The following is a 437,201-nucleotide window of genomic DNA, read 5'->3' as shown; positions in this document are numbered from 1 at the left end:
CTTCTGTGATTTTCCAAGTTAGGCGTCCACACCTCATGAACGCCAGGCAGATAGGTTTCTGTTGAAGATTCTGTATCATTGTGAAGGAAAATCCACCCAGTTTCCCCAGGACCTTTCTTGCTCCCGGATAAATTTGGACATGAAGGACCAGAGTGACAGTACAGGCAGTTAGTCGCTTGTCTTGTATGCGACTGACCCGGATCCCAATTCCTGGCATCCCATGTTGCCCCCTGAGCACAGCTAGGAGTAACCCTTGAGGATAGATGGGTGTAGCAAAAAAGAGATAGGAGTGTGTGTGTGTGTGTGTGTGTGTGTGTGTGTGTGTGTGTAAGAGAGAGAAAGAGAGAGAGAGAGAGAGAGAGAGAGAAAATCTGCTTATGGTCACAGAGGAGCTGAGAGGTACTGGTTAATTAGGGAAAACAGGGTAGTACAGCTTTCAGTTTACAGCCCTCTTCCAAAATTTCCTTGCAGATAATCTTCAGATGGCTTTTCCAGGCTTCCAGGCTTCCAGGCTTGAGTCTATTGAAATTCTGTTTCTATCCACCAGTTGCACCTTTTATTAGACCATTTAGGAAGGTAACCTGATTTTAAAACCTAAATTCAGGGACTGGAGAGATAGCACGACAGACTGGAGTGTATGCTTTGTGTGCAGAAGGTCTGATTAAATCCCAGAATGATCTTGAAGCTCCAAGCCAGGAATGATCCTGAGCACCAACAGATGTGGCTCAAAAACCAAGAGGAAAAATCTGATGAAATTACTTTAATTTTTCTTTTTTTTTTGGGGGGGGGGGCTTACCCAGTGATGCTTAGGACTTACTCCTGGCTCTGCACTCAGGGATCACTACTGGTAGGCTCAGGGGACCATATGAGATGCCAGGGGTCAAACCCATGTCAGCTTTGCACAAGGCAAGCATGCTACACACTATACTATTTTTAATTTTTTTATGGAAATGGAAAACCACCAGTCTCTGAGTAATATCATGACCTGATTTCCATGTTGGCTTTTGCTCTGCCAGGAATCAAACTCAGGACTTCACATGTGCAAGGCAGGCATTCTAACACTTTGCCACATCCCCAGCCTTGATTTCCACATTAATAGGATATCTCTGGCAGCTATGTGGAGAGTAGGCTGAAAGGGAGAAAGGGAGAAGCTGAACAACTGGTTAAAAGATTGTTGCAATAGAACAAAAGGATGATACTTGTACCTGTATGGCTCAGAGAAAATAGTAGATATGAAGAGAGATGAAGAATGTGGAAGAAGCGGTTTTAGTAGTAAGAGTAGAAATTCAGTTTGGGGTAGTTTGGTTTTTTTTTTTATGTGGAGGGGTTTAGGACTAACTTGACAGGGCTAACTCCTGCTCTGTATGTAGGGATTATTCCCAGCAGCCTCAGGCTACCATATGGGTTACCAGGGATTGAACTGGGGTCAGCCACATTCAAGGCAAGTGCCTTACCTGCTAACATATGTAGTTTGGATTTTTAATGCCTAGTATATAAATGAAAGTTTAAATTGGGAATTGGATACATCAGTTAGGGGTCCAAGTCAGGAGTAGAGATTCAAGTCTGGGAGATTTCAGCATATCACTATTACTTGTGAAGCCTATTGGATAAGGTTACCAAGGGAAAGATGGAGTTGGTCTAGATGGAGATCCATCACACACCTGGACACACATCATCACATAAGCCTTACAGAGAAGAGAAACTATGAATTCTTTGGTTGGTTGGTTGGTTGGTTGGTTGGTTGGTTTTGGTTTTGGTTTTGGGGAGACACACAGCAGTGTTCAGGCCTTACTCCTGACTCTACACTCACAGACCACTCCTGGTAGTCCTCGGGGGATCATATGGGGTGCCAAGGATCAAACTGGGTTGGTCGCATGTAAGGCAAGCATCCTATGCACTGTACTATATCACCCTGGCCTATGGATTCTCTGGATTTGTTTTCCAAACCGGGCTCTTATTGATGAGTCTCTCTCTCTCTCTCTGTCTCTCTCTCTCTCTCTCTATCTATCTATCTCTCTTCCCCTCCCTTCCTCCCTCACTCTCCTCCCTCTCTCCCTCTCTCTCATCAGATAATATTTTATTTGGAGGTCAGAAATACAGCAGGAATGGCCCTTGCATTGCATGCAGCCGACTTGGGATTGATCCCCAGCATTCCATATGATCCCCAAGCACTGTTAGAAGTAATCTGAGTGCAAAGCAAGGAGTAACCCCTGACCATTGCCAGATCTAACTCAAAAACAACAAAACAAAACAAACAAACATACAAAAAGATAGTACTTAAGTATAATAAGGTCCCAAGTCACAAAAACATTCATGGTCATTTGCAATACCAATAATTTACTGCATCACTTAGCACAATAGCTAGGATATGGAATCAACCTAGGTGTTCAATGATGAGTGTGTAATGAAGATGTGGAATACTATGTAGCTCTGAAGAATCATGCAGTTCACTAAAACGTGGTTGGTATTGGAGGATATCATGTTAAGTGAAGTCAGGAAAAGGACAAATATCTGATATCTCACTTTTCTGTGGCATATAGAATAACAGGATGAAGGAATGCAAGATATGAAAAGAGGAAATACCTAGATTACACTTGACCCTAGATTATAAAAACGAGAAGCACAAGGAAGAGAAAAAATTGAGTTAATACGAAGAGGAAAATAGGAGGTAACAGGGACAGGTTTTAGGGTCCTCAGGCACATCGGTGATAAGTGATGTAGGGGTGGGGCATATGAATATATCTAAATGAAAATGTCAACAACACTGAAAACAGGAGATCCAAATCACAACAACCAAAATTAAAAGTGTGCCTGTTAAGGAGGCAGGCTGGGGGGTAGGAAGGAACCCCGGTTCATGGGTGGAGGGAGGTTGATACAGTGGTGAGACTGGTGTTGGAACATTGTATCCCTGAAACTCAACTATGAACAACTTTGTAAATAATGGTGCCTTAATTTAAAAAATAATTTAAACAGTTTGCATTTAGGGCCAGAGCAATAGTACAATGAGTGGTATCTTTACCTTGCAAGTGGCCAACCCAGATTTGATCCCCAGCATCCCATATGGCCCACATGGCTAACCCTGGTTTGATCTCCAGCTTCCTATATGGTCCACCAAGCCCATCAAGATGATTCCTGAGTGCAGAGCCAGGAATAATCCCTGAGCACCACCAGGTGTGGCCCAAGACAAAAAAAAATGAAGGCTTTTAATTTAAAAATAAAATTAAATTGGCACATATTGCTGCCTGAGCCCGTGTGCTGCTTGCGCCTGCGTGGCCAAGCACATGTGGTGCCTGAGCACATGTGTCACCCACATCTCCCCTCTTGAGATGTGTACTTTTATGCTTTCCTATCTAATGCTTGGGCTATGTGTAGGGGCTGTCTTCTCCATTGGAGAAGCCTATGTTCTCTCTCTCTCTCTCTCTCTCTCTCTCTCTCTCTCTCTCTCTCTCTCTCTCTTTTCTTTTTGGATCAAACCTGGCCATGCACAGGGGTTACTCCTGGCTCTGCACTCAGAAATTACTCCTGGCGGTACTCGGGGAACCATATGGGATGCTGGGAATTGAACCCGGGTTGGCCGCGTGCAAGTCAAACGCCCTACCCGCTGTGCTATCGCTCCAGCCCCTCGTGTTCTCTCTTGAGCTGTCTCTCTTACTCTCCACTCTCTCCCACTTTCCCTCTCCTTCCCTTCAAAAACCCTCTAAATAAAATCCGTTTACTTAAAAAAGTTAAATTATAATTTTTTTTTAATATAGCAAGAAAGTAATAATTCTTGGGCCAGGGTGTTAGCACAGGATCATGTGCTTATCTTTCATACAGCTGACCGAGTTCAATCCCTGCCACTGTTTTTGGTCCCAACACTTCTGGAGATTCCCCAACCCTCAGAAAAAAAAAGAGGAACTAATTATTTTTTCTTTATGCCCCCCCCCCCTTCCTGGGTGATATTAATTGCAGTCCTTGGGTTAAGAAACAACTTTGAGGACTAGAGCACACACTTTGTCGGCAGGAGCATGGGTTCAATCTTCAGATACATGGTTCCCTGAGTCCTGTGCCGGGAGTAGCTCCCACCATGCTACTCTCTTAACACATATGTGTGGTATTATTCATTTCATTTCATTTCATCATCCTGTTAATCGTCGATTGCCTCGAGCAGGCCCCAGTAACGTCTCTTTCATCCTAGCCCTGAGATTATATTCACAGCTCTTTAGGAGAATGAGACCCATCATTGTTACTGTTATTGTTACTGGTATTGTTACTGGTATTTGGCATATTTGGTAGGCCACGGGGAGTTTGCCAGACTCTGCCCTGTGGGCAGGCTACATTTGTATTATTATAATTCTTTATTTGTATTATTTATTCTTTATTTGTATTATTCTTCATTTGTATTATTATAATTCTTTATCTCCTTTCATCTCCAGAATAACTGATACAGCAGGTAGAACGTTTGTCCTGCACATGGTCAACCTGGGCTCGTTCCCCAGCATCCCATATATTACCCTGTGCACCACCAGGGATAGGTCCTGAGGACAGAGCCAGGTAACCCCTGAGTATCATCAGCTGTGCTCCCACCCAAATAATCTCCACAATAACTATATATATCTCTTTTTATAGTTTAAAGAAATCAATACCTAGAGAGATCAACTTGCCACCAAAGAGGCAGGGGATATCTACCCAGGCTAGCCTTACTCCAGGCCTCTCAGTCAAGTCTACTTTACACTTTTCCTTATGATGACTGTCAAGGATTTTCAGAGAAAATAGCTGAACATTTCTCTTCAAATTATGCGGGCCTGGGGCTGGAGCAATAGCACAGCAGGTAGGGCACTGCCAGGAGCCAGGAGTGATTTGAGTGCAGAGCCAGGAGTAACCCCTATGCATCACCGGGTGTGACCCAAAAAGCCAAAAAAAAAAAAAACAAATTATGCGGGCCTGTAGTTTTTTTCATTGCCTTAGACCAGAAAGTAAGAGCTGTTTAATAGAGCCAAAACACAGTAGAGACCTCAGCTGGAATGGGGATTATAGGAAGGTCTATTTATTTTCAGCTCTTAAATCCTCACTGGCGAAGACCCAGAAAATAGAGAAACATCATTCTGCTTCAGGGGACCATTTGGGATGCCCTGGATGGAACCCGGCTTGGCCACATGCAAAGCAAATGCCCAACCCACTGTACTATTGCTCCAGCCCCAAGGAGGCCATGGCTCTTTAGCACTAAAAGCAAAGATTTTTCTCATGCTTTGCATGCTATGGTCCTGATATTATCCCCAGCACCACCAGGAATGACCCCTCAGCACCACCAGTTGTGGCCCCAAAACCAAAATCCAAACAAAATAAAATAGATTTAGGAGTTAGTGATAGGAATATGGTTCAAATGGTAGAACACATTGTATGTAGGAGGTCCTGGGTTCGATTTCCAATATTGTGCTGCCTCTGCCTGCTAGCACTGGGACCTCACAACAACAACAACAGAGTAGGGATTTGGTCAAAAATAAGAGAAACCCATATCTGGAGCAATAGTACAGGGGCGTAGGGTTTGCCTTGCATGCAGCAGACCTGGGTTCAACCATGGCATCCCATATGGTCTCTAGAGCCTGCCAGGAGTAATCCCTGAATGAAGAGTCAGGAGCCCCACACACTGCCAGGTGAGGCCCCCCCAAAAAAAAGAACAAAAACCAAAAAAAAAAAGAACAAAAACCAAAAAAACACTGGAGCCTGAAGAGATAGTACAACTAGTAAGGTGCCTGTCTTGCACCTGGTCAACCTGAGTTCAATCATGGCATCCCATATGAATCCACCAGGAGAGATTCCTGAGCACAGAGCCAGGAGAAATCCCTGAGCACTGCTGGGTGGGCCCCTAAACAAAAACAAAAACACCACAAATAAAATGAGAGAAACCCAGATGGAAACAAAACAGATGACACAGGACCATAAATGAAAATTTCCAGCTGCCATGGCAGGAGTTATAAATAGTAAACAGAAGAAGAAGAAACTTCAGAATTTCCAATGAAGGAGTGTGGATAGCTCAGCTGGTAATGCGCCGACCACACGGGTAGGAGGCCACAGTTCAATCCCTGGCACTGATCCCTGATCCACACTGCATAAGATCCCGGCAGTCTTCAGTGAACCATGTTGCCACGTGCCACACAGAGGGTAAGATCAGTGCATCCCAATCAAGTATATTTCACCACAGCCACCCAGCATGCTACGCATCCAGTAAGTACCACAACCAAGTATAGAATCCCTGGTCATCACAATAGTAAGAATAGGAAAGGGAAGAGAATGTTTAAAAAAACAAAAAAATAATAATAACAAGTCATTTTCAGGGCTTTGCCTTGTGCACTACTAACCCTGATTCATATCCCCAGCACCACACACGGTCCCCGATCACTGTTAGTTTGACTCCTGAGTACAGAATCAAGAATAGCCCTTAAGCACCGCTGAGTATGGCCCAACCACTCCTCTACCAATAAAAGACAAATTATGGGGTCAGACTGATAGTATGGTGGATAAGACATTTGTCTTGGATTCCTCCACCCTCTCGGAGAGCCCAGAAAGCTACCGAGAGTGTCTCGCCCGCACGGCAAAGCCTGGCAAGCTACCCATGACATATTCGATATGCCAAACACAGTAAAAACAAGTCTCACGATGGAGACATTACTGGGCCCTCTTGAGCAAATCGATGAACAGTGGGAGGACAGTGCTGCAGTGCTGCAGTGACCAACCAGGGTTCCATATGTGGAGCTCTGAGCTTGTCAGGAGTGACTAATTCCTTTTTTTTCTCTTTTTGGGTTCTTTTTGGGTTAATATACTTAACTAGTACACTGTGGGCTCTGGGTTGAACTCAGAATTTCTTTGCTTTGAAGCACATTTGCTTCACAAGATAGCACCAGTTATTTGGAACTATTGCATCTATACAGACAACCAATCATATACTGCAAGTCCTAAAATAAACTTCTTTCACCCAGTGTCAAGAGAGGTTCTTCCCTCATCAGTCTTAGAACAAAATTACTTTGAAAGAAGTAACGTTTGAGAACCATGTGTCTCTGCCCAAGATCTGTGGGTACAATACTTTTACACAACAAATTGTTGTAACTAATTACTGATAAAAACTTTAAGGGGCCAGAGCAATAGTATAGTAGGTAGGGAGTTAGCTTTGCATGTAGCTGACCCACGTTCAATTCCCAGCATCTTGTATGGTCCAGCACCACCAGGAGCAATTCCTGAGTGCAGAGCCAGGAGTAACTCCTGAACATCTTTGGGTATGACCAAAACACAAAAGAATTTTTTTTTCTTTTTGGATCACACCCGGCAATGCACAGAGGTAATTCCTGGCTCTGCACTCAGGAACTACCCCTGTCGGTGCTGAGGGGACCATCTGGGATGCTGGAAATCGAACCCGGGTCGGATGCGTGCAAAGCAAACACCCTACCCGCTGTGCTATCACTCCAGCCCCTCACAAAAGAAATTTTTTAAGATTGTTATTTATAAGTTCATTTTAATCTACCTACTTATATTTTGGGATTTATTTATTTATTTTTTTGCAGTGCCAAGGATAGAACCCAGAGCCTCACACATACAAGGCAAGTGTTCTACCACTGAGAAACATCCAGCCCCAAAACAAGGAAGACATGCTGTGCAGTATTTGTTGTTGGTTTTTTTTTGGGGGGGATGTTTGAGGGGGTGGGCCACAACTGGTTGTATCTTTGAAATACTCTGGCTTATAACTCCCAGGACTGTTCCATTTAATACTCAAGGGACTGTGTGATACTGGAAATAGACCTGAGGCTCCTGTAAGCAAAGCATGCATTTTACCCCTTTGAGCTATCTCCTTGGTCCATGACTTATATTTGAAGTTTTAGGTGACCCAATTCTACAGATCACTTGTTCACAGAATTTCGAAGAAGTAAATCTAGGCTGCTTGGAGTAGCAATGTTAATCCTTTGTTCTCTCCATTGCACTGTATAATTTAACTTCAAACTTTGGGCTTTGCTACAAACAGGCTATAAGCATCTTCTTTTGACCTCTAGGTTAAAAGCTCCTCAAAACCTCAGCTGTCTATTTAATCTTGCCCCCCCCCCCCCCATGGTTTTCACAGACTCAGCACAGTATCTCCACAATGGGCTTGGACCACACCCATCTATGCTCAGGACTCACCCGGTTCTATCTCAGGAATAACTTCTAGTGGGGCTCAAGGAACCAAATACAGTGCCAGGGTTAGCTGCATGCAAGACAAATACTTAACCCCAGTAATATCTCTCTGGGCCCCCCGGTGTCTTTTCTTTAGTTTACCTTTTAGAACCTGAGGTGCTGTGAAGAGATTACGGCCTTAATGACAAGGCCTGATTGTATCCAGAGGCAGGAATCTCTATCCAGTTTATATTCTCTTGTTTATGTGACTCTGAGAAAATTCCTTAATGACTCTTTCAACCTCGGGAATTTTCAATCTCACACAAAGACACACTACCTAATGTGTAATATTCTGAGCTAGTAAGAATAGTCCTTCCCGGGGGCGTTTCGGTCCGCCCTTCACGCCCTACCGAGGCCACCAGTTGCCCCCACGAGCGGCTCTCCAGCATGGCCACGACTCCAGAACACAAAAACCAATTTCTTAACTATCTGACTTTCAGTAGAAATACTTCCAGGGTCAATAGGTAAAATAGCAGAAATCCAAAACCAACATTTAATTCTTGAACCCAGCTGTAGAAAGCAAACCACTTCACAATGCTTTTTCAACATGTCTGATTTGGGGGGGGGGGGTAAACTCTAAATAATAGTGGTGAATCTTTTATTGAAACAATGAATCTAATCAAAGCAGATAGAGTGTTAACTAGAATTCATCTGCCTCACAGGGACGGGGAGGGGTGGGGGGTGGGGTTTTATTGGGGTTCTTCATGGTAAAAAATAAGTATTGGTAAAGGGAAATGTGTTTGATATTTGCATGACTGAGACCTAAACCTGAAAGCTTTGTAACCTTTCCCACAGTGATTCAATAAATAAATAAATTTAAAAAAAAAAAAGAATAGTCCTTCCCTGGAATTTTCCCCCTTCACTCCCCCAGTTTCTGCAATGACCAAAAGTTCCACATTTGGTTGTGGTACTCACACACATTTATTTATTTACTTATTTATTTAGCTTTTTTTTTCTTTTTGGGTCACACCCAGCCATGCACAGGGGTTACTCCTGTTTCATGCACTCAGGAATTACTCCTGTCCATGCTCGGGGGACTATATGGGATGCTGGGAATTGAACCCAGGTCGGGCCGCGTGCAAGGCAAACACCCTACCTGCTGTGCTATCACTCCAGCCCATAATTTTGCTTTTTGGGTCACACCCTGCGATGCTCAGGGGTTACTCCTGGCTTTGCACTCAGGAATTACTCCTGGTGTGCTTGGGGGACCATATGGGATGCTGGGGATTGTACCCAGGTCGGCCACATGCAAGGCAAATGCCCTACCTGCTGTACTATTGCTCCAGCTGCCTCACACACTTTTAGTTGTGACGTTTCCAATAGTCACACACTTTAGTCATGATGTCACACACTTTGGTTGCATTGGTTGCCTAAGGCCATATGCTTAATGCTGTACTAGATTACACTGGGTTGCAGTGTACATGTGATCTCATCAGCAGTGCCATTGATTGAATCACATAGATTGAATTAAGCCTCATTCTGTAAGGTGTCCTACTATTGAGTCACATCCTTGAGTTCAGTGGAATGCAATTTTGGGTTTAATATGAGAACTTTGGAGTTTAAACTCATATATACAGTGGGATTAATGAGAAAAAAAACTAAAGCTGATGGTTGTCAAAAGAAGACCTTTACTCCAAGAAAGGTGAATATTTGCCCAGTTCTCTCCCTAAGCTGTGTATTTCCTTTCTCATACCCTGTGGCCTCTTAGGCTTCCATCTTCCTGAGATGTGTACCTCCTCCCTTTCTTTTTCCTTTTTCCTCTCTGATTTTTGGGCCATACCCGGCTATGTTCAGGATTTACTCCTGGCTCTGTGCTCAGATATAACTCCTGGTGGGGCTCAGGAGACCATTATGTGGTTCCAGGGATCAAACCCAGGTTGCCCACATGGAAGGCACATATCTTACTTATTATACTATCACTCCAGTTCCAAATTTTACTTCTTTAAACTATTCTAAAATAAAATTGTTTGGGAAAGTGTTATTTTTTTTTGAAAATGTTATTTTTTAAATTTTGTTTACTTTGTATCTCTCGGAGAGCCCAGCAAGCTACCAAGAGTATCCTGCCCATATGGCAGAGCCTGGCAAGATCCCCATGTCGTATTCAATATGCCAAAAACAGTAACAACAAGTCTCACAATGGAGACTTACTGGTGCCCGCTTGAGCAAATTGATGAACAACTGGATGACAGTGCTACATTGCTAATTTGTATCTAAGAAATAATAAATGTCCCTAACAGTGCATCCTTGCCCTGGCAAATACTCTGGAAAAGATTTAAGAATACATTTCTGTGCGTCTGGTCTCTGCAGTAGGCTACCGGTGCTGGGCCAACCCAAGTGGGAATAGGTTTCGTGCCTTGGCCTGTTCCCCCTGGTGGCCCAGTGGCCGCCATCCATCTGAGGCCACTGGATAGTCACATTTGGGCCCCCAGTGACGAGACACACAGGGCCTCATGGGATGGGAGTGGAGCCGGGCTTGTCCTCCCCACCCCAATGAGACCCCAAGTCATCGCCCACGAATGGCCTCTCTGGCTCCTGATCAAGCTGCTTAACGGCCATGATCCCAGAGACTCAGAAACAAATCTCAAAACCCAGTGGCTTTTGTGAGAAATGCATCCGGACTCCACAGTACGTTACTGTCGCCGGGCCATCCCAGGGAGGAAAGGGTGTTGTCCCTCCGCCTGCTCCCTCTTGGCGACTTGGTGGCTGTCATCCTCCAGAGGCCATTGGACAGTCAGGCTTGGGCCTGCAGTGACGAAACTTGTTGGGCCTCACGGGATGGGCGGGTGGAGCCGGGCCTGTCCTCCCCACCCCAACGAGACCCCAAGTCATCACCCACGAACGGCCTCTCTGGCTCCTCATCAAGCTGCTTGACGGCCTTGATCCCAGAGACTCAGAAACAAATCTCGAAACCCAGCGGCTTTTGGCAGAAATGTGTCCGGACCCCGCAGTAGGTTACTGTCGCCGGGCCACCCCAGGGGGGGAATGGATGTTGTCCCTCCGCCTGCTCCCTCTTGGCGACTTGGTGGCTGTCATCCTCCAGAGGCCATTGGACAGTCAGGCTTGGGCCCGCAGTGACGAAACTTGTTGGGCCTCACGGGATGGGGGGGTGGAGCCGGGCCTGTCCTCCCCACCCCAACGAGACCCCAAGTCATCGCCCACGAATGCCCTCTCTGGCTCCTCATCAAGCTGCTCAACGGCCATGATCCCAGAGACTCAGGAGCAGATCTCTAAACCCAGTGGCTTTTGGCAGAAATCCCTCCAGATTTAAGTGTTAAAATTTCGGAATTTCAAAACCACATGGCCCTACTGCAGCCACACGATATCATATGTTATTCATAACCAGCAATAGAACACAAATTGTCTATTGTTGCCTTTTCAGCAGATCTGAGTGTTGGGGTAAAATCTCAAATAATGGTGGGTCTGGTGTCGAAATATTGAATGTGATCAAAGTAGAGAGAGAGTAATGTGGAAATCATCTGCCCCACAGGCAGGGGGAGGGTGTGGAATGGGGATATACTGGGATTTTTGGTAGTGGAGAATGGGCACTGGTGAAGGTATGGGTGTTTCATTGTATGACTGAGACTTAGACCCAAAAGCTTTGTAACTGCTCTCACGGGGATGCAATAAATAAAATTATAAAAAATTGGAAAAAAAAGTAAGGTGGAGTTCATGCACAATTCAATCAGCTAATCAAGGGCTGGAGCGATAGCACAAGGGCTGGAGCGATAGCACAGTGGTAGGGCATTCGCCTTAGAAGCGGCCAACATGGCCGACCCGAGTTCGATTCCTCCGCCCCTCTCGGAGAGCCCGGCAAGCTACCGAGAGTATTCGATATGCCAGACACAGTAACAACAAAATCTCCAATGGAGACGTTACTGGGCCCGCTCGAGCAAATCGACGATCAACGGGAGGGCCTTTACCTTTACCTTTACCTAATCAATGGCTGAATAAATAGCAGTACTCCTACCAAGGACTGGAGTGATAGCACAGCGGTAGGGCGTTCGCCTTACAAGCGGCCAACATGGCCGACCCGAGTTCGATTCCTCCGCCCCTCTCGGAGAGCCCGGCAAGCTACCGAGAGTATTCGATATGCCAGACACAGTAACAACAAAGTCTCCAAGGGAGACGTTATTGGGCCCGCTCGAGCAAATCGACGATCAATGGGAGGGCCTTTACCTTTTACCTTTACTCCTACCAAAAAAAAAAAAAGAATACATTTCTGTCTAAGAACTGTTGCAGGCAGTTAGGTAGGGGAGGCCCCTCGTAATGCAGTATTGAGAAATAATAAAAGTCAAGAAGACACTGCTTAGTCCTGAAGTAGCCCAAGGCATGAAGATTTATCCCTTTGAATATAAAATATGAGCACTTTGGAGAGGAGAAACTGAGGCACCACTCATATATAGAAATCCAGGGGCCAGAGTGATAGTATAGAAGGTAGGTCATTTGCCTTGCATGCAGCCAACCCAGGTTTAATCCCTGGCATCTCATATGGTCACCCAACCCCTGCCAGGAGTAATTCCTGAGACAAAAAAAAAAAAAATCCAAGGTCCCACTAAGAGAAGGGTGGATCCCCTCAGGAAAGGATAAGCTGCAGAAGAGTTTTGGTTGTTTATTTGTTTTGAGGTCACACCTGGAAATGCTAAGGCAATGCTTTCCAGTCCACAGAATCTACAAGATTATGAAGAGAGCATCAATAATGTAAGAGATGAGATTATGAGAAGAGCATCAACAGTGCAAGGCTTTCCTGTGACAATGCCCAGATTAACTTCTTTGTGTGCAGAAAAATCTAAGGGAAAAATTTTTTTGAAAAAATTATATAAAACCTCCCAAAAGCATTCAAGGAGGCTAGAAAGATAGTAAAGCAGGTAGGGCACTTGCTTTGTCAGTAGCCAATCTGGATTCAATTCTTGGCATATCATATGGACCCCTGAGCCTGTCAAAGAGTGATTCCTGAATGCAGAGTCAGTAGTAAATCCTGAACACTGCCAGGTGTGGCCCCAAAACCCAAAAACAAAAGGAAAAAGACATTCAGGGCTTGCTCTTCAAACCCATGTTCTCCCTTGGACATGTATCTTGCTTACTCGTCTCTTTCCTTGCTTACTATTTCAAGCTCCTCTTTTCTCTTGAACTCTATTACTTTCCTTCTCTGCCCTACCACTCACATCTTTCTGAGTAAGTTAAAAGCTATCTTGCTTCACTATTTCAACTCCTCCTGAATTTCTGTTCTGCAAGGGAAGATGATAGACCCAGAACACTAGTGACTAGGTTAGGACTAACTTTTCTTTCCTGCAAAGAGCAATTTCTCAGTTCAGCCTGAGTCCACAGTTTCCCAGGAAATCAGGAAGCAGGGAATCATCTCTCACCTTGTAAATAACAACTGGGCTCCAGAACTGCTTGATTCTTGCCTTTTGGGGCTGACAAGACATGACTATCAATGCCATGTAGGTCCACAGTGAACTTTATCAATTCTGACCCAAATCTGCCACCCAGGTGGATTCAGCAAAGACACAGAGACACTTTTCTTTAGTCTACATCCCTCACTCCCCACTTTACCCAGCCACTGGCAACAGACCCCCTCCCTGCCCAATTAAACTAAATTCTCTAGGGGTGGTGTTCACACATGTGTATATGTGTATGTGTGTGTTGATATGTGTTATAAATTCCTCAGGTCAGGGTGGGAGAGATAGTACAGTGGGTAGGGTATTTGCCTTGCATGCAGTCAACTTGGGCTCGATCCCCAGCATCCCATATGGTCCCCTGAGCAATGCCAGGAGTCATTTCTGAGTGCAGAGCCAGGAGTGACCCCTAAGCATCGCCAGGTATGACCCAAGAACAACAAACAAACAAAACTAACAAAAATTCCCCAGGTCATTCATTCCATGACACATCAGCCTTAAGCACTGTTTTTATAGTCATACATAAAATGTGGCTAAAAATATTTTTTAAAGCAACAATGAGTGTAACTTTTGCACTAGCATACATCTTTTACAGTGTGGTCTCGCCTCACTAAAGACATTTATCCAGCCCGCAACCTTGAGCAACCTTCCACAATCAGTGCAGGACACCCGAGTGCGTCTTTCTCTAAACTGAGATAAATCTCTATCTAGTTGGCTCAGACAGAAGGTCTGAAGAATCTGGTCTGGGATCTTCCCTGGCTCTGGGCTCCGGCGGGGTACAGGTCGGAGGCCGCCTGGCCTGGACTGGACAAAGAAGGCTGCGCGGGGCGAGGCTACACCTGGCCGGATCAGGCCCCGCCCCGGCTCTGCCAGAACCAGTTCACCAGCGCCACTGGAGACCGTGCGCTGAGAACTACAGTTCCCATAATGCATCCCGGGCCGGGCCGGGCAGAGCCGCTGGAAGCCGGGCCTCCGCCGCTAGAGGCTGGCGAGGACTGTCTTCCTGGGCCGGCGACAGGGCAAGGGGCGGAGGGAGGGTGCGGTACACCGCGCTGTGGCCATGTCTGCGTCCCCGGGGGGCTGTGACCCCGCCAACCTGTGCCCTCAATCCTGGCCCTGTCGGACACCCGCGCCCTTCTGGGGGTCCGACAGAGGGCAGTGACCGGCAATTTCTGTGCATCCTGGGACCCCCAGAGAAATAGGTAAGTCCGACTCTCAACCCACGTGGCCTGGGGGCGCTAAAAGACTGGAGAGCTGTCATCTTTGGAGGGAGGGGCTTGGAGACTGGGGCCCCTGCCATCTACGCTAGTATTTGCAGTGGGAGGATTGGGTCCGGGGGCCCTTTAGCCTGCTGCCCCCTCCCCCCAGCTGGGGAAGCTGCATGGCCAGGCCTAGAACGCATCCTTTCGCTGGGTGGGTGAAGTCCTGTAGGGGGCAGTGTCCAGGTAGGATGCCAGTTCCTGCCCACTCTCCCTAAAGTACACACAGGTCGCAGAGTCCTTTCAAAGATGGCAGAGGTGATTGTGGAGGCAACTGGGCAGCTCCTGGCAGTGTCTGGAGGCTTGGGACTTTGCTCTCGAGGGTGCCTTTGCTCCAACAAGGGGGCTGCCCCTTGTACTGGGTGAGGCGCCCTCTGTGGGCCCCAGTTTGCACCGGGAGGGTGAGCAGCCTTTGTCATGGAGGGGAGTGGCCGCCAGTGCAGGTTAGTACCTGGCCACACTCTCAGTGTGGAGTAGACTTCTTCCAGCCGCCTCACCTGGGCCTGTTCCTCAGCCACACATCCGCCGTCCTGGCACCACCCTCCCAGGGAGGTCACTCCCCTGACGGGTCAGCCGGATGGAGAGCTAAGCAGGAAGGAGAGTCCTAGGAAGAGAGGAATGCTTGCTAGGACAGATTAACTTGTGGCTTGTTTGGTGAAATTGCCCCTAAGCACAAAAGGGCTCTCCCAGGAAAAGTAGCAAGCCCTGGGGGCTTCTGGAGGCTGACTGAGAAGGTACCTGGGACTGGAGCTTAAGTTTTTCAGCCTTTGTTGTCCAGGAGTTTCAGCCACACAGGTTTAAAACTTCATCAAGCATTGGGGTGGGTTTTGTTGTGAGTCACTCACCCTCTGTCTAGTTTCCAGAGTGAGTGTCCAGAGAGCTATCTGCTTCATCAGGGACTAGTCTTGGATATGCTGAGATGCTGCATGGACTAGAGGCAAGGGAACTGTTGTACAGGTGTCCGGCAGCTCTAGCTGCTGACCCTGCCCCCACTCCATGCAAGCACCATGCTGGCTTCCATTTACCAATGCTGGACTTGGTCACTGAAGCCCACAAGGTGGAAGAGGGATGGGGGTCCTCATGACAGCAGGTAAATTGCTATCTTGATGCTGGACATTCAGGACACAGAGCAGGGGCATGTGGCAAAGAATTTTAACTTAGGGGAGAATTCCAGAAAACCCAATCTGTTTCTGCAATTCCAATGCCAGTGGTGAATAATCAGTCGGCCTGGAGGAATATAGCTAGTTTGAGGCCCACAGACAGCACTTTGGCTCAACATCACAGGTGGATCGCTTTAAGCTAGAGCTACCTGGCCTCATGAGAATAGGTGTGTATTTCCGGGACTGGTTCAGGGTGTGCAAACTCTCAAATTTATCTGGCAGGGGCTGGGAGACTAATCAGAGCTTGGAATACTGGCTATGCATGTGGAGGCCCTGGGTTCCATCCCTTGTATCCTTGTATCCTTATTCCATCCATAGTCTCCCTGAAGACTGCCAGGTGTGGATCTGGTGACCCCTGAGCACTGCCTGGTAGGCCCCTCCATAACAGATTATATACCAGTTCTACATGCTAAGTAAGAATAATCAGGGGCTGGAGCAATAGTACAGTGGGTAGGGTGCTTGCCTTGTATATGGCTGACCTGGGTTCAATCCTTGGCATCCCATATGGTGCCCTGCGCACCGCCAGGAGTAATTCCTGAGTACAGAGCCAGGAGTAAGCATTGCTGGGTATGGCCCAAAAACCATAAAAAAAAAAATTCATGATAGGCTGGGGCTGGAGAGATAAGATAGTACAGAGGGTAGGGTACTTGCCATACACGGGGCAGATCAAGGTTTGATCCCTGGCATCCCCAAGCCTTGCGAGAAATGATACCTGAGTTAAGAGCCAGGAGTAAACCTTGAGAACTGCTGGATGTGGCCCCCAAACAAACAAACAAACAAACAAACAAATCCAGCAACAACAGGATGTGTTAGTGGAGCAGCAGAGTGTGTATACAAGTATACCCACTCTATCCCAGGGTAACCAAATTGGGACTATCCCTTTTCATCCTACAGCTCAATAAATTGGTACTATCATCTTCTTGTTGGTAAGAAAAATTAAGACAAAAAGCCAATCCAGCACTGGAAAGAGAGTGCCGGAGCTAAGGGACTTGCTTGTATGCAGTGGACCCTGGTTTGATCCCTGGTTACTAGAGCATGCATGGAGTGATTTCTGAGCACAGAGCCAGGAATAGTCCCACTATGTGGTATGGCCCCTAATCACCTCCCTAAAAAAATAACTAAAATATTGGTTTTAAAAATCCAAGCCAGGTTTGGGGATGTGACTCAGTGGCAAAGCTCATACCTTACGTGCATGAATGCCTGAGTTCAGTCTCTCATACCACCTGCTGAAATTAACAAATAAATCAGCCTGGCTCTTCCAGCTTCCTCTGACTCCATTGTTCTGGAACACTGTTACCAAGGACAAATCTTCCCCACAGCAGGGATCTCCAAAGACCCAGCTAGGTAGCTAGATATTCTTTAAGGATCTCTTACCTTATCCATTCCGGATTATTTATCTAGGAAATATTGATTACATTTTTCCTGTGTGTGAAGGTGACATTCTACAATTGGGTAAAGTCACCGTTCAACTTTCAATGTAGAAATATCTAGCCAGGGGCAACCCAGGTTGGATTCCCAGCATCCCATATGGTCCCCTGAGCACCGCCAGGGGTAATTCCTGAGCGCAGAGCCAGGAGTAACCCCTGTGCATTGCTGGGTGGACCCAAAAAGCAAAAAAAAAAAAAAAAAAAAAAAAGAAATATAAAGCCAGGGCAGTAGGGAGTTGATAAGAATTAGGATTATTGGGTTGGAGATGTGAATCAGTGGTAGAGCATTTGTGTTAAATTTATGAGATCCTGGGTTTGATCTCTGAAAGTGCAAAAAAGAAAGAAGGAAAGAATCAGGGTTATTGCCTGAAGGGTTCCTAATAAGATACCACTTGAGTAGCTCCCTGAAGGAAGAGAGAGAACTAGACAAGATCTGAAAGACCAGGCCCCCAGGTCATGATTTAGGGGCCTGGAGGGGAGGCAGGGACATGTGGTCCAGAAGAAAGTTCTTCAAGGGGAACCAGAGAGATAGTAGAGGGGTAAGGCATTTGCCTTGCATGTGGCCACACAGGTGTGAGTCCCAAGCACAACTGAATGTGACCCCAAAACCCAATATGCCCCTTATTTTTATTATTATTATTTCTTTTACTTTTTAGGTCATACCCAGCAGTGCTCAGGGGTTACTCCTGGCTTTTAGGAATTACTCATGGTGGTGCTCGAGGAATCATATGGGATGCTGGGGATTGAACCAGGGTTGGTTATGTGCAAGGCAAACACCCTACCAGCTGTACCATCACTCTGGCCCCTCAATCCACCCCTTAAAGTAATAATTTAAAAAAAGCTCTTAGGGATGGGTACTTGATCATTGTATAACTGAAACCCAAGCACAAAAATCTGTAAATCTATAACTGTACCTCATGGTGTTTCACTAATAAAAATAAATAAATAAATAATAAAATAAAATATTAAAAAAAAAAAGCTCTTTAAGGGAAAAGTTCAAAAGAGGAGTGCTCAGAATTTACATTTATTCATGCCTTGCCTTGTTTTACTTTTTTTTTTTAAATTAAAACACCATGATTTGCAAAAGTTATTCATCGATGAGTTTCAGACATATTGTGTCCCAGTACCGATCCCACCACCGTTGTGATCTTCCCTCCACCAGGTACCCAGTTTCCCTCCCACCCTTCCACGGCCCCCATCTGCCGCCTGCCACCTTGGCAAGTACATTTTGAAGTTTGGATCTCCTGTTTTTATTGTCCTTGACTCTCTGGTTTGTGTTTTTGGCTGGTTTGTTTGTTTTCATTTTTGTTTTGGGAACACACCAGGCTGTGCTCAGGGCTCACTTCTTGCTCTGCACTCAGGGATTATTCCTGGCAGTCTTGGGGGACCATAGGGAATGATGGGAATTGAGCTCAGGTTAGCTATGTGCAAGGCAAGTGCCATACCCGCTGTACTGTCACTTTAGCCTGACTCTGGTTTGGATATTTCACTATACCATGACTCCTTTACACCACTGGTGTACTTGGATCCCCTTGCTTCCCATCTATCTCTTATCACCCTCCTGGTTTCTTTCCTCCTCTGCCTTTCTCCTCCCTAGTCTGGGGCCAAGGGTTTTTTACTTATCTTTTTACGTGGGACACCAAGACTCTACCTAGCAGTGCCAGGTGGAAGTGTGCTGTGGCAAGGTCAACTTAGGGTCTCCCACATGCTAGTCATGAGCTCGAACACTTGTGCTATCTTCTTGGCCCAACATTTGCATTATACTTAAGATTAAGTCATAGTGTCAATGTGACTGGACTGAAGCAAAACAAGAAGAGGGGAAGAGTAGATGAGGTAAGAGTAGTGGGGTGAGGATAGATTGGCTTTCTTGTTTTGGGGGGGGAGTCTTGGGCCACACCTTGTGATGATGAGGATTTACTTTTGGCTCTTCTCAGGGATCCTTCTGCTGATGCTTGGGGGACCATATGTGATGCTGGGGATTGAACCCAGGTGGGGCACATGCAAGCCAAGGGCCCTGGCCCTGGTACCACTTCTTCAGCCCTAGATTGACTTTCTTGTTGAGTGGAGTGGAATCATTACAGAACTGTGAGTAGAGGAATTATACAATCTGACTTCTGTTTTGAGGATCACTTTGAGTGAAGGGAAAATAGTGCAGGACAAAGTCAGAAGTAGGGAGATGGTTAGAAGACTTCAGCCAAAGTAGTATTGGGGTAATGGGATGTGGTCAGATTCTAGATAGGAGTATTTCCCACTTAGCATCAGTATTAGGGTGCACAAAAGCTGGATACTCTATGGAATCACTAGATGAGAAAAGTTATAATTCTTCCCTCATAAACCCTAAACCCCAAATTTTCTAAAATGGTACATAAAGAAAATATTGCAGCTGTGCCCAATAAATTAGTGTCGGAATATGAAATGCTTAAAACTTCTACATGGTTACCAAAAACTATTACTTTGTCACAGTATCATGGCTACCTGTAGCTGCCATGGCACTATTAAATTCCTTTTGGTGAACCTCAATTCAATGATCAAATAGTTCTATTTGGAATGTCATTTAAGGTAACTTTTGTTTCATTTTGCTTTGTTTGCTTTTTTTGGAGAGACATCTGGCAGTGCTCAGGGTCCACATCTGGCTCTGTGCCAGGGACTACTCCTGACTCTGTGCTCAAGGACCACACATGCCTATGAAGTGGCTACTGTAGCTGCAAACAAAGCTTAAAAGTTTTACAAGCTACATAGCACAGCGGGTAGGGCGTTTGCCTTACAAGCGGCCAACATGGCCGACCTGAGTTCGATTCCTCCGCCCCTCTCGGAGAGCCCGGCAAGCTACCGAGAGTATTCGATATGCCAGACACAGTAACAACAAAGTCTCCAATGGAGACGTTACTGGGCCCGCTCGAGCAAATCGACGATCAACGGGAGGGCCTTTACCTTTACCTTTATACTCCTTTTAACCTTTGCATTATCTCTTCAGCCCAGGAGATTCTCTCTCTCTCTCTCTTTCTCTCTCTCTCTCTCTCTCTCTCTCTCTCTCTCATGTTTGTTCATTTTTAAGCTAGGGGTTTGGGGTTTTGGGAACACACCTGGCAAAAACAGGGATTACTTTTAGCTTTGTGCTCAGGGATCATTCCTAGCAGTGCTGGTGAACCATATGTGGTACCTGGGATCGAACTGGGGTTGGCCACATCCCAAGTGCTTTAAGCCGTGCACTGTCTCTTGTTTTGTTTTACTTTGTTTTTGTTTGGGGGTGACACCTGGTGGTGCTCAGAGGCTACTCCCTGCTCTGTGCTTGGGGGTCAGTCCTGGCATTGTTCGGGGTGCCATCTGGTGCCAGTGATCAAACTTGGGCCTCTTGACACAAAGCATACACCTTAAGCCTATTGAACTAGCTCTCTGGTACTGTAAATATATATTTTTAAAAATTATATAAATAGGGCTGGAGTGATAGCACAGCGAGTAGGGGGTTTGCATTGCACGTGGTTGACCCCGTTCAATTCCCAGCATCCCATATGGTCTCCCGAGCACCGCTAGGAATAATTCCTGAGTGCATGAACCAGGAGTAACCCCTGTGCAACACTGGTTGTGACCCAAAAAGCAAAATTAAAAAATATATATACATAAATAATCTGAATTAATATAAGTTTGTTATATTGTCTATTGCTATGAGACAAATCATGCCAAAATTTAGCATTAAAATAACAGTAAATATTTATTTCAGACAGGTCAGTCTATTAGCTAGGTGGTCTGGGCTCAGACCTACACTGGAATTGAAGGTTTAACCTGGGCTAGATGATTTTTTCCAAGATAGGTCAGTCATTTGCTGACACATTGGTACTGACTGTTTGCAGGCTTCAGTTTTGGGGCCTGGCAGGAGGGTGTGTGTAGGGTTGGGGGCTATACTAATGGTACTCAGCAGCGACTCCTGATTCTGTGCTTAGGTCACTCCTGGTAGTGGATCATATGTGGTATCAGGGATAAAACTAGGGTAGGCTGCATGCAAGGCCAGTGCCTTAAACCCTACACTGTCTCTCTGACCTTGGCCTCAGTTTTTTGCCATGAGGTTACCTCTGTAGGGTTACATGAGTGTCTTTACACTGTAACTAATGATTGGGGACTAGAGGTTAGCTGAGTGCACACTTGCTTTGCAGGTATGAGGCCCTGAGTTCATATCGGGCGCTACCAACATCCAAACAAACCATGGCTTAGATCCCTCCCTATGGAGTGGTCCAAGAGAACAGAACAGAAGCCACATTATTTGTGACTCAGAAACATACATTATTATTTTCACATCCTGTTGATTATTTAGATCAGCCCTGCACTGTGGGAATGGGAGTACACAGAGGCACAAATACCAAGAGTTTAGGATCACAGGGGACCATCTTGAAGGATGTCTAATACAGTTATTACAAACCAAGGGGCAGGGGCCGGAACGATAGCACAGCGGGTAGGGCGTTTGCCTTGCACGCGGCTGACCTGGGTTCAATCCCTGGCATCCCATATGGTCCCCCAAGCACTGCCAGGAGTGATTCCTGAGTGCAGAGCCAGGAATAACCCCTGAGCATCGCTGGGTGTGACCCAAAAAGCAAAAAAAAAAAAAAAAACCCAAGGGGCATCCTTGGGGGAAGGTATTACTACCAAGAAAGACATTTTGCCGGATGTGCCTTTATTTTGCAGTATGGCTGACTTGATTTGCCAATATTTTTGATAAATGAGATATGGGGGAAAGAGAGGCAAAAAGGTTTAACTCCAGAAGTTTTTTACCAAATAACTAAAAGGATGAAATTGTCTTTAATTGAGATGGAGAAAATTCTGGGAGAAGCAATTTTATAAGGGTATGATCAGGATCTGTTTTGGAGATATAATTGTAAGATACTGTAAAAGATCCATAGCAGAAATTAAGTCGTTTAATGTGTGTCCCAGGGTGAGAGAGAGCTCAGTGGACTGGAGGGCATACTTGTTTTTGTGTTTGTTAGTTTGGTTTTTGGGCTACAACCAGTGGTGGGCTGTAAACAGCCTCCTGGCTCTGTGCTCCAGCAGTGCTTGGGGATCATATCAAGATCAGGCAGGATCAGCTCCAGGCAAGAAAAGTGCCTTAACTCCTGTACTATTTCTTTGGCCCCTGTAATGCACACTTAACATTTCAGACAGAGACCAGAGTTCAATTCCTGGCACCTCATGGTCTCTGCCAGGGGTTACCCTCGGGCATAGAACTGGGAGTAGCACACCTCTCTTTAACACTGCCTGGTGTGGCCCGAAGACCAAAAACAAATAAATAAATCTGTTCCTTTAGGAGTCAGAGAGAGATTAGGGCTAGAAATACACATTCAAATAATGTTTTTTTTCGGGGGGGGGGGTTTGTGTATTTGTTTTGGTGTTATATCCAGCAATAATCCGGAGTTGGGGGATCGCACATAGGGGATCATATTTAGTGCCAGGGGTTAAACCAGTTTGGCTGCATAAAAGACAAGCACTTTACTTCCTGTGCTGTCTTTCTAACCCAGAGAGACTTCTAAATTATTAGAGTAAGTCAGTGTACGACTCCCTTTGTTGCTAGGCTCCTCTAGTCTCCTAGTTCTAGCCAATCTTTGATGTGTTTACAGTTGGTCCATAACCCTCCAGCTCTGTCTTTCACCAGCTGGGGTGGAAAGAATGCCACCTCCTGATACCAACCATATCCTCGGGCTGGAGCTATAGCACAGCAGGTAGGGTGTTTGCCTTGCATGCGGTCGACCTGGCTGACCCAGGTTCTATTCCTCCGCCCCTCTCAGAGAGCCTGGCAAGCTACCGAGAGTATCTCGCCCGCAAAGCCTGGCAAGCTACCCGTGATGTATTCAATCTGCCAAACACAGTAACAATTGTCACAATGGAGACATTACTGGGCCCACTCAAGCAAAGCCTCACTGGGACCTGGGAACCACACTTTTCTTCTGTTTGGCTTGGCTTTGGTTTTGGTTTTGGCACTAGAGATGCCCAGGGGCTACACCTAACTGTGCTCAGGAGTGGGCCCCTGGCAGTGCTTGAAGGAACTATATGTAGTGCTAAAGATTCAAACAGGGGCTGGTTTGCAAAGCAAGCACCTTAAACCCTGTACTACCTCCATCCCCACCCCCTGTTTTTTTTGAGGCCCACACCCCGCAGAGTTTGAGAGCTATTCTTTTCTCTGTGTTGGACAGGGAGGTCCCTTCTGAGAGTGCTTGAGGAATCATGAGGTGCTGAGGATTGGACGAAGGCTTTCCACATGCAGAGACCCTCTCAGGGCCTGAGGGACTGACCCTAATTAACTTGTTCAACTTTGATGCCCCTAGAATCCCCTGGTAGCTACCTCCACCTGACCTTGAGGCTGCAGAAGGACTAGGAGATCAGGCTGAGCCTGTCCTGGCCATCAGATACACACTGCGAACTGGCAGGCTAGGCAAGCCATGGAAACAAATTCAAAGGTACAAAGGTACAAAGTCTACTCAGAAAAGAAAGATTCCAGGGGCTAGAACAATAGTACAATGGTTAGGGCCCTTGCCTTATATGTGGCCAACCTGGGTTCTATCTTCAGCATCTCATATGGTTCCTGGAGCACCTCCAGGAGTAATCTCTGAGTGCAGAGCCAGAAGTAACCTTTCATCATCAGAGGTGTGGCCCAAAATCCAAAAGGAAAAAAAATCAAAAGAAAAGCAAGATTCCAGGCAGAAGGGGCTGGAACGATAGCACAGCAGGTAGGGCGTTTGCCTTGCACATGGTTGACCCGGGTTCGATTCTCAGCATCCCATAGCATCCCCTGAGCACCACCAGAAGTAATTCCTGAGTGCAGAGCCAGGAGTAATTCCCTGTGCATCACCAAGTATGACCCAAAAAGCTTAAAAAAAAAAATTCCAGGCAGAAGACAAGACTGTTTGTTCTGACTCATTTCTTTTGCAAATGCCTAAATATCCTAAGGAACTATTGGTCAAATTCAGTTTTCAATGGTGAAATGTTTGTGGTAGGTTGCGCAGGACACACGAGTCTTTCAGTTCCAGCGCCAGTGCTTGCTTTCTAGAGAGACTTTGGACCAGGCATTTAGCCTCTGTTTCTTTCTCTCGAAATTTAACCTGATAGGAATACCTGCCTCAAAGTAATAATCTGAATTAGATAACCAAATCCAGATAAACTTGATTTCTTCAACCTTTTACACCTGCCCTGCTAACTAGTCCACAGATAGGCAGTTAGAACCAAGGCGGATAGAGTGTGGTTTTTAGCCTTTCCACATCTGCAAGCAAGCACTGGCCCATGGACTGGTGGTTGAACACCACTGGTAGAAACCTCATAGTGTGTTATCTTGACACTCAGTTACTGTTAAGTTTGTTTTAAAAATTATTATAAGTATTGGGGGTGGGGGTTGCAGGGTGGAAACTGGGGTCATTGGTGATGGGAAATGGACACTTGGTGGAGGGATGCGTGTTGGATCATTGTATGACTGAAACCAGATCATGAACAGCTTGGTAACTGTTACTCTCATGGTCACTCTATTAAAAAAAATTATTATTACAAGACTGGGGTGATAGTACAATGGGTAGGGCACTTGCCTGGCACACAGTCAACTGGGTTCAATCCCCTGCATTACATATGGTCTCCAATCCCTGCCAGGAATCTCCCTGAGTGAAGAGCTAGGAGTCAGCCCTGAGCTAGCTTCATGTGGCTACAAAACAAAACAAAAATAATTACATCTGGGGGCCATAAAGTACAGAATGCATCTTTCTTGCATGTAGCTGACCTGGGTTCAATCCCTAGCACCAGACATAATCTTCTGAGCACCACCAGTAGTGACCTATGAGCACAGAGCCAGACGTAAGCCCTGAGCAAGTCTGAGTATACCCCAAAAAATTATTAAATTTCATGTGCCAGAGCAAGAACTCAAAAAAACTGACCAAGCACAGAACACATTCAATGCATGTGGGAGCCCAGGTCAAACTCCCAGTATGGCAAGGTCCCCCAAATGGCACCAGGAGCCCGGGCACCAAGCCAGGAACAACCCCCAAATACTGACAGATGTGACCAAAAATATTATATACTTAAATTTTTTTAACTTTATTCTTCTATTTTTTTTAGTGAAGCAACATAGCTTTTATTTAAAGAAATTCACTTAAGAGAAGTGTGAGAAGAGAGAAAGAGAAATAAATGTTCAAGAGAACATGAGGGGGCCAGAGGATAGTCCAGCTGGTTGCGCATTTGCCTTGCACGCAGCAAACCCAGGTTCGATTCCCAGTATTCAGTGTAATCCCCAGAGCACTATCAGGAGTGATCCCTGAGCACAGAGCCAGGAGTAACACTTGAACATCTCTGGGTGTGGCCCCAAAACAAAAACAAACAAAACCCAAACATAAACAAAAAAAAATTAGAAAACCATGAGCATTTAAGAGTGGCCCAAATTTTTAGACTTTTAAGAAAAATACTGGGCTGGAGCGATAGCACAGCGGGTAGGGCGTTCGCCTTACAAGCGGCCAACATGGCCGACCCGAGTTCGATTCCTCCGCCCCTCTCGGAGAGCCTGGCAAGCTACCAAGAGTATTCGATATGCCAGACACAGTAACAACAAAGTCTCCAATGGAGACGTTACTGGGCCCGCTCGACGATCAACGGGAGGGCCTTTACCTTTACCTTACCTTTAAGAAAAATACTAACATGTGACTTGTGAGGGGATTCTGAGTGGTGGGAAATAATGGACTCCTTTCTTTGTCTTTTTTATAGTTTCCAAGTTTTCTACAGTCAATAGACACAATACCTCCTTTCATAATTGGAAAAAAAGTCCAATATATCTAATTATGTATTTCTTTTTTAAATAGACACATTTTAAATTTTATTACAAATGGGGCAGTAGCTTCTCTAGAGAGTCCTCCGTGTAATAAAAGAAGGGAATTACACACTCCTCTTAATTTTTCAGAGGGGAATTCTCAAAACCCATTCTGCAGGATCTGTAGCAATAGTTCACTTGCCTTGCACATGGCCAACCCAGGTTCAATCCCCAGCACTCCATTAGCGTTCCACAAGCCTCCCAGGAGTAACTCCTGAGTACAGGCCTAGGAGTAAGCACAGAGCACCACCAGGTGTGCCACCAAAAAAAAAAAAACATTCTGCAGATGTATGAGTTAGCTGAGTGCTGGTAAGGAACATAGTCGTGAGTTTCCCACTCTAACTTTTGCCCATGGCCCATGCCAGTAGCACCTTTGCCTTGTCCCTCAGTGATGCCTTTGTTTCCCACAGGAGAGCCCAAGGATGGCAGCCGACATGCAGAGGAAGAGGAGCAGTGAATGCCCTGATGGCACATTGGCTCCTTCTGATGGGCAGAGTGTGGAGAGAGCTGAGAGCCCCACACCAGGACTGGCCCAGGGAATGGAGCCAGGTACGAGCTGGGCGTGTAGCCCCAGGCAGCTGAGGAGCCGCTGGGGTGATGGGGATTCCCCCCACTCTTCCTTCCGCTCTGCTGTGCTTGTTCGGTTCTTCACTGAATATCAGTCAGGTGCTGGGGATACTGCAGGGAAAGGGCTCAGCTTGCCTCTACCCACCTCTCCTACTTGCCCTGTGCTGGCTGGCTGCCAGGGTGCTCCTGCTCTCTGTATCTACAAGGAGGACCCTGGCTCCTTCTCCCCTCCTCGGTTCTTGGCTTAAATGTCACCTCCTTGCAAGTTAGGCCTGCTCTGCCCAGGACACATTATCTGTTGATATATGTAATACCCTCTCTGTCAGATAGATTGGGAGCTTCTGCAGCACGGAGAGGTTAAATCCCTAATACCCAGTACAGTGCTGAACTTGTCATTGGGACTCAAAATATGTCTGTGAACTATTCTGTTAAAAATAACCCCAAAAAAAGATAGAAACTGCCATGGTCCAAGAAGGGACCCATTCCAATGCGGTGACCAGGCTTTATGACTCAGTGGGGCTGGGTGGGCTCTCAGTGGAAGACTCCTGAGCACACACATATCCCAACAACCAGGGGGCCCCCTCAGTGTGTGTGTGTGTGTGTCTGTGTGTGTGTGTGTGTGTGTGGTGGCGGCAGGGACAGGGACTGACATGCCTTCAAGGAGGGTGATATACTAAGTGCTGGGTTGGAGGTCAGGTAAGGAGGTGACTGTCTTTGCTGAAACTGAAGAGTGACAAGGAGCCAGCTATCGGAAAGGTGACTGTGCCTTCCAGGCAGAGGGACCAGCAGCTTCAAAAGCCCTGGGATATGTAGGGGGCTTGTGAGGATGTCCAAAGAGCCAATAGACAAAGGCCAGTGTGTCTGGGATGGGTAAGGGAGAAAACTTGGTGGAGGGGAGGGAGTATGAGAGAGGCAGGTCCCAGCTGCCCCGCCAGGATCCAGCCATGCAGCTTTGGGTCCAGCCATGCAGCGTGATGGTCCGACGCCAGTGGGGCTGCCTGTGACACTCAGGAGGAGGGAAGAGTGGTTTGCCTCGTCGGACAGTCAAGCTAGTGCCATGCTGTGCGCCTCACCGCTGAGGCGTCTGCTGGCAGCCGCTGTTCTAAGCACCAGTGCTTTTGGCCGGCAGGTGCTGGGCAGGAGGGTGCCATGTTTGTCCATGCCCGTTCCTATGAGGATCTGACTGAATCAGAGGACGGGGCGGCTTCTGGGAACAGCCCCAAGCAGGGTGCTGGGGTTCCCTCACCCCTGCCAGCAGACATGCGTCAGATCAGCCAGGACTTCAGTGAGCTGAGCACCCAGCTGACGGGGGTGGCCCGAGACCTGCAGGAGGAGATGCTGCCTGGAAGCTCTGAGGACTGGCCAGAGCCGTCAGGGGCAGCTGGGAGACCAGCCACAGAGTCCCCCCATGAGGGCACAGGTGAGGAGGAGGAGGAGGAGGCTGCCGAGGCCTGGCGTCAGCACCAGAAGCACGTGTTTGTGCTGAGTGAGGCGGGAAAGCCTGTGTACTCCCGCTACGGATCGGAGGAGGCACTTTCCAGCACCATGGGGGTCATGGTGGCATTGGTGTCCTTCCTGGAGGCAGACAAGAACGCCATCCGCTCCATCCATGCAGGTGAGCCACCTGGGAAGGGGTGTGGAGAGGGCTTCCCCCAGCCAGAGCTCATTCTTAGCAGGTTTTGGACCACAGTGGACTAGAAGGCTGGGTTGGCTGTTGTGAACCCCATGGTCCTCATCTGAGCAGGGCTAACAACGCTGATGGCCTCATAGAGACAGCCACATGAGGCTCTGAGATGGGCTTTCCCCCTGAAGAGGCTGGGAAACTGGGGAGGGACCCCAAAACACACCCCAGGGCCTGGCCCCACGTAGATCTTTCCCAGAGCACAAGAATGTGTGTTTTTCTGAAATAACTTCTGCTTCGAAGGGTGCCACTTTTTTGTTTTTTTGGGCCACACCCAGCAATACTCGGGTCACTCCAGACTCTGCACTCAGGAACCACTCCTGGTGGTGCTAGAGGGATCTGAGCCCAGGTTGGCCGCGCGCAAGCAAGCGCCCTACCTGCTGTCACTCTGGCCATGCTGCCACTTTTGCGAAGCAAGTGAAAAGGACCATCCGGCGCCCTGCTGGAAAGGGGGCCAGGGGCTGCCGTTTATTTTTTATCCTCCTCCTCCTTAGCCCCTACTGTGTGTAGAGCTCTGAGGGAGGGAGGGGGAGAGGGTGCAGAAGATAACAAGCTGTGCGAGGAGGACGCTGGGTTGGGGGGGGGGGGCGGCCAGACCAGTTGCAGCTGACACACACACCCCCTCACCGTCCCCACCCTCAGATGGCTACAAAGTAGTATTCGTGCGCCGGAGTCCCCTGGTGCTGGTGGCGGTGGCCCGCACGCGGCAGTCGGCTCAAGAACTGGCGCAGGAGCTGCTCTACATCTACTACCAGATCCTCAGCCTCCTCACGGGCGCGCAGCTGAGCCACATCTTCCAGCAGAAACAGAACTACGACCTGCGGCGCCTGCTCTCGGGCTCCGAGCGCATCACCGACAACCTGCTGCAACTCATGGCGCGAGACCCCAGCTTCCTGATGGGGGCGGCGCGCTGTCTGCCCCTGGCGGCGACCGTGCGCGACGCCGTGAGCTCCAGCTTGCAGCAGGCGCGCGCACGCAGCCTCGTCTTCTCCATCCTGCTGGCGCGCAACCAGCTCGTGGCGCTCGTGCGCCGCAAGGACCAGTTTTTACACCCCATCGACCTCCACCTGCTGTTCAACCTCATCAGTTCCTCGTCATCCTTCCGCGAGGGGGAGGCCTGGACGCCTGTGTGCCTACCCAAATTCAACGCCGCCGGCTTCTTCCACGCCCACATTTCCTATCTGGAGCCCGACACGGATCTCTGCCTGCTGCTGGTCTCCACCGACCGCGAGGACTTCTTTGCGGTCTCCGACTGTCGCCGCCGCTTTCAGGAGCGCCTGCGCAAGCGCGGAACCAACCTGGCGCTGCGGGAGGCGCTGCGCACGCCTTACTACAGTGTGGCCCAAGTGGGCATCCCCGACCTGCGCCACTTCCTCTACAAGTCAAAGAGCTCGGGACTCTTCACCAGGTGAGTGCTGTTGGCAGCATGGGGACGTGATGCTTTCCTGATGTTGATGACCCCTCTGGAATGAACCTGCAGGTTGGATCCTGTTTTATTCTGACACCAGGGGCACCGACGCCCTGTGTCCGTGTTTCTCCCAGGCATATGCCTGTCTGCGGCGTTGCCCAGAAGACCTCTGATGCCCGCTGTATCTAGAGAAGGAAGTTGGAGAGATGTGGGTTGCTTGCTTAGGACCTTCTGGTCACTGTGGCTGCTTCCCCTTTTAGCTCTGTTAGGTCCAAAGGGTCTCCAGCTCACCTCTTCTTCTCTTCAGATCCATCAGCTGTGGACTCCCCAACACACAGTGACTCCTCCAGGGAAGGGTCACTAAAAACGGGGAGAACTTGGGACAAGAACAGGATCCTAGTCTACATGGCCCCCACTCTCTCCAGGGGAGTCTCCTGTGGTGGAAAGAGTCTGTCCTGCAGAGGGTAGGGAGGGCACTGGGATGATGGACACATGGCAGAGTCAGGGCCGGGTTTCTAGGACCCCAGGGGAGGCCACGGAAGGCATGCCTTTCTGAACCCACTTCCCCATCTCCAGCCCTGAGATTGAGGCGCCCTACACCAGTGATGAGGAGCAGGAGCGGCTGCTTGGGCTCTACCAGTACCTGCACAGCCGGGCCCACAATGCCTCCCGCCCACTCAAGACCATCTACTACACGGGTCCCAACGAGAACCTCTTGGCCTGGGTAAGGGGGCCCTGCGACAATGGGGACGGGCTTCATCAGGACCAGGGGCAGGGCCCATGCCCGAATGTCTGACCTGGATCATCACCCTGTGACCCCCCCCCCCCCCTCCAGGTGACTGGTGCCTTTGAGCTCTACATGTGCTACAGCCCTCTGGGGACCAAGGCGTCCGCTGTCAATGCCATCCATAAGTTGATGCGCTGGATCCGCAAAGAAGAAGACCGCCTTTTCATCCTCACACCCCTTACCTACTGAGGAGAATGTGGTGTGCTGCAACTCCCCTTGGCCCACTGGGCCATAGAGCCATGGGAGCCTCCAGGTGGGGCAGCCTTTCTTGCCCAGACAGGGACTGTGGGCCAGTGAGTGCATTAAAGTGCTCCAAGAAGATTCTCTCAGGCCTTGTCACTGATTCCTTTGTGCATACCCTCACACTAACACAAACACTAGATCCTGGCAGGCCTCTCATGTGTGTGATCCTAGCAAAATACAAGACCGGGAAGGTAACCCAAAGGGCTGGTGTGCATGCAAGAGGCCTGGATTCATTCCTCATGATTTCCTGAGCACTGACAAGGAATAGTCCTCAGCAACTCCCGGTGCAGATCAGAAGCCAGAAAGAAAGTTCCTAAAAAACCCAAATTACACACATTCAAAAACAGGGCTGGGGGGACTGGGGCGATAGCACAATGGGTAGGGCGTTTGCCTTGCACGTGGCCGACCTGGGTTCGATTCCCAGCATCCCATATGGTCCCCTGAGCACCGCCAGGAGTAATTCCTGAGTGCAGAGCCAGGACTAACCCCTGTACATCGCCAGGTGTGACCGAAAAAGCAAAAATAAATAAATTTAGAAAAAAAAAAAACAGGGCTGGGTATATAGCCCAGAGGGATGGGGCCCATGCCCAGCATGCACTAGGCCCTGAGTTCAGGCACTGTATGGCCCCTGGAGCATTACTGCATGTCATCCTGCTGGCTCTGGGCCCAACCACAACCATCAGGCCTGCACAACTGAGTCAAATATCACCAAGAGTGCCCCCTAGGACTGCCAAAGCACTGCCTAGATATCCCCCCACCCCAGTTTTTTTTTTAAAGGATAAGAAGATTCCAGTCCTTTTTTCTAGCCCCTGTTGCTCTCCTGCACACAGGGGTACACACACACTTTACCCCTTCTCCTCCATTCCATACACATGAGTCAGACCCTAAACTGGGACTGTCCTCATTCAGCTGAAGGCCTAACAGGTATAAAGACTTTCCCTGTGGGCTGGAAAAATTACACAGGGAATAAGGCACTTGCCCTGTACACAGCCAATCCAGGTTCAAATCTCTGGGACCACCTATACTCCACTGAGCACTCCAGAAGTGATCCCTGAGCACAGACCAGAAGTAAACCCAAGTATGGCTGGGTATAATCCAACACTTCTCAAAATGAAAAAAAAAAAATAAGAGTTCTCTAGAATTCCAGTCTTGACTAACACACAACACACACACGTACGCAAGCACAGTCCCACTCCCATTCTCAGTTGGAGCCCCTGGTGGCCTCCCTTTTAGGTGGGAGTCCTAGCCATGTGCCCAGCTGCTCTGAGAACCCTTACCATGGCTCTGCCAAACAGGAGCCTCGGTCCATGAGCTCATCACTGCTGAGTAAGATGGGGACAGTCCATAGGAGAGACTGAATTCGGATTTGGGCAGGTGGAGCCGTTGGTGCAATGGCCAACTCAAATTCAAGTTTAACTCAAACTCACTCGGCCTTTAGTACCTGGGAAGATTGTCAAAGCTTATGCCTTCCCTCGAACGGCTGGCACCTCAGTGCCCCAGCCAGCACATTCTTAGGAATGACCCACAGGAGGGACCTGAGAGAAGACCCAGAGGTAACAGGCATGCACCTTGTCCTCAGAGGGGTTGACGCCAAGAGGTCAGCTTTGGTGGACCCCTGCTGTCACACCTTCCCTGTTATGCAGAGCCTATATGGATCACTATAAACAGTGAAGACTCAGCCCCTTTCCCTGGGGCCAAAGACCTGATCCTCTTTGGATAAAGTCCAGGCCACAGTTCAGGAAACCCAGTCCTGCTACATTGTAACCATGAGGTCCTCCAAAGATTTAGCCAATCCAGGTTCATGGGAGATATTTAACCATATCTGGTCTTCCGGCTATAAAGTGAATGAATCCCCTCCATGCAGTCTCCGAGCCCGACCAAAGTATTTTGAAGCTAAAAGGAATCCGCGTTGGAAAATGTTGCTGTGTGGGTGGGCAAAGGACATCCTGGAATGGTTCTTACTGTCCCAGGAAATGGCAGCTTCGCCCCTGCTCTTGGCTTCCCGCATCACATTAGAACAGGCACAGCAGCAGGCCACCTTGGTGGCAGGTTGCAGCTGCAGCTTTTCCTGAGCACAGCTCTGTGTCTCGTTTCTGCCTGTTTTCTGCTTCTGTTCCTCTCCTTGCTCCTGGCCAGGGCACCAAACCAATTTCTGGCAGTGCCAGCTCAATTGTTCCTGGATGCTGCTGGTATTCAAGCCAAACGTCAGCCACATGGCCCTCGTGACTGCCTGGTCCCTGTTGGGTTCTTGGCTCCTCTGCAATTCCACACCTATCCTGGATGGGGGTGGGAAGGGCAATCACAATGTGTACCTAGGAGAGCAGGCGCCTTGGCTTGTGAAGTTTATCTGTACAGGGATCTGGGAAGGGTTAAGGGTCAAGGATTAATGGGAAGGTGTCCATGGAGGAGGAACCAGCATGTGCCATGGAGAGTCCCTGGTAACCTGCTCAGACTTTTTCTACTTTTCTCCCCTCCTTTTCCTTTTTGTTGTTAAGTCACTCCTGGCTTTGCGCTCAGGGTTACTTCTGGAAGACTTGGGGGACCATATGGGGTGCTGGGGATTGAATGTGGGTGAGCTGCATGCAAGACAAGTACCTTACCTCTACACACTATCTCTCCAGCCCCTTTCTTTTCCTTTTTGTCTTTGTTGTGATGACAGTTCACCAGTTGTTCATACCTGGGTGTAGTACTTACATACTTTCTTAGTTTCGTTGCACAACTGGAGTCTCCCCTCTATATGTGGTGTACAGAAAAGCAAATGCTTACTGTGGTAGTGCCTCTGGGAGCATCCCAGCAAATGCACTGGGGCCCAGATTGAACTCAAGTCCTCATGCTTCTACCAACACAAGGGCCCCAAGACTAGGGCTGGAGCAATAGCACAGCAGGTAGGGCATTTTCCTTGTACGCGGCCGACCTGGGTTTGAATCCCAGCATCCCATATGGTCCCCTGAGCACCGCCAGGGGTGATTCCTGAGTGCAGAACCAGGAGTAACCTCTGTGCATCGCCAGGTGTGACCCAATAAATAAATAAATAAATAAATAAATAAAAAGTTAAAAAAAAAAGAGCCCCAAGACTGATTTACAGTGAAGTTGGGAGCAAGAGCACTAACTCAGTAGCAGAGTGCATGCTTAAGTGTTGGAGGCCCAGGGCTCAATGCCTGGCACCACACAAAAGTGAAAAACTAAAGGCGATGAAACTTGAATCTTCCAGTCCTAGGTTCTTAAATTCCAGGTATAAAATCTGGCAGGGGTTAAACATTGAATTACTATTATTATTATTATTATTATTATTATTATTATTTTGGAGTCATATCCAGTGGTGGTCAGGGCTTACAACTAGCATTGTGTTCAGGGATCACTCTTGGCAGTTCTAAGGATTGAAAATTATCAGGATTGGTCATGAGCAAAGCAAGTGCTTATCCCCTGTACTATATTTCTGTCCCTAAGCATTGTATATTTTATTTTTATTTTACTTAAAAATTTAATCACCATGAGCTATACTGGTACAAAGTTGTTCATGATTGAGTTTCTAGTCATACATATTCCAACACCCATCTCTTTACTAGTGTGCATTTCCCACCACTAATATCCCCCATTTCCCTCCTGTGCCCCCTCCCCACACACAGCCACACAGCCTGCCTCTCTCTCTCTCTCTCTCTCTCTCTCTCTCTCTCTCTCATTTTCCTTTTAGGCATTGTGCTTTGCAATATTGTTACTGAGAGGTTACATGCATATCTCTATACCTTCTAACATAGAATATTTTAAAGTTATTGAGTGACATGATCCTATTGTGGTTAGAGTGATCCTGCTGCTGCCACCGAGATGATCTCTGGGTTGAAGACAGAGGCTGGTGCTTGTTCTCTGGAACAGTGTTCAGAGGGAAGTGAAAAAGGTGAGGAGACCAGAGAGCTCGGGCTCAGGCCCCGAGTTCTGTCCTTGTACTGCATGACCTTCTGAAACACTGTCAGTTGAAGCCCTGGTGACTCTCAGCATCACTGGGGAGGACCCTCTTCTAATCAATTAACAAACAAAAACAGAGGGGATTGGGACCAACGAGAGCACAGTGGCTAGCTCTGCTTAAGGTCGCACAGCAAGTGTGTGGCTCCTACACTGGGTTTGGGTCAGACCTGAGTTCACCTGTGTACTTGTACGCTGCACTCAGCATTCCACTACTTGACCTCTTCCATTTGGCTTGCCTGACCCCCACCCCACTCTAACCCATCCCACCCCCGCTCCCGCCTGCAGAGCCAGCAGACAAGAAGGAAGGGGTGCTCCTGTAGGCTGCCTGCTAGGAACTCAGGCTGTGGGCAACTATCAGCTTGGTCACGGAGCCGCAGCAGCAAAGGAACCAATTGTTGCAACACCTACTCTCACAGAAGGTGGGTGATTAAGGAGGGCCTCAGAAGTCTCCACCCCCCCCCCCCCCCACACACACACACAGAAAGTTTCTGCAGAGGCAAGTGGGGGGCAGGGCATAAGCTTCCACACTGCCAGGCCAGGCAGAGTGTTTTGTTTCAGTTTTGCCCTATGTGACTATCTAAGGACATGTTGATTGGAACACGGGAAATTTGCCAGAATTTTCTAAGGAGATAGGTGTTTATGGATGGGTGTTTTTTGGGCAATTCCTTTTAGAGAAGGGAGTGCTGTTTACATTGCCTCAGGCCTGGCAGCTTCTGAACTCAGGCGGGGTGGAGCCACCTTCAAGCTGTTTCCTCTCTTTGTCACCAGGTACTCATCCCTCTCCTGGTTTGGGGAGCTGTGGGGAGGTTTGAACCACAAATAGGAGTTAAGGGGAGCCAGTTATCAAGAGAGAACAGTGCTGGGGTGGGTGTGGCACAGAATCTGTGGAACTAGCAAATGAACCTGGTACTGCTTGGATCAGGAGAGCTTCCTGGGGGAGGTGCCCATCTAAGTTCCAAGAAAGAGGTGGGAATAAACAGGTTGCCTCTTAAATGGAGAACAGTATGAACTAGGCTGGAGAGGTAGATCAGCATACAGGAGGTTTGGTGCCAGCACTTCCTGGTAGACCAAGCACTGAGCTGGGTGTCGCTCCTGAGCACCACCAGGTGGCTCCAAAACCAAACGAGAACGCTAAAAAGGAGCAGTGTGAACTGCATTGGAGAGGAGCTAGAGCTCTGTGGCCAGGCTGAATTCTGTTGGTCCCAGGGCTTCTTCCCAGCCCCAACCGCCTCACCACCCAGAGTCCTGGGATCCATTGTTCAAAGATGCCACAGATCAGGTTTCTGAAAAGTTTTCCCACTTGTGACCCTTTTTCATCTGAGAAATGTTTATACAATCCTAAGAGTATAGGTGTTGTAATAACCTACCTAACCTACCACATACTTACATTCTTAGGATACCACACCATGTGTAATAGAGAAATATATATATCTTGGAGAGCCCGGCAAGCTACTGAGAGTATCCCTGGCAAGTATGCCTGGCAAGCTAGCCATGGCATATTCGATATGCCCAAAGCAGTAATAACAACAGGTCTCATTTCCCTGACCCTGAAAGAGCCTCCAATACGTTGGGAAAGACGAGTAAGGATTGCCTGCTAAAATCTCAGGGCTGGGAATGAATGGAGACGTTACTGGTGCCCGCTTGAGTAAATCAAAGAATGATGACAGTGATAAAGTGACAGTGATAGTGATACAGAAGAATATAGGTATATAAGATATACAAATGAGACATTTACTGATATTAATTATAATAAACTTTATTTTAAAACAAAGTTTAAAGATTTTCATAGCTGGTGCTGGAGAGATAGTGTAAGGAGTAGGCTCACGCCTTGCCTGCAGCTGGTCCCAGTTCTATTCCCAGCACCATGGGGTCCCTTCAGCATCACCAGAAGCAGCTGTGTGGGCCCCAGAGCAAATCAGAGTCCAAGCAGTACTGCATCCTCAGGTCCTCATACTGAGCTGCTTTGGTTGGTTGAGAATGTTAGAGAGATTGTACAAAGGTTAAGGTGCTTGCCTTGCATGGTGTCAATCCTGTTAAATCCCTGGTAGCATGTATGGTCCCTAAGCACTGCCAGGAGTGACCCCAGGCAGAGACATAGTAGCCCCTAAGCACAGATGGGTGTGCCCCAAAAACAAAACGAAACAAAACAAAGGCTAGACCTTAGATTTCAGCCCAGGGCCACACTGTGAAGCTTCCCCTCCCTCAAGGGCCCACCTGTTTGGAAGGCTGTTAGGCTGAAGATGTCCCCTATCCCTATCGCCCCTCTCTGGTATTAAGTGGGACTAGTCATCAAGAAGCAGCCACTAAGATCCAGGTGTGAGATGGCAAAAGCAGATCAGAGCTAGAGATCTCTAGCCACCACGAACTCAGAATTAACATCCTCTTTTCACAGCCTGGAGACTGAGGCCTAGCAAAACTTACCTTGCAGGTTGGGGTGCCCTGACAGCCAAAGTCCAAGTTTCTCCGGGCTGTCAAAAGGAAACTGGAGCAGAGCCAGGAAGGAAGGCCTGTATTGTGAGCTTTGTATCTCCAACACACACACACACACACACACACACAGATCTCACATGCTGAGGCAGCAGTGTATAGACCAGACTAGGGTCCCTTCATATAAGGGTCCCTTCATATAAGATGCCTTTTGGGGAGGGGAGAGAGATCAAATGGCTGGAGCACAGCACATGTTTTTCATGTTGGAGACCAGGGTATAATCCCTAGCACCACAAACACCTCTCTGACTGTAGAACTCTCATACCCAGACCAGGGCAGGGTCAAGGGGAGGAGGGGGGAACACTCACCTCTGAGTGATCAGTGACTGTCAACCCAGTGCTGGGGAAAACCCCACCTGTTAAGCGCACCTCGCCGTGCTCCCTCCTGGGGTGCACACAATCATCTACCCTCGGTCCTCCCCACAGCCCTTGGTTCTATGCCCCACGTGGTGGGTTCCCGGGAGGGAACCAGTGTCCCTGGCTGTTGCTGTAAGCCAGGCTAAGGGAAGTGATGAACTGGGGTTCTCGAACCATCCTCACCTGGGCCTCCTCCAGTCTTGTGCGGGGTTGTCGGCGCAGGCCCACTCACCTTCTCCAGACCACTCCACACACATTCGCCCACGTATTACGGAGAAAGTGGTCCCCAAGGAAGGGTGTCAGAATCTGGCTTCCCACCCCGGTCTCCCTCACGGCCGTGCCCAATGCGAGACCCCGCCCGTCTATACCCCGCCCACGGCTCCTCGGACCCCGCCCACCCGCCCACAGCTCCGCCCGCGCCCCGGCCCTGAGGCCGCGCCCGGCGCCCTAAAGCTGACTGCTCCAGGCTCACACTAGGAGCGGCTGCCCGGGCTGCAGGTGAGACGGACACCCATTTCCTTCTGGGGTGTGTGGAGCCGCACGCTTAGACCCGAGGGCAGGGGACGGGGCGTGGGCATCTCAGGTCTCCCGTGGGCTCTCAGGACCACTGCTGGACACCGTCCCAGTCCAGACCTGAGACCGCTAGCAGCCAGGCTCCGGCTGCGGCAGCCCCGCGCGGCCCGGGCTGGACCGCGATGGAATTCCCCCCTCCGCCGTCGCGGCGCTCCCTGTTGATGCTGTTGCCGCTGCTCTGGGCGGTGCCGGTGGCTGGCAGCAACTGGCAGTGCCCGCGCACCCCCTACGCCGCTTCCCGCGATTTTGACGTGGAGTACGTGATGCCCCGCGCCTCGGCCGGTGGTCCCATACAGGCCATGACGACCTATGGCGGCGACGGGAACGGGGGCGCCGTGTTCGTGGCCACACGCAACCGCCTACATGTGTTTGGGCCTGACTTGCAGCCTGTCCAGAGCCTGGTCACTGGCCCTGCCGGGGACCCTGGCTGCCAGATGTGCGCTACCTGTGGCCCGGAGCTCCGTGGCCCGCCGGGAGACACTGATATGCAAGTGCTCGTGCTGGAACCGGCGCTGCCCGCACTTATCAGCTGCGGCACGAGCATGCATGGCCGATGTTTTCTGCATGAGCTAGAGGCCAATGGGACAGCCCTGCACCTGATGTCACCTGCCTGCCTCTTCTCAGCTCCCAACAACCGGCCCGAGGACTGCCCGGACTGCGTGGCCAGTCCACTGGGCACCCTCGTGACCGTGGTTGAGCAGGGCCATGCCTCCTACTTCTATGTGGCTTCCTCACTGGATGCAGTGGTGGCCTCCAGATTCAGTCCACGCTCAGTGTCCATCCGACGCCTCAAGGCTGATGCCTCAGGATTCGAACCCGTCTTTCCCGGGCTGTCGGTGCTGCCCACTTTCGTCACTTCCTACCGCATAGAATACGTGTACAGCTTTCACTCCGGAGATTTCGTCTATTTCCTGACCGTGCAGCCTGTCGTCAATTTGAATTCCTCACCTGTAGCTTGGCACACGCGCGTGGCACGGCTCAGCGCCGAGGCTACGGAAGCGGAGCTGGGCGAGTACCGTGAGCTCAATCTCCACTGTCAATTCGCCCCCAAACGCCGGCGCCGGGGGGTTGCTGCAGGCACTCAGAGCTACCCTGAGCTGCAGGCTGCCCATGTCGCTCCGGTGGGCGGCCGATTGGCAACGGAGCTAAACGTCGCAGAAGGTCAGGAAGTGCTATTTGGGGTTTTTAAGGCTAACAGAGGCAGCAGCCCAGGTGTGATCCCCAGCTCTGTGGTCTGTGCATTTCCCGTCGACCAGATAAACACCCTTATTGACGAGGGTGTGAAACGCTGCTGCGAGCCTCCAGTCCACCCCGAAGTTCCCCGAGGCCTCATCTTCTTCCAGCCGCCCAGTTTGTGCCCTAACCCGGTGAGCAGAAGGGAGCCTTCACCAGAGCAGTCTGGGGTGGAGGGGAGGCGTGTCCCCACTGCTTCCCTTTCACATTTGACAGAAGGGTTGGGAGAAGATTTTCCTTCCACCCAATTTCTTAGTGCAAGGTGGGGTGTCCAGTCAGGGAGTCCAAAACAAAGGCCACATGGGAGTCCCAGCAGTGGAGCCCCTATGGCTGTCCCACTTTGCAGTTGCACCCTTCATGGGTCATGGCTGCTGATAATTTAGGTCCTTTCCCTGGCTATGTGAGTACTGGATTGCACCAGGTCTCTCTTCCCTACGAGACGCACTGCGAAGAATGATGGGCATCCCCTCCACCCTTCAACCACCTGTATTTCTGGGCCACACATACAGCAGAGGTTCAGAGAGACACAGCATCTCACTGCTCACCAGTGGTTTGTTTCCCCCAGGGAATGCTTCTCTCTCTCTCTCTCTCTCTCTCTCTCTCTCTCTCTTGCTTTGAGAGGTTAAGGCGGGTTGTCGGAGAAAGCCCCTGTCCATCCATCCGCATTCCAGAGAATTCCTGGGGCATAGCAGTTTGGCCATTTGTCAGAGAGCCTACATAGCTTGGGCTTCATTGACCCGTTCATCTCTGATTCATTTCGGGAATATTGCAGGAGGACCTGGGACCAAGGGGGAAACATGGCTTGATTAATAGTAAATTTGAGAAGGTTTGTCCAGGATTGTGCAAGCAGCTTTAAACATCTGGGGATGAGTAAAACCTAGGAGGGGCTGGTTGGAAGTGGTTCAGCACACAGGAGTCCAAGATTTTCTTCCATCGTAGCCAGAGCCCCACCCCAGTGACCCCTCTTTATCCATGGCAGGAGGTCTTCTAGGTTGTGCTGAACTGGGGTTCCTTCCAGCAGACCCTACCCAGGTTCTCTTAGTCACTGTGTTAGGGAGCTGGGGTAGATACAAGAAAGAGGAGATTCCTTAAAATGCTTCCCTGAGGACAAAACAAAAGCTGACCCATTCAAAATGTCTCATTCTGGATTACAAGAGATTAAACTAAGGAAATGGGACAAGCACTTTCCCTTTTCAGGGAGTTGACCCACAGATACTGCTCTGTGTTTTGGACTGCCCAGTGGCCATGATCCTGCTGTGCCATTGCCCACCTTTCCAGTTCCTGTTAATGCCTCAGTGATGGAAGAATTTACAGCCAGTGGCGGGGGGGGAGGGGGGGGAGCGCCTGCCTGCCTCCCTCTGGTGGCCTGGGTAACCCAGTCTCTACCCTCCTCCCTTTTCCACCTGGGAGTCCAACCTATTTCCGACCTGATATTGGGTCAATGGGTCAGACATGACTTAGCAGAGCTAGAGTAGAGGAATGATCTCAAACCTTGCCCAGAGGCTAGCCAGGCCTCTGTGAAGTGTGGGAAGTAGTCTGGACGGTGTTTGTCCACCAACTAGGCTGCACCTTTTGCAGCAACATCCATGGTGTGCTACTGGGGGCTGGCCTCAGAGAGTGGCTCCAAGGGACTCCATGCTGCTCTCCTCAGGCTCGGGCAGGGTTCAAGTCTTAGGGGCTCACCTTCTCTTGTGGGTCATTGAACCCTTCCATATTTCAGATAAATCTGGAAATCCAGAGGTAAGCAGTTGGGGTGCGGCCCAAGCTAGGGTAGGGCCTCTTTCCCACTCCACAGCCCCACCTAACCCTGAGTCACTCTGCACACCTGGCTGACTTCCTGCTAGAGAGGACAGAGTCTCTGTCCCCACCCATGCCTGCTACAGACTAGAGGATGGCATTTCTGGGCTCGTCACTCCACATGCTCTTCCCCCAGGGCTCCTGATCACCACTGAGGGCTCAGAATTGAATTAAGCAAGCCTGGGGTGAGGCAGGACCTGGCAAGCTCATTCAACTATGAAGAATGCCCTTGGGGTTGGTGAGGGAGGTTCCCAAGTAGCTAGGGCTCCAAGGTCTCCTGTTTATGTCCTGTTTTGTAGTTTTCCAGAACTTCTGCTATGTCCAGACATCCTCCTATTAAGAGCAGGGTTCAGTGTTTCCTGTCAATGGGCCTTGTCTGGAACTCAGATCTTCAGGCCCTGGTTTATCCCTTTTGGACCCAGAGAGAAGTGCAGGTAGCAGCTGCCAGCAGAAAGGCCTTTAGATGTTACTACTCTTTGCTCTCCAATTTAACCTCAGAGTCCAAACCCATTTGCTGATGGGGAAAGTGAAACCCAAAGTGCAAGAGGGGTGTGTGTGTGTGTGTGTGTGTGTGTGTGTGTGTGCGCGCGCGCGCACGTGCGCGTGCACGCGCCACACTCAACAGTGCTGCAGGGTTACTCCTGGTAGGCTCAGGGGACCATATAAGATGTCAGGGATTGACTTGAGTTAGCCCTGTGCAAGGCAGGCACCCCACCCACTCTACTACAGCTCCAGCCCAAGAGAAGCTTTTTTTTTTTTAATGGAAGAAAAGCAGTTTTTTTCTTTGCTTTTTTTTTCTTTTTGGGTCACACTTGGCGATGCTCAGGGGGTTATTTCTGGTTCTGCACTCAGGAATTACTCCTGGCGGTGCTTGGGGGACCATATGGGATGCCGGGGATCGAAACCAGGTCCGCCGCGTGCAAGGCAAACACCCTACCCGCTGTGTTATGGCTCCAGCCCCTTTCTTTGCTTTCTTGGGTCAAACCCAGTGATTGCTCAGGGGTTCCTCCTGGCTCTGTACTCAGGAGTTACTCCTGGTGGTGCTCGGGTGACCATATGGGATGCCAGGGATTGAACCCGGGTCGGCTGTGAGCAAGGCAAACTCCCTACGCCCTGTACTATCACTCTGACCTGAAAAGCAGTCTTTTTAAGCAAAAAAAAAAGTTTTTTATTGAAAGAAACTTATTTAGATATGAAGGGAGAGATGGAAACATGCTCGACAGAAACCGGCAGACAGGATTTGCTGAAGAGCAAGGCACAACCAGCAGGGGGCAGGAGAGGACTCTGGCTAAACTCTGAGGCGTCCACATAGACTTCTCTCTTGAGTGTCTCTAAGGACTCAGATCAGTGACCACACCTCTCGGTGGAGCTTATTCATTTCCTTTGGTGAAAAGTGTGTGGCCAGATCACCCCCTCCAGAGGATGGTGTGGATAGGATGGGTTTGAGCCTGTAAGATTCTAATTTATTTTCAGAAGGAAAGCAGGGTAGGGCAAGAATAGGGGAGTGCCTTTCCCACCTGGGCCTCTTTCCTGGGCTTGCTACCTCTCAGAGGCCTCTGGAGTTTCCCAACTAACAGGCCTGGAGCCTTCTCCAGCCATGCTAGGAGTTCAGGCAGCTGTGATCATGCAGAGCCCCTGGGAGCTCAGTGTGTGAGGCTGAGCCCTGACTTCCTTCCTGACCCTCCCCAGCCTAGCTCAGCGGCCCACAGCTCCAACAGCAGCTGCTACCACTTTCCCCTCGGGGTCAGCACCGTCTTCTCACGTGTGGACCTGTTCAATGGACTCTTGGGACCTGTGCAGGTGACTGCGCTGTATGTGACACCTCTCGGTAATGTCACAGTGGCCCATATGGGCACAGCTGATGGACGCATCCTGCAGGTATGTCTTTCATCTTCAGAGCCCTTCATTCCTTGATCCCTGTCCCCCTCGTCATTTTTCTGACAGTTGATCTATTCCAGGTGGAACTGGCCAGGTCTCTCAGTTACTTGCTGTTTGTATCCAACTTCTCACTGGGCAACCATGGGCAGCCTTTGGAACGCCATGTCAGTCGCCTTGGAGACCACCTGCTCTTTGCCTCTGGGGACCAGGTGAAGTGGGCCAGGGTTTGGGGACCAAGGAAGTAGAAAGGGGGCTCCCCTCCAATCCAGGGAGGTATTGACATGGGTCTCCCTATGCTGATCTACAATGGGACCAGGAGTCTCAGGGGCCTAGATCCACCCCTGAGCCTCCTGTCCACTACTTTAAGGTCTTCAAGGTACCTATCCGGGGCCCTGGCTGCCGTCACTTCCTCACCTGTTTTCGTTGCCTGAGGGCACAGCGTTTCATGGGCTGTGGTTGGTGTGGGGGCATGTGTGGCCAGCAGAAGGAATGTCCGGACTCCTGGCAACAAGACCATTGCCCACCAGAGCTTACTGAGGTATGTCTAACCTGGCGGGGCCCAGGGAGGAAGGAAGGAGCTAGATAGACCTGGGATGGGATCAGCAGGTCTTTACCACCATCTTCCTCTGGCTCAGGATGTCCTCAGAAGTCCAAGGAGGGATTCTTTTTCTTTTCCTCTTTTCTTTTTTTTTTGGGGGGGGGGTTACACCCAGAAACGCTCAGGGATTACTCCTGGCTCTGCACTCAGGAATTACTCCTGGTGGTACTTGGGGGACCATATGGGATGCTGGAGATTGAACCTTGCTGGGCTGCATGCAAGGCAAATGCCCTAGCTGCTGTCACTCTGGCCCCGGGATTCTTTTCTATGAGAAGGCACATACCTGCTATGCTGGGGGTTATTCCTGACTCTGTGCTTGGGGATTGTTCCCAGTGGGATTCAGGGGACCCTATGGTGCTGGGCATCAAACCTGGGTCTCCAGCAATACCAAGCATGTTTGCCATGTTCTCTGCCTGTTGAGCCACCTCTTCAGCTCAAGGAGGCCATTCTTGGCAGAGGGTAGGGTACATGTAAAGGCTTGGAGGCAGAAGAGTGTTTGAACAGGCAAAATAAAACTGGAATAACTGAAGTGTGGGGTAAGTAAAGGGGTGCGGCAGCTAACTCTGGGAAGAACAAATGGGCTAAGTGCCTGGGCCAACAAGAGGACTCAGGTCTCTGCAACCTTTGCCCACAGTTCTACCCCCGCAGAGGACCCTTGAGAGGCAGTATGAGGCTGACCTTGTGTGGCTCCAACTTCTATCTACGTTCTTCCAATTTGCTGCCTAATGGTACCCATCAAGTCACCGTGGGCCAGAGTCCCTGCCGCCTACTGCCCAGGGGCAGCTCAAACCTCAGGTACAGCCTCTTCCTGCCTTCCCTGTCCCTGATGGTGGCAGTGAGCAGCCCCTTCTCTGGGAGACCCTGCCCTATGCTTGTCGGGGTGGGCTGAGCATCGGTGCTCAGGAGATATTTGTGTCTAGTGGACAGTTCTGTCCATTTCCAAGCCAGCATGTCCCATGTATCAGTGTTATCATGGAGCTGGCAAGGTTAAGCCCTGCCCCATCCCGCCAGCCCTGGAGGAAGGTATGGGTGGAAAGATGTAGCCTCAGGCTCAGAGAAGACCTGTGAATGCCACAGGCAGGCACCCAGCCTGGAAAGACCCTTGCTGACCTTGGGTTCCCCCTAGCCCAGTGCCCCAGAAGGACTTTGGAGAAGAGCTTGAGTGTGAACTGGAGCCCTTGGATGTGCAGGAAGCCGGAGCTGCCAACGTCAGCCTCACCATCACCAACATGACACTGAACAAATACTTTCGGATCGACGGCACCGCTGCACTGCCAGGCTTCTCTTTCCTAGTGAGTCACGTGATTGTCTGTGCCCTCCCAGTCAGCCAGTCTGGAGAGGGAGAGGCTGGCAGGGCGGCTCCCCCACTCCCAGCTTAACCCCCTTCATCCCCTCTTAGGAGCCAGTGCTGACGGCAATCTACCCCCTCTTTGGCCCACAAGCAGGGGGCACTCGCCTCACCCTTGAAGGCCACAGCCTGTCCGTGGGCACCAGCCGGGCTGTGTTGGTCAATGGAACTGAGTGCCTGCTGGAAAAGTAAGTACCAGGAACCTCCCAGAGGGGAGCCCACAGGGGAGTGTGTGGGACACCCCAGCAGGGCACTGTCACGTGTAAAAGCAGGGAGCAGGCCCAGGGAGGAGGGTCTGCTGCTCCCCACCCAGAGGCAATGTGCGGTCGAGCCCATCACAGCATCTGTAGCCTCAGGTGGGGAGCATACTTCTGGTCTGCCTTCTTAGAGATTTTACTGGGGAGTCCCCCACCAGACAGACCCATAGGATATGGGCGGGTGTGAGAATGAGTCACAGAAGAGCTAGGCGGGACTGGTGGAGCCCTCAGGAGATAGGCCTGACTGTACCCTGGAGGACCCCTGATTCCGATCCCTGTTCTTCAGAGTCAGCGAGGGGCAGCTGGTATGTACCATGCCCCCTGGGGCTGCCGTGGCCAGCGTTCCCATTCACCTGCAGGTGGGGGGTGCCACGGTGCCCAGCTCCTGGACCTTCCGCTACCGGGAAGACCCCATCATGCTGGGCATCAGCCCCAACTGTGGCTACACGTGAGTGCTACCACCCGCCTCTGTGCTCTCGGAGGGACCTGGAGCCAGCCCCAGAGAGCACACTGAAGCCACCCCTGACATCCATCCACAGGGGCTCACACGTGACTATCCGGGGCCAACACCTGACCTCGGCTTCACACCTCATGCTGTCATTCGATGATGGGCTGGGGGTCGTGGAGAGCAGGGTAAGAAGGAGTTGCGCAGAAGAGGGGCTGGCTGTCCCATCCTCAGGGTCCCAAGGGCAGACAACAGGCTAACCACTCTCCCACGGGCCCTGGCAGTGTGAGAGGCAGCTCCCTGAGCAGCAGCGGTGCCGCCTGCCTGAATATGTGGTCCGGAGCCCACGAGGGTGGGTGCCTGGGAACCTGAGTGCACAGCTGGATGGAGCTGCTGCCTTCACGCTGCCTGACTTTCGAGTCCTGCCCCAACCTCTCCCACCCACCATTGACCTTGCCTCACTGAAGCCTGAGGAGCACACGGTTAAGTTTGAGGTAGGTAGGTCTGGGAGGAGGTGGGAAGAGAGGTGGCTGGGGTTCAAAGCTGCCTGGAGGATATGGGCATCCCGGCCAGTCCTCATGACAATCTCTGCAGTATATCGGACTGGGCGCTGTGGCCGACTGTATGGATGTAAATGTGACTGTGGATGGCAAGAGCTGCCAATATGAGTTCCGCGGGGATGTGGTCATCTGCCCACTACCCTCCTCCTCCCTGCAACGTGGCCGCTCTGGGGCCCTACTGGAGGTAAGCAGCTCGGCTGGCCTTCCACAGGAGGCATGGGTCAAGGCTCAGAGGCTGGGCCTGAGCTGCCACCCATCCCCAGGTCTGCGTGGATGACCAGTGTCATATCCTGGGCAGGGTGGTGCGGCCAGACCCAGTGGGGGTTCCACAAAGGATGCTCATCTTGGCCTTGTTGGCCTTGCTCCTGCTTATAGCCATACTGGTCACCGTGCTGGTGGTCATGTACCGGCGGAGGAAGAAGCTAGGTGAGCCCTTCAGTCTCATCCTAACTCACCCCCTACCCCAACAATGGCCTCTCCCCATTTCTGTGGCCTCTTTGCCCAGGCTTGCGGGTCTGTTCACACCTCCCGTGTAGGAGCTGGCCTCTAGCAACCTGGAGAAACTGGCCACTAGGGGGTCATCTTTCCACAGTTCTATCTTCCAATCCGAGTGACCTGGACCGGAGCACTGGAGCCGTGTCTCTGCCACTGCTCAGCTCAGGCTTTGACTCCCAAACCGGCCTTGGTGAGAGAGAGAAGGTGCTCGAAGATGAGGCTGGGCAGACCCTCTGCTCTACAAGCCCCTCACTTCCTCTTTTCCACCACAGCTTCTGACAGTCTGGATACCAGCTCTCGGGTCCATAGAGTGTTCTCAGACTCTGGAGATGGGGCTCCTGTCCCGCTGGTGCAGACCATGTCCATCCAGCCCGGGAATCTGGATCCAGCGCTCCTGGCTGAGGTCAAGGACATGCTAATTCCCCAAGAGCGGGTCATCACCCACAGTGACCGCGTCATTGGCAAAGGTGTGCGGGCCAGAACAGGACAGGGATGAAGTTGGGACATGACGTGGGCTCAGGGGATACTTGAGTAGGTCTCTGCTCTTGGTCTTCTCCCCAAAGTTAGGAATGTCTCTGAGCCCCTCTAAGCCTCCATCTGCTCATATGTGATTAGTTAATTCCATCTTTTTTGGGTTCGTGTGCAGACTTAAGGTCATGGGGCAGGGGCTGGACTGATAGTATAGTGGGCATGGTACTTGCCTCACATGGAGCTGACCTGGGTTTGATCCCTCCTCCCCACCCCCCATAGTCCCCTGAACTCTGCCAGGAGTGATACCTGAATAGAGAGCCAGGAGTAAGCTGTGAGCACAGCCAGGTATGACCCCCAAACCAAAATAAAATAAAAGGTCATGGGGGATTTTCAGCTCTGCCATATATGGCCTTTATTTGGGGGGGGGGACTCACAAGCAATGCTCATAGGGCCTTAGGGCCACTCCTGGTGATAATCAGCTAACTGGGATGAATGTTCAATGTTCTGACCCAATGATGCTGAGAATCTCAAGGGCTGCACACAGCAATGCTTGGGGCCATTTGGTCTAGTGACCCTAGGACCTCGTACGTACATTCTGGCCCTTTGAACTTTCTCTCTGGCCCTGTTTCCGTGGTGCAGGATTGAACCCAGGTCTCACACATGGCAGGCATGACACCTCCTCAACCCTAATGTTAGTTTCTTGCTATTTTGGTTTTTAGCACACTCCCCATGGTGCTCAGGGGATCATGTGGTGCAGGGGTCTCAAACCTGGGGTTCCACATGCAAAGCACAGCCTGGTGAGCCACCTCCCAGCCCTATTGCCACTTTTTAAATGTTCTATTGGCCAGTTGATACTTTTTATTACTTTTCAGTGAAGCAAGGAAGATTTTGCTTTTGTTTTTGAGCCACACCTGGTGATGTTCAGTGTCAATTCCTGGCTCTGCACTCAGTGATCAGCCTTGGTAGGCTCAGGGGACGGTATTGAGTGCCAGAGATCGAACCTGGGTCAGACCAGCACAAGGCAAATGTCCTTCCTGCTCTACAATAGCTCTGGCTCCAATAGTTTTTTTTTTTTCAATTGGACAAAATTTACTTAGGAAAATGTGAGGGGAAGGAAAGAGAGGAGAGAACCAGGTACTTCTCCAGAATGGGGGGAAAAAAAGCAGAAAGAGAGAGATGTAGGGGCTGGAGTGATGGTACAGCAGGTGGGGCATTTGCCCTGCACGCGGCCGACCCAGGTTCGATTCCCAGCATCCCGTATAGTCCCCTGAGCACTGCCAGGAGTAATTCCTGAGTGCAGAGCCAAGAGGTACTCCTGTGCATCACTTGGTGTGACCCTAAAAGCGGGGGAAAAAAGAGAGAGAGAGAGATCTGTGTTCAAAGGAGAACACAGGCTTGAGTGAGCTGGCTGGTTGATACTTGAGGTTTGGTTGCCAATGACTGTGTGGTAAGCACTGACTTCTGGGGTTCATCTCTCCATATCCCTCTCACCAGGTCACTTTGGGGTTGTCTACCATGGAGACTACACAGATGAGGCCCAGAATCAAGTGCACTGTGCCATCAAGTCTCTGAGCCGTGAGTCAGGCAGAGGCTGGGAGAGGTCTCATCCCTGTGTGTATCCCCCATCCCGGTGACCCTGAGCAATCCCGAGGTTGTTCCTCCCGTGACTCAGATCTTTCTGCAGGCATCACAGAGGTGCAGGAGGTAGAGGCCTTCCTGCGAGAGGGGCTGCTCATGCGGGGGCTGCACCACCCAAACGTCCTGGCGCTCATCGGCATCGTGCTGCCCACAGAGGGGCTGCCCCTAGTACTGCTGCCCTACATGCACCACGGAGACCTGCTCCACTTCATCCGCTCACCCCAGCGGGTCAGTACTCCGCTGCTCCTGGGCCAGGGGCTGGGTCAGCTGCCAAAGAGAAAACTGCCCTGCCCCTGGCTGACCAGCCCACCTGTATCCCCAGAACCCCACGGTGAAGGACCTTGTCAGCTTTGGCCTGCAGGTTGCCCGTGGCATGGAGTACCTGGCAGAGCAGAAGTTTGTGCACAGAGACTTGGCGGCTCGAAACTGCATGTGAGTTGGGGTGAATCAAGCAGGGAAGGCACCAGGGTGTTGTTCTGCTTCAAAGGGCCACTGAAAAGGGCATTTGCTGTGAAGCTCTGGGCCTGTCCTCAGTTTTCCCGGCCCCCTGTTGCTCTGAAATCCATGAGACCTGGGACATGTGGCGTCAGGGTGTGCAGAGGCCCAATCTGAGAGTCACCCCTGTCCCAGGCTGGATGACTCATTCACGGTCAAGGTGGCTGACTTTGGTCTGGCCCGCTACATCCTGGACAAGGAGTACTACAGCGTCCAACAGCAGCGCCACGCTCGCCTGCCTATCAAATGGATGGCCCTGGAGAGTCTGCAGACCTACAAATTCACCACCAAGTCTGACGTGGTGCGTACCCCAGAGCTGGGAGAACACTGGACCTACCCCCGCCCCTCCCATCTCTGAGCTGTGAACGGTGCCCAGGGGATTCCTAAGGCAGGCAGCCCCCAAGCCCATGGGCCCATGTCTTAGGTAGGAGGAACTGTTTGGCTTCTCACAATCAGGCCCTGCCCAGTCCCAGCTGAGCCCAGACTCAGGTGGTGGGAGGAGACAAGGACTGAGGAATGGGGTCTGTACCCCTGAAGGCTTCAAGGAATGAAGACTCGGGGTGCCCAGCTGCTCCAGATTTGGGATGAGAGTTGAGTCCACTTCTCCCTTCTTCCCACAGTGGTCATTTGGTGTGCTGCTATGGGAGTTGCTTACACGGGGAGCCCCACCTTATCCCCATGTTGATCCTTTTGACCTCACTCACTTCCTGGTGCAGGGCCGGCGCCTGCCCCAGCCCGAGTACTGCCCTGATTCTCTGTGAGTATGTGCAGACCTCAATGGGGAGGAAGGGGAGGGCCTCTGCTCTCAAACCGCTTCTCGGGATGACCTGGAAAGAGACCCTCTCTGGGCCTATTTCCTTATCTGTGGACTGGCTCTGCCCCCATTCAGGGCTGAGTGCTGGGAGGATATCACAGTTGCCATGGTAACAGCATTCCCAACTCAGAGTCTGGGTTGAGGCCAGTGATTTGATTTCCCAGCACTCCTCTGCCCACCCCCGCCAAGGGGGGCTGTTTTCCATCTTTTCCACTCACTTAACCCCAAGGAAAGGTTCTATTAGCTCCCACACTAGCCCCCTCCACATCTCGAGATCAGATATTTTCCCCACTGGATGCGGATCCAGGCTCCCCGTTTCCGGAAGCCTGGCAGCAGCTGTGCTAGCATCAGTGCCTGTGGGGTGGCTTTGGTCCCGAGGTTCGGTTTCATATTCAGCTCACATGTCTCGGCCGTGCCAGGCTCTTTGTGGTCAGAACACGAAGAGCCAGGTCCCAGGTAAAGGTGGCGGATGATTCCTTCAGCTCCCACTGTGCTCCAGAAGCGATGAGTAACCCTTTCTCCCCACTTCTCCCCCCCACCCCCCGCCTTGGGTTTGATCTTTATTAGTCACTTCACTAAAGCATCTGGTCTGAAGTAGGAACATTCACTCATAGCCGATCTGCCTCCTGGGCAGGCTCCCTGAGACAGACTGAGCTGGAGATGACGTGCAGTGGGGTAGTGGTAGGCTGGGGGCTTGGGGAACAGGACCGGGCAGGGGGAGAGGTTGGGCTGGAATACGGATGCATCTGAGGCTGCAGCCCACCCCACGGGAACTCTGGGACTGCAAGGGCCCTTCGACCCAGACATGACTCATATACTGGTCACAGCTGACCCTGAGGAGGAAAGAAGTTATCATTTTGAGGGCGGGGGTGGGCAATTCTCTTCCAAGCAGTGCGTGGCGTGCAGTGCCAGGGATTGAACTGAGGGCTTTCATGCGCCAGGTAAATGCTACAGTCTTTTGTGCCTTCTCTTCAGGGAGGAGATACTTTTCTCTCTTAGATCTCAGTCACAAGTCACCAGCATCCCCTGAGAGAATAAAGGGGCAATCCAGGTGATGTCATATTATCCATGTTACTAGGCAAGTCCCAATTCCCCTCTGAGCCTCAGTTTCCCCATCTTTAAAGTTGGGGTAATAGCATGCCACTCTCAGTGAGCCTAAGAATTAAGAAATTACTGTGTGGGTGACACTGGGAGGGTTATTTAAATCAGGGATGATCATCCCCAAGAATGGGGTAGGATTAGGACTGACCAGATAAATCCAGAGAAACTGACTGGGAACTAACTAGGAACCCTGGGGCTACTGGTGCTCCCACGTGTCCTTGTCTTAGGCCCTTTTCTTCTCCTTTTTTGTTTGGGGGTCAAACTCAGGACTCATAGGTGCTTTTTATGACTGAACTACATCCCCTATCCCAGTATTTTAACCCCCATTTCCCTAGACCTGGGTTTCTTTCCTGGCTGACATCTGATAACCCTGGAGGCCTGGGAGCTGGGCACTAAGTGAAGCACTTCATGGGCACCTTCATACCTTCTGCCCCATGGGTCTGCAATTAGAGGATCCAGAGGCACAGGGAGGTTAAGAAACTTATCTAAGATGACACAGCCGTGATCACAGGACACAGGAATCCCAACCCTTTTTTTTTTTTTTTTTTTTGGCTCTTGGGCCATGCCCTGTGGTGTTCAAGGCTCACTCCTTGTTCTGTGCTCATTGTGCTCAAGGATCACTCCTGGCGGGGCTTGGGAAATTATTTGGGATGCTTCGACTCAAATCCAGGTTGACCACACATAAGGCAAGCAGTCTACCCCCTGTACTACCACTGTTGCCTGCCCTAGCTCTTAACACCAGAGGCCTTTCAAACTTTGCCAGGTCCTCTGCCAGGGTGGACAGGCAGGACTGGGACAGCATCGCAATGACAGAAAAGCAGCCCTGGTGGGTGATGCAGGTCCCTGAACTGGCCATCTGTCCATTCCCCATGTGGCTTGCCAAGTGGTTCACGGAGCTGGGCAGCTGTTTCTCTCTAGGTGTGTGTGGGTAGTGACATTGTCCCCTCTTCGCAGGTACACAGTGATGCAGCGCTGCTGGGTGGCAGACCCTGCAGCACGCCCCACGTTTGGAGTGCTAGCAAGGGAAGTTGAGAGGGTGGTGAGTGTGCTGCGTGGGGACCACTACGTGCAGCTGCCCGCCACCTATGTGAATCTGGGCCCTGGGGCCTCGGCTGAGGAAGACGTGGCGACAGAACAATCACCATCCCCACCTGTGTGCAGGCTCACAGAGCAAGCCCGGCCTCTTTCAGAACCACCTCAGCCTTTGTGACTTCTGCCCTAGCCAGGCCACACAGGGTCAGATATGGACCCCAAACTACCTCTGGGGTGTGTATAGGGGGAATCAAGATGGCCTCTACCCATCCCTGTGCCTTAGCCTGCTGGGGCAATTAGAGAGGAACAGAGTACATTCCCCACCTCCTCCATGTTCCACGGAAGAATCTGGTGAGGGCTATCTTTGATGCATGAGAACTTATGGAACATCTGCTGTCTGCCTGTCCTGCGGGCCACAGGACTCAACAAACTCCTTGTCTAGTACATGAGCAAATGACCACCTAAGTACAAGTTGTGATAAATGCTAAAGGCAGGCTGTCCTGAGGGGATGGACGAGAGCTTTAAGCAGAGAGAGGTGAGGGGAGATTCTCCAGAAAGTAGTTTGTTTATGGCTAATACCCAGTAGTAGCCAGGGGCTACTCTTGGAACAGAGTTCAGAGGTCACTCTCAGGAATGCCCAGGGGAACATGAAGTGCTGGGGATTGAACTTGAGGCCCTTGCACGAGAAGTGTGCTCTAGCCCTCTGAGCTACCTCCTTAGCCCTAAGATTAGATTTTATTTTTTTAGTTGACTTACAATTTTGTGGGACTGGAACGATAGCACAGCGGTAGGGGTGTTTGCCTTGCACACGGCTGACCTGGGTTCGATTCCTCTATTCCTCTTGGAGAGCCTGGCAAGCTACTTAGAGTATCCCGCCCGCACAGCAGAACCTGGCAAGCTCCCTGTGATGTATTCGATATGCCAAAAACAGTAACAAGATTCACAATGGAGACATTACTGGTGCCTGCTCGAGCAAATCAATGAACAGTGGGACAACAGTGCTACAGTGCTACGATTTACAATTTTGGTTTTGTTTTAGGGTCACACTCAGTGGTGCTTAAGGTTATTCCTGGCTCTATATTCAGGAATTATTCCTACTGGGTTTTGGGGACCTTATGGGATGCTGGGAATTGAACCCAGGTTGACTGCATGCAACCCACTGTACTAGTGCTTGGCTCATGTGATTTATTATATTGTTGATGGTGCTTATGTAGACAATTCCAACAACACACCCATCACCACTGTTCCTGTATCCTTCCCCCAAGGACCACAATGGCCCTCCCTTTTAACCCTATCCCTTTTTTTCTACCCCCTTTTTTATGGTGCTAGGGTTCAAACCCAGAGCCTCACACATACAAGTAAATACAATTGGGCTACAGTCCCAGACCAACTTTTTGGGTTTTTTTGTTTTGTTTTGGGGGCACATCCAGCAATACTCAGTACTTACTCCGGGGTCTGTATTCAGGGGTCACTCCTGGCCAGTTCAGGGACCATAAGAGGAGTTGGGGACTGAACCTGGGCTAGTTGTATAGAAGACAAGTGCCCTACCTGCTGTGCTCTCTCTCCAATACCCCAAGCCTAACTTAAAAAAAATTTTTTTACTTTTTTTTTTGTTTTGGGGCCACGCCTAGCAGTGCTCAGTACTTACTACTGGGTCCTCACAGGAATCATTCCTGGTGATGTTTGGGGGACCATATGGGATGTCAGGGGTTGAACCGGGGCTCTCAGTGTACAAGGGAAGCACTCTACCTGTTTTTTTGTGTTGTTTTGTTTTTGGGCCACAGGTGGCAGTCTCAGGTTACTCCTGGCTCTGCACTCAGCAATTACTCCTGGTGGTGCTCAGGGGCCCATATGGGATGCCAGGGATTGAATTCAGGCTAGCTGCGTGCAAGGCAAATCCCTACCTGCTGTACTATCATTCTGGCCCCTACCTGTTGTACTATGGTCTGACTCAAGGATTCTTGGCAGCACCAGGTGTTGCCCTGAGGAACCCACTGGGTCCAGGCAGCATCACATTCCAGTATAGCATTGCAAGGAATGGTCTCATGTCCCCTATGTATTTTACTTGGAAGGTCCCCAAAATGAAAAAATAAAATAACTTTGTCACTCTATTTTATGTACTTTCCTCTTTGCTGTTGTGGTGACACAGTGCTTAGTCATGTGTTCATTGTGACGTGCTTGGGTGTGGTGCTCTTATCTGACTGTGGCACACCTGAGATAGCACACTTCATTGCAATGCTGGGGTCTCCAAAAGCAGAGGCATCTTGCTCAGTGCACATGGGCAGCATCACGGATTGAATTTGCAGCCTCACATTTGGAAAGCAGGTGCCTTTTGCTGCCAAGCCACCCCTGAGGCCCTGAGGGGGGTGACATTTTTGCTGGCACTTGGTCAGGTGTGAAGTGAGCCAGAAAGTGTCGGGGAAAGTTTGGTACAGAGCGGGGCAGCATATCACAGACTTTGAGGCTAGAAAAGGGCTGTGGGTCAGCAAAACAGTGCCAGGGAAGGGTGGACAGGGTTCATATCCCGATGATCGGGACCCAGGGACTTCGGGATGGAGCCCAGAGGCATGGGTTGACTTGCCTTGGTCTGTACCAGCTAGAGGGTTCTCCCACTGCCCAGCCCTAGTCCCTCTGCAAGGCTCCCTGCTCCACCTGCAGCACCTCACTTGCACACACTCACATGCACTCATGTGCAAGTGTACACAAACACAAGTATGCATGCAGACATGCACACACAATCATTCACATACATTCATGCACACGTACAGAGTCAGGGCATAGACTTGCTTCCCTCCTCCTAAGTGCTGCCAGCTCTGAGATGAGCCAGCATCTCAAAGGCCGCTGTTCTACGTTTTCAAGGCACCAGCTTAGAGGTGCCGACTGTGGGGCTATTTATACTCGTCAAGGCCACTGTACAATAGTCCCTGGAGAGGGAGAACAGCTCCTCCTTATGCTCCCCGCCCCTGCACCTTGATGCTGCAGGGCCGCTGGGTCATGGCTGTGTGGATGGTGGGTTTCACGGGATCTAGGCCCAGAATGCACATCAGGATGACTTCTTGCTTAGAAGCCCCATTGCTTCTATCCTGCCAACTGGGAGATCCCCAGGACTCTCCCCAGTAACCAACTCCTTGCTCGGTCACACGCAGCACCTGGGTTTAGGGCCAGCCAAGTGAGGGGCTCCCTGAAGTCAGAGCTGCCCAGTTCTCTCCCAGATTACTGTTCACTGTCACCTCAGGATAGGCCCAACCGGGAGACCCTAAGACTCTCAAGGACAGGGAGGTAAAGTGTGAAAGTGCGTCTCTGGCTCAAGCACAGGATTGTGGGAATGGAGTACTGGTGGGGTGCAGAGACCATTCTGCATTTCCACTTCTTGTACTGTCAACTCAGTGCAGCACAGAGGTGGTGTCACCTGGCATGCTCAGCCAGAGGCCCCTGTTATGTGTGTGGAGGGGGGATGGGGGATGGGGCAGTTGTGTCACCCGGAGGGTAGGAGAGAGGAGGGTAGAATATCCTGGAGGATCTCGCAACTCACCAGTTGAAAGGATTGTTCTCATTCTAATTCAGTCTTTTTGATTTGATTTAATTTTTTTCAGTACTGGCAACTCACCCCAGGGACCTCATGCTGCCAGTTAAGCCACTCCTCAGCCCCAACTTGCAGTCCTTAGTCCCTAACTTCACCCTGGTGATTTCTGGTAACCTCGGGGCTCTAAGGTAGCATGGTGAGTAAGGAGAAAACCTAGTGGCTCCTCTGCAGTTGGACGACTAAGGCTTCTTCCCCAGAGCCGCTGGGGCTCATGGATCACCGGCTCATCAGGAGTCCAGACTGACAAAGCCCTTGTGTCTCAGCTCCAGCCACTAATTTTTGTTTTCTTTGATGGGGGTGGGGGGTTGGGGGGAAACCAGGTGATGCCCAGGGGCTACTCCTGGCTTTGCACTCAGAAATCCTGGCTGTGCTCAGGGGACTGTATGGGATGCCAGGAATCAAACTTGGATTGGTGGCACACAAAGCAAGCACCTTGCCTACTGTACTATGACTCCAGTCACGGCCCCAGACTTTGAGAGAAATAATCAGGGGCCTGGAGGTGGGGCGTTAGCCCATTTCAAATGTTGGGAGCTTCCGGGAACAGTGACCTTGCCTATCACTTCTTTTCTTTTCTTTTTGGGTCACACCCAGTGATGCACAGGGGTTACTCCTGGTTCTGCACTCAGAAATTACTCCTGGCAGTGCTCGGGGGACCATATGGGATGCTGGGAATCGAACCCAGGTTGGCCGCATATAAGGCAAATGCCCTAGCCACTGTGCCATCGCTCCAGCATACCTGTCACTTCTCTAGGTGCTGCCTGTAGCACCCCCAGCCCCCCTCTGGTGCTAGTTCACAAATGAGTCTTTTCCTGAAGAAAGGAGCAGGACTCCTCAGTGCTGGGGTGTGGTGAGGTACAGTGCAGGGGGCGGGGGACGTGGCTGGAGAGTCCATTGCTCACAGAAGCTGGGTCTGCAACCCTGACACATATTCTGCCTGGGAGGGTGGCAGCAGCCTTGAGCCTCCGTCCAGGCAGCTCTGACGAAAACCTCTCATTCCCTGCTGGGCTAGAGAGCTGAGCTGGGAAACTGCAGAGCCACGAACCTCTTCACTCGGAGCCTCCCTGAGCATGTGAGAGTCAGAGGCGGGGCTGCGCGGGCCTGAAGCAATGGGAGTGACTCAGTGAAGCCCCCCTACCGTGCATGCTGGGGGTGAGTTCAGCTGAACCTCTCCTTCCCCCTCCACACTTTCAGGGTTTCTTCCAGTTGTTTTTTGTTTTGTTACTTATGGGGACCATACCCACCATCCCCCCCTCCCCCGGGGTCACCAAGACCACTGCTTTGGGTCATGCCATGATGGCAATGGATCTCAGGGTCTCATACCTGCAGTCATGGATACTACCATTTAAGCCACATTATTGTGGTGTTTTGTTTGGGGCCTGCCCCTGATAGTGCTCAAGGCTTACTCCTGAATCTGCATTTGGAGATCACTCCTGGTGGGCCTCAGTGTCCCCTCCAGGATATTGGCAATAGAACCTGGGTCACCATGTGCAAGGCAAGCACCATTCCCACTGTGCTTTCCCCTAGGGTTTCTGGGGTTTCTGACTCAGTGAGTATAAATGCAGGCTGCCCTGAGCAGCTGTGGCAGCCCCCAGGGCAGGAGGCTTGTTTCAAGTCTCAGGAAGGTGACCTGGAGCCTGGCCTTCACCTGCTCCTCCTGCCCGGCATGTTGTCCTCATTGTAAAGCAGCATGTACCCAGTGGGTTGCAGATCAAAGTCTCTTGACCAGCTCAGTCCAGAGGTGTGTCATCTGGAACCCTCTCCCCCTCAGACACCCTCAGAACCACTCCTCCCGACCTCCATCCTGTGGGTCCAGCCCAACATGTGAGGAAGGTTCTTACTGATGCTCTGCAGGGAGGGCCTCGCTCTCTTCCACTAGCACCCTCTGAGCAACTCTGGCCCTGGATGCAGGACACTGAGGCCCAGGAGAGGCTGTTGAGCTGCCCCTCAGGAGGGCAATACTGTTCTCCTGCTCCAATAAGGGACCAGGACCAGCTCCTCCCTGTGGCTATCTGTTCCCCTAAATAGGTGCTCCAGCCTCTGCTAGCCCTGAGGTTCTCCCTAAAGGCCCTGGTGACCTGCCTGCTGGGCAGTGGCAGGAGCCAACGGTATTTGACCCTCATGGGGTCTCCTGGCTGCTTTGTAGGAGCTCAAGGCCGGGCTCCTGGGAGTTTCTCGGTGATGGGAGCAGGGACACTGCTGACTCTCTGGGTCTCTGCATGGCAGAGGTGGCAGGAGAAGCCGGGGCTGGGGGGAAGGAGTGGCATTCATATACCTTCTCTCCTCTCTGCCCCCTTTAATAATGCTTTAGCTGCCTCCTCTGCACTTGTGCCACTCATGTGGCCAGGCTTGGCTGGGCCCTTGAGATGTGTGACTGATCCGGGAAGGCCGGGAACTCGAAGCAGCTGGTGACCAGGATCATGGGATTCAAGCAGCTTTGAAGCCAGCGCTTTCTCCCTCAGAGCTTGTATCCTACTTGGGAAGTTTCAGCTCAAACCCAGGCACCTTCGGGCCACCAAATAGGTCAGCTCCACTCGGCTCCTGTGCTGTGGTAGCAAGCAGGGCTGCAGCCCAGTGCTGGTCTGAGCACATTTCCTCAACCTGGGAAGTCCCTCTTCAAGGGGGTGCAGTCATCACCCTTCCCTGGTCACTCAAACCCCTAACTATTCTTCCAGTTGTCCCCACTCCACCTGGGCCCAGATCCCTCTCCTCACAACTCTGCAGGGGCTGGAGGTCTCCTGTTGCGGGGCAGAGAGTCATGTATGCTCCCACTTGTGCTTCCTTTGCCCTCCCCTGCATCAGTTCCCAGAATGGGGCTTAGGAGGCTGCTTCCAGGGAAGGTGGGGAGCTCGGGCCAGCCCCTCAGCTGTGGGCAGCAGGCAGGGTGGCTGAGCTGGTGCCCTCTCTCCAGGCTGCTGCGGCTAGCCATCTTTCACGCCGAGTTACGTAAGCTTGAGTCAATTGGAGCTCGGAGCGGTTCATTGTGGGCTATTTTTAAGCTGTAACACATCACAGCAGAGGGGTCACCGCACCAGGCTTGCAGGGAAGGTTGTTTAAACATCTGTTATTTAAATTTCCCTGGGCCTTACAGCTTAAAAACCACATCCCTCGGCAGGCTTGGCTTCTTGTCTTGCACATCCCCTCTGAGGAGAGGAGGGTCCCCCCTCGCACCCTGCACCCTACTCCCCTAGGACTAGCTCCTCTGCCCCAACTGTCTCCCTTTGGAGGCAGGCAGCAGGAGGTGTCAGCTTCTTCAGGACAGGGTGCTACCTTGCTGTAATGGGGGCACCCTGGACGAGAGACTTGAGGAGCAGGAGTTAGGGCTCACTGCTCACGTGACTAGCTCCAGGAAGGGTGGGAAGGGGGCGGGTGGGTGGGTGGTGGTGGTGAATAGAGTGAGACAGAGCTGGGTGAGGTGCAGCGACTTTCCCCCATAGAGGGTCTCAGTTGTCCTTTGGTACCCACCAAAGCTTGGGCCACATGGTTCTGGCAGCATTTCCAGAAGCCACATTGGCTTGCACTAGTCTCTTCCAGAACACAAAGATGCTTCCATCTGCAGCTTCTAGGGCAGACGATGGGCTGGTGCATGAGCCCCTGGGAAGCAGGCAGGGTGAGCCTCTGGGAAAATGGGGTTGATTCCCTCCTAATATTAGCAAGTAAGGTTGACTGTGCTGGGAGCCCTTTCTTCTGAGCCCCCATGTTCGGAGTTGTCTCAAGTCTTGCCAGGACTGGAAACACACAGGACCAGGATACGACAGAGCTGCCGCAAAGAACACTATGTAGTGGGAAATTGGCTTATTTGGGCTGGGGGGAGGAAGCACACCTGGTGATGCTCAGGGGTTACTCCTGACCTGCACTGAGGAATTACTCCTAGTGGTGCTCACGATCCACAGAGGATGTTGGGGATGGAACCTGGGTTATCTGAATGCAAGGCAAAAAGGCCTGTCTGCTGCCAGCCCAGAAATTGGCCTGTGTTGGACAAAGGAACCTTCTGTGTCTTTCCCCTGGATGCCCATCCTACCACCCTCCCCACTATCCTCACGGTCTGCTAGGGGAGGGGTCCAGTCTGACCACACACGACTTTCTAGCACTCTAGGTGTTACTGTCCGTCTCCTGAACTGACCTCCCAGAGGGCTGGGGTCTTCCTCCTGGGCCTGCCCAGAGGGGACTAGGTGAGGTGAGAAGGGAAGCCAGGTCTGGACCAGATCTCCCAGAGGAGATGCCCTATGGCCTCACCCTCAGACTGAACTTCCTGAACCTTCTTGGCCCCTTCATCAGGGATTGCCCTTAGCCTGGGGAATGGGCTCAGACTGGGGGAGGGGGGGATCTCTGGTTGCCATGACAACAAGTTGGCCCTCCTCACTTCCCAGAATCAGAAATAGAATTGGATGCCCTTCTTCCTGGTGAGAAACTATTTAAAAACACGTAGGGGGAGGGGTATAGGGACCATGTCTCTGTCCAATCCCTGGGGCCTGGGAAGAGGGGCTCTTCCTCCTTAGCACCCCTTTCCTCAGCTGAATGAGATGAAATGAGTTTTGACCAGCCGAGAATGTTGAACAAAGGACTCAGATGGGTCCCACAGAGGGTGGTTTGCACTAGGTAACCCCAGGTGTCTGGGAGGGCACTGGTTTAGGAGTCCCAGAAAGAAAATGTGCTCTCCACAGGGCTGAGGCAGCTCTCAGCTCCTGGGAGGAACAAGCGGAGGTACCAGCTTGGGTGGGAGTTGTGGCTGCAGCACACCCAGGAGGCTATTGCCTCCCTCCAGCATGGACCTGGCACCCAGTAGTGGCCCCACGGGCACCTGACAGCCACACTTTAGGTCCCCATGATCAGCTGCATCAGCTGAATTCTCTTGCTTCTCTGCCTCTATTTCCTCATTTGTGATATAAAGCTGACAGTGCCCGCTGCCTCTGATTGCTGAGATGCGGGGTTCTCTGTGCATGGCGCGTTCCCATACAGAAAGGCCCCTTCTGCACAGCGAGCTGGAAGCCACTCCTTCAGGACACTGACTTGGTGGTGTTGGCCTGAGGGTTGTGTGCCCTGGCCCAGGGATGTAGTGATTTGGGGGCCCAAGGGGGAAGGGGACCCCCAGGGCTATACCCAGTGTTGCTCAGGGGGCTATGCAGTGCCAGAAATCTAAGTCAGGGTCTCATGTCTCCTGAGCACTCACTGCTCCAGGGCTGTTTGCTTCTGGGGGTGACCGTGGGGGGTGGGGAGGAGCAGCTGTCTTCTCTGGGCTTCTTCAGGGCTCGTACTTTTCAGTCAGCTCTGTTCTCTCCCAGGATATCACACAAAGGACACTCCCCCCCTGCCCCCCGACTCAAGGAGTCTTACATCTCATTTGTGGGGGAGTAGGGGGATGGCTCAGCAGTCAGACGTAGGGGACTCTGGGGGAGCCCCTCTATGCTTCCCTGTGCTCCCAGAAGCAGTCCCCGTCTAGTGCTGTGCAGGCAGAAGAGATTATGTGCTGCCTCTCTGAGGTAGGGGGAGAAAAAACAAAGCTCAATTTGCTGAGAGATTAATGAAGTTAATAGTGTTCAACTGCGTATGTTGCAAGCACACATGCACAGGCAAGATCTGTGAGCTCTGGGGTGGGGGGAGCAGCTACTCCTTGGTGTCCAGTGCTTTCTGCCCCTATTCTTAACAGAGGGTAGCAGCATCGGGGAGGGGAGGCCCCGGGGGCCTGTGCCAGGGCTGACTCAGGCTTTGCCTAGACCCGACCCAGGAAGGTGCAGACACAGCGCTCGCCTTGGTCCCCGGTCACATCGCTTCACACCCCTTGGCCAACTGTAAGCACTATTTTTAACCTCTGTGAAAACACGCTGTTCCCAAGGATAAGCCTACAGCTGCATTCTCCACAGACCTGTTTACCGGGTGGGAACACTGAGGCCTGAAGGGACACAGTCCTGGAGGACCGAGGGAGAAGGCCCCTCTCTCAGGGTCTGGAGGATGTCCACCTTCAGCCTCCACTCAGGTTCACAACCTCCAGACTCAGTCTTGAGGCTACAGGCAGGTCCCCTCATTGCCACTTGGGCCTGTCCTTGTGCCTAGGGAGCATGTCTGGCTCTGGGCCAGTGGTCCAGACAAGCCCCACTCCTCCCTGCCCTGTTATTTTGGAGCCACACCCGGTGATGCTCAGAGGTTACTCCTGGCTCTGTACTCAGAAATCACTCCTGGCAGTGCTTGGGCTATCATAGGGATGCGGAGGATCAAACTGGGGTCTGCCAAGAGCAAGGCAAGCATCCTAGCCACTGTATCTTTCTGGCCCTTTATTTCTGCCGTTTGCCCATCCGAGAAATGCCCACCAGGTCTCTGAGCTTACATTTTCTATATGCCATCCCTGTAGCCGGTCCTTCATCCTACTTGTCATCAGTCTATACTCAGCTGTGCCCACTGCGTACCCACACGTGTAGCCACCACATCCCTGTCCTGTAGCCAGCTCTGTTTTCACGGGGTGTGAAGCCCTGCTTGTAATGGACACGTGGCTAGCCTAGCCCTATCTCTAGAGCCCTGCCCCCCTTCTGGCCAAGGTGAAGTTAACAGTGTGATAAGAGCTAGAACATTCTGCCTTGAGGATTCTGAACAGTTGCCCCACCCCCCACCTCTGTGGGATACTGGCCCTGGGCTTCAAGGACATGTGGCTCTGAGGAGGGGGCTCTGTGAGGCACAGGCAGAGGAGAACCATCTGGAGCAGCAAAGACTGCCAAGGAGTTGCTGTCCCTAGAGTGGGAGCCGGGAACATGGGGGAGGGGAGCGTGGGTCTGAGCATGGGTCCCTCATCCTTCCAGAACTAAGGAGTAAAGGGACTCTGGCTCCCAAATGCCCTCATGCCACCTACCTGGAACATCATCTGTGGGTCACAGCTTGCTTGAGTCTCAAGCTAACACATGGGAAATGGAAAGAGCCAGGAGATGGGGAGCCCAGAGACTCTCCAAGGATCTTCCCGGCACTGTTCTCCCTTGACCTCACACTGCCCCCACTTCCAAGATGCTGGGTGCTGCCCCCTTCACTCACACCAGCCCCATAATGGTCACCTGGCTGGTAAAGGGTGAGGAGGTTGGTAGATATGACCTGGGTCCCTGGATCTCTCTGTCTCCCAAGATTCCCTGAGTAGGCCCCCATTCCTCAAGGGGGTGGGGCCCCTAGTTTCTCACTCTGTCACCCTCCCCCTAGGTCATTGAGGGCTGTGATGTGTGGGGTCACCATGGCAATTAAGTGGGGGCAGGGCGCCTAGGGCATGGAGCAGGACTATGGAGACCACGAGGAAGGTGGGGGACCCTGATCCATCGTGCCCCCAGGGCTACCCCTCAGTTAGCATCCAGCAGCTGAGGGGTGGCCTTGCAGAGTCTCAGGGACAATGGATAAGCTCAGGATCCAAGTTCTTCAAGCAGAGGTTGCCATTGTTCACCGAAGCTGTCACTGACGGGGCCTATGCCTCAGCTGCCCAGGCCCAAGCTCCTCACTCCACTCAGCAGCCACTCCAGGACTTTGCTGAGGTTAGTTGCCAGGCTGGCTATAAGCAGGACTACCTAGATGCCCTGAGAGTCTTCTCTAGTAGCCAGTTCACAAGCCCCGTCGAGGTCACCCTTGAGCATGGCATCCTGGAGAGAGAGACCCTGACCTTCCCTGTGTACAAGTACAGTGATCCCACCAGTAACATGGCCCAGAAAAGATCATACCGCTCCCGACTCCAGGAGCTTGTTGCAGGACAGAGCAAGACTCCAGCCAAAGTCTTGGTAGGCTGTGGCAGAGCGTCATACAGTGCTGCCCAGACACCCGCCCTGGGCATCAGGAAGAGCCGATGGCCATCTGGTTTCCCTCCAGGGGAGGACTCAGCTGTAGATCAAGCGCCTCTTCCAGCTATAGCCCGAGATGAGGACCAGGGCAAGGGCCCAGACCTGATTCAGCCTCCTTCAACTCTAACCCAGGCAGACACCCCAGCTCCAGAGAAAACCCCACCAGCAGCAGTTAATCCTTATACCTCTAATCTTGACCACGAGACTAATACCATCTCTCAGGCATCACGGTCCCAAGATTGCCAGGTCAATTGTGACAGCCACGGGGCCGACTTCAGGGAATCTTCCAAAGCAGTCACAGCTGGCCAGAACAATTCCTATCCTCAGGAAGAGCCTCCGCCACCACCGCCCGATCAAGGAAAGCAGGATTCACACTTAGACACTGCCCTGGAGCCTGTCAAGGCCAACAGAAGCCAGGAGTTACCCACGCAGCCTGGGAAGCCAGCAGAGAAGGTTGGTCCCTCTACAACCATTAGCCCAATGTCATGGTCAGAACACCCAGGAAGACACGAGACAGAGAGGGATAGCAAGAAGGTTAGCAGCTCTCTGCCAGAGACGCAGCCCCTCACTCCTAGTGATAACACCCGCTCCAGTGTGCAATTGTCCAGCCTCCACCAGCGCCCTGGGCAGCCTCCTGGAACAGCTGTGCACGTTTCTGCTTCCAGAGCCCCCTCCTGCCTGCTCCAGAATGCCGTGGAAGACCAGGTATTGGTGTTTGACATGGCCACTGGCAACACCAGGATGGGGCTGCTGTGCCATGACCCCATGGGCTCACGGGCAGTGCTGGTAGGCTTGGTTCCCAACTACCCAGCCAATGATGCCCCTGAAACTGTGCTGCCTGACCAGCAAATGCCTGTGCCCACCTTCTCCCCTAAAAACTGTCACTCTAACTTCTGGTCCAACTTACCCACAAAGAACCTCAAGTCCTCCGGCCTCTCATCTGGCAGTTACCCAGAGGCGGTCCTGGTTCATAAAGAGTCAACATTACACCTGGAGGAAAAGGATGCCCCCCAACCTGGATCACCCCAGAGGGTGAGGATGTTCAGGGGTCCTGTTCCAATGGAGGTGCCCCTCCAGTTTGGAGAGAGGCTACAAGATCCTGGCTGGTCTAAACCTGATGCTGATAGAAATGAAGCTGATAGCGCCATCTGGATGCTGGATCCCCCCAAGACGCAGAGCCCCCCTGAGGTCCCCACCAAGAGGATGAGCTCAGAGCGGCCCCCTGAGCCTGCTACATCCACCCAAATCGAGGACAGAATCAGCCATGAGCAGAAGGAGGGTGTTACTACCCCGCCTGACAACCCCCAGGCGGAAGGGGCTGGGCCTGCCCCCGTCGATGCTAACCCCCCGCCTGTGGAGCCGCACCCCCAAGCGGAGAAGTCTCTCCTTGCCACACAGCCAAATTACCAGCTTCCTGCTGTGGAGCAGCCTCCCTTCAACAACCAGTCCAGCTTTCTGTCTTTGCACTCTCTTCCTGGAACCCCTCTGGACCAGCAGCAAAAGCTCACTGGGGAGCCTCCCTTACCCCAGGAACCCTCTGCTCCCCAGGAGTCTGTCCTTTCAAAAGCATCCTACATCACTGGGGAGAGTGTCCAGGCCCCTGCTCTGCACCAGGAAAGTGAGATCAAGGAACTATCCGACCATGGGAGCACCCTGAGGGTGTCCCCAAGCTCTGAGGAGGCCGGGGTCCATCTGAACAGAGAAAAGGGGTCTCTCAATGATATTCAAAACTCCAAATCAGACAGGGGCTCCTGGAAACCTGGCAACTCTGCTGTGGTACAGAAGGAAACCCCTTCTCAGTTCACGCTCCCCACACCTAGCCGTAGCTGCAAGGTTTTGCCCATGATGGGCACTAACTCCCAGAATACCCGGTTCAAGCTGACAGCTGAGGACGTCACGCACTCCCCAATGGTGTCACACCTCGGCCTGCTCCGTGGGACCTGCTATGAGGTGGTATCACCCACAACTGTGCTGCCAGTGCACTCTCCAGTGCTCTGCCACCAGTCAGCGAGTCCCTACCAGAACATGGCAGCCGTGGTGATCGACACAGGTTCCGGCTTCACTAAGTGTGGACTGGCTGGAGAGGACCATGTCCTCAGTGTGGTGTCGTCATGCATCCAGCTGCTACAGCAGCCAGCCCAGGGCCAACCCCGGTATGTGGTGCCCGAGAACGGAAAGGGCTCCTACTCGGTGCTGAACCGAGGCGTGGTCTCCGACTGGGATGCCCTGGAGGTGCTGTGGCAGCACCTGTTCTACTGTCGGCTGGGTATGCGGCCCGAGGAGCTGGCTGTGCTTGTGGCTGACTCGCCCATCTCCCCACGCACCAACCGAGAGAAGGTGGCTGAGATCCTCTTTGAGCGTTTCCACGTGCCCGCCATGCAGACTGTGCATCAGGCCCTGCTGGCGCTCTATGCTTATGGGAGAACCACCGGACTGGTACTGGGCAGTGGCCACGGAACCTCCTACGTGGCACCCGTTCTCACTGGAGACCTGGCCCCAATGGATACTTACCGGTTGGATGTGGCTGGTTGTGACCTCACTGACTACCTGGCTCAGCTGTTGTTAGCAAGTGGCCAATCACTGCCTGGGGCAGAGCTGGTCAACCAGATTAAAGAGGCCTGCTGCTATGTAGCCATGGATATGGCAGCTGAGTGGGCTCGCACCGAGGGCCAGGCCCAGGTGAACTTTGTGCTTCCAGATAAGCAGGTCATCAACGTGGGCTCTGAGCGCTTCTCTTGCACCGAGGCCCTCTTCCAGCCCCATCTGCTAGGGCTCAACCAGCCTGGCCTCCCACAATTAGCCCTCTTAAGCATTAGCAGGCTGGAGGCCAAGCAACAGGAGCAGCTGCTGGCCAATGTGGTGCTGGAAGGTGGCACAACGCTGGTGAGAGGCTTTCCTGAGCGTGTGCGGCAGGAGCTGAGCCCCCGTGCCACAGTGCTGGGCTCTCCTCACCGAGCTGTCGCTGCTTGGCTTGGAGGCTCCATCATGGCCTCCCGGGAGGCTTTCCAGAGCCTCTGGCTCAGCCGCCGTGAGTATGAGGAGGAGGGCCCCTGGGCTATCTACAAGTACCAATTGTGAGCACATAAAAGTTCTGGTTCTGCTTGCTTGAGCATCGTGGCTTGTTCGAGACACAGGGTGGTGCAGGGCAGAACGGGGCATGTGGTCAGGGATGGGGGCCCTAGACACTCCTGAGCATAAGACAGCTACCCTTCCCTTCCCAGAGAGCCCCTAATCTCTTGGCTGGCATTGGCTCTAGTCTAACCTGACCTTTACTGCACCCCAAGGGCAACCACAGAGAGTGGCTGCTGTGGGTTTTGCCCCGTTGCCCTGGTGACAAGTGCAATTACCCTTGATTGCCAGCTGGTTGCCATGGTAATTTCAAACATAATGTAATAACCCACACAGCCTAGAATGAGTCATGAAGGGGGAGCAGCCCCCTCCCCTAGCTCCAAAGGAAAAGATTGCTTGCACTCCCCCTTCTTGGGCCCTCTATGGGGGGCTGAGTTCCACAACTTGGGTAATAGCCCAACAATTCCAAAGATGATTGGGGGCCTGAAGGACTTCTTGCCTCCAAGGGAGGATCCCTGTCAGTTTCTAAGGAGAAACGACCTCGTGATGCTGGTACCTCCTAAAGTCTGCCTTGATTGGAGCTCTGGCTTGTTGGACAATGAGGATGTGAGGGTACTGGAGTGAGGGCCTTTGGTTGTCTGGGCAGGGCTTTGGCATGGGTGGGAATAAAATGTGGAACGGGAAGGAAAGAACTGGACTCTGGGTGGGAGGTACCTGTGGTTTCTTTCCCACTTTTTTTGGGTGAGCAAGATGTGGCCTGCTTTGTAGGTGCAGACACAGAGGTGCTCACGTCCTCCTCTCTGACTGTATAGATTTGGTTATAGCCAGAGCTATGACCTTGGCCTCTCTTTTCCTTCTCAGCCTCCTGACCTAGAGAGTCCCTAGCCAGAGGGTGGCGAGGACACAGGCCTTTTCAGGAGATCCTCAAAGACACTAATAGACAGTGTCAATGTCCACTACTCTGGTCTTGTTTCAACTGCCCTGTGCTTAAGGGCCACTGCCATGTGCCATCTGTGGCTAGGTAGGTGACTGGAAGCCATGGCCCTTACTTGACTTCATCTTCCCAGGACAAGCTGAGACTGTGGCGTTCTGTTAGTGTTGTACCTTCCTTCCTGGAAGGCAGCTAGAAGTTGAAGCTGAAACATTAAAATGAACCCCACTCTGACTCCCTGCTGGGGGCTGCAGAACAAGTTGCCCCCGGTTACCGCCACTGAGACTTGAGAGTCAGAGGCTGCCGCAGGTGGAGAGTCTAGAAATAGCCAATGATCTAGGGCCGTCACAGTCTCTGTGTCCTGTTCTCTTTCACCCCTGAACATACACAGTCCAGTCTCCTGCTCTCATACCGCAACTGAGCCTTTACAGTTCTGTGTCAGACATGAAGGGAATCATGGCTTCAGGGAGCAGCCACAGTATCTATGTGTACATGCAAGCAAACACGCCTAGATGCACACAGAACGCAGATGCTGTGCCCCTGGACACCTCTGCACACTCTGCTGTTGTCATCTCCTTCGGCATAAGAGCCCGCACAAGCACGTGCGTGCACACACACACACACACACACACACACGTGCACATGTATCCTGCCACGTGCTCTCTCCCACAGGCACATGGAACGTGCACAGGACCAAGAAGAGGTGCAGCAGCAGCTGCAGGGCTCTGGCAAACCGCCTCTCCCCTGCCACTCGGTCCCCATTCCAGCTCCGCCTCGGCCCTCCAGCCTGGACTGTCATGAACTTCAGTAACGACAGAAAATATGACATGTGTGGGATCAGAGTCTCATCAGTCACTGGCACCATATAATCAGAGAATCATCTTTTCTTTCCCACTTTTTTTGGGGTGTTTTATGCCACACCCTGTGGTGTTCAGAGATAACTCCTGGTTCTGAACTCAAAAATTACTCCTGGCAGTGCTTAGGGGACCATATGGGATGCCAGGGATTGAACTCTGGGTTGGCCATATGTAAGATAAGCATTTTATCTGCTGTACTATTGCTCAAGCCCCAGAGTATCATATTTTTGGGTTATTTTTTTGTTTTTTATTTTTTGTTAGTTTTTTTGCTTTTTGGGTCACAACCAGTGATGCTCAGGGGATACTCCTGGCTCTGCACTCAGTAATTACTCCTGGCGGTACTTCAGGGACTATATGGGATGCTGAGGATCAAACCCCAGTCGGCTGCATGCAAGACAAATGTCCTACGTGCTGTACTATTGCTCTTGTCCCAAATATCATTTTACAGACCACTGAGAGGGCTGAGAGCCACACCATTTATTTTTTTTGCTTTGTTTTGGACCACTCCTGGAATCAGTCCTGGAAAGCTCAGTGGGGTGTCTGGAATCAAACCTGGATCAGCTGCACGCAAAGCAAACACCTTACCCCTGTACTATATCTTAAGTCTCCTCATTTTTCTTTTAACCTCCCAAGCAGTGCCTGATGGTTCAGTGCTCAGGTTCAGTGATGTGGTGCTGCTCAGGTCTCCATTGCTACTTGGGTGCTCAGGGGGCCATGTAGTGCCAGAAACTGAATGCAGGGCTGAGCGCAGGCAAGGTAAGTGTCCCAGCTCTTTGAGCAATCCCCTTGTGCCCATTCAATTGTTCTTTAGACATGAAGTGAACATACTGAGGTGAGACTCAGGCTCTGCTCTGCAGATACTTTGCCTAACAGGAGACCCTGATCCAGCAGTGGGTTTGGGATCATGACTGAGACTACCCAGAGTCCAGGGAGCCCAGAGGTGGCAACAATTTGGCCCGTGAAAGGCAACCCAAAGCCAGGAAAAGAGGGGAAGAACTCCTTGATGGCCCCTCTGGAGGAAGGCATGGAGGGGCCTTGTCTGAACAAGCATTTCCCAGGTGAGTTTGCCAGCTGCAGCGCCAGGCTCCTCACGTGAACAGTCATTCCTGACAGCAGCTGTGGAAGCTTCAGGGCGGTTCTCACCGAAGGAATAACCCTTCCCTTGATGGAAAAGTTTCACTAGGAGGGTCGGGTTGGGTGGGGCCCACATCTGGGCCCTGAGAAGTTGGAGTCGGGCCTTCAGACACTAGCCTCAAGGTGATCCTCAAGACTTGTGACGCAGGTAAGTCTAATACTAGGCCCACAAGCCTCCCTGACAAGAGACAAGGCAGTGACCAATGAGAGCTCTGCTTCAAAGCTTCGTCTTGCCAGTTCTTTGTTACCTAGTCAGGGGATAGGGCAGGTGGGAGGCTTCGAGGCTCTGTTTCTCTCGGACCCCCACAGCCCAGCCCACTGAGGAGGAGGCTGCTCAGAGTGTTTTGAGGACATTAAGCTGGGAAGAGAACAGAGTCCACATCATCCTGGATGACAGTTACAGCCTGGAAACTTCAGTGCCACATGGGGAGTGGGACAGATTGGGTCAGTGGCCGTGGCTGGGACTTGAACATGGGGAAGGCATCCACTCTTCAGGCTGTTAGCTCTGCCACCATGGGGTGCTGGGGGTCTCATCCTCACCACATACCCTTTTCCCCTTGCTGCTGCTGACGGAAAGGGTGAGGGAATGCCAGTCTGTAGTCCAATTTGCTTTGGGGGCTGCCCACTTATTTCTTCTAAGTGGGTTCCAGCATTTGAGTCAGGTTTGGGAAGCTAGACAGAGCCTGGATCCCTGGGAACTACTAGAGACTCCAGTGCAGCCCGGGGATATGCCTTTTCACATTCCTCCTCCTCTCACTCCCTACAGTGGGCATAGACTCCCCGCTTCCCCTCCTCCCACCCCCTCCCCCCCAACACACACACACACACACACACACACACACACACACACACACACACACTGTCCCCGTGTTGCTCTGTCTAGGCCTGGGGGAGGCTGAGAGCCGAGCGTGGGCCAGTGTGGCTCTGGGGGCCCAGCGGACTCGGATTCTAGCCTCAGGCTCCGCGGGGGGTGGGGCGGGGCCGGTTGCGGGAGGCCCCGCCCCCGAACCGCCCCCGGCTCGGGGTGCGAATCCGGTGCTGGCTAGCGGCGGGAGATGCTGGAGGTTCGCGAGCCGGAGCGGCTGCAGCAGGCGCCGCGTCTGCCACGCGTGTGCCCGGAGCGGATTCTGCCCGCTGCCCCTGGAGCCCTCGGCGTCCCCACCGAACCCGCAATCGCTTCCTCCCAGTGACGGACCGGCGCTGCAGGTGCGGATCGTGTCGGGCTAGGGGATGGCCCCAGGACGCACGTTGCAGGGTCTTAGGGGAATTGGGTCTCAGGCTCCAGGTTCTGGGCGCGGAGTGCAAGGGGCACATCGAAAGCTTGGGGTCCTTGTGGGTGCAAAACACGCGGGCTCTGTAGGTCCGGGAGGTCAGTGTGTTGGGTTGGGTTAAAGTTCCCGTCACCGCGATTTTGTGTGTGTGTGGGGGGGGGTCCCAGGGGGAGCCTCTGAGATTCAAGTCCAGGCGAATTTCCTCTCCTTGCACCCATCCCCTGCCTTTTCTCTGGGCTGCTAATTGTGAGAATAGAACCCTCCAATATTCGTGGTGCTTCCCGGGGGGCCGGGGCGGAGGGCTGAGCTGTCCCTTCAGACTCCCGGAGCATCCTCCAGCCCCTCCCAACTGCCCCCAGGGCCCCCCCTCCCCCTAAGCAGTCACTAATTTCCATGACAACGGAGAGTTCTTTATGGGCGACAACCTGAAGGGGGCTGGGCGGGGCTGCTGCGGGATGGGGGAGGAGGCTGGAAGCCCCCAGGGACCTGAAACCCCCTTAGTAGAGAGCGGGCGCTGAACTGTTCCCGCCGCTGTGGCCAGCCGGGGCCCAGGACCCTGACCCCGCGGCGTGCGTTGCGGGTGGGGGCGCACATGTTTCTGCTGGGAGGTGCGGGGCTGGAGGCTCACACGTGTGCCTTCCGCATGTGTGTGCCTGTGCCAGCGGGGGCGAGTCAGCCGCACTGAGGAAGGGGTCAGGGTAGCACCACCGTCCGGAGGGGACCCTGAGCTAGAAATGGGGTTTAGGGTGGACAATGAGCCGGTGAGTTTCTGCCTTCCCCAGTCTTTAGTGTCTCGCTGAGACCCTGGGCGCTCCTTCCCCCCTCCCACCCCTTACCCCCTCGTGGTTCTGCCAAGCTTCTTTTGTCCACCCCCTAGACAGAGCCCTTTCCACCAGGTTCCAGGGAGAGAGCAGGGTCCTCTGCCCCTCTCCCAGAGCTCTGTCTGCAGTAGCTCACCCCCTATCTTGTCACCACCTTCTAGGACCCAGTCTGAATCCCCTAGGATCACCTGCAGAGACCTCCTATACCCACCTACCCAAATGATTCTTACCAGCTTCAGCCACCTGCTGGACCCCAATTTCCTCTGCACAGAAATTAGGAAATTAGTGGGTCCACTCCCCCAGGTCTGATTTTGTGGTGAGGCACAGGTTTCTCTCTGTCTCTGTCTGTCTGTCTGTCTGTCTGTCTGTCTGTCTGTCTCTATCTCTTGTTTACAGCTTTTGGTGAGAACACTCAGGTGGCATAGAGAGACTTCCCAGGTCACAATGGGTCCGCCTGTCCAGACCCTGCCCTGGTGGCATCTCCCTAGCAGGTTGGCAGGCCTTGCCTGGGGAGAGACAGCTACAGGGTTGACCCTTTCCATCCAGGGAAACTGAGGGACGAAGGCCTGTGCTGTTGTGATCCTGTTTCGAGGGTGTATGAGTTGCTGCTTCTGGCCTTCCTGACAGGATCTATTCCCAGGAAGGCAGGTGGTGGCAGGGGATTAGGCTGAGGTGCGAGAGGGGCCACAGGGACCCAGGGCTGGAAAAAGAGAGCAAGCTGGGGGGTGGTGGGTGTGTGTGGTTGGGGAGTCTAGGCAGGGGGAGGGGTGGGAGGACAGGAAGCAGCCAGGTCTCCAAGCTTTATTTCCATCCCCCAGGCTGTGCTTCAACATGCTGGAATTGCCTCACCTAAGCATCGCGACAGCAGGGAAAAGGGGCTGAGGCTGTTTTGGGGGACTGCTACAGCTGGTCCTTTCCCTAGGGCTTTGGCTGTGCCTCCCACACCAATGCAGTGCCTAGCTGGGGGACACAGAAGGTTCTAGTCACCCAGGGAAGCTCTTGGTTCATGTGTCCAGAGCACATGTCCATGGAGGCTTTTGGGCACTGGGCACCCTTCAGAAGCCGGCACACTCTTCCTGCCTGCAGCCTTGCATTGCATCCCTTTTACTCAAGCCTTCTTTTCTCCCTCCATCATAGGTTCTCTTTGTCTTTGGACCCCTAGCCCTCTTTTTGGGGGTCTAAAGTTCTTCCATCTCCTCTGCATTGACGGAGACCAGGGTTATAAAACCTTTGGGGAAGGAACCAGGTCTGGGTCCCAGGGAACTCCCAGATAAGGGGTCTGGACAATATCTCTGCCCCCTTCACCACCACCTTCTTTTAAAACTTCCATCATCACCCTGGCAACCCTTTACTCTGGAGCCTTCCCCTGTATTTCTCCATCCACAGGGATGCAATAAATTCTCCTTCAGGGGTGTAGAGATTGGGACTCTAGTCCCTAGCAGGAGCCAGTTGGCTCTACCTAAATGTTCTGGAGGCAGAACAGGACTGTGCCCACCCCAGAGACTGGAGACACTTATTACTGTCCCTCCTTATTTCCTCTCATTAGAGGGAAGGGTCAGTATTGGCCCAGCCAGTGGAGTCTCCTGTCCTGTTCCCTGAAGCAGTTGTCTGGGTGGCTAGAAGCTTTGCGCTGCATCCTACTTCCAGCCCTTGAGAGTAAGATGTCTCCATCCTCCCATCCTAACCCGTCCTGCAGGTGAGGCCTGAGCTAGACCCAGACCAGGTGAGACTAGGATCGAGACATGTCCATGGAAGCAGGAAGCCTAGTCCCTGAGAGAGAATGGGGTGGCGGTGGGGGGGGGGTTACAGCGCCTCTAGGCTGGTGTTCACAGCTGCCACTAAATCGGGAGGTGTTGCCCACAGTTGTTGGGAGACATCTGGAGGCCTCCTGGGCCCCTGCTGGTCTCCCTAGATTTCCTACAAGCTCTAGAGCCTTCCGAGATGGACATCCAGGGCAGCAGGAAACCCCTGTGCATTATGGCTACAAGATTTGAAGTTTGAATCAGGGTGACCCCCATGGAGGAGGGGACAGGACTCTAAAGTGGACCTCTGATCTTCTGGAGATGGCCTTTATCTTGCCTCAGGATACAGAGGATATCCCCTGGGCCAGACATGCCCAAAGCTGCAGTAGGGTCTTTGGGGCATCCCTATTATCAGGACACCATAGGCAAGACTCCCATAGGGCTACCTGAGCTCAGGGGTCAGCCCTGAGGAGCTGGCAGGAACCAGGCTGGAAGTCAGTGGCAGTGCCCACGCTCTGCACTTCCCCCAGACTTCCTCTGGTAACCCCCCACCTTGGTTGGGGCTGTAAGTGATTCAACAGACAATGGAAGGTAAAGCTGTGAGGCCCCTTGCCTGCTGTGGCCCAGTGTGGGCCTGAGGCATCGCCCTTGTCTTTCCAACTTTCCTCAAACTCCCCTTAGCTGCACCTCCCAATTTTGTTGTTTTTTGTTTGTTTGTTTGGGTTTTTTTTTTTTTGCTTTTTCGACCACACCCCTAGATGCTCAGGGGTTACTCCTGTCTCTGCACTCAGAAATTACTCCTGGTGGTGCTCAGGGGACCATATGGGATGCCGGGGATCAAACCCACGTCAGCTGTGTGCAAGGCAAACGCCCTACCCACGGTACTGTCTTTCCAGCCCCTTAACTCCCAACTTTGGGACCAGGGCCCCCTTTGTTTCCTAGCAGGTGTCACAGGCTTGGTGCACATACCAGGCAGCCTCCAAAGCAGCAGCAGTGGGGAGCAGATGGTGGAGTGGGTGGGAGTAGAGGGGACCATGGCACTAGTCGGAAGCACGCCCCCCACCCCCCTGCTCTCTCCTTTCTTCACCCTGGGGCCAGGCTGGTGAGGGAGGAAGTGAGTGCTGTGAGAGTGGCAAGGGAGGAAAAGCCAGGACTGGTCCAGATCTGGGCATCCAGGTGCCGGGTAGGTCTATCCCGGCCTCAAGCCATGAGGCTTCAGGGCCTGACTCCAAGCAGATGGGACTAGGGACAAAGGCCCAGATTTCTGATTCCACGATGTGACAAACCCCAAGAGAAGTCCTGGGTGCCTGTGGGCATGAGGGCGCTTGAGGGTGTGTGCATGAAGGAAAAGCTGCGACAGGATAAACAAACCCCCCCACCTGGAGGCAGGGCAGGGTGGGTGGGGAGAAGAGAGGGGAGGTTATGTCAGAAGGGCCATTTTGAGCCTGGTTTTGACACCTCGGGATTGTTTTAGACAATCTGTGGTATAAACCACCTTAAAATGTCAGAAATGACAATGAGCAAAGGAATTCAGCCCTGGTCTTGGCACCCTGGACACTCTTCCACATGGGGGCCAAGGCAGCAGTGCCCTTGCCGGTGCTCACGCTTCCTGCCATGGAGTGGACACTGTGGACATGGCGAGTCACCTGTTGTTGGATGTTTAGGTAGTTGCTGATATATTTTTTTTAATGTTATAAATAACTCTGCCGTGACAAATAGGATGCTGATGGGAGGCCCTGGGGGAAGGGCATTCCTGCAGAGGGAATGGTGTGAGCGAAGCAGCAGAGCTGGGGCACAGGTCTCTGCCAGCCCTTCTGGGGGACCTGCCAGCTGAGGGACCACCCTCCCACCGAGGATGAGCCCTAAGATCACAGGCTGGGAAGGGAGGGAACTGCTGCAGACCCCCTCCCCCAGGCTGTCAGGGCGCCGAGTGAGGTGGCCGGCGGTGGTGGGTGGCTGTGCCTCTGCTCTCAGCTGTGAGAGTGGGATTCCAGCCACATGCTCTCCCTAAAAGACACAGGAGCAGGGCTGTGACCATGTGGCAAAGACGCAGTCGGGAAGATCTTCAAAGCATCTCTTGTTTGCCTCTGCAGTGCCTCAAGACAAGATGGCTTAAGCCCTGGCTTAAATCACGCTGATGAAATGTATTTGCATTCCCTCAGCCCCAAAACCCAGATGAGGAAAGAATGGGATTTGTATCTTAATGCTGAGGAGACATGGGGGGAGGGAGCATCCAGGAATGTGACCCCTGGGATGGGCTCCATCTGGGAGGGACGGAGCAACAAGCAGGGCCAGCCAAGGGGCTTGTGTGGGTTCAGGTCACTGTGCTGGGGAGAGAGTTCTTCAACTCAAACTGCTTCTGGGGGTGGCTTTCTCCCTGTGTCTGAGTGGATCTCAGTTTGGGGATGGCTAGTCAAGACCCCAGCACCACAGTCCTAATAAACAGGCAGAGCTGTTATCCCGGTGTGCCGGGGACCAGGCATTCTGGAGACAAACTCCTCATCAGATCTGCAAAGGTCCAGATGTGTCATAAGTTTGCTTCTCGAAGCTCACCTCTAAACAATGGCTGCTAGAAACTTTTTCCTTTTTCCTTTTTAATTTTATTTTTGGGTTTTGGGGCTATACCTGGAGATACTTAGGAATCTTCCCTGGCTGTGTTCTGGAGATGATTCACAGTTCTGGGGATTGAACCAGAGTTGGGGTGATACAAAGCAAGTACCTTAACCCCTGTGTTATCACTCAGCCCTGGGAGTGCTATAGGAGTACCTACACTCAGGAGTATCCACATCCAGGAGTACCTATAACCAGAAGTTCATATTTCTAACACTGAAAGTAAGGGCTGGATGGACATTGTTGCAGACCAGTGAGGCACAGCTCTAGGTACCTGAGTGTGTGGGGCCTCTGCAACCAGCTGCAAGTGGTCATCCTTGTGTCCGGAAGGCCCATTCCTGGCCAGTGACCTCGCCTTTGGACCCGAGTGTCCAGGTCTCCCTAGGATGCTGGCAGTGAGGGCACAAGGCAGGCTTGTCTTGCTTTTCTAGGTCATTTTCCTGTGTGCCTCCTGTCAAATCTTTTCCTTTTAAAGCCAGTCCTTCATCCTTAAAGTCATTCCTTGCCTCTCCACCCAGAGAGGTTTTTCTTCTGAGAAATCTCCCAAAGACTACACCTAAATAATATTTATTTATTTATTTACTTATTTATTTATGGTAGGGCCTCCCAAGCCATGCTCAGGGGACAAGAGGTCAGTGTTCAATGCTAAGGGCCCAAGGATACAGTGTTGCTTGGGGCCTAAAGTTTGGGGACCACCAGATCACACGATTGGTGCTTAGGGGCCATCAGGGCCATACCTGGCAATGCTCAGGAGGTCAAATAGTGTCAGGGATTGAACTGGAGATGGGCTCATGCTATGCAGAGACCACCTAACCTTGGTGATGTCTGTCTTCCCAGCCCTGAATGCAATATTTATTCAACCAAGAAAAGTAACCATAGTAAAAATTCTCTGAAAAAACAATAAACAAAATATAATCTGTTCTTCTGACACCTGATTTTTGTGGCAAAGAGAACTCTTTTTGGTTGATTGTTTTAGTTTTGGTTTTGGGGCCAAAAACCTCAGTAATGCTCTGAGGCTATTTGGGCTCGATGCTCAAAGGGCACTCCTTCTAAGGGAAACATATGCTACCACTATCAAAATGGGTTCCTGCATTCAAAGTATGTGCTCAAGACCATTGTGCTATCTCTCTGGATCCCCTTCTTTTTGGGGGATGGATGCATATCCAACAGCGCTTGGAGGACCATGTGGTGCCAGGAGTTGAACCTGGGTCAGATGCTTGCAAGGCAAAAGCATAAGCTATATTATTGCTCTGACTTGCTCCTTCCTTCCTTCCTTCCTTCCTTCCTTCCTTCCTTCCTTCCTTCCTTCTTTCCTACCTCCTTTCCTTTCTTTCTTTCCTCCCTAAACTGACCTAAATACCAGTACCATTTTTCTTTTCATTGTATTTATAATTTTTTGATATTCGGCCACACCTAGCAATTCTTTGGTGTTACCACTGGCTCTGCACACAGGGATCACTCTTGGCACAGCTTGGGGTATCATACAGGATACCAGAGATCAAACCTGGGTTGGCTGTGTGCAAGGCAAGTGCCTTACCTTCTGGACTATCACTCTGGCCCCAAGTAGCACTCTTTACCCACCACTCTGTCCCTGGCTTTTCCCCTAGCAGCGCATCTCAGAGACAGGTTGACAACAGTATTTTTCTATCTTCTCTTTTATCTTAAGAATGACCAATTAGCGGGCTGGAGTGATAGCACAGCAGGTAGGGCGTTTGCCTTGCACACGGCCGACCCGGGTTCAATTCCCAACATCCCATATGGTCCCCTGAGCTGCTGCCAGGAGTAATTCCTGAGTGCAGAGCCAAGAGTAACCCCTGTGCATCTCCAGATGTGACCAAAAAAGCCAAAAAAAATGACCAATTGTTATTTAGTGTGATGGTAATTTATTTGCTGGTGGTACTTGGGGGACCAGGACCATTCCAGATAGTTCTCAGAGTGCCAATAGAATCACAGCTGACAGTGCAGGGGACCAGTAGACCAGTCATTCTCTGAAGTACTGGGATATGCTGGGGATTTATCACACATGCAAAGACATCATCACTGCCATTCAAGTCACATCTCTGCCTTCCATCATTTTAATATTAATATTGTTATTGTAAAGAATAGCAAAAATATTGCTAAAAGTAGGTTCTTTATTTATTTATTTATTTTTTTGCTTTTTGGGTCACACCCGGCAATGCACAGGAGTTACACCTGGCTCTGCACTCAGGAGTTAACTCCTGGCGGTGCTCATGGGACCATCTGGGATGCTGGGAATCGAACCCGGGTCAGCCGCGTGCAAGGCAAACGCCCTACCCGCTGTGCTATCGCTCCAGCCCAAAGTAGGCTCATTTTAAACAAATTATAAAGCATGGGGGCTGGAGCGATAGCACAGCGGGCAGGGCGTTTGCCTTGCACGCGGCCTACCCGAGTTCGATTCCTCTGCCTTCAATTCCTTCGCTCCTCTCGGAGAGCCTGGCAAGCTACTGAGAGTATCTCACCCGCTTGGCAAAGCCTGGCAAGCTACCCGTGACATATTCAATATGCCAAACACAGTAGCAACAAGTCTCACAATGTTACTGGGCCCGCTCAAGCAAATCAATGAACAACGGGAGGACAGTGATAGTGACAGTGATAAAGCATGGGGCTTGGAGTACTGAGATTAAGGAACTTGCTTTGCATGGGGGCTGACTCAGATTTAATACCTGGTACTTAGGATGGTCCTCCAAGCACCACAAAGAGCGACCCCTGAGCACAGCCAGCAGAAGCCTGCTGAATGTAGACCAAACTCCATCAAAAAGAAAAGAGCAACCCCCTGTAAAGGTATCCTCAGATTGAGAATTGGGCTCTCAGACTGACTCTATCACAGTCTCTCTCTCTTAGGACTCATGATGCTTACTTCCTAGATTTTCTCCATAGTTTCACTTGCACATTTGTGTTCTCAAGCAAGTTAGTTCAGCCTGCTTTGGTTTGGTTTGGGGCCCACACCTGCTGGTGTTTAGGGTTTACTCCTGCCTCTGTGCTCAGGACTCACTCCTGGCATTGCTTGGGGGACCATTATGGTACTGGGGATTGAATCAGTGTAGGTTGCTTGCAGGATGCCTAACCGCCGACTATCTCTAACCCCAGTTCTGCCTGTTTTGAACTTGAAATTAAAAAAATCCATTACATGTGTTCTATTTTGGGGGGTTGCCCCAGGCTACTGCCTGACTCCACAGTCCTGCTTGTTCTGTGCTTGGGCCCAGAGGTACTAGGGACCATCAGACCACATTCATCAATATTGCACAAACTCAAATGCCAAGTGGACACAAGATAGCTTTGTGCCATGGTCCTGGCCTATTCTATGTGTGTTCTATTGTCTCTTTTGTACTCAGCACCGTGTTTGTGAGAGTCACCAGGTAACTGGGTAAAACTACAGTTTCTTCATTTCTATTGCTATGTCACATTCTATTGTTATGTTCCATACCACAATCTAGTCTACTGTGTGTGTTGGGTCGTGTGTGTGTACGTGTGTGTGTGTGTGTGGTCCCAGCCAGGAGTCCTGACATATGTGAGGCATCCCCTCTACCATTGACTCATATCCCCAGAGTCCCCTAACCCACTATTGATATTAAGACTATTTATAGTTTATCTTTTTTTGGGGGGGGGGATGGAGGTGTTTGGGCCACCCCCAGTGATACTCAGGGATCACTCCTGGCAGTGTTCAGGGCATCATATGTGGTGCCAGGATTCATACTGCAGTCAGCCACATAAAAGGCAAGAGCCTTAACCTTTGTACTATACCTTGGGTCCCTGTTTCTGATTATTGACAATTATGAACATTGTCACTGCAAGCATTCTTGTGTGAGTGTCCTGTGGAACATATGTTTAGCAGTGCCATTATTGGTTCAAGGGGTATTTTTGACATTAGTAGTTTTACCACATTGTTTTGTAAACAGGAGAGCTTCCCTCCCCTGGCAATACTCATGTTCTCTACATCTCTGACTTCGAGAGATGCCTATCTTGGTGGTTGGGTGGATATAGCTCCTTTCATCTTTGAAATAGTGGAAATATTTAGGTAGGTATGTAGCTCAGCTACCAAAAACAATAATTTATTTCTTAATGTAATTAAAATTATTTTGTCAGTGCCAGGAATTGAACCTAGGACCTCACACATATAAGTCAACTGTTCTACCACTAAGTCTCATGCCTGGCCCAATTAAAACAAATATTTTTGGCTTTGTTTTGGGGCCACACCTGATGGTGCTTAGGACTTACTCCTGCTCTGTGCTCAGGGATCACTTCTTTTTTTTTGTTTTGTTTTGTTTTGTTTTTGGATCACACCGGGTGATGCACAGGGGTTACTCCTGGCTCTTGCACTCAGGAATCACTCCTGGCAGTGCTCGGGGGGACCATATGGGATGCTGGGAATCAAATCCTGGTCTGCTGTGTGCAAGGCAAATGCCCTACCCCCTGTGCTATCGCTCCAGCCCCCAGGGATCACTTCTTGAAGTGCTCAGGGTACCATATGTGGTGCTGTGAATCAAACCTGGGTTGGCCATATGCAAAGTAAGCACCCTAATTGCTGTACTCTCTCTTGCACCAATAGAAAAATATTTTTGAGTGACAGGAGTAGAAGAACAGTGGGTAGGGCATTTGCCTTGCATGCGACCAACCCAGGTTCAATCCCCAGCATCCCATAAATTCCTCTAAGCCCTACCAAGAATTATTCCTGAGTATAGAGCCAGAAGTAAGTCCTGAGCACCACTAGGTATGACACAAAAACAAAAAAAATTTTTTTTGAATGCATAAAATGCAAAACAGCTACTCAATATTTTGATTTAATATACTTTAGGGGTTTCTTTTTGTTTGTTTTGGGGCAATACCTGGGGTGCCCAGGGACTATACCCAGCTCAGTGCTTGGGGGTTGCTCATGGCAGTGCTTAGGGGACCATGTCGTGCCAGGGATTAAATCTGGTGCTCCTCCTTGCAGGGCATGTGCTCCAGCCCACTGAGCACCCCCATCTCCTCACACTTTTTTTTTTTCATAAGCAGGAGCCGTTCTAGTTCAGGTCATTAAGCTGAGTGGCTAGAGGTATGGCCAGCAAAGTAGGGGTAGAATTCTGATCCTCCTCAAGCCTTTCTGGGGCTGTTGTTGAGCCAGGTTGGGGTCTCTCAGAGGCCTCCTCTCAGATGCTAGGGAGAAGTGGAGAGCATTTTAGTTGAGCCAGATCCTGTTCTGCCTTCTGCCTGCAGCTCAGAGTCCGGCAATGCCGTTTGGGTGTGTGACTCTGGGCGACAAGAAGAACTATAACCAGCCATCGGAGGTGACAGACAGATATGATTTGGGCCAGGTCATCAAGACGTGAGTACTGGGGTTTGGGATGCCAGGGTGTGGGTGAGCAAGTGCTGGGGAAAGGCGAGTGGGAGGCTGGGGGTGCGGGGGTCACTCACTCTGGGGCCAGAGCTGAGTGCATGCCCCACCTACCACAGTGAGGAGTTCTGCGAGATCTTTCGGGCCAAGGACAAGACAACGGGCAAGTTACACACCTGCAAGAAGTTCCAGAAGCGAGATGGCCGCAAAGTGCGGAAGGCAGCCAAGAATGAGATAGGCATCCTAAAGATGTGAGTGTGAGACTTGGGGGTGCAGGGGCCAGCCATCAGGGAGCAGTGAAAGAATGAACAGGCTTGGGGGCAGGAGATCTCAAGCAGTATAGGCCTCTGACCTAATTAGTCTGCTGTGGCCCGCAGTGGCAACCAGAGCCTCTCTTAGGAAGTCACATAATTAAGAGGTCTTAATTAAGGCCCTTTCTCTGCTGCCAGGGTGAAGCACCCTAATATCCTGCAACTGGTGGATGTGTTTGTGACCCGCAAGGAGTACTTCATCTTCCTGGAGCTGTGAGTGTGGGTCTGGGGTCCTAGGATTCCTCGGTCCCTAGGGCCTTTACCCCTTGCAGCCAGGGAAAGACCCCTTTCTGGACCTTTGGGGTCCTGTGTCCCTGTGCCTTACCCAGCCAGCAGCCTGGTGTCAGCAGCCTGCCCAAGTATTCCTGCCCTACCCCCAATCCTGCCACGCCGGGCTCAGGGGCTGGTGTCTCTCAGGGCCACGGGGAGGGAGGTGTTTGACTGGATCCTGGACCAGGGCTACTACTCGGAGCGAGACACGAGCAACGTGGTGCGGCAGGTCCTGGAGGCCGTGGCCTACCTGCACTCACTCAAGATTGTGCATAGAAACCTCAAGGTAAGCTCAGGAGTGGGGCTGAAGGCAGCAGCTGGGCCACTCGGGGTGCAGTCAGGGAGATTCTCACGGAGTCTTTCTCTGCCCATTTACATGCCCTTCCTGGCCGGAGCAGCTGGAGAACTTGGTTTACTACAACCGGCTGAAGAACTCCAAGATCGTTATCAGTGACTTTCACTTGGCTAAGCTAGAGAATGGCCTCATCAAGGAACCCTGTGGAACCCCTGAGTACCTGGGCAAGCATGGGGTGGGCAGGGACTGGGTGGGGTCTGCCTTCCAGGAGTGGCTCTAGGGAATGAAAAAGGGATTTCCCATTCCCAGAAGTGGGTGTCGGGGATAGCCGGTAGTCAGGTTTGGCACTGACCGGCAGATGGACATTTTGTTTGCAGCCCCGGAGGTGGTAGGCCGGCAGCGGTATGGACGCCCTGTGGACTGCTGGGCCATTGGTGTCATCATGTACATCCTGTGAGTGGATGGGCAGACAAACAAGTTGACAACCAGGAGGGGTGGGGGCTTGTGTCTGTGGCCTTCCAGGGTGATCCTGTCTTTTGGTCCCTCTACAGACTTTCAGGAAACCCTCCTTTCTATGAGGAGGTGGAGGAAGATGACTATGAGGACCATGACAAGAATCTCTTCCGCAAGATCCTAGCTGGCGACTATGAGTTCGATTCTCCATATTGGGATGATATTTCACAAGCAGGTGTGGTGGTGCCCAGCATGCTATTGCTCTCAGCTGCCTATTCCCCAGCCCATTCATCACTGCAAGGTGGTGAGAGGGCATCTATGCCTAGCCTCTCCTTGACTTTGTCTCCAGCCAAAGACCTGGTCACAAGGCTGATGGAGGTGGAGCAAGACCAGAGGATAACTGCAGAAGAGGCAATCTCTCATGAATGGTGAGTGGAACATGGGAGAAGAGACCAGTTTCTCTGAGTCTTCATCTTCCTCTTACCCAGGAGCCGCCACTCGTTGAGGCCGAGTGGGGCTTGGGGACACCCAGAACATCTGCCCTGGTGCTTACAAAGAAAGGCTGGGTACAGCCTCCAGGAAGTCTCTTATCCGCTGAGATCCAGATGCATTTGCATCCTTTCCAGGATTTCTGGCAATGCTGCTTCTGATAAGAACATTAAGGATGGTGTCTGTGCCCAGATTGAAAAGAACTTTGCCAGGGCTAAATGGAAGGTAAGGATCCAACTGGCTCCCTTCCCTGAACTGATTCCAAGTGCTCCTTGTGGCATTATTGTTTTGCCTGCAGTCACATACCCCTGCAGTCACACACAGCTCTGCCTGGCCCTCGGGCATAGCCAGAACCCCTGTCACTCCCTTGAGCAGGTGTGTTGCGCAGTTGATGCTCAGATCGGGGTGGGAGGAAGCGCGGGGGGAGTCTGGGCCAGCCAGGGGCATAGCAGAATGGTTTGAGTGTGGACTTTGCCAAAGAGCAGATCCAGCATCTGTGCCTCTTACGCTGAGCCTCTCTAATTGCCCTCTTCCAGAAGGCCGTCCGAGTGACCACCCTCATGAAACGACTGCGGGCGCCAGAGCAGGCCAGCACGGCTGCAGCCACAGACACTGCCGCCGCCGCTGGGGCTACAGGCGGGGCGACAGCCACAAGTGGAGCTGCCCCGGCCCCTGGGAGCAGTGCCACCCCAGCCACGACGGGTGATGGAAAGAGCGATAGTGCAGCCCCCGCAGACCGCAGTGTCACCCCAGCCACAGATGGCAGTACCACCCCAGCTACTGATGGAAGTGTCACCCCAGCCACAGATGGCAGCATCACCCCAGCCACAGATGGGAGCGTCACTCCAGCCACTGACAGGAGTGCCACTCCAGCCACGGATGGGAGAGCCACACCAGCCACAGAAGAGAGCACCATGCCCACCACCCAAAGCAGTGCCACACCGGCCACCACCAAGGCAGCTGCCACCCCTGAGCCGGCTTTGGCCCAGCCGGACAGCACAGCCCCAGGGGGCACAACAGGCCAGGCTCCACCCTCTAGTAAAGGGGATGAGGCTGCTGGCCAGGCCCAGGAGTCTCGGAGGGAGGAGAGCAGCTGAGAGGGCAGGCTGGTGTGGGGGGGGGGGGGGTGGGAGATGGGGCAGGAGGGTGGGAGAGTGGATGAGGGGCTTCTCACTGTACATAGAGTCATTGGCATGATGCCCTCACTCCCCCACCTCTGCCTCCCAATGTGGGGCATGCCTGGGGGCTGCAGGAGAGCTGTGGCTTCTCCTGTGTGTATGTGCGTGCGTGGTGGGCAGGCCAGAGGCAGGGCCAGCCCCAGCCCCTGCATGGATTCCTTGTGGCTTTTCTGTCTTTTGCTAGCTTTACCAGTTACTGTTCCTTGTGGGATGCTGCTCTAGGGATACTCAGGAGGTCCCTACTCCCCTTTCCCTCCCCTTTTTGCCTCATAATTTCCCCAGGCAGGCCCTGCAGGTCCCATCCTCCCCCAGGTCCTAAACTTGGGTGGCCTTGCCCTGAGAGCTGGTCCTCCAGCGAGGCCCTGTCAGTGGTCTTAGGCTCCTGCATTGAAGGTATGTGCCTGGGATGTGTCAGCTCCTCTAGTAGACACTGGCAGGTACAGAGAATGCAAACTAGGACACTGTGCTTCAAGATAAGACTGATTGCATGGCCCTGCTTGGTAGTTCTGGGAGTCCTCAGAAGTATAGGAGAATGGGAAGGGGGTAGAAGCTTTCATCTTGTCCCTGAAAAGTCCTTCCCAAGGATTTAGAGAGAGGTCCTAGAGCTATTTCTCACCCTCCTAGGGCTCCTGCAGTAGGTTGCTCTGTGCCTGGAGCTTGTAATAGGAGGGAAGGAGGAGCAATTAGCATCTGGCAGTGTGAACTGGAAAGGCAGAGAGTAGCCCAATACTTAATGTCCCAGCTTGGCCAACTTCTCGCATGGAAGACAGGGAAAGGCTGACATCCCTTGGTCTTCCCAGCTGGCCCTCCTTAGTCTCAGCCTACAGTTCTCTCGATCCCAGGGCGCCTGCCACATAGCAGTGTTCCATAGTCTAGTTTGGGGGTTTGCCCTACAAAGGGGCAGATCTTCTCTTCTAGTTCAACAAAACGAAGGAAAACTTCTCGTTATTTATGGCCCACTTCCCTTTTCGTCAGGGCATAGAGAGAGGCCCAGGTGCTTCAAAGCCATGCTGAGTTGCTTTTGGTGAGGGAGTAGAATAAGGCTCCTGGTTGCTGATGGAGGCTCCTGGCAGGTGCCCCTTGTCAGACCCCATTACAGCTGGGCAGGCAGCCACGCTGGTCCCAGCCCTTGCTTGGCACTCTGGGCAGTCTTGCCCTTCTTCCTGCATGCCTGTGGGTCTGCTCTGGTGTATGAAGGTCAGTGGGCTGTGTGCCTGCTGAACCTGGCAAATAAATGTCACCCTGCCAAAGCCTCTGACCACCCTCTTGCTGTTGCTTCCTCTGTCTTACTGGGGAGGGGCCCCTGGAAAGTGATGGGGAGGGGAGCCTAGTGAGTTGTTCCAGCTGGGAGTGCAGATCACCTGACTTTAGCGTACACCTTGAAGGTGGTGGGGTTCTCTGGACTCTAGAAACCCAAGTATGTGACAGGTCCTATTCTGGGCTCGCATCAAGAATTAAGCTCTGGGCTACTTTTCTGACAAGACCAAAGGCATTGAGCCCTTGACTTAGAAATGGAAGCCGCTAACACCAGCCACCATAGAAATCCTGCCTGTGGCCAGAGCAGCCTTCCCTGAACTGGGGAGAGGGTGCATGGTGGGCAGTGCCACAAGTTCTCTACTACTGTATTGATTCTTCCTTCCTGTGGTCCATGCCTGTATTTTCTACAACTGGTCCAAAGGATTTTGCCCTGGTTCTACTTCATACTAACTTATATTTGGGGGCTATGAGTAAGGTTTCTTCTGGAGAAAGGTCGAGGGGAGGTAATGCTGCTAAAAATAGTATAAGTGAAAACTCCTAGAAAGACTTTCAGCTCTATCTGCTCAGGTGAGTTCCCTCTTCCTTGGGGAGGATCCCAAAGGTAACTTAGCTGATGTGTGTTTTCTTTATATTTTTTAAAACAAACTTTTCAGGGCAGAGAAAATTTTCTTGATAATGTCTTGTATCTGCTTAATTTATGCTCACTGTTGGTGGACATCTTTTTTCAATGGAATAAATCTAGATATCCATGGGAAAATATTTTTTAATTGTGCAGAAAGGGATTTGGTTACAATAGCAATCGTGTGTGTGTGCATATATATGCACATATATATGCATATATATATATATATATATATATATATATATACATTTTAGCTTGTTTTGGGGCCACTCAGTGGTGTGGTGCTGAGGATGGCTCTCTGCAGTGCTGGGACCATGCAATACGGGGCCTCAAGCCCAGTTATCCTGTATCAAAGTATGCACTCAGTCCCTTGGGCTATTTTTCTCCTCCCCAAGCATTTATCTTTGGGGGGGTTACTGGGCTTTTTTTCCCCCTCCAGGGGTCCACACTGCAGTGGTGTTAAGAGTGACTTTGATTCCCCCACTGGTGTTTGGGGGAGGGGGAAACCATGTGGTGCTGGTGATCAAACTCGGCAAGCATCTAGACCCCATACTCTCTGGCCCCCCCATGTGTATATATTGAAAAAGAAAGAGGAAGAGAAAGGGCTTGTTAGTCACTTTCCTTTGAAGCATGTAGCGCTCACAGATGCCAACCCTACTTCAATCCGGAGGCACAACTGATCTTCCCGGGAACTGAGAAAGTCAGGGCACTGGCCCCGCTGCCTCCAAACTTGGGGAACGACATGCTATAAAGCCAGGGTGAGCTTGGGATGCCCTGAGGGGCTAGGCCCTGAGTCCACCTTTCTAAGACCACTCAGCCATGGTATGAAAGGGTGGAATATCTTCTTGGTCTGTGGGAACCACGGCTGCCAGAACGCAAGCGACCCACTCTCTACTGGGTCACAGTCCCATTGCCCCACTTCCACGGCCTTCTCGCCTCTCCCTGAATTCAGAGAAGGCTGCCCTGAGAGCACGGGGTTAAGGAACCTGGGAACCTCTCAGCAGGGCCGGGACAGCGCAGCTGAAGCTCCAACCCAAAGATACGCGTTGGCGGTACCCGCTGCTGGGGGGGATGGCTACAAGCTCTGATGCGCACTCCGCCCCGGATTCTCCACGGCCCCCGCGGACGTTAGTCCCGCCTGAGATGGTTGTCCAATCCGGAGTCAGCATGCAGGCCCCGCCTCCGTGCTAGTGACGCCACATCCGGTCCGCCGCCGGAAGTCGCGCTTTGTAACCGAATTTGAAGTGAGCCGAGCGGCGAGAGCCGGGTTTCTGGGGCTCTTAGAGCCACAGTCACGATGCCTATCCGTGCGCTCTGCACCATTTGCTCCGATTTCTTCGACCATTCCCGCGATGTGGCCGCCATCCACTGCGGCCACACCTTCCACCTGCAGTGGTGAGTGAAGTGACCGCGCTCCCGGGGCGAGGCGGGACGGCTAAACGACCGCAGGGTGTCGGAGTCTCCAGGAGGCCGGCCCTAGTCCGAGCCCCCTACGGGAAGTTCCAGGCTGGGCAGCGGCGGGTCAGGGCAGGCTTCGCCCAGGGACCTGGACAGCTGAGTTGAATTCAGGGTAAATAAATTCCGCCATTGGCGGCGGCGCAAAGGATGGATTTTCAACTATTAGCCCGGGCGGAAGGTGCTTTTCCCGAGTTCGTGAGCCTTCTCATGGCCTCTGACTGCCAGAGGATCCGTTGTGGTTTGCCGGATGGTTCGGGTGAGTTCTGGATAGACGCTCCGACTCCGCCAAACCCAAGCTGAAAACCTGAAGGGCGAGGAAATACTCCCCGATCAAGCCCTGCTGACCCAGTAAGGTCGTTCGGTTGAGTATTCAGCTGGTGGAGAAAGGAACCAGGTCGCCTGATTAGGTTAATCCTCGCAGGGCTGGCGCGGTTGCCAGGAATCAGGCCCCTAAGTAGGATTCCCCACCCCCATCCCAACACCTGCGGTGTAACGGTCCCCACTCCTCTTCGCCAGAGCTGTCCAGCATCGCGCGCAGACCTATCGTTCACCCGCCTGACGGGCCAGGCCAGTTGAGCCTCGCCGACACCCTAGTGCGGTGCTTGGGAGGCACACAATAGGTGAACACAACATATAAATTTTACCGTTTTAACCAATTTTAAGTATAAAAATAAGCGGAATTATGTATGTTCATAATGTGCAGTCATCCCCTTAATCTGCTTACAGAATTTTTCTAACATTCCAGACATAAACACTGCCCTCGGAATTACCTACCTCCGGTGCTATTGCTCCAGCCCGCTATGTTAACATAGAAAAAAAAATTTAAGTTTTTTGAGAAACCACTTACTGTTTCCCACAGTGTACCCATAATTTTGCATTCCTACCAGCTATGCACAATCCTGCCAACATTTGCTGTGTCATTGTCACTGTATCACTGTCATCCCATTGTTCATCGATTTATTCGAGCAGGCGCCAGCAACGTCTCTATTCGTCCCAGCCCTGAGATTTTAGCAGCCTCTCCTTACTCGTATTTCCCAACGCTGCCAAATTGGAGGCTCTTTCAGGGTCAGGGGAATGAGACCCGCTCATGGGGAACCCAAGTCCTTCTGATCAAGGCCCAGCCCAACATTTGCTATCTTGTATTATTATTTTTCTAATAATAGACATTCCCTAAGTGGTAATTTTTGCTTGCTTTTATTTTGGGGCCACACTCAGCTGTGCTCAGGGCTTACTCCTGGCTCTGCACTCAGGGATCACTCCTGGTGGGGCGACTTGGACTCTATGGGGTGCTGAGGATTAAACCCCTTTGGCTGAGTGCAGGACAAGAGCCCTGTGCTTTGTACTATCCCTGCGGCACTACTGTTTTTCCTTTTGTGTCACAGTGCTTGGAAGCCCTAGGGTGTGAGGGATGACCTCAGCCTCACTCATGAAAGGCCTGTGCTCTACCACTTGAGCCATCGCCCCAAATCTTGTATTTTAACTTTGTTGTAACTAATGTATTTGTATATAAATTTATTTTAAATATTTGAATACTAATGTTTAACTATTGTTTATTTTGGGGTTGGGGGGATCACACACAACATAGCTCAGGAGTTACTCCCAGCTCACTGCTCTGAACAGAACTCAGAGGGTTGTGCAGTGCTTCTATAAGCAAAGCATGTACTCCAGCCCTCTGAGTCATCTCCCAGCCCCTGTGTTTCTTAGTTTAGTTCATCTCAGGGTATTTTCTCATTTTCCTTGGGATTTCTTCTTTGAGTGCTTGGTTAAGAATCAGTTGTTTAATTTCCATGTTTGTCAATTTTCTGCTTTTGTGTGTGCGTGATTAACCTTTAGTTTCACTTATGATTAGATACTTTGCTGATTTTAGTCTTTTACAACTTCTTAAAACTTGCTATGACCAAACTTAGTTGTCTGACTTGGAGAATATCTGAGTACCCTTGAGAAAAATATTTATTCTGCCTTTTGGGGTATAGTAATTGTTAAGTCTGTTAGGATTTTAGTGTTGAGTCATCTGTCTTCTCATCTGACACGTGTCTAGTTGTTGTATTCTTCACTGAAGCTGTGAGGCAGTGATGTCTCCAATTTTTATTGTGGAATGATTTATTTCTCTCTCTCTCTTTTTTTTTTTGGTTTGTTTATAGGCCATACCTTGCTATGCTCCGGGCTTATTCTTGGCTTTGCACTCAGGGACCACTCCTGGTAGGCTTAGGTGCCAGAGATTGAACCTAGGTCTGTGCGTGCAAGGAAAGCACTTTATCTGCTATGCTATTGCTCTGGCCTGTAGAATGATTTCTTCCCTTTAATTCTGACCAGCTTTCTTTTATATATTTTTTGGCTCTTTTGTTGGGTGCATATATTTTTATAATTGTTGTTTCTTGTTGTTTTTGTTTTGTTTTTGTTTTTTGGCCACACCCAGCTATGTTCAGGGCTGACTCCTGACTCTGTGCTCAGGGATCATTCCTGGCAGATTTGGGGAACTATATAAGGTAGCAAGGATTGAACCCAGGTCTGCCTTATGCAAGACAAGCACCCTAACCACATTACTATCTCTCTGCCCCTGTTCTTTCTTTTTGTTTTGTTTTATTTTGAGGGGGGTGGTTCTTACTTGTGGAGGAGCCACACCCAACAATGTTAAGGGTTTTCTTCTGGCTCTGCACTCAGAAATTACTTCTGGCATTTCTTGGGGCACTATGGGATGTCAGGGATTGAATTGACTGCATGCAAAGCAAGTGCCTTATCTGCTGTACTATCTCTCCAGCCCCTGTCCCTGCCCCTGTTATTTTTTTGTTGGTGTGAAGCTTTATAATCAATATATAAAATCCTTTGTGTCTTGTAATCTTTTTACTTAATTTTTTTTTTCCTTTTTGGGTAATACCCAGCAATGCTCAAGGTTGCTCCTGGCTCTGCATTCAGTAATAACTCCTGGTAGTGCTCAGGGGATCATATAGGATGCTGGGGATTGAACCCAGGTTGGCCGTGTGCAAGACAAATGCCCTACCTGCTGTACTGTCGCTCCAGTCCCTACTTAACTGTCACTGTCCTTTTGTTGTTCATCGATTTGCTCGAGCGGGCACCAGTAACATCTCCATTGTGAGACTTATTGTTACTGTTTTTAGCATATTGAATACGTCATGGGTAGCTTGCCAGGCTTTGCAGTGCAGGCGAGATACTCTCGGTAGCTTGCCGGGCTCTTTGAGAGAGGTGAAGGAATCCAACCTGGGTCGGCTGCATGCAAGGCAAACGCCCTATCAGCTGTGCTATCTCTCCAGCCCCCTACTTAACTACTTTTTTTTTTTTTTTTGCTTTTTGGGTCACACCCAGCAATGCACAGGGGTTATTCCTGGCTCTGCACTCAGGAGTTACTCCTGGCGGTGCTCAGGGGACCATATGGGATGCTGGGAATCGAACCTGGGTCAGCCACATGCAAGGCAAATGCCCTACCCGCTGTGCTATTGCTCCAGCCCACTACTTAACTACTTTTATAACAATAATATAGCTACCTCAACTCTTGTTTTGATTTTATTTTTCTTTTTGGTGTTTGGGTCATACTCAACTGTGCTCAGGACTTACTCTTGACTTTTTATTCAGGGATCACTCCTGGCAATGCTTGGGCTACTAGGGATGTACCAGGGTTGACCTCATGCAAGACAAGTGCTTTATCCCCTGTTATTACATCTCTGGCCCTTGACTAACTTTTTTTTTTTTTTAATGTAGGAGTACTGCTATTTGTTCAGCCACTGATTAGCTGATTGAATTGGGCATGAACTTCACTTGACTAACTTCTTGTATTGTTCCTCATTTTACTTTTCCTATGTGGAATTTGCTGGCTTTCTTTAACTTGTAGATTAGTTTTCAGTTCTGGGAAATTGTTCAACCATAATATCTGTAATTACTATTATGGGGGAAGAATTTAGGCCATATCTAGCATATCTAGTAGTGTACAGAACTAATCTGGTTTTGTCCTCAGGAATCACTCCTGGGAGTGTTCAGGGTTGCATATGCACTGCTGAGCATCCAACTCGGGTCAGCCACATGCAAAACAGCACTTTAACCCCCTCAACGACTCTCTGGAGTCATTCACCTATCTCTGTAATTGTCACCTCCAATCCCATTACTTCTTTTTTTTTTCTATATTGATTTCTCTTTTTTGTTACAGCAAATTAACACTAATTTTGGATATTTTGTTTTGTTTTGTTTTGTGTTTTTTGGCTGTTTGGGTCACACCCAGCAATGCTCAGGTGTTATTCCTGGCTCTGCACTCAGGAATTACCCCTGTGGTGCTCAGAGGACCATATGGAATGCCAGGGATCAAATCCGGTCCACTGCATGCAAGGCAAATGCCCTACCCACTGTACTACAGCTTTGGCCCCTATTTTAGATTTAAAACAACACAAATTTACTCTTGTAATTTCAGAGATCCAGAAGTTCAAAATGAGTTAAAATCAAAGGGTGAGTAGTGCTGTACTTTGGTTCCTGGCATCTTTTCCAATCTTGAAAGCCAATTGTTAATTTTCCTTCATGACAGACACCAGGTTCACATACCTTGGGATTATAAGGGACAGCTGAAAAATCTCTCTCTCTCTCTCTCAAGATCCATAGTTTACATCTGCGGAATTATTCTTTTGATATGAGATCATATATTCTCGGGTTTCAGAAAGTAGAGTGTGAATTTTTGTTTGTTTATTTTTGGGCCATACCCAGCAGTGCTCGGCTTACTTCTGATGTTCTCAGGGATAACTCCTTGTGGAGTTTGGGGACCATATGGTGTTACCAGGAACTGAAACCTAGGTGTGCAAAGCAAGTGGCTTACCTGTTATACAATCTCTGAGGCCCAGCTGTGAATTTTTTTTTAGAGGAGGGCATTCTACCTAATTCTTTCCAAAACTCCTAATACAATAATACAGATGTTGGACCTTTCATAAGATCTGTGTCCCTTATTTATGTTTTTGTTTTGGGGCCACACCTTGTGATGCTCAGGGGTTACTCCTGGCTCTGTACTCGGGAATTACTCCCGCCAGTGACCAGGGTACCATAAGAGATACTGGTGATTGAACCTGGGTTAGCCTCATGCAAAGCAAGGGCCCTATCTGCTATCTATCTCTTTGGCCTCATCATTTCATTTATATATATTTGGGGAGAGGCTACACGTTGTGCTCAGAAATTAGCCTTGGCTAAGTGGTCACTCCTGGTGGTTCTTGAGGGGACCAAATGCAGTGCTGGGTTTAGAGAAGGGAACCAGGGTCTTTTGCACGCTAGGCAAATGCCTTACTCCCTGTACTCTCTGACCTCTATATAATTTTCAGTTTCTCTTCTGACTGATATTTCACTTTAGTAATTCTTCAACTATGTCTGAACTGCTATTAAATTCACCAATAAAGGGGCCTGAAAAGATAGTATGCACTCGTCTTGCATGTGGCCAACCCTGGCACCAGGACCAGGTATGGTCCCCTGGATACTGCCAGGACTCCTGAGCATTGCTTGAACCCAAATTCCCTCCACACCCTCCCCCCCCCAAAAAAAAAAACCTCACCCATAGAATTCCTAATTGGACCATCTTTTGTGATTCCCTTTTTTTTTTAAATGCTTTTTGGGTCACACCTGGCGATGCACAGAGGTTACTCCTGGCTCTGCACTCAGGAATTACTCTTGGCAGTGCTCAGGGGACCATATGGGATGCTGGGAATGGAACCCAGTCGGCCGTGTGCAAGGCAAATGCCCTACCCACTATATTATTGCTCCAGCCCCATAGGGCTATGATTCTTTTTGTGATTTTGTTATGTAACCTTTAATTTTCTTATTCTCAACTCATTTTCTCCATTTTGATTTATATTACTTCAGCATAACGTGTTATGAATCTAGATCTGACAGTTCCAGTATCTGCACTGGATATGTCCTTGATTTCATTTTTGCTTTTTTTCCTTGCACAGCTACTTTGTAAACAGTTTTTATTAAAATATATTGCATAAAACTATGTATGTAATAAGTATACAAATTATATAATTAAAATTTTCACACCCATATGTATCATACTCTCAAGAAACAGGATTTTAAGGGCTGGAGGGAGAGCTCAGTAGGCTGACCTACTGAGCTTTACTGCAGGAGGCCCAGGTTTGATGCTAGATCCCACATCCCCAAACACAGATCTGGGAGTAGCTCTGAACACTGGTAAGTGTGTCCCAAAAACCAAAAAAGAAAAAAACGAAAGAGAGATTAGCACTCTAGGAACATCCTCTTAAACTCTGCCTAATGCTCCCACCAATCCCCTTTTCTCCCTGACACATAGGCTCATTAATGTCATAACCTCCCAAACAGTGCTCCGGGGGACATTCCCAGTTATTCTTGGTCTACTAAGCTGGACAGTTCAGTGCTAGTGCCTGGCAATGTGGTGGTTTTGGGGGCCACCAGGTTAGCCTGGTGGTCTTAGTGATTGAGCTGGAGGCCTTGCGCATACAAGATGAGCACCTCCACCCCTGAGCTATCTCCCAAGCCCTTATTTTTGCCTATGTTTTTTTAACACTAATTTTTTAAGAGTTTTTGCAGATGTTTTTTCTTCCTCAATATTATTTATTTATTGAGTTTGGTTTGGGGGCCATACTTGGCTCTGCACTCAGGAATCACTCCTGGCAGTGCTTTAGGGAATCATATGGGGTGCTGGGGATCAAACCCAGGTTGACTGCATGCAAGGCTAGCACTTACTTTCCAATATATATATATATATTTATTATTATTATTATTGTTATTTTGCTTTTTGGGTCACACCCGGTGATGCTCAGGGGTTACTCCTGGCTCTGTACTCAGAAATTACTCTGGCGGTGCTCAGGGGACCATATGGAATACTGGGAATTGAACCCGGGTTGGCCTCGTGCAAGGCAAACACCCTACCTGCTGTGCTATGCTCCAGCCCCTGGCCCTTATTTTTATACTATTGTTTATTTAAAATATTATTCATTCATAGTGAATGTTGACTCTCATTCATTCTCTTGCTTTTTCCATTGTGTTTGCTTTGATTATATGTTAAATATGAGAATGGGGGAAAATTCCTAATTTTCTCATTCTTATCAAATCTTCCTTTTTATCTGTGTTTTGTGGTGTTCCTTTTATCAGTTTCCCACTGGACATCTGATAGTCAGTAAGTGTACCTTTGAGATAAATTTACCTGGGGGATCAGATGATGTGGTATTGAGGATTGGACCCAGGCATCATTCATGCCAAGCAGTGCTCAGCCTATTCCACTATCTCAGGGCCCCTGAGTTTTGTTTTTTTTTTTTTGTTCATGCTGAAAACTTTTATTTATATTAAGTAAATTGCTTCTTTTTTAAATTTATATATATATTTTCCTCTCTCTCTCTCGCTCTCTTTTTCCTCTCTTCTCTCTTCTCTCTCTCTTTTTTTTATTGAATCACTGTGAGATAACCCCTGGGCTTTGACTGTTGCTTGAAGTCAAAGTCTGGAAGGCTGACAAAAAAAGCAGTGCAGGAGGATTGGCTAACTGGTAGAGCACGTGCCGTATGTGTGTACCCTGAAATCAATTCTCTGCCCTTCGAAAGAAAAAAAAGAGTAAAAGAAAAGAGAAAGAAGGTGCAGGGGTCGGGAGGGCCAAATCACAAATCAACAGAGTCTGAAAAAGGACCAGTTAGTTGGTCACGTGCTTATAACAGTCAGACCTTGTGGGCTGTGCTCTGTGGACAGACCAGGACAGACCAACCCTGCATGTTCAGAGGAATGTTTTGGCCAGTATGTGCCCACTCAAGCCAGGACTCACCAGTCTATTTTTCTACTTCTTATTTCAGCCTCTTCCAGTGGTTCGAGACAGCACCAAGTCGGACTTGCCCTCAGTGCCGAATCCAGGTAAGGGTGGTAGAATGGAACCACGTCAGTTGAAAGACACCTGCTTATTGGGAAGCAGGAATGAGAAATGAACTCTGAAAATGGCCTAAATCTTTTTGTGTTTGTTTGTTTTGTTTTGGGGCCACACCTGGTGGTGCTCAGGGTTTACGCCTTGCTCTGTACTTAGGTGTCACTCTTGGTGGTGCTCAAGGGACCATATGGGGTGCTGGGGATTGTACCCGTGTCAGCTGCATGCAAGAGGGGCTGACCTTATGTGCCATACTATCTCTCCGGCCCCGGCCTACGTCTCTGACCTTCTGGGTTCCTCAGGCTTATGGAGCCCACTTATACTTTTGAGTGAATTGAGAGGTCTAGTTATGCCCTGACAGAGGGAACATATTGCCTCAGCTAGTCTTTTATTTCTTTATTTTAATTCTCCTTCCCTTTTGTTTTTTCTTTGTTTTGTTGTTGTTTGGGGGACACACCTGCCTTTGCTCCAGGCTTAGTCCTGGTTCTGCACTCAAGAATCACTCCTGGCAGAACTCAGGGAGCCACATCGGGTGCCAGGAATGCACACGGGTTGGGTGCATGCAAGGCAAATTTTAGCCCCCTTTATTGACATTTTTTGGGGGGCGGTCATACTCGGCGATGCACAGGGGTTACTTCTGGCTCATGCACTCAGGAATTACTCCTGGCAGTGCTTGGGGGACCATATGGGATGCTGGGAATTGAACCTGGGTCAGTTGCGTGCAAGGCAAATGCCCTACCTGCTGTGCTATCGCTCCAGCCCCTATTTTTTCCTCTTTTGCTAACCAGAGGTGTTTACTTGGTAACAGTGCTAGCTAAGGTCCCATAGTTGATTGGGATGCTTCCATATGCCCTTGCTGGGGAAGTCAGAGGTCACATACTTGGTTGCAGTGCCTGCTCACTTATATGGCACACTGTATTGTGGTACCAGAGGTCCCAAAGAGCAGACCGCCAGGGATCGCACTCAAGCAGGTGGGGTGGTGCCAAGGGGTTGAATATGTTGAATATGAAGCCCAACTAACCTTGGGCATGCCAGGGTTGTGGACGCTTTGGTTACAGAGCTAGCCCCAGGCCCCCTGAGTCTGTCTTCACGTGGTAAATTTGACCTCTTTGCTCGCTTTTTCTCTATTCCTCAATGCCCAGCACTTAGACTTAAAGTATCTTTTGAGCAGTCGCCATGTGGGTCTGTGGTGATCTGACTTCAGTAACCATAAAATTACAGATCCAGATCCCAGCTTGGGGTGTTTGCAGGCTGCAGTGGTTGTCTGACTCCAGGGGATAATGGGAGGTTAGAGCTGAGAACAGTCTACTGTTCTCAGCTGCCTATTAGGCAGCACATCAGCCCCTGATCTGCTTGTCCTTGAACCCGGCTATTCATTTACATTCTTTCTTGTTCTCCCATCCAGGTTGGCAAAAAATCTATTATCAACAAACTCTTCTTTGACCTTGCCCAGGAGGAGGAGACTGTCTTAGATGCAGAATTCTTAAAGGTACCTAGAATTTATCTTATTACTGTACCTCTAGCCCCCTGGGATTTCACTTTCTCTCCTCACCCAGAGAGGAAATCTCCAGTATGCAGAAGGACTGCTCCAGGGAATAGAGGTGTAGCTCAGTGAAGCTGTGCCTGTGTGTGTGTGAGGCCCCAGATTCCAACCCCAGAACCAGCAGGAATTTTTCAAGGCATGAACTAGGAGAACACGGAGGACCAGTGATGATAAGGCAGTTATTGGAGAAACATACGATTGAGAAGAAGAAACAGCTCTGCTCTGAGTCCTCTCCGGGCTTCAGTGTACTGTTGTTCATTTTGGATTTGTGTTTAGGTCACACTCAGCAGTGCTCAGAGCTTACTGCTGACTCTGTGCTCAGAGGATCAATCCTCGTGGTGCTGGGGGTGGGGGTGGGGAACCGTATGTGGTGCTGGGGATCCAACAGGAATTGGCCATATGCACAGCAAGTTTCTTAACCCCTGTACTATCTCTCTGGCCCCAGAATACTTCTGACTCATGAGCAGTGTGGTATCTTGGTTTTGTTTTATTTTCTGTTTTTTTGTGCTACATGTGGTGGTGCTTAAGGCTTAGTTACTTGTGATCAGGGATCACTCCTAGTAGGGCAGACTTGGAGGATCATATGGGGTGCAAGGATTTGAATCCTGGTCGACTGCATGCAAAACAATTGCATTACCCACAGGTATCTCTCCATCCCCCAGAGTATCTCTCTCAAGACTCACTCACCTCACAAAAGGATCTACAACCATCTTTCCCAGGCCACTTTTTTGCTGGGGCAGTAAAAAACAGATTAGAAAATTCTTGCCCTCAGCCAGGGAAGATGTGTGGACCGAGTGTTCACAGGACCGAGTGTTCACAGAGCTGGTTCTACCTCAGATATTGCCAGGAAACCTGTTAATGGGCCTGCATCTCCCCCAGGCCAGGATTAGAGGGTGGTGCCTCTGGAATCTGGAGATGTGTAGCTGGGATGGAGCCCCATACTGCAGGGAAGATGAGAGGGTCGCTTCTCCTACACTGCTGCTCCCCACAGCCTGTGATTTCACTCTCTTGGTACACAAGTAGCTGACGTGGCAAAAACCTCCTGAGGAAGTGTTATTGGGGTTCCCAGGGAACCTGGATTCTGAGAGCTCAGTTATCAGGCATGACAAATCAGGGTTCCTTTGGCCCTTGCTCAAGGGTGCAGTGATGTCCTTGGAATCTCGATGCTTCAAAAACGTGGAGCTTTTGTGCTTGGAGCCAACTTGTTCATTGTCATGGTAACTGTTCCCTGTTTAAGCTTGTCTTCCTGGAGACAAAGGCAACAAAAGCAGCTTCATTTCTTTCCTTTCTTCCTTTTCTTTCCCAGCAGTGCTAGGGATCTGAGGGCACCCTGGCATTTCTTGGCTCTGAAGTGTGGGCCTAATGATATTGGTGCTTGAGCCTGTTGGTACTGGAGACCACCAGGGACACACACTTCTGCTGCTTTTGGGGGCCCATGCAGTCCTGGGGATTGAACTAAGTGCCTCAAGTATGCCAGGTATATGCACCAGCCCTTAGAACGTGTCTATTTGATTCGTAATGTGATAGCTTGTATAATTTTTGTTTTGCTTTGTTTTGGGGCCACACCAGCGATGTTCAGGGGTTACTTCTGGTTCTACAGTGAGGAATTACTCCTGGGGATCCATTTGGGATGCCTGGGAATCGAACCTGGGTTAGCTGAGTGCAAGGCAAATGCATACTCACTGTACTATCTCTCTGGCCCCCAATTATAGTTTTTTTGTTTGTTTGCTTCTTTTTTATTCTTTTTTATTCTCTTGCCAGAGACCAAACCAAAACTTCACACAGGCAAGCCAAGTGCTCTACTGCTGATCTACATCCCTAGCCTTCATTTCGTTCCAGCTTTCAAAACCAGATTGGTGGACAGAGTAGGTGGGGACATGGACTTGAAAGGAGCCTGGGCTTGGTGTCTGTTTACAGGAAACCCATGGGTGTCTTTTTTCACCCCTCACCTAGATATTGTGTCTACACTGGCCAACCCAGCCCCCCAAATCTCCTGCCCTCAGAATTCTGGGCAGAGAGTTGCATGGGAGAGGACTTCCTTTTGGTCACATGGGGGATTCTATGTCTGGTAATGACTTGGAAAGATCCTTTTGAAGAAGGATCTGCCTGGATTCCACCCAACTCCCACTGCAGACCCTTGCCCCACCTTCTAGTTCTGCAGAGCCTGTTTTCTCTGCATACTGATGAGGCGCCTCTCTTGTCCACAGGGCTATTGAGGACTCTGGACCCCTGGGTGGGAGATGGGCATAGTTATGGAGTCTCTCAGTTCTGTGAGAGTGATCTAGAATGCATGCTTTGATTTTTCTTTCCAGTGATGCTGGGGACCTCTAGGGCTATCCCTGGTGGTGGTTGAAAAACCATTCAGTGCCAGGGGTTGAACCCAGGGTCCTGTGTATGCCAGGCATGTACTCCAGATCTCAAGGGCTAAGGATGTGATTCAGTAGTAGAGAGCTGGCCTCATATATGAGGCTCTGGGTTTGGTTCCTGGTGACACACACACAAACAAGCATACAGAGGTAAAGCAAGACTTTTTTCCACAGGTGGTTTAACTTGACTTTGAGGTATAACAGAGATGATGCCTCTCTGAATCTACAGTTCTCATTTTCCCCTTGTGAGCCAGCTTGTGAGCCAAGGTTTCCCCAAACCTTATGGGAAGCTATGTGATGCTTGCTATGATGGTTTTTATTATTTATTTATTTATTTGCTGCTTATTGTGGATATTTCCTTACAGAATGAATTGGATAATACCAGAGCCCAGCTTTCCCAAAAAGGTGAGTTAATAAGAGAAAAGGGGCCATGGGAAATTCCTGTCTTGGGTGTTGGAGGGAGAAGCCCTGGGAAGAAAGACCTTCAACCTTCTGACAGCTGGGGACTCTGCTGTGTATGTCCACGAGTTTTGACAGCTCTTGTGATTGACAGAAAAGGAGAGTAAAGGTAACTGAAGATACCCGCCCCCAGCTATGTCAGACTCTTCTCTGTAGCCAAGGCTTCTCTCCCAGGGAGAGAGCTACCTGGTGGGACAGAATGTTCTTGGACAGCTTCTGAGTCTGAAAGGAATCTGTTTGGAACCTGAAATCTGGGATGATGATCTAACTGCAGCCACAGGAGTGGGGAGCAGTGAAATCTTTTGTAGTTCTAAGCAGTAGGAAGAAGGTTTCATCCTCTGAATGAAAAGACTCTGGCTCCGCTTCTCTGACTTGGTGAAGCTGGGAGAGAATCAGGCAACCCACGTTTCTGGCTGAGAGTTGTTCCTTGCATGGCTCAGGATGTCAGAGTGGGTTGAGCGGGGAGGAGGCGTGCCAGCGCCCTAGTGCCTTGGTTCTCATGCTGATGGGGAGATGCAATGGGTCTTGCCTTCCCTCCACCTTCTGCCCCTGCTCCAGAGAAAGAGAAACGAGACTGCCAGGCCATCATTGACACTCTGAGGAACATGCTGGAAGAGCGCAATGCCACCGTGGATTCTCTGCAGCAGGCCTTAGACCAGGCTGAAATGTTGTGCTCCACCCTCAAGGTGGGTCCCCAAGTCCTTTGGGAACAGTTTTGTGGCAAGTGATACCCCACATTCCTGCATTCACCACTCTGGACTTCTGATTCTGCCCAGGTCAATATGTTGGTTTTCAGAATTGTGAGTGAAAGCAGATTTCTTCCCCAGGTCTCCCATGCTATATTCACCAGTTTGTGAGCCAAGGGCCACAGTGAATGCCTTAGGGAATTTGTTGTAGATAGTCTGAGTGGCAAGGCCTTCCCAACACTTGTTGGAGGGGCTGCTCAGCAAGACCTCAGTGAGGTGGGACCATGTTTTCAAGAGTGATTTGTACTCCACTGATGAACCGGCCTAAAGGACCTTTCCTGAGCACTCTATTCCTTAATGGGGTGCTCTCTGGAGCCAGATCAAATAGCATCCCAGGGAGGTGCATGGGGCCTTTGAAGTTGGCGGTGCTGAGCTGACCAGGCAGATCAAAGCCTGCAGAGCTAGCAGCCTGAGACCCAGATTAATTTTGTATTAGCCTGGCATGGTGAGCCTCTTGCTCTCCAAGGATATGAGGTGATTGATCTGAGACCCAGTTGATATTCTGGCCTTGTTGGAAGGACCAGTCATTTCTGATGCCATTTGAAAAGGAAAGAGAGCATCCTCCTGAACTGAAAGAGCCCAGAATGTTTGTTGCCTCTGCTCCTGCCTGGTTTCTGGTCTGGCCATCAGGAGGGAAAGAGCAAGCAAGCCCTTGGCTGCAGGGAAGGCCCTGTGAGGGCCTTTCCAGCTTCAAGCTGAGTGGCTTTTTTTTCCTTTTGGGTCACCCGGCGATGCTCAGGGGTTACTCCTTGCTTTGCACTTAGGAATCACTCCTGGCGGTGCTCGGGGGACCATATGGGAATTGAACCCGGGTCGGCCACATGCAAGGCAAACGCCCTACCCACTGTGCTATTACTCCAGCCCCTGAGTGGCTTTTTTGCTAAGGGTGTCTGCCCAGTCTGGCTTCACTCGCCTCGCCTGGCAATTGCTTGTGGGTCTGGATTTGTGCTCTGAGTATCTTCAAGGTGCTGTACAGCATGTGCTATGGCACTCAGGCCATAGCATAGGAACTTGGCAGCCCCCAGTGGGCCTGTAGATATTGCCAGTGAACTCTGCACATGTTCTCAAAATGAAGTAGGTAGAGGACTAAGGAAGCAGTTGGTCTCAGCCCTCTTAGAAAAATTATGACCCAGGGAGTCACCCTTCTCTCCTAGGTCTTGGGAGTTGTGGTCACCAGCTTTATTAAAAGCGAGCAATTCTAGGGCGAAGCTCTCCTAATGGTTTTTGCAGTGGCCCTGGCTGGGCTGGCTGCAACAGTAGGTGTGGGTGTGTTTGCTCTTCAGAAGCAGATGAAATTCTTAGAGCAGCAGCAGGATGAGACCAAACAAGCACGGGAGGAGGCCCGCCGACTCAGGAGCAAAATGAAGACCATGGAGCGGTGAGCTTGGAAATGGGGCCTGCCCTGTGCTCTTGCACCCAAGGCCTCCAGATTACCCACTTGGACCGCAGCAGAGGTTGGGTTACTTCTGTAGTATCCCCTGTTGTTCGTGTAGCTGGAGTTGGGATACAGCCTCCATTAACTCACTGGGGCCCCTTGCCAAACTCCTCCCTCTCCCTGTTGACTGTGGCCAGAGGACTTGGCGATTCTTTTACACTAAGAACCTCTTTCCTGATCTCCTTGGCCTGAGTCTCTGTCAGCACCCCTACAACCCATAGCATCCCTGCAGCTGTGCTCATCTCTGCTGTGGGGCCTTTCATTGGGCAGGCCCGCCTGCTGAAGCATCCTAGCAGCCAGGCTGTCACCATGGCAACGACAGCAAAGGGAGGCAGAGCTGCACTTGGTACCTACCCGTCAGCCTCCAGATTTTAAATGTCGTGGGCTGGGTGTTTTTCAGGATTGAGCTTCTACTCCAGAGCCAGCGACCTGAGGTGGAGGAAATGATCCGAGACATGGGAGTAGGGCAGTCAGCGGTGGAGCAGCTGGCTGTGTACTGCGTGTCCCTTAAGAAGTGTGTACTGCCCCCCCCCCCCCACCAGCCTAGGAGCTAAGTCATGGCACCCGGCTATGTCTCTTTCTCCTGGCCATCTTGTATGGTAGAGCAAGTGATCTTGAGGGCCAAGATCTGGAGACCTGCTTAGTTTGAACTCATCTTTCACTTTGTGTCCTGGAGCCAGCTCCTCCCTTCTCCTTTTCCCCCTCCTCCCCTCTCTTTTCTCTTCTCTTCCCTCTCTCCTCTCCCCTCCCCTCTTCTCTCCCCTCTGCTCTTCTTTCCCTTCCCCTCTCCTTCATTTTTTTGGGTCACACCAGCTGTGCTCAGGGCTTATTCCTGGCTCTGTGCTCAAGGGTCATTCTTGATAGGACTTAAGGGACCATATGGGGTGCTGGGAATTGAACCTGCGTTGCTGTGTGCAAAACAAGCATCTTACTCATCTCATTGTACTATCTCTTTTGACCCCAGAAGCCAGTTCCTTCTATTTTCCTTTTTTTTTTTTTTGGTTTGTTTTTGGGCCGCACCTGTCTATGTTCTGGGCGTATTCCTATCTCTGCTCAGGGGTTACTCTTGGTGGGGCTCATATGTGGTGCTAGATTGGCTTCATGCAAGGCAAGTGCACTCCCTGCTACACCCTGTCCGCTGTACTATCTCTCCAGCCCTAAGAGCCGGTTTATTATCCTCTCTTACCCCTTGAATTCTGGACTGAAAATAGTAATTAACATGCTTTTTAGGGTTATTGAGAGATTTGAGTGTAAATTCTTAGTGTTTTTTGTTTTTTTCTTTTTTGGAACGATGGGCATCCCTAGTGGTGCTCTGAAGGCCTGGAGACCACTTCCAGTGATAATTCAGCCAACCAGGCTGAGCAGTTCAGTCCTGAATCCCAGTGGTGCTTGGAGGGGAGGGGGGTTGTCACTGAGGCCGTATTTGGTGGTGCTCAGGAGATCATATGATTCCAGGGATTAAACTTATTTCTTTGGCCTCTGCAAGGCATGTGCTCTGGACTACCTCCCTAGCTCCTCTATGTGTAATTTTTGGTGTGTGTGTGTGTGTGTGTGTGTGTGTGTGTGTGTGTTGTGGTGCTGATCATTGAACTCAGGCCCAGCCTTTGAGATACATTCCTGGCCCTCCTGAGTTTTTTTGCTTTCCTTTCCTTTTCCTCTCTTCTCTTCTCTCCCCACCACCCTCCTTTTTCCTTCCTTCCTTCCTTCCTTCCTTCCTTCCTTCCTTCCTTCCTTCCTTCCTTCCTTCCTTCCTTCCTTTTGTTTTTGCGTAACACCCTATGGTGCTCAAGGCTTGCTCTTGGCTCTCTGCTCAGGGATCACTCCTGGTGGTGCCGGGGACCAAACCAGGGTCAGCCATGTGCAAGGCAAATGCCTTACCCCTGTACTGTCTCTGCGCCCCTTAAGTGTTATTTCTAAAGAGATTGGCTCTCTGAGCCATAAGTGTCATCAGATCTGAAGCCTGTTTCCCAGGAGCACTGCCCCTTACTCTGCCTGGCCGGCATTAGAAACTGCTCAGATTTGCAGTACTGTGGTATATGATTTGGGAAAAGAGGACACAACTGACAGACATGTAAGTTTCCAGGTGTCACCTCTCTTGGGTTCTGGGGTGTTGGTGGTCTCCTCAAAGGATCAGGCATTCCTGCATATCCTCAGAAACCCCTAGTTTCTACAGGAAACAGAAGTCCCCGGCTCTTTGTTATGGGAATAGAACCCTTCCCAGTGCCATCTGGTCCCTGTTGGGTTCATGTATATCAGAGAGGAGTGAAAATGACTGAGGGGCTGGCCTGAGGTTTTTGGTCATGGGTTGGTGCCATGACTCAGTCTAGCCTGTTTTTGACATCACTTCCATGGCCCCTTGACAGAGAGTATGAGAATCTTAAAGAATCACGGAAGACCTCGGGAGAGCTAACTGACAAGCTGAAGAAAGACTTGTTTTCCTCTAAAAGCAAGGTAACAGAGAGAAGAGGGAAAAGAGAGATGACTATTTTTTTGTCATGTACAGTTATGTCTCCTAAGCAAGGCCTTAGAAATGGATGGTGCAGCTGCTTCCATGAAGCCGTTGGGTGATTTGGAGAGTCTGGCTACTGGTGCTTACTTACAGGGCATTCACCCAAAACATGCATAGGCTTCCTCTGCTCTGTGCTTCCTTTACTCATCCTCACTAAACCTCTGGCTGGGGAGAGCACAGCTTTCAAATGTGATGACTTTATTTATTTATTTTTTATTTTTATTAGTGAAACACCATGAGGTACAGTTGTAGACTTACAGATTTTTGTGCTTGGATTTCAGTTATACAGTGATCAAATACCCATCCCTCCACCAGTGCCAATTTTCTACCACCACGGGTCCCAGTATCCCTCCCACCCCCCCGTTCCCCCCCCATCCCACCCTGCCTCTGTGGCAGGGCATTCCCTTTTGTTCTCTCTCTCCTTTTGGGTGTTGTGGTTTGCAAAAGAGGCATTGAGTGTCAATCATGTTTGGTCTATAGTCTACTTTCAGCATGCTTCTTCCATCCTGGGAGGATCCTCCCAACACCCTTTATTTGGTGCTCCCTTCTCTGTCTGAGCTCCCTTTTCCCCTAGCATGTGTGGCTAACCTCCAAGCCATGGAGCAAACCTCCTGGTACTAATCTCGGCCACTCTTGGGTATTAGTCTCCCATTTTGTTACTTTATGTTCCCCAGATGAATGCAGTCTTTCTATGTCTATCCCTCTCTTTCTGACTCATTTTGCTTAACATGATACTTTCCATGTAGTACCACTTGTATGTAAATTTCATGACTTTATCTTTTCTAACAGCTACTTAGTACTCCATTGTGTTAGATGTACCAAAGTTTCTTTAACCAGTCATCTGTTCTTGAGCACTCAGGTTTTTTCCAGTTTCTGACTATTGTAAAGAGTGCTGCAATGAACAAACAAGTGCAGATGTCACTTCGACTATACATTTTTGCCTTTCTGGGATATATTCCCAGGAGTGGTATTGCTGGGTCAAATGGGAGCTCAATTTCTAATTTTTTGAGAATCATCCATACTGTTTTCCAAAAGGGCTCAACCAGTTGGCATTCCCACCAGCAGTGAAGGAGAGTCCCTTTCTCACCACATCCGCGCCAGCATCGGTTGCTTTTGTTCTTTTGCATGTGGACCAGTCTCTGTGGTGTGAAATGATATCTCATTGTTGTTTTGATCTGCATCTCCCTGATGATTAATGATGTGGAGCATTTTCTCATGAGCCTTTTAGCCATTCGGATTTCTTCTTTGAGAAAGTTTCTGTTCATTTCGTCGCCCCATTTTTTGATGGGGTTGGATATTTTCTTCTTGTGGAGTTCAACCAGTACTTTGTATACCCTTGGTATCAACCCCTTGTCAGATATGTATTCGGCAAATATCCTTTCCCATTCTGTAGACTATCTTTGTATTTTGTTCACTGTTTCTTTTGAGGTGCAAAGGCTTCTTAGTTTAAGATAGTCCCATTTATCTATCTCTGTTTTCACTTGCTTGGCCAGTGGCATGACATCTTTGAAGATACCTTTAGCTTCAATATCATGGAGGGTTTTGCCAACTTTGTCTTCAATGTACCTTATGGATTCCGGTCTGATGTTGAGGTCTTTAATCCATTTTGATCTTACTTTTGTACATGGCATTAGTCAGAAATCCGAGCCCACTTTTTTGCATGTAGCCGTCCAGTTTTGCCAGCACAATTTGATAAAGAGGCTTTCCTTGTTCCACTTCTCTTGCCCCCTTATCAAAGATTAGATGATCATATGCTTGTGGGGAGATGTCAGTATATTCTACCCTGTTCCATTGGTCTATTGCTCTGCCTTTGTTCCAGTACCATGCTGTTTTAATTATTACTGCTTTGTAGTAGAGTTTGAAGTTAGGGAGGTTGATTCCTCCCATTTTCTTTTTCCCCAGAATTGCTTTAGCTATTCGTGGGGGCTTATTGTTCCATATAAATTTCAGGAGTGTTTGCTCCATTTCTTTGAAGAATGTCATGGGTATTGTAATAGGGATCGCATTGAATTTGTACAGTGCTTTGGGAAGTATTGCCATTTTGACGATGTTAATTCTCCTGATCCATGTACAGGGGATATTTTTCCATTTTCTCGTGTCCTCTTTTATTTCCTGAAGTAGCATTTTGCAGTTTTCTTTGTACAGGTCCTTTACTTCCTTAGTTAAGCTGATTCCTAGGTACTTGATTTTCTGAGGCACAATTGTGAACGGTATTGTTTTCTTCATTTCACTTTCTTCTCTTTCACTATTTGCATATAGGAAAGCCACGAACTTTTGGGTATTTTATAACCTTCCACTTTACTATACAAGGCTATTGTTTCTAGGAGTTTCTTGGTAGAGGTTTTTGGATTCTCTAAGTATAGTATCATATCATCTGTGAATAGTGAGAGCTTGATTTCTTCCTTTTCCACCTGGATGCCCTTAATATCTTTTTCTTGCCTAATCGCTATTGCAAGTACTTCCAGTACTATGTTGAACAGTAGTGGAAAGAGTGGGCATCCTTGTCTCGTTGCTGATCTTAGGGGGAAGGCTCTCAGTTTTTCTCCATTGAGGATGATGCTTGCTGTAGGCTTGTGGTAGATGGCTTTAACTATATTGAGGAAAGTCTCCTCCATCCCCATTTTGCCGAGGGTTTTCATCTTAAACGGGTGCTGGATCTTGTCAAATGCTTTATCTGCATCTATTGATATGATCATATGGTTTTTGTCTTTTCTTTTGTTGATATGATGGATTATGTTGATTGATTTCCGAATGTTAAACCATCCTTGCATCCCCGGGATGAATCCCACTTGGTCATGGTGTATGATCTTTTTGATGAGTTGTTGAATTCTATTTGCTAGTTCAAATGTGATGACTTTAGAAGCCTGTTCTTCTACTAGGTCAGCAAAGGAAGACCCTTGGAACCTGAGTCAGTCATCTACACAGCTGCTTTCATTTCTGGGCATGTGTATCCGTGGGCTTGCTCCTGGGAAGCTCCAGAGGGATACTGCCACATGAGAGCCCTGTCACATAGAGCTAGGCCCCTGAGCTACCTGACTATTGTGGGAGCAGGGCACATGGTGACCTTTAGGCTCATCCTTTAATCCCTCTCCATTTTTGTTGTTTTGTTTTGGGTTATTTTTTTTGGGGGGGGGAGCGTGTGTGTGTGTGGGGGGGGTCACATCCAGCAATGCTCAGGGGTTACTCCTCACTCTGCACTCAGGAATCACTCCTGGTGGTGCTCAGGGGAACATATGGGATGCTGGGCATTGAACCCTGGTCAGCTGTGTGCAAGGCAAGCGCCCTCCCCTGTCTCTCTAGCCCCTTTTGTTGGTTTTTTTTTTTTTTTTTTTGCTTACTCCTGACTCTGCTCTCAGGATTCACTCCTGGCAGGTCTTGGGGGAGTATATGGGGTACCAGGGATCAAACAACTCAGGTCAGTCATGTACAAGGCAAGCACCCTACATGCTGTACTGTTGTTCCGGCCCCCTACCCGTTTTTATAGTTGCAGGCAGCCTACTGTGATCTGGACCAGGCCAAGTTGGAGCTTAAGTCAGCCCAGAAGGACTTACAGAGTGCTGACAAGGAAATCACGGTGAGAGACTTTCTTAGCCAGGTGGGAAATGGATGATTTGGGGGCCTTCATATGGGAGAGCTACTGTGGCCAGAGTGATAGTATGGTGGGCAGGGCACTTGTACTGGGTTTGATCCCCAGCACCCTACATGATGCCCCAAGCCCTCCAGCAGTGGTTTCTGAGCACAGGGCCAGGAGTGAGCCCAGAACACTACTGTTTGTGGCTCAAAAGCATAAACAAGCTTAAAAATGGCAGAACAGGACTCTGCTGGGAACCTGAGCACCAGAGAGTGATGTTCATGTTGAACTTCCTCTGCCCCCTGGATCACGGTAGGTCAGGAGCCCAGTCCTTCGTAACAGAGGGTGGCAGCATCACAGGTCATCCCTGGTTTGTCCTGGCCTTCTGATCCTGCTCTTGGACTTTCAGACCTTGCTCTGTTCCGAGGGGAGGGTGGAGGGGCAGAGTGGCTTGCCCTTTGTGGTACTGCTCATGTCCCTGGTAGTCTCTCTGAACTTGATGGCACCAGCTTTTCTTTTACACTTTTCTTTTAATTCCCCCTAGAGCCTAAAAAAAAAACTAACGATGCTGCAGGAAACACTGAACCTCCCGCCAGCAGATAGAGAGACTGTGGACCGCCTGGTTTTGGAAAGGTTTGTTGGCCCTCTGGAGTAGTAGCAGGGCCACACACTGGACACTGCCTTAACTCCCCCTAGCTTTGGTGGAGGGGCCTGCCCTGGATAATAGCTGAGGTTTAGCAGTAGCAGGAAGCAGTCTGGAGACAAGTATTGGACTCTGACCAGGAAAAGCTAGGGCAGACCAGACAGGCCTGTTGTGAGATAGGTAAGAGCACTGACTGTCTTGGGGCTGCCTGTGGATGCAACGACTTGCTCAATTCATCTGGCTCCCAAATTCTGCACTCTTGTTTCTTTCTTTTTTGCTTTTTGGGTCATACCTGGCGATGCACAGGGTTTACTCCTGGCTCTGCACTCAGGAATTACCCCTGGCAGTGCTCAGGGGACCATATGGGCCATATGGGATGCTGGGAATCGAACCTGGGTCGGCCACGTGCAAGGCAAACTCCCTACCTGCTGTGCTAAAACATTTTTTTTTAATAAATAATCATTATTTATTTATTTATTTACTGCTTTCTGGATCACACCCGGCGATGCACAGGGGTTACTCCTGGAATCTGCACTCAGGAATCACCCCTGGAGGTGCTCAGGGGACCATATGGGATGCTGGGAATCGAACCTGGGTCAGCTGCGTGCAAGACAAACGCTCTACCCACTGTGCTATCTCTCCAGCCCCATGTGCTAAAACATTTTACTTATTTTTTTTTTCTTTTTTGGGTCACACCCGGCAATGCATATGGGTTACTCCTGACTCTGCACTCAGGAATTACTCCCGGCAGTGCTCAGGGAACCATATGGGATGCTGGGAATCAAACCCAGGTCGGCCACGTGCAAGGCAAACACCCTACCCGCTGTGCTATTGCTCCAGCCCCTAAATTCTGAAGCAAAACAAAAACCATCTACACAAGAATCCCCCATTCCTGGAATGTGCAGTCAAGTCGCCAGCAGAGGGAGCCAAGAGGCAGAGGGAAGTGTGTCCCTGCATGGTGAAATGGTGCTGCTATTTCTTTTTTTTTTTTTTTTTTTTTTTTTAGTGAAACACCATGAGGTACAGTTGTAGATTTACAATTTTTTGTGCTTGGGTTTCGATTATACAATGATCAGATACCCATCCCTCCACCAGTGCCCATTTTCCACCACCATGGATAATATCCCCTACCCCCATTCCCCCATCCCCGCCTGCCTCTGTGGCAGGGCAATCCCCTGTGTTCTCTCTCTCCTTTTGGGTGTTGTGGTCTGCAAAAGAGGCATTGAGTGGCAAACATGTTCAGTCCATAGTCTACTTTCGACATGCATCTCCCCTCCTGGGAGGATCCTCCCAACACCCTTTATTTGGTGCTCCCTTCTCTATCTGAGCTGCCGTTTCCCCTAGAATGCCCGGCTGGCCTCTAAACTATGGAGTAATCCTCCTGGTGCTGATCTCAGCTATTCTTGGGTGTTAATCTCATATTTTGTTACTTTATATCCCCCAGATGAATGCAATCTTTCTATGTCTATCCCTCTTTCTACTCATTTCGCTTAGCATGATACTTTCCATGTTGTACCACTTGTATGTAAATTTCATGACTTCATCTTTTCTAACAGCTACATAGTACTCCGAAGTTTCTTTAACCAGTCATCTGTTCTTCGGCACTCAGGTTTCTTCCAGTTTCTGGCTATTGTAAAGAGTGCTGCAATGAACAAACAAGTGCAGATGTCACTTCGACTATACATTTTTGCCTCTCTGGGATATATTCCCAGGAGTGGTATTGCTGGGTCAAATGGGAGCTCAATTTCTAATTTTTTGAGAATCGTCCATACTGTTTTCCAAAAGGGCTGAACCAGTCGACATTCCCACCAACAGTGAAGAAGTGTCCCTTTCTCGCCACATCCGCGCCAGCATTGGTTGCTTTTGTTCTTTTGAATGTGGGCCAGTCTCTGAGGTGTGAGATGGTATCTCATTGTGGTTCTTTTTGGATCTACCTGGTGATGCATAGGGGTTACTCCTGGCTCTGCACTCAGGAATTACCCCTGGTGGTGCTTGGGGGACCATATGGGATACTGGGAATTGAACCCGGGTCGGCCGCGTGCAAGGCAAATGCACTACCGCTGTGCTATTGCTCCAGCCCCCAATGGTGCTGCTTTCTCCCCAAGTGGCTCCCTGCAGCCAGCCAGCTTGGGACTGCGCCTACCCTGCTGTCCAGCAAAAGGCAAGGCCTTTTATTTGAGCGTCTTCAGTATCTATGGAAAGATCATTATGTTCTCTATTTCCCACTTCCAGTTGTTGGTATCTGCCCAGGTAAACTGGGGTGCCTCCTTGTACCACATCCACGTGAGGCTCATGACCCATCTGTCCTACCGCTAATTCCGCTCTGCCCAGATATACAAGCTCCTCAACAGCCTGTTTAGACACCCCAAACTCACACCCTTAGCACTGTACCTAAGGGCTCACGGGCCGTCCTTATGAGCTGCAGTGGCTTTGGGTGCATCATCCTGGCATGCAGGGCACTCCTTGCCTTCCTCTTCTGTGCCTTTTTGTGTTCTTCATGCTGCAGAGTCAGCAGGAATGAGCATCCTCTCCTCTGCGCAGGCATCACTTGTTATCCAGAGATCACAGTGGCACTCTTGCTGGCACCTGGCTCACCCACCAGGTGTGAGCCATGCTGAGACCAGGAATCACATCTGTGGCCCTCTTCCCTAGCTGTTTTTACCGTGCACGCCTTTTCCCATCGTATTGTGCTGGCGTCCTCTCATGTCTATTGTACCTTTTCTTTTTCAGTTCCACTCTTTCTTTCTTGCTCTGCATCCTCCAGCACCTCTTTAGGGAATCAGCAGCCTCCTCGCCTGCCCTGGTTTGGTCTGCACTGGCAGAGGACTACATAACTGATAACTGTGTGACTCTCTGAGATCCAGTGTGTGGTCAATTTTGACAAACTAAGCTTGGTTGTGATCCTTCTTCCCCACCCTCTGGTCACACCAGCCATGCTGCGTTGAGGCCCCAGGAACATGAGGGCTCTGTCAGGCGCTGGACATACAGTGCCCACTCTCAAGGAGCTGGCAGAAGACATGTAGACCTCACCATATCTACACTTGGTCTGAAAGCTTCTAATGGGGGATTAACCCTTTTACCTGAGTCAGTCTGATTTTACCCCATGCAGGGACCTGCATCCCACATGAGGTTGAGAATGGAGCCCTGAAGCTGTGGTGGTGCTGCGGGGGTTGGTGCTGCCCCCCTGGGCACTGGGGCAAGAGGGGGCCATTTCTACAAATCTTTGGAGAAATACCTTACCTGTCCAAGCCTTTTGCTGCTTTTGAATGAGCATTTTGTTGATGTTGTCTTAGAAGTTCTCTATATATTCTGGATATTGGTCCATTACAGATAAATGGTTTGAAAATATTTTCTCCTGTAATTGTCTTAAAAGTCTTTGGATTGTTGCACTTTTGATGCTTATAATTTTACTTTTTTTATTAATTTTTTTAATAGAAGTACTATTTATTTATTTATTTATTTGCTTTTTGGGTCACACCCAGCGATGCACAGGGGTTATTCCTGGCTCTGCACTCAGGAATTACCCCTGGCGGTGCTCTGAGAACCATATGGGATGCTGGGAATCGAACCCAGGTTGGCCACGTGCAAGGCAAATGCCCTACCTGCTGTGCTATTCCCCCAGCCCCTTATTAATCTTTTTAAAAATTTTATATTAAGCAGAAATTCTACAAAAAATAAAGTTTACAAGGTCTGAAGATTGCACAAGGGTTAACATGCCTGCCTTGTATCCTGCCTATCCCAGTTTGTATTCCTGGCACCACATATGGTCCCTTAATACTTCTCAGAGTGACCCCTAAGCACTACCATGCATGGCCCAACCTCCCTCTCCCCAATTAACTACTTAAAATTATGAGCATTTCCGACTTTTCTTTTTCTTTTTTGATACTTGGGCCACACACAGCAATGCTCAGGGCTGTGCTCAGAAGTCTTTCCTGGTGGTGCTTGGGAGACTATAAATGGTGCCAGGATTGAACCATGTTTGGCTGCTTACAAGGCAGACACCTTCACCCCTGTACTGCTTCACCAGCCCAAACACTTTTCTTTCCCACATTAGTGGTTCTCCGGAACCACTAATGTCTGTAGCAGATTCAAACTGTGAAAGTGCCAGTTCTGCCTGGGATCATTTTGGCAGCATCTCAGATTCTGCTGTTTGTCATGACTAGTAGCACTAGAGGGACATTCCTCTACACAAGCCTGTGGTCACCTCTCTGGCTCCTTGTATGGCATTTCTCAGTCTGAGAAATGAGACAATTCGGTCCACAGGTCTTTTGTTCATGCATTTGGACTTGTGTGAGTTCATTTGGACTTGTGTCCTTCTTTCCTCCATGCCTTTCAGACTTTTTCTGGTGCCATGATTGTGTGAAAGACTTAACCAAGTGTTTTGTTTTGTTTTCTTTTTTCCTTTAGAAATAATGGCTTCCTTGTAGGGTTCCCCTAAGCCAGGCTTCTGGTGCTTAGAGGACAGCTGTCCTCGAGGCTGCCTCTGTGGCCCTGAGTAACCAGCCCATCTCTGCCTACAGTCCAGCCCCTCTGGGTATGCTGAACCTGAAGCTTCGCCGACCAATCTTCAATGATGAAATTAACCTCAATGCTACCTTTGATGTGGACACCCCCTCAGACCGATCCTCTGGCATCCACTGTGGTCTTGCCAAGAAGCACTGCTTAGAGAAGGCATAGTAAGTGGTCTGCTCTGAACCTGCCCATAGCCTAGAAGGAGGCTGCCTTAGAGATATCTGCATATAACTCCTTCCCCAAGAGTTCTTTGTGCCTCATAGGGTGCTAAGTATCCCTTGGGCTTAGACAAGACTTTGGTTCCAGCTATTTGAGTACCAACCCGGCTTTGATTCCTCCGCCCCTCTCGGAGAGTATCTTTTTTTTTTTTTTTTTTTTTTTCTTTTTGGGTCACACCTGGCAATGCACAGGGGTTACTCCTGGCTCTGCACTCAGGAGTTACTCCTGGCGGTGCTCAGAGGACCATATGGGATGCTGGGAATCAAACCCGGGTTGGCCGCATGCAAGGCAAACGCCCTACCCGCTGTGCTATCTCTCCAGCCCCATCTCAGAGAGTATCTTGCCCAACCGCAAAGCCTGGCAAGCTACCCGTATTCAGTATGCCAAACATAGTAACAACAAGACTCACAATGGAGACGTTACTGGGCCCGCTCGAGCAAATCAATGAGCAATGGGAGGACAGTGCTACTCTGTGCAAAGCTTATTTTTGCTTGTCTTATTAATCTTTATTATCTTTCAAGTAAAAAGTGATGGAACATAGATTAGAAAGGACACAGAGTGGGCCGGAGCAATAGTACAGCAGGTAGGGCATTTGCCTTGCACGTGGCTGACCCAGGATCGATCCCCAGCGTTCCATATGGTTCCCTGAGCACCACTAGGAGTAATTCCCGAACACAGAGCCAAGAGTAAGCCCCGAGTATCACCAAGTGTGGCCCAAAAACAAAAGGAAAGGATACTATAAGCAGCTCTGGGGGAGGAAGAGTTTTCTTCTAAGTCTCTAAGAAGAACCAGCTCTAACCATGGGTCCCCACTCCCATAGTTAGAGATGGGGTGGCTTGCAGGGGCAGGCATAAGAGCATATGGAACCACACTCAGGGTGCAGGGCTAGAAATGGGGAAGCTGTCTCCATGGCCAGGGTAGCCAAGTATGTTCATTTTTGTGTTTTTGTTTTGGGACTGTACCCTGTGGTGCAGCGGGGTTGTTCCTGGCCCTGTGCTCAGAGCTCATTCCTGGAAGTACTCGAAGGACCATATGCAGTGCTGGGTTTGGATTAGGGTCAGCCACATCAAGACAAGTGCCTTAGTCCTGGTACTGTGTCTCTGGCCCAAGTATGTTCTTCATAGAGAGAAGCATTCCCCTATACACACATAGGTGTCTACTGTTTTGGTAGAGGATTTTAGGGGCTGGGCAGCTTTCCTTTCAGTTAAAGACTTTGCACAGGACAATGAGAAACTGAGATTAGGCAGTAGAGGAAGCCCAAGAAATGGACAAGAGAAGGAGCTCACTGAATTCTTTGTGCCTTCCTGTGCTACTCAAGGCCAGCCCTGTAGAAAAGAAACTGAAGACCTGGGCTATAGTCATGCTGCTGCCGCCTGCTGCATACTCTGGCTTCTCACATTGCCGCCTCTTTAGCTATAAGTATGAATATGAGCTCCTGTGACCTGTTGGCTGCCAGGCTTTTAAAACTTTTCTGCCCTCTTCAGGGGGGAAAGAGGAAACTCAGGATGTCCCCAAATCAGGTCAGCCTCCCCAGGGCCAGACACAAAAGCAGATGGAGGATCTTGTCCTAGTTGTCCAGAGTCAGCAGGCTCTGATCCAGCACCTGTCACATGGCTTGAGGAGCCACCGTGCCAGCATCCTCCCACCTACCTGGGAACTAACAGGAAAGAGTAGCAAGCTGCTGGGGTCCCCAGAAATTGGAAATAGTGTTCAGCTTTGGAGCTGGGAGAGGGAACCCAGAGCCTGTTCTTTTCTGCCCCAGTCCCTGTCTACACAGATGATTTAGGGAGATGACCTTGCCCTGAAGTCCACAAACATTTAATAGACTCTCCAGTTTATAGAGTCCCTTGGACATACCCCTCTCTAGAGAGTTTGGGCCAGGTCTGGGCTGGGGAAAGTGCTCAGAGGGCTAGAGTTCATGCTTTGCATGTGGAGACACAGGTTTGGTTGTAATATTTTTGTTCTGTTTTGTGGCCACACCTGGTGGTGGTCAGGGATCACTCCTGGTGGTGCTCAGGGGACCATATGCAGTGCGAGGGATAGAACATGGATCAGCTGCATGCAAGGCAAATGCCTTACCCACTATACTATCTGATACTCTGGCCCCAGAGATTCACATTTGATCTCCAATACTGTGTGGTTCCTGAAGTACCACCAAATGTGGCCCAAAAACAATCAGACTGGACTAGGATGGCACCTAACTGATTTCTGCTATGGGTTGGGAATCAGCTGGGCTCTTGCCCTACATAGACCCTGGAGCAGGTGTCATAACCATAGCCTTGGGGTCATTCAATGGGTTTGGCCTGAGTAGGAGTCACAAGACAGGGACATGATCCAGAGTTCCCTGCCTTGACCACTCTCGCAGCTGTGGCAGCTGTCCAGCTGTTCATAGACCTGCAGTTGGAATAGGATCACTGAGTGCCTGTCCCAGCACACAGATGTGACAGCAGTCCTGCCACATGGGCTTCCTAACTAGCATGTCCCTGTGTCTGCCTCTGGCCTGCGTGCAAACTCCTCCCTCTTTTGCAGCAATTCAGTTGAGGACATCTCCAAGAAGATGCCCAGCAACGCCATGCAGGTAAGGCTTGCAGAAGAAGCACAGTCACTGTCCAACCCCTGCCAAGTCTGCCTCTGAAGCTGGACTACAGCAGGCAGGGTCCTGCCATCACCCTCTCTCCTGACTCAAGACTGAGGCACTGTGGAGCCACTCTTGGACCCTGATCCTGTTTCATCACCACTTCCCATCTTCCCACCCCCACCCCTTGCCATCTAACTCATCAGATCTGCCCTGGGGGTCTTCCCTGCAGGAGTCCCCACTCCCTCTGAGCAGCCAGCACCGCCTGCAAGAGCCAGATGAGGAGCTGGGTAGTGCCTTCCCTGTCTTCATCCGGAATTCAGTCCTGGGCCGGAAGCAACCCCTGAAGAAGAGAATTGAGTCGAGTCGCAGCACAGATGGGGTGAGTGTGGTTTTTGGCCAGTGACAAGGGCCAGCCCTCACAGTTGGATGGGGTGGCCAACTCCCTAAACCATTAGCCTGGCACTCTTCCTTCTTCCTTCTTCCTTAGATAAGGACAGGCTTCGATGGATTTGGAGGCCGGACAAAATTCATCCAACCTGTATCCTTGTTTGTGAGCAGGGCCATGGAGCTCATACATTCCCTCACCTGAACCCCATCTCTAGCCTGCCAGTGACTGCAGCCTCAGGTGCAGAGGCAGACCTCATTCATGTAGCAGGACTGTCCACCCCGCAGCCAGAGCCTTGCCTGCATCCCAGTTTCTTTTTTTATTTTTTTAATTGCCTCTTCCTTGACACCTTGTTCAGAGTGACAGTCCTGTCATCCGTTCACGTCCACTGCTTGTGAGGCCTAAGGCCAAGGCTAAATCAAGAGTGAGGGCAAAGACAACGCTCCCTGCCTCCCAGGCCAAGCTGGACACGTACCTGTGGTAGCAAGAACACTTGAATCTTATCAGTGGTCAGATAAACCTCCAATGTAGAGGCTGAAGACTGGTCTTGAGGACATGACTCTTCGTGGAGCCACTGTGACCCACGCACTACTCTGCCAGCCAGGCAGGCTAATAGAGGTCCCACTTATAGTCATGATCAGACGTGGGTTGACTGTTTCTCATTCTCCACACCAGAGTCTTGACTGTATAAAGTGTTTGAGGCTTCCTGGGCAACTCCAGCCTGCCTAGGCTTCCATCTGCCCCTGATTTGCTGCTAGGCATTCCCTACCAAACAGAGTAGGGAATAGGGTGTGGTGGGGGAGGGTTTATATGTAAAATAATAAGGAATTTCTTCCTACCTTTGAGTGTCTACGTTTAAAATAATAAAGAATTTCTTCTTCTAGCTCTGAGTGTCTACATTTGTACACAAACTGTGGGAAAGTCTTTGGCATGACTTTCTAAAGCACAACCTAGACTCAGATTCAGAGGTTTCACACAGAGGCATGTGCTCTAATCAGCTTTAAAAACTTATGAAAGATCACTAAAAGTACAAGAAATAAGTATGGATCAAGACTTAGTGACTAAAAGTACCTGCTATGCAAACATGAGGCCATGAGTACAATCCCAGTGCCACCTACATGCAGTGAGTAGTCCTGGCAATTCTGTCTGGGTTACACACACAGCACAACAGTACATAGCCAGGTGTGTGCCCCCACTTCCACTGCAAGCATCATAGCTAAAGGTATGCTAGTAATGGCCATGAGTGTGACCCCAGGAGAGCATGTGTGAGGACCACAGTGACTCTTGGCAGGCATGCTGGTGCCCCACAACTGGCATGAGTGCAACCTTGCCTGCATGTGCAAGTGTACAGCTAGTGTATAACCCCAGTGAGCACACAACCTGATGTGCAAGCCCCAGCAAATGCCACAACTAAGCATGTGTGACTGACCCCTGGTTGGCACCAAAAACAAAGGGAAGTGGGGGGCAAAAGTCCAGTATGATTACACGAAGTGTCTAAAGTGGGCAAAATCAGAGACGGGAGATTAGAGGTTCCTAGACCTGGAATGAGAGGAAAACAGTTTCTGGAGTGACACAAAGGCTTTACATATAGATGGTGATGCTTAGCAAATACTAAATTTATTGTAAGCCTAAATACATGTAACTCTTAAGAGTGATTGTAATCATGGGCTGGAGAGATTACAGTGGGTATGGCGTTTGCCTTGCAGGTGGCCAACCCAGGTTCAATCCTTGGCATTCCATATCATCTCCTGAAATGCCACCAGGAGTAGTTCCTGAGTGCAGAGCCAGGACTAACCCCTGAGTATTGCCAGGTGTGGCCCCAAAACAAGAGTGATTGTGATCAACTATTTCAAAACTTGGAAACTGTGGGCCTGAGCAGTGTACAGTAGTAAAGCATTTGCTTTGCACAATGACCAACCCAGGTTCAATCCCAGCATCCATATGGTCACCAAAACAAGTTAGGAGTCAACCCTAAGTACTGCCATGTCTGTCTGTCCTCTCGTTGTTCATTGATTTGCTCGAGCTGACCCAGTATCGTCTCCATTGTGAGACTTGTTACTGTTTCTGGCATATCAAATATGCCACGGGTAGCTTGCCAGGCTTTGCCATGCGGGCGAGATACTCTCGGTAGTTTGCCAGGCTCTCCGAGAGGGGAGGAGGAATCGAACCTGGGTCGGCTGCTTGCAAGACAAACGCCCTACCCGCTGTGCTATGTGTGGCCTCAAAACAAACTTGGACCTGTTCAGGGAACAAGGAGACTGTTGGATGAAGGGAGAGCCTGTACCTGAAGTAAGTCCTGTCCCCATTTCCTCAGCCGCACTGGTTGCGAATATCAGCTCCGGTTCCCAAAGTAGCTGCCTGGTTCCAGGTTGGCAGTAGGGATCTTGCTTATTAAAACACTTTGATGGGTCTGGCAGGCCTTTGAGGTGTTTGCCTTGGCTTTGGCCCTCTGCAGCAATGGCTCACCTGCTGGAAGCATTTATTAAATGTATAGGGTACCAGCACAATGCCCGGCACCTTTGTATTTGAGGAGGCAGCCTCTCTAGCAGTTATCATGGGGCCTGGGGGGCTCAGTGATAGTCCAGTTGTGCAGGCTGACGGTGCTCAGGGGACTATTGTGCCATGACTTATGCATGCCAGGCATGCGCTCCAGTCCTTTCATCTATCTCCCACGTGGGCCAGACAGCTCAATTCGAGGGCTCAAGGATGCAGAACTAACTAGGCCCTGTGGTGCAAGGGCCCACGAGGAGCACCCTGGAAGTGCTCAGGAGCCTTCAGGGATACACCCACTGATGCTCAAGTGGCCATATGGTTCAGGGTTCTAGCTCAGGTTCCAGCACATGCAAAGCTCCATTCTCAGTTGAGCTATCTCCCAAGCCCCAAAAGATCTGTTTATTTACTTTTTTTTTTTAACTTTTGTGTCATGCCAGGTGGTTCTTAGTGATTTCTCCCAGCTGTGCTCAGAAGAGCTAGAAAAAAGGACTCACCTGCTTTCCTTGCATGTGGAAGCCCCAGGTTTGATTCCAGGCATCACACATGGGCCCCTGAACCTTACCAGGTGTGATCCCTGAAAACAGAGTAAAGAGCCATGAGTACAACTGAGTGTGGCCCCCCAGAACCAAAACCAATAAATCTATAGAATCAGAATAGAACCCAGAAATAGGGCAGCACAAACATTTTGTGTGTGCTTTGTTTTGGGGGCACAACTGGAAGTGCTCAAGGCTCTCGGCTTAATTCTGCCTCTGCACTTAGGGATTACTGCTGACGGAACTCGGGATCATGTGGGGTGCAGGGAATTCAATCTGCACCCCATATGATGGAAGGCAAGCACCCTAGCCCTGCTGTATTATCTATCCAGCCCCATACAAACTAATCTTTGACAGAGGAGTAAAGTAATTCAGTGAAGAAATAATAGAAGAGCTGCACGTGCAAAAAGAAGAAAAATGGGATGCCGGAAGAATAGTGTAGTGGCATAACAAGGCTTCTTCAAGGGCCAGAGGCCAGACAGCAGGTTGGATGCTTGTCTTGCACAAAGCCAATCTGGGGTTCAATCCCTGCACTCCATATAGCGCCCCAAGCCCAGCCAGGAGTGATCCCTGCATGAAAAGCCAGTAGTAAACCATGAACACTGCTGGGTATGGCCCCAACAACAACAAAAGTCGCCTTTAACTTTCCACTCGTGACCCCTTTTGTCCAAAAAGTGCAACAGGGGCAGAAACACCTCAGATTCATGATGTGGTAGATTTTTGAATTAATTTCTGGTCATTACACATTCATAAACTTTGGGCAATTTTTGTCACCCCCCCTCACCATTCAGTTATGTGACCCCATAAGCATGCAGTCAAAGAAGTTAGGACTTAGAACTCCTGTCTTGTAAGCAATATGTTCACAAGTTCAAATTCTCAGTGTCCCATATGGGCCCAGTCTGATTCTGGCAGCTCTGAGCCTGTCAGTTCTGCTGTCTGTGATCCCTGGTGCTTTGAGCAGTTTTCTGCTGTTCTGCACCCAGCTGTGGGTCACCAACCCAGAACATGTGATCCCTGGCAAGTTCTGACCTAGAAAGATGCGTGAACAGACAAGGTCAGGAAATGTGTGAGCACTGTGGTCACCATGGACATGTGCATTCCGGACATCACAACGTCAATAAACAATGAGGGGGAGGGGCAGAGGGAATATGCAAATAAAAATAACTCTTTTTTTTTTAATTGAGTCACCATGAATTACAAACTTACAAATATACTCATGATTGAGTTTCAGGCATTAATTACTTAAAGGTAAAGCTTTCAATAAGACATGTGTTTGTGGCTGTCTCTCCCCCTCAGGTCAGATGGGCAGAGGCCTGCTGCTCACCTTCCTTGAGTCCTTTGAGTCCTGGGACTCATCACAGTGTAGTGCCCTGACTGGCTACCGAGTGCTGCCATGTGTCAGGTCTGGCAATCTAGGGCAGGAAGGAAGGCGTCATCATTCTCTGAGAAGTTGGTGGAAGGCTTCTTTTTTTTTAAGAGACCATTATGATAAGAATGATCACGCTGGACAAGATCTGAGGGTTAAAAGTAGATAAGGGATATTTTCGATATTCTTTCAGTATCAGTATTGCAAACCACAATGCCCAAAAGAGAGAAAAAGAGAGAGACAGAGAGAAAAGAGAAGAGCCTGCCATAGAGGCAGGTGGAGGGTGGATGGCAGGAATGGGGGTGATGGAAGGGAACCTGGGAACATTGGTGCTGGGAAATGTGCACTGGTGGAGGGTTGGGTGTTGGAATACTGTATGACTGAAATCCAATCACAAACAGCTTTGCAATGGTCTATCTCACAGTGTGATTCAATAAAAAATGTTTTAAAAAAATTAAAAAATAATTTGAAAAAAGAAGTAAGATGTCTCCTCCTGGTGTCTGTGATCCAGATCCTGGAGGTGGGATGGTGTAATCTGTTAAATTCCCCCAGCCTTTCAGGCAACTCAGCCTCTGGGAGGTGGACAGTAGAGCAGGCATCTTCTGCAGACAAGGGAGACCCTCCCAGGCAGCACGCTGCCAGGAAGCACATTCAGTCTAAAGCCGCTGGGGAGGCCCTTGGGAGACCATTGTCCTGCCCACTTCCTGGACTCGTGTCCCTGCTCCCCAGGGTAACATACACTGACCTTCCTCCTTCCCCACCTGTGCTGCCAGGACTCACTCTGGTCAGGGCTATGCAGTAGGCTGTCGGCAGGACCTGGACCCTGCCACCTTTAGTTTTACTTTCGCTTTTGTTTTCCTTACACTGAGGAGCCTGAATGGAAACGAAAGCAGCTCCATCTGTCACTCCCTTAGCCTTGACAGCCCCGGGGGCGGGCACTGGCCTCTGCCAGTGTCACTTTCCCTCAGACTCCCTGTGTGTGTCCACTGCAGCAGCTCAGGATGGACGAACAGGACACAGGCCCGCAGCTGAATGAGCAGCTGTACTCTCGGCAGTTGTGAGGCTCAGGCAGGAAGGGGCTGGGGGCGCCTGCAGGGGGACCTCCTCTCCTAGGAGGATGCCTCCCGTCTGTTTCTTCCTCCCCACAGGTATGTTCTGGGCTTGCCGGCCATGAAGAGTGTTCGGAAAGCCAAGATCCTGCTGTCGGGCCTCCAGGGCCTGGGGGCGGAGGTGGCCAAAAACCTGGTCCTGATGGGCGTGGGAAGCCTCACGCTGCACGATCCCCACCCTACCCAGTGGGCTGACCTTGCTGCCCAGGTGAGGGCTTCCCCTGCCAGGTGGAGATGGGCCCCCCAAAGAACCTCCGGACTCTAGCCTCCTGGCTCTCTCCCCAGTTTTTCCTTTCAGAGCAGGATTTGCAGAAAAACAGGGCTGAGGCATGTCAGAAGTCTGTGGCTGAGCTCAACAGCGAGGTGCAGGTGTCTGTCCACGAAGGGGACCTCACCGAGGACCTGCTGAAGTCTTTCCAGGTAACCCCCCAACCCACCTGTCTTCAGCAGCAGGGTGCTTGCTGTGGCCCTGCTGACCACAGTGTCCCTGCCCCCAGGTGGTGGTGCTGACCAATGTGGGGCTGAAGGAGCAGCTGAGTGTGGGCACCTTCTGCCATGATCATGGAATCTACTTCCTGGTGGCTGACACCCGGGGCCTTGTGGGGTAGGTGATCTGCCTAGCTCCCTGCCCCGTCCCAGCAGCCTCTCCTGGTTCTGGTCGTAGTTGCACCCTCTGTTTCCTCCACACCCCCGACTGTGACCCTGCTCCAGTAACTCCCTCAGACTTTCAAACCACTTCCACCTCCCTTTCCCAATTGTCAATAGGACTCCCTCCCCTTCATCACCCCCAGGGGGACAAACCCCAATCCCCGGGGAGGGGCATATCCAAGACCCCTACTGCCCTCCTCAGGCATTTGTTCTGTGACTTTGGCGAGAACTTCATCACTGTGGAGGACCCCACCGAGGCGGAACCCCTGAAAGCTTCCATCCAGCACATCTCCCAGGTGGGGGCTCAGATGTGGACCATTCACTGCAACTCCGGAGGGGTGACCCAAGTCCAGGAAAGTCCTTTCTAAGCCCCAACCCCTTATTATCCAGGGGAACCCCGGCATCCTCACTCTGCAGGCTGATTCCCACCATTTCCGAGAGGTACACTGGGTGACCTTTGCTGATGTTGAGGGCATGGTGGAACTCAACGGCTGTGAGCCCCGACCCCTCCATGTGCAGGGTGAGCCAACCCCACTCCAGCTCTCGGTGCCCAGGTACCCCAGCAGCGAGTACAGCTGGGTCCTTGCCGATAGCTTCTCCCTCCACCTTCCTTGGGGTGGCGCAAGTTTGGGGACAGCGATGGCAGCCAGGTGGGGTGTGGGGGGCCGCTCAGATGCAGGGGTCACACTCACTTGGCTGGATCTCTTCCAGAGGATGGGACCTTCGAGATCGGGGACACATCCTTTTGTTCCCAATACTTACGTGGTGGGTTCGTCATTGAAGTTAGAGCCCAGACTGTGAGCCACGTGAGTTTGGTGCTCTGCGATGGTGGGTTGGACACACCTCAAGGGGCCCATACTGTTCTGTCTCTGACCCTGAATTGAATGGCCCCGCAGAAGCCCTTGAATGTGGCCCTGCTGCAGCCCCAGGTGGTGGCCGAGGACACTCAGCGTGCACGCTGCCTGCATCAGGCCTTCCGGGCCCTGCACAAGTTCCAGGACAAGTATGGCCAATCACCTCAGTCCTGGGATCCTGTAAGTGGCCCCTGGTGTCACCCCAACCACTGTTTTACTAGGAGGTTTTACCTGCTAGGAGGCAGCAGTGACCATCTGACCACCAATCCAAGTTGTCCTCCCAGTGGCAGTTTCCCCACCTGGAAAATGGAGATAACACACCAGAAGTCAGGTGTAGGAAAGCCTCCCCACTCCTCACACCCCAGCTAGAAGCTGTTCCCAGCTTGGTGAAGCCTCCTGGGAGAGTGTCCCTTGGGGCCACTACATAGTCTGGCCACAAGGCCTTTCCCACAGGTTTCAACTGCTCTTTGTAGACCTGGGTATGTGGTGTCCAGGAGCATGGAGTGGGGGTGGGGGCTCAGGCCAGAGTGGCCGAGCTCCCAGTTCTACCCACACAGACTGATGCAGAGACGGTGGTGGACCTGCTCCAGACTCTGGAACCACTAAAGGGGTCACAGGGTGAGCCCCTACAAGAGCCCTGGGATGAGGGCCTGGTGCGGAGAGTCGCTCTGAGTAGTGCCGGCATCCTGAGCCCCATGGCAGCTGTTCTGGGTGCACTGACTTCCCAAGAAGTGCTGAAGGTAGGCACAGGCAGGGTAAGCAGGGAAGGGTGCAAAGGTGAGTGTGGGTGCCAGAGGGGGCCAGGGTACATCCCCCAGCCCCAGGGGGTGGGGAGTTGCAGGAGCCCCAGTCTGAAGTGCTGGCTTTCAGGCAATCACCAGGAAGTTTAAACCGCTGGACCAGTGGCTGTACTTTGATGCACTCGACTGCCTTCCAGAAGATGAGGCGGCTTTTCCCAAACCCGAGGACTGCACCCCAGTGAGAACCCGATCGGGTGACATCCTTATTCAGAAACCAAGCAAGGGAGGTTGGAGTGATAGCAAAGCGGGTAGGGCGTTTGCCTTGCACGCGGCCAATCCGGGTTTGATTCCCAGCATCCCGTATGGTCCCCTGAGCACCGACAGGAGTAATTTCTGAGTGCAAAGCCAGGAGTAACCGCTGAGCATCGCCGGGTGTGACTCAAAAAGAAAAAAGAAAAAGAAGAAACCAAGCAAGGGAGGAGGGAAGGAAACCTGGGACCAAGGTCATCCCTGCTGGAGGGGCCAGCACAGGGAAATGACCAACCCTGATTACTGTCTGTCCCCTAGAGAGAGTGTCGCTACGATGGGCAAACTGCAGTGTTTGGGGCTGGGTTTCAGGAGAAGCTGAGGGACCAGCGCTACCTCCTGGTGAGCTTTCAGGGAGGCTGGGCATGCTTGTGGGAGGGCCAAGCACATCCTCTCGTGACACAGATCATGTTGGCAGGTGGGTGCTGGTGCCATAGGCTGCGAGCTGCTCAAAGGTTTTGCCCTAATGGGCCTGGGCACTGGGGACTGCGGGGGCGTGACTGTCGCCGACCCGGACAACGTGGAGCTGTCCAACCTCAGCCGACAGTTTCTCTTCAGATCCCAGCATATTTCTGTGAGACCATCCCCTCCCCACACCTGGTCTGGGCTCCCCTCATATCCCACCCTCCGCAACTGTTTCTCTCACCTCCAGTCCCCTACCTTGCCCTGCTCTCTTCTCAGAGGCCAAAGGCAGAGGTGGCTGCAGAGGCTGCACACCGTCTGAACCCACACTTGAAGGTGACCCCCTACACCCATCCACTGAACTCGTCCACAGAGCACATCTTTGGGGACTGTTTCTTCTCAGGCCTGGATGGCGTGGCTGCCGCCTTGGACAGTTTCGAGGCTCGTGAGTATACCCACCGCCCTGGAGCTCATACCCATGACAGAGCCAGCGCACTTCTGACCCTGCTCCCTGTCCCCTCAACAGGGCACTACGTGGCAGCTCGCTGCACCCACAACCTGAAGCCACTGCTGGAAGCGGGCACACTGGGCACCCTGGGAAGTGCTTCGGTGTTCGTGCCACATGTGACCAAGCAGTACACAGGACCCAGCTCAGATACACACGCGGAGGCGGGCCCCTACCCTGTGTGCACTGTCAAGCACTTCCCCAGCAGGACAGAGCATACTGTAGTGGTAAGGACGCCCTAACACCCCCTGACCTGGCTCAGTCTTCAGCTGCACCCCTGTGCCCCACCTGACCCCTCATGGCTACCCCTCCCCCACAGTGGGCCCGGGAGCTGTTTGAGAAGCTCTTTCATCCTGCTGCCAAGACCATCAACCAACAACAACTGTGAGCACCTTAGTGCAGATGGACGGAAGCCCCGGGCCCCTCGCAGCGGACTGAGGGACCTCAAGTTTCCTTCTCTCACCAGGGCAGACACCCAGAGGCCACAAGAGGTGCAGGCAGTGGTGGGAGAACTGAGGCAGCAGCCACAGACCTGGAAGGACTGTGTGATGTGGGCCCTTGGCCACTGGCACCTGCACTTCCACTCGGACATCCAGCAGCTGCTGAAACTCTACCCACCAGATAAAGTGGGTGCCAGTGCCAGAGGCTGAGGGCTCCAGGGACCGAACTGAACCTCATGGTCTCCACTTCCCCAGGTGTCTCCTGATGGAATGCCCTTCTGGTCACCTCCCAAAGAGTGTCCCCAGCCCTTGAGGTTCGATGCCAGCCAAGTGAGTGAGGTCCCGTGGGAACTGTGAAGGTGGGGAGGTTTCCAGAGCAGAGATGGGACAGTCTATGTGAGATACCAAGAAAGCCATTGAGGCATTGTGGATGCCCACAGCAAGGCAGAAGCAGGCAGAGACCCCCACCCCCATCCCCAGACCTCTGCCCCTACTTGTGTCGCAGGATACACACCTGCTCTTCGTGCTGGCAGCGGCCAACCTATATGCCCAGGTGCACGGGTGGTCTGACTCACTGAACCAGGCTGCACTCAAGGATCTGCTAAAGACATTGCTACTGCCTGACCCTCAGCACCAAGCCCGCCTCTTCACTAGTGCCCTGGAGCTGGCTCAGGCATCCAGTGAACTTGGTGAGATCCCTGGATTATCTGTGGTCCCCTGAAGGATTGGCCCTACCCTGTGCCACAGACAAAAAATAGGGACTGGGAGCCCTCAACTAGCCTCTCTCACCTGCTCATCTAGGTTTAGGCCCATCTCTACAATACTTTATTTTTTGTTTGCATTTTGGGTCACACCTGGTGATGCACAGGCATTACTCCTGGCTCTACCTTTAGGAATTACTCCTGGAGATGCTGGAGGGATCATTTGGGATGCTGGGAATCGAACTTATGTTGACCTTGGGCAACACAAACACCCTACCCCCCGTGCTATCACTCCAACCCCCTCTACAGTACTTTAGTTTGTTTGGTTTTTTGCTTTTTGGTTTTTGGACCATACCCAGGGGTGCTCAGGGATTACTCCTGGATCTGTGCTCAAGAATCACTCCTGACAGTCATCAGGGGACTGTATGGGGTGCTGGGAACTGAGTCTGGGTTGCCTGCATGCAAAAGGCAAGCACCCTACCCGCTTTATGAACTCTCTGGCCCCTCTATCCTATCTCTGACACCTCTGAGCCCTCTACCTGTTCCCCTGGTAGATCCTCCAGGGAACAAACCCACACAACCACTGGGCCCTGGGGAATGCCAACCTGTGCCCTCAGCTGGAGGGCAAACTTATACAGGCATATACCAGGGCAGGATCTGCTGGATAGGGGATGGCAGCATCAATGAGGAGTCTCCTGGAAAATGACCCTGAGGACAGGCAGCAGGTACAGGGTGAAGACAAACTGTGCCAACAATCTCCTGCCAGGAACTGTGCAGCCAAGGAGGAAGCCGAGCAAAGCCTATGAAGACTGTAGTCAGGGCCCTTCCTTGAAGCCCCTGATGTTTGACAAGGTGGGTGCCCGGATCATGGTGGAGGAAGGGCTGGGCTCGGATACTGATGCAGAAAGTCAAGAGCTAAGAAGGAAGGTGGGGCCCCTTGGCCGGAGTTCTACTAGGAGCGTGGAAGCAGCTCAGCTCTCCAGAACTGATAAATGTGTTTGTGCCTGATAAATGCGGGGAGGTGGCACAGGGTTGCCTGCTGAGGGATTTGGGGCCCTCAGGACAGCAACTTCCATGTGGACTTTGTGACGGCAGCAGCCAGCTTGCGAGCACAGAACTACAAGATCCAACCGACCAACCAGGCCCAGGTAACCCTGCTGCTTGGGATTCAGCTGGGAGATGGTGGTTGGGGGCTGAGGGGGAGGCATCAGCCCTTTGCCACACACCTTAGGTCCAGACCAAATCTCATCCTTGGCAGAGCAAGCAAATCTTGGGCCAGATCATCCCAGCCATTGCCACCACCACAGCAGCTGTGGCCGGCCTGCTGGGCCTGGAGTTGTACAAATTGGTAGATGGGCCTCGGCCCCTTCATGCCTTTCGCAACAGCTACCTACATATGGCTGAAAACAGTTTGTGTCGTCAGGTACCCTTTGCCCCAGCCATCCAAATGGTGAGTCCTTGACACTGGGCTTCTCCTGCACCTATATAAAGAGGCTCTCCTCTTGCCAGGCCCCAGACTCTGGGGGAGTCCTCAAGACATCCTCCAGCCCACTTCCTGCGCTGAAGCCAGGCTGGGACCTGTCAGACACAGGAAGCCGCCCGTCAGCCACCCCACCCCCAACTCTCTGCTCTCCTGGGTCTGGGGGAGCTGCAGCTTTAACTCATTAGTGGAGCCAGACATCCCCCACAGTCCCCTCCTTCCCAGGAGTGCCCCTGATGAGGGGGGAGGGAGGGAGCCAGGGTTCTATCTGCAAACACAGTCTCGCCTCCAACTTGGGCATGGGCCCACCCGCTCCCAGCTGAGGAAAACACTGAACTCATGGGGTGGGGGCTGCAGTCAGAATTATTGTGTGCAGGGGGTCACCAGTGGAGGCCCTGGGAGCCGCCACATCTGTGTGCCAGATGTAGCACAGGGCTCTGCAGGCTTCGTGGGGATGCACAGGGACACATGTAGTATTCCTGAGTTATGTGCATGTATGAGTCTCTGAGTGCAGAACCGTGGTGCCCCTGGCCATGAGCCCAGGCTCTGAGGGGTTACTATGTCCTTGGAGCACAGGAAAGAGGTCCTAGGGAATGCCATCTCTGGGGGAAGAGGGGAGAGGTCAGGGGCCAACACTGGAGTTTTGCTGAGCAGCCATGGGGTCCCTCAGGGTGCAGCATACAGAGCCCCTTTGTCAGGGTTGTGCCTCTAACAAGCACACAGCTGCCTTTGTCAACAGTGGAGGGAGAGGGAGGGGGAGCCCCCATCTCACCTCTCTGGCCTCATCTCAGCTTGACTCCACTGTGTTTCGGGGGCTAGCCAGGTCCTCTGTCCTGGCCTCCAACTTCCTGCCACTCCTCTGGGCACCAGAACCCCCAGTGTCCTGAAACTAGGAAGGAAAGGGGACAGGAAAGACGCTTCTGTGGACCGGATCTCTGAGCTAGGAGGCCTCTGGTGGTCACCGTGCCTTTGCCCCAAGTGCCTGTGAGTGATCCAAGGCCCTAGTGACACAAGGATAAGGGGACAGGATGAGCCCCTCCTTGGCTCCCAGCCTTGCATTTGAGGAGCAATAAGTTTATCAAAGACTGCAGGGGCCCTGCTCCAGCTTCCTCAGGAAGCCCCGCCCCTACACACACACACACACACACACACACACACACACACACACACACACAGTGCCTGTATGATGGATCGCCTGTTTCCCTGTGCAGGGGGGCCCCTAGCCCCATTTCCTGTGCTGGCCCCATGGGCGGGAGGGTACTGAGACGATTCTGGGCTCAGATCCCACCTTCTACCCCCACCCCCTGGCTTCTGCTTCCTGCCTGGAGTCCAGTTCTCCCCTAGAAAGGGGCCATCAGCTGCTGGGCCTGGGCAGCTTTGTGTGTGTGTGTGTGTGTGTGTGTGTGTGTGTGTGTGTGTGTGTGAGAGAGAGAGAGAGAGAGAGAGAGAGAGAGAGAGAGAGAGAGAGAGAGAAAGAGAGAAAAAAGAGAGAGAGAAGGGGGAGGGAGGGAGAGAGAAAGGAAGGAGAGACATGCTTCTCCCTCCTCCTCTCCCTCTTCAGTTCCAGAACTGGAGATGGACCTGTTGGGACCGCCTGGAGGTGTCTGCAGGACAGCCTGAGAGGACCCTGGAGTCACTACTGACCCACCTCCAGGTGTGTCCCCTTCCTGACTCTCACCGCCAGCCTGGCCCAGCCTGGCCCAGCTGACACTGACCTCTCTCTAGGAACATCACGGGCTGAGGGTGCGCATGCTCCTGCATGACACAGCCTACGTATACTCAGCACGATGGCCGTCTGAAAAGAGGGACCAGTACCTGTCCCGCAGGTGAGGCCACCCCTGGCCGCTCCTGGAAGTGAAGACAAGCTGGCTTCCCCCTTCCCATCCCCTTCTGGGCCTCTCACACCTTCCTGTGGTTTGACCAAATGGAGCCAACAAATGGGCTGGGGGGTGGGGCAAGGGCCAAGAGTCTGCCTAGGGGTGTCCAGCAGCTGCTACTCCCTGCCAGCCTCCCCGCCAGCCTCCACCCCTGCTTCAGCTCCCCTTTCCGCAGTCCTCTCCCAGGGGACTTGCAGTTTCCTGCCTCCTGCCCTCCCCGCCCGCTGCTCTGAAAATAGTTTCAGATGTTTCCTGTCTTGAGCCGCTCCTGCTTCTGCCTTGGGCGCTTTCTGGCCCAGCAGCACCCTCTAGCCCAGGCCAGGTTATGCTCTGTGTTCTGCAGGCTACCGCTCACTCCTATTTCCCCTTCCCCCTGGCGCAGCTTGACTGAAGTGATGAGGGAGATGGGCTGGGAGCCTAAGCCTGGACAGCGGGTGCTGGTGCTGGAGCTGAGCTGTGAGGGGGAAGAGGACGACACCACCTTCCCCCCACTGCACTACCAACTGTGACCAGGCTGCAGCGCCGCCCCCAACGCCCCCTTCCACCCGCCCCTGTCCTGCATGCCAAGCCAAGCCCAGGAAGCCCTCAATAAACAGAGAAGGAAGGTGTGAGCGGAGAGGCTGGACTCCTGGGCAGCGGGCAGGTGGGGTGTGTCCTGACATGGGCACCCCAGGGACCCCTGCAGGGTGAGAAAAGACTATTTCCATTCATGCGTCTGGACTGTGCCTTGGAGGGTGGGGCGGGGGGGGGGCAAGGGGCTGCCTCCTGCAGCCTCAGGGCTATGAACCAAGACTGAGCAGAGAAAGGCTTTTATTGTCCCTGACTGAGGGAGATGAAGAGAGCGTTCAGAGGTAGCTGACAACATCATTGCAGATGATGGGCTGGCGGCTGCGGCAGCTCATGAGGGCTGCGAAGCGTGAGACATCTGCAGGCAGTTCAGGCTCTGAGCGAGGTGGGCATGAGAGCCGCTTGCCTGCCATGGCTGCCCGCCGTGCCCTGGACAGCTGGCGCCGCAACTGCTCAGAGAGGCCAAGTAGGAACTGCGGGGGGCGAGTACGGGCTCGGGACCCACCTTCAGGGTCCCCCTCACCTGCTGCCTCGGGCAGCTCCATCCAGTTGTGTACCAAGTCTGCAAAGCAGTTGTCCCCCAGCACCAGGGGCTGCCGGCTGCGCCCTCTGCTTAGCAGCGCTGCTGTCCAGTCCTCGGAGTCCAGCCCCCGCCAGTGCTCCAAGCAGGCGTCGGGGGTGGACTTGGGCCTTGGGCGGCGGGTTGGTGGTACCCTGGCCACAGGTACACTGGGCACGGGGAGGCCACTGGTGGAGAGGCGCTGTCTCCGCAGGCGTGCTGGGGGCACTGGGAGGGCCGGGTGCTGGGGTACAGGCAGCTCTTCCTCCCTCCATGTGCTGCCCGACACCTCGGAGAAGCCAGAGTCCCAGTCCAGGGCATTCTCCCTGGGTCCCCCCAAGGCTATACTTCTGTGTCCTGTCCCCACTGCTTCTTCCTCCTCTTCCTCCACACAGCAGACAGAGTCCTCCTCCAAGGCAGCATCCGAAGCCCTGAGTCGGTGTCGCAGCTGCACACCTGTGCTGGGTTTGGGAGGCGGTGGGAGGGGGCCAGGCATGGGCGGTGAGCCCGAGTCCCGGCCGCACAACTGCAGAGGAAGAGAGGGCAGCGCTTGTCACTCCCGCCTGCGTGGCCATCGCAGTCCAGAACACAAGGCTAAGAGGGCTGCAGGGACCCGCAGGCAGCGGCAGCACTGCCTGCAGTGGGCACGGGCTTGCATGAGGGTGCTGGCACACGCAGCTCGTGTGGCTCCCATCAGCCGACCTGGTGGCAGTCCTGCAGGCTGCGGCACGCAGAGCCGGGCAAGTCGGCACCCGCCAGCAGGGCGGGAGGTAGGGTTGCGGGCCTGGATGGGGAAGTAGGTGCAACCCAGGGCCCGGAACGCATCCGTGTTCTTGGGGGCGTCGCTTACCCCAAGTGTTTGCTAGGTGAGGGACAGAGGAAGGAGACACAGGCCGTTCTAACAGCTCTATAGCCCCTCGCTGCTCCCCAGCCCCCGCCTCCCCCCCCTCCCCATCCACTTCCAAAGACTTTTCTTCCCCTCCAACTTGCTTGGCGGCCCCAAGCAGCACAGCCAGCTGGGTGCCTGTTACTTGATGCCCAGCGAAGTCCCAACCGTCCGAAACCCGAGGAGGGCCAGCTGGGCCATCTGCGCCACCCCGCCCCCATCCCGCCAGTGCTGGCACTCGGAACGGCCTCCACCCCCCGTGTGCGGCGTGGCCGGACGGCAGCGAGCACCCCACACACGTCCTCCCCAGCCACACCCGCTCCCCAACCTCACCAGTTCCCAGCGGAGCTGGCCCAAGAAGCTGTCAAGCCGAGTGCTGTGCATGCCCGTGCCGAGCTCCCGCCAGACCTCCGGGACGACTCGGACTTCTGCGAGCGCGGCGCCGAGAGGGCCAGGCGGGCCGGCCAGCGGCGCCCTGGCCCAGCTCCTGGCGCGGCCGCTGCTGGCTCTCCGCGGCTCCCGCGGCCGCCCCAACATCTGGCAGCTGCGCCCCGCCCCTGGCGCGGCAGCCAATGGGGCCTGGGTGGGGCTGAAGTGGCCCAGCCCCTGGCGGGCCGGCCGGGTGGGGGTGCCAACCGCCCACTCCCCACCGGCTGGGGGCGGGGCTGTAGCTGGAACCCTGGAGGGGTCTGGCCAGGGTCTTCCCGACTCCCCGGGAGGTGGAGCTGAGTCCGGATTCACTGCATGAACCCGCACAAGTCACTTCCCCGCGCTAGCCTCGGTTTCCCCTTTCTCCCCAGGACAGAAGTCGGGGACATAGGGAACCCCGGCTGTGCTCACGTGCGCCCCCTCACTGGCAGGACCCCATAACGAGGAGGGGGCACCTGGGACCCGAGCTTCAGGATCTGCTCCTGGAGCGGCCTCCACAATCCCTGGAAGTGTGCAGGGGTGGGGCCCCTCCGAGATCTGCCGGAGCGCGGGGCGTCGCGACAGCACGGGGGAGGGTGCAGCCCGAGCCTCTGCACGGAGCGAGGCGACGCTGCCCTCTAGTGGGGAGCGGGCCGTTAACGTTCGTTCCTCGAGGACACCCCAGCTCTACTGGGCGCCACGTGCAGGCTCAGAGCGTCCGGTGACAGGGCGGCGACCTCGAAGCAAACGGTCTGAGCCTGCGCCCTGAAGCCTCTCCACGACCCCCCCACTGTCCCCCGAGTCTTGGTTATTGCGGCGTTCAAGGAGACTAGAAAGTCAGAAAAACACCTGCTCCGTTAAGTGTTAGCGTTAAGAAGGCCTAGCTAGATAAGGGGCCAGAAAGATCATATAGCAGGTTGCCTTGCACACAGCCAATCCGGGTTCCATTCCTGACACCCCATATGGTACTCCAAGCACAGCCAAGAGTGATTCCTGAATGCAGAGTCAGGAATAACCCCCAAGCTTTCCTGGTGTAGCCAAAAATCTTTAAAAATAATAATTATAATATAGACACAGAGGATGAATTAGTGTCTTAAAGCACTTCCCAGGCAAGCAGCAAGGCCAAACCCTGGTGTCCAGCATGCCTCAAGGTGATCAGAACAGCCCAGCTGTTTGTGATCCTCTGGTAGGGTCTCACTACAATGACTCCACAGATAGCCAATTCCCCACCCCTTCTTCCAGAGCAGCTCCCAGGACCGTGTCTGATCCTTCCCTGAGGCTGATCAAGATCAAAAATAGCCTGTGAAGTGACTGGTCACATAAAAGTGATGTGTGAAAAAGAAGCCAAGAAGAGGCTGAAAAGATGAAAGCTGAAAATGGTAAAAATTAAATCACTGAACAAGAGACTGAGTTTCTGGTCCTAGACTACCAGCGCAGACTGATATACTGATCTGTAGCTATTGGAGAGTTAAACAGACCAGCAGAAAAAAACCATGGAACAGAAAGAAGCATGCTTTGTGACTCAATAAAAAATTTTAAAAAAATTTGAAGAAGCATGCTTAGTACTAGATTCAGTGGAATTAGAAGCGTGAAATTTTTTATACATTCACTTGATCACTTGATACCCCGTTACTCATTGATTTACTCGAGCGGGTGCCAGTAGCGTCTCCATTCATCCCTGTTGTGTGCTAGCGTAGCCCAATGGCATCTGCTCGTTCTAGGAACATGCAGAGCCTCAAACCGATCATTCAGGGTCTTGACGAAGAAGTCTGACCATCTTGTAGGTGGGTGTCACGCGATCTTTTGACATCCCGTGGAATCCAGTCAGTGGTGGCTCTAGTCCAGCGGTTGTCTCTAAACCTCATTACGTGTCTAGCCCATCTGATTTTTGATACCTTGGCAAATGAGACAGCATCCCTGATTCTTGAGCATTGATGGAGATCGGAACTCTGGATTCTATCTTTCATTTGAGTGAAACGTGATACTCCAAGCATAGCTCTTTCGATTCCTCTTTGAGAGACCCGAATAGCATTCTCATCCTGTTTTCGTAGGGCCCAGGTCTCTGAGGCATATGTTATTGCAGGAAGAACAGTGGAATCGAAGAGATGTGCTCGGAGCTGGAGGTTCTTTGTCCTCTTAGTTATTTCTTCAACGCTCTTGAAGGCATTCTAAGCCGCCCTCTTCCTCCTGCGTAACTCAGGTGCCAGGTCATTCATCATGTTGATTTCTCGACCTAGGTATATATAACTGTTGCATTTGGAGATGGTGGTTCCGTTGAGAGTGAATGGAACAAGACTGTTTCTCATGAACATTGTCTTTGTGAGATTCAGTTATAATCCGACCTTTCCATACTCACGGTCAAAGTCGGTTAGCATTTGTGCTGCTTGGCTGATGTTTGGTGTTATTAGAACGATGTCATCAGCAAAGTGAAGGTGGTGTAGTTGCTGACCATCTATCTTCACTCCCATTCCTTCCCATTCCAGTCATCGCATGATGTTCTCAAGGGTGGCACTGAAGAGTTTTGGTGAAATGGTATCACCCTGCCAAATCCCTCTCTTGACATGGATGATTACTTCTTTGTAGAATGGTGAGATCCTGGTAGTGAATCCATAATAGAGTTCACAGAGGATCCTGATGTATTGAGTTTGTACGCCCTGATTGGCTAGGGCTTCTATGACCACTTCCATCTCAATAGAATCAAAGGTAAAGGTAAAGGCCCTCCCGTTGATCGTCGATTTGCTCGAGCGGGCCCAGTAACGTCTCCATTGGAGACTTTGTTGTTACTGTGTTTGGCATATTGAATACGTCACAGGGAGCTTGCCAGGCTCTGCCGTGCGGGCGAGATACTCTCGGTAGCTTGCCAGGCTCTCCGAGAGGGGCGGAGGAATCGAACTTGGGTCGGCCATGTTGGCTGCGTGCAAGGCAAACGCCCTGCTGCTATGCTATCGCTCCAGCCCTGCATATAGCACAGCGGGTAGGGCGTTCGCCTTACAAGCGGCCAACATGGCCGACCCGAGTTCGATTCCTCCGCCCCTCTCGGAGAGCCCGGCAAGCTACCGAGAGTATTCGATATGCCAGACACAGTAACAACAAAGTCTCCAATGGAGACGTTACTGCGCCCGCTCGAGCAAAATCGACGATCAACGGGAGGGCCTTTATGTATAGAATCAAAGACCGTCTCTAAATCAATGAATGTTAGACAGAACAGCATCTTGAACTCCTGAGAAACCTCAATGAGCTGAGTAATCGTGTGGATATGGTCGATGGTGCTGAATCCTTTTTGGAACCCAGCTTGTTCGCATGATTGTCCTTCATCTAGTGTTCTGTCAATCCTATTCAGGATGACTCGAGTGAACAGCTTGTAGATGACAGACAATAGGCAGATCGGGCGATAGTTGCCAATGTCGTGGATGTCTCCCTTCTTGTATAGTAGTACAGTCCTGCTGGTTTTCCACTGGGATGGAAGCTTGCATTCAGACAGGTAGTGTGTGAAGAGCCGAGCCAGTGTATTGTTGAGTACTGACGGTAAGTTCTTCAGGTGTTCAGGTCTGACCTTGTCTGGGCCAGGTGCTCTTTGTTTCTTTACCTATGAGATGGCGTGTTGGATTTTGGAAGGGAGAACATTGGGAACGACATATCCATCCTGCGGAATTTGGTATGTGGGCAAGTGGACGTGGTTATTAAAGAGATCTGAGTAGAAGTCATAAATAATCTTCTCCATTGCCCTTCTGGAAGATGTGATAGATCCATCCGGATGTCGGAGGGCAGTCATCTTGGTCTTGTGATTGGTGAAGGACAGGTGGGCCTTACGAATGCTTTTCCCGGCTTCTGCCGCATCTACCAGCACTGCTGCTCTCCTGTCTTTGAAGTCATCCTTGATGGCTTCTCTGCATTGTTTTGCCAGCTCGGATGTTCGTTCGCTTGCGGTTGCCTGAGGCATGTGCCAAGCCACGTTGGCGTATAAGTTCAAGAGTGTTCAAAGAAAGGCGTTTTTTTTTTTTTTGTGGTTATCTCTCTCTTGGCATTCCTCGCACAATCATGGAGGTGCTGAATCATTCGATTTTATGCATTAATTTCTAGAATCTATTCCACAATTTTTGGGGGAAGGTGCACACCCATCGTGCTCTAGGCTTACTTTTGGCTCTGAACTGAGGGATCACTCCTCACTCCTGGCAATGCTCTAGGGACCATATGGTATGCCTGAGATCCAATTTGAGTTGGCCATTTTCTGGGCAAGCACCCTACCTGCTATACTACCTCTCTAGTCCCACAATTCATTATTTTGATCACTGTGTGTGTTCAGTAGTATGAGAATATGATTTTTTGGGGGAGGGTAAGGAAGCAGGCTACCCCTGGCGGTGCTCAGGGCTTACTTCTGGCTCTGTGGTCAGAGATCACTGCTAGTAATTTGGGGGATAATATGAGGTGCCAGGGACTAAACCCAGGTTAGCCAAATGCAAGGGAAATAACCTGTCTGGTTCTTGAGGGTCCGAGTGATAGTACAGAGGGCAGGGTGTTTGCTTTACACATGGCCAACCCAGGTTCAATCCCTGGCATCCCATATTGTCCCCTGAGCACCGCGAGGAGTAATTTCTGAGTGCAGAGCCAGAAGTAATGCCCCTGAGCATTGCTGGGTGTGACCCAAAATGCCAAAACAAAAACAAAAAAACACGATTCTTTTTATGCAGTTGCCTAGATTTTTATTTGCCTAATTTATTGTGCCAAATAAATTAATCTAATAAAGCAAAATTCCACACACTGAAGCAGTTCTGACAACTCTGCTGTTAGGGATTCCCGATGGAGAAGCCACTGGATGATGGCACAGTGACTAAGAAAGTGTCCAGGGTGAGTGTAAAGTCCTAAGTGTAAACCCTGGTTATTGACACCACAGAGGTGATTTGATCATTACTAGAGAAAAAAAGGTGGTTGGGGGTCCAGGGCCAAAGAGATAGTATGGCAGGTAAGGCACATTCCTTGCAAGAGGCTAATGTGTATTTGATTAAATGGCATCCCAAATGGTCCCCTAAACCCTGCCAGGGGTGATCCCCGAGCACTGACAGGACTCAGCACTGAGCAACACTGAATTTGGCCCAAAAGGAAAAAAATGGGGGCAAAAATATATAGCTATGATGGTGGTAGTTGGAGTTCTTAGGAAAGTACATGATATAATGGAGAACACTGAGGAGTTTTAAGTGGAAAACTCAATGGCCTGGCTACTATTTCAATAATTCCACTACTTTGGGAGAAGCACTTCATCAGAGTGCCGGCTCCTGCCCTTATCCAGGATGCACAGATGGAGCTTCCTTTATTGTAGGTCTTAGAACTAAATTTAATTCTTGCAGATGCATGAATATGGGTTGGAAAGGGAGGCATCAAACATGAGTTCTGGGCCAGACAGACAGTACAGCAGGTAAGGTGCTTTCCTTGCACATGCCCGACCTGGGTTTGATCCCTGGAACCCAGATGGTCCCCTGAGCAAGACCAGGAGTAATTACTGAGTGCAGAGCCAGAAGTAACCCTGAACACTGCTGGGTGTGGATTCCCCCATTCCCCACCCCCCAAAAAAATGTCTGTAACATATGCATCATGAAGAGCTTTATAAACCACGGTGTTTAGATCCCTGTTATCACTGTACTACTGTCATACCCTTGTCATCAATTTACTCAAGAGGGCACCAGTAACGTCTCCATTTGTCCCAGTCCTGAGATTTTAGCAGCCTTTCCTTACTCTTAATCTTTAATCTTTCCCAATGATTGGAGGCTCTTTTAGGGTAAAGGGAGTGAAACCTGTTATTGTTACTGTTTTTGGCATATTGAATAGGGCACAGGGAGCTTGCAGCCTCTCCCATGTGGGTGGGATACTCCCAGTAGCTTGCCAGGCTGCTATATATATATATATATACATATATATATATATATATATTTCCCGGCAGGAGGTGGCTTCTGGGTGTGATGCCCAGGTCGCCAGAGACCAGGGGAAGTAGGCAGAGGATTTCTGCTCCTGGGTCCCATTGAGCCCAGAGTTCAAGATCACAAGGTTCTGCATTACCAGGGTTTCGTGGGACTTCGCTCATGTGTGAGGCTTGGCCTGAGCGTGTGGAAAGTGGCCTGGAGCATGGCGGCAGTTGGGTAGTGGAGGTTGGCTGCTGGGGCTGGGTCCCTTGGGGTAGGGAGGGCTCTCGCCCAACCCCTCTGGGGCGCCCCAAATGAAAATAGCCTGGCATGGAATCCAGTGGCATGGTTATGGGAGCCTCATTTTATGCTCCCTTCCAGGAGAAGCAGCTGTGAGTTCTGGAGGGTGGTCGATGAGGAGATTATCTGGTGCCAGTGTTTAAATAAAGGGGAGAAATTTTATTTTGTCTTTTTGGGTCATACCCAGTGATGCTCATGAGTTACTCCAGGCTCTGTATCAGAAATTACTCCTGAAGGTGCTCGGGATGCTGGGGATCACACTCAGGTCAGTCATGTGCAAGGCAAATGCCCTACCCACTGTACTATCACTCTGATTAAAGGGGAGAACTTGTTTTAAAAAGATTTCTAATATTTTTTTTTCTTTTTGTGTCACACCCAGCAATTCTCAGGGGTTACTCCTGGCTCTGCACTCAGACGTTACTCCTGGCGGTGCTTGGGGGACCATATGGGATGTCAGGGATTGAACCCAGGTTGGCCATGTGCAAGGCAAAGATTTCTAATATTTTCAAGCTTTTATTTCTGACTTTCCAGTTTTCATTTTTTTGTTTTGTTTTGTTGTTGTTTGTTTTGTGTTGTGGGCTGTAACCAGCACTCGGGATCCTGCCAGCATGTTGCTCGGGGTCACTCCCGGTGATGCTTGGGACACCATGCAGTCCTGGGGATTGAAATCAGGGCCTCTCGTGTGCAAAGGCATTGAGCTATCTCTGGACTCTAAATTTAATTCATTTTTTATTTGTTTTTGTTTTGTTTTTTGACAATAACTGGTGGTCCTCAGGGCTTATTCCTAGCTCTGGGCTCAGAGATCTCACCTACAGTGCCAGGGAACCATGTGGGATGCTGGGGATCAAATCCAGGTCAGATGCATACAAGACAAGCACCCAACCTGCTGAACTACTGCTCCATACCCCCTCCTCATAAACTTAATTATTAAAAAACTAAATAGGAAATCAGAGAGATAGCAGGTATGGCACTTGCCTAGCATGTGGCTGACCTGGGTTTGATCCCTAGAACCCTATATATCCAAGCCCTTTCAGGAGTAATCCCTGAGCATAGAGTTAGGATTGAGCCCTGAGCATTGCTAGGTATAGCCCCCAAACAAAATACACAAACAAGAAACGTGTCTTACATTTCTTTATTGAACAAGAGGTCAGATGGAATTGCCCTGAATAAATTCATGAAAGAGTGGAGAAATGAATTTGTGAAGAAAATTGGGTGATCAATTGCAGACATGGGATTCTTGAGGTGCCTATAAACAGCCAAGAGGAGCCAAAGGGTCCCACAGTGGGTTCATGTCTGGGCTTTGGGAGAGAGATCAGCACCGAAGCCCTGGGTCTGGATGGTATTGTGAACCTGGGTGTGATGGAGGAGTGGGTTTGATAAAGGAAGGCAGCAGCCAGGACTGAGATCTGTAACATTTCATTGGTTGGAGGTAGGGAAGATGGTGCAGGATCAGCAAATGAATTAAGCAGAAGCAGCCAGGGAGGTGAGAGGAAATTTGGGAGAGGGCAGGCACTTAAAAGCCATGGGGAGCAAGTGTCAAATGCTGGATAGAAGGTGAGAAAGTGGAGAATGAAGTGCTGACCCCACCAGCCTGCAAGTCTCTGAGGACCTGACAAGGGCGGCATCATGGGGAGAGACACTTCACTGCAGAGGGAGAGGGAGGCAAAGAACTGGGGAGAGCAAGGCGAGGCAACTTGGGAACTGTGTCATATCAGTGAAAGATGATGAATGGATAAATCTCAGCAGCAGAACTCAATAAATGTTAAAAGCTATAGACATTTGTTCAGCTGTGGCATAAATGTCAAAGTCAGGCCATAGAATATTCCTGGCCACTTTGTAAATCTACTAGTTGGATTTCTATCACCAAGAATTCTTGCTTTTCTTTTAAATTTTCTTTTCTTTTTATTTTTGGTTTTGGGTCCCTACCCAGCAGTTATCAGGGCTAACTACAGGCTCTGCACTTAAGGATAACTCCTGGAGACTAGGGAATCTTACGGGGTGCCAAAAATTCAGTCTGGGTCAGCTACATGCAAGGCAAGTGTCTTACACACTGTACTATCTCTCCAGCCCCAGATTCCTCCTCCTTGTTAAATGGAGACTACTTAGGAGAGATTTTATTGATGAATGGGCTTAGATTTTATAGGCAAATAATGTCCTAATGCGCAAGTTCTGAGTTCAGTTTTCCTGAGTGCTGGGCTTACTTAGTCTCCGTGGACTTTGTGATTTAAGACTTTCCTGAGACTCAGTTTCCTCACATGCAGTTTGACTCATTCCCCATCATATCTCCTTTGAGGTATAGTCATGCATGGGGATATTCATTAAGGCATTAAAAAAAAAGTTTTCAAGGCCTCTTGATTGATATCTAGGGTCTAGAGCTCAGGTACCAGGGAGAGGCCAAGGAGGCCCAGAGGCCCTCCCCCTGGTGTGTTTGAACAACTGACCTAGCAACGGTGAACTGACAAACACACCTGGTCTCCTGGAGCTGCCTCTGTTGTCTGTCTCCCAGCCATGACGGTACTGCTCAAGTCCACAGCACTTCTTGCTCTGGCTGTCTCTGGTAAGGAGTTGGTGGGGCGGGGGGGGGGGGGCGGGGGAAGGACCCTATGAAATAGAGAGTAGCTTATCAGATGAGCTACCATGTGGGGAGGGGTGGGAGTCAGAGAAGGGCCAGTATTGGAACACACAATCTTCATCCATTCCCTTGAATCACATTCTCATTTCACCAATTTTTCATTCCTCATTTGTGAAGTGAACCAGTTGGCTATGAGGGTGAAGGAGAACTTTGGTGGTTTGGCCCTAAGATGTGGCCCAGCCCCAAGGTGGAAAGGCAGGAGTGTGCTAATGCATGGTGTTCCATGAGCAGGGAAGCTTCTAGCCTGAGTCCTTTCTCCTTTAGGACTCCACTGCCTACCCTGGTTCATAAAAATCTCTGAGAACCATGATCCCAACATTGAACTTCAGTCTTTCACCTTCAACTGCTCTTATTATACCCCCACCATGAAGTTGCTATATGTGCAGCCGCCCACCACCTTTTTCAACACCCTAAGCCAGAAACTGTGGAATGGAATACTCACAGTCAAGGTAAGGTTGTGAGCACAGCTAAGGCTTGTGGCATAAACCAAGGAAGATCCAAAATTCACAGAGCCAGAGATGGGGGTGAGGGTGGTACTCTAAGCCCCACAAAACACTGCCCACCTGCATAGGTGACCTTGAGCAGCTCAGCCCGGCTGGATGCCCTGGAAGTGAACCATTATGAGCTGCATTTCCAGTACACGTGCGGCAGTTTTGTGAAGGAGGCGCCACTCTTTGTGGACGTGATACGGGATCCTAGCCGGATCCAGTGTGTTGGCCGATTTGCTAGCCCAGGTGAGGTCTGAACAATAGGTTGGGGTGGGGATGAGGTTGGCCTGAAAAAAAAAAAAAGCTTTTCTGCTGTTATCTCTGCCCAGCGGGGGAAATCATTCAGGTGCCTGAGACAGTCACCCCTGGGGCTCGGCTCTACACTCTGCTGCTCCCAGGCCTGGAATTTCAGAAAGCCAAGGTAAGCCTAGCACATTTGCAGTGAGAGGGAAGGATAATGGTCTAGGGTGAGGAAAATCAGTTTCCTCCTGGCTAAGCCCAACCTGCCAAAAGCCCCTTTGTGCACAATTGAGCTTCTATTGAGCTTCTTCCTGACCCAGGTCCTTTGACCGTGGCTCTTCATATAGGCACATTTCTCAGCAAAGGAGCTGAGTCGTTTTCTTTCTTTCTTTCTTTCTTTCTTTCTTTCTTTCTTTCTTTCTTTCTTTCTTCTTCTTCTTCTTCTTCTTCTTCTTCTTCTTCTTCTTCTTCTTCTTCTTCTTCTTCTTCTTCTTCTTCTTCTCCTCCACCTCCTCCTCCTCCTCCTCCTCCTTCTCCTCCTTCTCCTCATTCTTCTCCTTCTTCTCCTCCTTCTCCTTCTCCTCCTCCTTCTTTTTTTTTTTTCTTGTTGCTTCTGAAGCTCCTCCATGACAGTTTTCTATCACTTCTGTAATCCAAAAAGAAATGAAGGGCCCAGAATGCGGTTCTGTTGTAGACTCGACATTTGAGTTCACTCACTGGCACGTGCTGAGTGCGGTCCTGGTAGCCATAAGTATGGGGTCCCTGTTGGACACCACAATGAGTGTGTGATTTTCATTAACTGCAGCAAAGACTGCAACAAATGGAAAGGGGAAGAAAACAAAAAAGACATGTTAAACAAGAAACCACAAAATAGTTGGTTTAAACAGAAAAAAAATTGAGGCTCAGTGCTAGGAGTCAGGGTAGAAGTGTTGGGGAGACCAGATTAGGGTGTCAGTTATAGGATACGGGAGAATTAGGCATGGATAGGAAATTGCTGGGTTGTGGGGGTAATATTGACAGATATTTGGGTACTAGGGGTTGAGCAGAGGCCTCCTGGAATCTCAAGTGTCTCTTTTCTATCAGATAAGCATCACCAATGCTCAGGACCCTCCACTTTTCCCTGGAGTTTTCTCCATTGATAGGTCGGGTTCACTACGAGCACCATCACAGGGACTCAACGGGCAGGCTGAGAAGGTGAGCATGGTTTACACCTGGGACTGTCCATGGGTAGGGTCAAACACCTCCTGGCTTGTTTTTTCTTGGCCTTCTTGACTATGTGCTACCTGCTACTCCATGGGCTCTGGAATTCCAGAAAGAAAAAGAATCCCAAGGGGTCGGAGAAATATTACAACAGGTAAATTGTTTGCCTTGCCTGCCGCCAACCTACATTTGATCCCTGGCATCCCATATGGTCTCCTGAGGCCTACCAGGAGTGATTCCTAAATGAAGAGCCAGGAGTATCCCCTAAGCATCATTGGTGTGGCCTCAAACCAAAAAACAAAAAGTAAAAGAATTCCATGGCTGGATAGATATTGAAGAGGATAAAGTACTTGCATTGCACACAACTGACCCAGGCTAAATTTCAGCACCCCATATGTCCCCTGAGTCCACCCAGGAGTGATTCCTGAGTGCAAAGCCGGAAGTAAAACCTGAGCACTCCTGGGTGTGACTCAAAAGCTAAAAGAAAAATAAAAAATTATTAGAAAAAGAATACCTGGTTCTGGAAATTCACAATGCTTATAATTGAAAAGAGGCATTGGGGTTAGAGCCATAATACAGTGGGTAAAGCATTCGCCTTGTATGTGGCTGACCCAGGTTTGATTGCTGGTACCACATACAGTAGCCCAAGCACCACTAGGAGTGATCCCTGAATGCAGGACCAAGAGTAAGCCCTGAAAACTGCCCGATGTGCCCCCCCCCAAAAAAAAACAAACAAATGAAAAACACCACCAAATACAAAACTTCCCTGACTTGATCCAGAGAGATAGTATAGCAGATAAGGCATTTGCTCTGCACAATGGTCAACCTGAGTTCAGTCCCCAGCACCACATGTGGTCCTCCAAGCCCTCCCAGGAGTGATTCCTGATTGCAAGAGTCAGGAGTAAGCCTTGAGCACTGCGCTGCCTGATTTGGCCTCTAAACCCAAACCCCAAACTAAACGAACACTTTTACATTTTAAGCTGGAGAAATAGCTCAAAGATTTAGCATACCTGCCTGATAGGGCCTCAAAACCAAACCAAATAAACAATGTTCGTGTCTTAGTTTATTGTTTTTTAGCAAATCAAAGAAGGCAATTCACATCCTGAATGTTTCAGATATCACTCTGTGTGTGTATGTGTGTGTGTGTGGGGGGAAGATCTCTTTGTATCCTTATGTACTTACTAATAGAAAAATATATTGTCTTAGTAATATCTGTCAGTAGAGACAGGTCATAAGGAGTGAGTGTTGGGGTTCCTTGTGGAGTCTGAGGCGGCTGCTTATTTGAGAAGATTAGTCAGAGACACAGGTGACACACACTGGCTCTCCTTCCGGTGCTCAGGTCTTCCCTCTCAAGATCTTGGTGACCTTTGGAACGAATGGAAGCTGTCATGGGCTGCTGGTGGTGAAAGTTTTGCCTGTCCCCTCCAGCCACCTCTCCTTCCTGTAAGGCTCCCTGCACTAGAAGCGCTGGGGAAGGCAGCATCCAGCACCAAGGAAGTAGGAGTAGAGTGAAGGTGGGGGGCTGTTGGGGTGTCCTAAGCTAGCTCCTCTATGAGGAAAGCTTCAGGGGGTCTTTTGAAGGGAAGCCAGTTTCCTTCTTAAGGCCAAATCCCCTGTTTTGGTGCAGGGAACAGAACCGGAGTATCATAATCCGGGAGGATGTGGACCCCGGAAGTGAGGTGGTTCAGGTCCAAGCCCAGGGCTCTGATGTGCGCTATGAAATCCTCTCTCCAGTGCCCTGCCCACTCTTCTCCATTGGATATGGTAAGGGAGGGCGAGGGTACAGGCATGCACTATCTTCTCACCCTCCTGAGAATAAGTCTGAAAAATTGGAGCTAGGGAAACTTGGTAGGCTGGATAGAGTTTGAGGTCAGCCTTGCAAGAGATAACCAAAATGGCTGGGTTCAGTCCTGCACTGGATCCTGTGTGGGGAGGAGACGGGAAGGGATTAAGCTCATGAGTGATCATGCCCATGTTTTGTATCCACCCACCCTCCCTCCTTGCTCAGTTGATGGTGTGATCAGGACCACTGCACCCCTAGAGTTGGCACAGGCCCCAAGCACAATGGTCACCAGGCTGCAGGTGAAGGCTTTTGAGCGACTCCAGCCATGGACCAGTGGAGAGCTCAATATCACAGTGAAAGTACAGCTGGTCAACCGCTGGCCCCCACGCTGCCTCCCAGCACAGCTGCTGTGAGTCTGTGGGACCCTCACCTATGCTACTAGTACAAGAGCCACATCTGCAAAGCCTGGCCTGACTCCTGCCCTCTGCTCCCAGGACTCAAATTCCTGAAAACATGCCTGTGGGCACAGTCCTGAGCACCTTCACTTGCAATGACCCTGATGCTCCCGGCTCTACCCTCCACTACCAGTTGCTGCTCCATGGCCCTCCTGGCGCCACCAGCCTCTTTCTTTGGGACAGAACATTGGAGGTGCCCAGTCTCTGCTCCCAGATCTAAGAGCAGGAAAGGAAGGGAAGGGAGCCAAGGGGCTGTGGGTATAAGATCACACAGGTGGTGGTGGGGTCATTCTGCTGAAAAGAGTCAGCTAATCCCCGGAAAACCAGGCTGCAGGTGGGTTCTCTGTGGAAACCAGGACTGAAGCAGTCCCATGCGGTACAAGGCTGTTTGGGCATTGACTGGGCTTCACCCTCCCGCCTTTCTGGCCAGGTGAATGACACACTGGACTGTGATGCTCCCGGAGGCTGCTTGCAGCATGCTGCCTCCATCTTGGTGCTCGACAGGGGGCAGCCCCAAATGCGCAGTGAGTGAACATGCCCAGGACTGGGTATGTGATCTGTACTTCTCTTCCCAACATCTGCATGATCCTCGATCCTTGATCCTCCCTCAAAAAATCCTTAGGGCAAAGGCACGTATTTTTCTTCTAAATGAATCCCCATTGGGGGAAGATTATTGCTCTCCCTCTCCCCCAGGGCTTCCCCATCTTAGAACATCAGGGCAGGGCTGGGTACCCAAGGTCAGCTCTTTGATTGTCAAATGGTTCCCAGCTGAGGTGCCAGTCTTGGTGAAGGTGACACCTGTCAACGAATTCTCCCCAACCTGTGTCTCACGCTCACTTCGGGTCCCTGAGGATGTAAGACCACCCACTGTGCTGGGCTCTGTGGAGGGTACAGACATGGACTACCCACATGACAGCATTGAGTACTACATCTCTGGAGGATCCCCCACCTTCGTTGTGGATCGTCTTAGTGGTACTCCGTGCCAGGTTTAGGGTGGAGGTGGGAGGCAGAGTTAACTCTGCAGGCTGAGGCTGTGATCTCTCCTTCTAGGGAAGGTTCACCTCCTGCGGCCTCTGGACTATGAGGTGCAGCGGCTGTACAGGCTCACTGTTCTGCTAGTCGATTATGGCCAAGACCAGAACCCTGACCACCACCGAACGGGCTCCTGCACCATTACCATCGAGGTTGAGGTCATTGAGCCCTGAAACCTTGGAAAAAATTAAAGGAGTTAATTTATTATTTGGGCTGGAGCGATAGCACAGCGGGTAGGGCATTTGTCTTGCAAGTGGCCAACATGGCTGACACGAGTTTGATTCCTCCACCCCTCTCAGAGAGCCCAGCAAGCTACCAAGAGTATCTTGCCTGCATGACAAAGCCTGGCAAGCTACCCATGACGTATTCGATATGCCAAACACAGTAATAATTGTCACAATGGAGATGTTACTGGGCCTGCTCGAGCAAATCAATGAACAACGGGAGGACAATGACAGTGAATTTATTATTTATTATTATTATTATTATTATTATTATTATTATTATTAGGCTTTTGAGCCAAAAAACTTAGTGATGGCTTTGCACTCTGGAATTACTCCTGGTGGTACTTAGAGAGGCCATATGGAGTACTGGGAATTGAACCCAAGTCGACCATGTGCAAGGTCTCTCTCTCCAGCCTATCTCCATGTACTATCTCTCCAGCCCCACGTTGAAGTTTAAATCTCCCTCTGGTCTTGTTTTTCATACTCTTCCCCATTTCCTCTCTGTCTGGGGCCTATTACCTGACATGTAGGCCCTGGCCTATGTGGGAGGAGACTGAGAGGCTGACCTGGGTGCCTTCCTATAGGATGTGAACGATCATGCCCCGGAGTGTGAACCCCCATTTCAGGAACTTACCATCCACATCTCCCCGGGTCATAGTGTAGAGGTGACCAAGGTGTCATGTTGGATTCCCCAGGAGCCACAACACCTGGCCTTCTCCTACAGTATCGTGAGAGGTAAGGGCAACAGAAATCTCCAGGCTGTTAAGGAAGTTTGGCCCGGGCCAGAAAGGACCTCCTTCTTCTGTTACTTTGTTTTCAGGGAATAGTCAGAACCAATTCAGCCTGCAAGGGGCCATCCTAGTGCACAAAGGTCTCGGATTGCAGCCCTCCTGGCCAGAGCAGCCGCACACTTATGAACTATTGGTCCGTGTGGCTGATGTGGGTCCCTCCATCTCCCACCTCAGCACCACAGCCACCATCATTGTGCATCTAGTTCCATGGAGGCCCAGCACAATCGCTACAACTACAGTAAGTGAACCACAGTAAGTGACTACAGGATCTTAGGCAGGAAGGGGAGAAATATGGTAACAAAGACTTTTTTTTACTTTATTTAAACATCTTAATTTACAAAGTTGCTCATAATATAGCTGTTTCAGGCATTCAATGTTCCAATGCCAATACCACCATCAGTGTGATCAGTGTGACCTTCCCTCCATCATTGTCCCCAGTTTCCCATCTATCCCCAAGCCTGCACCCTAGGCAGGCACAAGATTGTTTAGTTTTTACTGCCATAACAAAGACTTTTGGAGAGTGGAGCTATTTTCAACGTGGAACTATAGACGATGGTGTTCTAGAAGGAACCTTTGAGGAGAGAGAACTTGGAAATATGGAAGAGCAAATGTGGGGTTTGGGGTGGCTGATCTTTGAAGGCTGGATGGTCCGTCTATTTTGGCAGAGCAGTGATAGACTGTGGCTCCCATTTCAGGTATCTTCATCGATGACACCTCTGGTTGTGAGAGTCACGGAGGCTTTCTGGCAGCCAGAGCCCTGGTTTGTAGTGGTGCTAACAGTAACAAGTGCCCTCCTCCTCCTGGTTCTGGGATGGCTCCTGCACAGGCTCCTGAAGAGGTAGGATTTCTATTTCTGGGGCCTCTGCCTCCCATACAGCCCCCAGAGATCCCCACTGATATTTTTTATTTAAAATTTGATGGCAATGCCCAAGTCAGTGGGCAGACAAACTGACATTAAGGAGAGTCACCCTTCCTCTGGAGATCAAGAGGTTAGAACCAGAAAGACCCTGGCAGGACACACTCTATCTTTGTCAGTGTTGGAGGAGCCCAGAACCTGCTCCCAGATCTAAGACAGGGGCAGCCATAAGTATAGGGTCCCTGATGGATACTACAAACAAGTGTGTGACCTCCATTCACTCTAAGTCTTAAAGCAGACATGAGTAAGGAGGAGGCTCAGGCTTTCATGAGCTGGGCATTTGCCTTCTTCCTGTCTCCCCACTTGAAACCTTACCTGACACTTTCTAGTAGGCACAGACGGAATCCAAGGAAGGTGCGGTAAAAACGCGAGTGCTAAGTTTGAACTCTTTCCTGATCTAAAAAGGCAAATGAAGGGGCTGATGCCTGGAGCCCACAGCTGCCTCACTTCTCCGTCCATTCTCCTGGTATTTCAGGTTGACCCAAGTGTTACAGGCACCAAACAAACCAGACCAGGCCCTGCTGCTAAACAGGTCAGCGACCTTTGTATGACTCTCTGCTTGGGATCTGTCTCAAACCCACGCTAGGACCTACAACCTTATCTCTCCTTCCTATACCTGCTTTGCCCTAGAATCCAAGGAACTGAAGGTTCCACTGAGGGCTTGATGGAGCCACTGAAGAGGGAGATGTCCCAGGCACCCCAGAAAGACACGAGCCTGGTAAGGCAATCCACCATCCTATTTAATAGGCACAGAGTCTTCTCCAGAGTACTCTGCTCCCCACCACCCTTGTCCCTGTGGACAGTTAAAGGAGGTGGGTGGGCTCCAGACCCAGTCAGAGGCAGGCATCCATTTGCTCCCTGTGGGTAAGAATCAATCAGTGAACCCTTTCTTCCCCTCAGCAGCATTTTGATGGCAGAGCACAGGATGCCCGTGAGTTGTTCTCTTCCTAAACCATCCTAAACCATTCTTCATACTCTTCATCTGGGCCCATTTCCTCTCCTTACCCTACCTCAGTATCTCCTCCTGCTATCACGCACCCATTATCTTTTTTCTCTGTATGGGATCTGTTGTCCTTCCTACTCCCACTTCAGCTGTTTGTCAAAAACCTGTGTGACTTGGAGGTGGTACGAACAGGGCCTGCTTTCTATCCAGGGTTGGGATGGGGATAGTGATGAGATGTATTTTGTTTTTGAGCCACACTCAGCAGAACTTAGGGCTTATTCCTGGCTCTTTGCTCGGGATCACTCCAGGCAGGACTCACAGATTCATATGTAGTGCCTGGAATTGAACCGAGGTGGGTCGTGTGCAAGACAAACGACCTACCTACTATACTGTCACTCTGGTTCCTCCTCCAGTGCATTTGGTCTTTACCTAAGCAAATTTACTGAGAAAGGAGGTAGGGACTAGCAGAATTGGGGCGGGGAGTCACACCAAGGGTCCTAGAAAGTCTTTCTTCAGCAGTGTCCTCTTTCCCCTGACCTTCTGAGCTCCTAGGTACCGGAAGAGCATACCTGTTCAACACAAGCACTGGAGCCCGGCGCTGGCTCTGAAACCAAGAAATTCCTTCCTTCACTGTGTTAGTAAGTTCTTCATAGGACCTGTTTTCAAGCCGCTTCAGTAATAAAATTACAAGAATGGTCCTGGATCTGTAACCTACATATGAGAGCTGTGAGATCTTGCTTCCTAATGTTCCTTGGAGAAAACACCCAACCCTTGTGGGCTCTTAGGAGCTGCAAAGCTAATAATCTTTTTTTTTTTTTTTAGCTTTTGGGCCACACTTGGCAGTGCTCAGGGGTTATGCCTGGCTCTGCACTCAGGAATCACTCCCGGCAGGCAAATGGGACCAAATGGTATGCTGGGTATTGAACCTAGGTCAGCCACATGCAAGGCAAATGCCCTGCCTGCTGTATTATTGCTCTGCCTTGCTACTTTTCTTTTTAGGAAGTGTTGTATAATACTCTAGCAGTGTAAAAGGTGGTTACTCTTTTACAGAGTAGCAGGGTCAGTGACTGAAGGTGCCTTTAGTCAGTCTGTCCCCTCAGTGATCACCTTCTTACTGAGTTCGGAGGATCCTGGAACCTTCTTTCTTTCATTCTTAAATGGAGAACTTTGAAGGCCCCGCTAACTTTTAGAGCACTTTGATGACTAGTGTAGAAGTTTTCTTGGAAAGGATCTGGAGGTTCTACACTAACATTGGTGTAGACTTGAGAATCCTGTAGTTGAGCTGGTCACCCGTGGGACTAGTCAACGTGGATAATCGGGAAAGGGTGCATGAGTGGGAAAAAAGAGAGACAGAAGAATGGGAGCAAGACAAGACTCTGATCAAGCTCCAAATTTATTTCTCCCAAGCTAGCTTTTTATAATTGATTACACGAGGAAGTGGGAAAAATGGGGAATTAACAAAGCATAAAAATATTCAGTGAATCAGGGTGTGCGCTCATGGCAGTTATCTCGGGCGTAGCTCAGAAACTTACACAACGTATTTTAACATTTTTCCAAGAGATTAGTTCCTAAATTGCAGGTCAGACTGTACTGACATTTTGGCTCCTGGCATCTCCTCCCTTTTTATTTTTAAAATAGGCAATTAAGTATCTTATAGAGAGCCTTAATTTTTATTTTTAAAATAGGCAATTAAGTATTGGCAGTACAGTGGGCCTGTTCTTACATCTCCAGAGATAGCTCAACCTGTATCACAGAAGGCAAGCTTTCTTCATGGAAAGAAGGGCATTAACCATTAGGGGAAGTAGGGGCCTATCCCTCAGTCACTATTAAGGATCCTTTAAGTGGGGAGAGGAATATTGTTCATATCCAACCTCTATGCAGATAGGCATGCTTCTACGAGCTCAGGACGGCCTTTGAAGGCTCCTTGTCAGTGGATACCGCCTGGTTCCATCCCCCTGGAGGTGCCCATAGTATCATTTCAACTGCCCTGAGATGCAGCTGCCCTAGTTCGGGTGCAAGGAGCCAGTAGCTGCACAAGGAGCAGGGGTACAGTTCCATCCAGGCACCTCTAGCCCTTGATCAGCAAGATCCAATAGATGGTAATGAATTTGGATGGGTTTTGATGCCAGGGAGTCAATCTGCCTTTTTATAAAAAAAAAAAAAAGCCATAACACTATTAAACAAAAACGGAGCCAGGGATATTACAATCAGGATACCAAAAAGGGGCACATAAGGTGATATTCCTCTCACCCCTCACCACCCTTGTGAGGCGTCAATGGGTCGTCTCCGCTTCTCGAGGTCTTCTTGGAGCTGTCTTATTCGATCTTGGACAACCACTCTGGTTGACGAAGAAGCAGCATTCTTCTTGCAAAAAAAAACCACAAAGGCCACCCTGTTTGGCAGTAAGGAGGTCCAGACCACTTTGATTCTGCAATACAACTTGGGCAAGAGAATTTAATTGCTCCTGAACAGTCAAAATTATTTGGGATACCTCTTGGATGTCCCCTATCAGCTGATTCTGCAAGGAATCATACAAGGAGACAGCAGTGGTGATGCCCGCTGTGCCAGTGGCAATCCCAGCTGCCACTCCCAGGCCAAGAAGAAAAGGGATGAAGGCAGGAGAGCGGGGTGTACAAGTATGTTCTTTCAAAAGTATTGGGATGGGTTCGGATGCGGGGAGTATACTAAGGAGTGGGAAAACAAAGACAATGGTACAAATTCCAGTCCAATTTCCATACAGAAAGGGGCAAATACCCGTACCACAAAGAAACAAGACATTATATGGAGGGCAATACTTCACGGCAGCATCCATTACTGGGGGTTCCAGGAACTTTTTACAATCAAGGGAAAGTTTCCGAGTAGGAATACCGGCTAAATTGACTTATTTTAGCAAGTAAGATTCTCTGGAACTGTAAACAGCACATAATGGGGAAAATAATACAAAGGTCTATTATCATGACAGGGCTTAATTACTTCAGAGGAATTAAGGGTATCATTAATCAGCAAACTGGAAGCATCTAGGGGGACCTCATAGGAGGGGTGCATACACAACCAGTACCCTTGAGTGTACCCAACCTGAGTAGCATTAAGCAATTGATAGGAGTATTTCAACAGTTCAAGTAAAAGGGCAAAGATCCAAGAATGTACTGGGTTAACTTGTTGTACAAGAGCTTGTAAAGCCTGGGATGTATGAGTCAACTGTTCGCGAACAATCTCTGCAGGTGAAGGGGTGGGTGCCTGAACCCAGACCTTCTGAACCATAATTAAACCCATGGGGTCAGTCCCTTTTCCATCCACTCTGATCCCGGCACAGGTCTTGGAGCTCCAACGGGCATTGGAGGGATCAGAGATTCTATATTTTACTGGATTACATTGGCCCGACTGACAGTTCTTAGGAGGGGAAAGAAGTATCAAAGCGCTCCCCATAAAGCCGGTATGGTCATAAGGACAAGACCAATATGGGCAAAATTCATGCTGGGCTTGCGAACAGGATGAAATACTGCCGGTATTTCCAGCAAATATATTTCTGGTCAGTGGAATAAGTTTTCTCCCAAGAGCCGCAGGAGTCAGCATCCCTTGTGGGGTGGCAGGCATCAAAGTACAAATCTACATGGTTATCTGCTGGGGGACCATGTCGTGACTTATAAAGAAGCAAGGGTGGGTTCAAACCCAACAGCAAGAATCTGAAATTCCCAGTGCGCGTCTCCTTTTTTACTGTAGATTGTCTGTGTCAGTGCCATCAGGAAGGGAAGTATGATTTTCATTTCCATCTGTGGTAAAAGAAAGGAAGCTATTCTCAGGGATTTGAATCTTCCTGGATTCTTTGGTGTTAGGAGGTATATCACTTAATCACTTAATCCCGTATCGATTTACTCGAGCGGGTGCCAGTAACGTCTCCATTCATCCCGGTTGCGTGCTAGCGTAGCCCAATGGTATCTGTTCGTTCTAGGAACATGCAGAACCTCAAACCAATCATTCAGGGTCTTGACGAAGAAGTCTGACCATCTTGTAGGTGGGCGTCCACGTGATCTTTTGATGTCCCGTGGAATCCAATCAGTAATGGCTCTAGTCCAGCGGTTGTCTGTAAACCTCATTACGTGTCCAGCCCATTTGATTTTTGATGTCTTGGCAAATGAGACAGCGTCCCTGATTCTTGAGCGTTGACGAAGATCAGAACTCCGGATTCTATCTCTCATTTGAGTGAATCGTGATATTCCAAGCATAGCTCTTTCGATTCCTCTTTGAGAAACCCGAATAGAGTTCTCATCCTGTTTTCGTAGGGTCCAGGTCTCTGAGGCATATGTTAATGCAGGAAGAAGTTAGGAGGTATATGCACAGGCTTAATCAACCATTCAGGGAGCGAGCGAGCTGCACCTTCTTGGCTGTCAAAAATACAAGCGGACCCTCGTCCCCAGATAAGCACGGGGTCTGGGCCTCTCCATTGACAGGTAAGAGGCAAGGACATGGTTATTTTGAGTAGATGGGTGCCAGAGGCGGTCTGCTGCTGAACGTCCTTGTAAATCTGTTAAAAAAATTTAGAAAAGGGCATGACTCAAAAGGTTTCTAGGAGTGCCCAAGGTTGAGTAAATAGTTCCTTGTTTCAGTTTTTGAAGGTAGGCCTTCAAGGTTTGGTTGAGCACGCTCCACTATGCCTTGGCCTTGTGGGTTGTAGGGGATGCCCGTTATGTGTTTTATTTGGAACTGATGATAGAAGGTCTGGAAATTCTTACCTACATAACCTGGGCCATTGTCAGTTTTAATTATCCTGGGCTTCCCCATAAGGGCAAGGCAGGTTAAGACATGGGTGATAACATTCTTGGAAGCCTCCCCAGATTGTAATGAGGCATGGATAAAGCCGCTGTAAGTATCAATAGTAACATGAATATATTTAAGTTTCCCAAACTGATTATAGTGAGTGACATCCATTTGCCAAATATCATTAGGTACCAATCCTCGGGGGTTAACCCTCAGATGTGGTGAGGGCAACATAACGCATCCAGGACAATTTTTAACTATCTGCCAGGCTTGGACTCGGTTGAGTTTGTAAAGGAGCCTAAGAGTATTGGCATTCACATGATGAAGGGCATGAGCCTGCTGAGCTTGGGTAACTGAGCCAATGAGAACCAGGAAGGTTGACTGAGTGGTGGCTTCGGCTAAGGCATTCCCTGCAGCTAAAGGTCCAGGAAGAACAGAGTGAGCGTGAAGATGACCTACATAAAATGGCTGGCATCATAAATAAATCAATTCTTGCAACTGAGCAAAAAGAGGGGAGGCATTTGTGGAAGGTTTAATAAGGGGGACAGTTTCCAAAAGAGGAAGGGCAAAGGCAATATAGGAGCTGTCTGTATATAAATTAAAGGGTACGGTGGGTAACTACTGAAAAACTTGAATGATGGCAAACAATTCAATCAATTGGGCAGAGGTATAGGGGGATTTCTTATGCTGGGGGGTGCCATTAATCACACAGGCGGCCTAGCCATTAGAGGGTCCGTCTGTAAAAAGTGTGAAAGCACCCTGTATGGGAGTAAAGGAGGTAACTTTTGGAAAAACAAAAGAATGCACTCTAGCAAACTGAAAAAGCTTATTAGCAGGGAAATGATTATCTATTATGCCCGTAAAGGAAAGGCAAGCAATTGACCAATCATCTGAGGCACATAGAAGCCAGTTTAACTGCTCTTGAGTATAGGGGATAATCAGGGTATCAGATTCCTTCCTGAAATACTGAAGTCTGCGCTCCCTCCTGAGCAGTATACGCTTGGCCACCAATAATGGATAAGAAGTCAGGACTCTTGTTGGAGTGGAGGCAAGGTGTACCCCAAAAATCGGGGCCCCTTGCCAAAACACCCCAGTGGGTGCATGAAACGTGGCACAGATAACAGAAGGGGCTTTTCATAGGAGACAAAGGAAACATTTTGGTCCTGAATGGCCGAACTGACCAACTGCAAGGCAGCTAGGGCAGGGGGCGTAAGCTTCCTAGGGGAAGAGGGGCCAGGGTCTCCTTTAAGGATGTCAAAGAGGGGCTTAAGATCACCGGTAGTCAAACGCAAATAAGGGCGAATCCAGTTTATGTCCCCAAGCAATTTCTGGAAATCATTAAGTGTCTTCAAGTGAGTAGTCTGAAGTTGCATTTTTTGTGTTAAAATTTTGGTGCCTCTTAATTCAAAACCCAAATAAAAATACAGGTCCTTTAGCTGAATTTTATCAAGCGCAACCTGAAGGCCAAATGCAGACAGATTCAGAACTAAGTCCTTGTAGCATGCAAGGAGTTGGGAGCCATCAGGAGCTGCCAAGAATGTATCATCCATATAGTGGAGGATATAAATAGCAGGCCAATGGCACCTTATGAGATCAACAACTTGAGCCACAAATTTTTGGCACAAGGTGGGACTTATTGGCCATTCCTTGTGATAGGACCTTCCACTGATATCTAGGCATGGGGCCTGCAAAATTTACAACTGGTAAGCTGAAGCAAAGCGTTCCTTATCCAAGGGATGAAGAGGTCACGGTCACGGTCACAGTCCTCCCGTTGTTCATCGATTTGCTCGAGCGGGCCCAGTAAAGTCTCCAATGTGAGACTTGTTGTTACTGTGTTTGCCATATTGAATCCGTCACGAGTAGCTTGCCAGGCTTTGCCGTGCGAGATACTCTAGGTAGCTTGCTGGGCTCTCCCGAGAGGGGTGGAGGAATCGAAGTCCAGTCAGCCATGATGGCTTTGTGCAAGGCAAACTCCCTACCCACTGTGCTATATGGTAAAAACAAACAAACAAAAGAAAAAAAACAGTCCTTCAAGTCTGTAACAATTTTAATGGGCCCCGTGGGAATGGCCACAGAAGGTAGGACAGGCTGCAAGGGCTTGACAGGCCCATTTCCTATTTCCCCCAGATGTACCTGGTACTGTGGTCCTGGACTCTGTGCTCAGCAGAGTTGAGCTGTTGCAGGTAGACAGGTGGCCAATGAAACCTGAGGAAAGGCAGGTTCATGTGGGTGCATTGTTGGCCCCAAGACCAAGCCTGGCAGTGGATCTCAGGTTACTGCTGATGCTCCTAGAAGACCTGCTGTCCTAGGTGGAGTCAACTTTTCTGTGGTCAAATTTTCCCCTCTACTAAGCAAAATCTAACCCCCTGCAGGGCACTGGAGGAGCTCTGCTGCACTAGTTATGCTGTCCTAGGGCTGAATGTCTGCATGGGGAAAACATACGTCATCTCTCAATAACGTGAGGCCTAGAGCCGGCTTCTGATGGCAACCTGAGAGCAAGGTTCCTGGAGTGGTTCCAGGATGACGTTTCCTGAGCACGAATCTTGCTTCAGGCGCTCATTAAATCTTCATTTGTTGAGGAGCTCGTCTGTTATCTTATTTATATAAATGGAGCAATAGAGGCCAGGGATGTGGCTCAGCGGTAGAGCGCCTGTCTTGTCCGAATTCACACTCAGGAACGTATACACGCGGGTGTGGGGCGATGGGATAGGCGACCAAGACAACGGCAGCGAAGGCAACCAAGGCTCTGGAAAGCCTGCGAGTCTGCTAGAACCGGCATTGGATGTTGGTCCAGGGAGAACTGTATTCCCAGTATTCCCAGGATCAGAGTCAGCCTCTGAGACAGATCATGACTGTCCAGAGTGAAGGTGTTGGAGAGGAGCTCAAGGCAAGATGCTCTAGGGCAGGAAGAGATAGAGAGAGCTAATTGCCAGGGCTTGTGCAGCCAGATCGGACTCCAAGCAAAATTTGGACAGATGCGGCCAAAGGACCAGAGATGATTCCTCTCAGGGCTGGGTGAGGTACGCCGGGTAAGCAGCTAGGAGAGGGCATTAGACCTGGATGCCAGTCGGCGGTAAGAGACCCTGCGCCTCCGCTTCCAGAGGTTGCGTGACCTTGGCACTGGGCCTTTCCCTCCAAGCCTCAGTTTCCTCACAGCTGAACCGGAGAAAACAACGCCTCCCTTCGAAAGAGGATAACGAAAACAGAAAAAAAAAATTAGAAAAGGGCAAAGCACAGAAAGCCGACACTTTCTCCTGGTGCGCGGACGTGTGAAAAGATGCTGCGGGTTCAAGGAAAAGGCCGCGCCGGCCGAGAAGCCAAGGGCGCGACGGCCCCAGAAACCGCCAGCCAGCGCTCAGGCGCCAGCCGCCAGGGGAACGGCACGCATGCGCCAACCGTGCCGTCACAGTCACGTGCCCAGGCGTTCGGCCGGAGCCGTGAGAGGCGGACTCTGACTGCCAAGCCGGCCGCCCTGTCAACGGGAAGCACACTCCTGGGCGTCGGGCTGAGAGGCATTTGATTGGGGATAACGGCAGTCGGGGGCGGGTTCTTCACCATCCTGGTTACTATGACGCCCGGCCCCCGCCCCCTCGGCTGGTCGCCATCTTGTTGTTGATCCGTACCCAGTGGGCAGCGCCGGGAGCTGGACCGAGCGGCCGCTGCGGGGCCGCTGCTGCGGGGCTCAGCCACCTGCGCTGCCTGCCCAGGGGCGGGCCGAAGCCTGGAGGCCCGGGGGGCCCAGCTCCCGTGGGGGAGCCGTGGGCGCCCGCAGCCGGGGCTGGGCCGGTGAGTGACAGGAGCGGGGCGGTGAGGCCGGCCTTTCCGCGGCAGCGCGGGGTGGGAGCGGGCACGCGCAGGGCCGGGGCCTCGGCCGAGCCCGGCTCGAACACCGCTGGAGCGTCTCGATTTCGGGGATGCTGCCGCTCGGCGGGGGCCGGCCAGAGGGTAAAAAGGTCCGAGAGCCGGGCACCCGCGGCGGGCGTCTCCCTCTCGGGTCGTGGGCTCTGCTGACCCGCGGCGCCGAAACGTGTCCAGTGCCCGCCTGGGGCTCTCTGATGTGTCCCGCTGTTTCCTCTTACGTTGTGGGACAATGCACGGACCTCTGTCGTAGGTCCCTTCTGCGAGTAATTTTCCGGCGCTGGAGACGTAAGGCCAGACGAGACGGGCGCGAGCCTTGGCGACCTGGGCTGGCCAGTAGCAATAGCCCTGTGATGCCCGCGGGCAAAACCCTCCCCCCCACACCCCCAGACCCCCGCACCTGCCACCGGGGGCTTCTCGGAGGTCGCTGTCGGCTGCTGCTCTTAGGCCGAGTGTGATGCTCGGATTGTCTTTTGGAACGTGGTTTTTTGGTTTGCTGTCCGCTTGCCAACGCGTTTAGAGTGGTGGGAAGGGCGTCCCCTTTTTTGCTCTTAGGAGAAAATGAATTTATTGAGGTGGCGACCGGGTTGGTGTTTACTCCTGCCATTTTAATCTGCCAGTTTAATCTGTTAGAGGAAATCGTGGTGTGTATTAGACTCTGAAAATGAAACTTTTCTTTGGGGGGGCGGTCTTTGGGGATAGAGTGAACTTGCTACATGAACTTTTCACAGCCCTCAATGAATTTTGCCCAGTGAAAACACGGAGCGGGGTGGGGGTGGGATGCCCTGTCCTGAGGCCTGGGCTGGGAGGGTGTGAGAGGCACGGGGCAAGGTGTGCAGGAAGGGAGAGTTCTGGACTTCCCCAGACTCTTCCTGTGCTCGCTGACTTCTGAGGCGCTCACGCCTGAAGCCTGAAGGAATCAAGCTGAGCTGTACTTTGTGTACGACTTGTATCAGGCTGTTCTCACCTCGGTTTGTTATTCAGAGAAACCAGCTCCTGCTTTTGGGGAGCACAGACGCTGCTGACCGAGGAGGAGGCAGCCGCTTGGTTGCCATTTGCTTATTTGCAAGAAGAGAGAATTTTCCACGTCGGCTCTTCTTCCCAGTGCCTTCCCTCCTACTGATGCTTGAATTCCTGGATGACTTGTGACCTTGGGGGGTGGGGGGGATGGAGGTGGGAGACACGACCAGTTCCTTGGGCAGTTCTTTCTAAGAAAGGATGGAGGTGATCAACTCTTAGAACTCCAGATTGCTGCAAGCTAACCTCCACTCCCTCTCTGAGGAACACTTTAGAAAGTAAAGATTGAATTCTTGTTGGTTTCTGCGAATCCTACTTAAGGGTTTGGGTGTTGACCTGTTTTGAATATTGAACCTCTTTGAGTTGTAAAGACAGATTCTAGTCCAGTTTCTGAGCAGTACACGATTTTAGGGATTATAAAAGTTCATCCATCTTCCAGCTCAAAGGTTCCCAGAGATTCCCAAACTTATTTTGGCCTACTGCCTCCTGTTCAGAAAAAAAATTGCTTTGTGCTCCTGAAAACCCAATCCGGCCACATGCAAGGCAAGCACCCTACCCTCTGTACTATCCCTCCAGCTCTGATAGCTTCATCCTCTTGTCTTTTTGCAGTTTACCTATAACTCTATAACTGTCAGCACTTTCCCCTATTTTAGTCTTAGGGATCTGGGGATCTATGCTGGATTTTATACATAGAAGGTGAAGTAGTTACTCTACCACTGAGTTACATCCCAAGCTAAATGTCAGAAGCTACAATGAAGTCAGAAACTGCTGCAGGCTTTTGAGATCTGGTGCCTTAAAGTGTGGCGTTCATCGCCCTGTGCCCATCTATCCCTTGGCTACTTCTCCAGGGTTAGTTTTGCAGTAAACAAATGGTTTTGCCAAATAGTCCATACAGGTTACTTTCCTGTACAAATCCTCTTGCCAGTTGAATGCAAAGAATTTGGCCCCATTTTTTTTTTCCTTTTGGGTCACACCCAGCGATGCTCAGGGGTTACTCCTGGCTCATGCACTCAGCAATCACTCCTGGCGGTGCTGGGGGACCACATGGGATGCTGGGAATCGAACCTGTGTTGGCCATGTTGGCTGCACGCAAGGCAAACGCCCTACCCGCTGTGCTATCGCTCCAGCCCCAATTTTGCCCCATTTTGGAGACAAACTTTTTCTTCAAAACTTTCTTCTCTCCTGAGTGCAAATCAGATTTTGAACAGTCCCAAAGCATTCCAGTCTTTGGGTTAACTCTGTGGTCTCTGAACTGTGTAGCAGTATTGCCTTTATTTAATTAATTAATTTTTGATTTTGGGGCCACACCTGGTCTTGCTCAGAGGTTATTCCTGGCTTTGTGTTCAGGAATTACTCCTGGTGGTGCTTGGGAGACCATTGAGATGCCTGGGATGGAACCTGTGTTTGCTACATGCAAGGCAAATGCCTTATCTTCTGTAGTGTCACTGCAGCCCCAAGTATTGCCTTTAAACATAATCTTTGCAGGATGATTTTTGCATAATCTTGGGGGCTGGAGGTGGTGGGACTATTCTTAGCTCTGCTTGGGGGGGGGGGGTCATTTCTGGTGGTGCTCTTGGACCATCTGGTGCCAGAATTATACCTGGGTCTCCTGCATGACTCTAGTCTGTTGAGCTCTCTGTTCAACCCAATAATAATATTTGCTTTTTTATTTTTTGGGGGTCCACACTGGCGGTTTTCTGGGCTTAATCCTTATGGTCAGTATTTGTGCCTCCTTATACTTGCCTGTAGTAGATGGGAACTAAGAATTTTTTTAATGTGCTGAATTTGAATTGAAAACACTTTTTTTTTTTTTGCTTTTTGGGTCACACCCGGAGATGCACAGGGGTTACTCCTGGCTCATGCACTCAGGAATTACTCTTGGTGGTGCTCAGGGGACCATATGAGATGCTGGGGATCGAATTTGGGTCGGCCCCATGCAAAGCAAATGCCCTACCTGCTGTGCTATTGCTCCAGCCTCTGGAGACACTCTTAAGCAGGGAAGTGGATGGAACATGTAAGTAGAAATGTCAGTTCAGTGATGGAGGATCGCTACTGCCTGTTTGAAGTGCTGGTATATGTTGATTGGAATCCCACGCTCAGTGCTGCAGAACAGAGTTGCAGAACTTGTTCAGAATGCAGAACTGAGGGGCTGGAATGATAGTGTACTGAGTAGGGTGCTTGCCTTGCACATGGTCCACCTGTGTTCGATCCTTGTCATCCTGTATAGTGCTCTGAGCATTGCCAGGAGTCACCCCTGAGCAGATGGGTGTGGTCCTCCCCTCATAAAAAGGGGATCAGAATGTAGAACTGCTTTCTAGAAACAGAGTGTGTGACTTCCTGGCTAAGATACCAGTTTTTTGTTACTTTTGTTTTGTTTTGCTTCTGTTTTTTGGCCATACCTAGTGATATTCAAAGGTTGTTCCTGGAGGAAGAAAGAAGGAAAGTACCTGCCATAGAGACAAGGTTGGGGGGAGGGTGGCAGGAGGGAAACTGAACATAGGTGGTGGGAAATGTACAATGGTGGAGGGTTGGGTGTTAGAATGCTAGTCAGCCAGACCAGGAACAGCTTTGTAGCTTTGTTTCCCACCACGGAGGAAAAGCTTTATTCCTTGCTTTGCACTCAGAAATAACTCCCTAGAGGTGCTTGGGGGACCATATGGAATGTGAGGGGATTGGACCCTACCTCTTATTGCTACAGCCCAAGATTTCACTTTTGAGTCTTGAAAAACATGCTTGGTGAGCACAGCATTTGCCATTTTATTGGTCTTCCTCCACTCTGAGCTGTTGTAAACATGTTAGTAGTATCTGTCTGCCCTTATCCCAGGTTGTATAAGGAACACTGATGGATAGGAGCCGGGGAAAGATTGCACACTGCATTGTGCCCCCTGACTTGGACCAAGGAGCAGTTGGGCATTTTGTATATTCCAATGGGTCTGGGCTTTTGCTTGATTTTTTTTAATGTTACTTTATTATTTTTTAATTTGGGGGAGGTATAACACCCAGTGTTGCTCAGGGACCATGAAAAATAGGGATTGTAGCTACTGCTCCTCTAGGCAAAGCATGCCTTGCTGAGCTATATCTCTCTGGCCCCTTTGCCTCTGATTTTAAATTAAACTTCTTTTTTCTCTTCCCCTACTACAGTAGGATTTGAACAGTGGTTTCTTTTTCTTTTTTTTTTTTTTCTTTCTGGGTCACACCCAGCAATGCTCAGGAGTTACTCCTGGCTCTGCATTCAGACATTACTCCTGGCGGTGCTTGGGGGACTATATGGGATGCTGGGTATCGAACCCAGGTTGGCCGCATGCAAGGCAAATGCCCTATCACTCCAGCCCCAAGAACAGTGGTTTCTGAGTTAACACTTGAGACTAATTCCTTCCTTCCTTCCTTTCTTCCTTCCCTCCCTCCCTCCCTTTTTCCCTCTCCTCTTCCCCCTCTCCTTCCTGTACTGGTTGATAGTGCAGTGGATAGGGCACTTGCACATGGACTACCCAGGTTCGATTCTAGGCATCTCATAAAACCCCCTAAGCCTACCAGGAGTGATCCCTTAGCTCAGAGCCAAGAAAGTCTTGAGCACAATGTGGGTATGGCCCAAAAACAAACCAAAAGAATTTAAAAAAAATTAAAATGCTGTGATTATCAAGTTGTTCACAGTATAATTGTTTCAGGCATTAAATGTTAAACTATTAGTCCCACCACCAGTGTGCTCTTCCCTCCACCAGTGTTCCCATTTACAACCCACAACCCTAGGGGCAAAGGGGCAGGCACAAATAAATTTAATTAATATTGTTTGTTACAACACAAAGGCAAGTGGAATTTTCAAAGCTTAGATTAATCATAATCAATTTGTGATAATTGTTGCACCTCAATATGATATTACTGCTGTCACTGTCTGAGGATTTACTGTGCCGGTTAGTGCTAGTCAAACCTACTGTGTTGTGTTTAATGCGCATTGAACTTGGTAGTGTTCTATGCAGTTTTCCCATCAGATTTGCTGTGATCCTACTGGGTTGACAGTGCTATGAAATTTCGGGGTATGTAGCTATAGTTCTGGAACAATTCAGTGGTTTGGCAGTTTGATGAGATTCAGTTGCAGAATTGGGCAATTTCTATGACAGGGTTTCAGGTATGGCTTTGGGCTGCTGTTCCTTCAAGCAGAAAGGGGACTCTGTCCGCCCCCATTTTGAGAATGGCCCCAGAGTTCTCAACCCGGGCCCTATCTTCCTGGGAAGATACTGGGGTATGTTCTTTTGGAGATGTGATGCTAGGTCATTTCTCTCCCAACAAAATTGCCCCAAGAAATTTCATTTGTGTTTCTTTTTTTAGGGCCCAACCCAGCAGTGCTCAGAGGTTAGTCCTGGCTTTGTGCTCAGGAATTACTCCTGGTGGTGCTCAGGGTACCATAGAGGATGCCAGGAATTGAACCCGGGTTGGCTTGCATGCAAGGCAAGTGTCCTTACCCTCTTTACTGTGGCTCTGGCCCCTGATGAGGGCAACTTTGGAAAACAGTGGCAGTTATGTGGCTAAACGCAGAATAACCATGTTGTCAACAAACATGTTTATGCAGAAACCTGCATGTGAATGCACAGTAGGGTTATAAATGTCTGTCAGTTGAGAAAATGGATAAATAAAATGTGCTATCAGGACTGGAGGGATAGTACAGCGAGCAGGGCGCTTTCCTTGCATGCGGCTGGCTTGGGTTAGATCTCCAGCACCAATTATGGTCCCCCCAGCCTGCTGGGAGTGATTCCTGAGCATTTCCAGGTATGACCCCGAAATAAACAAAACGTCCTTAGAGTTTAAAACCTGAGCTGGTCTCAGTCCTGTTATAGGAGTAGCAGCAAGTTCTGAAAGAGCAAAACTCTGTGGGGTTGTATGTTGTGGTAGACACTTTACTTCCAGCTTCCAGTTATAGCTGCGTACAACCCAATGGTCGTGTCTGAGGAATTTGTTATGATTATATTTTCAGATAACTTGCAGAATAGTTTAGTGTCAAGGCAATTAAATTAATACATGATTTTACCATCAGAGCAAGAGTCATGGATTGTAGCCATATCTGATCACTTTGTTGTTACTGTTTTGATGACTCGGTATTCAGGCACATGCTTGGTGTGAACACTCAGCTTTGGTGTTCACTGGGGATTACACACTTTTTTTTTCCTTTTCTTTTTAGGTCACACCCAGCAACGCTCAGGGGTTACTCCTGGTTCTGCACTCAGAAATTACTCCTGCCAGTGCTTGGGGGATCATATGGGATGCCGGGTAACAAACCCTGGTTGGCAGCATGCAAGGCAAACTCCTTACCCACTGTACTATCATGCCCTAACCCTGGTTTACACATTTGTGTTGCTTTCATGTATTCTCACTGGGGTTCACAAAGCAGTTGTGGTGCTATCATACCCGGTATAGTGTTTCTAGGGCTTACTTTGGAGCTTGCACATTTTATTTGCGTTTGTGTACACCTGGCTGCAGTATGCTGGAGATTGCAAACTGTTGTCGTGCCTGGAGGCCCAAATAGCAGAGCAGGGATGTGCTTGGCACATGTGGGTGGCACCAGGGATTGGATGTGCAGGCGTCATTTGGTGTGGGAGGTGTGTTTTGCTACTGAGCCACCTCCAAGCCCTCCATATTTGATTTTAAGCAGTGTATATGATACTTCTTGGTACCTCCCCCCCCCCCCCCAAACACACACACTTGGCAGTGCTCAGGGCTGATCCTGTTTAGGTGCTCAGGAATCATCCCTGGTGGAGTTCAGGGGACCATATGCAGTGTTGGGGGATTGAACCTGGTTTGGCTGTGTGCAAGAAAAATATCTTAGCTGCTGTACTATATATTTAGCTTTTCTTGTCACCTCTTTTTGTTTGTTTGTTTTTTGGGCCACACTCAGTGATGCTCAGGAATTACTCCAGTTGCTCAGGAATTATTCCTGGTGGTGCTCAGGGGACCATATAGGATGATGGGGATCAAACCAGGTTGGCTCCATGCCGGCTAAGTAGGATGATGGGGATCAAACCAGATTGGCTCCATGCCGGGTAAGTGACTTATCTACTGTATTGTCTCTGGCTCCTCTTACTACCTCTTTTAAAGTAGTACCAAATTTGGTGATTTTAAACTCCAATTGGAGGGGCCAGAGTGACAGTACAGCCGTTAGAGCATTTGCTTTGCACACAGCCGACCCAGGTTCTACCCCAGCATCCCTTATATGGTCCCCCAAGCACTGCCAGGAGTAATTCCTGAGTGCAGAGCCGGGAGTAGCCCCTGAGCACTGCTGGATATGACCCCTACTTCCCTCCCTCCCTTTCTCTTTCCCTCCCTCCTCCCCCCTGCCCCTCATCACCCCTTCCCTCTTCTCCTTCCCCACACCCAGCAGTGCTCAGGGCTTAATCCTGGATATGTGCTCAAGAATCATTCCTGGTAGGCTTGGGGACATGTAGGCTGCTGGGGATTAAACCTGGCTCAGCCATGTGCACAGCATGTACCTTGCCAGATGACTTCTCTCTCCAGCCCTAGTCTTTTCCTTCATATCTGGGGAAACGCAGCATCTTAAATTTTTAAAATTTTAATTTTTTGTCTTTTGGGTTACACCTAATGGTTCTTAGAGCTTCCTCCTGGCTCTGCACTAACGGCTCACTCCTGGAAGAGCTCTGGGGACCGTTTTGAGGCGCTGGGGATAGAACCTAGTCCAGCCCTGTGCAAGGCAAGCACCCTGCCTGCTTTACTATTATTCCAACCCATCTTTTTGGGCCATACCCATTTGTGCTCAGGGCTTATTCCTGGCTCTGTGCTCAGGAATCAAATTCATGGCAACCTTGGGGGACTGTATGAGATGCTAGGGATTGAACCTAGGTCAGCCGCATGCAAGGCAAACACCCTACCATTGCTCCAGCCTCCCATCTTTTTTATTTTTTTAATATGGGCTACACCCAGGGTCACTCCTGGTCATGCTTGGCACAGTAGTGCTGGCCTGATGGTTAGTGGTTGGGGTTTACCAGGAGCCATACCTAGTGGGGCTCTGGGGCTACCAGGGGCCATACTGGGAGGTGCTGGTGGGGCCATGTGGTGCAGGGGATTTTACCATTTGATATACTCCCCTGTTTTACTGTAATTGCTTTACTAATGAATTTAAGGATATTTCAGTGTCTTCTTATCTAACTCTAAATCAGCTTATTTTTTTCTGAAATTAGTTATGAGTTATTTTTTCATAAAGTCTAAGCTGAGTTAACTTTTGTGTTTTTTTTTCTTAGAGTGACCACATAGTAGTATTATTTCTGTGTGTGTGTGTGTGTGTGTGTGTGTGTATAAATAGTGCTAGGGACTGGGACCCAGGGGCTCAAACACATCACATGGCAAGTGCTCTGCTGCTTAGCTATGTTCCCTGCCTCATTTGTGTTCCTTTCAGTTGAATAATTTGCTGTTCCTTCTCTTGGGTTACATAGGACAGTAAACTAAAGATTTTTAATATTGGGGGGTGATTGGGAAAATGGGGATAATGGTAGGGGGAAGGTCACACTGTGGATTGGTGTTGGAATATTGAATGCCCCTAACAATACATCATGAACAATTTTGTGAACCATGGTGTTTAAATAAAAGGGAAAAATTTAAAGAGATTTATAATGTTTTCAAAATTTTACTTTATTTCTGACTTTGTTTTTGATTCTTTTTTGTTTTGTGTTATGGGCTGTAACCAGCACTTGGGATCCTGCCAGCATGTTGCTCATGGGTCACTCCGGTGATGCTTGGGAGACCATGCAGTGCTGGGATTGAAATATCAGGGCCTCTTAAGTGTAAAGGCTTTGCGCTATCTCTGGACCCTACATTTAATTCTTTTGTTCATTTGTTCGTTTTTGTTTGTTTTGGGGCCATACCTAGTGGTGCTCAGGGCTTACTCCTGGCTCTATACTCAGAGATCTCACCTAGTGGTGCTGGGGGACCATATGGGAATCCAGGGATCGAATCCAGGTCAGCTACGTACAAGGCAAGCACCCAACCTGCCGTACTGTTTTCCCACCCACAGTAAATTTAATTCTTAAAAGACTAGGGGGACCAGAGAGATAGCACAGCAGATAAGGCACTTGCCTAGCATGCAGCCAACCTGGATTTGATCCCCAGCACCCATATGGACCACAAGCCCTGTCAGGAGTGATCCCTGAGCACAGAGCCAGGAATAAGCAGCACCACTGGTTGTAACCCCAAAGCAGAAACAAAAAACAAGAAAGATAAATAAGGTGGTAGCCAGAGAGATAGTACAGGGGTTTGCCTTGCACACAGCTAACTAACCCTGATTCCATTCTTGACACGGTCAGGTATAACTCTGAACACAGAGCCAGGCATTGCATATCTCCACATGCAGGCAAACACCTGTTCAATCACCTGTACTATCTTTATGCAGGCCTTGAGAGTGTGGTTAGGCTTACAGTTTAAATTTAGGGAAGTAGAGGACTGTAACTGGATGTAACTGGAGAGAGCTACATTGCCTTCAATGTGTAGGACCCTCCTTGATTTGATTCCTGGCACAAAGGGGTAAAAAAGGAAAATTTTTTAGGAAGCTAGAATGAAAACTAACAGGTATCCCTGAACACAACCTACGGAAGCTATAGGAGCAGATATCAACCAATTTTGCTCCCTTCCCCCTATAAAGTCTTTTTTTTTTTTTTAATGATTTTTGGGCCACACCTGGCAGAGGTCAGGGGTTACTTCTGACTCTGCTCTCACAAATCATCAGGGAGTGCTTGAGGGACCATATGGGATGTAAAGGATCGAACCCAGATTGGTTGCAAGGCAAACGCCTTACCTGCTGTACTATCGCTCCAGCCCCTTCCCCCCGAAGTCTTAAACTTCAGAGTTTGGCAATAAAGGTTCTGCCTAGAGAAAAAAATGTTCCCCTACCATTGAACTGAGGCTGTGAGGGAAGTTCCCACCCCTGCTCATGCATTGTCTCCTATATTTTGCCAGGTGGTTCACATCCCTTTTCCTCTTTACTTCCAATTGAATAATTATATGCCAATTATAATGAGAATTTCCCACCCCAGTAAAATTATTCATGATTTAAAATAAGTAAAATAGGGAGGTTAGGATAAACCTCAGAGAGAAAGAAATATTTATACAAAAACTTTGGAAGAAGGGTGAGGAAAGGCTTTGGAAGGAGGTTAGCCAAGTAGTTATATTGGGGAGAAGAAAATTTTAAGCAGAGAAAAAGCCCTTTAGGTACACAGCCCTTAAAATGGCAATAGGCCTTTGTGTCTATTTGATTAGAGTGATGTAATAAGCAGTGCGGCAAAGAGGGGTTTGAAATTAGAAAGAAAATAGGATTGGGGAAGAATGCAGATCTTGGTTATGAGTTGCAATTTTACTCTGGGTTAGATGGGAAAGGTTGCAAACCTTTGAACAGATAAGTCAGTTATTCTCAGTTTACACTGTCACTGTTGCATTGAGAACAGACTGCAGGAAGACCATGGTGGGAAGTAGGAATACCAGTTTGAAAGTGTGGCATAGTGCTGGAGAGATAGTTAGGTTTTAAGGCACTTGCCTTGTACATGGTTGATCCCAGTTCAATCCCAGGCACAGCATATGGTCTTCGAGCACTTCCTTGAGTGATTCTTGAGCCACAGAGCCAGGAGTAAGCCCTGAGCATCTTCAAGTGTTTCCCCAAAATAAACGAAAGAGATGTTGGTGATTATGTCAGGAATTAGCACATTTGGTGGTGAGAGGTGGTTGAATTTGGGTATATTCTGAAAACAGATATAGTAGTATTACTTAAGGACATGAAAGAGGAATAAAAAGGACAAGATAATCGTTTTCTAGTTCACAAGCATGATGATTGGTTTTTCACATCCAATTTGTGTGATGTGCCTCTCTTAAATCTTATTATGACATCCAGCACATTACCTATATGTGTGTTTAAAAAAAAAAAAGGCAAGTTTTTGGCTTGTGCAGTGTGACACTAGTAATTGTGGGTGGGGAAGACTGCAGGTTCAGTAGTTTTTGGCAGGGGAAGATAAATTTTGTTTTGACCATTTAAATTTAGACTTCTAGGTCTAACGGGGTCGTTAAGGTAATTATGTTAATTTTTGGTATTCAGGAGAGGACTGAAGTGAATATAGTTGGACAAGAGAAAATTAACGTATGAGCCCTGAGGCCTTCAGCTATAAGAGATTGGAGAGAAATCTCCCAAGCATCACTAGAGTATACTGAATAACGGGAAGATAAAGTGAGTGCAGTATTTGAAAGACAGACTACATCAGGGGCCTGAGAGATGACTTGAACACATGCTTCGCATGCTGGAGCCTCAGGTTTAGAAAAAAGCAAACCCAAAAAACGAAGCAAAACAAAAATCAAACCACCCCACCTCACAGCCCACAAGAGAAAATACTATAGAGCTGAAGTTGCCTTTTCTTCCTAGGTATTAATCCCTTTCTTTCCTCCTCTAAATTGGTGTACATCCTTTCATTCCATATCATTATCTTACTAATATGTGTTTATATAATGTTCATTTTTGTTTTTAAAGTTTTATAACAGGGGCTAGGGATAGAGAGGACTAAAGTGTAGAGTGCCTATTTGGCATATGTGAGGCCCAGCTACATGCCCTGTCCCCCTGCCCTCAGCACCAGTGGATGTGACCCTTGCCTTCTGAGCACTGCTGGGTTGGTCTCCACAGCAGTAGCAACAACTAATAAAATAGCACTATAGCACTGTAGCACTGTTCATCGATTTGCTCAAGCCGGCACCAGTAACGTCTCCATTGTGTGACTTGTTACTGTTTTTGGCATATCGAATACGACATGGGTAGCTTGCCAGGCTTTGCCGTGCCGGCGAGATACTCCCGGTAGCTTGCCGGGCTCTCTGAGAGGGGTGGAGGGATCGAACCCGGGTCGACTGTGTGCAAGGCAAACACCATACCCACTGTGCTATCGCTTCAGCCCAACTAATAAAATAATGAGTTAAAATTAAATAAAGTAAAAATTCACAATGACATCAGGTTTCCAAAGTGCTTTTTTCCAAATTGGTTGGTTGGTTGGGGATATTACCTAGTGGTGCTCAGGGCTTACTCCTCCCTCTGCTCAGGGATCACTATTGGCAGTGCCTGGGGAGACCATGTAGTGCTGGGAATTGAACCCAAGGCCTCAAAATTGCAAGTCAAAGGCTCTACAGTTGAGCCATATTCCCAGTCTAAACATTTAAAAGTTAGGAAAGGGGCTAGGAGAGATAGTACAGATTAAAGCACTTGCCTCGCATGTACATGACCTGGGTTCATTCATGACCTGGCATTGCACATGATCCTCTGAGCCTCCCCAGGAGTGGTCTCTGAGAGCAGGGAGAGATAGTACAGTGAAAAAAAAAAGTGCGTTGCACGTACACCACCCAGCTTCAATCTTCAGTACTGCACATAATCCCACGAGCCTTGCCATAAGTGATCCCTGAGAGCAGTCAGGAGTAAGCCCCCTGAAATGTTTCTGATTTATTAGTGTATGCTACTGTATGCCAGTCTATTGCATGCTGTTACTGTAACCCAAATATTAAGGTGGTTGGTATCCCTAAATCCTAAGGATAGTCTTCCTTTTAGATACTTTCAATACTCCTTAATGTCCCAAAGAGGAGAAATGCACTACTTCAGTCAGACAAAGGGAAAAGGAATATGGCAATGACTTGGGGATATAGAAAAAGTAATAACAAATTTCCTGTCAACTCTGAATCTGGGCAAATGCCACTTTTAGACTATAGGATTAAATACTAATTGTTGACAATTTTCACTTTGAATTTTGTTAATCATAGCGAAGGGCAACTAAAATGATTGGGAAAAGTGGGGATGTTTGTTTTTTTGAGATGCTGTTGTGTGTGTGTGTGTGTGTGTGTGTGTGTGTGTGTGTGTTACTCAGGATAGAATTCAGGGCTTCATATATGAGATGTATACGCTCATTAAACTACATTCCCACCCCAAGAGATGATTTAAATAAGCAACTTTTTGCCAATCTTAGAAGGTGACAGTCAGAAATTTCTTCATACCTATGGTGTCTGTCCCAGATCCAGCTGGGCAGTGAAATAAAGTGGCTACTTTGTAATACTTAGTATTTTAGTATATATTTTCATATATTAAGTATATAAAATACTCAATTTATATTTTGATAGCACAGCGGGTAGGGTGTTTGCCTTGCATGTGACCGACCTGTGTTCGATTCCTTCGTTCCTCCCGGAGAGCCCGGCAAGCTACTGAGAGTATCCCACACACACGGCAGAGCCTGGCAAGCTCGCCGTGGCGTATGTGATATGCCAAAACAGTAACAAGTCTCACAATGGAGACATTACTGGTGCTCGCTCGAGCAAATCGATGAACAACGGGAGGACAGTGCTATAGTGCCACAATACTCAGTATACAATGTTTTATATTACTCCAACACCATTAGTGTCCTTTCTTTTTTTTGGCGTTTTGGGTCACACCTGGCGATGCACAGGGGTTACTCCTGGCTCTGCACTCAGGAGTTACTGCTGGGAATCGAACCCGGGTCGGCCGCGCGCAAGGCAAACGCCCTACCCGCTGTGCTATCTCTCCAGCCCCAAGTGTCTTTTCTTTACACTAAATCATCTCTTGCTGTCTAGAGGTCTGTACATGGATCCCACCTTTCCAGAGAAAATCTTTTAAAAAAAACTTTACTTAAATCCAGTGACTTACAAAGTTGTTCATAATATAGTTGTTCAGGGCATTCAATATTTGGACACCAACCCCACCACTGGCATGATCTTCCCTCTACCATTGTTTCCAGTTTCCCACCCTCCTCTCCAAACCTGCCCCCTTAGCAGGTATAAAATAATTGTTTTATATTGCTTGTTACATGATGGCTAATGAAATTATAAAAAAAATACTTAAGTAAAAGAAAATTTATGAAAATTGTTATCTCACAATGGGGTCGTTAAAGTGTTGAGGATTTATTGTTTGCTGTAGTTGAGTCTTCTGCATTTATATTTTTATTTATTGTGCTCAGTTAGCTTCTGTGCTACTATCCCATCTAATTTGGTGTGCTCCTACTGGGCCCAACAATATTGTGGAATTTGGAAGTGTTGCCTGACTGCATATGTGGCTGTGTGCTCTAGGAACCCTAGGGCCTGTAAAACTCCCTTCTCTGTCTGAGCTCCTTTTTCCCCTAGCATGTGTGAACTAACACCAAAAGGAGAGAGAAAACAAAAGGGAATGCCCTGCCACAGAGGCAGGGTGGGATGGGGAGGATGGGGGGTGGGAGGGATACTGGGACCCGTGGTGGTAGAAAATGGGCACTGGTGGAGGGATGGGTACTTGATCATTGTATAACTGAAACCCAAGCACAAAAATTTGTAAGTCTACAACTGTACCTCATGGTGTTTCGCTAATAAATATTAAAAAATAAAAATAAATAAATTTAAAAAAACTGAACTGATACCAGTTTAAGTGTCTTAGTTTGGCATGCATCTCTTTTGAGATTTGTCTTCAAGCTGTGTAATTGGGCTGTTGTTTTCATGGCAGCAGCTTTCTCAGAGAAAATTTAATGGCACTTGGAAAGTAGTAAGACTGGTAACTTGGTAACAATGAGTGATATGGGACTGATTTTATACAGAAAGTGAAACTTGGCTGTGATTTTAGTAGTGGCACAACCCTCAGACAACACACTCGGAAGAAACACTTCATTTAGATACTTCTTTGCTTGAATAATGTGCACCTTCCCTTCACTTGGGCTTAGAGCAGGGTCAGAAAAGAGTAGTGCTGGGAGATAGTGGTAGTACAGAAAAGTTTCTGACAAGTTTGAATAGCTCTTACTCTAGCCTTAGTAGTTGTAGTCTCTGTAGTGGGATGAAATTAATGTGTTTTTTTTCCAGGTGTTCTGATAATTCTTACCATTCATGATAGGAAAAATCTAGATTGCTGCCATGATTGGTTGGCATTGTACTTGGTTACTTAAAGATCCCTAGAAATGCTTTTGTCATCTCCCCAGTGTTAGTGCTGGGGAATGATACTGCATAGCTTTGTCCCAGATTTCTATGGTTACTGTGATTCTCTTGGTAGCACTATCATCTGAATTGCTCAGAGAGCTGATAATGTTGAAGATGCTGAAGGCTCTGGTATTGTGGCAGAAACTGCAGAAGCCTGTGACAACATCAGCCATGAGTAGGAACTTCTAGGGCACTACTTGATGCAGTTGATTTATGCCTATTGCAGAATCAAAGTTGTGAAATTATCTAGAAGCTTTCTAATTGGCAGTGTTTGAGAGACTGGTTATGCAGTGCTGCTCAGGCCCTGTGGTGCTAGGTTCGACTCTGGCTATACTTGCTCGACAATGTTTGTGGTGCTGAGGATCAAACTGAGGGCCCTGTGAATGCAAGGCATGTGTGCCAGCCCTTTGAATGATTTCCCCAACCCCACAATTTGATTCATGATTGATCTTTGCGGGGAGTGCCTGCATTCGGTAGTTCTCAATGGGTCGCTTGCATTGCTGTCCACAAGGGCCTCTTGGTGCTCTGGGGACCTTATGCAGTGTTGGCATTCAAACCAGAGTTGCAACTGGGGCTGGAGCGATAGCACAGCGGGTAGGGCGTTTGCTTTGCAAGCAGCCAACCCGGGTTCGATTCCCAGCATCCCATATGGTCCCCCGAGCACCACCAGGAGTAACCCCTGAGCATCACTGTGTGTGACCCCCCCAAAAAACAAAACAAAACAAAAAACAGTTGCAACCAGTCACAGGGTAGGCAAGTGCCTTAACCTTTGTACTATTTCTGTGGTTCTCTCTGATTGATCTTTTTCTTGATGCTTGGCCTTTTGTTTTGTTTTAGGATCATGCCCAGTGGTGCCTATAGACTATTCCCGGCTCAGTGTTTGGGAATTGCTCCTTGTGGCATGACTGTGTGTGATGCCAAGGATTGAACTCAGGACACAGACATACGAAGCATAGGCTCCATCCCTTTGAGGGCTCCATCCCTTTGAGCTATCTCCCTAGCCCTTATCTGGCCTTTTATTTCCTCCTTGTTAAGCTTAGCAATGACTCCAGGAAATGGATCCAACTTTGCTCTTTCTTTCCTCCTAGTATAAATTGTTAGATTTCTTTCTGTTCCAATTGTATATATACATGCTTCCACGGTGTGGGCTTGGGGGAGTGTGTAGAGGGAATATATGCCTTAGAAGTTCGGGGGGGGAGGGGGCAAGGGAAGGTAAGGTTACACAGGAAGGAAAAGATTCTATTTTCTCCTATAGCTCTGGTGTATAACAAGTGTAACTGCAGGGTGAATATTCATGAGGGAGTGAACAGCAACTTTTAAGCAGAAATGAGCTTGTAAGGTCCTTAAAATATGTACATTCACGTACGTGCATATCCTTATGTATGCAGACATTGGCTTTTTTCCCCTACTGAATAAGATTTTATGATATGTGCAAAGAAAAATAGTTTTTTGTTTGTTTGTTTTTAACAATTAGGCATTTTATTTTATATTTTTGGTTTTGGGGTCACACCCAGCACTGATCAGAGCTTATTCGTTTATTCCTTATTCCTGGCTGTGCACTCAGGAGTCACGCCTAGTGGGCTCAGGAGACCATATGGTGTGCTGAGGATCCAGCGGGTTGTCTGCTTGCAAGACACCCTGTACCATCACTCTGGCCCCTCCCTCTGAAATCAAATCTTTGTGAAGTAAGCAGGACTAGTTATCTTCCCCGTAGATGATTACTGTAACTTGCTGTAGTTCTAAAAACAAAAATTTAGAAGAGATCTGAGAACTAAGAGAATGTGGGGTTCTGTGAATAAAAGAATGGATGAAGGTAGCATGTTTCCAAGGTCTGTGACTTAATAGTGCTGAGATCTCCAACTATGTGTGAGAGCAACCTGGAGAGACTTCGGTAGTGCAGGTCGCCAGTACTGCCACTTACTTTTGTAAACTTCAGGATCTTTGCTGGAAGTCTTTGACTTGGAGTTTGTGTGTTAGCAACACATTTCACGTAGACAGGTGTATTGGATCAACTGTTAATAAACCTTTCACATTTTTTTCTATAGGTTGCCATCAGGTTTTCTTACAGCATCTGATACTAAATCTGAATATGACAGCTTGTCAGTGAAGCTGTTCTTTTTAAGATCTTAGCTCAGTAAAGCTCCCACTGATGAGGGATTTATGCTATTAGGTGTGAAAACAAAGAGACAAGCTGAAAGACAACAGAATATATATGAATTCTGTAGCTTATCCTATAACTCCTGTTGTCGGGGACCAGGGGTTACAGGCCAACTGATCAATTTTGGTGGTGGTGGGGCGGGCAGTGCAGGATGTTAATGCTGGTAGCTGGCTTTAATGTAACCAAATAGAGCTTTGAAAGATTTTTTGTTTTTGTTTTGTTTTAAAAGAAAGACACGGAATGTATGTTGCATAATACAATAAAAATTTACCAATTCATGAGGCAGGCAGTTTTGAACATTCTGGGCTAGCACATAGCAGGAAACAAACCCAAAATTCTCTTTATCCTTGATTATGGGATAGATTGGTATTTCCCAAAGCTGTTGATACTGTTCTCTTTGGGGTGGAGGGTAGAGGAGTGCTAGAACAGTGAGGAGGCGGGCAGTAGTTAATAGCCTTGTTTGTAATTGGGGGGGGGCACTATTTGCTTCAGGAAATAGATTTCGGGGGCTGGAGAAATAGTACAATATGTAGGGCGCTTGTCATGCACTCAGCTGAGTCGGGTTCAATACCTGCTACCACATATGGACCCCTGAGTACTGCCAGGAGTGATTCCAGAGCACAGAACCAGGAGTAAACCTTGGACACATCAGGGTGTGGCCCGCAAACCAAAATAAATACATTTCCAGGAGGTCGAGGAATAATTTCTTTTTCTAAAATGGGAGTAGTACACCAAGTATGTTTGGGAAGCTCAGAGTATATAGTCTGAACTCTAAGGAAGTTGTATCTTATCAGGTGTTTCTTTTTTTTCTTTTTTCTCTCGTCTCCTCCCTCCCTCCCTCCCTTCGTCCACCCTTCTGCTCCCTCTGTCTTTCTCTTTTTCAGGAAAAAATAGGTTGAATAGACTCTTGACTACTGGCCTCAGCTGGCAAGGACCTTCCTTCTACCTAGCTCTCCTTTTGTGGCCCATGTGCTGCATCCTCTGCCCTCAGTGTGCAACCGGCCCCCAACGCAATGTGTGTTTGTCAAACCATGGAGGTGGGGCAGTATGGCAAGAACGCAAGTCGGGCCGGAGACCGGGGAGTCCTCCTGGAGCCCTTTATCCATCAGGTGGGCGGACACAGCAGCATGATGCGCTACGACGACCACACTGTGTGCAAACCCCTCATCTCCCGGGAGCAGCGCTTCTACGAATCCCTCCCTCCCGAAATGAAGGAGTTCACCCCTGAATACAAAGGTCAGTCACTGTCCAGTTTCTGGAGAGAGCAGCTGCCATGGGCTTGTAGGTTCTTAGTAGTTTTTATGTTTCGTTGACCATGTAATGTGGTGACAGGTCTCAAAGCATCTCATCACTCTCTGAAAGAAGATTAAGAAGTTGAAAGCATCAGTAAGGTCTTTAGATCTTGAAAATTAAATACACTGATAGGTAACCTGGGAATAATTCACAGTATTAAACCCTATTGGTGAAGAAGAGCATGCTGTCAGGGAGGTTTCCTTGGTTTGCTGGGGTAACTTAGGCTTGAAGGAGCAGCAGTTTTCTGTTTCCAAAGTAAGAAGAATGTATGCTTCCAGGCTAAGACAGTGAGATCAGTGGCAGGAGGTCTGTCTCTGTGCTAAAGTATTGGTGGTTCTGGGCTTCCAATGCTCTAGCACTTTGCATCCTCTTCCAGTACCCTGGAAATTCTAAGTTCCATGGTAAAAAAGGCACCAGGGTTAAACCATAAGGCCTGCACCTCAGAGCTGAGCACTCCTGGGTGTGATTATAAAAATAGGTTTAAAAAGGAAGAGGTGGGGGAAAATAGACAGGGTCAGGGATCATTCAGAATCAGGATAGTGCCCATCGAGTGAAGGAGATTGGCAAAAAGAAACATTTTTCTCAGTCTCACACATGCTTTTCCAGGTTAGAGAGTCAGTTGTACCACACCAAGAACATAAAAGGAGATGTTCTACTCAGGTTTGATACCTGGCACCACACATAGCCTCCTGAGCACCACCAGGAGTGAACCCTGAGCACAGAGCTAGGAGAAAGCCCTTAGCACAGTTCATGTGGCCCAAAACCAAATAAAAAATACTAAAAGTATAAAAAGAAAACTGAAGAAATGTAGTTGAAGGTTGGATGTATAGTTAAAGGGCAGACTGTATGTTTTATTAAAATACTACTTTGGGGGCTGTAGTGATAGTACAGCGGGTAGGGCGTTTGCCTTGCGCTGAGGCTGAGCCCAGTTGATTCCTAGCATCCCATATGGTCCCCCGAGCACTGCCAGGAGTCATTCCTGAGTACAAGCCAAGAGTACCCCTGTGCATCACCGACTGGGACCCAAGAAGAAAAAAAAATTAAAAGAAAATAAAATACTACCTTTGAGGTAGATTTCTAGGTACTGTAATTTCTTTCTGAGTGACCCAAAAATACTGCTAGTACAACTTAGGAGGGTTTTTTTTTTTCTTTTAACCTGGGGTTTTTTGTTTTTGTTATGGGGCCACAACTGATGTATTTAGGGTCTCCTTCTGCTTTGGTGCTCTGATTTCTCCTTGTGGTTTTTGGGGGACCACATGGATTAAACACAGGCCTCCTGCCTGCAAAGCATGCACTCACCCCTTGAGCTATCTCTCTGGTTCTCCACACGTTTTTTTGAAAGAGATGTAATGGGGGCCTGAGTGATAGGACAAAAGGTAGGATGTTTGCCTTTCACAAAGCTGACCCAAGTTTGATCCCTGGCACCACATTTAGTTCCCTGAGCCCTGCCAGGAGTAATTATGAGTACAGAGCCAGAAATAAGTCCTGAGCTGTGTCAAGTGGAAGTTCTCTGTGATGAAGCTAGAATAGTCTAATGCTCACTGTGGCATAAGACATTATTTGGGAACTGTTTTAGAGGGAAAAGTCTTGGAAACTTTCCGGGTGATGCTGGCAGGCAGAAGGAAATAGAATATATAGAAGGACTCAGGAAATAGTAGCATCAAAGCAGCAGAGATAGAGGACTAAATGATGTCAGTTGGGCCTTGGAGATAGCTTAGAGGGCTTAAGAACAAATGCATTGCATGTGATCTGTCTAGGTTCAATCACTGGCACCAAACTGGAAGCCCTTGAACATTGATAGATGTGCTCCTCCACAAGTTATATGACTTGTGGATATGTAAGGAGCATGTAGTTCTTTTAAATGGGAAAGATTCAGTTAAAAGAGGGCTAGATAAGAAAGTCGAATATACGTATAGATTGAGATGTAAATGGCAGACTTACAGAGGAATGAATAGTAGACGCATGTGGTGCTGATGATCTACAGTTGTTCAGGATTGATGGTGCTGTGCGCTGGGAGATAGCACATGTCTGTACTCTACTGCATGGATCTAGCCTGTGTTAACATTAAGTGACTAGTACCTTTTTCAACAGGCGTGGTGTCTGTCTGTTTTGAGGGGGACAGTGATGGTTACATCAACTTAGTGGCTTACCCTTATGTGGAAAGTGAGATCATGGAACAGGATGACACACCAGAGCGGGAGCAACCTCGGCGCAAACATTCCCGCCGGAGCCTGCACCGGTCAGGCAGTGGCAGTGACCATAAGGAAGAGAAAGCCAGCCTGTCCCTTGAGACCACTGAAAGGTAAGAGGGTACTGAGGGGATCAAAGGTGTGTGTCTAGTCTTGGTCACCACAGATTCGTGAGTCATCTCTAGATTTTTATATATATAATGGGAAAGTGGGGTACTAGGTGAGGAAATATGTTTGGTGATCTTGGATCACCAAAATAGGTGTAGCCTACCTGTGTGTCACATTTCTCTAGTGCTCTCTACACCTGTTCTCTTAGGTGAGAACAGAATTTCCTGTGTTCTGCAGCTTGCTGTCTTCTACCCCCAAGATAGGAAGTTGTGTACATTGTCCACAAGGAGACTAGCTTCTTCTTGACCTGCATGCAATATGATAAAGCACCAGGGCAATGAGGTATCATCTACACTAATATTCTTTTTTATTTTGTTTTATGTTTTGGCCACAACTGACAATTCTTGGCTTGCTCCTGGCTCTGCATTCAGGGATCACTCTTGGTGGTTCTTGGGGACCATATGGGATTCCAGGAATTGAACCCGGGTCACTTGTGTGCAGAGCAAGCACCTTACCTACTGTACTATCTCTCTGGCTCCTAGATTATTATTATTAATGAGTTTTAAGTGTCAAGACTTTCCTGAGACCCTGATAGCATCTTTAATCCTTTCCTTGTACCTAGAGTTTAGTTTGTTGCATTAAATAATATATACACACACAGATTATATATATATACATACATACATACATATATATATATGTAGCCTGTGAAGAATTATGTTTCTTGATACTTCATATAATGAAGTATAAGTTCAGGACTGAGAAGGTAGCTCAAAGGTCTGGTACTAGGCCTTTGTGTGATAATGTGCTAGGCCACTGTGTACTACTATGTGTGCTAGGCCTGAGTTTGGTCTCTGGCACTGCCTGGTAAAGCCCTGGTGGCCTCTGAGCACCGAGGGGAGGTTCCCTCCAATCATCCCCCAAAAGGAAATTCTTTAGGTGGTTATAATGAAAAGAACAGACTATTAAAAGTGTTATGGGGATAGAAAGAAATTAGAACTTCTCTGCATTTGCTTAAAGGGTTATGAAATTTTTAGTTTCTTTGAAAAACAGCTTGGTAGTTCTTGAAAAAGTTAAATCCAGAAGTATGGGTTGACTCACCAACAAGCACTTGCCTTGAAACGGTGAGTCCACAGGTCCAAGACTCAGTATTGCCCGCATGTGCAAAGTGTGGTCATGGGGCTCTCTGTCTGGGATCACAGATGCTGCAGCAGTGTCTGTGACTCCTGTGTGTGCACGCACCACAGCTAAAGATGCGTGAGCACCCTGGCCAAGAGTGTGACCCCAGGAGGACACTTTTTTGAGCACCTCAGCAGCCCCTACCCTGGTGAGTCCAGGCAAGCACCACAACTAATAGTATGTGGCCCCAGGGAATAAGACAACCAAGCATATGATCCCTGATCATCCCAGCAACAAGGTTGGGGGAAAGGTAAATCCAGAAGTTGCAAGCTCAGAGAGGAGAACTCAGCTAACTGAGTGCATGCTTTGCACGTGAGAGACCCAGTTTAATCCCCAGTACCTCATGGTTCCCTGAGCACTGCCAGGAGTGACTCCTCCCCTTATATTCCAAACTCATAGCTGGGAGTAGACTCTGATCATTGCTGGATGTGGTTAGATATACCCTTTACCCCCACCTAAAAATGCAGCAGTGGCATAGGTAATTCAAAAAAGGACCGATCACATACTTTGCATGCTGTTTTTGTTTCTGTGTTGTTGCACCTAGCGATGCTCGGGATATTCCTGGCAATGTTGTCAGGGATCATTCCTGGTGGGACTCAGGGAATCATGCTGTGCTGGGGATCAGATCTGGGTTGGCCACTTACAAGGCAAGTGCTTTTCCCACTGTACTATTTCTCCAGTTCCTTCAGTTTCTGAACATCCTCAACAATACTTGTTCCAGTTTACCTTTTATCATAGCTATTGTAATGAATATGAAATAGTATATCTTCATATAACACGATGAATTTTTTAGACAGTTTTTAGGAACACAGGAGGTACATTATACCATTTAGTCACTTTGTGTTTTCATGCCTCTGGAGCCTTCCCACCCATTAGCAGGGTCTATGGGCAGCAACCTTGGCTGGATCCAGTGAGTTTCTGAGGTCCTTAATGATATGTGTGTTCTTTCTTCCTTAGCTCCCAGGAGGCAAAGAGTCCAAAGGTTGAGCTCCACAGCCACTCAGATGTCCCTTTCCAGATGCTGGATGGCAACAGCGGTCTGAGTTCTGAGAAGATTAGCCACAACCCCTGGAGCCTGCGCTGTCACAAGCAGCAACTGAGCCGAATGCGCTCTGAGTCCAAGGACCGAAAACTCTACAGTATCCTTGTGTCTTGCTCTTTCAGCAGTGACCGCTACTGTACCCACTGCACCTGTGTCTAGGGACCTGCTCAGGTCATGGAAGAGACCCTCTCTGTTGAAGAGTTCCTCTGTGTCGCATTTTCTTTTTTCATATGTGTTTCTTCTCTTCCTTTTTCATTCCCTTATCACCATATTTTTTCTACCTTTTGAGACTGGCAAGGCAGAAGTAAAAGCTGGCAATCTAGAACTTAACTTTATCTCCTTGAGGTGTTTTTTTTTTTTTCTTACTATATTTGGCAGTATTCAGAGCTTAACTACTGGTGGTGCTGGGAGGGGCATGGGGAATGGGGTTGGGGGGCATGCTACAGCGTATGCAATGCAAGGCAACTATCTCCTGGCCCCTGTATCTGTTTTTCTAGTATAACAGTAGCACTGAAGTGTCACTACTGTGACTTGGTTTTAAATTTATTTTTATTGCAATTTAAATAGCTGAAGAGATAGTACAGCAGGTAGGGTGTTGCCTTGCATGTGGCTGACCCAGGCTTGATCCTGACACTCCATACTGTCTCCAAGCCCGTCTAGGAGTGATTCCTGAGTGCAGAGCCAAGAGTAAGCCCTGAGCGCCTACTGGGTGTGGGCCCCAAGCCAAAACAGACAAAAGGTAGCCAATATAGCTGATGGTTACCCTTCATCAGTGCATGTCAAGAATTGTGTCTGTGTGCATGTACATCCATGTGCACAGATACATTTTTGTCCCCTCCCTTTCCAAATGATGATAATTAAAAATTAATATTTGGTTTTGACTGTTTTGGTCTAAAGATAAATATTGTACTTGTACAAAAGTTTTAAGATGTGCGAGATACGGGACCGGAGCCATAGTAAGTGGGTCGAGCGCTTACCTTTTACGTGGTCAGCTGAGTCTGATCCTGGCATCCCATATGGTTGCTAAGCCGCACCAGGAGTGATCTGAGCTTCAGAATTAAGCCCTGAGTACTGCTTGATGTGCCTAAAAGCCAAAAACAAAAACATGTGAAAGATAGCGTATTACTGTGCTCTTTTCAGTAACACATGCACTAAAATTGGAATGCTATCGCATGGCCCCTGCGCCTGGAGAAAAAGTGTTATAAAATGGAACTTCTTATATTCATGTAGTGTTTTTGAAAATAGATAAGCATTACTGAGAAAAAGGATGTGTGCCGAGCACTTCATAGATAATCAGTATTTGGTTATAAGCTGTCTATCATGAGCACACCAAGTGGCACTCTGTGGGGCTGAGGTTGCTCCCTGTGGCCTGGCATTAGATGGGGCTATACTTGGTGGTACTTTAGAGGGCCACAGATGTTAGGAATTGAATTTATGATCTTGCATATGATGGGCATGTGATCTCCCACTTGAACTTTCTCCCCAGTTGACTTTGGTTGGCTTTGCTTTGTAATTTTTTTGGGTTTTGGTGTGGCCTGGCATTAGTTACAATGTCAGGAGTAATTTATTAGGAGTAAATCTTGGTGGTGCTCAGGACTTTACTCCTAGTGTTGCTCAGGAGACCTTATGTGGTGCTGGCCACCAAACCGGATTCCTCCCTGTGGAGGGCAAGTTTCTTTCCCCCTACTCTGTATCTCTGGCCTCCCTTCCTTTCGGTGAACATTGAAACCAGGCCTTTATACATGTGTGGCATGAGCTCTACCACTGAACTGCGTCCTAGCCCTAGTTGTCCTTATTAGGCGTAGGTAAGGATTTATTTGTTTCTGTTTTTGGCCACAGCTAGTGGTGCTCAGGGATTATTCCTGGGTCTGTGCTTAGGTATCACTACTTGTGGGACTTAGGTGGACAACGTGAGGTGCCAAGTTCGAACCTGGATTAGCTGCTTACAAGGAGAGTACCTTACCCTTTATACTATCTGTATGAGGATCCATGAGGATCCTTTTTTTTTTTTCCCCTTTTGGCTTTTTGGGTCACACCTGGCGATGCTCAGGGTTTGCTCCTGGCTCTGCACTCAGGAATTAACTCCTAGCGCTGCTTGGGGGACCATATAGGGATGCCAGGAATTAAACCCTGGTCAGCTGTGTGCAAGGCAAGTGCCCAATCCACTATGCTGTCACTCCAACCCATGGGGATCTATTTTGATATGTTTGTTGCTAGCAGTGTACACAAATCCTTCTGTAAGACATCAGATATCTGTAGGACTCATCTAAAGAATAAAATACTTGAGGCCAGACAGAGTACAGCGGGCACTTGCCTTGAACACAACTGACCTAGGTTCGATTCCCAGTAACCCATATGGTTCCCTGAGGACTGTCAGGAGTGATCCCAGAGCACAGAGTCAAGAGTAAGCCCTGAGCACCACCAGGTGTGGCCCCTCCAAAAAATGAAATCATATGTAATAATAATAATAATATAATTGACTTACAATCTGCTAGTCTATCAAGATAATATTTAAAAATTTTGGGGCTGGAGTGATAGCACAGTGGGTAGTAGGGCGTTTGCCTTGCACGTGGCCTGAGCTGGGATCGATTCCCAGCATCTCATATGGTCCCCTGAGCACAGCCAGGAGTAATCCCTGAGTGCATGAACCCGGAGTAACCCCTGTGCATCGCTGGGTGTGACCCAAAAAGCAAAAAAAAAAAAAATTTATCAGGGCTGGTAAGGTGACTCAAAGGGCTGTATTGCATACTTTGCATGTGGAAACTGGATTTGATTCCTGATGTCATGTGGTCTCCTGAGCATCAAGCCAGAAGTTGGCTTCAAGCACTGGTGGGTGAGGTCTACAAACTAAGAAAAACAAAAGTAAAAAAAAAAGACATTCACAGATGTGATACACCCCCCACACACACACATACGCACTTCTTCACTGATACAAAGAATTTCTGTCACATGCAGTATAAACATTTTTGTAAGTGAATTAGCCAGTTACAATGGACAAATGTCACATGATTTTATTATATGAAGTACTTAGAATAGACAAATTTATAGAGACAGTAGAGGAATGATTGCCAGGAGCTTTGGGGAAGAGGAATGGGAATTGTTTTTAATGGGTAGAATTTCTTTTTTGTGGGAAAAAGTTTTGGAGATGATAGATAACACTAGTCATTGCACTACTGTGCAATGTATTTATTTAAATGTATTTATTTTTTCTTTTTTGGGTCACACCCGGCGATGCACAGGAGTTACTCCTGGCTCTGCTCTCAGGAATTGCCCCTGGCAGTGCTCAGGGGACCATAATGGGATGCTGGGACTCACACCCGGGTTGGCCGCTTGCAAGGCAAATGCCCTACCCACTGTGCTATTGCTCCAGCCCCAGTTTAAATGTATTTAATGCCTTGGAACTGCACACTTAAAAATGGTTAATGAGGGCTAGAGATAAGGTGCTTGCCTTGCATGTGACCAACACTGGCTTTGATGCCTGGTACTGCATATGGTTACTCTTGAGCACAGAGCTAGGAGTAGACTCGGAGCTCAGCTGGGTTTGTCCCTGGGGGAAAAAAAAAACGGAAAAAAGAAGGAAAAGATTAGTATAAAAGCACAGAGATGGCTGAAAGGGCTACATGCTTTACATGTAGAATTCAAATCCCAGCACTTCGTGATCCACTGAGCATTGCTGGGAATAAGCTCCAAGCACCAATCCAGGAGTGTCCCCAAGCATTGCCAAGTGTGGCCCCGAAACAATGAAATTGTCAAGTTTTTTGGTGGGGGGGAACATGTGGCTGTGCTCAGGACATATTCAGGGTCAGCAGTGTGTAAGGCAAGGTCCCTGGCTTTTGTACCATCTCTCGGATGACTACAATAGTAAATTTTATGTTATTATATTTTATCATAGAAAAAACATTTGTTAATTTTTGGGGGGTGGGGGATTTGTGCTATACCTGGCAGTACTCAGGGCTTACTCCTGGTTCTGCACTCAGGAATCACTCCTGGCAGGCCCAGGGTACTTTGTGGGATGCCGGGAATTGAACCCGGGTTGGCCACATGCAAGGTAAGCACATACCCACCGTACTATCATTTTGGCTCCACATTTGTTCATTTTTAATTTTTCCTTTGTTCTTAGGCCACTCCCCTGTTAGTGCTTGGGGATCATCCTGGCAGTTCTTAGGGGAGCATGAGAAGCTGGGGATTGAAACCGTGAAAGGCATGTACTCCATCCCTTTGAGCTGTCTCCAGTTCCTCCACTGTTATTTTGGGGAGACCACACCTAGCAGTGTGTCTACTCCAAGCTGTTTTCAGGAAACCATATGGGCGCTAGGTCACTCTAGTTCTCTGACCATCTCTCCTATCATAATAAAAGGAATTTTTCTTTTCGTATGGGGGGGTGGGGCATGATCCATACCTGGCAGTGCCCAGCTCTGTTTTTTGAGGATTCTTCCCTGCTGTAAGGCAATTATCTTAACCCCCTATCCTGTCTTTCCAGTCCCAGTAAAAATAATTTTCTAAGGAAATAAGCCATAGGTTTAGAGGGATGGTACAGGAAGTAAAGCAGTTGCTTCACATGTGACCAACCCAGGTTTGAATTCCTCGTACCACAGCCCCCTGGACACCGCCAGAGATCACTCCCAAGCACAGAACCAGAAAAAACCTAACCACTGCCAGGTGTGGCCCCAAAAAGAACAAAAGCCTCAGGGCCAGGGAGATAGTACAAGCCTTGCTTGGGAAAAGTGTTTGCCTTGCAGACAGCCTACTTAGCTTTGATCTCCAGCACCTCGGCACACTCTGAGCCATCCCCCCCTCTTTCTCCTCAGGACTGATTCCTGGGCACAGAGCCAGGACTAAGCCCTGAGCAGAGCCAAGTGTGACCCATAGGAGCATATATGCTTCCTATAGGAGCATGTATGGTCATATTTTCCATCACCAGTACCCACTTACACCCTCCTTCCCCTAAAAAAATGAAGATATCAATAAAATTTTTAAAAGGGGCTGGAGAAATGGCATAGCATGTAGGCCTTGCCTTGCACGCAGCTGACCCAGGTTCAATCCCTGGGGCCTCATATGGTCCTCCAAACTTGGGAGGAGTGATGCCTGAGCGCAGAGCCAGTAGTAAGCCCTGAACACTGCCAGGTATGGCCCCCAAACAAAATAAAAATGAAGCCGGTGTATAAAATCCAAAGTTGAGAGTATATGAGATGAACACAGATTACTTTCAAAGAGATTGCCCTTTTAAAATTTAATTTTTAAACAGTTCTGGGACCTAAGGGATAATACAGCTGTTAGGGTGCTTGCTTTCCACATGGCCGACCCAGGTTTGATCCCTGACCATTTATATGGTCCCCAGAGGACCACCAGGAGTAATTTATTTATTTATTTTTTGCTTTTTGGGTCACACCTAGCGATGCACAAGGGTTACTCCTGGCTCTGCACTCAGGAATTACCCCTGGCAGTGCTCAGGGGACCATATGGATGCTGGGAATTGAACCCGGGTCAGCTGCGTGCAAGGCAAACGCCCTGCCACTGTGCTATTGCTCTAGCTCCAGGAGTAATTCTTGATTGCAGAGCCAGGAGTGGCCCTTGCTGAACATCAACCAGTGTGGCCCCAAAACCAAAAAAAAAAAAACCCAAACTCCCAAAGATTCAGTAGTTTATTTCCTGTGCACTAGTTTAAAATTTTTGAACAGATTTTCACCTTTAAATAGTGATACACTGAATTTTATAAATTAATCATTGTAAACCCTAGTGTGATATATCAACATGATTTCATGCATTAAAGGCAAAATATTTCCTAATTAAATGTAAAATTGTACAGATAACTTCTGGAAGACTTCCATTTTGCAGCTTTACAGTAAAACATTTTGTTGACCTCCTCATTTCAGTTTGCTGTTCTGTTCATTCACTGAGTGGAACTTGTACTGATTTGAGCCCAGTTTGTTCCAGGGTTCTGGGTTATTCTTTCTGTCTTAGAGGACATCTATTTTGAACAGTGGGATGGGTAGCAGAGAATGCTGCTCCAGGACCTCCAGCTTCAGTAAATATGAAAAGGACATTCAGGCTCAGGTGCTTCTTAGCCTGATAGCTGATCTGGCAGAACATGTTGCAGCAGAGGCTTGAGTCAGGAAGGAGAGGAGGGAAAATCTGCAAGGTCCAGGACAAACTATTCTCTCCTACCTTTATTTTCCTCTGTCCCACATGAAAAAAAATGTGTTGGGTCTGGATGGATAATAGCAGCGCCTGCCTTGTACCCTTGTTTGATCCTCAGCACTCCATATCATCCTCCAAGCTACCAGGAGTGATCCCTGAGTACGGAACCAGGAGTAAACCCTGAGCACTGCCAGGTGTTTCCCCCAAACATTTCTAGTTTGCCTCTCCCTTTCTCAGCCTCAGCTCCCCTTCACTTGCTCCTTTTTCTAGGAAAATTTGGTTGTGTCACCCTGGCTGGGGCTGATGGTGAGCATGGCTGTCATTCTCCTTGACTGTGGCCTAGAGTTTCTCCTGCTTGAGAATGTTGTGCACCACTTTAAGTATCCCTGTGTGCTGGACCTGAAGATGGGTACCCGGCAGCATGGAGATGACGCATCAGCCGAGAAGGCAGCACGGCAGATGAGAAAGTGCGAGCAGAGCACGTCAGCTACCCTGGGTGTCAGGGTCTGTGGCATGCAGGTGAGTCACTTCTAGTGAGAGCCTGAGTACTACTGCTTGTATGTTCTGGGGTTGTGTAGGGGCCTGCCTGCCAGCCTATCAACTGTCCTTTTAGCCCATATTGGTCTAGAATCTTCTCAGAGGTAGGTGACCTGCCCACTGTGTGCTGTCTGTCCTTAAAGGGTCTCTCTTTTTTTTTGAATGGGGGCTGAGGAGCATACCTGTTAGTGCTCAGGGATTACTCTTGAGATGACCCAGATGACCCTGGTGGGCTCAGGACCATGTGTGGTGCCAAGAATCAAACCGATGTCAACCTCATACCAGGCAAGTGCCTCGCCCGCTATATTATTACTCTGGCCCAATTCTTTGTTTGTGTTTTAGGCCACACGCAGCGATGCTCAGGGGTTTCTCCTGGCTCCACACTCAGGAATTACTTGTAGTGGTTCTTGGGGGATCATATGGGATGCCAGAGATCCAGAATTGGCCTTTTTTAAGGCAAGCGCCATACCAGCTTTATTATCCTGTCCTGGTCCTTCCTTATTGACCCTGATCTGGACTCCAGGCCAAAGACTATTGTCAAAGCCCGTTGCCTTTGCTGTAGGGCCAAGACAGACTTATTTTTTAGCGAAATGTTCCTAGTTTGAGTCTAGGGAGCTTGCAGAACTGGCAGTTGGGGAGAGAACCTATCAGGTTATTCTTTAGTACCCTGGCTTTATCCAGGGTAAACCTGGCCTTCCCACTCTGGTTAGGTAGGGGGCAGGCAGAAAAGCAGATTGGTCATAAATACTTTCTAGGCTCACTCTCTTTTGTCTTCTGGGATTTCAGGTGTACCAACTGGACACGGGGCATTACCTCTGCAGAAACAAATACTATGGCCGTGGGCTCTCCATTGAAGGCTTCCGCAATGCTCTCTATCAATACCTCCACAATGGCTTGGACCTGCGACGTGACCTTTTTGAGCCTGTCCTGAGCAAACTTCGGGGCCTAAAAGCCGTGCTGGAGCGGCAGGCTTCCTACCGCTTCTACTCCAGTTCCCTGCTTGTCATTTATGATGGCAAGGAGTGCCGTCCTGACTCCTACCTAGACCGCCGGTCCGAGATGCGTCTCAAGCACCTGGACACAGGGCTTTCTGAGGTGGCCTCATCCTGTGGCCCCAGCACCAGCCCCAGCACTAGTCCTGAGGCAGGCCCCTCCTCTCCACCAAAGGTGGATGTCCGCATGATCGACTTTGCACACAGCACATTCAAGGGCTTCCGGGATGATCCCACTGTGCATGATGGGCCAGACAGAGGCTATGTGTTTGGCTTGGAGAACCTCATCAGCATCATGGAACAGATGCGGGACGAGAACCAGTAGGCCCTGTGTGGGCCCCCAGAACCCCTTCCTCTCCACCCGCAGGCAGGGACCATTACTCTGAACTCGCCGTGAGGACACACAGACTTGCTTTAAAAGGGTTATATTTCTCTTTGGTGTAAACTAAAAGAAATGTATTTAGCTGTAGCCTGGAATCCATATATATAAAGTGGAGGGCAGAACACATTCCCTCAGCCAGGCTCCTTAGCTTTGTGCTCTGACTGCTGTGTCCGGGCTAACTTCCTTTAGAAATGGAGAGCTGCCCCCTGGTGGGCTTGGCAGTAGGGACAGGGTACCCTTGGACATTGGTGTCTCTTGCCTAGGTCTTTGGTTGCAGGGCCTTGCTGGTTGTAGGGTAAAGCCTTGGGCTGACACATGTTCCCTCCATATATATTGAAGTTGAGGGGATTCGGGTGCCCATTTCTTTGGGGGACTTTTCGATCTTGTGTCAACCAGCTCTTTTACAGATTCCTCCAGGGCCAGCTGCACATGGCTGGGCCCATCTTTGCTTCTGACCTTGGTGTGAGGCTAGATTGATAAAGCTGGGCTAAAGCCAGCTCATGGTAGAGGGCTATCCATGGGGTCCCCAGGCTCTTTGGCACTTGAACCTGCCCCCGCTCCTGCCTGCACAACCCAGCTAGCCTTCCTTACCAAGATTTCTTGCTTGAGGCAGCCACCCTCTTCTTCCACTGAAGGGGCCCTGCTCTATTTGCTAAGAGTTAATGCCCCCGTAGGCATCAGAGCCTTTGGTGGCTCTGGTCCAGACAGTATTTGCACTTCTTGTGCTGTGGATAGGGTTCCTTTTCCTCTAGCTTGGGCAGCTGTGCTGCCCTGAATGAACAGCTCTTCCCAGGGCTCCCGGGCTTTGGTCTGCTCAGGGTCTCCTCTTCCCCCAGGCCAGGCTCCATGCAGCAGTCCAGGTGAGGAGCCTCCAAGCTTATGAGAAAGAACTTGAAGCTTGTTTGCTTGTAGGGAAATGGTCTGAGTCCTGGGTGCAGTTGCCTAGATTTTGCTAATGAGAGTTTTGTCTCAGTTCTGATGTGTCCATTTGTCCATATGCCAGCTCCTGTCTCTTGGGATTATGTCACTGGGTTGTAGCCTTGCTCACTAGTAAATACTGATTTTCTTATGCTTTCCTCAGCAAAATACTCTTTCCCATTTCTGAGGTGAGCTTTGTGCCCCTTAGCAGGTGTTGTTGGTTTGATTTTTTTTTTATAAACAGCTGGTAGCAAAATGAATTGTAGGGGGGGTGTTTTTCCTGCTGACCCAGCACCCTTCTCCCCCTGATCCCCAACACTGACAGTGGTACAGTAAAGCTCATGGGGAAACTCCTTTCTCTTGGTTTTAGTAGTTCTTGCTGCCTGTCTTAGTGACTCAGAGACTTGTGTCCTCTAATACATGACACCAGGAGCTGATACCACTTACCTTGCCATTGCCAAGGTTCGTGCTTTAACCTTTGAGCCTAGGCCCACTGTCTTTGTCACTTTGGGGATGTCCCTGTTTGGGCATTAAAGGTAAGCCTACCAGCCTGTATCTGTGAGAAGCCTGGGAAACCAGTGAACTATGTTTCAGGCCCTTACAGGTGTAGCCTCATGTCCCACGTGGACTCCTTTGTGGATTCCATCTCTTGTGGCCCTCAGACCCTGGTGCCAGTTGTGGGCAGGTTCCCATTGCTTGGGGCTAGAGGTGCAGCTTGCCTGTTATGGTCGGTAACGACCATCTTCTCTCCTCTGCCATTCTGTGGCGTTCGCCATAGGAGCAGTGGCGCTTTATTAGAATATTCAGTCATTTTCTGTCAGGGCAGAGGCTAAGACAAAGGGCCTGGGACCACTGAGGACCCCATGGTTGACTCTCCAGCCTGAGGGATGTGCTTGTGGCTTGAGTTCCTACAGTCTGGAGCAGTTGCTCCGCTCCGTTTTGTTGCTCCTCATAGTGAGGGGCTGTATCCAATTATATTAAGTGTTTTCTTGGCACTATAAAGAGCAGAAGGACCTGAGATTTTGCTGCTTCTCTACCGGGGAAGGGTCCGCCTTTTTAGTATTTTAACACTTGGGACACCCAGTCTTGTTACCAGATGGGTGGTGGACATGTGCGCACACACATGGTCACTATTTGCTGCTGCTCCAGTGCCAGAGGGCCCTCCCTGCCAGGTCCTGCCTTCCCAGCCTCAACTTGGGACCAAAATGCAATGTGGGATCACGGGTTGGGGCGCTCCAGTGACCCCTTAATAGTGCTTCCCTGGGCCAAGTCAACACCAGCGCCCTGGAATTGGAGGGAGGGATGGGTGGTGCTTAAAGAGGAAGGGGACCAGTGTAGCAACTTGTCAGGGACCCCCCACCCCTCCATCACACTGGGGCCTGTGTAGTGGGCAAGGGTCCCCACCCCCAAGGAGCCCAAGGCGTGGGCTCTCAGTAGCCGTTGTGTACTGACTCACACTTGGCCACCCCCACGTCCTCGATATTGCTTTGAACTCTAAAGCTATTTTGGTTTTGTTGTTTTGTGCCGGTTCAAAAATGTTTTCAAACAAAAATAAAACACCGCGAAGGACTCGGTTCCTCTGCTTCTCGGAGGGGAACTGTAAGGCCTCGCCTCTGGGTATCGCGCTCCACTTCACCCTCCTGGAAGCTGCCGAAACGCGCCCGAGGCCGCGCCGGACATCACACGGGCTTCCTTCCGCCACTTGGCACAGTGGCCAATTCTCCGGGTCTTACGTGAGGGGTGAGGGATGCTCGGGCTTTGACCCGTCCCCTCCCCTTTCTGTACACCTTGCGCTTTCCGCCCCGCTTGTGTCTGAGGTCGTGTATGTCAAAATAAAGCCGCTAGAATCTGAGGCGTGTCTGAATCTCTGTGAGCAGCGGGCAGTGGCGGTCAGCTCCTGCCCTTCGTGGCTCTACCCGCGGGTGGGTGGGGTAGGAGGGGGCCGGGAGGGGCGGGGCCGGAAGCGGCTGGGAGGCCGCAGACCCGGGCGCGGGGAGCGGAGGAAGCCCGCCCTTGGCGCCAGTTCCGCCTTTGGATCCACCAATGGGCGCCCGACCCGCAGGTGCCGGCGTGGTCCCCATGGCAGCCCCGCGCGCTCGGGCCCTGATTGGCTGCGTCTGCGGAGGGGGCTGCTCCCCGGCGTCCCGACGCCAGCAGGCCTGCCACGTACGCGGCTGTTGATTGGCCCGCCCAGGGACACGTCACTGCCCGCTGGGTCCGGCCTGAGTTCCGGACCGCAGCCCTCCGTCCTGCCGCGTCTCGTCCGGGAGTGTGACGGCCCTCAAACCGGCATCTGGGTGGACTGGGCGGACCAAGCAGAGCCAGAGTTCGCCGGTCTGGCAGGTGAAGGGCTTGGGTCTGGGCACGGCGGCGTCGCAGCGCTGCAGGCGGCCAGGAGGGTCGCGGAACCCTTGGAGCCCGTGACTCGCTCTTGCGCCGCCCTCAAACGCGATGAAGGCACTGATCTTGGTGGGCGGCTATGGGACGCGGCTCCGGCCCTTGACGCTGAGCATCCCGAAGCCACTGGTGGACTTCTGCAATAAGCCCATTTTGCTGCACCAAGTGGAGGCGCTGGCCGCGGTAAGGCTGGGTCTGGGGGTCCGAGCGTAGTAGGCACCTGACTAGATGAGGGACGGCTTGTGACTGGGGGGTGGGGAGGCTCCTGGCTTCCGAGTGAGCCCTGCACTATTCTGACAGGCAGGTGTGGACCACGTGATTCTGGCAGTGAGCTACATGTCTCAGGTGCTGGAGAAGGAAATGAAGGCGCAGGAGCAAAGGGTGAGGCTGACTCTTGGCCCTTTATCTTGGTCCCGCCCAGCCTCCTGTCCTTTGTAGCCTGGTGGGAGTAACCTGACGGGTGGCTTCTCCCTTCCAGCTGGGAATCCGAATCTCCATGTCCCATGAAGAGGAGCCCTTGGGGACAGGTCAGTAGTACAGGCATGGCAGCTGAAAAGGGTCTGTGGCCAGGAAAGGCCAGGGACCACCTGAATGGGGCCCGCAGTGCCTGGCCCAGGGGTTTGGGACCTGCCTGCATGAAGAGGACTTCTCGCCCAACTGCAGCTGGGCCCCTGGCCCTGGCCCGTGACCTGCTCTCAGAGACTGAGGAGCCGTTCTTCGTCCTCAACAGTGATGTGATTTGCGACTTCCCCTTCCAAGCTATGGTGCAGTTCCACCGGCACCATGGTCAGGAGGGCTCCATCTTGGTAAGGGACTGGTTCTTCTCTGACACCCCCACCCCCCATCCCATGCCACCCATCCCAGCCTTGAACTTTCCCCTCATGTTGTAACTTTAAGCAAGCGGGGCACAGCCTGTAGCATTTGGGACTGGACTAGGCTTGAGGTCTCTGCATTCAGGTGACCAAAGTGGAAGAACCTTCTAAGTATGGTGTGGTGGTGTGTGAGGCCGATACGGGCCGTATTCACCGGTTCGTGGAGAAGCCCCAGGTGTTTGTGTCCAACAAGATCAATGCGGGCATGTACATCCTGAGCCCTGCAGTGCTGCAGCGCATCCAGGTGTGTAACCGCCTCTCAGGGTGGGCCTGGGGGCAGACTAAGCCACTGCCACTACCGACCTGCTCACCAGCCGCCCACTCCCACAGCTGCGGCCCACATCCATTGAGAAGGAGGTCTTCCCTGTCATGGCCAAGGAGGGGCAGCTGTATGCCATGGAGCTGCAGGGTGAGGCTGAGGCCATTGGGCGGGGGTGGTCGGTGACTGGGCTGAGCCCCCTGATGCATTCCCTCCTTACAGGCTTCTGGATGGATATTGGGCAGCCCAAGGATTTCCTCACTGGCATGTGCCTCTTTCTCCAGTCACTCCGACAGAAGCAACCTGAGCAGCTATGTTCAGGCCCTGGCATTGTGGGCAACGTGTTGGTGGTGAGATTCTTGCCCAGCCCCTCATAAATCCTCTGTCTAGGAGTGGGAGGGTGGGAGACAAAAGGCGATTCACTTGAATTTGCCCTTTTGTTCCCAGGACCCAAGTGCCCGTATTGGCCAAAACTGTAGCATCGGCCCCAACGTGAGTCTGGGTCCTGGCGTGGTGGTAGAGGACGGCGTGTGTATCCGGCGGTGCACAGTGCTGCGGGATGCCCACATCCGCTCTCACTCCTGGCTTGAGTCTTGCATTGTGGGCTGGCGCTGCCGCGTGGGCCAGTGGGTAAGGCTATGGGCTGGGCCAGATGGGGAGAGAGGGGCAGGGAATGTTCTTGCCTCACTGACCAGGACTGCCCCCTCCCTTCGAGGTGCGCATGGAGAACGTGACAGTGCTGGGTGAGGATGTCATAGTTAATGATGAACTCTACCTCAATGGGGCCAGCGTGCTGCCCCACAAGTCCATTGGCGAGTCGGTGCCGGAACCTCGCATCATCATGTAACGGCCTTGGGGCTGAGCCTCCCTTTCTCCATCGACAAGTGGAGCACTGGCCTGAGACCTCCGAAAGCCCCGGACTCACTGCCATTTGAGGGGGCTGAAGCTGCTGGACACCTGCCTTCTCCTGGGGACATAATCCGGCAGGATCCTTGCTGGGTGTGCCCCTCTAAAGCCTACTCCCTCAAGAAGGGGCAGGCCAGGGCTGTATGGAATAATAATTTAATGTTCACTGTGGCCCTGACTGAGAGTCAAGCTCAGGCACAATTAGGGCATGGCTGGGCTCCTGCCAAAGAGGTTACACAGGCAAGGAGGTTGCACGTGGCTGGGGGTAGGGGCACACACACAGGAGATGGGAACTCATAAATAGGGCCCAGTCTGGGTTCAGGGGTGCAGCTTCCTGCTGTGTGGGCTAGGAAGGCCTAGGTGGCTGAGGAAGTGGCACTTGCGTTGGTGGCTTTCTCCCAGTCCTCTACAGACACGATGGTGGCTTTGCAGAAGAAGCAGTCCTTGTTGTTCATCAGGTGCTGGTTGATGCAGGCTCTGCCATGGGGGAGGGCAGGAGGAAGGCCTGGGTCTCCCTGTCATTTCCTCCAGCCAGTCCCCGCACCACCGCACATGCCGGGGGACCCACTTACTTGCAGGACTTGTGGCCACAGGGTTGGAACACAGCAGAAATGGGGTGTGCATAACAGATGGGGCAGAGGTCCTCCTCACTGGTGGGCTGTAGGGGGCAGAGCATAGGTCTGGGGTTGGGTGGTCAGACCCTGCCTCTGTGGTAAGCAGTTTTGCCTGTGTGTATGTGGGGGTGGGGGTGCCTGTGTGCTGTGGCTCCACTCACCAGGGATGCAGCCGCCGCCTGGGCAGATGCAGAAGTCAGGTGTGTCAGCATCTGTTCCACTTGCACCAGCTCCTCAGCACTGATGTAATCTGTGTCTGGGGTGGGAGGGGCGGCAGGTGTTGGGTCAGATGGGGCCTTAGAACCAGGTGTCATCCTGAGAACCCCTGCCTGAGAATTTGCTCTTGAGATTCCGCCCCAAGTCCTTCTCTCCCCAAACACCACCCCCCCTCCACTCACAGCTCTGCAGGGAGAAGCGCTTCCGGTCAGGGGCAGGCAGGGCAGTTCCAGGGGCAGGGGGCTCCGGCTGTCCCAGGAGGTAACAAATAGACCGCAGCTGGAAGCAGGGGTCAGCCAGAAGCACTGATGTGGCTCGCTCTTTCCTGGGTGGGACGGGACAGGGCAGTTGAAAGGCTTTGTGAGGCCTGCACCGTCTCTCTTGCAGGGGTGGGAAGTAGCAGTCTGCTAGCACAACTGCCCCAAGTCTTCCATCCCATTGAAGACCACACCGCCTAGGAGCCAGCTTAAGGGAGCTCAGGGAGTCACCCAAAAGATTGAAAAAACTAGCTGTCCCATATTAGTCTTTTAAACAAAACAAATACACACATTAGTGAAAGATAAGGGGTGGGGGGGAGGAGCATTAGTGGCTTTGAAGCATGCATCCCAGGCTCCCTTCTACGTCTTGGGAGATATTTGCTCTGCTGCAGGTTTGGGGAGCATCAGGGGTCAGACTTGGGCCCCCTCTGGTGGCCACGTAGGGCCCTGACTCTTGGCGCTGCAGCTGCCCCGCCCCTCCAGCAGGAGCCAATGGTGGCCCCGAGGCCCGCCCCCTGGGTCCCGCCCCCTGGGAGAGCATTTAGAGAGCGGATGGCCCGCTCTCAGTGCCTGGAGAGCAGAGCGGGGGAAGCTGCAAGGAGCCGAGCAGCGAGAGGTTGGCTGTTGGGGCGGAGCCCTCATCTCCCCTCCCCAGGGTAGAGCCTCTTCCACAAGCCGAGCGGAAGTGGGTGAGTCCCGGAGCTGCGTCCCGCGGTCCCCACCATGGCTTGGCTGGTGCTGTTAAGTACCGCGCTGTGCATGCTGCACCTGGGGTCCAGCAACCTGGACTCTGAGGACTTCGTGCCCCGCACAACACATAACTGCCCTGAGAGATGCATCTGCTCCGCAGACCTGCTGAGCTGTGCCGGTCAGGGGCTGCAGGGGGTGCCAACCCCTTTACCCAACACTACTGCAGACCTCGACCTGAGCCACAACGAGCTCCAGCGCCTGCAGCCGGGCTGGCTGGCACCCCTCTACCGGCTGCACACCCTGCGTCTGGGTCACAACAAGCTGGACATGCTGGGTCGTGGGGTGTTTGCCAATGCCAGTGGCCTCCGGCTGCTCGATCTGTCATCCAACTCCCTTCGCGCATTGGGCCGCCACGACCTGGAGGGGCTGGGGGCGCTGGAGACCCTGCTGCTGTTCAATAACAGCCTGGCCCGCCTGCACGAGCGCGCCTTCCACGGCCTGGCCGCGCTCAACTGTCTCTACCTGGGCTACAACGAGCTCTCATCCTTCTCCTTCCACCACCTGCACGGCCTGGGCACAACGCACCTACGGACCCTGGACCTCTCTTCCAACCGCCTGAGACGCCTCCCTGTGCCTGACCTGGCCGTGCTGCCAGCCTTCCTCAAGAACGGCCTCTACCTGCACGGCAACCCTCTGCTCTGTGACTGCCACCTCTACCACCTGCTGCAGCGCTGGCAGCAGCGGGGACTGAGCGCTGTCACCAGCTTTGCCCGTGAGTACACGTGCCTGGCCTTCAAGGTCCCTGCATCCGGTGTGCGCTTCTTTGAGCACAGCCGCATCTTCGAGAACTGCTCGGCTGCCCCCGCCCATGGTCTGGAGCGGCCCGAAGAGCAGCTGCAGGTGCAGGTGGGGCGGTCTCTGCGGCTGCACTGCAACACCAGTGCCCCCGCCGTGCGCATTGCCTGGGTCTCCCCTCAGCAAGAGCTGCTCGTGGCGCCGGGATCCCGCAACGGCAGCATCTTGGTGCTGGCGGACGGCAGCCTGGCCATCAGTCACGTGCAGCCGTGGCACGAGGGGGTCTTCGTGTGCTTGGCCACTGGGCCCCTCCTGTACCATGACCAGACACACGAGTACAACGTGAGCGTGCACTTCCCACACCCCGAGACTGAGGCCTTCAACACGGGCTTCACCACCCTGCTGGGCTGTGTCGTGGGCCTCGTGCTGGTGCTGCTCTACCTCTTCGCACCGCCCTGCCCGGGCTGCCACCGCTGCTACCACCGCACCCGCCGCTGCTGCTGCTGGCCTCGAGCGCCCAGCCCGCTCCAGGAGCTGAGTGCCCAGTCCTCGGTGCTCAGCACCACGCCGCCTGACACGCTCAGCCGGAAGGCCAGTGTCCACAAGCATGTGGTCTTCCTGGAGCCGGGCAGGAGGGGTCTCAATGGTCGGGTGCAGCTGGCGGTGGCCGAGGACTTCGATCTCTACAACCCTGTAGGCCTGCGATTCAAGGCAGGCTCGGAGTCGGCCAGCTCCACGGGCTCCGAGGCTGTGGTGATGACCTAGGCCGCCCAGCGCCCCACCTGCCTGCTCCCTGCTCTGCGTCTTCCCTGCTGCCATCCACAATAGCTGCCCGAACCGGTGGGAAGTGTTGGCTTGGTCCTCCACCACTGGGTGGGCCTCAGCCACCTGCTCACTGGTGGTAGGGAGCTGGAGTTCCCAACTTCTCCACCGCAGCCTAGGACCCCAAAGCTCCCAGAGCCTGTCTGTGCCCGCTAACCCTGCAGCCTCCTCTGGGGAGGACTTCACAAGCCCACCTGGAAGAGGCTGCCTGAGGGTCCCAGCAGCATCCTCGGGTGGGGTAGTCTCAGAGGAACATTCCAGAGGAAGCCCTGCCCACCCTGTGCAGAAGGAAAGCCAGAGCAAGGGAGAAGTGACACTCGGTCACCAACATCAACCTGCCGTTAAGCTTCAGGACGAGGCTGGTGGGGAGGCCTGAGGGGTTTGGTCTGAGCCCCGCCAGGGCCGCCCTGTCTGGTCACAGACATCCACAGGCCACTGTGGGCGGAGCCTCACTCAGGGACCCCGGAGACAGCAGCAAGAGGCTCATAGCCTGGGCCCCTGGGCAGTGAGTGAGAAGCTGAACAGGGCCAAGATGGGAGGGCCAAGCCGGAACTCGCGGTCTCTGGGGGAAGATGCCGCTTACGGGCTGGCACTGGTCTCAGACTAATGGCTGAGGCAGGCTCTGCAGGGAATCGGGGCTGGGAGCCCTTCCTGGCTGGGCACCGAGTGTCTGAAGTTTCTTAATAAAGGTGATGAACGCTCATGGCTGGAGCCTTTGCAGGTGCAGGGAGTGAGATGCGTTCTTAGCACTGGATATCCGATAGGCCAGCACCCCACCCTACCCCCAAGTCCTGCTTCCTCTGCCCTGGCCTGAGGCCCAGTCAGCAGCAGCTGGTAGCCTTGACTGGCGGCCGCTGGGCATCCAGAGATGCAGATGCCACCAGTCCCGTCCTGCGCCCAGGCGCCGGGGGTCTCCCACTCACCCTGAGGCCGGGCCGTGCACCAGCAACCGCACCAAGATGCCCGTCACTGCCACCAGGATAGGGTAGTGGTCTACGCTCTCTAGGCCTGAGGGGAGAGGGAAGGAGGTGAGCTAGCCACACACCCTTCCCACTGCCCCTCCCCATAGCAGGGGTGGTCTCAGCCTGGAAGGGCTATGTCTCACGGAGCCCGCGCAGAATGGACACTCAGCCTCGCTGCTCCTGCAAAGGACCCTGGGCCTGAGGTGTAGGGTACAGGGCACCGAGGTCCTCACCAGGCAACCGCAGAGTGACGACGCGATCAAACAGGTTCCTCTCTGCTGTCACCCGATTCAGCACCTGGTTCAGCAGCTGTGAGAGCAGGAGCCCGTTGGCGGGTGGAAGGACTCTCTTGAGGGGTGACCCCCCAGGGCACTACCCTTCTTGCCCAGACAGACACACCTGTGCAAGACGCTGAAGCAGCATCTCAGATGTAGGCTGGGTGGCGTCCAGGAATATCTCGGGCACTAGCGTGATAGTCATCTCCAGGACCCGCAGCAGGCTGACCGAGAGGTCAAAGCAGGTGGCACAAACCTTGAGCTGCCGGCTGTCCACGAAGTTCCGCTCCAGGCGCTCAGCGGCCTGCTGTATCTGCGTCACCGACAGGGGCACGGGCAGGGGTCAGTCCAGACTTGTCCCGCACAGACTGGGCCCCGGGGTCCCACCCCACTCACCTCCTGGATCATGCCGATGAACTCCGAAAAGGCCCAGTTGAGCTGGTTGAGGACGCTGTTGAGGAAGCTGGGGGCCACGTCAGGGCCCTGGCGCAGCAGGTCGGCCATGTGCTGCTGCAGCAGCGTGGAGGGGCAGGGCTCTGCGGATGGGGTGTGTGTCAGCCGGGAGCCACTGCCTGGGCACGTCAGGGTCCTGCCTGGGGCTTGGGCTGAATCCCTCTCTCTGCTGGCCTGGGCTGCGGGACTGTCGACCCTGACACACCAGCCCTCGCTGTCTCCCCACAGGTACGGCACGCCCCTTGGGGAAGGCTAGATCTTGGACCACCTCACTTGGTAAGGCTGGCACCCCCCAGAGCCGATACTGGGCCCTGCTGTCCTCATGGGCCTCTGCTGTCCTTGGTCTGGCCTTGGCATATGGCCGAGATGGTGGGCGCCAAGTCTGGGCTGAGAGGCCGCAGTAACTGGAGCCGTCAGCCACAGCCGGGCTGGCACCCCCAGCCCCCATGCAAATCAATAGTTCTGCAGCAGGAGGACGCGACTCTGCGGCTCAATTTCACCCTGGAGGCGAGACCAAGACAACTGGCCGGGGATTGCTGTGCGACTTTGCACAGGACACCAGGCTTCCAGGGGCACTCCAGGCCCAAGCACTGCGTGCAGGGATAGAAACGGACCGTGTGGGCCAAGGGGAACCACCATGTGAGGGCAGGACAGCCTCAGCAAGCTGGACGGTTCCAGTGCTGGACCAGGCCTCGTGAAGGGCCAGTGCTCCCATGCCTCTAAATTGAGGGTGTGACCTCTGACTCTACCACATGCCCCTTCCTAGAAGTCCCAGGTACACCCTGTGGGGCTCTGTGCCTCCCTCCGCACTTGGTGGCATGGGGGAGGGCAGGGTCCCAGGGAGGGCAGGGAGCTGACTAAGAGGGCAAGGGCCGGGGGCCAGGAGGGCTGGGAGCAACGTGCCTGGAAGCTGCTGCCCAGCCCGGCCATGCAGGGCTCCCAGCTGAATAACCACAGAAGTGGGGAACAAGGGGAGCAGTTCCAGAGGGACCCTCAGCTAAAAGGAAGCAGGTTAACGGGAAGCCCAGGAGACAGACGGGGAGTCTGGGCCTCCCCAACAGGCCAGGAGAGGCACAGCTCAGGTGGGAAGGCTCCCGGCCTGGGCTCCCGGGACACTCACTCTGGAGGCTAGGCAAGTTGGCGTCCTCAGGTTTGGTTTTCAGCAGGTGTGGCAGCCGGGTATAGCGGTACCCGAACCCGCAGCCCTGGGGACAGTGTCAGTGGGAGGTGAGCGAGGTGGGCGGTCCTTTCCCTCCAGCCTGCTGGGGGGCCACCTTTCACCTGCTTACCCGCCAGAGCCGCACCAAGATCCAGTTGGTCTGGGCCCAGGGCCGCTGCTCGTAGGGAGCCAGAAGACTCCGTACCATGGCAATGCGCCTACAAGGGCAAGGGTCGCGGTGTGGGGTGGGGGCAGCGCGGTGCCTTGCAGGCAGGCACCTGCCCCAGCCCCCGACCCTACTCACTGCTCCTCAGGGATCCGCTCCACGGCCCGCAGGGAGTGCGGGTAGCACACATAACTGGCCAGGGCCTGCATCAGCGAGTCCCGGATGTCTGTCGGGAAAGGTCAGAGGGTCTCAGCACAGGTCAGCTGTGTGTCCTGGCCCCGCCCCACCCCCCAACCCTTGCGGGACCTCACCAGTGCCCACGATGCGGGTGTCAGCAAAATGTTTGGCGAGGATGGCAGCCAGGCGGGTCAGAGTCTCCTCGTAGCCTGCAGGGTGAGGGAGGACTTGGTGGCTGGGAGTTGGGGGGCCCAGAAGTAGGCTTGTCCCCCTGCCATCACCCTCCCCTGGGAGTGGGCTTGGGATATGAGCTCCAGAACTTGCTTCAAGGGCCAGTCTGGGCCCAGACAGCATGAAACTTCGGTACATGCATTTGCTGGTATCCATGGGAGGACTGGGAAGATTCACTGGGGTGAAGGCAGATCCCATAGGAGCCCCAAGAGCATGAGAACCCATTCAAGCACAGCGCTCCCCACAGACAAAACTTACTCCTCGGTCCATTGTGGGTAAGGGCTGACAGACCCCCTGGCCTGCCCAGTCAGCCGGGAGCCAGGGTCACCGAGGAGTTTGGGGGCCCCAGGAGACCACGTAACTCACCCCTGGACCATGGTAGCACCATAAAGAATGTGGAAGTGGGTTCCCCACCCTCTATGCCCTCTGATTCCCTCAGGGATCATGGAAAAACATTAGTTCTGGGGCTGTCAGTACCACAGCAGGACACTGTACCAGGTGGGGCTGCTGAGCAGTGTTGTTTGATGGGAACAGAGCAGACAACTGCCTGCCCATGCCAGGACTGACCACGGGGTCCTAATTTACACTCTCCCCTGGCCTCACGGTGCCATCACCTGGAAGCTCCTCCATACTATGCACGGGGCCAAAGTAGTTCTTGAGGGCGCTGTAGCTGTTGATGGCCACGCTCAGGTAGAACTCGGGCATGAAGGCGAAGAGAGACCCTGTGCGGTCGCCGTGTTCAATGGTCCGCAGGCAGACACGAAGCAGCCAATAGATGTCTAGCATCTTCTCCTGCAAGGAGCATGGAATTGTGAGCTGGTCTGGGGATCAGGCAAGGTCTCCCCCAGAAAACAGCATGAGAAAAGGATCCCAAGGGAGAGTGTGATGGGGCCGGAGAGAGAGCACAGCAGGGAGGGTGCTTGCCTTGCACATGGCCGACCCGGGTTTGATCCCAGACATACCATATGGTCCCTCGAGCATCACCAGGAGTGAATCCTGAGTGTAGAGCCAGGAGGAACCCCTGACACTGCCAGGTGTGGCAGGGGGCTAGAATACACAGCAGGCCAGAGGGCACATCCAGCCTGAGGGGGGCCCCCAACACAGCCCAGACTCTGGGCCAGAACCCTGCTCAGAGCAAAGGGCTGCAAGGGCAGGTGGACCAGGGCGGAAAGAATCTGCAACTCCACCTTGGCCCCAGACAGCAGTCACAGTAGCTGGATGTTCAGGACTGGGGAGGCAGAGAGGGCTGTGGGGGGCAGGGAAGGGCACCCTCATTTCAAGGGTGAGAGAGCCTCCACAGAGGTCAGAAGGGAGAAGCAGGGCACAGGACACAGGCACAGACGAGGAGCACGAGCTGCTTAGTGATGCCCCCAAAGAGGAGGTGCTGAGGAGGAACGAGGCGCTGGGGTCCGGCTCACGAGGGGAGGAAGGAGAAGGCCAAACTGCTGGAGGCGCAGCGGCCACAAGAAGCAAACGAGACCTGAGAAGCAGCCTGGCCACCACTATGGGTCCAGACAGCCCACAGGAGGCCCCAGGAAGGGTCACTGCCCAGGACCAAGCTCCAGGCTCCACCTCAAGGCGTGGAGCTGGACTGCATAGACTTCCCACAGGCCCCGCTGTCCAGCATGGGAGAGAGTGCAGGGGTTAAGGTACTTGCCTTGCCTCCCACTGACCCTAGTTCAATTCCTGGCACCCACACATGGTCCCCCAAGCACCGCGGAGAGTCACTGCCGAGCACTGCTGGGTGTGACCCAAAAAGCAATCAATCAATAAAACCCAAGAAGCTCAGCAGGTGTAAGCTAGAAATATTAAATAAATTTAGGAAATCTGCAGGATACAAAATGAACACAAAAATCATTTGTATGTCTTGGGGCTGGAGTGATAGTACCGCAGGCAAGGGTCTAGCTTTGCCCGTGGATGACCCAGGTTTGATCCCTGGCACCTCATACGGTCTCCCTAGCCCACCAGGAGTGATCCCTGAGGCACAGAGCCAGGAGTAAGCTCTGAGCATTGCCAGGTGTGGCCCCAATACCCCCTTGCCCCAATCATTTTTTATTTCTATACACTAGTAATGAGCAATTCAAAAAAGAAAATTAAGAAAATAATTTCACTGATGCCAGAATGAGAAAGAATAAAACATCTAACCATAAATTTAACCAAATGGGGGCTGGAGAGACAGTACAGTGGGTCAGGCACTTGACTTGCATGTGACCTATTCAGCTTCAATCTCGAGCACTCCTTAAGTCCATGATAGAAATGACCTCTAAGCGCAGAGCCAGGAGAGCTGGGAGTAAGCCCTGAGCACCACTGGGTGTGGTCCCCAAGCAAACAACAACAAAACCGAGAAATATTAAAAGGTACAAATAAATAAAAAGACATCCCCTGCTCACAGACATTTAACGGGGTTAAGATGGCCATAGTATCCAAGGCAAGCTACAGAGTCAATGCAATTCCTATATAAATACCAAAGACATTTCTTGCAGAAACAAAACTCTATCCTAAAATTCATATGGGTCTCAAGGGATCCCCCAAACAGCTTTTCAGAACAAAGTCTGAGATTTCACACTTTGATTTCAAGGCATATTGCAGGGTCCAGAGCTCATAACTGGTCTGGGTTCGAACCCAAGCACCCCACGTGGTCTTCTGAGCACTGCCAGGACAGATTCCTGAGTATAGAGCCAGGACTAAACTCTGAGCACTGCTGGAGTATCCCAGAAACAAAGCCAAAACAAAAATTTTTATTGCAAAGTCTTAATAATTAAAAGTATGCATTTGCATAGGGCTGGAGCGATAGCACAGCGGGTAGGGCGTTCGCCTTACAAGCGGCCAACATGGCCGACCCGAGTTCGATTCCTCCGCCCCTCTCGGAGAGCCTGGCAAGCTACCGAGAGTATTCGATATGCCAAACACAGTAACAACAAAGTCTCCAATGGAGACGTTACTGGGCCCGCTCGAGCAAATCGACGATCAACGGGAGGGCCTTTTTTATGCATTTGCATGAAAATAAGATATGCAGGGGCTTGAGAGGGAGTTCAGCAGGGGAGCCTTTGCAGACGGGAAGCCCAGGCTTGATCTCTGGCATTGCAAGGTCCCCTGAGCACCACAAGAAGAGATCCCTGAGCACAGAGTTTCGAGTAATGTCAGGTATACCCCAGAACAAAGCACTGCACTGTCTTTCCGTTGTTCATGGATTTGCTAGAGCGGGCCCAGTAACGTCTCCGTTGTGAGACTTTGTTTTTACTGTTTTTGGCATATCAAATACGTCACAGGTAGATTTCCCGGCTTTGCCGTTCGGGCGAGATACTCTCGGTAGCTTGCCGGGCTCTCCGAGAGGGGCGGAGGAATTGAACTCGGTTTGGCCATGTTGGCCACATGCAAGGCAAACGCCCTACCTGCTGTGCTATCCCGGAACAAAAACAAACAAAATATATGCAGGGAAAGCTGGTGATCCACATGCAAAGGAGCAAAGTTTGACCCTTACTACACATTAAATGCTGAAATTAGCTCATAGTGAACCAAAAGTTTAAACTTAGTTGTTCAAACTATAGAGCTCTTGAAGAAAACATAAAAAATCTGAGGACCTGGTTCTGGCCATGATTTCTGGAATATAACAACAAAGCACAGACAAGGAAAGAAAATAAGGTTAAAATCTGCATCAAAGGAAAGAGCATGGTGAAAAGACAGCCCACCACAGAACGGGAGGAAACATTAGTAAAATATAATCCAGTAAAGAATTAATAGTCAGTGGGGACTGGAGCCATAGCACAGCGGGGAGGGCGTTTGCCTTGCACACGCCGACCCGGGTTAGATTCCCAGCATCCCATATGGTCCCCCGAGCTCCGCCAGGAGTAATTCCTGAGTGCATGAGCCAGAAGTAGTCCCTGTGCATTGCCAGGAGTGACCCAAAAAAGAAAAAAAAAAATTAATAGAAAATATACAGAACTCTACAAATTAATTACCTAAAAAATAAAGAACACAAAACCTAGAAACCCAGTTTTTTTTTCAAATGGGCTTGAATTGGCATTTCTCCAGAGAAGATATAAAAATGGCCACTGAGCACATGAAAAGGTTTTCAACTCTCAATTGGAAACGGAATCAAAACTACAATGAAATACTACCTCACACCCATTAGAATGGCTACTATCAAAAAAGAAAAGAAGAAAAAGAGGCAAGTGAAGAAAAGAAGGGAGGGGGCTGGAGTGGGTAGGGCATTTGTTTTCCATGCGGCAGGTCCGGGTTCAATTCCCAGCATCCCATATGGTCCCCTGAGCACCGCCAGGAGTAATTCCTGAGTGAAGAGCCAGGAGTAACCCCTGTGCATCGCTGGGTGTGACCCAAAAAAGCTAATAAATAAATAAATAAAAAAGAAAAGAAATTAAAGAAGGGAGGACGGGAAGGAAATGGAGCCCACATGCCCTGCGGTTGGGGATGTGGCCAGCACTGCCACAGGGGAAAGGGTGGGGATAAACACCCAATACACGGAGAGCATCCTCGGAGTGAAAACGAGTCAGAGGGAAGGGGCAGACAGACATAGGATGGCTGTGCTCATTTATGGGATATTTTCAAAAAATATGAAAATAATGCACAAAGATAGCAGAAATGAGGGCCGTGAGGACTGGTACATGGTTGGAAACTTGCCACAAGTTGTGGGGGAGTGTCGTTAGGACAGAGAAAGGCCCACTCTAACAACCTAATTGGAAATTATCACTCTGGACAAGAACTGAGTGCTGAAAGGAGATAAAGTGATACACATGATAACCTTTCAGTATTGCAAACCACCGTGCCCGAAGGGAGGGAGGAGGAGAGGAGGAGGGGGAGGTGAGAGAGAGAGAAAGAAAAAGAGAGAGAGAGTGTGTGTGTGGGGAAGAAAATGTGTGAGAAGGGGAGAGAAAGAGAGTGAGGGGGGAGGGAGGAAGACAGAGAGGGAGGGGAAGAGAGAGAGAAAAGAGAGAGAAAGAGAGCGAGAAAGGAGAAGGAAAGTATCTGTCATAGAGGCAGGACGGGGGAGTGAACCTGGGGACACTGGTGGTGGGAATGTACACTGCTGAAGAAACCAGGTGTTGGACTGAAACACAATCATGAACTTTGTAATTTTGTATCTCATAGCGAATCAAGTTTTAAGTCCAAGGTTACTAGAAAGATATTACAAGGTGTTTTTCCTGAAATCACCAAACCAAAAAAAAAAAAAAATCTAATAGTTCTGCTTCTGGGTGTGGACCCAAAATAATTGAAAACCAGATAGTGGAAAGACACTTGCACACCTGCGTTCACAGCAGGCGACCCTGCAGACAGTGAGAGATGGAAGCAATTCAAGCAGCCGCTGACCGCTAGGCGCGGTCTCAGCAGAGTGGAACGTTATTCAGTCTTTATTTCTGAGCCACACCCAGCTTGCTCTGAGCTCAGGGACCTCTCCTGGCGGGGCTCAGGGGACCATATGGGGCGCTGGGACTGAAGCCAGGTTGCCACCTGCATGGAAGGTACCCTACCCGCTGTGCTATTTCTCTAGCTTGTTATTCAGTCTTTCAAGGGCACATGTCACCACCCGGTTAACTGTGCAGCTGATAAAGGGACACATCAGGGGCAAAGGCCAAGTGCCATGGGTGTCCTATGCCATGCAGGCTGGACTAGGGAGTCGGACTAGGAGCCTGGTGGCGCCGGAACTGAGGTGAGAGAGCAAAGAGCTGCTTCATGAAACTTGCTGGAGTTCTGTGTAGCAGGAGGACGAGCCCTGCAGACTGACCGCTCAAGTTGCGGATGCGCTTGACACCACTGACCTCCCTGGAGAACGCTGAGCTGGGGAGTCAGTATTTTACCACAACTTAAAACACGGTCAAGATGGTAACTGACATTAGGGCTGTTTCACCGCGATGGTGCCGGGAGGGCAGCGTTTCTCAGATGGTGCAAGGGAAGGGCAGGCTGCGTCCTGATGGAGCAAGCTGGGCCCCAGGCCAACCAGGCAGCAGCTCGAGGCAGGAGGGGACGCAGGGGCTGCCCTGGCCTGGATGCCGGGCAGGGAGGCGATGAGGGGCAGTAAAGAAAGAACCCCAGGGTGGACCTGGGGGTCGAGTCTGACCGCCACACTACATGGTCTAGGGTAACTCCAAGGACAATTGCTCTGGGAGGGCCAGGGACCATCTGCCTGGAGTCATCAGTGACAGGAGGGATCTTGAGGGTACCTTGGTGACCCAGGAGTGAGGTGGGGGACCATAGCCCCTTGCCCTGGCCACCTGCACTCACCTGAGAGTAGACAGTGGCGTGAACCCAGGCAAGACGGCGACTCAGGTGGTCCAGTTTTTCTGAGAAAACCTTCTGGCTCTTGGTCAACTCTGCAAGGATGTCCTTCCTCTGCCAGGGAAGGAGAGACTCAGAGGACACGGCCCTGCTCAGACCCACTGCCCCCCAAGACAGCCCCGGTGCCTGGGCTGTAGAATAGGGTCAGAGTCACCCCACGAAATGTGCAAGTGAGAATGCTGTGGGTCAGAGGGCCCAGGCCACGGCAGGGACTGATGACAGATGGGACAGGGGTTCAGCCTGGACATGCCTGGCCCTGCTCCCCAGGCTAGAACAGTCAGGGAAGGGGGTGTCCAAAGGAGTGGGGGAGCCAGGTCCTGCTTCCTGTTGACTCTGCCCACGGGTTGAGGAAGCACTCAGAAGGAATCCATAATTGATGAGCCGGGCGGGTGTCAGCACTTAGGGCGGGGGAGGGGCTGAGGGAGGGGGGTGCGGGGATCACCTGGGCACAGGCTGTGCCAGGGACAGCCCTAGAAGCAGAGAGTCAGTCCAGGCTCTCTGTGCTTTGGGGGTCCCGGTGGGCTGCTGACCTTTTGCAACACTCCTCTACCAGAGACACACCCGCCTGTCCAAGTCTTACCCGCTTGGGGCAGCGGCGGAGCTTGTCCTCTGTGTCCCTCAGAGCCATGGCGTACTCGTTTACGTCATCGGAAACACCCACCATCTAGAGTATCAGATGCCACACATCCAGGGTGATGCCTGGGCACCGCGCCAGGCTGCTCCAGACCCAGTCTGGATTCCCCCAGCCCCGCCGGACTCCAACCTTAGACCCAGGCCCCACCCATAAGAGTCTGCGAGGCCCTGTCTGCGCAGCATGTTTCTATACAGACACCAGCCCAGCAGAGCATGTGCTCAGGTTATAGGTACACGCACACACACGAACGCACGTATGTAGGCATGCAGACATACACACAGTACATAAACACAAGTACCAACACGGCATGCACAGCACACACATACACACAAACCAATATGCATGTACACACAGCACATACACACACGTACCAACACATGCATGCACACACAGCGCAGACACATACACATGCGCACAGATACACAACACATACACACGTACCAGCATGGGCATGCACACACAGAGCAGACACGTACATGCCAACACATGCGCACACACAGCGCATAAACTCATGTACCAACATGTGCGCGCACATACACACATACCAATACCTGCATGAACACACAGAGCATACACACATACACCAACATTGGCATATACACAGAGTGCACACACGCGTATACACAACACACATGCAGGAGCAAAAAGGTACATGCACACATGTGAGTGCGAACCTTGCCCAGTTGCTGGTGGACGCTGAGGTTGTACATCATGACGGCGCCGTCAAGTACTTCCAGCAGCGAGTTCTCGGTGAGGGGCTGCTCGGGCTCCTCGGGGGGCCTCCCCAGCAGCAGACCCTCGTTCCAGTGGCCACCCTCAACTAGAAGGGGGAGAGGCGGCCTCTGGGGCAGGTTCCAGTCCTGCAGCTCTGGGGCCTGTTTCTGTGCTCTGGATCTCTTGCCCCGGAGAGCAACCCCCCACTCCCGCCCCCGAGGGAAGGGGTGCGCCTGCTGTGCTGCGGGCCAGCCGGGCCGCCGCCACCTACTGTCCTCGCGCGTCCGCTGCTCTGCGCTCAGCGTGCGGACCTTCACTTTCTCCGAGGTGCTCAGGGGCCGCCGAGGGGTCATCAGGCTCACGGCTGCTGTGCTAAGGAAGCGGTTGGCTCGGCCCAGGGTTGGAGAACTGAGCCAGCCAGGCCGGGGCAGGGGCAGCGCGCCCCCCATGGCCAGGGCCTGCATGGGGCGCTGTGGGAGAGAGGAGGCCAGACGCCACTCAGCTCCCCGGGACCGGGGCCCACGCGGGACTTGCTGGGTTCACGGGGCTGGGAAGGGCAGGGGTGGGCCTCCCTCCACCTCCAGCAAGGGGGCCTGCCTGGGAGAACCCCCGTTGTGCAGGAATAGGGGGTGGGTCCTGGCCGATCCCTCCCAACCCCCACCCCTTACAACAGAGGAAAGGCCCCAGAGTGGGCCCCCTGCCTGCCCCTACCGCGGCACCTGGGCCGCAGCTGGCGCCGGCTCCTCGTCCTCGTCCAGGTCATCCATGGTGGCCGCCTGAAGCTCCAGCGGGTCAATCAGAATGTTGGCCTTGGATGCAAGGTCATCTGGGGAGGGAAGGAGGGTGCTCAGGTTGACGAGGGGAGAGGGGCCCAGGCACAGAGCAGCAGGGGGTGAGGCACAGGCCTTGCTGGACCCATTTTTCACTGCCCCTGCCTTACTGTCCGGTGTCTGTGCCTGACCTGCCCCCCCCATCCCGGGCTCTGGCAGAGGAACACTCTCTGCAAGTTCCCCAGCCACAGGGCCCTTCCAGCCCGGCCTGCCCTGCGTCCTGTCCCACAGATAAAAGAGGCTCCCAAAGCTGTCGATGCATTTTTCCGCCCCACTCTGCACTCTCTTCTGGGGCCATGTCCATGCCTGTCACTACCTCAGACTTTTCCCTGCAGCACCCCAACTGCCTTCCATCCCTGGGCCGTGCTGGGCTATTCCTAGGTACCCTGCCTCGGCTTACACTGCTCCGGAGCAGTCGGCGCTCACCCTGGAAGGAAGCACAACACCCTTCCATCCCCACTGAGACACGATGGCTCCCTCCAGTCAGCTCAAGGCAAGGAGAGGGGCTCTGGCCTCAGGCTGCAGGAATGGAGCAGCCAGCGGCCCACTCGGCCTAGCAGGCAAGGGCTCTGGCGCCCTCTGGTGGACACACGGCAGCTAAACACCAGAGTACGGAGGCAGGCGGCCCTCCCGGCCCAAGACAAGGTCTCTGGCGCCCTCTGGTGGGCACACGGCAGCAAAACATGGGCGTGGAGCAGTCTGCGGACTTTTCTCCACAGACTGCTCCCCCGAGCACCCCAGCCCTGCGTGCACCTTTCAGGGTCTTCCGCAGATGCGAGAGGAGGCCTCCAAGACGCTGCAGGTCAAAGTAGTCCACCTTGCCATTATAGAAGATCTGGGGCGGGATGTAGGCCTCTGCGAGGAGTGGGAGGCCACAGGCCTGCAGTGAGCCAGCAGAAGACCTCCCCAGGTGCCCCCCCCTCTGTTATGAGTGGACACAGGGGGCTCCTGGTCAGAGCCCTCGGACTGAGTAGGCACACTGCTCGGCCCCCTCCAGTCATCTACCATCTGGCCAGTGCCAGCAGCAGCAGAAGCAAGGACAAAGGGGCCACTCTCTGCTGTGGGGGCTCATGAGGCTACAGAGAGCACTGACCCGGCCCTGTGGAATGTCCCCCAGGACAGAAGAGAAGAGGCTCTTACTGGCCCTTCTGTCCTTCAACACCCACGGTCCAGACAAGGGACTCCTTACAAAGGACTGCAGAGAGGGCTCAGTGGGTTTGCCCTGGGTGACCAGGCACCTGTCCCCTGGAAACATACACGGAGGGAGGGTGGGACTCGACCAGCCAGGCCATGGGCCAGCTCCACACCCGCAGCAGGGGCTGCCCTGTGCTGCTCTGTCCAGCCCACTCACCCTCACTGAGGGAGGCGCGGGGGTTGGAAGCCTTGTGCTCATCCCAGTAGAAGCGCAGGGCAGAGATGAGCCGGTGCAAGAAGCAGACCATGTACTCCGGAGGGCAGAGCACGGGCAGGTTCTGCAGGCACAGGGCAAAGGCTGTTGGTGCCAGGCTGTGGCTCAGCTGCCCCCTCCCCGCCCCCCAGGCCCTGTCTTCGGCCCTAGGGCTGGGTGTGGAGGTGAGGGGAGCAGCGGGGGGCCGGGCTGGGCTGAGGCAGGCAGGCAGGGAGGTGCCAGAAATCAGGGTGCTGATTCTGAGACACAGGGTCCATGTGGGTGGCCTGGTGGTCACCTACCCCCCGGCTGCTGGCATTCTCCTGCAGAAACTTCCGGAACTTGGTCAGGAAGATGTACCTCGAAGCCTCACCCTTCGGGGGTAGAAGAAATGAGGCTGCAATGAGCTAAGGGTGCCGGCCTGGTCCACTTGGACCTGCCATGGGAACCTGAGCCGGCCCCTGCCCTGAGTTCCCCGCACCCCCTGGAGGGGGCGAGCCACTCACCCCATTGTCATCCTTGTTGTCCAACAGCAGCTTCAGGATCTGAACCTGTAGCTCCTCCACCACTGGGGTTGGGGACAAAGGGGCGCCAAGCTCAGGCTCTCAGAAGTGGGAGGGCTGGGGCCACCCATCCAGATCGGGGTCAAGGCTCCACCAACAGGATTCCCTGGGCCCAACAGAGGCCTGATCCCCAAGTTCAGAAGCACACAAAGTCCCTTTCTTTTTTTGGGGGGGGGGGGGAGGTCACACTTGGCAATACAATGGGTTACTCCTGGTATTGCTCAGGGATGCTGGGATTCGAACCAGGGTTGGCCACGTGCAAGGCAAACACCCTACCCGCTGTGCTATCGCTCCAGCCCCCACAAAGCCCCTTTGAACCCCTCGCACACACTGAGCGCACAGGGCCCAGGCCGACCTTCGATGCGTTTCTTGAGCCTCTGGCAGCCCCGCTCGTAGGCACGCCGCCGCAGCCGCTCCTCGGCCGTCTCGTCCCTCACCTCCTTACTCTCTCGGGCCTAGACAGGGGCAGAGGATAGAAAACAAGGCTCAGCCAGGCTGCACGGGGACAGTGCCGAGCTCCCGCTGGGTGGGCAGTCCAAGCCCACCTCCTTGCTGGAGCGGTGAGGCCACCAGGTGGTGGGGATGAGCTCCTGCAGGCCTGCCTCCTCCACGCGCAGGGGACTCTTGATGTAAAAGAAGACGACGGAGCGGAGCACGTCGAAGCTGATGGTCGTCAAGGCCATGCACCAAAGGGCGGCCCCACCCCCACCCGTGTTCCCCAGGCTGGATGGGGCCTGCCCACCACAGCTCTCCCCCCTGTCGGACCCTGACAAGAGGTGGAGGTCGACAAGCAACGTGACTGTCAGAGCCACAGGCGAGGCGGCCCAGGTGCGAACAGGCTGGAAAGCCTCTCTGAGCGCCCACTTCTGGCGATGCCTCGTGGAGGCTGGAGGCCCCATAGTGAGGATGGCCACGGCACAGACTTGTGGCCAGGGGCCCAGCGCTAGGCTCCCTCCCACGTGTGCCCTTCTCTGGGAAGCAGGAAGAGCTCCTGAAAGACTTCGGAGGAACTCATTACAAGGAAGGTGGGCATCTCCCTGGTCAGAGAGGGTGGGCCCTAGTGGCCCCACACCAGCAAGGCCCCACATCAGCAAGACACCAGCCTGCAGAGCCCCCCGGGGCTGGCCGCTTTGTCCTCAGCTCGGCAGGGCCCTGGGTCAAGGCGACACACACTCTGCTCCTCCTTAGCCTCCCTGGGGCCCCTGGCCACGGGGCAGAGCCCACCCAGGGGCCGCTGTGGGACCTGCCTGGCAGCAAGGGGGGATACAGGACATTGCTGAGCAGAAACTTGCGTGACTTCTTGTGCTTCAGGATGGCGATGGTGAGCCGTAGGTAGTGGATCTGTGGGGAGGGGGTGCTCAGAGCAGGCTGGGGAGGCCCAGGGGCGCAGGGTGCAGATGGGCGGGGCTCCCACCTGCAGGCTCAGGTCTGGGACAATGGGCGAGAAACGGTACAGCCTCAGCAGGGACATCAGCAACTGCTTGAGACAATCGTGGACCTCGTAGTCCTGGGGAAAGATGCCAGACTGTGCGTCTACCGGCTGGGGGCCTCTCCCAACAGCCCCTGTCAGTCCGCTCCACCAGGCAGGGGTCGAAACCCAGCCCAGAAGGGGGCGTCTCACCTCCATGAAGAGCCACAGCAGGTCCAGGACTTGGTGTACCAGGGCCTCTGCCTTGGCGGGGCTGCCCGCCTCCACGATGTCCAGCAGGAAGCTCATGAGCACGGCCTCCACCAGGTAAACCTGGCGCTGCAGCGGGTGGCACGGGTGAGGCAGGGGCTGCCGTGCCCCTGCTGGGGCCACCCAGGCATAAACTAACGGCTCGGAGCCCATAAGCAACCGGAGACAGATGCCCCTGCTGGGGTCTGGATGATGTCCAAGAGTCACCAGCCCACAGCCCCTCTGGGGCTGGGACACGCTGAGGTTACACCCCTGCCATCTTTCTCGGACACTTTGACACCCTCAGGAGGACACATCACCTCCTCCACTGCTGCCACCCTTCAGGGCTGAGGTGCTGGATGGGTCTGCTCCCCCCACCCGCCACGCCCCACCCCGGGTGCTCACCAGGAGTGGGGCAAAATGGTGGAAGATGTGGGCCAGTGTGAGCAGGACCGTGGGCTGGCCCTGCAGCTGCCACTCGGAGCTCTCCTTCTCCACCAGCCGGCCCTCCTGTCGGGGGCAGGGGCAAGACGATGAGGGGCAGAAGGATGCAGGAGGCACCCAGCTCCACCCTGCACAGAGCCCAGCTCACCACAGGGTCCAGTTCCACGCTGAGCACGGCCCGGAAGCAGCCCAGCAGCTTCTGTGCCCGAACCAGGTCGGCCTGCGGGGGGTCCTGCAGCGGTCGGTAGCCTGGCACTGGGTAGGTGCCACCGAGTTAAGCCGGAAATAACCTGATCCGTGACACACAGGTTCCTTCCTCCAGAGAGCCCTGCCCTGGACCTCAGGGCTGCAGAGACGGCTCGGGGTCCACCCGCACTTTTAGGCCCCCACTCCACGGCGTTCCCGAGCCACTCCAGGCAGGTAGACCAGGTTTGATGGAGACGGCAGTGGAACCCACCAGCCAGGCTGCGGAACTGCCTGCCACCAGGCCGCCGGACTGCTGGGACAGGTAACCCCATTCCGGTGCCCCCAAAAGCTTCCAGGCAGCCACCACACACTTTTCCAGAAGGATATCGCAGGGGGCGGCTGCCAAAGTTGAAGGCCACGGACTCCTTGAAGGAAAGGCTGATGGCGGGGAAGTAGGCCATGCCCACGCCCCTGGACAGGTTCTCGAAGGCAGTGCCCAGTGACACACCATTCCTGGGGTGGAAGGGAGGACTCGTGAGCCAGTGGCCAGAGGGAGGTGGCCGAGAGCGGGGGCTGTTCTCTAAGCTATCAAACCTGGCCCGGCCTGCCTGCAGGGACCGGAAACTGAATGCAGTCCAGGAGGCCCAGAGGCCAGGCCTTCAGGCAGGCACAGGACACTCACAGGCAAAAGGACAGAGTACCATCATCCAGGTCGATCAGGCAGCTGACGATGTCCCCCGCCGCCCACGCCTGCCGGGGAAGAGGGGTTACAGGCGTCCGGGAGGCCCTTCTGGACACCCCCTCCCCGAGTCCCTCAGGGATGCCCAGATGGCTGATGGGCAGGGGTGGTGGGCCACAGGGGACCTGACCTCACCTTGCCGTAGTTTGTCGTGGTCACGTTCCACTTGCGCACCCGATTGCCGTCGTAAGCATAAGAGTTGTGAGTGTCGCCGACCCCTTCCTGGAGAGGAAGCCCTCAGGTCTGAGCGAGTCAGGGGAAAGGCCAGATCAACCTGCCACCCACTGTGGGGGGGGTTCCCACAGGCACCAGGACAGGGGGTAGAGGGGAGGCCGGTTTTCTGGGCTGGTCTGCCATAGACCAGACAGCGAATGCAGAGGGCTTGGGGGAAGGCGGGTGACCGGGAGGGCCCGCCCCACACACCTCCTGATTGAAGCGGCAGTTGATGGTGCACCAGCCGATCTGCATCAGGCCCTGGGAGGAGATGAGCACCTCGTAGACCCACTTCCCTGCAGAGAGTCGAGTCAGGCGCAGCAGAGGGCGGAAGGCTGCCGGCAGCCTCAGCTGTGGGCCCCACACCTCTCCCGCAGCCTGGGCCCTGACTCACCTTTGTACACACACGTGGTGGAGCGGATGGTACCGAAGTTGCTATGTCCAATCACCTGAGCGAAGAGCAGAGGGGTGAGCCTCTCCCAGGGGACGTGGCCACGCAGAGGGTGGTGGTCTGGCCTGACCACCCAGCTGGCCAGCCGGCAGCAAGCAGGATGGAAAGAGCTCAGGGCTTTGGTCCCACCAAGAGGCCTTCAAGGCCGTGTCAGGAGGTTTGGAGGATCGGGGACTCCCAGTGCAGGTTTGGGGCTGCAGTTTCACCAGACCCCTGGCCAGAGGAGTTTGGGGGAGGTGCTTGGGCCAGGATTGAGGGTGGGGGAACACCTTGCTTTTACTCACCCCCAGGAGGTCATCATCCACCAAAAGCAGCCCCTCGAAGCCACTGGTGTGGTCTAGGACCACGGTAGAGGGACCCAGGCGCCCTTCAACCTGTCCTAAAAGGGAGACAGGTGGGTGTGGGATCGGGCCGGGTTGGACAGGAAGTGCAGAATGCACGAAGATTCCCCAGGGCAGGCCCGCAGAATCCCTGGGCCCAGCCCTGGCTCCCCCAGGTCCATTCCAGAAGCCACCACATACCCTGGCTCTCCTCATCCTCACTGTCCACCTGCAAGAGCTGGTCCAGATGCCCTGGCAGGTTCTGGAAGGTCAGGGGTTTCCTGGGGAGAGCGAAAGGCTGCGAGGGGCCCAAATGTCCTTGAAACCGGCCGAGAACACTGAGCCCCGCCCCACGCCCTCTCCTGAGGCTTGGTGCCTCAGTTCCTGCAGGAGTCCCACCGAGCCCGCGCATGCCTGGGTCGGGGGGCAGGACTGCCAGGGTGCCCTGAGATCTAACACTCCTCAGAACTAAATCCTCCTCCCTCACCTGTGAGAGGGACAGTGTGTAGCCAGAGAGATGGCTCAGGACTGCACGCATGCCCCATGTGCGCGATCCCTTGTACCAGGCACTGCTGGGAGCAGCCACTAAGTACCAAGCTGGAAGTAGCCCCGGGGCACCCCCCAGGCATGGCCCCAAACCCAACTAGAAGGGCCTGCAGTATCCATAGCCTGTCTGCTCTCCACACGGCTGTGCTGACTCTGCCTGGGAGAAGCGCCAACCCCGGCCAGGTCTGTGCCCAGGACAGCGAGTCCAGTCCCTGACTCCAGACCCAGGGCCTCAGCCAGGAGAGTCTGTGAGAGTCTGTCACACGTGTCCCCATGGCAGCAGGGCTCCAAGCCTCTCGGCCCACCCGGCAGTTGGCCAGTTCCATCCCAGACCCACGTCTGCCGGTCAGGAGAGTGCAGGGTCACCTATCTACCACCTGTCCTGACCAGAGCGACTTGAAAACGAATCTGTCTGTCTGGCCACCTCATCTTCCCAGTACGCATGCCCGGAGGAGACAGTGTCCCATCTGAGGCTGGCTGGCCCTGTCCCGAGTCCAGCTGCTAAGAATAGCAGGCGAGGGGTGGTGGGAAAGATCGGGGCTTGGGGAGCGCCAAGGCGCAATGCCCAGCCGGATCCAGCAGCCTGCCCGCACCTGCTTCTCCCCCTTAGATGCCAGTTCCGGCCCCAACTGTCCTCTCTGAGAGCAAGCGCAGGGAGGGGACTCGGACGGGCCAAAGCACCAAACCTCCGGGGAGGCAGCTGGAGGCCAGGCTCAGGACCACAGCTGCCCCTGGGTTGGAGGTGGTGAAGCCTGAAGCCTCGTGCTAGGGCTGAGTCCAGTCTTGGAGCGGGGTGCCCCACTGGCAACACCGAAAGCTGTGGCTGCCCCTGTCTGTGAGCACCCTAATGGCCCAGAGGCACAGTTCTTCCTGCCCGACACCTGGGAAGGCTCTTCCTGCCTCACACCTGCTCCAAGAGCAGCTGTGGGCCCCGAGTACCTGCAGTGCTGCCCACCTGGCCAGACCCACTCTTTTCCCACCTACCCGGAGTCCCCCGGTCCCAGCCTGAGGCTTGGAATCTGCACCACCACTGAGGTTCCCTGCCACTAGCTCTCCTCCTGGCAGCCATGGCACCAGTGGTGCTGGGGCCATTTCTGGCACCAGAGGAAGTAGGGAGAAGGCCCTGGGACAGGCCAGGGCTCGGGCTGAGGTGGACAGAGCACTAGCCCTCCAGAAGTAGGAAGCCTTTGGCAACTACACAGGCAACACCGCTGTCCTCGTGCCTTCCTGGAGAGCAGAGTAGGGACAAGTGATGAAGTCAGGTGGGCACACAGCTGAGACACAGGAAGACAGACTGCAGGGAGGGAATCTATGTGACACTCAACAGAAGCAGTTCAGTGGGAGTCTTCAAAGTGCAGTTTGAACGTGCCAGCCACACAATTGTGTCCCTGGGCATGACCTCACCACTTGTTTATGGAAGCAAAAGCCCCTCTGAACCACAGCAGTGTTCAGGGCTATAGCAGAGCCTTGGCAATATAGGATACCCTATATCTGCAATGTAGAAAAACATCCCAGGGATAACGCTGTGTGACAAAAAAGAGGTTCTCAATCCCACATGTCCATATATAGAACGTTTGTGTTGTGGCAGCTACACCCAGTGGTGTGTGGGGGTGGGGGGAAGAATTTGGCCTTGTACATGCAAAGGCATGAGTGTCAACCCCTCGAACCCCACCTCTGGCCCTCACAAGGTTTGGGAGTGCAAGTTGTGCTTATCATTTTCACGGCAGCAATGGTTTCACAGGTTATTCATTTAGGACTTACTGAATGATACACTTTTAAATACATGTATATAGGGGCCAGAGAGACAGTACAGCAGATAGGGCTCACGCCTCGACGTGGCCAACCCACACATCCTATATGGTCCCTTAACCCTGCCAGTAGTGATCCCTGAGCTCAGAGCCAGAGCCAGGAGTATGTTCTGATCACTGCTGGTTGTGGCCCAAAATAAATAAATACATACATACATACATACATGCATGTGTTTAACAACGAAATACTATGCAGCTCTAAAAAAGAACAAAATCATGAAATCTGCGACACAGATGGAACTGGAGCATATCACACTGAGTGAAGTTAGAAAGAAAGGGGCAAATACAAAGATATCTCTCAGATGTGGGACTTAAAGATCCACAGCCAGATAGCAACAAAGGGCCAACGGCAATGCAATGGGAGTGTTGGGAGAGGAAGGTGGGTTCACTGGTGAGATGCTGGAATTATGTACCTGGGAAACCGCCATTAACAGTATTGTAAATCACAGAGCCTCAATCAATGAAAGTTTTACATAAATAAATATATGTATTTATTACATGTCAGTTATTCCTGAATAAAATTCTGTGTCTTTATTTTTTTTCCCCTATAGTACCAGGGCTTGGGCCCAGGGCTCACACATGCAAGGCGAGTGCTCTATTGCTAAACCACATTTTTGACCCTGAAAAAAATTACTTTCTACAAAAAAGCATAAATTTTAATGTATGATAAAAACAGTTTAAGCTACCCATGACGTATTCGATCTGCCAAACACAGTAACAACAAGTCTCACAATGGAGACATTACTGGGCCCACTCGACCAAATCGATGAACAACGGGAGAACAGCGCTACAGTGCTAAAAACAAATGACATAAAGTTTTTAAAAAATGTTTTACATGGCCTAGCCCAAACAATACACAGTATAAGACAGGCAAGAGAGGAGGATCAAGCATGCAGTTCAGCAGCTGAACATCATACTTGCAAGTGTGAGGCCCTGGGTCTGAGTCTGGTATCACCAACAAAACAGAAAGAGCTGCAATCCTGGTTCCGTCACTGAACTGCATAAGGTCCCTTGAGTACCTGAGCACTATTAGATGTACATCCTGCTCCCCCACCCCCTCCCCCAAAAAAAAGAGAGAAAGAGGAAAAAAAACCAGGAGGGGCCAAGGACAAAGTTCTTTGGTAGAGCTCATGCCTCACATGAACAGGATTCTGGGTCCAATCCCAGCAACCCGCTACCCCCACCACCAAAAAAGAAAAAGAAAAACACTCAACATGGTCTTGCTAATGATCTTTCATCTATCTGGTTCTAATTTTCTGCTAAAATGCGGTTATCATTTGGGAGACATAATAAATTTGCAAGGAAAAATGGTATGTGCACATGGCAAATTCAGGCAGAGGTGAGAGAAAGCCAGGCTGCACACTGAGCACGGAGCGAGTGTGAAGGGCTAAGCTAAACGCTGGGTCCCTGACCAAGGAAAAGAGGTGCCAGCTGCCAGGGAAGGGGAAGAAGTGGGGTCTGGAAGACAGACTCGCTGCCCAAGGTCTTACACACAGGCGCTCTCCTTTCTCATCCTTCCACAGAGAGAATGCAGCCAGCGAGCTATGGAGGGGCTGGTCCCATGAGGGGGAAATCCACTCCACATACCTGCTGGCGGCGGCTGTGGCAGGGGCCTGGTCGGGTGAAGAGAAGATGCGGTGTAGGTAATCATTCAGCAGCTTCTCGGGCACAATGCCTGAATGACAAGTCAGGAGAAGGGTGACACGGTGTGTGTGGTGCCCAGCAGGGTGACCCTAGACACCTCTCCTTCCCAGGGGTCAGCCACGAGGTGAGAAGTTGGGCTGACTCCTCCCTGCAAGGTTGTTGGTGAACAGAGCTGGCTGGAGGCTCATGGTATGCAGGATTCTGCCACCGCCTCGATCTCTTCCTTCCATGTCTCAACACAAGATGCCTCCCCGCAACCCTGCCAGCCCATACCTGTGACCCTGGATTTCTCAGCATCGGATGTCAGCCTATAGCTCTTGCGGGGGAAAGACACGCCAGACCCCTTAGATGCCATCCTTCATTTCTTGCAGGCAGTCAGTGGTCCTGGGGGCTGGACCAGAGAAGAGCTTGTCTCAGGATCCCCAAACTCACAGGGCTCTCAGGCAGGTGGGGTCAGGTGCACACTCACACCAACCCTCTGGGAAGAGGCAAGCAGCGGCCCTCAGCTTCCCACACAGCGAGGCCCACGTGGCAGGTTTCACCAAGTTCCAGTGTTCAGCAGGGGGTCTGACCGGAAGCAGGTGCCAGGGAATGATGTTTGTTGAACCAAACTAAATGCTTCAGTCCTGGGGAAACCAGACCAAGGTATCCTATGCGAATGACCCAGAGGCAGAGACCCTGTCGCCCCCCAGGAGGCACCAAGTGTCCAGTTTGGACCAGAAGTGAGAGCCTCTGCCCCACCCCCGGAGGGCGGTCCACCTCCGGGTCCTGTGTTCCCCCTCGCTCACAGCCTTGCAGTCCATCAGGGCACAGCACCCCGAGACTCACTGATAGTTCATCCCTCTTCCATGGGGAGGTGCCCAAGCTCCCGAGAGCCCAAGGTTGGCACTGGCCTAGCGCTGCCGTCACCATGGTCCTCTGTGGCCACAGGTGGCTTCTTAAGTTTGAATTCAAGTTTGAAACATGAACATTTCAAGTCTCACTTCTCTTGGCCCTATTTGAAGGAATCAGTGGCCACAAGCGGCCCGCGATGACAGCATGGAACATTTCCCCAGCGCCAAAAGTTCTATCACCCGTTGTGGCTCGCCACACTCACTGGGGCTCGCTGCCCTATGGTCTTATCTCACCTCACAGTCCTCCGATCGCGCCACACCCCCGTCCCCCGTCCCCCCCACGCGCCCGCCACCAGCCTCGCAGCCCCGACGCGGGGAGACTGTCCCTACCCGGTCCCCCATCCCTGGCCCGCAGCGGGGTCCGGGCCCCGCGGCACCCCTCACACTGGCGCAGGTGCCGGGCGGATGGGACGCGGCCGACACTCATTTGATCGCTATCTGTCGGACAGCCAGCCACTCCGGTGGGGGGGGGGGGGGGTGGAGCAGAGGCTGCGCACCCAGGAGACAGGTGCCCATCCCGTCCACGTCCATCCCGTGCAGCCTCGCGGAGGCGTGCGGGCTGCGATCTCACAGGTCCCACCTGGGAGCCCAAGGACGCGGAGGGCAGCGCCTGTCCCCCCCCCAGCTCGTCCCCACCCGGCCCCACGCTCGGGAGGCTCCTCCAGGCCGGCTCCAGCCGGAGCCCCGCACCGCGGGGCTGAGTCCCGCACAGAGAGCACCCTCGCACCGGACCAGCGAAGGCCGCGAGGGGGAGCCGCGGGGACCCGCCCCGCTCCGAGCCCGGCCGCCCCTCACTCACCCCCAGCTCCGGCCGCCTTGTCCGGGCTCACGATATCCGCCCGGCCTCTCGGCTACGGCGCCCGGCCGGGGCCAAACTGCGCGCCCGCCGCGCACGCGCACGCGCTCACCCCGCGCCCGGCCGCCGCTAGGGGGCGCCTCCGGCTGCTTCTAGGGCTCGGCCTCCCCGCGGTCTCGGGGCCTGCAGGTCCTAACGCAGGTTCCTGCCTGAGAACCGCAGGCCGCCGAGCACAGCTCCTAACCCGTCCCTGCGTCCCGGGCCACAGATTCCCCCTGCAAGTCTGAAAGGCCGCCCCTGCCGGGATCCCTGCTAACCTGTCACCCCCACTTTCACGCCGCAGATGGCCTTGCTCACCTGCCGCGGAAAGGCACCTCTGGCAGGACTAGGGGAGCCCCTCTGGGCTCCGCTGCCTGGGCGTGGGCAGATCTGACAGCTGGCCCCGATAAGTCCGCGGGGTTGAGGGCGGGAGCTGCTCTGGGGACTGGGGCAGAAACGGCCTCACTTTGCCGGGAATTGCTGAGGCTCAGTCAAGTTTAATGTAGCCGCCTAGGCATGGGCACCCCAGTTCCTGGTAGTTCCACTGCCCTTTGGTTGTGCAGCCTCTTCTGCTAGGCTGTTCCTTCTTCAGGGCGCCTCAAGTGGAACCCCCAGTACCCAGTGTATTGGGCAGCCTGGGAGGGAGTTAGATGTTCCTTTCTCTCGCTCTGAGGGCGAAGGCCGAGCCCCACCCCCATTCCTGCCCCTGGGTCTGAGATCAGGCTCCAGAGCCCAGGGGGGAGGTGGGAAGCCAGAGTCACCCAATCCCATTGGGACAGGTTTCACAATGTCCCGGATGGGGCTGCGGTGGGTCACAGTACAACCTCCAGAACGGAGGATGGGGTGGTTCTTGCTGCTGGTGCTGACACAGTTCTCAGGGGTTCCTGGTGAGTGCCCCCCACCCCGAGTTCCCCACCTGTGCCTGGGAAAGGGTTCAGCCCTGGACCCCTCCTGCTGTTTGCACCAGGAGCTCCTGGGCACGGACTAGTCAGTGACCTTGGCTTCTAGCTGGGAGCTGGCGTTCCTAGAGCAGATGCGCGCTGCCTCCCGGGGCCTGCATGCAGGGCTGCTGCAGTGAGACGCAGGCAAACTTAGCAAACAGCCTTGGGCTGGTAAGAGCTGGAACTCAAGTCAGAAGTGCTGGGGGTGGTGGGGGAGGGGGCGGCGCACTGCTCTGCTGGGTAGTGTGATAACTTCCCAGCTGAGATAAGAGGGGACCAATTCCATGGGGCCAGTACCATCACTCACTGTTCTCCTAGACTGTGTGATTGAGACTGAGCCTCATGCTTTGCCCACTAAACAGGGACACACACTGGTGACAACTGCCATCTGGTGGGGGTGGCTGTCCACACTCTTTCATAGGGGACTAACTATTGACTGTGCCCATAGGGTCCATGCCAGAGGCCTTGTAGCTTTGATCCCCTGAATGAATGACTTGTGGACATGCTGGCATATGTGTGCTGACATGCACCCACCCCCATCCCCTTGCAGGGCAGCGCTCGCCTTTGAATGATTTCCAGGTACTTCGGGGTACGAAGCTGCAGCACCTGCTACACTCAGGGAGCTCCAAACCTTGGCAAGAAAATGTGGCAGATGCAGAGGAGTGTGCAAAATATTGCAAGGACCTGCTGGACTGCAGGTAAATCACCACAGGACCTAGAACAGATTGAGGATGGGGGTGGTCTGGGCCCTGGGTAACTGCCTGTTCCCCACCCACCCACCCAGGGCCTTCCACTACAATGTGAGCAGCCAAGGTTGCCAGATGCTGCCCTGGACCCAATACTCACCTCATACACGGCTGCAGCGATCTGGGGGCTGTGACCTCTTCCAAAAAAAAGGCAAGTGATGATAGAAGGGATGCCTTGCAGAGAGAGGGGTTTTGGGCCATGGTGACTGTCTCCTGCTTTCAGATTATGTACGGAACTGCATTGTAGACATCGGGATCCAGTACCGGGGAACTGCAGCAGTCACCAAGGAGGGCCTACCTTGTCAGCACTGGAGACACAAGTTCCCCAATGACCACAAGTGAGATAGACATCCTTCCTCTGTCCCTTGGTGTCCCCAGGCTGTCCCATGGTGCCATTGTTTGGCCGGTTCTCTGCCCACAGGTACACACCCACCCCACAGAATGGCTTGGAAGAGAACTTCTGTCGAAACCCTGACAGGGACCCTGGAGGTCCCTGGTGCTACACGACAGACCCTGCCAAACGTTACCAAAGCTGCGGCCTTAAGTCCTGCAAGGAGGGTAAATGGATGAGTAGGAGGAATCAGGCTTGCATGGTCCAGCAATTGAACCTACTTCAGCCCTGTGCTCCTGTGTCTCCAGTAACCTGCTTTTTTTTTTGTTTTTGGGCCACACCCAACTGTGCTCAGGGCTTACTTCTGGCAGTGCTGGGGGGACCATAGTGGGTACGAGGAAGCAAACCACAGTCAGCTGCATGCAAGCAGGCACCTTACCCGCTGTCCTGTCTCTCTGGCCTTCCAGCAGCCTGCTTTTGGTGCAATGGTGAAGATTATCGCGGGGCCGTGGACCATACTGAGTCAGGGCGCGAGTGTCAGCGTTGGGACCTGCAGCACCCACACCCGCACCCCTTCGAACCCGGCAAGTACGCATGGTGGGCTTGACCAACCTGCTGCCCTGAGGGTGGGCCCAGGGTTCTAGGGGTGAGATCGTATGGAAGGCGGTAGACGGTCTGAATCCGATGGGGCCGGAGTCCAGGGGTCTTGTTCAGGCCCCACTACCGTTTCCAGGTTCCTAGACAAACACCTGGACGACAACTATTGCCGGAATCCGGATGGTTCCGAGCGTCCGTGGTGCTATACCACTGATCCACAGCTCAAGCGGGAGTTCTGCAACCTTCCTCGTTGCGGTAGGGGAACCAGGCGTGGTGGGGGTGGGGCATACATGGGAAGGGTGTGTGTGTGTGTGTGTGTGTGTGTGTGTGTGCGCGCGCGCGCGCGCACGCGTGGCCGCACCAGGGAAAGCAGTGACTGTGGGGTGGCTGGGGATGAATCGATGGCTGTCAAAGGACCATAGGGACCAGAAAGAACGGGATTCGGGCCCTCCCATCCTTGGGGTCTCAGTCTCTGGCGTCCATCCAAGGGACCAACACACATCAGCACAAGGAGGCCACGACACTCAATTGCTTCCGTGGGAAGGGCGAGGGCTACCGGGGCACGGCCAACACCACCGCCGCGGGAGTACCCTGTCAGCGCTGGGACGCGCAGTATCCGCATCAGCACCTCTTCGCGCCGGAGAAATACGCTTGCAAGTGAGCGCTCGCTCGTGGGCGGGGCCACACTCGTGGGCGGGGCTTTGAGAGGGCGGGGCTGCCCGGCCCACAGCGCGTCCCTCGGCACTGAGGGGTCGCTCCTGCAGGGACCTTCGCGAGAATTTCTGCCGGAATCCCGACGGTTCGGAGGCACCCTGGTGCTTCACCTCGCGGCCTGGAATGCGCATGGCCTTCTGCTACCAGATCCGGCGCTGCGCCGACGACGTGCGGGCCGAGGGTGAGTCCCGGGCGCGGGGTGAGGGCGGGGGGCGCGGGAGCGCGCTGCTGCTGACCGCCCCGCGGGGCGTCCGCCGCTGCAGACTGCTACCACGGCGTCGGGGAGAGCTACCGCGGCTCGGTCAGCAAGACCCGCAAGGGCGTCACTTGCCAGCATTGGTCCGCCGATACGCCGCACAAGCCCCAGTGAGTACGACCGTCCTGAGACGGCGCGAGTCACCCGGGCCCAGGGAGGCTTGGCATCGCGGGCCTTTGATTCTGGCCTCCCCGTCCCACCTAGGTTCACGCCCGCCTCTGTCCTCCATGCGCAGCTGGAGGAGAACTTCTGCCGGAACCCGGACGCCGACAGCCACGGTCCCTGGTGCTACACCACCGACCCGGGGACGCCTTTCGACTACTGCGCTCTGAAGCGCTGCGGTGAGCACCCCCGAGCCCCAGCCCCCGTCCCATCCCCCGTCCTGACTCCCTTAACTCGGTGAACTCGGGTCTTTCAGATGATGAGCAACAGCCGTCCATCCTGGAGCCCGCAGGTATGGACCTGACCTGGTATAGATGAAACCCCCTTGCCCACTTCTCTCCACTCAGTTTTACCCATATTCACCCTCACCCCCAGACCAGGTGCTGTTTGAGAAGTGTGGCAAGAGGGTGACCCGACAGGACCGGCTGTCCCCCAGGATGCGGGTGGTGGGGGGCCAGCCTGGGAACTCACCCTGGACTGTCAGCTTGCGGAACCGGTGAGACACACTGGCCCTGAAGGGGGGGCGGTGCGCTGTACCTGAGGGCTGGTGCTGGTGGCCCTGGAGCCCAGAGCTGGCTCACTCTGTTCCCTCTTCCCTTTCTCCAGACAGGGCCATCATTTCTGTGGGGGGTCCCTAGTGAAGGAGCAGTGGGTACTGACTGCCCGGCAGTGCTTCTCTTCCTGGTGAGCCTCTCTCCATCTTCCCTTGGGCAGGCCAACAGCTGGGCCTCAGGGACTGTGTGGGCTGACCTCAGGGACTTTCTCCTCCCCCAGCCACATGCCCCTCCTAGGTTATGAGGTGTGGCTGGGCACCCTATTCCAGAACCCACAGCCCTCAGAGCCAGACCTGCAGCGGGTCCCAGTCACCAAGCTGGTGTGCGGGCCCTCCGGCTCCCAGCTGGTTCTGCTCAAGCTAGAGAGGTGTGTAGGCTCAAGAGGGGGCATGTGGAGAGGGTGTGAGGTGGGGTTGGGCCTTGTGGCCTCAGGCTGAGTCCCCCCCATCCCTGCTGAAGGCCCGTGACCCTGAATCAGCGTGTGGCCCTGATCTGCCTGCCCCCTGAGCGCTATGTGGTGCCTCCAGGAACCCAGTGTGAAATTGCAGGCTGGGGGGAGACTAAAGGTGAGAGACAAGGCAGGGTGCTGGGCCCCACCCCCCCATGCCCAGCCCCGCGTCCTACCCACAGGCTCTCTCTTTGTATTCCCTTCACTGTAGGCACAGGGGACAACTCGGTACTTAATGTGGCCTCAATGAAAGTCATCTCCAACCAGGAATGTAATGTCAAGCACCGAGGGCGCGTGCGGGAGAATGAGCTGTGCACTGAGGGGCTGCTGGCCCCTGTGGGGGCCTGTGAGGTCAGTGGTTGGCAATTGACCAGCCTGGACAGGGATGGGTGGGGTGGAGGAGATGAAAACATCATCTCACCCCTGCAAGGGGAACAGTCTCTGCCCTGGCCAAGGGTCCCTCACCGGTTTTCCTTCCTACCAGGGCGACTACGGGGGTCCGCTTGCCTGCTTCACCCATGACTGCTGGGTCCTGCAAGGAATCATCATTCCCAACCGCGTGTGCGCGCGGCCACGCTGGCCAGCCGTCTATATTCGCATCTCTGTGTTTACGGACTGGATCCACAAGGTCATGCAGCTGGGTTAGGCCTGGCTGCAAGCCTGGGGGCCTCGGTGGGGTGAGCCTCTGTCTGACATAAAGCTGCCTTCCTCTTTACACCCATGCAGATGCAGCTTAGCTTCCGCTTCTAGGGAACCAGCCAACAATGCCTTGCTCCAGCCTGGGAGGCTTGAGGGAAGGGCACCCTGGGGCAGCAGATCTGACCCCACAGATGCTTCAGATTCAGACTGTGTTGCTGAGGGGGGGCTTCATGTGTCTCCGAGACACACAGCAGGAGAGAAGAATGGAGGTGCAGCAGCAGAGGTAGCTCCCTTGGCGAGTCCCGGCTGGTCAGACCTGAGCCTCACTGTCCCCAGCTTGTCTTCTCACCCTGAGGGACATGAGGTCCCTGCAGCCTCATTCTCCGTGGATGCAGTCTTTGAATGCAAGGGGAGGGATGAAGTGAGGGGTGACTCGGTACAAAGTCCAGCAGGAACCAGACTCTGGTTCTCATTTATTCTGCCTCCAGAGCCCACAATTCTTGACTCAACCCATCCACCGAGTCAAGAGCCCAGGCCACCTCTTGCCAGGTTCCGGGGCTCCTCCAGAGCAAAGTGTGCCGCGGGCCAACCTGCCCAGCAGAGGGGCCAGGCTCAGCTGCCCAAGTGCGTGCGCAGCCAGAGCACAGCATTCATGAAGCTGTCCGACTCCACCTCCACCTCTGACAGCGCGTGGGTGCTTTTGGGATACAGCAGGAGCCTGCAGGGGTTGGGCCAGTGTTGGAATCTGGAGGGACCTCCCCACTCACCTGCCCGCCAGCAGTCAGGGCTGTCCCCTCCACACTCACCGCACAGGCACGTTCCGGGCCTTGAGGGCACGGTAATACTCCATGCCCTGCTTGAAGGGCACACGCCGGTCCTCCTGGCCCAGCATCAGTAATAGCGGCGTTTTCACCTGGGGGGTGCATTGTGGGGGTGAGCCAGGTCTGGGCTCGGGACCATCCACCAACCGGGTGGGGGAGGGCTGCGCACCTGAGGGGTGTACTTGATGGGTGACTTGTCCAGCATCTCGGCCCACACGCTGAGGTCAGGCAGGCAGTCGCTGCTATAGGGGAAACCAGCCTCCACCACACACCTGCAAGAAATGCAGCTGCTGCAGCCCCCAGGAGCCCTGAGGCCAGCCAGCGGGGCCTGGGGAGAGTGGCAGGGACCTGGCATCATACCCACCAGTCGGGGATGTCGGTGGAGCCCATCATGGAGGCGATATTGATCACGGGGTTCCGCACCACACAGGCACCATAGGTCTCCGGGTACTGACCAATCAGGTGACAGGAGAGGAAGCCGCCATGCGAACCGCCCATCAGGGCCACTCGGCCTGCGTCAAAGTGCTCCTCCTGGAGCACCTGCTCCGCTGCAAACTGCAGGACAGGGCAGAGCACTGCAGCCAGCTGCCTCCCTTGCAAGGGCAGTCACATCCTGAGGGCTATCCCCCATCCCCGCCTGTTCAGAGCCCCACCCTGCTACCTGGACATCCTTTACATCCTGGCGGCCCACATTGCCTGGGAGGGAGAGGATGCTGTCCTGGCCGAAGCCCGTGGAACCACGGTAGTTCACTAGACAGAGGGACCAGAGAGGGCGGTCAAGTGACAGTCCCAGCTCCCCAGATGCCTTTTGCCCTTCTGCAAGGTTGGTCCTGGGGCTCAAGCTCCACAGACTCACAAGCGGAAGGGACCAAGATTTGTGGCAGCTCCTCAGTGACCACAACACACTTCCTGTGCGAGGCCAATTAGCATATAGAGGAGTCAGGCTGGGCCAGGGCAGGCTCATTGAGGCTACAGAGAGGTCTGGAGATCAGGGTGGTGGCCACGGTACTTGTCGAGACTGAGCCCACCCTTATGAGGCCCTGGCTACTCACCCAGCAGGACTGCAAAGCCCATCTTGCAGAGCATGGCTGGAAACAGCATCCAAGCAGTGACAAAGGACGAATGGGGACCCCCTGTGGACAGGAAGCAGAGGGTGAACAAGCCAGCCAGGAGGGGTGGTAGGAGGGCAGGGGCTCTGAGGCCAGAAGCCTACCGTGGGGCATGACCACCAGGGGGACCTGGTTCTTATCTGGAGGGTTGCTGGGCTGTAGCAGGATTGCTTCAAAGTCCAGTCCAGCTGCAGGGAGAGGACAGGTGTGAGAAGGGCCAGTGCCCTACCCAGGGCCTTCCACACTGATGTCTCAGCCAGAGGGGCAGGCCCAAGACCCCCCAAGACCTCAGACCAGGTAGCCCTACTTGTCACCCCCATACAGGAGGCTCAACTGGTTCTCTTTGGGGATAGTATTACAGAGGTCTTGAACCAGGCCTGACTTCTTGGGGCCTTGGTTTTCCCACCAATTATGAATTGCCCTGCTGGTGCCCAGTCTGGACACTGCTCCCCATAACTGTCCATCAGAGGAACCGAAAACTTCGCAGAGCACATCTCAAGCACCGCCACATTAGACAGAAGGTGGAAAAGGTGGACCAAAGGCGCTGTGTGACAGGGCCCTCTGAGGTCCCTCAACCCCAGTTCAGCTCACCATACTGCGCGTTGTCTTGCTCAGGGGGTGGCTGGAGCACCCGGATGCACCAGGAGATATCAGGAATGGGCTCAGCCTCCTCCAGGGACACCCACAGCACCGCCTGCTCCTTTCCCGCAGGAGGCAGGAAGCCGACTTTCTGCCAGAGGGAAGAGTGTGTAACAGGGCTGGCTGCTTCCCGGCCTCCACTTGTGTCCAGAGAAGATGGGCACCCCTCACTATACTCGGTCTTCTGCCCACCTCCAGGGTACAGCAGAGACTCCCATTGAGCTGGTACACACGCGCCCCTCTCTCATCACACAGACACACATACACACCTCTCTCAACGCACTTTCTCCACATCTTGGCCTCTCAGACACTGACCAGCCCTGATATGACTCAGGGGACAGTTTCGCAGTCTGTAGTGCTCTGTCTGCACTGAATTCCCACTTGCTGGGCCTGGGCCTCCCATCACTCACCAGGCTTGGTGGTAGGCTGGGTGAGGAGAACTGGGCCACCATGAGGTCCTGGTCAATTGTGAGCAGCTTCCAGCTCCCACCTGAGCCCCCTGGAAGAATCAGGACACAAAGGACTAAGCAATAGCACCAATGCCCCCTCTCACTCCCCCAGTTCTGCTGAGCCAAGGCCGCCCCCCCCTTTCCACTAGAGACTCTATGACAAGGTGCCCCTTCCATCCTGAAATGCAAAGGACACCAGAGATTCTCTCACAAACACCAGTCACCAAGTGGCACAGGGCCCAGGGTGGGCTTCCTGCTTGGTTTGCTGCTTGTGTGGCAGATGCTGGCGATGCTGAGGGAACAGCAGGTCTGGGAGGGGCCAGGTGCAGAGGGCTGGGGTGCCTAGGAGGCAGTGGGGAGACATGGAGGAACCCGAGTGGGTTGAAGACATTTTAGGGACAGAATCACCAGGACTGAGAGGAAAACTAGGGAGCCAGCAAGTCTTGGGCCCCAGGGTGACAGAACAGTCACCGCTGGAAACAATGTACCAAGCCCAGGGGAGGGGAGTGGCAGAGAGGGTATGTGGCCCAAGGGCTCCAAAGCAGAGCTGTGCTTGTGCATTTGTATGTTTGGTTTGTATGTTTGTGCGTTTGTGTGGGGCAGGTGGAGGCCATTCATGCTGAGGTAGGACCAGGAGATAAGGGTAGAGCCAGGTGGAAAGAATCCTGCATGGATGGGTCCTTGCAAGGCCACCAGAGTGCCCCCGCCACCCCAGCTGGCCGCTCCCCAACCCTGCTCACCAGCTGTCAGGGAGGTCACAGTGCCCATTTGGGTGTCCACAGCAAACAGGTCCTGAAGCAGGGGGGAACAGTGGTGTGACCCCTCATCCCAAAGCTCCCCAGTGCCTGTCCCTGTCTCCTATCTTTTCTTTGCCCTCCTGGGGACCCCTGTATCAGGACAGTAGCAAGTGACCTCAGGCCTGGGTTCAAATCCCAGCCCTGGCATAACATGCTGGGTGACCCTGGACAAGACAGGGACTGCCCCTGCACCCTCTGAGAGAGTGTAAGAGTCAAGTGAAAGCAGAGACAGGAGGAGCCTGGCACGCTGCGGGGGCCCTGGGCAGGCCTGGGAGAAGGGCTCAGTGTCAACGCCAACAATTCTCATAGTGTTCAAGGGCTTACCCATGCTCCTTCTCTCCTGGCTGGAAATGTCTTGGGGGTTACTTTGCTGCCACCCCACAGGAACTGAGTCAGGCACAGGGTCTTTTTTTGTTTGTTTTTTGAGCCATACCCAATGATGCTCAAGAATTATTCCTGGCTCTACAGCGATGCTCAGGGAACCATATGGGTGCCAGGGACTGAACACAGGTTGGCTGCATGCAAGGCAACCACCCTACTCACTGTACTATTGCTCCAGCCCTGGCCACAGGATGTTCCAAGGCAGGTGGCCCTGGGGTATGCCTGTGCTATGCTCCAGGGGCTGATCAGAGGGGCACCCTCCACACTGGCCCGGCCCTGTACCTGTCGGCTGCGGTAAGGCGAGTCGAAAACCACTCTTTGGCTGTCAGCTGCCCAGCAACCCAGGGGTAGCAGGCTACAGTAGATTCCAGAAAAGTTCTCTGCAAAGATTCGGGGAAGAGAGGTCTTGAGGAGGTGTTTCCAGAAGAGGAGATATGGGGGTTCTAGGCTGATGGGAGATTCACTTAGGACCCCATCACTAATGTTTGTTGCACACGGGGGCCCTAAGGGCCAGAGGGCAGAGGTGCGAGGGCTGAGGAGCTCTGTGCTGGTCCTCTGTGAGCAGTACTCAGTGGGTCCTGCCCATGGGCTTGCTGAGCCCAGTGCCCACACAGCTGGCCCTTCACCCCTAATCTAACCCCCACAGCAATCAATCTCACAAAACCGGCACCCACCACAGACAAAGAAGTGGAAACTGTGACACCAGGACACGGTCTGAGGCCGCAGCTAACAGGGGGTGGCGCTAGATTCAGATAGTTCCCCAACATGGCCTCCCTGAGACCCCAACATAGGAGACTGTGGCCACTCCTCATCCATTGGACACTGAACCTGCCCAGGCTGCCAAGGAAACAGACTCTTGCCCCTCCTGTCCGTGGCATGTTTCAAGGTCCCACACAGAGCTGCAAACACCTGAGATCCAATGGGCCTGCCAGACAAGGGCCATCCCCAAGACCCACTGACCAGGGGCTTAACTAGACTTGGAGGGTCTAGGGAGTGGCTCAACAGGGTCAGTTAGGACACCCCAAGCTTGCGTACATTCTGAGACCCCCATCTGAAGGGGCAGTGAGAAAACAAAACAAAATAGTAAGTGGGAGCACAGAAATGAAACAATGAGACCCTCAGCAGGGCAGGCTGCCATGGTCTCAGTTCTTACCCCTTGGGTTTCCCTCTGAGAGATCCCCTCCCTGAACCCCACTCCCTACCCTGCAGAGGACAGACATGAGGCTGCTCAGCAAAGAGGGCAGCTTCGGAGTTGACCCCATGCAGGAGGGTCATGAAGGAGACCTGGGGTACCGTCTCTGCTACATCCATTCGCTAGCCTCCACTTACCTCCCAGCTGCCGCGGCACGACATCCACCACCACCGAGGTCACCTTGGTGTACCAGTCATACTGCAAGAGGACACGAAAGTCAGGTCTGCCAGGATACTGGAAATACCACCAGGACACAGAGCTCTGGTCTCACTCTTTCGCTGACAGCCCTGCGTGGCCTCAGGAAAAGGTGGGATGAGCTTCCTTGGGTCTGTAAGACCGTTACTGCTTCCTAGATCTCGGCTCCCCGTAGAGCCTGGGCATGCACAGATGAGAAGCAAAGGGAGGAAGCAGTCCATTCTTTTATTTGGGGGCCACACCAGACGGTGAGATGCTGGGAATCAAACCTGGGGTTCCCACATGGATAGTATGTATTTTGCCTTTGGGTCCTCTTCCGGGGCCTGGAGGAGCACACTTCTCCCCAGAGACGCTCCCCAGGCATTGAGTCCCAACTCCCCGCAGACAGTCCTGCCTCTCAGCCCCCTGCAGGCCCTGCTTTGGGGAGGGAGCAGGACTCATGCCAACACTGCCTAAGACAAGAGGTGTTCTGAGGCACCCAGGGGAGACCTAGCTGACCTTCCCTTCACCACTCATCTCTCCTCCCCCTCCTTTAGCTGACCCCTCCTCCCCTCACCCCTGACCCCCAAGCTCACCAGGCACAGCTGGCTACACTGATGATGGGGCACTAGGGATGGGTACCGCAGGTAGATGATGCGACACTGGTCTGGGCTTAGCCGGGGAGAGGAGACCGCCACAATGTCATCGGACAGGAGCTCTGGACCAGAAGGAAATGTGAGTGTTGTGCAGGCAGGCAGGCAGGGGCAGCGCAGTGTATGTCAGCAAAGCACAGTGAGCTGGACACCAGTCACTTACCACACTGCCCCCCGGTGAGGTCCACGTAGTACAGAGCTGACCTGGAACCAGCAGAGATACACAGTCAGTTTTGAGATCAGCCTGCGTGCTTGACCCTGGCCCTGAGCTGCTTCCTCACCTGCGATTGGAACAAAATCGCACGCCCAGCCGGAAGGGCTCATGCCACCAGCCAACAAACACCACGCCTGTGTCTCCAGGGGCCCAGAATGCCTACAAACACCATGGGCCAGGCATGAACTTGGGGCAGCAGAGCAAGCAGGCACCCAGGGTCCAAGAATAATGCAGGAGGAGCCAGGGCTAACCTGTCCAGGGGACACGTTCTCAGGGACCCCCTCAAGCACCGAAATGTTGCCGCTCTCAATGTCCAGCACGCAGAGCACAGGTGTGCTTTTGGAAACCATATTTTCTCCCCAGTCTTCATAAAATACAAACTGATCCCCCTGAAAACACAGGAAAATTAACACCTTGCCAATCCCACAGGGTTCTGCCCTACCCCCCAGAAGCCAATGCTGTCCCAGCTCTGATGGGTACTGAGTAGAGACGGAACATCCTGCACCTCAGGGCTCCCCTAAGGGGCCTTCATGAACTGGCTACGGCCATGAGCACCTTCACAGCCTGGTCGGACTTCTTTGGCCTGGCCATGTCTTCATCACTGCCACTGATGTCCAAGGCTTTGGTCTGAAAGAAGGACTCAGCCTTGGGGCGCTTCTTCTCTGCCACATACAACAAGTGTGTCTCCGAGTGCGACCAGGACAGGCAGCCAAAGCAGTCTGGGTGCAGGGAGGGCCGGTCATCAGGGGACACTCTGGGCTATGGATCTCCCTCCTGTCCACCCTTCCTTCTCACCAGCCAGCTGCCTCACCATCCTCGTACACAGGCCCATGTTTCTCCAGCGCTGACAGGTTGAAACTCTTGAGCTTCCGGTTCTTCTCCCAGATCTAAGGATATCTGGTTATCAGCTTATCTGCCCTCATGCAAGGGGCCGAGCCCCCCAATGTCCACTGCTTTGTCCCCGACATACTCACCTCCAGGAACTGTTTCTCCTCCCCAGGGCCCGTGCCTCCAGTCTTGCGCAGCACCGCTCTTGTGGCACCAGAAGGAGATTCTCTGCTCAGCAGCCTGAGGACAGGGAATGGAATCAGTCACCTTACACCAAATGACCAACAAGGGCCAGTCTGCTCCCCCTCTAGGCCACAGCTCCTAAAACTAGATTCTTTCTATTATTTATTTATTTATTGGTTTGGGGGCCACATTCAGCGATACTCAGGGATTACTCATGGCTCTGCACTCAGAAATGATTCCCAGTGGTGTTCAGCCGACCATATGGGAAGCCTCAATCCCAGTCAGTCAGCCTAGGTGCAAGGTAGGACCCTGGGCCACTGTACTATCACTCAGCCCCTAAATTCTTTCTTTATAAAAGCAAGTCTATTTCCATTGTTACTGTTATTCAGGTAATATGGTTACAACAGTATCAAGGTTTATGTTTTTGTTGTACAAGGTTTTGTTGCACCTTTACCACCACCAAAGTCCCCAAGAGCCTCCACTACTGTAAAAAAAAATTCTTAAGTCTTTGATTTCACACGAACCCTTCAGGCCTTGCTCCTTCACTGTGGCAGGGGCTCCCCTCTGCCCAGACTCCCAGAGCTTCCATGGCACAGCCTGGGTGCATCTCTGGAGCAAGCCTCCCATGCTTTTTTCAAGCATTATCACCAGACATCTCATGAGCTCCCTCCCGTGAGGTCCCACCTGCACCCAGATCCATGGTGGGCATTCATCCAGTGCCCACCAAGATGGTTGGGGCCTTGCCCACCATTTCCTCCCTCAAACTTACTCCCCCCGGGTCTCCACACTGTTCCCTGCAGGGCCTGCAAAAACCACGGTGTCCCCGTCGTGGAACACCAAGTACTGGCGGCAGAATCGGATGTTCTCCATGCGTTCCAGGTCCCTCTGGGTCCACTCTGTGAGGAAAGACATAAGTCTGCCGGGCCTGACCAGTCCAGGCTATTGCCTACCTACCTCAGCAGGAAGGCCCAGTCCACCTCAATCTGTCTCCAGATAGTCTAGGTACAGGACAGGCCACCCTTGGCCACAGCCCAAGTCTAGGCCTCCAGAGACTGACTTGACGCCTCTCAGAGAAACCACCCACTGGGGTTGTGGTCTACAAAGCCCACTCCCTATATTCACATCTGAATTCTAATTTGGAGGGGGGAGGTTGGGGGGAGGGGAAATGAGGTTTAGGCCAAACCTAGCAGTGCCCCGGGGCTATTCTTGGTTCAGTGTGTAGGAATGGTCCCTGGTGGTGCTGCTGTTTGGTATGCCATATATGGTACAGGGAATTCTAACTAGGGTTACCTACATGCAAGGCATGCGCTGTGGACCTTTTACTATCTCCCGGGCCTCCAGATTCTAATTCTACTTCCTCTTTCTCAACTCGTATTCATAGGTACCATCCCATAATGATTGAACAACCTCCCCTCCCCCATAAACCTGTGTGCACCCTTCCACCCCCACTCCTCCAAGCCCCCTCTTCATTCACACACCCATGTGCTCCGTCAAGCCGCGAGCATTCCACCTTTCCCTCCTTTCCACCCCACTGCACGGCCCTGAGCGGACCGACCGCCCGATCTCCCTCATACACACACCGGTGTGCACCGTCCGGTAGTGGCCCCCATACTGCGTGGTGACCTCCGGGCCCAGGCAGGCGGCGCTCAGCGCGGGTTGGCGGCTAAGGCCCCGGTACAGCGCCGCCGCCTCCTCGGGCTCGTTCAGCAGCACCTGCGCAGGGGACACACCAGGGTCAGGCCCGGCCCGGGCTGCAAGGACCACGGGAACCGCGAGCCGAGCCCTCACCTGCCGCTCCATAATCGCTCTCGGCCCGGGGCGAGGCGGGGCGTGCCAGCACACGGAAGTGAGGCTTAGGGGGCGGAGCCGAGAGCGGCCCGCCTGTCCCCGCCTCCGTCCCGGGACGCCCGGGACGCCCGGGGCGGGGCGGGACCTCCGGCAAATGGGCGAGGACCGTTAGCAGAGGGGCGTGGCCCCGGTGGCAAGGAGGTGGGGCCTGCGAGAGTCGAACCGTGGGTCTGGGGGCCGGGGGAGACCCGGAGAGGAGGTGGAGGCTTCGAGGAAAGGAGCAGAGCCTTCCACGGTAGAGCTAGTAGACGGCTGAGAGGCTCGGTCGCGGGCCCCAGTCCTGGCCCTGTTACTGGTAAGGGACCAAGGGTATCTCTCACGAGAGGAGATGATACTGTGGAAACGGACTACGGGAGCAGATCTTTAGGGAGGAGAAAGGTCTCTGAGGAACTGCGAGGACTTGTTGTCCGCCCAGGTTGTGAGGTGACTGGTCGGGGATTGGGTGCTCCGCCTCTGAGGGGCGGGGCCTGAGGTAAATGCGGGCCAATGGCTCTTTGAAGATGAGAGTCGGGGCCTGAGGTGAATGTGGACCAATGGATCTTTAAAGACGAGAGGTGGGATTTGAGGTGAATGCGGACCAGTGGATCGATGAAGGCGAGGGGCGGGGCCTGAGGTGAATATGGACCAATGGGAGCTGTGAAAAACTTATGGGCGTGGCCTGAGGTGAATGCGGACCAATGGATCTGTGAAGACGAGGGATGAGGCGGGGCCGAGCCGGATCTGAATCCCGTGAAGTTTACCTTCATTGAAACTGTGCCGATGAGTGGCCAGAGTAGGGGCGGAGTAGCAGCCTAATCCTGGGGCAGCCACAGTCTCTCGCAGTTTCAAGGCTGAAGGTCCGAGGGCCTCTGTCTGCTTTACGAGACGTTTGCTAGACCGGTGCAAGACCTGAGGGGTTCTCAGTAGGACGAGTAGCAAAGGGCCGAGGGCAGACCATGAAGAGATCAGAGGTGCAGAACAGAGAAGGGCGGGTGCTGAGTTATCAGGGTGTCGCCTAGGCTATCGGCCACCAGTCCTGTCCCAAAACTTATCTCTCCTCGCAAGAGCTCACCCACCCTGTTCAGGGGCGCCTTGCTGTGGATCTGGAGCAGCTGAACCTCAGTCTGTCTCCTGAGGCTTCATTCTGTCCAAACTTAGGTATACAAAGTTGGCGTAAGCAGTTTCCACTCAGAATCAGAGAATTTCCCTTGAGGAAAAGAACCTTTTCTTGGCACAGTGGGATCGCGTGGGCAGAGGAGGGACGGAGAGGCTAGGTAGCAGCTAGCCAGCGGAAATGTCCTTTCCTCCATATGCTCCAGCCTGGCTGGTTTTCCACTCCTCAGGCAAGTGCCTGACTGAGACCCTTCCTGTCTAACCTACAGTGTCCTCAACCATATTAGACTAGTGAAATAAAAACAGTTCCCCACCCCCAGCTTCATATTTGAAGCCACTTGCTCTGTCAGCATCCATTGTGTACAGTCAGAGCTGGGAGCAGAAAAAGTGGCCCCAGTTACCAATTGGGTGGAAAGGTTGGAAACTAGGATGCTCATCACAGGAAACCTGGGAACACAGTGTCTGTCCGTCAAGGCGTGTGCAGAAGACTGGCTATCAACTCCTAATGTTGCTCTCTGGAAACTGAACATTGGATGGTCTAAGTACCTAAAATGAATCTGTAAGAAGGGCCAGGGAAAGTGAAGAGGGCTGAATGCTTGCTCTGCATAATGGAGGCTTGGATTCCATCCCTGGTACCACACTGTTGGACAGGAAGGATGAGGACAGCAGGAAGCGACCCCCACACCAAGTCCAAAGTAGCCAGGTGTGATCCCAGAGCAAAACAGAAAAATAAAAGGCTAGAAAAGAGGGTGCGCTGCATCTTCTGGCTACTTTAGGGGCTACTCTAGGGGTTACTCAGGGGCTACTCCAGGTGTGCATGGGAGTGCTCAGAGAACCATGAACTTCTGCATGCAAAGCACGCTCTCCACTCTGCTGAACCATCTCTTCAGCCCATTATTATTCTACTTCTAGAGTGATGGGCAGGACTCAGCCCTGGGGTACTGGCCTGGTAGGTCTGACAGTTTGGTACCCTGGCTCAGTGCTCCTCAGGGGTCACCAGGACAACACCTAGACGTGTTTAGAAGGCCATGGGATGCTGGGGATTCAACTCAAGCCTTACTCATGCTTGGCATGTACTCTACTATTTGGACTATTACCCTAGACCTCCAGCTTCAGGCTTAAAATAATTATGTTAGGAGTGAGTGTACAGAGGGTAAGGTGCTTGCCTAGCATGCAGCCAACGTTGGTTAGAACCCCCGGGACCACATGTGGTTCCATGAGCCCCGCTAGGGGTTGCTTCTGAGCACTGAGTCAGGAATATCCTGTTAGGACAATTAAATATGCCACCCCTCAAAAAAGAAAGTTAGAAAAAATTTAAAAGAGGACTTGCATGTCTTGCAAGTGGATTGAATCTAGACTAAATCCCTGGCACTGTACAACAAAAAAAGTCCAGGGATGTGGTTCAGCAGGAAAGTGCTTGCCTTGCATGTTAGAACCATACACAAAAATAAAAGTATAAATTAAATTTTTAAATGAGGGAAAGAACAGGAAGAAATACTCCATGGAGCCAGAGAGACAGTGCAGCAGGTAGGGCATTTGCCTTGCATGCAGCCAACCTGGGTTCCATCCCTGGCATCCCACAGGGTCCCCTGAGCACCACCAGAAGTGATTCCTGAGTGCAGAACCAGGAGTAACCCCTGAGCATCACCTGGTGTGGCTCAAAAAAACAAAATAAATAAGTGCTTCAAAATATTAATTATAGAGAAAGGTCAAAGGTGAAGCTGTATTTTATCATTTTCCTAGCAACTTTGGGTGACTCTGGTAAGAAACTTCTCCCATCTTTTTTTTTTTTTTTTTTTTGCGTCACACCCGGCGATGCACAGGGGTTACTCCTGGTCTGCACTCAGGAACTATCCCTGGCAGTGCTCAGGGGACCATATGGGATGCTGGAAACCAAACCTGGGTCAGCCAGGTGCAAGGCAAACACCATACCCGCTGTGCTATTGCTCCAGCCCCAACTCTCTCTCCCATCCTTTTTGGGGAGGACTCAGGTTCACAGTTCTCAAGTTTGGGTAAAGATGACTGGTGTAAGATTAGTTGGCAGCACTAGGGGGCAGCACCTGCTCATCTGCTAACAGGGAACTTGGGCAAGATGTGCTCAGGGGTAGTGGCTGAGGGCACAGTCTTCTCAGTGAACAAGCTGCTGCTCCCTCCAGATCCAAACTCAGGACCTGCCTGGGATGTGGGGTACCTCCTCTGTGGGGGCCTTATGGTCTTTGCATGGCTTGGGGTGGACCTAGTCCTGGCCGTGCTAGCACTTAGGCAAACCTTTTGCTCTTTTTCTCTTTAAGTTTGAGATTTACTCATTTGCCTACACTCTTATTTCAGAAACGATCCCAGAGACAGCCTGTAGGTTGTTTATATCAAGTCCTTTTATTCTGATACCACAGAATTACCTTGTCACGATACAGGGGGAGGGACACCGAAGTACCACGAGTTCTCACAGAGCACAAGAGGACGGCACACAATTCACAAGGTCATGTGGAGGACTCGGGTCATTGCACTTACAACTGTAAACTTGTTTGTTTGACTTTGTACAGCACTCTTCCCCCCCTCAATAAAGGAGAGAAGGAGAGAAAGGAAGAGAGGGAAGAAGGGAGGGAAGAAAGGGCTGAAGGGAAAGCAAAAACAAGACGTGGAAGCTAGCAGGGAAAAGGCGTTGGGTGCCACCACTCTCCAAGGCCTTGTGCTTGGAGAGAAGGAGCTTATTTGATCCCAGAGGCTGAATGAGGCAGACACGCACACACATACACACTCACACGCTTGTTCACATGCACACACACAATATCTCAAGACTTCCATGGCGCTCCAGTGCCGCCCCACAAGGCTGCAGGGATGTTGGTATCCAGAGAGACAGAGTTGACAACTCTGAGGCATTCTAGTTGATCAGGCCTGTCCCTCTGACCCTGTCGGAGTCCACAATAACGAGTATTTACAGAGTTGGGGCAGGGCAAGAGGGCAGGGAAGGGGCCCACAGGCTGGGACCACACTGCCATGGCAAAGGATCTGCCTGAAAAGCTCCCCCCAGGCTCCAGAAGACAAGCTGTCGCTGCAGCCAGGCTGCCCTCCTCACGGGCCCTGAGACCGCTCTCTGCTCCAGGACTAGAAGGATGGTGGGGCAGCATCACTGTGAAGTGTGTGCACTGGGTCCTAAAGTGGACAGAGGAGGCAGTGCCCTTGCTGACACTGTGGATGGAGAAGGCCTGGACCACATCCCAGAGTTCCTTGCCTATGGGAGATGTGCTTGATGCTCCTTGCTGTCCAAGGCACCGAAAACCACTCCCTAGCCTCTGGCTATAGTGACCTAGAGCAACAGTTGCTCCAGCCACTTTCACAAGGAATAAATGCGTCTCGTGGACACACTAGGGGGTGGGGAGTGGCAGATGTCAAAAATTTCAAAGTCGAATTGGCTAGAAAGGCAATCTGCTGAAAAGCTGTCATGTGGTAGAGGCCATCCACCCCTATCACCTTGCCCATTTCCTGCCCCTGGCCCCACCCTGGCCTTTGGTGGGAAGGACAACTTGGTGCCCCTATATCCAACCCCTAAGCCCTCCCCACACAGACCTGGCCCTGGCTGCCCAGAGGTGCTGCAGAGTGGTCTCCCTCAGCCCTTGCTCTGCTGGCCTTAGTCAGTCCAGACCTGATCTGTGAGATGAGGCAGCTGTCCTGGGGGATGGATGAGGCTCAAATCTAGAGTTTCAGCCCCACTGAATGAGCAGCCTGTCTCCTAGCTGCCAGCAGTGGGCCAGGATCCTTCTCTGAAGTGGAGTATAGACCTTAGAGGAAAGCATGAGAAATGTGGACCCCTGAGAAATGCATGGAGCAAACCAGAGCACTCTGGAGGAAGGCTAGGCCTCAAGGGGGTAGGCAGAGACTGCCGCTCGTACTCCTGGCTCACCAGTGGAGAAGTGATGAGTACTGTGGGACTTAGGAGTCAGAGATAGGAATGAGCAGAGAGTTTTGGCCCTGGGCACAGATGTGGTGAGGGCCACAATAGAACCTTCTGGAAAGTTTGCTATGGAGAAGCTTCCTAAGAGACTACTGAAAACCTTCGTGGACACCCATTCAGGTCCAAATAACATAATCAGCTGTCCTCATTACAGCTGCCAGAGGTTCAGCTCTTCCGGAACATGTTGTGACCCCAGCCTCAGCCTAGATCTCTTGACCACAGGCCTTTGAGTGTCCCTGTCACAAGGGAGAGGCACAGAGAGGAGCAGTCAGGCGCTGGGGTGCCTTGGACAGAGTTAAGCCCTGGCCTGGCTTTTGTCTCTCTGGCCACAAGTGCAGCCCAGCTGTGTCCTGCTGGGAAAGGGTGCCCAGAGGCCTCTGGCTCTGGCTTGGGTAAGAGGAGGAGCCACTTACATCTGGAGATCCCATCACAACCTTCAGAACATTCACACTCACACATCCTGTGTGGGCTCCCACCTGCGTGCCACTTGCCACGGTTGGTCAGAGAAAGCTGCAGAGCACGTGGGGCCTTGCACTAACCTGCCCTGCAACCCCGCACGCTCCACTCGGGCGCGAAGCCCAGCAGGTCCTCACTAGCTCGTGCGGAAGTCAGCTAGAAGCACTCCCGGAGGAGATATTCTGAGGCAAAAAGAACTCCAAGCAAGAGAGAGGGTCAAGCATTTAAAATGGATGAAGTCGTGCAAAGAGGCTGCGAGCTGTGCATGCTCCACTGCGGGACAGGCGGTGGCTCGCCTGGCAGCAGCGAGTCCTGCCACAGGTCAAACATGCCACAGACTGAGAATTTCACACACACGGTGGGAGTGGGGATGGGGTTTGATATGCGCATATCTATCTGGTTTCTTAATTGCAGGTTTGCAATTAACTTCTTATACATAACATGGAATTTATTAAATATTAACAGTTGTCTTTGAGGGTTTATATTTCATTGCATAGAATATTAGAGATGAGACTTGTGGCTGTGCCCAAGATGAAGGGAAGCCCCCAAAGGAAGGGTGTGAGGGAGGCAGGCTGCCCAGTCCACCAGGTGGACGAACAGTGCCACGCTCCCCACCACAGGGCTCTGGGCCCTTCCTTCGGCTGGCAGAAGCCCTGGCCTCTCTGCTCTGAGCATGCTCACTGATGATGGCTTAAGAAGGACTGGAATTGCACAGTAAACAGAGGCGGGCTGAGGGGCCTCCCTAGACCTCGCCCTGGAGTTGTGCTCTTGGTGGCCTGCTGCCCACTATTGCTTCTAAGTCAACATTCTCCCTGTGCTGAGCAGGGGCAGAGCAGAGAGGAAACCAAACCATCCGTCACAAGGTGGTGGTGGTGGAGGGGAGAGGCAGGGAGGGAGCACAGAGAGAGAAAAGGAGGAGAGGAAACAAAAGAAAAAAATGTTTATGAGGTATACATGTAAATCAAACCGAAATGATTAAGGCTGCTCTTGAAATCAAAAGAAATCCCCAGGTGTACAAATGAGGAGCCGGCTGGTGGAGACGATGGCGGTGCCGCTGGGATGCTCACGATGGCTGGGGGATGGCTTTGAGGTGGTGGCAGGTGAATCAGTACGCTGCCACCCATGGGCTGGGAGGAGTCTCAGCCGGTGCCCACGCTGCTTTTTCGGTCCTATGGCCTCTGATTTCAGCGATGAGACAGTGGTAGGTCCTAATGTTTGTAAAGTTCTCCCAACCCCACACTAGCCACGTGGAGTTCTGCTCCCAGGTCACCCAGAAGAGCTGGGTGAAGGGGGCAGGGCCTTGTGGCCACTGAGGGATCCGGGCCAGCTGGAATGTGAAGGAAACTGAGCCTGGGGCCCCCAGCCCTCAGTCAAAGCCCCTCTCCAAGGCTGTGGAAAAACTTCTGGCATCGTGAAGGAAGGGCAGCATCCATCAGAAACAGGCAGCGTGCCCCCAAACTCTGTGTATAACGCATCGGAAGCCTGGCTGGCTGGGTGGGTGGGCGGCTGCGGTGGGAAGAACAGCTGGACGCTGCTGGGGCCTCCTCCCTCCCCGCGGCAGTGAGGCCCGGAGCAGCATGGGAGCCTGGCATCTTGCCAAAGCCGGCAGGGGTCATGCCAGTGGTTGCTCTTGTCCAGCAGGGGCTTCACTCAGGCAGTTGCTGTGAGGAAACAGCCCATCCTCACCCGAGGCCTGCCTGCCTCGTCCCACAGGGGGCAAATCTTTGGGCCAAACGGTTTGCCAGATAGTAGATGCTTGAAAGGAAAAAGGAAGGAAAGGGGAGGGAAAGATGAGAAGAAAGTTTTAGTTGGGGGCTGTGGACAGCAGCTTCCCAGCCCCCTGTGCCACATGCCTGGGCCTCATGGAACCCATCACTAGGGCTGGGCAGGGCGGTGCTTGGATAGGTTTGCACTCACAGAGAGAAGGATGGGGATGGGATGGGGAAGAACCAGGTTAGTTAGGAAGGGACATTTCCTTAACATGATACAAATTGGGTTTTATTTATTTGTTTTTTTCTGTTTTGCTTGTAAGACACAGTGAGCGTTTTGTGTCAAATGCACACACGTGAATCCACTATGCAGGAGACGAGGGGCACAGAAACACTGGCAGCTTGTTCCAGGTAGGAGCCAAATGCCAGAACTCGGGGGACCTTTACCCATAGCTGGTGCTCAGAGTGGCCCCACGTTGTCTGGCAGGACCCAGAACAAGCCACACTCTTGGTCCCTCTTCCCAGTGAAGAAATCTGGGCTCCAGATCCAAGGTTGGGAACGCCCCTGCTGGCCCTCCCCTGCGCCCCACTTCTGGCTGCATATCTGTTCCGGGGCCAACTCCAAAGCACCATGTGGCTCAGTGGGAAAGTGAGTGGGAGCCTGCTGTCGAGGGTTGAGGACAGGACGGATGCTGGAGTGCTTCTTGTGGCTACTGGGAGCAGAACAAATTCTGTGTTCTTGGCCACCCAAGTCCACTCAGCTGGATTCTAAACCCCCACCCCTCAGACTTCACCCTTGACCACCTCCCCCTCCACAGGGCTCTGGCTGTGCTGACTTTTTGCCTGTCCCACAGCCCAGTCCCTTCATACCATCATCAGAGCCCTCTGTGGGTGCTGGTCCCCACCCACCCGGGGCATGGCCTGTAGCAGCTGCTTCTGTTCCCTTATCCCCTTCCCACCATGGTCTCCCGTGCAGACCCAGATCCTAGCGCCTGGACACTTCACCTAGGAAGGGCCCAGGGCACCCTTGTGACCTGTTTGCTGGGGGCTGGGCCCTGCAATACACAGGACTGTCCAGTCTGAGAAGTGGCAAATGAGTCGTAGGAGGGGGCCCCGTTCCCTGTGCAGAGTAGCCCTAGTAGCTGGAACCTTTCCTCTCACAGGGCAGGGCTGGGGCCCGAGCAGGCATCTGGAAGAAGCTTCTCACCCTGCCAAGGCCACTGCGGCAGGCAGGGAGAGGTGCTCCTGCTCACAGGCCTGGGTTGCTCTGGGGTTGCGACTGCTGCAGGGGCGATCCCCTTTCCTCTCTGGCCCTTTCCGGCCACCCCACAATTCGCTGTGCTTTTCTGTGTGGATCCACCACTCTGTCTAGATGGCATACCTGGGGCTGCCTTCCCAACTAGCAGGAACAAGGGCAGCACCAGGCGCCCAGGGAAGAGGCCTGTGCCCCAACAGGAAAGTTTGGGAACACAGAAGACTCCTGTTGTGACTCAGGCTTTGCTGGCCCATCTCCCCAAATGACTACCTACCTGAGGATTCTTGTCACCCCAGGAACTGCCAGAATCCCACCAGGCCCTTCTGAGCTCACAGTGAGGAACTGAAGGGGTCTGGTCCGCTGGACCTGGGTTTCATCCCTTCTCTGCCCACCCTGCCCTGGTCCTGACACTCACTGTTATACGCAGAGTCCAGAGCTGTGCCCAGGTCTCTGACTCCAGAGATTTTTCCACAGCAATGATATCATCTCCCTTCATGTCTTCAAGAGCCTGTGGGGCGTTCACAGAGGAGGATGGGGGAGGAGATGCAGCCCAGGGGCCCCTACACCAGTGAGAGTCCCGTGGGGGTTGAAGAAGGGCCTTGCGCTTTTCACTGGATGGGTGCAGGGCACGGGCTGGGGTTCTGTGGCAGGGCCTCTCTTTCTCTTGCCCTCCCACACCTCAGCTCTGGCCACGTTCTCTGCAGACATTTCCCAGAGGCCCTGGCGGGACTGAGGAACCCCTGTCTCCGTACCCCTTCCCAAGGGAGGCTGCTCATACTCACCCAGCAGGGCGTGGTCACCAGAATGAGGAAAATTTTTTGCCAAAAGCAGAGACAGCTGTGAGGCAGAAAAAGGAGAGGGGCATCAGGAGGTTAAGCCAGGCTTCCTCCAGGTCAGGGCTGCTTGGCAGAGCTCAGCCGCTCACCCTGAGGCACAGCGACGGCCCAGAGAATCACTGAACAGCAGCAGGTGGGCCTAAAACAGGCCTGGGTCTGAGTGGCTGAGCTCTGAATTGTCCCCCAGCCCCATCTCTGCCTACCTTCTGTCAGCTTGCCAGCCTGCTCTGCTGCACCCCCCGGGAGGATCTTGGAGAACACACTCTCTCCTTCGGCACCTGGTTGGCCAGCAGGAGCCCCGGGGGGTCCTCCAGGCCTGGCTCCGGCCTTCACCCCTGGGGGAAAGACACCACCATGAGGAACCAAGCTGGGCCCAGCTGGGAAAGAGCCACAAGGGTACAGGAATCTGGGGAGCCAGGGGGGCCCCGGGGGAGGACAGAAGAATAATGAGGAGGAAGAAGGAAAAGGAAGCAGAGGATAAAGGGGGATGGAGGGCGGCAGAGATAGAGAATGCTGAGAAATGAGAGGCGGGAAGGGGGAGGAAGGAGTAAGCCCCAGGCTGACCTGGGTGGGCTTGGTGGTCCCCTCAGGCCTCCTGCCCAGAGCCAAGGCCCGTGTGCTGGCAACCCCACTGGCTCACCGGCTCATTTTAAACCTGGGCAGCCCACTGGGCACTTCCTCAGGGGGCAATGAGGACACAAGTACAGGAAAGCTCAGGGTGCTGGGGGGTCCAAGAGGGGAGCCCAGGTCCTCTGTGCTGTCCTGAAGGCACCCAGAGACCAGCTCACCTGCAGCAGGGCCTGACGGCGGCTGGGTCTGAGGGGGTCTCCCTTGCTGGGGTGCTTTGGCTGTCCCTTTAGCGCTGTCGGCCTGTTCTGCCCGGGCCTGAAACAGAACCCACAGCTCAGATGCCATCCTTTGCCCAGTCCTGGAGTCCACCCTGGAGCCCTACTTACCGCTCCTGCTGGCGGGGGGCCTGTGGCCGCAGCAGGACCTGTCTGAGGCTTTCCTGCTGGCTGGCTGGCAGCAGAGGCTGGGCCCCGGGCGCTGACCTGGGCCTGCTGCTGCAGCCGGACCTGCTGGGGACCTTGGGGTGCAGGCTGTTGCGGCGGCGGCTGCTGCTGCTGCTGTGGCGGTGCCTGGCGTGAGGCTGCCGTGGGCGTCTGCCGGGACATTGGAGCTTGGGACTGCTGTGGCCCTGAAGCTGCCTGCCGGCCTGGCAGCTGCTGCTGCGCTTCTGGCTTTGGCTGCGGTGCCGCAGGCCCAGAGTGAGCCTGCCGGGAGCCCTTCTTGCTTTCGGAAGGATGGTGGTACGCGGACGAAGCGCGGGATGGCTGGGAATATTCAGCAGAGCTGGGGTACCCAGGCTGACCCTTTTTCTGCATAGCCGGGCCAGGACTGGACTGAGGGTGAGGCCGGGTCTCATGGCGACCCAGGTCCCGAGCATGTGGTTTGGCAGCACGCCGGCCAGGTTCCTCACCAGCGTGGCGACCCGAGTGCCGCCCATGGTCGCCATGATGCCGGTGTTCCTTGGCTGAGGTGTGGCGGCTTGGGCCACCCTCATCATGCGGCCACATGCCCTCCTCGGGGGGTTCATCGTAGTCATGGTAGCTGTGCCTGGCTGGGCCTCGCTTCTGGGAGGAGGAGACTGCGTGGCCCCCGTGGTGCCTGAACCGGTCAGAGCGGGCATCCCGGGGCTTATCAAACCAGTCTGTCTCCTCCTGGCCCAGGTGATACGCTTCAGAGACCAAAAACAGAACACGATCAGCCCCCGGAATGGCCGCATGGGGAGGCAGCTGAAGCCATGCAAGGAGACCACAGAGGGTGGGCCGCTGCCACAAGCATCACACCAGGTCCCCAGCACCCCCTCCCACCACTGGGGCCAGGGCACGGCAGGACAGGCAAGAAGGGCAGCCTGTGGCAGGGCCCCCAGGACATCTCGGAGCCCAGAGCCCCATGGCAGGCAGGCCCCCCAGGTCCCAAGCATCGCAGAAATCACCCCCAGCTGCCATTACCTTCGCTGTCGGAAACTACGCAGTGGGAGTCATCCAGGATGTAGCCTTCTTCGCGCTTATACGTGTGAGCCCGTGGCCCGTCCTTGACGTGTTCCTGGACATCAGGCATGGAATGGCTGGAGCAGAACTGTGGGCAAGTATCCCCTGGAGGGAGGGCGCCCCCAGCAGGGCGCGGCCGCCCCAGGGGGCTGACAGGGCTCTCCTCTTCGGAGGTTTGGCTCCTCATGGGGGGCCGAGCCCGGCCATGGGCCATACCCAAGGATGAGGGCTTGGAGCCCCCCTTTTGGTGTCGGTCCATGATCTCCCGTTCCCGCTCATATCCCTTAGCCCGGCCACTGAACTCGTGACTGGACAGCTTCTCCCCGCTGTAAGCGGAGGAGACCCGGGAGCGGCTGCTCCCACTGTACATGCGGTCATCCTCCTCCACCGGGTCCCGGCTGGACACCCCGTAGTAACGCTGCTGCTCATACACATTCTTCTTCAGCCCATAGGTGATTTCATCCTGGAACTTCCTTCCGCGAGAGGCCAGGCTGCCGCTGGCTGCGGAGGATGGATAGGAGGCCAGATCTGACTCCACGTCTTTGGCCTCTTCGATTGGGGAGAACTTGGAGATCTTTTGCTCCATGCCCTGCTTCCGGTGCTTGCTGCGCTTTGATGGAACGGCGGCTGGAGCCAGGCTCTTGGAAGGGTGCTTGGGCCCCACAGGGCCTGGACCATACTTATCTGCTCGTGCCCCGTGTCTGTGGTCACTGTCACTGTAGTAGTGGGTGCTGGTGGATCGGCCATTGCTGTCCATGCCCCGGTGATGGCCACTCTTCCCCCGTGGGTCATATGAGTCCTCCTCGGACTCCTCTTCCCCTCTGGTGTAGCAGCAGGGCAGCACTGGCCCCTCCAGGCCACCTGGCTCTCCAGGCTCTTTCCCTGGCCGCCCACCGCTGCTGGGCCCCAGGGGGTCCAGCCGCTGGCTGTCTGGGGCAGTGGAGGTGCTATCCTTGGTGAGCTCACTGATGTCATCGATCATCACATAGTTCCGAGGGACATTCTGCTCCAGGCTGGTGTAGTGGGAGTCAGAGGGGTAAGTGGGGGCTGGGCCCAGGCTCACACTGCCGTGGTCACCAGCCCGGGCCATCTCAGGAGCCTTGCCTTGCTCGTAGCTCACTGCTGGGCCACTGTAGCTGGTCTCAGATGGGGCTGACGACATGGCCACGGCGGGACTGGCAATCACCTCGTAGTTGGTGGGCACTTTCTGTTCCAAGTCGGCTAGTGAGGTCTGCCGTGGCTTTTGGTGTGGGGCGCGGCTGTCTGCTGGGACGGGGTAATGGGTGCTTTGTGTGCTTGGCATGGGTGTTTGGGCTGTGTAATGGCCGGTGGGACGGAAAGCTTGTTGGCTTGGTGGGGTGGGCTCAGTTGGGTAGCTGGTGCCAGGAGGAAAGGTAGGGGCTGTTGGGTACGTGCTAGAGCTGGGGTAGGTGGGAGCCTGGTGGGCTGGGAATCCATTCTGACTCGGCCCTCCAGTGCCTGCAGGATACTGCGTGGCCGGAGGCTGGAACCGGGGCTGCTGGAAGGCGGTGGGGACAGAGGGGGTGGTAGGAGCAGCAGCAGGGGCCGTGAAGTCTGCATACTGGCCAGCGGGAGTGGCGCAGCCCTGGAGCCGCAGCTGGTTGAGCTCACTGTCTGACAGGTAGTCACGGTGCTCGCCCAGCCCCCGCAAGGGTGGGTAGTCACGGCCGGTTCGGTCTTTGGACAGAGACTCTTTGCGCTGTGTGATCCCCAGCTCCAGGTACTTGAGCTTGGCGTCGATCTCCTTCTCCTCCTCGTCCAGCTCTGCCTGCTTCTTACGCAGCTTGGTGGACTCATGCTCCACTAGCCGCAGGTCCCGGTCCAGCTCCCGGAGCAGGCTGGCCTTGGTGGCAGGGACAGCAGTGGGCCCTGCCAGCCCACGCTGCAGCAAGCTGGCTGCATACAGCTGCTGGGAGGCCTGGCCTGCCAGGGGCAGGTGGGCCTCCTCTGGAGGGGGGCTGGGAAGTGTCCGCTTCACCTTGCGGGCCAGGCCGTTGGGTGGCAGCGCCGACACCTGAGACAGAGGGAAGGGTGGCAGCACTGAGACCCAAGGTGTCGGTGGCTTAGCAGGGCACAGGGCAGTCAAGCTCAGGCTTGGGCTGGGGTAGTGGTTGGGTGCCACAGTTGGCCCCGGATCACCAGGCAGCCTTGAGGCTGCCCTGCCCACTCCCTGGTCTGGGAGAGAAGGCTCAGGACCACTTGGGGGCCTTTGGACAGAGGAAAGGCTTGGTGATGCTCACTAGGGCTGATTTGGTTTGGGTGCCACCAGCAGGTAGCCAGGAGTGGATGGTTCCTAGAGGGTGTCAGGAGAGCCCTTACTGATGGTGGCTCTATGGATTTTTCCACCTCCTGCCTGTCCTCTCTAAAGCGACCTACCCTGGCCCACTCTCCCCTGCATGCCACCTTCTGAGCCCTCCAGTGATCTCAGCCCTAGCCCTGGCTCCTCCCATATCCATCAGCCCCCTGCTGTCTGGGACTCCCTGCACCCCCCACACCTCCTGCTTCTCACTAGCCCTAACTATGGCCCCCTGACCAGTACCCTGGGCCTCCTGGGCCTGTGGTCTGCTTGCCTGAGGGTCCTGTGTTCACCCTGGGGCCCCCTAGGTCCCCAGCTCCTAGCACCCCCAGAATGCTCCAGGCTTTGGATATTTTAAGGGTATTCTCAAAACCTCAACATGCACTGAACTGACTTTTGTGAACTTCAAATTGTTAACTTTGCCCAACAACTCTATAAAATCCTCTCCTTTGCTCTCACCACCGTCATAAAGAAAATGCCAGAGTGCCCCCATATTCAGAATGAAGGCCTGCATTTCCTTTCTGAACTCATCTTTGGTCCAGCTTTTATCATTTTTGACTACACAATGAATGGCCATGGGATCTCTGTGCTGAGCCCAAGCTGGAGCCTGAACCACCCTCCTGTCGGATGTGTCTCCACCCTACACAGGCTCGCAATCTCATTCCCATCTGCTCTTTCCTTCACACCCCAAGATTTTCCCCTTCCTGAGCTTATCAGTTCTACAACCTCACCAAGATCCTGCCTCTTTCCTCTCTGCCTCACTCCTAGAAAGCATGTCGCACACCTCAGAACACCTCTGATTCAGGCCCTGTCTCCCAAGGACCACTGTCACCCACCTGCCCACACCGGCCCACTGAGCTTCTTAAACATCTGCTGTGTCCCGGCTCACCTGTCCCCCAACCCGCCAGAGGTTCCAAAGACCCCGGGGAAGTTTGACACTGAGTCTTCACATCAGGCCCTGCACCCTGTCACTTTCCTGCTGTGGCAACCCATGGCAGGCCATCATTCTCTGGCCCAGGGTGTCACTGGCAACTAAAGTTGCAAACAGCGTCAGTTTGTGCTCTGGAAGGCCAATCTAGGGGAGCAGGCAGCGGGGAGAGGGATCTGCTGAAGGCCAAGCAGGCAGGAGGCGGGAGCGGCAGCATGCACAGAGCAGGGGGAGGGGCCCTGAATGCTGGGCCCGGGCAGAGGCAGCCAGGCAGGGCTGGGAGTGGGGCACAGTGTGGTCAGTCTGTGCCCGTTTTCCTCAGGAAGCATCCGCAGAGGAGTGGCAGGGTAGGAGGGATCCAGACAGAAGGGGAGAGCTGAGGGAGCAGGTGGAGGCTTAGGGGGGTGTGGGCAGCAGGGGCTGGGCTGGACTAGGAGTGGGCAGTGGAGAGCCTGGGCTTCCAGTGGGGGCTGGGGCCATGGGCTGGGCTGTGCACACTGGCTGCGGCCTCCACCAGGGTGGCATCGAGGAAGGGCCTCTCTTTGACCCCTTCCTCTGGGGCTCTGGGGTTGGAGGTAACTCCATCCCCACCCCACTAGCGGCCCCTCCCTGGGAGGCCCCCACCCCCTGTTAGTATGAGAACCCTGTCCCACCCGGGACCAGCCCCTGTGCCCATACCTGGCTACCCAGGCCCCCCTGGTGCTGAAGGAGGGAGAACCTCTCTTTGGCAGACTCCTCGGCGGTGGGGCTGAGGGGTTTAGGGTCAGACAAAGACCGCTGCAGGGTCTTCATGGGGCGAGGCAGCGTCTGCAGGCGAAGCGTGCTGTCAGCCGTGAAGTGCTTCTGGGGACTTACGTGAGCCTTGTTCAGTCTCTCACTGGAAGCAAAGGAGGCGTCCAGGAGCCGGTGTGGGGACAGGGGTGAGACCGGTGAGTAGAGGACCTGAGGGGACTTGGGGGGCTGGCGGCTCACAAGCTGGGAGAGGGACTCCGGGGGCAGGTGGGCTTGGTATCCGATCTCCAGGGGATCTGGCTTCTTCCTCTCGAATCTGCCCAGGGCGCCCGCAGTCACCATCTGAATGCCGGGTAGGTAGGGGCTGATGGCGCTCGGCCCGATGAGCTGTGGCCCGGCCACGCCCTGGGCCTGGCTGTCGGGCTCCGTCTGGCAGGCCAGGCTCTCCCCACGCCCGGTCTTCTCCGGGGCCGATATGTACCGGATGATCTCCACCTTGGGGTCCGTGGCTGCTGTGATGTGGATGGCTGGAGACACACGGGGCAGCTGGTCAGGCTCAGTCTGCACGGAGCAGTCGCTGATGGTCTGGATGCCCACGCTGCTCATGGCCCTGGCGGCGGCGGCAGCGGCAGCGGTGGCTGCCGAGGAGCCGGAGACATCGTGCTTGCTGTCAGAGCCCGAGTCTGAGTGACGGGAGAGCCGGGAGCGGCGGCGGCGCACGGGCTGCTCCCACTCAGCGCTGTCCTCGTCGTCCGTCTGCACGCTGCAGTCGGCGCTCCGCCGTGTCCGGCGCCTCCGGGTCAGCATATAGCGGCCCTCTCCCTCCTCGTCGTCTGTCTGGACACTGCTGTCCGCAATCCTCTTGACCACACAGGGCTCGGGTGCCGACTCTGGCTCGCAGATGTCCCGGAGGCGCGGCATCGAGTGCCGCTTCTTGATGGCGCTGCGGCCTGCCTCCCAGTGCTCCTCGGTCTGCAGCGACATGTCTGAGGCTGAGCTGGGGAGGCCCCGGTGCAGTGTGGGCTCTCGGGGCTGCGCAGGCCCCTCGGGCCCGGCCACAGCAATGAAGGTGGCATGGGTCAGTGGGGGCCAGTACTGGCCATTCTGAGCCAGCTCGCCGGCAGCTGGGGGAGGCCCTCGGCCAGGTGCGTCACCGCCCGCTACAGGGAAAGGGGCCTTCTGCCGTTGCTTCTGCTCTTCCAGCTGCTGCTGCAGCTGCTGCTGTAGCTGCTGGATCTGCTCCAGCTGTAGGCGCTGCTGTGCCAGCTGCTCCCGCTGCAGGGCGAACTGCGCCTGGCGCTCCTCCTGCTGCTGCTGCAGCACGTGGTGCTTGATGGTCTGCAGCTCCTGCAGCTCCCGCTGCACCAGCAGCTGCTCCTCCTCCCGGTGCCGCTGCAGCTCCACTCGCTCCCGTTCTAGCTCTTCCTGCAGCCGCAGCTGCCGCAACTTCTCCAACTCCACCCGCTCCCGTTCCAGCTGGAGTAGCTGCTCCTGCTGCTTGCGCTGCCTCTCTTCCTGCGAGGGCTCCTCCTTCTCCAGTCCTGGCCTGCCAAGGGCCCCACTGACACCCCCTGGGGCTGCTTCTCCAGGTGGCTTCTGGCCAGCCAGTGGGACTGGGGCCGGGCCTGCTACTGCAGCCTCTTTGCCGGTGGCAGCAGGAGCTGTGGAAAGCGCCTCCTCTCGTGCAGCCCCCGCTGGCACCTCTGGCCGGGGTGGGGCCCCAGCCCCGGGCGCCTTTGCAGCTGCAGGCTTTCCCAGATACAGAGGCCCCTCTGGAGGCGGCACGCTGGGAGCAGCCGGGAATCTGCTTGGTGCTGGATACCGGTATAAACCTGGTGGCCCAAGAGGCATCCGGGGGGCAATCACAGGCATACGTGTCAGGCTGGCGATTGGCACAGCTGTGACTGCTCCAGATGCATAGGGCCTGTACATGCCACCGCGCACCATGGGCCGCAGCACGGAGGCGGGCTGGGTAGTGATGGGCAGTGTTGCAGCAATCGGGGTGTTGATGGTGGAGTAGATCATGCCGTCGGCTGCCCGAACTGTGGCAGTGGATGGCAGTAGCTGCCGGACTGCTGCTCCTTGGCCTGCGGTTGGCTGGTACTGAGCCAGGCTCCCAGGTGCCGGGTGGCCCTCTGGGAAGGTGGGGTTCCCAAGGAGGCCAGGTCGGAGGGGAGTCAAACCCTGGGGGGCACTGGGCCCAGGCGGGGGCTGAGGCTGGTACTGCATGAGGTCCGGGCCACCACCACTGGCCCCGTGGCGCCCTCCGTACTGGTCCATGGAGTTGAGGGCGGCACACATACGGCTTATCTCTCGGGCCGTGGTGGCGCTGTACTGGGCCAGGCTGGCCTCCTGAAAGCCAGCTGCATCTCCCCGGCCGTATCTGTGGTCCGAGTAGATGTTTGACACTGAGCTGTAGCGCCTCATGGGAAGCGGGGGAGCCAAGAGGTCAGTAGGGTGACGTAGGTCAGTGAACGAGCCATACTGCAGGCCCTGGCCAAGGTAGCGGCCGTCGGCAAAGCCCAGGCTGTAGGAGTGCTTCAGGGAGCTGAGGTCCATTGCTGAGTCTCGTCCAGAACCCTGGAAGAGTTGGCCAATCCTGTGGGCATGGTAGTTGAGGCCCGCCTCAGCCAAGTTGGTGTCGGACATGGAGGAGTAGAGCCTGCCATGGAGGCCATGGGGGTAGGGCCTCTGCTCTTCATGAGGCCCGGGGCCCACGACTCCTGGGGCCCGGTAGGCAGGAGGTTCAAGGGGCTCAGAGTCCCGAGGACCATAGAAGGGGCCACTGCTCTGGCCAGGCGGGGCCACCTCTGCCACATTCTTCTCAGGTGCACTGGGGGCGGGGTGGAAGGTCCCAGTACAGCTACTGCCGAATGGGAACTTGTAGACCATATCACAGCAGGCCAGTTGGCTCTCGGGCCTCATCCCCGTGAGATCCAGGGCTCCCGGGGGCTCCTCGGGGAGCAGTGTGGTCACTGTGCCTGAGGCCCCCTCTCCCATCTGCACCACCACTGTGTGTGGTTTCCTGGCCCCTGGCAGGGCATGGGGCCGTAGCTCTGCAGCGCCGGCCCGGGCAGGCTCAGCACCAGGCTCTGGCACTGGACCTGGCTTGAGGCCGACACTCTGGGCAGTGCCCATCTGAGTGATCAAAACGTCCCTTCTGGCTAGAGGTGCCACCTGGTTGGGTAGGTTGTACCTGGCAAACTTGGCCTCTCTGGGTCTTCCCCTTGGGCCACCTCGGTACGGGGCTGTCTGCACGGCCTGCTCGACCTGCTTGACCTGGGCCAGGCACACGGGGCTACCTGTGCCCTGACCAAAGTCCAGTCTGTTCTGAAAGGGGTCTCCATAGACCACAGGCTGCTTCTGCTGAGCCATGAGCACGGTGGAGGCCAGAGTGACACTCACGGTGGTGGCGGTGCTGAGAAAGGCATGTGTCTGCTCCTGGGCGTTGAGGTTAATGACCAAGGGCTGCACTGCTGTTGCCTGCCGACCTGGAATGGGATCCAGCGCCAGGCCATACTTCCTGGCTTCCACAGCGAGAGAGGTCAGGTCCATGCCCTGGTCGGTGAGGATGATGGGCGTGGGCTTCACAGCGGTGCGCAGGTCGACCACAGCGCTGCCAGGGGGGCGAGGGCCTGGCTCCACCCGGGATGTGCCTGGGACAGAGGAGATGCGGCACAGGGAGATGTTCTCAGCAGGAAGAGCGCCCCAGCCATAGAGTGCCAGAGGCCCTTCTGCACCGGCGCTGGGCGCCCGTGGGAAGCCAGGAGGCCCAGGCGGTTCGGGGGGCTGTGGAGAAGCACTTGGTGGCGTCGTCTGGCTGTAGCTGTGGGATGTGGCCTGGCTGTCGGAGGGGGAGCACACAGGCGAGGTGGAGGCGCTGGCATGCACCATCCTGGTCTGGCTGGAGGCCTCTGATGCCAGTGTGATGACCATGAGAGGGGCCTCCTGGGAGGACTGTTGCCAGGCCTGGCGCGGCGTGCTGGGTCTGTGTGGTGTCTGTGTGCCCTGTGCCACCATGGGCATCTGCGTGGGGGCACTAGGGCTCCGTGGCAGGTCCGAGGAAGGAGTTGGGCTTGGCGTCTGTGTAGAGAACTCTGCTGTGGGCCGTGGGCCCAGTTTGCCGGGGGAGAAAGTGGGGCTCTCTGAGGGAGAAGACGGGGAGAGGGGTGGACTGGAGCCTGCGTAGTAGGAGTACCCCCGAGAGGGTTCTTCACTCACACCCAGAGGCTTCTCTCTGGCCGCCCGTCCACTGGGGGTTGGGGGCAGCTCCTCAGTTTGGGACCCATAGTTTGCCGTGGTTGGGGTCTGTCCATAGCTGAGGCCCATGGAAGAAGGCGAGCTGGCCAGGGAGGTTGGGGCCGCATAGCCTCGTGGTAGGCCTGCCAAGGGAGTCATAGTTGTAGTGGCGGGAACGCCAGGGCCCTGGGCAAAGGACGTACCCACCTCCTTAGAGGTAGGGCTGGGGGAGGCGGGAGAGATGTGCAGCCTGACAGTGTCCTGAGGCTCCTTCGCAAAGTGCTGAGTGACACGGACATCAGGAATCACTCGGCCCCCGCCACTGTCTGAGGAGGCGGAGGTGAAGGACACAGGGGCAGCGAGCTGGGTGGGACTGGTCCCCGGGGTGAGCGGGCCACCGTTCTGCTTCATTGGGTCCATACATGCACTCTCAGCATTCAGAAACTGCCTCTCCTTCTTCTTGTCCTCAGCAAAGGCCAGGTCCCGGGAGGAGGCCTGGCGCATGCGCGCGATGCTCTGGGAGGTCTGGAGAATCTCCTCATACACGGTGGTGCCATCTGGGGCCGGCTGCACTGCCCGGCCGGTGTCCTGCTGCAGGGTGTCCTGAGGTTCAAAGAGCCCCTGGCCCCGGGGGGCTGCGGCCTGCGAGGACCCGGTGGGAGGGCCCCGGCCTGCTGCAGCCTGGCCCTGTTGCCGCTGGAGCAGCTCGGCCTTCCGCATCATCTCTTCGTAGGCCTCCTCGGCACTCTTGAGGGGTCGGCCGGTGCTGGGGGTGGTCGTGCTGCCCAGGGGGGTTTCAGTGGGCGAATAGAGAGACATGAAGGTGGGCAGGTTGTACTCACTGCCCGACTTGTAGAGCCGGCCGGGGCCGCCCTCCAGGGCCTCAGCCTCAGAGTCGAGGGATGGGGAGGGAGAGTACTCGGAACAGGAGGAGCGGTGAAGCTCCTCCATCTCGGCCGCCTGCCGCAGCTCCTCCGTGGGGGAGGCATCCTCGATGGGGGACAGGTTGCTGGGGGGCGTCTTGGAGCGTTCGCGCCGCCGCTGGGCCCGCAGCTCCTCCTTGTCGCGCCGGGTCTTGCGGGCGGTGCTGCGGATGCGCTGCTGCTCCACTTCCCGCATCTTCTCCTGTTCCCGCAGCAGCTCCTCCTCCTCCCGTAGCTCCTCCTCCTCGGACGAGTCCTCGATGGTGGGCAGCAGGGGCCCGTGGGAGCGGTGCCGGGCCTTGCGCTGTTGCTTGGCTTCTTCTAGACGCTGCCGGCGGCTGGGGCTGCTGTCGCTGTCCTCCTCCAGCGAGGACAGGGAGGTGGGGGAGGTGCCGGACGTGTAGCTGGGCGTGGAGGCAGGCAGGGTAGATGAGTGCTCCCCTCGGGATCGGTCCTCGGGGGAGCCCGTCAAACTCTCCATCTCCAGCTCAGGCTCCCGGTCCAGACCAGGGTCGGGGCCCTGGCCTAGGTCCAGCTCGTGCCCGTAGCTGCCGGAGCTGTTGAGCTCGATGGTCTTGAAGCGGCGCAGCCCACCCTGCAAGGCCCCACTGCCATCAGTGGCCTCAGCCGGGCCTTCCTCCCCGAGCAGCTCCTCATAGCCGGTGGTGGCATTGTGGGGCAGGCGCCTCTTGGGCGGTGCTACGGGCTCCTGGCTGGGCTCAGACCGGGACCTGGGCCCCCCCTTCTGGGCGCCGTGCTTGGCTAGGCCATGCCCCAAGGGGGCGGTCTCCTCTTCTTCCAGGTTGTCCTCCTCGGCGCTCATCTCCAGGATTTGCCGGCGCATGAACTCCTCATCTGTTAGCTCCGTCCCCCGGGCTGGCGGCTGGGGTGGGACAGGGGACAGGCCGCCCTCGCTGCTATCCTCCACGTAGTCGTGCCTCAGCTGGCTGCCAAAGTCATCTGAGGACTCCCCTGTGTCCCGCTGCTCCCTCTGGCGCCCCCACTCCAGGGAGTCCTCCTCTTCCTCCAGGATGTCCTCCAGCTCCTCGTCGGAGTCGAAGGCCTCAGGCATGATGGACAAGGAATGGGGCCTCTGCTTCTGCTCCTCCACACTGCCACTGTCGGGGGGCTTGCCCCGCTCCCCAGCGGAGGCCGGGCCCTTGGCCTCCAGAGAAGGCCTCATTTTGTGGAGCTCTGAGGGGCTGGGCGGGCGTGGCCCTGTCACCCCTGCGCTGTCCAGTTGCTCCACCTCCTGTTGCACAACCCCGGTGATCTCGCTCTGGGAACTGGAGACGCCATCAGATGAGTAGCCCGTGTCACTGAGGCTCTGCGGGCTCCGGGACAGGTCCTGAGAGTAAGGCTTGCTCACTGGCTCCTGAGGGCGAGAAGCAGACATTGTAAGGATGGGCAAGGAACTGGGGAGTGGGATGGGGGACTTCCTGTCATCCTAGAATGGACAGGAAGGAGGGCACCTCCACTTCCCAGAGAATCAGGATCTGGACTCAGTACCTGACAGATTCCATGGCAGCACCTAAGTGGCAAATGGTTCTCCACAAACTTCACAACCTTCCAATTCCCGGCAGCAAAACCCGGCAAAGTGTCCCAAAGGTGCCAGCCCCAGGACTAGCTGGACGCTCATAGGTTCTGCAGCCCCCAGGGCCCACCTATGGAAATTTCCTGCCCTGGCACATCCCTCGGTGGCTGAGGGCGACAAGCCCTCCCTGGCACTGTCTGCAGAAAAGAGAGGGGATCCAGGGGCACTAACCTCTGGCTCCCCCACCTTGGGAGCTTCTGGAGTGACCTTGACAGGAGCGGGGGCAGGCTCAGTCTTCCGGGCCCCCGTCTTCGCTTTAGGGGTTCCTGGGGGTGGGGTGGTCTCTGGTGGTGGCTTGGGCACGGGCTCAGCTTTCACAGTCTTCTTCTCCTGGGCCGCGCTTGGAGTCTTGCTGGCTTCTGCAGCCCGCAGGGGCTTGGTCTGGGGGCTGGCCTTCGTGGGTGGGGGACTGGCCTTGGCAGATGCGGGGCCAGATGGCTGGCCTGGCCCTGGTGGCCCTTTCTGCTTTGGAGGGGCTGTGCCAGCAGCACGAGGGGCCCCAGCTGGGGGGTGCGGGGAGGTGGCGAGTGGCAGAGGGCTCGGCTCTCCCAGGCTGCCCTCCATCAGCCGCTTAGTTTGGCAGTTCAGACAAAGCCACTCGCTTTTCTGTAAGGCAAGAAAAGAGGTTTGATCAAGGCGATGGGCAGTGAGGAACTCAGATAATTCCCAAGACCATCTCTGGGACCTTAAGAAGAAGAAAGTCTCCCAGACCATGATGCCAAAGGCACAAGGAGACAATGACTAATAGGTATTTATGGCCCCCAAATGAAACACTTCTGCCTCCTTAAGATACACAATGAGATCAGAGTAATATTTCCAAAGGTAGGGCAGGGCATTTGCCTTGCACTTGGTTGACCTGGGTTCAATCCTTACCACCTGATACGGTCCCCGGAGCCTGCTAGAGGTGATCCCTAAGTGCAGAGCCAGGAGTAAGCACTGAGCATTGCTGGTGTGGCCCCAAAATGAATAAAACAACAACAACAATAAAGAGATGCAAAATACCGAAAGTTCTGAAGATGATTCAGGGCCTGAGGGATGACGATGCAGAGGGCAGGCACTCCTGCCCTGCATGCAGGAGTCCTGGGCTCAATTCCTGGCACCACATGGTACCCTAAACACTCCCGGGAGTGATCCCTGAGCACAGAGTCAGGAATAGCCCTGGAGCATGACCAGGCATGGCCCAATTCCATCATCCTTCCTCTTCCACACACCTCCCCCCCCCCCGCCCCCTCCGCCACCACCAAAAAAAAGACAAAGCAAAGAAGCCAGGGACTTGGCTCAGGCACAGAACGCATACTGTGAAAGTGAGGCCCTGGGTTTGATTCCCAGCATCACAGAGAGGTGGGGGAGAGATGGAGAGGAAGATGGACTGACCTTGGCAGAGAGGGAGGTAGACCTCCAGGAGCCTTTCCCAAAGTCAGGCCTCATGGCTGGCAAAGGTGAGGCCCTGCCCTGGAAATGGGTGAGGTGAAGCATGGTAATGGGAGAAGAGAAAGCCTCAGCCTACTCCCAGTTTGGGGCACACAGAGCCATGCCATTCCCACCCACCCTGGCTGCCCAGATAAGCAAGACGCAGCAGCTCAACTAGTAGGTTACGAGAATCACAGCAACAGACCCACAGAGCCACAGAGCGCAGCGGGGATGGGGCAGTAAGGTGGTCTCAGCCCCCAATAGCCTCAGTCCTGATTTCACAGCCCTGGGAGCTAGGTGAGCCCCTCTCCACCTGGTCGAGCCCGAATGACTGTCTCTCAGCTTCAGCCACAGTGGCAGGTCCTCTCTCAGTGATGCTGCCTGGGTTTGTTGCCATAGCCCATATCTGCCCTGGACCCCAGCAGAGGCCAGGCTGACCAGGTAGCAGGGCTGGGGAATGTGCAGAGCACAGGTCATGCCTGCTCCCTGGCCTTGTTATGCAGGGCCCGGGACTCAACCCTTTGTCAAGGCCGTGCACCTGCTCTGTGGCCCAATCCCACACATGGGCTCCAGCAGAGGCCCCAGTTCTGGAGCCATACACCTCACACTCTGTATGTACTCACCCTGTTTCTGAGGCATCTTCCCAGGCCCCAGTGTTGATTCATTTATTAATTTTGGTTTGGAGGGTTACCACAGCCAGCAGTGCTCAGCACCTACTCCTGGCTTTGTGTTTAGAGATCACTCCTGGCCATGCTCGAGGACCATACGGGGAATGAATGTGGGGAGCTGGGGATTGAACCCAGATTGACCATGTGTAAGGCAAGAGCCATACCCCCTTTCCAATCTCTTTTGCCCACCAAACCCCAGTGTTGCCCCATCCCCCATGACCCCAAAGGCATAAGGAGACAACAACTGATATTTATTCATCACACTGCCCCCCCCCCACCCCCCAGGATGTCATGTGTGCTGCAGCTGGTTGGGCCTTTGGCTCTCTTGACAAGTCAAGTTTCATGTTTGGAGGTGAGTGGGACCAGCAGTGACTGGCTACAACCAGACTCTTAAAAGGACAAGCATAGGAGAGCATTGCAGTGGGGTTCCTGCCCATTACCTAGTTGCACCATGGAACTCCTTGATACCAGAGGGTTTTGAGGGGGTTGGGACTCCTGAGACATGGCACAGGTATGAGCAGACGCCAAGAAGATTCTGAAAATGAGCAGTTGGCCCCTGGTGGGAAGGGCCCACCCCCAAGATGGGCATGATGGGGTTAGGATCTGGGTCCAGTAAGGGGTTGGCCTTGTCTCTACTTCCAGTCTCTGCACACAGTTACCCCAGGTTAGGTCTCTCTAAGTCTGGTCATCTTCCTGGACACTCCTTGATGGCTTAGCAAAACACTGCCTGCTATCTGGCCTGTGGACCCCGTCTCCCCTGGAAGTATCTCGTCAGGGGGGCTCAGACGCAGAGCTGATGCCAGGGGCTCAGAACCACACCCTGCAGTGCCTGAGAGTCACCGGATCACTCCCCAGGGCCTTCTTCCTTCTCCACTGCCACACTGAGGAAGAAGGCTGCGGGCTGCTCTGTGGGCATTCCTGCTCCAGGCTCTCTCTTGGCTACTGCAGGCAGAGAAGGAAGGAGGGGCTCAGGAGACAGCAGGGGGAGGCATGTGAGGTGAGCTAAAAATAAACACCTGCCAGGGTGCTAGAGGCCCTTCCTCAGCTTGGGGGACCGGGTGGGGGTTGGGGGTGGGGAGAGACGGGGCATATGGCCTAGATGGCTGGCCGGGCCCAGATCTTACAGAGGATGGGGGTGGGTGCAAGGCAGACCAAACAGAACCTCAGTGCTCGGAGCACAGCAACTGAGAGTCTGGTTTTCCATTCAGTGTCTCCTCACCATCCCCTGTGCCCCACCATTCACTCCCCCATTCTACTCAGTCTTTTTGAATAGGTGGGTGGGGGGACCATGTGGTGTCAGGGGCCTGCATGCAAAGCATGAGTCGTAGCCTCCTAAGCCATCTCTCAGACCCTCCATGCTCTTGTGAATTCACTCTCTTTAGTATTTTTCCCTCATTCGCTGGCACATGCACAGACTTCCCCTCACTCCCCCAAGCCAGCCCAGGCTTTGGGAATTGCTGCCTGCCCACCCTTTGGTGAGTGGCCAGGAAATGCTGAGACCAACAGGGATGGTGGGAGGCTCAGCCCCCGCAGCTCTCCAACTTCCTGATCAAACCCTTTTGGTGGCAGGGACCCCGGAAGGCGGTCAGCAGCTGCAGGAGGGAAAAGCGGGTATACACATGGTTACTCAGAGCTACTGTCTGGGTTCAGGGTGAGGATGGGGAATGTTGGGAGGATAGGTGAGATGTGCTACCTCAGGGGACTGCTGGAGGGAGCCCTTCAAGGTTGAGCTGGAAGCTGGATGTCATCCTTGTGACCTGCCATGGTCGGGATGACCCCACCACATGCAGACTCTGAGCAGGGCTGGCCTCTGTGCAGGCCTTTGACAGCCTGTGTCCCGCAGCCAGGCATAACGTACCCAGCCCCACTCTCCGCCTGAGGTCATTTCTGGGGTTGCTGCCCCTCCTGACCTCCGCCTTCACCCCTTTGGCCCCCTTGTTCCTGGCCAGAGCCTTGTGGGCTCCTGGTGTGTGCGTTAGGGACCAAGCAGTGCTCCCCTTGAGACCCAGGACCAATGTGCTTGTTTCCTGAACATTAGGAGCCCTGCAGAGAACAGAATGTGGGGTATTCCTCCTGCCACACCCCCAAAGTTCACACTCCCACAGTCAGAGGCTGGCGGGGACTCTGCCCTACACAGATACTCTTTTTAGGTGATTTTGCTTCTTATTATCTCCTGGCTTGAGGTTTGACCATGCATAAATATATGAGCTAAAGCAACTCATCTGATTCTCCCAGAAACCTAAAGGGTTACGAAGACCCCCAATTCTTATGGCAACTTCCTGAGGTTGCCACCCCGAGAGGCAGCCTGAGGCACGTCAGGGGCTGTTAAATTCTGGCCTGGTACCCCACTGCAGCCCCAGCCCCAGTCATCCCCCCACCCCAGCAGCCCAAACCCCTCCTGTCACAGGGACCAGGCTCTGGGTCCAAGGCCTAGGTTGCAGGGGTGCAGCTTCTCCAAGGCCCCAGCGGCATTTTTGGCAATTATAATAAACTAAGAAACTGGCAATGATACTGTACCAATTCCAATTTCACTAATTTCTTCATAAACTCTATTTTGAACTGAAAGCCAATTAAAAATTAAGCCAGAGGGTACTATTATCCTTCAAAAAGATAAATAGGTAAAAAAAAATTGGAGTCAACAACTCTTAATTATGAAATGACTCACTAAATAGCACTATGGTTATTTTTTAAAAGGAAATTTCAAAGAGGGGAGGAATCTAGTTTGACTGCCTCCTACACCCTGTTCTTTCGGCTGCCTGTGGGGAAAGATGGTGTGGACGAAGCCACCACACAAAGGTATGGAGGGCAGGGGAGCTTGACACACCGGTCCCACTAACAGGCCCAGCCTGCACACAGACCCCACTCCACACTGGGCCAACTGCAAGGCACAGGGGGCTTCCAGGCTGGCAGTGCCCAGAGCAGTATGGGAGAGCAGGAGAGCACCAGAGCTACAATCAGAGCTAGTGGGTCTTGGCCCTGGAGAAAGTCCCACCACTGCTCTCTCTTGGCACAGGGCATCCGGGGCAGGTGTGGGCTGCTGAAACACCAGGAGCCCCGCAGAGAACATACAAAGTATGTTCCGAAGTCACAAAGTTGTTCTGAAATCCAATTGGTCATTCACTGAGCTGAGTCCAAGGCTTCCCCTGGGCCTGGCTAAGGCCTGAGTGAAGGGGAGAAACTGATGAGGGAAGTAGGGAGGGGCTGGCGCCAGCACCAGCCTCTCCTGTGGCCAGTCCCAAGATCTGCAGAAGGATTTGGCCATTGGCTGGTGAGGGGTAAAGGGCTGGGGTCCTGAGCTGTGGCTGTGGGGATGTAGGGAAGAGACCAAACCCTCACACCAGAGAGGAGGCAGCACTTACAGGGTTTGCTCCATGCAGTAAACACTGAGGTGGGAAAGGGGGAGCTGAGGGTGACCCTAGGCCACCAGCTTGTCTCTCAGGTAGAAACCCTGGGGAGGGGCACGATCATGGCTGCCCTTCCACCCCATCCCCAAGGTTAAGATCTGAGGCTGCCCTCTGATGGATGAGGAGCAGGAGGTGGGGAATAGAGGGCCTGGGTCAGAAGACCAGAAACCCAATAGATGCTGCAGGGGTCAGAGTGGACCTGACCAAGGCAGGGAGAGAGGGGATGGATATGAGGGTGAGGCAGGGGCCACGGCTCATCTCCCCCTGTCGTCCTTTCTGTCTTTCTCAACAGGCAGTCCAAAGAACATGGTGTAGGAAGCAGTTTAAATAGATTTCTTCCTCCTCTGAAAATTTTCCTTAAAAACTTAAGCCATCCGGGGCTGGAGCGATAGCACAGAGGGTAGGGCGTTTGCCTTGCATGCGGCCGACCCGGGTTTGATTCCCAGCATCCCATATGGTTCCCCGAGCACCGCCAGGAGTAACTCCTGAGTGAAGAGCCAGGAGTAACCCCTGTGCATCGCCGAGTGTGACCCAAAAAGCCAAAGAAAAAAAAAAGCAAAAACAAACAAACAAAAAAAAAACTTAAGCCACCCAGAGGTATAAACTTGGGGTCGGAAGGGTGAGAATCAAGCAGCCAATGAAAGTGGGATCAGAATCTGGGTGCGCTCCTGAGTCTTCGGGTGGCAGCTTTCTGTTCGGTTTGAATCAGCACTTCCCTGGCCTGGCCTGGTCACAGGGCTCTGAAGGGAGCTGTGAGGAATACTGACACTCCTGTCGGGGTCTCTCTCCCCCAGTGAGTCCTGCTCAGTGAGGAAATGCCAGAGGGACAGCTCACAGAGCTCAGGAGCTCCCCGAGCATCCTGCATCCCAGCCTGCCTGCAGGGAGCCTGCCAGTCTCTGGACTGGAGCACCCCACCCTGTGACGACTCACAAAACCCCTTCCCTACTCACACCCTGTTCAGCCAGGCTATCCCTGGACCTGGGCCATGGGGAAGCAGCAGGGTGGAGCCTGGAGGATGCCTGAGCCAGATATCTCAGGACCAGTCTGAGGTGGGCGGGGGTGGGGGACTCCCCTAGCCCCTGTAGTTGTCAGGCTGAGATGGAAGGGTGGGCTTGGGGTACCTCTGAGCATCAGCTCTGTCTGGCTCCTATGCCTGGACCCGCCGCCTCAGGCCTCAGCCCCTCCCCAAGGTCAAGAGCATGCACGAGGGGTCCTGTGCTTACCTCTACCAGGTGGGGCGTCGGGTTGAAGCCGCACAGGTTGCACACCTGGAGTTTGCAGGTGGTGCAGGTGTTGTAATTGGCGGGGCCCTTACCGCCCACATTGAGCTCGGCTTGGCACAGTGGGCAGGTGGCCTTTTCCTTGGGCATGGTCTTTGGCTTGGCAGCTGCCTTGGATGCTGCCTGCTGCTCTGCTTTGCCATGCTTAGGGCTCGCTGTTCCCCCAGTCCTCGCCGGGGCTCCTGCCGGCCCTGCTCCTGGTCCTGGCCGAGCGCCAGGCTCAGTTTTGGCTCCCGGTGCTGGCCCAGGCCCTGAGCCAGGGGGTCTTGGGCCAGGCTCCTTGCTGGCATCACTGAAGACAATCTTGGGCGGTCCCTTGCTGGGGGCAGGCTGTCCCTGGGCCTCGGGCTCGGGCTGCACAGACATGAGTGTGCTCGCCTGGGTCAGCAGCGATGCACCAAGGCCAAAGAGCTTCCCAGTGAGGCCCTCCTGGGTCTGCTCGGCAGCACTGGGTCCAGAGGGCACCGTGGTGGCACTTTTGGCCAGGGCCTCTCCTGTGGGGGGCCTGGACTCAGCAGAGGAAGGCTTAGAGGGATGAGGGGGTTGAGGAGAAACCCTGCCCCCCTCTGGAGGTGCAGCTGCGTGGGCAGGCCCTGGCACTGAGGTGGCCCTGGCTGTCTCAGCCTGGCGGGCACCGGGTGGGGGTCCCCCGGGGCCCCGTCCTCTCTCTTGCTCTGTCTTCCCCAGGGGCGGTTTGGCTGGGGAGTGGGCAGGAGACAATGCCGGGGAGTGCAGCTGCTGCTGACTCTTGGAACGAGGAGCCGTGGTCATGTCCATCCCCAGAGCCCTCTGCATCTGGCAGTTGAGACAAAGCCATTCCTTCACCTGAGGAGGAAGCAGCACAGTCAGTAGGGAGACCGGCTCCGGGGGCCCTCAGGGTCCACTTCTCTACCGACCCATGGCACCTGGGCCAGGTCCTAGTGTGAGCAGAAGGACCAAGCCTGATCCAGGAGTCTGGGCTACTGGGTGAGTGGGGGCAGCTGAAGGTGCAGAAGCCCTGCCGGGCCCTCAGGAGCTGCCAGGCTCATGGAGCTGAGTGGAAGCTGCCACACACGCCTGCTCCCAGCCACCCAGCCTCCTGCCCAAGAGTCCTCCCACCACTTCTGCCATACTCTGTGTTTTGTTTCATGTCCACAAGATGCCTCTCCAGTCCACACTTTTGTCCTCCTGGCTGGAGGATCCGGGCAGCCACTAAGGGTTGTGCCCCCCCCACCCCCCGCTCCCATCCCTCCACCCTTTGTCCCCTTCAGGTCATTTTCACAGGGCAGCCCGTAGGCTCTTACGGTATGACCCTGAAGGGCACGTGAGGCTGAAGCACAGAATCCCCGGGTGCATCATCAGTGAAGAGGGACAGGTGGGAGATGAGAATGGAAAAGAGAAGGGATCAGGACTTCTGGTCTGGGCAAGCTTGGGCCTTGCTGACACAGATGAACGATCTTGAGAGCAAGTAAGTGAAAAGAATATAGTGACAGAGTATGTGGGATCAAATCTTTTTCCTTTAGGAAGACATTTGTGCTTAGTGAACGACCCTGGATGGTGCTTAAGGGACCCTACATGATGCTGAGAATTTGAACCAGACTCTTGGCAGAGCGAGCCACTTGCAAAGCCGCATAGTGCCTTCCCTCCTGCACTGTGTCTTCAGCCCCAGGAAGACATTTGTTGTTGTTGCTTTTGGGTCACATCTGTCAAAGCTCAAGGCTTACTACTGTCTCTGTGCTCAGGGATCACTTCTGGTGGGGCTTGTGGCACTATATGCGGTACTAGAGATCGAACTCAGGTCTATAGTGTGTAAGGCAAGCAAATGGTCTACCTGCTGTTCTATTGCTCCAGTCTGACACTTAAAAAATGGGGGGAAGGGTCACATCTGGGGTAATCAAGACTTTTTTCTGGTTCTATGCTCAATAATCATTCCTGGCAGTGCTCAGAGACCACATGCGGAGCTGAAGTTTGAACCTGAATTGGCTGCATTGCACAGGGCAAGAGCCTTAACCACTGTACTAACTCTTCAGTCCCAAGGAAGATAGTATTTTTGTTTTTGGTTTTGTTTGCAGTTTTTGGCCCACTCCCAGTGGTGCTTGTGGCTGACTCCTGGCTCTGTGCACAGGGATCACTCACTCCTGGTAGTGCTTGCGAGATCACACGTGATGCCAGGGATCAAACCTGGGTGGGTTTGATGTGCAAGGCAAGCGTCTAATTTGATTATTTCTCCAGCATCAGGAAGGCAATTTTTTTTAAAAAAAGAAAACAGGATCGTTGTGCTTCCAGAACAAACAAGACGTTTTTCATGTGACAGCCATGTTGATTGTCTCCGTCACTGACACCTTCCTGAGTAAAGTGGGCTCATGACTCAGGCTGAGGCCAGCATTGACTCTAACTAACAGTGCCTACGGGCCTGTGATCTGGCAGACAGTTCTTTTGAGCTACTCAGTAAACAAGAGCAAGAGGGGCTTTTTATCCTTTTGGGAGACAGTCCGAAAGCCTTCTCTCCGCATGCAGAGATGCTAGAATGTGGAGGGTAAGATAGGACATGGAGCCAGAGCTGACCCTAGATTCTCTCACAGGGGATGCCAGTGCCTCTCAAGGGGAAGAGCTGTGCCAAAGAGAAGTAATGATATCATGAATCTCATCTACTCTAGAGCCTCCCGGCCCCTGAGCCAACACTACTTTTCCTTAAAACCTACACATTTAATTCAGAGCTTCAGTTACACACTCTAGTCTGTAACCTTTCTAGCTGATTCCAAAGACTTCCATGGGAACCTGTGAGGCCGTCCGACCTACCAGCAACCTCACCTGCCACTTCCCCAGAGTGGTCTCTGCAGACACACCGGGCCTCCTGCTCTGCATTCCCTGCTGTCCCAGGGCATTTACCTGTCCCTGCGCCCAGGTCGCCACAAGAGTCTCAGTTTGAGTGTCCTGCAAGGCCTCCCTGGTCGGGCTAACATCCACCTTTACCTCTCAGACTGCCAAATCATCTGGTTCACTTTCTCCAAACTCTTTACTCTCTCCCTAAGAATTACTCATTTGCTTCCTGGAGGTCTCGGGTTCACCTTCGGGGGCCTGGTGCCCTTGTTGACACTACCAGGCCCACACCCAGTATGGGGCACAAAGCAGACCCAGAGAGGCCAGCTCACGGCATGCATCCCAATAAGCCACAGGGCTGCACTGGCAAGGAGTGGGGGATTCAGCACCCCAGAGAGAGGGCCCCACTGGAGTTCAAGGCTGCCCCCACCACCAGTCGCCAGGAGAACATGGAGTTGTCTTGTGTCCCTCTCAGGGGTGCAGTGAGTATGGCTATCGATGACAGGTGGCTTTGTCAGATGGGGACCCAACAGCAGCATCTGAGGATGGGTGCACATGGCACTTTGGAGAGCACCCATTTTCCCCAGGCCACACAGGGGCACAGGAATGTTCACTCCATGACATCACTGCCATGGTGAGCCTGCAGGGCAGCCAGCGCCTCCAGTCCTGCCTGCCTCTTCCAATGGCCACTTGGGCCCAAGCAGTCCAGGTCTCTGTGCAGAGCCCTTTAGCTCAAGAACTCCGAAGAACAGGGGGCAAAGCTATTCCCAGCTGAGGCGGCGCCACATCCCGATGCTATTGAAGACCCAATGCAGCTCCATGTTTGCACCAAGAAAGCCACAGAGGAAACTGTGTCCCCAAATAACCCTTTGGACAGGTCACTCCCAGAGGGATCACTCAATCAGAATGAGGGCTCCTGGGACAAGCTCCTTCTGATCACCCTAAGAAAGACCCTGGAAATGGGTTATCCTCCCAGAGGGAGGCCCAGGTGCTGGTTCCAGGTCGTCCCTAGTTCTGACCTTTGGGGTGCCTGGCCCACACCCCAGGGCTCCCCTGTCCCTGCAACCTGCTCCTGTGGTATGCCCCACTCCTAAGAGGGAAGCTGCTTATCAAGGGGCTCCTAGGACCTGCCCTTAGGTTTAGGAGAGGGTTGAACTAGGGCACATGCTGAAACTCTGCACTGACTACCAGAACCTTCCTTCCCAGCCCCCGCCATCCAGGTTGTGTCACAGGCATCTCTAAAATAGAACCTCTCCAAGGAACGGCTGCAACGCCCCAGTGACTCACCACCCAGATGGGTGCAGCTATTTCTATCCAGCCTCTTCCAAACGGTGAGCGCGGACCGCACCCTCTCCTGGCTCTTCCCTGCTCAGGCCCAGGGTCAGGCACAGCACACAGGCTTCTAGGCTGAGGGAGCGATGAACTCAGCAAGACTTCCCGCTTTGCCTCCCCACGGGATTCCCAGGAGCCAGCTGGGAGGGGCTCATTCTCAGCCATGTCCTCCCTATCCCAAGCTCCATCCACCATATTAGGAAGAGGGGCAGGGAGTGAGATGACTGCAGACAGAATGGCCAGGCCAATGGCCAACTCCCTGTCCTGGGGCGGGCATGGTGAGAACCTTCTGCAGTAGCACCCAGAGGTCAAGGCAAACTGGGTCCTTCAAGCTGCTGCCCACCAACATGGTGGGCCTGTGGTCTACACCTCCATGAGCTAGACTTGAGATGTGGCCAGGAGTGGCACCGGCCTCTAGCCATGGAGCTCTTTCCTAGGGACTAGAGATGATGCAAAGGGACACTTTAAGAGCTCCTGAGGAGATGCTTTGCCAGTCTCTTGCTTTAGACCCATCCTGCCATCTCAGCAAGTTGGCAGAGTCCTCCACTGGGATTGAGGGTAGGTGGGGTGTGGCCAAGAGGTGGGTTCAAGGCATGGGCAACAGAAGCTACAGAGTATGACTTAGTGACAGAGTTACAGTCAGCGGTGCAGGGAGATCAGAAAGCCGGGCTTCATGGAGCCTGTGCCCTTCAGAGGACTTTGTCCCAGCCTGTCGCTTATTCATGCACTACTGTCACCACTGGCCTGGCTGTAGGAGCTGAGGCTTGGAACCCCGATCCAAGGAGAGCTGTGGGCATTGTGCCTCCCTGCCATTCCTCATGGCTGTGCTCTAGGGGTGTTTGCCTCCTCCAGACAGGGACACTGGTGGCCCTGATGCCTGTCATTATGTTTCAGTTCTAGAAGGCGGGACCCAGCTTTGTTTGCCTTATCAGACCCCAAATGCAGCAACTCAGGGAAATTGTATCTGCTTTTTAGGGCGGAACCCGATTCAAGCACCTCCAGGGCCCCCCTTAGCCAGCTCCCCCCTCATTATCCCCCACTCATCCCCCTGTAGACATCAGCCCCTGCCTTCCTGCCACGCTGGTCTGGCCCTCCCTTGGAGAACAGCCCTGGCGTGTCAGATCACCCGCGCTGACATCATGCCCAGCACTGCAGTCAGGCTATTTTTTGTTTTGATACGAGTTCAAACACCACAGAAATAGCTTCTGCACGAGCCCTCCCCGTTGGGGCCCCATCAGAAGCTCGAGGGAGGCCCCACCAGCCAGTGTGGCTGATGGCACGTTCCTCCTGCCAGGAGCTCTGGGTGGGCCTTGAGGAGTGGTCACAGCCCACCAAGACCCCTGGGCAAGGATGGCTACAGGAGGCATCAGGGATGGCCCAGTCCATCCCCAGGTGCTGCTGCCTTGACCTGATTCCCTGACTCACTGGTGCCAGGTCTCAGATTAGGGCCAGGCCATCCACAAACCTGATTTTCTTTTTCTCCCTTTTGGGTCACAGTTGGCTGTGCTCAGGTTTATTTCTGGCTCTCAGGGATCACTCTTAGTGCCATATGGGGTGCTACAGATTGAACCTGGGTAAGCCACGTGCAAACCAAGGGTCTTTCCCACTGTACTATCTTTCCGGTCCTCCACCCAGCCACCTGTAAGGTGGGACACAGAGCCAGAGCTGACACAGCTAGGTCTTCTCACAGGGGATGCCAGTGCCAAGCCCAGCTGCTTGGGGCTTTGAGGAAGCCCACTGAGGCTAGGATTTGGGAGTAACTAGACAAACTGTTCTTGGAGGCCGGCAGCCCCATAATCAGTCAAGAATCGATGCCCCAATGACTCCTTGGCGCATCTGCCTCTCCAGTTCCTCAACGCCATCCCCTTGCACCCCGCCCCAGTGTCTCCCCTCCTTCTCAGGCTCACGCACTGATCCCTGTCAAGTCTCCCACCCTAACCCGGCCAGCTTCCCTCACCGCCCCTGCACACGCCTCCAGGCCCTGTCATCCTCTTTAGGAGAAGCTGCTCCAGGGTTGTAGAACCTGGCAGTGTCTCATCCTCTCTTAAAATCCTGGGGGCTCTGAGAACTCAGCACTCAGGTTCCTTCTCTTCTCCCCTCCTGGCTGCTGTTGCCTTCCAGACCTCCTCACTGTGGCTGTGACTTCTCATGGGCCTCTGCTGTGTTGACTCGGCACGGACCCACCTGTCAACCTCCATCCCTCGCCTCCTTCTCAAACATCTCCCCACTGGCATCTTCCATCCCTGTGCCTGCTGAGGTCAGTGGCCAGAGGCCTTGGGCATTCACAGCCCCAAAATGACTACGCTCAGCCATAGTCAGCTGCAGATATGGGCCCCTTCTCCCCACACCCCATTCTCAAGCCCACCCCCAAACTGCTGGCAGGCACCGGGCAAATGGGCTGCAATATGGGGTGTTTTCTGGAGGGCTGTAAGGAGTTGGGCCATACTTGACTGTGCTCAGGGGTTACTTCTGGCTCTGTGGAACAACCCTGACTGAGCCAATTAGGGTGCTAAGGGTTGAACTAAAAACAGACATATGCAAACCAACTTTTTTCCTTCTTCCTTCAACCGGGGTGCTGGGAAACTTGTGCCATCTCTTTGTTTGTGATCACGAGCAGCCCCCCTCCCCCTCCCCGCTCCCCCCAGTTAGGAGGCCTCCTGTACCCTCAGGGTTGAGACTTCCTCCACAGGGTGCTCCTCCCATCACGACCCATCTCCTGCACCCCCAAGCATCTGTCTCCTTCCTCTCTAGACTTGGACATTGCCACTGTCCATCGCTTGTTAGAAACCCTCTCAAGCCAAATGCCTGCCCAGCCATGCCCACCCCTTCTCAGCCAGGCGTCTCAAGAGCTGGTCAGCCAAACAAATCTCCAAAGTGCAGAGTGATGCAAGCAGCTTTCTGGGAAGAGCAGATTCTGTGTGATGCCATCGACACAAGCTCTAGAGGAAGGAAGGTACATCTGAGGCTGATGGAAATCAGGGTAGCACTCTCTCTGGCCGAGGGGTAGGCCTGGACAAGGGTAGAACCAGAGGGGTTTTGGAGGGGCTGATAGGGTGCTTCCTCTCATCACAGAGGGTCTGCGGGGCACAGGCACAGACTGCTTGCAAGGCAGGCACCTCACCCACCATACCATCATTCTAGTCTGTGTGCCATTTTGCTCAGCATCAGCTTAACCTTTAACACAAAGTAAACTTTATCTTCAAAAAAAAAAACCCTTAAATACCAAACCTAAAGATATCCTTGCTGAAGTGTTTGGGGGAAGCTATTGTCAGCATTGACTTGCGAGTCAAGGCCCACCCTGGCTCCCTGGTCTGTGGCACACTCAGATTGGCTATTGGTCAGCCTGTGGAACCCCACTGAAGTGCCCACCTTCAGTGGGTAACTCAACCTGACATGGTCCAAGTGGAAAACATCACCTCTCCGGCCCTTCTTCCAGATCCAATGCCGAGGGGCCTTCAATCACCCATGATTCTCCTTCTTTTTTTTTTTTTTTTTTTTGCTTTTTGGGTCACACCCGGCGATTCACAGGAGTTACTCCTGGCTCTGCACTCAGGAATTACTCCTGGCGGTGCTCTGGGGACCATATGGGATGCTGGGAATCGAACCCAGGTCGGCCACATGCAAGGCAAATGTCCTACCCGCTGTGCTATCACTCCAGCCTCCACCCAGGGTTCAGTCACCTTTCTCCTCTGCCATCACCACAACCCATGTTCTGGCCTGGCTCTGACAAACTGTACAGCCCCTGATTCACACAGAACCAGAGGGGTGGAAAAGGGCTGAGCTGTGGGGTTTTGTGTGGATGCTATGTAGCATCCCTGCGGGTCTCAGCCCCACCCACCCCCTGCAGCCTACTTCCTCATCCCTGCAGAAGCCTCCAGGTCTGGTCCAGGCCAAGCACGTGACTTCTTTCAAGTCCCCTTTAGCTCTTGCGTGGGGCCTGGGTGCTGGCTGATGCAACTGTGGTCAGGAAGGGCAGCTTCATGCAGAGTGGAGCCAGGAGATTCTGCAGGGCTGCACAGCGTGTCTGCTTCAGCAGGGTCCTCACTCTCAGGACCCCAGGGACATGCGGGAAGAGAAGGGGAGGGCCATTCTGAGGGAGGGGACTCGAGCAGGGCTGCATTGCCAAAATTTGACCTGAACCCACAGTAGGAGTAGCAAACCCAACTGAGCACCGGTCAGAGACTCTCCCTGCTCTCTCCCCCTCCTCTTTCCACCATCCCTCATTCCCTGCTTTTGCCCGTCTCCCCATTCATTTAGTTTTCTTTATAATTTTTACTCCATTCTCTTTTTCATTTTGTCTCTTTTGCTCTCTCACACAAAAGCAGGTTTTTAAGGAATAAAATCTCATATTTTCTGTACTAAATTAATTTTACAATAATGCTGAAGGAACACCGCTGTTTTTCATAGCTAAAACCATGAGCTCTGAGGTTGGGGTTTGCTCAGCAGGAAGAAGACCCCCAGTTCGACCCCCCCAGTACCACATTTGGTACCCTGAGCTCCATGCGGGGAGTGACCATTCCCACATCCAGCAGAGTTTTGGAGTTCCACTGGTACCCAGATAATAATGATAGAAATAAGAGTTCTATGCCCGATAGCTCCCCTTTCTCGTGTCCCTAGAGGCTCTGGCCTCCAGCCTGCAGGGACCCACACCAGCAGGCCCGGGTACTGTCTTCTGAGCACAGACACTACACCAGCACTGGCAGCCCAGTTGACTGAAGTCTATTTATTTGTGAATGTGGGGGTTGTCTGGGTCCAAGTGGCCACTGCAAGGCAAACTGCCCACAGACTAGATGTGGGTGGGGAGAAAGGCTCCCAGAGGGTCTGTTGCCCAAGCCCTGCTTTTGTTTGGTTCTGAGTGGGAGGAGAAGGCTGGGCCCCTGTGCTGAGACCTCCTCTGCTGGGCCCAGCACCCGGAGGGAGGCTGTCTGCTCTGATCACTGCTGGCCTGTAGGCAGCAGCCGCGCCCGTGGCTCACTGGCAGTGTGGCTGGGAGGAAGCAGCAGGAAACGGGCAGGGCTGGGGCGCAGTGGTTCCATGGCTGCACTCACAGAGCCACCCCCGAGCCATCTGCTGTCCTGTCTCCCGGCCGGAAAGGAGTGGGATGCAGACAGGGGAGGGAGAGGCTTGTGGCCACTGTCGCTCCCTCCCTTCTCCACACCACCCACCCTGGGCAAGTGCTGCCCATGGGGGTGAATTCCACATCACTGTCGGCTTGGTCTCAGCACATTCAGACCTTGAAAGAGGAAGGAAAAGGCCAGGGATCTTGCTTCTGTAGTTCTCCCAAAGGTTCATGTGTAAATAACTTGGCTTAGAGCAAGGGAGGTCGGGGGCAGTAGGCTGCCCTCAACCTGGAGGGCTGGGGATGGGGTGGCTGCCCCCACTGGGACATAAGGTGGTCCTCCCCAGCAAGATGATTTTCCTTTAGAGAAGTCTAAATGTTCAGGTCTGATGTTCAAGAAGTGTAAAGGGGGCTGGGAGGCAGCTCAAAGGGCACCTGACATGCCCAGGGCAGTGGGCTCCACCCCTGCCATCATACAGCCTCCTTAGCACCCCATGGGTACAGCCCTGGTGACCCCCAATACCACTAGAGAGGCAACCCCAAAAGAAAACCAAACAAAAAAGGCTGTTTGAAGTACCTATCTAAGATCCCACATCCTGGATGAGAGAAAATGACCTTACTGTCACCTCCCGGCACCGGGCACTGAAGGAGCTCAGGTCTGCCTGCCTCTGCCCTGGCCAGTGCATCTTCACAGGAGGGGCATTTGCAGGCAGGCAGAGACATTTGGAAACCATCGAAACTCCCCAGGCTTCTGACATGGTTTCAGACAAGTTAAATTACTCACCTGACAGGCAGCCAGGACCAAAAACAGCCCTGACCACAAAGGGTCCCAGAGAGCCCTGTTCGTTCTAAACCATCTGAGTGGAAATGGACCACAGATCGGACAACGGAGCTGAGAGTCTCTGGGAGAAAAGTGGGGACTTCGCCAAACTCCTCTGCTCCACAGTAACCCAGGACAAGAGTTGCTAAGAACTCAGTTCCCTCGTCACAAGCCAGAAACACTATGAGCTCCTCTGCTGACTTCCACAGAATTTCTCTGTGTTGGGCACTCAGCACCTCTGCAGAGGACATACATGGGCAGACAGCCTCCTCTCCAGTGGCACAGCCCAAGAGCTGGCCAGCCTGGCCCTGTGCAGGGCAGCGTGTGCTTGTCTGTGTGTGTGGCACCCCACGGGCCCTGGGTCCTATTCTGGGCAAATGAGACTAACTGTCCTACCTGTATGACTCAGCTTCACACTCGGACGGCTCTTTCTGCTGGGCTCAGATAAAGCAGAAAGACCCTGATAGATGCAATGACACACAGCGCCAAGCTTCCTGGGTCGCAGTGAGTGTCCCAGCATGGCAATTCAGCACAGCAGTGAGCAGCTTTATCACACTATCCTACCTGTGCTGCCATTTGACTTACAAGCCAGACAGTGATTCACTGCTTAGGGAATACAGGAATAAAGGTTCATGTCCCAGGGTCACAATCCCAGCTCCGAAAGTCTCAGAGAGGTCACAAAGTCCCCCTTGTCACTGCAGGATCCCATCCAGGACATCCCTGCCAGTGTGAGGCCGAGTAGCCATGCATTCTGCTGATAGGCCTGAAGGGACTGGGCCATTTTTGACAGTGCCCATACAACCCCTAACCTGACAGGTTCCTATCTGCACCCCAGCCCTGTGGGTGCAGGCAGTGTCTGTAGCACCCCTGGGTGGGGAAGGGGGGTGCAGCAGTGCCCCATCCTGCCCCCCAGGGAAGGGTGACACTGAAAGAGAAAGATCTCTGGAGCTAAGGAATGGTCACTTCACCCATGTGTCCAGACCAGAGCCTTACTCACATGGAGACACCAGGACAATTCTAGAAAGAGCCACTGTGACCGACAGAATGGCAAGTTAGAAGAAGCCAAAGAGATGTGGCCCGACCAGGGTGGCCCTGATAGCGGGTGTGTGAGCAAACCTGTATGCTTGCTTTCCTGTCCCACAGCAGCATGGCTGGGAGGTGAGCCTGTTCCAAGCAGAGCAACAAAGAGCTCTGGCTCAGGGAAAATGTAGGGAGGTGTGCAGAGAGGGAGGGAGGAGGCTTTCTTGGGAGGCAGAACACTCCTGAAAGCTAATCCCAGAGAATAAAAAGGTTCTGCTTGGGGCTGGAGCAATAGCACAGTGGGTAGGGCGTTTGCCTTGCACGCAGCCGACCCATCATGGTCCCCAGAGCACCGCCAGGAGTAATTCCTGAGTGCATGAACCAGGAGTAACCTCTGTGCATCGCTGGGTGTGATCCCCAAAGAAAAAAAAGTAAAAGGCTCTGCTTGGTCACCTGATGAAAACCTGGAGAATGGCCTAGGTCAGCAGTTCCCAGAGTGGGTGCTGTTCCGTGAAAGTGTGTGTGCAAGAGTCACCTGGCGCTCATGGTGGCCTGCGGGAGGCTGAAGGCTCTGGGAAGTGTCGCCACCAGGAAACATCACAGTCGCCCAGGCTACCAACTGCCTCAAGTCCCCAACCTTCTGGGTCCCCAGCTCTGGGAATCTGCCGCAAGCTTGCACCCTTTCCTCTTGGCCCTGAGCTCCAGCTCCCTCCCAGCACCACGAGGCAGATGGCACGAGAGTGGCCGAGGCCTCCCACTCTGCTGTTTTTCCAGGCACTCAGAGGCTGGCTTCCTTCCCACCTCCCTGGTGGTGCCGGCCTGGGGAGCCTGTTGTGTGGCAGGACTGTGAGGCCCACCAGGGAACGATGCCACCATGCATGGCTCTTCCTGATCCCCACCTACCCAGCCAGCACAGTTGGGCCTGCAGCCTGAGTGTGGAGGCCACCCCGAGGTGCCCAGTGGCTCCTCTCCTGTCTCCTTAGCCTCTCTGCTCCTATGTAGCCAGGTGCTTCGAGCTTTATTTATGGGGAGGGGGCTTGCGGTGGGGGTTTAAGGTTGTTCCCGTTGGGGAACCATTTGGTGCCGGCGAGTGAACCCCATGACTCCCGCATGCAAAGCATGTGTTCTGGCCTTTTGAGCCAGCTCCCCAGTCTATTTATTTCTGGTCTCTTGCTGGCAGAAAAGCACCGGCAAGCTTTCCTGGCCCTAATCACACTGTTCTAAATACTGGAGACAAACACTTACCTAACTGCTCGCTGCAGGGATGGGCCCGTTTCTAATCGCAGATGTAACCATCACGAGTGTGCACGCCCCCTCAGGAAGCCTCCACACTCCAGAGGCACTGAGTCATCCTTCCTCAGAATCTCACACTTACCTCTCGCAAACCACACGTCCCACACCCACAGCACCTCATGTCACAAATAGACCCCGACCTGTGAACAATTATTCTCACTCATTCCCCACCCCCTTGGCCCACGTGACCACGCGGCTCCTGCTGCTGATAATCCCAGGGGCAGCCATGCCCCTGCCCGCAGTAGGCCACTCTCCATGCCCCCTGAGTGAGAACCAGAAACTTCTGTGTGTTTCCTCAGTGGAGGAGAAAGCCAGCAAGCCCACTCAGTTTATTTCGAAGCCATTGCCCCAAATCAGCTAGCGAATGGCTGTACCCTGCTGTCAGGGCACCAGGAAGCTTCCAGGGGCTTGGTTGAATGCCCCCACTCAAAGCACCCTGAACAAAAGCTGGGAAGGGGCCACCTTGGAGAGGCTTAAAAGACAGCTCAACAGGGTAGAGCTCAGGCTTTGCCTATGAGAGCCCTAGGTTCCAACCTTGGCATCACATGTTTTCTTGAGCATCACAGAGAACAAGACCTGAGCACTGTGCATAGAGCAGTCTTCCTGGCACCTTTGGGTATGGCTCGAACAAAAGACAAAAGAACGGGGGCGGGGGGTGAAGGCATGAAGGGATGAGGAGCCAGGTCCTCATGGATGGGGTTGTGATGTAAAAAGGAGGCCAACCCGTGGAAATGACCCTACAGTGGCCTCTCGTGAGTATAGGCCACTGTTACCACCGTGGACGTTGTGGACCAGCATGGCCTCTACTTCACACCAAGACTGCCGCCCTGAGTGGGGAACAGCTTCAGCCCATCAGGTCCAGCTAACAGGAACTGAAAATTGAGAAGGGACACTGGGACAATGGTGGAGGGATACTTAGTGTGGTGCTAGAATATTACATGTAAAAAATCCTACTACTAAGTTTGCAAACCATGGTGCCTAAAATAAAATAAAACTTAAAGAGAGGAAGAAAATCCCAAGATCCCTGCTGGGAGTTTCCTGCCTCCCTTAAAATCTTGTATCCCCTTATGAGTATCCCTTTGAGGCCCTCAGTCAGGAGAGACTGGTTGAGGCCAGGGACATCCACCTAGCTTTGGACCCCTCAAAATGAGAAGCCATGGGGAAAATTTTTCCCCAAGGCTGTCTTTGGCTCTCTCTAAGGCCATCTATCCAGGTCAAACCTAGGTAGGAAGGTGACTTCTAGTGTCTGGGGATGTGGCTCAGGAGTGGAGCCTTGCACATGTGAGTCTCTGGATTTGATCCTCAGCACCACATGGAGAAAAAGAAAAAGAAAAGAAGTGAAGAAAAGAAAAAAGAAAAAGAAAAGGGGGAAAAGGTCTCTTATGTGGGCTCTGACCAGGCTTTCGAGAGGCACAGGAATCCCGGGACAGCACTGGGCCCACTGCCGCTGCCGCCTGGAGCCAGGAGACAAGTCACAGGAAGACAGACACTAGTGGGACAAGGATGGTGGAGAGTGGAAGGGCGGTGGGGAGAGGCAGGACAGGCAGGAGGAGCCGGCGCAGGGTGGTTACCTGAGTGAGGTGAGGGTTGGGGTTGAACCCACACTGGTTGCACACTTTGGTGTGACACTGAGTACAGGTGTTGAAGTTTGGCTGGCTGGGGGCCGACGTGAGGTCCGAGGTCTTACAGATAGGACACAGCGTGCTGCTGGGAAGGGGGGCGATCTGGGGGACAGAGTAGGGTGATGTGGGGGTACTGCCTCTGTCTGGTGACACAGAGGGAGAGCGCCCTGATCTTTGCGTCCTGCTGTCTACTTGCAGCATTCGGCGGGGGCCGTCAGCCTCCTGGCCTGCTGGGCCCTGGGCCCTGGTCTCCCGGGGGCTCTCACGGCCCGGAGCAGTGGCAGAGGCTGGCTTCTGGGCTGTGGAAGCAGCTCTCTGGCTACCCAGGGGCTCCTTGGGATCCATTCTCCTGGAAACGCTGAAACAAGATTGAAAATGACGGCATTAGTGACACAGCTTAGAGACAGAGCCCAAGTAGGTTACGCTGTCCCTCCCCTACCCTCCCACCCTGTCCACAGATGACCTCGTAGCCACTGTTTGCTGGGTGATGACTGTATCCCTATACCCCTATTGTACTCCAAGTGCCTCCCTCTTGAACCTCAGCATCAGGACATGTGGTGGGATCATGCACGTTCCCTGTGATGGCCCAACTAAAAGCAGGTTCTGATTCAGCAAGTCTGGGATGGAGTCTCTTCTTTTCCTCCTTGGCCAGGAACTGCACTGCACAGGGGATTAAGCTCAAGACCTTACACTTGGGTCTGGAACAATAGTACAGCAGGTAGAGCAGTTGCCTTGCACATGGTTGACCCGGGTTCAATCCCTGGCACCCCATAATGTTCCCTAAGCCCTACTGGGAGTGATCCCTGAGGGCAGAGCTGGGAGTAAGCCCTGAGTACTACCAAAGAAGGCCCCCAAAACAAAAAACAAAGACCTCACACTTGCCCTGAATGCTTTTGAAGCCTCTGAGTCACCTGCCAGCTTCTTTCACTGGGACTCCAGAGCCCAAAAGCAGCTCGGTACACAGAGGAGGTCCCAGGGTCTCAGCCCAAAGCCTTGAAGGCCCTGAGCCATCTTCTGGGGGCCTGGGCTCTGCAATTATTTTTTAATTGATTGATTTTGGGGACACACCTGGTGGTGCTCAGGGCTTACTCCCATCTCTGTGCTCAGGGTCACTTCTGGTGGGACTTGGGGGACCATATGCAGTTCTGGGGATTGAACCTGGGCTGGTTGTGTACAAGACCAGGCCCTATCTGCTTACTATTGCCCTGGTCTCAAGGTCTCTGAATTTTTAAGAATCTATGGGAGGGGCTGGAGAGCTGTCAGAGCACTAACCCAGCATGTTAGTTGACTTTGGTTCGTTCTCTGGCCCCTGAGCACAGAGCTAGAGGTAACCCCTGAGCATCACCAGGTGTGGTCCCAAATTAAAATCTCTATGGAGAGGTCTAAAATGATTTGTTTTTGACCTGGGCAAGTCCTCATGTATGCGGACTGTTCACATTCATGGATTCAAGCAATCAAGAATGCCAGTTGGTTGAATGCAGAATCCGAGGATAAGGAAGCCCGTTATAAGTTACATGTGAATTTTCAGTTGCAGAAGAGATGGGAGGTTGTCTTCACCCCCTCATATGAGCACTGTTTAATTATCAAGACTTGAAACCTATAAACTAGAAATATCTAGAGTGATTCTAAAGTCTAGAGCCTCAGGAACAGAATGATAGTACAGCAGGTAGGGCATTTGCCTTGCATTTCCCTGAGCACTTCCAGGAGTAATACCTGAGTGCAGAGCCAGGAGCAACCCCTGAGCATTGCTGGGTGTGACCCAAAAAGACGAAAAAAATAAAAGTCTTGAGCCTCAGACTGTACCTGAAAAATCCTCTCGGAATCATAGGGGCAGAACTTGGTACTGGTTCCTTTTTCCTCCCAGGGTGATTGCAACACACAGTTTAGGTTCAGAACTGCTGCTGTTCATCACTTCAGAGGCTAAACCCAGACAGTTCGGGGTGAGAGGGGGGATGGGGCACCCAAAGTCTGATTAGTGCCATCTCCTTCGAGGTCAAAGGAACCTCCTTCGGGGTCCTCCCACAGGCGATGCCCAGCCAGGGCTAGAGCGTCTGGCAATGAGCCCCTCTCCTTCCACCCACACAAGGCAGGGCAGGGTGAATCATTGCATTTAGACCTTGGAAGTGGCCGGACCCCCACCTCCATCTGACCTGACTCTACTGCAGATGAGCCAGCAGAGAGGCGTGGCTCTGTGAACTCAAAATCGAATCGGACTGAAACTCAATTCCCTGACAGCCTTTCTCTTTTGATCCTACTTAACTTCATTTCTGCCTCCATTCCTTTTTCAATTTGAAAGCAGCTAAGCACAAAAATTTCAAAGGTAATGCTTGATACATTGCTTCCCTGAAGTTCAACATGTACTTCAGTCCGGACCCATTTGGGTGAAGACCAGCACCCAGGAGACAGGACTGAGAGGCATTTAGGGTTCATAGCCCACAGACACCTACACAAGGGACCATCGGACTGCTCCTGCCCCATCCTGATGTGGTCTGGCTAGGGGGATTCTAAATTTGATGTCCCTGTAGTCATCTGCAAACAGCCATCTGCTTGCCAAAATGATTTGGGTGCCAATGGGTAGGACAAGCCATTTTGAAGGTTAGATGAGAGACCCAAAGGTGAGTCCCCTCCAAAATCTTGCAATTCTTCCTACCTCCTAAGGGACCACAGGTGAGAGAAACACCCTTGGATTAATAAAGACTGTTGCAAACAAAATAAATAGCATCAAAGTCCACTAGACCTTTTTTCAAAAATCCACCAATAAGGCATACACACAGCCATTGAACCTCATTTGGTGAGGTGACCAAAAGCCTCTCTTGAGTCATCTTTCGCCATCAGCTGTAAGGTCCAGTTTGGTAGGGCCAAAGTGTCTTGGGTCCATAGCCAGAGCCTGGGTTTTAGGTACTTTCAATGGACTAATTTCTAGATATTATAAGGAAAAGTTACCACCTAGTTCATAGTTTCAATATTTATTATCGGGGGAGGGGAGCATATCCAGCAGTGTGTGGGGTCATGAAGTTCTGGGGATTGAACCCAGGACCTCACACCAGCAAGATTTGTGCTCCACCCCAGAGCCACATCTCAGCCTCCAGAGCTTCATTTTTAACTTGAATCATTTTGGGCTGGAATTTGAAAGCATTCTTCAAACCCAGCCCGAAGTTCCGAGAGTTCTCTAACACGTGAGGTGTCTACTGCCCATTTTAGGGTGTAGCCTGATGAGCGATAGCACAGCAGTAGGGCATTTGCCTTGCACACAGCCAGCCCGGCCGAGCCACATTCGATTCCTCCACCCCTCTCAGAGAGCCCGGCAAGCTACCAAGAGTATCTCGTCCGCACGGCAAAGCCTGGCAAGATACCCATGACGTATTCAATATGCCAAACACAGTAACAACAAGTCTCAAAATGGAGACATTACTGGGCCCGCTCAAGCAAATCGATGAACAACGGGAGGACAGTGACAGTGACAGTGTGACAGCCTGATGTGTGACGGGCAATCTTCCTTGGACACCAAGACTTTTTGTTCAATGTTGCATCACACTGTGGGCTTTGGGGGACTTTCTGTGACAGCTAAGTATCCAAACGTAAGCTGCTTTTCTCCTCTGCTGTAGAGATGATGAACAAACACAGGCTCTGTCCAGCAAAGGGTGACAGGACGGGGCTTCCTGCACTCAGACCTCTGTCTGCCCGCCTGCCTCATGGCACCCTGGCAGCCACACTGCACCCGGAATCCTGTTTCTCTCCTCTCCTCCTGGGAGATTCCTATGTTCTCCTCAGTATTCAGTCTCACTCCATCACCATCACTGACTACCTGCTGGCTGTCTCACTGAGCAGGCAGAAGTCACTGAAGGGAATGTGCACATTCGTGGCCACTCAAGGACTGTCCCCCTCTCACTTTCCATGCAAACATGCCTCTCTTATTCCCAGAAGAAAGGGACTTGGCATACTCTCTCCTTCAGTACTGCTCCATTTCTCTGCTACTCTTTTTTTCAGCAAAACTCCTTGAAAGACTGCTCCCATCCAGTGCCACCTGCTCCCCTCTGCCCTTCCTCCCAACCCAATGCAACTCTAGTGTTTGCCCCTCACTGAACAGGGTTCGCTCGGGTCACGCTTGCTAATGCCTGCTGGCTACACAGTCAGATCCGACAGTCATTTCACAGCTCATCTTCTCACCTCGCCAGCAGCAGCACCCGCCAGGCTGGGCACGCTCCTTCCGGAAATAAGCTCCTCGCTTGCCTTCCACAGCGCCACCTTCACCTGGGTTTCCTCCCCCTCCTGCCCACACTGTCCTAGCCTCTTTTCTTAGGTTCTTCCTCATTTCCCAATCCCAGAGCCCCAATTCTAAAATTGGGAGAACTTGGCATGTGGGCACATTACTTTCTCTGAGAATACACAGTCCCTGAGTCTCAAGACCCACCCAAACTTGATGCTTTAAATTCCATTTGCCACCCACCACTACCAGGCTTGTTTCTCTAGCCCAGAGCTCCCCCTTAACTTCTCGTTTGTCTGAGCATCAATTCTATGTCTTCACTGAGATGCCTTTACAAGTCCCACAGCCCTGGGGCCTTTGCTTCTGGTCTCATCTCTGCTCTCTCTCCCTCCTTCCACTACTTAGGCTGGGCTCCCGCCTCTGCACAGTTGCATTTGCTTCTTCTATTTCTGGTGTGGGGGTGGGTTTGGGGGAGGCCCACATGGGCTGTGCAACAGGGATCACTCTTAGTTCTGCACACTAGCATCACTCCTGGCAGTCTTGGGGAGAATATATTGGGTGTCACGGATTGAACCAGGGTGTCACATGTAAAGCAAGTGCCCTATCCATGGTACTATCTCCCTAGCATTTGCTGCTCCTGATGCTCAAGTATCTGCTCTGCTTCCATCCATCAGGACACTTTCTCTCACCACTAAATGCAGCTTCTGGGCAGGCGAGAGAGTACCGGAGGTAAGGTGCCTGCTTTGCATGTGGCAGGCCCCAGTTTGAATCCCTGGCACCTTACATAGTCCCCAAAGCACAGTCAGGGATAACTCCTAAGCACAGAAACAGTCTCTGAAAACTATAGAGTATGCCCTCAAACCCTGTAGCACTGTCCTCCCGTTGTTCATCAATTTGCTTGAGAGGGTCCAGTAACGTCTGCATCATGAGACTTGTTGTTACTGTGTTTGGCATATCGAATACATCACGGGTAGCTTGCCAGGCTTTGCCATGTGGGCAAGATACTCTCGGGAGCTTGCCAGGCTCTCTGAGAGGGGCAGAGGAATCGAACTCGGGTCAGCCAGGTTGACCACATGGAAGGCAAATGCCCTACCCGCTGTGCTATCACTCTAGCCTGCCCTTAAACCCTAAATAAATAAAATGCAGCTTCTGTTCCTCTCTGTGGCATGGAGTACCTTCCAATTCATCATATCACATACTTACTGGTTTTGTGTGTTCTTTGTGATCCCCACATTAGAATACCAGCTCTGTGGGGCAGGGAAGCTATGTACTGTTGCCATGTCTGGAGCGATAGCACAGCGGATAGGGCATTTGCCTTGCATGTGGCCAACCTGGGTTCAATTCCTCCGCCCCTCTCAGAGAGCCTGGCAAGCTACCGAGAGTATCCTGCCTGCACAGCAGAGCCTGGCAAGCTCCCCGTGGCATATTTGATGTACCAAAAACAGTAATAAGTCTCACAATGGAAACATTACTGGTGCCCGCTCGAGAAAAATTGATGAACAATGGGAGGACAGTGCTACAGTGCTACATTAGAATGTCAGCTCTGTGGGCAGAGAAGCTAAGTACTATTGCCATGTTTGTGTCCTAGAGCCTAGCACAGTGACTGCCACACGCTGGCAGCTTAATATATGTTCTTGAACAGATGCATGGGAAACCTGTCAGGATGCATAACAGCAAAATGTGGCCCCAAAGTTTGCAAGAACTGAGAAAATACAGCACATATATGGCAGGGCATTTTGTCCTTCCCTGGATCTGACCTCGGGCTAGAAAGCACTGCAGCACATCCGGAGTCCTCTCTGAACATGTGTTGCACCCCCAGCCCCACCACACAGAATTGGCTGGCCACAGTGGTATAATTCCAAGGGAACCTTCCCTCCAAGCCCCAACGTGAGCCAACCACCTGTCGCACACGAACTCTAAAAGAGCCTCGCAGAAAATCTGCCGTTGGGTGAGACTCATTCCACTCACGTCATAGACAAGGAAACTGGCAGCACGCATAGAAGTTAAGAAACTTGTGAAGTGGTGGAGCCTGTGTCCATACCTACAGACCACTCCAGGAGAATCCAGTACAATCTGGGACCCATATCTTTTTTTCCGGAAGAGTGGTCTGGGAACTTCCTAAGAAGAGATCTCTGAACATTTTGCTTCCCACTGCAGCTCAGGACCCAGCTCCATGCTCAGCCTAGAGGGGATGACCTGTTAGCTCACACACACAGCACAGGGAATGAGTGTGTGGTGCATGGCCAGGGTGTGGCTGAGTTAGGACAGAGCCATGATTTCGTGGGAACTCCCTCACCTGGAGTTTGCCAGTGACACCGTGAGATTCCTGGAGAAAATGTCTCCAACTACGGACATTCATTCATTCATTTGGGACATTTGATCACTCACAGATTCCTGGACTAGTGCCAGGGCCTGGTCCGAAGAGATTATATGTCATAATGAAAGTGGGAGCCACAGGTGTTCATTGTATAGCTCTCATTTACATCTTATACATATTTTATAAGCATTCTTATATTCTTTATAAATACCTATTCAATATTTCATTAAATAAGAACACCATGTGAACCAGACAGAGATTCAGTCCTTAGGGAGCCTTCAGTCTAGAGGGGAGACAGGTGTGCAAATAAATCACTGTCAGACACCCTGCCACCAGGCCCGGGAGGGGGCAGACGTCTGAGGAGGCCCTGAGGCCCAGGAGACAGGAAGCTCAGGTCTTCAGGGATGGGGTTTTCTATGCCTGGTGAAAGGACAAACTGGGCAGAAGAGACCACACGTGCAAAGGATCAGCATCATGAGCAGGCCTGCTCGGCCATGGGAGCTGGGGTGTGAGGCAGCATCTCCACAGCATGGGGTGGCTCTGGGTGTCAGTGTGATGCAGTTGCTGAAGACTGGGAAACCAGCGCCAAATGAGGCAGACTGCTAAGGCTTTCAAACAAGGGAGCTCTTGGGATGTCTAGGAGATGAAGTTGGAGGGAAACTGTGAATAAGGCAACTGGCCCAAGAGGCAGATCAGGATGGGATGGAGGCAAGTGTCAGCAGAGATACTCTAGCTTGAGGTCCAAAACGAGTGGTATTTTTCCCCTTAATCTAGATATTTTAGGTATATGTTTTATATTTTGGGTTTGGGGACCACACGTGACTGTGGCCAGTGTTTACTCCTGGCGCTGTGCCCTGGTGGTGCCCAAGAACAAACTAGAGTCTACAATGTGCAAGCCATGCACCTTACCTCCTAAGCTCTCTCTGCGGCCCCGGGAATGGCCTTATAAATGGCATGGGGAATCCAGGGAGAAGCCAATTTACCAGTTGGACAATGGCAAAGTCGTTGTATGGGGTTTGGTTTTAGGGGGTGATGAAGTCGGGAGAGGAGTCAGAGCTCCAGTTACCTGAGGAACTGGGGGTTCTGGTCACAGACAGCCTTGGGGACAGAGATCCCAGTGAGCATTGGCCCCGGAGGGACCTGTGGGCATCCCAGCACTATAGGAGCAGACAAGATGCCAGAAACAGAGTTCAGAAGGAAAAGGTGACCATTCAGGGTCAGAGGAGCTGTGGGGAGGTGCAGCTGAGGTATCAGGGAGAAGAGGCACAGCATTGTGGGAGCTGGGTGCAGAGACCTCCCCTCTCGGTCCAACTGCCCGGCTCAGCACAAGGGCCTACCTGTCCGTGTAAAGAATCATGATTGTCTCTGATCACCCCTGTACACAAGCCCCATAGGACCACGCTGCTGGGGTAGTCTAGGGCCTTCTCCGAGGAGAGCTCCACCACTGGAGGCCTCTCCACAATGGTCTCTGATGGAGCGCAGGAGTAGGAGGCGGAGGTGCCCACAGGAGAGCCCCGCTTTCATGGATGTGAATGTCCAGCGATGTGGCACTTGAGGCCAGTGCACCCCTGGGGCAGCCTCAGGGAGCCCTTCTTTGTTTGTTTTGGTTTTAGGGCCATACCCAGCGGTGCTCAGGGATTACTCCAGACTCCATGCTCAGGGATCACTCCTGGCAGGGCTCAAGAGACCATATAGGGTGCTAGAGATTTGTCCAGACTGGCTGTGTTCAAAGGCAAGAGTCCTACCCACTGTACTATCTCTCTGGGTACCCTGTCTGTACCTCTTTGGGTACGTTAGGAGGACTGAAATAAGGTCAAATGAGCAGGGAGCAGACGGGCACTGCCATGATGCAGAAACAACACAGAGGGCAGGGAGGTGGGGAAGTGAGGAGAGCATAGGGACAGGAAGGAGTGGCTGAAGCCCAGCAGCGAGAATAGAGATGCCACATCCAGGAAGCCAGACAGTCGTAAGATGGTGGAAAGACACAGGGTGTAATTCTAGCTAGATTTCTACCAGCTTTTCTCTCTTTCAGCACTTGAGGCTTTTAATTGATTAGTGAAGAGTGAAAGATATTTAGCCTGGCAGAAAGGTGCCCCAGGCTCAGGGGGGCTGCTGGGGAGCCCATTCAACCACATCCACATCAGTATCTCACAGCACCCCGGCCCTCTTGTCTGCCCATGCCATGACCACGGCCGGAAGAAATCATCCAGACATGAAGCCAGAGGCACAGCATAGCGGGTAGAACGCTTGCCTTGCATGCAGCCAACCAGGGTTGGATCCCCGCATTCCATTTGGTTCCCAGTGCCCTGCCAGGAATGACTTCTTAGTGCAGAGCCAGGAGCAACTTCTGAACCTTGCTGGATGTGACCCTCGCCCCCCAAATAAGAAGAAATAACCCAAAGAGCAGGTCAGGAAAGCGGTGAGGCTAATAGGTCTTAGTGACCAAAGATGGACCCGGAGAGAAGCGGTCCTCCAGGGAGAGAAGCAGCAGGCGCTGGGCCCAGGGAAGGAGCCGAGAGTTCCCCTGGGGGCTGCACAGGGAGGAGTAGAGTCGGTGCTCCGACTCCAGTGGGAAACCAGGCTGACTCCACCTGGCGGTGTTGGAGAGCACTGCACAGTCTGCTGAGGACTCTGGAGGAAAAACATTTCAAGCCAGAAAGTCGGTAAGAGGCTGCTGGCGGGGTGGGGAGGTGTGGGGGGTTGGAGGCCCGTGAACTTAAGGAAACTGCTTTTCTAAGAGCAGCCGGAAGAGTTCCACGGCTTCAAACAAGGCTCTGATACATTCATGGCTGACCTTTCTGTAACAGGCAATTAGGGCCGGGCAGATGCTGTGGGAGGACATGCGCCTTTGAGACCGTGCCAGGAAGGACCACGGAGTTACCCTGTGCACACTGGCAGAAGCAGACACCAGGGGCTGATGGGTGCAGACCTGGCTCCTCTTGGGAATGGAGGTAAAAATGTAGCAAGTTTGAGTTTATAAAAAAAAAATCCAGTTTTCACAAAAAAAACCTTTCTGGATCTGCCCAGCTTGTAGGTGAGTGACTTCCTACCGTTATGGGGTCATGCCTCCCTGTCAAGAAACACGGCCATGGATTCCCCAATGTGTGAAATACACCTCCCTAAACGGGAAAGTTTTAAAGCACAAGATGGGAAATAAATGCAAATCGGAGTGTTTATGTTTCTTTCCCTTGCTTCAGCTCCATCCCTTCCCTGCTTGGCACACGTGTCCTAGCCTGGAGGCCACTCCTGGGGAAATTCCAGTCTTTAAAAGCACCCCTACTGCTGCCATTTCTGCTGCCCCATCAAAGGGGCTACTCCTGAGGGCCACACAGGGGACCACACGGTGTCAGGAGCTGAACCCAGGGCTCCCACGGGCAAAGCACCACTGCACCCCCTTGGAGCTATTTCTCCCCGGCTCTCTTTTTGTCCTTTTGAAGTCCAGCAGCTTCACAGACCTGCTTTAGGGTTGACTACTTCATCTCAAGTTTTCTTGAAATAGAAATGTCTTTTCAGTGTGTTTCCTCAAACTAAAAATTTATGTGCTCTTTTACTTCGTGTTGGGGGTAGTTTTTTCTATTTTTAAAAAAAAATATGTCGCTGAATATTACTGTCTTCCTTTATTTTGTTCTCTAGTTATACCTGATTTTAGTTTTCTTTCCTCTCTCCCTCCTTCCCTTCCTTTCTCTCTTCTTTCCCTCCCTCCTTCCTTCCTTCCCTCCTTCCTTCCTTCCTTCTCTCTATTTCTCTCTTTCTTGGCTATATAGGCCACACTGGGCATGTTCAGGGCTTAATTCTGGCTCTGAGTTCAGGCAGGAATCACTCCTGGCAGGCTCAGGGGACCATATGGAGTACCAGAGATTAAACCTAAATTGGCCCCGTGCAAGGTATGTCCCATACACACTACATAATTGTTCCGGCCCTCTTTTTAATTTTTTTGTCTTTTTATTGTCTGGGCTGCTACCAACCCATGGTTCTCTCTTCCACCCTCTAACCCCATGTTCAACATCTTGGGCAAGTCCTCTCCTCCCAGTAACTCCTTGTATGACATAGGGTTCAGAGAATGAAGCCACATGCACTGACTTTGCCAGTCCTTACGGGATGTCCTTGGGTTTGGCCTTCTGGATTCTGGTCTCTCTACTAGCCTAGTTCTGTAAAATTCCCCTCCCGAAAACCTCCCTTACCCCAGGCCCGTCTTTCCTGTGTTTCAAAACCGTTCACATTTATTACATCCAAGTGCATGAGTGTTTTCAGTTTGGTTGAAGATTGGGTTTTCTTTGCTGTTTCTTGTTCTTACAGTTTTTAGTTGGTTCAATAAGGAGACTGGGCAAAGAGGTGCCTTCAATTCATCATATTTAACCAGAAGACACTTATAGCCCAAAACAAATACCATTTTCTTCTGGATTTCCACTTGGAAAAGTTCTAAGTTTTCTAAAGAACATGGAGCCCTTTATAAATATGATTTAAAAATCTTAGACCTTATCCCCGGGAAGAAGAAAAGTACACATCATAAACATTTTTGTTTGATTTCAGGCGGCACCAGACTTCCTGAAGCCCATGGAGGTCAGATCACAGTGCCCTGCCCCCACTCCGGTCAGAGACTCTCCTGAATCCAGGCCTGAAGCTTCTCTAGGGCCCTGGCCCAGCCTCTCCCATGCACCAGCTGAGCCAAACTCCTGGTGTGGGTCCTCCCTGGGGCCCTACCTATGCAGCTTCCTCCAGGTGCTGTCTGTACTCCCTGTCTCTCAGGTCCAACTGTCAGACTGAGTGGCCCATAAGGGCAGGGGGTCCTAGACCCTAGTGTGTTTGCGATCCCTGTTTGCCAGTTGAAGGAAGCAGAAGTTTCCCAGGCTGTTTGGATCAATGGATGAAAAGAAAAAAAATTTCATTTCAGCAACATTTGTGGGAAATGACCCTGATAAAGCTCGAAAGTGACATTCTTTAGGTGAGTTAAAATTATTTTTATACCATTAATCTTTCACATAGGTCTGGTCCTGCCAAATATCAGCGTGTGAGAGAAAGGGATCCGAAGATTGGGTTTTGCTACGTTCCAGCACAGGAACTGGCTTGCTTAGTTAGAGCGCGGTAGGAGGGAAGTGTGATTGCTTTGAGTGCCCTAATGCCTTCTTTCCCACTTATTCATGAAGCCTGAGTAACAGCTCATCAGTAGGAGATTCCGGAGTGGCTGCCGGGGAGGGGGGGCCATGCAGGGAGCCAAGGGGGATAGAGGAGGGAGGAAGCGGCAGGTGGGGAATCAGCGCAGTCACTGCCTGCTGAGCAGTCCTGGAAGGGCTCTTCAATCTCCCTCTCAGGTGTGGGGGGGGGCATCAACAAACAGAGACAAGGGCCCGGCTGCTGACATTTGGGGGAGCAACCACAATGTGCCCCTGCACCATGCACACCTTCATGCTCAGCATTTTAAATTTACAGAGTTTCCTGGGGCAGGAGAGATAGTACAGCAGGTAGGGGTCTGGCCCTGCAAGCAGCTGACCCAGGTCAATCCCCAACACCTTGTGTGATCCCCCCCCCCCCACACACACACCCCAGTTATTTTGGAAATAAGTTTATAGTATTTTCTGACTTTTCTATGATGAGGAAAAATACCTGCCAGCCAGCCAGATACCCCACGGTCCTTCCTGCCAGGCTCAACCTTCTGAGCTATCACACATCTTAGCCACCTGCCCAGCCACTTCCTTAGCCCCATGGCCAGACCTCTGGTCACACACACGCCCACCTGGCTTCTGGAAGGCCACAGCTTCCACATGACCCAGGAATTCTGCTGGAGGCTAAGCCACTGAGTTTACTGCTCCCCACTCATTCCAGCTTGCAGACAAGGGGCAATTCTGAGTTGTGACACGTCCCAGTTTCCTGGCTCGAGGGGGGGTAGGGAAGCTCCTAAGGCTAGGAAGATCTAATCAGGAGTCAGAAGTCATTACATAAAGTGGAGCCAGCATTTCCTTGCTTCTAGCTCCAGCGAATTCTACTACTCCCGCCTTCTGCCTAGAGGATTGAGCTGTGCTAGTCAGCTCTTTTTCAAATTCTGCTGAAACCAGAAAGTCGAAACAAGCTAAGAGAAAATTGTGAATCTTTGTGACTCTGGAGGCATCAGGCTCCACTCCAGCCCCAACAGGGCACAGGGTAGGACTCTGGCACAGAGAACAACACTGGCTCCTGCCAGTCTTCACCCTATTCTGAGGACTCAGCGCTCAGCCGTTCTCAGGGGCTGCCAGGACATAACTATAGCTCACTGAGAAAGCCAAGGGCCTACTTTAGCCCAGTCCAGTCTCAAGCATGGGAACTGACATCACAGCTAGGTGATTCAGTGCTTCAGCCAGATACCCTGCTCTACATGGATCCTGGGCTGAATATGGAAACACCCTATTCTCTCAGGTACCCTGCCCCCTACTTCCAGACTTCCCAGGAAATCCCACCTGGCCTCAGGCCCCTTAATTCCTTTCTCATGGGAAGCCCGTTCACTGGTAGAGGCAGAAGGAAACACCAAATTCTACTTCATCTAAAACCTGTATGGAATAAACCTACTCTGTATCACTGTATATCACTGTCCTTCCGTTGTTCATCGATTTGCTCGAGCGGGCCCAGTAACGTCTCCATTGGAGACTTTGTTGTTACTGTGTCTGGCATATCGAATACGTCACGGGGAACTTGCCAGGCTCTGCCGTGCGGGCGAGATACTCTCGGTAGCTTGCCTGGCTTTCCGAGAGGGGCGGAGGAATCGAACTCGGGTCGGCCATGTTGGCTGCGTGCAAGGCAAACACCCTACCGCTGTGCTATTGCTTCAGCCGTATTCAAAAAAACCTCCCTGTTTATGGGGCTAGGGTGATAGAGCACAGTGGGTAGGGCACTTGCCTTGCAGGACCCCTGGCGCCCATATGGTTGCCTGAGTCCTGCCAGGAATGGTCTGTAAGAGCAGAGCCAGGAGTGAGCCCTGAGCAGTGCTGGGTGTGGCCCCCAAACCAAAAAAACAAATAAAAATAAAACTCTCTAGGGGCTGGGGATAGTGGCTTGGGAGTGGAGCAGTTATTCATACCTGTGAGGGTCTGGGTTCAAAAGAAACAATTACCAACTTCCCTTTCAATGTTTTTTTTTTTCAAGTAGTTGGGATTTCATCAACTTTATTTTTTTTGGGGGAGGGGGTCTGGCGCTGTTGTTGGGCCTCATCTAGCTGTGCTTAGGGCTTACTCCTGGGTCTGTGCTCTGGCATCATCCCTGCTTTGGGGACCATACACAGTGCTGGGAATTGTACCTGGGTCAGTTTCCTGCAAGCAAATACCTCCTTTTCTGTACTATCTCTCTGGGCCCCAATTTCTCTTTTGAAACCCAATGAAAAAGTATGAAAAAGGCCTGAGTAGACAATTCTCCAAAGATTTACAGATGGCCCAGAGATATTTAAAAAAAAAAAGGTGTCTGTGATTATTATTAGGGAAAGGCAAATCAAAAACACAATGGGATATCATCTCACTCCAGTGAAAATGGCCTGCATCAGAAAGACCTGAAACTACAAGTGCTGGCCAGGGAGAGGGTGTGGAGAGAAAGGAAACTGGTTCTCTGCTGGTGGGAATGTAAAGTATTGCAGTTTCTATAGAAAATGAAATTTATTTCCTTAAGAACGGAAATTCTATGTGATCCAGCAATGTCACTATTAGGCATTTATCTGAAGAATATGAAAACACCAATTCAAAAGCATAGTTTTAATCTCTTGTGCCTGGTAGCATTATTCACAAGAGTCAAACTTAGAATCAACCTAAACGTCCACTAATAATGCCTGGAGGGCTGGAGAGATAGTACAGTGGGTAGGGCACTTGCCTTGCACATACCAACCCGGGTTCAATCCCTGACACCACAAATGGTCTCTTTGTCCCCACCAGGAGTAGTCCCTGAGCACAGAGTCAGGAGTAAGTCCTGAGTAACACTGAGTGTGGCCCACAGACAAATAAGCCTGGATAAGAAATGGTGGTAATGTTAATAGGATACTACTCTGCCATTAAAAAAAAATATATGAGATTGTGCCATTTGGGACAAAACAAATGGAACTAGAGGTGATTATGCTAAGTGAAAGAAGTAAGAAAATTAAAGAACTGCCAGATGGTTTTATTCATATGTGAAATATAAACAAAGCAAACAGAAAAATAAGAAACTAAACCCAAGAGGACAGTCAGCAAAGGGAAAGTAGTGCGGGTGGGAGGAGTAGGGGGAGCGTCTTTTTGGTAGTGGGACTGCCTGACTACTGGTGGCAGTGCAACAAGTCCTGTACACATTCGGGGTGTAAGCTCCACCCCTAAATTAATGATAAACCAACAAAAAAGCAGGAGGAAGGGGTGACTTCTTTGTTTAGAAATCAGATAAAATGGTTACAAGCTTCTACTAGTAGTATTTTGTTCACTTTTTATATTCTATATAAAATTAAAAACATTTTTAGGGGATTCAGGTATATCAGTGGTGTTAAGGAACGACAGAGCTACATATCCAAACCATAGTCAACGACACTAAAAACACAAAACCCAAATTTTAGTAAACAAATTTAAAAAATGCCTGTGACGATGGCAGACTGAGGCGGGGCAGAAGGGTAGGTGAAGGAGCCAGGGAACACTGGCGGAAGGAAGTTGACACTGGTGGTGGAATTGGTGATGGAATATTGTATGTCAAAAACCCAACTATGAATAACTATAACTCAAGGTGCTTTAATAGAATAAAATTTGGGGAAAAATTTTTTTTTTGTTTTTGGTTTTTGTTTCTGGGTCACATCCAGTGATACTCAGAGGTTAGTCCTGCGCTCAGGAATTACTTCTAAAACTGCTTAGGGACCATATGGGTTGCTGTAGATTGAACCCAGATTGGCCATGTGCAAGGCAAGCATCCTACCCACTGTATTCTCTCTTCTAACCCTAAAAAAATTGTATTTTTTCCAAGTATCCAAGTTTTATCATGACATCAAATGGTAAAAGGAAACTGTCACTGGGCCTCAGCTTATGCAATGAATGTAATGGTAGAACCCCATCAATTTCCCAGAATCTCCCTGTTGGCACCCCACCGCTGTTTCTTGCTCCACAGAATCCCAGGGTTCTGGGCTAGCTTTGGAGGCAGGCACAGAACAAGCTATTCCAGTAGCCAAAGAATCCTGCCTGAGGGTAGAACCAGGCAGTGCTGATTCTGGAGATAAAATGAGAGTGAACTCCATAAATTCTACCTTTGCCTTGAAGCTTCAAATTCATCATAATCCAGAGAACCAAAAAATGTGACATTCCATCAGTCAGACACAGCGATCGGAACTAAAATGGACACAAGATCTGAACTAAAGTGTGTTGGGTTTAAAAGCATTTTTAAAACGTGGTTGTCAGAGCTGGAGTGAGTACAGTGAGTAGGGTGTTTGCCTTGCATGCGGCTGACTTGGGTTCAATCCCCAGCGTCCCACATGCTTTCCTGTTTCCAGTGGTTAGCTGAGAGGTAGGGCGTGTAAGACCATCACCTATCAGAGTAACTGTCCAAGCTGTCCAGGTTGTGCCAGGAGTAATTCCTAAGTGCAGAGCCAAGAGTAACCCCTGAGCATCACTGCCTGTGACCCCCACCCCCATCAAAAAAAGGTTCTGTCAAAAAGGCAGGCTGAGTGGGGTGTGGATATGGGCGGGGAGGGGGGTGTGGAATCTGAGAACATTGGTGGAGGGAATTTGACACTGGTGGTGGGAACAATGTATGTCTAAAACTCAACTATGAATAACTTTGTAAATCACAATGTTTAATAACATTTTTAAAAAGAAAAACCTACCTCAGGGGCCCAAGAGATACCACAGCAGGCAGGGTGTTTGCCTTGTAAGCAGACAAACCAGGTTTGATCCCTGGCACCCTATATGGTCCACTGAGCCTGCCAGGAGAGATCTCTGAGCACAGAGTCAGAAGTAAGCTCTGAGCACTGCTAAGTATGACCCCAAAACCAAATAAATAAGTAAATATAAAATCTACCTCAAGCAACCCACCTGCTTTGGGGCCTTCTCCAAGTCCCCAGTTCCTTCTCACTCCTGAGAATGCTCTCGTCCCTCTCTGGCCTCAATTTGCCTTCACCTGCAAGCAGCATGGGACCAAACGCCCTGACCTAGATGAGGCTGGTGCTAAGGAAGTGTTATGTACCCACTGCAATCCATCACAGGGCTTGTGAAAGGAAATCAGAATGGCAGAAAGATAGCATCTCAGGACTGCAAATGAGACTTGATATTCTAGCAGGAAAAACATGCCCTCTCCTACGCCTAGCCCATTAGGAGACATTAAAAAGGAAAGTCATTCACTGCCCTTCCAGCCTTCACCATCATCGAGTCATTTGTTCTACAGGCTCCAGCAACCTAGCTGCAGAAAACTGTATGGATGTGTTCATCTTCTTTTTCCTGTCAACACTGCAGCCCTTTCTTTGTGTTTCTTTCCGTTCATTTTGGAGTAGTCTAATTCAGAAGGAGAAATGGAGAATCTGCCTGTGGCTTCTGGCTCCTGCCCCACTCTGTCCCTTAGACTGTGAAGGACAAGAAAGTGCCAGGGTGGGGGGGGTCACCCCTACATGCCCCCAGATTAGTTGTCCTTTTGGGGCTTGCCTCTTAAAGGTATCTCAGTGAGGTGGGTGGCAGGGGAGACTTAAAACAGTGGGGCCCGGCATCCCTGTCCTCAGTGGTTAGCTAACTGAGAGGTGGGGCATTAAGACCATCACCCATCAGAGGAGCTCTCCAAGTTGTTTAAGGCACTAGCCTCACTCTTAGCGAGGGAAATCCTTCCCCTGCTGACCGCCAGGACCTCTCCTCCCCACTTTCTTTCCCTGCTCAGTGTCTGGGAAGCAGAGGCTGACCAGAACCCTGCTCCCCAAGGGTTTTTCACTTGTTGATAGCATTAAACTCAGGAACTCAGGCTTCAGATCCGTGGAGATGTTCTCCTACGGCGTGAGAACCATGACGGGGGTCTGAGCACAGGAGGATGAGACACAGTGTGAGAAGACGTGTGTGCATGTGTGCACAGGGGAGATATGCTGTGTGCGTGTGCATTGTGAACACACACTCCCCAGCACGTGGAGAGTCCCCGCAGGATAGGAGTGAGCACCTGGCTCACCCCTGCTGGTTGGTGATGCGCTGCTAAGCTGTGGGGCTTTGGCAGACTCCCTCTGCGAGGGGCTCGCTGAAATGGCTGTGTGGCCCTGGAGTAGTGGCTAGGGAGAGAGGCAAAGGGCAGAGCAGAGGCCTGATGACCATCCGATCCAGCCTACAGCTTCCAATACCTGCTCTACCAGTGCTAGATGGGGTTCACATCCCTTTGGGGAGGTGTTTACCCCCACCTGGCTGTGGTGCTTCTGGAAATTGTTCATGATGCCAATGATCACAGTCAGTAGAGCTGCCAGGCTCAAACAGAGAGCCAGGACTGTGGTTGGTGCATGTGGTGGCACCGGGGGTTTGAACTCGTGACCATATGCTTGCAAGGCAGGAGCTCTTGGCCACTGTGCTTTTCCTCTGGCCTCTTGTGTCTAACTTTTCTCACTTATTTTCTTCCATACTATATTGGATATCAGTGTTTCAATCCTCTTGTTTTATTTATTATGCTGAACAGTCAGGTTTTGAATTTTTTGTTTGTTTCTGGGCCACACTCAGCTGTGCTCAGAGCTTACTCCTGGCTCTGTGCTTAAGGATCACTTCTGGTGGGGATCAGGGGGCCATCTGGGGTGGCAGGTATCAAACCAGATCAGCCGCATGCAAGGCAAGTGCCTTACCAAGTGTACTAGCTCTCTGGCCCCTAAACAATAAATCTTTCCAAATGTGCTGATTTACTAAATGTACAGCATTCAGCCCATTCATGTTGTGCCGCCATCACCACAATCTCCCCACAGACCATCCGTGTCCAGAAACAAGCTCTCATTCCTCAGGCAGAAGCTGTATATGTTACACAGAGCTCATTCAACCTTCCAAGCCCCTTCAACCACTCTTCTAATTTCTGTCTCTGAATGTGACTATCCGAGGCACAGCATGTAAGTGGAATTATTTGATATCTGTCCTTTGTGCCTTGATTATTTTATTCAGCGTGTCTCTAACATTCATCCCTATTATAGCAGGCCTCAGAATTGCATTCCTTTTCAAGGCTGAATCAAATTCCCCTATATGTAGAGATCTTAATTAGCCATCCATCATCGGTGGACACTGGGTTGTTTTGGCTATTGAGAACAATACAGATAGTCTTGGGTGTCAGCAGCCTGAACAGTGAGAACAAAGCCGTGCAGACAAGCTTTGAGAAAAGATGCTCTGGTCTGGGGAATGACCAGAAGAAGTAAGTGTGCTGCTTCTATGTCCCAGGCCTCCCGCATTTGCTCCCCTACATTCCCACCTCTGCACCCCCACACTCCCTTGCTGGCTGCTCTCTGCAGAGCACATGCCCTCTCAGCATCAAGCCCCAACAATTCTTTACCCCTGATCTTCTTCCCTGGGCCCTGCCTCAGCACTCTGGAGGTTGGTGTGGCTCCGTGCAGGTTCCCCATTCCTCCTGTGCTTCTTTATTTTTTAGGGAGGGGGAAGTAAAGGAGGGGTGGGAAAGGGCCTTTTGGACCATATCTGGTGATGCTCAGGGGTTACTCCTGGCTCTGCACTCAGGAATTACTCCTGGCAGGCTCAGGGGACCATATGGAGTAACAGGGGTTGAACCCGGGTCAGCTTTGTGCAAGGCAAGTGCCCTAGCTGCTGTACTATCACTCCAGCCCTCTCTTGTGCTTCTAAGCAACTATTATACTAGAAAAATATCCGGTTCACCTATTATTTCCCCATCTTTGCCTATCTCCTGCTGTTGGTGAGCCCCACAGGTGGCCTGTCTGCCTGCTCACGCGGGGTCAACAACATCAGCAGTCACTGGTGCCAGGAGGTCCCAAGAGAATGCTTCTGTGTGGCACAGTCTTGCACTTGTGCTGTCCTGGCCCCAGCAGAGCAATCCCAAACTATTTTTCTAATCCCCTATTGTATTTGGACCCACAAATACCCTTTTTTTCTCTGGAGTCCCAAACCCTGGATTCTTGACACATTTTCCAGACTTCCCTCCAGCTTCTGTCAGGTATGGGACTAGCTGTGCCTTCCCCAGAAGGCCCTCCTGGTTATGGGGCCTCTGGACTCTGTCCTGGGTCTGGCCCTCAGATCCTGCTCCTTCCTCTCCCATATGCCAGTGGCTACATGGTTCTAGTACTTTCTCTTCCCTGCATCTCTGGCTTCCCACTTCCCTGAAGACTTTGGCATCAGAGCCATAAGCTTCCGGCCCACTCCACCAGCTAGCAAGCCAGAAAAGGAAGAAAGGAAGGAAGGAAAGAAGGAAGGAAGGAAGGAAAGAAGGAAGGAAAGAAGGAAGGAAGGAAGGAAAGAGCTAATGTTTTCCTTGGTGCCCACTGTGTACCCAACATTTTTCTGTCTTGGGCTCGCATGACCTGAGCCCATGACACCCTGTGGGCTCAGCCTGGCCTAGGGAAGGGTGTGCACACTTGGCCCAGCTGCGAGGTCACAGTACTCCAGGGGTGACTCAAACCCCCTCACCCCCGTGCAGCTGTGCCCCTGACTCCCAACACAACTCTCTGGCCCTCTCACTTCATGCATGAGAACAATCTGTCCCCAGGAGAGAGGGCTGTTTGGCGGCAGGACAGGAGGGACCAGGAAGCGCATCATCCTCAGCACACGCTCTGAGATGGTACTCAGAAGGAAACCAAGATTCAAAGAAGAGGAAGTGACATGCAAAAGGGAAACCATCCTCACTACTTGGTTTCTCTCCCCCCAAAGCCCCGACCATCCCCCTGTTGCAGTTTGGTACCGCCCCACCCCAGGACTGTCCTAGCCCTGGTGGCTGCCACCTGCCATTGGGGTCTGGTCAGTGAGAAGGGGCTGTGGGACACAGAGACACAGGATTGCAGCACAGAGGAGAGGACACAGTAGGTGGAGTGGCTGAGCAACCCATCCCTGCCATGCTGCCCTCTCCTGGGCCCGAACAGGCAAACTAAGGAGCACTCCAAGGGGAGCACTGGCATGGGACCAGAGTAACAGCACAGTAGGGAGGGCATCTGTCTTGCATGCAGTTGACCTGGGTTCAATCTCTGGCACCTCATATTGTTCCCCAATCTCTGCCAGGAGTGATCCCTGAGTGGAGAGCCAGGAGTAAGCCCTTAGCAGTGCCAGGTGTGGTCCAGAGAGAGAGACAGAGAGACACAGAGAGAGACAGAGACAGAGAGGGCGGGGGGAGAGAGCCGACAGGGGTGCATGCACAGGAGGTACGGGCACACTTCGCACTTGTACCCTCCTTCCCATGCACATGCATGGGCTAACTGAAGGGGTCTCCAGTGCAGAGGCTCTCTGGAAACAAGGTCCACTTCCCACAGCTTCTCGGAGAGGCTTGTGCCTCACAGGCAGGGCCACACATGATGAGCCCACAGAACATCAAGTTCTCCTGCTTCCCTTCTAGCTCAATCACGGAGAACAGAACTGGAACCACGCAAGGCAACAGATGGAACCTTCTCTATTTCAGCCAAGAGCCATGACTCATTTAAACAAATCCCCCAGTTTTCAGAAATCTAATAACTGCCTTCTATTGAAAAATAACAGAATAAATTCTTCTGAAGGAAACCATGCTGGTGGTTACGTACAAAACCCCACAAAACTATTTTGGTGTCATTCTGAAACTGGATATAAACCAGGCTAGACTGATCCGGCTGCCTTTATGTCGAAAGAGACACTGTAGAATGATTTGGGGGAGGAAAATGGCAACGAGGGGCATCTGCCTTAGTACTACCACCAGCACAGTGGGTCCTGTTGGCCAGCTGTTTTGGAATAAGATACAGAGCGACAAAGTGACCCTGGAGGAGAGTCTACACTTAGATTAGCCTTGAGAAACTCACACTCTTACTAAGATCTCACTAGGCTTTTAGCCGCCCTCACATCTCCTGGACCGTCCTTGGAAAGAAAAGCATCTCTGAGCTTTTTGGACTCCTTGCCCAGGAGCACAAGGAAGCACCTCCCGAGCTCTCCTGACGTGCCCTGCTCAGAAGACCAACTCCTCTGCTCTTCCACTTCTCTGGTATATCTCCAGGGCCTGCTCCCCTGGATTTCTTTCCAGGAGTGAGGTCTCCCACTGGGAGAACCCACTCTTATCTGCTTCCCTGGGTGGGTTCTCTAATACATGGTTGGTATCTGCCACTGGTCACAGGAGCTAAAGAAAAGAACTGGCCTTCTGGACCTGACTTCACCCAGCTTTGAAGATGGCTTCTTAGGGTCCCACCTCATTCTGGGCCATTCTTCAGTGTTAAACAGGTGCTAAGTGTCTCTATCAATGACCCCAAGATGAGGCTCCGGGTTGTGACTATAGACTCTACTCACTCTCAAGGCTCCAGGCACTCTCCTTGGGGAATGGAAGAGAAGGGGAGGGCAGGGAAGGGCATGAGTGGGGTGGGGAGAGGAGGGAGGGGAGGGAAAGGGTGAGAAGAAGGGAGTGGAGGGGAGGGGTGAGGGGAAGTGAGGAACAGGGAAAGAGGGGAAAGGAGAAGGAAGGGAGGGAAGGGGGAAATGAAGGGAGGGAAAGAGAAAGGGGAGGGCAAGGAAGAGGAGAGAAGAGTGGAGAAGATAAATTAAGAAGAATTTTTTTTTAAGATCTAAACAATCTTTTTTTTTTTTTTCATTTTTCTTTTCAGGTCACACCCAGCGATGCTCAGGGGTTACTCCTGGCTCTGCACTAGGAATTACTCCTGCCGGTGCTGGGGGACCATATGGGATGCCAGGGATCGAACCCGGGTCAGCTTTGTGCAAGGCAAATGCCCTATTCGCTGTACTATCACTCCGCCCCAGATCTAAACAATCTTTAACAACTTGTCTGCCACCTTTAGACTAAAGTCCAAGCCCTTTAGAGGCTGCTGATCTAACCCTCTGTCCTGTGCTCACCGCCCCACCTCACCTGAGGTTTCTGAGCCCAGTTCTCGCCTCCCACCAGGCCACCTCATAACCCCTGCACATTCCCTGAACATGCGCTACCTTCCAACCCCCTGTGTCCTATCACCATTCTAATCTCAGGACCAAGGCCAGCCTGGCTTCTTCTAAGGCCCAGGTTCAGCCACTAAACCAGAATTCCCTGAGCTGATCTTTCTCTCTCCTCCTCCTAAACCAGCAGTCACTGTTGCTGGCTTGATACACCCACCATTTCAAGACCAACCTATCCATTACACTCCAAGTTACTTAATGCTGTGCTGCTTGCTCATCATTCAGGTTACTGTAGCTCCTAGAGTGCAGAAGGCCCACCCTCTCTGCAGGCCAGGCATCAGCAGGAAGCAGGCTTTCCTCACCGACTAAAAGGGGAATTCTATAAGGGGAAGTGAATTCAAGGTGTCTCATTTCTCTTTATTGCACCAGACAAATCCTTAACAGCAGAGTCAACATTACCCACCAGGAAGATTATTAAGTTCAACTCCTAGATTCAGGGCCAGAGAGATATCTCACTGGGCTGACTGTGTGCTTTTTTGTTCTTTCTGGGTCACACCCGGCAATGCACACAGGGGTTACTCCTGACTCATGCACTCAGGAATTACTCCTGGAGGTGCTCTGGGGACCATATGGGATGCTGGGAATTGAACTGGAGTCAGGCATGTGCAAGGCAAACACCCTACCCGCTGTGCTATTGCTTTAACCCCCTGAGTGTGTGCTTTGCATGTGAGGGATTGGGTTTAATCCCCAGAACCACATGGTCTCCTGAGCACCGCCAGAAATACCCTCTGAGCACAAAGCAGTCAGTAGCTCTTGAGTACCCCTGAGTGTGATTCAAAAACAAACAAAATCAATTCTTAGATTCAAAATGTACTTATGAATTGATAAGGAAAAACAATGTCTGGTTTTATCCTGAAAAGCTAGTATATATATTTAAACAAAAAAGAATTTCTGAGCTGGTAGAATGAAGAGATTGGTGAATTTTTCCCCTAACAAAACACTTCACTGGAGGAAAATTTAAACATCGGGGGCTGGAGTGATAGCACAGTGGATAGGGCGTTTGCCTTGCATGTGGTCGACCCGGGTTTGACTCCTAGCTTCCCATATGGGCCCCCAAGCAATGCCAGGAGTAACTTCCAGGAGTAATTTCTGAGTGCAGGGCCAGAAGTAATCCCTGAGCACTGTTGGGTGTGACTCAAAAAGCAAAAAAAAAAAAAAAAAAAAAAAAAGAATAATCACATCAATCTCTGGAATTGTCCAAAAGATATTTTAAAAAGAGAAAAAAAATACTTGTCCAATGAAATTTACAAAATGCCCAAAATAATAATCAGAGTCTGTGGCATTTGGGGCACAGCTCACTCTGTCCACTCACCACCTGACCTAAGGAAATGCCACTGAAACCATGACAGAGAAGAGAGGATTCCTTCTCACTCCAGCTTCCAGTTCATAAACACAGTTTCACTCCCAAGGTCTGTGGGCCTTCAGGCTTCTCACTGCCTCCCATAACACCACTCATAATCATCTATCCCCAAATAAAATACTTAGAGCTAAACAGTCATAGCTCTTTATGCTGAAAATTATATAACATCGATGAATAAGTAAAAGAAAACCTAAATACAGGTAAGGGGATACTAGTTCATGAACTAAAAGACAATATAGCAAAGATTCTCCTCACGTTGATCTTTAGGTTAATACAATTTCTATAAAATCCTCTAGAGTTCTCACCAGAAATAAATAAATGTATTATCACTGTCACTGTCCTCCCGTTGTTCATTGATTTGGTCGAGCGGGCCCAGCAACATTGTGAGACTTGTTACTGTGTCTGGCATATTGAATACGTCACGGGGAGCTTGCCAGGCTCTGCCATGCGGGCGAGATACTCTCGGTAGCTTGCCGGGCTCTCCAAGAGGGGCGGAGGAATCGAACTCGGGTCGGCCATATTGGCTACATGCAAGGCAAATGCCCTACCCGCGGTGCTATTGCTCCAGCCAAAATAAATGTTTTATAATATTTATATGTAAAATAGTCACAGAACACTAAGCAATCTTGCTAAACTATAGTAAACTGAGGGCCAGAGCAATAGTACAGTGGATAGGGCATTTGCCTTGCATGTAGCAGACCTGGATTCAATCTCCAGAATCCCATATGTCCCCCAATCCCACCAGCACTGATCCCTGAGCACAGAACCAGGAGCAAGACTTGACAACTCCTAAATGTGCTCCAAAAACAAACAAAAGGAATAGTAAAGTGAAAAGAATTATTCTACCTCATATCAAGGTTATATTGTATAATGGCAGTAACCAAGGCAGTGTGGAAGGAATAGAAGAATAGACACATAAACCAATGGCATAAAATAGAAGATTCAGGAATCAAAGAGATGTTACAGTGGGTTAGACTCTTGCCTGGCAAGTAGCCAACCTAAGTTTGACCCGCAGCACTTTATATGGTTCCCCTAGCAAGGCTAAGAGTGATCCTTGAGTATAACCAGGTGTAGCCCAAAAGACAAAGTAAAAAAATATATATAAGTAATATTTTGTAACAAATAAAATACTCAAAAATAAATTCATACAGCAGGTGCAACTTATTTTTTTTTAACAACAGTGGCAAACTAACAATGGAAGAAAAATAGCCTTTTTGATGAAGTCATGAAATTTGCAAACAAGTGGTTCTACATGGAAAATATCATGCTAAGTGAAATGAGTCAAAAAGAGAGGGACAGACATAGACATAGAAAGATTGCACTCATCTGGGGAATATAAAGTAACAGAATGGGAGATGAACACCCAAGAATAGTTGAGATAAGTAACAGGAGGTCTGCTCCACGGCTTGGAAGCCGGAAGCACATGCTGGGGGAAAACGCAGCTCAGATAGAGAAGGGAACACCAAGTAAAGGGTGTTTGGAGGACTCGCTCGTGATGCAAGACATGTGCTGAAAGTAGACTATAGGCCAAATACGATGGCCATTCAATACCTCTATTGAAAAACACAACACCCTAAAGGAAAGAGAGAGCAAAAGGGAATGCCCTGCCATTGAAGTGGAGTGGGGTAGGGGAGATGGGGGGTGGGGGAGGAAGGGCAACTGGGTTTATTGGTGGTGGAGAATGGGCACTGGTAGAGGGATGGGTACTTGATCATTGTATAACTAAAACCCAAACACGAAAGTTTGTAAGTCTACAACTGTACCTCATGGTGTCTCACTAATTAAAAAAAAAAAAGAAAAAGTAGACTTTTCTACAGTGATGGAGCAAACAGATATCTACTATGTGATAAATAAAAAAGTATTATAATATTCATATGTAATAAATGTATTATAAATACATTCATAATGTATTTATGTATCACATATAATGTATATATAATGGTCTAAGCCTACACCTTATTCAAAAAATAATTAACGATGGATAATAGGCTTAACTGTCATGAAAATATTCAGGATGTAAGTAGGCAAAGTGTTTTTAGTTATTATAAGTAGAGCCCCGGCAGCCGAAGATCTCCGGAACCAGCCACAACCATGCTGAGATCACTTTCCACACGCATGAAGGTACAAGCAGAGGAACAAAGGCATGCAGGTGCCGGGGCTGAGATCTCCAAGCCTACTCGGATTGGGGCTAAGCATCCTCCACCCAGATCCTCCATCTTCCAGTAGGCGGGGTAACCACCCCCCCACCCCCGCACCGTGTAATCCCATCAACAGCCAAGACCCAGAGACTACTTATTATTTCATTCTTGCTTTGACAACCTGGCAGGCTACCGAGTGTAGCCTGTCCACGCAGTAGAGTCTGGCAAACTCCCTGTGGCATACCCAATATGCTAAATACCAGTAACAATGATGGGTCTCATTCTCCTAACCCTGAAAGAGTCTTGAATGTGACACTTTTTATAATCTCAGGACTAGGACGAAGGAGACGTTACTGGTGCCTGCTCGAGGCAATCAACGAACAACAGGATGATCGTGATCATGAAGTAAAATCCATTTCAGGAGAAAATTGATTAACTGGACTTCACTAAATGCAACAAAGCAATTTGCTTTGTTAAAGTCCATGTGAAGGGGCCGGAGTGATAGCACAGCAGGTAGGACGTTTGCCTTGCACGCGGCCAACCCGGGTTCGATTCCCAGCATCCCATCTGGTCCCCTGAGCACTGCCAGGAGTGATTCCTGAGTGCATGAACCAGGAGTAACCCCTGAGCATTGCCAGGTTTGACCCAAAAAGCAAAAAAATAAAACAAATTAAAAAAAAAAATAAAGTCCATGTGAAGAGAATGAAAAGTTATAAACTAGACAAAAGTATTTAAGATAATATGACCAGTAAAGGACTCGTACTCAAAAATACATGACTCTCAAAACTCAACATAAAAATTAATTATAAAATGAGCAAAAGACATGAATAAACAATTAAAATGGATATATCAATGTCATATAAACATTTGGAAAAATACTTTACATCCTAGGCATTAGAAAATGCTTGTTACAACCAAAATGAGATAGTCGGTCCAGAGAGATAGTACAGCAGGTAGGGTACTTGATTTGCATGCAGTCAACCCTGGTTCGATCCCCAGAATCCAGAAGTTCCCCTGAGAACTGCAGGAGTGATTCCTGAGTTACAGAGCCAGGAATAACCCCTGAGCATTGGCAGGTGTGGCCAAAAAAAAAAAACCAAATTAATTAAAAAATAAAACTAAAATGAGGGGGTATGGTGCCGCCAGCAGGTCAATCTGTAGCTGTGAGGCGAGTGCATCAGCAGCCTGATGGTGCCTACAGACTTCCAGATACCCCAAAATTGCTGCTGTGCCTTTGGCCAGACCCCAAAAACTTGGAGCAAAATTTACCAAGAAAGTAAACAGCCAAAAGTTAGGTATGTGGGAAACACACCCACAAACCACCTCCAGCTCAGCTATATAATTGGAGGCAAGGCCTCTCTGGTTCCTGATTGAACTGCTTAATGGACATGATCCCAGAGACTCAGAAACGAATCTGGAAACCAGCGGCTTTAGGTTGAAATGCGTCCGGTCCCTGCAGTAGGTTACCAGTGCTGGGCCACCCCAGGTGGGAATAGGTTTCGTGCCTTGGCCTGTTCCCCCTGGCGGCCCAGTGGCCACCATCCTTCAGAGGCCACTGGATAGACACATTTGGGCCCCCAGTGAGGAGACACACAGGGCCTCACGGGATGGGGGTGGAGCCGGGCTTGTCTTCCCCAGCCCAATGAGACCCCAAGTCATCGCCCACGAATGGCCTCTCTGGCTCCTGATCCAGCTGCTTAACGGCCATGATCCTAGAGACTCAGAAACAAATCTCAAAACCCAATGGCTTTTGGCAGAAACGCGTCCAGACCCCACAGTACATTACTGTCGCCAGGCCACCCCAGGGAGGAAAGGATGTTGTCACTCCACCTGCTCCCTCTTGGCGGCTCAGTGGCTGTTATCCTTCAGAGGCCATTGGACCGTCAGGCCTGGGCCCACAGTAATGAAACTTGTTGGGCCTCACAGGATGTGGGGGGGAGCCGGGCCTGTCCTCCCCTCCCCAACGAGACCCCAAGTCATCGTCCACGAATGGCCTCTCTGGCTCCTGATCAAGCTGCTTAACGGCCTTGATCCCAGAGACTCAGAAACAAATCTCGAAACCCAGCGGCTTTTGGCAGAAATGTGTCTGGACCCTGCAGTAGGTTACTGTCGCCGGGCCACCCCAGGGGGGAAAGGGTGCTGTCCCTCCACCTGTTTCCCCCTGGCGGCTTGGTGGCCGCCATCCTCCAGAGGCCATTGGACAGTCAAGCTTGGGCCCGCAGTGACGAAACTTGTTGGGCTTCATGGGATGGGTTGGAGCCAGGCCTGTCCTCCCCACCCCAACGAGACCACAAGTCATCGCCCATGAACCGGCCTCTCTGGCTCCTGATCAAGCAGCTCAACAGCCATGATACCAGAGACTCAGGAGCAAATCTCGAAACCCAGTGGCTTTTGGCAGTAATCCCTCCAGATTTAAGTGTTAAAATTTCGGAATTTAAAAAATCACATGGACCTACTGCAGCCACGTGACATCATATGTTATTCATAACCAGCAATAGAACACAAATTGTCTATTGTTGCCTTTTCAGCATATCTGAGTGTTGGGGTAAAATCTCAAATAATAATGGTGGGTCTGGTGTCGAAATATTGAATGTGATCAAAGTAGAGAGAGAGTAATGTGGAAATCATCTGCCCCGCAGGTGGGGGGAGGATGTGGGATGGGGGTATACTAGGGGTTTTGGTGGTGGAGAATGGGCACTGGTGAAGGTACGGGTATTTCATTGTATGACCGAGACTTAGACCCAAAAGCTTTGTAACTGCTTTCACGGTGATTCAATAAATAAAATTATAAAAAATGAGAAAAAAAAAAGTAAGGTGGAGTTCATGCACAATTCAATCAGCTAATCAGTGGCTGAATAAATAGCAGTACTCCTACAAAAACAAAAACAAAATGAGATAGCATTATAGACTTATCAGAATAACTAAAAAACAAAACGTTATGTCAATACTATACTTCTGGAAGTGCTCAGAAAACCATAGGATGCCGGGCATTTAAACCCAGGTCTCTAGTAGGTATGTGTTCCAGGTCTGTTGAGCTATGTCTTGTCTCCCAGAAGCCCTGGAATATTCTTTTTAAGAAAAAAACAACTATCAAATGATATAGCAATTGCACTTCTGAGAATTTATACTAGAGAAATGAAAATTCACATTCACAGAAAAAACTGTGCGTGAATGTTTTTTTAAAAATGCTTTATTTGTAATATACCCAACCTGGAATATTATAAATAAATATTACAACTATTACAAATAAACATGTTAGATGTCCTTCACCAGTGAATTGCCAGACTCACTGTGGCACATACATACCATAAAATACTACTCAGTAATACAAAGCATTCAATTACTGATAGATACAGCTTGGATAAATTTCTCAGGAACTATGCTGTGTGAAAATAACCAGCTCCAAGAGGTTACATACTATGTGATTCCACTTGCATAGCAATTTTGCCTGACAAAAATTTTAAATCGAGGGAAGATTGGTGGTTGTCAGGGACTTGAAGTGGAGTGGAGGGAAGGGGCAGTAGGGATGTGGAAGTAAAAGGACGAGAGAAGAGATCCTTGTGTTTGGGACTGTTCAGAATCTTGACTGGGACAGTGAGTACAACAATCTGCACTGAGGGGCACACAGGAGTAGCACAGGGGCCTAGCCCGCCTACCTTGTAAGCTCTGTCACAAGAACCCCAGTGTCCCACATGTGCTGAGAGCAATCTGGGCAGCTCTGCTGCCTGCAATTCACCACAACCAAGTGTGTGTGAGCATCAAAAAAAGGGTGAGCACCACAGCTAAAAGGGAGTATGACCTCTGGCAAGCATGTGTGAGCACCACGACCACAGCCTGCGCACCTCAACTACGAGTGTTCATTCCACTGGGCACATGGAAGCACCTCAACTAAAGAAGTGCATACTGAGGCTGGAGGGGTGGAGGTGCTTGGTGTGGGACTGAGCCTGGTTCTATCCCCAGCACCTCCTAGGCCCCTGAGCACTAATGGGTAAAGTAAAGTAAAGTAAAGGCCCTCCCGTTGATCATCGATTTGCTCGAGCGGGCCCAGTAACGTCTCCATTGGAGACTTTGTTGTTACTGTGTTTGGCATATCGAATACGTCACGGGGAGCTTGCCAGGCTCTGCCGTGCGGGCAAGATACTCTCGGTAGCTTGCTGGGCTCTCCGAGAGGGGCGGAGGAATCGAATTCGGGTCGGCCATGTTGGCTGCGTGCAAGGCAAATGCCCTACCGCTGTGCTATCGCTCCAGCCCTAATGGGTAGCCCAGGTTATTCCTAACACCGCAGGGCCCAAGCAGCATATCCTCAGGCCCTGGAATAGAACCACTGGTTAGCTGAGAATCTCTGAGAGGGGCTTCTGGACCTCCTGAGCACCGCTTAGGAGACCCCCCCCCAAATAAAAGGAAACAAATATAAAGGAGTTCAAACCTCGGTGACCACCATGTGCGAACACCGCAGCCTGATGTGGGACCCCTGATAAGCCCCACAGCCAGGCATGTATGACCTCCCCTAGTCATTACAACAATGTCAGTAATTATGTAGGTCAGTATAAAAGGAAGTATAGTTGTATATTCCTTCCCTTTTATTGTCTTAATGATTACAAGACAATTATAGGCCTAGGTAGCGACCCACAAACCCTGCAGGTCTCCACAATACCACCCGAGACCAGACCTGAGAGTACAGAGACCACAGAGTGTACCAGCTCTCGCCAGCTGCTCAGAGTCTGTATGTAATCCACCAGGCTGTCTCCTGATTCAGCAGGGCTGTGGTTCCCAAGAAACAGAAAAAGGCCAGGGTGGGTTTTGCCTTGCACGTGTGAAAATCTGGGCTCGAACCTAGCACGCCAAATTAATAAATAAATGAGATTGGGGCAGAGAGATAATACAGTGGGTAAGGTGTTTTGCTTTGTTCAATTGGGGTTCAGTCCCCATCACCTCATGTGGTCCCTCAAGCACTACCAGGAGTGATCCCTAAGTGCAGAGCCAGAAGTAAGCCCAGAGCACTGCAAGATGTCGCCCCCAAACCAAAATAAATAAATGAAATGGAAAATAACTGGAAGAAAAGGAGGACCAGGGAGATGCTCAAAGGGCTAAGGCACATGCTTTGCATCTAGAAGCCCTGGGTTCATTCGATCCCTGGTGTCACATGGTCCCTCAAGAACCAATCTAAGGGGCTGGAGCGATAGCACAATGGGTAGGGCGTTTGCCTTGACGCAGCCGACCTGGGTTTGATTCCCAGCATCCCATTTGGTCCCCCGAGCACTGCCAGGAGTAATTCCTGAGTGCATGAGCCAGGAGTAACCCCTGTGCATAGCCAGGTGTGACCCAAAAAGCAAAAAGGAAAAAAAAAAAGAATCAATCTAAGGAACTGGAGAGATAATATAGTGGGTTAGGCATGCTGCCAACCCAGGTTCAATTCTCAGCATCCCAGGTGGTCCCCAAGTACTGCCAGGAGTGATCCCTGAGTGCGGAACCAGGAGTAACCCCTGAGCATTGCCAGGTATGTGCTCCACCTTCATCCCACCCCCCAAAGAAATATAATTTGTTTTGGGGTCCCAAAAAACAAAGCAAAGAAATGTAAACAGAATAAAAGGAGAAATGTGATGAATTCCATTCAGCCCTCCCACATTGAGGCCTGGCTGGCATTTACAGAGAGGAAAACACAGCAAAGCCAGCTGGGGTTGCATGTCAGCCTGAGCGAATCAACCGGGCGAAGCTGAGGCTTTCTCCCCACTATGACTAGAGTGCAATCCAACAAGGCCAGTTTTTTGCTTTTGTTATTTTTTTGTTTTTCTATAAGGGTTTCCCCAGTGGTGATCAGAAGGTGTGAGGGCTGGGAAGGGTATGGGGGCATGTGGTGCCAGTCCTTCTCTATGCACTCAGGAATTACTGTTGGGGATCAAACCTGGGTCAGCCTTGTATGCCAGGCAAAAGCCCTACCTGCTGTACTATCTCTCCATCCCCATTGGTCTTCTCTATGCAAACAACCATCCCACTGCTTTGAACTATATCCCTGTCCTGTCCCAACCCCATGTTTTTTTATGCTGAGTAACAAAAACCACCAAGTGGCTACTATGTTATATCCTCCCAGCAACTGACCATAGTCTTCTGCAACACTGTCTATATCAGATGACTTTGCACTTGCACTGCTAGGTGCTACTTAGACCTACAGGATGGCAACAGGAAGTTACAGCCAAGTTACACACTAACTACCACAGTCAGGGCCTTGGGACCATGCCATTGAGGAGCAGTAAGAAACTTCCTGGAAAGAGAAGGATGTCTCAGCCAGTCAGCTTGGGCATGTGCAAGTAGTGCTTCAGAGCAGTCCCTGCACACTTGGCTTCCATGAGTTTAAATACTTCAGAGATGATTTCTCTGCTCATATTCCCATGCAAAGACCCTGTCCTGTCCTGTCCTGTCCTGTCCTGTCCTCCTGGTGTTCATCGATTTGCTCGAGTGGGCCCAGTAACCTCTCCATTTGTTTGAGACTTGCTGTTACTGTGTTTGGCATATATATGTCATGGGTAGCTTGCCAAGGTCTTGCCATGCGGGCAAGATACTTTTGGTAGCTAAGACCCAAAGGAATGAAACCCTACTTCCTTTAAAAAAGGCTTAGGCCTCACACCCCAAAGCCACCATCCAGTTAAAAATTTAACTCCAGGGGCTGGAAAGATAGCACAGCGGGTAGGGTGTTTGTTTGCCGGCCAACCCGGGTTCAATTCCCAGCATCCCATATGGTCCCCTGAGCACCGCCAGGAGTAACTCCTGAGAGCAGAGCCAGGAGTAACACCTGTGCATCGCCTAGTATGACCCAAAAAGCAAAAGAAAAATAATAATAACTCCAGCTGTACCAACCCATTAAAAATTCTGAACTTCCTGGAGCACATGACATCTCAAACTTTCCAATACTGATAAACCAATAGTAGCACATCAGATTGTATAGGATGTAATGTAGAAGGCAACCATCTCAATTAACAAAATATAAGCACAGAGGCTTAATCTGTAACAATATTTTAGTAATCTCTCATATAAGGGCTTAATGTCTCCATGGTGAGATACAATTTACACTACATTTCTTCTAAGGAAACAGTTTTTGATCATTTTGTTAGCAAATTATTGATAACAAGAAATATAAAATAAATTACTGAAGGCCTGATTGGGGCATGTTTAAGGGGGGTTGGGAAAAATGGTGGAAAGAAGGCTAAAGTGATTTTGAGCCTAGAGTCAGGTGGTGGGATTGGTGTTGGAATATTAAATGCCTGCAACAAATCATCATGAACAACTTGGTAAGCCATAGTGTTTATATAAAAGGGTTATTTTTGGCTTTTTTTTTTTTTGCTTTTTGGGGTCACACCATCAGGAGCACTAAAAGCTTGAAACAACTTTGTGTAGATCATGGTGTTTTTAATAAAAATTAATTTTTTAAAAAAGAGAAAGGTTTAGTCCTGACTCTGGTTCCCGTAAGAGGTGATCCTAGTTTTTTTTGTCTTTCTTTAATTCCCTTCATTGTTGTTTTGTTGTACTGCGTTTATTTAGAGGTGTCTTTGTATATATCTTCCAATATTAAACATGGAAAATTCTCATGGAATTCTCATGGAAAAAGAGAAAGCTGGAGCCAGAGAGATAGTACAGAGGTACTTGCCTCTGCACAGCTGACCGCAGTTCTATCCCTGGCACCATATATGGTCCCTAAGCACCACTGGAAGTGATTTTGAGCCTAGAACCAGAAGTAATCCCTAAGGGCTACTGGGCATGGCCTCAAAACAAACAAAAACCCTAAGAAAACTTTTCATCAAACTTTGTGTGTGTTTGTGTTAATGAATTTATAACATATAGAAATGTACTATACTTGACCAAAAAAAAAAAAGTAAATTAATGACTGGGAACAAAATACTGAAATAAGAAAACAACAACAGAGAGCAACTGAAATCCATGTGAAAATGGTAAATAAAGGTCACGTAACAAATACAATAACAAACTCCACAACATTCCTTACTTCCAGGCTTGGAATGACATCTCTTAGAACACTCCCGCCATGCATGGATGTGGTCACAACTCCAAGCCCCAGTACATCCCATGCACAGAGCTGTTCCTGGCTGCTCTGACATCTGCCTTCCATCCACAGCACCACAATTTCCTGCCTTGAGGCAGACAGGTATGTGGAAGTGCCAAATCCTTGACAAGAACCACAAAGAAACAGATGTGTAGAGCTAAAGAAATAGCTCAAAGGGTGAGAGTACGTGCTTTGCATGCTAGTGCTCAGGGTTCAACCCACAGCACCACATGGACCCCCAGCACTACCGGGTGTGGCCCCCAAACAAACAAAAGTCATGGGATCTTGGTCAGGAAGAACAACTCCTGGTGAATATATATGGAAGCAGCACAGCCGGACACATATGCAACCCTGTTAACAACAACAACAAAGAAGGCAAAGGGGTGGGGAGCAGAGGATAGGAATACATTTTTTTAAAAACATTTTAAGTGGTCACTCTGGACAAGAACTGAGTGCTCAAAGGAAGTAAAGTGCTATTCATGATACCCTCTCAGTAATAGTATTGCAAGCCACAGAACCTAAAAGCAAAAAAAAAAAGAAAGAAAAAAACTGTAAAAAGGCAGGCTGGGGCACAGGAGGGAAACTGAGGACATGGATGGAGGGAAGTGGATGCTGGTGAAGGGAAGGGTGCTTGAACATTGTACACTGAAACTTAATCATTAATAACTTTGTAACTTTGTAATTCATGGTGATTCCATAAATTAAAAACTTTTTTATTTTTGCTTTTTGGGTCACACCCGGTGATGCACAGGGGCTACTCCTGGCTCTGTGCTCAGGAATTACCCCTGGCGGTGCTCAGGGTACCATATGGGTTGCTGGGAATCGAACCCGGGTCGGCCACATGCAAGGCAAACACCCTACCCACTGTGCTATTGCTCCGGCCCCTAAAAACTTTTTAAAAACCATTTATTCTCCAGTCTTTTGTTGTTGTTTTAGATTTTTGTTTTGTTTTTGAGCCACACCCAGTGATGCTCAGGGATCACTCCTGGTGGAACTCAGGGGACCATATGCGGTGCTGGGGACTAGCTGCATGAAAGGCAAGTGCCTTACCCACTGTACAATCTCTCCGGCCCCTTTCTTTCCCATTGTTTAGAGAGCTGTAAGGTTAAAATATTGAAAAATATTATGTGGAAAAATAATTATGATAATTGTTTTGTTTGTAACATATACCTATGGAGGAAAATTTTACATTTCAGTAAGATAAGTTAGCATAAATAGAAAGTCAGTTCTGACAAATTAAGGACTATATTGTAAGCCTTAAAGCAAAGCAATCACTGATCAGGGACAGAGAAATCTGGGATAAGCACACTTTGCATGAAGGAGGCCCAGATTCCAGGAATAAGTCTCATCCAATGCCAGATGAGACCCAAACCCTTCCTCCACAAAAAGCATCAACTAAACAAATAATATTTAATGTATTAATTAAAAATCATCACAGTAGGGGCTGAAGCAATAGCACAGTGGGTAGGGCGTTTGCCTTGCATGCGGCCAACCCAGGTTCGATTCCCAGTATCCCATATGGTCCTCTGAGCACCGCCAGGAGTGATTCCTGAGTGCAGAGCCAGAAGTCAGCCCTGAGCATCGCTGGGTGTGACCAAAAAGAAAAAAAAAATCATCACAGTAATTTATATATTTTACTAGGATATGTCCACTAACCCAAAGGGAAGCAAATTAAGAAAAAATGAAAAAAGGAATTTAAAAAGTATGAGAACTGCATACATACCCCAGTTTTCAACCCTGAATGCCCCCTCCAAACACCACCAGGAGTAGCCCCTGAGCACCACCAAGGGTGGCCCCTAAACCAAAATAATAATAAAATTAAATATGAAAACATAAATTAAAAGCAATGAGATGTACAGAAAACAAAAAGCAAACTAGCAGATTTATATCCAACCCTATTAGTAATAGTATTTATTAAAAATAGCTAGGGACAGAAGAGAAAGTACAAGGATTACAGTGCTTGTCTTGCATCCTGCTGACCCCTATTCGAATTTCTGCATCACATGTGATTCCTCAAGCACCATCTGATAGAGCCAAGAAAATCCCCCAAGTGCTAGAGAAATAGTACAGCAGGTAGGATGCTTGCCTTGCCTGTGGCCAATTAGGGTTCAACCCCCAGCACCCCATATCATTCCCCAAGGTCCCCTAGGAGTAATCCCTGAGCACTGGCTGGGTGTGCCCTCACAAAAAAAGAAAAGACCTGAGCAACGCTGGGTACAGCCCCAGCTCATCTCCACCCCCCAAAATGAATTAATCTAATCTAAAGGCAAAGATGATCAGAACTTAAATGCTATTGACAAGAGATTAGATTCTAAAAACTCAAATAGAAATTTTTTGGTGTGTTTTGCAGGAGGGCTTGAACCCAGAGCCTCACAAATGCAAGTTTAAGTGCTCTACTGTTGAGCTGCATTCCCAGCCATTGGTTGAAGTCTTAAAATAAGAAATAATGCTTGAGAGAGAAAGAGAGAGAGAGAGAGAGAGAGAGAGAGAGATTTTGGGCTTGATTACCTGCCCTGCTCTCAAAATTAATAAAGGGAGAAAAGATTACTATGAAGACAACTGAAGCGTATATACTGATCAGATAAAGTAGACTTTAGAACAAAGAAAAATGTTAGAGAAGAGAAAATTTTATTAAAGGGGCTATCCATTAGGAATATTTAAATTACATACAATTATTAAAATTATACATAATTATATATAATCAACAGACAATATAAACATAATTACATACAATTACAAACAAATACACACACACACACACACACACACACACACACATATATATACCTAACCACAGAGCTCCAAAACATGTGAAGTAAATACTCACTGAATCAAAGAGAAAAACAAATAACCCAACAATAGTAGTTGGAAGTTAATACTTGTCATTGATGACTATAATGACTCAGCAGAAAATAAACAAGAAAATTGAAGATCAGAGTAACATTATTCTAATTAGAATTCAAATTCTAATATTATTCTAATTAGAACTAACAGGCATCTATAAAATATTCCACTCAACAAGAGCAGAATGCCCATTTTTTAGGGCACATGGGACATCCTCCAGGTTAAGCCAAAGGCTAGGCAATAATTCTAATAAATTTAAAAGTATTTAAATAACACAAAGTATCATAACCCTTCACCTTAAAAACTAGAAAACCAGAGAGCACATTAAACACAAGTCAATGAAGAAACAGTAATAACTAGAACAAAAGCAAATAAATAGAAAATGGAAAAACAATGGAGATAATCTATAAAACCAGAAGTCAGTTCTTTGAAAAGATCAACAGAATTTTTGCTAAAGAGGAAAGATTCAAATGACTGCAACGAAAAATAAAAGAGAGGATACCACTACTGATCTTAAATAAATAAAAAGAATATGAGCCATCATATACCCTCAGATAATTTAAATGGAACCTAACATTCCAAGAAAGATGGAAACTACTAAAACAGAATCAGGAGGAAAATGACAATATCTGAACAGGGGTGGAAAAGATAGTACAGGGATTAAGCTATTTGTATGTGGTAGACCCTGATTTTGTCCCTAACACGACATGATCACCCAAACCCTGAAGGTCTGGGGTAGCCCTGGTAATCCCCTACACCACAGGACCTGAGCAGCTCCACATTCTTGGGCCCTTCCATTGAACTACAGAATCTCTGCAAAGAGTCCCTAGGCCCTGTGAGCAATTATGATAGAACTACGGACAAATAAAATTAGTCATTTTTCTCTTCTTTGGTTTTAGGGCCACACCCAAAGGTGCTCAGGTCTTACTCCGTTTCTTCACTCAGGATCTCTCCTGGTGGGCTCTGGGGACCACATGAAACACTTGGGGAAGTCATGTGCAAGGCAAACCCCCAATTCACTGAAATATCACTCCAGCCCAGACCTAGTCACTTTTAAACTTCCCACAAAGAAAAGCCTAGACCCATATGGCTTCACTAGTGAACTCAATAAAACACTGAAAAGAAATTTGTATCGACATACCCAACAAGAAAAGAAAACTACAGATCTGACTTATTTAATATAGATGCAAAAAAAAAATATCTACAAGGAAATACCAGCAACTTAAATTCAGCAGCTTCTTGTAAAGATTAAACATGATGATCAAGAGGAATTTTATTCTCTGAATACAAGGATGGCTGAACATCTGAAAAATCAACCAATATAATATGTATTATATTAAAAGAGTGAAGACAAAATCCATACAATCATCTCAATTGATATAGAGAAAATATCTGATAATTCAATATCCTTTGAAGATAAAAGCTAATTTCGGAATAAACTAGGAATAGACGGGAACATCCTCAACATGATTAAAGGTCATATATTTTAAAAATTGCATCTCATAGCATTCTCAGTGGTCAAAGGCTAAAAGCTTTCCAAGACCAAGCACAGAGGCTCAGGGATGGCTCTGTGGCAAAGTGCCTGCACTGCAAGTGTGAGGCCCCAACTCTGATCCCCTGCACTGCCCACATGCACCACCCACTTCCCGAGTTCAACCCCAGGGACTCTGTGGTTTAGACACTCAGCATCACAACAAAGTCTACAATCTCTAGTACACTATCAGGTGTGAGGGAGCACCCCAACTAAAGAGTAATACGTCCCTGGGAAACGCCACAACTAAACAAACATATGAGTACAGCTTCCAGGGAGCAAGTTTGTGGGGACCAAAACCAAAATGTGCAGGCCCCACATGTGGTACGACCAGAATGTGCGAGAGCAAACCAACCAAAGAGTTCAAACATGAACTCCATAAGCACGTGTACAAAAACTACAACTACAACTACCAGTGTATGAGTCCCAACAAGCACCCAGTGAGTGCTGAGCACCTCAACCAAGTCTCTAACTCCCAGACACTACTACAACAATAGGAAAGGGTGTGTGTGGGGGGTGGGGGTGTTAAAAAAAAGGGCTGGAGCAATAGCACAGTGGATAGGGCGTTTGCCTTACACGTGACCAACCCGGGTTCGATTCCCAGCATCCCATATGGTCCCCTGAGTACTGCCGGGAGTAATTCCTGAGTGCATGAGCCAGGAGAAACCCCGGTGCAACATCAATTGTGACCCAAAAAAGCAAAAAATGAAATAAAAGATCAAGAACAGGGATGTTTACTTGCACCACTTTAACATAGTACTGGAAATCCTACCTAGATCAATAAGGCAATAAAAAGCATTAAGACATAGATTATAAAGAAAAGGTAAACTATTTGCAGATGACATGATCTTCAACAGAGAAAAGTTCCAAAAAATCCACTGAAAAACCATTTGAACTAATGAAAGAGTTCAGCAAGTCTGCAGAGATAAATTCAAAGAACAATCCCAAAAAGAAAAAAATAATTTATCTATAAATAGCCTCAAAAAGAATAAAATTCTGGGGCTATAGAGATAGTACAGGAGTTTAGGCCTTTGCCTGGCATGTGGCTGTTCTAGTTCTGTCCCACACAAATGGTCCCCCAAGCACCACCAAGAGTGACAATTAAAAACCCTACCCTTCCCCCAACCCAAGAATAAAATACTAGGAATAAACTTAACACAAAGAAATGAGAGACTTACATATTGATAATTCTGAAAAACTGATGATATAAATTAAAGATCTAAAATAGAAACACATCCATCTATATTCATGAATTGGAAAGTTATTAAAATTGTTAACATGAAAATATTCCCATATTGACCAAAAGAGTCAATGCAATCTCTATCTAAAACCAAGTTGGCCTCCTTGCAGAAACTGACAGGCTGCTCCTAAAATTCATATGGAGGGACTGGAAAGATAGTTCAGAGGTTTAGATACTTGCCTTGCTTTTGGCCCCTGGGCACAAAATCAGAAGTAGTTCCTAAGCACCACAGGGCGGCCAAAAAAATTTTTATTTGAAAATGCAAAGGTACAACAATCTTGAAAAGGTACAATCTTGAAAAGGTACAACATTGGAGGACTCATATTCCTAGTTTCAAATCTTACTTCAAAGCAACAGTAATCAAGTATGGTGCTGGCATAAGAATATAGAAAGGGGTCGGAGCAATAATATAGCAGATAGGATGTTTTCCTTGCAAACAGCTGACCTGGGTTCAATCCCTGGCATCCTATATGGTCCCCTGAGCATCACCAGGAGTAATTCCTGAGTACAGAGCCAGGATTAACCCCTGAGTATCTCTGGGTGTGGTCCAAGAACAAAGAGAGAGAGAGAGAGAGAGAGAGAGAGAGAGAGAGAGAGAGAATATAGACAAAAGAAACATAATTGAGGGTCCAGAAATAAACTCACAAGTGTATAAATTGGTTTTCAGTGGCAATGCCAAGAAAATACAATAGAGAAAAATATCATGTTTTCAACAAATTGTTCTAAGATAAATGGATATTCACACACAAGAATGAAAATGAACTTCTACCTCACACTGTACATAAAAATTAACTCAGAGGCCAGAGAGCTAGCTCAAAGACTGAATGCATGCAGGCCCAGGTTTGAGCTCTGTGACTGCATATGCAATCAAGCACCACCTGATGTAACCCTCAAACACTGGGTTGGAAGTAGTCTCTGATCACTGACAGGTGTGGCACTAAAACAAAAACAAAATAAAACAAAAATTAAATGGGGCTGGTGAAATGGCACAAAAGGTTGTAATATATATATATATACATACATTTTTTTTACTTTTTGGGTCACACCCAGCAATGCTAAGGGATTACTCCTGGCTCTGCACTAAGGAATTACTCCTGGCAGTATTCGGGGGACCATATGGGATGCCAGGGATCAAACCAGGGTCGGCCACATGCAAGGAAAATGCCCTTCCCACTGTACTATTGCTCTGACCCCTGTAGTATATTCTTTGCATTTGGATTCTCCAGGTTCGATCCCCAGTACTGTATGCTCCCCCAAGAAGTGCCCCTGCAGTAACTTTCAAATATAGCTGGGTGATCCCAAAAACTCAAACTAAAAAAAAAATTAACTCAAAAGGATCAAGATCTAAATATAAGTGATAAAATTATCAAACTCTAGAAAGATAACATAGGAGTAAATCTTCATGACTTTGGGTTGAAAACAGTTTCTTAGATATGAAACCAAAAACATAAGCAGAGACCGGAGAAGACAAGAGTTAAGGCACTTGCTGGCATACTGTGCTGATTCCAGCCAAATCCCTGGTAGCACATATGGTTCCCTGAGCACTGCACAGAGACAGGAATAGACCCAGAGCATAAAAAAAAGGTAAACTGAGGGAATTACTGAGGGCATAGCTCATAATATAGGAATTATTTTCCTTCATAGATGAAACCCTTGGGTTTGATACCTGAGACAGAAAAAAAAAGAATGGGGAGAATAAACTGGACTATACAAAATGCAAAACTATTATGAAACCCAATCATTCAATAAAGACTATGTCAGTAACTCAGAAATATTTGTTTCTTGGGGCTGGAAAGATAGTATAAAAGTAAGGGCTCCTGCCTTGCACATAGCTGACCTGGGTTCAATCCCTGGTATCCCATATGATCTCCCAAGCCCTGTCAGGAGTAATTCCTGAGCCAGGAATAAATCCTGAGCACTGCCAGTATGGTTCAAAAACACACAAGAAAACCTTTCTTTTAAAAGCAATTTTTAACATTTTTTTCTGAATGCTCAGGAGCCCAAACAATATTCCTGGCAACAGCTGGCCCATGGGATTGGCCCTCAGTTCCTGAGCCTGCCAATGTGCTGCCTGGGCTGTGGCACTGTGGACCACCAAGGTCACAGCCAATAGTGTTCGGATCAGGTCATACTGAGGGGAGCGATCAAATAATGCGTGGGACTAAATTTGGTGCATCCATATGCAAAGTATGTACTCCAACCCTAGAGTACATGCCCCCAAATCAAAAACTTTCCCCCACCCAAATATAAAAAATTTCATTCTGAAAATGTATAATTAAGAGAATACTAAACAACAAACCAAAGAATGGGAGAGAACCTTTACAAATCAAATATTGTAGAAGATTTTAATATCCAAACTCTACAGGGAACTTTTACAACATAACAATTTTTTTTAAAAAATAAAGGGTTGGACATAACACCCCAAAGGAGAGAGAGAGAGAGAAAGAGAGAGAAAGAGGAAATGTGTCTGCCACAGAGGTAGGGGGTGGAAAGGGGCGGGGGCGGCAGAAGGGATATTAGGAACATTGGTGGTGGAAAATGGGCACTGGTGGAGGGATGGGTACTCGAACATTGTTTGATTAAAATGTAATCACAAAAGTTTGTAACTCTGTAACTGTATCTCTCGTTGATTGATTAAAATTAAAAACTTAAAAATAAATAAAATAAAGGGTTGGAGAGATAGTGCAGCATTCAAGGGCTACCTTGCATGCTTGGAGACCCCTGTCACTGCTGGGGTGACCAGTCAATCCCTGGCACTGGCTGGAGCAGCACCACATCCTTGAGCCCTGCACTGAACTGCCAGCAGAGGCCCCCAGGCCTTGTGAACACCCTTGGGCAACCACCCAACCAAAAAAGAGAAAACAATAAAAGATAAATAACGGGGATTGGGAAGACAGTATAAGGGCTGTGGCTTGCATCCTCTGAACCCTGATTGTGTGTGTGCCTTCCATTGTATGTGTGCCTTCCATCCTCGGAACCCTGATTCAATACCCAGCACCAGGGGCATCTCATCACCCCCAAGAGTAGCAGAACCTGAGATCCTCCAGGTGTGAACCTGGTGGCCCCAGTGGTCCCAGGCACCACAGACCCCCTGCTGTCAGTCATTAAAACCAGTTGGTGGGGCTGGAGCAATAGCACAGTGGGTAGGGCGTTTGCCCTGCATGCGGCCAACCCAGGTTCGATTCCCAGCATCCCATATGGTCCCCTGAGCACCGCCAGGGGTAATTCCTGAGCACAGAGCCAGGAGTAGCCACTGTGCATCGCCGGGTGTGACCCAAAAAGAAAAAAAAAACAGTTGGTGGAATATTGCCAGTACAGCCCCCAGGGGCCCCCTGAGAACCTCTTGGGAAGTGGCATCTCATAAAAAGACAATCCAATTTTAAAATGGACATAGGATTGGAAAGGATATTTCTTTAAAGATGATATAAAAATAGATAGGAAATATAAAAATATGTTTGAATCAGTAGTCATCAGGGAAATGCTAATCAAAACTACAATGGATACCAGTTTGCACCCACCAGGATGGTTAAAATTTAAGAGAAAGATAATGACAAGCTAGCGAGAATGTGGGAAATGAAACCATCATTCATTGCTGACTAGAATGTAAAATCGTGCAGTCATTTGGAAAAGTCTAGTAATGTTTCTCAAATGTTTAATATAGAATGACCATATGACCCAGTAATTATACTCCTAGGAATATATCCAAAAGAAATTAAAATAAACCTACATAAAATTTATACTCAAATATTCATAGCAGAATTATGCATAATAGCTAAAGCCCAAAAGTAGAAACAGCCCAAATGTTCATGAACTGATAAATGAATAAAATGTGATATATTCATATAATACTGCAAAGGGCAATAAAAGGAAGGAAGCAATGATGATACATGCTTACCTCATGGAGGAACCTTGAAAATATGCTCAGTAAAAGAACATACACCCATACTGCTGGCTCCATTTAATCATTCTATGTCCAGAATAAGCAAATTTTATAGAAACAAGTAGACTAGTGGCTGCCTGAGCCTTGGAGGCAGGAAAGATTATAAAAAGATGTTGCTAGTTGATATGGTTCCTTTTAATGTTTTAAATTTAGGAGGGCTCAGGATGTGGTTCAAGTAAAATACATGCCTTGTATATATGAGACCTGGGTTCAGTCCTTGGCTCCACACAACAAAAACAAGTTCTTAGACTACAAATATTGTTAGACAACTGTACTAGAAACTATTGAATGGTACGATGTGTGTGTTTTTTAGGGGGGGTATTGTGTGTTATCTTTTGGGAAGGACAAAACCAGCAGTGTGCAGGGCTTACTCCTGGCTCTGTGTTCAAGGAACACTCTTGGCAGAGCTCAGGAGACCATATCAGGTGCCAGGGATTGAACTTGAATTAGCAGCATTAAAGGGAGGCACCCTACCCACTGCACTCTCTCTCTGCCCCCTTGAATATTATAGTTTAAGTGGTTAGATTTCTACTACATGAATTACATCTCCAAAAATAAATTGTATATCGTACCTGAGCCTTAATCGTAGAGAATATTCATTTCTAAATTGTAAGCATGTACTACTATGCTAAGATATTAGACATTCACAAAAAGTATAAAATAAAAAGTAATATTCAAAAAGGATCTTGGCTGATGAAATAGGTAAGGATTTCAACGCCTTTCATTCCTGGGAGTCAGAATAGTAACAGCATCAACCCCAGCAGCTATTATGATCTTAGCTCATTCTATGTGCCAGGCTCCCCCTTTATATAATCAACCTTCTAACAGCTGAGCAGGGGGAAACTGTTTAGATTCTCTTTCTTCCTAGTGATAAAATTGAAGGCTAAAATACACAGAAGCTGGAGGGCACCAGAAGGAAAGGCAATGAGGAAGGGACCTGGCTTGGGAGTTTATTATCCACCAGTTTTGCTCTCGCTTTCCCAACCCTATAACACTAAGTATCTCCTCTAAGACACACCGCAGGCAGTTCCTTGTTATTTGGAGCTTCATCGAAGACTAAGTTTCCTTGTAGGGTTGAGTTTGAATGAAAACCTAGGGTGGGGAATCTTGAGATTTGAATGGTTGGAAATTCAAAATCTGTGTTCCTGGGACAAATTTAAAGGTTAAATGTCTCTCAAAAGCAGTGAGAAAACCAGTAAAATAAAGACATTTAGGAGCAGGACATGCTCAGTAGCCAACTGTAAGGAATGCCTAGAACAGTGCTTGGCATGTCACAGGTACGCAATAAATATCACTGACTGAATGAATGACCCCAAGCACTATTCTGCCCTAGAGGGGAACTGATGCAAAGTGGAACATAGGCCCAGGGATGTGGCTCAGTGGTAAAGCACTTGCCTTGCATCGGCCAGTTCCGATCCCTAGCATTGCAAAATAATAATAATAATAAATAAAAAATAAAATCTACTAAGTGGAACTCAGCTACATTAGGGAAAAAAAATCTTCAAATTCCAAATACCAAAACTCTTAGTGGGCCAAACAGATAAGGTCTCTCCTCCTTCAGATTTGGGAGTGAGTCTCTGAAGGGACACAGGCGGTCTGTGCTAATATAAGTGCCATGGGGACCAGAGGAAAGAGGAACATCTTGCTGCAGCTGATCTCTCATGATGTGGGTGGTCATGCTCTATAAGCACCGTGAATTAAGCCAGCATAGCCTGCAGGGCTGGAGCGATAGCACAGCGGGTAGGGCGTTCGCCTTACAAGCGGCCAACATGGCCGACCCGAGTTCGACTCCTCCGCCCCTCTCGGAGAGCCCGGCAAGCTACCGAGAGTATTCGATATGCCAGACACAGTAACAACAAAGTCTCCAATGGAGACGTTACTGGGCCTGCTCGAGCAAATCGACGATCAACGGGAGGGCCTTTACCTTTTACCTTTACCTTTAGCCTGCAGAAGGGACGAATAGAGAAAAGTGAGCTTATATCACAGGCCAGAAACCATTGCATCCAGGAAGTGATCCTAGTCAGGAGGACAGACTAAGCCTGGAAATCCACTGAGGCGTGGGAGAAAGGGCCTTAGGGGTGAGGCTACTCTCTGCTCCACCCATGGCAAAGGGTCTGATGGCTTACCAGGAGCTAAGTCCAGGACAAAGGAGGGCCAAAGTTTCCAGAAGGCACGGGAGGGCTGCTCCCATTCAGGAAGTGACAGAGACACAATGCTGAGGGCCCGTGGCTGAGCCAGTGACTGGAAGTGCGTGCCTTGAGAGAGTGAGGCCGCGAGCTCTGTTCCCAGTGCCATCCACATGCACGGGGCACATTTCCTGCAACTCGGCTGCCTGAGCAGCCTGGTGCCACCACAGAGCATGTGCTCACCAGTCTGCAGGCATGTGTGAGTGCTGGTGTGTGCAGCCCCCAGACAATTCTGCAAGCAATAAAGCCCAGAAAGTATGTACTCAAGCACCACGGCCAAAATATACCTGAGTGCCACCACTAGTTGCATGTGATCTGGACGGGTATGTGTGTAAGCACCATAACCATATGTGCAACCTCCTCAGTAATAGCTAGTGTGTGTTGTGTGTGTGTGTGTGTGTGTGTGTCCCAGTCATCACAAGAGCAACAGAGGGAAGACAGGAAAATAAAATATGAATCGATTTGTTTTGTTATCTCCAGACCAGGCTGGAGCACGTGCTGTGCACACAGGAGGCCCGGTTCTATCTCCTCCTCCACCTGGTTCCTCAAGTACTACCAGGAGCAGCCCAGAGCACTGCACTGAGAGTATCTCTTGGGATAGCTGAGTGTGGCCAAAACAAACACAAACAAATAAAAAAATAAATAAATAAAGGTGTCTGGGACCAAAACTGCTGATTTTGAGAAGTGGGAAGATGGGGAGAAATGTCTCCACATGAAGCAGACTGCAAAGCACTGTATTCCGCATGATCCCGTTTCTTTAAAAATATACGTTAGTGGGCGGGAGAGATGGTGCAAAGGGCTGGAGTGCAGGCTATGTATGCAGGAATCCTGGATTTGCTCCCTGGCACCCCAGTGTCCCCAGGAACACCAGAAGCAACCCCTAAGTACAGTGCAAGGAGGAACCCTGAGCACCACTTGGTGTGTGTCCACTCCCCACCTGCAAAGAGAACTCTACCAAAAATAATTTTTATTTATTTATTTATTTTTGCTTTTTGGGTCAGACCTGGCCATGCACAGGGGTTACTCCTGGCTCTGCAGTCAGAAGTTACTCCTGGCGGTGCTCAGGGGACCATATGGGATGCTGGGAATCGAACCTGGGTCGGCCGCATGCAAGGCAAATACCCTACCCGCTGTGCTATCTCTCCAGCCCCAAAAAATAATTTTTAAATAAACATGTAGGTTGGCCCTCTTATGATCAGGTGGGATCTAGTAGACAGTGAGGGGGCCAGGAGGTCAGCCAAGGAAGGCACAAGTGCAGTGACCTGAGTGGTGGGCCCAGCAGGGTTCCTATAGATAGCCCCAGTGATCCCAAAAGTCTTGCTGGCCCTGATAACTTTGGGATCCCCGCCCTGGTGGTTCTGGGGGGCCCTGTTGCTAGTGAACTCCCCAGAGAAAAGGGCCCTGTGGAGACACTGCATCGGCAGCCAAGATCCAGCTACCCGTCCTCCGGCCCCCTTTGCAGGGTCTCAAGGGCCTGTTCAGAAGCTCGACCTGAAAAGCCACCTCCTGGCTGTGTGCTCACTGCTCCAGACACCAGCCAACTCCCAAGTCCCCTGCCCTCCCCTCTGGATGAGCTTTTTCTGGAGGCACAGACCTTGAAGAGCTTGATGCCCCATTTTCTCTAAGCCTAACTGAGTTTCCTCCCTGACAGCACCTCCTTCCCTGGGGCTGGTTTCTGGACTAGTTATCACTATGTACTATTAAGGTCTGATATTTGGCTTGAAATGGCCCTGGGGAGCTCAGGGTCCGAAAGCTCTGATTAAATGCTTGTTACTAGAGAAAATAAAACTATGATCCTCCCTGCCAGCATGCAGTAGCCAGGGCCCCTCTGAACCTGAGTCTAGGAGGAGAATACAATCAACTTGCTTCACATGCTCTGTCATACTAAGCAAGTGTTCAGCCAGCACTGTTTTGAATGGCATGGGGTTGCCCAGGAAAGTGCCTCGTGCAGGCTTTCCTGCCCCTGTACCCCATGCCAAACCCAGTCTCTTTTCCTTTGCCTCTCCTTCCTTGGTGAGTTTAGCCAGACCAATGTTATCATCCCCGTGGGGCTGATCAGATGCCTCTCTGGGAACGTGGCCTTGGTTTACCAAAGGTAAGTTTGTGGTGCCGGGGTTTAAGAGGCCTACCCCGGGAGGTGGAGAGAGGTTCAATGTACTCTAGTGCATGCCTGGCATGCCAAGGTCTGGCATTTTTTAATTCCTGGCACTATGGGGTTTTCTGAGCACCTCCAGCATAACCCTGGTAGCCCCAACACTGCTGGATTTGAAAATCACTTAACTAAAAATGAACAGAGAATGGTCCCTGGGTTCCCTGAGCCCTGCTTTGGCAATTCTCCCTCCCCCAAATAAAACACTTTTGCTGCAGCCAAAGTGTCAAGGAGGGCTTCCCTCTAATCCCTGCCAAGGGCTGATATGGCTGATATGGGCAACTGGGCTTGCTCCAGGGCACCCATGATACCACTTGCTTCATGAGAGGAAGTTGGGAGGATCCTGAGAGAAGAGCTTGGGAGAAGAAACCAAGCCTTGAGCTCCAGGAGAAACGCCTGGGCCCTTTTAGCCCAGCTCCTTCGCCATACTAGTCCAGGCTTGGACTGAGAGCTTCTCTCTCTGAGGGTTCCTGAAGGATCTCAGGAGGCTCCTGCCCTTGAGAGGCCTGGGTGAGGCCCAGGAGCTGCTGTCAGCTGCTTAGCACTATGAGGAAAGCAGAGAGCAGGTCTCATCCTGCTCTCACTCCTTGCACCAAGCTCTTGGCCTAAGGAAGAGCTAGCAAAGGCTCCACAGTCCTGCCTAAGCTGTGCTCCTGGAAAGGGAGAAGAGACCAGGACCTATGGGACCTAGAGGGAAGCCCGCCTTGACACTCTGGCTGCAGCAATGGGAAGCAAAGGGAGCTGGGTAGAAAAGAGCAAACACACTGCAGGCCAGAGCAATAGTACAGCCGGTAGGGCATTTGCTTTGCACATGGTCAACTTGGGTTCAATCCCTGGCATGGCCAGGAGTAATTCCTAAGGGCAGAGACAGGCATAACTCTTGAGTACCACCAGATATAGCACAAAAACAGACAAACAAAAAAGCACACTCACAACCCCAGAACTGAAAAGGGGGACCCCAAAACAGGCTTCCAGAGGAAAGGTGGGAGCTGTGAAAGGCAGGCACGCACCCAGGGAGCCCAGGGGATGGGTGGCAGCAGATTGTGAAGCTGCTGGAATATCTTCTCCTCTTCCTAGTAAATCAGAGCACTGGCCCAGAAGCCTTCCTCCTCTTTGAGGCCAGTCACTCCAGCCTGCCTTCTCTGCCACAGTCTGATACCAGCGGTGACACAGGTTTGCGGGGTAAAAGCACTGGAGACCGAGCTGCACGTGGAGGAGGTTTGAAGGCAGCAAGGAGGCCGCAGTGAACCAGAGCTTCCTGCTGCCGGGGGAACCTCATGGAAAAACCTGTGACCAACATTCACACCTGATAGAGCCAGGCTAACTCTGGGAAAGAGACAGGAACTTGACTGTCTCCAAAACGTCTGGAAAACACAGCTGCCTCTTCTCTGCCTCTTCAGGAGCCACCAACCCCAGTGACCCCCCCCCCCCAACAGTGGCGAGAGCTGCCAGCCATTAAGTAGCATGGACTGGGGAGGGCAATGAGCTCCTGATGGGAAAAGCCAAGCAGTGGTCAGGGGGCACGGGAAGCAGACTCCCTGTGAGGGGCAGTCCTGGCCATGGCAGCAAAAAGTGCGTTCCAAGACATGCCCCACACTCCCGTCCGTGGTGCTCATCCCTCTTGCTGAAGAGGAACCTTCTGCTCCTTTGAACATGATGCGCCTTGGGCCCTTTGCAAGGGAATCCTCCTGCCTGCATGGCTCAGGCCCCGTGCCTCTCGGCCTACCTGTTCCCTTGACAACCCTCACCTCTCAGTGGGCCCTTGCTGTCACTTCCTCTAGGTCGTAGTTCTCAGAGCATCCTACTTCAACTCCTTCAACAGGATTTGGCTGCTATGGGACTAATCTTAGTCCACCAACCAGACTCTTAGCTCCTCAAGGACAGGGCTGGGCCCATTTTCCTTGCCATTCTATCTCAGACCCCAGCACAGAGCCCAGGAAGGAGAGAGCAGATAAGTTTGTGTGAGCCTGGTTCCTCTAAGGTGCCTGCCAGAGCCTCAGAAGTCCTGAGAGTTGACCCTGAGAAACAAATCTTCCCCTCCTACTTATGCACCTGAGGACCATGGAGGCTGGAAAGGGAAACTTGACAGCAAAAATGAAAAGGGGCTGACAGAAAAAGTACAGGCAGCTAAGGACAGGGAAGTTCCCAGTGAGCCTCCGTGGAGCCCCAGGAGGAAGCAGGGTGAGGTGTGTGTGTGTGTGTGTGTGTGTGTGTGTGTGTGTGTGCGCACGCGCATGATCATGTGCATGCATGTGAGAGAGTGTGTGAATGTGTGTATGCATGTATGCGCATGTGTGTTTCTGCTGATTTTGGGGGATGAGCAGTTCTCTGAGGTCCAGGCCTGAACAGCTACCAAAGCCCTACAACAGCCCCGAACACTGTGAAGGTCCCAGACAGCGGGGAGCTCTGCCGCTCCTTGCCCTTGACTCTGCGGCCCGAGCCCTCTGTTCACCCAGACTGTGGAATCCAATCAGACTGACTATTGTGCATCCTCTGTGAACTCAGATGCCCAGACCCTGATATATCTCAGGACGAATAAATGTTTGTTGAATGAACAAACACTGAACAAAAATAAACACTGAACAGAAATGTTAGACAAGAAACAACATTCTCAAGATGAGACTGTGTCTTTTGGGAGCAAAGCCTTCCCTGGGGATAAAGCAAGGTGTCTGGAGAAGCAAACAAGCTCAGGGAAGAGTCGCAGGCTGCCAGCATCTGAGGTATCGAAGCACACACACACCCTCCCCACCCGGCGTGTCCTCCAGTAACAACCAGGACTCTTTCTGGCCACACCTGGCTCATCGCTAGCGGGTCGCTCTGGCAGTGCTCAGTACCATGCAGTGCCGGGGACCAAACCATGGACATGCATGCCAGCCTTTTGAGCCACCTCCCTAGCCCAATCAGCCTACTTTGCCTGAATAACTTCCATAGTTGGTCTTATTTCTGAAGACTATCCACGGCATGTGGGCCTAAGCCATGTCGCTTTCTCAGAAGGTTCACCTCGTGTCCATGGCAGTACATGAAAGAGAAGGCTTAGACATCTCTGTCCTCATCCTCATGCACCCCGAGGCTCCGACCTAGTACAGAGTGATCACACTTCACTGGGTAAAGCTTTGACTTCCTCTTTCTCCAAGGAGTCTCACTGCAGGAGCTGGAGAGGTAGCACAGCGGGTATAGTACTTGCCGTGCATGTGGCCAGTCCGGGTTCAATCCCCAGCACCCTCTGTGATCCCCCGAGCCCCTCCAGGAGTAATACCTGAGCACAGAGCCAGGAATTAGCCCTGAGCACATCTGGGTGTGCCCCCCCCCAAAAAAAAACCTAGGAGTCTCACTGCAACACTGGCTTTGCCCCAAACTTGGCCCTGTGGCGCTTGGATTCCCTTCTGGCCCTAGAGTCTCATTCTCAAGACCGTCCTGAAGCTGCCTCCTGCTTCCTCCCCACATCTCACTCTATCCAGGGCCAGGAGGTGCTGAGCAGACAAGTTCTGCACAGTATATGCTCCATCCCCTCTGGACACAAGACAGTTTCCTCTCCCAGAGTGGCCAGGGGAGCTCAACCAGCAGAGGCGCCTCTTCCCCACTCTGTCCTGTTTACACAGCTCAGGCAAACCAGGTACAGCGAAGGCTGGCCAGGGAGGGTCTGGGCTGACTGGTAAGAGCAGAACCCCTGTACCTCTGGGGAGGAAGGGAGAGCGAGGGGATGCTGTAGCTGAACTGTTCTGAGGCACTGGCCTGCTATTGCGGGTCCCTCCCTCCCCTTCCCCCCAGGTGCCGGCCTGCAGCACAGCTCTCCAAAATCACCCTGGATGGAAATCCCTCGGACCCTAGTCATCAGAGTTGGAGCTCTGTCATTTGTAAAAGAATTTTCAGTACAGGAGGGAAGCAGGGATAGATACTTGGTCATTGGGAAAGTCCTACTCCACCGGCCAGTGGCAGAGCCTGCACCATCTGCCCAAGCTGGCATCCAGAGCCCCAGGCAGAGGAACACGGCCCAGAGTGAAACCCTGCTGCCCTGCTGCCTCCCCCCAACTGCCCAGAAGCACATCACCATCCTGGAGAAGTAGTCCCTGACCTATAGTTTCCTCTTTCCTTTCCTCTTCCCAACATTCCAAATCTGCCAACAAGACTCCACCCCATCCTACCAATCAGGCCTCCCGGGGTTTCCAAATATATAAGTGAGGGTTAAGAAGCAAAGAGAAATTCTTCTCACACAAGGGGGTATTCTCTATGGCTCTGATTGGCTGGGTTGCTGCCCCAGCTAGTAATAGATTCTGAAAGCCTGTAGAATGGGCCGGGACTTACAAGGGAACTCGCCATACAGCTCCAAATTCTGTTTCAGCAGCCATATGTGAAGATGAGCAGGATGTACCACAGCAGGCCTTAAGCTCCAGTAAGTTCGAGTTCCCAGAGGACAAGGGCCTACCCTTAATCAAGTTCAATTCACAAACATTCTCAGGACCGAAGAGATAGCTCAAGGGGTACAGAAAGCATGTGAGGAGCCTGGGTTCGATCCCCAGCATCGCATGTCCTTCAGCACCATGGCAGGTGACCTCACCAACTCAGCCCCACACTGGGACTAGTTCCTGCATAACATCAAATTTGGTTTCAACACAGAAACAAATAATCTTTCTCCCTGGTAAGAATCAGGGGTTCAAATATATCTGTTCATCAGCCCAGGGCAGGAGTGGGGGCATCAATTGGCATTTAATACCAATCCTCATGATAAGTGCTTTCATTTTTAGCATTGCATTTGATAAGATAAATGTTTGTTGAATTGCATGCACTTGACTTGCCCTCTTAGAACCCCAGTGTTGCCTTAATTTCTTCCTCTTTCTTATCTCTCTCTCGGGGTACTTGTAGGGAAGCAGGTGGCATAAATATTAAAGCATTTGCAGGTGAAGTGCTACTTTATTTTTCCAGCACAGACTTGAATGCTCAGCTGCCTACCTTACATCTCCCTTAGATGCCTCTAAAAGTGTGACTAGCAGGTCCCTCTGTCTCTATGTCCAGAGCATATTTCAGCACTCTTAGTTACCTCCCAGCTAATGAGTCCTGGCATCCTCTTACGTCTCCAAACCAAACATACCCCTTGCCAGCTCCCTGCTTCTGCTCCATATTCGCCCTCAGGCTAGGCCACACAGAACAAAATCATGAGTGCTCTGACCATTTTGTTCTGGTAGTCTTATGTCTACAAACAACTCCGTACTGGAAAACCCATGTCAGACAAATAGAAAAAACTTTCCAACAGCAGACCCACGTGCCTGAGAGAAACCAAAGGCCCCTGAGCACTGGCATATTCACAAGTCAGAGTTGCTGCCTTCAGACAATGAGCGCAGACATTCTGGGAGACTTTGGAAGTTGGATTAGATGCTCCAAATTAAAGAAGGACAGAGCAAACAGACCAACAGCCCAAACCAACTCTCTCTCCCAGAGCAAAGGGTCTGACCTGCTAGTTCCTGACATTGGGAGGTACCTGACCTGAAGCCACAGAGTTCTGGAGCTGTAGGATGAACTGCCAGGTGTGCCATGTCCACCTCCCCAGTCTGCCAGCTGACAACTTGGCACAGCTGGAGGAAGTAGAGCTATATCTCTCTCAGGTCTGTCTTTTCCATGCCTGCCCTGCCCTGAGTCTTGATCAATTCCATTGCCCTAGACTCACAGGTCCCTTGTTGCTACCAAGGTACCAAGTTTTGTGTGTGTGTGTGTGTGTGTGTGTGTGTGTGTGTGTGTGTGTGTGTATAGGGAGGGGATGACAGGATTGAGGTGGGGGGATCAACACTTGGGAGCTGAGCACAGAGGGGTACATAGAGCTGGAAGCAGTCAGTACAGGCCCAGGGGAGCCCTGCTAGCCGAACAAGTAGGAGGAGACCAATATATATATATATATATATATATATATATATATATATATATATGTGTGTATGTATATACAAGGACATATGTGTGTGTGTATATATATATATATATATTTGCTATTTGCTTTTTGGGTCACACCCGGCGATGTACAGGAGTTACTCCTGGCTCTTCACTCAGGAATTACTCCTGGCGTTGCTTGGGGGACCATATGGAATGCTGGGAATCGAACCCAGGTCGGCCGCGTGCAAGGCAAACGCCCTACCTGCTGTACTATCGCTCCAGCCCCTATATATTTTTGTATGTGTGTGTCTGAGGGATGGAAGAAGCCAGCAGCTTTTGAAGAGGCCCTGACTAACCAGGAGTCTCTCTGCCAATCAGCACTTCTCTGGGACCCAGGTCTGTGAAGACATCTTGTCCACTCTGAAGGAGCTCTGAAGCATAACAGGAGAGCAAACCTCTTCACTTAACGTTCCTAATTAACCTGGGCATTGCTCCTGTTTTCTCTCCTCCATGGGGTTCAAGAGCTATAAGAAGCATCACCACTGCTTTTTATTCATCTCACAGAAAAAAAAAAGAAGAAAGAAAGAAAAGCTGTCAGATGTGGCGGGGACGGTGGGGATCATTACATCTCTCATTTTACAGATTATAAATAAAAAAACAACTGAGGACCTACCCAAGATATACAGCCAGTTTCAGTGCATGTCGGGCTTGATTAAAACCTGAGCTTCTGACCCTCCCCCAGGAGGCCCCACTATTCAATCCCCACCCCCTGCTACCCTGTGCTTTGCTCGAATGTCCTACTTCCTGATCCTTTTCCATCCTCAAAGCCCTCCCCATCCTCTTGCTAAATTTTCCATCTTCTCAGAGCAGGAGGCAGGGAAATGACGTGGTCCTCCAGCTGTGCTCAGTGTATGGCATTTCAGTTTGCTAAAGTCAGCTAGCTGGCTGTTCTTCTAAATCTTTCATATTAGGCCCATGGAGCTCCCAACAGAATAAGTTAATGTTGCGAATGTGTTTTGTAAGCTGTAAGACACCATACAAATATATGCTCTACTATTTTGGAATATGAAAATAATACAACCTCTTGTAACTGTGTTCACATTCTCTTACCTCAGTTAGACAAAAGGTAGGAGTAACCCTAATAGAAGGGACTGGAGAGCAGAGATCTTACAAGCATCTCCCTCCCCAGACTGGGAGCCCTCGGAGCCCTCTCATTCTCCTTCCTTGGTTCTTCACATTTCACCCGGGGACAGGTATCCAAGGGGAGCTTGGCAAAAAGACTCCTGAATATGTGAATACATTTTCACTCCAGAATTCTTCTGCTTCTAAGTAGAATTGAGTCGTAGAAATACATCTCATCTAGGGACGGAGCCATAGTACAGCAGGTAGGGCTTTTGCATTGTACAGAGCCGACCTGGCTTCCATCCCCAGCACCCCATATGGTCCTCCAAGCCCACCAGGAATGATCCCTGAGTGCATAGCCAGAAATAATCTCTGACTACCACCAAGTTTGGCCCCAAAAAAGAAAGAAATATGTCATATCCATTCTCACCTATAAAAATTTCAGATGACCCTACTACTTCAAATGCATGGACTGTGTGGGTGTGGTTTTCAAGAAATTTTCTTACCTCCCTTATTTTCAAAGTACTCAAGGCCTTTCTTATTCTTCCAGCATCCTAGATAAAAACAACTCCTCCCCAGCCAGAAGCACTGCACTTTGGGTTCCTCTGAGTATGGGGGGAGCTGATGGGAACAGCAGAGTGATCCAGGCATGGGCTCATGGACAGGCTGCTGAGACTCTATGATTTCCTCAATAATAAGGACAAGAAGCCAACCCTTCAGGGACAGGGAGATAGCTCAAAAGTCTGGGGTGCATGCTTTGCATGCCTGAGCACCAGGAGCAATCCCTAAGCACCTGAGCCTCGAAGAGCCTAGAGTGCTGGTAGCAGCCCTACTTACTTCTGAGCAGTCAGGACTTCTCAAGAAATTCTAGATTTGATCTCAGGAGCACTCAGTGTGCTTCCATGTGGCCCTACTGATGAAAAGACATAGGGATACTGGGTAAGCAAGAGGTCTCTGAAAAAACATGGTTCTCTTCAGAAGCCTCAATGCCAAAAAAGCAAAGAACAGGAAGAAGAGATCAGGGCAGCACTGAGACCAGTCTGGAGCACAAGGTAGGGCACAGATGAATCAGGGACCATGCTCACCAGCTCTGTCCCACCAGCACAGGTAGAAGAACCTAAAGTATACGATACAGAGCTTAGAGAATGGTGAAACCAGACAGATACCTAGTCTACAGAGATGGACAAACCCACAGGAGGAAGGATAGCAGAATTCCACCTCCCTTACAGAAGCAGGATCACTGAGGCCTGGGCCCCAATTCCTTCCCTAGCTACAACTAGCTTCCTCAACTGTGCAGAGATGACAGGAGTCCTGCAGAAAGATAGCAGTGATATGAATCCAGCACCAATGCCAGCATGGCTTGAGGTACCATGGCTTGATCGTCCGCCTTACCCAACATACCAGGAGGGCCCCAGTCCTAAAGTGACACAGGACCTTTACTAAGGGAATACAGATCTCAGCCACCATTTCACCATTTAAAAAGAGTGTCCCTGGCAATGCCAAACAGACTATCTGAAGAGCTGTGTGATGGAGGTGGAGAGAGAATATATGTGTCAAACACCTAGCAAAGCTCTTAGGATGAAGCAGGCTTCCTTCCAGTAATATAGTGGTAACTAACAGTTTTGCCGAGTCAGCTCTAACTTACCGGTGCATGGGCTAAAGGATCAGATTCCCGTCCACACATAGTAAGGTCTGCCCCTCCCACCTTCCTCATCAAGCAGGGAAAGGGCCTCCTTTCACACTCTCTCTCTCTCTCTCTTTCTCTCTCTCTCTCTCTCTCTCTCTCACACACACACACACACACACATACACACACACACACACACACACACACAGAACTTAGAAGTAGAAGTAGGGGAAAGATTTACTGGAGTCAGATTTTAGTCTCTTAGCAGTTTCCTACTTATAAATACGAGAAATCTCCCACAAGTCAGAATGAAAAGGCATGACGTAGAGACCTCTGAAAGCTTTACCTTTTTAAATTCAGAACCAAACCTACTCAGAGGAAGGGGAACCTTAGGAAGAGAACAGAATAGTGACCCACTGCAGTATTCACTGGCTCCCAAACCAGTCCAAATTCTAGCTATATTATTTTGTTTGGTTTGGTTTTGGTTTGGTTTGGGGCCACACCCAGTGATGCTCAGGAGTTACTCCTGGCTCTGCGTTTAGGAATTACTCCTGGTGGTACTCGGGGGATCATCTGGGATATTGGAGATCAAAGCCAGGTCTGCCACATGCAAAGCAAATGCCCTACCCGCTGTACTATCACTCTGAACCCTCTAGCTTTATTTTTATAGAACTTGCCATCCTATCAGCCAGAAGCCCTCAAGTTTTTTTAAAAAAAATTATTATTTCTTTTTTGGGTTTTGTTGTTTAGGTTCTTGGTTTTTGAGTCACACCTGGCTGTGCTCAGGGCTTACTAATGACTCTGTGCTCAGAAATCACTCCTAGTGGGCTAGGGCTAGGGGGCCAAATGTGGTGCCAGGGATCAAACCCAGGTTGACCACAAGCAAGGCAAGTGCCATACCTGCTGTACTACTGCTCCAAAACCCCAAGAAATCTTTTTTAAGTCAGCATTTCTTGGGCCAGGAATATGGCCCAAAGGTTACTAACTCCGAGTACTGCATGGTATAGCCCTGGTGGCCCCTGAGTACATCAGGGAGTGGCCAAGGGTTTTTGTTTTCTTAACTCTAATTTGAATATAAATGGGAATCGCTTTTAGATATGATTTCCAGTTTACAGGGGGGAAAAAATTGGGACAGAGGAACATCTTAAATGACACCAGAGGGATACAATTCAAAATATAAGAAATATGATCCATAATATAAGAGAACACAGGAGCAAAGACTATTATCTGTTCATAAGCTACAAAGGGGGAATAAAGGGAAAGGGATCGATGGGTTTAAAGAAATGTATTAAATGTAAAGTTTAGACCTCAGGCCAAAGCAATAAATAGAACAGGGTTAAGGTACTTGCCTTACCAACCTGAATTCAATCCCTAGTAGTACTATCAGGAGTGATCTCTGAGCACAAATCCAGGAGTAAGCCCTTAGCACAGCCAGCTCTGGCCCCAAAACAAACAAACAAACAAACAAAAATCCCCTGCTTCAAAGTCAAAGAATAGACTGTTTACAGCACAATTCAAAGTAATTATAAAAATAAATGAGTAGGCAATCATAAAATCTTGAACTCTAACTGGAAACTTACTGAGATCCTAAGAGATGGTTATATTGTTTTGATCTGATTATCATAGTGATGTTTATATGGAGTTCTTATGTCACAGAAATACACAGTAAAATATAGTTTATGAAATATTGAAATGTCTGTAAAGAACTCCAATGGGGTAGACAGTGACAGAGGTAGATAACCTTAACCAGCCATGTGTTGTGAATCTCTGTACTGGGCAATGGCAACATGGCTGTTCATCAGTTTATCCTCCCTACTTCCATTGATATTTGAAATTTTCTGTGATTAAAAAAAGCTTTTTTCTTTTATTTATTTATTTATTTTGCTTTTTAGGTCACACCCCGCAATGCACAGGGGTTACTCCTGGCTCTGTGCTCAGGAATTACCCCTGGCGGTGCTCAGGGGACCATATGGGATGCTGGGAATTGAACCCGGGTCGGCCATGTGCAAGGCAAATGCCCTACCCACTGTGCTATCGCTCCAGCCCCCAAAAAAGCTTCTTAAAAGGGACCAGAGAGATAGTACAGTGGGTAAGGCATTTGCCTTGCTCATGGGGGACCTGGATTCAATCCCACATGATCCCCCAAGCACCTCCAGGAATGATCCCTGAACACAAAACCTGCATGCAACCAAGTGTGGTCAGAAAAAAAGTCATAAAATAGGGACAGAAGGACTGGACAGATAATACACAGGTAGGGCACTTGCCTTGCACGTAGCTGACCCAGGTTCAATTCCCAGCACCCCATACGGTTCCCTACACACTGCTTGAGTAATTCCTGAGTGCAAAGCCAGGAAAATTCCTAAGCCCTGAACTTGGCTGAATGTGGCCCAAAAACAAACAATGGAGCTAGAGAGATAATGCAGAGGTGAAGGCACTTGCCTTAAGTACAGCTAAACCTAGTTAAATTCCAGCACCACATATGGTATGAGCACTGCCAGGAATGATCCTTTAGCACAGAGCCAGAAGTAAGCCCTGAGCACTGCCAGGAACCAGGTGTGGCCCAGAAACTACACACACACACACACACACACACACACACACACACACACACCCTTATCTCATTAACGTTTTTTGTGGGGAGGGGCTGCATCAGTGTCAGCTTCCCCATTTTACTATAGCTATTAATGCTATATGTTCAAAGCTGTTTCTCTGTCCCTGGCATGAAATACAAAACTGGCTGCCCTTTCTGGGTGAAATTTTGACGTCCCATTAGTGCACCATTGCGTGCCTCCATGAAAATCCAGTCACTATGGCCAAGCATAGTCTTTCAAGAATAAAGACCATTTCCAGACCTAAACTACATCCCTACATTTTATCCTTACAAATTAGCCTTGGATTTTTCTCAACTTGATTGTTAACTGATGGAGTTTAATCTGGCTAACTCTAAACAAACCTGGCCAACCCAGGTTGTGAATAGAACTCTGGGTATAGCTCTCAAAGCAGCCTTGCCCACCTTCCAGTAAACAGGCAGGTTCTCTGTGCCCAGCTGCCTTTGGCTCACAATATCTCCATGGCATATGGGCTTGGAGTGAGCAAGATGTGACCTGGCCTTGATGACAGATTTTGAAGGATAATGAGGGGAAGAAGATTCATCTGATTCACCCCATCTCTTCTCCACACCCTGCACTGGGCCCCTTGTACTCACATTTCTCCTTCTTTCTTCCTCTTATAACCCCACCACTTTTCCAGCATGCCTTGGGTTTTCTCCTTCTTTTGAAGTCAAGTTTTATCTCTCCGTTCTTCCTAATAATCCCACAAAGACTGCCCATTTGACACTTCTAAAACACTAAGTTTCCAAAAATGTCCCTCTCAAAATCCTGTGATTCACTTTTTCCAGAACTGTTTGACTGACCAAAGGGTGTATGATGCTTTAACTTCTAGTTAAAGAAGATCTGGAGCATCATACACCCTTCTGGTCAGTCGCCAAGCCAGCCTCGTGTTTATTCTTGACACTGATATATACACCAAAGTAGGTTAACTAAAAATCAATTTGCAACTGTCAAAATGTGCAACTTGGGACTGGGAAGATAGCTCAAGTAAGAGAGCATGTGTCTGGTATGTGCAAGGTCCTAAGTTCAATTGCTGGCATTGCATGTCTTCCCAAGAACCACCAGCCCTGGAAGTCCCCCATGCACCACCAGGTCCAAGTACCACATCTCAGGTCCAAGTACTGAGGCACCAGGCCTGCATTGCTGATCACTGACAAGAGAGTTCTCAGGTGCCCCAAGCACATGCCCTTATTAAACAAAAAGGCTAGAGAAGATATATTCAAGGACCAGTACACATGCTGCACATGCACAAGTCTCAGCTTCTATTTCTAGCACCTAATGGTCCCCATGAACACCACTGGGGACAACTCCCTAGAACCAAGTTTGAAGTAGACCTTGAATACCACTAGACGTGGCCCAAAAACAAAACAAAAAATAATGTGCAAATCCACAGGAATGAAGTAAATTAGGCTGCCACTGATTTATATTGTTCCTTTGGGCAACTGGTGGTGGAGACACAGCTGACAGTACATCAGCACTACCAGGGCTACACAGCGATGCTGTGGAGTACATGCAATGTGGAATCAAACCTAGGACCTTAGCATGCATGCATATACTCTACCTCTTAAGCCATAATCCTAGCCCCTGGGAAAGTTTTAAAAGTGCTTTCTGGGGTACTGATAAAATTCCATCCTGAACTGTGTGTGTGTGTCTGTGTGTGTGTGAGTGTGAGTGTGAGTGTGTGTGTGTGTGTGTGTGTGTGTGTGTGTGTGACTCCAGGTTCCCAGACTTACTTGGGCTACCACCTTCTTTTCACAAAAGAAATTATTCAGCACGACTCTAGAAATAAACCTTCTTTAAACAAACAGAAAGCAGCCCCCACAATTGCCCCTGAGGCTACTGCCACCCCCTATTACTTTCCAGTTCCCACCCCCCAGAAAGGGCAGGATCTCCCACCTTGGGAAACACTGTTCTTTGAGGACACTGCCCACGCGAGGGCACAGACACAGACTGCAGAATGGAAACTAAGACAGAGTTCCGCCTTCCCCCATCTGGCACTACTTGGGAAAGGCGCAACCTATTTAACTGTGCATGTGACTTGCCAATGCCCAAAGTGCGATCTCATGCAAGTGGGCTAAGAGGCAGCACCCTGGGTGTGGTGGCACTGCCACTGAAGGAATCCAGGTCAGGCTTCTAAGCCCCAAATGCTGGAGCTACCTCCTCCCAGAGCCCAAGACAGCTGGGGGTGAGGATGAAAAGACTAACTGAGGGCGACAAGGGATAATATAGCCATGGAAAAGAACAAAAATCCAACTGCCCCCCAACTTCCATACCTCTCTGGTGTTAATAAAATGGTCTCCCCATTCCCTGGCCCTCCACCTACCTCTGTGACACTTCTAACTGCCCCCAAATTCACAGCCTTGCTTGAAAACTGTATTAATGCTCTTTCCAAACTCCCAGAAGCACATGCCACAGGGCTTTACCTCCATCAATGGGCTTATCTGTTCAGCAGTATCTCAGAACAGAACATGCTAAATTTGGCATCAGGTACCCGAAATGCTCTGGTGATAGGAAGCAGAAACCCTTCTGAAGCAGAAGAAGAGACATACCACACACTACTGCTCATTCAATGTGCTAGGACAAATCAAATATCAGATGAAAGAGAAGATCCTGTCACCTAAGAGCCCCCAGACCTGAGCTTTTTGGGGAGAAGCAGCCAGCTCACCAGCTGACAGTCACAGGAACTAGCATCACAGACCCAAATATGAGCACTACCCACAGCCAGGAGCAAGATTATGTGACTGCTCCATCCAGCAGGAGCCATGATTCCTTCAACCCACAATTATTTGTGGGTCTTCCCTAGAACAGAGCTCAGACAGGTCAGGAACGGAACACGGTGAAGGAATAGTAGCAGTAGATACCAGCCTCCGTCTTGTCCTTCTGAGCTACCCAAATCTTTCCAGAATCTCATATGCTTGACTCTGCAACATCAGATAAACTACAAGCAGATCAACCTGTTTGGTTACCAGATGAGATATGTCAAGTTGCTCATATAAAGAACTCCCCAGTCAAGGTGTTTTTCCATTCCACTGAGGATGCTTTTCCTTGAAGGGAGAGCTCTAAAGCCTGAATGAGTCTCCTTCAAGCTAAAGCTCAACAGCAGACGCAACAAAATGGACAGCCAAGTTCTCAGATCTGTGAGCCATTCCATTGCATTACTGTGATTGCTGATGTGAAATGGGTAGATTCCACTCCTAAAAGGAATGCTCAAGACTAGCATATGTGGGACTGGCTCTGGACTACTAAGACCCATTCATAGCTGTTAGCTGTGTAAGAAATGATTTCTGGGGTGACTATCTATAAGAGACACCAAATGGAAGCTGAGGAATCAAAATTTATGTTCTCTCGCTGTTTATGTGCACCCTCATAAGAGCTGAGGCAATATCGTCAGCTGAAGCACCTCCGGTTTTGCTACTCCCCAGGCCTATTGGATGTTAAGATAATGCCTTCCATTTTATCCTGCTGTCTCTTATTAGCTTTCCTGACTTTTCGGTCTGCTGGTTTATTACATATTGGCATTCCTTTCTACTGCATTCACTGACACTTGGTTGGTTTTTTTTGGTAGCACCTTGATTGGTTGGCATACCTTTTAAACAACCCGATTTCACAGAATTTGGTCAGAAATCTTCTGCGTAAGGCATTCTACATGGGTTTCGGCTTTTCCGCTGGTTTGAAATCATACGGCAACAGAAACATATTTGGTGCTAAGACTATTTAACAGCATTTTTTTTTTGCTTCACCCCAAATGTTTCTCTAAATCTTGATGCGAGCACATGACCCTATTAGTATCGTTTAGCCTAAATAACTACCCTTCCGTGTCCAGTGGCATTTCCCTTTCCTCCAAGGATGCTTATTACCACTGCCTAAGGAAAGCACATGACCAAGTTCATGGTTGAACTGTTTCTCTGTCTCTGTTGGAGGCACCGACACTTACCTTTCCTGACAGCCACTCCCATTGTGCTCTTTCCTCGGCCCAGCACAATGGACACATGCACACAGGGAGGACGTTTTTCATCCCACTGCTCCCCTGTGCAGAGGGACCATGCTGAGGTTACATAAGCCCCTCCTGAACCCGTGTTGAGGTGTAAGCGAATTTGGGGTTCGCGACAGTCATGGTCTGCAGGCCCAACTGACCCTGCGCTCACCATCCTGCCTTGCCAAGGCGGGGCGGCTGGAAAAGAGGGTTGCCGCTTTACCAAGACCACCTGGTTCACAACAATCAGGCTGAGTTCAAAGTGCAACCAGATATCGGACCTCTCTGTCCACGCCACATCGACCTCGCTGAGCAGACCAGATCAGGGGGGGAGTGGGCCCTGGCCCCGGCCTCAGACTGCAGCTCCCCGCCCCCCACGCCGCGCCGTACGCTTACCTGCCCGGGCCGGGGCCAGGTCCGGGACCCGGGCCCGGGCCGGGTGGTCCCGCAGTCCCCCGCGCCGCTCCAGCCGCGGGGAGCTGTCCACCGCCGGCCGGTGCTGAAGGAGGCTTCCCAGCGCCGGGGCCCGGACCCGGGCCGGGGCCTCCAGGCGGCAGCGGTCCATCGCCAGCGCCACCCTCCAAGCTGGCCTCGTTACCCATGGCTGCGGGCGGGGTTGGGGTCGTCCTGGGCCCGGGCCGGCGGCTCCCGGGCGGCTGCTCACACGCTGGGCGCCGCCGCCGCCGCCGCCGCCGCCGCCATCTCCCGGCCCGGCTTGCGCCGCCGCCCGCCGCTGCGCATGCGCACGAGGGCTCCGCGCGCCCCTGCTTGGCACACGCCCCCCCCCCTCCCCACGCGCGCGCTCCCGCCAGCCCGTGAGGACGTGAGTCCACGAGTCGGCCGCGGGGTCGCCGGGAAGCTGCCGCCCAGACGGCGCATGCGCCCTCGGGCCCACCGCGGCCTCCACGCGGTACCTGGAGCCCGGGCCGGGTTGGTGGGAGAGTTGAGGAACCTGGGCCAAGGGGGCCTGGCCACTAGCAGGGCCGTGGAGGCGTCGCGCTCCTCCCTGTCGTGGATTCCGTGGCGCTCCCTAACCCGGGGATCTGGGGCTGGGGGGAGCCTCTGCTTTATGTAATCTACAACCGTCGGGCAATGAGGGGGCAAGGGGAAAGGGCAGACCTCAGAGAGGGGCCACCGGAGTATGACCTCCAAAGATATTTAGGTGCTGAAGACGCACATGAACTAGGGATGGTCAGAAGTGAGATCGTGGAAGGATGGTGAGGGAGAATGCTGGGGACTGGGAGGGCTGCGGCCGGATAATGAGGATCCATCCCCACCATTGTTGATGAGGCTCCTCTCCATAAGGCTGGTTCCATGGGACAGGAGCCGGGCAAGCACCCAGGGAAAGGTGGACAGGCAGGGCTGGCGGGAAGCCAGCTCGGGAGCTGCCCCACTGGCCCTGGGACACTGACCTTGGGAGTTAGTTGATACTCCTCAAATATAGCTTCAAGAACTGTGTAGCGAGGGGGGCGGGGGTCGCAGGCCACCCCTGCATTAACCTTAAAGCTCATCAAGTTATACTTCTGTGTTGTTCCTTTCACAGGTGTCAGTATTTGCCCTCTATTCTGGCCGGTCAGCCTCGTGGCTTCTCACACAAAGCCTGAACTTTCCTGAGGTAGGATATTTTCCTAGAAGATGCAGACTATATTCCAAACAATCCCTGGCTTCATAAATCATCCAAGTGTGGAAGTTGAGTACACTTGGACCTATTTTACAAACCCATTTAATTTTCCAAATGATGAGGAATATCAGATAGGCTGTCGGCCGTTCTAACCTGACCTGGAATAATGCAGAGAGCACAGAGAGCACTGCAAGCCAGCGCCATGGACAGAGCCCAGCTGGGCCTGCGCTGCACACTCTGGACTCAAAGCCGGTTTCCATGAAGCATGGACAATAAGGGGCTACCCTGTGAGTGGTGAGAACAGCCTCGAGGCCCATGTTAGGATGGTCTTTGGTGTACTATCTCCTGTACTGCAAGATGCTGCATCAACTCTGACTGTTGACTGCACAGCTCGGCTCCTCAAAGTTCCACAACCCTGAATGTCCAGAGAGGACCTTGCAACTGACTTGCACTCACTAAAGCTTCAAAATGATGATGGCACTCTCACGTGAAAATACAAATAAAATGCAAGGACAAGGGCCGGGCATTCACTTGATCTACTCTATTATTGGATGCCTTGCTGGTTACTCTGGGCTTGGGGCAGAGGCCAGGTAAGGGGACTGTTTATACCCTTTTATTTTATTTTGTTTTGGGCCACATCCAGCAGTGCTTGGGGGTTATCCTGGCTAAGCCCTTAGGAATCACTCCAGTCAGTGCTCAGGGGACCATATGGGATGTTGGGGATAGAACTAGGGTTGACCATGTGCAAGGTCCTACCCACTGCACGTACTGTTGCTCCAGTGCCATGCTTCACACCTTTTATCCTGGAGAAGAACTATGCAGGAGCACATAGGCTAATGACCTGGCTAGTCCCACACCAATAAACTCCTCTGGTTTCATCTTCCCCAGTCACTGTGGGCTGGGCTATTGGGAAGCTAAGAAGAGGATGTTTGTTTTCTGTTTTTGTAAAAGCTACAGGGAGCTCTGGCTTTCCACAGATTTAAATCAACATACCTCCTAGTTCCTGTGGGGGTAATTAGCCCTACCCAGCCAGCTGGCCTGGGGGAGTTGTCCTGCTCAAAGTGGATTCCTGGCTATTTGTTAACAGACCCCCAGAGTCTCTGCTACCTTGGTAACAGAGGGCACAGCACAGTGGACCCAGGAGGCCCAGAAAGTGTGGATTAGCGGCACCTCTATCTTCCTTTAAGATTCTCAGTCCCACTATCTTTGAGAACCATCCTCAGGAATATGCCCACCCTGACACACTCCCACTGGCACAGGGCCTTGAGACTCCTCCTAGCCATGGGGTGGTGCTGGCAGAGGAGCAGCCCCTGCCTGGCACTCTTAATTAGTCTCCATTAGTATTCACTGTTCCACGGGTGTTTTTTTTCCCCCCTCTGGTTCTAGGACCTCGTGTGATTTGTTCTGTGCGCTAAACTAGGCTTTAGTAGGACAGGGGCTGATGACTGAGTTCTCCGTAGGACTTAGCATTTCCCTCATCTTTTCTTTCAAGGGGCTTTGCCCACCACCAAGGGTGCAGAGCATCTCAGAAGGACCTCTGCCTGTAGCTCCTGTATCACCACATTTAGGCTGTTGTCTTTTAAAAGTAACTGGAAGATGGGACTGGAGATAGTATAGTGGGTAGGGCATTTGCCTTGCATATGGCAAACCCAGGTTCTACCCTCAGCATCCCCTATGATCCCTTGAGCACCACCAGAACTGATACCTGAGTGCAGAGCCAGGAGTAACTCCTGAGCCCAGCCAGGTGTGGCCCCAAAAACCAAAACAAAAGTAACTGGGAGGATACTCAGGCCTTCAGATTTTCTCTTCATGGAGAGTTGTTGGATGTGCTCCCTCTATCCATCTAAGTGAATTTACTAGGGTCACTCATTAGAACATTAGAAGTGAACAAACCTCTAGATCATGCAAACCAACCATGTGGTATGTCTGGTACCATTCCTTTCTATGTCCAGTTATCCAGTTATGATCATGGCCTGGCATCACTGGGATAGTTTCCCAGCCCCCTAAACTTCACTTGACCACAGTGTCTGCTCCCTTCCTCTGGAAGTGTGACACCTGGTAGTCATTTCAGACAAAGGCCAGATGAGAAGAAATCAGTTTGCATGCCCACCGGGAACTGATGGATGAACACATGACCACTTACTTCTCCACTGTGTCTTCAATACTTGTAGGAGACCCAGAGGGAAAATGGAATAAGAGAGGGAGGGCATTCTTTCCTGTAGAAAAAAGGCTCGGAGCCAGCTCAGCTTTGTGGGATGTGTGGAAATGATTAGTCATTGGAACACAAATCTTGGGAGAGTAAAGAGATGGCAGGATCCCAAGGAGCTTTACCTGGAAGTCAGCTGAGCCATGGCAAGGCAACAAGCAGATCAGCCCAGGAAGCCAGGCAGGGAGCAGACTCTGGGCCTTTTCTTCACAGTCCAACTCACTCTGGGCTCAAAATCCCAAAACAAAGATGTCAACTGAGAAGAAGAATAGCAAGTTCTGCAAACAAAAAGAAGTAGAATATAGATGGAAGCGAGCGATGAAAGATCACTGCCATAGGTTCTGGGCTATTCCACAGAGACTGGGAGAGCCAGCTGCTGATTCTGGGGCCCCAGAGTTCTGCCATCTTCTTCTTATTTTAGAGGTGAGGTGGGGTGGGGGCAGCAAAGGACACACCTAAAATCACTGGGGTCTACTTCCAAGGTAGTGCTCTGGGAAATTCTGTGGTACCAAGGATCAAATCCAAACATGAGCTCCAGCCCTTCAGGCCATCTCCTTGGCCTCTGTACTACTGCAGAGATTTGTCTAGCCTTCCAGTGAGAAGCTACTTGGGAAATTCCCTTCCTGCCTCTACTTCTCTGGGATAAAGGAGCAGTATCATGGGGGATGAGGCAAGTGGTACCAACAACAGACATGATCTTTGTTCTACTCAGCAACCCACTTGAGCTGGTCTGACAATCTTGCCTGTGTATAAGTCTTCAGGTAGCCCTGAGGCCAACTTGGTAGGAAAAGGACGCAAAGTTGTAAGGTATACATTTGCTGGATGTCTTGTCTGAATCATTCCTTTCTTATTGCAGTGTGCAAATCTTTACTTGCATTATGTGAGAAAAGCCAGTAAAAAAATCATTAGAAATGTTTACCACCAGCCTAACCCCATCACCCAAGCACTGCTCCCAAGAAAGCTAATTAAGCCCCAGTGCTATGAGTTGTATGATTTTGAAGACTTGTTATGACAAGAAAAAATAATGAAGCCACAAATTCTTCAAGTTGTAAGTGCCCAAGTCAAAACATGCTTCTTTCCTTGCCCCTCTGCCTCTGCACCCCCCCTTGCTCCCCCCAGACAGGCCTCCAGCCTAATTCTGCCTTTTTCATTCGTACATGCAGGCGCTCATCCAGGCTTACTCAGTGCTAGGCCTACCTGCCTTGAGAAACTCCAGGGAAGAGAGACAAGCATACAAGTCATTAACAATAAACTATAGAAAAGATCCTCTCAATCCCATTTCAACCTTCCCTCTAGGATCTCAGAGGTGAAGAAGAACCAAGCTTACCTCAGTTCTATGCCTGGGACTGGGGCAAGATGTGGGAACAGTCAGGCCATGGCCTTATACCCTCTCCTAAGGAGCACACGTCTTACTCCAGGGAAAAGGCAGCTTGCTCAGTCTCTTGATCGGGCCCAGGGAAGTCTCCTAGACAGGGCTCACCTCTGTGGCTCTGCTACTGAAATCCAAGTGCGTTGCCTTTACCACCAAGGATTTTAGGCCATGGGATATTGCTTTTCTCTCTGTTGAGCTTCATTTCTCTCCTAATCAGAGTGACTTATGATAGGACTTGTTTGTCCTATCATCTTCACAGAGTGTCATGGAGGCTTCCAGAAGCTCCTGGAAAATTTCCTGCCTTGTAAGAATGATGCTCAGAACCGGGCAGGATCTCCTTCTGGCTATGGAAAGGCCTGGAGCCCCTTAGACCTCTGACAAGATAGATATGATCAGTGCAACTAAATTCAAAATTATAAGTAACTTAGCACTTTTAAGTCCTGGAACAAGGCATACCTCAGTAGACCCACAAGGATGCAGCAGACTGTGGCACTATTCAAGTCCCACTGAGCCTGCTACCTCCACAGCTCAGAGCAGGCACTGAACCTGGAGGGCTTACTCCCAACACCTCAGAGCAGACCCCCTGTGTTGCCACAGGTCCTGAGGCCTCTGGAGTGTCTGAGGAGAGCCTTCCCAGGCTCCCCCAGGTTCTGGGCCAGTGGCAGGAGATAATCACTATGCAGCAACATCTGTGTTCTGTTATTTGCATATTAACAAAACATTCCGCTGGGCACAGGCTTCAGCTTTCTGAGAAAGTCATTTTGACAACTATTGACAGTGTAAACTGAGAAATTCCTCTGAGCGCTGGACAAAGAACATCATCTACTTGCCACTGGATAGCAGAAAAGCCACATGTTTATATGAGCCTACCCCATCCCATCTTTGCTGATCCCAGCCAAATCTGCCTCTACCCCCTGATCTGTTCCAGGGAACTTCTTGGGCACACAGGGTGAAGAAATCCCTCCTCTAGCCCTGCCTGACGCTTGGAGGAGGGAGTTCCAAAGCCAGCTGATGTGCCTAGGACCCAGGGGAGGGTTTTAGGGGGTAGTAGCTGCTGAGTTAGAGCTCTGAGGTCACAATCAGTGACTGTCAGCCTCTCATTTGCACTTTAATCACTGCAGTAGACACAAGTCAGTAGAGGGGCCCTTTTTCCAGCCACATGTCAGTGCCCTTCCACCCGGGGGCCTCCATTGCCTTCACTGTCCCCAGGTTCAGTTCCTCACCCAGCACGAGTGGGGGTGGGGGGCTTCCTTCAAGACAAAGCTGCAGAGACCCTTCAGGGCCTCCCCTAGCCTCTCCAAATGGGATGCAATCAGTCCTTTCTCTCCTAAGGCCTTCTGCAAGAAAGATGCTGAGAGATTGGCTTGATAGTACAGCAGGAAGGCCACCTGCCTTGCACACGGCCAACCCAGATTCAATTCCTGGCAGCCCCCGTAAAGTCCCTTGAGCCCTGCCAGGAGCAATCCCTGGTTAGAGACCCAGGGATAAGCCTTCAGCACCGCTAGGTGTTGCCCACACCCCTCCTCCCCGAAATAAAGGAAAGACACTGAAATGGGGAGTGATCCCCAAAAGTACAGCTGCTTTATTTTGACTTGCCCTGAACTTGGCTTTTGCCCTTTACTTCAGAAGTCTGGGACATGAAGATACAGAAGGCAAACAGCTCCCTCACCACTGGCCCACAGAGCCCTGGCCAGATCCCAGCTGGATGCTCCCAGACCCTTTTTGCTGTGCTAGTGTGTGCCCAAGTCTGTGGCAATAGCAAGCCCCAAGTGATCCCAAGGTCTCAGGGTGCCTACTCCAGGGAACCCGGAGAAAAAGTCACAGCTGCCCCATAACCATTTAAGGCTAGTGCCAAGTGGCTTCCCCTAGAGGCCCAGAGTAAGGAGGCCCCAACCACCAAGAGCTGCTTCCCAGGATCCCCAGATGGGTGCTTAGGCCACGCCTTCCTCAGGTGCTCTCTGACAATCATTGAATTCTGCTACATGCAGGACCGGAGACACAAAGCCTGGAGTCATGCAAAAATTAAGGCTCAGAGGAGACATAGCTCAAAGACTTGACCCCAGACACCACGGTCCCGTTCCCCGCAAGCAGCAGTGCTGGGAGCAACCCCAAGCAAGGTGTCCAGGTGCCTTTGTCCTCTTTGTGCCCCTGAGATCCTCCAGGTGCGGAGACCCCAAAACAAAAACTAAGGCAACTAAGGCGCAGGAGTGCACAAAAGAAGGGTCCTTAGCAGTTCCTGCTACATAATCTCTGTTCTCTGTCCTTTCCATTATTTCTCATGCTTGTCCCAGACTCATCTGTGTTTCCTGCCGGTTTCCCTTTCTGAGGGACTCAGGCCCCGGCAGAGGCTCTGCAGCCAGCTCCAGGAGCTCCAATAGACTCAAGAAACTTGTGGCGGTAAGCGAGCTAGGAAAGATGCTTCAGTTACACAGCGAGACCTCAGCCTAGCCTTCTGTGTCCGGGAAACCTCAGTCAGCCCGCAGCCGGGTTCTAGGCGGGGTCCGCCCGTCCGCCCAGGGGAGCCTTGGCCCCGCCTCGGCCCCGCCCACCCCCGGATCCCGAGGCGCTGCTAAGCCCGCCCGCCCCTCCGGGCCCGCAGCCCGGGACGCAGTGACGCTCCGTCCCTGAGACTTTCCCCGGCTTCTGGCGCCATCTCCTGGAAGCCTGAAGTTACTGTCCCTCTCTTCGACGAAGAGCGGCAGGCTCTTTGCTGGGCTGAGTCAGCTGGAGGCAATTCCAAGGTTAGGAGATGACCCCTTTCCTGTTCCCAAATCCACCCGGGGATACGGTCTTAAGCGCACGGCGTCTCGTTCTACAAGCACATGCGCAGACCAGCTTTGCTCCAGCCAGCTGAGACTCCAGGGTCACCTTCACCAAAGCTGGAGCCTGTGAGAAACTCTGGCAGGAACATAGACACCCCCAACCCCCTTTAAATCTTGTCCGGGCAGAGAGCGCCCAATGAGCTGACCATCTGCTTCAGAATAGGAGGCCCTGGCTCTTACCCAGCACACTCGGACCCCCACCCCCACCCCGCAAGCCCCTGAGCACCACTGGGTGTCTCCTCTGCTCCCTCCAAAATAGAAAAATCTTACCCTATCTGCTCTGAGTTTTACATGGTCCTTAGGAGTGGTACCCAGCATCCCCCACACCGGTCTTTGAATATTTCTTTTGCAGCAGTACAGTGATGGGAACGTTACCATGAGGTTGGGGGCAAGATGCCACACTGAAAACTGAACCTGCACAGGATAGTTTCCAGGTACCTAGTCTCAAGTTAGTAGTTGAAAAAAGTAGAACAGAAGAAACCACTGGCCAATTTTTTACTTTTAAAGTATACTGGAGACTGAACCCCAATCATTGATTTTGTTACTGTGTATCTCATGGTGATTCAATTTTTTTAAAAAATGAGTGATAGCACAGCAGTAGAGCGTTTGCCTTGCGCGCGGGTTCTATTCCTCTGCCCCTCTCGGAGGGCGCAGCAAGCTACTGAGAATATCTTGCCCGCCCGGCAAAGCCTGACAAGCTACCTGTGACATATTCGATATGCCAAACACAGTAACAAGTCTCACAATGGAGACGTTACTGGGTCCACCCGAGCAAATCAATGAACAACAGGACACAGTGACAGTGCTACAGTTTTAAAAATAAAACCAACGCGCCCCCCGCCCCCCCCCCCCCCCCCGCCAATTATACTACTAGAGTGAGTGCAGCTCATCTCTGAGGAGACAGCTTGTATAGAGTCCCATGCATTAGAGGAGCTTGTTCAGCTGCAAATAAGCAGAAACCGCATGACGTGGACCTGGATGGAGTCTCCAGTTCCCACCATAATACCACTGGTGGCATTCTAAAACAGGGCTTCTAAACCCCTCGCAACCCCTCTCCCCTGCTTAGAAATTTTTACATGCCCTCTGGCATATAAAATACTTATACATACCAAGTATTGACATAGCACTGTAGCACTGCTGTCCTGTTGTTCATTGATTTGCTTGAGTGGGCACCAGTAACGTCTCCATTGTGAGACTTGTTGTTACTGTGTTTGGCATATCAAATACGTCACGGGGAGCTTGCCAGGCTCTGCCTTGCCGTGTGGGCGGGATACTCTTGGTAGCTTGCTGGGCTCTCCAAGAGGGGTGGAGGAATTGAACCCAGGACTGATAATAAATCATAAACAATTTCTTAAGAGCTACACAATGCCATATGGGGTTATGACCTCGTTTAAGTAGACAGAATACAGCGGGGAACCCAGGATTGATCCCATGTACCACATAGGGACCCAACCTCCACACCCCCAGGAGTGATCCCTGAGTGCAGAGTCAGAAGCTCTGAGCACCACCTAGAGTGACCCAAACAACCCTGCCCCCAAAAAGAAAGCAAAGTTCTGGGGCCAGAGTCATAGTACAGTGGGTAGTGTTTGCCTTGCACGCAGCTGACCTGAGTTCAATACCTGCCATACCTGCTATCCCATATGGTGCCCTGAGCATCACCAGGAGGGATTCCTGAGTTCAGAGTCAGGAGCAATCGCTGAGCATTATGGCCCAAAGCCCCACTCCCAGCCAAAACATAAAAAAGCTAAATTCTAAAGAACTAGACAAGCTAGGAGCTTCTAGAGACCCCAATTATCTGTCCCCTTTACAGGCAGGCATGTTGGGAGTAGTATCTCTATCCTCAAACCACCACACTCCCAGTTCCTAGAGTACCTCAGAACCCCTTGGAGGCCAGCACTGTCTCCACCTCATGGGTGGCAAAGGCAGGCCAGAGGGATCCCAGGATTGTCCTGTGTCGGAGGCAGATGAGAAGGCAGGTTCCTATGACTCTGAGGAACCCCTATTCCCCGCCCCCCCAGCCACTCCTATTCTTTTCTGTCCTTCACCTACACCCTCACTCTAGCACAGAGGACCTCAGTTCCCCATTCTCACCCCCAAGAGAGGTCACAGAGGCCTAACAGGAATGCTGGGGACTGAGGTGAAGGTCTGCCAGGCTGATGGAGTGAGGCAGGTCAGAGCCGAGAGTTCCCCCTGGACTGTTGAATAAACCCAGAGCCCCATGGCTTCAATTAGGCCTTACGCAGAATTTTCTGGGGAATGAGTGAGGCAAGGTCTTTCCTGGGCCCCTGCTATTTTTATTTTTGGGGGTGAAGCATGCCAAGTTTTGACACTTGTCAGTGTGGCCTTCATGTGAATTCCCATGCTAGCTATCAGTCGGATGTGCAATCTAGGACCTATCTCTACTCTGGGCCTTCAAAGCTCACGCAGAGAAGCAGCGTGAGGGGTGGGGGTGAGCCCACAAGAGGCACCAGTTGTTCTGTGACCAATGGCTCCTGATCCTGTCTGTAGATACAGCTATTGTACCCTCATCTCCCACACCCTGGGCAGTGATCCAGGACAACCCAGTTCCTTCCTGAGCACTGAGTCATGGTAAGCCTACCCAGCTGGCCTGCCCCATCCCAGAAAGGGCACTTAGGGTACTCAGAACCTACAGGTCCAACCAGGACACAACAGCCTGACCAGAAACCATTTTCCCCTTTTCCCCATTCCAAAGTCAAGGAAAAGATTTCCTGGAGAATGCTGAGAGAATTGTTAGCCAGAGTCCACAAAGCAGGACAGGCAGAGTAGGGGTGGAACTACAGCTAGAAGAACCCTAAGAATTCATCTTTGGGGATAGAGCTCAATGGGCTGGGCACATGCTTTGCGAGCAGGAGGCCAAGGTTTGACCTCTAAGCACAGCAGTGGTTCCCCGAGCGAGCCCTAAGTACCCCTCCAGGAGCAGCCCCTGAGCACCAAGTGTGATCCTCTGCAAAAGATCAGAGATCACAAAGTCCGATCTTTGACAGAGCCCAGCTGGAGGGACCTCTCGAGTTGGCAGCCTTTACTATCTTCCCCTTCCACTCTGCCGCACCGGGTTTTCTGCATATCCTACCTACTCTGAACTGACTCAGGAAAGAAAAAGTGCTAAGGAAGGGGGGAACCAGAGCAATAGTACAGCGGGTAGAGTATTTGCCTCGCACACAGCTGACTTTTGATCCTCGGCATCCCCCATGGTTCCCTGAACACTGCCAGGAATAATTCCTTAGTGCAGAGCCAGCAGTAACCCCTGAATACTGCCAAGCGTGACCCAAAATACAGAAAAAAAAATTTTTTTTTAAAGGTGCTACAGGGACCTGTCTGGAACATATACACATATGTGCCCTCCCAGGGGCACAAATTGTAAGGTATGTGGCTGACCTGGGTTCGATCCCCAGCACCATATCGGCCACCAAACTCTGCCAGAAATGATCCCTAAGCAGAGTCAGGAGTAATCCCTGATTAACACCAGGTATAGCTCCCCAACCCCTCCCCCCGCCCCCCCCCCCAAAAAAAAACCTGCAAGGCTATAGCAGCAATGGGGTTATCAGTTCCAAAAGTTAACTTTGAGGAATTGGAGCAATAGTAAAGCGAATAGGGCACTTGCCTCGCATATGGCCAAAGGTGGTTCAATTTGGGCATCCGATATGGTCCCCTGAGCCCTGCCAGGATTAATTCCTGAGTGCAAAAGGAGTAACCCCTGAGCATTGCTGGTTGTGACCCAAAAAGAAGGGAAAAAAAGGTCCCTCTGAGCGGGCCTCCCTGGGTTCCCTCTTTCTTGTCACATGAACTTCTGACCCTCCCACCCTCAATACTGAAACACAAAGGAGGGAGGGAAACAGAGGCTTGGAGGCAATGGCATTGTAATAAAGACACTGCTTTTTATTTAGTTTGATATGTTTCTATACAGAATGCAGAAAACACATCTTAAAATCATAAAGAAGGAAATAAAAACACGTCAGTGGTTGGTGAACACTTGAATGTGAGATTGGCTCTCTGTCTCAGAGTCCACAGCCATCGCCAGCCCAGCACTCAGGGGGGCAGGCTGCCTCCAAGGGCATTGTTGCTGTTGTTATTCTGTTCACTGCCCCAGCGCCTCCAGTTGCTACGGCAACAGGCCATTCTGGGCCAGCCACGTCTCTGTGGCCATGTGGCAGTGTCCGATGGTGGAGTTGCTAAGGACAACAGAGCCGTGTGGAAGGCCTTTCAGAGCCCTCACCTGGAACACTGGGAGTTGTTTAATTTCTGACCAGGTCATCAGAAATAATCTCACCAGGTCAGACCCCCTGTGCTGTAGACTTTGGGGCACTGGGAAAACTCTGGTTTGGCCCAGGGCATGGAAGAACAAGGCCCCCGTCACCAGAGCTCCACCTACAGGCTCCCCGCAACTGAGGCACTGCTCACCTGTGTACCTACCCTATTGGGGCCAGACAGGAGAAACAAGTGGGCCCTGTGGGAGCAGGTGTGAGGGGATACGCCCTCTGAGAAGGACGAGGTGGAGAACGCCTCCCTGGAGCCGCCCTCCCCTCCCGAGGCAACATACGAATCCGGCAAAAATGGTTCGATATGGCTTAGAAGAGGCTGCTTGGTGTGCAAAAGGAACCTGGGTCCACCCACCTGCCGTCTACCACGGAAGGGATACATTATTGCGAAAGGCATTCCTCCCCAAGAGGTAACCAAAATAACTCCCAGACATTAAGAAAAGTCATGCTCAAAATGGTTTCTTCCAAAGGAGGAGAATCAAAGCAGAGTGGGCACCCCTGAGTCATAGGACAGAGATGCAGATGGACAGACGGACATTCTGCTAAAATTAAAAAAAAAAAAAGGCAAAAGAAGTCCCAGTGTAATTCCAGAATTTAAGCCATTAGGAAAAGAGGGTAAAAAAAAAATCAAAATGAGTGAAGCCGTCAGTTCCATGGGATCAGCACTAAGAGCTTTGTACAAACTGCTGGAAGCATCACCATTTTTAATCTTTTTTTTTAATAAAACAATTTGAGGCTGTATAAAAACTTTAGTAAAAAATCAGCTTTGAGAGCCCACAGAATTTCACTATGAACTATTGCTGGCACTCCTCCCCAGTCCGGACCTTTCCAGCCATTCAGGCCCAAGGCCTGGGACTGGGGTGCCAGGAGGAAGTGGGGGTAGGGGGAGTGGGGGGGCCAGGGAGGGACTGTGGACTGTTGGGACAAAGTGGCCGAGGTCAAGTGAGGAAAGAGCATCACATGACATAAAAATATTGCATCTTCACCAAAATGTCCCCCACTGAGTGTTTCAAAAACCATGATTTTCCTTTAAGGAGGGGAAAAAAACACACAAAAGAAGGGGAAACAAAAGTAAGTGGATGTGGTCGAGTTCCTCGACCCCCCCAGCACCCCCCCACAAGCAGCTGGCCCACCTTGGAGCACCTAGGTTGGGGGCCACGGCCACCACTGCCTCTTGGAGTCCCCTTTCCATGGAAATAAAGACCCCTTGATGGTGAGCCGCTGACGTGCATGGGGTGAGGGTGTGGATGTCCACGGCCCGAGAGGGCCCCTCCAGCTCCCACCCCTGGCAGCAGCAGGAGAGCAAGCCCAGCACCAGGGCCGGGAGGCCCCCAGGCAAGCTCTGGGGTATCAGAGCAACCAAGTTTCGTAGTGTGAAAAAATAGGATTCCTTTGATAAAAAATACTGTCCCTTGGTCTTCTCTAAGTTTGAAACACCCTGGGAGCTTATTTTTAGCAAAGCAATTCCCCATACCCACCCCAAAATTATACATACAAGTTTAGGTAAACAGCAGATTAAATGTAAAAACTTAACTTTAACTTCTGAAAGTCCTTTGAACTTAATCTTTAGCTACTATTCTCCATGTTACGTCCTGCAGCTAGACACACGTGAATAGAAAAAACAGTACAGTTAGTGTTAAAGGCAAAACGCAGAGAGCCGGGAGGCCACCCAGCACTGCCTGCGAGTTCATTCACGGTTCCTCGCTCCCGCCGTCTACCTCTCCTCCAAACAGTGCTTTCAGAGCCAGCCATCAAAAACGCAGCGAAGAATTTTCTATGAACAAACAAAAAGCTGTTAGGCCAAAAAAAAAAAAAAAAAAGTAAAAATATTCCCCAAAGTCTCTCCAGCTGCTTTGGGGTTTCGGAGGACCAGAGAGGGCAGGCTTGTCCAGGCCCTGTGTCACTGTGTGCTAGGTCAGGTGTCGGCTCCCAGTGGGTGATGGTCTGCAGGCCACTGGTCTCCACAGACAACACTGGGTTGTCTCCAGGGCCCTGCCCTACCCCTGCCTCCACCCAGGCGCTTGTGGGTTAAGGGGGGACGTAGGGAGGGGGCGACCGGTATGGGGTCATGTTCTTAGGACGAGAGCCCTTGCCCTCCATGGGAGCAGTAAAGGGTGGGGGGGGGCTGGTAGGGTGGAGCGTTGGGGTCCTCATCCCGCAGGGGCGTGTACTCTCCCACACTGTCCTGGTTCAGGGGTGTGGTCTCGGGCACACTCTGATTGGGGTACTCAGGAGGGGGGAGGGGCGCTTTCTCCTCCTGCAGGATGAGTGGCATGCTGGAAGAGGGGGGCGGCTTGGAGTCATCCAGCTCATCTGCAAAGATGATGGGCACCCCCTTCTTGATGAAGGTGGCCTGGTCCTCGAGGGTGAGCTTGCCCTTCCGCTTCTTGCGATAGCAGATCATGGCAATGATGCCCGCGATGAGCAGGATGGCCGCCACCACCACAGCAGGGATGACTGTGTGCAGATAGACGTCGTCCTCACTGCTCTTCTCAGGATCCCTGTCTGTGACCTCTGTGGTTGGGGCCACAGAGGGAATCCTTCGGGGAGGTGCCACAGGGATGAACTGCAGGTACCGACAGCTGCCGGCTCCCACCACGGTAATGTTCATGGCCTTGAAGTCAGGCTCCAGGGCATTGGAGAAAGCGGCCCGAGGCTTGCCATCATCCTCAGCAATCCTGCGGCTGAGCCCTGTGATCTGCTCCTTGGGACAGGGCTCGAGGGGCAGGGTGTTATTGGTCCACTCCACCACGATGGAGCCCCGGGTGATATTCTGCAGTGTGATGGTGCTACAGTTGCGGTCCCCAAAGGCAAAGGCCAGCTTCTTCACCAGGGCAATCTTCTTGTGTATGTCATTCAGCACTGGGGCTGGGTCACCCGCAAATCTGGCCTTGAACCGAGCGGGAGCCTTGTCCCCTTGCGGGCGCTTGTGAACATGAATCTCGAAAGCATCCACAGCCGAGAGGCCCCCTTTGTCTGTGGCATGCATGAAATACTCGTGCTTGCCCACATGGCTGCTATCAGGCAGGCCATACATGAGCTGGCTGTTGCTGTTGAACTGTACCCAGGACTTCTCGCCCACTAGCTGCTGCTCCCGCAGCTTCAGCGTGAGCTTCAGCTTGTCAGTGGTGGTGTCCTCAAAGTCATAGAAAGTGTCGGAGGGGATCTTCACCTCAAAGTAGGTGCCGACCCAGGCATCAACCCTGTCAATGTGGTTTTTGAGCTCTGGGCGCTGGTTTGGCTCTCCTCCCCGGGACACCCCACTGGTGGTGGTGCGGATGCGAGTAGGCGGGGAGGCAGTTTCCAGTTTGGTGATGGGTGCTTTGGTGGTGACCCGGGGCCCTGGCCGAGGTGTCCGTGGTTTCTTGGTTGGCCTTCGAGTTGTGGTGGCAGAGGAGTCAGTTGAAGGGGTGGCAGGTTTGGGTGTGGACACTCGTGGCTTCTTGGTAGTAGAGGTGGGAGGTGTAACGACGGCTGTGGGCTCCACATAACCAGGAATGGTCATTGTTGGGCGGATCTGGCCAGGCACTGTGGTGCCAGCTTCTGACACTCGAGTGGGCTGGATCGGGCCTAGGGTTGGGGTCTGAATAATGGCTCCTCGAGTCCGAATGGTGACAGTGGGCTTCCCGGGAACAGGATCCCTGACTGGAGGAGCCATGGTCTCTGTTGGAGGAGCAATGGCTGGAGATGTGGGGGTGGGCACAATTCTAGACGGGGGCTCCTGGACAGCAGTAGTTGGGGGCCCAATGGCAGTGACAGGTGTGGGTGTGGCGTGGATCTGCCTCCGGATGCGTTTGGGGAGAGGCGGCTTCTTGTTAGCTATGTGCCAACCCACTACAGGGTAGCCAAGCTGGGCAGACATAGCACCCTCCCTGGCTGGGGTCTCCACGCCATGAATGTCAGGCACAGTATTCTGATTCAGGGAGCAGCCCAGCTTCCAAGAGAGCAGAGCCCCATTCTCTACCACCTTTTTTGCATTTCCTGGGCCGGCCATGAAAGCTGACATATCAAAGAGTCTGTTGTTCACAACTGGTACCAACTTCATGCTGTGAAGCTCCACTTCCGAGAAGCTCCGCATCCTGTGCAGGAGGTCAATCCTTTGCTTTGGGGTCATCTTGGTTAGGTCAGCGTCCAGAATTACCGTCAGGACTGTCACAGGCTCGTCGGCAGCACAGGCAGATGACGCCACTTCACCTGGGTCTGGTGATGCTGCGCGCATAGACTGTGGCTCGCTGTGGTCTTCAGGGTAGACCTCTATAGAGAACACACTAGAGGTCTGGGGTACGTGGCTCCCATTGGCCCCAAGCCGGGTGGCGCTCACCGAGATGTAATGAACACCCTTATCGGTGTCAAGGGGGAGGCCCTCTAGGGTGTGGCTTTGTGGGTCCCAGTGCAGCCAGGATGGCAAGGCCTCCTTCCCCGCAGCTGAAACCTAGAAGAGACACCAGCACAAGTGCTATAGTCAGTCACTGCATAACTGGAAAAGGATCACAACAGTTAATCACTGGCCTGATAGGCTTGATGTCTAATTCAGAATTCCTGCTGGGGAATCAACCCCACTCTCCCAGAACTCAGGATTACTGTCACAAAAGACTAGGACTGCCAAATGAGAGGCAAATAATTCACCTAAAGCCAAACAGTGAGAACCTACCAGTGTTGGCATTCAAATACATGTCTTAACCTAGGCATAAAGCTAGAGAATTTTGCAGATTTTTAGACCTGTGACATGCCCTACTCTGATGGACCCACTCTACCTGACTTTACAATCTCACCCCAGACTTCTCCCCTGCCTTCCATGGCGCCCCGAATTTGCTCAAGTAACACATCTGGCCTAAAGTGCTTACCTTGCTCAGACATGGAAATGAACACAGATCAGGGTGAAAGGAAGAATTTGATGGCTCTAACTCTACAGCCACCATGCTACGATCAAGTGTAGTTGAACATATCTGGATACGGTTAATCACATTTACTGCCTTAATTACCTATTTTTTCAAATCTCAAAAAAAAAAAAAAGGTGTGTTGTACAACTAAAAATTGCTATTTGAAAAAAACTAAAAATTGCTATTTGAAAAAAAAATTCTGGGGCTGGAGAGATAGCAAAGCGGTTAGGGCATTTGCCTTGCAGGCAGCAAACCCAGGTTCAATTCCCGGTATCCCCATATGGTCACCCGGTTCATATAAAATACCAGTATCGCCACTTCAAATATATATATCACCAAATACAAATATATATATATCACCACATATAAAGAAAATGGCGAGACATTTTCATTCTGCAAAGTACATGAAATTGCTTGTGGCCCAAAACCAAAACACAAAAGTCTGGGAGGAGAGGGGACTCACCAGTAGGACAGAGGGTCACAGCAAAAAAAGCAAGTTGGAACGGGGCCACAGTCTGAGAAGGGCTGGAGAGATAATACAGCAGTAGAGTGCTCACCTTGCACACAGCTGGACCTGGTCAATCCCCAGCACACCATATGGTCCCCTGAGCCCACCGGGAGTGATCCCTAAGCGATCACCAACCTCACATCCACACACCAAAAAAAGGGGGAAAAAATTTAAAAAATTGAGAAACAATGATTTAAAGTATGCTTGTTCTGGTTTTAGTTTGAGGCACACTCAGCGGTGCTCGGGACTTACTCCTGACTCTGTGCTCAGGGATCACCTCTGGTGGGGCTCAGGGGACAATATGGGATGCTAAGGATCAAACCCAGGTTGGGTGCATACAAGACAAGCACCTTACTCACAGTATTATTTCTCAGGCCCCTGATTTAATCTGTGGTAATTAATCTACAACATGTTAAAAATAACACGGAAGATAAATAACAAACGTCACTTTCATGAAACCCTAGGTTTCACAAAAGCAAATTATACTGCTCAATTTCACATTTAAGAAGCAGAAAAGCAGGGCTGGAGCAATAGCACAGCGGGTAGGGCATTTGCTTTGCATGCAGCCAACCCGGGTCCAATTCCTAGCATCTCATATGGTCCCCTGAGCACCGCCAGGGGTAATTTCTGAGTGCAGAGTCAGGAGTAACTAACGCCTGTGCATTGCCGGGTGTGACTCCCTCAAAAAAAGCAAAAAAACTTAAAAAAAATAAAAAAGCAGAAAAGCAGAACTGGTAGGTTTTTGGGGTTTTGGGGTTTTTTTTTGGGGGGGGCGGCAACCAACTGTGCTAAGATCTTACTCCAAGCTCTGTGCTCAGGGATCAGTCCTAGTGGAGCTGGGCGGGGGGGGGGGGGGGGTCCTATATGTGGTGACAGGAATAGAACCTGTGTTGGCCACGTATAAGGCACTTGTCTTCCTGTTGTACTATCACTCCAGCCCAGAACTTGTAGTTTTATTTGGTTTACTGAAGCTGATTTTTTTCTACCCTCAGCTTTACTGACTTTTGGGACAAAGCCTGTGAGAAAGAGTCAAGCTTCCCCAGCCTGCACACCACCCACCCTCTCTGCAGATTTCAGCTCCCCAGGGTTGTAGAGGGACATTCACTGGTCACTGGAAACAGGCTCTTGAAACAGACAGTCCTCTGGCTCCTGGGTGGTCACCTGAACCCAAACATTCTAAAACCCAAGCCTCTCCAAGCACTGAAGAACATCGGGTCCAAGCAGCAGTTTGTGTGGCTGATTTACTGTAGCAGAAGGGCAAAGAAAGCCAAACAAATTCAAGTTCCACAAGGAATCTAGCCAAGTCGAAGGCACGCACTGCATTCTCAAGGCCATTTGGGGGAAATTCCCTGAAATGGGAAGACTCAACATGCAGGAAGGGCTGGTCATGTCCACAGTTCCAAAGGATTCCACTAGTGGGCCCTCCCTCCCAAGGACACTCAGCTGAGGAAATGTTTGAGCAAACAACACTTATTTCACCCTGAATAAAGGAGCTCCTAGCAAACATGCTCCCGGTTTTCAAAACTTCCAGGTCAGGACCACTTCTTTTTCACTCAGAGCATACAGATGAAGTGGAATATGAAGTTCCTTCTGAGAGATTCAGGAGACACAGCTCCATGACAGGCCAGAACTCATCCTTGTAACAATAGCCCAGCCACGCCAAAGCCCCACCAGAGAACAGCAGTCCAGGCAGGCTGGAACCTGAGCTGACCTTGCAGGTCTCTTAGGCCTCTGACCAGCTGACAGTTGTGTGTGTGTTGTGTGTGTGTGTGTGGGGGGGGGGGGGGGTTGTCTGTCCTTTCATGGCTGGGTCTTATGTATGTGTGTGTTAAGAGGGTGGGGTCAGCTCACTTAGGCCTTTGACAGCTGTGTGTGTCCCATCCTTTCACAGCAGGTCTCATGTATGTGTGGGTAAGGAGGGTGGGGCCAGTGGGGTCATCCCTATATAATCACAGGGCAGACACATGCTGAGCTCAAGCAATGTGACTGGTCCAGGACATGTCCAGGCTCCACTCCCCAGACCTTCCCAGCTGGCCTCAGATGCAGCACACAGTGAGGCCTTGTTTCCCTGCTCATACCCCCAAGCAGAAGTTCAAAGAAGCAAGGATGTGGGAAGGCTTCAGGCAAGATTTGATAGGAATGGTAGCACAGCGGGTAGGGCATTTGCCTTGCATGCAGCTGACCTGGGTTCGATTCCCAGGATCCCCAAGCACCACCAGGAGTAATTCCTCAGTGCATGAGCCAGGAGTAACCCCTGTGCAATGCCAGGTGTGACCCAAAAAAGCACACACACACAAAAAAAGATTTGATAGTGGACTGAGGCTAAGACTGAGGACGCCTCTTCAATCTATAACACATGTGCTCAGTGCTGGCCAATCTGCACACGAGACCATCCTTAGTAAAACTTCTATCCTGGAGGCTGGAGTGATAGTGCAACAAATGGCTGACGAGGGTTCAATCCCTACAGCACCCCAAGTGATCCCCTGAGTACTACCAGGAATGATCCCTGAATGCAGAGCCAGAAGGAGTTAAGCCCTGAGCACTACTGGATGTGACCCCAAAAAAAGTTCAGAACTCATCCCTGTACCAACAGCCTAATAAACAAAATATAAAAAATCAAGAACTAAACAAAAATTTCTGCCCCAACAGAACTAGAACCACCCACAGCTCACCCCCTAATGGCCGTGAGGTCAGGAACGAAAAGCAAGAGAAAGGAATCAGAGCTGTGTGTGAAGTGCTCATCAGCACCAGCAAATGTTGTGTGGGGACAGGTGGGTGCAGGAAATCCCTCCAAGGGCTCAACCGTCCCTTGGCAAGTGTCGGTAGCACCTGGCAGCAATAGGATGCAAGCCTGCAGATCTTATTTTGGAAAGGAACCTTGCCTTCAGGCATGCAGTGGAACATCTGCAGAGCCAGAGACTGCAGAACTAAGACTGATTTGAGACAATCATAGGCTCTAGCTTGCAGGTCTCCCAGAAAGAGCCGGAAATGTCTCCAGTGTCATTAACCCTGAGAGCGAACACACTTCTGAGCTGGAAGGCAAATCCGGCACTGGGGAAAACAAGATCCCAAACAACTACACACTTAAGTCTTAGAAATACTGATTCATAAAGTCTATCTGAAAACACTCTTTCTTAAAGAAGAAATATTTTATGTATAAGATTCAAAACCACAAAACCTAAGTTGACCCACAGGAAGTTCTAAAACTTCCCCCCACCCAGAGAAGTCCACAATGAGGCACTGTGACCAAATGACTGAGGAATTGCCAGGAAAGGCTTTGATTGCTCCTCAATCTACAAGACCTAGTAAACGATTTCCAATTTGGTTCTGGGACACATCTCCAACTGTTTGGCTGGTTCTTCTCTTGTGCCAACAGATCATCAAATACTTGGTAAAGATACAGCATATATGTTCAACACCACACAACATAACCATTCTCTTGCCCTAAACCAGTTCCTTCTAAGAGTAATAGTACAGTGGGTAGGGAGCTTGCCATTTTATTATTTTATGTTACTTACTCATAATAAATAGCTTCATGTAAAATATTAATCCAACCATCCTATGTGTTTCCCTGAGCACCACCAGGTGTAATTTCTGAGTGCAGCGCCAGGAGTAACCCTAGAGCATCACCTGATGTGCCCCCCACAACCAAAATAAAAAGAAAAGACCAGTTTCACTCTACTCTTATGAAAATTTGGTGGAGGAGCTTCTGTTAGTCTCACATCTAAAAGCAAGTTTTCATCCACAGCATGAGCCAGCCAGTGGCTGGCACAGATGAAAGACAAAACTAAAAAATTAGGCTCTTACTAATTATTATAGGACTCTGGGTTCTCTGGATTTCTGAAACCAAGAAAACACTAAGAACTCTGAAGGTCATCTTCTACCCAGATAGGAAATGACCTGTAGAGAAGAGACTTAGAAATGGCAAACAAATAGGCCCAGAGGATAGCTCAGTGACCAAGAGCACCTGCACTGCAAGCTGAAGGGTGCAAGTTCAATCCCTGGGGCCACCACATCTGCAAAGTGCAACCACAAGTGCTTTCTGGTCATGCCACAGTCAAGCATGCTTGAACACCACAAATAAAGGTACACAATGCCCAGTGAGCATCACAACCAAAACCTGTGTGAGCAGATAGCTAAAAAGTGAGACTCTAGTACAGCAACTGAAGGAGTGACGACCCTCAGTGAGTACCAAGACTGACTGTGCCAGCACCACATCCATGCATGTGTGGGTCACCCACACACCAGAACAATAAAGGGAAAGGAAGGTGGGGGCAGAGAAAATGAAAAGGGGAAAACAAACGGTAAAGCAAGCCCTTACCTGCGGTACTATCTCTCCCTCCCCATACACCCAGGGCCTTATTAATGCAAGGCACATCCGCTACCACTGAGCCACAATCCTGATCTGTATTTTTTTCCAAATCAAGAGTTTTTTTCCTTTTGAGGCAATGGAGATCAAACTGAAGACCCCAATACATGCAAGGCATGTACTCTACCACTGAAGCATAGCCCGGGCCTTGCGAAGCCTCCATTTTCAATGTATTTGAGTTGATGTGTCTGGGCAAATGCCATTTGGAGAACCCACCCTCAGGGATGCCTTCCTTCGCCAACCCACATTTCCCGGTGTGCCATGTTCACAAGGGGCCTATTCAGGCAGGGAACACCCACTCAAAGCAGGAAGAAACCACAGTTCATCTAATGCAAGCAGGACTCCACAAAGCTCTCAAGCATCCAAAGAAATGCTCCTTTCATGAACGCCCCTCCTGGCCAAAGAGACTGCCCATTGTTCCCAATGGAACAATGAGGAGCCCCTGCCAGCAGCTGAGAGCACAGTCCCTGGAAGGCTTGCTCCCAGTCTGCCCACATCTTGGGCTGAGCGAAAGTCCACACTGTCTCTAAACAGGAGGCTCCGAGGAATAAGCAGCAAGGATAAAAAGCCATTTTCACAGGCTCCATCAAAATGACAACCAGGGGCTCTAGAGGCACCCAATCATTTCAGTGATGCAAAGATGTCTCTCACTGAGCCTCCTAACTGAGGAGGACTTAGAACGTCTGTCTGTAGGCATTGCCCGCCATCCTCGTCCAGACACTCCAGTCTGAAGAGAGGCACCAATCCCAAGGAAAACAAGGGTCAAGATTCGCAACTCACACTATAGCCAACACCAAAACGTGTAGGGCTGCCTACCAAAGGCCAAGCCAGCTTTGGGTCCCATCTCCTGACTTATAGATGAAGAGGGAAGGGCCTGTGAGAGCAAATGTCAGTCATGACATGGAATGAGCTTCACATACAGGTATCCAGTCTGATTAAAGGAGCACACACCAGACCCATGTGTCCCAAGAGCAAAGGAAAGGAGACAGTCCACAGAACAGGTCTTTCAGGAAGACTTGACAGACATGAGGCCTGGGGCCACCTGCAGCACCTTCCTGCATCACTGTGCCAATGGTGTCCATCTGGGAGTTAAGTTGGGGGTCAATAAAAGCACAATGGTTTTCAAGGCAGAGCTGAAAAATGGGTGGATAAGTGACAGTTTGGCCAAGCTGAGATGCCCAAGGGTTATGTGGACATGAAACAGTGTTAGACAGCAGATCTGTGTTTGATCCATGGCATCTCATATGGTCCCCCAAGCCCTGCCGGGAATTATGCTTAAACACAGAACCAGGAGATCTGAGTACCAGGTGTGATCCCAAAACAAACCAACAAAAAAATTAAAGTAAGGGGTCTGGGAAGAGATGAAGGGTAGCTCAGAAGGTAACAGGGATAGTTATGATCTGGAGATCACCCAAAAAGACTCCTTAGGACCTGGGTCAGAAATGATCCTCACATACATAAAAATATTGGGCAGGGGCTAGAAAGATAGTCCAGGGGTTAAGGCGCTTGCTTTGCATGCAGCAGATGCTGGTCTAATCCCTAGCACTGCCTATGGTCCCTAAGCACCACCAGGAGTGATCCCTGAACACAGAGAAAGAAGCCTTAAACATTCAGGTATGGTTTATATATACCAAGTTTATAAATGTGTGTGTGTGTGTGTGTGTGTGTATTTGTGTGCATTTAGGACAACCATTAAAAGTTCTATTCTGGGCCAGAGACATAGTATATGGATAAGGGCACTTACCTCGATGAGGTCAAGCCTGGTTTGATCCTGACACCACGTTTTGTTCCCTAAGCACTGCCAGGAGTAAGCCCTGAGCACACCCAGTGTGAACCTCCCCAAAAAAGTTACATTCCCAGAAGCTGGGAAGGAATAGTGTAGAGACTCAAGATCTTGTCTTAGTACAGTCTTGAGTTCAAATCCCCAACATATCATGTGTGCTGAAAATCAGGCACCTCTGTTGTTTGAGTCTTAAGACTCTTACTATGATCCCTCATGTCAAAAGCAATTTCTGGCTACATTGCAGGCAGATGACTGTGAGCACCACAAAAAAGGTAGTGAGGGAGATGGTTCAAAGGCCAAGAGTGCATGGCTTAAATTCCAGGGGCCTGGATCCCTAGTGATACTATTTCCTGACCACAGATGGATGGCAAGCATTGATGGCAGTAGCCTCCAGCATTGTCAGGTATGGCACAAAAACAGAAAGGGGTGAAGGGGTGCAATCCTCTGTGAGCACTGCAACTATAAGATGTGCAAGCACCTCGGCTGACCAGGAAGCATGACCATGGTGACCACTGGTGAACCACATCTAAGGGCCTCGACACTGAGTGTTAGCCTCAGTGTATACTGCTGCGAAGTATGCGAGTCACACACCTATGAACACCCCCGGCCCCTATAAGCATCACAGCCAAGTGTGTGTGCAACCCATAGTCACTGCAACAACAGCAGTGACAAAGGGAAAGGGGGTGGTGGCGGGGTTAAAAAAAAAAAAAACTTTTTAATTGGAAAGAAAAAAATGCACATTTCTAAAAAAAAAATACACGAGGAAGAGGGATGATACACATAGGGAATCAATCAAGCGACAACATATAAAAAAAAGTAAAATATGGGGGGGACTGGAGAGATGGTATAGGGATTCCAACACTCACTTTAAGCAAGCTTTAATCACTGCTGGGTATGGCAAAAAGCTTTTCCAGGGGCCAGAGCGATAGCACAGCAGGTAGGGCATTTGCCTTGCAGGCAGCAGACCCAGGTTCGATCCCTGGCATCCCACATGGTCCCCCAGCACTACCAGGAGTAATTAATGAGTGAAGAGCCAGGAGTAACCACTGGCCATTGCTGAGTGTGACCCAAAAAAAGAGAAAAAAAAATTCCAAAAAGGAATAGAAAGAGAAGAAAAAAAAAAAAAAGGAATAGAAATCTATTGTGACCCCAGGTCTAAGCTGTTATTTGTGTATGGCCCATAGACACCTCTGAATAGAAAATGATGAAGGGATTCACTGTGAATGGCAGGAGTCACAACAAATTTTTCTTTTTTTGAGGAAGGGAGGGCTTGGGGGCCACTCTTGGCCGCAGTACTCAAGAGCTATTCCTGGGGCCTGGACTGATAGTACAGCAGGTAGAAAGTTTGCCTTGCATGAGGCTACCTGGGTTTGATCCCCGGCATCCCATATGGTCCCCCGAGCACCACCAAGAGTAATTCCTGAGTGAAGAACCAGGAGTAACCCCTGAGCATTGCCAGGTGTGATCCCCCAAAAAGGGACATTTCTGATTCTGTGCTCAGGGGTGACCCCTAGCAGTGCTCAGAGAACCATATGGGTGACAGGGATCAAATCAGGATCAGCTTCATTACAAAGCAATATACTAAACCCTGGGTACTATCTCTCTAACCCTAGATTTTCTTTCTCATTTTTTTATACTGTACAATTAAATTATCATCCATTCATAAGGAAGGAAAGAAACTCATAATATAAAGACACTGCAATCTAGTTTTATGGATGGGGAAACCAAAGTTCAATGAAAGAGGCCAGGTTTTCTGATCTGATTTCCCACCTGACACAGCCCTGATGTAAGACTGTTTAGAATAGGGTCATACCTGCATCTGTGTTTGCACAGACTGACCGATCAGCTAACTAAAAGATCTGCTTTCTACAGATAAACATGCTTAGATAAAATCCGATTTTCCCAATAAAATCTCTTAATTCTCCTGGTGAATAAACCTATTAAAAAATGCCTCTCTCAGGCAGATTCCTGAGTGCAGAATCAGGAGTAACCCCCAAGCTCTGCCAGGTATGGCACTAAAACAACATAAGGTCTCTCTTGGGGCCAAAGTTATAGTACAGATGGTAGGCCACTTGCCTTACATATGGCCAAACCGGGTTCAATCCCTGTCATCCCATATATTGCCCCAGCACCACCAGGAGTGATTCCTTCCTGAGTGCAGAGCAGGAGTAACACTTGAGAACTGCCAGGTGTGCCCAAAACCAACCATATGAAATGTTTGGGGTTAAATCTGGATTAACCGCCCTATCTAACTTCCCCACCCCCAAACATACCAAAAAAGTCTCTCTTTGTTGGGGCTGAAAAGTCTCTCTGGAGTCTGAGAGAAACTGCAGCAGGTAAGTCACTCACCATACCTGGGCCCAATCCAGATTCAATCCCCATCACACCATACGGTCCCTCAAGCACTACCAGAAGTGATCCCTGAGCACAGAGCCAGGGGTGAAGTCCTGAGCTCTACTGCAAGTGACCAAAAAATTACAAAAACAAACCCCACCCATACAAGGAAGCTCTACATTGACAGGAGTCAAGAGCCTGAACAATATGTCCAGTGATGCCACCTGTCAACAGGTATCATCGATTTGCCATTCATGAATGAACTCTAAGTAATCCCATGTGAAACAGAGATGAGCTTTCCTGCCGAGTCCTAAATCTCTGAATTCCAGGCCACAAAATGGTAAGGCAAATTGGTAGCTGGGCCAGTAGTTCTGAGTTTAAGGCACTTGCCCAGCATGTGTCTGACCCTAGTTCAATCCCTAACACCGTGAGCACCAGCAGGAGTGATCTTTGAGCCATAAGGAAGTCCTGAGCACTGCCAGGTGGGACCCCACCTCCAAAAAAACAGACAAATTGATAGTTGTAAACCACTAAGTTTTCATGATTCAATTATACCAAAAGACATCTAGGACACCATAGATATGTAAATATTTCAGATAATGAGGAGATACAAAAACTACCATAACAAAGTACAAATCTTTTTAATTTGGGGGACACATTAAGTGGTGCTCAAGGATTACTCATGGCTCAAGGATCATGCCTGGAAGGCTCAGGGTACATCTGGGTATCAAACCCAGGTCAGCAGTACACAAGGTAAGCACCCTACCTGCTGTAGTACCACTCCAGCCCCACAAAATATATATCTTAAAATATTTTTGGCTCATTTTTCATGACATACTTCAAGTGGAAGAACACTGTTCCACAGAATACAGTAAACAACGGCTATGAGCCAACTCTGGTCTGCCACCTGCCTTTGTATGGCCTATGAGCTAAAAATGATTTCTGTATTTTCAAATGATTTTTTAAAAAAATATCATTTCTTGACATGCGAAATTTATGTGAAATAAACATTTCAATGTTTATAAGTACAGTTTTATTGGAAGACAGCCATGACTATTCATTCACATTTTGTCTGTGTCTACCTTCCCAACTATTTTCTGTACTTACCGACAGAGCTGTGACAGAATGGCGAGCCTTCCCATCTATATCATGAACCTTTTAAGAAACAGCACGTCGGCACACTCCATTCTGGAGTCACCCACAGCCCCCTAAGGTGGTGCATAACTTCTCTCCCTTTACTGTTGGCCTTTCTTTTTATATTTTCCAATTTTTGTCTTTGGAGAATTCTACATTCTCTTTAGAATTAGTATCCTTACTCAATTAGTCTATTTTACGTGGGGGAAAAAAAGTATGCTCACTTCTGCTCTTGGACATGGTTACAGCTTGAAGGGTATACACACCCAGTGACCACCTTGTAAATGCACTCAGAATTTAAGCGAAAGGTCAAAATCCCACAAATCTAGTCAAAGGGGTGATCCTTATCTACTTGGTCATGACACTCTTCCATTACACGGATTTCAGATCAAATCCTCTTACTCCCCAGGGTTGCATCCCCAAAAGGAGAAGAGACAAGGCTGATTTTGGTTCCTTAGTGATTACATTCATTTTTGTACACACAGATCATCAAATCAAAGGGGAGAAAAATCCTGCACTTATACTTTATACCTTAATTTATTGCAAGATCACACCCAGTGCTACTCAGGACTTACTCCTGGCTCTGCCCTCAGGAATCACTCCTGATGGGCTCTGGCAACCAACCATATGTGGTACCAGGGGTCAAATCTGGGTGAGCGGCATACAAGGCAAGCACTCTACAAACTGTACTATTGCGCTGACCACTTTAAGCCTTATTTAAAATATGGGTTTGGAGCCAGGGATGTAACTTAAGTGGGAGAGAATGAGCTTTGTATGTCTGAGGCCAGGGGTTCAGTCCCTGGCACCATATGGCCCTCTCCAACCCCAATACTTCCTAGTGGATCCTGAGTACTAAGAGCCATGGCACCTCACCCACCACCCAAAAAATAGGTTCCCGCCTGGCATACTGTCCAAGTGGTAAGAACACATTCTCAGTATGTACAAGGCACAAGAGTTCAATCTCTGGTACAACATGAACCTCCCACCCGCAAATACCACCAAGTGTAGCCTTGGTGGCCCCAAGCACTACCTCATGTGCCCTGATGAACCCTCAGTCCTGTCAGAGTGGCTCTAGTGTTCCACAAGCTTCATCGGGCCTGAACACTGTGCTGCCAGGCTCATACCATACCCAATCAAGCACTGCTGGCATCCTCCTAACCTTAAATATGACCCTACTTAAAGGAAAATAGGGTTCATAGTGATAGTACAAAAGGTTGAGTGCTTGCCTTGTACACGCGCCACATATGGTTCCCCAAGTTCCACCAGGAGCGATCCCTGAGCACAGAGTAAGTTCTGCCCACTGCAAAATTAAAAAGCTAGGATCTGCATGATACTTTTTCAGTAACAGTATTGTAAGGCAGGCTGGGGCCCTGGAGAGAATCTGGCGACACTGTATGACTGAAATGCAATCATGAATACACAGTTACAAATAAACTGTGTATCTCAAGGTGATTCAATTTAAAATAATGTTTTCATAAAAATGGAAACTAGGCCCTGAGCACTGCTGGGATAGAGCTGGGGTATATTGGAATGAGGAACATATATATTCTTCATCACTGGACCTGAACCACTGGGTCCAGTTGGCAAGTATCACCAGGAGTGGTCCCACACACCCTGAGCACTGCTTCAGAGCACCACTGCCACACCACAAAAAAAGAGAAAAGCTGGTTCAACACCTTTGAATTTTTCTAGTTCTTTGGCTTATGCCCACAAAAGGTGAACTTTTCCTACACATAAAACTTCTAAATTCAATGACCCAGATACCTAAGCACAGATGTAACAGCTTTTTAAAGGTGACGCCCTCAGAATGAGAGCAAAAATAAAAATTTAGAATGCTATTCTGAGATATATGGGGACCCTCTGTGAACATCAGTGGGTGTCCCTCTCTTAAAAGGCACTAAGCTAGAGCAGGTCTTGGAAGAATTGAACTCAAAATTGCTGGAGTTGAGAATTGGAAAAACTAGAGCTAGGCAGATGGCTCAAAAGACTGAGAGTATGCTTTGCGTGTGGGAGTCTTAGATTTGATCCCTAGTACCACATGGTCCCCTGAAAACCCCTGGGAATGATCCCTGACCACAGAGCCAGAAACAGTTCCTAAGCACTGCCAGGTATGTCCTAAACCCCCTACCCCAACCAAAAAATTTTTTTGAAAAATTGAAAGATTACTAAATCAAAACTTAAATAAGATTTCTACCTCATTTGTACTTTATATTCAAGCCTCACCTTGATGAGTTCTCCATTGGAGGCAATTAAATCTGTTGGAATGGTCACTCGAAATGAGCGTCCCACGACAGCCGTGCCATCAGGAATGCCAACCACTGTGGGCACAGCCTCATGGAGGTCTGAGAGCACCGAGTGCATGGATGCCTCAAGCTGGTTCTCCCAGTCTCTGACAGCCTCCGAAGGTTCACTGGGCCAGTGGGACTGAGCCCCGGCCACGGATAGCAGAAGGAGAAAGGTCCTCCCCCAGACGGGGAACAGCAGCAAAAGGTCCACAGACATCCTCAACCCAGGCTGGGTCTGATCAAGCTGATGGTCTCACTATGAAAGGAAGCAAGTGATGTGGTCCCACAGCAGGGTCCTCACCCTCTGCACACCTGCTCCATCCCAGAGCTTCCAGAGCCTGCAAAAGAAGGGAAAAACAAGACTTTAGCATACGCATAGTTTCAATGTCATGCAGATACCGTCTCTACATACTATGTGTTTCTACCAAAAACATCTAGCCAGAGTTGCATCCAATCTCACCCCTATACAGTGGTGAGCCACCAACTTACATTTGGCAAAGGAATGTGACAGGCTCCATCAAAAATACAATATATGGGGGCTGGATCCATAGCACAGCGGGTAGGGCGTTTGCCTTGCATGCAGCCATGACCCACACAGGTTCGCTTCCCAGCACCCCATATGGTCCACTGGGCACCGCCAGGAGCGATTCCTGAGTGCATGAGCCAGGAGTAACCCCTGAGCATCGCCAGGTGTGACCCAAAAAGCAAAAAAAAAAAAAAAAAAAAAACCAATCTATGGAGCTGGAGTGATAGCACAGTGGTTAGGGCATTTGCCTTGCACGCGGCCAACCCGGGTTAGATTCCCAGCATCCCATATGATCCCCCAACACTGCCAGGAGTAATACCTGAGTGTATGAACCAGGAGTGATCCCTGTGCATCACCGGATATAACCCAAAAAAGCAAAAAAAAAAACCCAACACAATATACATTGGGGGGTGTGTGTGTGTGAGGGGAACATATGGGGTGACAGAGATCTAAACAGGGCCTACAGAATGCAAGGCAAGCACTAACTTCTGTACCACCTCTCCAGTCCCACAGTGGACTTTTTCCCTGCCCCTCCCCACAGTGAATTTTTAAGTTTTTTATAGAAATGTAAAAATATCATATATACTTTTAAATATGGATATATTGAAATATGTTATTTAGAATATAGCAAGACATTAGACAAATAAGTATAGCAAATAAAAGTGTTAAAATTAAATCACTCTCTTAATTTGTATGTGGCATGCACGCTCTCTTCCCCTACCCCTTTTGACCCCATAAAGAAAAAAATAACTGTGTTTTTTGTATGGAGAGAGTGCAATATGGCAAATGTAATAATTAAGTCTTCTCTCTCTCCCCATTCCTTTCCCTTCCCCTTTCTTCTCTCTCCCTCTTACTCTTTTCTCTCCCAAAGGAGTACATTTTGGATTGACTTCATTTCTCTCTCTCTTTTCTCCCTCTCTCTCTCTCTGAAAGAGTGATGGGGACTTCTGACATGTCTAGATAATACTGATAATGAGATGATGTGGTATGGCTCCAGAAGAGACTGCCACCCCCTCCCCGAAAGTTCAAGAGGCTAAGGTACATGTTTTGCATGCCAGAGGCCATGGTACTTCTATCCTGGATACACGGTCCCCACCCCAGTGTTTAGGGAGCAGCCCCTAAACACTGACAGATGTAGACCCAAAGAAATATCAATAGAAAATGAAAAAACAGACTGGGGGCTGGAGAGAGAGCCCTGCCCACTCTATAGTTCCCAGAACACCACCCAGTGCAATCTCTCACACTGAGCTGGAGCAGCCCCTCAGCTCTGCCACTGTGCATCCCCACCCCATCCAAAGCAACAAGAAACAACTTCTGTATTAAGGCAATGACACATGGGGCAGAGTAGACCGTGGAACTGTTCAGAGTAAGAACTCCCAAGCCAGTTTGCAATGGAGCTGCTCAAAGACACTGGGGCATGGGGCCATCAGAAAAACAAAAGTAATTATGCTTTCCCTTCAATTATTTCACAAATTTCAGGCAGATTGGATACATAAAAGGAAAAAAAACAGCATAGTGGTAGTGGGATCAGGTAACCTTGTACACTGAAACCATAAATTATGATCAATACATTGTAAACTTATTACCTTAACTATAAATTACTTTTAAAGTAAAAAATCAGAACTTAAAACATTTTTGGGGAGTGGAGAGATAGTACAGAAGATAGTACATTTGCCTTCCATGCATTGACCCAGATTCAATCCCTGCATGCCATATTTTAAATTTTGTTACTCTTACAGTTTTAGTTGATCTTTTGGGCTGGAATGATAGCACAGCAGGTAGGGCTTTTGCCTTGCACAGCCGACCTGGCTGACCTGAGTTCAATTCCTCCACCCCTCTCGGAGAGCCCGACAAGCTACTGAGAGTATCTCGCCCGCATGGCAAAGCCTGGCAAACTACCCATGACGTATTCGATATGTCAAACACAATAACAACAAGTCTCATGATGGAGACGTTACTGGGCCCACTCGAGCAAATCGATGAACAATGGGAGGATAGTGCTAGTGCCAGTTGATCTTTTACTTTTCTAAACTGATTCTCCATCTTAAACCTTTCAACTTATTTGCAAGGTCAGAGAAATGGTAGGGAGGTTAAGGAATGTGCCTACATGTGGCTGCAACAAGGGCAAGGGTTTGAGTCCTGGCACCACCACATGGCACCACCACATGTGGTCCCTGAGCACAGTGAGGGGTGGCGACTGACCATGGAGCCAGATGCGGCGCCATGGAGCATCAGTTTATATGAAAATAGTGAGACACACCCTGTCCTACCAGGAATATAAGCTCAGTCTGCTATCTGTGGACACATGACGACATGGGTATCTATTTCATGCGCATGACTAAGTGCTCTGCATTTAGCAAGTGGGTGATGTCCAGGGCACAACTCCAACTGCGAGTGCTGGTTTTCCATGCTCTGGGAAGAAAAGACCCATTGGCAACTTGGCAAAGGCAACCAGTGTCATTCTGTTGCTAACTTCCTAAAAACAAGACTCACATCTCCCCAAGCTAGGATCTTGGCAGACTGCATTCTCATACCCATATTAGGACATTCCTCGGGAAGGTTTTTACACAGCCTTATACTCACACACTTGGTAATTCAGAGATGAAGGCACTACAGAAATTCTCCTCCTCCTCTTTTTTTTTTTTGGGGGGGGGGGTGCTGTTTGTTTTTTGTTTTGGACCAGACGGGGCAATTCTCAGGACTTACACCTGGCTCTGTACTCAGGATAATTCCTAGTGAGGATTAGGGACCATATGTGGTGCTGGGTACGAACAGAAGCCGGGTTTGCCATGTGCAAGGCAAGCACAGCTCCGGCCCCTCTCCACCTCCTCTTTTCAGGAACCAAAAAGAGTTAACACCCAGTCACTGCCACATAGAGACTGTGACCAGAAAGAACATGCCCAGTGAAAGGAGAAGGTGCTCAGGAATCAGAAGACTATGGCAGAGTCAGACAATCATTTTCACAACACACACACACACACACACACACACACACACACACACATCACAGTCTCTGAGTATCAGTAAGTTCTCAGGGAAATTCAAGAATATATCTCAGCAGAACTTAGTGATAGTGGTAGCACTGACAGAAGTTGCAGAATTTGCCCTACTGAGGGTTAGGGAGACAGTACAGAAGGTAAGGCTGCAGATGTTGTCTTACTGAAAAATGGGTAATCAGAACAAGTATCTCATTCCTCTGCACCTGTACACAGTGCAGTGCCCATTACTATATCTCAACTCAGCACTACCCTAGACTCCAGTAATACTTAATCTCCAAATGCTATGTTACCTAAAACTAATACTTCAACTGTCAAATTGCAAAGCATCTATTCAGCATGCTGAAGGCCCAGGTTTGATCCTGAGGACCTCATGGTCTCCAAACACTGAAACCAAGCGCAAAGCTATGTGTAAGCCCTAAGTACTACTGAATGCGGGCAATACCCTCACCAAAAAGTCATTCTGTTTTGGTTTTTGTTTGGGGGCGGGGGCGGGGGGGGCGCCATACCTGACAGTGCTAAGTTAACCGTGTTGTACTGAGTCTCAAAACCAAGGTGTCTTCACGCAAAGCTGAGCTCCAGCACTTTAAGCCATCTCCTAGGGCAGCAATTCAAACTTTCAAGGCTGGAGAAATAGCTCAAAGACCTAGAGACTAGCATTACTAGAAATGTAAGTACTTGTGGGATACCTGGTTTCAAATTCTGGCACCACCAAAAAAAGAAGTTAAAAAAAAAAAAGTACACACATGGGGCTGGAGAGATAGTACAGTGGGGAAGGCCTCTGCCTGGCAGGTGGCCAGCCTGGGTTGATTCCCAGCATTCCATATGTTCCCCCGAGCACAGCCAGGAATGATCCCTGAGTGCAGACACAGAAGTAACCCCTGAGCATTGCCAGGTGTGGCCCAAAACAAAAAATAATAATTTTTAAATAAATTTCAGACTGAAAAATAAATAAAAAGAACCAGAGTGATATGATAGTATAATGAGCAGTAATTGCATACGGCCAACCACTGGCACCACATGTGGTGCTTTGAGGCCTGAGAGGAGTAATCCTTAAGCACAGATCCAGAAGTTAAGCTCTGAGCACTGCGAGGTGTGGTCCAAAAGCAAACCAAAAGGAAAAAAGGGTGTGTGGGTGTGTGTGAGAGAGAGACAGACAGACAGACAGACAGACAAAGGGCTGAAGTGACAGTACTATGGGTAGGGTGCTTTCCTTGCATGAGGTTAACCTGGGTTCAATCCCTGACACCCCATATAGTCCCCATAGAATAGATCCCTGAATAGAGCCACAGTAAGCCCTGAGCACCCATGCGTATAACCAAAAAGCCAAAAAAAAAAAAAAAGTAAACATCAAACAATATAAAAACTTGGAAAGGTTATCCAGTTTTTAACTGTTCTAATGGCCGACAACATGAACAACAAAATGGAAATTAGAGTGAAATATTTTTCATTTGTGCTTTACAAACTAAAGAGACAGGAAGAATTCTTGTTCAGAGTTAAAAACGGGCCTTTTTCACTCTTTGGCATCAGATGAAAAAGGTGTTAAGTCAGTGATGTGTCACCAAGGTGTCACCCTCAAATTTCTCAAGCTCAGGAAGCAAATGAAGTTTCCCCTAATAAGAGGCAAAGGCAAGTTTCTTCATGTCCTCTGTACTGTAGAAACAGCACTAGAGGTGTGGGGCAGTCCTGCCAACATGCCCTAGGGCTAAGGAACCCACCAAAGGGTCACATGCACAGTGAGAAATTTAAAAGTAAAAATATGTGGGAGGAAAAAAATACCATGTCTGAGAAACAAGTGCTTCACAACACTCAACTGAACACAAACAGTACTCTGAATACTTTTCTCGTTTGGTTAAACTCTTGCAAAGACTCACTTAGATACCAAAAACAGAGGTCCAGGAAAACCAATAGTTTGTGGTGGTGGTTTTGTTTTGTTTTTTTCCAACAAAGGCAAGAAAGAAGTAAAGACTGAATACATGGGTGATAAACTTGCTCAGGTATAAACAAGTACCAGAAGATGAGAATCAAGGTAAGGCTCAAATCTAGAGCTGAGTGGTTGACTTATGGAAAGGTATTTATCACTCATCATCACGGAAAAGCTAATCAAAATTACAATACCTCCTCACACTAATGAAAATGGCATACATCAAAAAGATGGAACAACCAGTGTTGGTGGGGAGGTGATGGAAAAGGAAGCTGCTGGTGGGAACATCATCTGGTTACACGCCTTTGTGGAAATCAGTATGAAAGGTTCTCAATAAATAAGAACAGAACTTTCATACAACCCAGTAATTTCACTTCTTGACCCCAGAACAAAAAAAACTATTAACTTGAAAAGATACACATATACCCATGTTCAGAATAGCCAAGATATCGAAACAACTCAAATGTCCAATGACAAATAAACTGATAAAGCAGTTGCAGTTATATATATATATATATATATACACACACACACACACATATATGCAATGGAATACTATGCAGCTATAAGATGGGGGCAAGAGACAGAGGTTAAGGTGCTTGCCTTGCAGTCAGCAAAACCCAGTCCAATTCTCAGCACCCCATATGGTCTCCCAAACCCAAGGGGAATAAACCCTGAGTGCAGAACCAGGAGTAAACCTTGATTTTTGTGTGTGGTGCAAAAAATAAAAACAAAAAATAAACAAAACCCATAAATGTCTGTGGTATATAAAATATATATATATATATAGTAGAAGAATAATATCCATGGCCAGAGAAAACAAGGGTTAAGAGAACTAATCAATAGCTGGAACTAACCAACTATTGATTAGTGTGTGTGGGGCTGAAGGTAGGTAAGATAGAGAAGAGACCAGTATGACAATAATAGCTGGGAATGATCATGCTACGCTGGACAAGGTCTGAGGGTTAAAAGTAGGTAAGGGATATTCTTGATAATCTTCTGGTATCAATATTGCTAACCACAATGCCCAAAAGGAGGGAGGGAGGGAGGGAGGGAGAGAGAGGGAGAGAGAGACAGAGAGAGAGAGAGAGAGAGAGAGAGAGAGAGAGAAAAGCAACTGCCACAGAGGCAGACAGTGGGTGGAGGGTGATGGGAGGAAACCTGGGGACACTGGTGCTGGGAAACGTACACTGGTGGAGGGATGGGTGTTGGAATACTGTATGATTGAAATCCAATCTTGAACAGCTTTGTTTTGTAATGGTCTATCTCACAGTAAATCAATTTTTAAGTTTTAAAAAAATAGCCATAAATGTTAATACTGCCTACTCATGTTACTGAAACTGTTTTGGTTTTTTTTTTTTTTTTTAATCAAAGGCTGAGTGTTGGAGCCTGCAGTCAGGTCAATCCCAGGGGACTACATGGTATCAAGCTCCACTGAGGTCCACATCCCATCAGCACCAAACTGGGAGCAGTCCATGGATAATGCCAGATGTGGCCCAAAAACCAAACCACAAAATCCATGGCTGAATGGTCAAATGCCATTAGACCCTGGTTTTTAATCCAGGTAGATTTTTAACAACTGATCTAATAAAACTCACTGGAAAAAAGCCCTTTCTACATTCCAATGAACACTACATACTTTTGTTAAATATTACTCATGACTGAACAGAAAACTGAAAAACATTTAAGATGGAAGGCCAGAGAGATACACAGTTCCTGAGCACCACTCAATATGGACCAACATCCTTCAAAACAGTTTAAGATGGCAAATTCTATGTGCTTTTTTTTCTTCGCGATTTAAAAAAAAAAAAAAAACTAGGGGAGCAGCACTCTCAACAGTGCTCAAGGCTTACTCCTGGATCCGTGCTCAGTGCTCACTCATAGAGGTGCTGGGAGACCATATAGGATGTCACAGATCAAACCCAGGCCAGCGACATCCAGGTAAGCACCCTACTCACTGTATTATGTGTCCTATTCCTGTTATGTTTTCACTATAATTTTTTAAAAAAACACTTTAAGATTATAAATTGCTATGTACTCTTTTAATATGCCCCCCCCCCACACACACACACAGGGCTTCCTCCTAGCTCTGCACTCAGAGATTACTCATGGAGGATTCATGGGACCATGGGATGCTGGGGATCAAACCCAAGTCTGTCTGAAAGGCAAGTGTTAAGGCAAGTGCCCACTGTACTACCTCTCAGTCCCTCTTATGAACTTTGAAGAAAAGAAAAACCAGAGTTAAAATAGGCTAATTATAAAATAAACAGAGCAAAACACATGAGGCTTTGGACCAATCTGAGAACATAAAAGATAAACTGAGCTCAAAGACAAGAATAAGGTCTAAATGCATCTGGCAGCGGCAGCGGCAGGATTAGGAGGTGGGGGAAGAGGTGAAAAGTGGGTAGCCAGATTCCGTAAAATACAAGTAGGAATGAATTACCACATCTACATATCTGTGTGGCACCCAAGAACCCAATTAAAGCAAATTACAATTATCTCAAGACAGCTCAACAATAATTAACACTTCAGTGCATATTTACTGACTACCTACCCTCTGCTAGGTATGACGCTTTATTTGCTATGCAACACTCATTCTCGTACAAAAGTATTCCACTAACATTTACATACTTTACTAATGATTAAACACAAGAGGCAATAAACTCAGCATTTATATATTACGAACAGGCTGCTTTCTGAGTCGTTGCTTATTCAAATAAAACTCCTTCACTCTCTCCAAACTCTCTCTTCCCCATTGGTACAAAGACAAAAAGGAATACACTCACTGTAAAGGCAGGAAGGTGTCTCTGTCCAGGTCAGGGATGAATGCCAAGGGTTTCTCAGAGAGGAAGGACAGAGAAGAGCTACCTGCAGGAATATCTGAGTACAGACTCTTGCTGTTCTTCACACCACTAGCTGCCTACCACCAAGAAGGCACTCAGCAGATTTCCGCTAAATCCCTAAGTAATTCATAAAAGCAGTAGACAGAACTAGTGAAAGAGTACAGCAGAGAGGGTGCTTGTCTTGCACACAGTCAACCTGGTTCAATCCCTGACATCCCATATGGTCCTGAGTACCACCAGGAGTAATTCCTGAGTGCAGAGCCAGGAGTACCATTGAGTATTGCTGGTGTGGCCCAAAAACACCCCCCAAAAAGAAAAAAAGCAGTAATCACACAATTTAACACTTTGAAATTAAAAGATGAGGTTCCTTATATTCTTTCCAGCACACTACAGATTAAAAATAAGTGCCGTAGTCAAAAACTAATATGCTAATCTGATTTCAGTGAATTAAGTTCAGAAAAAGTATGCTGATTGCTGTTCTTCCTGACCTAACTGGCTAATCAAACCCTAGAACAGAGGAGGCAGATGAAATATTAAAAGTGGACTCCAGGGGCTGGAGCGATAGCACAGCGGGTAGGGCGTTTGCCTTGCACGCAGCCAACATGGCCGACACAGGTTCAATTCCCAGCATCCCATATGGTCCCCCGAGCACCGCCAGGAGCAATTCCTGAGTGCATGAGCCAGGAGTAACCCCTGAGCATCGCCGGGTGTGACCCAAAAAGCAAAAAAAAAAAAAAAAAAAAAAAAAAGTGGACTCCAGACATCCCCAGCTCCCTACTCAGGTTTACCCACCACTGACTTTAGGCCCTGCCACAGTCTCACAATATTGATTTCCCAGCCCCTGGTTACTGGGAGCTCAAGCCCCTTTACTATAAGCCATCACTGTACTGAATATACAAATATTTTAGTAGCCAGGTGTTTGAAGTTGTGACCTGCTTTTAACCACATCCCATTTGGGGTCACATTCTTAAAGCTCACCATCAAGAACATTGCAACCATACCAGAAATTGTCAGAGCAACAAACCTTGTTTATAGAAAGACAAGACACAACTAGTGCTCATCCTCTTTGCCCAGGCTTTCTTGATTGCAGAATTCCTTCCCTCCCACATACGACTCTCCTTGGCCCTTCTGCATACCACATCCTTGCAAGTTACAAATTTAAATAATCACAAATTCTCTGAAAGAATTTAAAGGGTAAACTTCCAAATCCTAGAGCAAAAAGTAAAAAGATGGCCTTGCAGATTTTTGTAAGCCCTGCACTGCAATTCTAGATATTTCTGTATCTAGGCAGTGAAACAGTATCAAACAAGGCTGATTCTGCAGAACAAGACAGACACCCCTGCCCAGCTAGCTCAGAACAGGCTTGCCCAGAGTGGGACCAGAGAACACCAGCTCCCAGGGAACTAAAAGCCAAAGATAGAGAGTCAGGTCCTATCTACTCCTGCATTGCTGAGCTTTCCTAGCAAAGAACACTGGGATATTTCTCAGGGACTAGAGCACAGATTCAGACAAATGTGTCCACTAAGAAACAAAGAAAGATGGAGAAAAACATGACTTCACTGTGCTTTCCTCAAAGCTCCAGAAACTCCCCAGCTACTGTCTGCCACAGAAGATTTACACCATGTTAATGTAACTCAAGGAACTCTTGTCCTCACTTCTCACTGTCTCTACCTCCTTTTTCTGCAGGCTCTAATCATTGCTTTAGCAAAAAGGAAAAAGGGCCTTCCACTCAATAACTATTTCTGCATTTTAGAACCTATGAATTAAAAAATAAAAAGCAAAAATAGATAAGGAAAAAAAAATTTAAAAGATCTTCTTAACAAATGGGTAACGCTAAACTAACCTGGTCCTAGGTTGTGGGAGGAAACTGCTCTATAGAGTAGTTTTGTGTGGTGGCCAGAATCTCCTGATTTCACGCCAGATAATGTTTTCTTCTTCTCAGCAGTGACAAGATCACTTGAATTTCAAAGCTAGATCACTGTCAGGCATGGATGGTATTCCAAAATTCAAATAGACAGGGACCTCACCAATCACAGTCTAATTTTTCAGATATTCTATCTTCGGGTCCAACAAATCTTCAATTGATTTCTAATGTGAATACATTAGAAGTTCTACCATTCCCAATCTCGCTTTGAAAGTTCATTTATTCTGAGCACTATTTAAATGATCTCTACTGTATGTGAAATTTTTATTTTGGGTCTTTAAGCATAACTGATTTTTTTGGGGGGGTCTCCTAAGAATTGCTTAGGGACCCTGGCAGGAAACTCTTGGTGACATGGCTTGAGGGCACCAGGACTATATCCTCCAGGGTGCCAGGAATCAAACCTGGGACATCACATGACAGGCACGCAAGCCAGCCATTTGAATTTCCTTGAAGAATCAAATAAAAGTTCTGTGGCTGCAGGCACAGGTGATAACTGGGTGGTGAGGTATGTTGACTGGAAATCATAAATATTAATACAACTTCCAACATTATTACCTAAACTTTAATAATGAAATATTTTTAATGATACTATGAAGAACTGCATAGCTAAACAGTACTCCTAACAAGCTGGACCCTCACAGATCCAGGAAACAGCCACTGATCTATCTGCATTGTGAGTTAGTGAAAAAAAACAGAAAAACAGAGGGAGCAATCACAAGCAAAAGAGAGAGGAGTTTCAAACTGTAGTGTGAAACTGTTGTGATTCTGTTTTCTCAGACTAAGCGGCCCTGTAGAGCTTGACTGTTAAACGAAATTTAGCCTCTGTCTCTATGATTGTCTCTGACCTGAGTTATCCTTGGATGAGGCTTTAATAGGAAGAGAGGCATAATCAGGGCAGCCACCAACTAAGAGACTAAGGAGAGGGTGTTCCATACCTTTGTCAAGATGTTTATTCTAAGACAGCAAGATATACTGGGCTTGAGACATTTCTTAACAGGTTGAGAATATGGTCACAAAAACCAAGGAATCACAGTTACTGAGAGAAGCTTCTCATCCCAAGGAAGGGCACACACTTCCAGGCCTCTGCTACCTTCACACCATTACCTGCTATATTTAGCAAATATTTGGGAAAAAAATGCAAACTTTATATATATATATTTAAAAAATAAAAAATAAAAATAAAGTAAATTCACCAGTTAACTAGTAGCACTTATTTGGTGAGCTGGAATTTTATTTTTGTTTTTTAACCAAGTAGTCTTTACAAACTCATAATTCAAACAGAAACCTCAGAAAGCCATCAGCCTTCTCTTAAAACCAGACTTTCCACTTCTCACACTCCAAAAATTAGTGCATCTGTAAACTTGAGTAGCAGGAGGGTCCACCCTGAAAAGAGCTACAGCTGACTCAAAGAGGTCAAATTTAAAGTTTACAAGTCTACTTTTCAGACTTCTTATCATGACCTCAGCTAGTTTTTCTTAGTATTGAGTCTGCTAGTATTGAGTTTGACACTGACAATGGAGCAGACTCCAGAGGCCTCTTAGTCTCCACAAGAGTCTTACGGATCACTAGTAGGGATTACTTCCTCACATCCTTCCATAGCACAAAGTCTAGTGCCTGGCACCAAAGCCTACATACAAACTGCACTTTTACAGATCAGATACATTAAACTTCAATGAAATCACATCTGAAACATTCTGTTGGTGAACCCAAGGAAAGCTCAGAATTTGGCTAGAATCAATGCTCACATGGAGTACAATCAGGGTGGCACTAATGCTGGGATTTACGGTGCCACAACGGTGTGCAAATGTCTAACACAGTGCAACCAAATGTGAACTAACACTTCAATGAGCACAACTAGAGTATGTGACCTCCAGCAAGACTGGCCAAAAGCCCTCAAGCACCCCAACCAAGTGTGCAAGCCTCGAAAGCACTGCACCTAAAATGTGCATAAGTGCCAAAGCTAAACGCCCAAGGAGCACCACAACCAAGGTTGTCCTGGCCATCACAATGGACAAAAAGAGGTGGGGGTCATAGAAGAATTGGGAGAAAAGGATCTAAAGAGCAAACATGCTCTGACTTTATCTATCCCTCACCCAGAAAGCAGTCATCCTCCTCAACAAACCTCAGGCATGGCTTGCTTGTGGTTACCAGACAAATAAGAGGTCAGTGATTATCCGGGGCCTACCATTCAGGAAGTCAGAGCAACAGATAGTGCAACAGAACAGCAGCAATTCTCTTGACAAAGATATTTAAAAACCATTTCATAAATCTCAATCAGTTTTCAGAAGTCCTTGTTTTCTAGGTAAATACAGAATAAAATAAACCCAGCTACAATAAAAATTAACAGTGTGAACAGAGATAATAACTTAAGCAAATGGCAAATAAAATAATGAAACTTGTTTTATTTAGATGAAAAAAAATCAGATATCACAGGGCCACAGAGAGAGCTCAACAGACTGAGTACCTGCTTTACTAGCAGGAAGCCAGGGCTTGAGGCATTGCATAGTGCCCTGAGCACTGCCAGGAGCAACCCCCAAATACTGAACTGGGAGTAGTCCCTGAATACCACAAAGTGTGGCCCAACCATGAAACAGTATCACAGAAACACCTATTATTTGTTCTTACATGCCTTTTTTATCCCCCATAAATATGCTGCAGTATCAAAAAGTTCCCAGTAAGAATTCTATTTCTTGGGACTACTTGCCTTGCATGTGACTGACCCAAGTTCAATTCCAGGCACTGAATATGGTCCCCGGAGCAATGCAAGGAGTAACCCTTCAGCAAAGAGCCAGAAGTAAACCCTGAGCACCACCAGGAATTGACCCAAGGCGCCCCCTTCCCCAACCCCCCGCCACCAACAACAAAATTGTATTTCTGGAGTCAGGAAATAGCAAAATGGACTGAGTCCATGCTTGGCATGCAAAAGGCCCAGGCTCAATCTCCAGCACCATATGTTCCTCTGAACAAGCTAGGTGTAAACCCTGAACAATGGTCCTTGCAGTAGCCCCCAAGCACCATCAGGTGTGGCCAAAACCAAAAATTCTATTTTCTATTTTTTTGTTTTGTTTCTTGGCAATGCTTGGGGAACTTTATAGTGGCAAGGACATGCAAGGCCAGTACCTTAATGCCAGTACTATCTCTACAGCCCCTTCCTTGATTTTTCTTCAACAAGTTCTGACCACTACTCAATATCTGACACTACCTTACCTTCTGCCATATGCTCTTTAATTCCACATTCAATGTTTCAATCTCTTCATAAGAAGACTACAGAATAAAAATATTTGCTCTTACAGGACTGAAATTAATCCTCTCTTATTTTTTAATAGAAACTTTCCCTACTAACCTATGTTCCTTGAGGACAGCAAAAGAAGCTGGTTCACCTGGGTCCTGGATTCAAACTGTTTCTCCATGGAGGCTAAAGAGCAGGGTGGGGGAGGAGGGCAGGTAAGTATCAATCAGAAAAACCCCAAGTCACAAAGACTCAGAGATGTCCTTCCAGACCAGTCTATGTATGAACTCGGAGCAGGGAGGGAAGGGAACAGACGAGACTAGACAGATGTGTGCATTCCCCTGGCCTTCCCTGAAAAATGGACACAACACCATTACCCAGTGATGTGGGTGAAGACCCAGGAATTCCACTCAATTTCAAGAAAAGTCTATTCCCATCCAACTTGGTTGCTATGCCATGCATCACCTCTCATCACCATGCTGGGCCTCTTCCACAAGCCTTGATACTAGCACTGACCAGACAAGCTCCACGTCCTCCTCTTCTGAGACCTTACTTCTCCACTCCAGGAGTGCTTTTGCTCCTATCAAAGAACAGCCAATCTCTGTCATTCATTAAACAATGAGTAAACTCCCAGGTACATACTCCTGAACAGAGAGCTACAGGTATTCCTATGGCACAACTATGCTCCATTTAACCTGGAATGCGTACTCTCATAATATCCAACTTAGCCCTTCAATGGAACAAGAACTCAACAAATATTTGGTGGGTAAGTTAACACAGATCACTGCTTTTCCTCACATATGGCACTACACCAAACTTCTTTTCTTCCTTTAGCTTTACCTCTTCAAAAACAGCTAAATGTTTCCACTCTCAGGCAAGAGTTCCCAGGGAGAGGGAAGGAGAAGGGATCCCTTTTCTATATACCAATGCCCAGGAGACTGCTCAGAGAGGGAGTGCATGCTTTGTATGCAGAGGCCCCCATGTTCAATCCATGGCTCAACCTGGTGCACCAAACACTGATAGCAGTGGCTCCTGAAGCTGAGTGCCAAGTGTAGCCACCAAGCATTGTCATGTGCCCCCACACCCCCAATAAAGAAATGATGCATCAGCCTCCCCAGACCAGGTGAGTGTTGTTCTTCCACTCCGTCTCCCTTGCCATAGAGGTTTGGTTGAACAGGCAGGCTTATCCATACCTTCTGAAAGCCCTATTCTGACTTTGTGAGACAAGCTAACCTTATTACTTCAACCAAAACAGCTCTAAAATCAGAAACAGAGGCTCTAGACACTGGCTGAGTATCAGCAATTCTCCACACAGTATTTAGGAAAATAGTACTTGGTTCCCTCCCCACCCCCAGTTACACCCTCCCCCTCCCCCGCCCAGTTACGCCCTGCCCTAAAGACACAATAGTCTGTAACATGTTCATTAGGAGGTGAGTCATGTGGTCTGAGGCCCTGACTACATGAAGAGCAGGTACTGAGGGGATTGAAAGCTGCTGCAGAGTTGAGGAAAGGTACCTAAAGACACAGGGACTTAGAATCACCCTGCTATAACTGACCAACTCGGCAGGACAAGGGCTCCTCTTTTGAAATTTCCACTGAAGCCTCAACTCTAAGAATACAGAATCCCTAATAAGTTTCTCCCAGATACGCTGTGCTATTTCCTCAGCAGTGAAATTGGGGATCATGTTGTCAGTGACCTCATTCTGATCTGTCAGTATGAACTGAAAGTGACACAGGAGTCTTCCGGTAAGAGGCAGAGCTAGGACCAGCTCACCAAATTAACTTGCCTAAATCACAATCCTCATCACATGGTTCTGGTATCCTGGGCAGTTCTTAAGAGCTCTCTACAAATCAGGTCCACCCTCTCACTGCCAACCACAAACCCCCTCACTGCCAAGCACAAAGGAAGTGCTTGTAATTTTAATTTGCTAAGTGGGATTTTTCCTAACTTCCTCTTACCCTTTAGCACCCAGCCTCTTGGAAACTGCCCAACCAAGTCCTTCATTATCTGATAGTTCTCCATTGTACCTTTACTTCTCAGAATAGTTCTATTTGATGGTGGTGGGAGGAGGGGAGAGCCGGGTTTACCACACTCATCAGTCTTGGGGGCTACTCCCAATTCTGTGCCTGTGGTGGGGCGGGTCATTCCCTGCAATAATCGGGACCATATACAGATGGTCAAATCAGGGCTAACCACAAGCAAGGCCAACACCTTACCCACTGTGCTATCTCTCCAGCCTGAAATTCTCAGTATAGTGAGAGAAGGAGCTAGATCTAATTTTCTCACATAGTCTGGAGCCATAGCACAGCGGTAGGGCGTTTGCCTTGCACGCAGCCAACATGGCCGACCTGAGTTCAATTCCTCGGCCCCTCTCGGAGAGCCCGGCAAGGAGAGTATCTCGCCCGCACGGCAGAGCCTGGCAAGCTACCTGTGACGTATTCGATATGCCAAACACAGTAACAACAGTCTCCAATGGAGACATTACTGGGCCCGCTCGAGCAAATCAATGATCAATGGGAGGGCCTTTACTTACTTTACTTAGTCTAATGATGTCCAGAAAGGACACAGGTGAAACCCATTTTTTCACATGACACTAGCATCCACCTAAGGGAGAACCACATCAAAGACCATCTCTAACACAGGACACTCATAGTCAATCACCTCAGGGATAGTCCAGTCACCTCAGGGACAGTCCACCTTTACTTCAAATTTCTGACAACAGACATGGGCACTGATTGCTAAGCAGTCCACAGCCTGATCCCAGGCATATTCAGGTATATCCTTCCTCTTTAGAAATCAGGTCATGCGTCAGATAATTTCCTTACTAATCAGTTCCCAAGTAATCTACCACTTAAGTAGAAATAAACTGGGGGTGGGGCAGGTGAGTTAGGCCATACACAGTAGCATTCTAGCTCTCTGCTCTCTTAAAAGGACATTCATTCCAGAACGTTCTTTATTTAGCTGCCACATAATGAAGTGAATACAGATTTATTTTGAAAGATATTGGGGGTTTGGGGGCTGGAGCGAGAGTACAGTGGGTAGGGTGTTTGTCTTGCATTCCATATGGTCCCCCAAGCATTGCCAGGAGTAATTCCTGAGTGCAGAGCCAGGAGTCTGCCCTGAGCATAGCTACGTTTGACCCAAAAAGCAAAAAAAAAAAAAAAAAGATACTCAGGGCTAGAGAGTGAGAGAGAGTAGAGGGGTTAAGATACTTGCCCTGTATGTGATCAACTCAGGTCTGATCCCTGGCACCACATAGTCTCCTGAAGAGCACCTCCAAGAGTGACCCTTGTGCAGAGATACAGGGGTAAGCCCCGAGCACCAACATATTATGACCCGAAAGCCCAAAATTAAAAAAATAAAATGCTAAAATATAAGACATCAGGTAATAAATACATGCACCATAAACCTGCATCTTGGTTTCTAGATACCACTGCAATAAATGAAAATAAAACTTCTAATAGAAAGGGCTAATTGACAGGTTGGGTCAAGGAGCCTGGAAAGTAATGAGGCACCAGTCAGGAAGTGGTCAATAAATGATGTGATCATGAAAGAATACAGATGCCATGGCCAGAGCAATAGTACAGGGCTTGTCTTGCATGTGGTCAACCCAGGTTCAATCCCTGGCATCACATATGGTCCCCCAATCCCAGCAGGAGTGATCTCTGAGCATAGTCAGGAGTAAGCCCTGAGCACCGCTGAGTGTTCCCCACCCCCCCCAGAAAAAAAAAACAAAATTGCTATACTGAAGGGGCTCCCACTGGCATAACCTAGGATAATCTAGGCATCAAAATAAATAATGAACAAAAAAAAATAATAATGACAAGAATAAGCAATATCACATTTTAAGTTACTAATACAAACTACTATAAAGCAATTAAAAATAGGTGGGAGAGGGGCCAGAGATATATACCAGGTAAGGTGCTTACCCTGCATGTGGCCAAACCAGGTCCAATACCTGGCACCCCATGTGCCAACAGAAGTGATGCTTGAGCTGAGCCAGAAATAAGCCCTGAAGATAGCTGGGTGTCCCCCAACCGCCAAAGAAATGTGGGGGAGAGAAGAAAAAACACTTCTTGGAGTAAGATCACAACCAGTACAGAAAAAGAATGGACCTAGTACCATTAAAGTAGCTCCTGAGTACTGCTGGGTGTGCCCTCCTCAAAAAAAAAAAAGACCCAGGAAGTAAGTAGAGGATCTAAGGAACAGGTTATATAATTTCAAGGTTGTTTCTCCATGCACTACTTATCAACTGTAAATATGGGAGGGGGGAAACTTCACAGTAAAACTTCCACATACCTCCTTATCTAGAGCTGGTCAAACTGGACAAACTACCACTGTTTTTCCTTTTTTGGGGGGGCGGGGGCAGGGGAACCTTCGAAGGGAGCATGCTCAGTAGCACTCCCAATGTGGCTCAAAGAACCATATTGTGCTGGGGATCAAACCCAGGCCTCAAGCATGCAAAATGTGCACTCAATTAATTCATGAGCTACCTCTCTGGCCCCAAAACTACTATCTTATGTGTAGTCTTACAGGGCTATCAAAGACACTACAAGGCTGGGGATGTGGTCAGTGGCAGAGCACATGCCTTCAATGTATGAGGCCTTCGGTTAAATGCCAGATACCAAGAGCAAGAGCATTAACAATAACAGAAAACACTACTGGGACAACTGATATTGAGAGATACGCTGTGGTTATGTAAGAGAATGACTTTGATCAGAGGAAATAATACTTGAGCGTAAAGGGGAATTATAGTTGCCAATTACTTATAAATGGTCTAAAAGACAAAGAGGGATAGTCAGAAAAGAGGACGAATGACAAAATGAACAAAGTAAGAGAAATAAACAATGATTCTATGGGAAGAATATTTAGGAGTTCCTTATACTGCTCTTGTACTTTTCCCGAAAGTTTGAAGTTATATAATTAAATATTAAAAATATGTATGCCATTCAATATGGGGAGAAAGTGGAAAGAAATAGAAACATGGGATAGAGTCACCTCCTTCCATGATTTCAGTTCCTATCTGGCAAAGCAGGAATTTTCATCAATACCTGGGAGGCAGTCAGCAGATAACTTCTGTAAACTGTGCAACCTGAACCCCATACCTCTTATCCCAATGTCCCAGTGTCCATTACTATTCCAGGTACCAAGCACCAAAGAACTAGGCTACGTGATTCAAAACATATCCAAGTTAGGAAGGAAGTGGGAGTATTTTGAAAAAACTTTCCTCTACAAACACAAAATATACAAAAAAGGGATTTAGGGGTTGGGAGACAGTTCAAAGGGCTACAGAGCATGCTTTGCAGGCAAGAGGCCCAGATCCAATCTCAGCACAGCTGGGAGCGATCCCACAACACGTCAGGAGTAGTCCCTGAGCACCGCTGCTGAGATCCCAAAACAAAAAAACAATAGAACTTTATTTTAAAACTGACTTAGGTTATAATGGAAGAAAATAACACACTGAAGCCTGAAATTACTCCACTGGGCTATGTTTGCTTAAGATTAAAAATAGATTTATCTTCCTTTCCCAGGAGTCTTCCCTCCTGAAGGAAAAAAATCTGAGAGCAGATCATCACTGACTTCAGAGGTCCAAGAGCTGAACCTCCACCAGTATTTAAGCAGAGGCTGAACTTACTGTTTCCCAGTATCAGATTCCCCACTAACAGTTTCAAAAGATTTATAGTTAACCTCACAATGATCAGATGTCTGTTCCTTATTATCACACACAATCCAATTGAAGTATTCATACTGAGGTAAAGCAAATTTCCACTGTACACTAAAGTGTAACTAAAAAGCAGGTTTCTTTCTACATCAGCAAGTCAAGCTTAAATATGTCCACAAATGACGTATTTCATATCTCTAAATACATAATGTGTACACACAGACACAGATTGTTTTTGATTTTTGGGTCAAACCTGGCAATGCTCAGGGGCTACTCCTGGCTCTGCACTCGGGAATTACTCCTATGCATGGGGGACCACATGGGATGTTGGGGATCGAATCCAGCTCGGACGTGTGCCTACTAGCTGTACTATCGCTCCAGACCCTCACACAACCTCTTTTAAAGGCTTTTTCCAGGACTGGAGAGATAGCACAGCAGGTAGGGTGTTTGCCTTGCACGCGGCCAACCCGGGTTCGATTCCCAGCATCCCACATGGTCCCCTGAGCACCGCCAGGAGTAACTCCTGAGTGCAAAGCCAGGAATAACCCCTGTGCATCGCCGGGTGTGACGCGCCAAAAAAAATTTTTAAAAAAGGCTTTTTCCCCTCTGAAGAAGTCTGTGTTCTCTCTTGAACATAAATATAGCCCTTCACATTTCTCTTACTAAATTTCTTTTTAAAAAATTACTTTATTTCATTTTAAAAATTAAAATTATAATGTTGATAATACAAGGTGAAGAGATAATACATGGGTGCTGGTACAAGAGTGAAAGTACTTGCCGTGCATGTGGCCAGAGCCTCGTTCAAACCATGGAAACACATATGGTGTGTTGTCTACACATGTGCTATGGCTCCAGCCCCAAGCATTTCTTTTTAAATTTTACTAGGACTGGTAGACCTCAGCCCCATAGGGTGGCTTCTATCTCCTTACTCACCCATGCTACGTGTGGCATAATCCAGGGTCTAAATACCCTGAGTGGAGGCTGGAGAGATAGCAAAAGCGGGTAGGGCATTTGCCTTGTACACGGCCGATCAGAGTTTGATTTCCAGCATCCCATATAGTCCCCTGAGCACCGTCAGGGGTAATTCCTGAGTGCAGAGCCAGGAGTGACCCCTGTGCATCGCTGGGTGTGACCCAAAAAGCAAAAAAATAAATACATACCCTGAGTGTTTTGTTGTATAGGGTGCACTTTCACCATCATACTGGCATTATTCTTCTGGGAGGAAATCTGAGTAAAAAGTCCTAGATGTGGGGCCAGATAGGTAATACAGTGGGTAGGGCATATGCCTTGCATATGGCTGACCCGGGTTCCATCCTCAGCACCCCATATGATCCCCCCAAACTTTGCCAGGAGTGTTCCATAGGTGTAGAACCAGGAATAAGCAGTTAGGTGTGACCCAAAAACAAAGATCCTAGTTGTGAAATTTCGGGGCCAAAGGTTATGTACCTTAGAATATTAACAAAATGTTGGGGTCAAAGATGTAGTACAGGGATGAAAGCACTTGCCTTGCACGTGGCTAACCCTGGTTCAATACCCAGCACTACATACAGTCCCCTGAGCACCACCTGGTGCCCCAATTCCTCCCCCACCAAACAAAAAGCCTTAACATTTAAACTCCCTTTTAAAGATGAACTCCTTCATTAATAACATGAGATGAAAAGGAAGGAAGGTAGGCCAAGCTAAAGCAGCTTAAGGAAACTGTTTGCCCCTTTTGGTTTTGTTTTTAAGCCACATACAGCATTGCTCAGCACTTACTCCTGGCTCTGTGGTCAGAAGCAACTCCTGGTGGGACTGGGGGAAGGAGGGAATATATGTGGCTGGGGGTTGGAGCCAGGATAAGCTGTGTGCAAGCAAAAGTCTTAACCCCTGTCTATCCCTGGCCTTGGCACTTCTTGTATTGTTTGAGTGATGGGCATGGTGGGCAGGAGAAGTCATAAATTTCAGCTGGGAGTAACAGTACTTCACAGAGAGCCAGAATAAGACTACGGGAATGTGAGCACCCAGACAACTAATGAATCAAAACAGAGCGCTATGTTTTTGTAGTCAAACTTGACTATCTCAGAGGAAAACTGCAATAGAAAATTTATTAGCTAATTATAATTACTCCAAATAAGAAGGTCTCTGTAGTGACCTGTGCCTATACTGTTGCTTCACTGGACCAGCCCTCTGGATCAGGGTACTGACTGAGCCATTTCAGAACAACTCTGGACTCAGGTCTGTGGGTACACAGATATAAGTGCTGAGAACAAGGAGGACAGAAGTGGGAAGCTAGACAGTATTTTCAGGCTCTGTACTAATCTTCACACTACACTTCACTGGTATGAAAAACATTAACCTTTTAGGGACCACTCCTGGCAGGGCTCAGGAGACCATATATTGTGCACGAGACTGATTATCTCTAAATATTACTACCAATCTATGATAAAAACCTATTGTCCTTCCAACACAGGGTAAGGTCTGGGAGGAATGCAGGAACTCAAATTGGAGAAAGCCCCTGTGTTCCAGAGCAGCCATCTCAGATAGGCAGTCACAAGCCTACCACAGCAAGTGCCCACTAATGCACCTCTCATCTTCCTCTCAGGACAGTGTGTCTAGCACATGAGGACAATCAACAGAAAGCAGTGACCACAACAACAACTGACATTGCCAAGTCCTCAGATGAGCCTCCTCTGCTACGCTGGATCCTAGTTCAAAAGCTACTTGGAAAAAACAGGTAACCAAGAGCAATCACACCAAGATGAGAAGTATCGGGAATCAGGAGTCCTTCCTGCAGGATCAAAAAGAACACCAGAGAGAAGGAACAGGAAGCCTTTCTGCAGAAGCTGAACTTCTAAAAATATCCTAAACCACTGATGGACACAGTGAAAAGGTGTTCGAGATCTACTTCAAAAAGGAATGAAGCAGGGCTGGAGTTATAATACAGCGGGTAGGGTGTTTGCCTTGCACGCAGCCAACCTGGGTTCGATCCCCGGCATCCCATATAGGTCCCCCAAGCACAGCCAGGAGTAATTCCTGAGTGCAGAAAGAGGAGTAATCCCTGAGCATCACTGGGTGTGACCCAAAAAACAAACAAACAAAAAAAAAGAATGACAAAATGGTTGAGTGTATGGACAGTGAAAGAGTAGCCACCGACTGATGACTGCTGGAACTTGTTAAGACCTATATGGATTCACTGTACTAGTATATTTTTTAGTGGATTTGAAATTCTCCATAATTAAAAAAATCAAAACTAAAATTTGAGAATTACATAAACAAAACTCCCAGGACTAAAATATCAAATACATTAACAATTTAGTCCTGGGTATATACCCAAAAAGATATGAACATTTCTATCACTATCTCCCTGGCTTCATAAATGTTCTATACCTTGATCTAGCTAGTATATACAACTCCAAAACTGCATGATCTCCAAAGCACCTCCAGGAGTGACTCTCAAATCAGGGCCAGGACCACTTGGGTGTGATCTCTGCTAAATAATCAGGGGGATAGAAGAAAAAAATCAAACACTACAAGTCATCAGGAGTTCAGTGACGTAGTTATCTCTAAAAAAGTAGATTTTCAAAGACTGAAGAATAGATTTTCAAAGACTAAAGAATGAGAAAAGTCAGTACTGGCCTGGAATAATTTTGCTCAGGGTCTGCTACCAAACTGCCTGCCACCAACAGATACACAAGGTGCAGGCAGGACTCATTCTAAGGCCAGTAAATGCTAACTCATCTCACACACCAAATGAGACCAGAGTAGTCCACACCAGAAAAAGTCTGTAACTACTCCTGCTTCACCAACTCAGCAACAAGCCATAGTTTACGCCCGACCTCACTAAATTCAAAATAATTTCACTCACTTATGTCGTGGTATAATTTTCACACACACAAGAGACTTAGCCCTCCCTCCCCAAGCCTGCTGCTGGAGGCCTGACACCCACTCCGACAAGCAGCTCCCCGAGCAGCGCTCAGCAGCTTTTCCAGCTGCTGTCTTCCCAGCCTTCCTCCAGCACAGCCCACGCCTCCCTGATGCTGAAATTCTTCGCATTCTCCGCCCTACAGGACAACACTCAGAAAACTTGGATTCAAAATAAAACTTATTCTATCTCTTAGGTCTGAGAACCTTGGTGGAAATGCCAAAATCTGAGTTTACTTTGCTTCAAAATTATTTCAGTGGAAAATAAATAAAATGTTGCTTTGTTTATTTATCTTTTGCCTTTTTGGCTCACACTTGGTGATGCTCCAGGGTTACTCCTGGCTCTGCATTCAGGAATTACTCCTGGTGTGCTGGGGGTACTATATGGAATGCTGAGCATCAAACCCAGGTAGCTGTGTGAAAGGTAAACGCCCTACCTGCTGTACTACTGCTCCAGCCCTTAACTTTTTTGTATATGGTGCTGGAGATCAAGCCTAGGGCTTCACACATGCAAGGAAAGTACAGTATAGTACGACTAAACCACACGACTGGCCCAATAAATGAAAAGCAAATATTTTGGTACGGGCACTACACCTGGCAGTGCCCAGGTTTATTCCTGGCTCTGTGCTGAATAGTTACTCCCAACAGTGCTCAAGGGACCATACATGGTGCAAGGAGTCAAACCAGATTCTGCTGTATGCAAGGCAAGAGTCATGACTCTATGCAATCTCTCTGGCTTTCCTGAAGTGATTTTTAAAGCGAGTATAAAAATACATGATTTATTTGAAGCAGAACTTTTAAGTTTTGTTTGGTTAGTTTTGAGCTGCACCTGGCGGTGCTCAGAGTTTACTCCTGACCCTGTGCTCAGAGATCCTCCTAAAGATGCTCATGGGGCCTTGCATGAGGGCAGGAATCAAACCTGGGTCAGCCACATGTAAGGCAAACACTTTAACCTCTGTACTACCTCTCCATCCCAGAAATGTTATTTGTTTTGGGGGACCATACCTGATGATGCTACTGCTGGCTCTGTGGTATGCCCGGAAAACCATGCATGTTGGATATCAAATTTGGGTCTCCCACATGAAAAGCATGTGCTCAATCCTGTGAAGCTCTCTCTGACCCCAAATGAAATTTTCAATGTATAAAAATACCAAAACAAATCAGAGTTACATGCTGTGCATGCAGCACTAGAGAAACGCAGATAAATCCCTCACCCCTCCTCTGTGGGCCAATTCCCACCAGAAAAGCAGTAGGCTCAGTAAGAAAAGTGGAATAGGCCCACCACAAGCACCGCCAGCCCTTTATCTGCAGGATCCTCATAACACAAGCAATGGGACAGCAGCTCAGTCTCTGAGGTGAGCACAGCAGCTCCCTCAGTCCTGAAACAAGGCTGTCCATCAACTTCCCGGGTAATGTGGGGGACAGTGTGATGACTATCCACCACAAAACCAGAACCAGCTGACAAGTTACTCGACCTAGAGCCAAAGCTTACTCACATCAAAGCAAGCATCTCTGGCCGTCCACACGCCCCCATCATCAGCTATCATGAGAACTGCAGCAGCACTCACAGCTGACACACCTCCCTGGCCTGTAAGGCAGGTCTCCTCGCACAGAGCTTGAGACCGGTCAGGGAGGCTAGTAAGGCTGTGACCACAGGCAGCCGAGCCCTCTACACTGATCACCCAGCCCACCTGGCCTAATGGTGCGGATATGAAAAAAGATTAGATTCTGACTGTTTTCTAAGCACTACCCTTACTCTTTATCCACTGACTTACACCTGGGGCTACCCCCTATAAGATACTATATTCTCTAAAAGAGCTTTAAACACAAAGGAAGTCTGTCAAACAGAATACTTTATAAGGCAGAGTTTGAGACAAGTGTATAAGTCATCACCCTCAAGGCAATGGGTGTAGCTCTCAGTGGTAGAGTACATACCTTGCATATAGGCAATATGGTTCTGCCACCAATACTACAAAAAAGAAGGGGAAGAAGTTGGAGAGAATGTGTGTGTGCATGTGGGGGGCGGGGAGGGAATAAGGATACATATTTGGAGACAAGACCATAAAAACAATTTAAAAATGAATATGGGGGGCTGAAGTGATAGCACAGCGGGTAAGCCGATTTGCCTTGCACGCGGCCGACCCAGGTTCGAGTCCCAGCATCCCATATGGTCCCCTGAGCACCGCCAGGAGTAATTCCTGAGTGCATGAGCCAGGAGTAACCCCTTTACATCGCCAAGTGTGACCCAAAAGATCCCTACCCGGGTTCACTTCTCAACACATGGTTCCCAAGCATCACAGTGCCACCCTGGAGGCCCCTGAGCACTGTCAGGTGTGGTTATAAAGGTCCCCAGCACCTCCAGAGTGGCCACATGCTCCCAGCTCTTCAGGGTACAAATAGTTTGGCACCCTCACGTCCTTGCACTGAACTACCAGCCTGACTGGCTGAGATTCACTGGTGGGGTCCCCTACGCCCGGAGCAACAGTTGGGAGAGTCCCCCCACACAAAGGCTATAAAAAGAAAGAATGCAGGGACCTAAGAGATAATACAGTAAGTAAGGTGTTTGCTTTGCATGAGGCTGACCCATGATCCCGAGTCCACTAGGAGTGACCACTGAATGCAGAGCCAGGAGTTAGACCTGATCACAGGGCAAGTGTAGCCCCCGCAAAAAAGGGGGGAAAGTACATTGTCTCCCAAGTACTGAGCCAGGAGGAACTCCCAAACAAGCACAGATAGCTGTGGTCACCCGATTTCCCCTAAAAGATGAAATAAATATAAAGCCAAGCTGAACGAACGAGACTGGAGACTTGCAAAGTAGTATGTACAGAAAGTGAGCCATGTGGAAACAGTGAACAGAAGGAAAAATGGCTGGAATTCTCTCTCTGGTAGGGGAGTGCAGTGTTAGGCATGAGGGCGCCCTCACCCAGGCCTCACGCACTCCCACAGCCCAGCTGCTTTCGGAGCTGATATTACCTACCACCTACATGGCTCCTTTCTCCATCCTTCAAATGGTCCCCAGGGTTAGCATAAAAGTGTGGATTTTTTTTTTCATGTAGGGGTCACTCCTAGCAGTGTTCCATGGCACCCAGGGTCACATCCAGTGGTAGGGACAGGGGGCGGTAACAGAAGCTGAGGACAGGCCTTAGAACCTCACAAAGGATGGGCATGTGGTCTGCCACGTGAGCCATATGCCTTATTTTAATCACGTGCCAGTGCCCCCAACCTCACTGTGTTGTGTCCCTTCTAGTCTTTTTTACCCACTTTTTCCTGAGTGCCGCAGCCTGAGTGCTGAAGGATTTTAGCTGTATCCTCTTGTACAGCATACCACCTAGCACTGGCTCTCAGCCTCCATCATTCTTCACATCCTAGGTTTCTCTTTATAGGTGGCTCCATCTACACCATCCCAACTCTGTCTTATCTGGGCTGCTCATACTTACCACTAGTGCAAGCCAACCTGGCCACACAACAGTCACTAATCCTCACCCCACCCCTTCTCCTGACAGTAATCTCCTGTCTCCAAACTCCTCCAGCTAACTTGAGAACATACCAAACCCAGCGAAGTTTTCCACTCACTGAGTCATCATCTCCTCCCATCTCCTTTCCAGAGTTTATCTTCTTTCCCTCCCATCTCTTCACAGACCTTCCTCAATTATCCCCCAAAGCACCCACATACACACACCCACACATCCTTATCCTAATCAATCTAAAAGGAGAACCCTTCACCAAGTTCTCAGAACACCATCTCACCAAGATCTCACAAGGATGGCTTTACACAAGGCGCAGTATCAAAGGTCACTGTGTCACTGACTGGGGTGGGTGCCCAAATCTCAGTTTGTCTGCCTTGGGGATAGAGCGAACTGTACAATAGGTAGGGCAACCAGCACTGCTGGCAGCCAGCCCCAGTTCAAATCCTGGAACCCCACTGGGACCCCCAGTCTGCCAGGAGTGATCCCTGAGCAGAGGAGTAACCCAAGAATTGCCAGGTGTGACTCCCTAAACTGAAAGAAAAATATCACTTGCCTATCCATTCTTTAAAGTTCTCTCCCCGAACAGTCCTATTGCCCTGATACAGAACTAGTCCACCTCCACCAAAGTCCTTCTACTGATGAATCAGAGACACAAAGGCTGCTCAGAGAAACTTACAAGGGACCTAGGGACAGTCCCTTCATTGCCCACAGGCTAAATTACCTAGTAAGGTTGCTAAATAGTATTTAATCTTAAAAACAATTCCTAATTCAAACTCCTTTCTTCATTAATTTTTCCCGATTATTAAACAGGGTCATCAGACGAGCTTATGCATGTGAAAGACCTCTTGCAATATAAAGACTTTTAAAACTTACAGAAAGCTCCTACTCCAACTATGTTAGAAAAGATAAAGTCATGAAATTTACATACAAGTGGTACTACATGGAAAGTATCATGCTAAGTGAAATGAGTCAGAAAGAGACAGACATAGAAAGACTGCATTCATCTGTGGAATATAAAGTAACAAAACAGGAGACTAACACCCAAAAACAGTCAAGATAAGTACCAGGAGGTTCACTCCATGGCTCGAAGGCCAGCTGCACATACTAGGGGGAAAGGCAGCTCAGATAGAGAAGGGAGCACCAAGTAAAGGGTGTTGGGAGGATCCTCCCAGGATGGGTCCCAGGATGGGAGATGCATGCTGAAAGTAGACTATAGACCAAACATGATTGCTACTCAACTCCTCTTTTGCAAACCACAGCACCCAAAAGGAGAGAGAGAACAAAAGGGAATGCCCTACCACAGAGGCGGGGGGGCAGGGGGGGTGAGAGAGATACTGGGTTCATTGGTGGTTGGAAAATGGACACTGGTGGAGGGATGGATACTCAATCATTGTATAACTGAAACCCAAGCACAAAAATTTGTAAGTCTACAACTGTACATCATGGTATTTCACTAATATAAATTTAAAGAAAAGAAAAGAAAACGCCTACTCCAGATGGAATCCCGGTGACCAAGAGCTTCCACAAGCAAGGTCCAGGTATGCAGGTTCCAGGACTAAATCTCCAGGCTGCATGGCAGCTGAGGACCAGAGCTGTCCCTCCGTGGGTCCCCACCCACCCAGCAAACTGGCTGTCATGCCCACAATTTGCCTCTGGGCACCAACTTAGCGCACCAACAACTCTGGCCCAGAGACACAATAGCAAGTCCCAGAAGACACCACAGAGTCAAAGAGATCTCTCTGGGCCCCATATGGAGTCAATTTCACAGGGGCACCCCAGATGGAGCAGGTGCACTCTCCCCACCTACTCCAGATGGAATCCCGGTGACCAAGTGCTTCCACAAGCAACCCACCCCCCCCCCACACACACACACCAGTATGCAGGTTACAGGAGTAAATCTCCAGGTCACATGGCGGCAGAAGACCTGGGTTGACCCTCCCCGGGTCCCCACCCACCCAGTAGACTGGCTGCCACACCCACAATCTGCCTCCAAGTGCAATCTGAGCACACCAACAGCCTTGGCCCAGAGACTCCCAACTGAATCTCAAAATGGATTAGTGCCATACAGAGATGTCTCTGGAACCTAACCATTTACAATCTAGAAATTTACACTAACAACTGCGGCCATGTGAGCTCTCATGATATTCAAAATGAGCAATGGAAAACAAATTATCTAGTGTCTGCCCCTGGCAGGTACACTTGAATGGTTGTGGGAAATTTCTAGCAAACCATAATGCTCAGGATGGGGGTACACTGGGGTTTTCAGTAGTGGAAGATGGGCACTGATGAATGTACGGGTGTTTTATTGTGTGACCAAGACTTAAACCCAAAAGCTTTGTAACTGCTCTCACGGTGATTCAATAAATAAAATTAAAAAAAAAAACATAATGCCCAAATTTTGAGAGAGTACTAGGAAAACTGTCTGCCATAGAGGTAGGGTGAGGACTGGGATGAGGGTGGTGGAAAATGTGCACTAGTGGAGAGATGGGTGTTTCATGATTGTATGGCTGAATCTCAAACATGAAAATTTTGTAACTATCTCATGTGATACAACTTTAAAAAAAAAAAACAACCTAGGGTCAGCGAAAAGGGCTGAGCACATGCTTTATTTGTAGGAGGCCCCAGTTCACTCACTGGTACACTCATGGTCCTGTGAGCTCCAGGTCAAGAGAACCCCCTAGGGGTCAACCCCCTGAGTGTGACTCAAAATTTTAAAAAATAAAATTAAATATATAGAGAGAAGATCAGGGATGTAGCTTAACAGTAGAACATTTGCCTTGCATGTGTGAGACACTGAGTTTAATCCCCAGCACCACAAAAATAAATGAAATATAAAAAATGGAGCCAAAGAGAATACAGGGATTAAGGTACTTGCCTTACCTGCAGCCAACCCCTGTTCGAATCCCCAGCACTGTGGATGATTGTCCCCGCAAGCTTTATGAGCACAATGCCAGAAATAAGCCCTAAGCACCACTGTGGTATGAAGGGCAGGGGTGGGGGAGAGGAAAAAAAGAAGAAAGGGAGGGAGAGGAGACAGGATGACTCTATGGCAAAACGTGACTGCCTTACAAGCTTTAGGCCATGAGTCAGGTCTCTGGTATAGCCCACAGGCACCAAGCAAGTTTCTTTCCAGTGGACTCCCCAGCCCCAGCGGTACAATCTCTGGTATACCACAACCAGGAATGTTATACATGGATGGCAAGTGTGTGAGCACCAGAGTGACGCCCTGCCCCCCAGCAAACACATGTGCAGCACTCAAGTGCGCTGCCATGGCAAGCACAAGCAAGTATGAGAGCATGAGTTTGACCATGGGTCATCACAACAGCAGCAAAGGGAAGGGAAGGAGAAAAAAGCTTACAAATAAATATATAAAGCAAATACAAACCATCTTAATTCAGTCACCCATAATCTCCTACAGCGCAATGTTTCTGTGCTTCAGACAAGCTACATGAACAGACTAGCTGAGGAATGCAGGCATCACAATGCACATGACTGAGGGTCTTGCTTGCTCCACCTCAGATCCAAACTAATAAAACTACCAATGTCAATAATCCTCCTACACTGACAGGGTCTCAGGGGTGCCTGCAATGAAAACAGACTTGTTGCCACAAGAAGGCTTCTTCTATTCTGCTGAAATCCTTCTATTCGCCTACTACAGTGGCCTGCTCTGTGTTGCCAGCAATGCCACGGACTACTACGGGTGGCTGCTTCCCTCTGGTCTACTGGAGTAAGGAGCTCAACAGGCTAAGTGCATGCTTTCCAGCAGGGGGGCCTGGGCACCACATGAACACAACTGAGAGTAGCCCCCAGGCACAGCCCAGTGTGCCCTTTCGTGAAGAAAAAGATGTGTGTGCGTGAGTGTGTGTATACACCAATCTCCCATCCACCATCAAAGCTAAAGGGAGAGGTCAGAGGGTTTAGTGCATTCTTTGCATGGGGAGTCCCAGGTTGAATGCCTGGCACCAACGTGGTCATACAAGCACCACCTGAAAGACCCTGACCTCCTCCAGATATGGCCCCCAAATAATACTTGGTACATATGAGATAACCTATCTGAAGTTCATAATTATAAAGCACAACTAAGACACAACCCTGAACCCATAGTTCAACCTAAGAAATATGATCAGCCTCTATTAAGTGTCAAGCTCTTAGTTTATACCAGAAGAAAAAGACAGATATGAAAATAACAAGTAGCAATCATGGAGAAGTGGAGGATACAGTATCAGTGAGCATCTATTTCCCCTCAGTAGCTTCTGGGGAGGATAATCTGCTCCAGTTTTACTGAGGCACAGGGGTCAAGGACCTTACTAAAGGCCACTTTAGACCAGAAGTCCCAGGGGACCTGGTATTTCTGGTTCCTTTCTCATGCCCAGCTTCCTGCTTCTGAGGGTACTCCATGTTTCCACATGATGCTAAATATTTTGCCTCTCTTACCAAAAGCAAGGGACAAGGGTGACTAGACAGACCTCATCACTTAGTAAGTCAAAACCCAAAATTTCAGAGTATGGTGAGGGACTTTCTGAAAGAAAATCTCTCCATTTTGTTGGTTGTTGTTTCGGGGTACACCCAGCAGTGTACAGGGCTTACTCCTGACTCTGAATTTAGGGGTTACTCCTAGCATTGCTGGACCCATGTGGGATGCTGGGGATCCAACCCAGGTCTGCCTTGTGCAAGGCAAGCACACTACCCACTATACTATCACTCGGGCCTGGAGAGCTCTCCCCTAGAAGGCACAATACCTTGGGGTGGGAGAGACAGAAGCGCGTTAAGGATGTTGCCTTGCATGTAGTCAATACCAGTTGGATCCTGGTAGCACATGTTTCCCCAGGCACAGCAGGGTATGGACCAAGCCCCCACCCCACTCCATCCCACCCCCATTCACCCAAAACAAAAAACAAGAAAAAGAAAACACAAAACCACACTTGGCAGCATCTAACAAACACATAAGCACATATGGGAAGAAACAATACAGTGGATATAGAGCATATGCCTTGCATGTGGCTAGCCTGTATTCAATCCCCAGTACCCCAGATGGTTCCCCAAGCCCACCAGGAGTGATTCCTTGAGAGCAGAGCCAGGAGTAAGCCGTGGGTCCCCACCTCACTCTCACCGGGTGCGGTCCCCACAAAAATAAAAACAAAATAAAGTATGATCTCAGCATGGCGAATACATTTTATTCCTGCATTTAATAGAAACAAAATGCCACTCCCAATCCTAAAACAGAAACAGAAATGCATCACTATGCTCAAGCAGAAGGATAAAATAGGCTAACTTTTTTTTTTTTAACTGTAAGAAGGTAGAAGAAAAGCAAACATCCAGGGCAATGCAGCGCCAGCTGCTCCTTTCATAAGACACTGCCAAAGAAGACAAAGAAACCGTACATATTAAAGCATAGTGGAAGAATGGAATTTTTTCACTCAGAAGATCATGATAAATTTCCGAACCATTCCAAGTCTACCTCTCTGGGTTTTAGAACAGCAATTTCTCAGCAGCCTACTATACAATCATACAGACCTCATGTAGAAAAGTCCTTCCTCAATGCCCCGAGGACCATCAGGTTTTCTTCATCCTCCACACCTAGACTCCCTATCTACCCTTCATAACCTGCAAGGCATCTGGGCACACATATCTCTATGCCTGAAGACAATACTCCGAGGGGGTGGGGGAGGAGCTGGTGATCTACCTCTTACCTGTTCACTAAGCACAAATACCTCATTCTTTTTCCCTGAGACACACTGGCCTGAGGTCAGAAGAATCACCTGACAGGTTAGGCATCAGGGAGAACACCTATATCCAGAACAAACCTATTTGGAGGCTGGAGAGATAGTATAGCACATAAGGCACTTCCCCTGCACATGACTGACCCAAGTTTGATCCCCAGCAACCCATACAGTTCCCTAAGCACCACCAGGAGTAATTCCTGAGCGCTGGAGTAAGAAAGTAAGGAATAAATAATTCCAGGTGCAGAGCCAGGAGTAAACCCTGAGCATCACCGGCGGGACCCAAAACTTAAAGTGACAAAGCACATGTCTCACATACATGCAGCTGAGTCCATTCTCCATGACCATTAAAAAAGTAAAAGGAGGTGAGGGAGCTAGCTCAATGGACTGGAATACATGCTTTGTATGTGAGAGCCCCGATTTGATCCCAGCACGACATGGTTCCCTAAGCATTACTAGGAGTGGTCCTCAAGCATCAAAGAAACACACACACACCCAGCACTACATGATCTCCCCCATCACTAGTGGGAGTGACCTCCAAGAACAGTTAGGAATAGCCCCCAACCATAACCAGGTAACAGAAGAAACAATTTTTTTTTATTTTTTAAAACTTTTTTTTAAATAATAGGGCTGAAGAAATATGTAGGAGTTAGGCATAGTATAACTGCCCTACATGCGGTCAACTCTGGTCAAATTCCCAGAATCCCATATGGTCCCCAAGCACAGATAGGGATCACTCCTAAGCACAGAAGCAGGAACTGAGTGTGGCCCAAAATCAAGAGAAGAGAAAAGCACCTATCCCATGGACTAGTGTGTGGCTCTGTGAAAGCAAATGTCTTGTATAGATAAGATTCTGAGTTTGATCTCTGGTACTGAATGTCCCCCTCAGTACCACTAAATGTTAGTAACCCAATGCAGAGGGCCAAGTCCCCAGTCTGGAGAATCACATTCTGGCCTTTTACGATTCACTGAGTTGTCTCTGTTTTGCTTATTCGGTGTGTGTGTGTGTGGGGGGGGGGGGGATAGTGATGTTGGGCCACACCTGCCAGTGCTCAGGGTTTACTCCTGGCTCTGTGCCCCAAGAATCACATCTGGTGGTGCTAGAGAGACCATATTCAGTACACCAGGGATCCACACAGGGTTGGTCACATGCAAGATTTTGTGGTTGGCCACCTTAACCCCTGTACAATCCTGTATAATACAAGGTTAGCCACCTTATCCCCTGTATAATCTCTCTGGCTCAACTTCATTGTTTTAAAGTTAATTCAGGTAAAAATATTTTTTTCTGACTTTACTAAGATACGGGCTGGAGCAATAGCACAGTGGGTAGGTAGGGTGTTTGCTTTGCACGCGGCCAATCCAGGTTAGATTCCTCCGTCCTTCTCAGAGAGTCCGGCAAGCCTCCGAGAGTATCCCACCCGCACGCCAAAGCCTGGCAAGCTCCCCGTGACGTATTCGATATGCCAAAAACAATAACAACAATTCTCACAATGGAGATGTTACTGGTGCCCACTCGAGCAAATCGATGAACAACTGGAGGACAATGCTACTGTGCTAACTTTACTAAGATACAATTGAAAGACAAAATTTTAAAAAATTTTGTCACACAAGATATTTTTTATTAAATGAAAGATGTGAGGGATAAAAGAGGAAATACATGTTCAAGAGCACAGACTTAAGGACAAGCCACAAAATTTAGTAAAAACAAGGGGCTAGAGTGGTAGCACAGCGAGTAGGGCGTTTACCTTACATGCGGGCAACTCGGGTTTGATTCCCAGCATCCCATATGGTCCCTGAGCACCACCAGGAGTAATTCCTGAGTGTATGAGCCAGGTGCAACGCCGAGTGTGACACTCCCCCAAAAAAAATTAGTAACAAAAATTTCAAGTTCAGGGTCAGAGAAATAGAATAGCAGATAAGCATTGCCTCACACACAGCTGACCCAGGTTCAAGCCCTGACATCCCATATGGTTCCCTGAAGCTCTCGAGGAGTGATCCCTGAGCACAGAGCAAGGAGTAATCTCTGAGGACAGCCAGAAGTTGTAGGGGTTTTTTTTAAGGTTTTGGGTTTTTTGGGGGGGAAGGTGGCTTTTTGGGTCACACCCAGTGATGCTCAGTGGTTATTCCTGGCTCTGCACTCAGGATTTACTCCTGGCAGTGCTAAAGAGACTATATGGGATGCCAGGGATTGAACTGGGTGGGCTGTGTGCAAGGTAAATGTTCTCCCCGCTGATTATCACTCTGATCGAAAAAAAAAATTATTTCAAGTTTAAATTCACTCACAAATAGATTTACCTCATGCTTCCCAGTGGATTTGTAGTATGAGAAAGAACTAGGAATACCCAGACTCCTAAACTAGACAGTCATCAATGGGATCAACAGGCCTGCTTCTCCAAATATGGCCACAGAACTGCTATATGAGTGAGCTCAGGGCCAGAGAAAGAGCTCAAAAGGGTGGAGTGCATGCCTTGCATGCACAAGGCAATGAGTACTGGCACTATATAGCCCCTTAAGCAACACCAAGTTAGCCTAGTAGCCTCTGACTACTACTGGAGAGTACCCCCCCCCCCCCGCAAATAAAATAAAGCATAGAGCCAAAGAGATAGTACAGTAGGAAAAGCACTTGCCTTGCATAAGCATGGGTTTGATCCCCTACATCCCACATAATCCCCTGAGCACACCAGAGGTGAGCCCTGAGCACAGAGCCAGGAAGAAGCCCTGAGCACCAATGGGTATGTCCCAAAAACCAAAAATGGAAAATAAATAAGAATTTTAAGATGGTGACCTCAGACCTGGCAAAAGGGTCAAAATATGACAAAATCTGGGCTGGAGGTACAGAGAGATAACATGCGCAGAGCATTTGCCTTGCACATGGCCTACCAACCCGGGTTCGAACCCCAGCATTCCAGAGAGTCTCCCAAACACTGCCAGGAACAATGCCAGGAATAATTCCTGAGCACAGAGCCAGGAGTAACCCCTGAATGTTGCCCCAAAATGAAAACAAACAAATTTCTGGGCTAGGAATGTAGCTCAGTGGCCCTGTATGTGGCCCTGGGTTCGATTTCCAGCATGCATGTACACACAGTTGCATGTGCATGCGCACACATACACACACACAATCAGAGAGTAGACAGGGTAAACAAAGTCCCACTGCTCTGAACACTCTGCTTGCTGGGCTCCCCAGCCCCTCAGCCTCCAGTAGCCACAGCAGACTGGACAGAAAGGCTACAGCAGGCCTGACACTGAAGCAGAGGGCTATGCCTGCAGACAGTCCACAATGGACCCCATTCTCCCAGAAAGTCATGGCAGGATGGAGAGGAGAGGCCAGGACATTCCTTCACCCCCTCACGCAGAGGAAAAGGGCATAGGCAGCCCAGGGCACCAGAGGCTGCATAATCAGAAAGTATGAGCAGCCATTTCCTTTCCAGCTGCGGGTATCAAAAAAGAAGGAACCCCAACCTAAAAGCCAGAAGGGAGACCTGTGGGCCGCCCACTGGATCTTACAGATGAGCCAGCCTCCCCAGGGTCCTCTCTGATTAGCAATGCCCAACCAGAAGGGAAAAACTCACGGGACAGGGGACCCCACATATTCTCTAAATACAGGGAGAAAGCCCTGATAATAGAACCAACTTTCCCTTTTACTATTTTTTGGGGGGGCGGGGGTAGAGGATAAGATTTGAGGGCCACACCTGGGGGTACTCAGGGACCAGTACAGGCTCCACACTCGGGGGGTCATTCCCACAGACACCCAAGGAACCACAGAAGAATTGAACTGGGACCTCCTTCAAGCAAAGCATGTGCTCCAGCTAACTGAACTATCTCCCAGATCTCTAAATCACTTTTTGTTTGATTTGGGGAATTTGGTTGTTCTTTTTTTCCTTCTTTTCCTGGTTTAAAGGTCACACCCAGCAGTATCAGGGCTACTCCCAGCTTTGTGCTTGGAGGTTGCTCCCGATGGTGCTGGGGGAACCATGCAGTGCCAGAAATTAAACCTGGGCCTCCTGCATGCAAAGCATATGCTCTAACCCTCTCACTTATCACTCTGGTACCCCCTAATCACTTTTTAAACTGCTTTTAAAACTAGGAACAGCACATCTTCAGACTAGCAAAAACAATTCTGCCTATGTTTTTAAGTCTATACCATCACTCTTTCTGACAAAATATTGTGATCTTTACCAGGTAAGCATAAATACCTCATAGATTAATTCAGAAAGAGAAAATGAGATAGGAATCCTACTGTTATCAATTTGTAACTTTAATGAATTCTATTTTTAGATATTTAATAAAGAGGTTCTCTTCTAGTCTTCTACCAAATCTCTACTCAGGCATTTCAATCTTTCCAACACTGCTCAAAAGACTAAATACACAAGACATTTATTCAGAGCTAGAGAGAGTACAGGAGTGACCACACTTGCCTTGCGCTCAGCTGACCCTGGCCCAATCCCTGATACCACAAATGGTCCCTCAAGCACTGCCAGGAGTGATACCATAAAAACAAAAAGATACTTATTCAGGAAAGTTAACCTAAAAAGTAAAGTTATTTATACTTCCTTGTTTACCTCAAGGTCCAGAATCCACCTCTACTCAAGGACTTTTTTACTCATAGTGAAATTAGGGACTAGAAGAAAATGGATGGTGTCTCAGGGTCAAAGCAATAGTACAGTGAGTAGGGCGTTTGCCTGGCAAGCAGTTGACCCAGCATCCCATATAGTACCCTGAGCAACACCAGGAGTAATTCCTGAGTGCAGAATCAGGATTAACCACTGAGTGTCACCAGGTGTGATCCAAAAAGAAAAAAAAGGAAGAAAGATGGTTGTCTCAGACCCTGATTAATAGCCAAATAAAACAAAAACACTGTTTACAAATTTATTTATTAATTTTTTTGCTCTTTGGGTCATACCTGGCAATGCACAGGGTTTACTCCTGGCTCTGCACTCAGGAATTACTCCTGGTGGTGCTCAGCGGACTATATGAGATGCTGGAAATCGAACCCAGGTTGGCCACATGCAAGGCAAACGCCCTACCTGCTGTGCTATCGCTCCAGCCCCTACAAAATTCTTTTTCTGACTCAAGGAACAAAGAAATTGTATAGAGGTTAAAGCATTGCCTTGCATACAGTCAATTCTGGTTCAGTCCCTTGCACCGCATATGGTCCCCTTAATACCATCAGGAATGACCTGAGCACAGAGACAGGAACACCCCTTACTCACTGCTGGGTGTGTCCCATCCCAACTTCAATCTGGCTAAAAAATATTCAACCCAGCTCTGCAGGCCAACTATTTAGGAGAGGCATTTATGGCAACTCAGGCAGAAATGGTTCTGCCATAAATATAACCATAAACAGTCTCAAGAATCTTCTTAAGTAGTCTCTTATCAACCACTGGAATGCAGAAGGGGGACAGAGAGAAAGCTCAATAGAAGTAAAACAAAGATGACCATAAAGGGGGCTGGAGAGAGAGCACAGCGGGTAGGGCGTTTGCCTTGTACGTAGCCGACCGGGGTTCGATTCCCAGCATCCCATATGGTCCCCTGAGCACCGCCAGGAGTAACTCCTGAGTGCAGAGCCAGGAGTAACCCCTGTGCATCGCTGGGTGTGACCCAAAAGGAAAAAAAAAAAAGATGACCATAAAAACAATTGCAAAACAAACATCTTCAATTCTATTTCAATACATAGATACCAATGATTAAAGAATCTTTTTAAAAAGTATTTACACATAGATTCTCGTACTCTATATACAAAAACTCATCCACTGAAATGAGTAAATGCCAAAATAGATCCAAGATGGGCAGTGTGGATTTATTTCCCCATACATAATATTCTTCCCAGGTGTATCACTCAACCTTAAGGTCCCTTCAACTGGCACACTTCCCTGTACTTACGGCATTCCAAGGCATTGATTGCTAGAAGAGTGAATCTGTGTGGGGCTAGAGATAGCACAGTGGATAGGGCACTTGCCTTGCACATGGCCAGCTTCAGTTCAATTCTTGGCACTCCATATGGTGCCCCAGTGCCACAGGACTGAACCCTGATCTCAAAGCTAGGAAGAAGACCTAAGTCAGATGTTCCCCCAGAAAAAAGAATGAATCTATGGCTTATACATACCCCAAATGGTAGTAAACACCAAGACTGGGTATCTCTATGGATATAAAAACTGTATACCCACAGGCTAAGGAGATAGCTCCAGGAACTAGTACACACACTTTGCATGTGGAAGCACCAAGTTTGATCTCTGGAACCACATGACACCCCAAGTACCACTGGTTCTGAGGGAGGAGCAGTCTTAGGCACTGCCAGGTGTGGCTCAAAGACATAAAGGAAAAAAAATCCTTGGGACTGGAGATACAGCATTTATTTTCCTTGCACACAGCCCACCCAGATTCTTTTTTTTTTTCTTTTTGGGTCACACCCGGCAATGCTCAGGGGTAACTCCTGGCTCTGTACTCAGGAATCACTCCGGACGGTGTTTGGGGGAACATATGGGATGAACCCAGGTCGGCCGTGTGCAAGGCAAACGCCCTACACACTGTGCTATTGCTCCAACCCCAAGCCTACCCACATTCTATACCCAACAACACATATGTCCACCTGAGCATCACCAGGAGTGACCCCTAAGCAGAGTCAGGAATAAGCTCTGGGCACAGCCAGATATGAACCAAACACTAAAACAAAAGAAAAATTGTCCTTGTAGGATAATTCTCATTCCACAATGCTAGAGGAGATATAGGAAAATTAATTTTTTGTGGTTCTACTGTTTTATGGGGGTGGAGGTGGAAGGCTGGTTTTTGGACTACTCCTCTGTGCTCAGGAGTAACTCACAGCATAGGGGGAGGGACCAGGCCAGAGCAGTAGGACAGCAGGTACATGATCAACCCAGATTTGATCACTGGCATTCCATATGGTCCTCTGAGCCCTCCCAGGAGTGATTCCTGAGCACAGAGCCCAGAGTAACCTCTGAGCATCGACAGGTATGGCTTAAAAACAACCAACCAAAAAATAAAAATAAAAACTGTTGGGGTGATCATGAAGTATCATGAGTGAACTGGAACTGACCACAAACAAGGCAAACCCCTCTAGCCCTAAAATATTAAATCTTTATTCGAATCTAAACTCAGGGGTCAGAGACAGTACAGTGGACAACAGGATGTTTATCTTGAATGCAGCCACCAACCCAAGTTCAATTCCTGGTACCCCATATGGTCCCTCAGTACCACAGAACTGATCCCTGAGCACTGTCAGTAATGCGCCACACAGTCCTGCCTCCAAATAAAAATCTAAACTCAGAAAAAGTACTGCCTAAAAGTCAGCTCTGAAGAACACCCAAAATCAGGGGTCAGGGGCAGGGAAAATGGTACAAGGATTAAGATGCTTACCGTGCACACCAAACCCCACCAGAAGTGATTCCTGAGCACAGAGTCAGAAGGAAACCATAAGCATTGCTAGGTATGACCCAAAAATCAAAAATTCCTAAATAACAATTTTTAACAGGGGTGCGGAATATAGCTCAGCAGTAGAGTACTTACTTGCTTGTATGAAGCTCTGGGTATTTAATCCCCAGCACTACAAAAATTAAAATTTAAAAATAAATTTATGCACCATTTGATACAGCTTCCCTCACTGTACTGTTTTTACAATTCCGCAATATCTCATCTACGTGATTATTATTCATTCTCCTTTTACAGAAATTGCTTTTCAAGTACCTCACCTTCTAGTGCTAGGCTGCTTTAAAAGCCTTATCTTCCTAGAGAGCAGAGACATTGCAGGGGGGAAAAAAAGGAACCAATATTTGTAAATATCCACAAGCAAAATAGAATGACCACAATGACCAATTTCAAAGGAAGTGGAGAATACTTACTCAAGTTTCCAACCCATACAACCAAATAGTTACCCGCTTTGTCAGAGTTTCAATCCTGGACCAAAAATTATAAACAGCTTTAAAGATATAAAATTAATTACAATGTCTGTAATTTGGACAGTGCTATTTTTTTTAATGGGAGGAGGGTAGGAAGACAGTGCCAGAGATAAGAGCTTTGCTTTGCACACTCCAGTTGGATCCCAAGCACGTTTCAACCAAGAATTAAAAATAGCTTCATTAGATTAGACACCTTCAATTTATGTTATGGAACCATTGCACCCCATCCATCTTTCCACCTAAGACCCAGAACAAGGCTAAGAAAATGCTTAGCTATCAAACCTAAAAAAGAGGAAAATAGGAAACCCTATTCATTAAGGCTAAATTAAGCCCTCAGGCTGGTATAATTTTGTAAACTACTCTAAAATCCTATTTATAGAAATTGCTATCTGAGCAGTATTACTAATAATCAGAGTGAAGGGGGACAGTCAAAAGGCAGAGCTGACTATCTAATTCATGGAAATACTGCTGTTAATACCCAGAGCATGGACACACAAAGCCACTGGGAAATGAACAGATTAATCACTTGTACATTCAAAATCATCACCTTACTCCAGGCCTGGAGTATCAACACTGGAAAAGCAAAGAAAGATGGGGTTTAAGCAACATGGCAAAGATAAAGAAACATTTTTAAGATAAAGGAGGGGAAAACCTAACTGTAAAAGGAGGGGAAAATCCTTAACCAAAACACAGAGCACATTAAAGAAAACTATCTGAATTTATTATTCTCACTTCATGTTCCTCAGAGATTCAATGATTTCTCTGTGGTCTTCATCTGGGTCCCTGCTGATGTTCATACCAGCATCTTACTTTTCTAGTACTATGAAGCCTCTAGCCCATAAGCAGTCACACTCCACAGAGGTTCAAATCTAAATAGCACACCAGGGAACCTAGATATTGAATCAAATTCTCCTCACTGACTTCCTTTACAAGATACAAAATTCAGCACCCTTCCCTCTTATTCTAATCCAACCACAAAACGGATCAGTAACCAGTAGTCATTTTCACTGTGTAGTTGTGCACCTCTCATCAAAAAGGAACTGGGGGGAGAGGGAAGGGGGCGGAGCAATAAATAGCACAGTGGGTTGGGTGCTTGCCTTGCACAAAGGAAGCCAAAGTACAAGCCATGGCACCGCATAGAGTGCCCTAAATACCATAAGAAGTCTGAGCACTGAGCCTGGAGTAGCCCATAAACACAGATCCCAAAACTGGAAGGAAAAAAAAATAAGGGAAGACTATGAGCAAGAGAGACCTAAAGGCATACATGGATAAAAGGGCACAGTGAATTCATACTGTGGGGCACCCATAATTTGTCTGCAGGGGTCAATGCCAGGCCAGACAATGACAATTTTTTTCAATTTTAAAACACACTGGTCCCCTAGCATACCAATGGGGTTATTAAAAAAGAAAATCAGCTGTCTTTAGGGCCAGAGTATGCCCAACAGGAGACTCCATGCCCTCAGAAATAGTATACTCTTTTTTTAATTGAATTACCATGAGATCCAGTCACAAAGTTGCTCATGATAAAGACTACTCTTTCTACCTTTTTCTGTTCACCCAAGGACAGTGCCTCATCTTGCCTGCTTATCTCACTCCTTTCTCTTTCAGTTATCTAGGACCTATCTTTACATCACATTTCTCAAGTTCTCGTTAGCATGAATCTGCTGCTACCTTATGTCTTTTTTTTTTGGATGGGGCAGACAGAGCATGCCACTGGGACACTGGTTAGAATCACATATGGTCCCCACAACACCACCACCAGGGGTCACTCCTGAGCACAGAACTATGAGTAGCCCCTGAGCACCTTTGGGTGTCGCCCACATCTCCTCCTCTTCGTATGCACCCCCCCCCATAAAACCTCTATTTTTGTTTTGGGGCCATACCCAGCAGGGCTAAAGGGACCTTAAACAGTGTAGGAAGATTAGCCCGAGCTCCCACATGTGTGCTCCAGCCCTTGAACAATCTTTCTGGTTCCACAAAAAAAATTTATTTTCTGGTTTTGTTTTGGTTTTTGAGTGCTTGGCACTGAATGTAGGGCTTCATACACACAGAAAACTGTTCTATTGCTGAGCCTTACCTCCAGCAACTCACAATTTTACTTTTTTTTTTCCAGTTATCTCTTGACCCTTCAACTCAATAGTGTACCTGTGGGTACCAGCACAATTCATATTCCTAATGTCTGGAGAACTGACTCATCTTGAATCTTGTTCCTGTCTCTTCCCTGCTGACTTTTGATCCTTGTTTGTGTGTGTGTGTGTGTGGGGGGGGGGGGGGGGTCCCACACCCAGCAGTGCTCAGGTCTTACTCCTGGCTCTGTACTCATGGATCACTTCTGGTGTGGCTCATGGGAAGCTACCCTTGCTCACCTCTTACAAAAGATGAGCATTTCTGTGAAATTCTCAAAGCTGTGAATTTTGTCATCAATCCTTCACCAAACCATTAACCATTCCTAAAGGTCCAGCTCCTCAGTCCCAGACCCTAACTCCTTAACTCACTTCAGCACAGAAACCAAGCAACCAGTACAGGCCCTTGGAAGGCTTACTAAGCTCTGGGTGCTAATAATGGGCCTTAGTTCCTGATTTCAGTGTAGGGTACCTGATTACCTCTTCTCTATTGTCCTGATACCCTGTCCACCTCCAGACACATGATCCTGGTCTACATCAAGAAAGCTATCCATCCAAAATCATTACTAGTAGTTTGATGCAACACAAAGGCAAGTACTCAACCAAGCTCAAATCCTAACTCTGTCACTTAAGAGTTTATGACACTAGAAACATTCCTTCCTCTGTGGCTTGGTTGACTCAGTTTCCTCACGCAGTACAAGAGCAACCAAAAGTAGGATATGCAGTGCAAAAACCCAGAAGAGCCTAGACTGTGTCTGACTTGGAAAGCAAAAAGGGCTGAAACAACCATGAGATAAATAGCTCAACATGCTCAAAAATGCCTCAACAAGTTGAATACACATCTATTCTCCAAGTGAATACACTTGTGCTGCCCTGAGGAAGATACAATGTCCCCAAGTTTTACTGAGATTTACTGGGGGGGGGGGGGGGGGGGTAGATTCTCAAGCAGTAATCAGAAATCAGGAGGGGGTGTGGGGGGGGGGGGAATTCCCAGTGAATCTCACCCACCAGCTGGAGTTTTAAAGCAAGGACCAGAAGAAGCTGCTCAGGTCCTACAATGCTGGGGAAAATCCAGGAAGTCCCAGCAGTGCTGGGGACCCCCAAGGCAATCCTTGGGGACCTCCAGAGTTGAACCCATTAATACACAGGGGGACCAAGTAGTACCAATCAGACCCAAGTTGAGTGTGTGTTATGTATACGCCTTAACTGCTATACTACTCCCCTCCCCACTCATTCCAAGAAGAATTTTTTAACAATTAAGTGCCACAACTAAACAGCAATCCTAGTCTAAGTAGCCCAGGGCCTCTTCAAACTTTATCACTCTCAATGGTTATCACACCAGCAAATTTGCAGAAGAGGTGAATTAAATCCTTGGTTATGCTTAGGCTTCTGGCCCACATATTCCTGAACACAGGCTCCTCCCCCATCACAGCTTGGCATCCCTTCTGTTCAACCTTTTTAGCCTCTCCTCAAATGGCTCTTCCCCCTCATCTTTCTTCTACTGGCAGACCTCATCACAACTAAAGGTCCAAACACTCCCTTTTCTGTTACTAGCCACGGGACCACCATCAAGATCTTTCCAAAGGTCTAGGCCACTGCCAGGGATTAAGTCTTCCCAGGTTCCTACATCTTAGCTATAATCATAGAATTACTGAGAAAGCCCCAAGACTGCCCCTGTCAAGCTGCAGGGCTCACAGGTGCTATTTTAGGCACCCGTGTACATGTGGTGCCTTGTGTTAGGACTTTGCTGTGCCCCAGCTAATTCTTCCTGGCCCTGCAAACGTCAGCTCAGGAATCCCCTCTTTCTGAACACACCTATGGAACCATGTGAGCATACACAGTAGGAAGACACACTCAATAATAGGTTCCCCACCTCCCACTGAGCTCCTTAAGGAGCAGAATAAACTTCCTTTACAAGGGTGCCCTAGGCCTACCACAGAATGTGAGAAATAGTGAAACCAAGTATTTGGTAAATGAATGAGTACACTTAGCTAACGCAATTTTTCAGAACAGTAAACACTTACCCTCTTTGTGTGTAGGGTGGTGGGGGGTGGAGGGAGATAGGGGGATACTCGGTGGTGCACTGCTTCCAGAGACTGCGTCTGGCAGAGTTGGGAAACACGCCATGTGAAGGATCAAACCTAGCCATGCTCTAGCTGCTCCAGCTACCTCCCCAGCACTCTCCCCTCCTTTCAACAGAGGCATAAACACAGCTTTCAAATTCCAATAGAGCATTTGGGCACCTGGAGAAATTAGCACAGTATACTTGGAACACCTTCCTTGCAAGTGTATGGTCCTGAGTGCAAATCCCCAATATCTAACTTGTCCCTTAGAGCAGTCCTGGCAGTTCCGCTACTTGGACCACCAGAGGGTTTATTATCTACAGTCCTGCATTTACTTCAACTTTCATACAGTATCCACAGATCTTGGCCATTTCACACTATGCATCCAACTCCTTCCTCAATTTTGATTCCTCCAAAGACTGTCTCTTCAATCTCCTAGAAGAATACGGGCATGAGGGCCTGGAGTGATAGCACAGCGGGTAGAGCGTTTGCCTTGCATGTGCCCAACCCAGGTTTGATTCCCAGTAACCCATATGGTCCCCCAAGCACCTCGAGGAGTAATTTCTGAGTGCAGAACCAGGAGTAACCCCTGTGCACCACCGGGTATGACCCAAATGCAGGCATGAGAGGCTGGAGCACAGTGGGTGGGGTGGCTGCCTTGCACAGGGCCAAACCAGGTTTGATCACCGGCACACCTTAGGGTCCCCAAAAACCCCTGGAGTGACCCTTGAGTGCACAGCCAGGAGCAATGAAAACCACTAGGGGTGACCACCACCACCCCCAAAAAATAATCAGGCCATGATAATTCCTTGGTAAAGTTCATTTCAACTTTTCCATATTCAAACTGTAGACTTTTTTTTCTCCAAGGCTGAACTTTTTTTAAAAAAGATCATTCCAAAATTATGTCTCTGAACACTCAGCAACTGATAAAGTTACAATATCCCACCCACACCAGACTCCAAAACACCTGGTAGTACATTCAACTCTTTATCTGGACTAGTGTCCTTTAAACACCACCCTCCCTGCACGGAGTCTGGGTTCCCTGCCAGGAATCACTTCTACCGGCTTATTTAGGGAAACAGCTCTTAAGTTAGAACTCTGGGCTATAAACGAGATGGCCCAAGCTCTTGCTCCCACCAGGGCAAATGTTCCTGGTCAATATTAAAACTTAATTCTGAAGTCGGTTTACAAATCTAAGGGCTTCTCAAAGTCATAAGGAATAAAAACATATACGATTTTTAATTGGCGATTCACTTTCTATTAAATTAATTTGAAACGTCTGGCAGAAGGAAATCTCATTCCAGAGAACATTTTCTCCGGAGATAAAATTTTCCAAGAATACCCACGGGTGAATCTGATTTTCCAAATGCCTAGTGAAAAGATAGGTTTCCGAAGAAGCTCAGAAAGGGGGGTGGGACGGGGGGCTGACCACCCCCGCCCCCCGCCAGGCTCCCAGAAGCTCAGGACCCAGTGGCTGCGGCGCCCTTCCCCGCCAACTGCGGGGGTCCCGCGCCCCGCTCTCCGGCTTCAGTCCCAAGCGGGTCCCGCGCCCCTTTTCTCGGAAGCCCACGAGGCGGCCCGGAGGCCGCACACATCACGCGCAGGCCCGGCTTCCCCGGCGCGCGGGGCCGGGCCGAGGCCTGGCCCGTCGCCGCGGCCCGCGGCCCGGCCCGGCCCCCCGAACGCTCCAGCGTCCGCCCGATGGGCGGAAAGCAAGGGGGGGCGGCTCTGCCCGGGTCGCGCCGCCGCCTCACCCGCAAGGACGTCCGCCACCGTCAGTGTCCCCGCCCCGGGCCAAACAGCGAGCAGCAGCAGGTGTTTCTCGGAAGGCTCGAGCCGCGCCGCGAAGGGGGCCCTGGGAGGCAGGCTCGGCGACGGGAGACGGGCGGCGCACTCACCCAGCGCCGGCGGGCGAGCGGGCCCCGGCAGGTGCTCGCTCCTCGCGGCCGCGAGACGCCGCCGCTGCTCCCCGGGGGACTCGGCGCGAAGCCGCCGCCGCCGCCGCCGCCGCCGCCGCCGAGCCCGAGGAGCGCGAGCGCCGCACCGCAGCCTCCGCGCGAGCACGTACCGGGTGGTGAGAGGGCGCCGAGCGCGAGGGCGGGGCGCGCGGCCGCAGCCTAGCAACCGCCTGACACGCGAGCGCCACAGCCAATCCCGCAGCCAGCTCCGCGCGGCGCCGACCGGCAGTCCGCGCGACGACCGCTACTGCCTGCGTCGGCCGCCCGCAGCGCGCCGCACCCGCGCGCAGGCCCCGCCCCCGCCCGCGCGGCCTTCCTCATTGGCCCGCCACGCCCCCGCCTGGGAAAAACACGCCCCCATCGCGGAGGCCCCGCCCGCCGGCCAGCCAGGTCCGGGTCTCCGCGAGCACTCCCGGCTGGCCATTGGGGGAGGGGTGCCCCACCCAGCCTCCGGCCTCGGGGCCTCCGATCCTCGGAAAGCTTCTTGCCCACCCCGGGTAGCCAGGCTGCAACCGGCCCGGCCACGGTCGGCCACACATCGTCTGCGCTCAGCCCTTCTGATTTTCCTCGAACGCAAGAGTTATTTTTAAGCAATGGAAACAATCAGAAATTGGGAAGGCTGGTGACACTCTTGCTGGGCCCTTTACTCAAATGAGAAAACCTAGAGGAGGGCCAGGAGGGCCAGAAGCTGCTGACTTCCTCCTGGGGGCCTAACCTGAAGCTAAAGGGGCGGCGGGGACGGGGGAGGAGAGGGGTGTAGGGGGCGCGCCCGGGGCCTGACCCTCCTCTTGGTCACGGTCCCCTCCCCCTAACACTGGAATCCGGAATCCGATGCCTCCTCTGCCGCCTGAAATAGCTCTGACCCTCTCTGGCTTTGGTCACTCACTACTTGAGGCTCACATTCTTTCTGGGGGTGGGGGACTATAAGGACGGAGCTACTGCGAACCTTCTCAGGGACAGTTGGAAAGGCGTTCTCGCACACCCCAGGGCTCACGTACGGTCTTCCGACCCAGCGGAATGGGTGGGACGTGACAGTTACTGCAACTAAGACTCACTGAACCTGAACAGTTACTGGCAGGATTTGAGAAAGGGACTCCTGGTGGGACCTGCCCAGCTGAGCATGTCTCTTCCCTCCAGGGCTATGCCTGTGGCCAGGTTGGAATGCTGCAAGCACATTCTAAAAACGGAACTGGCTTCTGCCTACCAGGGTTCCTCTACAACTCTGGGCATCTCTGCTTTCTCCCCTTCCCTGGGAGTTTCTGGGAGGACTGAGTTTCAGAGAATGCATTGGGAAATGCCTCGTCTTCCAAGAACACATACCTGTTTGCGATTTTTTTTTGGGGGGGGGCAGGTGTATATTATGTATAATAGTTTTGAATTTTTTCCAGAACAAAAGACAGTGGCAGTTACAGGACCCACAGTAGGACCTTTCTTCCTTTTTGCTAAAGTCGTGCTAAAGGAAGCAATAGCCCCATACCAAGCAGAGCTCTAGCCAAGAGATTCTCTATCTTAACTAGCTGGTGTCCAAAAGTGCAATAAAAGGGATATGACTCAAAGGTAGAGCACATACTTTGAAGGTATCAGGCTCTGGTTCAATCCTCATCACTGTAAAACACACACACACACACACACACACACACACACACACACACAGTGCAATAGGCCCTTACAGTCATTTTCCTTTTTGTTTTGTTTTGTTTGCCTTTACTAATTTTTATTTTACTTGGTTTGGTGGTCTGTTTTTGAGAGCACACACAACAGTACTCAGGGTTTACTCCTGGCTCTGTGTTCAGGGATCACTCTTAGGTTGGAGGGACCATATACAGTATCGGGGGATCAAACCTATATGTGTTGGCTTCGGCAGGGGAAGCACCTTTATGCTATATTGATACTCCAGCCCCTGCCTTTTTTAATCTTAAGAAGAAGAGGGGGGCTGGAGCGATAGTACAGCGGGTAGGGTGTTTGCCTTACACGCGGCCAACCCAGGTTTGATTCCCAGGATCCCATATGGTCCCCCGAGCACTGCCAGGAGTAATTCCTGAGTGCATGAGCCAGTAACCCCTGTGCATTGCCAGGTATAACCCAAAAAAGAAAAAAATAAAAGAGGAAAAAGAGGGCCAAAGTTATTAGGTACAGCAGGTAGGGCATTTGCCTTGCACACAGCCAACCCCGGTTCAATTCCTGGCATCCCATATGGTACCCCAAACCCTCTGGGAGTGATCCTGAGCACAGAGCCAGGAGTAAGCCCTGATCATTGCCAGATGTGGGAAGAAGAAGAGGAGGAGGAAGAAGAGGAAGAGGGAAAAGAAGGAGAAGGAGCAGGAGGACACAGAATTTAACTTGAAATCCTTATGGCAAAATCCTTTCCAATCCCTAGCTCTGGAGGTTGTGGATCAGTTGGAGGTACTGTGGTCCAGGCAAACCTTGGTCTTCTCCCCTTGCCTTCCAGCCTTGGCAAATCTTGTCATCTTTCTTAGCTTTTGTCTTGAGTTGGTGTTCCTCCAAGACTCTGTCCCTGCATGCTCTTGAAAGACAGGAGGCCTGGCTGACCAAGTTGAAAAGTAAAAAGTGCAGTGGTCGGCAGCCCTGACATGGGTTGGGCTGGGGCTCTAAAAGTAAGACCTCTGCATTGTCGAGAATCAAATCTTTTCTCCTCCTGAGGAACCGTGGAACTCACTGTAGGATTCAACTCCAGGTCTACAGTAACTCACCTTTAGAGGTCTTTCTGAAAACCCAGCAGGGTTAGGCCGGCCTAGGTTAGCCTTGTAGCTCACATCCATTTAGAAAGTACCATTATGCATGAGTCCCAAGGGCAGCTGCCTAGAGAGTCTGGGCAGTATAGATCTGAAAGGAATGATGTCCAAAGGCTGAGAACTAAGTTCTTTATGCCTGGCAGTCAGCCTTTAACTTTCCTGGCCCTTCAGTCTCCAGTGCTTCTTTCCTCCTCTTAGAACCCTCAACCAGATGCTTCAGAAAGAGTATCTAGTACAGGGTGTGACCATCTCTGGAGTGGAAAGCTTTGTCACACTTTGGTTTTAATTTTTGGAGTGAGGGAGCCACATACAGCAGTGCTCAGGGCTTACGTGTAGCTCTATGCTCAGGGATCACTCCTGGCCATGTTCAGGGGACCATATTGGGTGCCAGAATTAGAACCTGGGTTAGCTGTGTACCAGGCAAGTACTTTACCTGTTATATGTTATACTATGTCTCCAGCACCAGTTTAGCCACACTTTGGTGTTTTTTTTTTGGGGGGGGGGTTGTGGATTTGGGAGAGGAGCTAGGCCATACCCAGCTGTGCTCTGGGTTTACTCCTGGCTCTGTGCTCCAGAGCATTCCTGCAATGCTCAGGAGATAATATGAACTGCCAAGAATCAAACCACAGGGGCTGGAGCGATCGCACAGCGGGTAGGGCGTTTGCCTTGCATGCGGCCGATCCGGGTTCGAATCCCAGCATCCCATATGGTCCCCTGAGCACCGCCAGGAGTAATTCCTGAGTGCAAAGCCAGAAGTAACCCTTGAGCATCGCCGGGTGTGACCCAAAAAGCAAAAAAAAAAATAAAAGGAATCGAACCACAGTTCACTGCATGCAAGGCAAGTAACCCCTGTACTATCTCTTTAACCCCAACACTTTAAAACTGTACCTTTTTTTGGGGGGAGGGCATTTTGGGTCACATCCGGTGATGCACAGGGGTTACTACTGGCTCTGCATTGAAGAATCACTCCTGGCAGTGCTCAGGGGACCTTATGGGACACTGGGGATCAAACCCAAGTCAGCCACATGCAAAGCAAATGCCCTGCCCACTGTTCTATCACTCCAACCCCTAAAACTGTACCTTAAAACACTTTAAAACTCCAATCCCAACACTTTAAAAATGTCAGAGCAATAGTACGGTGGATAGGGCATTTTGCCTTGCACATGGCTGAACTGGTTCTATCCCAGGCATGTCATATGGTTCCCCAAGTACTACCAGGAGTAATTCCTGAGTGCAGAGCAAGGAGTAACCCCTGAACATTGCTGGCTCTGACAAAAATAAAACAAAAACTCTGTATCTACAGGCAATAGCACTGTCGCACTATCATCCCGTCCCGTTGCTCATCGATTTGTTCGAGCAGGCCCAAGCAACATCTCCATTGTAAGACTTGTTGTTACTGTTTTTTTTTTTTTGGCATATTGAATTTGCCATGGGGAGCGTGCCGGGCTCTACCGTGCAGGCAGGATAATCTCGGTAGCTTGCGGGGCTCTCCAAGAGGGGCGGAAGAATTGAACCTGAGTTGGCCACGTGCAAGGCAAACGCCCTACCCGCTGTGCTATCGCTCCAGCCCTCTACAGGCAATATAGAGCAGAAACTCAATTTCTTCCTTTAGTTAAAAAAAAAAAATATATATATATATGTGTGTGTGTGTGTGTGTGTGTGTGTATGTGTCTGTGAGGATAGATAGATAGGTAGATAGATAGATAGATAGATAGATAGATAGATAGATAGATATTAGGGGGCCCGAGAGATAGTACAGCAGGCTACGTGTGCTTTCCTTGTAAGCTGCCAACCCAGGTCCCATTCCCAATACTCCATATGGTTCCCTGAGTACCACCAGGAGTGATCCCTAAGTGCAGAGGCAGGAATAAACCCTGAGCACCACCAGGTGTGCTCCAAATACCAAAAAATGAAAAAAAAATTAACATGTCCGGTTTGGGGGCAGTGCTCAGAAGCTATCCCCCGTTCAGTGCTTGGGAATCATTACTGGCAATGCTCAGCAAACCATCCTGTTAGTTCTAGGGGTCCAACCTGGGTCTCCAACATGTGAAGCATGCACTCATCCCTTCAAGGTAGCTTCCTGGTGCCACAACTCCATTTCTGTTTGAAAAGGAAGGAATTGGTAATACTGCTCTTCCCAGTGGCCTGGATCCAAATGCTGTGTAAGGTCCATGACAAATGTCCCAGTGCTTTGTAAGGAGATGATATGATTCAACCTAAGGTCTCCTTCCCATTCAGACACCTACACGGACCAAACTTTCTTCTGGTCCTAAGATACCAGGGCTTTTTACTCTGGCATGTTCCTAAGGAATGGAGGACCAAGTGCCTCCAGGGGGAGGGAGGGAGGCCCCTGCTACTAATCTTGCCCCAAGCTGATACAGAGGGGCAGGGTTTTTTACTGGGGGGAGCGCCCCCCTCCCCTGACCCAAATGCCAGGCCTGAAGGTCTGCCTGGGGCTGTGGCTGGCAAGCAAGGCCAGCCAAGAGAGGGCAAGGGAGGGGTCCCTTTTGTCTAGATTTAACAGAAGGCAGATTGTCTGGCAGTTCTGGCAGAAAGAAAGGGCTGATAAGTTCATCCGGGAGAAACTGCCAGTAGGCGTGTTTGCGGATCACCACCAGCCTTACAGAAGCCAGTTCCTTCCCTTTCAGGGGCCCTTCACTCCAGCCCTTCTAGAGGGCCCTTTCATACATGTCTGGCACAAGGCCTTTCTCCTCTCAGCCAAGAAATAGCTTCCATGCCTGACCCTCCAGGAATATCTGCACCTGGAGACTGGAACTCTCTAGCAAGGGTGAGCATGGGTTAAATGAATCAGTCACCTCTCTCTGGAGGACATACATATATATCCACTTTCCCTTTCTTCCGTCTCCTTTCCACTCCCTGCAAGTTTGGGGATAAGATAGTCCTCCAAGGCCAATTTAGGTGTCTGTTCCCAAAATACTGGGTTTGTGACCTTGAACACTGGACTAAATACCAGATTAGGTCAGTCTAGTCAGACAGTGGGTGGAATAAGCAAAGCTAAGGGGCCTGTTTGTTAATTCTCCTCAGACACCGAGGAGCTATTATTAGCAGCTAACCCCTAAACCTAGTCTGGGGGGAAGCCACCCACCTTCATCAGGTTCACTCAGGATTACAGTCCTTTCTCTCCTTAGTTACAGACTAACTTAAGGCAAAAGCCCCTTTTTGCCCCAGAACTAGGCTCTGGTCCTATGTTGTTGTGTGTTTTTAGGTGATACCTGGCAGTGCACAAGAGTTACTCCTGTATCTGTGCTCAGGGATTACTCTTGGTGGGGCTCAGGGGACTATACAGGGTGCCAGGGATTGAACTCAACTCAGTCAAGTGCAAGGCAAATGCCCTACCTGCTGTACTATTTTGCTGCCCCCAAGAGCTGGTCTGACCTGGAAGAGGAACACAGGAGTGGGGCATTGGGGAGAACTGTCTGAGACCTGAGTCTGATCCTCACATCAGCCTGGGCTCTCCTCATGGGCACCTTAGTTAAGAAACACTGACATGGCCAGAGTGATAGTACAGTAGGTAGAGCATCTGCCTTGCATGTGACTGACCAGAATTCAATCCCTGGTATCCCATATGTTCCACCAAGAACTGCCAGGAGTTATTCCTGAGTGCAGAGTAAAGAGTAACCCCTGGGGTCTGGAGAGATAGCATAGCGGGTAGGGTGTTTGCCTTGCACACGGCCGACCCGGGTTCGATTCCCAGCATCCCATATGGTCCCCTGAGCACCGCCAGGAGTAACTCCTGAGTGCAGAACCAGGAGTAACCCCTGTGCATTGCCAGGTGTGACCCAAAAAGCAAAAAAAAACCCAAAAAACAGTAACCCCTGAACATCGCAGGGTATGGCCCCCACAAAAAAAAAAGGAAAGAGAAAGAAACACTGACAGGTTACTCAGTGGTTTTCAGCACCCATATACCTGTGGATAGACAACAGTCCACATACCTGAGGACCAGAGGCTGAAAACTATTGCCAGCTAGGCAACAACAACTTTTTTGCCAACCTGAAGGAAATTTCTACAGATCAGCATCAGTGCATGAATCTGCGGTAGAAATCCAAATACCCACTGAATGTAACTAACAGTGCAGTTGACAGGGTTGCCCCTGGAACAACACAAAGGGTTGGAACTAAGTAGATAAAGAGTTTTTGCTCTAAGTTGGGTGTTGGAGAAGATGGGCAGGACACTTGCGAGCTCTGCCAGAAGTCTGGGAAATCTCAACAATTCTGAGAGGAATGAGAGGGATCCTTCCAAATCATCTTTTTGTTGTCTTGGGTTTGTATTTCTTTGGGGGGAGGGGGGAGACCAAACTTGGCAGTGCTCAAGGTTTATTCCTGGCTGTACACTTAGGGATCACTCATGATTAGGCTTGGAGAACAAAATGAAAATTGAACCCCGGTCAGCCTCATGTAAGGCAAACACCCTGCCAGTTGTACTATCACTCCAGCCCCCCCACATGATTTTTTTTTCCTGCGAGTCTTTTTGTTGTTAATATGGCAGTGTTAAGGTGTCACACATTTGGTTCTAGCACAGGGAGAGAATCAATTCTGCCAAGCAAGAGATTGTACTCCATAGGGGTTTCGGTAGTACCAGGCACTGAACTCAAGGTCTTATGCCTGCAAGGCCAGTTTTACCATTGAGCCAGATCTCTAGATCCAATCCCTCCAGATCTTGAGAGAAGCTAATAAAGGGATAAAAAAGAAATGTTGATGGGCCAAAGAGATAGCACAGCAGGTAGGGGAATCCACCCAGGTTTGATCCCCAGCATCGCATATAGTCCCAAGTACTGCTAAAAGTGATCTCTGAGCACAGAGCCAGGACGAAGCCCTGAGCACTTCCAGGTGTGACACCACCAAAAAAAAAAAAAATAGCTCAACAGGTTATAGTACACGCTTGTATTTAGAAGACACAGTTCAATCCCTGGCACTACATGATCCTCCATATATCACTAGAAGTGACACCCAAACACCATCCCAGAACAACTTCTGGACACCATTTCTTGTGTCCCTCACTGCCCCTCCACCCGCAAAAAAATAAAAAGAATAAAAAGCAAGGGTTAAGGTACTTGATTTGCATGTAGCTACCCCTGGTTTAATCCACAGCACCACATGGTTCCCTGGGTACCTTTGGATGTTATCCCTGAGTACATTGCTGGAAATAGCCCCCGAGCACTGCCAGGCGTGGCCCAAATCCCCTCCTCAAAATGTTGGGGATCAGTTGATGGGTCAGTAGCTAAAATGCCTGGCATGCAAGCATAAAGCCAGGAGTCTTATCCACACTGAGCCTGACCCTGGCAGCGCTACTGAGATTCCCAGCACAAGTGGTGTGCAACACAAAGCGAGAACTGCAAATAAAAAGATGTGTGAGCACGATTCCAGGAGTATGATCCCCCAGTGAGCACAGTGAGCACCACCACTACCAGGATGTGCCCAATCACCCCCAAGAAAAGAGGGTCACCACAGTGAGCACTCAGCTAAGGGAGTTTGACCCCTGGTAAGCACTACAATGAAAAGTGTGCTAGTACAATGAAACTGCGTGAAACCTCCAGTCAGGGCAACATAAAACAAGAAATAATACAGCAAGTAGGGTACTTGTCTTGCATGCAGCCAACCCAGGTTCAATTCCGAGCACCCAATATGGTGCTCCAAGCACTTCCAGGAGTAAGCCTTGCATGTAAAGCCCAGGAGTAATCCCTGACATAGCTTTGTGTGGCCCCAAAACAAGAGGGGGAGAGAGAAATGGAGAGAAAGCAAAAGGAGGAAAGGGAGAGAAACTTAGAGCATGGCATTTGCCTTGCACATGGCTGACCCTTGTTCTATCCCCAGCATTCCATATGGTCCTCTGACCTTGCCTGCAGTAATTCCTGGGCACAGACCAACCCGGGAATAATCCCTGAGTATCACCAGGTGTGACCCAAAAATCTAAAATAAAATAAATAAAACTAAACTGAGGGGCCAGACAGAGATAGTACAGCAGGCAAAGGGATTAACCAACCAGATAAAATCCCCACCACTGCATATAGTCCTAAAAGCATCTAGGAGTGATCCCTAAGCACAGAGCCAGGAGTAAGTCCTAACCACAGCTGACCAAACATTTTAGGGGCTGGAAAGAGAATGCAGTGAATAGGGTTTACCTTGAATGTGGTTGACCCAGGTGTGGTCCCAGCACCCCATATGGTTCCTTAAGGCCCTTCCAGGATCCCTGAGTGCAGAGCCCGGAATAAGCACGGAACACTGCTGGATATAGAACTAAAAATAAAAACAAAAAAATATTTTTGTGAATGATTGGGACCAGAGATAGCTCAATGGGCTGAGCATGTGCTTTGCATTCAGGATGCCTGGATTCAACCACAGCTCTGGAAATGACCTAAACCATGTAGCCAGGAGTGGCTCCTGCACATTACCAGGTGTGGCCCCAAAACAACCTCTTCCCCCCATAAAGTGAGAGTTCACTTATCAGCCAATGCACTCTCATATATGTCCATGTGAGGAATCAGCTCCTGCTAGGACCTAGAACTAAATTCACTGTGTGTCAGTCCATAAAATACTGCTTCTCTGAGCCTCTTGGTATCCCCATCAACAAAGTGACCTCACATATGGGCCTCAGACTTGCAGCTCACTGAGAGTGACAAGTGACTTTATGTGACTGAGTGAGGGCAGGAGTGAAGCATCCATTCAGGTGGTGCATATCCACCGATGATACTGATATCTGTGTCTTGCATGCTGGGAACACAGGAAGGAATGATCTGGAGAGTTGAAATCCTCTGGGAAACAAGAGAAACAGGAAATAAACAATGAAATTCCCAGGTGGTTAAAATGGGGACAGCAGGGCTGCAAGGACGGGCCAGGATGCGCTATGTGAGAAGGTATATAAGGGAATTCTTCTTTCTGAAGGCAGAGCCTGAAAGAGAAAGCCCAGGGGTTCCCCTGGAAGAGTGGTGCTAACCCAAGGCAAAGAAACAGTCTGTAGGTAGATATTGCAGAGGTAGAACAGGGTGTTAAAGTGCTGTCTTACATAAGGTTGAACTGGGTTCGATCCCTGGCACCTCATATATTCCCCTGAGCCCATCAGGAGTAATTCCTGAGCACACAAGTGTGACCCTAAGACCAAAGAGAAAAAAAAAAAAATCTAAAGGCATTTTTCATGAAGCAACTGGGCAGGCAGGTCTGGAGGAATCCTGGAGGTGGTCATGGTCCGAGCAGTGAATGGAACAGTGAACAAAGAAGGAGGAATGACTGGTAGGCAGTGGGCGCCGGCTGGAGTTTGCCAGCAGAGGATCCCAGGAGCAAAGGGCATGAGAGCTGAAGGGAGGAGAAAGGAGGGGAGAGGGGAAGTGCCCCGGGCCTCCTGGAAGGAATGCGGTGGGGTGAGGAATGAGGGGGCAGTAGCTTGGCCCTGGAGCCTCAGCTTCCCCGGGTAGGTGAGGTGAGAGAAGTGGGAGAACAGGCAGGGCGGAAAAGGGGGTCTCGTGGGGGGAGGGCACCAGGTACCAATCAAGTCAGAACTAGCCTAAGGAGAGAAAGGGCTCACTCTCCCCGCCTCCACCTTCCGCCGGAATGCAGAGAAGGCCCCCTCCTCCAGCCCCTCCTACAGCCCTGGGGGAGGGGTGCCCCTGGGGTGGTAGGGAGCGATCTGTAAGGCTTAGGCTGCTATGTGCTGCTAGCAGAACTTGAGGGTGAGCATGCAGGACCCCCAGAGAGGGCTGCTCACAACAGTACCCTTAGGAATAGGGCAGTTGGGACGGACGAAGGGAGGGAGGGAGGAATTATCTTGTCCCAAGACAGGTTTGTGGGGGAACCCACATTTCTGACTTTCAGGAGGCCCTGGAGACAGGTGCGGCCTCAGCCAGCAATCCCAACCATCCTTTCCTGCTATTTGCCTTTGGACCTGGTAGCCTTTTATTTTGTTTTTGTTTTGGGTTGGTTTTTTGGCAGGGGTGGGAGTGGGAGGCTCCCCAAGCCTTGCTCAGGAGGCCAGGGGCCCCTCAGCAAACCAGACTGCAGGCCATTCAAAGTGAGGACCTGAGAATTATCCAGATAACCTCATCAGTGCTCCCAGGGCCTGTAGGGTCATTCCTGGCTGAGCTCTAGGGCCTCCATGGGGGACCATGTGCTGCTGAGGATGGGCCCAGGGTCCACACCTTAGCCTCTGAACTAGCTCCTAGGCCTGGATCTGGTAACCTTCAAATGCCCTCTCTGGAGGTCCCAGCTGATTGAGCCCACCTGAGAATGGATAGGAGCAGGTCCAGGAGAATGGGCAGAACACAAGAGAGGTGGCTTAGCACATGTCTCGCATGTAGGGGGCCCTGAGTTCCATCCCGAATTCCTCATGGCCCCCTCACTACTCTCCCTGGCCCTGCACACTCACAAAAATAGATCGTGCAACGGGAAAGCCTCCTATCTTGCACAAAGCCAACCCAGGTTCAATCCCCAGCTTCACATATGGTCCCATGCACACCGCTGCGTGTAGGGTGTGGCCCCCCAGAAACAACAAAAATGGAGAGAGCCCTGGAAGCAGGAAGGCCTTCAGTGAGAAGGATTGGGCTTAGGGCAGGCTTGACGCTGGCGGCAGCGCTCTGCTGAGGTGCCGATATGTTCAACAGCCGGACAAAGACCCATTCACTCCCCGCAGGGCAATTTTCTGTCTTCCCTGTGCTGCTGGGCTTAGGACTGAATTCAACAGCTGGTACAATACGAAGGTGGGGACACCCGGGTAGAGGCCAAGCTAGGGCCTCAGAACAAAGGCTCAGCAGCTGTTCATCCCACACTGGAGGGACCCAGAAAGAAAGGAGCCCCAGCTGACCCTTCACCTCCCCTCTGCCAGACACTCACCCTGCTGCACTAGTTCACGTCCCCCCGTGCCACGTTCAGGATGAAGCAGAGAAGTGGGAGCCCACAGGTCTGACAGCACCCGCAGTCTCAGGGACCTTACTGCCAGTCGGTCCCCTCTGGGCCACAGAGGCAGGCGGACGCGCTCTCAGTGGACAGGCATTAGTGGGCAGCCCAGGGCCCGTGTCCTGGAGCCTGCCTCGATTTAGGGACCTTGGGCACACCTTCTCGGAACCTTTTCCCTCTCTGACCCTCTGGGCCCCAGCGCTCCCAAAGGCACAGGGTTGTTTACTCTTTTTCTTAGGAGAAGGGCCAGGACACAGGTGCTGATAAGAAACTGGGGAGCCAGGAGCAGGAGAGAGGGAAAGTCAGGTCTAGGGCAAGGGGGGAGGGCTCCAGAGGGGTGCAGCAGGAGGATGGGCTTTGGGAAAACCATTGTAAGGGGGAGCAGAGCAGTTAGCTTTCTCCCCCAGTCCCCATCCCCCACCCTGCCTGGCCGGCCTTTGCTTCCCTGAGGAATCCAGTTGCATCAGAAAGCACAAGTGCTAAAAAAACAAAAAAACAAAAATGCTGGGAGCCTGCCTGGCCTGCAGCTGCTTCCCCTCCCCCGTGCCCTCTCCCCCAGGCTCCCGACCTTCTTTCCCAGGGCTTAGCTGCCAGGGAGCTTCCTCACCTGCCGCTGCCCAGGCCTGCAGCTGTTCCCAGACAACTGGATCCCCGTCCAATGCTGCCTCCTCCTCCTGCCTTGATGGCCCTGCTGGTCACTCACAGCCCGGCCTGTCAGGTTTCCTGGGGACCCCCACAGCTGTGTGCTGCCTGTCCCCTCCCAAGGAACCACAGCTGCCACTACTCCCAGGCTCCACCCAGCCCCCTCCCCCATTGCCTTCTGTAAGTAAAGTGCTTGCCCTGAACCTGCTCTTTCCCCTTCTCCGCCCTTCCCCTTTCCTGTCCTCTTCCTTTTCATTCTTTTCTTGTCCTATCTTTCCTTTTCCTGTTTTTTTTTGTTTGTTTTGTTTTGTTTTGTTTTGGTTCCTTTTGTTTTGGGGCCACAGGAGGCAGTGCTCAGGGTTTACTTCTGGCTCTGCACTTAAGGGATCACTCCTGACCTGGCGGTGCTCTAGGGAGCATCTGTGGTGGTGGGATGGAACCCCCCCACCCCTCTCACCCCCTCCCGTGGTAGTTCACATGAAGGAAAGTGCCATCCCCATTATACTGTTGCTCCAGCCCCAACTTTTCCTCTCTTTTTTGAGTTTTGGGCCACACCCAGAAGTGCTAGGGTAGGAGGGCCACTCCAGCTCAACGTGGAGCATTTAATTCCAGGGGTGACCAGGGGACCAGTAGTGCCAGAGATCAGTAAAGGTAAAGGTAAAGGCCCTCCCGTTGTTCATCAATTTGCTCGAGCGGGCCCAGTAACGTCTCCATTGGAGACTTTGTTGTTACTGTGTCTGGCATATCGAATGTGTCACGGGGAGCTTGCCAGGCTCTGCCGTGCGGGCGAGATACTCTCGGTAGCTTGCCGGGCTCTCCGAGAGGGGTTGAGGAATCGAACTCGGGTGGGCCATGTTGGCTGCGTGCAAGGCAAACGCCCTACCCGCTGTGCTATCGCTCTAAACAGAGATTTTACATACAAAGCATGTGTTATAACCTGTTGAACAAATCTCCCTGACAATCTTCTCTTTTCTTTTTAAATGTGACCCACAGCTGGCAGCTCTCAGAGAACAGTATATGTGTGTGTGTGGGGGGGGGAACCATACATATATGGTACGCTGAATTGAACCAGGGCCTGCCCCATGTGCAAAACAAGAGCATTAAACCCCACACCATCCCCAATATCTCTCCAACCTCTTTTCTTTTGGGTGCTAGGGATTGGGTTCAGGATCTCATACATGGGCAGCACGTGCTCAATCTCTGAGTCAAATCCCTGAACCACCTCCTTGTTTTCTTGGAGTAGCTTCACCCATAGCATGTCCTCCGCGGGAGACTGCCTGCACCACCCAGTCCCCATAGGACAGTTTCAGAGCTGAATTTCAGACCTCTGATCTGCTCTGTTTCTGCTCAAGGCTGATCCACAGGACAGGGATTCTTCTCTAGAGAGTGGTAGGCCTGGCTAGAACCCTTCCTTCTGCTTTACCAAGACCATATCTCTTTTTCCACTTCAACCTGCAGAGCACCATCTCTTTTAATCTCAAGACTTACCCACACCTCTTCAACCCAGGGTTTTGGTGGGTTTTTTTTTTTTTTTTTTTTGCATGTGACCCCATGGAGCCTCTTCAAGTTTCTACAGACATACTTGGCATATGCCCGGCTCTCCTGACGTCTTCCAGATGTGACACTTCAGCCCATGTCATTCTTCTCCCACTTTGCTACTTGTTTCCTGCTCTTCCCTATCTCAGTTCTAGTCTGGGAAGTGTCTCTGCTCAGGACCCCTGTTTAGTCCAGCCAGAAGAAACCCCTGAGCACCGATATACATAGCCCAGAAACCGAATAAATAAATGAACTAAATAAAACAAGCCCTACTGCAGCCCTTTATTGTTAGAAGATAAGTAAGATAAGGAAAGGGAATGAGAAGTAGCCAGATCAAATCACAAAGCCCTTTGAGGAGTAGTTACTCCATTCCCGGAGCTGCAGGAAGGCCAAAGGGAAGGCCAGTGAGATGACTCAATGAGCACTGTGCTTTGCCTTTCCTGTACCACGTGGTCCCACCAACAGTGACCCCAGAGCACAGTCCAGTGTGGGCTCAAAATCAAGCAACAAGGACTAGAAGATAGTACAACAGTTAATGTGTGCCTAGTATGCACCTGGCCTGGATTTGATCCTCAGCATCACATTGTCTCTGAGCATTGTCAGATGCAGCCTAGAGGTGCCAAGCAGATCAGGGTGGCCTGGGTATTCCCTGCACTTGAGCGAGCCAGCTTTTTTTGGAGGGGGGTGAGTGAAGGGGGGGGGGGTGTTGGACCACACCTGGTGATGATCAGGGATTACTCCTGGCTCTGCACTCAGGAATCACTCCTGGTGGTAATCAGGGAACCATGTGGGATCAAATTGGCCACATGCAAGATAAATTCCTTACCTGCTGGACTATCTCTCCAGCTCCAGGCCACCATTCTTTTTTTTTGCTTTTTGGGTCACACCCGGCAATGCACAGGAGTTACTCCTGGTTCATGCACTCAGGAATTACTCCTGGTGGTGCTTGGGGGACCATATGGGATGCTGGGAATCGAACCTAGGTCGGCTGCGTGCAAGGCAAACGCCCTACCCACTGTGCTATTGCTCCAGCCCCCAGGTTACCATTCTTAGGCCCTTGTGTTAGACTGCTGGGCTGGTTGGCTAAGAATATCTGATGGGGACCCTGATCTAAGTGAGCACTGCTTAGGAGCTGCTTCCTGCCTCTAGGTTTTTGTTTTTTTTTTTTTTCAAGCTCAAAACCAAGCAACCAACAGAACAAACAAAAGGAAGGCCAAAGGCAAAGAACTAGCAGCCATGGCAGCCAGGACAGGGGAAGTATGTATTCTAGCTTCTCCTCAATGGCAAAACTGCACATAAACACAGGGTTGTGTGAAGGGAGTCAAGTGGGAGCCCTCATCTAGGGAGTTCATATGGAGGAGGGGTCACTGGGTCTCTGGGGAGGGAGCAGCTCTGTGAAATCCCCGGAGGGGTTCAACAGTAGCAGAGCCTGTCCAGGCCAGCCCATATGGATAAGAGTGAGGCAAAGGTGACTACCTGAGCAGACACCAACCAGGCAGCCCAGACTTTGCTAAAACTTGCCTGATCCTGAGTAGAATGGTCTGAAGTGGGGGGCCAAGCCGGGGGGAGGTTAAGGAAACAGGACAGGATAGCAAACTGGGCAGCCTGCACTCATCCTGCATTGCCCAACAGTGGAGTCATCTCGTTCCAGATTCCTTTCATAATAGGATAACATGTGCCACCCGGAGGCCCAGAATGGAGCCTGCTAGAGCCCTGTGACTTCTGGAGCAGGACAGCGGATCCCAGGAAAGCCGGGAAATACACACATTCCTTGGCTCCCCTTCTCCAGCAGCTGTGGGAAATTGCTCCTAGTTCCCAGCTCCTGGCTATGTCTAGCAGCCTCCATGGAAAGTCCTAAGGCAGATAGGGGGCCTGCCATAGACATTTCAGAAGGCAGCAAAGGGCTCTCTGGAGATAGTCTGGAACAGGGTTCCATGGCTGTCACTTTCAGGGGCAAGGTCCCTCACCTTCCATAGGTCCACAACCTGAAAAAGCAATCAACATTTTCCCTAGAAAAAGTCTTCCTACACTCATAGTCTTGCTTATAGTTAAAAGGGTCCCCCCATGTTGTCGGGGAAATTGGAAATAATGGTGGTGGGAAGGGGCAAAGGTGGTGGGATTGATGTTGGAATACTGAAAGTCTGTAACTAAACTGATGACTTTTTTTTTTCTTTTTGGGTCACACCCAGTGATGCTAAGAGGTTACTCCTGGCTCTGAACTCAAGAATTACTCCTGCGGTGCTGGGGGAACCATATGGGATGCTGAGGATCAAACCTTAGTCAGCCACATGCAAGGCAAACACCTTACCCCCTGTACTATCGCTTCGGCCCCTAAACTGATGACTTAATAAAATTATAGATTTTTTAAAAAGGGTCTCCCCAGTAGTCCTCCTCTGCTCACTGAGACTCCCACTTGAATTTCATGTTGTCCAGCCTTCAATTCTCCATCTGGGACCACTCCTGGCAGGCTTTGGGACCATATATAAGTGCCAGGGATTGAACCTGGGGCTGGAGCGATAGCACAGCGGTAGGGCGTTTGCCTTGCATGCAGCCAACATGGGTTGGACATATGCAAGGCAAATCCCCTACCCACTGTTCTACCTCTCCAACCCTTGAGTTCCTCTTTAAATAATTTAGGACAGTGGGCTTCAGCCAATAGTCCATAGTCTGGTGCCAGTCTGAAGATGTGAAAAGGTTGAAGAATAATGATTTGGGCTGTAGATAAGCTTCCCCATAGGGCCATCTCACTCCACTGCCTGGCCTTATAATTCCCTTCTTGCTTCCTCTTGTAACACTGCAATCTGCAACTTTGAACTCACATTCAGAGCTCTGAGAAGAGTTCTCTGTCTGATCCATGGATCCAAGAGGCCTTTAAGAAAGTGCTCATGGGGCTGGAGCAATAGCACAGCGGGTAGGGCGTTTGCCTTGCACGTGGCCGACCCTGGTTCGATTCCCAGCATCCCATATGGTCCCCTGAGCACCACCAGGAGTAATTCCTGAGTGCAGAGCCAGGAGTAACCCCTGTGCATTGCCAGGTATGACCCAAAAAAAAGCCAAAAAAAAAGTGCCCAGACTGATTTTGGGGAGGGGTACATTACTACAGCACTTACTCTCAATGTTCTTTATCTATTATTAATTATTTCTGTTTTATTTATTTGCTTATTTGGGGCCACTTACCAGTGCTCAGGGGCTATAGTGTGGTGTGATGCTATGGGGAGAATTTATGCCATGCCAGGGATGATCACTTTACATGCAAAGTGATCTCCCTGGCCCTAAATCATTTGCTTTAATTTCAACCAGAATGAAAATGATGAGGGCAGGCACTTCTGTTCCTGCAATCACTCACATGGAGAAAGTGCTCAAGAGTAAGGGAAATGGTTCAACAGGCTGAGTGAGTGTTTTGCATGGTAGAGTTCATGGGTCCCCAGCACAACATGGTCCCCAAGCACCACTTGGAGTGAACCCCAAGTGCCAAGCCTAAGACACACATTGTTTAACCTTTTTTTTTTTTTTGCTTTTTGGGTCACACCTGGAGATGCACAGGGGTTACTCCTGGCTCTACACTCATGAGTTACTCCTGGTGGTGCTCAGGGGACCATATGGGATGCTGGGAATCGAACCCGGGTCGGCCGCGTGCAAGGCAAACGCCCTACCCGCTCTGCTATCTCTCCAGCCCCACATTGTTTAACCTTTACGTTCAGTTTTCTTACCTGTGATATGAGAAGGAGATGGTGGTTTTCACCTGGCAGTAGAGTGGTTTGAGTAAGGAACACAGTATGGGACTGGGGTACAGTTTTGCATGCAGGAACACTGATTTCATTTTCCAAGACCCCAGGGTCCCCCAAAGCACACCTGAGAGCAACCCCTAAGAACTGAAAGAGTAGACCACAGCACTGCCTGATATGGCCGCCAAACCACTGACCAAAAAACTGAGGTACCTACATGCTTAGGTACTTAGAGAACAATGTCTGACACATAGTGAGTGCTAAATAGAGTTGTAGTAATTGTTATTGTTATTACTATTTTTTTGTTAATACTATTAACATTTTTAGGAACCTTTATTTATTGGACTGAATTTTTAAAAATTTTTATTTTTATAAAGTTGTTCACTGATTTATTACATTCAGTATTCTAAAACCAATCCCACCACCATTGTACCTTCCCACCACTATTATTTCCAATTTTCCCAACCACCACCAAAGTGTGTCCCAATAGCAGGCCCTGTATAATTTATTTTAAATTACATGTTATAAATAATTTGCTATAAACGATCAAGAAAGATTTCCTTAGAAGAAAATGTGTGAAGATTGGAACCTTTATTTTTTGAGGGAAGCCACACCTCAACAGCACTCAGGGACCACTCCTGGTGGTATTTTATTTTGGAGACTATATGACTCTGGGGATCAAACCTGGAGGGATTCACATGCTTTTGAGCCATCTTCCTGGTCCAAGTAAGAGTTTTCTTTATAGGTCACATCCGGCAATGCTCAGGGGTTACTCCTGGCTCTGCACACAGGAATTACTCCTGGTGATACTTAGGGGACTATATGGGATGCCAAGGATGGGTTAGCCACCCGCATGCAAGGCAAATGCCCTACCTGCTGTACTATCATTCCAGCCCCAGTAAGAGTTCTCTTAACCTGAATCAAAGGCTAAGAACCCACTGTAGCTGTTAGGAACCCACCCTGCCACTCAGCCTCTGAATCAAGGTGGCATGCTTTCAGGACAAATTTGGGTTGGAGAGAGAGTACAGAGGCTAAGGTATTTGCATGTGACTACTAGCATTGCTAGGAGTGACCCCTGAGTGCCAGCCAGGAGTAGCCCCTGAACACTGCCAGGTATGACTCAAAAAACAAACAAAACAAGTTTATACAGACTCTGAGTTCTTCCCCACCCCCCACCCCCCGCCCTTGGAGACAGCATATCCAGTGGTACTCAGGGACTACTTTTTTTTTTCTTCTTTTTGGGTCGTATCCAGTGCTCAGGGGTTACTCCTGGATCATGCACTCAAGAATTACTCCTGGCGGTGCTTGGGGGACCATGTGGGATGCTGGGAATTGGCTGCGTGCAAAGCAAATTACCTACATGTTCTGCTATCGCTCCGGCTCCTCAGGGACTACTTTTACACTGTGCTCAGGCATGACCACTGGCAGTGCTTAGGAAGCCATTTTCAGTGTCCTTGATCAAACCGCCAGGTCATGCTGCGTGTAAGGTGAACATATTACCTCCTGTACTACTTCTCTGTCTCCCATACTCTGAGTTCTTACAGAGAGGACAGCAAGTATCTTAAAGGGCCTGTGGGGCCTGGAGAGATAGTGCAGGAGTTAAGGGTCTAGCCTTGCATCCCATTGATTGGATCCCTGACCAGCAGGCCTTACTCCTGAGCACAGAGCCAGGAAATAGGCCCTGAGCACCATGGGATGTTGAAAGAAAAAAAAAAGAAGAAGAAG

General features: G+C 50.7%; 16 protein-coding genes and 1 non-coding gene across 26 annotated transcripts; 12 read left to right on the top strand and 5 right to left on the bottom strand.

The window, feature by feature from the left end:
* Nucleotides 1-14,493: 14,493 nt before the first annotated feature.
* Nucleotides 14,494-31,116, top strand: MON1A (MON1 homolog A, secretory trafficking associated). 3 transcript variants are annotated; one of them, XM_056129135.1, is made up of 7 exons: nt 14,494-14,776; nt 19,355-19,505; nt 26,649-26,787; nt 27,935-28,420; nt 29,129-29,894; nt 30,471-30,618; nt 30,730-31,116. In XM_056129135.1, the coding sequence occupies exons 3-7, from the start codon at nt 26,661-26,663 to the stop codon at nt 30,868-30,870; spliced, it is 1,668 nt and encodes a 555-aa protein (XP_055985110.1). In that variant the 5' UTR covers nt 14,494-14,776; nt 19,355-19,505; nt 26,649-26,660; the 3' UTR covers nt 30,871-31,116. The 3 variants fall into 3 exon arrangements, with proteins under 3 accessions (XP_055985110.1, XP_055985109.1, XP_055985111.1); XM_056129134.1 differs by lacking the exon at nt 19,355-19,505 and having other exon boundaries at nt 30,730-31,115; XM_056129136.1 differs by lacking the exons at nt 14,494-14,776; nt 19,355-19,505 and having other exon boundaries at nt 26,648-26,787; nt 27,776-28,420; nt 30,730-31,115.
* Nucleotides 31,117-38,422: 7,306 nt separating this feature from the next.
* MST1R (macrophage stimulating 1 receptor) lies at nt 38,423-52,640 on the top strand. Its single transcript, XM_056129693.1, has 20 exons — nt 38,423-39,667; nt 43,020-43,208; nt 43,289-43,417; nt 43,576-43,746; nt 44,441-44,601; nt 44,933-45,098; nt 45,206-45,342; nt 45,698-45,859; nt 45,951-46,044; nt 46,141-46,350; nt 46,451-46,600; nt 46,680-46,842; nt 47,009-47,101; nt 47,184-47,378; nt 48,877-48,957; nt 49,067-49,248; nt 49,343-49,452; nt 49,651-49,816; nt 50,136-50,272; nt 52,385-52,640. Exons 1-20 carry the CDS (start codon nt 38,423-38,425, stop codon nt 52,638-52,640), a joined length of 4,197 nt encoding a protein of 1,398 aa, XP_055985668.1.
* A 10,639-nt stretch (nt 52,641-63,279) lies between these two features.
* On the top strand, nt 63,280-66,916 carry LOC130037767 (uncharacterized). The gene is made up of 3 exons (XM_056129692.1): nt 63,280-63,310; nt 63,483-63,778; nt 64,526-66,916. Exons 1-3 carry the CDS (start codon nt 63,280-63,282, stop codon nt 66,914-66,916), a joined length of 2,718 nt encoding a protein of 905 aa, XP_055985667.1.
* A 3,894-nt stretch (nt 66,917-70,810) lies between these two features.
* On the top strand, nt 70,811-85,869 carry CAMKV (CaM kinase like vesicle associated). Its single transcript, XM_056129393.1, has 11 exons — nt 70,811-71,035; nt 81,488-81,596; nt 81,725-81,856; nt 82,055-82,129; nt 82,334-82,472; nt 82,585-82,705; nt 82,859-82,934; nt 83,033-83,169; nt 83,284-83,362; nt 83,561-83,648; nt 83,960-85,869. Exons 2-11 carry the CDS (start codon nt 81,502-81,504, stop codon nt 84,518-84,520), a joined length of 1,503 nt encoding a protein of 500 aa, XP_055985368.1. The 5' UTR covers nt 70,811-71,035; nt 81,488-81,501; the 3' UTR covers nt 84,521-85,869.
* Nucleotides 85,870-87,584: 1,715 nt separating this feature from the next.
* TRAIP (TRAF interacting protein) lies at nt 87,585-117,520 on the top strand. Of its 2 annotated transcripts, XM_056129381.1 has the most exons (15): nt 87,585-87,875; nt 95,729-95,786; nt 97,199-97,282; nt 100,068-100,107; nt 100,720-100,847; nt 102,191-102,285; nt 102,743-102,856; nt 104,706-104,793; nt 108,336-108,425; nt 108,967-109,055; nt 113,586-113,741; nt 116,326-116,374; nt 116,604-116,753; nt 116,862-116,912; nt 117,118-117,520. In XM_056129381.1, exons 1-15 carry the CDS (start codon nt 87,778-87,780, stop codon nt 117,241-117,243), a joined length of 1,416 nt encoding a protein of 471 aa, XP_055985356.1. In that variant the 5' UTR covers nt 87,585-87,777; the 3' UTR covers nt 117,244-117,520. The 2 variants fall into 2 exon arrangements, with proteins under 2 accessions (XP_055985356.1, XP_055985357.1); XM_056129382.1 differs by lacking the exon at nt 113,586-113,741.
* A 4,606-nt stretch (nt 117,521-122,126) lies between these two features.
* On the top strand, nt 122,127-130,843 carry UBA7 (ubiquitin like modifier activating enzyme 7). Its single transcript, XM_056129516.1, has 24 exons — nt 122,127-122,208; nt 122,300-122,468; nt 122,546-122,680; nt 122,758-122,864; nt 123,111-123,204; nt 123,299-123,428; nt 123,620-123,714; nt 123,805-123,942; nt 124,320-124,502; nt 124,633-124,740; nt 125,070-125,150; nt 125,227-125,382; nt 125,490-125,655; nt 125,737-125,942; nt 126,035-126,099; nt 126,182-126,341; nt 126,411-126,485; nt 126,661-126,844; nt 127,623-127,708; nt 127,918-128,004; nt 128,115-128,306; nt 129,898-129,990; nt 130,062-130,162; nt 130,596-130,843. Exons 1-24 carry the CDS (start codon nt 122,153-122,155, stop codon nt 130,720-130,722), a joined length of 2,994 nt encoding a protein of 997 aa, XP_055985491.1. The 5' UTR covers nt 122,127-122,152; the 3' UTR covers nt 130,723-130,843.
* Nucleotides 130,844-131,027: 184 nt separating this feature from the next.
* Nucleotides 131,028-132,714, bottom strand: INKA1 (inka box actin regulator 1). The gene is made up of 2 exons (XM_056129642.1): nt 132,559-132,714; nt 131,028-131,865 (listed from the first exon to the last, which is right to left on the bottom strand). The coding sequence occupies exons 1-2, from the start codon at nt 132,607-132,609 to the stop codon at nt 131,059-131,061; spliced, it is 858 nt and encodes a 285-aa protein (XP_055985617.1). The 5' UTR covers nt 132,610-132,714; the 3' UTR covers nt 131,028-131,058.
* An 8,618-nt stretch (nt 132,715-141,332) lies between these two features.
* CDHR4 (cadherin related family member 4) lies at nt 141,333-150,136 on the top strand. The gene is made up of 19 exons (XM_056129691.1): nt 141,333-141,381; nt 141,721-141,905; nt 142,028-142,190; nt 142,274-142,365; nt 143,268-143,378; nt 144,724-144,827; nt 145,012-145,148; nt 145,393-145,576; nt 145,662-145,815; nt 146,053-146,146; nt 146,391-146,594; nt 146,673-146,812; nt 147,463-147,613; nt 147,699-147,907; nt 148,365-148,507; nt 149,061-149,117; nt 149,216-149,303; nt 149,489-149,516; nt 150,081-150,136. The coding sequence occupies exons 1-19, from the start codon at nt 141,333-141,335 to the stop codon at nt 150,134-150,136; spliced, it is 2,349 nt and encodes a 782-aa protein (XP_055985666.1).
* Nucleotides 150,137-157,878: 7,742 nt separating this feature from the next.
* IP6K1 (inositol hexakisphosphate kinase 1) lies at nt 157,879-191,896 on the top strand. Its single transcript, XM_056129039.1, has 6 exons — nt 157,879-158,069; nt 176,151-176,502; nt 178,651-178,861; nt 180,993-181,174; nt 187,559-187,734; nt 188,539-191,896. The coding sequence occupies exons 2-6, from the start codon at nt 176,280-176,282 to the stop codon at nt 189,067-189,069; spliced, it is 1,323 nt and encodes a 440-aa protein (XP_055985014.1). The 5' UTR covers nt 157,879-158,069; nt 176,151-176,279; the 3' UTR covers nt 189,070-191,896.
* Nucleotides 168,945-169,050, top strand: LOC130037986 (small nucleolar RNA U13). The gene has a single exon (XR_008794554.1). It is a non-coding gene; the product is annotated as a small nucleolar RNA U13 (small nucleolar RNA).
* A 371-nt stretch (nt 191,897-192,267) lies between the features above and the next one.
* GMPPB (GDP-mannose pyrophosphorylase B) lies at nt 192,268-194,649 on the top strand. 2 transcript variants are annotated; one of them, XM_056129026.1, is made up of 9 exons: nt 192,268-192,624; nt 192,742-192,822; nt 192,920-192,968; nt 193,105-193,247; nt 193,399-193,557; nt 193,644-193,722; nt 193,795-193,922; nt 194,020-194,202; nt 194,288-194,649. In XM_056129026.1, exons 1-9 carry the CDS (start codon nt 192,496-192,498, stop codon nt 194,417-194,419), a joined length of 1,083 nt encoding a protein of 360 aa, XP_055985001.1. In that variant the 5' UTR covers nt 192,268-192,495; the 3' UTR covers nt 194,420-194,649. The 2 variants fall into 2 exon arrangements, with proteins under 2 accessions (XP_055985001.1, XP_055985002.1); XM_056129027.1 differs by having other exon boundaries at nt 192,496-192,624; nt 192,746-192,822.
* RNF123 (ring finger protein 123) lies at nt 194,619-221,518 on the bottom strand. Its single transcript, XM_056129029.1, has 40 exons — nt 221,415-221,518; nt 220,198-220,348; nt 219,996-220,113; nt 219,666-219,753; nt 215,926-216,005; nt 215,689-215,783; nt 215,348-215,402; nt 215,164-215,249; nt 214,876-214,962; nt 214,684-214,751; nt 214,389-214,514; nt 213,964-214,078; nt 213,777-213,881; nt 213,336-213,461; nt 213,129-213,221; nt 212,982-213,055; nt 212,260-212,377; nt 212,070-212,169; nt 211,658-211,719; nt 211,454-211,525; nt 211,116-211,236; nt 210,518-210,619; nt 209,654-209,760; nt 209,206-209,404; nt 208,895-209,040; nt 208,167-208,250; nt 207,533-207,640; nt 201,910-202,087; nt 201,199-201,273; nt 201,026-201,113; nt 200,852-200,939; nt 200,683-200,767; nt 199,506-199,645; nt 199,234-199,422; nt 199,068-199,143; nt 198,796-198,880; nt 195,491-195,633; nt 195,254-195,348; nt 195,051-195,136; nt 194,619-194,955 (listed from the first exon to the last, which is right to left on the bottom strand). Exons 3-40 carry the CDS (start codon nt 220,075-220,077, stop codon nt 194,835-194,837), a joined length of 3,948 nt encoding a protein of 1,315 aa, XP_055985004.1. The 5' UTR covers nt 220,078-220,113; nt 220,198-220,348; nt 221,415-221,518; the 3' UTR covers nt 194,619-194,834.
* On the top strand, nt 196,151-197,958 carry AMIGO3 (adhesion molecule with Ig like domain 3). The gene has a single exon (XM_056129025.1). The coding sequence runs from the start codon at nt 196,289-196,291 to the stop codon at nt 197,813-197,815; it is 1,527 nt and encodes a 508-aa protein (XP_055985000.1). The 5' UTR covers nt 196,151-196,288; the 3' UTR covers nt 197,816-197,958.
* Nucleotides 221,519-222,210: 692 nt separating the features above from the next.
* MST1 (macrophage stimulating 1) lies at nt 222,211-226,909 on the top strand. 2 transcript variants are annotated; one of them, XM_056129512.1, is made up of 18 exons: nt 222,211-222,337; nt 222,942-223,089; nt 223,176-223,288; nt 223,361-223,475; nt 223,559-223,695; nt 223,939-224,056; nt 224,202-224,320; nt 224,554-224,722; nt 224,830-224,960; nt 225,043-225,145; nt 225,240-225,376; nt 225,454-225,489; nt 225,573-225,693; nt 225,804-225,881; nt 225,972-226,118; nt 226,211-226,317; nt 226,411-226,550; nt 226,684-226,909. In XM_056129512.1, the coding sequence occupies exons 1-18, from the start codon at nt 222,238-222,240 to the stop codon at nt 226,843-226,845; spliced, it is 2,181 nt and encodes a 726-aa protein (XP_055985487.1). In that variant the 5' UTR covers nt 222,211-222,237; the 3' UTR covers nt 226,846-226,909. The 2 variants fall into 2 exon arrangements, with proteins under 2 accessions (XP_055985487.1, XP_055985486.1); XM_056129511.1 differs by having other exon boundaries at nt 223,936-224,056.
* Nucleotides 226,910-227,273: 364 nt separating this feature from the next.
* On the bottom strand, nt 227,274-236,129 carry APEH (acylaminoacyl-peptide hydrolase). Its single transcript, XM_056129181.1, has 22 exons — nt 236,067-236,129; nt 235,859-235,991; nt 235,048-235,174; nt 234,242-234,335; nt 234,079-234,154; nt 233,823-233,986; nt 233,519-233,656; nt 233,335-233,426; nt 233,217-233,257; nt 232,997-233,118; nt 232,364-232,424; nt 231,317-231,414; nt 230,597-230,648; nt 229,818-229,906; nt 229,360-229,498; nt 228,873-228,956; nt 228,712-228,792; nt 228,321-228,409; nt 228,024-228,214; nt 227,829-227,931; nt 227,645-227,751; nt 227,274-227,556 (listed from the first exon to the last, which is right to left on the bottom strand). The coding sequence occupies exons 1-22, from the start codon at nt 236,076-236,078 to the stop codon at nt 227,451-227,453; spliced, it is 2,199 nt and encodes a 732-aa protein (XP_055985156.1). The 5' UTR covers nt 236,079-236,129; the 3' UTR covers nt 227,274-227,450.
* Nucleotides 236,130-239,568: 3,439 nt separating this feature from the next.
* Nucleotides 239,569-342,821, bottom strand: BSN (bassoon presynaptic cytomatrix protein). Of its 3 annotated transcripts, none has more exons than XR_008794493.1 (12): nt 342,480-342,821; nt 278,868-279,276; nt 264,917-265,798; nt 258,382-258,816; nt 251,401-257,991; nt 247,439-249,512; nt 246,380-247,161; nt 246,212-246,308; nt 245,627-245,758; nt 245,370-245,424; nt 245,003-245,095; nt 239,569-243,378 (listed from the first exon to the last, which is right to left on the bottom strand). XR_008794493.1 is itself a non-coding variant. In XM_056129334.1 (11 exons), the coding sequence occupies exons 1-10, from the start codon at nt 342,683-342,685 to the stop codon at nt 245,384-245,386; spliced, it is 11,649 nt and encodes a 3,882-aa protein (XP_055985309.1). In that variant the 5' UTR covers nt 342,686-342,821; the 3' UTR covers nt 239,569-243,378; nt 245,370-245,383. The 3 variants fall into 3 exon arrangements, 1 of the variants encoding a protein (XP_055985309.1); XR_008794494.1 differs by lacking the exon at nt 239,569-243,378 and adding an exon at nt 243,734-244,045; XM_056129334.1 differs by lacking the exon at nt 245,003-245,095.
* An 11,159-nt stretch (nt 342,822-353,980) lies between these two features.
* DAG1 (dystroglycan 1) lies at nt 353,981-418,154 on the bottom strand. 3 transcript variants are annotated; one of them, XM_056129038.1, is made up of 3 exons: nt 418,031-418,154; nt 371,613-372,012; nt 353,981-358,813 (listed from the first exon to the last, which is right to left on the bottom strand). In XM_056129038.1, the coding sequence occupies exons 2-3, from the start codon at nt 371,889-371,891 to the stop codon at nt 356,456-356,458; spliced, it is 2,637 nt and encodes an 878-aa protein (XP_055985013.1). In that variant the 5' UTR covers nt 371,892-372,012; nt 418,031-418,154; the 3' UTR covers nt 353,981-356,455. The 3 variants fall into 3 exon arrangements, with proteins under 3 accessions (XP_055985013.1, XP_055985011.1, XP_055985012.1); XM_056129036.1 differs by lacking the exon at nt 418,031-418,154 and adding an exon at nt 417,861-418,020; XM_056129037.1 differs by lacking the exon at nt 418,031-418,154 and adding an exon at nt 417,717-417,848.
* Between the last annotated feature and the right edge of the window lie 19,047 nt (nt 418,155-437,201).

This window comes from Sorex fumeus, unplaced genomic scaffold, assembly GCF_029834395.1.
Source record: "Sorex fumeus unplaced genomic scaffold, SorFum_2.1 ptg000072l, whole genome shotgun sequence".
NCBI lineage: Eukaryota > Metazoa > Chordata > Mammalia > Eulipotyphla > Soricidae > Sorex > Sorex fumeus.
The sequence above is the reverse complement of the archived record's forward strand: the minus strand, read 5'-3'. Positions and strand labels throughout refer to the sequence as shown.

Excerpts from the sequence above, each read along its gene's own strand:
- UBA7 (XM_056129516.1), top strand. The coding sequence starts at position 122,153 with ATGGACGAACAGGACACAGGCCCGCAGCTGAATGAGCAGCTGTACTCT. Across the intron at positions 125,943-126,034 it reads GGACAGAGCATACTGTAGTG|TGGGCCCGGGAGCTGTTTGA; the intron begins GTAAGGACGCCC and ends CCTCCCCCACAG. Across the intron at positions 128,307-129,897 it reads TTGCCCCAGCCATCCAAATG|TTCCAGAACTGGAGATGGAC; the intron begins GTGAGTCCTTGA and ends CTCCCTCTTCAG.
- MST1 (XM_056129511.1), top strand. The coding sequence starts at position 222,238 with ATGTCCCGGATGGGGCTGCGGTGGGTCACAGTACAACCTCCAGAACGG. Across the intron at positions 224,321-224,553 it reads CTGCAACCTTCCTCGTTGCG|GGACCAACACACATCAGCAC; the intron begins GTAGGGGAACCA and ends CGTCCATCCAAG. Across the intron at positions 224,961-225,042 it reads CGACGACGTGCGGGCCGAGG|ACTGCTACCACGGCGTCGGG; the intron begins GTGAGTCCCGGG and ends CCGCCGCTGCAG.
- GMPPB (XM_056129026.1), top strand. The coding sequence starts at position 192,496 with ATGAAGGCACTGATCTTGGTGGGCGGCTATGGGACGCGGCTCCGGCCC. Across the intron at positions 193,248-193,398 it reads GTCAGGAGGGCTCCATCTTG|GTGACCAAAGTGGAAGAACC; the intron begins GTAAGGGACTGG and ends CTCTGCATTCAG. Across the intron at positions 193,558-193,643 it reads CAGTGCTGCAGCGCATCCAG|CTGCGGCCCACATCCATTGA; the intron begins GTGTGTAACCGC and ends CCACTCCCACAG.
- CAMKV (XM_056129393.1), top strand. The coding sequence starts at position 81,502 with ATGCCGTTTGGGTGTGTGACTCTGGGCGACAAGAAGAACTATAACCAG. Across the intron at positions 82,130-82,333 it reads TACTTCATCTTCCTGGAGCT|GGCCACGGGGAGGGAGGTGT; the intron begins GTGAGTGTGGGT and ends GGTGTCTCTCAG. Across the intron at positions 82,935-83,032 it reads GGTGTCATCATGTACATCCT|ACTTTCAGGAAACCCTCCTT; the intron begins GTGAGTGGATGG and ends GTCCCTCTACAG.
- INKA1 (XM_056129642.1), bottom strand. The coding sequence starts at position 132,609 with ATGCACAGCACTCGGCTTGACAGCTTCTTGGGCCAGCTCCGCTGGGAA. Across the intron at positions 131,866-132,558 it reads GCCAGCTCCGCTGGGAACTG|TTGTGCGGCCGGGACTCGGG; the intron begins GTGAGGTTGGGG and ends CTTCCTCTGCAG.
- MST1R (XM_056129693.1), top strand. The coding sequence starts at position 38,423 with ATGGAATTCCCCCCTCCGCCGTCGCGGCGCTCCCTGTTGATGCTGTTG. Across the intron at positions 47,379-48,876 it reads TGACCGCGTCATTGGCAAAG|GTCACTTTGGGGTTGTCTAC; the intron begins GTGTGCGGGCCA and ends CCCTCTCACCAG. Across the intron at positions 48,958-49,066 it reads TGCCATCAAGTCTCTGAGCC|GCATCACAGAGGTGCAGGAG; the intron begins GTGAGTCAGGCA and ends ATCTTTCTGCAG.
- APEH (XM_056129181.1), bottom strand. Across the intron at positions 233,119-233,216 it reads CCTCACCGGGGGGCAGTGTG|AGCTCCTGTCCGATGACATT; the intron begins GTAAGTGACTGG and ends CTTCTGGTCCAG. Across the intron at positions 229,907-230,596 it reads TGTGACCTCCCTGACAGCTG|GGGGCTCAGGTGGGAGCTGG; the intron begins GTGAGCAGGGTT and ends TGATTCTTCCAG.
- MON1A (XM_056129135.1), top strand. The coding sequence starts at position 26,661 with ATGGCAGCCGACATGCAGAGGAAGAGGAGCAGTGAATGCCCTGATGGC. Across the intron at positions 26,788-27,934 it reads GGCCCAGGGAATGGAGCCAG|GTGCTGGGCAGGAGGGTGCC; the intron begins GTACGAGCTGGG and ends TTTGGCCGGCAG. Across the intron at positions 30,619-30,729 it reads ACGAGAACCTCTTGGCCTGG|GTGACTGGTGCCTTTGAGCT; the intron begins GTAAGGGGGCCC and ends CCCCCCCTCCAG.
- BSN (XM_056129334.1), bottom strand. The coding sequence starts at position 342,685 with ATGGGTAACGAGGCCAGCTTGGAGGGTGGCGCTGGCGATGGACCGCTG. Across the intron at positions 265,799-278,867 it reads CCAACCCTCACCTCACTCAG|GTGAAGGAATGGCTTTGTCT; the intron begins GTAACCACCCTG and ends CTTCCTCCTCAG. Across the intron at positions 245,759-246,211 it reads GCCGTCAGGCCCTGCTGCAG|GGGTGAAGGCCGGAGCCAGG; the intron begins GTGAGCTGGTCT and ends TCTTTCCCCCAG.
- DAG1 (XM_056129038.1), bottom strand. The coding sequence starts at position 371,891 with ATGTCTGTGGACCTTTTGCTGCTGTTCCCCGTCTGGGGGAGGACCTTT. Across the intron at positions 358,814-371,612 it reads CCAATGGAGAACTCATCAAG|GTTTCAGCTGCGGGGAAGGA; the intron begins GTGAGGCTTGAA and ends TGTCTCTTCTAG.
- AMIGO3 (XM_056129025.1), top strand. The coding sequence starts at position 196,289 with ATGGCTTGGCTGGTGCTGTTAAGTACCGCGCTGTGCATGCTGCACCTG.
- IP6K1 (XM_056129039.1), top strand. The coding sequence starts at position 176,280 with ATGTGTGTTTGTCAAACCATGGAGGTGGGGCAGTATGGCAAGAACGCA. Across the intron at positions 176,503-178,650 it reads GTTCACCCCTGAATACAAAG|GCGTGGTGTCTGTCTGTTTT; the intron begins GTCAGTCACTGT and ends CTTTTTCAACAG. Across the intron at positions 178,862-180,992 it reads TCCCTTGAGACCACTGAAAG|CTCCCAGGAGGCAAAGAGTC; the intron begins GTAAGAGGGTAC and ends TTTCTTCCTTAG.
- TRAIP (XM_056129381.1), top strand. The coding sequence starts at position 87,778 with ATGCCTATCCGTGCGCTCTGCACCATTTGCTCCGATTTCTTCGACCAT. Across the intron at positions 102,857-104,705 it reads TACTGCGTGTCCCTTAAGAA|AGAGTATGAGAATCTTAAAG; the intron begins GTGTGTACTGCC and ends GCCCCTTGACAG. Across the intron at positions 116,913-117,117 it reads GGACAAAATTCATCCAACCT|AGTGACAGTCCTGTCATCCG; the intron begins GTATCCTTGTTT and ends CACCTTGTTCAG.
- RNF123 (XM_056129029.1), bottom strand. The coding sequence starts at position 220,077 with ATGGCATCTAAGGGGTCTGGCGTGTCTTTCCCCCGCAAGAGCTATAGG. Across the intron at positions 214,963-215,163 it reads ACTGCCGCTTCAATCAGGAG|GAAGGGGTCGGCGACACTCA; the intron begins GTGTGTGGGGCG and ends CTTCCTCTCCAG. Across the intron at positions 201,114-201,198 it reads CACCCGCATCGTGGGCACTG|ACATCCGGGACTCGCTGATG; the intron begins GTGAGGTCCCGC and ends CTTTCCCGACAG.
- CDHR4 (XM_056129691.1), top strand. The coding sequence starts at position 141,333 with ATGACGGTACTGCTCAAGTCCACAGCACTTCTTGCTCTGGCTGTCTCT. Across the intron at positions 149,118-149,215 it reads CAGGCCCTGCTGCTAAACAG|AATCCAAGGAACTGAAGGTT; the intron begins GTCAGCGACCTT and ends GCTTTGCCCTAG. Across the intron at positions 149,517-150,080 it reads TGGCAGAGCACAGGATGCCC|GTACCGGAAGAGCATACCTG; the intron begins GTGAGTTGTTCT and ends CTGAGCTCCTAG.
- LOC130037767 (XM_056129692.1), top strand. The coding sequence starts at position 63,280 with ATGGAGCAGGACTATGGAGACCACGAGGAAG. Across the intron at positions 63,311-63,482 it reads CTATGGAGACCACGAGGAAG|CTGCCCAGGCCCAAGCTCCT; the intron begins GTGGGGGACCCT and ends CCTATGCCTCAG. Across the intron at positions 63,779-64,525 it reads AGACTCCAGCCAAAGTCTTG|AATGCCGTGGAAGACCAGGT; the intron begins GTAGGCTGTGGC and ends TGCCTGCTCCAG.